At 40.0% G+C, this 576716-nt stretch overlaps 2 protein-coding genes and 1 non-coding gene across 7 annotated transcripts; 1 reads left to right on the forward strand and 2 right to left on the reverse strand.

Annotated features, from left to right (window-relative positions):
• The first annotated feature begins 101176 nt into the window (after positions 1-101176).
• CDYL (chromodomain Y like) lies at positions 101177-350058 on the forward strand. 2 transcript variants are annotated; one of them, XM_049874512.1, is made up of 7 exons: positions 101177-101651; positions 233893-234559; positions 330530-330720; positions 332105-332277; positions 338129-338339; positions 347147-347290; positions 348400-350058. In XM_049874512.1, exons 1-7 carry the CDS (start codon positions 101628-101630, stop codon positions 348556-348558), a joined length of 1569 nt encoding a protein of 522 aa, XP_049730469.1. In that variant the 5' UTR covers positions 101177-101627; the 3' UTR covers positions 348559-350058. The 2 variants fall into 2 exon arrangements, with proteins under 2 accessions (XP_049730469.1, XP_049730380.1); XM_049874423.1 differs by having other exon boundaries at positions 101178-101651; positions 330464-330720.
• On the reverse strand, positions 178037-178143 carry TRNAL-CAA (transfer RNA leucine (anticodon CAA)). The gene is made up of 2 exons: positions 178106-178143; positions 178037-178082 (listed from the first exon to the last, which is right to left on the reverse strand). It is a non-coding gene; the product is annotated as a tRNA-Leu (tRNA).
• Positions 350059-450667: 100609 nt separating the features above from the next.
• On the reverse strand, positions 450668-478633 carry RPP40 (ribonuclease P/MRP subunit p40). 4 transcript variants are annotated; one of them, XM_049882583.1, is made up of 10 exons: positions 478441-478526; positions 476769-476956; positions 476263-476407; positions 456886-456954; positions 456255-456350; positions 455366-455491; positions 453713-453796; positions 452914-453112; positions 452655-452789; positions 450668-450901 (listed from the first exon to the last, which is right to left on the reverse strand). In XM_049882583.1, exons 2-10 carry the CDS (start codon positions 476781-476783, stop codon positions 450703-450705), a joined length of 1068 nt encoding a protein of 355 aa, XP_049738540.1. In that variant the 5' UTR covers positions 476784-476956; positions 478441-478526; the 3' UTR covers positions 450668-450702. The 4 variants fall into 4 exon arrangements, with proteins under 4 accessions (XP_049738540.1, XP_049738551.1, XP_049738520.1 ...); XM_049882594.1 differs by having other exon boundaries at positions 450670-450901; positions 476663-476956; XM_049882563.1 differs by lacking the exon at positions 476769-476956 and having other exon boundaries at positions 450672-450901; positions 478441-478633.
• Between the last annotated feature and the right edge of the window lie 98083 nt (positions 478634-576716).

The following is a 576716-nucleotide window of genomic DNA, read 5'->3' on the forward strand; positions in this document are numbered from 1 at the left end:
AAAAAAATAAAGCAAACTCTAAAATTAAAAACAAACTAAAATAAATAAAACTAGCTGTATTGCAAACAGCCACACAAATCACATCAAGGGACTTCAGAACTCAGGATTTTAGCTATATATACTTATATAGAGATATATTAAACTTTATTTAGCAATTCTATTACTAGTAGAAATATTGTTGGGTTATTTTAAAACTATTTTATGTGTATTTTATGATAAAACAAGTAATTAATTAGGTAGATAGCTGCCATTGACTCAACTCTGATTCATGATGATCTTATGTACAACAGAACAAAACAACAGAACTTGGGACATTCTTAAGAGAAGTGGCCCAATGACTCCAATGAGCCATACACTAGGAGAAAAAGGAGAGATTGTTCTAGGAAAAGAAGGATATTCTTGATTGGATTTTATTTTTAACAAACCAGATATAGAAGACTTTTGGGGGACAGTTGAGGAAATTTTAAAATGGACTGGGAATTATCATTAGTTTAGTTAGATGTGATATTGGTATTGCAGTCATGTAGCAGAATGTCATTTCTGAAGACATATACCAAAATATTTAGGGGTGAAAATTTAGGAAAAAAATATAATTCATGTGTGTGTGTATTAAATACATACAAAGCAAATGTAATGAAATGTTAACAATTGTTAAATCCAGGTATTGATTATATGTGTTCTCATTGTATTCTTTCTACTTTTCTGTATTATTTGACATTTTTCATAATAAAAAGACAAAATATAAGATAAACGATGATAATGCAAAAAAGGGAATAAAAGTAAATAATACAGCGAACACCTCTATTCAACAAATATTTATCGACACATACATATACAAAACATTATCAAAGTGAAAACAGAACTTGTCTTAGAAGATTCTCAGCACAAAAGTGAAATGACAAAAGTACAAGGTTATTTATTGCAGCATTATTTGAAATAACAAAAGATTGGAAAAAACACCAATATCCATAAGTTGAGAACAATGGGACATCCAGCATAACAAATTAGAATGCAGAATCCTAATGAATAAGATTCTTTGCTAAGTAAAGAAAACAAGAAAAAAGACCAAATCATCAAGAGTTAGAAAATGACATTGACTCTAAACAGACCTATTTTCAAATTCCTATCACAGAAATATCTCACTTAGAGTCCATTGTTTCAAGCCTCCCTAAGTTGTTTGGCGCAACCAATTAGATTCAGGGCTTCCTGCAAACCCTCCTTCTATTGCCAGCAAGCATAAGTTAAAAGTGGTACTTTGAAGATTCCCATTACAGTGAAAAAAATAAATTAGCATAGCAAGTTTATGAAAATACCTCGCGGAGAGGGGGACCATGCTTGGCAAACAAACACAGAAGGCACTGTTACTTAAAAACACCGTAAAAGGTTCAGAAGTAAATTCCTGACAGGAATTTAGCAATGAAGAGTCCTGAAACTCAGCTACATGCAAGACTTTGAAACCTTGAAGAATCTCTTCTACGAGGCAAATTTTTTCCAAAAAAAGTAGGCTGGGGGAAAAGAAAAAAAAAAAGAAGAACTTCACCCATAAGAATCAGCATTTCTGGGTTAATCAATCTTTGGTAGATAATTGGAGTCCTTTAAAAATAATATTTCGTTAATTAAAAAAAAAAAAAGTAAGAATGTGGACAGGAAGCTTCTCAGGTCAAAATTATTCCTGTAGAGTTCCTGGAGGCAAAAGAAGACCTCTCATTTCCCAGTCATTTCTCCAGTCCATGAAAACCAGTTCTCCACTGTTCTCAGCACACAGACCCCCATGAAAATTACATATAATCCTGAATTCCAAAATCACTGGCCTCTTCTGGCTCCCTCTCCCCCTCAGTGACTCTGAAGTTAGTAACATCAGCACGGCTGGCCACTCTCCCCTCCTTCCTGCAGCGCTTTCCTCCTCGGGCAGTGCAGCCTCACTTGAGCTGCTTCTGCTACCTTCTGGCCACGCCTTTTGTCTTTGGTCTCCTTTACTCGCTTTGCTCCATCCTCTGTAGGCTAACTGTAGGCATTTCACAAGACTTTCTCTCCTCTCCTCTTTAAAATATACATCCCTTTTACAGTTTCAACCATCTCCTCTTTACAGATGACTGTCACACTTCTATCTCTCTAAAAAAAATCTCTCTAACCCTACCTTTATTTTAAGTCCTGGACCCAAGTTTCCAACTACCTGCTAGAAATCTGCACCTAGTTTACTCACAGGTGTTTTCAACTCCATCTGCTCAAAATTGAAAGATGATCCTCTGCAAACCTCCTTCTTTCTCTTCTGTACTTCCAACTCTTCCATTCCTTCATATCAGAAGATATATTGTAATAACAATGTTCTTTCAGCTTGAGAAACGCCGAGCGTGTTATTCCCTTTTGGTTTTCCATCTCCAGCTCTTTGCACATATCATTATAATACTTTACTTTGTCTTCTCGAGAGGCCCTTTGAAATCTTCTGTTCAGTTCTTTTACTTCATCGATTCTTCCTTTTGCTTTAGCTGCTCGACGCTCAACAGCAAGTTTCAGAGTCTCCTCTGACATCCACCTTGGTCTTTTCTTTCTTTCCTGTCTTTTCAGTGACCTCTTGCTTTCTTCATGGATGATGTCCTTGATGTCATTCCACAACTCGTCTGGTCTTCGGTCACTAGTGTTTAATATGTCAAATCTATTCTTGAGAGGGTCTCTACATTCAGGTGGGATATACTCAAGGCCATATTTTGGCTCTCATGGACTTGCTCTGATTTTCTTCAGTTTCAGCTTGGACTTGCATATGAGCAATTGATAATCTGTTCCACAGTTGACCCCTGGCCTTGTTCTGACTGATGATATTGAGCTTTTCCATCATCTCTTTCCACAGATGTAGTCAGTTTGATTTCTGTGTGTTCCATCTGGCGAGGTCCATGTGTATAGTCGCCGTTTATGTTGGTGAAAGAAGGTATTTGCAATGAAGAAGTTGTTGGTCTTGTAAAATTCTATCATTGGATCTCTAGCATTGTTTCTGTCACCAAGGCCATATTTTCCAACTACTGATCCTTCTTCTTTGTTTCCAACTTTTGCATTCCAATTGCCAGTAATTATCAATGCACCTTGATTGCATGTTCGATCAATTTCAGACTGCAGCAGCTGATAAAAATCTTCTATTTCTTCATCTTTGGCCCCAGTGGTTGATGCATAAATTTGAATAATAGTCGTATTAACTGGTCTTCCTTGTAGGCGTATGGATATTATCCTATCACTGACAGTGTTGTACTTCAGGATAGATCTTGAAATGTTCTTTTTGACGATGAATGCAACACCATTCCTCTTCAAGTTGTCATTCCCAGCACAGTAGACTATATGATTGTCCGATTCAAAATGGCCAATACCAGTCCATTTCAGCTAGCTAATGCCTAGGATATCGATGTTTATGTGTTCCATTTCATTTTTGATGATTTCCAATTTTCCTAGATTCATTCTTTGTACATTTCAGGTTCCGATTATTAATGGATGTTTGCAGCTGTTTCTTCTCATTTTGAGTCGTGCCACATCAGCAAATGAAGGTCCCGAAAGCTTTACTCCATCCACTTCGTTAAGGTCGGCTCTACTTTGAGGAGGCAGCTCTTCCCCTCGAGTTGCAATAGTGAAGGATTCCATGGAGAAAATATTAAACAACGCAGGGAGCATCAAAAGAAGATGGAAGGAATATATTATACCAAAAAGAATTAGTGGATATTCAACCATTTCAAGAGGTGGCATATGATCAGGAACCGATGGTACTGAAGGAAGAAGTCCAAGCTGCTCTGAAGGCATTGGCGAAAAACAAGGCTCCAGAAATTGATGGAATATCAATTGAGATGTTTCAACAAACAGATGCAGCGCTGGAGGTGCTCGCTCATCTATGCCAAGAAATATGAAAGACAGCTTCCTGGCCAACTGACTGGAAGAGATCCATATTTATGCCTATTCCCAAGAAAGGTGATCCAACTGAATGTGGAAATTATAGAACAATATAATTAATATCACACGCAAGCAAAATTTTGCTAAAGATCATTCAAAAATGGCTGCAGCAATATATGGACAGGGAACTGCCAGAAATTCAGGCCAGTTTCAGAAGAGGACATGGAACCAGGGATATCATTGCTGATGTCAGATGGATCCTGGCTGAAAGCAGAGAAAACCAGAAGGATGTTTACCTGTGTTTTATTGACTATGCAAAGGCATTCGACTGTGTGGATCATAACAAACTAGGGATAACACTGCGAAGAATGGGAATTCCAGAACACTTCATTGTGCTCATGAGGAACCTTTACATAGATCAAGAGGCAGTTGTTTGGACAGAACAAGGGGATACTGATTGGTTTAAAGTCAGGAAAGGTATGCGTCAGGGTTGTATTCTTTCATCATACCTGTTTAATCTGTATGCTGAACAAATAATACAAGAAGCTGGACCATATGAAGAACAACAGGGCATCAGGATTGGAGGAAGACTCATTAACAACCTGTGTTATGCAGATGACACAACCTTGCTTGCTGAAAGTGAAGAGGAGTCGAAGCACTTACTAATGAAGATCAAAGACCACAGCCTTCAGTATGGATTACATCTCAACATGAAGAAAACAAAAATCCTCGCAACTGGACCAATGAGCAACATCATGATAAACAGAGAAAAGACTGAAGTTGTCAAGGATTTCATTTTACTTGGATCCACAATCAACAGCCATGGAAGCAGCAGTCAAGAAATCAACCAATGTATTGCATTGGGCAAATCTGCTGCAAAGGACCTCTTCAAAGTGTTGAAGAGCAAAGATGTCACCCTGAAGACTAAGGTGCACCTGACCCAAGCCATGGTATTTCCAATCACATCATATGCATGTGAAAGCTGGACAATGAATAAGGAAGAACGAAGAAGAGTTGATGCCTTTAAATTGTGGTGTTGGCGAAGAATATTGAATATACCATGGACTGCCAAAAGAACGAACAAATCTGTCTTGGAAGAAGTGTGGCCAGAATGCTCCTTAGAGGCAAGGATGGCGAGACTGCGTCTTACACACTTTGGACATGTTGTCAGAAGGCATCAGTCCCCGGAGAAGGACATCATGCTTGGTGGAGTACAGGGTCAGCGGAAAAGAGGAAGACCCTCAACGAGGTGGATTGACACAGTGGCTGCAACAATGAGCTCAAGCATAACAATGATTTTAAAGATGGTGCAGGGCAGGGCAGTGTTTCGTTCTGTTGTGCATAGGGTCGCTACGAGTTAGAACCGACTCGGCACCTAACAACAATAAATTACAATGATCACAAATAAAACACAATCCTATTATTATTATCACTAATATGATTATCACCATCCTCCCAGCACCCCTCTGGGTGCTTCATTCTATGTAATTGTTTGCAGTGCTAAGTCTACTGTCTCTGAACTCCAAATCGGGGTAGCTATTTTTAAAAATCACCACTGTCTGTCAGTTCGCAGCACTGTGGAGACTTGCTTGTGGGTATGTACTGGAAGCTATGCCACCGGTATTTCAAACACCAGCAGGGTCACCCATGGTGGACAGGTTTCAGTAGAGTTTCCAGATAAAGAAAAACTAGGAAGGAAGACCTGGAGATCTACTTCCAAAAATTAGCTGATGAGAACTCTGTGGATCATGAGAGAACATTGTCCAATATAGTGCTGGAAGATGAGACTCTCTGGTTGGAAGACACTCAAAATAACAAGTGGCTACAACAGTGGACATGAACATGTGGACGATAGTGAAGATGGCGCAGGACCAGGCAACATTTCATTCTGTTGTACTATGAGTCATAGACAACTTGAAGGTAACTAACAACAACAACGATTTATAAACACAAGTTCCAGGGCCTCATCACATGGAGATTATTTAGCAGATGAGGGATGGGACCTAGCAATAAATTTAAAAGTTCTCTAGATGTTTCTGAGGACTGGCCAGGTTTAGAAACCACTGATCTGGAAATAGCATCTTCTAGATCAAGCCAGACCAAGGGAGTGTTCTGTAATTGTACCACATTGGACGGTCCCCTGTAAAACTGCCTCTTCTGGGTTACTATTTGATATTATGCCTTTGGCTTCTTCAAGGATGTTACAAGATGATGTACAATTAAAGCTGCTGTTGTACTGGTTATGGAGGTGTGGCTGAAGATATCAGTATTACATCACAGAGGGGGCCTTTTATGAGGCAGAGCCCCTGCCCGATGAGGAACCAACCAGATGAGAGGCACAGTGGAGGAAACATAAGCTGAGCTTAGTGACCCACTCATTCTTTGAGGAGAATACCTATTCCTAACCAAGGGCATTCCTGGAAGGTGATGAACTTCAAACTACATTCTGAAGAGCCCCAACTCAGGGAACAAAGCAGGTGGGAATGAGAAGGGGGTAATGGGAACAGGGGGTTCCATCTGTGACCCGCATCCTTGCTTCAACCAAAAGCTCCCCTTTTACATGCTTTATTCATGGAACTGCCAGGTTTTTTAACCAAAGATGTCATTTCAACAAAGGGTTTCATAACTTTAAAAGAGCTTTAAAACTACTATGATAGGGGAGCAAAAAATGGAAAAAGTAGATTGAGGACAGACTGTGGAAGACCTTTAATTTTAAACCAAGATGTTCAGATTTTCACTTCAGGCCAATGAGGAAATCACTGAAAAGTTTTATGAAATAATAGAATGGCAACAGCAATGCTTAGGAAAAGCAATGGTAACTTGGTTACAGTGCTCAGGATGGAGGTTAGTGTTGGGAGATAAAATTTAAGCACAAATTGCTGATCATTTCACATAATAAGGGCCTGAAGTGGAATGAAAGAAAAGAAAAAGTGTAATGAAAAGGAAGGGGAAAACGCAAGAGACGTTTCAGAAGAAGAAAAATCTGGACTTTATGACTAATTAGATTTGGGGATAGAAGAAAGGTAGAAGCCCAAGATTATGACCAGATTTTAGATAGAATGATGCCATTAATAGATACAGGCAAAATAAAGATGTGTGGAGAAAAGATGAGCTCCATTTTATGCCTTTGGAGCTGAATGAACAGCAGGACACAATGGTCACCACCTGTAGGCAGATGGTGACCCACCAATTATATGGCCTACTCCTGATCTCTCTTCCGAACATCAGATTCATATATCCAATGGTATCGCCAGTAAGATGACTCACACACCTCAGACTTCAGATGTCCAAAATTGATCTCATCATTTCTTTGCAGGGTGGGTCCTCTGTCAATTATCCCTGTTACAGTACATGGTGCCCCATTCATTATTAACCTTAAGAAGGTCCACTGATTACACCATCAATTCTAGTTCATTACCAATTATTATAAAGTCTGCTTCCTAAATCTCTCTGCATTTGGTTCATATCTTTCTATCGCTAGTACATAATGTAGACCAAGCCACCATCATCTCTCACCTGAACTACTCCTAAAAGTACTCTAACCCTCCTCTCGTCTTGTCTTTATAGAGCAGCCACAAGATCTTTTCAAAATGAAAATCCGATAGTGTTATCTCCTCACTTTAAAAACCTTTCAACAACATCCCACTGATCTTAGGATAAAGATGAAGTTAAACTTGCTACAAGACCTTACATGGTCTTTTCCTTACCTATCTCTCCAACAGTATCTTGTATAATGGTGTTTGTTGTGAGTTGTTCCATGCTCTGGTTTTTGTTCCTTCTGCCTACAATGCTCTCCATCGCCCTGCTGTCTGCAACCTCTGTCCTTGCCACCCTTTCCCTAGTTAGCTTCCTCTCTTCCTCCCAATCTGACATCAGTCATCTCTGATCTCCTTGCCTGGTTTGAGCCCCATCACCTTCTTAGGATCTTGTATCTAATCTAAAGTGAAAGAAAAACAGGACATGGCAAACCTACCTACTCTTACTACAAGAACACAAAGACTGTTAGGATTGAGAAAAAAAACAAGATGTTAAAACCCCATACTTGCCTGCCAGCTAGGGATATTTTGTTTTGTCTTTCACGGTCTGACAACAGGCATCCTCCTGCCATAGTATGATATGTAGCCAGCATAAGTCCTTTGAGGTACCACATGTTTGTCCCAAGAAGCCAGAGTATCAGAGGAAGATGAGCAAGAACTCTGCAAGGCCCCTTCCGGCAGCCATTATTATAGCTAGTTGAATGATTTCATGGTTCCATATTCCTTCCTACTCTGCCCAGCTATTCCCAGTGTTACAAATGGAAAGAATTAAAGCCTGAATCTAAAGATTTGTGTTAAGACTGAGATCTAAACCAGGGAGTGATTATGGGTTCCAGGCTGCAGGGTCCAAAAAGAAAGATGAAAACCAATCAACTATCCACCACCCACCACCCAATTGTTGTGTAGAATTTTATGTTAGAAAATTAATAGAGAGATATTCAGGTTTGTCATGCATAAACTCATTTAGTTTATTGCAAGGTGATCGTGGTGAAGCACACAAGTAAGACCTAATTACATTCATTTAGAACCAGAGAATCAGAACTAACCATTACAATGTTAGTTCAATGGTTAGTGTCTTAGTTATCTACTGCTGCTGTAACAGAAATACCACAAGAGGATGGCTTCAACAAAGATAAGTTTATTCTTTCACAGTCTAGTAGGCTAGAAGTCCAAATTCAGGGAGTCAGCTCCAGGGGAAGGCTTTCTCCCTGTTGGCTCTGGAGGAAGGTCCTTGTCATCAATCTTCCCTTGGTCTAGGGATTCTCTGCACAGGAACCCAAGGTCCAAAGAACACGCTTTACTCCCAGTGCTACTTTCTTGGTGGTATGAGGTCCCCATGTCTCTGTGCTCACGTCTCTCTTTTATATCTCAAAAGAGATTGGCTTAAGACACAGTCTAATCTTGTAGATTAAGTCCTGCCTCATTAACATAACAGCCACTAATCCCATCTCATTAACATCATAGAGGTAGGATGTACAATACATAGGGAAATCAAATGAGATGACAAAATGATGGACAATCACACAACACTGGGAATCATGGCCTAGCCAAATTGATACACATATTTTGGGGGAACACAATTCAATCCATGACAGAGTTCAAATCTTTAGACTTCAGGCTTTTACCTTTAAAAAGAGGTCTCAGAAGGAAGGCTTAACTCACCAGAGATCCCTCGTAGATATCGTCTAAAGTTGGTAGCAGCAGATGGAATCTCAGTTCCATCTCTGCCTTCTCTCAGTGAGTGAGCAGAAATTTAGGGTTTATATGTGAATTTGTCATCTTGTTTCCATAGGACAAGGGCCAGTGTGACGTCATAGATTAGTATGCTGTGTGTTTTCTGCAGAATTATAGAGTAGCTGAATGACACACCTTTTGTTCAAGGTTAGATTGGGGAGATTGTTTAGATTTATATTATGTTTTCTTGTGTCACAGCATGCCGGGTCAAAGTGAACTTTAAGGTTGTTTATGTTTTTTTACATACTTCCCATGCTTCTATGTTTCTATGTCTAAGTTTATAATTTTCTAAATAACTTTCTTATGACTTAATCATTTTCTAATGGCTTAAATAGTTAATGTTAGAGAGCCTCACAAAGGTAGACATACTTCTATTTATGAGTTCATATGATGAGTGATTATTCATACACATTTTGAAAGCATAATAATGACTTACAGGATTTGAGACATTATAGAAACATGCAGAACATCAGCAGAATACCTGGAGCCAAGAACTCAGTACTCCATTGTTAACCTGGACACCCAAAATCTTTCCCAGCTGCTGCTACCAGCACCATTACTCAGTGAGACAGAAGACAAGGAGGAGAGAGTCCACAGAAAGCCTTCCAACTGTCATTCCATATTTATCCCTGTCTTAAATTATAGGGCTTGCTCCAAGAAGGAGCTGAATCAATGTTTGCTTATTGATGAATAAAAGAATATGGACTGAAACCTAACTCATCCCTGTCCCTCCGAGTCAGATTCTCCACCCGCTCTCCAGCCTCCACCATTTTCTCATTCACCCAGGCTTCAGGTTTATGTACGCCACTGCAGGCTCACAATCCTAGTGTACAGCTCTAACTATGCCATTTCTCTGCTCAAAGGACTGCCATAGCTCCCACTGCCTACGCCAATGCTCCACAACCTTAGCTGTACATCAGAACTACTGGGGAAGGGGGATCTTTTGACAAGTGAAGAGACAATGGACTCGTCCCTAAAGGTTCTCATGAATGCATGGGAAGGAACTAGTACCTCTGACACATCTATTATGGGCCAAGTATTTTGTTTACACAACTTGATCCTTTCAACATTCCCTTGAGGGTGTATTTCCATCACCACTGATGATGAGGAAGTGAAGCTCTGAGACTGGAGTAAAGGGACTGCAATTCAAGTCTGTTGACTCTTTTCATTACATCACATGACCTCTGGCCAACCAATTCTTTACCTGGGCATTCAATACCTTCCAAAATCTGACTTGTAAAATGAGTGAATTTTGTGGTACATAATTAATACCTCAATAAAAAAATTTACCGTGGAAAGAAATCGGACTTCAACGCATCTTTCAAGCCTTATCCAACAGTAATCTACTGTCCCCATCAAGCCTTTCGTACACCACATCACATGCTTCCTGACAATCAGGCTGCTCATCACCACGCACTGACTCTTTCATCGCATACTGCTGTGTCCACACATTTCCCTACACTGTGGCTCTCGTTTGAGAGCCCCATCCCTGCCTGCTGCAAACCTGACAGGCTTCACGTTGCTGCTAAATGGTACCTCTGGGGGGCCTCCTTTCATTCTCTCCACAATAGGAGACCTCCACCTCTCTATTCTGTGTACCTCTATCCCTTTAAAGAAATTCCCTTTAAGCCAACTTCCATGATCTGGCGTATTTATTTTCTTTGTCATTTACTAGAATATAATCTCTTCCAAGGCAAGACTAGAGCCTTTTCATCTTTGAATTTCCCACAGCATCTGATTCTGTGTGAGGGATATTGTAAGTGTTCGACAAATATTTTTAAAGAAGTGAATAAATTCTCTAACCTCCTATATTTTGTTAGTCAAAGTAGCTGTCATTTCTTCCTTTAAAATATCTCCTTCGACAGAAAGGGCCACATAAACCAGAGACTCCATCAGCCTGAGACCGGAAGAATTAGATGGTACCCACTTACCACCAATGACTGCCTTGACAGGGAACACAACACAGAATCCCTGATGGAGCAGGAGAAAAGTGGGATGCAGAATGCAAATTCTAGTAAAAAGACCAGACTTAATGGTCAGGCTGAGACTGGAAGGACCCCAGAGGTCATGGCCCCTGGACTCTCTGTTAGCCCAAAACTAAAATCATTCCCGAAGCCAACTCTTCAGACAGAGATTAGACTGACTATAAGACATAAAATGATACTGGTGAGGACTGTGCTTCTTAGCTCAAGTAGACACATGAGACTATGTGGGCAGCTCCTGTCTGGAGGGGAGATGAGAAGGCAGAGGGGGACAGGAGCTGGTTGAATGGACAAGGGAAATATAGGCTGGAGAGAAGGATTGTGCTGCCACATTGTACAGAGAGCAACTAGGGTCACATAACAATGTGTGTATAAGTTTTCGTATGAGAAATTGACTTGAATTGTAAACTTTCACTTAAAGCACAATTATTTTTATAAAAAAGTCTCTATATTAATTTCTTCTGCATTTTGATGGCTACTATTTTATTTTGAGTCTTTACCACCTCACACCCAAATAGCTGCAGAAAAAAAGAAAGACGGAGTGATGAAGAAAGGAAGGGGAAGGAAGGGAAGAAAAAGGGAAGGGATGATGTTCAGACCCCTCCCCAGACCAATTAAATCAGAATTTCTGGGCAAGGGGCTTAAGTACTTGTAATTTTTCAATGTGCCACCAGGGTTGAGAACCACTGCCTATCTGGTCCCCCTTAATTTGATCTACCTCTAAAGCTTAACACCATAAAGAAATTAATCTTTTTAAAACACTACTTTCAATCCATGCTTTACTCTTAAACGTTCTCAGCCATAGACTCTAGGTGATGTACATAATACTCAGAACCTGAAGAACAGAGGGAGGGAGAGAAGGGTCTGTCCCCTGACTTTCAAGGCCCTCATGATGTGGCCCATCAGATATATGCAGCCCTACCTCTCCCAACAGGAACCTTCACTTCACTTGGCAGGTCTCCTCCGGGCTCCACATCCGCGTTGGGTTCCATGCTGTCTTTATTCTTGGTCCCTCTCACCTGGAAGTTTTCTTTCTCCACCGCACCCACCCACATTCTAACCATCCTTTAAGTCCATTCTTTTGTTTACCTCCTCCACAAAACTCTCCAGATCTCTGCTACCCCTGCTCTCTCTCCTTTCTGAATTTTGTGCTTGAAATAATCACTGCAATCTAGCACAAAATCCTACACGATGGACTTATCATCAGTTGTCATTCATGTACTTGTCTCCTTGACAAGATTATAATTTTTTTTAGTTTTATCTTTTAATTTTTTATTGTGCTTTAGGTGAAACTTTACAGCTTAAGTTAATTTCTCATTCAGAAAGTTATACACATACTGTTTTGTGATGTTGGTTGCAATCCCAACAATGTGACAGCATGCTCTCTCTTTCCACTTCAGGTTCCCTTTGTCCATTCAACCCATTCCTGTCCATTGCTGCCTTCCCATCCTGCTTTTGGACAGGAGCTGCCCATTTGGTCTCATGTATCTGATTGAACTAAGAAGCAAGTTCCTCAGCGTGTATTATTTTTTGTTTTATATTCCATCTACACTTTATCTGAAGAGTAGGCTTCAGGAATGCCTTCAGTTCTGGGTTAACAGAGTGTCCGGGGTCCATAGCTTCAGGGGTTTCTCCGGGCACTGTCAGACTATTAAGTCAGGTCTTTTTAGGTAAGTTTGAATTCTGTTCTACATTTTTCTCCCGCTCTGTCCGAGTCTCTCTGTTGCGTTCCCTGTCAGGGTGGTCATTGGTGATAGCCAGGCACTTGTCTAGTTCTTCTAGTTTCAGGTTGGTGGAGTCTCCGGTTCATTTGGTACTTTAGTCTTTTGGGCAAATATTTCCCTTGTTTCTTTGGTTTCCTTCATTCTCCTTTGCTCCAAGTGGGATGGGACCAGTAGAAGTATCTTAGATGGTCACTTGCAAGCTTTTTAAGACCACAGATGGTACTCACCAAAGTGGGATGTAGAACATTCTCTTTATAAACTATGTTATGCCAATTGACCTAGATGTACCCCAAAACTATGGTCCCCAAGTCCCAGCCCCAGCTACTCTGTCCCTCAAAGTGTTTGGATGTGTCTAGGAAACTTCTTTGCTTTTGCTTTGGTCCAGTCATGCTGACTTCCCCTGTATTGTGTGTTGTCCTTCCCTACACCAAAGTTGACACTTGTCTGCTATCTAGTTACTGATTTCTCCTTTCCCTCCCTCCCCACCCTCATAACCATCAAAGAATGCTTTCTTCTGTGTTTAAACCTTTTCTTGAGTTCTTATACTAGTGGTCACTTACAATATTTATCCTTTTGTGACTGACATTTCACTCAGCATAATGCCCTCCAGATTCATCCATGTTGTGAGATGTTTTGAGCAACCATCATTGTTTTTTACCGTTGCATAGTATACTCCATTGTGTGTATGTACCATAATCTGTTTATCCATTCATCTATTGATAGGCATTTAGGTTGTTTCCATCTTTTTGCTATTACGAATGATGCTGCAACGGACATGGGTGTGCATATGTCTATTCATGTGATGGCTCTCATTTCTCTCGGGTATGTTCCTAGGAGTGGGATGGCTGGATCGTATGGTATGTCTATTTCTAGCTTTTTAAGGAGGCATCATATCATTTTCCAAAGTGGTTGTACTATTTTACATTCCCACCAGCAGTGCATAAGAGTTCCTATCTCCCCACAGCTTCTCCAACATTTGTTATTTTGTGTTTTTAGATTAGTGCCAGCCTAGTTGGGGCAAGACTCGTGTCCGTTAATCACCTGAACGTCTTCTTTCGTGAAGTGTCTGTTCATATCCTTTGCCCATTTTTTAATTGGGTTATTTGTCTTTTTGTCATTGAGGTGTTGCTGCATCTTATAGGTTTTAGGGTCTAGACCCTTATCAGATATGTTGTAGCCAAAAATTTTTTTCTGAGTCTGTAGGTTCCCTTTTTACTCTTTTGGAGAAATCTTTTGATGAGCGTGTTTGATTATTAGGAGCTCCCAGTTATCTAGTTTCTGTTCTGGTGTTTGTTCAATGTTAGTTATGGTTCATATACTATTTGTGCCATGTATTAGGGCCCCTAGCGTTGTCCCTATTTTTTCTCCCATAACATTTATCATTTTAGATTTTATACTTAGGTCTTTGATCCATTTTAGGTTAGTGCATGGTGTGAACTATGGATCCTATTTCATTTTTTTGCAGATGGATATTCAGTTATGCCAGCACCATTTGTTAAAGAGATTGTGTTTTTGCCATTTAACAGACTTTGGGCGTTTGTCAGATACCAGCTGCTCATAGGTGGATGGAGTTCCATCTGGGTTCTCAATTGTGTTCCATTGGCCTATGCATCTGTTCTTGTACCAGTACCAGGCTGTTTTGACTGCCGTGGTGGTGTAACAGGTTCTAAAGTCAGGTAGTGTGAGGCCTCGCACTTTTTTCTTCTTCGGTAATGCTTTACTAATTCAGGGCCTCTTTCCTCAGAATCGACTCGACAGAAGAGGGTTTTTTTTTTTTCCTTTTCATATAAAATTGATGAGTTATTTCTCCATCTCGTTAAAGAATGTCCTTGGAATTTGGATTAGGATTACATTGTATCTGCAGATCACTTTGGGTAGAATTGACATCTTCACAATGTTCAGTCTTCCTATCCATGAACATGGTATGTCTTTCCACTTACATAGGTCTCTTTCGGTTTCTTGCAGTACTGTTTTTTAGTTTTCTTTGTACAGGTCTTTTAAGTCTCTGGTTAGATTTATTCCTAAGTACTTTATCTTCTTGGGGGCTATTATAAATGGTATTGATTTTGCAATTTCCTCTTTGAATTGCTTTTTGTTGGTGTAGAGGGATCCAACTGATTTTTGTATGTTTGTTGTATATCCTGATACTCTGCTAAAATGGTCTATTAGTTCGAGTAGTTTTCTTGTGGATTCTTCAGGGTTTTCTGTATATAAGATCATATCATCTGTGAAAAGGGATACTTTTACTTCTTCCTTACCAGTTTGTATGCCCTTTAGTTCTTTTCCTTACCTATTGCTCTGGCTAGGGCCTCCAGCACAATGTTGATAAAAGTGGTGATAAAGGGCAGCCTTGTATGCTTCCCATTCTCAAGGGGAATGTTTTCAGTCTCTGTTTAGAATGATGCTGGCTGTTGGGTTTGCATAAATACCCTTTATTATGTTGAGGAATTTCCCATCTATTCCTATTTTGCTGAGAGTTTTTATCAGGAATAGGTGTTGGACTTTGTCAAATGCCTTTTCTACATCAATTGATAGGATCGTGTGGTTCTTTTATTTTATTTATATGATGGATTACATTGATTGATTTTTTAGTGCCGAGCCATCCCCGCATACCTGGTGCGCTGTTGAATTCTGTTGGCTAGAACTTAGTTGAAAATTTTTGTGTCTATGTTCATCAGGTATATTGGTCTGTAATTTTCTTTTTTTGTGGTGTTTTTGCCTGGCTTTGGTATCAGGGTTATACTGGCTTCATAGAATGAGTTTGAGAGTATTCTTTCCTTTTCTATGCTCTGAAATACCTTGAGTAGTACTGGAGTTAACTCTTCTCTGAAAGTTTGGTAGAACTTTGGTAGAACTCCAGGGAAGCCATCCAGTCCAAGGCTCTTTTCATGACTGGGAGTTTTTTTTATTACCTCTTCAATCTCTTCTTTTGTTATGGGTGTATTTAGTTTTTCTACCTTGGTTTGTGTTAGTTTAGGTAGATAGTGTGTTTCTAGAAATTTGTCCATTTCCTCTAGGTTCTCAAATTTGTTGAAGTACTTCATAGTATTCTGTTATGATCCTTTTTACTCCAGTTGGGTCTTTTGTAATAGCACCCACCTCATTTCTTACTTGGGTTATTTGCTTCCTCTCCTTTTTTTCTTTTGTCAGTTTGGCCAGTCAAATTTGTCAATATTGTTGATCTTTCCAAGAACCAACTTTTGGCCTTTTTGACTCAATTGTTTTTCTATTCTCTATTTCACTTATTTCTGCCCTAATCTTTATTATTTTCTTTCTTCTGGTGACTGAGGGCCACTTTCACTGCTCTCTTTCTATTTGTTCAAGTTGTAGGATTAATGTTTTGATTTTGGCCCTTTCTTCTTTTTGGATATATGCATTTACTGATATAAATTTACCTCTAACACTGTTTTTGCTGTGCCCCAGAGGTTTAGGTGAGATGTGTTTTCATTCTCATTTGATTCTATGAATTTCTTTATTCCATTCTTGATTTCTTCTATAACACATAGTTTTTAAGCAAGGTGTTGTTCAGTTTCCATGTATTTGATTTTCTTTTTTCCTTGCTGTTTGTGTTATTGATTTCTACTTTTATGGCATTATGATCAGAAAAGATGCTATGTATTATTTCAGTGTTTTGGATTCTATTAAGGCTTACTTTGTGGCTTAAAATGTGGCCTGTTCTGGAGAAAGTTCCATGTGTGTTGGAAAAGAATGTGTACTTTGCTGTTGCTGGGTAGAGTGTTTTGTATATGTCTATGAGGTCAAGTTGATTGATTGTGCCATTGGGAACTTCCGTATCTTTACTGAGTTTCTTTCCAGATGTTCTGTCCTTCACCGAAAGTGATGTGTTGAAGTCTCCTACTATTACTGTGGAGCTCTCTATCTCTCTTTTCAATGCTGTTAAAGTTTTTGTGTTTTGGAGCCCTGTCATTGGGTACATATATATTTATTATGGTTATATCCTTCTGGCGTAGTGGCCCTTTAATCACTATACAGTGTCCTTCCTTATCCTTTGTGGTGGATTTTGCTTTAAAATCTATTTTGTCGAAGATTAATATTGCCGTTTCTGCTGTTTTCTGGTTGTTGTTTGCTTGATATATATTTTTTTCTATCCTTTGAGTTTTAGTTTTTTTATGCCTTTGTGTCTAAGGTGTGTCTCTTGTAGATAGCATATAGATGGATCCTTTTTTTTTTTTTTTAAATCCATTCTGCCACTCTCTGTCTCTTTGTTGGTGCATTTAGGCCATTTACATTCAGTGTAATTATTGATAAGTATGAGTTTACTGCTGTCATTTTGATGTATTTTGTGTGTGTGGTGTTGAAAGTTTCTTTGTTCCACTCTATTTTCTGTGTTGAGTTCTTTTTCTTTATGTATTTTCTTTCATCTTTTTCATTATTGTTGACTTTGTGTTTGCTGAGTCTTTCTGTTTTTCTTCTCTTTTATTTTGATGGGTAGGTTTGTTAGATTGCTTTGTGGTTACCTTGAAATTTACCTTTATTTTTCCAAGTTTAAACCAATTTTTTTTTCTTGATACCACCTTAACTTCCTCCCCATATGGAAGCTGTATGACTACAGTGTTTATTCCCTCCTTTTTGTTTTGACATTTTCATTGTTTGCATATTGGCATCTCTGGTTCCCTATTCTGAGTCTTTTAGCTTTGAATTGTTTTTGTGAATTCCCTATCTGGGTTGATAACCAGTTGATCTAACCTGTGTCCCAGGCTGATATTGTTGGTTCTCTAACCAGAGGAATCCCTTTAATATTTCTTGTAATTTTGGTTAGGTTTTTATAAATTCCCTTAACTGGAAATGACCTAATACCGCCATCATATTTGAGAGACAGTTTTGCTGGATATTTAAGTCTTGGCTGGCAATTTTTTTCTTCAAGCCTTTATATATGTCATCCCATTGCATTCTTGCTGTCATGGTTTCTGCTGAGAAGTCAGAACTTAGTCTTACTGGTTTTCCTTTGTAGGTGACTTTTTGTTTATCCTTAGCTGCTCTAATGATTCTATCTTTGTCTTTTGTTCTTGCAAGTTTGATTATGATATATCTTGATGACTCCCTTTTGTCTTCTACCCTGTATAGGGTTCATTGAGTTTCTTGAATAGATATTTTCTCATCTTTCATGATATCAGGGAAGTTTTCTGCTGACAAATCTTCAACAATTCTCTCTGTGTTTTCTGTGATTCGCTATCCCCCCACATTCTTGTACTCCAGTCACTCATAGGTTTTTCCTGTTGATAGTGTCCATCATAATTCTTACACTTTCTTCATTTTTTTAAATTCTTTTTCTGATTTTTCCTCATATAAATTGGTGTCAAGGGATTTATCTTCAATCTCACTAATGCTGAGTTCCATTGTCTCAGTTCTGCTCCTATGACCTTCTACTGAGCTAATTCTGAAATTTTACTGTTAATCTTTTAGATTTCTAGTTGTTGTCTTCGTATGGTTTCTAGCAGTCTATTAATGTTGTCATTTTGTTTTTGTATTGCTTTCCTGAATTCCTTTATTCCTCTGTCTGTGTGTTCCTTGGCTTGGTCTGAGTTTTGCCTGATCTCCTTCCTGATCTCTTGGAGTGCTCTGTATATTAATACTTTGAATTCTTTCTCAGGTAGTTATATTGCCTTACCTTTCTCTAGAAGGTTTCCTGGTACCTTATTTTGTTTGCTTGCTGGAGCTGTCTTGACCTGCTTCTTTATGTGATTTGATATTGACTGGAGCCCTGATGGCTTAGTGTGTGAGTGCTCAGCTGCTAACTGAAAGGTTAGCAATTCAAACCCACCAGCCACTCCACAGTAGAAAGATATGGCAGGCTACTTCTGTAAAGATTACAGCCTTGGAAACCCTATGGGTCAGTTCTACTCTGTCCTATAGGGTCATTATGAGTTGGAATCTACTCGAAGACAACAGGTTTGGTTTTGGTTTTGTTGTCTCTGAGGCATCAATAAGTTATTTTATTTATTTATTTATGGTATGTTTGTTTACTGTGTCCTGATTTTTGCTTTGTTTTGTTTTGATATGCCCAAGTAGGCTGGTTGTATGAGCTACTTTGGTTGATGGCATCTTTGAATGTTCTGTCTCTCACATACTGTCTCCAGGTGGTCAGAGCAACTACTAGGTGTGTGAGCCCAGGAGTCTGTTCACTTTTCTTGTGAGGGTGCAGCACAGGTGTCCAGGTGGTCAGTCACCAAGCATGTGGTGCAGACTCTCACCTATGGTCCTAGGTGAGCAGGGCTGCATAGGGATGTTCAGAGCAGGCACAGGTATCTGCCTGTAGTGGGGGGCTATGTGTGGAGCAAAACAGGAGGCTGATGCTGCCCCTGGGTGCCTGGGTGGAAGGTGTGTCCCTGTCCCCAGAGGGCATAGTTGGGGGGGTAATGTAGCTGGTCCTTGGGCACCCAGTGCTGTTGGCTGGAGGGACTGGGAGGCACCACTAATTCTCAGACCCCTGTTGTGGGTGGCTAGATGGAGTGGGTGGTACCACCAAACTTCAGGCCCCTGGTATGAGTGGGTGAGCCCCCTCTTAGGGAGCAGGGTGGTGTCATATATCAGAAATCTGTAGCTCCCCCCTTGGCTGTTGCAATTGAACATGGGCTTCAGGTGTATGCCCTACTGTTTTATGCTAATGAGGGTGTGCGGTGTTTAATCGGCCTATATAGGCCTGAGCAAGAGTGAAGGGCACGGCAACTCCTTGGGCCCTCTATACCAGTGGCTGGGTGAAGGTGCAGGGCCTCCTGTCCAGCCCTGAGTTCCCAGCTTGGGGGACATGACATCTTATAATACTGCAGGACTGGTGTCGGAGCAGAGCAGGGTAGGGGGTGGGTGAGGGAAAGAAAGGGCTTCTCCGCTGTGAAACTTTGGGAGGAGGAGGGGTTATTTTGCCCCTGTGGAGTGGGTTAGAAGCTTGTACTTAACATTTGCAGGTGAGGTGTCGCTCCTAATTGGCTCTGGAGGTGAGTGCAGATTCGCTGCTGCTTGGCTATACCCAATGTGTTGAGGATCATCTTTGAATGATGCTGCTTGCCTCAGCCCATGTGCTCTGTGAAGACTCAGCTAGCAGGGCATTGGTGATCTCATGACCTGCACTTCTCCACTGCTTTTGAACTGTCCTCTCCATCCACCTGTTGCTCAGTCCAATTCTTCAGCTTTGCCTTTAATGATTGGGGCTCCTAGATTGTCATATATAATCAATCCACTTTTCCTTTTGGGTCTTTGTTGAAAGAGAGACAACAGGAAGTGTCTGACTATTCCGTCATCTTGACCCCGCCTCCTCAGGATCATAAATTCCTTAATGGCAGGGACCATGGCTTAAGATTCTACACCATGCTTCTCCCATCCCTGACACCTAGTTCAGCTGGAGAAGAGAGAATGTGCTAATTGAATACCATCTCTAGAGGAGGCTATCTAACCTAAGCTCTACCTTACAGACGAAGAATGATGAAACAGGAAGATTAAGTGACTTGCTGGAGGCCCCACATCTAGTAACTGGCAGAGCTAAGACAAATAGTTCAAAATACTGACCCCCACAGTTCCTGTTGTCTAGTTGCTTAACCACAGCTATCTGTTTCCCTTATTCTCTCTCAGATTCTTCTCCAAGGGAGCAGAAGGCCCTCGTCTCCCACCTGTCTGACTGCCATAATGAGCTGTCTTTCTCTGTGATACATCACTTGTCTGGTATATTTGCTGACAGAGACAAGAGAACAGGTTGATTTGGCCATTGGGTCTTGACTGCTATAACAAAATTCCACAAACTGGGTGGCTTTAAAGAACTAAAATTTATTCTCTCACAGTTCTGGAGGTTGGAAGTCTAAATGAGGGTATCAGTTGTATTGATTCCTTCTGAGGGCTCTGAGAGAGAAACTGTTGCATACTTCTCTCCTAGTTCCTGGTGGCTCCCGGTAATCCTTGATGTTCCTTGGCTTGTAGACGCATCTTCACATGGCATCTTCCCCCTGTAGTCACATGGTCATCCTTCTTCTTTTAGAAGACAATGCTCAGATGGGATTAGGACCCACAGTGCTCTAGTATGACCTCATGTTAGCCAACTTGTAGCATCTCAAAGACCTTATTTCCAAACAAGGTCATGTTCACAGGTACCAGGGATTAGGGCTTCAACACATCTTTTGGGGGGAACACAATCATTTTCTGAGATTTTTTCTGTTTCTCCATGTGTATTATATTTAACATTTCTGGATTTGTCACCCTAGATAAACACAAAAGATTGGCCCCAGCTCTGGATTTGACTGAGGAACTACTGATCCAAATTGGCCATTGAGAGTCTGACTAACCATAACTCTAACTCTATGGCAACTGAGGTTGCTGGGAGTGCAGGCCACCAGTGGAGTATAAAAGAAAATGATAACAGTTAAACAGAAATAGATACTGCTGCCACCAATCCTGGGGGAAAGCAAGCTCTGTCAACCAGTCTGAAACCAGAAGGCCTAGCTCCTAGATAGATAGTGAGAAGCTCCTATGTAGAGTTGTTAAACCTATTCCCCTTGCTGGACCAACTCCAGAGAACAGCAGCCTGGGGAGTTCAGCCTGGGAGTATGTGGCAGCAGGAGAATTAGAATTCTGCACCCTAGCAATGATGACTCTGTTTTTCCAAGCCATTGGCAAACGTTAAAATGATTTCCATTCCTGTGAGAGATGCCAGAAACCCCCTGAATTTTTTCCTGGGCAAGGCTGGGGACAGGGTATCAAGTGAAGGTGGAAATGGCGACAGCGGTGAGGGAAGCAAAGGAGACAGGAAACTTTGGGCCCACACAGATGGCTGCTGTTCACATGCTTAGCGGTTGGCAGCACTGATAAGATGCCCAAGGCAGCCGTGGGCAGGCAGGGCCTTCTCCCAGGCACAGCTGAAGGGCACTGCATTCCTTGGTCCCACAAGCACTTGTGACCAGGACAGCTGCCGGCTGTGACTCCCTCACCCCTGTATCCTGCCACCATGGGATCCTTCATGCCAGGGCAAAAAGGGGCTTTACCCCCTTTCATTTATATACTCACACCTGGAACAGTTTTGCTGGTCCTGGAGAGTGAGAAGAGGTTGAGCATAAGTGCCAGAAAATTTTCAAGCCAAAAATGGTTCCCATTTAGAAGAAATTAGGTGAAAGAGCAAAGGAAAATATTTATAACTCATCCACTACAGATATCCAAGCTATGAGAATTAGAGGCGAGAAATCGGAGTCCTTTCTAGTCTCAGCTCTGTCACGTACCGTGTGACCTTGTACAAGTCTCTGAACTTCTCTGGTTCATCATTCCCAGACCTATGAAATGAGAGAGTGGAGTGTAATGGCCCCTGGAAATGGCCCTGTCGATTATCTAGTTTCAAAGCTCATTTTACAATTGAGGGAAGTGAGGGCCAAGGTTGCACAGAGGCAGGATCAGAACCTGACTCCCCTGTCTGAGGCTTCTTGCCCCACCAGGAGGCCTCCATTACATGCATTTACAATTCCCAGCCACCCTTTTAACAGAAGCAGTTGAGGAGAGTCTTTATGCTCTAAGGCTAGAGGAAAGGTTCCCCCAGGATGGTGGCCTGCACAGCATAACTTCAGATGCCAGGAAATGAGCTCCCTCCTCTCACGAGGCTCCCCCATGGAACTGACTGTCAATTCCATGTTGTGAGTGATTAAGGGCAACCCGACTTTGTCTGCACTATTTGAACTTCTTGCAACTGAGCGTGGAATCAAGTATTACTTGAGTAATTAAAAAGTAATTGAGTATAGATTCTTTAAAATTCTATCATTAGATTCTTTTGGTTTAAACAATATTTGACCGGTAAAATACAAATATCCTGGTGTTGGAGAATTTACATATAAGGCCTTGTGGATAATAACAGCTACCATTTTTTTTTCACCATTTATTGAGCATACACCACGTGCCAGGCTTTTGGTATATATGTAATTTCATGTTAAGGGCAACTCATGAAGTATGTGTTGCTGTTATCACCATTTTACAGATGAGGAAACTGAAGGGTAGAGAGTGAGGTCACTTGTCTAGTCATACAGGAGAGGGATGGAACCAGTACTCAAGCCCATATCTGATTGACAGCATGGTCCATGTCCCTAACCACTACACATACTGCCGCTCCATGTGTATTCATACTTGGAATAAACATGTTATGCCTTTTCTGAAATCAGGTTTTGACAGGGGGTAAAAGAGTAAGAACATCGGAGTGCTGGGTTCAAGTCTTAGGTCCCATACTTACTGCGTTCCACTGGGAAAGTGACTTAACTACTTATCTGTTAAAATGGGAATTATTATAGAATCTTGTTCCCAGGGCTGTTGGGAAGATTAAGAATGCACATACAATGCTTAGCTCAATGCCTGTCATGTAGTAAGCCTTCAATAAACATAAGAAAGGTGCCATTATTGCTCAGGAAGCCAAGGACCAATCTGGCCCAGTCTCAGCATGCTCTGGTTGGCCATGGCACAAGGGGTTTTACTCCCACAACCTCCAGCTTCTTCCTTTTTCAGCTGCCCTGAACATTCCCTGTTTCAACCAGAAAGGCAGCATCCAAGAAGAGTGCATTCAATCCCAAATTAAAGTATGAAGCAGAAGGCCAGCTGCCATTCCTACATAACCCAGTTAGGGCACACAGACGAATTGCTGGATGATAGCAGCTGTTAGAACCACATCCCACGTTCCTGGACAAATCTTAGCACCAGTAGGGAGTAATTGGCCAGTACTGCCGTTACAAAACCCCATGGGCATTCAAACTGGTTTATACAGCGATGCCACAGTGACTCCAGTTGCCTGCGGTGACAACAGTGAAAGACATCAGGATTTGATGTACCATCTGAGCTAAGGTCCTGCTCAGCCATCTGTGCCGCGAGTTGACTTAGCCTTAAATTAAGTGACATTTGCGATTTCTTGTCTTCACAGTCGAGGAAAATGACCTCGGTTTTTTTGTTTGTTTGTTTGTTTTGTTTATGCAAAAATGAATTCTACAAGGTATGGAGTTCGCAGCTCCATTTCCGACTACATGTTTCTGTGAACCCTGTGCTCCAGGCGTGCCAAACCCCTCCCTGCTCTGAAAACACATCATACTGCTTCACGCTTCTCTGCCTTTGTTCCGCAAGCCCAGCTTCAGGATTGCTCACTTCATTGGTGGTTCAGGGGTAGAATTCTTGCTTTTCCTGCAGGAGATCCACTTCGGCTCCCAGCCAATGCACCACATGTGCGGCCACCATCCATCTGTCAGTAGAGCCTTGCAAGTTGCTAGGATGCTGAACAAGTTTCAGAGGAGCCTCCAAACTAAGACTGACTAGGAAGAAGGACCTGACAAACTACTTCCCCCTAAATCAGCCAGTGAAAACCTTATGGATCACAAAAAGTCTGATCCACAATCAATTGTGGGCACAGCACAGGACCAGGCAGCTTTTCATTCCTTTGTGTATGGGACCCCCGTGAGTCAAGGCTGACTCCATGGTAACTAACAACAACAGTCTCCTTTTGGATACCTCGTTGCTTGTTCTTCATTTCCAGACCTTTTATATAAGGTGCTGATTATGTGTTTCTCTTTCTCTCAGATGTAGAGCGCTTGAGGGTAAGAACTGTCTCTGTCATTCTCAGGCTACTAGGCTTTTCCCAGTCTATGTAAGCCTCTACAGCAGAGCACATACAAAGAACAAAAGAGAAAGTAAAGACAGGAACTGAGGTGGCTATTAGGTGTGATGCAGACACTTTACATGATCACAAATTGTAGCCTCCCAACCCCCTTGATACATATCAGGCCACTGGGTTTATTTACTCTTTAACGTATTGTAATACTTGTTATAAACTGCAGGAAACCAAGATATTGACATACTGAAGAAGAACAAGTTTGACATCTTTAAAAATTGTTTTTTATTCTTTATCATTGTAAATGCATTGCTACTTGTGACACAGGGCTTAACACTATTTATTGCTTCCTCTGCACAAGCACAAAATTCTGGCTCATTCTCAAATTCAATATGGACCTTAAGAAAGTAGTTAAACGCTGTGAGCCTTTGTTTTTCCATTTACTTTAGTAAATTCCTCTTGTCGGGGTTATAATTGCAGGTGGTAATCAGAGAACACAGAGTCCCCAGAAGCATTTTATGGCATTCCAGGTGGGACACAGGCCAGCCTGGGGAAAAAGCAATACGGGGAGTACTACCCGGAAGTTATTTCTGAAGAGCAACAATGGTAAGACTTTCCAGCAACAGACCTGGTTCCGATACAGTAAGGCAAAATTCTTTTTTTTTTTTAATTTTTATTGTGCTTTAAGTGAAAGTTTACTAAACAAGGCAAAATTCTTAGAATTCCTTCATTTAAAAATAATGATTGTACTCCTGTGTATTAAGAAATTGTTCGTCACAAGCATTCTAGTATTCCTCAGTCATAATACCACGTGTTCTGACAACGCCTTCTCTCTTAAAAGTAAGCTCTTTTCTCCCACTCTCTTTAAATTTTCTCCCATCTGCCTTCTCTAAATTAATTTTTTTGTAGCCAGAGCTTCCGTTTCATTGCAGTGTTTAGTTTCATGTCTCATTGCTTTCTTTAATAACTTTTAATGACCTAAGAAATAGTTGGCTGGGTTCCATTTTCCACTTCCTCCCAGTCAAAAGACAGCACATCCTACACCCCATGTTTACAAAGATCAGGGAAGGCAGCACTAATTCTTCCTGCCTTATCTTCACTGAGGGATGGCTGGATTTTGACAGGGCACTGTAGCATGTGAAAGTGGTTTTCTACACTGCTAAGAAATAACAAGCAAGTCCAAATGGTATGAAAAATAACAACCTGAAGCCTTCATTTGTTCATTCTTTAATTCATCCCCTTGCCATATTTTTTTTGATGCATCCCATGAGAAAGGCACAAAGCTAGTACTCCAGGATGGATAGCAATGAGTCAAAGATACTGCCTCAAGGAGCTGTCATTCTACAGAGGGAACAGACAGGTGTACAAGTCAATATGATACAGAGGGGGTAAGACAGGCACCCTAAAAAAGGAACACAAAGCTACAGAAGATAAAATAAAGGAGGGACCACATCCCATTGGGAGTGACTTGGTGGAGGTCCAAGTCAGTTTTGGGAATAATAATGAGTCTAAAAAGTCAGTGGAGTGTTCAAGGGCAAGTGTGAGGAAGCAGTGGAGATGTGGAAGGGAGTCAGGAAGAGAGGAAAGTGTGAAGATAAGTCTTGTCACCACAACCCATCCATCAGTATGTCAGATTGTGGAGGCTTACATGTTGCTGTGTTGCTGAAAGCTATGCCACCAGTGTTTTGAATACCAGCAGGGTCACCCATAATGCACAGGTTTCAGCAGAGCTTCCAGATAAAGGCAGATAAGGAAGAAAGTACTGGCAATCTACTTTCTAAAATCGGGTAATGAAAACTTTGTAAATTATAACTGAACATTATTCAATACAGTGCTAAAAGATGAGCTCCCGAGGTTAGAAGGCACTCAAAATATGCAGTAGCCACAACAATGGAACCTAGCATACCAAGATGGCACAGGAGCAGGCAAGATTTTGTTTTGTTGTACATGGGCTTGCCATGAGTCAGAGCTAACTCAAAGGTAGCTAACAATAACAGCAGAGACTGTCGAAGACATGTAGAGTCTAAAATCACATTTGAAAGAGTTCGTCCTCCATTCTCTGACTTTTCCTCTTTGGACTGGAATTCTCTCGCTCCTTCCTCTTCCAGAGCCCTTGGTTATCTAGTGCTGCTATAACAGAAATGCCACAAGTGGATGGCTTTAACAAAAGAGTTTATTTTCTTACAGTATAGTAGGCTAAAAGTCCAAATTCAGGGTGTCAGCTCCAGGGGAAGGCCTTCTCTCTCTGTCAGCCGTCTCATCAATCTTCCCCCGGACTAGGAGCTTCTTTGCGCAGGGATCCTGGGTTCAAAGGACACACTCTGTCCCTGGCACTGCTTTCTTGGTGGTATGAGGTCCCCACTCTCTGCTAGCTTCCCTTTCCTTTATCTTTTGAGAGTTGAAAGGTGGAGCAGGCCACACCCCAAGGAAACTCCCTTTACCTTGGATCAGGGATGTGACCTGCCAAGGGTGTTACCATCTTACAGTAATCCTCTTTAACATAAAATTACAATCACAAAATGGAGGACAACCACAGAATACTGGAAATTATTGCCTAACCAAGCTGATACACACATTTCGGGGGACATAATTCAGTCCATGACACCAAATATAGCTAGAACTTTCAATTTCCCAGCCACAGACTTCTGCTGCATCTGAAGCATCCAGGATCTATGATCAAGCATACCTGCCTAGGAAAGCTATTTCAGTTATTTCAGTTTTTTAAACAAAAGGGTTTGTTTGGTTACTTTTCTTTTCTTTCTGACTTTTAGGATAAGACCTGTACATAGTGAAAGAAAATCTTAAAAGTATAAAAAAATTTAAAGTCATCTATATTCCAACTATGAGGAGATAATAGTTAATGTTACCATGCTTTTCTATGCGTAAGTCCATATTAATTTTATTTTCTATTTGAATGTTTTGAAAAAACAAAAATCGGTCAATGTTACACAGAATTTTTGGTATTATTTTCTCTTTCAGTAAATATCATGAGTTTTGAAGTATTCATCTACGTCATCATTCTGGATGGCTTTTATCAATAGATACTCAGATTATTTCTACTTTTATACTATTTTTAGGTAATATTGTGATAAACATTTTTGTATATACACCCTTTTGCACATAACTGGGTGTTTTTACTTAATATAAATTTGTAGGAGCACAATTACTGTGTCAAAAGATGTATTAATTTTAACTGTATTAATGCATATTGTCCTTAGGCAAAATTTAGCATCAAGTGGCTTAAACTTTGATCTCCTTTTATTTCCCTCTAAATACTTCTCACCCATCACCTGTACTGCCTCTCCATCCACACATCTATCTTGACCTTCATTTCTGTAAGGCCTGAGCTGAGCCTGGCTAATCACTTTAATCAATATGATACGTACTTTAAAAGGCTTTTAGAATAATAAGTCATTCTCATGAAGAGTAAAACAATTTCAAGGGCCAAAGGAATGAAGGAAACAAAAGCAAGAGAACTATTATGGGGTGGGGTGGTCCCTGCCCATACACCTCAAAGTAGACCATTGTTTCCAAGGATGAGGAAGTGTGATTTAGTATCAGATCTTGTTTCTATCTACAATGGAAGATCTTCTTGATCTTCTTTAAGAGCCCAACCTCTTCATTGAAATAGTCACCAGAATTTTCATTTCAAAGGTCTCTCATCACTTTCCACATATACCTTCTATTGCCATGACAAAGAAAAAGATTGCCTTTAACCACCAAACAAAACCTAGATATGGATCAAATCCTCCTCATGTTGTTGAACAAAAGTCACAGGTCTTTTGGCCTCTGTATACCTTTTCCAAGTCCAGTCCAATGGTCACAGTGACTCAGGTTATGACCTGATAATGACTGAGCCCATTAAACTTAAGCTTTGCTGCATTTTCAACTATAGACATCAAAAACTAAACTTAAAAAGTACCTGGGCAGACGGACTGACCTCGGGAGATGTGGCTGTGGAGCTCTTGGATCTTATTTCATCTTTATCTTATTTCACATTTCCCTGAAGAAAAGAATATTTGTAACTTATAAATGCTGAATCAAATTCTTGCAAGTATCACAAGGTTACAAACCAAAAGGGGAATTCAGTCTTGAAAATAACTGTATGTAGTGCATGTAATGTAAATTTTTTTTAAACCCCACTAAAATGAATGGCTTCTGATTTTTTCAAAAACCATGACGCTTGAATTAGCACCTTCCCATTGTGAAACTTGATTTTCCATTGTCCTTGTATGTATAGTAGGCATTCAATTAATGCTTGCTAAAATGAGCTAAAGCTAATAGCTTTAAGCATCTTTCATACATTCTTTATATATTTTATAGGTGGAAAATAGTATTAACAATAGCCATTTTAGTAAATAACATTTTATTTCTCTGCGAAGAAAATAAATTTTATTTGTTTGATAGCTAACTAAAATTTACATATTCTAAAAAAAAAAAAATTTTTTTTTATTTATTTGATAGCTTCCAAAGGGAGTTATTCTGAGTTACCTGAGGTAAATTATTAAAATGTAACTCAGCTACTACCACCAATTTGTTTCAGACAACTTGTCCAACTCTTAGAAGGCAACAATAATTTGGAGAAGCAGAGGGAGATCAAGAGAAATTGATACTCAGTGACAGAGGTGAAGGCACACACCTTGAAATGCTGCTTCTCTGGAGTGAATAGTCAAAAGCACTCCAGTTGGAAAATAGTATCTTGAATCGAAAAGCATTCCACTTATGGTAGATTTCTAATGCAATTAAATTTCCCCTTCCCAGGTAGCCTATTACTAAAGCAGTGATAGCTGGTAATACTGTCATTTCATGGACATATTTTAATGGAAAAAAAAAATAATCAAAGTACATTCCAACTACCAAACCAAGGTAAACGAAGATTTCTTCTCAAAATGTCAGCTTTGTTTGAGATTGCTGTTTTTCCTTTTCAAGTGACCAGTTAGGAATTGAAAGATACCAGTAAAAATGGAATTAGTGGAGGCAGAACCAAGATGGTGGAATAGACAGATGCCTCCGGTGAGCCCTCTTAACAACAGAGACCAAAAAAACAAGTGAAATTACTTATGACAAGCTAGGAGCCCGGAGGATCAAAGGCAAGCTTAGAAAACAAACAGGGGTGGGGGTGGGGGTGGGGGTGAGGGGAAGAGACGGTTCAGAAGCAGAGAGGAGTTACCGGACCTGAATTGCCAGGAGCCCTCAGGCACCATTCCCTGAACAGCGCCGGCAGGCTGGTACTAGCGTTCAGCCGCAGTTTCTTCAGGGGGAAGCAGCCAGCCACACAGCCTACTCACACCTCTGGAACCAGAGAAGAACGGCGCTTTTGGCAAAAGCTAAGTACTTGCATATATTTTACCACACCTCCCCACCCCCTAGCCGGCTTCAGGGGCTGAATACCCTGAGCCTGAGATAGACACTATTGAGCACCTAGAGCCATCCTCCTGGCCTTGGAGAAGGAAAAAATTTGCAATTGGGGGAAAAGATAATTTGCCAGCTCCACTAACCAGGGGAGCTCAGGACTGAAGTGGCTCCTGTCCAGACATAAGCAGTCCGTGGGCTTTGAGCACCTTTCCCCTCTGCATGGACCTGTGTGGGCCTATTTCAGGAGAATAGGCCCTTGTTGGCAGACTCCAACCCTATCAGCTGTGTGGTGGAGAGGTGGGTGTTTGATGTTTGACATTGCTTTGCCTATTAAACAAGGTCCTCACCTACCCACATCAGGGACCTAAGGACTGGTAGCTCCACTCAGGTCACCCAGCCACCCACGACAGGGGTCCAAGAATAACTGATGCCTCCCAGTCCTTACAACCAAAAACATTGGGTGCCCATGGTCCGTTTGCAGAACCCACCCACCTATACAATCTAGGGAACAGGGATGTGCCTTCTTCAGAGACGCTCGGGGGTCAGTTCTCAACTCCCTGCCTTGTTCAGAGCATGACTCCCTGCTGCAATCAGATACCGGTACCTGCACCAATCACCCCTGTACCTCAAAGACTGTAGGACAGAGCCTGTACCACAAACTTGATGATCAGCTACCTGGACACCTGAACTGAATTCATACAAGAAAACTGAATGGACTGCTAGACTGATACACCAGATAACAGCTCTAGCCATCTGGGGACAGGATGTCAGAGCTCCAAAGGCAAAAATAATCAAGCTAGCTCATTCAAGCAACCCATTTGGGCATATCTAAACAAAACAAAGCAAGAAGCTACGACACAGTAAGCAAGCATAAACTAATACGATAACTAATAGATGGCTCAGAGACAACAGTCAATATCAAGTCACATAAAGAAACAGACCATGATCACCTCAACAAGCTCTCAAAACAAAGAATCCAGGGATCTTCTAGACGAAAGTGCATTCCTGGAATTTCCAGAGGCAGAATACAAAAGATTAATGTACAGAACCCTTCAAGACATCAGGAAGGAAATGAGGCAATACAAAGAACAAGCCAAGGAACACACAGATAAAGCAATTGAAGAAGCTAGAAAGATTATTTGGGAACATAATGAAAAATTTAATAAGCTGGAAAAATCCATCGATGGACAGCAATCAGAAATTCAGGAGATTAACAATAAAATTACAGAAGTAGACAACTCAAGGGAAAGTCAGAGGAACAGAACTGAGCAAGTAGAAGCCAGAATTTCTGAGCTCGAAGATAAATCACTTGGCACTAATATATATGAAGAAAAATCAGATAAAAGAATTAAAAAAGAAGGAAGAAACCTTAAGAATCATGTGGGACTCTATCAAGAGAAATAACTTCGAGTGATTGTAGTACCAGAAAAGGGAGGTAAAACAGAAAATACAGAGAGAATTGTTGAAGATTTGTTGGCAGAAAACTTCCCTGATACCGTGAAAGATAAGAAGATATCTATCCAAGATGTTCATCGAACTCCACATAAGGTAGATCTCAAAAGAAAGCCATCAAGACATATTATAATTAAACTTGCCAAAACCAAAGATAAAGAAGGAATTTTAAGAGCACCTAGGGATAAACAAAAAGTCACCTACAACAGACAGCCAGTAAGAATAAGCTCAGACCATTCAGCAGAAACCACGCTGGCAAGAAGGCAATGTGATGACTTATTTAAAAATTTGAAGGAAAAAAATTGCCAGCCAAGAACCATATATTAAATATGAGGGTGAAATTAGGACATTTCCAGATAAACAGAAGTTTTGGGAATTGGTAAAAACCAAACCACAACTATAAGAAATACTAAAGGGAGCTCTTTGGTTAGAAAATCAATATCAGGTATCAACCCAAGACTAGAACACTGGGTAGAGCAATCAGAAGTCAACCCGGACAGGGAAATCAAAAAAACAAAACAAGATGAAAAAAAGAAAAAGCTCAAAACGGGGTAACAGCAATGTTATTGTATGAAAGAAGACAACATTAAAACAATAAAGAGGGCCTAAGAAGTGTAATCATAGATCTTCCATATGGAGAGGAAGATACAGCTATACAAAGAACTAAAAGTTAGGTTTAAATTTAGAAAAATAGGAGAAAATAATTAGGTAACCAAAAAGTAGACAAACGATCCTACTCATCAAAATAAAACACAAGAGCTGAGTGAAATTAGTCAGATGCAAAAGGACAAATATTGTATGAGACCACTATTATAAGATCTTGAGAAATAGTATAAACTGAGAAGAACACATTCTTTTGTGGTTACAAGAGGGGGGAGGGAGGGAGGGTGGGAGAGGGTTATTTACTGATTAGTTAGTAGATAAGAACTACATTAGGTGAAGGGAAGGACAACACTCAATACAGGGAAGGTCAGCTCAACTGGACTGGACCAAAAGCAAAGAAGTTTCCGGGATAAACTGAATGCTTCGAAGGTCTGCGGAGCAAGGGCAGGGGCTTGGGGACTATGGCTTAAGGGGACTTCTAAGTCAAATGGCAAAATAAATTCTATTATGAAAACATTCTGCATCCCACTTTGAAGTGTGGCGTCTGGGGTCTTAAATGCTAACAAGCAGCCATCTAAGATGCATCAATTGGTCTCAACCCACCTGGATCAAAGGAGAATGAAGAACACCAAGGTCACACGACAGCTATGAGCCCAAGACACAGAAAGGGCCACATGAACTAGAGACTTACATCATCCTGAGACCAGAAGAACTAGATGGGGCCCAGCCACAACTGATGACTGCCCTGACAGGGAGCACAGAACACTCCACCCAACAGGAACCAACTATACTTTCTTTTCTAGTCCACATGGAACATACTCTAGAATAGACCACATATCAGGGCATAAAGCAAGCCTTAGCAGAAGCCAAAACACTGAAATATTACAAAGCATCTTCTCTGACCATAAGGCCATAAAAGTGGAAATCAATAACAGAAAAAGCAGGGAAAAGAAATCAAACACTTGGAAACTGAACAATACCCTGCTCAAAAAAAGACTGAATTATGAAAGACATTAACGATGGAATAAAGAAATTCATAGATTCCAATGAGAATGAAAACACTTCCTATCAGAACTTTTGGGACACAGCAAAAGCAGTGCTCAGAGGTCCATTTATATCAATAAATGCACACATAAAAAAGAAGAAAGGGCCAAAATCAAAGAATTATCCCTACAACTTGAACAAATAGAGAGCAACAAAAGAAACCCACAGGCACCAGAAAAAAACAAATAATAAAAATTAGAGCTGAACTAAATGAAATAGAAAACAGAAAAACAACTGAAAGAATTAACAAGACCAAAACCTGGTTCTTTGAAAAATGCAACAAAATTGACAAACCACTGGCCAAACCGACGAAAGAAAAACAGGAGAGGAAGCAAATAACCCAAGTAAGAAATGAGATGGGTGATATTACAACAGACCCAACTGAAATTAAAAGAGTCATATCAGATTACTATGAAAAATTCTACTCTAACAAATTTGAAAACCTAGAAGAAATGGACGAATTCCTAGAAACACACTACCTACTAAACGAACACAAACAGAGGTAGAACAACTAAATAGACCCATAACAAAAGAAGAGATTGAAAAGGTAATAAAAAAAACTCCCAACAAAAAAAAGCCCTGATCCGGACAGCTTCACTGCAGAGTTCTACCAAACGTTCAGAGAAGAGTTAACACCACTACTACTAAAGGTATTTCAGAGCATAGAAAAGGACAGAATACTACCAAAGTCATTCTATGAAGCCACCATAGCCCTGATACCAAAACCAGGCAAAGACACCACAGAAAAAGAAAATTACAGACTTATATCCCTCATGAACTTAGATGCAAAGATCCTCAACAAAATTCTAGCCAATAGAAATCAACAACATATCAAAAAAATAATTCACCATGGCCAAGTGGAATTCTTACCAGGTATGCAGAGATGATTCAACATTAGAAAAACAATTAGTGCAATCCATCACATAAATAAAACAAAAGACAAGAATCACATGATTTTATCAATTGATGCAGAAAAGGCATTTGACAAAGCTCAACACCCATTCATGATAAAAACTCTCAGCAAAATAGGAATAGAAGGAAAATTCAACATAATACAGGGCATTTATACAAAGCCAACAGCAAACATCATCCTAAATGGAGAGAGCCTGAAAGCATTTCCTTGAGATCAGGAACCAGCCCTTTAACACCGCTCTCATTTAACATTGTGCTGGAGGTCCTAGCCAGAGCAATTAGGCTAGATAAAGAAATAAAGGTCATACAGATTGGCAAGGAAGAAGTAAAATTATCTCTATTTGCAGATGGCATGGTCTTATACACAGAAAGCCCTAAGGAATCCTCAAGAAAACTACTGAAACTAATAGAAGAGTTCAGCAGAGTATCAAGATACAAGATAAACATACAAAAATCAGCCGGATTCCTCCACACCAACAAAAAGAACATCGAAGAGGAAATCACCAAATCAATACCATTTACAGTAGCCCCCAAGAAGATGAAATACTTAGGAATAAATCTTACCAAAGATGTAAAAGACTTATACAAAGAAGACTACAATACACTTCTGCAAGAAACCAAAAGAGACCTACATAAGTGGAAAAACATACCTTGCTCACAGATAGGAAGACTTAACATTGTAAAAATGTCTATTCTGCCAAAAGCAATCTATACATTTAATGCAATTCCGATCCAAATTCCAACGATATTCTTCAATGAGATGGAGAAACAAATCACCAACTTCATATGGAAGGGAAAGAAGCCCCGGATAAGTAAAGTATTACTGAAAAAGAAGAACAAAATGGGAGGCCTTACTCTACCTGATTTTAGAACCTATTATACTGCCACAGTAGTCAAAACAGCCTGGTACTGGTACAATAACATATACATAGGCCAATGGAACAGAGTTGAGAATCCAGACATAAATCCATCCACTTATGAGCAATTGATATTTAAAAAAGGCCCCAAAACAGTTAAATGCGGGAAAAGACAGTCTTTTTAACAAATGGTGCTGGCATGACTGGATATCCATCTGCAAAAAAATGAAACAAGACCCATACCTCACTCCATGCACAAAAACGAGCTCAAAATGGATCAAAGACCTAAATATAAAATCTAAAACAATAAAGATCATGGAAGAAAAAATAGGGACAACATTAGGAGTTCTAATACATGGCATAAACAGTACACAAAACATTACTTATGGTGCAGAAGAAAAACTAGATAAATGGGAGCTCCTAAAAATCAGACACCTATGCTCATCTAAAGACTTCATCAAAAGAGTAAAAAGATTACCTACAGACTGGGAAAAAGTTTTTAGTTATGACATTTCCGATCAGCACCTGATCTCTAAAATCTACATGATACTACAAAAAGTCAACTACAAAAAGACAAATAACCCAATTAAAATATGGGCAAAAGGTTAGAACAGACACCTCCCTAAAGAAGATATTCAGGTAGCTAACAGATATATGAGGAAATGCTCACGATCATTAGCCATTAGAGAAAGGCAGATCAAAACTACAATGAGAGTCCATCTCACTCCAACAAGGCTGGCATTAATCCGAAAAACACAAAACAATATATGTTGGAGAGGCTGTGGAGAGATTGGAACACTTCTACACTGCTGGTGGGAATGTCAAATGGTACAACCACTTTGGGAATCAATTTGGTGCTTCCTTAAAGAGCTAGAAATAGAACTACCATACGATCCAGCAATCCCACTCCTTGGAATATATCCTAGAGAATAAGAGCCTTTACACGAACAGATATATGCACACCCATGTTCACTGCAGCACTGTTTACAATAGCAAAAAGACGAAATCAACCCAGGTGCCCATCAATGGATGAATAGATAAATAAATTATGGTATATTCACACAATGGAATACTACGCATCTATAAAGAACCGTGAAGAATCTGTGAAGCACTTCATAACATGGAGGAATCTGGAAGGCATTATGCTGAGTGAAATTAGTCAGTTGCAAAAGGACAAATATTGTATAAGACCACTGTTATACAAACTCAAGAAATAGTTTAAACAGAGAAGAAAATATTCTTTGATGGTTACGAGAGCAGTGAGTGGGGAGGGTGGGAGAGGGGTATTCACTAATTAGATAGTAGATAAGAACTACGTTAGGTGACGGAAAAGATAACACACAATACAGGTGTGGTCAGCATAACTGGACTAAACCAAAAGCAAAGAAGTTTTCAGAATAAACTGAATGCTTCGAAGGCCTGCATAGCAGGGAACCATGGTTTCAGGGGACATCTAAGTCAATTGGCATAATAAAGTCTATTAAGAAAACATTCTGCATCCCATCTTGGAAAGAGGCATCTGGGGTCTTAAACACTAGCAAGCGGCCATCTAAGATGCATCAACTGGTCTCAATCCACCTGGATCAAAGGAGAATGGAGAACAGCAAGGACACAAGGTAATTACGAGCCCAAGAGACAGAAGGGGCCACATAAACCAGATACTACATTAGTCTGAAACCAGAAGAGCTAGATAGTACCCGGCTACAACCAATGACTGCCCTAAGATGGAACACAACAGAGAACCCCTGAGGGAGCAGGAGAGCAGTGGGATGCAGACCCCAAATTCTCATAAAAAGGCCACACTTAATGGTCTGACTTAGGCTAAAAGGACCCCAGAGGTCATGGCCACCAGACCTTCTGTTGGGCCAGGACAGAAACCATTCCAAAAGCCCACTCTTCAGACAGGGATTGGACTGGACAATGGGATGGAGAGGGATCCTGGTGAGGAGTGAGCTTCTTGGATCAGGTGGACGCTTGAGACTATGTTGGCATCTCCTCCCTGGAAGGGAGATGAGAGGGTAGAGGGGGTTAGAAGCTGGCAAAATGGACACAAAAAGAGAGAGTGGAGGGAGGGAGCAGGCTGTCTCAGTGGGGGAGAGCAGTTGGAAGTATGTAGCAGGGTGTATGTTAAGTTTTTGAGTGAGAGACTGACTTGATTTGTAAACTTTCACTCGAAGCACAATAAAAATTAAAAAAAAAAAAAAAAGAATTAGTAACATGAAGCCCTAAAAGGTGTTCTTTGTAATATGTAAATATCTTCTTATGCACTCAGGATATCAGCACACAGGAAGGACAGAGAAACAGGAAACTATCATTTAAAATGCCTAAAAGTGTTTTTAAAATGAGGAGCAATATTCAAATAGGCCCACTTTTCACAGGGATGCACTTTGCCACTCTATTGGTACAAAACTTCCTAAGAAACATGTGTACTTCCCTCCTCGCTGTGTTACTCGCTTCTGGGGTGACTGTCCCTGGAGAGTGGACAGGATTCAGCAGATCCAACAACACATGCTCTGCTCACTTTACAACGTTTACAACCTCCAGAAAAAAGTTTCAGACAGATTTTATCGTGTTGCATTGTTGTTAGGTGCCGTTGAGTCAGTTTTGACTCACAGCAACCCTACGTACACCAGAACAAAACGCTGCCGGGTCCTGCACCATCCTCACAATCCTTGTTATGCTTGAGCCCATTGTTACAGCCACTGTGTCAATCCATCTTGTTGAGGGTCTTCCTCTTTTTCTTTGACTCTCTACTCTACCAAACATGATATCCTTCTCCAGGGACTGATCGCTCCTGATAATATGTCCAAAACATGTGAGACGTAGTCTCTCCATCTTTGCTTCTAAGGAGGTTTCTGACGGTACTTCTTCCAAGACAGATTTTTTTGTTCCTTTGGCAGTCCATGGTATATTCAACATTCTTCGTTAGCAGCACAATTCAAAGGTGTCAATTCTTTTTCTGTCTTCCTTATTCCTCATCCACCTTTCGTATGCATATGAGGCGATTGAAAACACCATGGCTCGGGTCAGGCACACCTTAGTCTTCAAGGTGGCATCTTTGTTTTTCAACACTTTAAAGGGGTCTTCTGCAGCAGATTTGCCCAATGCAATGCGTCTTTTGATGTCTTGACTGCTGCTTCTATGGGTGCTGACTGTGGATCCAAGTAAAATGAAATCCTTGACAACTTCAACCTTTTCTCCAATTGTCATGATGTTGCTTATTGGTCCAGTTGTGAGGATTTTTGTTTTCTTTACGTTGAGGTGTAATCCATACTGAAGGCTGTGGTCTTTGATCTTCATCAGTAAGTGCTTCAAGTCCTCTTCACATTCAGCAAGCAAGGTTGTGTCATTTGCATAACAAAGGTTGTTAATGAGTCTTCTTCCAATCCTGATGCCATGTTCTTCATATAATCCAGCTTCTTGCATTATATGCTCAGCAGACAGATTGAGTAACCCAAAAAATCAAACCTGTTGCTGTAGAGTGGATTCCAACTCATAGCATTCCTATAGAGCAGAGTAGAACTGCCCCATGGGGTTTCCAAGGAGCACCTGGCTGATTTGAACTGCTGACCTTTGGGTTAGCAGTCATAACTCTTAACCACTATGCCACCAGGGTTTCCACAGATTGAATAGGTACAGTGAAAAGCTACGACCCTGACATACACATTTCCTGACTTTAAAACATGCAGTATCCCCTTGTTCTGTTCAAATAACTGTCTCTTGATCTATATACAGGTTCCTCATGAGCACAATTAAGTGTTCTGGAATTCCCATTGTTCACAATGTTGTTCATAATTTACTATGATCCACACAGTCAAATGCCTTTGCATAGTCAATGAAACAGAGGTAAACATCTTCCTCGTATTCTCTGCTTTCAGCAAGGATCCATCTGACATCAGCAACGATATCCCTGGTTCCAAGTCCTCTTCTGAATCTGGCTTGAATCTCTGGCAGTTCCCTGTCTATATACTGCTGCAGATGCTTTTGAATGATTTTCAGCAAAATTTTACTTGTGTGTGATATTAATGATATTGTTTGATAATTTCCACGTTTGGTGGGATCACCTTTCTTGAGAATAGGCATAAATATGCATCTCTTCCAGTTGGTTGGCTGGGTAACTGTCTTCCAAATTTCTTGACATAGATGAGTGAGCACTTCCAGTGCTGCATCTGTTTGTTGAAACCTCTCATTTGGTATTTCGTCAATTCCCAGTGCCTTGTTTTTCGCCAATGCGTTCAGTACAGCTTGGACCTCTTCCTTCAGTACCATCAGTTCCTGATCGTATGCTACCTCCTGAAATGGTTGAACGTAGTCTATTTCTTTTTGGTATAATGACTCTGTGTATCCTCCCATCTTCTTTTGATGCTTCCTGCATCATTTAAGATTTTCCCCATGGAATCCTTCACTATTGCAACTTGAGGCTTGAATTTTTTCTTCAGCTCTTTCAGCTTGAGAAGTGTCGAGCTCATTCTTCCCTTTTAGTTTTCTATCACCAGGTCTTTGCACATGTCATTATACTATTTTACTTTGTCTTCCTGAGCCGCCCTCTGAAATCTTCTGTTCAGCTCTTTTACTTCGTCATTTCTTCCTTTTGCTTTAGCTACTCAACATTCAAGAGTCTCTTCTGAGATCCGTTTTGGTCTTTTCTTTCTTTCCTGTCTTTTTAATGACTTCTAGCTTCCTTCATGTGTGATGTCCTTGATGTCATTCCACAACTCGTCTGGTCTTCAGTCATTAGTGTTCAATGGGTCAAATCTATTTTTGAGATGTTCTCTAAACTCAGGTAGGATATACTCAAGGTCGCACTTTGTCTCATGGATTTTTTCTAATTTTCTTCAGTTTCAACTTGAACTTGCGTATGAGCAATTGATGGTCTGTTTCACAGTTGGCCCCTGGCCTTATTCTGACTGATAATATTGAGCTTTTCCATGGTGTCTCTCCACAGACGTAGTCAATTTGATTCCTGTGTATTCCATCTGGTGAGGTCCATGTGTATAGTCGCCATTTATGTTACTGAAAAAAGGTATTTGCACTGAAGGAGTCTTTGGTCTTGCAAAATTCTATCATGCGATCTCCAGTATCATTTCTATCTCCAAGGACATATTTTCCAACTACCTATCCTTCTTCTTGTTTCCAACTTTGGCAGTCCAATCGCCTGTAATTATCAATGCATCCTGACTGCATGTTTGATCAATTTCAGAGTGCAGAAGTTGGTAAAAATCTTCAATTTCTTCATCTTTGGCCTTAGTGGTTGGTGTGTAAATTTGAACAATAGTTATATTAACTGATCTTCTTTGTAGGCGTATGGCTATTATCCTATTACTGACAGTGTTATACTTTAGGATAGATCTCGAAATGTTCTTTATGACAACAAATGCAACGCCACCCCTCTTCAAGTTGTCATTCCCAGCATAGACCATATGGTTGTCCAATTCAAAATGGCCAATACTAGTCCATTTCAGGTCACTAACGCATAGGATATTGATGTTTATGTGTTCTGTTTCATTGTTGACGATTTCTAATTTTCCTAGATTTATACTTCATACATTCCATGTTCCCATTATTAATGGATCTTTGAAGCTGCTTGTTCTCATTTTGAGTTGTGCCACATCACCGAATGAAGGTCCCAAAAGCTTGACTCTATCCACATCATTAATGTCAACTCTACTTTGAGGAGGTAGCTCTTCCCCAGTTGCCTTTTGAGTGCCTTCCCTGAGTGGCTCATCTTCTGGCACTATATCAGACAACGTTCCACTGTTATTCATAAGACTTTCACTGGCTAATTCTCTTCAGAAGTAGGCTACTGGGTCCTTCTTCCTAGTCTGTTTTAGTCTGGAAGCTCAGCTGAAACCTGTCCACCATGGGTGACCCTGCTGGTGTTTGAATACCAGTGACATATCTTCCAGCGTCACAGCACCACACAAGCCCCCACAGTATGACAAACTGACAGATGCAATACCCTAGCATATATACATTTATATAAATCTTTTCAGTAACTATGTCTAGTAACTTTCTCCCAGTGTCCCTGCTCATCTCCACTTCCAGGACACACTCACCATAATTAAATACATTGGATAAAGTGAGACAAGTACGGCATTCTATGGACCAGAGGGCTTCCAGAGAATCCTGAGTTTTCTTAGTTCCACCCATTGGATATAATCCAAATCAATAGGTAGTAAAGTTTACCCAAGTAACATGCATTCAGATGACAGAGAAAGGTAGGACTCTGATATATTTATGGAGAGGATGCTTAAGGGTTCCTCTCAGACTCAAGAGAAGGAACCTTCTTGCCCAAATGTGGAGTTGATTTGTAACACACAAATTCTCGTATAGTCTCAAGTCAACCTGTTGTAAAGAGTAAGATTTCGTACAGAAAAATGAAAAAAAAAAGAAAAAAACATCTTTCCATTATTCGAACCAAGTATTGTCTGCATTTTCAAAGTGCAGTGTTTCTTTGTTCTTTCCCTCCCCACTCCACCCTCATGCCCTCACCTCTTTCCCTCCCCACTCCACCCTCATGTCCTCACCTCCTTCCCTCTTCCTTTTCCACCCCACCCTCATGCCTTTCCTCCTTCCCTCCCCAATCCACCTTCATGCCCTCACCTCCTTCCCTCTTCCTTTTCCACTCCACTCTCATGCCCTTGCCTCCTTCCTTCCCCACTTCACCCTCATGCCCTCACCTCCTTCCCTCCTCACTCCGCCCTCATGCCCTCACCTACTTTCCTCTTCCTTCTCCACTCCACCCTCATGGCCTCACCTCCTTCCCTCTTCCTTCTGCACTCCACCGTCATGCCCCTACCAAAATAAACTAAGTTTTCCAAGTACCTCCATTTGATACTGTGTTTCACATAAGCCCTGAGCAGACACCTATGTTCTTTTTTGAATTTTTGCTGACAAACTGCTTCCAGTTGCCCTCTAGGGTGGGACACTACTGCAATAAAATATAGTGTTTGCTGAGGATTTCAGCTGCCACCTGAGGCTGGTACTCAATGAATCCTATTTAGCAAGTTTAGTGGTGAAATAGTGACAAATGGCATGTTGACTTTTTTCTGGTGTTTGCGGTCTAAGATGAGTTGGTTTCAGTCTTGCTGGTTCTTTCTTCTGTGTTACCAACCTTTTCCACGTTTAAAGACGGTTACTGCCTCTCCCCTAAGGTTATGGCAACAAGCTTTGTACTGTCAACAGAAGCCATTTGTTGGCTAGATGCTTAAAATTTAAACTACTTGCAAGTACTGACTGTATAGTTAGTCTTTGCTTCAGAATTTATGTCTGTTTTTAAAAAATTCTTTCTTTGGCTAGCTAAACAAGTTTTCATTTTAAGGTGTTATCACTCCGCTCACATGAAATGACCTGGACAGTTACTTCTTTTATCTCTGATCACACTCATTAAAATTAGGCTTGTTTGCTTATGATAGCCATAGACTTGACACATTAGAGCCACATTTGATCTTCAAACACCCCCGCTGGCTTGATTGGTTAGCTGGGCTTTGCCTCAGGCTGTCCCTGGGCAGCTAACATGTCTCCTTGGCCAACATGCAGCCCCCTCCTTGGACTTGACCACTGGACTCAGAGCCTCTTTTTTGCTTATGCTCTCAGCCATGGCTTCCTCCTGTTCACATCCCTCTCCTCTCACAGCCTTCTTTTTCCAGTCCCCATAATTCTAGAAGATTTTCAGTTAGTTCCACTTCATGATCCTGAGCTGACTATTGACATGGTTTTGGCTAAACTGAACATATTGAAAAGCAAGGACCGGGCACTGAGAGACAAATTCTACTGTTAAATGTCCTGAGAAAGGATAGCCTCCACTGCACTGCTCTTAATTAGAGGAAGAGAAAGCAAATTCCACCAAGGATTTGTCAAGGATCCCAGGAAGTCTGTAGACAGAAGGCTTCAGCTACTGGGGTAGCTTTCTGCTTCTGGTTGTCAAGAGATCTGAGAGCGTTTCTTCATCGAAGAGCTTTCAAGGGCTCAGGCCCCTTTCCCCGCACTTCTCCATATCTTGCCCACCCCAGTACTACACGGTCAGGCAAGCATTTAAAGTGGAAAAACTAATTTTATACATTCAAAGCAAACCTGGGGTACAATCTATAAAAAAACATTAAAAGCAAACTTGGGGTTCAATCTATGGCAACTTAAATCAGTTGCTCAGTTTCATGCTATTCATTTTAATTTAGTACAAATTACGGTGCCCCAAGGCTTTTGTGTCTGTTTATCTCCCAACCCCAGTCCCTGTGGAGTTCCTTGCCATAGCTCTTCTTTCTTCCCAATCTCCCCACCAGTATCGAGTCAATTCAAATTAAACTTTATTTGGTGTCTTCTTTGTGCCTAATCAGCCCAGGATGGTAGTCAGGCCTGATGGGTGGGATAAAATTCCCTCTTCTCTGAACACACAAACCCTACCTCAGTAGCTTCCATTGTTTCTGCTTATGGAATTTCCCCAACTAGACTCTGCCTTGTGCTGGCACACAGCCTAGACAAGGAGGCCCCTCTGCTCTTACTCAGTCCTCCTTCAAGCTGGGTGTACCAGTCTCCTAAGGCTGCTGGACCAGAGGACCACACACTGGGTGGCTCATTAACACAGGAGTATATTGTCTCACACTTCTGGAGGCCAGAAGTCTGAAATTAGGGATCAGCCATGCTGATTCCTTTTGCAGGCTCTGAGGGAGAATCTGTTCCACGCCCCTCTCCCAGCTTCTTGTGATGGCCAGCTACCATTTCAATCTCTGTCTTCACATGGCTATCTTTTCTCTGTCTCTGTGTCTTTTGTTCTCTTGTATAAGGACACCACCCAGATTGGATTAGGACCCACCCTACTCCAGAATGACCTCATGTTAACTGATAACATCTTCAAAGACCTTATTTCAAATAAGATCACATTCACAGTTACTGGGGATCAGAACTTCAACATCTCTTTCTGGGGAAAACAGTTATCCCAGGAGATAGACTGGGGTTACTCCCAGGTTGTTTCATGTTTTTACACACACCACACCCATTGCCATCAAGTTAATTCCAACTCATAAAGACCTTAAGGGACAGAGTAGAACCGCCCCATAGGATTTCCAAGGAACGGCTGGTGGATTCAAACTGCCAGCCTTTTGGTTACCAGCCAAACTCTTAACCACTGTGCCACCAGGGCTCCATTTCATGGTTTTAGAGGAGGCAATACTTTTCACACCTACGTGAAACTGACAAATCCTCTCACAAGTCTACCTGCAAGTGGCCTGTCCTTTAAGAAACCCATTACCTAAATAATTGAGTGACTCAATCATCTTTTGACTATCAGGATTAAAGGATGGGAACTGTAGTGCAGGTAACCTGAAGCATACAAACATCCAAAAGTTTTTCTATCCTGAAACCATCAGATGGCTTTTTTCCCAGCAAATACATTTTTTTCTGATTATGCTTTGATTGAGGTATGATTAGAACAAGTGTCTGTAACAACTGGTAGTCTGGAACGTGATAAAGATGAGTGTTGGTTTGCTCAGGGAAGCCAGACTGAGATTAAAAGTATCTGTCAAAGGTAAACTACAGACTTGATCATCAAGACGTGATCATGTTTGTTTTTGAGCCTCCATAACCAGATGATGCTCTCAAGTGAGGGAAGGAAATTCTTTGGGGGACAGAGATTAAATGGCTTCAATTTGGCACCACATGCCATCTTGTTCAGCAAGTCAGTATTTCAAAATCTTGTTTATGAGCTAAACTGGATTTGCTAAAGCACCAAAATGTGGAGAGTCAATGACATGTAGAGCTGATACGGTTCCTGTAGGCACAATCCTATAGTTGGGAGTCAACTCAGTCAGCGTTTATTCACAGAATGTCTGTTCCCTGATGGAGATGAGGGGTTGAAATACAGACACAGGGTCCCTGACCTCATAGAGTTTAAACTTCAGGCAGAACTGTAAATCTAATGGCCTTTATCCAAGACAGAACCAGAACAGAGCCCTCAAGGAAGCCAGAAGAATCTGTAATAGAAGGCCACACATTGTCAGTAGCACTGGAATTCCATGTTGGAAAATGAAAATACTATTTCAACAGAGAAAGGATGCAGGAAAAGCTTGTCTGGTCCCAGAGAAGCTGTGCGGAGCAGAAGATGCGGACTGCATTGGTGGCTAGGCCACGTGAGTGATGACCTGACACTGGACGGAGGTTTCAAATGCCATGCTACAAAGTCTGGTCTTTATCCTGGAGACAGTGAAGCCACTGCCTGTTCTTCAGGAGGACAACATGATCCAGTGTGTGCTTTGGGAGAAAATCAGTTGACATAGCATGGAAGGATTGGAATGGAGGAAAGCTCAAAGTTGAGATGACCGGATAGAAAACTGCCCTAGGTAGAATCACCAAATGAACTTAAGACCCCACCCCCAGCATCCTCTGTGAAGACCTGTGCCCCTCTGTGGTTCTAATATTATTCTCTGAAAAGACACAGAATAATTGGACTCCCCCCTCACCTGACAGCCCTTCACACAGGTGAAGTTAACTCTGATGCCCCACCCCACCTGGTTGCCTTCCTCTGTGTCCACTCTATGTTGCTGTCCCTCTTAACTTTTTAGCTCCTTTTTGAGAGGTATACCAGAAGGATATTTCAAAGAAGCATGTTAGGTAGGGTTATTTAGAATGATAAGATGACAGGTGACATTGTTATTTCCTTCTTCATTATGCATTTTCATTTCAGACATTGAACAGGTATCGGTTTGGTTATTTTGTTGTGGTATGTGATTGATTATGCTCTCCTGCCTGTAGTGTGATGGCAGAGATGCTGATATTTCCTGTGTTGGAGCTTTACACTTCTAATAACACATTCTATGATCACGTTTGCAGCTGTTTCTTCTCATTTTGAGTCATGCCACATCAGCAAATGAAGGTCCCGAAAGCTTTACTCCATCCATGTCATAAAGGTCGACTCTACTTTGAGGAGGCAGCTCTTCCCCAGTCATCTTTTGAGTGCCTTCCAACCCGGTGGGCTCATCTTCCAGCACTATATCACACAATGTTTCGCTGCTATTCATAAGGTTTTCACTGGCTAATGCTTTTCAGAAGTAGACTGCCGGGTCCTTCTTCCTAGTCTGTCTTAGTCTGGAAGCTCAGCTGAAACCTGTCCTCCATGGGTGACCCTGCTGGTATCTGAATATCGGTGGCATAGCTTCCAGTATCACAGTATCACACAAGCCCCCACAGTATGACAAACTGACAGACACAACTCAAAATGAGAAGAAGCAGCTGCAAACATCCTTTAATAATCCAAATCTGGAATATATGAAGTATGATTCTGGGAAAATTGGAAATCGTCAAAAATGAAATGGAATGCATAACATCGATATCCTAGGCATTAGTGAGCTGAAATGGACTGGTATTGGCCATTTTGAATTGGACGATCATATAGTCTACTATGCTGGGAATGACAACTCAAAGAGGAATGGTGTTGCATTCGTTGTCAAAAAGAACGTTTCAAGATCTATCCTGAAGTACAACACTGTCAGTGATAGGATAATATCCATATGCCTACAAGGAAGACCAGTTAATACGACTATTATTCAAATTTACGCACCAACCACTAGAGCCAAAGATGAAGAAATAGAAGATTTTTATCAGCTGCTGCAGTCTGAAATTGATCGAACATGCAATCAAGGTGCATTGATAATTACTGGCAATTGGAATGCAAAAGTTGGAAACAAAGAAGAAGGATCACTAGTTGGAAAATATGGCCTTGGTGATAAAAACGATGCCAGAGATCCAATGATAGAATTTTGCAAGACCAACGACTTCTCCATCGCAAATAACCTTCTTTCACCAACATAAACAGCGACGATACACATGGACCTCACCAGATGGAAACACAGAAATCAAATTGACTACATCTGTGGAAAGAGACGATGGAAAAGCTCAATATCATCAGTCAGAACAAGGCCAGGGGCCGACTGTGGAACGGACCATCAACTGCTCATATGCAAGTTCAACCTGAAACTGAAGAAAATCAGAGCAAGTCCATGAGAGCCAAAATATGGCCTTGAGTATATCCCACCTGAATTTAGAGACCATCTCAAGAATAGATTTGACGTATTGAACACTAGTGACTGAAGACCAGACGAGTTGTGGAATGACATCAAGGACATCATCCATGAAGAAAGCAAGAGGTCACTGAAAAGACAGGAAAGAAAGAAAAGACCAAGATGGATGTCAGAGGAGACTCTGAAACTTGCCCTCGAACGTCGAGCAGCTAAAGCAAAAGGGAGAACTGATGAAGTAAAAGAACTGAACAGAAGATATCAAAGGGCCTCTCGAGAAGACAAAGTAAAGTATTATAATGATATGTGCAAAGAGCTGGAGATGGAAAACCAAAAGGGAATAACACGCTCGGCGTTTCTCAAGCGGAAAGAACTGACAAAAAAATTCAAGCCTCGAGTTGCAATAGTGAAGGATTCCATGGGGAAAACATTAAACGATGCAGGAAGCATCAAAAGAAGATGGAAGGAATATATTATACCAAAAAGAATTAGTGGATATTCAACCATTTCAAGAGGTGGCATATGATCAGGAACCGATGGTACTGAAGGAAGAAGTCCAAGCTGCTTTGAAGGCATTGGCGAAAAACAAGGTTCCAGGAATTGATGGAATATCAATTGAGATGTTTCAACAAACAGATGCAGCGCTGGAGGTGCTCGCTCATCTATGCCAAGAAATATGAAAGACAGCTTCCTGGCCAACTGACTGGAAGAGATCCATATTTATGCCTATTCCCAAGAAAGGTGATCCAACTGAATGTGGAAATTATAGAACAATATCATTAATATCACACGCAAGCAAAATTTTGCTAAAGATCATTCAAAAATGGCTGCAGCAATATATGGACAGGGAACTGCCAGAAATTCAGGCCAGTTTCAGAAGAGGACATGGAACCAGGGATATCATTGCTGATGTCAGATGGATCCTGGCTGAAAGCAGAGAATACCAGAAGGATGTTTACCTGTGTTTTATTGACTATGCAAAGGCATTCGACTGTGTGGATCATAACAAACTAGGGATAACATTGGGAAGAATGGGAATTCCAGAACACTTCATTGTGCTCATGAGGAACCTTTACATAGATCAAGAGGCAGTTGTTTGGACAGAACAAGGGGATACTGATTGGTTTAAAGTCAGGAAAGGTATGCGTCAGGGTTGTATTCTTTCATCATACCTGTTTAATCTGTATGCTGAACAAATAATACAAGAAGCTGGACCATATGAAGAACAACAGGGCATCAGGATTGGAGGAAGACTCATTAACAACCTGTGTTATGCAGATGACACAACCTTGCTTGCTGAAAGTGAAGAGGAGTCGAAGCACTTACTAATGAAGATCAAAGACCACAGCCTTCAGTATGGATTACATCTCAACATGAAGAAAACAAAAATCCTCGCAACTGGACCAATGAGCAACATCATGATAAACAGAGAAAAGACTGAAGTTGTCAAGGATTTCATTTTACTTGGATCCACAATCAACAGCCATGGAAGCAGCAGTCAAGAAATCAACCAATGTATTGCATTGGGCAAATCTGCTGCAAAGGACCTCTTCAAAGTGTTGAAGAGCAAAGTTGTCGCCCTGAAGACTAAGGTGCACCTGACCCAAGCCATGGTATTTTCAATCACATCATATGCATGTGAAAGCTGGACAATGAATAAGGAAGACCGAAGAAGAGTTGACGCCTTTGAATTGTGGTGTTGGTGAAGAATATTGAATATACCATGGACTGCCAAAAGAACGAACAAATCTGTCTTGGAAGAAGTGTGGCCAGAATGCTCCTTAGAGGCAAGGATGATATGACTGCGTCTTACATACTTTGGACATGTTGTCAGAAGGGATCAGTCCCTGGAGAAGGACATCATGCTTGGCAGAGTACAGGGTCAGCGGAAAAGAGGAAGACCCTCAACGAGGTGGATTGTCACAGTGGCTGCAACAATGAGCTCAAGCATAACAACGATTGTAAGGATGGCACAGGACCGGGCAGTGTTTCGTTCTGTTGTGCATAGGGTCGCTATGAGTCGGAACCGACTCAACAGCACCTAACAACAACAACAACAACGATCACGTTGTTCTTTTTCAAAGCCCCCTCACACATTGGGCTTACATAAAGCTTATAGTTAATTATAGCCAGGTCTTTTTCACATGAAACATTCATAAATCATGGATCTCCTGTACTATTTTCAACTTTATCAGTAGTTCTTAAGGTACAAATCCTTTCTACAGTATTAAAGGCTGCTCATTATTAACCAAAGGTCCTTGGATGGTACAAATGGTTTGCACTCGGCTATAGGGTCACTATTAGTCGGAATCGACTCGATGGCACTGGGTTTGGTTTGGGTTTTTCATGCCAACCAAAAGGTCGGTGGTTCAAACCCACTTGGTGGCACCAGAAAAGAAAGTTCTGGCAATCATCTTCCATAAAGATTACAACCAAGAAGCCTTGTGGAGTACAGTTCCACTCTGTAGCGCATGGGCCCACCATGAGTTGAAATTGACTTGACAGCAATGGGTTCTTTTTTTTTTTAATGTATTAACTGGAGTCCCCAAATGACACAAACAGCTCAGCATTCAACTCTTTACTACCTGGGGGGGTACCTTAGAAGAAATCCCTGGAAATGTACTTCTGAAAGGTCACAGTTGTTGAAAACCCTATGGAGCGCTGTTCTACTCTGACGCACACGGAGTCCCCTTGAGTCCACATTGATTCAACAACTGGTTTTTTTTTTTTTTTAATGTATTAACCAGTTGCCATCCAGTCAACTCGGTTCATGTCAACCCCATGTGTGTCAGAGTAGAACTGTGCTAGACAGGGTTTCAATGGCTGATTTTTTGGAAGTAGATCACCAGGTCTTTCTTCCCAGGTGCCTGTGGGTGGACTTGAACCTCCAACCTTTTGGTTAGCAGCCAAGTGTGTTAACCATTTGTGCCACTCAGGGACTCTGCTAATGTATTAAGCCCAGCATACATATTACAAAGGGCCTTCATGATTTTATTCAAAGGGTGAGAATTTCAGGAACTAGATCAGGTCTCAGTCTAAGGCCTATACATACTCTGTGAGCACTAGAGACCTTTTACCTTGCCTCCCTCGAGCTCCCATTCTTCCATCATGGATCCACAAAATAATTCTTGGAATATTAGCTCCTGAAAAGATTAATACGTGGGAAAATTCAAGGAAGTGGTTACCTGTGGAGAGGAGGAAGAGAGATGAAAAGTTCTACTTCTTTTGAGTGTTGAATACAAGGTAGACTTTTTTCTTATATTATTTTGTATGTATGAAATACTACACAGTAAGAAATAAAAATATAGAATAATTTAAAAATCATTATGTAGGGATGGTTTAAGGTGAGAAGAAAAGTCTCAATATCCTTTGAATTTTGAATAATAAAAAGAAAAGATAATAGAAGAAAAATGAGAGAGAAGACAGTTAAATAAGAAAAAATATATAAAATAGAGACAAAAAGGGAAGGAATAATGAAAAAAGATAGAGGTCTGAAAGACAGGCCGTGGGCTGCAGAAGAGGCATCAGCGAGGGAACCTCAACGCCCTGGTGCACTGGGAGAGGCAAGGTAGCAATGGACAGCGGCATCAGATCCTCCAAGAGTGGCAACACAGTCATTTCACACCTGCTCATCTGCTCCCTCCCCAAGGGATTCAGTCCCCCACTGTTGTCTAGGCATCCTGATCCAAAGCCAGCGACGCAAACACTTCCCACTAAGGTGTCCATCCTGCCCTTGCAGACACATGCCAGGTGCACCCAGAGCGCTCAGAGTCTGTCTCTCCTTCTTTCCTCAGGGCCTGAGCATTAGTCTGGCTAACTATGACCAGGAAGAGCCCCACCAATGTCAGGAGGAAGGTCAAGTTCTTTCAAAAGAACCCTGCCAGGTAGGTCTGCAGTGACAATTCAGAGCACACTTGGTCACATCGGGGATCATGATTTCAGGGTAAAAATACTCTCACCCCATTCCCCTCAGCCAGTACAACAAAATAAATTCCAGCCGGATTAAAGCGTTAGATGTTTAAAACAATGAAACTCTAAAAATATATGTGGCTAATATAAGTAAAGTGAAAAAAGTGAGTTGTGCAAACAGATGGACAATGCAGAGAACCAGTACAGTGAAGAGACTGTGCCCCGCAGCGCGCAAACATGAAATGGCTTCACTTCTTACTCTCGGCCTTCCAGTCTCCCTTTCCTGTGCCTTCTTGACTCCTAGTGCAGAACACACAGCTCTTCAGTCACTCCATTTTAACAATAGCCTCATTCTGGTCATTAAGATTCCATCTCAGGTATTGTCTTAGTCATCTAATGCTGCTATTACAGAAAGTATAGATGGCTTTAACAAACAGATTTATTCTCTCAGAGTCTAGGAGGCTAGAAGCCTGAATTCAGGGCTCCAGCTCCAGGGGGAGGCTTTCTTTCTCTGTCGGCTCTGGAGAAGTTCCTTGTCATCAATCTTCCCTTGATCTAGAAGCTTCGCAGCTCAGGGACCCTGGATCCAAAGGACACACTCCCCTCCTGTTTCTTCATTTTTGGCAGTGGGGGTTTCCCCTGTCTCTCTGCTCGCTTCTCTCTTTTATATATCAAAAGAGATTGACTCAAGATACAACCTAATCTTGTAGATTGAGTTCTGATTCATTAACATAACTGCCTCTAATCCTGCCTAATTAACATCATAGAGGCATGATTTACAACACATAGAAAAATCACATCAGATGACTAAACGGTGGACAATCACACAATACTGGGAATCATGGCCTAGCCAAATTGATATACATCTTGTGGGGACAAAATTCAATCCATAACAGGTATCAAGGAGTCTGGCCAGGTAAAACCAAGCCTTCGTTTCCTTTCCACTCAGGGGTTTTCCCTCCTCCATCTCAGGCCCACAGGCTGTTTGGGAGGAGTGCTGTCTCACTTCTTTCCCACTTTACCCCTCTTCTCCTCACTGCCTGTGGCTTCAGATCCCCTGGGGCTGTGGGGAGGGGGTAAAAGGAATAGGGCAGAAGAATTTTTTATGTAAGTCATTCACCTGCCACCTCTGTGGGTTCTTCAAGAGACATAGAGGTGTCTCACCTTTGCACTATTGCCATATACAGGATATGCACTCTAGGTAATCTGTTCACAGACCTCACCCACAGGCTCCCACCCAGGAGGACAACCACACAACACTGGGAATCACGACCTAGACAAGCTGGCACACATTTTGGGGGGACACAATTCAATCCATAAGAGGGAGAATGGGAGGCTTCTCTGCCTGCTTTCTCTTCACCGTGCCTCAGTAGGCTGCTCCAGAAAGACTTTTGCATTCCGCATTCTCTAGAAGAAAAGCAGAGACTTTCTATGTTCATCCAGGCCCCCAAGCTCCTGGAGGGCATAGTCAGCCCCTCTCAGTGTTCTGTGCCAGGAGCAGCACCAAGGTGGGCCTGCAGGCATCCATATCTTCGCAAGTCCCCACAAGGAGCAGGTCAGCACTCTCCCCACTTACACACAAGGCTCAGTTTCTATTAGTGGCAAGTTTGTTGTTGTTGTTGTTATTGTTGTTGTGTGCCATTGAGTTGACTCCAACTCACAGCGACCCTATAAGACAGAGTAGAACTGCTCCGTAGTGTAAATCTTTACAGAAGCGGGCTACCACGTCTTTCTCCCTCAGAGTGGCTGGTGGGTTCAAACCACTGATCTTTTGGTTAGCAGCTAAGCACTTTAACCACTGCCACTGTACCACCAGGGCTCCTTCAGTGGCAAGTGTAGAACCCCCTTATTTGGCTGTGAGAGCCAGCAGGGGAAGCACCTCAAACCATACACTCTCCCTCTCAGCCAGGATTCCTGGCCCTTCTTGTGAATGGATCACTTTGGCAGTCTGGGGAAGCTTATAGACCCCTTCTCAGATTACTGTTCCTAAATTTGCAAAATAAAATATACAGGATTACAATGGAAATCAATTACATCGAAATGCAATTATCAAAATCATTTTAAAATTTGTGCTGTAGTAATACGTACACTGCTTTCATAACACATTATACAACAAGCTCCAGCAGTAATTTCTAGGTAGTGATGGGTATAGATATTTTAAGACATCAGCAACAACTGTATGAAATATGAAAATATTTGTGATTCCTGTTGGTGTCAAATTCATAACAGAAGGCAATAGTAAACTTCAGTTAGAGGGGAGTGAAAACAAGGATTAAATTTTTTCTCTGCCACATTCAGGCACCCCTGAATTGTATCCACAAACCCCTGATGACTCCCAATTAAGAGCCTTTGCCCTATATAGGCATATTTATTTATCAATTATAAGAATTCCTAGTAACAACTTGTACCTGAGAGTTTCTGACTTAGATAACAGCTCCTTTTCCCATACATTTTGTAAATCTTTTCTCAAGTTGAAAGAGAATTTGAGCTGATGCTTCTCATAAGGGGAGCTCCAAGGATTTCATAATGTTGACCAATTCCTGGCCCAGAGTCCAGCAATGAAGCGGGGCGGGGGGGACTGAGCAGAACAAGTGAGGTCAGTTGAGAGTTGGGGAGGAGGCCATGGAGGAAATGACAAGAAAGGCGGTTGGAGCCCCCCGGCCTAGAATCTGACTACAAACTGCTGAATTACGAGAGACAAAGAGAGAGGTGCACGTTGAAATCAAAGAGGAGTTCAGAGTCATTCTGAGGTGCTGATTATTACAATAACCAACATTTTTTGACGTGTGTGTCAGGCAATGTTCCAAGTTCTTTATAAGTGAGCTTCAAAAACGCTTCAAGGTAGGCACTGTTATGACAACCATTTTACAGATAAGAATACTGAGGCTTAAAGAATTTAATTAACTTATCCTAGGTCATAGCAAATAGATGAACCAAGATTTGAAGTCAGGTCTGTCAGAGATCAAAGCTAATATCTTCATCACTAAGGCAGGTTATTCACAATGGTAGGTTTTGGGTTTTCTTTTTTCCTCAAAGGAGTGGCTCTTAGCCATGGGAATTATTCAGCACTAGACAATCATCACCACCATGACCCATGTAATCAGCATGATTGCATGACAGAAGTTGCCTCAAACATATAGTTCTAATTGGTATTTTTAGCATTTAGTAAAAAGGCCAGGTATGCTTTGAAGACCTTTCATCAGCCTCTCAGGAAACTCTCTTTTTTACCTCTCTCCTTCCTTCTTTCAGTAAATACTTACTTGGTGTCTACTGTGAGCCAGGAACTGCACTTCTGACTGGAAATATCTCAGTCAAAGCCCCGTCCTTGCACACATGCCACAGGGTGTTCAGTGCTGATAGGGGTAAGCTCCATGCTGTGTGGGCACATAACAGGCATGGCTCACCAGTCTAGTGCGGGAGGGAGTAGGAAAGGCTTCCTTTAGGAGATGATGCCCAAGTAAGACCTAGAAGAATAAATACAAGTTAGCCAAGGTAGGCAGGCAGGAAGGCAATCCCAACAGAAAAGACAATGTGCAAAAACCCAGAAGCTAGAGGAAGCAGCTGTTCAAGGACCTGTTAAGTTTCATTAGTTTTGGGTGATGTGTGGAATGTGGCAAGAGTCAGCCTGAAGGCTGGGTTCAAATCATGAACATCCTTGTATGCCACACTAACTAGTCTAGACTTTCTTCTGAGGACAGTGGAATGTTAAACCCAATGGGGACAGATCAGATTTGTGCTCCAGAAAGTTCCAGCTTCAGGGTAGAGAATGGTTTGAAAGAAGACTTTAAGTGGGGAAACCAGCTAGTAGTCAACAAAGGTGCTTCAGTCTTGAGATGATGGCCAGAGCTAAGGTGCGGTAATGAAAAAAACCAAAGCTCACTGCTGTCGACTCCATTCCGACTCATAGTGACCCTATAGTGACCCACGGGGTTTCCAAGCCGTAATCTTTACGGAAGCTGATTGCCACATCTTTCTCCCACAGAGTGGCTAGTGACTTTGAACCACTGACCTTTTGGTTAGCAGCCAAGTACTTTAACCACTGTGCCACTAGGATTCCTAAAGTACAATTATAGGAAAAGACAAAAATGGACAGATTGAAATGCTACTGAGGAGGTGGAGGCAAAATGGCTTGGTGTATGCTTAAGCATAGTGAAGGCAAGAGGAGTCAAGCTTAGAAAATCAGGTGGGACCAGGAACTGGGAGGAGAGTAGCAGCAGTGGGGACAACCCAGTAACCCAGTGCAGTCAAGTTGATATCAAATAAAGGTGTGACTTGATGCCATCTGAGGATGACTCTTCTATCATAAAAGTCTAGAGATTGCTCTATCTCAGAACTATCTGGTCAGGAGAAGGTGGCGTACAGAATAATTGGAGCCCGGGAAAAGATAAGCTGATCCAGAAAGAATCAGGCTTACCTCCTTCACTACAGAGATATTCCAAGCCTTTCTCACCCTTGTGCTGCACTCAGACTGGCCAGGATCTTCCCACAGTGGTAGCTCCCCCACCCAAACCACCGTTTGAGGTCTGGCTTCATGCTTAGGATACTTGCCCTGAACCCTATCCAAAATTAGTGGATAAGTCCTTTGCATTCCTTTCTCCCAGGGCCTCTCTCCTAGCTCCTCTGACAAATTATTTAATGCTTAAAAATTAATAGGCATTGATGGACTATTACCCAAAACATAATTGAATTTTAAGTGCAGAGAATCAACAGGATTTAAATTCATAGAAATCTCAGGCAAGGTTGTTTTGTTTGTTTTTTGAATAGCTGTTTATTAAGGTGAATTTCCCTGAAGTCCCACCTCTGCCACTGTAACTCCCATTTTCTCAACTGTGTACGTATTTTCCAAGAATTGAGCAATTGTTTGTCTGCACTGAGAGCATTGGTATAAACTCCCTCTCAAAATTCCTGATTTTTTTACGTCTTAGAAAACTTGTATATGCATTCAGAGCACTTATCTTCAGTAATGAACAAATTAGACTGTGACTAACTTAGTGCCTGCCATAAACAAGACAGAATTGCAACATGGTGTCTAGTTCCCACCCATGCAAGGCCTTTACATTAGGGACACCTGGCAGTGGGTGGCAAAGAAGAAACAACCATGTTTTGGAAGTCAAATGCCAATACCCTAGGGAAGCTTTTCCACAGGAGTCATTAAGGGCTCCTTCATGGTGTTTCTAAGCAGTGTGGTGTTTGCATTATAATCTTTTTGTTTAAAAGTCTCTATTTTATATTGTAAGTATAAAGAAGAGAAATCCCATATCTTATCCATCTTTATACTCACCTGTCCCTGTGACTCCACAATGCCACATATAGCAGGTATTTAATGGGTATCTCTTGAACAAATGAATAAATGATATATGCCAGAGATACATGCTATTCACAGAACATGCCAGGCAACTCTCTGATACTCCAAGTCTCATAGGTTTTCTAGGAGACAAGAAGACACTACTGCTGCATCTTCCACCTAGAATAAAGCATCAAGAAGATTTATTAATAACATAGGTCTGTGGCCACTGTCTAACTGGCTTCTAGTGAAGTGTGAGAAAGAGAGAATTTGAGGGAACAAACATGGAAAATGACAGCAAGAACTGGGATGGGCGGAAGCTGAGGTCCATGTCACTGGGAGATACTCAGGGAAGCTGGGAGAGCCGAAAGATGAATGGACACTTGAGTGGGAGCAAGAAAAGCAAGAAGCATGTGATTGGAGGAGAGACTAAAAAGAAAGACGTGAAAACAAAGTTAATGAAAGAATAAGGGAGGCGAGAAAGGAAAATTTGCAAAGAGACAAGAAGTCTCTTGGCTTATAACTGCCCATCGCTAAAGCCCTCAACAATCCTATTCCCTCTGCTGTTTAAAGCTTCTTAGAAGTCTTCAACAGAAGGGGAGGAAATATTCAACTCCTACAGCGGGTTTTTAAAGCAGGAAGGAATCTTAGGGATCGTTGAGCTCCTTCACCACTTTACAGTTGAAAAGACTGATGCCAAGAGAGTGGAAGTAACTTATCTGTCACACAGGTAATTTTGGATCCAGAACCAAAATCATAGTCATTCCCAGAGTATTTCCAGATCGGTGCTCATTCCAACAGATACTCATTTCTTGCCCCCTTTTCTCCAAATAGATGACCGGCTCTGAAGCTGGAAATATTTTTTTTAGTGTGTCAGTAAACATCTCTATGTGAAGGAAAGGAGCCCTGATGGCACAGTGGTTAAGCACTACCAGCTGTTCCACAGGCGAAAGATGTGGCAGGCTGCTTCATAAACATTACAGCCTTGGAAACCCAATGGGGCAGTTCTCGTCTGCCTTACACGGTCGCTATGAGTCAGATTTGATGGTAATGGGCTTTTTATGTGAAGGAATAAGCAAGAAGCCTAGGAAGCAGGAGCTATGCTTTGATTGCTGTAGTATTTTCAGGGCCTAGCCCTGGGCCTGGCACAGAGTGGTTTTCAACAAAGTGAATGGGTAGATGGATAGATGAATGGACAGACAGATGGATGGATGAGTGCCCTATCAGGACTACCAGGCGTTTATTGAATAGACCTTGTAATGTTTTCTGACTTTAAGAGGTATTTGAATCCAACTTGCATTTATATATGGACAATGAACCCAGGCTGTTTTAAAGATCTTCAGAGAAAAGCCTGATAATCTACTTCTGAAAAATCAGCCATTGAAAATTCTATTCAATCCTACCCAAAGTGATCTATAGATTGAAGGCAATCTGGATCAAAATTCCAACAGCCTTCTTTACAGAAATGAAAAAAACTAATCCTTATATGGAATAGCAAAAGGCCCCAAATACCTATAGGAATGTTAAAAGAGAAGAACAAAAGAGGAGGACTCCTGTTTCCTGATTTTAAAAAGTATTATACAGCTACAGTAATCAAAACATTCTGGTATTGGAGTAACAGTAGACACACAGACAAATGGGATAGAATTGAAAGTTCAGAAATAAACCCATACATCCATGGTCAGCTGATTTTTGACAAGGGTGCTGATTTTTTGATGGATAAAGAAGAGTCTCTTCAGTAAGTGGTGTTGGAAAAATTGGATTTCCACATGCAAAAAAATGAAATAGGATCCATGCCTCACACCTACATAGAAACAAATTAAAAATAGATTAAAGACCTAAATGTGAAAACTAAAACCATAAAATTCTTAGAAGAAAATGCAGGGCAACATTGTTGAGCCTAGATTTTAATAATGGATTGCCTAATATAATAACAAAAGCATAAACAGGAAAAAACAAAATAAATAGACGACTTCATTAAAACTTTTGTTCATCAAAAGACTTTACCGTGAAGTCACTCCTGAGCTTCACCCTTCAGCCAAAGATTAGGCTCAATGGGTAAAAGCTTGGCTGTTCACCAAAAAGGTCGGCAGTTCAGATCTACCAGCCACTCCTTGGAAACTCTATGGAGCAATTCTACTGTGTCCTATAGGGTCACTATGAGTCAGAATGGACTTGACAGCAACGGGTAATAGGGCCAACAATAACACACACGAGGAGCATACTTGTAGTTCAATTCAAGTATAGGAGACAATGGGCACACTAGGCCAAAAGCAAAGACAAGAAGGCAGGAAGGGACAGGAAAACTGGATGAATGGAAACAGGGAATCTGGGGTGGAGAAAGGGAGAGTGTTGACACATTGTGGAATTGGCGACCAATGTCACAAAACAGTTTGGTTTATTAACTGTTCAATGAGAAAAATTTGCTGTGTAAACTTTCACCTAAAAAAAAGCACAGTTAAAAAAAAAAAAGATTTTACCAAAAAAGGGAAAAGACAAGCTACAGACTGGAAGAGTATCTTCAGAAACCATATATCCAATAAGTATCTAATAATCAAAACATAAATAAAACTTTGACAACTTAACACAAAAAGACATATAACCCAGTCATAAAACGGGCAAAGGACTTGAATAGACATTTCACTGAAGAGGACATTCAAATGGCCACGAAACACATGAAAAAATGCTCAATGTCATTAGCCATCAGAGAGATGCAAATCAAAATCGCAACGAGATAACCATTTCACTCCCACTAGATGGCTAAGAAATAAATAAATAAAGTAAACTTAGGGGGCAGTGATTTTATGTTAATAGGGAAGAACAACTCAGAAGAGGAGAGCGAGGATGGTTGCACAACTCAAAGAACATAATCTATGTCACCGAATTGTTCGCGTAGAAATTGTTGAACTGATGTTCTGCTGCATATATTGTCAACAACAACAAAAGTAAAATAAATTATAAAAAATTAAAAAAAGAAAACCCTATGGAGCACAGTTATACTCTGACACACATGGGATAGCCATGAGTCAGAGTTGACTTGACAGCAACTGGTATGGCTTTAAAATCTATGCAATAAATATTGGTCTAATGAATGAGTGAGATTATTGCTGCTCTCAAATAAGATATAATCTCATTGGGAACCTAAGATACAGACACAAGTAGCCACACAGGACAGTAATAAATGCCAAGTGACTGTGTGTGCAATATGGGCTATAAGTGGGGTAGTTCTATTTTCCAAACAAGGACACCGTTGAGAATAAAACAGGACCCTATTAATAAATACACCAAGACAAAAGGAATAAATTGGTACTATCCAGGAAAAACTGGGACATAGGATCAAGGTATTAAGGAGTTCATATGAGAGAGCAAATATTCCACGTGGTGGGGGAAGCCTCTCGGCATTTGCATATGCTGTTCCTTCTAATTGAAACAAGTGTCTTTCATTCTTAATTGGTAAATGTTACTTACTCATCTTCCAATTACTCAGTATTCATGCTTACTGTGAAAATTGGTATGAAAAGTGTATGTAAATGAAAAAGGATGGAGAAAGAATTACAAGATTCTGAACATGCTATAATTTGTAGATATGAATTTGTCATCTCACCAAAAAGTTAGACATGTCTTCCTGTGGAACTTAACTTCAGATGTCTGGTTTGGAACAAAATGTCATTTTTAATGGTCTTATGAGAGCAGCCCAAAATTTAAAAAAAAAAAAAAACCAGAAATGTTACTAATAAAGGCTGATATACTCTTGCTATGCAACATCAGCACTGCCTGGAAATCTTTAGAAATGCAGAGTCTCAGGCTTCACCCTCACCTATGGAATTGGAATCTGCCCTTTTAACAAGGTCACCAGATAATCTGTAGGTACAGGAAATTTTGAGAACCCCTGATCTATACCACATTAATTCTTCCAAGAGAGTAACATTTATTTACCAATTTATATATACTTGTTCTACTTTGTTCCTGCTCTACTTCATAAAGTGTATTCAAAGCGTTCTTCCTTTAGCTTTTGCACCATTTAAGTATCTAGAACTTTAATGATGATAATGAGGAGGACTGTCGTTTACAGAGAATAGTAAAAATGGGGATGAAACATTCCATATTCCCATAAAGTATAGAATGTTTCATCCCTGTTTTTACTGTGGGGTGGGGATGGAAAGCAAACTCCAGTTTACAAGATAAGAGCCTTCATTCTGGTATAGACCAGCTTTTAACTTTATCCAACCAACCTTGGTTTTAAAGCTTCTTCCAGTGAGAGGAAAAAAAAAAAAAAATCATAGAAGAGCTATACTTGGAAACGCAAACTGTTCCAGGAAATCTTCCCTTCCATTCATTGAAAATACTTAACAGAAGGTTTTATCTTTCACAAGTTGAGGAAATATTAACATGCTAGGGGGTGCCTTGCTCGTCTTTCCTGGATGGTTCAGCTCGCTCCAGGCCGGGCCTGAATTTGGTAATAGCAGGCAAGGCCACAGCTGTGAGCCAGCCTGCATTGCCTCTCTCTTTCACAGCCATTAAATAGCTTCTCCAGTCTCCAGCATGCACTGTTGCACATGTGGTCCTACGAATCTCTGTCCAATAAAGACACAATAATGACTGTGGGGCAATTACCATGGGGACCTGGGGCCTTCCCAGCAGTTTTCACCCCTTTAATATTCACAGCATATCCTGGGCGTGGTGCTCCTGAGAATTCCTCTAATCCCTTACCATCTGAGGCTGGAACCGGGAGGACAGGGCTCAGTTGCAGCTTCTGAGCAGCCGTTTCCTTCCTTCCTAAAACGAATGTTTTGAAGGACAAAGATGAGGTTGAGTGCCTCGAAATAAAGGCTCTTTATGGCGATTTAAAGCCATAAGTCATTCAGTCACAGTCTCTTTTGCCTGCTGACATTTCTGAACTTGTAGTTTAACAGACTTTCATCGGAACTTTGGGGAAGAAGGATTAGAGTGGAGAGGATGTAAGTGTACAGTTTGGGCCAAAATCAGTATAATAATGACTAAGCACCCTCATGGGGCTCTGCTAACATAAACTATTCCCTTGCCTTCAAAGACTTTATATTACAAAAAGAGAGAGGTGAACTTGCACCAGGAGCCTGTAGAGAAGCAAGGCCCTCTCGTCTGTCTGCCCGCCCACTCCAGGAGCCCACGGACCCGTGGCACCCACTCTTAAGCCCAGCCACCCAAGCCAGGGCCTCCAGACCGGTGGTGTCTGCTTCTCCACCTGGCTGCTGGTGCTGGAACCCTGGGGACTTGTGGCACCCCCTTTTCTGACCAAGGACCAGAGGCACACAATCTTATGCCCAGCTGCCCACACCAAGAGCCCAGGGACCAGCATCACCCACTCCTCCACCCAGCCACTGGCACCAGGAGCCTGCGAAATGGAGGGACCCACTCCTACACCTAGCCACCCACATCGGGAGCCTGCAGACCAGTAGTGCCTCTTACTCCCTCCAGCCACCTGCACCAGGGGCCTGAGGATCAGTGGCACACCCTCCACTGCATTGTTCTCTAGTGGAAAGGGGCGTGCCCTCCTAGTGGGCATGCACGGACTGGCAGCATCTCCCCTACCTCAGTCCCCCAGATGGCCCCTCCTGAAACCAGATTCTTGTGCCTACTCTGACCACACCCATGCAGCCATGCCCACCTGGGACTGTTAGTGAGAGTTTCACCATTGGTGAGAGTTGGTGACCGATGACCTGGGCACCCTCACCCTGACCGTCCAGCAACCAACAGTACGCACACACAACACCCAACCCAGAAACCAGTGAGAATGCTCTCTGTACCCATGCCCAGGTGACTGGACAGACAAACACATCACCTCACCAGCAACGTCAGCTGTATCCTCAGCAACCCCCAAGACAGTGAACAAAGATGTGGATGCTCACACATCCAGCTGCTGCCACAGAGAGGGGTGGTGACAGTTCCATTAAGGCCAGAGTAGCACTTATGCCCCACCTACTTAGATATACCAAAACAAAACAAAAAAACTAGGATGCAGCAAACAAACACACAATAAACATAGTAACATCTTAATGCCCCAGAGACAACAAAAACCAAAAAACCAAATCTAATGACGTTGAGTTGATTCCGACCCATAGTGACCCTAAAAGACAGAGTAGGGTCTCCAAGGAGCAGCTAGTGGGTTTGAACTGCTGACCTTTTGGTTAGCATCTGAACACTTAATCAGTGTGCCACCAGGACTCCTCAGAGACAACAAACAATATCAAATTACAAAAAGAAGCAGGACAAGATGGCTTCAGCAAGCCGATGAAAACAAAGAACCAGAAAACCTTCCAGAATAAGAAATGGTAATGGAACTACCTGATAAGGAATTCAAGACTAATATATAGGGTTCTCCAAGAGATCAAGAAAGAAATTTGGAAAACACAGACAAAATCAAGGAAAACACAGACAAAGAAATAGAATAAAGCAGGAAAACAATAAAAGAACAAAATAAATAGACAATGAGAAACCATACATGAACAGGAACTAGAAATCCAAAAGATTGACAATAAAATTTCAGAAATAGACAATAAAAGGATATAGGAGCAGAATTGAAGAAATGGAAGACAGAATCAGCCAAATAGAGGACAGATCCCTTGACACGAATTTGAGAAAAAATCAGAAAAAAAAGAATGATGAAAGCCTAAAAATTATGTGTGACACTATCAAGAGGAAAGTTTTATATGTGATTGGAATTTCAGGACAGGAAGAGGCAAAAAAAAAAAAAAGAAAAGAAAATTGTCAAAGATTTGCTGGCAGAAAACTTTCATAATATCATAAAAGATGAGAAGATATCCATACAAGAAGTTCAATAAGCCCCAAATAGGATAGACCCCAAAAGAAAGTCACCAAGGCATCATAATCAGATTTGCCAAAACCAAAGACAAAGAAATCCTGAGAGCAGCTCAGTAAAAACAAAAAGTCAATTACAAAAGGGAACCAAAAAAGACTAAGCTTTGATTACTTGGCAGAAACCATACAGGCAAGAAGGCAATGGAATGACATATGTAAAACCTTGAAAGAAAAAAGTTGCCAACCAAGAATTATATATCCAACAAAATCGTCTCTCAAATATTATGGCAACATTAGGACATTTCAAAATAAAGAGATTAAGGGAACCAACCTTACAAGAAATATTAAAGGGAGTCCTTCTGGCATAGAACCAACAACATCAGACAACAACCTGAGATTAAGACAAAGGAGAGTGTCAGCCAGATACCAACCCAGAAAAAGAATCCTCAAAAATAAAACCAAGCTAAAAGACTGAAAACAGGGAACCAGAGATGTCAATCTGTAAATGATGATAATGTCAAAACAAAAAGGGGAACAAATGGTGTAGTTACAGAACTTTCATACAGAGAGTAAGTAAAGGCCTATTAAGAAATAAAATACTGCTTTAAACATAGAAAGATAAAAGTAAATTTAAAAGTAAACAAAAGGTAACAAACCTACTCATCAAAATTTAAAAAAGGAGAAAAACGAAGGCTAGGTTAAAAAAATCAACAACAAAAGAAATGAAAAGAAAATCCACAAACAAAAAGAACTCAGCACAGTAAATTAAGTAGAACAGAGAAACCATCAACAGCACAAAAAAAAAAAAAAAATGACAACAGTAAATTCATACCAATTGATAATCACAATGAATGTAAATGGCTTAAATGTACCAGTAAAGAGACAGAGAGTGGCAGAATGGATTAAAATAAACACAACCTATCAATATGCTGTCTACTAGAGACACACCTCAGACACAGACATAAGCTAAAGCTCAAAGAATGGGAAAAAAATATATCAAGCAAATAATAACCAAAAAAAGAGCAGATGTGACAATATTAATCTCTGATAAAATAGACTTCAAGGAAAAAGCCATCATATAAGAAAGGATATTATATAATGATTAAAGGGTCAATCCACCAAGAGGACATAACCATAATAAATATATATGCATCCAATGACAGGGCTCCAAAATACATAAAACAAAGTGAAAAAACATTGAAAAGAAACATAGACAATTCCACAAAAATAGTAGGAGACTTCAACACATCACTCTCAGTAAAAGACAGAACAACTAGAAAAAAACTCGATAATATCTAAATGCCACTATCAACCAACTGAACCTCATAGACATATAGAGAACATTCCACCCAACAGCAGCGAAGTATGCATTCTTTTCCAATGCACATGGATCATTCTCCAGGATAGGCCACATATTAGGCCGCAAAGCAAGCCTCAATAAAATCCAAAACATCGAAATAATATAAAGCATTTTCTCTGATCACGACTCTGTAGAAGTAGAGATTAATACCAAAAAGAGCAATGAAAAAAAATCAAATACATGGAAATTGAATAACACTTTGCTTTAAACCCCTGAGTAATAGAAAAAAATCAAAGACGAAATAAAAAAATTCCTAGAATCAAACAATAATGAAAACGCAACATATCAAAACCTTTGGGACACAGCAAAAGCAATGCTCAGAGGTCAATTTACAGCAACAAATGTACGCACCGAAAAAGAAGAAAAGCTCAAAATCAAAACATTAACCCTACAATTCAAACAAATAGAGAGTAGCAAAAGTAGCCCACAGTCACCAAAAGAAAGGAAATAATAAAGATTAGACCAGAAATAGGTGAAAGAGAGTAGAAAAACAATAGAAAGAATCAAGAAGACCAGAAGTTAGTTCTTTGAAAAGATCAATAACATTGACAAACCACTAGCCAAATCGACAAAAGAAAAGCATGAGAAGCAAATAATCCAAATAAGAACTGAGATGGATGACATTACAACAGAACCAACTGAGATGAAAACGATCATAACAGAATACCGTGAGAAACTGTACTCCAACAAATTTAAAAACCTAGAGGAAAAGGAGAAATTTTGAGAAACACACCACCTACCTAAATTAACACAAGCTGAAGTAGAAAAACAGAACAGACCCATAACAAAAGAATAAAGAGATAATTACCAAAAAAAAGAAAGAAAACTCCTAACAAAAAGAAAGCCCTGGTCCAGCGGCTTAACTGGAAAATTCTACCTAACAATCAGAGAAGAGCTCACACCAATACTACTCAAACTACATGAGAGCATAGAAAAGGAAGGAATACTCCAGAATTCATTCTCTGAAGCCGGCATAACCCTAATACCAAAGTCAAGAGAAGACACCACATAAAAAAAGAAAGAAAGAAAATTGCAGACCAATATCCCTCATGAATATAGGTGCAAAAATTCTTGACAGAATTTTAGCCAATTGAATTCAACAGTATATCAAAAATATAATACATCATGACCAAATGGGATTCATACCAGGTATGCAAGGAAGGTTCAACATTAGAAAATCAATGAACATAATCCACCACATAAATAAACCAAAAGAAATGAATCAAATGATCATCTCAATCCAAGCAGAAAAGACATTTGATAAGGTCCAACACATATTTATAATGAAACTTCTCAGCAACATAGGAAGAATAAAGGAAAATTCCTTAACATAATAAAGGGCATTTACACAAAACCAACAGCTAAATCATTCTCAATGGAGAGAGACTGAAAGCATTTCTCCTGAAAACAGGCACAAGACAAAGATGCCCTTCATCAACACTCTTATTTAACATTGTGCTGGAAGTCCTAGCTAGAGCAATAAGTCAAGAAAAAGAATAAAAGGCATCCAAAATGGAAAGAAAGAAGTAAAACTATCCCTATTCACAGATGATATGATTCTATACATAGAAAATCCCAAAGACCCCACAAGACAGCTACTGGAACTAGTAGAAGGATTCAGCAAAGTAGCAGGATACAAGATCAACATAAAAAATCGTTTGACTTCTTCTACACCAACAAAGAGAACTTTGAAAAGGAAATCAGGAAAACACTACCATTTACAGTAGCCCCCCAAAAGATAAAATACTTAGGAATAGATCTAACCAGGAACATAAAAGACCTATACAAAGAAAACTACAAAACACCACTGCAATAAACCAAAACAGACTACATAAGCAGAAAAACATACCGTGCTTATGGATAGGAAGACTTAACATTATGAAAATGCCAATACTACCCAAAGCAATCTATAGATATAATGCAATCTTGATCCAAATTCTTTAACAAGACGGAAAAATTAATCAACTTTATATGGAAAGTAAAGCATTACTGAAGAAGAATAACAAAGTAGGAAGCCTCACACTACCTGATCTCAGAACCTCTAAAACAGCCTGGTATTGGTACAGTGACAGACACAAAGACCAGTGGAATAGAATTGAGAACCCAGATGTAAATTATTCTACCTGTGGACAGCTGATCTTTGACAAAGGGCTAAAAAGTTAATTAAATGGGAAAGAGACAGTCTCTTTAACAAATGGTACTGACAAAATTAGATGTCTATCTGTTGAAAAATGAAACAGGACCCACAACTCACACCATACACAAAAATTAACTCAAAAGGGATCAAAGACCTAAATATGAAACATAAAACTATAAAGATCACAGAAAAAAAAATAGGGGCAAACCTAGGGGCCCTCATTTATGGCATAAATAGATTACGAATATAAGTAAAAATGCACAAACAACAGAAGATAAACTAGATGACTGCGACCTCCTAAAAATTAAACACTTATGTACATCAGAAGTGTATAAGAGAACCTACAGACTGGGAAAAAAAAATTTTGACAACATCGTATCTGACAAGGGACTAATCTCTAAAATTTATAGAAAACTTCAACACCTCGAAAACAAAAAGACAATCCAATTAGAAAGTGGGCAAAAGATATGAACAGACACTTCACAAAGAAGACATTCAGGCAGCTTACAGACACATGAGGAAATGCTCACAATCATTAGCCATTAGAGAAATACAAATCAAAAGTATGATGAGATACCATCTCACCCTGACATTACTAGCACTAATCACAAAAACAGAAGATAACAAATGTTGGCAAGGTTGTGGGGAGATTGGAACAATGCTTATACACTGCTGGTGGAAATGAAAAATGGTACAACCATTATGGACAATGTTATGCTGCTTCCTTAAAAAGCTAGAAATATGATCCAGCAATCTCACTCTTAGGTAAATACCTTAAAGAAATGAGCCATGATATGAATAGACATATACACACCTACATTCATTGCAGCATTATTCACAATAGTAAAAACAGAAACAACCTAAGTGCCCATCAGCCGATGAATGGATAAACAAAATGGTACATACACACAGTGGAATACTATGCAAAGATAAAGAATAACGATGATATCATGAAACATCTCACAACATGGATGAATTTAGAGGACATTCTGCTCAGTGAAATAAATTAATCACAGAAGGACAGCTATTGTATAAGACCACTGTTATAAAGAAAATAAGAAAAGATTTACACACAGAAAAAAAAAAATTTTATGATTACCAGCAATGGGAGGGGGAGAGAGCTAAAATTTACTAACTAGAAAGAAGACACATGTGAATATTGATGAAGGGAAAGGCAATACTCAGTATGGGGGGAGTTAGCATAACATGACCAAGGCAAAGGAAGACACTAAGAGGAATGCAAGAATAAAGTGCAACCATGGTAATTACTATAACACAGACAATCCTGCAACAATAATATTGACAAACAATGATTTACAAATGAATTAATAGGTAGGTATGCTGAAGAGTTGTGCGAGTGTGTAAGGGAGCACATGCACCTGCAGATATAGGTTCGGTTGTGGATATTTCTACATACATAGTTGTAGGTGCTGCATGTTTATTAATATAGACAATAGAGCACACAAGGGACACAGTCATGGAAACTTTTTAGACATAACCAAACACCTCGTGGAACGAATTTCCTAGGCTCAACGGCAAAGGACCATAGGCTTGGGGGACATCTACATCAATTGGCACAACACAGCTCATAAAGACAATGTTCTGTGCCCTACTTTGTTGAGTAGGTTCTGGGCAGCCATCTAAAATACAACTTTTGGTCTCTTCCTGTCCAGAGCAAAGGAGAGTGTGATCATTCAGGTTGTATGTCAGCTTGGCTGGGCCATGATTCTCAGTAGTTTGGCAATTATGATGTAGTTTGTCAATCGTATAATGATGTAATCACTTCCATGATGAGACCTGATATAATGTGATCACCTCTATGATGGGATCTGCTGTGAGTAGCCAATCAGTTGAAAGGGATTTTCCCTGGGAGTGTGGTCTGCATCCAATATGGGTGGACTTTCTGGCAAGGGTCATTGGTTTTACTCGCTCTGGTCCCTTCAGCTGGCTCCTGTTCATCTAGAACAGGTCATTTTCCTAAGAGAAGCTTATCTTTCCACTTGGACTGTCAGTAGTCAAGGCACATAGCCCTGCCCTCAATAACAAACCCAGAATACCTGCATCCAGGTTCTCACTAGAGAACGCAAAATTGAACTTCCTGCTGTCCCACCCTTCCCCAAATACTGCTTCTTGAGGAATCGCTTTTGTGGAGAATTGCCTGAAGGGTATGCAAATTATCCATTCTGCTGAATGTCCTAAAATTTACCTTTGGATCAAACTTGACCACCAGAGACCTGTGTCTAAACCACAGGAGTTGCCTCCTTACAGAACCGGCTTTGACTGCATAGTGCTTTTATGAAGAGGTGCTATCAGACACCTTGTTATATTTAATACTTTGGTTTAATTGATAGCCCTATCTGCTAAATCACCAAATTCCTCTTCATGAGGACCCACGGGAGAAAGTTCCCTGAGGTTGCAGCTTCAGGAGAACATTGGCTTCTACTAAACAACTTTTTCTCTTATGTACAACAGCGTTAATCTTATACTTGGGAGTGCGTCCTCTTTGCTCTGGCCATTAGGAAACTTAGAGCCAAATGAATTGTTAGCAAGTGAAGTACTTTGCTGTGTGATAATCTTATCCTTGGCTTCAATTTTCTTAACTTTTTTTCCTTTTGAGGAGCCTTTGACATTTTTTTTTTCTTTTTGTGTTTTTTCTTTTATATTATGTGAGAAGGTGCAGTGGTGGTACTGCTGTAGAATTCTCACCTTCCACATGGAAAGCTGGATTTGATTTGTGGCCAGTGCACCTCATGTGCAGCCGCCACCCATCTGTCAGTAAGGCTTGCATACTGCTATGACACTAAACAGATTTCAGCAGAGCCTCCAGACTAAGATAGATTAGGAAGAAAGGCTTGGCAGTCTACTTCCAAAATTCAGCCAATGACACTACTATGGGTCACAACAGTCTGACCCAAAACCGATCATAGGGATGGTACAGGACTTGGCAACACTTCGTTCCATTGTGCATGGGGTCACCATCAGTTGGGGGCAGCTAACAACAAAAATATTTTGTGAACTCACTCATTTTAAAAAATCAGTTGTAGTAACTTCATAAATTTTACTTGAATTGAATCAAGTCCTTGACACCATTTGCCAGCGAAGCCTTGACTTCATCATCTTTCAGTCAAGTACTTAGAGCAGCTGGGTCTTGGAGCTGATACTCAGCTATGATTTACCAGAGGCATACGTAAGCCATTAATATAAACCAATCAATTTGCAAGTCCATAAAGTTGACAGAAGATGTATTTAGCTCCATAAGATTTCTTAAACTTATAGCCAGATATCAAAGGGTAGATAAGGTACTTGATCTTTGACATTTACTTCTTGTACTCAACAACAAGCACAACAGTAAAGTCTCAGATATTGAACTGTATCATTCAGATCTGTAACGATCTGGACAAAGAGTGGCTAAAGTTTACTCTGCTCTTTGGATATATTAAACAAATGAAGAATATACGTTGTGAGATGGAATATTTGAATATTAAAAAGCTTTTTCCCAACCATTTTATTCTTATTTGCATATTAAAATGCCATTAGATTATCTTCATAATTCAGCACTGCTTTGGCTGGTACTTTGATAAATTAAAAGCTGTTCCTATGCGTTTGTGAAATTAATATTTGATTACTCTGATTTCCAAGAATATTATTATTGAGGATAATAAATATACATCCCCAAAAAATATCCTGTAAGTTAAATCATCTGCTAATGCATGATTTTGAAAATCATTCTAAATTCTTAAAATTGTTCTAAAATTTAAGTAACACATGACACATGCCTTTTCTGCAACATTTGGAAATGTTCTGTACTACATCTTTCTTGAAATCACCCTGCTCTTGAATTCTATAATATTGCATTCTTTTTCTTATCTGACTTGTTGCTGTTGTTAGTTGCTCTTGAGTCGGCTCCAACTCATGCCAAACTTGTGTATAACAAAACACAATGTTGCTTAGTCCTGCACCATCTTCATGATCATTGCTATGTTTAAGTCCATTCTTGCGGCTATTGTTTCCCTCTTTTCTGCTGACCCTCTACTTTACCAAAAATGATGTACTTTTCTAAAGACTGGTCTTTCCTGATGATGTGTCCAAAGTAAGTAAGCCAAAGCCTCGCCATCCTCACTTCTAAGGAGCATTCTGATTGTATTTCTTCTAAGACAGATTTGCCTATTCTCTTGGCAGTCTATGGTATATTCAATATTCTTTGCCAACACCAAGATTTGAATGCATCAATTCTTCTTCTGTTTTTCTTTTTCATTGTACAGCTTTCACATACATACGAGGCAATGGAAAAGACCATAGTGTGGGTCAGGCACATCCTATTCATCAAAATGATGTCTATGCGTTTTAAAACTTTAGAGGGCGGGGCCAAGATGGCGGAAGAGACAGATGCTTCTGTCGGGCCCTCCTTACAACAAAGACCTGAAAAAACAAGTGAAACAAGCTGGGAGCCCTGAGCATCAAAGGCAAGCTTAGACAATGAACTGAGGGGCAGTGGGAGGAAGAGACCGTTCAGAAGCGGAGACGAGTTACCAGACCTGAATAGCGGGGAGCCCTCAGGCACCATTCCCAGAGCAGCGGTGGCGGCAGCAGTGGGCTGCTACTAGCGTCTGGCCACAGTTTCCTCAGGGAGAAGCAGCCAGCCACACAGCCCACTCACACCTCCGGAAACTGAGGAGAACAGTGTGCGTTTGGCAAAAGCTAAGTACTTGCATATATTTTACTGCGCCCCCCCCACCCGCAAGCCGGCTTCAGCGGCTGAATCCCTGGGCCTGAGATAGACCCTGATGAGCACCTAGAGCCATTCTCCCTGCCTTGGGGAAGGAAAAAATTTGCAACTGAGGGGAAAAGATAATTTGTTAGCTCCATTAACTGAGGGAGCTCAGGACAGAAGAGGCTCCTGTCCAGGCATAAACTGTCTGTGGAACTTAAGCACCTTTCCCTTCTGCATGGACCTGTGTGGACCTATTTCAGGAGAATAGGCCCTTGTTGGCAAACTCCAACCATTTCAGCTGTGCCGTGGAGGGGTGGGTGTTTGATGTTTGACATTGCTTCGCTTATTAAACAAGGTCCTCACCTACACACAACAGGGACCTAAGGACTGGTAGCTCCACTCAAGTCACCCAGCCACCCGCAACAGGGGTCCAAAGATAACTGGTACCCCCCAGTCCTTACAACAAAAACTTTGGGTGCCCATGGTCCCTCTGCAGAACCCACCCATCAGCATGCTCTAGGGAACAGAGACGTGTTTTCCTCAGAGACACTTGGGGGTCTGTTCTCAGCCCCCTGCCTTGTACAGAGTGTGACCCCCTGCTTCAATCAGATACTGGTATATACGCCAATCACCCCTGCCCCTCTAAGACTGTAGGACAGAGCCTGTACGACACACTTGATATCAGCTACCTGGAAACCTGAGCTGAGTTCATACAAGAAAACTGAATGGACTTCTAGACTGATGTACCTGAAAACAGCTCTAACCAGCTGGGAACAGGACACCAGAGCTCCAAAGGTAAAAATAGTCAAGCTAGCTCACTCAAGCAACCCATAGGGGTATACCAAAACAAAGCAAAGCAAGCAGCTATGACACAGTAAGCAAGCATAAACTAATACAATAACTTTTAGATGGCTCAGAGACAACAGTCAATATCAAGTCACGTAAAGAAACAGACCACGATCACCTCAACAGACTCTCAAAACAATGAATCCAGGGATCTTTCAGATGAAAGTACATTCCTGGAATTACCAGATGCAGAATACAAAAGTTTAATACACAGAACCCTTCAAGACATCAGGAAGGAAATGAGGCAATACGCAGAACAAGCCAAGGAATACACAGATAAAGGAACTGAAGAAATTAGAAAGATTATTCAGGAACGTAATGAAAAGTTTAATAAGCTGGAAAAATCCATAGACAGGCAGCAATCAAATTCAGAAGATTAATAATAAAATTTCAGAATTAGATAACTGAGTAGAAAGTCACAGGAGCAGAATTGAGCAAGTAGAAGCTAGAATTTCTGAACTCGAAGATAAATCACTTGGCACTAATATATTTGAAGAGAAATCAGATAAAAGAATTTTAAAAAATGAAGAAACCTTAAGAATCATGTGGGACTCTATCAAGAGAAATAACCTACGAGTGATTGGAGTACCAGAACAGGGAGGGATAACAGAAAATACAGAGAAAATCGTTGAGGATTTGTTGGCAGAAAACGTCCCTGATATTGTGAAAGATGAGAAGATATCTAGCCAAGACGCTCATCAAACTCCACATAAGGTAGATCTTAAAAGAAAGTCACCAAGATATATTATAATCAAGCTTGCCAAAACCAAAGAAAAAGAGACAATTATAAGAGCAGCGAGGGATAAAAGAAAAGTCACCTACAAAGGAGAGCCAATAAGAATAAGCTCCGACTACTCGGCAGAAACCATGCATGCAAGAAGGCAGTGGGATGACATATTTAAAAAATTGAAGGAAAAAAATTGCCTGCCAAGAATCATATATCCATCAAAACTGTCTCTTAAATATGAAGGTGAAATTAAGACATTTCCAGATAAACACAAGTTGAGGGAATTCGTAAAAACCAAACCAAAACTACAAGAAATATTCAAGGCAGTTCTTTGGTTAGAAAATCAATACTATCAGGTATCGACCCAAGACTAGAACACTGGGCAGAGCAACCAGAAGTCAACCCAGACAGGGAAATCCAAAAAAAAAACAAAGCGAGATTAAAGAAAAAAAAAAAAGCCCAACACAGGGTAATGCTGATGTTATTATATAAAAGAAGACAACATTAAAATAATAAAGAGGGACTAAACTAAAAAAAAAAAAAAAGTTTTTTGTTTAGTGTAAGAAATGTAATCATGCACCTTCCATGTGGAGAGGAAGATACGGCGATACAGAGAAATAAAAGCTACTTTTAAATTTAGAAAAATAGGGGTAAATAACAAGGTAACCACAAAGGAGTCAAACTATCCTACTCATCAAAATAAAATACAAGGGAAAAATACAGACTCAGCAGAAACAAAATCAACAACAACAAATATGAGAAAAAGACAATATATAAAGAAAATATACCCAGCACATAAAATCAAGTGGGAAAAAGAAACTGTCAACAACACACAAAAAAGGATATCAAAATGATAGCACTAAATTCATACTTATCCATAATTACCCTGAATGTAAATGGACTAAATGCACCAATAAAGAGGCAGAGAGTGGCAGAATGGATTAAAAAACAAGATCCATCTACATGCTGCCTACAAGAGACACACCTTAGAGACACAAACAAACTAAAACTCAAAGGATGGAAAAAAATAACATCAAGCAAACAACAATCAAAAAAGAGCAGGAGTGGCAATATTAATTTCTGACAAAATAGACTTTAAAGTTAAATCCATCAGAAAGGATAAGGAAGGTCACTATATAATGATTAAAGGGACAATACACCAAGAAGATATAACCACATTAAATACTTATGCACCTAATGACAGGAATGCAAAATACATAAAACAAACTCTATCAGCATTGAAAAGTGAGACAGACAGCTCCACAATAACAGTAGGAGACTTCAACACACCACTTTCAGTGAAGGACAGGACATCCAGGAAGAAGTTCAATAAAGACACGGAAGATCTAAATGCCGCAATCAACCAACTTGACCTCGTAGTCATATACAGAACACTCCACCCAACAGCAACCAACTATACTTTCTTTTCTAGTGCACATGGAACATTCTCTAGAATAGACCACATATTGGATCATAAAACAAGCCTTAGCAGAATCCAAAACACTGAAATATTACAAAACATCTTCTCTGACCATAAGGCCATGAAAGTGGAAATCAATAACAGGAAAAGCAGGGAAAAGAAATCAAACTTGGAAATTAAACAATACCCTGCTCATAATAGACTGGATTATAGAAGTCATTAAGGATGGAATAAAGAAGTTCGTAGAATCCAATGAGAACAAAAACACTTCCTATCAGAACATTTGGGACACAGCAAAAGTGGTGCTCAGAAGCCAATTTATATCAATAAATGCACACATCCAAAAAGAAGAAAGGGCCAAAATCAAAGAATTATCCCTACAACTTGAACAAATAGAGAGCAACAAAAGAAACCCACAGGCACCAGAAAAAAACAAATAATAAAAATTAGAGCTGAACTAAATGAAATAGAAAACAGAAAAACAATTGAAAGAATTAACAAGACCAAAACCTGGTTCTTTGAAAAATGCAACAAAATTGATAAACCACTGGCCAAACCGACGAAAGAAAAACAGGAGAGAAAGCAAATAACCCGAATAAGAACTGAGATGGGCGGTATTACAACAGACCCAACTGAAATTAAAAAGAATCATATCAGATTACTATGAAAAACTATACTCAAATAAATTTGAAAACCTAGAAGAAATGGATGAATTCCAAGAAACACACTACCTACCTAAACTAACAAAAACAGAGGTAGAACAACTAAATAGACCCATAACGACAGAAGAGGTTGAAAAAGTAATCAAAAAACTCCCAACAAAAAAAAGCCCTGGTCCAGATGGCTTCACTGCAGAGTTTCACCAAACTTTCAGAGAAGAGTTAACACCACTACTACTAAAGGTATTTCAGAGCATAGAATAGGATGGAATACTACCAAAGTCATTCTATGAAGCCACCATATCCCTCCCTGATACCAAAACCAGGTAAAGACACCACAAGAAAAGAAAATTATAGACCTATATCTCTCATGAATGTAGATGCAAAAATCCTCTACAAAATTCTAGCCAATAGAATTCAACAACATATCAAAAAAGTAATTCACCATGACCAAGTGGGATTCATACAGGTATGCAGGGATGGTTCAACATTAGAAAAACAATTAATGTAATCCATCACATAGACAAAACAAAAGACAAGAATCACATGATTTTAGCAATTGATGCAGAAAAGGCATTTGACAAAGCTCAACACTCATTCATGATAAAAACTCTCAGCAAAATAGGAACATGAGGAAAATTTCTCAACATAATAAAGGGCATTTATACAAAGCCAACAGCCAACATCACCCTAAATGGAGAGAGCCTGAAAACACTCCCACTGAGATCAGAAACCAGACAAGGATGCCCTTTATCACCACTCTTATTCAACATTGTGCTGGAAGTCCTAGCCAGAGCAATCAGGCTAGATAAAGAAATAAAGGGCATCCAGATTGGCAAGGAAGAAGTCAAAGTATCTCTATTTGCAGATGACATGATCTTATACACAGAAAACCCTAAGGGATCCTCCAGAAAACTACTGAAACTAATAGAAGAGTTCAGCAGAGTATCAGGATACAAGATAAAAAAAAAAAAGTACAAGATAAAAAAATCAGTTGGATTCCTCTACACCAACAAAAAAAACATTGAAGAGGAAATCACCAAATCAATGCCATTTACAGTAACCCCCAAGAAGATGAAATACTTAGGAATAAATCTTAACAGAGATGTAAAAGTCTTATACAAAAAAAACTACAGTACACTTCTGCAAGAAACCAAGAGAGACTTACGTTAAGTGGAAGAACATACCTTGCTCGTGAATAGGAAGACCTAACATTATAAAAACGTCTATTCTACCAAAAGCGATCTATACATTTAATGCAATTCCGATCCAAATCCCAAGGACATTCTTTAATGAGATGAATAAACAAATCACCAATTTCATATGGAAGGGAAAGAGGCCCCAGATAAGTAAAGCATTACTGAAAAAGAAGAACAAAGTGGGAGGCCTTACTTTACCTGATTTTAGAAACTATTATACTGCCATGGTAGTCGAAACAGCCTGGTACTGGTACAACAACAGATACATGGATCAATGGAACAGAATTGAGAAGCCAGACATAAATCCATCCACATATGAGCAGTTGATATTTGACAAAGGCCCCAAAACAGTTAAATGGGGAATAGACAGTCTTTTTAACAAATGGTGCTGGCATGACTGGATATCCATCTGCAAAAAATGAAACAAGACCCATACCTCACTCCATGCGCAAAAACTAACTCGAAATGGATCAAAGGCCTAAATATAAAATCTAAAACGATGAAGATCATGGAAGAAAAAATAGGGACAATGTTAGGAGCCCTAATACATGGCATAAACAGTATACAAAACATTATAAACAATGTAGAAGAAAAACTAGATAACTGGGAGCTCCTAAAAATCAAACACCTATGCTCATCCAAAGAGTAAAAAGGCTGCCTACAGACTGGGGAAAAGTTTTTAGCTATGACTTTTCTGATCAGCACCTGATCTCTAAAATCTACATGATACTGCAAAAAGACAAATAACCCAATTAAAAAATAGGCAAAACATATGAATAGCCACTTCAATAAAGAAGACATTCAGGTAGCTAACACATATATGAGGAAATGTTCACGATCATTAGCCATTAGAGAAATGCAGATCAAAACTACAATGAGATTTCATCTCACTCCAACAAGGCTGGCATTAATCCAAAAAACACAAAATAATAAATGTTGGAGAGGCTGTGGAGAGATTGGAACACTTCTACACTGCTGGTGGGAATGTCAAATGGTACAACCACTTTGGAAATCAATTTGGCGCTTCCTTAAAAAGGTACAAATAGAACTACCATACGATCCAGCACACTCCTTGGAATATATCCTAGACAAATAAGAGCCTTTACATGAACAGATATATGCACACCCATGTTTATTGCAGCACTGTTTACAATTTCAAAAACATGAAAGAAACCAGGGTGCCTAACAACAGATGAATGGATAAATAAATTATGGTATATTCACACAATGGAATACTACGCATCAATAAAGAACAGTGAGGAATCTGTGAAACATTTCATAACGTGGAGGAACCTGAAAGGCATTATGCTGAGTGAAATTAGTCATTGCAAAAGGACAAAAAATTGTACAAGACCACTATTTATAAGAACTTGAGAAATAGTTTAAACTGAGAAGAAAACATTCTTTTGTGGTTACGAGAGGGGGGAGGGAGGGGGAGTGGGAGAGGAGTATTCACTAATGAGATAGTAGATAAGAACTACTTTAGGTGAAGGGAAAGACAGCACACAATACAGGGGAGGTCAGCACAATTGGACTAAACCAAAAGCAGTTTCCTGAATAAACTGAATGCTTCGAAGGCCAGCGTAGCAGGGGCAGGGGTCTGGGGACCATGGTTTCAGGGGACATCTATATTGGCATAATCTGTTAACAAAACATTCCGCATCCCACTTTGAAGAGTGGCATCTGGGGTCTTAAATGCTAGCAAGCAGCCATCTAAGATGCATCAATTGGTCTCAACCCACCTGGATCAAAGGACAATGAAGAACACCAAGGACACAAGGTGATTATGAGCCCAAGAGACAGAAAGGGCCACATGAACCAGAGACTACATCATCCTGAGACCAGAAGAACCAGATGGTGCCCTGCTACAACCAATGACTGCCCTGACAGGGAACACAACAGAGAACCAGTGAGGGAGTAGGAGAGCAATGGGATGCAGACCCCGAATTCTCATAAGACCAGACTTAATGGTCTGACCGAGACTAGAAGGACCCCAGTGGACATGGGCCGCAGACCTTCTGTTGGCCCAGGACAGGAACCAATCCCAAAGCCAACTCTTCAGACATGGATTAGACTGGACAATGGGTTGGAGAGGGATGCTGGAGAGGGATGCTGGTGAGGAGTGAGCTTCTAGGATCAGGTGGACACTTGAGACTATGTTGGCATCTCCTGCCTGGAGGCGCGATGAGAGGGTGGAGAAAGGGACATGAGAAGAGAGCTGGCGAAAGGGACATGAGAAGAGAGAGTGGAGGGAGAGAGCGGGCTGTCTCACTAGGGGAAGAGTAATTGGGAGTGCGTAGCACGGTGTATATGGGTTTTTGTGTGAGAGACTGACTTGATTTGTAAACTTTCACTTAAAGCACAATAAAAATTATTAAAAAACAAAACAAAACTTTAGAGAGGTCTTTTGCATGAGATTTGCCCGGTGTAAATCATCTCCTTCTCTCCCTCCTCTTCACGTCCCCTGACAGCATTTTCCAAGCAGGGCACTCAGCCCGACCACTTCACCCTCCCTGCTTGTTAGCATAAGTAATCCTTCTTAAAGCATCAACTTTCACTCTTAACAGAGGGTTCTCCAGTCCAGAACTTGAGTTCAAACCTCCTATCTCAGGTGATCTGCTGGGTACTTCTACTGGCACCTCAAATACACTGTGTCAGGTATTAATAACTGCTGTCATATATCATAACTCAGTGGTGGTTCAAGGGTAGAATTCTCACCTTCCATCCGTGCTATTCCTGGATAATGCACCTCATGTGCAGCCATCTCTCCTCTATTAGAGGAGGCTTGTATATTATATGATGCTGAACAGGCCTCGGTTGTACTTCCAGACTAAGACAGACTAGGAAAAAATGCCTAGGGATCTACTTCTGGGAATCAGCCAGTGAAAACCCTTTGGATCACAATGGGGTTGCCATGAGTCAGAGTTGATTGACAGTAGCTAACAACAACAACAATCATAATATTTAACGAGTACAAAAAGTATCTTCCTTTACTGATAGTATACTATGTGCTCTGTCAGGTACTTTAAAAACAAATCTCATTACTCCCCTGAATCATGCTATATATGGGTTGTACCACCTTCACTTTACATATTAGGAAACTGGGAATAAGAAAAGTAGACAGTGAGTAGATTGCTAAATTAACATTTGAACTCTGTCATGTGAAGCTACCTCCTGAAACATATCTAAAATTAAATTATTTTTTCTTTTCTCCAAAGCCAACTCTTTGTTCTAGTGTCCCTACCTCTCTTTATGGTACCATAATTCTCCTAAATATGCAACCTTGAAACTTCAGCTATTTCTTTGGTTCTCCCTCTTATCCACGTATCACACCCATCACTAAGTCCTGTAATACTTCTTCCTAACTTTCATTTCTTCCTGCCCTTGCCCCACTCTAATTCACACCCTTACTCATTAATGTCTTCAATAAACTGCTGTCCTCTCTACCTGTAGCTCCTGTGTACACCCTGCTTCCCTGAATCTGCTATCGATGAACCTTCTATAGGGCGGCATGTGCCTTGTCCTTCAGCTGATCAGAAGCCTTCAGCTGTCTAAACTTCCTTAGCCTGACAGTCAAGGCTTTCCACAACTTGACCCCAATATACTTTTCCAATTTTATCAGCCACTCAGCCCAGATGTGTATTTCACTTCAATCTTCTATTTTCGCTATCCCTAATAGGTACATTTTATTTTCTGTCTTCTAAACTTTTGCTCACAATCTTTCTACTCTTGAAATAAATTTCCTTCCACCTTTCCCTTAAAATGCCTAACCCAAGTCCCTGAGGTGGTTCTGTGATTTTTACCTTTTTCTGAAGTTCACTTTCTATATCTATTGTTTGCACTGTTCATTCAACAGAATTATGTGCTGCCTTGTGCTATAACTAAAATTCTTACATGAGTGCACACACCCATGTATGTGTGTGTGCGTGTGTGTGTGTATATCCTGCCTCCTTGGTGAGATTTTAAATTCCTGGAGAGCAAGGATGTGTTTCAAATATCTTTTATGTCCCTCAGATGTTTGAATGAATTATCATGTAAATCAATCTATAAACTGTAATATTTGAAGAAACTGAATTACTTTGATCAAGGCAACAGGGTGTAATGAAAAGAACATGGGTTTTGGAATTAGGAATACTTGAAGTCCACTCCAATCAGCTGTGTGAATTCAATCACTTTCTTCTTTTATAATGTGGGTTATTTTTGTCTACCTCATAGTTTATTTTAATGTTCAATGAGATATAGAGCATGTATCCCAGTAACTGGCACCCACATGTATGCCCAAATGAAAACTACTATGATTATTTCATTACTAAAGAAATTCACTATCTTTTTAGGCTCCATGTGAACAGAAATAATGATTGATTTGGATCATCATTGTATCCACAAGAATAAATGTTTGCTGAATGGCACAAAGAACTGTGTAGAATATAAGTTTAGACTATTTAAAATGAGTTTGTTATATATTTCCATATTTAGATTCAGTCAATTATAGAGTTGAAAGGGCTTTTATCTAATGATTTCCAAATAGAAGTCAGCAGGAAAATGAGAAAAACACAATTATAATCACTTTTTTGTAAAACTAAATAATACATTTTAAAGAATAGCCTTTTTTTTTTTTTTTTTTTTTAAGATTATGGCTCTTCTACTTCTTTGTGTGTTAAAATTCCTTTCTTTTATGGAATAACGGTGTTGATATGTGGTAAAAGGTTGTGGTTGTGGGTTTTTTTTTTTTTTTTAATGACTTTCCTTAACAAAAGAGAAATTGGCAAACTGATGTTGATTTCCAAAATATTTTTGAAAATGTTGCAGATCCATGTTACCCAAAATGCTGGGAAATTCTAATCTTGTCCAAGCTCTGTTTCATAGTTGAGAATTATTTGACTTAAAAGAAGTTAATTTGCCCAGGGTCATGTAACTACAGCAGATTCAGTGTGAGAATTCTGCTCTCTTAACTCTCAGTGCAGAATATGCCTTTTTTTTTAGGGGATGGTGGTGTTATTTTAAGGAGCTTTGGTGGCACAGTGGTTAAAGTGCTCAGCTGCTAACCCAAAGGTCACCAGTTTGAACCTACCATGCACTCTGCAGAAGAAAGATGTGGCAGTCTGTTCCGTAAGGATTTATACTCTTGGAAACCCGAGGGGCAGTTCTACTCTGGCCTTACAGGGTCACTATGAGTCAGAATTAACTCTATAGCAAATGGGTTTTATTTTTGGGTTTTGTTGTTATTTTATTTTCTTTCTTGCTGTTATTGTTGTTGAGAATATACACAGCAGAGCACACACCAATCCAACAATCTCTACATATACAATTCTGTGACTTTGGCTGCCTTCTTCAAGTTGTGCATTCTCATTCTCCTTTTCTAAATGGTTCCTCCCGCCTTAACCTAAACTCACTGCTCCCTAAGTTTTCTACTTTTTCAAGTTTATGTCTCATTCTTTAAGTGAAAAATAATCTTTTCTGCATATTATCCATATGGCTTTCAAAGAAAAGGCATTGTATAAATTTTATTCATTAATAATAACCTCACTAAAATCCTCCCAAAGAATGACTTTATTACTAAATGGAAGAAACTTGATTATAAACTGGAAACCTTTAAAGGTTTTTTTTTTTTTAATAGCCTTTCTACATTTTTTTGAATTAGATTTTTTCTTTTATTTTTAATTAGGCCTTATTTTCATTAAAAATGCCTGTTTACAGTAAAAATTTTTGAAAATACAAAAATATAGAAAAAAGGAGTAAAAAAAAATCATAATTCCAAAGATAATCACTGTTGATATTTTAATGTAATTCCTATTTTAAAAAATTTTCTATGTATGTTTTTTGCATATCGAAATTATACTTTTATATTATCTGGTTTTTCGTTTTATTTATTTTAATTTTTTTTATTAATGCATTCACTTCATTCAAAACTCAAAAAGTACAAATGCGTATAGAGTGAAGAGTCTCCTTATGCACTCTGTCTTTCAGTCATCCACTTCTCCCCAAAGAAAATTAATACTGCCAGTTTTTAAAAGTTTTGGTATGTGTACCCTTCCAGAGATTTTATGCATTGTGTTTAGGTTCTTTCACTTAAGATTAAAACACATGCATTTCCTCACCTTATTTAAATGTCTTACAAACATAATTTTTAAGGGAAACATAATATTTTACTACATAGATTCATAATACTTTATTTAGTCATGCTTATACATTAGATGGAGCTCTGGTGGCACAATGGTTAAGGGTTCGGTTGCTAAGCTGCTCTTTGGAAATACTGTGGGGCAGTTCTACTCTATCCTATAAGGCCGCTATGAGTCAGAATGGACTAGAAGGCAACGAGTTTGGCTTTTATATATATATTAGACATTAAAGTTGTTTCCCATTTTTTTACTTTTAGTAATGTTACAGATTCTAGAGTGTAAACTAAAAGAGTACATTGATCTTTTTATTTTAGAAATTTTAAGATTTTCATGATAACTTTCTTTGAAGAGATTAGTTTCATTTTATCCTTACTCCCAGAAGTAAGTTTATTGTTTCTTCTGCTGAAGTTAGTCAGTTAAACTGGGATTAAAACAATCTTTCGTCCACAGAAGTTGGCCTCACCTGAATATAGTCATATCCCTTCTTACTCTCTAGAAGGAATATGGCTCTGCACAGTGCTCCATAAACATTTACTGTAAGGGTGCACCAGGACAGAGTTGATGGCATTTGAACATCACCGCCATCTTTGAGTCCTAATTACCGGGAGCTCTGGGTTCAAAGTGTTGTTGGCTGAGGTTCATTTTGGAGCATGTTCTCTAAAGCAGAGAGTGGAGATGCACTCAAGCATACGCAGGGCAAAGGCAGAAAATAGCACAGCAACAGAAAAAAAAAAAAAAAAAAGGTGATGATCCAAGTAGAAAGCATCCAAGAATAATGTTTGTGCTGCTTTTAGAGGACTGTGCAGAGTTGATGGGCTTAGTGCTAAATGTTAAGGGCATTGGTTCCTTATGGATTGGTCAGAAAAAAATTTGCCTTACTTAGAGAAATATTCATGGAGTTGGCAACAAATAGAGAAAGCAGAGGAAAACCTCAGCAAAGCAGCAGGGGAGGCTGCCTATTTGTGGCTCACAAGAAGGTATATGTGAAACTGAGCTATTCAGAGTGAGAAACCTGGACCTAAGTTACGAGAAAATTAACATAGAGGGACCAAGAAGCATGGCAGGAAAGTAAAGCATTTGGTTGAAAGAGTTGTAGTAAAGAGGGAGAAACATGAGCTTAATGTAGAAGGAGCCGTCAAAGATAAATACTTAACTTTCAGAAAAACATAAGTCAGTGAGACTTCACTTCATGCTTTTTCAGTCATTCTCTCCCAACCAACCCAACTCTCAGTCCCAGCTCATCCTCAATAAATAAAATCCATTGGCCTTGCCTCATTCGTTGATAAGTGTCATGGATTTAATTATGTTCCCCCGAAAAAGTGTGTATCAGCTTGGTTAGGCCATGATTCCCAGTATTCTGTGGTGGTCCTCCATTTTGTGATTGTAGTTTTATGTTAAAGAGTATTAGGGTGGGATTGTAACACCACCCTTACTCAGGTCAACTCCCTGATCCAATGTGGAGGAAGTTTCCCTGGGGTGTGGCCTGTACCACCTTTCATCTCTCAAGAGATAAGAGGAAAGGGAAGCGAGTAGAGAATTGGGGCCCTCATACCACCAAAAAAGCAGTGCCAGGAGCAGAGCGCATCCTTTGGGCCTGGGGTTCCTGCTCAGAGAAGCTCCTAGTCTGGGGGAAAATTGATGAGAAGGCCCAAAGAGAGAGAAAGTCTTCCTCTGGAGCTGACACCCTGAATTTGGACTTTTAGCTTACTGTACTGTGAAGAAATAGGCTTCTCTTTGTTAAAGCCATCCACTTGTGGTATTTCTATTATAGCAGCACTAGATAACTAAGACAATATGGAAAATTAAAATTTTCTCAACTCTATGTAAAATGTTATGCAATTGCAGCATCTTCTTACTATTCCAACTATATGTTATAATATCAAGCTAAGACCCTTCTTTTATAGAAACATTTGAGGTGACTATGGCTTCTCATTATAGTATGGGAGTCCTAAATTATTCCTGTTTCCAACCATTTTATACACTCTATAAAAACCGTTTCCGCAACCTGAGAGCTAATTTGAAACAAGCTCGTAGGAGCAGATGAGCACTCTTTGGTTTTATTTGAGTTAAATAGATCCTTTCAAAGTTGTATCTCAAGGAATAATTTAATGCAGGAATATAAGATGCCAAGGAAGAGTCACTTGCAGAAATATTTTTGGTGTAAGTGCACTTCCCTCATGATTGTTAAAGATGACTGCTTCTGCGGCTGGATTTGAGTGCCAGGAGGCTACCTATTCTAACTAGCAGAATAAGCAGTATTTGTTGCATTGGTTCTTCCATTCAGTAACTCTATTACCTTGGGCCCATTCCTCAGTCATTCTCAACTTCAGTTTTCTCTCTGAAAAATGAAATAATAATACCTATTTCATGGTATTGTCATAAGGAAATGGCAAACTAAGTAAGTCAGACTAATCTTCCTTCTGAAGTGTGCTAGAAAGTGTGGGAAAAAATGTTTTTAAGAATCTTGTTCAAGGACACCAAAAGAGCTAACAAGATAGTGAAAAATACCAAGCTATGATGGGGGAACTTGGAGGCCCATGGAAGTGAGCCTGGAGTTTGAGATGTTTTTTACCCTGAGAGCAAGGCAAAAGGCTGAGAGGCCAAGAGGCTGAGTTGCAGTTTTGAAAGCTTTCAAGGACTACTGTGACAGGAATCTGTGTCCAGGACCCATCGAGGGATGGGAATCCTGGTGAACTCCCTGCACACTGGATTGAGACTCTGAAGGACCTTAGGAAAAAGGGCAACCTGAAGTAATCTTTTCTAGGCACTGAAGCTCACCTTTGAGCTATCTCGATCCATGAAGTTGGTCTTAAGTGACATTTAGTGTTAGAGCATCTAGGTAACTAACTGGCAGAAACAAACATATCTCCACCTTGGAGAAACAACTTCATCTTGGACCTCAAATATTTCTATGATTTTGCAAATACAATGCCTGGTACATAATAAGGGAGCCCTGGTGGTGCAGTAGTTAAGCACTTGGACACTAACTGAAAAGTCGGAGGTTCAAACCAACAGCAGCTCCAAGCGAGAAAGATGTGACAGTCTACTTCCCTGAAGATTACAACCTTGCAAACCCTATGGAGCAGTTCTACTCTGTTCTACAGGGTTGCTATAAGTTGGAATTGGCTCAATGGTAGTGGGTTTTTGGCACACGATAAAAGATAATCAAACACACAGGAGTAAAACAACATGAACTAAAACCAACAGAAACAAACCCACAGAATCTACAGATACTGGAGTTTGAAACACCAAATTCAAAATAACTATATTATTACATTCATGGAATTAAAAAAAAAAAAAAGACTGAGAATTTCAACCAAAAACAACAACAACAAAAACTAATGAACAATCAAATGGATATTCTGAAAGAATACAACACAACACAACACAACTTGGTTTGTGCTCTTAAAAAAAATTTTCAGAATAGATTAGATACAGCTAAAGAGAGAATTAATGATAACCTAAAATATGAAAGATAAAAAAAAACAAAACCCATTGCCATGGAGTCGATTCCAACTCATAGCAACCTTATAGGGCAGAGTAGAACTGCCCCATAGAGTTTCCAAAGAGAGTCTGGTAGATTTGAACTGCTGACCTTTTGGTTAGCAGCCATAACACTTAACCACTACGCCACCAGGGTTTCCGATATGAAAGAGGTCCGGGGAAAAAAAAAAGCCACCCAGAATGAAGCACGAAAAAACAAAAGAATAGAAAAATCAGAAAATTGAGCGAGACACAGACGACTATAGTGAAAAGCTCTAATAAATGTTCGTTGGACTTCCAGAAGGGAATAAGAGTCTGGGGTAACAGTAAAACTAAGAGATGATGGCCGAGAAAATTTACCAAACTGATGGAAGACATTAATTCACAGATCCAAGGTTGTTGTTGGTGGTGGTGCTATTGAGTCAGCTCCAACTCATAGTTACCCTATGTACAACAGAATGAAACATTTCCCGAATGTGCACCATCCTCACAATCGTTGCTATGTTTGAGCCCATTGTTGCAGCCACTGTGTCAATCTATCCGTTGAAGGTCTTCTTTTTCGCTGACCCTCTACCTTACTAAGCATGATGTCCTTCTCCAGGGACTGGTCCCCTCTGATAACATGTCTAAAGTCCGTGAGATGAAGTCTTGCCACCCTTGCTTCTAAGAAACATTCTGGCTGTACTTCTTCCAAGATAGATTTGTTTATTCTTCTGGTAGTCCATGGTATATGCAACATTCTTTACCAACACCATAATTCAAAGGCATCAATTCTTCTTCACTGTTCTTTATTCATTGTCCAGCTTTCAAAAGCATATAAGGCAATTGAAAATATCATGGCTTGAGTCAGGCTCACCATAGTCCTCCAAGCGACATCTTTGCTTTTTAACACTTTAAAGAGAAGCCTTTTATAGCAGATTTGCCCAATGCAATACGTCATTTGACTCGGTAAGTTCTATGATCTCTAAGCAAGATAAACAAACGAACAGACACATCATAGTAAGACTGCTGAAAACCAAAGACAAAATCTTAAAAGTAGCAAGAAAGAAAGATTATCTTCAAAGGAGCAAAAATATATCAGATTTCTCAAAGGAAACCATGGAAACGAGAAGATAAAGTACTGAAATAAGAAAATCACCAACTTGAAACTCTAAACAAAGTCATATAGACTTTCATAAAAAGGTACAATCAAGACATATTCAGGTAAACAAAAACGAGAAAATTCATGATCAGCAGCCTGTTCTAAAAGAAATATTAGCTGTTTTCCAAACAGAAGAAAAATGATTCCAGATGGAAGGTTGAAGATATAGTAAAAAGTGAAGAGCAGTAAAAAGGGTTAAATATGTGGATAAATCTAAATATATATTGACTGTACAAAACAAAACAAAAATTATAATGACTTTTGGTGTTTAAAATAGAGAATTAGAATACAAAGCAGCAATAAGAATTAAATCACTAGTACACAAAATACAGAATAGGTGGTGTGTCTTAGTTATCTAGGGCTGTTACAACATAAATACCACAAGCCAGTGGTTTTAAGAAACAGAAATTTATTTTCCTGTACGTAGGAGGCTGGTAGTTCAAATTCAGGGTGCTAGCTCTAGGGGAAGGCTTTCTCTCTCTGTCGACTCTGGAGGAAGGTCTTCATCTTTTCTGAGCTTCCACTTATGGGTGATCTTCATGTGTCTTGGAATCTCTCTTCTCACATCTCAGCTTGCTGGCTTGTTTAATCTCTTTTATATCTCAAAAGAGATTGATTTAAGACACACCCTACACTAATACTGTCTCATTAACATAACAAAGAAAACTCATTCCCAAATGGGATTACAACCACAGGTATAGGGGTTAGGATTTACAACACATATTTTTGGAGGAGGACACAATTCAGTGCATAACACGGTGTTAATGTGTTCTAAGTTTCTTGTGTTGTCCAGGAAATATTATTGTTATATTTAGTTAAGAGAAAGATGCATGTTATAACTTTAGGATTACTGCTATATAAATTGTAAAAGAACATATGACTTCCAAGACAATAAGGAGAAAAAAACAGATTTTTTTCCTAAGTTCTCAATTAAAAAAAAGTTTGAAACAAATCAATGAGGGAGAAAAAAAGAAACATAGAAGAGCGAAGTAAAAAGAAAGTACTGAGTAATATTGTGGAATCAAAGCTGTACGTATCAATAATTACCTTAAGCGTGAATGAAATAAATGCTTCTATTAAAAGACAATAACTGTCAGACTAGATTAAAAAACAAAATTGCTGTTTATAAGAGACGTATCTGAAACAAGGATCCAAAAATTTTCAAAAAAATCAAACCTATTGCCATCAAGTACATTCCAACTCATAGCACAGTAGGACTGCCTGATAGGGTTTCCAAGGCTGTAAATCTTTACCGAAGCAGATTGCTACATCTTCTTCGCTCTTCTCCCACAGAGCAGCTGGTGAGTTCAAATTACCGACCTTATGGTTGGCAGCTGAGTGCTTAATCACTGGGCCACCAGGTTTCCTTCCAAAAAGGTTAAAGATACAAAAATGAAAAAGGATCTATTATACAAATATGAACCAAAAGAAAGTTGGTTAGACAAAGTGGACAAAGTCAAAAGCACTATTAGAGTCTTTGTAACGACAAAATACTTCTTTTACCAGGTAGACATAACAGTTTAACCTAGCATGTAGCTGATAACATAACCAAAAAACCAAACCTATCACCATCAAGTTGATTCCAACTCGTAGTGATCCTATAACATAGCTTCAAAATATATAAAGCAAAAGCTAACTAAACTGAAAAGACAAATTCACAATCACATTGACTGATTTTAACACACCTGTCCCAGTAACTGATAGATTTGAATGACAAAAATAGTTGACTGAATTGATATCTATCATCCATCCATCCATCCATCCATCCATCCATCCATCCATCCATCCATCCATCCATCCATCCATCCATCATCTATCCACCCACCCACCCACCCATCCATCCATCCATCCATCCATCCATCCATCCATCCATCCATCCATCCATCCATCCATCCATCCATCCATCCATCCATCCATCCATCCATCCATCCATCCATCCATCCATCTTCTACCTATCATCTATCATCTGTCTTTCTACATGTAGTTGATCCTCATTGGTGAATTCCACATCGGTGAACTTACCTATTCACTAAAGTTTATCTGTAACCTCAACACCAATGTTTGCTGTGTTTTCATGATCTTCATAGATATGTGCAGAGTGGCAAAAAATTTGAGTCATCCGATGCACAGGTCCCCAGTTGAGGTGATATCTACCTTCTTGTTTCAGCTCTCACACTATAAACATGTATTTTTTTTGTGGTCTGTTTAGTGCCACATTTTTCAGATTTTTTGTGCTTTTCGTTTGTGATTTTGCTGTTCAAAATGGCCCCCAAGCATAGTGCTGAAGTGCTGCCTAGTGTTCCAAAGCACAAGAAGGCTGTGATGTGTCTTAGGAATAAAATGTTTGTTAGATAAGTTTCATTCAAGCATGAGTTATAGTGCCTTTGGCCATAAGTTCAATGTTAATGAATCAACAATATGGAACATCCAGAAAAAGAAAGAGGAAACACACCAATCTGTAAGACTGCTATGGAAAATGCTAAAGAAACATCCAAGTATGTGACAGAGATACAGAAAAGATGGAAAAGTAGGATAATGTGATAATGATTAATTTTTTTCTTTTAAAGCATAGTAAACAGCATTGTTGTGGGGCTGAAAGCCAAAGAAATTTACAGTCACGTTACATAGGTTAAAGAAAATGTTAAACCGTCCTTGGTTGGTGTTTTATTATAAAGAAATAGTTCATATAACTAATTATATATAAGAAATACATATTGAACAAGATATCTTAAACAGAAACATAAAACAAGGTTATATATAGATTGGATGATGAATATTGTAAAACTATAGGCTCACAGGAACCTAGCTTCTAAGAGCAATGCTTCAGTATTTGCAAATTCAGTGTTCATGACAACTTGATAGAATACACCAAAAAAAAACAAAAAAACCCAAACCCATTGCCACTGAGTCCATTCCAACTCATAGCGACCCTATAGGACAGAGTAGAGCTGCCCTACGCAGTTTCACCCGTCTATGCCAAGAAATATGGAAGACAGCTTCCTGGCCAACTGACTGGAACAGATCCATATTTGTGCCTATTCCCAAGAAAGGTGATCTAACCGGATGTGGAAATTATAGAACAATATCATTAATATCACACGCAAGCAAAATTTTGCTAAAGATCATTCAAAAACGGCTGCAGCAGTATATCGACGGGGAACTGCCAGGAATTCAGGCCAGTTTCAGAACAGGATGTGGAACCAGGGATATCATTGCTGATGTCAGATGGATCCTGGCTGAAAGCAGAGAATATCAGAAGGATGTTTAACTGTGTTTTATTGACTATGCAAAGGCATTCAACTGTGTGGATCATAACAAATTATGGATAACATTGCAAAGAATGGGAATTCCAGAACACTTCATTGTGCTCATGAGGAACCTTTACATAGATCAAGAGGCAGTTGTTCAGACAGAACAAGGGGATACTGATTGGTTTAAAGTCAGGAAAGGTGTGCGTCAGGGTTGTATTCTTTCACCATACCTATTTAATCTGTATTCTGAGCAAATAATACGAGAAGCGGGAGTATATGAAGAAGAACGGGGCATCAGGATTGGAGGAAGACTCATTAACAACCTGCGTTATGCAGATGACACAACCTTGCTTGCTCAAAGTGAAGAGGACCTGAAGCACTTACTAATGAAGATCAAAGACCACAGCCTTCAGTATGGATTGCACCTCAACATAAAGAAAACAAAAATCCTCACAACTGGACCAATGAGCAACATCATGATAAATGGAGAAAAGACTGAAGTTGTCAACGATTTCATTTTACTTGGATCTACAATCAACAGCCATGGAAGCAGCAGTCAAGAAATCAAAAGATGCATTGCATTGGGTAAATCTGCTGCAAAGGACCTCTTTAAAGTGTTGAAAGCAAAGATGTTACCTTGAAGTCTAAGGTGTGCCTGACCCAAGCCATAGTGTTTTCAATCACCTCATATACATGTGAAAGCTGGACAATGAATAAGGAAGACCAAAGAAGAATTGACACCTTTGAATTGTGGTGTTGGCAAAGAATATTGAATATACCATGGACTGCCAAAAGAACGAACAAATCTGTCTTGAAAGATTACAACAAGAATGCTCCTTAGAAGCAAGGATGGCGCGACTGCGTCTTACATACTTTGGACATGTTGTCAGGATGGATCAGTCCCTGGAGAAGGACATCATGCTTGGTAGAGTACAGGGTCAGAGGAAAAGAGGAAGACCCTCAACGAGGTGGATTGACACAGTGGCAGTAACAGTGAGCTCAAGCGTAACAACAATTGTAAGGATGGCGCAGGACCAGGCAGTGTTTTGTTCTGTTGTGCACAGGGTCGCTATGAGTTGGAACTGACTCTACAGCACCTAACAACAACAACAATGGGGTTTCCAAGGAGGAGGTGATGGATTCGAACTGCTGACCTTTTGGTTAGCCGTTGAACGCTTAACCACTGTGCCACTGGGCTCCAAAATAAAGACTGCAAGCAATGAGAATCAACTGTGGATAGATAAATGATAGCTACAGATAGAGAGCGAGAGAGAGGGAGAGGGAGACATAGGAATAGAGAGAGATAGATAGAGCTCTATCTAAAAAGAGAGAGAGAGAGCTATATCTATCTAGCTCGCTAGGTAGCTATCCTTGAGTTAGCCAAACTGCAAAGTTTGAGGGCAAAGTCCCCTCACTTCTAACACTGACTGCAAGTTCAGAGGGTTCCCCAAATCACCCTCAGGTTAAATAATTTACTAGAAGGACTCACAGAACTCATTTAAAACTATTATACTCACTGTTGGTGTTGTTTTTGTTAGGTGCTGTCGAGTCGATTCCGACTCATAGCGACCCTATGCACAACAGAACAAAACACTGCCCGGTCCTGTGCCATCCTTACAATCATTGCCATGCTTGAGCCCATTGTTGCAGCCACTGAGTCAATCCACCTCATTGAGGGTCTTCCTCTATTGCACTGACCCTGTACTTTGCCAAGCACGATGTCCTTCTCCAGGGACTGATCCCTCCTGACAACATGTCCAAAGTATGTAAGATACTGTCTTGCCATCCTTGCTTCTAAGGAGCATTCTGGTTGTACTTCTAAGGAGCATTCTGGTTGTACTTCTAAGACAAATTTGATCACATTCTTTTGGCAGTCCATGCTATATTCAACATTCTTCACCAACACCACAATTCAAAGGTGTCAGTTCTTCTTCGGTCTTCCTTATTCCTTGTCCAGCTTTCACATGTATGTGAGGTGATTGAAAACACTATGGCTTGGGTCAGGCACACCTTAGTCTTCAAGGTAACATCTTTGCTTTCAACACTTTAAAGAGGTCCTTTGCAACAGATTTGCCCAATGTGGTGTGTTTTTTGATTTCTTGACTGCTGTTTCCATGGGTGTTGATTGTGAATCCAAGTAAAATGAAATCCTTGACGACTTCAATGTTTTCTCTGTTTATCTGGATGTTGCTTATCGGTCCAGTTGTGAGGATTTTTGAATAACTTATGCCAAATAGGGAGAGTACACCATACTCTGCTCAGAATTTAGGGCTTTCTTCAGTTATTTTTTTTATAAAATATTTTTTGAAGTTTTAGATTTATAGAAAAATTGCCAAGGTAGTACAGAGTTTCTATATACTCTGCACACAGTTTCCCCTATTATTAACATCTTATATCAGAAATCCTGGTGCCATAGTGGTTAAGTGCTATGGCTACTAATCAAAAGGTAGGCAGTTCAAATCCACCAGGTTCTCCTTGGAAATTCTATGGGGCAGTTCTAATCTGTCCTATAGGATCTCTGTGAGTCGGAATCAACACTTATGTTGAGGTGTAATCCATACTGAAGGCACGTCTTTCAAAGTACCACATGAAATATTTTTAAAAATTGAGCATATTTTGTGTCATAAAATAAGCCTCAACAGATGTCAGAGAATTGACATTTTATAGATTATATTCTTTTGACCACAACACTATTAAGCTAAAAATTAAATAACAAAAGGATAATTAGAAAATCTGTATAGTTTGAAATTAAGAAATATATTTTAATAACTCATGGGTCAAAGAAGAAACTAAAATTGAAATTATGATATAATTTGAATTAAATGATACTGAAAATGAAAAATATGAAGATTCAACTAACCATGCATAGAGAGGAATTTATGGGTTTGAATGCATATATTTGAAAAGAAGAAAGACTGTACGTCAATGCACAAAGTTATCTTAACAAATTAGAAAAATAACAATGAATAAAACCCAAAGAAAAAACCGGATAATAATGATAGGACCATAAATTAATGAAATAGAATAGACAATTACAATACAGAGTATCAATAAGTCCAAAGTTGGTATTTTTAAAAGACTAATAACACATCTCTGGCAAGGCTTATAAAGAAAAAAGGTGAGAATTCACACATAATTTCAAGAATGAGACATTACTACAGATCCTACAGATATGACAACATTCTGCCCATACATTAGAAAATTTAGATGAAATGGACAAATCGACACCAGAAGAAATAGAAAATCTGAATATTCCTTTATTAAAGAAATTGAATCTATAGTTTAAAAACTTTCAACAATAATCCTCCAGGACTAGGTGGCTTTACTAGAAAATGCATCCAATATTTAAGAAAGAAAGAAATAATTCCATTCTTAAACTAAAAATTGAGAAAAGAGGAAAAACACATCAACTCCTTTTATGAGACTAGCATAACCTTGATATCAAAACCTGACAAGGACATAAGAAAAGAAAATTTCAGGCCATGCTTCCTCATGAACACAGATGCAAAAACCCTAAACATATTATTATCATAACAAATCCAGTAATTTATAAAAAGGATAGGACATCAAAACCAAATTTGGCTTATTCCAGAAAAACAAAATTGGTTTATGGTTTAAAATAATTAACATAAGTCAACACATTAAAAAAAAGAAGGAATAAAATAATATGATTAATTGACAACAATATTTGACAAAATTCAATGTCTGTTTATGATTTTAAACAAACTCTTAGAAGACTGGCATTAGAAGGGAACTCCATTAATCTGATTAATGAGGTATACAAAATTCCTTCAAACATCATACCTAATGGTGAAAGCTTTCCATTTGTAATAAAAAAAACAAGACAAGATGTTCACTATTGCTACATCTATTCACTGTTGTATTGGAGATCCTGCAATGGTGTCCATCACTTCACGGGCACTCTGAACATGTATTGGCATTAGCAAAGCAGGGTCTGCCAAGTGTTGATCTGACTATGGAAATATTACACTCTTAATCTAGGGAGTAAGTCCACAGGTCTTTGTTGTACTATTCTTCATATCTTTTTGAATGTCTAATATTTCATTTTTTTTAAATGCTAGCCCGTAAAATAATTGCACATAAGTCAAAATGTTGATTTCTACCATGATGAGTATTTTGATGCTTTTAAAAAATATATCAAATTATTTCAAAATAAATTTTCAATGACCCTGCATTGCTGGTGCTCAGGCTCATGTCCAGTGTACCCATGGACGATGCACACCGTCCTTGGGGAGCAGCAAACCAGACTCGTCTCCAGATCATATGTGCTCACAGCTTCCTGCAATTTTCCTTGGCTTGTAATGTCATTTTTCCCCCTGAAAATTTGATGTCTATCTCTCCCAGTAAGTTGTTAGCTGCCTGAGAATGGTGATGATTGTGCATACGTTGATTAGTATGGAGCCTGGCACAAAACAGTTAAGAATACTTATTGAATGAATGAATGACTGTAACTAAAAGTTTGAAAGCTCAGGCCCTGGAGTAACCTGGACCAGAATGTGAATTTTAGTTTCCTCACAACAGTGCCTATTCAAACAGACACTTTGTGGATGAAAATGCTTGCTCAAAGCTCTTTAAGTGTTAGCTATAATTTTTCTAGGTGCTTGATGAATTGCATAGGTTAATATTTGTAAAATGCTTAAAACAGTGGCTGGCATAGGGTAAGCACTACTTGTTGTGTTTATTTATTTATTTTAAATGTTGCTGTTGACCAAATTAAATTTTACTCACTTTGTTTTGTCTGTTAGGGATAAAAAAATAGTCCCTGGAAATTCTTCTAAACTCTTTGGAAAGAAAAGACCCAAAATATATACTATAACACCTCATCAGTTCAAAATATATTACTGTAGAATATGCAGTAATTCAGAAAGAGACCTGGTCTGAACAGCTTTGTAGTATTTACTCAGAAATAATTTGTATTACAAAAAAGGATCATTAAACCATTCAAGAAAACGGTTTTAGAGCACTTCAGAAATACCATTCAAATATGATTAACAATACAACTTTGCAGGGCTAAACATTTGTAGGGCTAAAGATCAGCTTTTAAAATTTTTTACCTCTACCAAAATATAAGGAATACCTTTTGTCTTATGACCTAATACACAATAACATATGTGTATGCATATATGAGTATTCATATATCTACATGTATAAACATGAGTGTATATATGGAACCAAAATTTTACTTTATAATATTTACTTAGTAGAGTAATACGCCCAGACTTTTTCCCAAGCCCATTCCATTCTGTCTTATTTAAAAAATGCTAGTCAAGATCTACTACAATGATCTAACAATCCTCTAACGGTCGTTTGATAAAAACAATAACAAAAACAGTGCTTTTCAACTGTTGGCATAACTCAGAATCACTAAAAGGATTTGTTAAGCAGCTTGGTGGACTCCAGTAGGGAGGTAGGTAGGTAGGTGGGGGGGCCAGGGGGATGAGAAGATAGAGAATTTGCACTTCAAACAAGTTCAAAGGTGATGCTGTTGATAATGGTCTGAGAACAAAACTATGAGAACCTCTACACTAGACAATAATAGTGATTGAAAAAATCAAGCCCCACTAGATGTATCCATATGCTTGTCTAGGGCCAGCTTTACTTTGAAACTCATTTACTCTTTGCTTTAGATTTAATCCCCACCTCCTCTGGTCCTAGGCTAACTCTAGGACCCATTGCTTTTGGTAGGCATGGTATTCCTATTGTTCCTGTTGTTAGTTGCTGTCGAGTCAGCTCTGACTCGTGGTGACCCTACGAATAATAGAACAAAATGTTGCCTTGTCCTGCGCACTCTTCATGATCACTGGTATATTTGAGACCCTTGCTGTGGCCATTTTATCAGTGCATGTCATTGACTATTTTCCTCCCCTTCAATGGCCCTTCAGTTTATCAACCACGATGATCTTCTCCAGTGATTGGTCCCTTCCGATGATACCTTCGAAGTTAGGGAGTCAAAGTCTCACACAATATTCTGTGATTCACAGGGTGTTCATTGGCTAATTTTTGGAAGTAAATTGTCTGGTCTTTCTTCCTAGTCTGTCTTAGAGTCTAGAAGGTCCATTGAAACCTGTCCACCGTGGGTGACCCTGATGGTATTTGAAATACTGGTGGTACACAGAGGCATAACTAAGGTATGGCAGGTAGGGTACACGCCCTGGGCACCGTTTGAGGAAGGATACTAATGAGCAGTTTCTATTGGCCATTGGTGCCCTTGGTGGTATAGCTTCCAACATTACAGCAACACACAAGCCACCACAGCTGGGTGGTGCCTATTTTCCTCACCAGCCAGTATGTCCATACCTATCCTCTGCCTAGTTGATCTCTCTGTAGAAACGGTCAGAAGGTAAAGATGTTACTGTGATGGTCTCACTTGGGAGACAAGCATAATTATTCAAGGTACAGTTACACTTGCTGTTTTTTCAGGGATGTCAGATAAGTTAGTTAGTGACTACCCTGGTATAAAGTTAACCAAAATGTCTTGGTGGTACCTGGCAACCATTTACTCTTTATAACCTGGTTCTTCTCTCTTTCTGGAAGGTGGTGTAATGTATAAAGTTATAAACGAAAACCTTCCCACTCCTGAACAATTAAAAAAAACAAAAAACAAACCCGGTGCCGTCGAGTCGATTCCGACTCATAGTGACCCTACAGGACAGAGTAGAACTGCCCCATAGAGTTTCCAAGGGGTGCTTGTCGGATTCAAACTGCTGACCCTTTGGTTCGCAGCTATAGCACTTAACCACTACGCCACCAAGGTTTCCCTTAAACAATTACTTCAACCAAAAACAGATGCAACAAATACATATTACAAGCACCGCTTTGGTAGAAACACCAACAGCTAAACAGAAAAACGAACTGGAGTTAAACACTAAATCTAGCTGAGAAAGAAAATGATCCCTAACCGCAAACTGAGCTTTGGGCAGTGGTGGTACGTCAGTCTAAAAGGAAATTGGTGAAACCAAATGTTAAAAAGCCTCAGAATTGACATCATTAGGGCAAAGTGATGAAATAAATGGCACTTGGCCAGGGAGCAGCAGTGCTGCAGCTGGAGTAGAGGTTAGTTTCCATGGATGGGAAAGGGAAGTGATACCTGGGACCAAGATGGATGCCGTCAGGGAGAGGCTGCAAGATGAAATGGGGAAATTGCCTATTTGGCCAGGGAAGGAAGCCTCAGCTGAAACAGGAATGAGACATCATTGGTGGCAAGAAAAGAAAAGGGCATTGGTTTCCCATTTCAACTTTTAGGGAATGAACTCATGGCTTTGATTTAAGAGAATGGCCCTAGGAAACAGCATCAAGATTCAGTTTATGACTGGTTCTGTTTGTGTTTCTTTTTTTCTTCCCAGGCTTGAAATTTTCTTACTTAGCTATGAGTAGGTGATTGAAATGGGAATACCACCAAGTTTTATGGCATGGGTACTCTATGAATGACATTTAATATCTCTGCAGCCACAGTGTGCTTAAACAAACATAGATGTCACCTTTTCATGAATAAAACACAGCTAAATTTGGGTTTTGGAGGAGGTAGCCATGTCTCTAAGGAGCCCTGGTGGCCCAATGGTTAAGTGCTTGGCTGCTAACCAAAAGTTAGGTGATTGGAACCCACCAGTGCTCTTTGGGAGAAAAGACCTAGTGATCTGCTCCCATAAAGATTATAGCCTAGGAAACCCCACACAGCAGTTCTACTTTCTTACATTGGGTTGCTATGAGTTGGAACAGACTCCAAGGCACACAACAATAAGCCAGATCCCTGTGTGGTGTGAATGGTTAAATGCTTGATTACTAGCCAAGAAGTTTGAGTTTCGAACCTACCCAGAGGCACCTTGGAAGACAGGCCTAGCTATCTTATGAAAGGACACAGCCTTGGAAACTCTATGGAGCAGTTCTACTCTATACACATGAGGTTGCCTTGAGTGGAATCAACTCGATGGCAAATAACAAAGCCAAAATTATGCTTTAGGGAATGCAAACAAGAATGCAGAATTGATGAAGGTAATCTTTACTGGTTGCTTTTCACAGCCACTCAACCTAAAAACTCAGCTCAGGGTCCAGCGGCCCAGATTTCAGATTCTTTTGTCTTTCTAGTCCCACCTCCCAGCTCCTGTTGGTAGCCTTGAGATTCAAATGTAGATGAAATGCAGATTCCTGGGAGAATGGAAGAAATGACTAGTTTGCCTAGTAAATGGAAAAGGGGAGGATTTCTAATTCAACAGTTTAGTCACTCTTCTCCTGAGGCTGCGATGGTTCTGATTCCTAATGCTAAAACTTTTATCTTGGGTAGTACCATCGGCTAGGCTATCAACTGTTTGGATCTTTTGGAGGAGTAGTAAACTGGATTGTTCCCACCACTTGGTCTGGTCAGGTAAGGGATGAAGTTTATTACTGGTTGATGTATATTTTAATCACTTGTGTATGCCATCTCTCCTGTTAACAACTTCTATAATCTAAGATTTATGTATTTTATTAGTACATACTCTCGTGCGGCATGTATTTTTGGTACAATGAAAACATCTTCCTGATGTGTTTAGGAGATGCGATTTCTTTCATTTTCATTCTCAATTCACTGAAAGGACATTCACATCGCCCACACACGTGGTCATGGTAACTACAGCAAGAACATCACTATTTCATAAAAGGTGATATAAAAAAGCTATTAAATAGCATTGGGCATACTTACTTTTGTTATGAGCACTATAAAATGTTTGTATAAAAAAGTAGGGAGAAAACAGAATTTGCTTAAAAGTAAGACAAATTGAAGTAATGAGATAAAATCTATACATAAACAAAATAGTATTCAATACACCCAGATGTACTCTGGGTGTTTAGGAGGAAGGTAGAAAGGAGGGCAGATTAGAGCGGAAAAGAGGACAATTGAAGACTTGCTGAACTTCTCAGTCTCGCTAGTTGGGTACCTCTGTACTGGTCTCAGCCTGTGTTAGTAAGATGGAAACCATCTAAATGTTGCAAGAGATGGGTAGCTGGAGTTGAGTTTAGGAGAGTGGCTTACTCCTGCTTTGTAATGGAGGCGACCTCTGCAGAGTAGCTACTCTTTTAATGTTGACTACTATAGCAATAAAAATCATCCAATTCATCAGGATTAAAGGTCTGTGTAAATAAGTTTTTTTGAGTTACCTTTTTTAGGTTGTACTTCTCTTTCTCACATGGGGAGAGTTGCCTTATTCTGAGTATGTATTAGCTCAATGTCTGAATAGAGTTGTGCATGCCTTTCTATCCTTTCGCCCCTCACACCCCTCACACTTTGATTAACAGCGGTAGGACGGGAGATTCTTTAGTTAAATGTATTTAACACTATGGTATCATCAAGCGCGCGGTAGAGTAACTTGTGAATGAACAACAAACTGTTTGCTGGTGGCCATAATTAGGATGATGGTGGTGGGACAATAAATGCTTGTATTTATATTGGTCAATCATTGTATATATGTTTACATGTGAACTATAGTTTTATATTAAAGACCCCTTTTTTCTTATTTGTATTTTGTTATGCTTGTGATTTTTTTTTAAAACTATCACCTGCAAGTATTTGAGTACTTGTGAGAGTGTGCACTAACTGGTTTGAGATTTCTAAAATGTATAAAGTCCTCCTAGTCCTTGCCTTCAAGGAGCTTTCAATTTACGTTGATAAGCTTGTGTGCCTGGAAAGACTATAATAAACCGTAACAAGTAATGGAAGTGCAGACAGGAAAGAGGCGCTGTTATTGGCGGAGAGAGAGAATTGGCTCAAGTCAGGGAAAAAGGCAGAGAGAGCAGCACCTTGAAAAATGACAGGTAGAAGAGGTGGAAATTTTAATTTGTGATTTTTGTCCTCAAAGTATTTCATAATGGGATTTGAATGGGTGGGTGTTGGGCTTCTTTGTTGACACTGGAATTCCAATTCATTCAATAAAAACGTATTTACTTTATAGAGAATGGTGCTGGGGCTGGAGAGACAAATTTGAAGATATTTGGAAGAGAGTCATGGTCTAGCCGTTGTGGGGTGGGGGTGGGCAAACACTTAAAATACACTGAGATAAAGGCTGCAATGGAGCAAGCCTGAAGTGCTTGGGGGAGCATCTGGTGTTTGGGAAGCACGTGGAAAGGGAGTACCTGGTTTTGCCCTGGAAACCAGGAAGGCTATGCCTTTGAGGTGACGTTAGAGCTGGAGTTTAAGGCAGAAAAAGGGAACCCCAGACAGAGGGAACAGCAGGTACAGAGGCACCCGCGTGAAGAGAATAGTAATTCGATTTGCAGCGACTTACAGGGCTAGCTTTGTGATGGTTCCTGGGCGCGAAGAGGGCGGAGAACTCAACTGGGTCTGTGAAAAACCTTGTGATTGCAAAAATGCAGATTCGGGGCACAATGGCTTAGGTTTTAGGAAGAAAAATGGGGGGAAGAGCCTGACGGCAGGGAGGTCGGCTAGAAACCCGAGCTGCCTAGAGTACCAGGAATGGGGTGGAAGGAGAGGACAGATCGGGAGAAATGTATTTGGTGATGGTTTCCAGATGCAGAAGCTGAGGGAGGATCTGAAAATGTCTCTTAAGTGCTCGGTAGAGAAGTACGCTGCACTTGGCAGGAAGGTTTGGAGCTGCTCCCCGTTTGGGGGACCTAGCCGATAGGGCCCTTCCCCATTGTGCCCAGAGGTCTTCAGGGGGATGGGAAACGCTGGGTTCCCGGCGGGTCTGCCCTGGAAGCGCGCCACGCCGGCTGTCCCCACGGCCCATCTCCCCTGCGATCTGGAGAAAGAACCAGCCCACGCAGTTCCGACCCAGAGGGCATTCCCCCAAGAGAACCACCACTGACAGCTTCATTCCATTCGAACTCAAGAGTCCTGTCAAGTCCAAGTTCCGGCCGCTGCCTTCCCAGCTCCCCGAAGGAGGTGGGCGCTCGAGGAGGAAGCCCGGAGGCCTGGCGCGGGGCGGGCGAGGTGCTCTGCCCACAGGCGCGGGGCAGCCCCTGCGCTCGGCTTCAGGGGCTCGGCGGGGCACCCCCGGCTCGGGCGAGGCCGACGTGGCCGCGCGGGAGAAGCGACGGACCCGGGCTCTCCGGGAGGGAGGCCGTCCGCGGTGCTCCAGCCCAAGGGAGCTTGGCCGTCGGGCCGGAAAGTGCCGCCGGCCCCGGGGTTTCCAGGCGCGCGGGGCCAGGCGTGCCCCCTCGCGGCACCAGCCTCGCGCCCCAAGGGTCCTCGGCTCAACCCGCGAGCATCAGGGGTCCCGCAGCAAGCTGGCCCGTCGAGGCGGTCGGACGCGACCCGGGCGAGCGGGACTTACGCGAAGTCGGGAGGGTAGCGCGACTCAGCCCCTCCCCCGCCGCAGCCCCTCCCCCGCCGCAGCCCCTCCCCGCGCGGCCCCTCCCCTTCCTGCCGCCACTCCCGCCCGCCGGCCCGGAGCAGACCCACCGCTCCCTCGGCCTCCCCCGCCGGGAGCCCGCCCGCCCCGCCCGCGCGGCCGGCCCGAAAACCCGGAGAGCCGGAGCGCGCCCGGCGGCCCGGCGGCCGCACTGGGCATGCTCAGTAGCCGGGGCAGGTTTTTCGGTCGCAAGTAGGAAGCTTTTTGCACTACGCCGGAGAGGGGAGCCGCCGCGCCGCCGCCGCCGCCGCCTTCGCCGCCGCGCCTCAGCCCGGCCCGGCCCGCAGGAGCGATGCGCCCGAGCCCGCGCCGGCCCGCCGGGGAGTGAGCGCGGCCAGGGGGCGCGTTGCGCAGCTGCTCTTGCGCACGAGCCCGGCCGCGCCGCCGCGCCAGCCCGCACTGGCCTCGGAGTGCGAGAGCTCGTCCGTGCAGCGCGCCGGGCGCGGAGCGAGGGGGAGCAGGAAGCGCAGGCCACGCCGAGCCCAACTGAAACAAAGTGTCGGCTGCCCGGCGGGGCCGCCCCTCGCCGGCCCCGGACCCCCGTCCTCCTGTCCGCTTCGCCCGGGGCCACCCGCCAGCCGGCCGCCCGCCCACCATGGCTTCCGAGGAGCTGTACGAGGTACATCCCCCTCCCCCTCCGCGGACCCCCGCACGTCGCGCAGCTCCTCCCCGCCCGCGGGCACGGTCTCCAGCCCGACGGCCCGGCGCGCCGCCGCCGCCCCTCCCCCCGCGGCCGCAGTTTGCTAGACGGAAATGTGTGCGCGGAGACGCGGGAGGAGCGCGGGGCTGGCCTGAGCCACGCGCCCCGGGGAGCCGGCGGGCGCGCTGGGTGCGGTGGGGGCGCGGGCGTGGAGCTCCGCGGAGTTGTGGGACTCGGGTGGGGGGGCCCCTCCGCCTGTGGGGAAGTAGCGCTGACATAGTGACTTGCTTCGACTGTGTCCAGACTGCTCTTGGTTTGGGTCGTGGGGGTGAGGCCTCTGGGGGGCCTGGCGGGTCTGTGGGCGGTGCGGAGGGTGTTTTCCTGTGTATTTAATGAAGTATTTTGTAGAGGGTTTTGCCTCTGATGGGGGTGGGGGACGCGAGGACGAGTACAACTGTCTCTTGACTCTGCTGCTAGCCAAAGTGATGCAAAATATCGCACCGAAAACGCTAAACGTTGACCACACACTTTAATTAGGTTAGCATTGTGGGCAGAGCCAGGAAATTTAAATTTAACGCTGATACACCGTCATTTATTAGCGCCGCAGCGTTGCAAGTAAGGGCACTATCAGAGCTGTTTTAAGTTGTGGCGATGGGTTTGCCTGCTTCAGCTTCAGGTTTTGGGGTGGTTAATTTGGATCTTTAGTCATGTTTTTATGCCTCGATGAAACTTCTTGACAGATTTCAAAGTGGACTTTCTGGGAACGCAACGCAAGCTTCGTAGGCTATCTTTCTGTCCTTTTGGTAAATGGTTCTTGTGTATCACGTATGTTTAAAAAAATACATTTTCAGAAGAGACTTAAAACTTCTGGATACACTCTAGACTTACCTTTGTGAGGTATATAGGGACCTCGTGTTTAGGGACCTAAGTAAGCGTCTGTAACGTGTAACCTTGGCCCTTGTGAACTTTGTTATTAAGTACCAGGTGATGCTTGTGAGTTGTTTTCTCCTGGGTGTATTTTGGTGTACAGTGGAGCTCCCTTGCCAACAATTACAGTCTTCTAGCAACTTTTTGTTCCTTTTTGAAAGCGAGTGTTTCCCAGTTCTCAGGAAGATGCTGCCTTCTGTAGAATTAATGGTAAGTTGTTGCCTCCCCTTACGTTGTATGTGGTCAGTGTCCTTTAGCTGGCACGGAAAACGTTCTATTCTGCTCAACTATTTTACGTATTAGCTGTGTCCTACTGTATTTGGTGCAGTGGTTAAGAACTAGGCTGCTAAGCAGAAGATTGGCAGTTCGAATCCACCAGCCGCTTCTTGGAAAGCCTATGGGGCAGTTCTTCTCTGTCCTGTAGGGTTGCTGTGAGTCAGAATCGACTCCATGGCAATGAGTTACTGTATTTAAGATACTGTATTAGGTCATCTGGGATGGAAAGGCGGGGGGAAACTCCCTGTTTTCAGGGAGCTTCTCTTGTAGAAAGGAAAATCATGTGTGGGGAAAGCCCAGAGGTAGAGACCAAGATGCATAAAGTCTTCCAGGCAAAGACATAGTTGGGAAAAAACAAAGCATGAGTGTATGAGGGAATTTAGTTTCTACGTTAGATTAGTTTCTGGTAGTTTAATCTTTTGAATATTAGCTCTCGTGTTTGCTTCTGTGATTATAAGTACATAATCGGTTAACAAAAAAAAAACCAAACCCAGTGCTGTCGAGTCGATTCTGACTGATAGTGACCCTATAGGACAGAGTAGAACTGCCCTATAGAGTTTCCAAGGAGCGCCTGGTGGATTCGAACTGCTGACCCTTTGGTTAGCAGCTGTAGCACTTAATCACTACGCCACTTATTTGTGTTTGGACGAGAGTAGCACCTTATACATAAGTTGTATCCTACATGTGTAAAAATAATTCTGAGGACAACTACTTATCACCAGTACATTATGAATTAAATTTAGGCAACTTCGTTATTTATTCTAGATCTTCAGGTTTTCTATTCATTTTTTTCCTGGCAGAGTTTATTTACAAGTAACATTTTGTACCGAGTTTGTGTTCCTTCAGCATGTTTATTGAATGCCTACCATACAGAGGTTCCATAGGGAGATAGGAGGTATGGGAATGGTTCATGTCTTCAAGAAGTGTCTAAACTCAAAAATCCTGCTGTTGTTGAGTCCATTCTGACTTGTAGTGACCTTATAGGACAGAATAGAATTGCCCCATAGGGTTTCCAAGGAGCAGCTGGTGGATTTGAACTACTGACCTTTTGGCTAGCAGCCGTAGCTCTTAACCACTGCCCCACCAGGGCTCCTGTCTTCTGGAGAAGAGAGAAGTACATTGCAAAGAAAAAAGTATATCTGCACCATTGAACTTTTGATTCTGGGTTTTGTTTTAGTTCTCAAAAAGTGTTCTGAAAGTATAGTTGAGGTGAAGGTAAATAACATAGTTGTCATTACTTTTTAGCGTAAGTTGTCTAATTTCTCTTTTCTTGTATGCAACACTGTGACTATTATGATTAAAAGTTGGTATTTGAAAGTTTTGCATAGTGGTTGAGAGCCTGGATTTGGAGTAGGACAACCTGGTTTTTGAATTCCAACTCTCTAACCTTGGGCAAATTACCTTGAAAGCTCAGTTCTCCCATCTGTAAAACTGGTTAATTGCTTACCTCATAGAGCTATGAAGTTTAAATGAGAAAATATGTGAAGGATACAGTTCCCATAGCAAGCGCTCAGTTAATGATAGTTATTGTATTTTAAGTGCTCTAAAATGTTTTCCTGAGGCCTGGTTTTGTTTCTAAAGATACAGAATTGCTTTGTTTTAATCAAAACAGTATTATTTGCAAGGCAGAAATGATGTGCTATTGTATTGTAAATGAACATTACAGTGTGAAACAGCTGTTTGCCAAGGCTCGAAAGAACATTAAGGTACTTTGGCTTAGTGGCATCAGGGGACATTAGTTGCCTTGTTTTGTCCAGTTCTGTCTAAATCAAGATAGAAGTTTCATCACGTTCAACCTCAAGCTCCGCAATTCTACGGGGATAGTTTGACAACAGAGGAGGTGCAGTCTTACTGTTTAGAAGTAACATGGTATGGATCTGCATTAGCTAAGTGAAAAATTGGACAAGTTGCCTAGCTGCTAAGGCTTTGTTTTCTCACCTAAAGAGAAATGAGATTACCAGTACTTAACATGGGCTTGGTGTATGGTAAGAAGCGCTTAGTGAATGTTTACATGGGTGTTAGAACTATGCTTTGTGAATTAAACAAGAAAAAAAAAAAAAAAGGAAATAAAGCCTGGAGAAGATGGGTGGAGCATCTTCCTTCCAAAATTGAGAGAGCTGCAGCAGCTAACAACTTTTATGTGAAGGATAGGTTTACTCACTGCAGCTCCAGCACCTAGGAATAGGAGAGGACAGATTTTGACGCAGTATAGGGTGAGAACCTCGTCGCTTTCACAAAAAGACAAGCATCCTTTAGATTAGGGGTCGACCAACTTTTTGTGAAGGGCCAGACAGTAAGTATTGTAGCTCTGCGGGCCACATAGTCTGTTGAAACTGCTCGTCTGTACTGTTGTAGCGCAGAAGCTGCCATAGACACTATGTACCCACATTAGTGTGCCTGTGTTCCCGTAAAACTGTTTACCGACAGTAAAAGTAGAATTTTCCTATTTTTATGTGCCGTGAAATACTTTTTTTCTTCAGTCATTTAAAAACGTAAAAACCATTCTTAGCTCCCATGTTCTATAAAAACAGGCAGTGGGCTGGATTTGGCCTACAGACCAAAGTTCGCTAACCCCTGCCTTAGATGATCAACTATTATAGTCTGTTCCGGAACTGAGGTTTGCACTGGGAAGGGGAGTGTGTGCAGAGTGTGAAGTAAGGAAGGGCATTCTAACTACAGTCGAAGTTCTGAGTTCCACGCTTTCCTTCCACTTAATAGCTGTGTACCTTATTAAGTCGCTATCTCTCATCAGTAAAATGAGTTTAATGATAACTACTTTAAAGAATTGAAAGGTTAAATGACATTTGTTTGTAGAAGCAATCTAGTTGCTAAAGTGCTATATGTAAGTCTTAAGGAATTATTACATTATTAAATAGTCATATTTGATTTATATCAAAAAGCGAAACACTGAATTGTCAAATCTTGGAACGAAACTTGTTTGCCTTCTTTGAAATTAGGAATTTCAGAATATGAGGTAAATTTATTGCCATGTCACCAAAGAAGACTGAGATTAAGAGGGCTTTAATTTAGCTAGTGGTCAAGTAACCACCTTAAGGCTTAGTTCCCATGGGACCAAAGCAGGAATGTATACTGTAATAAAATGTAAGAACCATTCTCCTTATTTGCGTATCTTAACAATACCTTTTTTCCTCAGTGGATGTGGAGTCTTCCTCTGACAGTTACTGTAATAGCTCATTTAAATTTCAGTAAAAGCTCAGTGATCTCGTCTTGACCCTTTGAGAAGATATTCATCCAACGTATGCTTGTTTTAGTCAATCAAAAAAGGAAATAAGCTTTTAGGAATGAAATTGTACCTGGCTTATTAAAAATAAGTCTTAAAGTTATGCAGTTTGGAAGAATAGTCAGGATTTTTGGGAAAAAGTACTGTAGGTCTTTTGAAGCGTCCTCTTTATTTTGGGATAAGATTGCTCCTTTCTCCCATACACCAGAAGAATTTTACATTTATAAAATGTTACAGTTACAAAAAGTCTGAATATGCAGTTCAGACGGAAGTCACAAAGATCAGGAGACTTTCCGTGGATATTGGTCAAGCTAAGCCAGCATCTGTTGTGTGTGGTATAACTGACTCTTAAAAGATTGATATATCACCAACACAGGGAAAGAAAAAGTGAATTATTTGGCTTCTGGAATTGATTGTGGGGCAGTGAAATCAAATTTATGTGTGTTTTGAAAATTAATAGGCTATCTTAAATGCTCTTTACCTCATGAATTGCCGAGAATATTACTCATTCACCTAAACAACAGCGTGAAGACATCTTATGTTTTACCTTTCAATTCCCGTGTATAAGAAGTCCTTTTCTGTTCTTGCTGTGATCTAAGAATCATTGAATTTCTTGTCCTTGTGTTCTGTAATGATTGTAATCATTGAGCAGAGCTTCACGGTATATAGGAAGCACTTTTATTTTCAGTATTCTGGTTCACAGTTTTGAATATCTGTGATGCACAAAACCAGCTCCAGTATGAGTTAAAATTTGAGAGGAGGTATAGCTTTTATATTGTGTATGCTCCTAAGTCATAAACTTGACTGTGCAACAGCATCATCTGGATTTGTTTTAAAATAGACATTCTTGTGCCCAAACTACCAGGTTATAATTTTCAGTGTTTGGATGGAGAACAGGAATCTGTGTTTCAAAAAGCTTCTTTCTGGAATGCAGGTAGATTTAGGAACCTCTGGGTTGCACTATTTGTTGTTTAAGACACTTAATTTACAAGTTGACGTTGGCGAGGCGGACCGGCCTTTGCAGAAGAGGACCTCTAGGTGGACCAGAGACTTTTTTTGGCGGGCTCTTTTACCGTTACTGGTATACAACTGAGACATTCCAGGTGGGAAGTATTAAAACCACTAAGAAGTTGTCCAGGGGTGGTGTTATTTCTATTTTCTTGTACAGCATATTTGTCCAATAGATTGTAAATGCTTTACAGCTAGGGCTTACTTTCTGGTTATATATTTACCTGTGTTTTACGAACTATACAAAGGCATCTGCCTGTGTGGATCATAACAGATTATGAATAACATAAAGAATGGGGATTCCAGGACATTTAGTTGTGCTCATGTAGAACCTCTGCATGCATCAAGAGGTAGTTGTTCCAGCAGAACAAGAGGATACTGAATGGCTTAAAATTGGAAGATGTGTGGCAGGATTATATCCTTTCACCTTATTTATTTAGCCTGTATGCCGAACAAATAATCTGAGAAACTGGACTGTATGAAGAATAATGCAGCATCAGGATTGGAGGAAGACTCATTAACAGCCTGCGATATGCAGATGACACAACTTTGCTTGTTGAAAATGAAGACAACTTGAAGAACTTACCATGAAAGTCAAAGACTACAACCTTCAGTATACATTACAACTGAACGTGAAGAAAATAAAAATCCTCACAACTGGGCCCATAAACAACAACATGATAAATGGAGAAGAAATGGGAGTTGTCAGAGATTCCATTCTACTTGGATCAACAGTGTCTGTTGAAGCAGCAGTCAGGAAATCAAACAACTTATTGCATTGGCAGATCTACTGTAGAAGACTTTTGAAGTTTTCTAAAGCAAAGATGTCAGTTTGATGACTAAGGTGTACCTGCACCAAGCCATGGTCTTTTCAGTCACCTCATATGCATATGAAAGCCTGACAGTGAAAATGGAAGACGGAAGAAGAACTGATGGATTTGATTGTGCTCTTAGTGAAGAATATTGAATATGCTGTAGACTGCCAGAAAAAGAAACAAATTAGTCTTAGAAGGAATAAAACCGGAATGTTCCTTAGAAGTGAGGATGCCGAGACTTCAGCTCACTTACTTTGGACATATCATCAGGAAAGACCAGTTGCTAGAAAAGGACATTATGCTTGGTAGAGGGCCAAGGAAAATGAGGAAAATCCTTAACGAGATGGATTGATACAATAACTACAATCATGGACTCAAACATAGCAATGACCATGAAGATGGTACAGGACCAGTTAATGTTTTGCTCTAGTATTTATACAGTCACCATGAGTTGGAGCTGATTTGGCTACAACTAACAACAACAATTTTCCATAGTTCAAAATACTATAATAGTTGCGTAATTGTTGAGTTACATCTTAATTAAAGAGCGAGATTATAGGAATAACTTTCCATTCCTGACCTCTTAACTCTAGGTTCTCCTTCCCCCAAACATGCCTTGTGCCATTTATACTTAATTCCTGATTTGCTTACATGGGTCAACACGAGGATGGTGGAAACTTTACTTTTACTCACACAGAACTTAATTCTTTTCATTTTTTGAAGCTGGTTAAAGCCTTGTGATTTTATGTTCTCCAGGGGGTCTGGGAAGGGTCTATTGCATTTATATGAAATTTTTTACAAGTACATTGTGAGCATTTTTCTGGGGGAAGAGGATCAACAGCTTTTATCTGATTCCCAAGGTATTTAAACTGTTCTAGGGATCTTTGAACTAAGACTTGACTTTAACTGCCATTCATTGATTACGTTGACATTATTTTTGCCAAACTTAGCTTTGCTCCAGCCACCATACAGTAAAGCATATTAAAATCTTACTGCTTCAGTTTGGAAACTGCTATTTCCAGTCTATAAGTGGCTATTTCCAGTCTGTAAGTGGCTACTTTTGAAATATCATATGTACTTAAAGTCTAAAGTTAACAAAGAAAAAATTTTTTTATTGTGCTTTAAGTGAAAGTTTACAAGTCAAGTCAGTCTCTCATATAAAAATTTATGTACACCTTGCTATATACTCCTAGTTGCTCTCTCCCTAATGAGACAGCACACTCCTTCCCTCCACTCTCTGTTTTCGTGTCCATTTGGCCAGCTTCTGACCTCCTCTGCCCTCTCATCTCCTCTCCAGGCAGAAGTTGCCCACGTGGTCTCATGTGTTTACTTGATCTAAGAAGCTCACTCTTCACCAGTATCATTTTCTATCCCATAGTCCATTCCAATCCCTGTCTGAAGAGTTGGCTTTGGGAATGGTTCCGGTCTTGGGCTAACAGAAGGACTGGGGACCATGACCTTGGGGTCCTTCTAGTCTCAGTCAGACCGTTAAGTCTGGTCTTTTTACGAGAATTTGAGGTCTGTATCCTGTTGCTCTCCTGCTCCCTCAGGGGTTCTCTGTTGTGTTCCCTGTCAGGGCAGTCATCTGTTGTAGCTGGGTACCATCTAGTTCTTTGGTCTCAGATGACATAGTCTCTGGTTTATGTGGCCCTTTGTTAACCGAAATTTTAACCGCTCTTCTTACAAGACCTTTAACTCTAACCTTCCCAACTTATATACTATTATTTTTCAGTATTACTGACGTTGGAAGAAATCTGACAAAATAGAATGTTATTTCATACAACATTTGTTTAGATAAACCTATATCTTTACTGGTGTTTTTTGATCATTAGTCTTATATATCAGAGCTGCTTTTTGAGATAATTTTTTTTCCTTCCTGAAGTATATCCTTTAGAGACAGACTGTTGGTGGGAAAGCCTCTAGGTTTTGTTTTGTTTTTTTTTTTGGATGATCCTGAAATGTTTTTTTGCCCTCATTTTTAAAAGATAGGATTTATTTCAAATAAAATCAGTTAATTTGTTATTTTCTCTTAGCATTTTAAAGATATAGTTCTGTTGTCTTCTGACTTACCCATTATTGTTCTCAAGGAGGTTATCGTTAGTCTACATGTAATTACTCTATAGGAGATCCGTCTTCTATATCTGTTTGATATTTAGATCATCTATTTGACTTTGGTGTTCTCTAGTTTTAAAACAGTGTGACTTTTTTTTTTTTTTTTTTTTTTTACCAAGCTTGGTGTATGTGTGCTTCCTTCATGGACTTGTGCCTCATCAGCTCTAAAAATTTTTTTTGCCATTTTATCTTCAGATTTTTTTCCTCTATCTTTTCTTCTGAAATTCCAAGTAGACGTGTATTAAATCTTCTCATTATCTCCCCTGTATCTTTTACCCTTTCATTTTCCATCTACTTGATTTTGTTTTGTTTTCTTTTTGTATGCTGTATTCTGATTCTGTATTTACTTGAATCTAACTTTAAGTTAGAATATTGTCTGCTGTAGTGCTGGAGGAAACCCTGGTGGCGTAGTGGTTAAGTGGTACGGCTGCTAACCAAAAGGTCGGCAGTTTGAACCTGCCAGGTGCTCCTTGGAAACTCTATGGGCAGTTCTGCTCTGTCCTGTAGGGCCGCTGTGAGTCGGAATCGACTTGACGGCAGTGGGTTTTTATAGTGCTGGAACGTGAGCTCTCTAGGTTGGAAAAAAAAAGGCACTCAAAATACAGTGGTCTCAACAATGGTTTTGAGCATACCTATGATCATGAAGATGGTGCATGATTGGGCAATGTTTTGTTCCATTGTACGTGGGTTACCATGAGTCAGAGGTGACTCAGCACTTCAAGTTTAACTCCTATTTTGAGTTTTTAATTTCAACAATTATTTTTTTATATATATATTTTCCAAATCTGCAGCTTACTTTTTTAGTCTTTGGTGCTTGTCCACTTTCATGATTTATTTTTTCATTGTTATTTTAATTTCTATATCTGGTAGTTGCAATGTCTGTGAGTACCTTGGGAGAGGTTGAGTTCTTTTGGTTCCTTTTGAGGCTCAATTGTGATGGCTTGTTTCCTTATGTTGTTTGTGGTCCTTGATTGTGAGGTCATATTTGCTGTGATCTTAATCTGTGGGAATTTTTGAAACCTGTACAGAGTGCTTTCCTTCAGGATGATTTGTGATTGATTGTGCCCTGTGGTTTCAGGAGAAGGCACCTAAGTCACCTTTCCAGGGCCCCTGGCTTAAGTTTCAGCTCCCCTTTCTTATTGTTTGCAGAAGGCTTAGCTTGTTCAATGCTTTCACCTTATTATAGTACACAACAGTGCTGTCCAATATAATGCAAATCACATAAATAACTTAAATTTTTCTGTGAGGCACATTAAAAAGAAATAAGTAAAATTAATTTTATTAATATATTTAGCTCTATGTTGCAAAGATATTTCAACATATAAAATGTTAGTGAGTTATTTTATATATTTTTATCATACCAAGTCTTAAAAATCCAGTGTGTATTTTATACTTCAGCACATCCCAGTTCAGACCAATCACGTTTCTAGTGCTCACTAGCACAATGTTGGTTTTGACTATCATATTGGACAAAACAGGTACAGAGAGTGCTATTCATTATTGTTGGGTTGGGGGGAGGGCAGGGAGACAGAGGTTTTCCTTGCCTCCCGCAACCTCAATAAAGTATTAAAAAAAGGAATTTTATTAAAGGTCTTTTTTTTTGCAGTGGGACAGCCCTTTGGAACTTCGTTTGATTTATTTCCAGAATCTGAAGAAAGCGTATTGAATTGGAATTCATGGTATCATGAACAAGGACTGAGGGCTTGAGTCACTTCTTGATATTTACCAAATGATACTGAAAATGCACATAAAGCATAAACTAGGTTTCAAAGGGATTGTTTATCTTTGCGAATAACCTTGTTTATAGTATATACTGAAAGTGTACGTAGTAGTTGCAAGATAGCTCTATCTTAAGCAAAATTTCCAGCACCTTTGCTCTGCTTGTCTTGACGTATAAGAATATCTTCTGTAACTTTTCCTTCCTGAGGATGGCCTGATCATTTGGTCAGAGCCAGTGAAGCCTGTAGGGTCGCTTTGAGTTGAAATCGGCTGGGGAAGGTAGTGGGTTTGGTTTGGTTTGGTTTAGTGAATCCATCCCTCTTGGTTTACCTTGTCTATGCCTACACAGTTCATCCCTTTCCTGTCCCTTTGCATTGCTGTCTCTTTGCAAGTTGGTGGATACCTGCTTACTACCCTCATCAGTGTCCAAGTTCATTAAGAATCTCATGAGAGTTCTTTATCAGCAGGAATCCTCTCTTTCAGATTTTGTGTGACTAAGTTACTTTTTGCTTTGCACCATAATGAAGTATTAATTTGCACTTACATATAATTTTGTCTAAATAATTTTCTTCTGGAAGGATTGGCTGCATGTCTTTTTTTTTTTTTTGGTGTATCTGCAGTGCCTAGTCGGAGGACACGAACATGGTGGTCAGTAATTGCTGACTTTCACCTAAAACCCAAACAAAAATTATTATAGTCACTGGAGTTACATTGTTTGAAATTGTACTATGTAAAAAGTGTTCATTTTAATATCTTGTTTAAAAAAAAAACATGGTATTTTGGAGGAAAATTGTTTCTAAACATGACGCAGATAATTTGGGGGAAAATTGTGTTCCTAGAAAGAGTATTTGAAGACTTAGCCATAGTATTTGTTTAGCTTATTGGTGAAAAATTGGGGGGAATCTGTAACAGTAGTGTTCTCTGGCTGGGAAAATTGACCTCACTATATTTAGGAAATGTCTTTACTTTTTGTCTTATTTGTGATTGGCTCTGCTGTGTGATAATTTTTAGAGGTTGGTAATTTCCTAGCTTTTGTTGATAAAGTTGAACAAGTTTGATTGCATATCATGAATGTCTTTGTGTGCTGTCAGGGTTCTCTCTAATGAATCCTGCTCACAGTGCCAATTGTATCAAACCAGCCCAGAGAGGCTGAGGTCATCCAACTGTAATGTCATATGTGTGCTAGATAATAAATCCCACTCCACACACCAGCTGCAACCTGTAGAAATCCCAGCTTTACTTCCCTGGTCAGTCCAGACCCTAGCTGCCCCATGCAGCCCTTCTCTTTCTTATCTCCATTCACTTGTGGCTGCATCAGTGGGTACCAGCCTATCACTCTCTCATCCCATTCACTCGGGGATAGGTGAGTGGGTACCAGTCCTTTTCTCTCTCTCATCCCCATTCACTCGGGTCTAGGTCAGTGGGTACTGGCCCCATCTCTGTTTCTTAGGTCCAGTAATTCCTTGGAATGACTCAGCCAATTAAAGAAAGGGCTATCTTTAATCTAGCAGAAAAAGAGATATGAACACATAGGGCCAAGGTCTTGGCAGGGAGACTCAAAGGAGAGCTTCCATGTCCCAGGCACGTGCCTATCCTCCTAAAAGCAGATGTTAGCTTTTACCATCTAGGAAGCTTTACTGAGCCTCTGTCTTCCAAGGCCATTATTGCCCCTGCCACATGACCGTGATAGATTACTTCCTGCCTTCTGAGGCTTAGTCAGCATTGGTCCCCCAGGTGATCCATTTTGGTCTGGTCAGCCCTTACTCATTGGCCTCAGGTGTGGTCTGGCTCTTAGAGGCTGAGACCAAAGTTCCACACCTTCACTTTGGTTAAAATGCACCAAGTTTTCACCATAGTTTACTGTTTAGGATTTCAGGGCATCACAAGAGTTGAGTACAGAAGACTTATTTTAACATGTAACTAATATGGAAATCTCAGCTATTTAGAATATATGAGAATTAAGACTGAAAAAATGTCTTCTGATCTTTTAAGAGGTGTCATGCCCCATACATGTTGAATAGCTGTGGGTCTCTTTTGGAGACTAACCCTTATTTTAGGCATGATGCTCTTGAATCTAGCTGGTTTTCTTAGTGTGTTAGAAACAGTAATTTGGTAATGGAAAGGGATCTGTCAAAGGCAGATGTGTAGACAATAATAAGATATTTGATAAAATTAACCTAAGAGGGTAGCTAGTGATGGAGCCTCTGGGTCATGGAGTAATAAAGACTTGTGCAATAGAGGCAAATAGAGTATTGTGAAGAACATGTTTAAGGAAAGAAAAAGCACGTGTTGAAAACCAAACCAAAAGCCCACTGTTGTTGAGTCGATTCTGACTCATAATGACTCTATAGGACAGAGTAGAACTGCCCCTTAGGTTTCTGAGGTGGTAAATCTTTTTTAATTTTTACTGTGCTTTAAGTGAAAGTTCACAAATCAAGTCAGTCTCTTACACAAAAACTTATATACACCTTGCTACATACTCCCAGTTGCTCTCCCCCCAGTGAGACAGCCCACTCTCTCCCTCCACTCTCTCTTTTTGTGTCCATTTCCCTAGCTTCTAACCCCCTCTAACCTCTCATCTCCCCTCCAGGCAGGAGATGCCAACATAGTCTCAAGTGTCCACCTGATCCAAGAAGCTCACTCCTCACCAGCATCCCTCTCCAGCCCATTGTCCAGTCCAATCCATGTCTGAAGAGTTGGCTTCAGGAATGGTTCCTGTCCCGGGCCAACAGAAGGTCTGCGGGCCATGTCCACTGGGGTCCCTTTACTCTCAGTCAGACCATTAAGTCTGGTCTTTTTAGGAGAATTTGGGGTCTTCATCCCACTGCTCTCTTGCTCCCTCAGGGGTGCTCTGTTGTGTTCCCTGTCAGGGCAGTCATTGGTTGTAGCCGGGCACCATCTAGCTCTTCTGGTCTCAGGCTGATGTAGTTTCTGGTTTATGTGGCCCTTTCTGTCTCTTGGCCTCGTAATTACCATGTGTCCTTGGTGTTCTTCATTGTCCTTTGATCCAGGTGGGTTGAGACCAATTGATGCATCTTAGATGGCTGCTTGCTAGCGTTTAAGACCCCAGATGTGAGGCTGTAAATCTTTGTGGAAGCAGACTGCCACATCTTTTCTCCCATGGAGCGGCTGGTGGGTTCAAACTGCCCACGTTTCGATTAGCAGCTGAGCGCTTTAACCACTGCAGTACCAGGGCAGCTATAAAAATGGTTGTTAAAAAGTTTTGGCACATAAGTGACAAAATTAAGTTTACTTTGATGGTAGTGTTTTTCAAAATTTCCACCAAAGTACTAGCAGCAGGGAAAAGGGAGCAAGTGTTCTCCCAAGGAGATGGAGGTGGGAGTTGGGTATGGAATGAATGGCCCACTGCACACCTGACATTTTTTTGAACTCATATCCTGAAACTGTTGTGACTTTAACAGTGTATGCTATAGAATTTTTTTGGTTTGCTGTTAAATGTTTTACAATTACTCAATAGTCAACTCTTCATAAATCTTCGAGTTGGGTTGGTATCTCAGGAGGATGAGCCATGAGTTAAGTGGCTTCATGTAACTGTTGATCTTTTGCTGTATAACCCTTGATCTCCAGAGCATGTGTAACCCAGTTTAACAGTGTCATCTTCCATAATGATGCCAGATAAAGGAAGTATTTACTGACTTGTAAGTAAGACTGTTTGAATTGAGTAATACAAAAGAAGTTAAGAATAATCTTGGTCTCAGTAATTGCTTTTTTTTTTTACCAATGAAGTTTAAAGTCATTTTATTACTGGGTGTTCAAGAGAAGGTACTAGATGTTTTTCATCTGAAGTCGATCTGCTGATTCTTTGTACTATTTAAAAGCATGATTGTGTGCTGTGTCATTTAGAATCAGCTAGAGGAACATTTGTAAGGCCCCTGTTGGAGTAGGGGCCAGTCTGTTTAATAACTCCTGCCCAAATATGGGCTACACCAAAGCCCCGATAGAACCTCTGTCTCTCAGGGAGTCTTCAGCCTTCATCTCCTCTGTGTCCTTGAATTTATTTGCCCCCAGGTCCAGCTCTGATTCTTCTAACTTGATTTTCATTGCTCTCCTCTGTCCCCTTTGAGTAGAGTTTCATTCATCCTGTTTTGAATTAACCCTCCTTTTGTGCTTTTTTCTTGCCTTGGTCAAAGCTCTGCCTGGCCTAGGAAGTGGGAGGCCGACTGCCCATTGTGCAATCCAGAGAGAAATTCTCTACCTGTCTTATGCTTCAAGCACCTGAGGTGCAATTCATCCAGCTCTGGGCTAGCAAGTACAACAGGTTGAAAAGGGGTGTGTGTGTGTATTTGGGAGGGGTGCTAACTAGAATACGATTTGTACTGCTCTTCATCCAGAGAATACATATGGGTAAAATCTTCTCCAGAGTTATAAATGAGCTTTTTGAGAATGTCTCGATTAAATTGTTACATACATAACTAAAAGTGAATCCCTCGGGGAAACAAACCTTTCTTAAAAATGATGAGGTTGCTATGATCAAGTACATGGAGTACATAGAATAAGTTTAAGAGATGACAAAAATGAGATTTTGTCAAAGTGTATGTGTACACCTTGGCAGGAGGAATTCGAGTGTTAAGACCAGACATATTTACCTTGCCCAGGAACCAGATCAAAATCAACAAGAAAAATTGGTCATGAGCTGGACAGCTTTACAGCAGTGTCCCACCCTTACCTCTGTCAAAAAAGATGGCCTAAGAGATAAAAAGACCAAAATCCTTGACATGGAAGGTAGAGATGACAGAAGGATTGTTTCAAAATTCTAGTCTTTTATAGTCATTACCCTGCAGGAAAGCTAAAACCTCACAGGGTTGCCTCTTGGAATTCCAGGTTCCAGTAGAGCCACGTTTGCAGTAGAGGGACAAGCGCTGTAGCGTGTTGAATTAATTAAAAGCTTTTTCAATAGTAGGGCAGATTCCCTCTTGAAGAATAGTGTTCTTAGAATTTTGAAAAGGAAAAATTGGAGCAAGTAAGGACATTAATGTGACCCAGGCCATGAAGGTGGGTCAGAGAATGCATGTTTCTGCCAGGAGTATAGCATCTGTTCCCTTCTGAGCCAGTAGGCAACGTACTGTAATGCCCCGATGTGTTCCTGAGCCCCCCACTCTCATGGGTGACTACAGTGGGAACCTGACTTAGATCTGAAAATGAGGTGGAAATTCCCCATCGTTTTTATGCTTCACTCCCACCATTCAGCACCATCAAAAGTAGTGAATTAATATTTAAATGTAATCCACGTTTCGCTGGAATTTTTTTAAAAATAATTTTTATTGCGCTTTAAATGAAAGTTTACAAATCAAGTCAGTCTCTCACACAAAAATCCATATACACCTTGCTATACATTCCCAATTACTCTCCCCCTAATGAGACAGCCCGCTCTCTCCCTCCACTCTCTCTTTTCGTGTCCTTTTCGCCAGCTTCTAACCCCCTCCACCCTCTCATCTCCCCTCCAGGCAGGAGATACCAACATAGTCTCAAGTGTCCACCTGATCCAAGAAGCTCACTCCTCACCAGCATCCCTCTCCAGCCCATTGTCCAGTCCAATCCATGTCTGAAGAGTTGGCTTCAGGAATGGTTCCTGTCCCGGGCCAACAGAAGGTCTGCGGGCCATGTCCACCCGGGTCCTTCTAGTCTCAGTCAGACCATTAAGTCTGGTCTTATGAGAATTTGGGGTCTTCATCCCACTGCTCTCTTGCTCCCTCAGGGGTTCTCTGTTGTGTTCCTTGTCAGGGCAGTCATCCGTTGTTGCCGGGCACCATCTGGTTCTTCTGGTCTCAGGATGATGTAGTTGCTGGTTCATGTGGCCCTTTCTGTCTCTTGGGCTCATAATCACCTTGTGTCCTTGGTGTTCTTCATTGTCCTTTGATCCAGGTGGGTTGAGACCAATTGATGCATCTTAGATGGCTGCTTGCTAGCGTTTAAGACCCCAGATGCCACTCTTCAAAGTGGGATGCAGAATGTGTTTAAATAGATTTTATTATGCCAATTGATTTAGATGTCCCCTGAAACCATGGTCCCAGACCCCTGCCCTTGCTACGCTGGCCTTCGGAGCATTCAGTTTATTCAGGAAACGTCTTTGCTTTTGGCTTAGTCCAGTTATGCAGACCTCCGCTGTATTGTGTGCTGTCTTTCCCTTCACCTAAAGCAGTTCTTATCTACTACCTAATTAGTGAATACCCCTCTCCCACCCTCCTTGCCTCCCCCCTCTCATAACCACAAAGGAATGTTTTCTCCTCAGTTTAAACTATTTCTCAAGTTCTTACAATAGTGGTCTTATACAATATTTGTCCTTTGCAGCTGACTAATTTCACTCAGCATAATGCCTTCCAGGTTCCTCCATGTTATGAAATGTTTCACAGATTCTTCACGGTTCTTTATAGATGCGTAGTATTGCAATGTGTGAATATACCATAATTTATCCATTCATCCGTTGATGGGCACCTTGGTTGCTTCCATGTTTTTGCTATTGTAAACAGTGCTGCAGTAAACATGGGTGTGCATATATCTGTTCGTGTAAAGGCTCTTATTTCTCTAGGATATATTCCAAGGAGTGGGATTGCTGGATCGTATGGTAGTTCTATTTCTAGCTTTTTAAGGAAGCGCCAAATCGATTTCCAAAGTGGTTGTACCATATGACATTCCCACCAGCAGTGTAGAAGTGTTCCAGTCTCTCCACAGCCTCTCCAACATTTATTATGGATTTATTTTTGGATTAATGCCAGCCTTGTTGGAGTGAGATGAAGTCTGATTGTAGTTTTGATCTGCATTTCTCTAATGGCTAATGATCGGGAACATTTCCTCATATATGTGTTAGCTACCTGAATGTCTTCTTTATTGAAGTGTCTATTCATATCTTTTGCCCATTTTTAATTGGGTTGTCTTTTTGTAGTTGAGTTTTTGCAGTATTATGTAGATTTTAGAAATCAGGCACTGATCAGAAATGTCGTAGCTAAAAACTTTTCCCCAGTGTGTAGGTAGTTTTTTTACTCTTTTGGTCACGTCTTTGGATGAGCATAAGTGTTTGATTTTTAGGAGCTCCCAGTTATCTAGTTTTTCTTCTATATTCTTTATCATTTTTGTATACTGTTCTTGCTGTGTATTAGGGCTCCTAACGTTGTCTCTATTTTTTCTTGCATGATCTTTGTTGTTCTGTATTTTATATTTAGGCCTTTGATCCATTTTGAGTTAGTTTTTGTGCATGGAGTGAGGTATGGGTCTTGTTTCATTTTTTTGCAGATGGATATCCAGTTATACCAGCACCGTTTGTTAAAAAGACTGTCTTTTACCCATTTAACTGTTTTGGGGCGTTTGTGAAATATCAGCTACTCATATGTGATGGATTTATATCTGGCTTCTCAATTCTGTTCCATTGATCCATGTATCTGTTGTACCAGTACCAGGCTGTTTTGACTACTGTGGGAGTATAATAGGTTCTAATATCAGGTAAAGTAAGGCCTGCTACTTTGTTCTTCTTTTTCAGTAATGCCTTATTTCCCCGGGGCCTCTTTCCCTTCCATATGAAATTGGTGATTTGTTTCTCCATCTCATTGAAGAATGTCTTTGGGATTTGAGTCGGAATTGCGTTAAATGTATAGATCCCTTTTGGTGGAATAGATATTTTTATAATGTTAGGTCTTCCTATCCACGAGCAAGGTATGTTCTTCCACTTACGTAAGTCTCTTTTGGTTTCTTGCAGAAGTGTACTGTAGTTTTCTTTGTATAAGACTTTTACATCTCTGGTAAGATTTATTCCTAAGTATTTCATCTTCTTGGGGGCTACTGTAAATGGCATTGATTTGGTGATTTCCTCTTCGATGTTTTTTTTGTTGGTGTGGAGGAATCCAACTGCTATTTGTATGCTTATCTTGTATCCCGATACTCTGCTGAACTCTTCTTTTAGTTTCAGTAGTTTTCTGGAGGATCCCTTAGGGTTTTCTGTGTATAAGATCATGTCATCTGCACATGGAGATACTTTGACTTCTTCCTTGCCAATCTGGATGCCCTTTATTCCTTTATCTAGACTGATTGCTCTGGCTAGCACTTCCAGCACAATGTTGAATAAGAGTGGTGATCAAGGGCATCCTTGTCTGGTTCCCGATCTCAGTGGGAGTGTTTTCAGGCTCTCTCCATTTAGGGTGATGTTGGCTGTTGGCTTTGTATAAATGCCCTTTATTATGTTGAGAAATTTTCCTCCTGTTCCTATCTTGCTGAGAGTTTTTATCATGAATGAGTGTTGAGCTTTGTCAAATGCCTTTTCTGCATCAATTGATAAAATCATGTGATTCTTGTCTTTTTTTAATTTATATGATGGATTACATTAATTGTTTTTCTAATGTTGAACCATCCCTGCCTACCTGGTATGGTTGCCACTTGGTCATGGTGAATTATTTTTTTGATATGTTGTTGAATTCTATTGGTGAGAATTTTGTTGAGCATTTTTGCATCTACATTCATGAGAGATATAGGTTTATAATTTTCTTGTGGTGTCTTTACCTGGTTTTGGTATTAGGGATATGGTGGCTATATAGAATGAATTGGTAGTATTCCATCCTATTCTATGCTCTGAAATACCTTTAGTAGTAGTGGTGTTAACTCTTCTGTGAAAGTTTGGTGTAGAACTCTGCAGTGAAGCCGTGTGGACCAGAGCTTTTTTTTTGTTGGGAGTTTTTTGATTACCTTTTCAATCTCTTCTGTCGTTATGGGTCTATTTAGTTCTTCTACCTCTGTTTGTTTTAGTTTAGGTAGGTAGTGTGTTTCTAGGAATTCATCCATTTCTTCTAGGTTTTCAAATTTGTTTGCGTATAGTTTTTCACAGTAATCTGATACGATTCTTTTAATGTCAGTTGGGTCTGTTGTAATATCGCCCTTCTCATTTCTTATTCGGGTTATTTGCTTCCTCTCCTGTTTTTCTTTTGTCAGTTTGGCCAATAGTTTATCAATTTTGTTGATTTTTTTCAAAAAACCAGCTTTTGGTCTTGTTAATTGTTTCAGTTGTTTTTCTGTTTTCTATTTCATTTAGTTCAGCTCTAATTTTTATTATTTGTTTTCTTCTGGTGCCTGTGGGTTTCTTTCGTTGCTCTCTTTCTCTTTGTTCAAGTTGTAGGGATAGTTCTTTGATTTTGGTCCTTTCTTCTTTTTAGATGTGTGCATTTATTGATATAAATTGACCTCTGAGCACCACTTTTGCTGTGTCCCAAAGGTTCTGATAGGAATTGGTTTGTTCTCATTGGATCCTGTGAATTTCTTTATTCCATCCTTAATGTCTTCTATAATCCAGTCTTTTTTGAGCAGGGTATTGTTCAGTTTCCAAGTGTTTCATTTCTTTTCCCTGCTTTTCCGGTTACTGATTTCTGCTTTTTTGGCCTTATGGTCAGAGAAGATGCTTTGTAATATTTCAGTGTGTTGGATTCTGCTAAGGCTTGCTTTATGACCCAATATGTGGTCTATTCTAGAGAATGTTCCATGTGCACTAGAAAAGAAAGTATAGTTGGTTGCTGTTGGGTGGAGTGTTCTGTATATGTCTACGAGGTCAGGTTGATTGATTGTGGCATTTAGATCTTCTGTGTCTTCATTGAATTTCTTCCTGGATGTCCTGTTGTTCACCGAAAGTGGTGTGTTGAAGTCTCCTCCTGTTACTGTGGAGCTGTCTATCTCACTTTTCAATGCTGATAGAGTTTGTTTTATGTGTCTTGCAGCCCTGTCATTGGGTGCATAAATAATATGGTTATATCTTCTTGGTGTATTGTCCATTTAATCATTATATAGTGTCCTTCCTTATCCTTTCTGATGGATTTAACTTTAAAGTCTATTTTGTCAGAAATTAATATTGCCACTCCTGCTCTTTTTTGATTGTTGTTTGCTTGATATATTTTTTTCCATCCTTTGAGTTTTAATTTGTTTTTGTCTCTGAGTCTAAGGTGTGTCTCTTGTAGGCAGCATATAGATGGATCTTGTTTTTTAATCCATTCTGCCACTCTGTCTCTTCACTGGTGTATTTAGTCCATTTACATTCAGGGTAATTATGGATAGGTATGAATTTAGTGCTATGATTTTGATGTCTTTTTTTGTGTGTTGACAGCTTCTTTTTCCCACTAGATTTTATGTGCTGAGTAGATGTTCTTTATATATTGTCCTTTCCTCATATTTGTTGTCGTTGATTTTGTTTCTGCTGAGTCTGTATTTTTCCCTTGTATTTTATTTTGATGAGTAGAATAGTTTTTCTCCTTTGTGGTTACCTTATTATTTACCCTTATTTTTCTAAATTTATAACTAATTTTTATTTTTTTGTATCGCTTTATCATCTTCTCCGTATGGAAGGTGTATGATTACATTTCTTAGTCCCTCTTTATTAATGTTGTCTTCTTTTATGTAATAACATTGCCATTAGCCTGTATTGGGCTTTTTTTTTTTTTAAATCCCGGTTTTTTTTTTTTTTTTTGATTTCCGTGTCTGGGTTGACTTCTGGTTGCTCTGCCCCAGTGTTCTAGTCTTGGGTCGATACCTGATATTATTGATTTTCTAACCAAAGAGCTCCCTTGAATATTTCTTGTAGTTTTGGTTTGTTTTTTACGAATTCCCTCAACTTGTGTTTATCTGGAAATGTCTTAATTTCACCTTCATATTTAAGAGACAGTTTTGATGGATATATGATTCTTGGCAGGCAATTTTTTTCCTTCGATTTTTTAAATATGTCATCCCACTGCCTTCTTGCGTGCATGGTTTCTACTGAATAGTCGGAGCTTATTCTTATTGGCTCTCCTTTGTAGGTGACTTTTCTTTTATCCCTCGCTGCTCTTATAATTGTCTCTTTTTCTTTGGTTTTGGCAAGCTTGATTATGTCTTGGTGACTTTCTTTTAAGATCTACCTTATGTGGAGTTCGATGAGCGTCTTGGCTAGATATCTTCTCATCTTTCACAATATCAGGGACGTTTTCTGCCAACAAATCCTCAACGATTTTCTCTGTATTTTCTGTTATCCCTCCCTGTTCTGGTACTCCAGTCACTTGTAGGTTATTTCTCTTGATAGAGTCCCACATGATTCTTAAGGTTTCTTCATTTTTTAAAATTCTTTTATCTGATTTCTCTTCAAATATATTAGTGCCAAGTGATTTATCTTCGAGTTCAGAAATTCTAGCTTCTACTTGCTCAATTCTGCTCCTGTGACTTTCTACTCAGTTATCTAATTCTGAAATTTTATTGTTAATCTTCTGAATTTGATTGCTGCCTGTCTATGGATTTTTCCAGCTTATTAAACTTTTCATTACGTTCCTGAATAATCTTTCTGATTTCTTCAGTTCCTTTATCTGTGTTTTCCTTGGCTTGTTCTGCGTATTGCCTCATTTCCTTCCTGATGTCTTGAAGGGTTCTGTGTATTAAACTTTTGTATTCTGCATCTGGTAATTCCAGGAATGTACTTTCATCTGAAAGATCCCTGGATTCATTGTTTTGAGAGTCTGTTGAGGTGATCGTGGTCTGTTTCTTTATGTGACTTGATATTGACTGTTGTTTCTGAGCCATCTATAAGTTATTATATTAGTTTATGCTTGCTTACTGTGTTGTAGCTGCCGCTTTATTTTGTTTTGGTATACCCCTGTGGGTTGTTTGAGTGAGCTAGCTTGATTATTTTCACCTTTGGAGCTCTGGTGTCCTGTCCCCAGCTGGTTAGAGCTGTTATCAGGTCTATCAGTCTAGGAGTCCATTCAGTTTTCTTGTATGAATTCAGCTCAGTTTTTCAGGTAGCTGATAGGAAGTGTGTGGTGCAGGCTCTGTCCTACAGTCTTAGAGGGGCAGGGGTGATTGGCGTATATACTAGTATTTGATAGCAGCAGGGGGTCACGCTCTGAACAAGGCAGGTGGCTGAGAACCGACCCCCAAGTATCTGTGAGGAAAACACATTTCTGTTCCCTAGAGCATGCTGGTGGGTGGGCTCTGCAGAGGGACCATGGGCACCCAAAGATTTTGTTGTAAGGACTGGGAGGTACCAGTTATCCCGGGGCCCCTGTCACCGGGGGCTGGGCGACCCGAGTGGAGCCACCCATCGTTGGGTCCCTGATGTGGGTAGGTGAGGACCTTGTTTAGTAGGCAAAGCAATGTCAAACATCAAACACCCACCTCTCCACCGCATTGCTGAAACGGTTGGAGTTTGCCAACAAGGGCCTGTTCTCCACAAAAAGGCCCACAGAGTTCCATGCAGAAGGGAAAGGTACTCAAGGTCCACAGAGGGTTTATGCCTGGACAGGAGCTGCTTCTGTCCTGAGCGCCCCCAGTTAATGGAGCTAGCAAATTATCTTTTCCCCCCAGTTGGAAATATTTTCTTTTCCCAAGGCCAGGAGGATGGCTCCAGGTGCTCACCAGCTTCTATCTCAGGCCCAGGGATTCAGCCGCTGAAGCTGGGTTGGGGTGGGGGGGTGTGGTAAAATATATGGAAGTACTTAGCTTTCGCTGAGAGCGCCCTTCTCCTCAGGTTCCAGAGGTGTGAGTGGGCCGTGCGGCTGGTACTTCTCCCTGAGGAAACTGCGGCCAAACGCTAGCACCAGCCAGCTGCAGCGGTGGCCGCTGCCCTCAGAATGGTGCCTGAAGGCGCCCCGTGATTCAGGTCCGGCAACTCCTTTCCGCTTCTGAAGGGTCTCTTTCTTCCCCTGCCTCTCAGTTCATTGTCGAAGCTTGCCTTTGGTGCTCAGGGCTCCCAGCTTTTCACAAATATACTTGTTTCAGTTGTTTTTTCGGGTCTTTGTTGTAAAGAGCGCTCAACGGAAGCGTCTGTCTATTCCGCAATCTTGGCTCTGCCTTCCTTTCTCTGGAATTTGACTACCTTACCAGCAGTCAGCTCCTTTCCACTCTGTTGGTAGTATCACATCTGACTTGTCATTCTCCCGTGTTCTCCTGGGAGAAGGGATATTACCACTTCCTTCACTATATGGTAGAGCTACCTCCTGCAGACACCATCCCTCAAGGTGAGGTGAAGATCAGCTAGAGCTTATAGGCCCAGGGTGCCCTGGAGCCCTCCCTGCTCTGTAACCTCCATGGGGTGCCAAGGGTTCTTCCTGCTTTACACCTTGTCACAGGGATAGTAAAGCAGTGTTGCTTTATCCAGAAGCTCTTTTGGTTTAATTGTAGTTCTCTTCCTGGTAGCAGGCCCAGGTAAGGCGAAAACTCCAGGGGTCAGACACAGGCTGTCCTCAGAATTGTCTTTCCCTGCCATAATCTTATTCCTGGGCCAATTCCCATTTCTGGTTCCCCAGTCCTGGAAAACCTACCCTCTCCAGGAATCTCTCTCAATCCCAGTGGACCTGAACCCTAGCGATTCAAAAAAGCACCTACTACTTAAGGATAGGAAGCCCTGTTGGCGTACTGGTTAACAGCTACAGCTGCTAACCAAAAGGTTGGCAGTTCGAATCCACCAGGCACTCCTTGGAAGCTCTATGGGATGGTTGTACTCTGACCTGTTGGGTCCTATGAGTTGGAATCTACCCTATGGCAATGGGTGCCTAAGGATAAATAGTAACTCGAGAGCTAGGTGGAGTGGTTTATCGGATTTTGAGGGTAGTTGTTTCCAAAAGTTCCTGTCACTTAAAATTGTAGAATTAATTTTTGAACTAAGATTTGTTCCCTAATTATTGGATTTCTTGTGGTTTCTCTAACTTTCTTGCATTCTTGTCGTTTTCTAACTCTGGGTCAAGATAAATTAGATTGAGTGTTGCTGTCTTTTCCATCTGTGTCCCTGTTCTTGTTTGCACCCCCACCTGCCCTGGTGGTGCAGTGGTTAAAGCTCTGAGCTGCTAACTGAAGTTCAGTGGTTTGAACCCACCAGTCGCTCCATGGGAGAAAGATGTGGCAACGTGTTCCCCTTGGAAACCTATGGGGTGGTTCTACTCTGGTCTGTAGGGTCACTATGAGTAGGAATTGTCTCGATGGCAATGAGTTTTGGTTTTACCTGCATTTAGGCTCCCTGCCCTTCATCCTATAATAGGGAGTTGAACCATTCAGAGTTTAGTTTCCTGTTCTTAATAGAAAAAAAAGGCATATGACCAATGGAATCTGCCTTTCTAAAACAAGTCAACTTTTTTTTTTTATTGTGTTTTAAGTGAAAGTTTACAGTTCAAGTTAGTTTTTCATGCTAGATTTATACACACATTGTTATGTGACCCTAGTTGCTCTCCCTATGATGTGACAGCACACTCCTGCTTTCCACTCTGCATTTCCCGTGTCCATTCAACCAGCTTCTATCCCTTTCTGCCTTCGCATCTCGCGTGCGGATGAGAGCTGCCCATTTAGTCTCATGTATATACTTTTTTTTTTTTTTTTTAAATATTAGCTCAGAAGCCTGTTCCTCATGAGTGTCATCTTATGTCTTATAGCCTAGTCTGATCTTTGTCTGAAGAGTAGCTTAAGGAATGGTTTTAGTTTTGGGCTAACAGAGTCTAGGGGCCATGTCTTCCTCCAGTCTCAGTCAGACCATTAAGTCTGGTCTGTATACTAGAATTTGAGTTCTGCACCCCACTTTCTTCTGCTCTATCAGGGACTCTTTGTTGTGTTCCATGTCAGGGTAGTCATTGGTGGTAACTGGGCACCATCTAGTTCTTCTGGTCTCAGGGTGATAGAGCCTCTGGTTTATGTGGCCCTTTTTGTCTCCTGGGCTCATATTTTACTTGTGTCTTTAGTGTTGTTTTCTCTTTTGCTCCTGGTGGGTTGGGACCAATTGATGCATCTTAGATGGCCGCTTGCTACCTTTTAAGACCTCAGACACAACTCATCAAAGTGGGATGTAGAATGTTTTCTTAATACATATTGTTGTGCTAATCAACCTAGATGTCCCCTGAAACCATGGTCCCCAGACCTCTGCCCCTGCTACCCTGTCCTTTGAAGTGTTTGGTTGTGTTCAGGAAACTTCTTAGCTTTTGGTTTAGTCCAGTTGTGCTGACTTCTCCTGTATTGTGTGTTGTCTTTCCCTTCACCTAAGATAATTCTTGTCTACCATCTAGTTAGTGAATACCCCTCTCCCTCCTTTCCCACCCTTGTAACCATCAAAAAATGTTTTCTTCTGTATTGAAACTCTTTCTTGAATTCTTATGATAGTGGTCTCATATAATATTTGTCCTTTTGCTACTGACTAATTTCATTCAGCATGATGCCTTCCAGAGTCCTACATGTTATGAGATGTTTAACAAATTCATCCTTGTTCTTTATTGTTGCATAGTATTCCATTGTGTGAATATACAATAATTTGTTTATTCATTTATCCATTGATGGGCACCTACGTTGTTTCTTTTTGTTATTGTGAACAGTGGTGCAGTGAACATGGATGTGCATATATCTATTCATGTGAGGGCTCTTATTTCTCTAGGATATATTCCAAGAAGTGGGATTGCTGGATCATATGGTACTTCTAGTTTTTAAGGAAGTGCCAAATGGATTTCCAGAGTGTTTGTACCATTTTACATTCCCACCAGCAGTATATGAGTGTTCCGGTCTCTCCAACATTTATTATTTTGTGTTGTTTGGTTTAATGCTAGCCTCATTGGGGTGAGATGGTATCTCATTGTAGTTTTGATTTGCGTTTCTCTAATGGCTAATGATCATGAGCGTTTCCTCATGTATCTGTTAGCACCTAAATATCTTCTTTGGTGAAGTGCCTGTTCATATCCTTTGCCCATTTTTAAAATTGGGTTATTTGTCTTTTTGTTGTTGAGATTTTGTAGTATCTTGTAGATCTTAGAGCTTAGACCCTTATTGGATTTGTCGTAGCCAAAAATTTTTTTCCCAGTCTGTAAAAAAAAAAAGTCTGTAGGTTATCCTTTTACTCTTTGGTGAAATCTTTCGATGAGCACAGTGATTTTCAGGACCTCCCAGTTAACCTAGTTTCTCTTCTGGTGTTTGTGTATTGTTAGTTTTTGTATTCTGTTTATGCCATGTATTAGGGTTCTTAATGTCCCTCGTTTTTCTTCCATGATCTTTTATCGTTTTAGGTTTTATATTTAGGTCTTTGATCCATTTTGAGTTTGCTTTTACGCATGATGTGAGGTATAGGCCTTCTTTCATTTTTTTGCAGATGGATATTCAGTTATGCTAGCACTGTTTGTTAAGAGAGACCATGTTTTCCCCATTTAACAGACTTTGGGCCTTCGTCAAATATCCTCTGCTCATAGGTAGATGAATTTATGTCTGGATTCTCAATTCTGTTCCATTGGTCTATGTATATGTTGTTGTACCAGTATCAGGCTGTTTTGACTACCATGGCAGTATAATAGGTTCTAAAATCAGTGTGAAGCCTCCCACTTTGTTGTTCTTCAGTAATACTTATCCAGGGCCTCTTCGCTTTCCCTAAGAAGTTGGTGATTTGTTTCTCCATCTCATTAAAAAATTGCTGTTGGAATTTAGATCCTGGGCTTTTCTTTGTTGAGAGTTTTTAAATTATGTTTTCAATTTCTTCTTTTGTTATAAGTTTATTGTTGTTCTACCTCTGTTTATGTTAGTTTAGGTAGGTAGTATGTTTCTTGTATCCTGATTGCGTTGTATCTGTAGATTGCTTTGAGTAGAATTGACATTTCCACAATGTTGAATGTTCCTATCCATGAGCAAGGTATGTTTTCCCACGTAATGTCCCTCTTGGTTTCTTGCAGTAGTGTCTTGTAGTTTTCGTTGTGTAGGTCTTTTATGCCTCTGGTTAGATTTATTCCTAGATATGTTATCTTCTTGTAGGCTATCATAAATGGTATTGATTTGGCGATTTCCTCTTCGAAGTTGTTTTTGTTGGTGTAGAGGAATACAACTGATTTTTGTATGTTTATCTAGTATCCTGCAACTTTGCTGAAATCTTTGTTAGTTTCAGTAGTTTTGTTATGGATTCTTTAGGGTTTTCTGTGTATAAGATCATATCATCTGCAAGTAGAGATACTTTTAGTTTTTCCTTAGCAATGTGAATGCCCTTTATTTCTTTTTCTAGCCTAATTGGTCTGGTTGGGACCTGGAGCAGAATGTTGAGTTAAGAGTGGTGATAAAGGCATCCTTGTCTGGTTCCTTTTCTCAGGGGGAGTGCTGGTTGTTGGCTTTGTATAAATGCCTTTGGTTATGTTGAGGAATTTCCGTTCTATTCCTGTCATAAATGGGTGTTGAACTTTGTCAATGCCTTTTCTGCATCAATTGATAAGATTATCTGGTTCTTATCTTTTGTTTTATTTATGTGATAGATGGATTGTTTTTCTAATGTGATAGATTAAATTGATTGTTTTTCTAATGTTGAACCATCCCTGCATACCTGGTATGAATCCCACTTGGGATTGGTGTTTTTTTTTTTTTTTGATGTATTGTTGAATTTTATTGGCTAGAATTTTGTTGAGGATTTTTGCGTCTGTGTTCATGAGGGATTTTGGCCTGTAAATTTCTTTTTTGTGTGTGGCATCTTTACCTGGTTTTGGTGTCAGGGTTATGCTGGCTTCATAGAATTTTGAGTTTGGGAGTATTCCGTCCTTTCCTATGCTCTGAAATACCTTTAGTAGTAGTGGCGTTAACCCTTCTCTGAAAGTTTGGTAGAATTCTCCAGTGAAACCATTTAGGGCTAGGGCTTTTTTTTGTTGTTGGGAGTTTTAAAATTACCTTTTCAATTTCTTTTGTTACAGGTTTACTTAGTTGTTCTACCTGTGTCTGTGTTAGTTTAGGTATGTAGTGTGTTTCTAGAAATTTGTCCATTTTCTTAAGTCTTCAAGTTGGTTAGAGTACAATTTTTCATAGTATTCTGTTACGACTCTTTTAAATTCAGTTGGGTCTGTTGTGATATCACCCATCTCATTTCTTATTTGGATTATTTGTTTCCGCTCTTGTTTTTCTTTTGTCAGTTTGGCCAGTGGTTTATCCATTTTGTTGATCTTTTTGGAGGACCAGCATTTGGTCTTGTTAACTCTTTCAATTGTTTTTCTGTTCTCTATAATTCTGCTCTAATTTTTATTATTTGCTTTCTTCTGGTGCCTGAGGGCTTCTTTTGAGGCCCTCTTTCCATGTGTTCAAGTTGTAGGGCTGATGTTTTGATTTTGGCCCTTTCTTCTTTTTGGATGTGTGCATCTGTTGCTATAAATTGACCTCTGAGCACTACTTTTGCTGTGTCCCAAAGGTTCTTGTAGGATGTGTTTTCATTCTCATTCTATTCTGTGAATTTCTTTATTCTATCCTTAAATTCTTCTATAACCCAAATAGTTTTTGAACAAGCGGTTGTTCAGTTTCCATGGGTTTGATTTTTTTTCTTTGCATTTTCTGTTACTGATTACTACTGTTATGGCTTTATGGCCAGAACAATGCTTTGTAATATTTCAATGCTTTGGATTCTGTTAGGCTTGCTTTATGGTCTAATGTTTGGTCTATTCTGGAGAATGTTCCATGTGCATTGGAAAAGAAAGTATACTTGACTGCTGTTGAGTGGAGTGTTTTGCGTATGAGGTCAAGTTTGTTGATTATGGCATTTAGATCATCCATGTTTTTATTGAGCTTCTTTCTGGATGTTCTGTCCTTCACCAAAAGGTATGTCAGAGTTCCCTCCTATTATTGTGAAGCCGTCTATTCCTCTTTTCAATGCTGTTAGAGTTTGTTTTATGTATTTTGGAGCCCTGTCGTTGGCTGCGTAAATGTTTATTATGGTTATGTCCTCCTGGTGTATTGACCTCTTAATCATTATATAGTATTCTTCCTTGTCCCTTGTGGTGCATTTTACTTTAAAGTCTGTTTTGTCAGAGATTAATATTGCCACTCCTGGTTCTTTTTGATTATTGTTTGCTTGATACATTTTTTTCTATCCTTTGAATTTTATTCTGTGTCTTTAAGTCTAAGGTGTGTGTCTTGTAGGCAGCATATCGATGGATCATGCCTTTTTAATCCATTCTGCCACTCTGTCTCTTTATTAGTGTAGTCTGTTTACCTTCAGTGTAATTATTGATAGGTTTGAGTTTAGTGCTGTCATTTTGATGTCTTTTTTTGTGTGTGTTGTTGAGAGTTTCTTTTCCCACTTAATTTTCTGTGCAGAATGTTTTTTCTGTATTTTGTTTCATTGTTGATTTTGTATATGCTGAGTCTTTGTTTTTCGTGTTTTTTATTTTGATAGGTAGGATTGTTGATTTCCTTTGTGGTTACCTTAATATTTACCTGTATATTTCTAAGTTTAAACCAATCTTTTGTATCTTTATAGCGCCTTCATTTCTTCCCAGTGTGAAAGATCTGTGACTACATATTTTAGTCCTTCTCTTTTATTTTAATGTTGTCATCTTTTACATATTGATGTCCATTTTCCTGTTTTCAGTGTTTTAGCTTTGATTTGTTTTTGTGACTGCCCTATCTGGGTTGATATGTGATTGCTTTGACTTGTGTTCTAGTCTTAGGTTGTTATCTGATGTCACTGATTTTGTAACTGGAGAATTCCCTTGTGTATCTCTTGTAATTTTGGTTTGGTTTTTACAAATTCTGTCAACTTCTGTTTATCTTAAAATGTCCTAAAATTTGCCGTCATATTTGAGACACGGTTTTTCTGGATATGTAATTCTTGACTGGCAATTTTTTTCCTTCAAGGCTCTATATATGTCATCTCATTGCCTTCTTACCTGCATGGTTTCTCCTGTGTAGTCTGAGCTTAGTCTTATTGATTGTCGTTTGTAAGTGACTTTTCCTTTATCCCTGGCTGCTCTTAAAATCCTGTTTTTGGTTTTGGCAAGTTTGATAATAACATGTATTGGTGATGTTCTTTTGGGGTCTGCCTTGTTTGGGGTTCAGTGAGCATCTTGGATAGATACCTTCTCATCTTTCATGATGTTAGGGAAGTTTTCTGCTAACAAATCTTCAACAATTCTTTCTGTATTTTCTGTTATCCTCCTCTGTTCTGGTACTCGAATCGCTCATAGGTTATTCCTCTTGATATAGTTACACATGATTATTGGGGTTTTTCATTTTTTTTAAATCTTTTATTGATTTTTCCTCAAATAAGTTGGTGTCAAGTGATTTATTTTTTATGTCACTAATTCTGGCTTTCATTGCCTTAATTCTGCTCTTATGATTTTCTATTCAGTTGTCTTAATTCTGAAATCTTACTGTTATTCTTCTGGTTTTCTGTTTACTGTCTCTCTATGGATTCTTACAGTCTGTTAAATGTGTCATTGTGTTCTTCCTTAATCTTCTTAAATTCCTCTTTTGCTTTTTCTGTGTGTCTCTTGCCTTGTTCTGCATTTTGCCTGATCTCCTGAAGAGTTCTGTGTATTAGTCTTTTGTATTCTACCTCTGGTAATTCCAAGAAATCTTCTTCCTTCGGAAGATTTCTTGAGTCTTTGTTTTGGGAGCTTGCTGAAGCCATTATGGTCTGCCTCTTTATGTGATTTGATATTGGCTGTTGTCTCCAAGCTGTCAATGTTACTAATTTATTTTATGTTTGCTTACTGTGTCCAAATTTCTTGTTTCGTTTGTTTTAATATGCCCAGATAGGCTGCTTGTGTGAACAAGTTGGATTATTGGCGCCTTTGAAGCTCTCACGTCCTGTAACCAGGTAGTTACATTTGTTACTAGGTATATGAGCCCAGGAGTCCATTTACTTTTTTTGTATGGATTCAGCTCAGGTGTCCAGGTCACCAAGCATGTGGTGCGAGCTCTTACCTACAGTCTTCAGCAAGAAGGGGTGATTGGAGTAGGCACAGGTATCTGGTTGTAGTAGGGGGTCAAGCACTGAGTAAAGCAGGAGCCTGCTGCTGGGTGCTGGTTCTCACTGGATCAGGTCTGGCAACTCCTTGCTGCTTCTGAACCCTGTGTCCCTCCCTCTGCTGCTCAGTTCGATATCTAAACTTTGCCTTTGGTGTTCGGGTCTTCTAGACAGTCGTACATAATCGATTCACTTGTTTTTTCTAGGTCTTTGTTGTAAGAGGAAACCCTGGTGGTGTAGTGTTTAAGAACAATGGCTGCTAACCAAAAGGTCGGCAGTTCGAATCCATCAGGTGCTCCTTGGAAACCCTACAAGGCAGTTCTACTCTGTCCTATTGGGTTGCTATGAGTTGGAATCGACTGGACAGCAGCAGGTTTTTTTGGTTGTCGTGAGAGGGACCACAGGAAACATCTGACTACTCCGCTATCTTGGCCTGCCCTAGAAGTTATTTTTAAAAATAATTTATTTTTATTATGTTAAAAATACACACAACAGGACATATACCAATCAACAGTTTCTACACGGACAATTTAGTGACATTGATTACATTCTATCAAGTTGTACAGCCATTTTCACCCTTATTTTCCTGAGTTGTTCCTCCCCCAGTAACATAAAATCACTTTCCTCTGAGTTTCTTATCTAATCTTGTGAATTGCTGTTGTCAGTTTGATCCCATATAGATAGAGCATAGTGCTCAAGGCAGACATTTTTTACTAGTTAAGCTGAACTGATTGTTTTTTGTTTTATTAACTTTTATTGAGCTTCAAGTGAACGTTTACAAATCAAGTCAAACTGTCACAAAAAAGTTTGTATACACCTTACTCCGTACTCCCACTTGCTCTCCCCCTAATGAGTCAGCCCTTCCAGTCTCTCGTGACAATTTTGCCAGCTTCCTACTCTCTGTATCCTCCCATCCCCGCTCCAGACAGGAGATGCCAACACAGTCTGAAGTGTCCACCTGATACAAATAGCTCACTCTTCATCAGCATCACTCTCCTACCCACTGTCCAGTCCCTTTCATGTCTGATGAGTTGTCTTCGGGAATGGTTCCTGTCCTGGGCCAACAGAAGGTTTGGGGACCATGACCACCGGGATTCCTCTAGTCTCAGTCAGACCATTAAGTATGGTCTTTTTGTGAGAATTTGGGGTCTGCATCCCACTGATCTCCTGCTCCCTCAGGGGTTCTCTGTTGTGCTCCCTGTCAGGGCAGTCATCGGTTGTGGCCGGGAACCAACTAGTTCTTCTGGTCTCAGGATGATGTAGGTCTCTGGTTCATGTGGCCCTTTCTGTCTCTTGAGCTCATAGTTATCGTGTGACCTTGGTGTTCTTCATTCTCCTTTGCTCCAGGTGGGTTGAGACCAGTTGATACATCTTAGATGGCCGCTTGTTAGCATTTAAGACCCCAGACGCCACATTTCAAAGTGGGATGCAGAATGTTTTCATAATAGAATTATTTTGCCAATTGACTTAGAAGTCCCCTAAAACCATGGTCCCCAAACCCCCGCCCTTGCTCCACTGACCTTTGAAGCATTCCGTTTATCCCGGAAACTTCTTTGCTTTTGGTCCAGTCCCGTTGAGCTGACCTTCCATGTATTGAGTATTGTCCTTCCCTTCACCTAAAGCAGTTCTTATCTACTAACTAATCAGGAAAAAACCCTCTCCCACCCTACCTCCCTCCTCACGCTTGTAACCACAAAAGTATGTGTTCTTCTCAGTTTATACTATTTCTCAAGATCTTATAACAGTGGTCTTATAGAGTACTTGTCCTTTTGCCTCTGACTGATTTCGCTCAGCATAATGCCTTCCAGGTTCCTCTATGTTATGAAATGTTTCACAGATTCGTCACTGTTCTTTATCGATGCGTAGTATTCCATTGTGTGAATATACCACAAGTTATTTAACCTATTCATCGTTGATGGACACCTTGGTTGCTTCCAGCTTTTTGCTATTGTAAACAGAGCTGCAGTAAACATGGGTGTGCATATATCTGTTTGTGTGAAGGCTCTTATTTCTCTAGGGTATATTCCGAGGAGTGGGATTTCTGGGTTGTATGGTAGTTCTATTTCCAACTGTTTAAGATAACACCAGATAGATTTCCAAAGTGGTTGTACCATTTTACATTCCCACCAGCAGTGTATAAGAGTTCCAATCTCTCCGCAGCCTCTCCAACATTTATTATTTTGTGTTTTTTGGATTAATGCCAACCTTGTTGGAGTGAGATGGAATCTCATCGTAGTTTTAATTTGCATTTCTCTAAGGGCTAATGATTGAGAGGATTTTCTCATGTAACTGTTAGCTGCCTGAATATCTTCTTTAGTGAAGTGTGTGTTCATACCCTTTGCCCACTTCTTGATTGGGTTGTTTGTCTTTTTGTGGTTGAGTTTTGACAGACTCATAGCTGAAAATTCTTTCCCAGTCTGTAGGTAGTCTTTTTACTCTTTTGGTGAAGTCTTTAGATGAGCATAGGTGTTTGATTTTTAGGAGCTCCCAGTTATCTGGTTTCTCTTTGTCATTTTTGGTAATGTTTTGTATTCTGTTTATGCCTTGTATTAGGGCTCCTAACATTGTCCCTATTTTTTCTTCCATGATCTTTATCGTTTTAGTCTTTATGTTTAGGTCTTTGATCCACTTGGAGTTAGTTTTTGTGCATGGTGTGAGGTATGGGTCCTGTTTCATTTTTTTGCAAATGGATATCCAGTTATGCCAGCACCATTTGTTAAAAAGACTATCTTTTCCCCAATTAAGTGACAGTGGGCCTTTGTCAAATAGCAGCTGCTCATATGTGGATGGATTTATATCTGGGTTCTCAATTCTGTTCCACTGGTCTATGTGTCTGTTGTTGTACCAGTACCAGGCTGTTTTGACTACTGTAGCTGTATAATAGGTTCTGAAATCAGGTAGAGTGAGGCCTCCCACTTTCTTCTTCTTTTTCAGTAATGCTTTGCTTATCCGAGGCTTCTCTCCCTTCCATATGAAGTTGGTGATTTGTTTCTCCATCACTTTAAAAAATGACATTGGAATTTGGATTGGAAGTGCATTGTATGTATAGATGGCTTTTGGTAGAGTAGACATTTTTACTATGTTAAGTCTTCCTATCCATGAGCAACGTGTGTTTTTCCACTTATGTAGGTCCTTTTTAGTTTCTTGCACTAGTACTTTGTAGTTTTCTTTGTATAGGTCTTTTACATCTTTGGTAAGATTTATTCCTAAGTATTTTATCTTCTTGGGGGCTACTGTGAATGGTATTGATTTGGTGATTTCCTCTTCTATGTTCTTTTTGTTGATGTAGAGGAATCCAAGTGATTTTTGTATGTTTGTCTTATAACCTGAGACTCTGCCAAACTCTTCTATTAGTTTCAGTAGTTTTCTGGAGGATTCCTCAGGGTTTTCTGTGTATAAGATCATGTCATCTGCAAATAGAGGTAATTTTACTTCCTCCTTGCCAATCCGGATGCCCTTTATTTCTTTGTCTAGCCTAATTGCTCTGGCTAGGACCTGTAGCAGAATGTTGAATAAGAGCGGTGATAAAGGGCATCCTTGTCTGGATCCTGTTCTCAAGGGAAATGCTTTCAGGCTCTCTCCATTTAGGGTGATGTTGGCTGTTGGCTTTGTATAAAAATGCCCTTTATTATGTTGAGGAATTTTCCTTCAATTCCTATTTTGGTGAGAGTTTTTATCATGAATGGGTGTTGGACTTTGTCAAATGCCTTTTCTGCATCAATTGATAAGATCATGTGGTTTTTGTCTTTCGTTTTATTTATATGGTAGATTACATTAATGGTTTTTCTAATATTTAACCAGCCTTGCATACCTGGAATAAATCCCACTTGGTCGTGGTGGATTATTTTTTTGATATGTTGTTGAATTCTATTGGGTAGAATTTTGTTGAGGATTTTTGCATCTATGTTCATGAGGGATATAGGTGTGTAGTTTTCTTTTTTTTTTGTGGTGTCTTTACCTGCTTTGGAATACATTTAGTAGTAGTGGTGTTAACTCTTCTGTGAAAGTTTGGTAGAACTCTGCAGTGAAGCCGTCTGGGCCAGTCCAGCTTTTTAAGGAAGCGCTAAATCAATTTCCAAAGAGGTTGTACCATTTTACATTCCCACCAGCAGCATATAAGTGTTCCAGCCTCTCCATAACCTCTCCAGCATTTATTATTATGTGTTTTTTGGATTAATGCCAGCCTTTTTTGTTGTTGTTGTTGTTGGGGTGAGATGGAGTCTCATTGTAGTTTTGATTTGCATTTCTCTAATGGCTAATGATCTTGAGCATTTCCTCATGTATCTGTTAGCTGCCTGAATGTCATCTTTGGTGAAGTGCCTGTTCATATCCTTTGTCCATTTTTTAATTGGGTTGTCTTTTGGAAACCCTGGTGGTGTAGTGGTTAAGTGCTACGGCTGCTAACCAAGAGGTCGGCAGTTCGAATCCACCAGGCGCTCCTTGGAAACTCTTATCAGGCAGTTCTACTCTGTAATATAGGGCCACTATGAGTTGGAATCGACTCGACAGCAGTGGGTTTGGTTTTTTTTTTTTTTTTTTGGCGTTATTTGTCTTCTTGTTGAGTTTTTGCAGTATCTTGTAGGTTTTAGAGATCAGATGCTGACTGGATTTGTTGTTGCCAAAAACTTTTTCCCAATGTGCTGGTAATCTTTTTACTCTTTCGGTGAAGTCTTTGAATGAGCATAAGTGTTTGATTTTTAGGAGCTCCCAGTTATCTAGTTTCTCTGTTATTTGTGCATTGTTAGTAAAGTTTTGTATACTGTTTATGCCATGTATTAGGGCTCCTAACATCGTCCCTATTTTTTCTTCATGGAGAGTAAATTTTGACTGTTAGAGAGATTTCAAGTTAAACGGGTGTCTATAATGAAGCACAAAACTTTGATGAAGCAAAGATCAGAGATTGAATTTGTTCAGATAGGTTAACCAAGAATTTTGGTCAGAAAATAAGTAAGTGCTCATTTTGGAAGACAATTTAAAAGTTTCTGCAAAGATGATGAATATGAACAGTGATGATTTGACATTTATTATTAACTTTTTTCAAGAAGTAAGCAAAATATCATGTTTGGATAAGACATTAGGGGAGGAGGCATGCCCATACAGACACTGAAAGATTCATGTTCAAGCATTAATGTTCTTAAGAATCAAGAAACCACCAATGACATATTAGCACGTGATTTGTCAACAGTGGCATTGTTCACTGTATTACTGATTCCATAGGGTCAAATAGATTTAGTATGGGGAAGTTGAGGAAGTTTTTAGATTCAGTGAGATGCAGAGGGAACAAACTTGGGTCCTCTTTGATGGATTTATCAGGACAACGCTTCATTTTGTGTGTGAGAAACCACTTTTGAATTACGTTTACCAACACTCTAACTTCTTAGACTTACAGCCCTGAATAACTTCAGTAGTTCTTCCCAAAATCTGTTTCTTCTTTAGGGAGTGAAGATTTGCACCATGGAGGAAATTCTAAAGAGTATGTTTGAGGGCGACTGTAAAAGAGGAGAAAGTTCTGAGAATGTTTTGTGTTATCAAAATCATCTTTCTAGTAAGAGGTTGTTGGCCTTCTAAAGTCACTATTTGAATTATCTGACATTAACTTGGCAGGTCCTTTGAATGTTTAGAATTTACAGTCTCATCACATTAGTCATAGCTTCTGTATAAAAGCCTTATGAGTGTTTATTGAAAAAAGAAGCTGGAAGTCACAGTAGGAAAACAAAAAATGTCCCATGCCCTACCACCCTGGAATTAACTGCATGAACCATAGAAGATGTCTTTATGCAAAAATGCAGGTAGAAGAATGGATGTATACAGATAACAGTTACTTCATAAAAGTGTAGTCATACCCATGCTACTTAATAGAAGACAGATGAAAGCTAATGTAAAAGAATTGTGGAATGTTGTATGAAATCTTTTCATATCATTAATATCATTAGCCTGTTTTTCTTTTCCCCTTTTCTTACTGATTTGTCAGAGTTCTTTATATATAATAGATGCTAGTTTTTGTTACATATGTTGCACATGTCTTCTGGTCTACAGTCTTCATTACTTTTTTTTAAAAAAGTAATATAGTTACATGTTTCAACCTCTAAATTTAATGAAGGTTTACATTTTAATGAAATGAAATTTATCTCCTGCATTTTCTTTTTTCTCTAAGAAATCTTTTCCAACTCCAAGATCATCGTTGTCTTTATTTTCATCTAAAAGTTTTGCTTTTTCCACTGTGAACTTTACGTACGTTTATTTTTGTGTATGGGGTAAGGTTGGGATCAAATTTCTTGTTTTAATGTGTTGTCACTATTTATTAGGTAGTCCATCTCCCCCCCCCCCAAAAAAAATTTGCCAGAACTTTTTTTTTTTTTTTTTGTCATATATACGTTTTTTATTTATGTGCGGGTCAGTTTCTTCTGTTTCCTTGGTATTTGTCTTTTCCTCATTATACCATACTGCCTTAATTAATATGGCTTTATAATAAGGAGCCTTGGTGGAGCAGTGGTTAAAGGCTTTCTTGCTAATCGAAAGGTTGGAGGTTCGAACCCACCAGCTGCTCCGCAGGAGAAAAACATGGCAGTTAGCTTGCCCCGTAAAGATTAAACAAAACAAAAACATTGCTGTCGCGTCGATTCCAACTCGTAGCGACCCTATAGGATGGAGTAGAACTGCACCATAGGGTTTCTAAGGAGTGGCTGGTGAATTTGAACTGCCCATGTTTTGGTTAGCAGCCATGCTGTTAACCACTGCACCACCTGGGCCCTCTTGGAAACCCTGGGGCAGTTCTGCTGTGTACTGCCAGGGGTGTTATGAGTTGAAATCAACTCGACAGCATCGGGTTTACAGGTTTTTTGTAATAAGTCTTGGAAACTTCCTCTATCAGATACCGCCTTTTTTTTTTTTTTTTTTTTAAACAAAGGTTCCTAGCTCTTTTTGATGGTATGCTCTTCCATCTGTCTACACACTGGAATCCTGTTCTTGAATTGTAAAAGAAAACACATTGGGACTGTGATCTCAGTAGAAATATACCAGTGACATAACAAGTTAAGTCCTTGTCCTCAGCCCAAGCCCATTGCCGTTGAGTCGATAGCGACTCATAGCAAGGCTATAGGACAGAGTAGAACAGTCCCATAGGGTTTCCAAGGAGCAGCTGGTGGATTCAAACTGCTGACCTTTTGGTTAGTAGCCAAGCTCTTAACCACTGTGCCACCAGGGCTATATTCTAGTGGGCGCAGCTGCCTAATTAGGATGAGGGATACTAGTGGCCTTGGTGGAGGATGTTAATTTTGTGGAAGATGATCAGGGAAAACCTCACTGATAACAGGAACATTTGAGAGCTGAAAGCAGAGGAGTCTCCTGAATTTGGACTGTTCTTGTAGTTTGAGCAGTGTATCTAGAGAGTGAAGACTAAGGTGCGCCTGACTCAAGCCATGGTATTTTCAGTCGCATCATATGCATGTGAAAGCTGGACAATCAATAAGGAAGACCGAAGACGAATTGACACCTTAGAATTGTGGTGTTGGCGAAGAATATTGAATATACCATGGACTGCCAAAAGAATGAGCAAATCTGTCTTAGAAGAAGTACAGCCAGAATGCTTCTTAGAGGCAAGGATGGTGAAACTGCGTCTTACATACTTTGGACATGTTGTCTGGAGGGATCAGTCCCTGGAGAAGGCCATCATGCTTGGCAGAGTACAGGGTCAGAGGAAAAGAGGAAGACCCTCAACAAGGTGGATTGACACAGTGGCTTTAACAGTGAGGTCAAGCGTAACAACGATTGTAAGGATGGCTCAGGACTGGGCAGTGTTTTGTTCTGTTGTGCATAGGATCCCTATGAGTCAGAACCAACTCGACGGCACCTAACAACAACAATATCTAGAGAGTGAAGGGAGGGAGAGAGTAATAGGAGATGCAGTTAGGATGGTAGTGGGGTCCAGGTAGGACCTTTGTTAGATTTGGTAAATATGTTGGATTTAATTTTAGTTAGATGGGAAGCCACTGGAACAATAACATGATCAAATTAAATTCTTTAAAAGACTATGCTTTCTGTTATATGGGAAATAGACTGTAGGGGGACCAGGATGGAAGCAGGGAGCCTGATTAGGAGGCTAGGCAGGATAATCCAGGCAAAAGGTGATGGTGGTTTGTACCAGGGTGGTAGTTTGATGGAAGCAGTGAAAAGTGACTGTAACTTGGGTGTATTTTGCAAGTAGAGCTGAGCAGGAATTTACTCATGGGTTGAATGTTGAATGTGATGGAATGAGAAGAAGTGGAAAGACTGCAGAATTTTTAGTACTGAGTAACTAGAAGAGTGGAGTTGTCATTTATTGAGATGAGAGAGTGCTGAAGGACCAGGTTTGGTTTTATCTGGGGGGAGGGCTGGTGTGGGTATATGTTAGGAGTTGGATTTTGGACATATTAATTTGAGGACACACTCAGCATTTCTCAAGCTGAAAGAGCTGAAGAAAAATTTCAAGCCTTGAGTTGCAATATTGAAGGATTCTATGGGGAAAATATTGAATGACGCAGGAAACGTCAAAAGAGGATGGAAGAAATACACAGAGTTACTGTACCAGAAAGAATTGGTTGACGTTCAACCATTTCACATAACCGTGTGACTAAGAACCGATGGTACTGAAGGAAGAAGTCCAAGCTTCATTGAAGGGAATGGCGGGGAAAAAAGGGCTCCAGGAATTGACAGACTACCGATTGAGATGTTTCAACAAACGGACGTAGTGCTGGAGGTGCTCACTCGTCTATATATGTCAAGCAGTTTGGAGGTAGCTACCTGGAAGAGATCCACGTTTGTGCCTATTCCAAAGAAAGGTTATCCAGCAGAATGGGGAAATTATTGAACAATATCATTAATATCACATAAAAGTAAAATTTTACTGAAGAACATTCAAAAGCAGTTGCAGCAGTACATGGACAGGGAACTGCCAGAAATTCAAGCTGGATTCAGAAGAGGATGTGGAACAAGAGATGTCATTGCTGATGTCAGATGGATCTTGGCTGGAAGCAGAGATTACCAGGAAGATGTTTATCTGTGTTTATTGACTATACAAAAGCATTCACCTGTGTGGATTACCACAAACTATGGATGACGTTGTGAAGAATGGGAGATCCTGGACACTTAATAGTACCCATGAGGAACCTGTACATAGACCAAGAGGCAGTCTTTTGAACAGAACAAGGGGATACTGCGTGGCTAAAAGCCAGGAAGGGTGTCCTTTCACCATACTTATTCAATCTGTATGCTGAGCATATAATCTGAGAAGCTGGACTGTATGGAGAACGAGGTATCAGGATTGGAGGAAGACTCATTAACAACCTTTGATATGCAGATGACACAGTCGTGCTTGCTGGAAGTGAAGAGGACTTAAAACACTTACCGATGAAGATCAAAGACTACAGCCTTCAGTATGGATTGAGCCTCAACGTGAAAACATAAATCCTCACAACTGGACCAACAAGCAGCATCATGATAAATGGAGAAAATATTGAAGCTGTCAAGGATTGCTTTTTACTTGGATCCACAATCAGTGGCCATGGAAACAGCAGTCAAGAAATCAACCAATGTATTGCATTGGGCAAATGTTCAAAAGGCCTCTTTAAAGTGTTAAAAAGAAAAGATGTCACTTTGAGGGGGCTGAGGTGCTCCTTACCGAAGACGTGGTATTCTCAATTGCCTCATGTGCATATTGATGCCTTTGAATTATGGTGTTGGTGAAGAATATTGAATATACTGTGGGCTGTCAGAACAACGAACAAATCTACAGCCGGAATGCTCCTTAGAAGCAAGGATGGTGAGACTTTGTCTCACGTACTTAGGACATGTTATCAGGAGGGACCAGTCCCTGCAGAAGAACATCATGGTTGGTAAAAAGTAGAGAGAGGGCCAACAAAAAGAGGAGGACCCTTAACAAGACGGATTGACACAGTGGCTGCAACAATGAGCTCAAACATAGAATGATTGTGAGGGTGGTGCATGATCCAGCAGTGTTTGGTTCTGTTGTACATAGGGCCACTATGACTTGAAAGTGACTCAGTGGCACCTAACAAGAACAAATTTGAGATGCCTTTTTAGACATCCAGGAGTCCCTGGGTGGCGCAGTTAAGCACTTGGCTACTTACTGAAAGATTGGAGGTTCAAATCCACCCAGAAACACCTTGGAAGAAAGGCCTGGGTGTCTACTTTCAAAAGATCACAGCCGTTGAATACCCTATGGAGGACACAGTTGTACTCTGAGACACGGGGAGTTGCAGTGAGTCAGAATCGACTCGACTGCAACTGGTTTGATATTTTTTTGTTGTTGTTGTTTCAGACATTTAGGTGGAAGTGTTGAGTAGCAATAGGCTCCACAAGCTTAAGAGTGTAGGGCGTATGTTTAAGCTGCAGATAATTTTGGGAGTTACCAATGTACGTAATTTTTAAAGCTCCAAGAGAATGGAATCATATAGAAAGTGTAGGTGTAGAGAGATGTGAATATTGACTCTTGGGACACTCTTGCATTCTTATCATATAGAGCTTGGGGAAGGTAAACAGTAAAGGAGACTGGGATGAGATGTGGCCAGGCAAGTAGCAAAACTAAGAGAGTGACATCCTGGAAGACAGGTGAAGAAAATTTCAAGGAGGGAATGATCTGTTGTGCTAAGTGGTCCTGTTGAGGAATGAGAATTGATTTATTAGATTTGGCAGCATGGAAGTCATGTGGCAGGAGCTATTTTGGTGGAATAATGAGGACTAGGGAGTCCCTGGGTGATAGAAATGGGTAACGCACTTGGCTCCTAGGTTATAGGTTTGAGTCTACCTAGAGGAGCATTTAAAGAAAGGTCTGGCAGTCTACTTCTGAAAAAGCAGCTATTGATAACCTATGGATCACAGTTCTACTCTGACATACATGGAGTCACCATGAGTGGAGTCGACTCGACAGCAACTAGCTAATGGGAGCTATGGCCTGGCTCAAGTTCATGAGAGAATGGGGAAAGAGAAATTGGTGATAGTGATTATAGACAGCTTTTACAGTGAGGTTTGTTAAAATGAGGACGAGTTGCGCTCCAGAGTTTGTTGAAGATAGAAGTAACTGTTGTGTGATGAAGGGAAAGAGCTAATAAAAAAGAGGGAATTAATGATTCAGAAGAGAGGGAGGAGACAATTGCTGGAATGATTTCCTTGAGTAGGCAAGGAGGGGGGATGACACGCCAAAGCATGGTACGTGTGTTCCCCTAATAGATTTTTTTTTTTTTGTCCTTAAGTAATGTTTTGTCATTAACTTTTTGAAAGTTTTACACAGCTTTTCTTAAATTTTCTAGATTTGTTCTTAGAAACTTAGTTCTTTGTTGCTCTTGTGAACGAACTCTCTTTGAAATTAAATTTTTTGATTGGTTAATACTGGTACATAGAAAGTCTACTTATTTTTATCTGGTCTTTATATCCAGTGGAAACCCTGGTGGCATAGTGGTTAAGTGCTACGGCTGCTAACCAAAAGGTTGGCAGTTTGAATCCGCCAGGCGCTCCTTGGAAACTCTGTGGGGCAGTGGGCAGTTCTACTCTTTCCTATAGGGTCGCTGTGAGTCGGAATCGACTCGACGGCAGTGGGATTGGTTTTGGTTAGGTTATATCCAGCAACCTTTTTGAAGTATCTTGTTATATGAAAGTTTGTGGATTCTTTTAGATTACATGTAGACTGTCATGTCTTTTGCAAATAGATTTATCTATTTTTATTTTTTTCTAAACCCGTATCTGTTACTTTTTTTAAAAAATTGCATTGGCTAGGACCATCCAGTACAATATAAGTTACAGCTGAAAACTTTCTTGTCCTGTTCCTAGTTCTAAAGGGAATGGTTCTATAAAATTTTACTATTAAGTAAAAGTAGTAGATAAAACCAAAGGAAAAAAAAAAAAAAAAACCAAACCCAGTGCCGTCAAGTCGATTCTGACCCATAGCAACTTTAGAGGACAGGGTAGAACTGCCCCATGGAGTTTCCAAGGAGCGCCTGGCAGATTCGAACTGCTGACCCTTTGGTGAGCAGCGGTAGCACTTAACCACTACGTCACCAGGGTTTCCATAAAAGTGGTAGATATTTGCTAGATATTCTTTATTTGGCTGAAGTTCTCATCTAGCTTGCAAGGAGTTTTAAATCATAATTGAGTATTGATTATTATTGAATGTGTTTACTGCACTTATTGGAAGTAAACATTTTATCCCTTCTTTTAGTTTATAAAGCAGTATAAATATATTTTCTGACGTTGAGCCATTCTTATATTTCTGGGGTAAAGTCTACTTAGACATGGTGTATTATTTTATATGTTGTTGTGTGCGGTCAAGTTGATGCTGCCTCATAGCGACCCTTTAAGGACAGAGTAGAACTGCCTCCTAGGGTTTCTTGGCTGTAATCTTTTTTTTTTAATTGTACTTCAGATGTTTACAGAGCAAATTTGTTTCTCATTTAACAATATACTTATTGTTTTGTGACATTGGTTGCCAACCCCACGACATGTCAACACTCCACTTCTCAAACTTGGGTTCCCAGTTACTAGCTTTCTGTCCCGTCCCACCCCCCCCCCCACCCCCCGCCCTGTGCCTTCTTGTCCTTGCCTCTGAGCTGGTGTGCCCATTTAGTCTTGTTCTGTTTTATGGATCTGCCTAATCTTTGGCTGAAGGGTGAACCTCAGAAGTGACTTCAGTACTGAGTTAAAAGGGTGTCTGAGGGCTATACTCTGAGAGTTTCTCTAGTCTCTGTCAGACCAGTAAGTCTCGTCTTTATTTTGTGAGTTAGAATTTTTCTTCAGCTCTGTTCAAGACCTTCTATTGTGATCCCTGTCATAGCAGTTAGTGGTGGTAGCCGGGCACCGTCTATCTGTGCTGGACTCAGTCTGGTGGAGGCAGTAGTAGTTTTGTGGTCCATTAGTCCCTTGGACTAATCTTTCACTTTGTCTTTGGTTTTCTTCATTTTCCCTTCTGGACTATAATCTCTGTGGGAGCAGGTAACTGAGTCTTTTCTCTCTATGGGAGCAGATAACTGAGTCTTTTCTCTCGTTGAGCCACTGGTGGGTTTAAACTGCCAACCTTTTGTTCAGCAGTCCAGTGCTTTAACCATCGTGCATCCAAGACTCATTAATTTATATACTTTGCTAAATTCAGTGGTGTATTATTTTAGCTTGGGCTTTTCTCTGTGTTCATAAGTAAGATTCATGTGTAATTTTTGCATACTGTCCTTGTCTCTTTTCATTATCAATGTTATAACAGCACAGCTAACCCAACATTTTTTTCTCATTTCTCAGTCTCTAGAAACTTTGGCTTCTCTGTTTTTTTTTTTTTGAAGAGTTGATCTTGCTTATAAAATCATCTGGATCTCCGTTGCCTTTTGAGATGGGAGGGGAGCTCTTAGATTACCCATTAAATAATGTGGTCTTACTGGTCTATTGACATTTTCTATTTAAGTCACTTTTGGTCTAAAGTTTTAAAATATTAGAATAGTCTTAGGATATTTAGAACTCTTTTCTGGATCTATAATTAAAAATCCTTAGATGCCCTTTACGGCATTTTATACCTTTTTTAGAGTTTTTTTTTTAACTTGATATTTTTTAAAGAACTAGTAGTTTTGTTGATTCTATTGTATCTTTTTTTCTTGCTTCATTATTTCTTTCTCTCTTTTTTTTCTTTCCCCAACTTGTTGAATTGAACACTTAACTCAGCCTTTGCTGCATCCTTTAAGTTTGGTTTCATTTTTGAGTTCTAAATGGTTTTATGTTTTTTTCTTTAAAAATAAGTGACGGTTTTTATTAGAGTATATATTTATATGTTTTAAAAGCCAAGCAATGTAAAAAGATTTACAGCCAAAAGATGTCAGTTTTTAGTACATTTAAATTTCTAAGGTTGAATTTTTTTTTTTAATTAAATTCCATTGTGGTTAGAATGACCGTCGTGGTCTTTGAAATTCATGGAGATTTCCTTTTGTGATTTTTGTAAAAGGTTTTATGTTGCGATTAGAGTTCAGTATTTGTTGGATTCAAGGTTTAATTTATATACATGCATATCAAACTTTTGTACTCTTTATCAGATATTGACAATACTTTTAATAGTTTTTTCCTTCATCTTTTAATTAGCTGATACAGGTGATTGAAGATTATGGATTTTTTTTGTCTGTCAATAATATTTTGTATATTTTGAGCCTAACCCAACCCAGTGCTGTTGAGCCTAGTGTTTAGATATATACAAATTCATCATTGTTCTTTTATTATAATTTATCTCTATTATTGTATTTTTTTCCTGTTAAGTTTGTTTTCATAAGTTGCTATAGTTACTTCTTTTGAGTAGTATTTGCTAGTCTTTTACCTTATAATTTTAAAAAGTCTGTGGTTTTGTTTAGAAGTATGTCTTATAAAAGTGACATATACCTGGGTTAAAAAATTCAATTCAGTATCTTTTATGAGTTTAATATGTTTGTACTTATTTTGATTACGGAAATATTTGGGCTATTTACTGTTTATCTTCTTGTTTGCTTATTTTCTTCTTTTTGTATTGACTTGACAGATTTCTTCTATGTGGATTTGTTATTCATTCCTTTGGTTTAGAAAATATAGATTCTATTTCTGAATTTGCGACTACCATTAATTTTTTTTAAATCCTGCTTACCTGTTCTGAATAATCAAATTATTCAGTAATTTGATGTTGAGATTTTTTACCTTTTGAATACATCCATCTTGTGCTTGTCCAGAATTTTTTTATTCTTTTCAGTTACCAAAAATGAATATTTATATGAGTTATATTTATCTTTCTGATGACAAAGCAGGGAAATTAGCTCTCACTTCTAACATTTCATTGAATATCTAAGCCCACTGTCACTAGATTGACTATTGTCTTCTTTATTTTGTCCTTAAAAAGTACACCAATAATTTTTTAAAAACCACAAAGTTATTTAAATTTTCCAACATGGGCTGACTCCCCCCTCCCCCAAATTACATCTCTTTTTCCTTTTTTTATTGAGATAAAATTCACATACCATAAAATTCCCCCCTTTAAAGTGTATGATTTAGTACTATCTGTACGAAGTTGTGCACCTGTCCCCACTAGGTAATTCCAGATTGTTTTTATCACCTTAAAAAGAAACCCTGTACCCATTAGCAGTCACTCCCTATTTTCCCCTCTCCCCATCCCCGGCAACCACTAATCTACTTTTTGTTTCTTTGGGTTTGCCTATTTTAGCCTGGTGGTACGGTGGTGAAGTACTTGGCTACTAACTAAAAGATCAGCAGTTCAAACCCACTAGCTGCTCTGCAGGAGAAAGATGTGACAGTCTGTTTCCTAAAGATTATAGCCTTGGAAACCCTGTGAGACAGTTTTACTCTGTTCTGTAGGGTTGTTACGAGTCAGAATCAACTTGATGGCAACAGGTACAGTACAGGTGTGGTACAGGTACGGACACATCATCTAAATGGAATCATACAATCGGTGGCATAATATGACTGGCTTCTTTGACTTAGCATAATGTTTTCAAAGTTTATCCATGTTTCATAGTATGTATCAGTACTTCATTCCCTTTTATGGCTGAATAATATTCCATTGTATGGATAGAACACATTTTGTTTATCAATTAATGAACATTTGTTTTTTTTCTACTTTTCTGACTATTAAGAATAATGCTACTATGAACATTCATGTTTATTTTTGTGTGGACATATGTTTTTATTTCTGTTGGGTAGGAGTGGACTGGATTACATCTTCTAATACTTTTTTGAGTAGGTACGGACTGAGTTAGATTGCTTGGTGATTATTTTAGTGTGGGCTTGGGGAGAGAAACTCTTGGCCTTTATGTGCCTAAAAATCTAACTATTGTTGTCAGTCTTAATGACTTTTTAGCTTGGTATAAATTTATTAGTTGACATTTAACTTTTTATCCGCCTTTGATGATGTTACTATTTCATTTTGAAAAATCTTTGTTGACTGTCTGAGTTTCTGGTCTTTTAATTTTCTTATCTTTTGATAGTTATGCAGTTTTATTACAGTGGGTCTGAATGGACTCAGTAAATTTTTAATCTGAATGTAAATAATGTTAAGATGTTTCATCATCTTTTAATATATGTTAATACTTTGAGAAATTGTCATGTCTGTGTTCATAAGGGATGTAGGTCTGTAATTTTCTCTGTTTTGTGTCAGTTATGCTGGCCTCATAAGAGGAATTAGGAAGCATGTCCTCCTATTTCCTGAAAGTAGTGTGTTAGTTTGGTTTTAAATTCTTAGGTGAATGTTTACTGGAATTTACTAGTGAAACCACCTGGGCCTGAAAATTTTCTTTCTGGTAAGCTTTATATTATTAATTTTCAACCTTAATAGATACAAGGCTCTGTATATTTCTTAAGTCAGTTTTGATGTAGGTTGATTTCTACTCTGTTGACCTTTTTATTTTTTTAATTAATAGACTTTTATTTTTTTAAACAGTTTCAGGTTTATAGAAGAATTGAGCAGAAAGTACAGTTTCCAAATGCTTCCCCTCCTCCTGCTCACAGCTTCCCCTGTTGTTATTGGGTTTCATTGGTATGGTTGTTTTTGTTGTTAGGTGCTGTAGAGTCAGTGCAGACTCAGTAGTGATCCTGTGTACAGTAGAATGAAACACTGCCCAGTGCTGCTCAATCCTCACAATTGTTGCTATGTTTGAGCCTATTGCAGCAGTGACTGTGTCAGTTCATCTCATTGAGGGTCTTCCTCTTTTTCTGGCACTCTGCTTTACCAAGCATGTGATGTCTTTCTGCAGGGACTGGTCCCTCCTGATAAAATGTCCAAAGTACGTGAGATCAAGTCTTGCTGTCCTTGCTCCTAAGGGCGTTCTGGCTGTACTTCTTTCAGGACAGATTTCTTCATTCTTCTGGCAGTTCATGGTATATTCAGTATTCTTTGTCAACACCGTAATTCAAAGGCATCAATTCTCCTTTAGTCTTTTGTATTCATCGTACAGCTTTCACTTGCATATGAGGTGATTGAAAATATCATAGCTTGGGTCAGGGACACCTTAGTCCTCAAAGCGACGTCCTTGCTTTTTAACACTTTTTAAAAGAGGTTTTGTGTTGCAGATTTGCCCAGTGCATTATTTCATTTAATTTTTTGACTGCTGCTTCCATGGGTGTTGATTGTTGATTCAAGTAGAATGAAATCCTTGACAGCTTCAGTTTCTTCGTCATTTATTGTGATGTTGTTTATCATGATAAACATGCAGGTTTTTATGTGGACATATACTTTCATTTGGGTAAATACATAGGAGCATGGTTACTGGACCCAAGGGTAATCCTATGATAGCTTTGTAAGGAACTACCAGACTGTCTTCCGAAGTGATTGTACCATTTTTTATTTCCACCAGCAATGAATAAGTGTTCCCCTTGCTCCACATCCTTGCCAGCATTTGGTGGTGTCCGTGTTTTTTAAATCATTCTACTAGGTATGTAGCGGTATCTTACAGTTTTGACTTACTGTTCCGTAATGACTTGATGCTGAGCATTTTTTATGCTTATTTGCCATCTGTATATCTTCTCTGGTAAGGTGTTGTGGTGCGGTTACATTTGTGTGTGGCCTTTGTAGCCTTGGTCCTGTCACTCCCACCCAGGTGATTGTGCGATAGGGTAATTGTGGCCTACCAAGAGTATTGGTCAGTTTTACCTTAGAAGAGAGCCAATTCCAGAGCAGAGAGGAGGAGCCCACCACCACCAAGGAAGGAGAGCCCAGCAGGAGAGAACCAGCAGCAGGAGGTGGTGCGGTGGGCTTCCTGGCTCACAGAGAGCAAAAGCTGAGTGCTTTTGGATAGAGACTGAGCGGCAGGGAGAGGTGTGCTTGCGAGCACAGCTGGGGAGAGGCTGTCTTGATGAAAGAACTGTATCCTGAGTGTTCCTGAGCCTGAATTGTAACTGTTACTTACAATAAACCCCATAATCTTGAGTATGGTCTTTGAGTTCTGTGCCTATTGCAGTGAGTTATGGAACCCAGCAGAGAAGTAGAGAGTGCTGTGTGAGGGACAGTAGGTGTCAGAAATAGTAAAGATCACAGAGAGAGGAGGAGGCTTGTCTGGCCTCTGCCTCATGGGAGTCAGCCTTGTTGATCTTGCTTCTCCTTCCAGCTTGTGGGGTTGGAGGTGGTCAGATATCACCCCCACGCTGTTTTTACAGGTATCTGTTTAGATATTTTGCTCATTGTGTAATTGGATTATTTTTTCATTGTTGAGTTTTAAGAGTTCTTTTTATATTCATGGTGTAAGTCCTTTATTAGATATGTGCTTTGGAAATATTTTTTACCATTCTGTGTCTTGTCTCTTTTCCCTTACCAGTAGCTTTCATAGAGCAGAAGTTGTTAATTTTAGTAAGTCCAACTTAATTTTTTTCTTTTAAGGATCATGCTTTTGGTGTTTTATCTAAAAAGCCATTGCCAAACTCAAGTTCACCTAGATTTTCTCCTGTTATCTTTCTGAAGTTTTGCGTTTTACTGTGATCCATTTTGAGCTAATTGCTATGGAAGGTATAAGGTCTGTGTCTAGATTCACATTTTTATATGTGGATGTTCAGTTGCTCCAGTACCATTTGTTGAAAAGACTATCCTTTACCTATTGAATTGCTTTTACTCTTTTGTTAAAGATCAGTTGACTGTATTTGTGTGGGTCCATTTCTGAATTCTTTTCTGTTCCATTGATAGATTTCTCTGTTCTTTTGGCAATACCACAGTGTCTTGATCACTGTAGCTTCATAATAAGGCTTGAAGGCAGGTAATGTCATTCTACCAGTTTTGTAGTTCTTCAGTATTGTGTTGCCTCTTTCAGGTTTTTTGCCTTTCCATATGGACTTTAGAATCAATTAGAATCAATTCATAGATACTCACAAAGTAACTTGCTGAGATTTCCAATGAGGTTGTGTTGAATCTATAGATGAAGTTGGGAAGGACTGACGTGTTAATAATATTGAGTCCTCTTATCTATGGACATGGAGTATCTTCATCTATTAGCTCATCTTTGATTTCTTTCATCAGAATTTTGTAGTTTTCTTCATATAAATCTTTTGCTGAATTTATACTTGTTTCATTTTTGTTTTTGTGTGCTAGTATAAATGGCATCTTGTTAACTTCAAATTCTGATTGTTCATTGCTGGTATATAGGAAAACAGTTGACATTGGTTTATTAACCTTGGATTCAACAACCTTGTTACGGTGACTTAATAGTTCCAGAAGGTTTTTGTTGATTTTTTTTTTTTTAACTTTTGGTGAAAATACACACACAGCACAAAGTGACGGTTGTAACGTCTCCACTTGTATTTCTTATTTTGGTTATTTGCATTTTCATTATTTTCCTTTGTCAGTCTAGCTAGAGGTTTGTCAATTTGATTGATTTTATTCAAAGCATTAACTTTTGATTTTGTTGATTCTATTCTATTTCATGTATTTCTGCTATGATTTTTATTATTTCATCTCTTCCGGTAGCTCAGGGCTTAGTTTGCTCTTCTTTTTCTAGTTGTAGGGTTAGACTCTTGATTTGAGATCTTCCTTTTTTTAAAATTTTTGCTGTGCTTTAAGTGAAAGTTTACAAATCAGGTCAGTCTCTCATATGAAAATTTTACATACACCTTGCCACACACTCCTAATTGGTCTTCCCTCTGCTCTCTCTCCTCCTGTCCATTGGGGTAGCTTCTGGCCCCCTCTGCCCTCTCAGTCCACCCTCCAGAGAGGAGATGTCAACATAATCTCACGTGTCCACTTGATCCAGGAAGCTCGTTCTTTACCAGTATCATTTTCCATCCCCTATTACAGTCCAACCCCTGTCTGAAGAGTCGGCTTTGGGAATGGTTCATGTCCTGGGCTAACAGAAGGTCTGGGGACCGTGGCCTCTGGGGTCCCTCCAGTTCCAGTCTGACCATTAAGTCTGGTCTTATGAGAATTTGGGGTCTGCATCCCACTGTTCTCCTGCTTCCTCAGGGTTTCTCTGTTGAGTTCCCTGTCAGGGGAGTCATTGGTTGTGGCCGGGCACCATCTAGTTCTTCTGGTCTCAGGCTGATGTAGTCTCTGGTTTATGTGGTCCTGTCTCTTAGGCTCATAATTACCTTGTGTCTTTGGTGTTCTTCATTCTTCCTTGCTCCAGGTGGGTTGAGACCAATTGATGCATCTTAGATGGACACTTGCTAGTGTTTAAGACCCCAGATGCCACTTTCCAAAGTGGGATGCAGAATGTTTCCTGAATAGATTTTATTATTCCAATTGACTTAGATGTCCCCTGAAGCCATGGTCCTCAAACCTCTGCCCCTGCTACGCTGGCCTTGGAAGCATTCAGTTTATTCAGGAAACGTCTTTGCTTTTGGTTTAGTCCAATTGTGTTGACCTCTCCTGTATTGTGTGTCGTCTTTCCTTTCACCTAAAGTAGTTCTTATCAACTATTTAATTAGTAAATGCCCCTCTCCCACTCCCCCTCCCTCCCCCCCTCGTAACCATCAAAGATCATTTTTTTTCTGTTTAAACTGTTTCTCCAGTGCTTATAATAGTGGTCTTGTTCAACATTTGTCCTTTTGCAATTGACTACTTGCACTCAGCATAACGTCTTCCAGAGTTCTCCATATTATGAAATGTTTCATGGATTCATCATTGTTCTTTATTGATGCATAGTATTCCATTGTGTAAATATACCATAGTTTGTTTATCCATTCATCCATTGATGGGCACCTTGATTGCTTCCAACAATAGTAAACAGTGTTGCAGTGAGCATGGTGTGCATATATCTGTTCGTGTAAAGGCTCTTATTTCTCTAGGATATATTCCAAGGAGTGGATTGTATGGTAGTTCTATTTCTAGTTTTTTAAGGAAGTGCCAAATCAATTTCCAGAGTGGTTGTACCATTTTACGTTCCCACCAGCCATATATAAGTGTTCCAATCTCTCCATAACTTCTCCAGCGTTTATTATTATGTGTTTTTTGGATTAATGCCAGACTTGTTGGAGATGGAATCTCATTGTAGTTTTGATTTGCATTTCTCTAACGGGTAATGAGATCCTCTTTTCTGGATGTAGGTGTTTATTGCAGTACATTTCCCTCTCATGATTGCCTTCACTGCATCCCACAGGTTTTGACATGCTGTGTTTTCATTTTTGTATGACTTCAAGTTATTTCACTCTTGATTTCTTCCTTGACCCATTGGTTGTTTAATAGTTTGTTGTTTAGTTTCTACATGTTTGCATTTTTTATTATTTCTACTTTTATTTCATTATGATAAGAGAAGATACTTTGCATCATTTCAATCTTTTTAAACTTATTGAGGCTTGTTTTGTGACCTAGCTAGCATCTGGTCTGTTCTGGAGAGTGTCCCATATGCAGCCGAGAAGAATGTGTGTTGTTCTAACGTTGAGTGGAAAGTTCTATATGTGTCTGTTATATCAGCGGTTTTATGGTGTTGTTCAAGCCCTCTCTTTTCTTACTGATTTTCTTTCTGGAAGTTCTGTGCAGTATTGACGATGGCTTGTTGAAGTCTTGAGCTATTATTGTAGGGTTATCTATTGCTCCTTTTAGGGCTGTCAGTATTTGGTTTACATATATGGGTTCTTTGATGTTGGGTGCATATGTATTTGTTATATTTTCTTGATGAATTGTCCCTTTTTTAATGTATAATATTCTTCATCATTTATAATAGATTTTGACTTGAAACCTATTTTGTCTGATACCAGTATGGCCACCCCCACTCTCTTTTGGCTACTATTTGCGAGGAATATTCTTTTTCATCCTTTCACTTTCAGTCTGTCTGTGTCTTTGGGCCTAAAATGTGCCTCTTGTAGACGGCATATGAATGGGTCCTGTCTTCTTATCCATTCTGCCTCCTGTATGGAGCATTAAATCTATTATGTTCATATTAATTACTATTAAAAAGAGGATTTACTTCTATTTTATTATATGCTGTTTTGTGCGGTTTCTTTGTTCCTCTTTTCCTCCAGCACTGAATTCTTTTATCTGTAGATACCTCTCTTTTGTTTCTTCTTCTCCTTTTTTTTTTTGGTCATGAGCTATTTTGTTTCCCTTTTTTATCTTGGCGTATAGTTTTTAAAAAAAATTTTATTTTCTTGTTGAGAATACACACAGCAAAATGCACCAATCCGAAAGATTCTACATGTACAGTTCAGTGGCATTGATTACATTCTTCAAATTAGGCAACCGTTCTCATCCTCCTTTTCCGAGTTGTCCCTCCCCTCTTAACTTAAACTCACTGTCCCCCTAAGGTTCCTGTCAAAGCTTTTAAATTATTGTTGTCAATTTGATCCCATATAAACCCATTGCTCGATTCCGACTCATAGCGACCCTATAGGACAGAGTAGAACTGCCTCATAGAGTTTCCAAGGAGCGCCTGGTGGATTCGAACTGCCGACCCTTTGGTTAGCAGCTGTAGCACTTAACCACTACGCCACCAGGGTTTCCCGTTTTTTTTTTTTTTTTAAACCCATTGCTGTTGAGTCAATTCCTACTCATAGCAACCTTATAGGACAAAGTAGAACTGACCCGTAGAGCTTCCGAGGAGTGCCTGGTGGATTTGAACTGCCGACCTTTTGGTTAGCAGCCAAACTCTTAATGACTATGCCACCAGGATTTCCTGATCCCATATAGTAGATCTTGAAAAAGCATAATGCTCAAGGCAGACGTTCTTTACTAGATAAGCTAAACTATTGTTTAACTTGTTTGGGAATATTTTTGGTTTAAGGTTTAATGGTTATGTCAAGGCAGGAGTTTCAGGGATTCATCCAGTCTCCATGGCTCCAGAAAGTCTGGATTCATGAGAATTTGAAACTCTGTCCTGCATTTTCCCCATTTTGTGCAAGATTCTTTTATGGAACCTTTGATCAAAATGTTCAGTAGTGGTAGCCAGGCACCATCTAGTTTTTCTGGTCTTACAGCAAAGGACGCAGTTGTTCATGGCGGTAATTAAGCACGAATTCCATATCTTCCTCCTATACCTGACCCTTCTTCTTCCTCGGTTTTTCCTGTGAATAGATACTATTTGTTGTGCTTGGATGGTTGTTTGCAAGCGTTTAAGACCCTGGCCACTAGGCAATGAACTAGAAAGTAGAACAAAAGCACTAAACACATTAGACCAATTAACTGGGATGTCCCATGAAATCATGACCGGAAACCTCCAAACCAAGGAAGCAAATCCCAAAACCAAATGAGGTTTTTGGTTGTACTTAAGCAGCCTCAGCAGCTACACTTTTTTTTTGGTCATAACTTTTGCCAGTTCAGTTTTTTTTAATGGGTGTACAACTTATTGTCAGCAATTGCATAATCAGTGTTATTTTTCCATCACCATAAACTGAAACTCAGTAGTCCAAAAGCAATAACTCCTTTCCTTCTTGCTCTGATCTTTATACTGTCAGTGCATCCCTCTTAATGGAATTCTTCCTCTCTCCCTGCCGCCTGCTGGTGTTAGTTTTCTTTTTGGAGGTCAACCTTTAATATTTCTTGTAGGGCTTGTCTGGTGGTAACAAATTCTCTTAATTTTTGTTTACCTGGGAATGCTCTAATTTCATCCTTGTTTTTAAATGACTGCCTTGCTGGGTATATTATTTTTGGTTGACAGTTCTTTTCTTTCAGCACTTTAATGTGTCTTCCCATTGCCATCTCGCCTGCATGGTTTCTGAGGCGAAATCAGCAGTTAATGTTTTTGAGGACGCTTCGTATGTGATACTTCGCTTTTCTCGTGCCAAACTCAAAATTTTCTGTCTTTGGTTCTTGAGAGTTTGATTATGATAAGCATTGGGTTTTTTTTTGTGGTTTTTTTTGTTAGTATTTATCTCATATGGACTTTGTGGAGCTTCTTGGATGTAAAAGTTCTCATCTTTTGGATATTTGAGACATTTTCTGCCATTCCTTCAAAAATCTTTTGGGACTTTTTTTTCTGTTCTCCCTCTGTAATTCCCATGTTGCGTATATTTGGTGTACCAAATATCGCTTAGGGTTTGTTCATTTTTCTTCGTTCTTTTTTCTTTCTGCTGCTCAGACTGAGCAATCTCAAAGGCCCTGTATTTTGTTTTGCAGATCCTTCTGTGATTTTGATTCTACTTCTACGTCCTTCCGTAGAGCTGTTCATTTCTGTTACTTCCTTAAGCTGCAGAATTTCTACTTTTTTAAAAATCCCTATTTGTTGAAGTTCTTGTTTTGTTTTTGTGTTGTTTTTCTGATTTCCTTTCAGGTCTTTTCCCATTTTCTTTTATCTCTTTGAGCATACTTAATACAAATGTTTTAAAGTCTTTGTCAAGTAATTCCATTATCTGTTCTTAGAATTTCTGTCCCTTTATTTTGGTCATTTGCTTGAGTCACCCTTTTGTGTGTCTTTGTGCTTTCTAATTGTTGCATCTGGAACATGAAGTTGTTTTCTTTCCTTTGGTTTTTATACATAGGAAAACGTTTCCAATTCAACAACTTCTACATGTACAATTCAGTGACATTGGTTACAATCTTCATGTTATGTCATTGTTTTTGCTATCTTTTTCCAAATTTTTTCCTCCCCGTTAACTTAGATTCACTGCCACCTAAACTTTTCTATGTGTTATAGTTATTTTTGTCATTTTGATAATGTTTATAGAGATAATATTTGAAAAATGCACAATGATCATGGTAAATATTTTTTGCTGATTGAGCTGGATTACTTGGTTTAAAGATGACTTCAGGGGATACTTTTCATTTAAGGTTTAAAGATTATCTCAGGGCAATAGATTTGGGGGTTCCTCCAGTCTCAATGTGTCCAGTAAGTCTGGATTCCATAGGAATTTGGAATTCTGGTCCACATTTTCCTGTTTTGATCAGTATTCATTTATTGGGTCCTTCATACGAGTGTTCAATAATGGTAGCCAGGCACCATCCACTTCAGATCTCATGGCAAAGTAGGCAGTAGTTCATGGAGGCAAGTAGATGTGCAGTCCATTTCCTTCTTTGATTCCTAGGTCTCCTTCATCTTCTGCTGCTCCAGGCAAGCAGAAAACCAACCATTGTGTCTTGGATGGTTACTCGCAAGCTTGTAAGACCTAGGCACTATCATCAAATGAGATAAGAATAGGAATTCTAAAAACATTATTAGGCCAGTTGACTGAATTGTCCCATAACACCATGACCCTAAGCCATCAAACCAAGAAAACCAATCCCATGAGGTATTTGATTGTATTAAGTAGTATCAACAGCTGCATGCCCCCTTTTTGTTTTATTGTTGTTGTAAAATTAATAACAAGTATTATGTTAATAGTAATAACTGGAACCCTTATTCTTTGCTGGTGAGAATGCAAAATGGAACAGTTGTGGAAGACAGTGTGGTGATTTCTCAAGAAACTAAAAGTAGAACCGCCACATGACCTGGCACTTCCACTCCTAGTAATGTACCCGAAAGACTTGAAAGCAGTGACATGAACAGACTTTGTTCATTGCATCATTATTCACAATAGCCAAAAGGTGGAAATAACCTTATTGCCCATCAACAGGTTAATGGATAAGCAAAATGTGGTGCATAAATGTGGTAGAATACTAAACCTGTTGCCATCGAGTCAACTCCAATTCATAGCGACTCTATAGGACAGAGTAGAACTTCCCCATAGGGTTTCCAAGGGGTGGGTGGTGAACTTGAACTGCCAACCTTTTGGTTAGCAGCCATAGCTCTTAACCACAGCGCTACCAGGGCTTCAGTAGACTACTGCTCAGCCATAAAAAGAAATGAAGTCCCAATACATGTTATGATGAGGCTGGAGCTTGAAGACATTATGCTAAGTGAAATAATTCAATCACAAAAGGGCAAATATTGCATGACCTCACTTATATAAAGAGACAAAAACAGGACAATGTATAGGGCGATGGGTTTGGTTTTTTTATAGAGACCAAAGTTTCTTAGTGGTTTCTAGGGACAGATGGGAGGGGGAAATGAGAGTTTATTGCTGATGGAGTACAGGTAGTTACCAATTTAAGTGATGGGGCTCTGTTCCAATGACAGTGTCGTAAATCGGTTCTGACGTAAGTCAAATATCTTTTTTTTTTCATTATTAATGCCTTTTATCATCAGTATCTTTATAAATCTGATCTTTGTGGGTTGGAAACATTACATAGAAGCTTACAGATGTATTTTAATACATACATATGTAAAAATACGCAAATCATAAAAATTTGGTGATGGAAGAGTTGGACGATGTTGGCATTTTGTCAGTTGCAGTAATAACTCCACTTGTGGAAGGTTTTGGAATCATCTGGATTATCCCTGGAAATGTGCATGGCATTTCTAGTCAGAAAATCAGTGAGAGTCGTCTGTATGGTTCTTTTCTTCATATATTTTGCAGTAACATCTTGCTGCTTCTCAAATCTGCCTCTTGACTTTAGCAAAGCGATCAGCATTTGGGTCCATGTTTTCAAGCAATTGAAGCTTCTGATTTAGGGTAGAAAACTAAATCTATACGGCCACGTTTTGAACAGTAAATCATAAAATTGAATATCTACCTGTGGGCATCTGAGAACGGTAACATCAGCAAATTACATGCTGTAACATTGTATATAGTACATATTACTAATGATAAGATGGAAAAAAATGGACAGTTGTAAGTGTGGTTTGTCATAACTCGAATACATCATAAGTTGGGGACTACCAGTATTGAGTTCTGGTTTATGGTGATGGCAAACACACATTGATTAAGGGTCAGGTTACACAGCTGATTAATGTCAGTAAGTTGTACACCTGTAAAAAGTTGAATCGACAATGTGTGTTATATATATTTTCGGTTTTATTTTTGCTGGTAAATTATAACAAAATAATTGTTAAGCGTATGTTGTGTTAATTATGTATATATGTACAGGTATATATGCATGTATATGTATATATGGTGTGTATTATATATTATGTTACTTATAACCACATTATATATAATACCATATTCTCTGTGTCTGCCTGTCTTTCAGGTATTGGGAAAGCAGCTTGCCCCGTGACCTCAGTTCTGTGATGGATCTAATACTTGTTGATTTTCAGTGTTCAGCTTTTTGTTGTTGTGAGAGTAGGAGTGGCATCTTTCAAACTGTATATTTTGGAAAGACCTTAGACAGAAATTCCCTCTGTTGACATTTTAATCATCGTGAATGTCTCTTTTTGTCTATAGTGATACATCTTTTCTTGAAGTCTCTTTTGCTGTGTATTAACATGCTTTTTGCAACCTCTTTATGCTTGGAGTTTGTGTGGTATACCACTCTGCAGTCTTTTAGTTTGTGTCCTTATTTTAAAGTGCTTCTTTTGCAACCAGAATATAGCTGGTTCTTCCTTTTTTTTTTTATTTGCAGTCCAATTTGATAATATCTGCCTTTTGATCAGAAAATGTGTTATATTATTTTTAAAGTGATGATATGACTGTATTTAGCTCTTTTTGTATTTTTTAGATGTTGTGTGCTGTTGAATCAATTCTGACTCATAGTGACCCTATAGTACAGAGTAGAACCGCCCCATAGAGTTCCCTGGGCTGTGATTTTTACAGGAGCAGATAGCCAGGCCTTTTCTCTGTGGAGCCACTGGTGGGTTCAAACTGCTGACCTTTCAGTTAGCAGCTGAGAACTTAAACATTGTGCCACCAGAGCCCCTTTTTAGAGGGAAGGTCTTGTTTTTGTTCTCCTGTTGTTTTTGTGTTAATCAGTTCTTATTATTCTAAATCTTCTGTTGATTTCCTAGCTCTCTCTCTTTTCATTATGTTTTTCTTTAGTGGGCTCCTGTTGTAGGTAGTTGCCATTGAGCTAGTTCTGACTCATTGTGATCCCCATGTATACGGAGTAGAACTCCATAGAGTTTTCAGAGCTGTGACCTTTTGGAAGCAGGTCACCAGGTCTGTCTCCAGAGGTGCATCTGGGTGTGGTTTGAACTGCTAACGTTTTAGGTAATAGCCAAGCACTTAACCTTTTGTTGTACCACCAAGGGACTCCAGTGGTTGCTCTAGGTATTATAATGTAGATTTTTAATCTTATTCCAACCTAAAGCATTAATACTGATTCACTTCAGATTAAAAAAAAAAAATTAATAGTTTATTTCCATTTCCTTCCCTGTTATCCTTAGTATTACTGTTACATATGTTAAATCTGTATACTTTGTAAATTCATCAACAGTGTTATATTTTCTGCTTTGTCATCTTTGAAAGAACTTATGATAATTATATATTGTATTTACCCAATAACTACCATTTCTGGCTATCTTAATTTCTTCCTGTACATTCAAGTTGCCATCTGTTGTAATTTTCATTCAGACTAAAAACCTAACGTTTTTGTGGTATAGTTCTGTTGGTGACAGATTTTTTGTTTATCTTAAAATGTTATTTCTCCATTTTTGAAGGATAGGTTTGGTGAATACTAAAATGTTTTGGAATTCTTGGTTGACACGTTTGTGCCCCCCGCACCGCCGCAATTTGAATATGTGGTTCCAGTGTCTTCCATAATTTTTGATGAGAAGTAAGACAGTCTTTTCATTATTACCATATTTTTCCCTGTTTAAAACGTCATTTTTCTCTTAATAGCTTTCAAGATTTTCTTCATCTTTGTCTTTCATCAATTTGGTTAAGATGTGTCTAGGGATTGTTTTCTTTGCTTGGGGTTTATTGAGCTTTTTGGATCTGTAAAGTATGTTTATCTCTCAGATTTGGGGCTTTTTGGCCATTTTGTCTTCAAATATTTCTTTTTCTCTCCTATTGCTCCTATTGGTATTAATTGGATTGCTTTCTGTTTCCACGCATGTCTTTGACATTCTATTTATTTTTGTTTTATCTCTTTTTTGTTTTTTTCTTCAGATGGTATAATTATCATTCCTTATTGAAGTTCACTACAGATGGTGGGAGAAAGGATCACTGTTTTGTTTACCCAGTCTAGAATTTTCTGTTTTTCTGATTTGTTTCTTTGTTGAGATTGCCGTTCATTCATTAATTCTGTATATTCCCTCAATCCCTTGAATGTTGATTTTTAAATTGTTTGGAATATTTATGGTATCTGCTTTGAACTCTTTTTTAAACCCAACACCTGGGCCCACTTGAAGTTAGCTTCTATTTACTGCCTTTTTACCTGCATATGAGTCACACTTACTTTTTTGCTTATCTAGTTGAAAACTGGACATTGTAGGTAATATGTCATTGTGAATGATTTCTTTTGTGTTCTTATACAGAATATTGTTTTTTTGTTGTAGTAGACAGTCACATTGCTTGGAGTGAAAGTGTGAACTCCATTGTCCTTGTGATATACAGCTTTTTATATGTCTGTTCCAATGTCTTTCTACTGATGCTTTTTCACTCTGGCACCCTGTGGGTCTCCCCTGTGCCTCTGGATTTGGAAATTGAGAATCTGGGCAGGAATGGGACTAACCTCCTCTCTGGTTTCTTTGCGTCTGAGGATATTTCCCTTGTTTCTAGTCACTTTGTCAGCTTTGGGCTCTGTACTCTGACAGGTTTGTACCAACCCAGCTGAGCAGTGGGCAGGAAAAAGCATCACATTCACAGATTTGGCTCCATGTCAGTCTTTCAAAAGAAGTTTTCCTTCTGATCCCTGACTACTTTTTACCATGCCACTTTTGTTTTCCTCCACGTACGTGTAGTTTAGTTATCAAACAGGATATTTGGACATATTATGCTTTGAATGTCACTCCTTCTGCAGTTCCTGTCCCGTCACCATTTCCCTTCTAAACTCTCAGCTGTGTTTCCAAGTCTGGACTCTATTATCTGGCACCCCTCACTTGTAAGGCTGTGGTTTTCCCTACCACCAGTTTTGCAGTCATAGCTGTGGGAATTGAGCAGTCCCCTGAGACAAGAAACCACAAATTCACAATTACTTACTCCTGTGGATTGTAGTTTAGAGATTTAACTCTTTTCTGTGCATTACACTGTCTTTTAATAGGGTTTTTTTTTCCCCCTTAAGTTCAGTTTTTATCATTGTTATTTGTGTTTGTGTGACCTCTTCACTGCTGTCGTTACAGAAAGTTGTATAAGCTTAGTTTGAAATATTAGGGTACAGTTTATCTCATGCGCATGTATTTCTGGTGTACTTTCATGCCTATAGGGTCATTATTCTGTTCATTATTCTCTTTTCCTTGTGATAAACTTGTCTGAGGTTCACCTGCCATCTTTTCTCTGTTTGGTTTTATTTGAAGAAATTTTGTTTTTCTGCACTTTAGGAAGAGGGATGGGTTGAAAAGCTTCTCTCATATCATGGCTCCAGAGCTCCCACTTACCTCGTTTTCATTAAATATTTCAAAATATGGCCTGTTAACTTTCTGGGTTCTTCTGGCTTTGCTCTCCCATCTCTACCCTTCCCCTTTTATTTGGACCTTCCCTTTCCATTGCGCCTACTGTCCATATCCTACTCAGTTTTTATTCCATTCCTAGTGGTTTTTCCTTGGTAGGAGGGTGGCTTGGTTGGTTGGTTTCTGAGCTGCTAAGGTCTAGACCTTTCATTCCTTATGACTTGATTGCATATATCTTGTACTCGTCCATGACTTGGAGTCATAGGCAAGTGCAAGTGATCTGCTGCTGTTTGCCTGCTGTTCTCACATTTGATCACTGTGTTTTCTTTCCAGTGAGTGGTGTTGAAATGTTGGCATTCTGTCCACCACATGTCCCATTGCTTCCCTTTCCTTCCCCCTGCACAGATCCTGGTACCATCTGGGTCTTTGAGCTACTATTTGTTCCTACTCGATAGTGTTTTATGGTTTGTGGAGTACTTCATTTTCTTTTGGCTATCTGAAGTTTTTTGTTCTTTTTTTTTTTTAAAGGAGAAATCAGTGAGATTAGAAAATCTCTCCTGCTGACCCCATTCTCCTGAAGGTCCTCTTGTTTTGAGGTAAATCACAGCTGCCGTCCCTTGAAAACTGGGATGTGAGTGAGAATTCTCTGGCAAGTCTCTCACCATTTTCTCCTAGAACTAAGCTTGATGAAAATTGGCAAGTTTCCTTACTGTTTTCTCTTCTTCACCAGGTGGTATATAACCTGGGACCTTGCCTTATATGTGGGTCTCTGATCTGACTTCCCTGCTCACATAGGCCTGTGGCTTTGTCTCTGGACCTAGATTACCAGGTACTAATAGGGTCGCTATGAGTTGGAGTGGAAACCCTGGCGGCATAGTGGTTAAGTGCTATGACTGCTAACCAAGAGGTCTGCAGTTCGAATCTGCCAGGAACTCTTTGGAAACTCTATGGGGCAGTTCTTCCTTGTCCTATAGGGTCACTATGAGTTGGAATTGACTCGATGGCAGTGGATTTATGAGTCGGAGTCTACTCGATGGCAATGGGTTATGGTGTCCTGGGTGTTACCTGACTACCAAGTTTGTTTACCTTTCTTGATTTTTGAATTTTCATCTTTATAATCCTAAAGATTTCCCTTCTTGTCAGCTCAGTCACGCATTTTTAAATATATTTAAAAGCTCTTTCACTCAGCTTTGTGTTTGTGGTTTTGTAGTACTAGGAGGATTTTTTAGGGTATGTCATCCACCATATTGCTGGAAATGAAAATATTCTTTTTCTTGAAACTTTTTTTTTATGACATCTGTGTCTCGTATCCCTTAGTCTATTTTCTTTGCGCTTTAAACCTTTCTGATTTTTGAAATATCTGTGCATGTTCTTGGAGTTTGTTATCTTCTCATTAACAATGCAATGCAAGGTCCATGATTTTTGTAAAACATGGATTTTCAGTTACTTTTAAATGTACCTAACCAGTGTGAAAGCGGGAGAAAAAGTGTAGCATTCATATTATTAGACCTAGGAAGACACAAGTTACTCCTCACCTTTCATGGAATCACAGATCGTTATGGTGGGAAAGGTCCTTGGCAATAATCTTGTCTAGTCAGTCTCCCTCCAGTTTTACATGTGAGGAAACTGGGACTGAGACTAAGAGAAGCTAATTATTGAATTATGAAATGCAAGGGACTGTCTGAGAACTTGTGTTCCTCACATCACTGCAGGGCAGGTATTAAACATCCCTTGTAAATGCTGAAGATGAGTCTCAAGTGAAGTGTTGAAATTGAATTACAGCTCATATCTCATAGCAAAGACCTCCATCTCCTCCGCCGGTCCCCGCCCCCCCCCCCCCCCCCCCCAAATCACTGCTCTTTCAGGTCAGCAGTCTGAGAAGCCAGCTCTCTGAGTCCCTGGTGCCCTGCCCTTCCTCTAGCGTTGTGAGATGATGGGTCGATGGTTTTTGTTTTCTCAGATTTTAGTGAAATTAAATGTATTCTGCCATGTTCAACCTTAGATAACACTACCCATCACTGTCTCTCCACCCCGTAAATAACAAAAACAAGCCTCTCTCTGATGCCTCTGAATTATAGCACTTTTTTTCAGTGTTTTGGGAAAAATACTCTTGTGCTTCACTATAGATAACGTTCTCCATCCAGTGGCCACTTCTAGATATCCACTCTTTTGAGTAAGTGTCTTTCAGTAGCAAATTAACCCTGGAGAAGAGTAGTCTTGATTTAATAACTGGACTTCTAAAAAATCACCACTGAAGGGTATACAGGAGTGCTGTGCCATTTGTGTAACTTTTCTGTAAGTTGCGAAATTGAAAAAATCTGTAGTACTGTTGACTGATTTATTGTATATATCTGTTCCATTTCTTTACCTTTATCCATATGTTCCAGGTTACCCTTCATACTCTCACTCTTTTTACTTTTTTTCCTGCTTGGGTTCTCTTAGAAAGACAATACAGAGATTCTTCTTGACTCTTATTTTGGAATTAGTTTTTGTACATGTGTCATTGTGTTACCCACTACATTTAGTTATATTTGTTTTGAATGTGATGAAGGTAAGAGGGAAAAATTGTAGTTAACAATGGTTTTAGCTAGAATAAAGGTTTGAGTAAAAATTTCAACTTAGAAAAAAAGATAAAACCAGACTAGAAGCACCTTTTCAACGGGAATAAAAAATGTCTGTTTCAAGACACCAAAAACTGCTTCAGGCTAGTCCGTGAGTGAATTAGTTTTTTTGAGTAAATTTTACTTTACTTTTAGAACTTTAAAAATCAAATGTGATAACTCATGTCAGTCTAAATATCTTAGCAGTGAAGACGTATGTTCCGCTCCCATGGGGGAAAAAAAACGCTGGTCAGAGGAGAAAGGAACGTAATTAGTGTAAACAGGAAGGTGATGCTAGGACATGTGATTTGAATGAGGGAAATTTAATACAAAGAATTACTGTCTAGTAGAAGGTGGCTGACTACAAAAAGGAGGTAAAAGCAGACTAATGCATACAGGAGTGGAACTGCGGGAAGTAGCTACCACCTCTAGGCTAGAAAAAGAGAGAAGAGGAAGAGGGGCATCCAGCCCAGGGCTGAGATCCAGACTTCTGATGAGTGGATATGTTTGCCATACAACCTGCAGAGGCCAACAAAGCTGCCCAGGGGATGCCGAGGGTCAATGATCAGGAGCCCTGCGTGGGGAACAGCACACCAGAAGAAGCAAGAACTTTCTTCCTCCTTGCAGTGTCCCTCCTGCGCCCTCTACTGGCAGAGCCCATCACCAAGCCCCTGGCAAAGGAGACTGCAGTGTCCAGCTCCAGTGTCCACAGTGGGGACTGTGCGAGAGATGCCTTGTCCGTGTCGCTTTCAGAATGGGGTTTCTAACACTTACACTTGATTCTGGCATTCCCATGCTAAACTCTCTTAATGGCTGTCTTAGAATTTTTTTAAGACTAGTTTTAACTTTGGAATAATTTTAGGCTCCAGAAAATTTACAAAAATGACACAGCCTTCTAATATACCCTTCACCCACCTTAAACCAGGGAATTAATGTCTGAACAGAACCAGAGACTTTCTTCACATTTCACCAGCTCACTCACTAGTGTCCTTTTTCTGTCACAGGATCCAATCCCAGACCCTGCCTTGAATTCACTTGTCATGTCTCCTTGGTCTGTTCCAATCTGAGACAGTTCTTCAGTCTTTCCTTCTCTTTTATGACCTCGGAAATTTTGAGAGCACTATTCTGTTGATTTTGTCAAATGCCCTTCAGTTTGGGTTTGCCTCAGTGTTTTTTTGTGATTAAATTCAGGCTAGTATGTTTTGGGGCAAGAATTCCATAGAAGTGATGTGCCTTTCTCAGTGCACCCTGTTGGGAGGAGGGTCGTATGATGTTGTAACTGCTGACACTGATCCTGATCACTTGCTTAAGGTGCGGTGTCTGCCAGGTTTCTCTACTGTAAAAGGGCTGCCTTCTGCTTTGTAATTAATACATATTCAGAGAGAAGTAAGCTTGAGACTATTCTTTTCTCTCTCTTTAGAATATATATATACATATGTACATATATATACATACATACATATATATGCTGTCAAGTTGATACCCGCCTCATGGCAGCGCATGCACAACGGAACGTAACGCCACCTGTTTCTGTGCCATCGCCGTGATTGGACCATTGTGATCCGTAGGCTTTTCACTGGCAAGTTTTTGGAAGTAGATGTCCAAGGTTTTTTTCCCTAGTTCATCTTAGTCTGGAAGTTCCATCGAAACCTACTCACCATAGCAACATGCAAGCCTCCTCTGACAGACAGGTGGCAGTAACACAGGAGGTGCATTGTCTGGGAGTGGAACCCAGGTCTTCCACATGGAAGGTGAGACTTCTTCCAGTGAACCACCGCTGTGCAGGCACGCGCGCACACACGTATACTCCATGTATATGTGTATCTGTGTACTAGCTTTTTTTTTTTTTTGGTATTCACTAGTTCACTTGCTTAGTTACTTATATTTTTACTGACTTATTTTCTTTTTAATTCTGGGGTACTGCTGTTTTCTTGCTCAGATTGTTCTAACTTTGGACACTGCAAGTGCCTTCACATTGGTTCCTCTGTCCTTGCCATGCACCCCGCCCCCCCCCAACACTTCCTTATTTTTAGGCACCACAACATGCCATAGGCTCATTTTATATTTTCCTCACCCCAACCCTGGAACCAGTCACTTCTCCAAGGAGCCCTGCTTATTTTTATTGGAGGGTGCCATTTAGAAACACCGATCTGGGTGCTGGATGTGTTTTTGATGCTGGGGTGTCCTTGCTTCTAGGCCCTCCCAGTGGATAGAGCTGTGGGAATATATATGTGTGTACTAATCCACATAAACATACATCTTTATTTGTATCTCTGTATACACTTACTCCTCACTTATTGACCATTTCGTTATCTGACGTTTTGCGTTTACAGTAGTAAAAAAACTATGACTAATTTGCACATTAATGACGTGTGTGTGACAGTAAGAAACACTGAGGTGTGAGGCGAGAGTAATGCTGGCTGACAGTTAAGGTTGTGTCAGCTTGGCTGGGTCATGATTCTTAGTGGTTTGGCAGTTGTGTATGTTGTAATTTGGTAGTTAAATAATTATATAGTCACCCATTTTTGTTGTCTGATGTGATCATCCTCCGTTTTCACGTAATGCTGATTTTCGCACAATGACCTCGTCTTTAGAACCTTACCATGTTGATAAGTGAAGAGCGGGTGTATTTTAAAAACAAGAGTTCATACTGATACTTCCATTTCCAATCCAAAACTATAAGATTTGTTCTCACTTTGCACCTTTAAGCAAAAGTGTAACTTCTTTGTCTAACAGTGAGAAATCTGGTTGTCATTATTTGTAACACATTTATTTATTTAACCCTAGAATGCATATAGTTTCAGAACTGATAACCTATATGAGAAACAACGTTATTAACTAGAGCAGGAGTCAGGTCAAATCCAGCTTACCTCCTGTTTTATAAATAAAGTTTTATCGGAACACAGACATGCCCAGCCGTATTGTCCGTGGTGCTATGGTTGCTTCCTCGCTACAATGACAGAATTGAGTAGCTGTGACAGACTATGACAGACCTTACGACCTGCAGAACTGAAAATATTTATTGTTATAGGAGCAGTCTGCCGTCTGACTCTTCATAGGTAAAGGCTCTTTACAGGAAAATTTGCCACCTTGTGAATAACAGTACTGATTTTGTGTAGTTTCTTTTGTCCTTAGCCTTATAGTACCCTAGTCAAAATGCTGTGTTCAAAAGTCACTTTTTCTTTCCATTTCCTTCAGCTTGGTTATTTTATTTATTTGTAATACAGTTTGGCTTATTTGTTAGTTTGTGTTCCATATTTGATCCCCCCCACATCCTGGTTGGTAGTTTATTTTTTGGATATGTTAACCATTACTGTGGTTCTCAGAGAGCTGTATAAAAAAGGATACACTGATATGTCACTCCCTCCTCATCCCCATATCACCTTTCTTTCTACTCCTTTATCACCCACCCTATGTAAGCAACCACTCCTGAGTTTCTGGCTTGTCCTTCCTGTTTGTATTTTGCACAAATCAGATACGTGTATATTTTCTTATATCCTTTCTTTTTCATAAGAAAAGTAGCATGTTTTAGATACTGTTTTGCACTTTGCTGTTTTTTTTTTTTTTTTTACTTAACAGTACATCCTGGAAATCATTCTAAATAGTTAATGGGAGATAGTCCTCATTATTTTACACAGCTGCCTAAGACTATGGATGTAGCATAGTTTATTCAACCACTCTCCTGTATGTGGCCATTTAGGAGGTTTCCAGTATTTTGAAGTTGTAAACCATGCTGCAATGTGTAACCTTATGCACGTGTATTTTTGTATTGTTGGAGGGCCCTATCTTCAGGATAGCTTCCTAGGATTGGGATAGATGGGTCAACAGGTAAGTGCACATGTAATTTTGTTAGGTAATTTGTTAGACGAATTCTCAAAAAGGGTTGTCCCCATTTCTATCCCTGTCATTGTGTGAGAGTTTCTGTTTCCCCACAGCCTCCTCAATGGAATATATTGTCACATTTTCCCAGTTTTGCTCATTCGATAGGTGACAAATGTTGCCTCAGTGATTTTGACTTGAATTTCATATTTTTTCATGTTTGATCTCTCTTGTGATGTTTTTGACATTGATTTTTGATGTTTTTAACGTCTTGTGTGTGTGTGAAGTCTGTTCGTGTACTTTATTCATTTTCTGTCAGATTTCGCTCTTACAGCCTTCCATTTTTAACAGTTCTTTATATGGATTCCTGGTGGTGCAGTGTTTAAGTGCTAGGTCTGCTAACTAAAAGGTCTGCAGTTTGAATCCACCAGCTGCCCCTTGGAAGCCCTGCAGGGCAGTTCTTTTCTGTCCTATAGCATTGCTTTGAGTTGGAATCGACTCAACGATAACGAGTTTTTTTTTTTTTTTTAATATGGCAGGGATATTAGCTCTTTGTGGTATTTGTTGCAAATATTTTCTCCTAGCTTGTCATGTCTTTTCACTCTGCTTATGGTGTTTTTTTTTTTTTCCCCCTCAATGGCAACCCCTTGCCTCCAGGCTAGTGCCCTAACGCACATCTCTCTTAATGCAGGCTGGCTTACACTGTGCACCGCCCAGCTTCCACTTAGCAAGACTCAACTCAGGTGTCAGCACCAAGATGATTTCCCAACTAGAATGACTTAGTATAAAGAAAAGAAAAAACTCTGCCTTTTTCAGAGGGTGCTGCTTTTAAAAAAGTTGTTTGATCCTCACAGCACCCTTTAGTGACACCCTGTAATTATGTGACTAGTACTGGTTAGGTCAGAGTTTCTTTCACGTTTCATCAGTTGCTGTGTCTGTGTGGAGTCATTCACCATTGGTCTGGAGAACTAATAAAATCGCAGGTCACAGTGTTAACTTGAGTGGGCACTTAGTGCTGGTCAGTGCCCATCATGCCAGGTAAGATCAGCTACCGGGCAGCCAAGTGCCTGCAGTCAGTGAAGCTTAGGTGTCAGGGCGGCACCTCACTTCAAGGGCTAGCCCTGGCGACTTCTTTTTTACTTTTTATTGTGCTTTAAGTGAAAGTTTACAAGTCAAGCCAGTCTCTCACAATAAAACTTACATACATCTTGCTACATACTCCCAGTTGTTCTCCCCGTAATGATTCAGCCGGCTCCCCTCCACTCTCTCTTTTCGTGTCTGTTTCACCAGCTTCTAAACCCCTCTACCCTCTCATCTCCCCTCCAGGCAGGAGATGCCAACCTAGTCTCAAGTGCCCACCTGGTCCAACAAGCTCACTCCTCACCAGCATTTCTCTGCATCCCATTGTCCAGTCCAGTCTCTGTCTGAAGAGTTAGCTTTGGGAATGGTTCCTGTCCTGGGCCAACAGAAGGTCTGGGGGCCATGTCCACCGGGGTCCTTCTAGTCTCAGTCAGACCATTAAGCTGGTCTTTTTACAAGAATTTGAGGTTTGCATCCCACTGCTCTCCTGCTTCCTCAGGGGTTCTCTGTTGTGTTCCCTGTCAGAGCAGTCATCCGTTGTAGCTGGGCACCATCTAGTTCTTCTGGTCTCAGGCTTCTGGTTTACGTGGCCCTTTATGTCTTTTGGGCTCATAATTACTTTGTGTGCTTGGTGTTCTTCATTCTCCTTTGGTCCAGGTGGGTTGAGACCATTTGATGCATCTTAGATGGCTGCTTGCTAGCGTTTAAGACCCCAGACGCCACTCTTCAAAGTGGGATGCAGAATGTGTTCTTAATAGATTTTATTATGCCAGTTGACTTAGATGTCCTCCGAAACCATGGTACCCGAACCCCTGCCCCTGCTACACTGGCCTTTGAAGCATTCAGTTTATTCAGGAAACTTCTTTGCTTTTGGTTTAGTCTGGTTATGCTGACCTCCCCTGTATTGTGTGTTGTCTTTCCCATCACCTAAAGTAGTTCTTATCCACTGTCTAATTAGTGAATACCCCTCTCCCACCCCCCCTCCCTTCCCCCTCTCATAACCATCAAAGAATACTTTCTTCTCTGTTTAAACTATTTCTTGAGTTCTTGTAATAGTGGTCTTATACAATATTTGTCCTTTTGCAAGTGACTAATTTCACTCAGCATAATGCCTTCCAGTTCCTCCATGTTATGAAATGTTTCACGGGTTAATCGCTGTTCTTTATTGATGCGTAGTAGTTCATTGTGTGAATATACCATAATTTATTTATCCATTCATCTGTTGGTGGGCACCTTGGTTGCTTCGATGTTTTTGCTATTGTAAACAGTGCTGCAGTGAACATGGTGTGCATATATCTGTTCGTGTAAAAGCTCTTATTTCTCTAGGATATATTCCAAGGAGTGGGATTGTAGGATAGTATGGTAGTTCTATTTCTAGCTTTTTAAGGAAGCGCCAAATCAATTTCCAAAGTGGTTGTAGTGTTTTACATTCCCACCAGCAGTGTATAAGTGTTCCAATCTCTGTACAATCTCTCTAACATTATTTTGTGTTTTTTGGATTAATGCCAGCCTTGTTGGAGTGAGATGGAATCTCATTGTAGTTTTGATTTGCATTTCTCTAATGACTTGACGGCACTGGGTTTTTTTTTTAATGGCTAATGATTGTGAGCATTTCCTCCTGTATCTGTTAGCTACATGAATGTCTTCTTTAGTGAAGTGTCTGTTCATATCTTTTGCCCATTTTTTAATAGGGTTGTTTGTCTTTTTGTAGTTGAGTATTTGGAGTATCATGTAGATTTTAGAGATCAGACGCTGATCGCAAATGTCATAGTTAAAAACTTTTTCCGAGTGTGTAGGTAATCTTTTTACTCTTTTGGTGAAGTCTTTGAATAAGCATAGGTGTTTGATTTTTAGGAGCTCACAGTTATCTAGCTTTTCTTCTGTATTGTTAGTAATGTTTTGTATACTGTTTATGCCATGTGTTAGGGCTCCTAACATTGTCCTTATTTTTTCTTCCATGATTTTATCGTTTTAGATTTTATATTTAGGTCTTTGATCCACTGTGAGCTTGTTTTTGTGGCCTGGCAACTTCTTAATAGTCGGCTTATATAGAAGGGACATTTGTGGATGCTTATTAATTCATCAGTAGGTAAGGAGGATTTCTTCTGGATTAATTAGTAAGAAAATGAGTTGTAGATAAAGCATAGTAGCCATGTAAAAGACTCCTAATTTATACTGCATGGATATTCATATAGAAATGTCAGTTGTTTATTTTTAATTAACTAGACTTAAAACATTTAAATAAAAATAGAATACTCAATTTAAAATAGTGTTTTAAGAAGCACCTCTGCTTTAGTAATGGACTGTTGCCACCAGCTTCTCAGTTAACTTCCTCAGCTCCTGTTCTCCTCAGGCCAGTTACTGGTTATTGTTTGAGAGGCAGAGCTGGCCAACCTTAATTGAACCTCTTGGTGTACTTGCCACTACGAGATTCCCAGAATTTAGTAACTGTATACTCACAAGTGATCTATATGGAAAAGTACTCAAATACAGTATTCTTGTAAAAGAAATTAAAATGTTATAAAAAAGGCTGATGCCTCTTTGACTTCTCTTCATGATCTCACACGTCTGTTGTCTTCCGTCCTGTTTTCCACTCCATTGACCACTGGTGTGGTCTAGTCTGGAGCCTTCCAGATCATCTTCTGTGCTCTTGCTCTTCAGTGTGGCTCCTGGACTACCAGCGTCTGCATCTTAAGGGAGCTCGTTAGAAAAACAACCTCAGGCAACACCCCAAACCTGTTGAATCTTAATCTGCATTGTAACAAGATCAAGTGGTGATTTGTACATGCATGATTTTTGTATACATGCATTCATTAACCTAGAAAATGCTTCCATTGTGTGTTTGAAATTTATACAAAAGGTATATTCCTATAAGTTTTTCTGATCAACGAGATGCCTTAGAAGACTTCTAAAGGTCTCTTCGTGTTGGCGTACATGGACTTGTCTTATTCATTTCTTAGCTGCCTCCTGGCCTGTCTTCTTGTGGTGTGAATATACTAGTCCCCACTGAAGGACATGGAAACCCTGGTGGCATAGTGGTTAAGAGCTACAGCTGTTAACCAAAAGTTTGGCACTTCAGATCTACCAGGTGCTCCTTGGAAACCCTATGGGGCAGTTCTACTCTGTCCTTTAAAGTTGCTATGAATCGGGATTGACTCAAAGGCAAATGGGTTTGGTTTGGTTTTTTATTGAAGAACATTAAGGTGGTTGCAGTTTGGCGAGGTATTTTTTTGTTTTTTTTTTTTTTTTTGGAGAATTAAGATGCTGCAGTGGACTGTCCAGGGTGTATCTTGTACACAGGTACAAGTGAAATTGTCAGATGGAAGGGGTGGACATTTTTAATTTAACCAAAACCAAACCAAATCTGTTGCCATTGAGTTGCTCCATAGAGTTTCCAAGGAGTGCCTGGTGGATTTGAGCTGCCAGCCTTTTGGTTAGCAGCTCTTAACTGCTATGCCACCAGGGTTTAAGATCCTGCTAAATGGCCTACAAAGTGGACTGTATCCGTTTGTACTCCCAGCTATTAGACATTAGTACAGTTGTCTACTGTGTTCATTAGTACAGTTGTCTGCTCTGACACTTTAAAGTAAATAGTATTTAACATTTAAAACTCTTTGTGCATCTAACGGGGAAAAAGATGTTGTTTTAATTTAAATTTCCCCAGTTAACCATTGAAATTGAGCACCTTTTGGTAATCTTGTTAACCATTTGTGTTTATTTTTTTGAATTGTTATACATTTTGCTCACTTTTCTATTGAGTATTTGACTTGCAGAAGTTTGGATACTAATCACTGAACTTATGTCATATAAATATTTCTCTTTTTCCCCATTTTCTTTGGTTTGTTTTTTCCCTGTATTTTCTTGTAACGCAGCTGCAGTTTTGTTTAGTATGTTTAGGTCTTTAATTTGGAATTGTTTTTGTAAGGAGTGCAAGGTTGGGGGTCTAACTTAATTTTCCCCAGAAGAATTCCCAGTTACCACAGTAACATTTATTTCATCTCCCTGTTGATTTTTAAATGTTTCCTGTCATATGTGAATTAATAAATGATACAAGTGTATGTGAATGTTTGTATGTTGTGTGTGTGTGTGTTTTCTTGGACTCTTTTTTCCTCTCCTCATGATGAGTTTATATATTTCTTATTCCTTTTTTTATTTTATTTTTTGTGAAAATATAGACAGCAAAATCTGCTCCCGTTCCACAGTTTCTAGATATATAATGTCCATTGACATTGGCTACATTCTTCACATTGTGTGACCGTTCACCTTATTTTTGTTGTAGTTGTTTCACTTCTACTTACTTAATCTTCCTGCCACCCAACCTTCTCATCTATGCTTTAAAATAGCTGTTGACTCTTTGGTCTTATATACCCACATACACCCAGTGCCGTTGAGTCGATTCTGACTCACAGCAACACTATAGGACAGAGTAGAACTGCCCCATAGAGTTTCCAAGGAGTGCCTGGTCTTATATAGTTTTTTGTTTAAACACAATACTTTTGGGGCTAAACTGTTAAAGGTGACTTCAGGAGATGGTTTCAATTCAGGGTTTGAAGAGCAACTCAGGGCCATAGTCTGGGGTACTCTTCCAGCTTCATTAGGTCCAGTAAGTCTGTATTCTTTAAGAATTTAAAGTTCTTTTCCACATTTTTCTCCCTTTTTATCAGAATTCATCTGCTGTGTTCCTGATCAGAACATTCATTTGTGGTAGCTGGGCACCGTCTAGTTCTTCTGGTCTCAGAGTGGTGGAGGCAGTGGTTCATGGAGATGGTTAGTCTTATAGTCCAGTTCCTTTTCTGATTCTTGAGTTACCTTCTTTCTCTTTTGTTCCAGATGAGTAGAGATCAATAGTTGTATCATGCGTGGCCACTTGTAAGCTTTTAAGATTGCACACATTACTTACCATACTGGGAGGTAGGATATAAACTTCAAGAACTATATTCTGCCAATTGACTGGATTGTCCCAAGAGACCACACCCCTAAGCCCCCAAACCAAGAGAACTAACGCCTTGACTTGATTGGCTATGTCTAATTAGTATTTGTAGCCACTTCTCCCCCTGCCCCCTTTTTTGTTTTGGTTGTTATTGCTGCAAAACCATACACAACCTAGCATTTACCCATTCATTCCTTTTCCCTATGTACAGCGTATTGACATCAATTACATCAGTCATGTTGTGTAAACTTCACCCATATTTGGTTCTGCCTTTCTCATCTCTATAAACAAAAAGTGATTACTACCTAGGGAGTACTTTTCCCTCCCCGCTTCACCTCCTCCACCTCTGGTAACTGCTAATGAGCATTAGTTTCTGTCATTTTGTAAAAGTGGGAACATACGATATTTTTTTGTAATTGACTTGTTTTGCTCAACATAATGTCCAGGTTCATCCATGTTGTAAAATGTTTCCAGAACTCATTTTCTTTATCAGTGAGTAGTATTCCATTGTACGTATGTGCCACATTTTACTTGTCCATTCAACCACTGATGGACACTTGGTTGTTTCCATCTTTTTTTTTTTTTTTTTACTGGGAATAGTACTGCAGTGAACATAGGTTGGCATATGTCTGTCACTTCTGTTAGATCCGTAGGTAGGGTATATACCTAGCAGTGGGATTGCGGGGTTATACGGCAGCTTTACCTCTAGTTTTGAGGAACTACAAAACTTTTCTACAATGGCTGTACCATTTTGCATTCCCACCACATCCTCTTATTTCTAATTTCTCCACATCCTCTCCAGTACTTGTTAGTTTTATTTTTTTCCCTTAGACATCCTAATGGGTGTGAAATGGTATTTCATTGTGGTTTTGATTTGCATTCACCTGGTGGCTGATGGCATTGAGCATCTTTTCATGTGTCTGCTCGTCATTTGAATATCCATTTTGGGGAAGTGTCTCTTGATGTTTTGCCTAGTTTTGATTGGGTTATTTGTCTTTTTATTGTTAAATGGTAGAAGTTTTATATGTATTTTAGATATTAGACCCTTATTGGTTATATCATTTCCAAAGAGTTTTTCCCAGTGTATAGATAAAGTCTTTTGATGAGTATAAGTTTTTAACTTTTATGAGGTCCCGGTTATCTGTTTTGTTTTCTGTTGCTCATGAATTTGTTGTCGTGTGATTATTTGTCACTGAAAAAAATTAGGTTCCAAAACTTTGCTCCTATATTTTCTTTAAAGAATTTTATGGTTTTAGATTTAACATGTAGATCCTTGATCCATTTTGAATTAGTTTTTGTGTATGATGTGTGAGATGGATCTTGTTTGATTTTTCTGCACATGGAAATCCAGTTTTGCCAGCACCATTTATTGACGAGACTGTCCTTCTCCATTGAATGGATTTGGCTCCCTTGCCGAAAATCAACTGACGAGAGATGGTTGGGTATTTCTGGGTTTTCAATTCTATTCCATTGGTCTATGTGTCTATCATTAAACCAGTACCAGGCTGTTTTGATGACTGTAGCTGTGTAATATGTTTTGAAGTCAGGAAGTGTGAGGTCTCCTACTTTGTTCCTCAGAATTGCTTTGGCTATTTGGGTCTCATGTATTTCCATATAAAATACAGGATTAGTTTTTCAGTTTTGGTAAAGAATGCTGCTGGAATTTTGATCAGGATTTTGTTGTGTCTGTAGATTGCTTCGGGTAGTATTGACATCTTGACTATATTAAGTCTTCCAACCCATGAGCATGAAACCTTTTTCTTTCTATTTAGGTCTTCTTTAGTCTCTTTCAGCAGTTATAATTCTCATAGTATAAATTTTTCATATCCCTGGGTAAATTTATTACTGTTTTATTCTCTTAAATGCTGTTTTAGTTATCTAGTGCTGCTATAAAAGAAATACCATAAATGGGTGGATATAACAAACAAATTTATTTTCTCATAGTTTTGGAGGCTAGAAGTCTGAATTCAGAGCACCAGTTCTAGGGAAAGGCTTTCTTTCTCTGTCAGCTCTGAAGGAAGGTTCTTGTCTCTTCTGAGCTTCCCCTCCTGGGCAATCTTCCTGTGGCTTGGTATCTCTTTTCCCCATCTCTGCTTGCTAGCTTGCCTTTACTCTCTTTAATATCTCAAAAGTTTGACTCAAGATAACCTTACACTCATCCTGTCTCATTAACAGCCCATTCCCAAATGGGATTATAACCACAGGCATAGAGGTTTGGAATCACAGTACGTATTTTTGGGTGACACAATTCAATCCATAACAGATGCTATTGCAAATGGAGTTGTTTTCTTCAGTTTCCTTTTCAGATTTTTCCTTGCTGGCATACAGAAACCCAGCTGATTTTTGTGTGTTGACCTTGCGTAGTACAACTTTGCTAAGTTCCTCTATTAGTTCTAGTAGCTTTTTAGTAGATTCTTTGGAATTTTCCATATGTAGGATCATGTCATCTGCAAATACAGTTTTACCTCTCCCTTTCTGGTTTCCTTTTATTTCTTTTTATCGCCTTATTGCTCTGACTAGGCTTTTAGGTACAATATTAAATAGAAGTGGTGAGAGTGGATGTTCTTGTCTTGTCCCTGTTTTCAAGGGGAACGTTCTCAGTATTTGCTTTTTAGTAAATTTCACATTTATTTGATAGGAAATTTAAAATCAGCTTGTCAATTCCTGTGGAAAAAATTTTTTGAGGTTTTCTTAGGGGGTGGAGATTATATTGAATTTTTAGATTAATTGAGGACAATAGATATGTTTAACTGTTGAACCTTCTGATATTTATGAATATGGTGTTTCTGTAAGACCTTCAGTAGAGTTTTATAGTCAGTTGTGGATGTATATAACTCGTTGCCACTGAGTCAGTTCTGACTCATAGCAACCCTATAGGACAGAGTAGAACTGCCCCATAGTTCCTAAGGTTCCTGGTGGATTTGAACTGCCACTATGCCACCAGGGTTTCCCCAAAACTAGTGTGTCAGAAGTGGGATTCGAACCCACACCTCCATTCGGAGACCAGAATCCTTGATGTAGAGGAAGCCAAGCTTGAGTCTGGAGCCTTAGACCACTCGGCCATCCTTACACCCATGTACATATATATGTATTTGTATAAATATACGTGTGTCACATACTATAGTTTAGTCTGTTTTTTGTTAGGTTTATTGTCAGGTAGCTATTACGATTGCCGACATACAGGAAAACTATTAGATTTTTTTGATACGTTAATCTTATACCTGTTTCCTTTGTTGAACAATAATTAGTTTTAATTATCAGTTAGATCTCTTGGACTTTTTGAGTAGACAGTCATACAACTTGTCATTCATTATGGTTTTACACTTATTTCAAATAGTACTTATACATGGATTTTAGTTTCTTGCCTGATGTACACTAGAAATTTCCAGGGCAATGTTGGATAGTAGCATGCTAGACAACATCTGTGTTGTCTTCCTCACCTAACATTTCACCATTAAAGTGTGGTAATTTCTTGTAGTAGATATTTTTCTATCTAGTGTTGCTAGCTAAGAGGTCTTTATTTTTAAAATCATAAATGAATTTTAATTTTATGGTATACTTTTTCAGCATGCATTAGTGTTAAGTTTTCTCCTCCATCTGGTAATACAGTGATAGATTTTCTAATACTGAATTATTCTGGTATTCCTGGGACAAATCCTACTTGGTCTCTGTTTATTCTTTTGCCACTAGTGGGTTTCCTAAATTTTATATGATAAGCTATTCTGGTTTGGTTTTGGTATTAGAATGCAACTATTTGTTTCTTGAATTTTTGCTTCTACCGATACCTCCCATTGTCGTCAAGTTGATTCTGACTCTTAGTGACAGAGTAGAACTGCCCCATAGGGCTTCCAGGGAGCGCCTGGAGATTTCAAACTGCTGACCTTTTCATTAGCAGCCGTAGCTCTTAACCACTATACCACCAGGGTTTCCTTTTGGCTTCTAGATATATACAAAAACCAAAACCCAAAGCTGTTGCTGTAGAGTTAATTCTGACTCATAGCAACCCTAGAGGGCAGAGTAGAACTTCCCCATAGAGTTTCCAAGGAGCTGATGGTGGATTCAAACTGCCAACCTTCTGTTTAGCAGCTGAGCTCTTAACTACTGCATCACCAGGGCTCCCAAGACCTCTAACTAGACTTAATAACCAGCAGGCCCCAAAGATGAAGTACGGAGTGTGACCTAGGAGGAGGAATGCTGCACTCCAAAAGAACTGTTTGACTTTTCTAATATGTACAAGCAGAAAACTGGGGAATATGTGTGGGAATGGCTATTAAGGGTGTGGGAAAATGGTGCAAGGAACATGAAGTGGGATCAGTCAAAGTTTATCGATATGGGACCACTAAGCACAGAGTCTTCATTCAGTGTTTCAGATTAAGAGGTTAGGAATGGATCTGATAGTTTATTTGGTTGAATTGCTGAAGCATGCACTATGTGGTGGCATATGATAAATCAAGCTGAAGTACCAAACCTGCCTTGGTGGACTGTAGGAAAAGGTGTCTAAAGGCTTAGGGAAATTAGGTTAATACATTGGACCTCCTCTGTCATGAAAAGGACAATGTTTTGTTTTTACTGGAATAGACACTACTCTGGACATGGATTTGCCTTCACTGCAAGCAATGCTTCTGCCAAAACTACCGTCCATGGATGTATAGAATGCCTTATCCACTGCCATGGTATTCCACACAGCATCACCTTGGACTCACTTCATAGCAAATGAAGTGCAGCAGTGGGCCCATCCATACTCATGGAATTCACTGGTATTACCATATTCCCCTAAACTACTGTCCAGTATATGATGATGTTTCTCCCGTAGCCAGGACTCATGGGTCTCGGAATCAAGGGGTGAAAATGGAGTGGCACCACTCAGTATTACCCCTAGTGACCCACTTGCAAAATTTTTGCTTCCTATCTCCGTGTCCCTGTGCTTTGCATGTCTAGAGGTCTTAGTTCCAAAGGAAGAAATGCTCCAACGCATTACTGATTCCATTGAACTGGAAGTTAAGAATGCCACCTGGCCACGTTGAGCTCTTTAGGCCTCTGGATCAACAGGCAGAGAAAGGAGTTACCATATTGTCTGGTGTGATTGATCCTGATCACCAAGAGGAAATTCGGTTGATATTACATAATGGAGGTAAAGAAGAGCGTGTCTGGAATGCAGGAGATCCATTAGGATGTTTCTTAGTACTACCATGCCCTGGGATTGAAGTCAGTGGAAAACTACAGCAGCCCAATTCTGGCATGACTACTTATGGCCCAGACTCTTCAGGAATGAATGTTTGGGTCACCCCACCAGGCAAAGAACCACGACCAGCTGAGGTGCTTGCCGAGGGTAAAGGGAATATGGAATAGGTGGTGGAAGAAGGTGGTTCTGAATACCAGCTATGACCTTGTGACCAGTTGCTGAAAGGAGGACTGTTGTTCTGACAAGTATTTCTTCCTTGTATGTGTATGTGAAATATTTTTTGTTTTCCTCACTTATAAAATATAAACAGGGCTAGTGTGTTTTCGGTTGTACACATTAGTCATATCATGTTAGGATCAAGTATGACTTTGTAATTATTATTTAGAGATTTTGTATGGTTTAAGAGATACGTACAGGTGCCAGGTTGTCAAGGGGTGGACTGATGGTTAAGGTTGTGTCAACTTGCATGGGCCATGAACCTCCTTGGTTTGGTAGTTGTGATGTAGCTTGTCAGTTACCTCCGTTACAAGATCTGATATAATGTAATCTCTTCCATGATGTGATCTGCTGTGAGCAGCCAGTCAGTTTAAAGGGAATTGCCTTTGAGGTATGGCCTGCATCCAGTATATATGGACGTTCTGGCAAAGCTCGCTGGCTTTTGCTCAGTTCTGGATCCTGCATTCAGCTCGTCATCATCTGAACTCTGGCTTTTGGGCCTTGAGCCAGCTTCCTGCCATTATACCTGAGGATCTTGGATTTGTCATCCACTGTAGCTACGTGAGTGAGAAGCCTCCAGCTTGATGCCTAACTCATGGACTTCAGACTTTCCACTCTCTACAATTGTGTGAACCGTTTCCTTGATATAAATATCTCCCTCTTCCCCCTCTATGTGTATATATATATACACTTCACTGGTTTTGCTTCTCAAGAAAACCCAGCCTAAGACAGCGTATGTATATTTATGTAAGTGTGTGTATATGTGATAGATAGGGTATTTAAAATATTCATTAGAAGTTCACATATAGCTATGTGGTTTTTTCTTTTAGAATTTAGTGGGATTTTGCATATTTCATTACATCGTCTATTAATACATATCAGTCTATCCTGTTATTACTAGTGTGAATATAGTGTGATTTATTTTGCTGTTTATCTTTTGACATTTAGATCATTTAAATTTTTCAAAGTAGATTTATTGCATCAAAAGTGTACACATTTAAACATTCTTGATGTCAGCTTCCAATCTTTATTTGTTCATACTAACAGATTGTCTGTTTTCCTGAATTCATATCAACAGTGGTCATTATCAGCTTTTAAGTTTTGATGATCTAACGGACAAAAATTGGTATATGATTGTCTTAAGAGTGAGACTTAACTTCTTTTTTGGTTATTTTAGTTTTTTTTTTTTTTTTTGATAGTTTTCCTAATGTTAATATTCTTTTTTCTTATTAGTCCGTAGATGCTCTTCATGTTATAAGTAGTAACTATTTGTTGTATATGTTGACAGTGTTCTCTCCTAACTTTAAAAAATACAACTTTTGCTGTATTTTTAATATCAGCTTTTTGTTCATGGCTTTTGGCTTTTGTGTCTTTGTTACGAAGTCCTTTCCTATTTTAACACTATCAACATCCTGTATTTTCTTCAAGTATTTTTATAGTTTTGATTTTTTTTAGTTAGCTTTTTCTATTAGAGAATATTGTTTACAGTTTTGGGGCCTATGGATTGAGCTTTAAATATTTTTCCTTATGAACTAGCCAGTTGTCCCAACTGACCTTATAGAATGTTCCATGCTTTCCCCTGTTTGAAAACTGTACCAATTTGCACAGAATAAATTTCTGTATATGTCTGGAGTTTCTCTTCCATTCAATTGAACAGTTGATCTTTTCTGTCACAGAGTTTTAATTACTGTAGCTTTAGAGTGTGTTTTGATAATGTCGTATGCAAGTCCCCTCACTCTCACCCCTTCTTGTTCTTTTTTGTCAGATTTTTCTTGGCAATTTTTTGTGTATGAAGAATTTTATTTTGGATTTTGATATGAAAATATGAATGTCTCTGTGAAATTAATACTTACCAAAGACTGTTTTCCACATGTTAGATATTATTTTAAGTGCTTTGCAAATATTGCTGTGAGAAGCGATTACGCCTTCATTTCTCAGTGAGCAAAAGGTTGTGTTGTTGCTAGGAGCCATTGAGTCAGTTCTGACTTAAAGCCACCCTATGTACAACAAAACAAAACACTGCTCTGTCTTGTGCCATGCTCAGAATTGTTGTTATACTTGAGCCCATTGTTGCAACCACTGTATCAATTCATCTTATTGAGGATCTTCCTCTTTTTCACTGAACCTCAACTTTCCAAGCATGATGCCCTTCTCCAGGGACTGGTCCCTCCTGTTAACATGTTCAAAGTATATGAGACGAAGTCCTGTCATCCTTGCTTCTAATGAGCATTCTGGCTGTACTTTTTCCAAGACAGATTTGTTTGTTTTTCTGGCAGTCCATGGTATATTCAGTGCTCTTCGCCAGCACCCTAATTCGAAGGTGTCAGTTCTTCTTCAGTCTTCCTTATTCATTGTCCAAATTTCACATGCATATGAGGCAGTTGAAAACAGCATGGCTTGGTCAGCACACCTTAGTCCTTAAAACGACATCTTTGCTTTTTAACAGTTAAAAGAGGCCTTTTGCAGCAGATTCGCCGAGTGCAATCTGTTGCTTGATCTCTGGACTGCTTCTTCCATGGGCATAGATTGTGGATCCAGGTAAAATGAAATTCTTGACAACTTCAATTTTTTTTCCATTTATCATGGTCTTGCTTTTTGGTCCAGTTCTGAGGATTTTTGTTTTCTTTATGTTGAGGTGTAATCCATACTGAAGGGTGTAGTCTTTGAGCAAAAGGTTATCTTTATCAAGTGACCTTATGGTGAAATAATAACAAGCCAAAACTATATATTTTAGTAGAGACAGTAAAAAAAAAAAAAAAAAAAAATTTTTTTTTCTTTTTCTTTTTTTTTTTTTTACAGACTGTATTTATATAGTGTAGGTGGAGAAAGAGCAGGGTTCAGGTCTCATCCCCTCCAGGTATGCACCCGTTCTGCTACACCCACATTTAACTTGGTTGATATTATATGTTTTTGGTCTGCTTTTTACAAATCATGAGTATTCCCCATATCATTAAAATAGCTTTATAAATATAAATAATAAATGTTTAATATACCACTTGTCCTAGTGTTTCAAAATCTCCTTACCTCTGTGTGATGATAGCTTCATGGATAAGAATCAGCAAAAACTGATTCCTAGAAGGCGGAGATCAGTCATATCCCTGTTTTTGCACTTCTCTATCATCTGTAACATCAGCTGCCCACACAGCTTGCTTGTGCATGAGCACACTTTCTCTCTGTTTCTAGCCATCCAGGGCTAGGTAAGACCTTATTAGTTAAGAGGACACTGTCCTTGGGTTTCTTAATTTGCTGGAATGACTCACAGAACTCACAGAAGATATTATTAGGACTAGGGGTTGTAGTATAGTGAGGATATAAAGAAGGATCATCGTAAGGAAGAGATGCACAAGCAAGGTCTGAGAGCGTTCCCAGCATGAAGCTGCCGTGTCTCAGAGAGGGCACATCATCCTTCTCCACCAGCCAGGAAGTCTCTGAGCCTTTGTGTTCCACGCTTTTATTGGCCAGTCCTGCATGACAGGCTGAACCATGCGTTCTTTGGTTAGTTGACATTGGCGTCCCAGGTGGGTCTTTTCTGGTCTACCTAGCCCCAGTTCATCTACACAAATCTCAGGTGTGCCCCGAAGCCCCAGACCAAGGCGCTCCAGTTACTCCAAGGATTATTTCTCAGAACCGAGAAAAAAGGCCATTTGAATTTAAGGTAAAGTAAGGTCCTTTACTCCCCACCTCATAGGCATTTTATTTTTTAAATTACGGTTTTCTTTTGTAACTGTGATACATGCAAAAGAATATGTCACAAGAGAGTCACAGAGCATAACAATGAGAACAGCACATGGAAACCAACCCAAGTCAAGTGGATACTCATGCATCAATCTGTGTGCTTTCTCTATAGGTATTTAATTGCAGTTGCACAGTTATAAGTAATACCGTAACCTATCTGCTTCCCTCCCCTTTTTAATATATATATATATTTTAAATACTCGGTTTTGGGTTTTATTTTTAAATACAGTGACATTAGTGGATCAGAAACCATGGACATTCTAAGCTTTTGTTGGCCAACTCCCACCAGCAATATCTGAGGGACCATTCTAGCATTCCCTCACCAGCATTGAGTATTATACTACAAAGCAAAATTAAAAACTTAGTAGCTCATTTGATAGAAAAAAATTACTTTTTAATTTGTGTTTCTTACATCACTAGAGGCTAAGTGGTTTTAAAATTTTTGTTAGCCCTTTTGTAGTTAGATTAAAAATTTTTGTATAACTCAGGATATTCAGGATATTTACCTTTTGGGACAAATATTTTCTCAATTTGTTATTTTCTTTATATTTCTGTGCTTTTCATTTATCTGCATTTTGCTTTTTAAAATGTAGGCAGGTCCATTGGCCTTTCTCTTTATTACTTGAACTTAGTTTGTTCCCAGGTGTAAGGTTAGTATTTTTAGCATTTTGAACTTTCATGTTACTTTACCTATCTGGAATTTATTTTGGTCTGTGTTGTGTCTTGAGCATCTAAGTCTCATGCTCAGCTAATATTTCCGTTGTCATTTGTGATTCATCGTGTCTGCTTATCACAAGTTTAAACTTCTGTGTATGCTGGGATCTGTTTTGGACTGGATTATAAATCAGACCTAGATGAATTTTTCCATGGAGTCCCATTTCTTGGGATAAAAAATTACTCCAAAGAAACTATGAAACTATCTTTTTGATATTGAAAACATTTAAGTATTGGTAATTCTTATTTTTCTGAGAAAAATTACATTTTCTCAGGCTTTATATTCTTGAGCAAACTAGTAGCTAAGCATCAGAATTTAAAATAGAAAACACAGAAGAAAGGGACTGGATGGTGTAAAGGATACTGGTAGACCTGCTAAGAAGGGTCATTTGTTCCTAGGAGAGGCAAAGATTTTTGGATCCCTTTTAAGGAATGTTTGATACTGTCTTCCTGGGATATGTTATGTTTGTATTTCTTGGTGTATAGCTGAATTAGGCTGCAGCCTTTTGCTCTTGATTGTGTGGGCAGTGGGGACGTTATAATTTTGGGTGGGTAGTAAAGTTGGAGATGTATGTTCACTAGTAATAAGATTTTGGAAACTGAGCTGTAATGTATTTGCCTTCCATGAGCAAGCAGGCTTTTCTTTTATTGGTGCCCTGTTTTTTCTACTTAAGTTCTGCTCATGCTACTTTATCCAGGGGCTTTTATCACTAGAATATTGTTCCTTCTTCAGGAGGGAAGCACAGTTGTATTCCTTAGTCAAAATGCTAGCTTGGGAAGGTTTAGAAGCCAACTGTTAACACAGGCATTTAGCATTAAAATTGGGGACTTAAAAATCATGTTAACCCAAGTATTATTATTTTACTCGGTGACTGGGCATAGGCTTGTGGACTCCTTTTTTTTTTTTTTTCGTTTTCCCTTTTTTGTCAAGGACTGACCCTTCTCCCCCTTTAAGTCCTCATGTCTGTTTTGAACGTTAAGGTGAGTACTATATAACTTACCATGTTTGCTGTGTAAGCTTCTGTAAGTTGGGAATTCTTCTAGTGTTGGGAATTTGCATATTTTCCATTAATGTAAATCTACATATACCTTGGTAATAAAAGCATCACCTGGATTTTTCTTTTTTTTAAAAGACCTTCTGTTTTTTGTGTAGCTCCTCAGAACATTTTCTGAATAGGAGTGTTACTCATATATGTTGATTTGGTAATGTTTTGTTAATAATCGATTAATAAAAGCACAGAATTACACTTGCTAATCTGTGGGTCTAGAACTTCCTTCATTAAGATTTTCCCCGGCTTAGGTGTTCAGGCTGGAAGATGACATGATCTTTTCATAGTCCAACACTGGACTGGTGGAAGAAGGTGAGGCCAGAGGATTTGCCTGGAGTCACACATCTGTTTGTTCACTGGTCAGGTTGAGACCCCAAACCAAAAAAACCCAAACCCATTGCTGTTGAGTCGATTCCAACTCATAATGACCCTACAGGACAGAGTAGAACTGCCCCATAGGGCTTCCAAGGTTATATATCTTTACAGAAGCAGACTGCCACGTCTTTCTCTGCAGAGTGGCTGGTAGATTCGAACCGCTGACCTTTCGGTTAGCTGAGTGCTTAACCATTGTGCCACTGGTTGAGGCCAAGCCTAGCTATTCCAACTTTCACTTAATGACTTGTCTACCAGACAGTGGTGGCTTCTGCCTTTTATTTCTGGGTTAGTAACCACCGCCACGCTTGGGAATTTGCTCTACATTAGCCACAGCCCATCATGACCACACCATGAGGTTGAGGTGTCTGTAGCTTATAGATATGAACTTAAGATCACAGAGGTTACACATGGTGCATTTCTTCCTTGATCTCTGCCTCTTCTCTCATCTCTTGCCTCATAACCTGGTGGAGCAGTTTGCCCACCAGGGGACATGTGGCAATATCTGGAGACATCTTTGGTTATCATGACTGTGAGGAGTGGATCTGGCATCTAATGGGTAGAGGCCTGGGATGTTGCTATCCACAGAAAAGCCCCAAAACAGAGAAGTATCCGGCTGAAAGTGTTAGTAGTGCTGAGGCCGAGAAGCCCTGATTTATGAGAATGTCCTTGGAAGCAAGGATGACTAGACTTCATGTCATGTACTTTGGACATGTTATTAGGAGGGACCAGTCCTTGGAGAAGGACATCATGCTTGGTAAAGTAGAGGGTCAGCAATAAAGAGGAAGACCCTCAATGAGATGAATTGACACAGTGGCTGCAACAGTGGGCTCGAGCATAACAATAATTGTGAGAGTAGTGCAGGACTGGGCAGTATTTGATTCTGTTGTACATAGGGTCACTATGAGTCAGAACCAACTCGACAGCAGGTAACAACAACAACAGTGGTGACGGTAAGGTGAATACACAAAAGCTCTTAGCACTACAATACAGGTAGTCTCCACTTATGATGGTACAACCATCTTTTTTTTTTTTTTAAATCTTATCTATACTGGAAACCCTGGTGGTGTAGTGGTTAAGTGCTATGGCTGCTAACCAAAAGGTTGACAGTTTGAATCCACCAGGCGCTCCTTGGAAACTCTATGGGGCAGTTCTACTCTGTCCTCTAGGGTTGCTATGAGTTGGAATCGACTTGATGGCAACAGGCTTGGCTTGGCTATTGATAGCAATATGTACTACGTACAGTATTGCAGCATGTAATTTGCTGATGATAATCATTCTCAGATGTACACTTACAGATGTTCCAAGATCAGATTTATAAAGATATTGGTAATAAGAGGCAATGATAATGACATTTTTTTTATTAACTTTTATTGAGCTTCAAGTGAATGTTTACAAATCAAGTCAGACTGTCACATATAAGTTTATATACACCTTACTCCGTACTCCCAGTTGCTCTCCCCCTAATGAGTCAGCCCTTCCAGTCTCTCCTTTCGTGACAATTTTGCCAGCTTCCAACTCTCTCTATCCTCCCATCCCCCCTCCAGGCAGGAGATGCCAACACAGTCTCAGGTGTCCACCTGATACAATTACCTCACTCTTCATCATCTCTCTCCTTCCCACTGTCCAGTCCTGATAATGACATTTTAAAAAAGGAGTATTCGACTTACATCAGAACCAATTTACAGTGAAGTCGTTGGAACAAAACCTGGTCGAGGACTACCTGTTAACCACAGAGAGGCCTAGATTTTTCCTAAGAAAGATGCATAAGCACCTCCCAAGGGCTAAAGAGAAAGAGTATTGCAAGTTGTTACATTTCTGCTGTTGCTTCAGGGCCTTGAACACTTTAAGTGATTTCTAAAAATACCCAATTTATTCTTCATAGGGTCAGACATAGGTTGTTAAAGAGAGTCAGTCTTCCTACAAAGGTTGATAACTGATGCCAGACTTTTTTTTTTTTAAATACAACATATCAGTATGACCCAGCATTTAGTTAGCATTTCAACATCCTGCACCCTGTCTGTACTATGGGAGTTAAAGATCAGTGCTCCTGGTGCTCTTAGTCTGCTATTTTCTTCTCTCTTGCATGCAGCATCAAGCTTCTCAGGGTCCCGATTTGAGTCCACAGAGAGTGGGGTGAGGTAATTTGGAATTCATTGCGGTCCTGTCTTGAAGGGTGTGCGCTCTTCGCCCTCATTAGATTGTGTTTAACAAGACCCTATTATTTTCTGCTTTGATTTTTTTTTTTTTTGGATACCATGTGTTTTTGTTAATGGAAGCATGCCAAGTCATGGAGTGTGTTTAAATTTTTGATTGGTAGTATGGATTTTGAGAAATACTGTGTAGAAATACGTGTTACTCCCAAACTAGGGGGTTTCTCAGGTGCCATGATTGGTGGGCGCTCACCTGTCTCACTGGACCTGGGTAGCAGGGTACATATGTAGGGCACCTTCTATTGGGGTACATTGGCACCTCTGGTTTTACAAATACGACACAAAAAAATCAAAACCAAACCCACCAGGACTCCATAACTATCACTCGGGAAGCCACAAATACACTTACAAGCTTGGCTTACCTAGCTGTACAAAAGCCAAAAGAGGCAAAATTTTTACCCAGTCACACTTCCTGGATGCACACTACCTTGCATTCAAGCCTGATAACTCAGCAATTCTGCTTTAATGAACATTTCTTTAGTCTTCCACTGTTATACAGGTTCCCACTGGAGGGCAGCAAATACTTTTAGTGGGAAAAGTAGGGTCCTAAGAGACTTGGAAGCCAAAAACTTGTTGCCATTGAGTTAATCCTGACTCATAGTGACCCTATAGGACAGAGTAGAACATGCTCCTTAGGGTGTCCACTGAGCAGCTGGTGGATTTGAACTGCTGACATTTTGGTTAGCAGCCGAGCTCTTAGCTACTGCACCACCAGGGCTTCCAAGAGACCTGAGGGGAGGAAAAAGTAGGTGGGCAAGTCTCTCTCTCATATATCCTGAAAGGGTAGAAAGGAGGCTATGTAGGCAGGCAAGTTTCCAGAAGGTGTATGAAAGAAAACAAGATCAAATTAAATCACCAGTTCCCCTGGTGAGTGCATGGGCCAGTGATTGGAAAAGATGCACACAGGATGGCTTAGATCTCTTAACTGAGTGGATGAAAACAGTCCTCCAAGACGCTTGTGAAAATAAGAGTATGGTCGAGAGTAAGACAGAGATGCAGACTTAGAATATGCTGAAAGACTGGAATCGTGAAACATTGTGGCAGCTGTAAAAAAAAATTCCAGAAGGCTTTGCCTTACATTCAGAATGTGCAGCCTAAAGTCAGATGGTTTTACCTTTTACTCAGCTCCTGGCACAGAATAGGTATTCAGTATTATAACGCTGGAAGGAGTTTGTGTTTTAAAAATATCTGAACTTGCTTTTTATTACATTAATTTTACTGGTGACAAAACGTAGACTCTTATTTTGCATCATCCTTCTTCATCTCGTTTTAGTTCTGGTGCCTAAGTGAATGTGCAGATACACAAAATGTAAATCATAGTGGAGGTGACGATCACTGTCATGTGGGAGTTCTTTATATATAAGGGCCCCTGGGTTTCTGTGTGTTCTTAAAATTTGTGGTTTATAAAACCTAATAAAGCATGCTACTTTGGGATTATATAGATTAATATATTCACCTACATTGTCTATTAGATAATCATAGCCATATTATAATTTCCCAAACTTGTTTTTTTATAGTAATTATCATCCATATTGTTAATTTTTTAACATCAGCTAGCTTTTTATTTAAAAGTAAACTTTATCACTGTTATAAATGGAAGTATTTTAATGGAGTACTTATCTTAAATGGAGTACAAAAACCAAAAGCAAGGCGACAGTGTTAATTTGATAGGGAAAAAAAACACAGTAACATAGCAGATTGATTTACAAAATTTTATGCCTGACAGTGTTTGTAATTAATTGGGAGTAGAGTTTATAATCAGTCAATAATAAAGGAATGAGAAAGCTTGATGCCACGTAGTGGAGGCAAGAATGAGGTTCTGTGTTAACAATACTGTTGATTGATAGTTTTAGGTTAACCAGAAAGGGTGAAGGAAATGGTGGTTCAGTGGTAGAATTCTTACCTTCCATGCTGGACACCGAAATTCAATTCTGCCTTCCATGGAAAGACCTGGGTTTGCGTCCTGGCCAGTGCGCCTCATGTTCATCCACCACACATCTGTCAGCGGAGGCTTGCCCGTTGCTGTGATGCTGAACAGGTTTTAGTGGAGCTGCCGGACAAAGGTGGACTAGGAAGAAAGGTCTGGTGATCTGCTTCCCAAAGTCCACCAGTGAAAATCCTATGGATCACAACAGTCCGGTCCCATTTGCAGCTGATGGTGGCAATGGTGCAGAGCCGGGAAGCGTTCGTTCCATTGTGTTTGAAGTCGCCATGGCTCAGGAGACCAGCTCAACAGCAGCTGACAACAGCAACAACAGTGTGTTAACCAGACTGAGAGTCAGTTCACATGTACACAGTAGAAAGGGGCAAACTATACTTAAGCATTGTTTTTTGATATGAATGGATACCAAGGATTTTTAATATAGGCAATGAAAGTGACTTTCAGTAGTTGTTTCAGGGAGCCATCATCTTCCAGAACCTATTCTGACTTTGTTAAGTGTTTTGAGTAGAATTCAGAAAGTGGAAAAGGAGGTCTCTTAGCCACTCATTGCTGCTATTCAGTTTGAAAAATGAAACCTTATTGTGTGTCTTTCAGGTTCTCTTATTAATGTGCAAAGCATTTTCAGTGATCCCCCACCGTGAATTCGTGCCTAGGTGATGCAGATAGCAAAAGTAACTCAATTCTGGTTATCAAGGTATCTTAGGCTGGGTTCTCCAGAGAAGCAAAACAGTAAAGCATATAAATGTACATAGACAGAGATTTATGTCCAAGGAAATGGCTTGCACGTTTGGAGAGGCTGAAAAGTCCCAAGTCTGTGGATTAGTCTGGAGGTTTCTCCTGACTCATGTAGCTGCAGGGGCTGGTAAACCCAAGATCGGCAGGTCAGACGGCAGCCCTCTGGCTCACAAGCTGAGGAGACAGATAAATCCCAAGATCAGCAGGCAAGATAGCAGGTAAGTTGCTAGCTCAAGTCCCAAGAACTGGAGGTCAGATGAACAGGAGTCAGTTGCAGGATCCAGAGCGTCCACCTATATTGGCTGCAGACCACACCCCCAAGGAAACTCCTTTTTAACTGATTGGCTACTCACAGCAGATCCCATCATGGCAGTGATCACATTATATCAGCTCATCGTGGGGGTGATTACATCATTATACCACTGTCAAACTACATCATAGCTGCCAGAGCACTTGAGAATCATGGCCCTGCCAAGTTGACATACAACCTTAACGATCATAGAAGGTATAGTCCATAGCCACAGCTCATGCTCACAGGAGCTCATTTTGTCTTAAATGTGGAATACTACCTGATAACCAGATAGCTCAATGAGGAAATATCTTTGCAGGATATGCTGACTTGTGAATCTGTGTCCAGTTGTGCCTCACCCTGAGAAGGACTGTTCTGTCCTGGTTGCACGAAGCTTGTCCTTCAGTCTGAGTACGCTAGTGTAGACTTTCAAAGCTTTGGAGGTTCAGGACTGAATGCAGTTGGAGCCACTGCCCATATCTTTAAAGAGGAAAAAAAAGGTGGTGAATTCAGCAGCCTTCTTAACACATTTTAACATGTTGAGGTTGGTTCTCTGTACAGCAGAGAGTAATTCTGTGAGTTCCCAGTAGTAGTAGTATTTCCAGGGTGATCTTTACCTTTAATACTCTTCAGTCATGTCATCAGTCTTATCCATGATGGGTTCAACAGAAAAAAACTGATGTTCAGAGAGCAGTCCCAATTCCATTTTGCAATTATGTATACTTGTGTGTAGTTCATATACTGGAATATTTCACTGTATTGCTGATGAGAATGTATGTGTACTTAAGCATTGAGGAGTCTTGATTGGCCTTCAGGCTTGCTATGTGTAGTTACAAATGGTTGTGGAGGAAGGTTACTGAAGTTTTCAAATGTTCAAGACTTGCCTGAGCACTGTGCATATAATTCAAGGGGTCTGCATAAGAGGATAGCCCCCTTAGACTTGGGTGAAATGATTGATGCTAACTATGGTTTTTCTTCTATGAATTAAAATAGATATATTCTTAATAAATTTAAATGTTCATGCTTCTGCTTCCTGAAAATCATCTTGTGTGCCCCCAGTGGGGCATATAACATGTTTGGGTAAATTCTTGACAATTTTCCTTCACCAACCTCTGCTACACCAGACTGCCTCGTTATATAAACTGTAACAGCTGCATAGGCTTTCAGGCACTCCACAGCTGGGGGCTGGGGGTGAAGAGTGGGCACTGGTACTTCAGTGGTAGAATCCTCACCTTCCATGCAGAAGACTGGCCAGAATTCAATTCCTGGCCAGTGCACCACATGCACAGCCACCACCCATCTGTCAGTGAATGCCTGGGTGTTGCTGAACAAGTGTCAGAGGAACTTCCAGACTAAGAGATTAAGAAGAAAGGCCTGGAGATCTACCTTAGAAAATCAGCCAATGAAAACCTTATGGTCTGATCTGCAACTGACATTGGAGGTGGTGTAGGACCGGGCAGTGTTTCCTTTTGTTGTGCATGGCGTTCCCATGAATTGGGGGCCGACTCTGTGACACGTAACAACTCCCCCACTCAACTCATAAATGGTTTGTTTTGTGAGACTTTTGAAAATTTTTGGTTAATTGGTGCTTTTTGATCTGTACACTTTTAAATCTGTATTATTCATAGGCTTAGGTTTCCAGGTTATCTACAAAATCTGCCCATAGCTACTTAAAGTAGAAAAGAGTTCTGCAGAACCCAAAGTTGAGTTTTTTGTTTTTGTTTTCAGTGATACATGTACTTTCAGAGTTGTAACCCCATAGAGGGGTTGGAATTTCAATCAATGTGATAAATTATCAGTTTGGCTTAGGTCTTTTTTTTTTTTTAAATCCCTCAGAGGCCCTAGGCATTGGGCCTTCCACCTCCACTTTCCAGTGAGGTCGCCTGTGGTTGTGGCCCGCTCTGGAGCAGGGCTCTCTGCCTTTCCTGCTGTCCTCTTTGCACAGCATGCTCTTTGTCCTGTCCAAGTCTTCTAAAGGACTTAAAAAAGTGACTAGTAAGGGGGGAAAATGAGGATTTAAAAGCTTTCTTCTGTGCATATCCCTATGCAGCATGGAAAAGTAGAGGGTCATTCTGAAGACCACCATCCCCCCGCATGCTTTTATTTCCAAAATTCTCATAAAATTGCCCATAAACTTTTTTAAAGTTGCATTTTTAGTTAATGAGTTTTTGATTTATTATTATTATTTATTCTTCTCTGTAAGCCATAATAATTTTTAATTGAAAAAAACTCTTTTAAGTGTTAAGGTATCTAGTAAGTTCAGAAGAACTTATGAGGAAGGGAAAATATTTTGAGTTTTATTTTTTTAATTGAAATGTGAAATATTTCAACTCATATTTTCACAAGAACTGTTTTTTTTTTTTTTGCCTCCATTTTAGAGTATCTTTCTTCAAGTATTTTTACAAGACAAAAACTCATCAAATAAGTTGCTTCTTGATTTTGTTTGAATGTTTTGCCAAATTTAGGTGCTGTAAAATCTGAAGTCATTGAATTTCATTCCTTTCTGGTGTAGAGTTTGAATTTATCCAGTTAAACATAGGAGTTCTATCAGAAGATTCTTCCCATAAGTTATATTCTAAAGTGTGCTTGCTGAATTTAAAAATTATTATTATACAGTTTTTTGAACTCTAGATATTTAATATTTTTAGTTCTTCCCCTGCTTTTCTGGGGACTAATTTTACTGCAGGCTTTGAGTTCAATAATCACAGTTTGTGAAATGCTTCAAAGCTGGCTTTTTAAAATATTCTATTTGTTGAAAGTTCTGATCAAAGATTTCCAACTGGCTTTGAAGAAAATTCAACCAAAATCATTGTGTGTATTTCAGGCTTTGTGGGCTACATATGGTTGCTGTCGCAACTCCACAGCTTTGCTGTTATAACATGAAAGCAGCCATAGACCATGAGTACACACATAGGCACAACTGTGTCCCGATAAAACTTTATGGACACAGAAATTGGAATTTCTTAAAATTTTCACCTGTCACAAAATATTATTCCTCTTTTGGTTTTTTCCAACAATTTAAAAAGTTAATCTTAGCTTTCAGAATGTGTGAAACAGGTGGCAGACCAGATTTGGCCCACAGGTCATAGTTTACAGACCCTTGTTATATTATTGGAATTGATCGGTTTTACATTTGAAAACTGACGCTATCTAACTGCTTGCTGCGTCCTTCCACAGCTACGGGAGCCAGTATTTAATAGTACCGCAGTGCCGCAATGGTTAAAGTGCTCGGCTGCCAACCAAAGGGTCAGCAATTAAAACGCACTGGCGGCTCCATGGGAAAAAGATGTGGCAGTCTGCTTCACACCTTTTCAAGATTTACAGCCTTGGAAACCCTATAGGGCAGTTCTACTCTGAGTCAACTTGATGGCAATGGGTTTGGTTTTTTGTTTGTTTTTGAGACCTTTTACATGTGCAGGAGAAAATTTAGAGAAAAAATGAGCACGGTTAATTAGAATAGCCATTTGATTTAAATGAAAAGTCATGCTGCACAAAGAAATAGAAATACTGTGTGTAAATGTAAATCCTATAACTACATATGATAATTAGTTCTCTTTGGGCACAGTTGTTTTTAAAAAAAAGTCTTTTAAAGTAGATGGCAATGTTTGTTCAGCAGATGTCTTCTGATTTTCATGGGTCCACTGATGAGACGGTGGCCCCCATACATGGTAAATGTGGGCAAAGTGCAAATTATATGTTCATCATGAATTCTCTTGAGGAGTGGAAATTCAGTACTTTTTCAATAAAGATGCATATTTACTTCTTTTTTTTTTTTTTAGTTCATTGCTACAAAAATAGTTTATTGTGAAATTAAGGTAACCAAAGTAATGATATAAAATAGTTGTGGATTTATACCATTCAGGAAGTGACAGAATCAGTGTAGTAAGAGTTGTCAGGCTACTCTGTACAGGTGACTCCCCCACATCTTCCCTACACCAGAGTCAGTGGAGACTCGCACACTTGGTTTCATCAGTGAGTATCCTGCACGCGTGAAGGGAGGCGTTTGTTACCTTGGGTGTGGAAAGGCTCTGGGAGAGAGGCAGTTGATTGCTGACTGACTTATCAGAGTTAGCCACGTGGTAAAGTGAGAACTTTGTTCACTGCACGGGTGTCTTGCACATTCCTGTTCGAGATAGAGGCAGAAGCGAGATACACAGAGTCTGTTAAACCTGTATTGGCTCATTTTAATGCAGTGATGAGTCATAATATTGGTTAAAAATGGAACAAATTAAGGCCAAATGGAAAACCGGAACTTTGAGACAGCAGGTATAAGCCAGGACATATGGTTATCCTATTTATAGAGTTCCATTCAATTAAGCTTTCTTATAATGTGGACGGAAACCTGGTGGCGTAGTGGTTAAGTGCTACGGCTGCTAACCAAAGGGTCGGCAGTTGGAATCCGCCAGGCGCTCCTTGGAAACTCTGTGGGGCAGTTCTACTCCATCCTATAGGGTCACTATGAGTTGGAATCGACTCGACAGCACTGGGTTTTTTTTTTTGGGTCCTTGGGTTATAATGTGGGCAGTTCTTCCCTTCCCTTTCCCCAATTTGGTCAGCAGCGGTAGTCCTCTAATAGTGTTCTGCAAGTCTCACATCCACTTACTCTCCCCGACATTATTTTCACACAACGCTGTTGAGTGAGCTAAAACCTAAATGTGATGGCGTCTATCCCATTGAGGCCTCATGGTGCAGTGATTAAAGCTCCGAGGGAGAGAAGACCTGATGTAAAGAGTCACGGCCTTGGAAACCTTATGAGGCAGTTCTCCTCTGTCCTGTAGGGTCACTAGGAATTGGCATCAACTCAACAGCGCATGTCTTGGAAAAACGCCGGCCCGAGGGACATTAAACCCTGGCCTGTGTGCTTGCTTCGTTATCTGCCACTTCCCTCCTGTTTCAGTCTGACACCACACATCTATCTGCCTTAGTCCCTAGCATCCTGCTTAATTAACCTGTCTTTTTTCCACATTTTTCTATCAGCTAAGAGGACTGTTATTGTCATCCACCTTTCTGTTCCAATTATATTTGTTTGTTTTTTCTCCCCCATTTCTCTCTAGACTGAATATCTTGTGATAACAGGTTTAGGTCTCAGATCAGTCCTGTATCATAACCTCCCACCTGAAACGCAAGAGACTGTTAGTGATGATTACAAGTATGAAGTTCAAGGGAACTATGTTTTCATTGTCCCTCTTGTCAAGAACCAAAAATTAAGAGGGAATTAAAGTAGGATTTGTGTAGTTACTTTGTTAATTTATTTTACATATCAGGCTCTGGAATCAATCAGTGTGGTGCTGTTAATTTTCAGGCTGAAAATTGTGCATTAGAACAGAAGAAAAATGCCCCCTAAACATTAGTAACTGCTCCTAGTCCAATAGCAACTGTATCTTTCTCCAGCCAGAAGAGGGCTCAACAGAGACGAAGGCTGGAAGATACCAGAAGCTTCCTTTGTGGGAATAGAGAAGGAGTTCTCTAGTTGATTTCTATATGTCAGGATTGGTACAAGGCTGGTTAGAAGAAAAGTGCTTTCTAGGGATTTGTACCAGTGGGACACGTCCCACACTTTGAATTAGGATCTTGTAGACGTCCACAGGGTTTTTTTTGGTTTTTGTTTTAGACATGTACTTAAGGACCAGAGTTGAAACTGGAAAATTCTGTTACTTCTTTATGCTTTTGCTTGTAAATACTGAAGTTTAATAAAATGTAACCCTAATTACTTACTTTTTGAAATTTGGTAGGGTTTTGTTGTTGTTTTTCAGAAACAGTAAACTCTATAAGGCAAGGATCTCCCCCCGCCCCCCCCCATCTATTTTATTATATCCCAAGTTCTAGAACAGTGCCTGACACATAGTGGACACTCAATACATATTGTCGAATGAATGAACTTATGGTGAAGCTCAGCTGTAGCAAAGTGATCCTTTTGTGCTTTAAATCTTTTCCTATGATAAATTTTTAAGGAAATTGAGATTTTTGTGAAGACATTGTTAAATGAGCCAAAATTACCAATGATATTTTCTCCCAATCAATCACGGTCCACTGCCATCTCCTTGAGCCAGCTCTTACACCTCATGTTACAATTTTGAAAATGTTCTCTTTTCAGACACGTAAATGAGCAACTGCATAAGAACAGTGTGCAGCTTAGTGTTTAAAATGACAGCAGTGGAGGTCGTTCAGACAGGAAGGCATCCACATTGTGAGTGGCTGACCCAAAGTGCAGGCCAATGAAAAGGCAGATATTTTCATCAGGAGAGGAATTCCTCATGGGAAATTTCAGGATCATTTCAGTTGTATGGTTATTTATAGCTACCAGATTGTGCTTTAGCCCTTATTTAGTTTTGATGTTGAGTCCTTGGGTGTGTAAATACTTAATGTGCTTGGCTGCTAACTGAAAGATTACAAGTTCGAATCTACCTAAAAGCACCTCAGAAGAAAGGACTGACTGATGATCAACTTCCAAAAAAATCCGTTATTGAAAACCCTGTTGGAGCACAGATACACTGACCCGCGTGGGGCCGCCATGAGTCTGAGTTGACTCCATAGCATCTGGTTAACTGGTTCTTTGTTGGATGTGTTAATTCTCAGCTGCACAGATGACAGAGTTGGTTACCTTTCGAACAACTGGTGATGCAGTTTGGCCTGTTGTTTTGCAAAGGCAATAGAGGCAAGGGGTAGGTCATTGTGTGTGTGTGTGGGTGTGTGTGTGTGTATATATATATATTATGTATATATATATATATTATGTATATATATGTGGCCATTTTGGAGCATGTTGTTTACTTTGTTAATAATACTTGACTTATTTTTTAAAGCTTACTCCTTTGTGTGGCAGAAAAGATAACAAAGATAATATGTTAATGTATTATGCTCCAGTTGTCATTGACCTGTCATGTAGGGTGGATACCTTTTTGTTGCCTGCATTTTAGTTTAAATCATATTTAGCTTAGTAGAGTGCTGTTGTTTAAAAGTTGAGTATTGATTATTATGGGACATCTAGGTGAAAGTTCTTTTCTCTTGGCCTGTGTATTTTTGTTGTTAGCTGCTGTTAAGTCGGCTCCCAACTCATGACAACCCTGTGCACAACAGAACAAAACTCTGTCCAGTCCGTGCATCCCTGCTTTTAATACATTTTAATTCCCAAAGGCAGATATTGTTCTGTAAAATTCACAAGTGTGCAAAGCGCAGTTTTTTTGCAGGGAAGGAAGCAAGTATGGCTTTGTAATGGTATTCAAACCTGTTAAAAATGTGGAGTGATATCCCACTTAGCGAAAACTCACTGCAGCACAGTGAGTCTTTATGGAAGGATTCGTCAGTGCCTGCCAAGCACAAGTACCTTGTGAGGTTAACAGCATTATGAACAGAAAGCTACGGGTGACTTATTTGATGACTCTTGGTTTCAGTGGACTAGCATTATCTTTACGTAGTATGTTCTTGTTAAAGATTCATAATGATCTTAATTCTGTATGGTATGTCACTAATTTATTTTGGGAGGTCGTTTGAATAGGTATTCATATTTTCTCATTTCAGTGCTTTTGAAAGTAAACTTCACTGTTTAAAGAGCATTACACTAATTTAATTTCTACTTTTTAATATAAAAATTTCTCCCAAATTGTAAAATTGGTCATACCAGAAATATTTGTGTGCTCCCTCCCCCCAACTTAAAGTATGTTAAGTGATTCTTATTTATTTTGTACCTGCCGTGTGCCAGACACATAAAGGTTCACAGAATATTGCGAGAAACAAAGCAGATGAAATCCCTGCCCTGGTGAAGCTCTCCCATTAGTAGGTAAAGCAGACCGTGCACACAGGGTGAGATGGTGAGATGGAGTCCGGTGCTTAGGAAAAAGCATCAAGGACGGAAAAGGGGGTTTGGGACGGGAAGGGGTAGCAGGGGGCAAAAGAGGCAAGTCCCAGTGACAGGACTGACAATGCGGCTGTGCATGTATACAGGCTTTCTCTGCCCTGTTTCAGTAGAAGCATGTGGTGGTCATGCTTCATATTTAAACACAAAAAATTAAAGATCAAATTTGGGGAATGATCTAGAATGAGGGCAGAGGGTGCTGAACCTACCAGCAATGGAAAGGTGGTTAGAAATAAACAGCTGGAGGATAGCAACATTAATGGAACACAGTGTTGCATTTTATTATACCCTTTTCTAGAACACAGCCCTGATGGTGCAGTGGTTAAGAGCTCAGCTGCTAACCAGAGTCAGCAGTTCGCATCCACCAACCACTCCTTGGAAGTTCTACGGGGCAGTTCTACTCTGTTCTATAGGGTCACTATGAGTTGGAATCAACATCATGGCAATGGGTTTGGTTGGTTTTTGGTTTCTAGAGCAGTCCTCGTACTTTTTTTTTTGACATGAATGTTTTGAAGTCACCAGGCCTGTTTCTTGTTGACTGTCTCATGCTCTGGATTTATTTGATTGTTTCCTGATCGTATCACTTATTTCTCCATCCTTCATATTGTTCGTATATTGGAAGTTTGGATTTAAGGCTCAGTTAGGTTCAGGTCAGGCTTTGGACATGAGTACTCAGAGGGGATGCTGTCTACCAGCTTGCGTCCCATCCCCGGGCCCACAGGCCATGTGGGGCCACACAGTAACGTGACCTCTTCATTTGAAGGGATGCTTTTCCCTCTGCCCTTTGCCTGTAGTCAGCTGGGGTGGTACTCTGGCACCATGCCCAAACCCCACTCCACATGAACGTTGCAGAGTGTGGATCTAACACCCACTGATGGTCCTGGCTCTATCTGCAGTGGTGTTGCAAGATGCTGGTTTTGTGATTGTCATTCCTTTCACGTTTAGCAGGTAGAACTCTTTTCTAAAGAGAAGCTTTCTCTCATCAATTTCGGTGAGCCACAGTTTCTGCCTTTCCTAGAAAGGCAAGGAAATGGCTTAATTCTTTTACCAGTTTTCAAAGTTTAGAGTTGGTGCATAGTCACCTTCAGTGATAAGTGAGGGTTTTAACTTCTCCTTTTTGTGTATTATTATGGGCTTGTGATTCAGATATATTCATTCTTTTTGTGCAGGTTGCCCAATTTGTAGCCACTGGGGCCTCTTTCTTGAGTTTCTGTCTCTTTTTGACACCAACCTCCTCTTCCCCCCATTAGTATTAGTCTGTGAGTGCTTCCTTGCTCTTTGGCTCAGATGGCACAGGCTCACCGTGTACCCCCATGTAACTAATGACAACGATAGCTACAGGTAACCATGGCTGAGCACTTACTGCATGTCAGGATGGCTTGGCACCTTAAAAGCACTACCACATTCAACTCCGTAACAACCTTGGGGGTGGGTACTTTATTTTCCTCATTTGTAACTTCTGTAAAATGACGACTTAAAGCTCAGAGAGGTTAAAAACGGGTAACATAACTTCTCCAAGGCTACCTGGCTCCCAAGTAGCAGAGCCTGCATCTGAATTCCCCCTTCCCACCCCAGAGCCTGTTAATAATCACAGTCAGTTCATGTAAGTCGTGACAGTGTCTTGTGCTTTGGTGGACAGGCTTTCCCCCCTCTCTGATGCATGAGCCGCAAATGTAAGGAGAGCTGTCCCCGGAGCTGTAGGGCTCCCTTCCCGGTGGACCCTCCGCAGCTGTGAGTGTGGAGGAGGCTGGGGGCTCTCCCAAGCCCTGCACTTTGTGAGCACCAAGGATAGCTCTTAAAGTATCTCTTGAATGTGCCTCTTCTCAGCTTCTTTGCCTTCTTGCTCAGGTGCTGGTTCTACCTGTAGATCTCTTTGGGTCTCTGCTTCGGTCTCCTTTCCCCTTCCAATATCCATATTCCTACCAGAGGCATCCTTCTTTTTTTGAAGGCAGATGTGATTACTTTCATGTGCAGGATAAAATCCACACTCTTCTGCATGGGCAGCTGGTTTTCGGTTTGTCTCCTGAGCCAGTCCCATGCTGCTTTTCCCACTGTGGTCTGCTCGCGCTGAACAGAACAGCCTCCACCAGTTCTCAGAACCCCTGTTTGATGCTTGCTTCTCTCCTCTGGAATTTTCCTCTTCCCGCTTTCTGAAAACCCAGCCCAGACGGGCTCTCCTGAGAAATGGTTTGGTTGTCCATGCCTCCAGGTTGTCTTCCCTGAGTGTGTATACTTCTGTATGCTTGTCCTCTCTGGGACCCTCCATCCTGTACACCAGCAGCACTTGAGGACAGGGACAACTATGCCTTACCCATCTTTGCAGCCCAACTCTTACCACGTAACAAGGAATTTATTCTTAACTCTCAGCACCTGTGCTTAGCCCACAGGCTCCTCAGTACACATCTGAGCAGATTAATTTCTGGTTCTCCTCATTGGAGTTGTCATTTGGATGCTTATTTAATCTAAGTAATAGCCATCTGCAGGGCATAACTCAGGGCTCATCTTCAAGATATTTTTTCTTACTCTGGCAATTTTCCTAAATACTCAGCAGCATCTCCAGTTCACATCATTCCGTTGTGTTTTTATATAATTTGATTCTTAGGTACAAATTAGCTCCACCAGATCACAAGTTTTAACTTGCAGATTCTTCCTAGTACGCAGAACTCTGCCGAGCTCCTCTGGGCCCTCAGTGAACAATTCCAGTTGACTAAGTGACTTGGGCTCCTTGTTACCTGAGGGCTCCATGTATGCGCTCTCATTTTACTGATGTGGTAAGTGGTGAAATGTTAGGCCACCTGGGGTAAAATACAGAGAAATGTCATGACCCTGTGTGAGTTAAAAAGTGGTTCCAAGGTTGGCAGGTGAACACATGTGCCATTTACAGAATACACACTGAAAGGGTAGGTTTGACTTCCCGGTGACAACACAGGATGGTCTTGGTCCTGGTAGGCTACTACCTCCGGGGTGCCACAGAAACAAAACCTGTACACGCCTCAGGTGTAGGAGGGAGGTGTGCTCAAAGTATCCTTATGGTGATTGATGTTTGGTCCATGTTCTTGGTCACTGTGCCTTAAAAGTTTAAAGAGTTTGATAAAGTTAAAGGAAGGACAACATTGACAGTCACTGGCTAAGACTCAGGTAAGGAGAGTCAGGGCTAAGATTTGGATTTCATCAAATGTGGTTGAAATCATAAAGTGTATGGGTAGAGTAAGAATGGGCTTATTTATCCAGTGTGGAATTCTAGACTTAGTTTGTGTCTAGACAAGGTTGCTTTAGGATAAAATGGAAGAAAATTGTTACATTTTATGGATTATAAATTTAAGTGACTATTTTGATACATTGGAGGATGGTTTCTGTAAATAAATTTATAATAGAGTCTCAAGTGGTAGAAAACCCCAAGGAAAGCCTAACATCTTAATTTTGAAGCAAAGTGAAAGGGAATTGACTCTTTTCTCCATTCTTTTGTCAGAAGTCTTTAACCTATTAAAACTATGTTTCCCTTCTGGAATCTGCTAAAAAGCCAGGGACCCTCAACCTAGAAAATTGGTCATGTATACCCCAACATTTTTCATATAGTTTTTTTTCCTTGGGGAGGGCCAGTGAAGTCACAGACCCTCCAGAAACTTATTCATGGACCTAGTTTCTAAGAAAAATGTTTTTGACCACCACCCACATAATTTCATGTTTGCTGCTGCTCTTTCAACGATTTCTGAAGAATCAAATCAGCTTTTGTTTATACTTATTCCTCATGATGCCTGTTAAGAGGAAAGACCAACCTCTTTGCTGATTTAAAGACGTGGATTTGCCACGTCCGATTGTATCCATTCACGCTAAAGGTTTCTCCTCTACGTGAACCGGCTCATCCCATTTACTTATGTGTCGCGCTAGCTCAAAGCTTCTGCTTCTTTCACTTATTTTCCTTGCCCTTCTCAATTGTGCTTATTCTGAATTCCAGAATTTCAACCAAGAGCCAAGTTCATTCACTTTCTTTCCTGACTCCTATTACCTAAAAATAAACTTCTTGTCCAAAGTGAAGTTTTATTCCTTCCTACATCAAATAAAAATAGTTTTTTTAACCAATAAAAGTAAGTTAAATTAAGGATGGGGAAAACTCTAAAATCTAAGAGTCAGAACTAAACCACTGTTCATTTTATTAATCATTTTTCTGGAGTATCCCATTTATATGTAATAATGGCTTATATAAATTCGGTAGATAATAGGAGCCGAAATGTTTTACGCCCACACGCCTCATCTTAAGAGAAAGGCACCTTTGCTCTTCTGAGGTTAGGTGCATAGACTCAGGTGAGGAAACGAGTTATGGAGCCAAAGTAACGTGGCCAAGGTCATGCTGCCAGAGAGTGGAGCATGCGAACTCCAGAGATGGTCCTCTGAAACACCTGTCCGTATGTAACTCTCTCCACCCTGCCCTCTTTTTGGTTATACATTTCATACATACTTTTCTGTGACCTGCCTTTTTTTTTTTTTATTCAAGAATATGTTGGAAATATTTCAGTGTCTATATATAGGCATGCAAATGAAGGCAGTCAGCATAAAGATGGATGGAGAGTGTAGATACTGGGTTTGAATCCTGGGTCTTCCACTTACTGACACCTAGACAAAGCTACTTAACCTCTCTGTGTCTCGGTTCCCCATATGTAAAATGGGAATGACAGAAAATTCGAGAAATACAAAGTAATTGGCATGGACGCGCTCTGATCCCAGTGCTGCTGTCTTGGTGGTGTGAGGTCCAGAACTCCCTGCTTGTTTCCCTTTCCTTTTTATGTCTTGAGAGATAAGAGGTGGTGCAGATCACACCCCAGGGAAACTCCCTTTATATTGTATCAGGAATGTGACCTGGATAAGGATGTTACAATCCCACCCTAATCCTCTTTAACATAAAATTATAATCACAAAATGGAGGACAACCACACAGTTATTTTTTCTGTAAATTATGTGTGTTGGTTTCCATCAAATGCTGCACATGTTTTATTGATTTGTTGTTTCTTTAAGCATTGTTGGTAAGGTTTATTTGTTTTGCTTTGTTCGGTGGACTTGTAGTTGTTATTAAGCTTTTCGTAATGGTTTCTGTTTTGTCATATTTTAAATGAGTCACACAATAGAAAGGTGCATTCTGTGGAGCAAACCTATTCTAAGATAGAGAGCCACAAACAGGGAAATTTTATTTCAAATGTGTGCTCAATTATGTGAGCAGTGTGCTTCTACTTGCAGTCTTTTATCCGATAACAGGCACCATGGGTTACTTGTCTGTTGTGTATTACAGGTCTGCCATACTCTGGGGCATTACTCCGTGTGTGATGCTTCATTTCACCTCTGCAGCCCTTGTTTTACAGATGAGAACTGTTGGGGTGATGTAACTTATCACATCCCAGGGCAGATCTGGACTCGATCTCCTGAGGCTTTTTTCTTGCACTGTTACCATACTATGTACTTGCTGTAAAGAAAGCTTTATTTAATGGTGACTACCTATATGCTGAGCAAATAATCCGAGGAGCTGGACTATATGAACAAGAACGAGGCATCGGGATTGGAGGAAGACTCATTAACAACCTGCTTTGTGTTTGTGTAGATGACACAGCCTTGCTTGCCGAAAGTAAAGAGGACTTGAAGCACTTAATAATAAAGTTAAGAGACCACAGCCTTCGGTATGGATTGCACCTTAACATAAAACAAATCCTCACAACCAGACCAATAAGCAACATCATGATAAATGGAGAAAAGATTGAACTTGTCAAGGATTTCATTTTATTTGGATCCACAATCAACACCCACGGAAGAAGCAGTGAAGAAATCAAACAACGCATTGCACTGGGTAAATCTGCTGCAAAGGACCTCTTGAAAGTGTTGAAACCAAAGATGTCACCTTTAAGACCAAGGTGTGCCTGACCCAAGCCATGGTATTTTCAATCGCATCATAAGCTGTGAAAACTGGACAGTGAATAAGGAAGATCAAAGAAGAATTGATGCCTTTGAACTGTGGTGTTGGCAAAGATTATTGAATATACCATAGACTGCCAAAAGAACGAACAAATCTGTCTTGGAAGAAGTGCAACCAGAAGGCTTCTTAAAAGTAAGGATGGCGAGACTGCATCTTACGTACTTTGGACATGTTATCAGGAGGGATGAGTCCCTGGAGAAGGACATCATGCTTGGCAAAGTACAGGGTTAGCAGAAAAGAGGAAGACCCTCAACGAGGTGGATTGACACAGTGGTTGCAACAGTGAGCTCAAGCATAACAGTGATTGTAAGGATGGCTCAGGACCGGGCAGTGTTTTGTTCTGTTGTACATCGGGTAGCTCTGACTCGGAACCGACTTGATGGCACCTAACAACAACACCTGTTAATGTCATTCTGGCCTCTGTTATTTCTGATGACGTCAGCCGTTTATTGTTATTTCTTTGTACACATGGTTAATCTTTTTTTTTTTTTTCTTTACTGGTTTCAAGACTTTCTCTTTGTATTAACTTCCAACAGTTTGACTATTACATTACTAACAGGATTTCTTTGTACTTATACTGTTGGAGCTTTGTTGAGTTTCTTGTAAATAATTGTTTTCATCATATTTCTCCACCACCCGTTTGTCAGTTTGTTGTACCATTGTGGCTTGCATGTTGCTGTGATACTGGAAGCTTTGACATCAGTGTTTCACATACTAGCAGGGTCAACTTTGGTGGACAGGTTTCAGCAGTTTTTCCAGACTAAGACAGACTAGGAAGAAGGACCTTGCAGCCTAGTTCTGAAAAGAACTAACCAGTGAAAACCTTATGAATAGCAGCAGAACATTGTCTGATATAGTGCCAGAAGATGACCCCCTCAAGTTGGAAGTCACTCAAAATAACCACTGGGGAAGAGCTGCCTCCTCAAAGTTGAGTTGATATTAATTACGTGGATGGAGTCAAGCTTTCAGGACCTATACCTGCAGATGTGACGTGACTCAGAATGAGAAGAAACAGCTACAAACATCCATTAATAATTGGAATGTGGACTGTATAAAGTATGAATTTAGGAAAATTGGATATCATCAAAAATGAGATGGAGCAGATAAACATTGATATTCTAGACATTAGTGAGCTGAAATGGACTGATATTGACCATTTTAAATCAGATAAGTATATGGTCTGCTATGCCAGGAATGACAAAATTGAAGAGGAATGGCGTCGCATTCATCGTAAAAAAGAACACTCCAAGATCTGTCCCAAAGTATGACCCTGTCAGTGATTGGATAATATCCACATGCCGTCAAGGAAGATTGACTAATATGACTGTCATTCAAATTTATGCACCAACCACTGAGGCCAAAGATGAATAAATTAAAGATATTTTCCAACTTTTGCAGCCTGAAATTGGTCAAACGCAGTCAAGATGCATTGGTAATTACTGGCAATTGGAATGTGAAAGTTGGAAAAAAAGAAGGATCGGTAGTTGGAAAATAAGGCCTTGGTGATAGAAACAACACTGCAGATCTCATGATAGAATTTTGCAAGGCCAACGACTTCTTCATTGCAAATACCTTTTTTTGCCAACATAAATGGCAATGCTACACGTGGACCTTGCCAGATGGAATACACAGGAATCAAATCTACATCTGTGGAAAGAGATAATGGAGAAGCTTTGTATCAGTCAGAACAAGGCCAGTGGCCGACTGTAGAACAGATCATCAGTTACTCATATGCAAGTTGAAGTTGAAGAAAATTAGAACAAATCCGCAAGAGTCAAAGTGACTGTTGAGTATATCTTACCTGAATATAGAGACCATCTCGAGAATGGATTTTCATGAATTGAAAACTAATGACTGAAGACAAATTGTGGAATGACATCAAGGACATTATACATGAAGAAAGCAAAAGGTCATTAAAAAGACAGGAAAGAAAGAAAGACCAAAGTAGATGTCAGAAGAGACTCTGAAAGTTGTTCTTGAACATAGGGTAGCTATAAAGTGAAAGGAAGAAATGAACTAAAAGAGCTGAACAGAAGATTTCAAAGGAAGGCTTGAGAAGACAAAGTATTATAATGAAATGTGCAGAGACCTGGAGATAGAAAACCAAAAGGGAAGAACACACTTGGCATTTCTCAAGCTGAAAAAACTGAAGAAAAAATTTAAGCCTTGAGTTACAATATTGAAGGATTTTATGGGGAAAATATTAAAGGACGCAGAAAGCATCAAAAGAAGATGGGGGGAATACACAGAGTCACTGTACCAAAAATAAATGGTTGACATTCAGCCATTTCAGGAGATGTAGCGTATGATCAAGAACCAGTGGTACTAAAGGAAGAAGTCCAAGCTGCACTGAAGGCATTGGTGAAAAACAAGGCTCCAGGAATTGGCGGAACACCAGTTGAGATGTTTCAACAAACAGATGCAGCGCTGGAAGCACTCACTCATCTATGCCAGGAGATGTGGAAGACAGCTACCTGGCCAACTGACTGGAAGATAGTATCCATTCCAAAGAAAGGTGATCCAACAGAATGCAGAAATTATGGAACAGTATCACTGGTTGGTTCTTTTCAGAACTAGGCTGCAAGGTCCTTCTTCCTAGTCTGTCTTAGTCTGGAAAAACTGCTGAAACCTGTCCACCAAAGTTGACCCTGCTAGTATGTGAAACACTGATGTCAAAGCTTCCAGTATCACAGCAACATGCAAGCCACAATGGTACAACAAACTGACAAAACAGGTGGTGGAGAAATATGATGAAAACAATTATTTACAAGAAACTCAACAAAGCTCCAATAGTATAAGTACATACTTTGGACATGTTGTCAGGAGGGATCAGTCCCTGGAGAAGGACATCATGCTTGGCAAAGTACAGGGTTAGCAGAAAAGAGGAAGACCCTCAAGGAGAGGGATTGACACAGTGGCTGCAACAATGGGCTGAAACAGCAATGATTGTGAGGACCACGCAGAACTGGGAAGTGGTGTTTCATTCTGTTGTATCATAGGGTCTCTATGAGTTGGAACCAATTCGAAGGCACCTAGCAACAACATAACCGGTTTTGTGACTATGACATAGAAGAGTTATTATTTTTTACTGCAGCTTTTGTGAACAGGTAATTTGATTATTTTGCTTAGCATTAGTTCTGCAAACTCGCATTTTAGGGACTTTGGCTTATTTAGAAGATTGTTTTGTCTTTGAAATCACCCTATTTACATAGATACTACTAACCAAAAGGTTGGAAGTTGAGGTCGACTCAGAGTCTCTTGGGAAGAAAAGCCTGGCTTTGTGCTTCCTAAAAATCAGTCATTGAAACCATGGGGTTGCCATGAGTTGGAATTGACTCAACCACAGCTGGTTTTTTAATTTTATTTTATGTTTAGATTGGGTGTTTGCTGAATTAAAGGGTGTCCGTTTGCATGTGCCACCTTTTCTCAGCCATTTTCCTCTCAACACCTTACAGTCTGACTGCAAGTAGAAGCCAAGTTCTGTATGGCTGTTACGTAGCTAGCCTGGTTACCATGACTGCGTAGACAAAAGTGTGTTTTATGAGAATCTTAATTTGTAATCATCTCTGTCATATGAGAGATTTCTGCTTCTTGTTTTTTCTTGTGAACTATGACTTCAGTGTCTTATTACACACGTGGATCATAACAAATTGTGGATAAGATTGTGAAGAATGGGAATTCCAGAGCACTTAATTGTGCTCATGCAGAACCTGTACATAGACCAAGAGGCAGCTGTTTGAACAGAACAAGGGGATACTGCGTGGTTTAAAGTCAGGAAGGGTGTGCATCAGGGTTGTATGCTTTCATCATGCTTAACTCAATCTGTATATTGAGCAGACAATCTGAGAAACTGGACTATATGGAGAAGAAAGAGGCATCAGGATTGGAAGAAGACTCATTAAGAACCCGCGATATGCAGATGACACAACATTGCGAGCACTTGAAGCACCAACGGATGAAGATCAAAGACCACAGCCTTCAGTATAGATTACACCTCAACATAAAAAAAACAAAAATCCTCACAACTGGACCAATAAGCACCATCATGAGAAACAGATTTCATTTTACTTGGATCCACAGTCAATGCCTATGGAAGCAGCAGCCAAGAAATCAAATGATGTATTGCATTGGGTGAATCTACTGCAAAAGACCTCTTTAAAGTGTTAAAAAGCAAAGATTTCACTTTGAGGACTAAGGTGCACCTGATGCAAGCCATGTTGTAGCCAGTGTATAGTTGCTTTTTAATCTCGTCTGACAATCTCTGCCTTTTGATGAATTTAGTGCTTTCATACTTAAAGTAAAATTTTTCTTAATGATTGCTCTAGGGAGGATAAAATACATTTTAATTTATCATGTTCTGCATCAGTTTCATGCTACGTTAATTCCAGTCAATACTTAAGTGTTATCTATTTTCTTCCATCTTTTGTGCTATTGTAGTGATATGGGATATATCTAGTATGTTAGATTTGTATACAAGTCTGTATTGATTGCTTTTTACAATCTTGTGTCATTTAAAGGAATTAAGAGCAGAAAAAAGACTATTCAAAACAATCTTTTGTACTTACATATTTACTATTTTCAGCGCTCCTCCTTTTTTCTTGTGAATTTGCATTACTCTCTAGAGCCTTTCAGCCTGAAGGATATCCTTTAGTATTTTTTGTTATGTTAACAATGGATATTCTCAGCATTGTTTATTCTGGAGTGTCTTTATTCTGCCTTAGTGTTTGAAGGATCATTGTCCTGGATATAGAATTCTTTGTTGACATTTGCTCCTTTTGATGCTTTGAATATGTCATACTGGCCTCTGTTATTTCTGATGACAAGTCATACATTTATTGTATTGTTATTTCTTTGTACACATGATTAATCTTTTTTTTTTTTTTTTTGCCTGTTTCAAGGTTTTCTATTTGTATTTAGCTTCCAACAGTTTGACTATTATATATGACTGAGGATTTCTTTGTATTTATATTATTGGAGCTTTGTTTTGTTGAGTTTCTTGTAAATAACTTTTTCATCATATTTGGAATGTTTTGAACCATTATTTCTTGATATATTTTCTGGTCCTCTTCCCCCTCCCCCTTTCATCCTTCTAATATTCTTATTACATGTATGTTTGTACTTTTGATGTTCTCCTGAAGTTCTCTGAGGCTTTGTTTTTCTTTACCGTAATTCTGTTTTGTAGCTTGGATAAATTCTCTTGATCCCTCTACAAATTCACTATTTCTTATGTCATTTTAAGTTTACTATTGAATCCATGTAGTGAATTTTTCAGCCCATGTAGTGTATTTTCAACTCTAAAATTTTTATTTTGATAGGATGTTTCTTTATTGACGTTTCCTATTTGAGTCATTATTATGTTTTCCTTTAGTTCTTTAGATTTTTTTTTTTCAATTTTTTGAATGTATTTGTAATAGTAGACTTGAATTTTTTTACTCTTAAATCCAACATTGGGACAAACTCAGAGACAGTTTTCTTTGACAGTTTTTATTCCGAAGTATGGCTCATACTTTCCTGTCTGGATTTTAATTTTTTTTGTTGAGGATTTTTTTGGGGGGTGTGTGTGTGCGTGTGTTTTTAAGTCATTTGCCTGGACATAATCTGAAGACTATTGTCATCCTTGTATTGTGTGGGCCAGATTTTTCTCCTCAGCATCCCTTCCCCTCTCCCATCCCATGGGTTTTATTTTGATTTCCTAGTCTGCCTTTCTAGGCTTGATTCCTTTGAACAGTTTATTTGTGAGCCAAGTTTTGGTCAGAGCTTGTGGTCAAACACCTCAAGTCCATGAGACTTCCAGTCTCTTCCCTGGGATTTGTGTTTGGGTTGGGAGTGCACTCAAAGTTCAGACAGCTTTCGAGTTTGCCCCTATGTGTACATGGGCTCCCAGACAGCCAAGAGTGTGTGAAATACTTATCAGACCCTTCAATGGCTATCTCCTCTCCTGGATCTCCCTTTAATTTTCTGCTTATCTTTTCAGATTGTTGCTTGCTATAACCAGGACTTTAGCCACTGAGTAGGAGAGCCACTGGACATAAGTTTTTTGTTTCAGGGCAATCTGCTTTGGGAGCTAAGCTGCTGGTGTTTAAGGCCACTCCCACCTGGAAGAACTACCATGCTGACCCCTGTGGTGGCGAGCAACCCCAGACAGTAAAGCCAGGCCACTGGCTCCCACTGTTTTACCCAAAGTTCAGCAGTTTTTTAAGAATATATGCTTCTTAATTTGTAATTTGCTTTTTTCAATTTCCAGAGCCCTGAAGAGATTGTTTTTGACAATTTTGTCAAATTTTATAGCGGCTTTTCTGGTGGAAGAGATTTGTCAGCCTCTTCACTCCTCCATGCTGTAAGTCCTGCCCTTCCAGGTCTAAATTGATCTGTTAAGATCATTTGACATGAGCAATCATTCGCTCCTTAAAGCACTTGGCTTCAGGGACACTACTTTCTTGGTTCCCTACAACATCCCTATTCCTTCTCTGTCATCTTTGCTGGATTTTCCTAATTTTTCTATCCTCTAAATATTTGAATGTCTTAGGCTATTTTCTCTTCTCTGTCTGAATGTTCTTTCTTTGTGTGTCCACGTAGCTCAGTTCCTCCTGAGCAGCTTCTCTCCCATTACCCTGCCCTCTGATTACATTGGTGTTTTTCTTCCTAACAGTCATATGCGCTCAGTGTACTATACATTTATTTATTTTGTCTCTTTTCTCTCACTTGAATGTAACTCCCAGTAAAAGAGAGGAATGTTGTTTTTGTTTCCCCCCGTGCCCTCAACAAAAACACGCCTACTATGTGGTAGGGGCTCAGTAAATATTGATTGAATGAATGAACGACTATAGTTAGAAAAACTGGACTTGTGAATCCATTTGGTGCCGGAGCCTCCAGCCAGACTGCCAGGGTCGAAAGGCCAGCGCATCTTACTTGGTGGATCTCAAAGCTAGTTTGTCAGACTTTCATTCCGCATATGTGGACTACCACTGTAAAAATGGTGTGGGGGTGGCATCTGACCTCCTCTAGCTGTTATCGGAATAAGGTTCTTGCCTCTCACTGGTCAAGAATGAGCAGGTAAGGCATGTAGTTTTCCACAGGAGCAAAGCTTAATTGAAGAGGCTTGCAAGCGGAGAGGAGGAGGGCCTAGAGCAACACTTACCCTCATCTCACAGAACAAAAGACAGGCCCGAGTCTTTAAAAGTTCTTGGGCAGGAAAAGATTCATGTTTATTCATAGGCACAGGCAGGGATATGTTAACTAAGGTGCCTGTGCAGCAGCTTTCCAAGATGGCTCCTGTCCTGGAGGCCTCTGGGATTCGTAGCAGGACTTATTTTGGGGTGTCACACCTGCTCAGTCCCCCATTCTCTGGGTTTGATTCCACAGCTGGGGCTGTAGCCCCTCACTGCCTCTAGTGGTGGAAGGTCACACAGCGGTCACAGGTGGATGTTCTGCGCATGTCCCTGGGCCTGGTTTTCTCTAGCTGCTTCTGTAAGGCAACTCTAAAGAAGTTTGCAGGCTATTTTTAGATACCCTGCCCCATTGTTCTGGGGAATGGCTTTGTTCCTGCACTGTGGCCTATTTCTGGTTAGTTTGTTTGCAGATTTGGGGGGCCCCTCTGTTCTTTGTCTTAATAAGTCCCTAGGTTCCACACCCAACCCCCTATTACCTCCCTGGTAGTTTAGCCTATTTCTCTTGTACTTGCTTTTCTTCTAACCACACTGGTCTCTTTGCTATTTTCAAACAGGCATCCTCTGATCTCAGGGCCTTTGCTTCCACAAAGGGGAAGGAGAATCAAGATCAACAGCCCAAGGCTGATTCCTATGAGACGGAGGTCAGGCATGTCTCCTCTCTACGCCATCTTAACCGATTCTGACAGTAGCCCTCCCCTCCCACAGCACTCTCTACTTCTCTGCTGGATTTGATAATTCATTGAAATGGCCACACAAAACTCATAGACAGTACTCACAATTATGGGGTTTATCAGGGAAGTAACAGGTTACGGTTCACACTCAGGAACACTCAAGATACAGTTCCTCCAACAGGACTGCCTCTTTTCAGCTGTGCTTTCTGGTCTTAGACCTTTGCCCTGCTCAGGCAAGTGTTACAAAGCTCTTTTAGCCCCTGCCAATATGTCCCTCAAGGCACCCCAGGCACTCAGTTTGCTTGCTCGGTGGGTCAGGAAGTCTACCACACGGTCTCTTGCCGACCTCTTCTGCTACTACTCCTCACCATTTTCAGGGTTATAGCTCTCTGTCTGTCTCCTGGTTCTAGGAGCTCCTCAGGGCAGGGATCCCGGGTCCAAAGGATATGCTCTCTGTTCCTGGCTGTTCTTCCTTGGTGGTGGTGGGATCCTCTCTTCCTGCCTCTGGGGTGGCTCATTTCAAGCCCAGCAGGATGGCAAAGCCACTTGGGTGAAAGTTACAAGACCATGGCTAGAAAGTCCACACAAAAGCAATCCATCACGCCGCAACCACTTCCTTGGTTTGATTTAACTCGTTGGCATTTCATGTAAAAATTGTAGTCATCGGTGTCGCCTCCACCCTAAACAGTTCTCCACTAGATGGGCTTTGGGGTAAATATTTAATGGTGCTTTCTCACAAGAACTACTGGACACTCCTGGCCTAGCTCACACCTTGTCTCTAATATTCACCTTAGGGCTAAAGAAATCACCGTTCCCAGTATTGATCTGCTTTGAACTCTGGTATTCCTCATTGACATCATGCATGACAGATGCTGTGAGGAGTATGCATAGTAGTATTGGAAGATACTGTGACTCCCATAAAATCATCACACATCTCTGTGTAGGAGTTAAGATTTTGGTTTCTGGCCAAAGCAATTATATTCTAGTTCCTAAATGCTTTATTTGTTTGTCATTGGTATAAGTATGTGTATTTGTGTGTAGTTGAATGGTCTTTTGTGGGCTATAGACCAGCTTGCTGCATTTCACCCCTGAGTACATTTTACTCCTTTTATGAATATACTCATTTCTGTTTATAGAGGGCTTAGGCATTTTTCAGAACAACCATATACCTTCTCTATGAGTCAACTTAAAATTTATGGAAAAGATTTTCATCAAACTGCAGTAAAAGCCACAAATGTTAACATTTATTGAGTGCCTACTATGTGCCTGGTATATTCTATACTTATTTAGTTTAATTTTGGCTTGTCATGGTGTTTTAGTTTGGCTTTTTGTGTGAAATATTTTGGCTTAAAAGTGAATACTTTAGGAAGGGTTTTTATGATTTAAAAATATGTAGAGACTTGCCTATAGCACTGTAATTTCTAATTTTGCTGTTTTGTTATGAAAAGAGAACTAAATAGAAAAATCCCGTTCTTGGGACTCCTCGTTTGTGTATTCTTAGGTCCTGAACAGTTTCATCTTTGGCTCTGTCCATTTAATAAATCGAGACAGTAAGGCGTAGTGCAAGCATTCTGATTCAGAACAGGAATTTCTTTATGATTTCTTCAAGCTTTCTATTTCGCATTTTTGGTTTATGTTGTCAGTGAAAAAATAACATGATTTATTCTATTTTGAGATACATGAAGAATAATACAAGTATTATGAAATATGTGTTTAGTTTTTTCTTTTTCGGCTGTAACAGCTGTGTGGACAAAGTTATCTGATTTACCCTTGTTTATACATACACATACAGAGATTTGATTCAGTCTGTGACTTGTTTGTCAAGTATATGAGAAGCAAATAGTTTTAATTGTACCATACACCAGACTACTCTTCAGCATGAACAAAACACCAAGAATTTGGCTTGATCTTTATTTGTGTAAGCCATGTAAGAAACATGGGCAGATAAGACAGTGAGTATTATAACATTTAGAAAAAGGATGCATTCACTCTTTAGGCATATGGAATTCTCAGCCATACTGGGGAGGGAGAGGGTTAACACTATATACCTTCTTTCATTGATTATTTATTGTCCTTATGGAAGGGAAAAATGGGCACGACGATGTTGCTGTTCCGTGCATTTTTAGTAGAGTGGGTGGAAATCCACATTTATTGATAATTTAAGTCATAGTATTTCTTCTTGGTTTTGGATAGAAAGTTTATCTGAGCATTTAACATTTTGGAAAACATGAATATCGATAATTCTGATACATTAATTCTATCACTATTAGGAATTCAAAAATGAAGTTTATTGCTTATACTTAGTGTTTTACATGAACCTGGCTCTGTGAGCCAGATTTGAAACAGTTGAGTAAGTACTTCTACAAGGGATACATTCATGTGCACTACAGCTTCTAGAAAGGAGCTCTGGTAGTTGGTGCAGTGGTTAAGTGCTGACCAGCCACACCTTCACTGGAGAAAAGACCTGAGTGAGGATCTGCTTCTGTAAAGATACAGCCTAGAAAACCCTGTGGGCAGTTCTCCTCTGTCATATAGGGTCTCTATGAGTTGCATTTGACTCAGTAGCACACAACAGCAACAGTCTTAGAAGTTAACAGTCTTAGATTTTACCTCATCTCACCTGTTTGCTGGTTCTCCTACCTGTGCAGGCGTGTGTGTTTGAGCGCTTGTTAATTATTTCTGTGGTTTATTCCTTACCTAAATTCCAAATGTAGTAAGATTGTTAAAACCTTTTGGTATTCATTGTTAGTTGCCCTTCGTACAATTCTACAACTCACACACCCTCAGTTAAAAAAGTAACACCTTCATGAACCTCGTAGACAGAAAATGGTATCTCACTTTGATGAGGTTATATATTGTTTATATGCTTATTGGTGGTTTGCATTTTGTTTTATCAATTGCTTGTCCATGATTCTTTACCTACTCCACTGTTGTAGTGTTAACATTACTGACCTGAATGATTCTTTACCTACTCCACTGTTGTAGTGTTAACATTACTGACCTGAAAGAGCTTCTTATGCAATAAGATTAATAGCCTCTTTTTCCATGTTATATGTCGTACATACTTTTCACATTTATTCGGTTTTCTTTTACTTTATTATTATTTTTTAATATTCACATGTTTTAACTGTTTCTGTGCAAACCTATTGCTCTCTCACCTTTGGCATTATGATGGAAAGCTTTCCCTGCAGCCTCTGCAGGAGAAACTGTGCTGTTCTGTGCAGGAAGCACTGTTCATGATGAGGCCACGACGGTTCTCTGAAGCCCACAAGGACCTTGTGGAGCCCAGGATCCCTTGGGGATGTTATCTGCCAGAAGCATCCCTGCACTACCTGATTCTTTCCAGACTAAGAGCTGCATAGGTTTTTTTTTTTGGATAAGTTTGTTAAGTGAGGTATAATTTACGCACGAAAGTGCACAAATCTTAATGTACAGTTATATGAGTCTTGCCCAGTGTACCATCTTAATAGCGATATAGAACCTTTTCATCACCCCAATTGCCTTGATCCCCACCCAGTCACCCTTTTCCTCTTCTGTCTCTCCCAAGCCACGGACAATCACTGTTATGATTTCTCTCTCCATTATGCATGTATATAGAATATATCTCAATTTGTCCACTCTCCTGTTGATGGATAGTTGGGCTTGTTGAATTTCTGACAATTATAAATAAAGCTGATAGGAACATTCTTGAATAGGTGTTTTGGGGAGACATCTGTTCTAATTTATCTTGGGTAAAATACCTAAGACTAGAATTGCTTGATCGTAGGGTTAGGTATATGTTTAATTTTAAGAAACTGCCAAGCAGTTTTCCAGAGTGGTTGTGCAATTTTTACTCTTACCAGTGATGTATGAGCATTTCAGTTGCTCTACATCCTCAGCAACATTTGCTGCCATCTTTTTAACTTTAGCCATTATAGTAGATCTTTATCGCAGGTACTGTGAGACCTCCAACTTTGGTTTTTGGGTGTTCCCCCACACCCACCCCACCAAAAAAAAAAGTTTTTTGGTAGCAAAGGTATCATGGATTGAGTTGTGTCGCCCCCAAATACCTGTCAACTTGCCTAGGTCATGATTCCCAGTATTGTATGACAGTCTACCATTTTGTCATCTGATGTGATTTCCCTGTGTGTTCTAATCCTGTCACTATGATGTTAATGAGATGGATTCGCAGCAGTTATATTGATGAAGTCTACAAGTTAGTGTCTTAAGACAGTCTTTTTTGAGATACAAAAGAGAGAAGTGAGCAGAGAGACATGGGGACCTCATACTACCGAAAAAGCAATGCCAGGAGCAGAACACATCCTTTGGACTTGAGGTTCCTACGCAGAGAAGCTCTGAGAGTAAGGGAAGATTGATGACAAGGACCTCCTCCAGAGCCCACAGAGAGAAGGCTTTCCCCTGGAACTGATGCCCTGAATTTGGACTTGTAGCCTATTAGACTGTGAGAGAATAAATTTCTCTTTGTTAAAGCTATCCACTTGTGATATTTCTGTTATAGTAGCACTAGATAACTAAGACAATAGGTTCTTTGTTTTTCTACATCAATTTGAGATGATTTGTCTTTTTTTTTTTTTTTTAAGCCTCCTGGGATTTTTGATTGGGATTCTGTGCATTTGTATATCAATTTAGGAAAAACTGACAACTCAATATTTTTTTTTATTGAGTCTTCCAATTTGTAAACATTGTACATCTCTCAGTTTATAGGTATTCGTTAATTTCTCTCAAGCATGTTTTACCATTTTTCCTTGTGGAAGTCTTAGACTTTTAAAATTAAATTTCATCCTAATATTACCTTCCTAATATTTCGATTATATAAGTGGAAATTAATGTTTTTCCAGTTGTTTACTATTGTTGCATAAAAAATGACCTGATTTTTTTTTTTTTTAATTTTGACCTTGTATCTTGTGCCCATACTAAATTCATTTATTGTTTCTATTAGTTATTTGTAGATTCCTCTGGATTTTCTGAGTTTTAATTTTTAGTCAATAAATATTGACTAAAAATATTTTTCCTATTTTTTAATTATGAAAATTTTAAAATATGCAGTTGAAAAGATTTGACAGTGAACATTCATATACACAAGATAATGGATTTTTCCATGAACATTTTACTGCACTTGTTTTTGGCACGGTGGTTAAAGCAATCGACTGCTTAGAAAAGGGCTGCAGTTCGAAACCACCAGTGACTCTGCAGGAGAAAGACATGGCAGTCTGCATCTGTAGATATTTACAGCCTTGGAAACCTGATGTGGTTGCTATGAGTCGGAATTGACTTGATGGCAGTGGGTTTTGGTTTTTATCCCTCCATCTATCCATTAATTCATCTTACTTGTTGACACATTTTAAATAGCAGATCTCGGTACACCTACCCCTAAATACTTTATTCCACATGCATTTCATTAAACTACATTGTCACATTTATTTATAGCTTTTTTCTTTTGATGTAAAAGTTTCACACAATGCAATGCACAAATCTTTAGTACTGTATACATTTGTTGAGTTTAACAAATGCACATACCTGTGTAACTTAAAAATCTATCAAGCTAGAGAGCCATTACCCCCTTCCCAGTCAGTTCCCTACCCATCTTTTTTTGTTGTACAATAGATTGCTGTTTCCAACCGGAGGATTTTTATGTAAATGGTATCATACAATATGTACTCTTGAGTACTTTTTCTTTCATTCAGCCTGTTTTTAAAACTAACCCATGCTCTTGGTGTATGTCTGGTTATTTTTTTCCCCCTTAATAGTATTATATTGTATGAACATACCACACTTTATCCAATCACCTGTTGTTGGAAACTTCGGCTGGTTCTAGTTTGGGGCTGTGATGAACAGAGCTGCTATCAGTAGTCTTATACAAGTCTTTGTAGACATATCTTTTCATTTCTTTTGGTTAAATAACTGGGATTGGAATTCCTGGGTTTTAGGGTAGGTATTTAGTTTTGTAAAATGCCGTCAGACCTTTTGCAAAAGTGGCTGCACCATTTTATCCTCCTACAAAAATGGTATTAATGTTTCAGTTGTTCCACATTAGTCTTTTTTAAATTTTTTTTTTAATTACTGTACTTGAGATGAAGGTTTACATAACAAACTAGCTTGTCATTAACAGTATACATGTTGTTTTATGACATTGGTTAACCCCACGACATGTCAACACTCTCCTTTCTCCACCATTGGCTCCCTGTTACCAGCTTTCCTTTCCTCCCCTGCCTTCCAGTCCTTTCCCCTGGGCTGGTGTGCCCCTTTAGTCTCTTTTTGTTTTAAGGGTCTGTCTAATCTTTGGCTGAAGGGTGGACCTCAGAAGTGACCTGGAGGGGCCATACTCTCAGAGTTTCTCCAGTCTCTGTCAGACCAGTAAATCTGGTCTTTTTTTGTGATTAGTATTTTCCACGTTTTTCTCCAGCTCTGTCCAGGACCCTCTATTGTGATCCCTGCAGAGCCGTCAGTGGTGGTAGCAGGGCACCATCTAGTTGTGCTGGACTCGGTCTGGTGGAGGCTGTGGTAGTTGTGGTCCGTTAGTCTTTTGGACTAATCTTTCCCTTGTGTCTTCATTCTCCCCTGCTCCTGAAGGGATGAGACTAGTGGAGTATCTTAGATGGCCGCTCACAGGCTTTTAAGACCCCAGATGCTACTCACCAAAGTAGGATGTAGAACATTTTCTTTAGAAACTGTGTTACGCCAGTTGAGCTAGATGTTCCCTGAGACCATGGTCTCCATAGCCCTTAGACCAGCAGTTTGGCCCCTCAGGGAGTTTGAATGTATCTATGGAGCTTCCATGACCTTGCCTTGTACGAGTTGTGCTGGCTTCCCCAGTATTGTGTACTGTCTTACTCTTCACCAGAGTTACCACTTACCTATTGTCTATTTAGTGTTTTTTCCATCCTCACCTCTCCCCTCTCTCATAACCATCAAAGATTCTTTTTGTGTGTAAGCCTTCTCATGAGTTTTTATTTATAGTGGTCTCATACAGTATTTGTCCTTTTGTAATTAACTTTTTCACTCAGCATAATGTCCTCCAGATGGATCCATGTTGTGAGGCGCTTTGCAGATTCACCTTTGTTCTTTATCATTGCGTAGTACTCCATTGTGTGTAAGTTCCATAGTTTATCTGTTCATCTGTTGATGAGCATCTAGGTTGTTTCTACCTTTTTGCTATTGTGAACAGTGCTACAGTGAACATGGGTGTACATATGTCTATTTGTGTGATGGCTCTTACTTGACTAGGATATATTTCTAGGAGTGGGATTGCTGGATCATATGGTATTTCTATTTCTAGCTTTCTAAGGAAGCACCATATCATTTTCCAAAATAGTTGTATCATTTTGCATTCCCACCAGCAGGGCATAAGAGTTCCAGTTTCACCGAAGCCTCTCCAACATTTGTTCTTTTCTTTTTTTTTTTTTATTTCATGCTAGTAATGCCAGGGCAAGGTAGTATCTCGTGGTTTTGATTTGCATTTCCCTAAAGGCCTAGTGATGATGAGCATTTCCTCGTGTGTCTGTTAGTCTCTTATATGTCCTCTTGGTGAAATGCCTATTCATTTCCTTTGCCCATTTTTAAATTGGTTTATTTGTTTTTTTGTTGTCAAGGCGTTGGATTTTCTTGTAGATTATAGAGATTAGACCTTTGTCGTAACCCCAAATTTTTTCCCAGTCTGTAGGTTCTCTTTTTTTTACTCTTTCTGTGACGTCTTTTGATGAGTGTAAGTGTTTTTAATTTTTAGAAGATTCCAATTATCTAGCTTATCTTCTGGAGTTCGTATGTTGTTAGTTACAGTTTAACCCAGAACCCAGTGCCGTCAAGTTGATTCCGACTCTATAGGACAGAGTAGAACTGCCCCATAGAGTTTCCAAGGAGCGCCTGGCGGATTCGAACTGCAGTTTATATCCTGTTAATGCCGTGTATTAGGGCCTCTAGCGTTAATCCTATTTTTTCTTCTATGGTTTTTATAGTTTTTGGTTTTATATTTAGGTCTTTGATCCATTTTGAATTAGTTTTTGTGTATGGTATGAGGTATGGGTTCTGTTTCCTTTTTTTGCAGGCGTTTTTTTGTTTTAATTTTAGCCCTTGAGTGTGTAGTAATATCTTACTGTGCTTTCAATTTGCATTACCCTCACGTACAGTGATAAACACTTAATGTGCTTACAAGCTGTTTGTATATTCTTTTTTTATGAAGTGTTCATATCTTCTTCCATTTTTTATTGGAGTTTGGTCTTTTCACTATAGAGTTGTAGGAATTCTTTTTATGTCTCGGGTACCAGTCCTTTGACATGCTTGTTTTATGTATATTATGTCCAAGTAGGCGGCTTGCTTACACATTTTCTTAACATTGTCTTTTGGTGAAAAATGTTTTTGTTTTGTTTAATTTTGATAAAATCTAGTTTACCAATTTGGTGTTTTTTGTTTTGTTTTTATAATGGCTGTTGCTTTTTGTGACCTAAGAAACTTTTGCCGAATCCCAAGGTTTTAACCTTTATATTCAGTGTTACGACACATCTTGAATTAATTTCTGTGTGTGGTGTGAGATAGGGGTTGTAGTTTGATTTGGTTTGTTTGTTTTCCATGTGGATATCCACTATTGCAGCACCATTTGTTGAAAAGCCTCACCCAAATGGACTGCTTTGGAACCTTTGTCACAAAAAAAGAAATGTGATATAAATGGGAGTCTACTTCTGACTTTCTCTTCTGTTACACTGATCTGTATTTTTAGATCTTTATGCAGCTGCTACACTGCCTTGAAATCTCTTGCTTTATAATAAGTCTTTAAGTAAGGGTGTGTGAGTCCTCCAGTTAGTTCTTATTTTTCAAGATTGCTTTGGATCCAAGACTGCTTTTTCAGATTCATTGCCTTTCCATATAAATGTTAAACATCATCCTGTCAATTTCTACATAAAAGACTGCTGGAATTATGAGTGGGGTTTTGTTGCACCTGTAGATTGTTTGGAAAATTTATAACTCAACAATGTTTTTATCTCTTTCTGGAGATATTCCACATTCACAGTAATTCATGAATGTGAAATATCTCTACATTCACTTAGGTCTTTAATTTCAGCAGTGTTTTATTGCATCTACTGAAATATATGGCTTTCTTTTTTTGCTTAGAATAGTGGATTAATTGATTTTCTAATGTTAAATTAACCTTGTGTGTCTGGGATAAACCACATTTGATCATAATATATTATCCTTTTTATATGTCTTTAGATTGAATTTGCTGGTAGTTTAATATGGATTTTTACATTTATATTCATGAGGGTATTGATCCATAATTTAATGTTTTGCCCATTCCTTTTTCCCACTCCCCCATCCCCAGGATTTTGCTGAAATCAGAAAATAATTATCTTCTGAAAAAGTTTGTATAGCATTGGTATTATCTTTTTCCTTAAATCCTTGATAGAATTTACTGATTAAGCCATCTGGGTCTTGGAATCGTGTGTATGTAGTTTCTGAGAAATTCATTTTTTAAATAAATATATAGCTATTCATATTTTTATTTCATTTTGTGTCAGTTTTGGTAAGTTGTGTTTTTTTTAAGGGATATGTCCATTTCATTTAAGTTGATTAATTCATTGGCATAATATTGTTCATAATATTTCCTATTTTGATGTCTATAGGATCTGTAGCCTTATCCCCCTTTCACTTCTTATATTGGTAGTATGTTTTCTCCATTTCATGATTATTGTAGCTAGAAGTTTATCAATTTTTATAATACTTTCAAAGAAACATTTTTTACTTTTTTCCTATTGTTTGTTTTCTAATAACAGTACTGTTCCGTGTTATTTCCTTCCTTCTACTTTTGGTTAATGTTCCCCCCCCCGCCAGCTTTTTTTTTTTATTATACCGATAAACAAAATAAAACATACATTTCATTAGTTTCTACATGTACACTTCAGTGACATTGATTATATTCTTCAAGTTGTGCAACCATTCTAGCTCTCTTTTTCCAAATTACTTTAGCTATAAAAGTGAAAATTCAGATAATTGTTTTGCTTTTTTCTAATGTAAACATTTTTCTTTGAACAGTTTTAGCTGAATCCCACAGATACTTGGTAATTTCTGTTGTGATATCTTATTTTGACCCATGGTTTGCATAGAATAAGGAGCCCTAGTTTTTAGTGGCTCAGTGGTTAAGCGCTCGGCTGCTAATTGAAAGGTTAGTGGTTCAAACCCACCAGCCACTCCGAGGGAGAAAGATGTGGCAGTCTGCTTTGGTAAAGATTTATTTACAGTCTTGGAAACCCTATGGGGCAGTTCTGCTCTGTCCTACAGGGTTGCTTGAGCTGGAATCAACTCGAGAACAGTGGGTTTGATTTTTGATTTGTTCAGAATAATTTCCAGATGTCTGCGGAATTTCTAGATACGTTACTGGTTTTGGTTTCTACTTTGATTTTCTTAAAGTCAGTGAGCATAATCTATAAGGTATTTCATCTTTTAAAAAACTTGAGATTTATTTATTTTATGCCTTAATCAAATACTCTTTTGTGGTGAATTTTCCAAATGCATTTAAAGAATGTGTGTTTTATAGTTGTTGGGTATAACGTTTGCAAATATCAATTATATTAAGGTGGTTTAGATTTTTTTTTAATGTTAATGAACTAAGAGTGTTCTATCAGTAACTGAAAGAGGTATGTTAAAATTCCCAGCTCAGGTTGTGGATTACTCCCTTTCTCCCATTAGTGTTATCAGTTTTTCTTCATGTATTTTGAAGCCCTTTTATTAGGTGGAACACATTTAGGATTCTTACAGCCTATTGATGAATTGACCCTGTTATCAAAAGAAATGTCCCTCTTTATGTCTAGTAATGCTCCTTTTCTTGTTTACTTTGATAAATAGACCCACACCAGCTATGTAATTATTCGTTGTTGTTTTTAGTTGCCATCAAGTTAAACCTGACTCGTGGTGACCCTATATGTTACATAGTATATATTTTCTCATTGTTTTACTTTTGACCTATTTGTGCCTTTATTTTTAAATTTTATTACTTGCAGATAGCATATACTTGGGATTTTTTTTTTTAGTTCTGTTTTACAATTTCTGCCTTTAAATGCAATATTTAGTCCATTTACATTTAATGTAATTGTTAAAGGGTTTGGTTAAGTCTAGTATTTCATTATTTCCTAGTGGTCCTTTCTGATTATTGTTTCTGTCTTCCTACTTTCCTGCTTTTTTTTAATTAATAGCTTTTTTAAATTTGATATTCCATTTTAGTTTCCTAATGGTATATATAGTATGTTTGTGTTTGTGTGTGTGTTTGATTTTTAGTAATTGGTTTAGGACAGTGGTTCTCACAGTGTAGTCAGTCCCCAGGCCAGCAACCTCAGCATCAAACGGAACTTGCTAGAAATGCAAATTAGGCTCCATTCCAGAACTCAGAAATTCTGAGGATGACACCCAGTATTACATGGCTTAACAAACTCATCAGATGGTTCTGATGCACGATAAAATCTCATGTACCCACTTCACGTAAAACACGAAAACCCTGTAACAGTGTAATTCAATTGACCTTTTTTCTTTGTGTTATTATTGTATATTTACATCTACATATGATAAACCTCACAATACTATGTTAAAATTTTGTACTAAAGATTATACTGTCTTTTATACTGTTGTTTCTGGTTTCTTCCTATAGACCTTAGGTTCCACCTAGAATCATTTTACTTCAACCAAAATAATTTCCTTTGTCATTTCTTTTAGACAGTCTTTCATAGATGTCTTGCATTTCCACACATTTTGCAAGTGGAGGCACTGCCTGCCTTTGTCTGGGACTATCTTTTCAAAGATGTTTGTATAGAAGATGCAGTTTCCATCACCAGAGCATAGGGCAGGCATGCTCACTGCCCATTATAAAAGATTTGGGTCGCTAAGCTCAGGATTCCTCTCGTATAATATAACCCCCTGCATGTGCAGATGCCATCTGGCCCTCTTTGTGTTATCCTGTGGGGACTGGGGCTCAGAGGAAGTAAGAAAATACTGGTACTCAGGCTATTGCTGTAAGAAAGTCCTATTATCTGTGACTCAGGAATCTCTTGTTTTCTGTCAGCATCTGTGAGACTGTGACAGGCTAACTTGTTAGCTTGCAAGTAGGGTAAAATCTCAGACTCAGCACGCTTCGGGACAGTTTTGGCAATGAGGATTGGATGTTAACAAGTAAATGGTTTTCTCAAAAAGGAAGAATGGGGGTCTCACAGGTTGATCGATAAGATTTTAGGAAAATTCATGGGAATCGGTAGCTGACACGTTGACCAACATGTCAGCTTGTTCATAAATGGTCCTCCAGTGTTTTGCCAGCTAATTAGGAGAAACTGGGGCAATGATTGCAGACTGACTATCAAGAAGTAGGTTTTTAAATACAGCTGCCCAAACAATGTCCTGTTTATTGCTAAGTCTTCTCTGGGCAGGAGGACATCCTCACCAGGCTGGTGGGCAAATTCTCCCAATCCTTTTCAAATGGTTATAAAGAGATGCACACCTGTGCTAAACATAAATGGAAGGAAAGTCACAACCACTTTGGGCAGAAGTGGACAGATTGTTAGAACTTTGACCGATTCACTTGGGAGATGAGGGAGTGACTTGGTAACAGCTAGGCTTGCCTGATGGCACATATTGTGCAGCCATTTATCATGCCAACCTCAGGACCATTGGAAGTGACAAAAAGTCTCAACGTTTTTTTGCAGTGAGTTTTGATTGCTCTAATGGAGGTTTGGCTCTCTCGGGGAGATCTCCCTGAGTGTGGGAAAACATTGATGAGACATTGACAGGTATTTAGAATCTTAACTGCCCCAGATTAAGTTTCCAATACTGATGGATGTGACCCACGGGAGAATGAGAAACCAACCCAGAGAAATTTAGGTGAATTCCTGCAGTCATTCTCATTACCCTGGAAAATTCTTCCCTGGCCCTTATGTAAAACTGAGCAAAAACTTAAGAGATGTTAAATGACCATGGGGCAGCAAATTTCCACAATTAAAGTGTAGTCCACAAGAAAAGTTGCTGCCCAGCAAGTCAACCAGACGTGCGAGTTTGTGGCCCCAGCTAGAAAACGATGGCTGTGGCTGTTAAGTCATAGAGTCCCCAAAGTTGAGATAGATGGTGTCAGTAATGATCCTTCCATGTGATACAAGGCTTCAGATGAAGCTGAAACATTGGAAGTTGGGTGAGCCTTGAGCAGCCACTGTCCCTCAAAACTGAAAAGCATCTTGTTTATTGGTGTGTCACCCATCTCTTTCTCTCTACTTCAACCCCAGGTGTTCTGTGGAAAAATAGGGGTTGGGTCGAGGTCTCCCAGTCCCCCAAAAGGGTACATACACACCCATTCAGGTATGCTAGGGAATTTTGGAGAGGGGAGGAACGCAAACATTTTTGGCTCTGTTGAATACAGCCACCCAAGTCATCATCCTTCCCAGCTGTGTGGGAGTAGGTGATATCTGGATTCAGCGGACAGGGTTTGGCCAAGCTTTGTAAAATGGAGGAAGGAAGTTAATATGACCTTGGGGATAGGGTGTTTTTGGTCAGTACTGTTACTGTTGCTTCTACATCTGAATATATAATAGGAATTGATGTGTTATATACTTGGACTGCCCTATCCCATAAATTTGGGAAGAGCTAAATGTAGATTATAGTACTTCCTTGGGGGTGCATAAACTCCCCTGCCATGTTGCCAATAGTGGATGGTTAGGATTTAGAGTGAGTAAATCTACCCTTTTTGATAGGTAGTTTTGGGGGCTCCCCTTCTGTGGAGCTCCCCTATCGGGGATTTCCTCCCTAAATTTCCAGCAAATCTGTCAAGTCCAAATGTCTTCTGTTATTTTAAGCCTGTAAGACTGTAGCTTCCTATCTGGGGCATGCTCTCAGCAGGAGCCCTTGTGGATTCACTTGTTTCAAGAGATTCCTCTGGTTTCTGTCTGCTTTTGGTTTCTTTTCAGTGTCTTCAAATGGTGTTTTTATGTTGTTCTTCATTCCTGGCACTGAAAATGTCTGCCTGTTCTTTCCTTTTTTAAATTTATTTTTGTTGCTGTTGAGAGTATACACAGAACATACACCAGTGCAACAATTTCTGCCTGTACAATTTAGTGACATTGATCCCATTCTTCAAATGGTACATCCATTCTCACCCTCCTTTTCTGAGTTGTTCCTCCCTATTAACATAAACTGACTGCTCCTAAGGCGCCTGTCTAATCTTTTGAGTTGCTGTTGTCAATTTGATCCCATATAGATAGTTTTTAAAAGCGCATAATGTTTACTGGTTAAGCTAAACTATTGTTTGGTTTTAAGAAGACTTCAGGGGATATTTTTGGTTCAAGGTTTAAAGATTATCTCAGGGTAATTAGTTTCAGGGGTTCATCCAGCCTCCATGGCTCAAGAAAGTCTGGATTCCGTGAGACTTTGAAATTTTGTTCTGTATTTTCTCCCCCGCCTATGCTTTTAGTAGTTAAAAAATGCTAATAGTGAAGACAACTTTCCAAGTGGCAGACGAAAAACATATCTTCCTCCTCCAAAGATCTGTTGATCTGTTGCTTTTCAAAGGTCCACCAGAATTCTTGTTTATAAGCAGCTTTTTTGGTAGTCTGATATCCAGCAATTGATAAGAGACCCAAACCTGAGAGAAGTTTCAGCATTGCTTGTGGCTTCCAAGTTTTCCTGGAAGCTTGCCGACATTGTGCTTGCTGGGAGGAACAGAGCGGGTGGTAGCAGCACTGCTGCTAACTGGGTTATTGACAGTGATGCAATGTGTCATACTTTCCCTTTGTTGATTATTTTGCAACACTGTTTTATTTTGGTCCTTCCCTTGTAAACCAGTGTATTTGCATGCCTTGCCCTGTTTTTATTTCTCAGGCTGTTTTGTATTTTGACTGCAGCAATGGCAGAGTTACTCCTAACTTCCTTCTCATGCTGAGCTCGTTAATAAACAGTTTGGGTTTCTCCATGGATTTTTGTTCATAGGTTTGTGAATTCTTTGTTCATCTTCCCTTTCTGTCTTCTCCAACCCTGTAGCACATTTCAACATATGCCTGGGCCTAGGGATATCTTTGTGCTCCCAGGTAGGTGAAGTAAGCAGGTGTATTAGGTCTTTGGGATGATGTTCTTGAATTAATTTCTTTACTCTGCCGACCATCAGAGGACTTTGTAATGTTAAGGGGGGAAAAATGAGTTTTATTTGTTTTACATATTGGTGTTTTAGAAATCCCAATAAAAAGGGTTTCGGCCAGTTACCATGTCATTGGTAGACAAAGAAGGCTTTTATTTTTCAGATTTGCCACTTAAAATTTTACTCTAGGTGTGATTGTGGGTAAAATTACTGCAGAGTATCTTGGTAATTTTGATGAGGTTTCATGACTTTATTTTGACTTAGTGTTTAATAATTATAATAAAACTTGTCTGCAGTTCTTTACTTTTCATGTTACTTTACAGTCCTTTTTTTTTTTTTTGAAGTTTATCTCCTGGTCTTTATTCTTACAGTCCTGTCATATTTCCTATTTCCCCCTTTGGTTAATTGATTATGTATAGACATATAGGAATACTGTAACAGGAACTAGTCCAACCTGCAGGTAAAGCAAATCCATTAGTTGGACAGGTTAGGAGAAAGGAGACAAGGGTTTCTTATATCCAGAAAATAGAACATCAAAACGTCAGCAGTATTTCCCACGTAAAACCCATACTCTCTTAGTACTCTCAGTCCTGGGTAATCAGTTGCTGTTCCACTCGATTCTGTATCAGCAGTGTCAGAAAACCTGTCAGCTTCTTCACAAGAGATCTGGGAGTCTTGGTTCCGTTCATTGGTATTCATGTTAAAATATCTATCATAGTCCTTTGCATAAGTTCCTGAACTTTGCTGTCCTTTCACAGAGAGTTTACATTGTATAGTTGCATAACTTGAAAGATATCTGCATTTGTTTTTGGAGGGACAGTTCATTGATAGTAGCTTTATAAACAGCCATGTTGGGGGTGGTAGAGAACTCAAGGGAAAGAAACTAAAAACCTGAAGAAAGTTTCATGTATTGGTTCGTGTTATGAAGGGTTTTTGTTTTTCACCCCTATAAAAGTGCTGTGGAAATAGCATTAGGTTTCATATTCCAATAATATTAAACCATTTGTAGAATCTAGATGATGCCTTTTTATGAGAGATTCATTTACTTTAGCCACTCAGACTACAGGAATCAACAGAACTTTAATTTTTGAACTTTAAAAAGGGGAAGAGCATTCTTTTCCTTCAGTCGAGGGGGGTTGGAATCTAATGTACCCCATGTAGTCTGAAGTTGGTATTAAAAAATTTTGTGATGTTTACTAGAATAAACATCCCTGTCCTCTCTCTAGTGCTTGGTGTGACTCTCCTGTCACTTCAGTCAAGTTTATTGTCTCCTTGTCAGGCATGTATGTTTTAAATGTCTTAACGTCCCCTCATAGTCTAGTGCTGGGGTAGCAAGCTGTGGCCTGTGGGCCAACTCTAAGAATGGTTTTTACGTTTTTAATAGTTTAAAAAAAATCAAAAGAAAACCAATATTTTGGGACACATGAAAATTACATGAAATCTAAGTTTCAGTATCCATAAACAAAGTGCAATTTGTTTTGTTTTTGGTTTTTAATGTCACTTCATTCATTTACATATTGTCTATGGCTATTTTTGTGCTACAGTAGCCTAGTTGAGTGGTTGAAAGACTGTATAAGCCCATAAGCCTATGATATTTACGGCCTATTAGGTAAAAGGTTTGCCCACCACTAATTAAAAAAAAAAAAAAAAGTTGGAGAAGTTGTGAGGAGATTGGAACTCGTATACACTGCTGGTGGGAGTGTGAAATGGTACAACCACTATGGAAAACAATATGGCACCTCCTTAAAAAGCTAAAGATGGAAACACCATATGATCCAGCAATCCCACCTCTAGGAATATATCCTAGAGAAATAAAAACCACTACATGAATAGACATATGCATACTCATGTTCATTGCAGCATTATTCACTATAGCAAAAAATGGAAACAACCTAAGTGCCCATCAGCAGATGAATGGATAAAGAAATTATGGGACATACACACAATGGAATACTATGCAACGATAGAGAACAATGATGAATCTGGAGGGGATTATGCTGCATGAAGTAAGTCAATCACAAAAGGACAAACATTGTATGAGACAACTGTTATAAAAACCCAAGAAAAGATCTACACACAGAAAAAAACAATCTTAGATGGTTATGAGGGAGGGGAGAGGTGGGAAGGGGAAATCACTAACTAGGTAGTAGACAAGTGTTAACTTTGGTGGAAGGAAAAACAACACAGTATTAGGGAATTCAGCACAACCTGACCAAGGCAAAGTCATAGAAGCTTCCTAAACACATCCAAACACCTTAGGGATCATGTTACTGGGGCTGAGGGCCAGGGATCATGGTCTTGGGGGACATCTAGGTCAATTGGCATAACATAGTTCATAAAGAAAATGTTCTACATTCTACTTTGGTGAGTAGCATCTGGGGTCTTAAAAGCTTGCAGATGGCCATTAAGATACACTTCTTGGTCCCATACTGGAGCAAGGGAGAATGAAGAAAACCAAAGACACAAGGAAGCAAATAGTCTGGAGGACTAATGGACCAGATTAGCCACAGCCTCCACCAGCCTAAGCCCAGAAGAACTAGATGGTGCCCGGCTACCACCACTGACTGCTCTGACAGGGAACGCAGTAGAGGGCTGTGGACAGAGTGGGAAAAAAATGTAGAACAAAATTCAAATTCACAAAAACAGACCAGGCTTACTAGTCTGGCAGAGACCGGAGGAACGCCAGAGACTATGGCCCTCAGACACCGTGCTAACTTAGAACTGAAGCCACTCTTGAAGTCTGCCTTTCAGCCAGAGAATAGACAGGCCTATAAAACAAATAATAACACACACAAGAAGTGTGCTTCTTAGTTCAGTCAAGTATAAGATACCTAATGCGCAACATCTGCTCAAAAGCAAAGGCGGAAGGGTCAGGAGAACTTGCCTAATGGACATGGAAAACCCAGGGCGGAAAGAGAGAGAGTGCTGACACAACGCGGGGATTGCAACCAATGTCACAGAACAACTTGTGAATGAATTTTTGAATGAGAAACAAATTCGCACTGTAAACCTTCACCTAAACTACAATTAAAAAAAAAAAAATTGCGCACTGCTGGTCTAAGGTACCTTTTATTCCTACCTTTCAGTGCGTGCACAGAGCCTGTCTGTGGGGTGTACCTACAACAGAAGCACGCGTACTCTGTGGCTGCTGAGGCTCATCCTGCTGTGCCTTACCTGTCAGCTTGCTGAGAGAGAGCTAGGGCCTGCTGGGGTACCGGCACCTGAATGTTCAAGTGCGAGCATTATCGGCCCTGGCGGGGGGGGGGAGGTGGTGTGGAAATCAATGATACAAGGTCAGGATGGAGGAAGAAACTCCTTTAGCGGTTAATCCACGTGACCTGCTTCAGCTTTAAGGAAATGGAGGGAAAGAAATAGGGGTACTCTGGTTAAGTATACTTCATGCTTCTGGAATGGAAATTGATTTAGAAAGCATATGAAGCATAGTTTTCCCTGAAGACTAATCCCTTTACCCCTTGCATTTAAAACTTTTAAACTATTCCTACCGTGAAATTGATTAAGATGGAATTTTCCAGAAATAGCATCTTTTACTTAAATGGCAATACTTATACCCTTACGTGTAACGATTCTCAAGCGAAGGAGCAAGGAAAAAAAACACTTTAAAAGCTTTCCTTGCTGTATTAGGGACTGTGTGGACTCATATATGCAGATCTGACATTAATTATTGAGTCTAGAGGTTTGCTAGGCATAAAATCTGCCTTCTGGTGGAACAAGGTCTTTCTTTACCCTCTTAATCCGTTCTGTGTGGAAGCAGTAACGTGTATTTCATTCTGGGCTTTAATTCTCTATATTGTATCCCAAGTGGATATATGGGAGTTTTGTTTTTGTTCTTTTGTAAGTGAGAGAGAGAGTAGGGGAAGTGATGAGGGTGGGATATTCTCCAAGATTGTCTGTAACTAGTTGCTTGTTGAGTCAACTCTGACTCATGATGACCCCACGCGTGATCAGAGTAGAACTGTGCTCCATAGGGTTTCAGTGGCTGATTTTTTGGAAGCAGATCACCAGGCCTTTCTTCTGAGGCATTTCTGGCTGGACTTGAACCACCAGCCTTTCTGTTAGTAGCTGTGTGGATTGTTTGTACCACCCAGGGGCTCCAAAATTGTTAAAAATGGCAACAACAAAAACTTTAATAAACCAATTGATGTTGAGCTGATGATCCTAACTCATGGCAACCCCATGTGTGTAAAAGTAGAACTGTCGTAGGGTTTTCATTGCTGTGACCTTTTGGAAGCAGACTGTCAGGCCTTTCTTTTGAGATGCTACTGGGTAAATTCCAGCCTCTGCTACCTTTCAGTTAGTAACTTAGCACTTAACTGTATGCATCACCCAGGGGCTCCTAAATTGTCTATAGTTGTACTCAAATAGCCTGTTATTTTGGTATATTAGAGAGCTGTCTGTCATCTGACAGACCGTAACTGCCAGAAATTTACTGATGTACTTGGTGGTTGATGGGCACGGACTATTGGTTCCTTAGAAAGCTGCTCTGTTGCTGCAGGCCTCCGCCTAAAAAGTGCAGCATTGCCTACTGCCACCGGGGAAGTGGACTTGGGGAGGGGTTGTATTAGCTGGAGGTGTAACAACAGAAGGTTCTAGATAGGATTTCTCCAATAGCATATGGTGACATTTGTCACATGATTTCTGTTCATGTGAGCCATAGAGATACTCTCTTCCTTCCATGCTTAGGAAGTTAAGGCAGTAGAATTCGTCACAATAATAGTAATGTGCTTACATGGCAGTGCCGGCTGGATTTATAAACTTGATGTAGGACATATCATATTCAAAAATTAACAGCGTCTTCTTTCAAAGATGTTAGAGTAAAACTGATTTAAACGAAGATTTGGAGGTAAATAACCTAGAGGTATTCTAGACCATTTTGTTAGAATGAAGTGTTCTGCACTCTGTTACCCTTTGTGGTTTAACTGAGAGCCGCAGAGGGGCACTGGTAAGACGTCATCATGTGTTTCCTGAACAAGCCAGCTCCACAGAACAGAAGACTCCTAGCCCCTGGCAGCTTGTTGCCTTCATTGCCTTCACTTCACCATAGCCAAGCTCTTGTTGGTAACCTGAATATGACCTGGCAGAAGGCTCTAGATGACTAGTACTGACGCAGCTGTGACTTGGAACCAGTTCAGGTGGTCAGGGTTTAATGTAGATACAAAAAATAAAAACCAGTTGCCGTTGAGTCAGCTTCGACTCATGGCGCCCCCTTGTGTGTCAGAATGGAGCCATGCTCCATACGGTTTTCCACGGCCAGTTTTCAGAAGTAGATCACCAGGACTTTTTTCCGGGCACCTCTGGGTGGACTGAAACCTCCAACCTTTCTGTTAGCAGCCGAACACATTAACCCTTTATGCCACCCAGGGACTCCAGACTCTTTATGAGGCCCATTTTGAATGACACAATATGAGAAAATTTCAGCATTTTGTTTGTCTTAATTTTAAGGAAATTGCTAGACTCCCAGGTAATCTATTACCATTTTATTTCCAGGTGACTGGGGGAGGGAGGAGAAGAACATTTTGATTGGCTATCATAGTTTTTATTATTTTTCATGCTTCATCATGGAACTAGTATTTTTGCAAATAATGTGATTTAAACATTTCTTTCTTTTTTTCTTATATAAACAGGTTGAAAGAATTGTTGATAAAAGGAAAAACAAGAAGGGGAAGACCGAGTACCTGGTGCGGTGGAAAGGCTATGACAGTGAGGACGACACATGGGAACCAGAGCAGCATCTTGTGAACTGCGAGGAATACATCCACGACTTCAACAGACGCCACACGGAGAAGCAGAAAGAAAGCATATTAACCAGGACAAACAGGACCTCTCCAAACAATGCCAGGAAGCAGATTTCCAGGTCCACCAACAGCAGCTTTTCTAAGACCTCTCCTAAATCACTCGTGATTGGCAAAGACCACGAGTCAAAAAACAGCCAGTTATTTGCTGCCAGCCAGAAGTTCAGGAAAAACCCGGCCCCATCTCTCTCTAACCGGAAGAACATGGACCTAGCAAAATCAGGGATAAAGATACTTGTGCCTAAGAGCCCCATTAAGAGCAGGACAGCAGTGGATGGCTTTCAGAATGAGAGCCCTGAGAAACTGGATCCCATAGAGCAGGGTCAGGAGGACACGGTGACCCCGGAAGTGGCTGCGGAGAAGCCGGTCGGAGCTCTGTTGGGCCCTGGTGCAGAGAGAGCTAGAATGGGGAGCCGGCCTCGGATACACCCACTAGTGCCTCAGCCTTCTGGCCCCGTGACAGCTGCTATGGCCACGGGACTCGCCGTTAACGGGAAAGGTGAGTGTTGTGAGCCGCTTAGCAGCAGCACTTGTAACTGTTGGGTGTCCTCCAGCTCGCACGGCTGTAATCTCACAGGTTTGCAGGTGTATAGCCCCTACGTCCTGGTCCTGCAGTGGCTCCTTTTGGTAAAAATGTGGGGATTCTGTCCATTCTGTTTCTAGGAGGTGTCTGTGGGGGCTTTTGGGAGATTTTGTTGCTAGTGTCTTTCTTCTTTACCCAAAGACATTGGCATTTATCTCTTCAGTCAGCATTAGCCTTCTCTTTTTAACTTGCCATCCTCAGACTGTGCCACCATGTTGTCGTGCTTTAAACAGCGTCTCCCTCTGGATAGGTAGGTTACTGTTCGTGTTTTCTTACAGCACATTTGCTTCTGAAACCATCCACCTTTATCCAAAGTCTCTTAGACACGAACCTTTTGTTCATCCGAGTTTTCCAGGTGTGACCAGTATTGGATTAGAGGTCACACTCCTGATTCTGTTCACCGATTGTATAACCAGAAATGCCTCTCCATGAGGGGATTGTACCAAATGGAGCCATCAGAGCCTTCGGGGTCTGCTTTTCAGATCCCATGGTTCCTTTCTTCAGGCTAGGGCTCTGTTGAACAATGGTGCTGTTTCCTGTTTTGCTTGCACACTTGTCCCTCCTCCTGGATTCTGCATCTTGGTTGGTTGTACTATCACCAGGTGTACCACAGTGTCAGCATTGGCTGCTTCCTTCCCTCCCTCTCTCATGCTTAGCTAGCTGTCAGTGTTACAGAATTCTATTACCTAACCGATGTCACTGAACAATTTGTGTACAAATTGTTGAATGGGAACCTAAACTGTGCAAACCTTTATTGAAACCACAATAAAATATTTTTTAAGATTTCTGTTAACTGTTTTTCTAACCCAAACCCACTGCCCCTACCACAGTTCAAGCCCTGGTAATTTCCTACCTGTCATGGCTTTCTAATTAGCCTCCTGTCTTTTGACCACGCTTATCCATTTTTTCTAATTCTTGGTGGAGTCGTGGGGATGTGCAGGGTTTGCCCAGTTGTCAGTCTGTCTCTCTACTACTTCCTTAGTTAGCGGGTGCGCTCCTGGGTCTTCATGATCCCCCTTGCCCACTTGTTCAGCTCCACCCATGCACGTCAGCACACCCACCGTCTGCTCTGTCAGGAGCACATTCTCTCTTCCTGACTGATTGCTCCTCCTGGTCCAGGGACTCTTCCGCCCATGTCTCTTGCTCTGCTCCCCTTGCCCTCGGCGATGCGGTATCGTAATTGCCTTTTTACCTGTGTGTCACCCTCAACCCAGGAGTAGAATAATATAAAACAAAATAAAATCGTTTTGATTTGTTTGAGGAAATCTTTTGCTCTAAGGCGGATTGTTCATTTGAGAGACTGCTTTAACCATCTTGCTGTGGTACATTCAACAAGTATTAAATTGGCTTAAGCTCTAGCGCTGCAAGGAAGAAGGATATGAATAAAATCTGGGCAGTAAGTGACCGTCTTTACCTTTCAGATATGTGCTTTCCCAAATGCTGCTTCTCTTCGCTAGTCTAAGAGTTTTGCCTTCGCCTGGGCGTGTGAACTCATTTACAGATCTGACTTCCACTATTATCGACCCTTTCTCTTCTCATGTATAGTTTTTTTCTTAGCTAGTTGTAGATGAAGGATCTTGGAAGTCCAGATGGAAGGGACTTTGTAAGTCATCTGATAGCACTCTTTACCTTGCAGACAAGGGAACTCAGGTCCAGATTGTAATGTTCCTAGAGAGGACCAGAGGCAGAGAGGGAAAACATGTTCCCCATCAGTACTCTTTCCATCATTGCTTGCTGCCTCCAAAGACTAATAAACGCCTAATCTTTATTGATTACTTAGGACCAGTTGCAGTGCCGGGCCCTGGTGCTGCAAACGTAGACTCAGCCAAGTCTTGACCCTCTGGGACAGGTGTTGGCAAACTGCTGCCTGTGGGCCAGACCCAGCACACCACCCGTTTTTGTATGAACTGCACACTAACAGTGGTTTCTACATTTTTTTTAATGTTTGGAAAAGAATCAAGAAGAATCTTATTTCATGACACACGAAAAAATAAGAAATTCTAATTTCAGCATTCATAAATAAAGTTATAAAGGAACACAGCCACTCTCATTCATGCACTTACGGTCTGTGGCTGCTTTCCTGCTTCAAGGGCAGAGTTGACCATGTAGTCTGCAAAACCTGAAATAACTACTGTCTGGCTCTTCACAGAAAAAGCTTCCCCACCCCTTGCTCTAGGAACTCAGTCCTGGGGCAGTGTTTTTTTTTCCCCATAACGTGGGGAACATGGAAGCCTTCAGGAGATACATAGTCTGCCCTCATTGTCCACAGAAGTTGTGTGCACATATATTTTTATGAGGGGAAAACTCAAAATTTGATTTTCAAAACTTCCCTGACCAGCAAAGTCCACATTTTGAAACACACTTTCCACAAAGGCCTTCACTGCTTTATATTTTATATATAACGAGGGCAATGGCTTCTATTTAGAGAGTTGGTGACTTCCTTTTTTTTATTACTCTTCCTATAGCCGTACTTGGAAACCCCCTGGGTATTCTGTCCTACAGGGTCACTATGAGTTTTTTTCCGATATCAAAAATATTTAAATGTATGTCAGGGGGCTTTGATGAGAGCCAGCAGGACACTTAAGCATAGAACCTGAAATGGTTGTCCCCTGCTGTGTGGAATAATTATGCAGATGGGGTGGGGTATGCTGTGCTTCCAAGGCCCTCGTGAAGTCTTCTCTCCAGAAGACCCATGGTCTCGCACCCTTTGTGCTTGTCTCTGGCCCAGTGGTTGGTCATATCCAGCCATGAAGCATACATACTTTCTACTTAGATGGGAGGAAACATAGAAGCCACTCAGGAGTGGTTTTTAGGACAGTGGTGAGTACCATCCCCTGTGGCCATGATCTAAATCAGGCTTGCAAATTAACAAGGAAGAGAACAGTACTTCCTCCCCCTGGAGCCTCCCCATCTGAGTGTCCTTGAAAGAAACACGTGGCAAAAGCAAGTGGTACCTTAGAAAACTTCCTGTCCTTCCGTATCTCAGGTGAATTTGACACTTCTGTTTGTTCCTTCCACTAGAATGGGAGCTCCAAGAAGGGAGTTTGCTTTGCCAGGCTCAATCTCCTGTGTGCAGAGCAGTGCCTACCACACAGGAGGTGCCTGGAGACGTTTGTGGGTGCAGTGACTGTCCCCACTGAAGACAGGGCTGCAGGCTTACACTAGACTGGAGGGAGGGAAGACCAGCTGAGGAGATGGCAGAGAATGGGGACCAGAAACACAAGCATTCCAGAAAAACCACTTACCTACCCTCGGGTGTATCTTTCCTGAATGAAGAGGTGAAGTACTGAAGGTCTGTTAGATTGTTGGCTCACATTTATAAATTTTAAAGCCGTTGTTTGTTTTTATTTTCCAGATTAATTTTAGAGCTGCATAAGAAAACTCATTTGTTTTTCTGAAACTAATTGAATCAGATACTTGTGGAGTCACCAGGAAGTGAACCATCTCCTGTTCAGGACATTAATCATGTGTGGATGATGAATAGTTTTGCCATCAGAAACAGCAGATATTTGAGTATCTGTTAACGGAAAGAGTGAATGTTTCTGGAGCATTCTAACACACATAGGATTACTTTTACAGAATAACCATATGTGTGTTTAAAGTTTAAGTATTTTAAGTATGAAACAAATGGCTTAGAGGGTGAATCTATTGCTTTAGTCAGAATGTGAGAAACATAAATTGGGTAGTGCAGCTTACCTTCTTTACACTGCCCTTTTTCAATACGTTGATGATGTTTTCTTGTTCGTTTAGTTGCCCAATGACTTTTCCTACAAAAGAAGCAACTACCTTAAAAAACTGGATTATCATTATTTTGTTTTTTTAATGAATTCAGCTGTATAATGAATCAGCGTTCCACAAATATGACCTTATCAGCGCTGTCATGTAGGCATGGCTGCTGGGTGTTGAAGGAAAAGCCACACAGGCAGTCCTCAATTGCAGTCTGTCACTAATGAGGAGGTTTGTGAGGAAAATGACTGAGGAATTACCACGACACACCACTACCTGCCTTCTTCCAGTAGCCATTACTCTCAGAGGAAGCTCCTGGGAGAAATGGCTCAGGAAAACAGGGCCTCTGAGGAACTGCAGTGCAATTTCCTCTTGACAGTAAGGATGTGAAACAGATGATGTATCTCCTTTCTCTGTGTGATTACCAGGGAAGCTTAAATGCCAGATCTACAAGTCTCTTCTAGAAACAGGCTCCTAGGGCCATTTATTAAATGGTGCTAAAATTAAAAACTAACCCCAGAAAGGTTAAGAAGTCATGAGACCATTGGCCAAACGCTGTTAAGGCCAAAAATCCAAAAACCAAACTCAAACTGATTACGACTGAGTTCATTCCAACTCATAGCGACCCTATAGGACAGAGTAGAACTACCTCATAGGGTTTCCAAGACTGTAGTATTTATGGAAGCAGGCTGCCACGCCTTTCTCCCACGGAGCGGCTAGTGGTTCAAACTGCCAACCTTTGTGTTAGCAGCTGAGCGCTTAACTGCTGTGCCACCAGGGCCCCTCTTTTAAGGCCACAGCGGAAAAATGTTAACCTGAATAAAGGAACTTTGAAGCCAAGTTATAGCTGTCAATTAAAAGTATGTATGAGGGTTTGATCCAAGAAATAGATTCACAACCAGCAGACATTTATTTAGCATCTCCTGTGTAATAGGCCCTGGGCTAGATGCTTTCACATATGTTATCTTCCTTATTAGTCCAAGGAACAAATCTGTTTACACATATAAGACTACCAGTTGCTGTCAAGTCAGCTCCAACGCGTGGTGACCTTAGTGTGTCAGAGTAGAACGATGCTCCGTGGGGTTTTTGATAGCTGAGTTTCTGGAAATAGATTGCCAAGCCTTTCTTCTGAAGAGCCTCTGTGTGGACTCAAACCTCCAACCCTTCAGTTAGCAGCCAAGCTACCGTTTGTACCACCCAAATTCCATCTAAAGATTACAGAGGCTAAAATTGAACCAGAGTGGAAATAAGCCTTTGAGGCAGAAGTGTACTGCCTCCACCCATCAGTTTCTGAGACTTCAGTAGGTGTCCTTGAGACAGAATAACGTGATGGCCCAGAAGTCTGCAGGTGCTTTCCTTTCCTCCCTCCTTGCAGTGAGATGGATGGTTCTCAGGCCCTGGTGCACCAGAGAATTTGAGTATAGAGTTCTAGGCACGTAGTCATGGAAAGAAGATCTCTTGCCCAGCAGGGGTAGGTCTGTTCATCTGAAGAGTTGGTTTTACACCAGGGAATCATTAAAGACATACACATCATGAACATTTTATCTTAAAACTTCTGCATGTACAGTTACTTGCCAGTTATTGATGTAGAGCCAAGGCCCTTTAAGAAGGGGTACTTTGATTTGCTCCTTATTTAAAGATCTAAGCTTGATGCCTTCCTTGAGGTCCATTGACCGGAGTTCTGTTCTATACAAAGCACACCCTAAGGCATCCTACACTATTTCCAATTTGGATTTCTTTAAAGTGGAGCAAGAACTTCCATAGCTGTTTGCATATAGTCCTAGATTTTTTCATTTATCCCATTTTCTCACTTACACCTGGTTTGACAGTTACTTTCAACTTTAGAGCCGTTTTCCAGAGCATTCGAGTGAGTTTTCATTGAAGCGTCAGCTCTCCGTTTGAAACCGTATTTCATACTTTCTGTGAAAGTGAATTAAGTATGATAATAAATTCAGTTGGCCTAAGACTTTTAGGGAGTGGAGCCTGGCCAGCTGCTGACAAGCATACATCTCAGCGTGAGGAGTCAGAGTGGGTGGGCTCTGTACAGGGCTCCGGGGCTTCTCCAGGAGAACTTCCACTGGGGACCCCACCTCCAGTGTTTTGTGATATCTTCAAGGAAGATTAGGGCTCTGAGCAGTATTTACCCAGTGAGCCATCTTCAGAGCCAGGCTTCCAGCCTAAAGGCTGGCTCAGGATGTGAGGCAACTGGTTAATTTTCTGTTTTCATTTCAACTTTCTCCTGTATTTTTTCCTGTACCAGTGATTCTCAAAGTGTGGTGTCCAGGCCAGCAGCATCAGGGAACCTGTCAGAAGTGCAAATTCTCAGACCCCACCCCAGGCCTAGTGAATTAGAGTTGGGTTCAGTTCCAACAGTCTGTTTAACAAGCCCTGCAGGTGGTTCTGCCGTGCACACCAATGCAAAGGACTGCTCTCCTCCAGCGGCTGGGTTTTCTTCCTAATGTGTGGATTTGTGTTCGTATATATCCAGATAGCTCTACTTCATTCTTCTAAAAACTTTTATGATTATTTGTCGTATTCGACTCGAGGGCACTGGGTGGGTATATCACATAAACATGATAGTCAGTATTCTGAACATCTGGGGCTGGCCACGTCCCGAGTAGCATCCTTGGCTCTGCCCACATTGCTGCTGTTAGTTGCCATCAAGTGGCTCTGACTCGTGGTGGGTAACCTTACGTAATATTGGAATGAAATGTTCCTTAACCTGATATGTTTGAGCCCGTTGTAGTGGCTATTGTGTCAGTCCAGCTCATTGAGGGTTTCCCTCGTTTGTGCGAGTTCTCAACATTATCAAACGTGATGTACTTTTCTAAGGATGGTTCTTTCCTGACGACATGTCCAAAGTAAGCAAGATAAAATTTCCCCATCTTCGCTTTTAAGAAATATTCCAGTTTTATTTCTTCTAAGCCTGATTTGTTCATTCTTCTCACAGTCCCTGATAGATTGGATACTCATCACCAGTACCACAATTCAAATCCACTGATTCTTCTGTTTATAAGATAGTGTTACAGCTGGAAAAACGTTAATACACTTTCTTTTGTAAACACATGTAACACATAAATACTTAGAATTTTTACACAGTTAATTTAGAAATGTTATAAGTTGCCATTGTGTCAGTTCCATCACATGGTGACCCTATGTGTGCAGAGGAGAACTGCTCCATTGGCTTTTTAAGTCTGTGACCTTTCAGGAGCACACAGCCAGGCCTGTCTTCCAAGGCACCTCTGGGTAAATTGGAACCACCAACCTTCAGCTAGTACTTGAGAGTGCTTAAATTGTTTGTGCCACCCACAAAGTAAGAATGTTCACCTTTATCTCCACTCCTTTGAACACCATTTCCTTCCCCAGAGGGAGCATCAGTAGTTTGATGTGTGTGACTTCAGATCTTTTTTTCACTCTTTGCATTCTTTAATATGGAATCATACTCCACAAGTTGTTCTGACATTTGGTTTCCAAGTAACATCATGTCTTGGAGAACTTTCTATTTTAAGATTTATAAATCTCGACCCTGTTTATTTTCAAGTTTTAAACTTGATTTTTACTTAGTTTTCTTTTGATACAATTTCAAGCTTACAGAAAAGTTACAAGGCTAGTACAAGTGACACCTGTATACTTGTTATCCAGATTTAACAGTTGTTTATGTTTGCCTCTTCCACCATTCATGTTGTGTATGCATTTACACACACACTTATGTATGCTTGTACGTTTCTTTTTACAGAGCCTTTTGAAAGTTAGTTGGAGACCTTTTGTATTGTAAAGAATAGTGAAGTGCAGTGGCTTTAATTGATTGAAGATTTTGATTTATAAAAAGCCATTTGCCGTCAAGTTGATTCCAACTCATGGTGACCCCATGTGTCTCAGAGTAGAACTGCACTCCTTAGAGTTTTCAGTGGCTGATGTTTTGGCAGTAGATTGCCAAGCCTTTCCTCCTAAATGTCTCTGGATGGGTTTGAACCTCCAACATACCTGTTGACAACAAAGCATGCTAAGACCTTGCTAAATTGTATTCTGAAAAATCCAGGACCTGATATTGCTTATTTACCTTTGCTTAACCAATATTTTAATCAACTCTGAAATATCTGCCAGATGGGAAGGTTAAACCTGGTATCTCAGGGTTTTTTTTGTTTGTTTTTGTTTTGGCTTTAACAGAGAGACATTTGTTTTCTCACAGCTTAGGAGGCCAGAAGACCAAATTCAGGGCACCTCAAGGGGAAACCTCTCTGTATATACTCTGGGGAAAATTTTTTTTTTTTTTATACTTTAAGTGAAAGTTTACAAATCAAGTCAGTCTCCCCTACAAAACCTCGTATACACCTTGCTATATACTACTCGTTGCTCTCCCCCAATGAGATAGCACATTCCTTCTCTCCACGCTATATATCCATGTCCATTCAGCCAGCTTCTGTCTCCCTCTGCCTTCTCTCATCTCCCCACCAGACAGAAGCTGCCCAGATAGTCTCATGTGTTTACTTGATCCAAGAAGCTCACTCCTCACCACTATCATTTTCTATCTTATACTCCAGTCCAATCCCTGTCTGAAGAGTTGGCTTTGGGAATGGTTCCTGTCTTGGGCTAACAGAAGGTCTGGGGACCATGATCTCCAGGGTCCTTCTAGACTCAGTCACTCCATTAAGTCTGGTCTTTATGAGAATTTGAGGTCTGCATCCCACTGCTCTCCTGCTCCCTCAGGGGTTCTCTGTGGTGTTCCCTGTCAGGGCAGTCATCAGTTATAGCCAGGCACCATCTAGTTCTTCTGGTCTTAGGCTGATGTAATCTCTGATTTATGTGGCCCTTTCTACCTCTTGGGCTCATAATTACCTTGTATCTTTGGTGTTCTTCATTGTCCTTTGATTGAGGTGGGTTGAGACCAATCGATGCATCTTAGATGGCCGCTTGCTAGCATTTAAGATCCCAGACGCCACTCTCCAAAGTGGGATGCAAGAATGTTTTCTAATAGATTTTATTATGCCACTTAACCTAGATGTCCCCTGAAACCATGGCCCCCAAACCCCTGTCCCTGCTACGCTGGCCTTCGAAGTGTTAGGTTTTATTCAGGACACTTAATTGCTTCTGGATTAGTCCAGTGTGCTGGCCTCTCTTGTATTGTGTGTTATCTTTCCCTTCACCTGAAATAGTTCTTGTCTACTATCTAATGGGCGAATACCCCTCTACTTCCCCTCCCCCTCATAACCATCAAAGAATATTTTCATCTCTGTTTAAACTGTTTCTTGATTTCTTATAATAGTGGTCTCATACAATATTTGTCCTTTTGCAATTGACTAATTCCACTCAGCATAATGCCTTCCAGATTCCTCCATGTTATGAAATGTTTCACGGATTCATCATTGTTGTTTATCGATGCGTGGTATTCCATTGTGTGAATATACCATAATTTATTTATCCATTCATCTGTTGATGGACACCTTGGTTGCTTCCAACTTTTTGCTATTGTAAACAGTGCTGCAATGAACATGGATGTGCGTATATCTGTTCATGTAAAGGCTCTTATTTCTCTAGGATATATTCTGAGAAGTGGGATTGTTTCATCGTATGGTAGTTCTATTTCTAGCTTTTTAAGGAAGTGCCAAATCAGTTTCCAAACTGGTTGTACCACTTTACATCCCTACCAGCAGTATAAGTGTTCCGGTCTCTCCGCAGCCTCTCTAACATTTATTATTTTGTGTTTTTTGGATTAGTGCCAGCTTTTTTGGAGTGAGATGGAATCTTATTGTAGTTTTGCTTTGCATTTCTCTAATGGCTAATGATCCTGAGCATTTCTTCATGTATCTCTTAGCTACTTGAATGTCTTCTTTAGTGAAGTGTCTATTCATATCTTTTGCCCATTTTTAAATTGGGCTATTTGTCTTTTTGCAGTTGAGTTTTTGCAGTATCGTGTAGATTTTAGAGATCAGATGCTGATCGAAAATGTCACAGCTGAAAACTTTTTCCCAGTCTGTAGGTAATGTTTTTACTCTTTCGGTGAAGTCTTTGGATGAGCATAGGTGTTTGATTTTTAGGAGCTCTCAGTTATCTAGTTTCTCTTGTGTTTATGCCATGTATTAGGGCTCCAAACGTTGTCCCTGTTTTTTCTTCCATAATCTTTATCGATTTAGATTTTATATTTAGGTCTTTGATCCATTTTGAGTTAGTTCGTGCATGGTGTGAGGTATGGGTCTTGTTTTGTATTGCATTTTATCTATAGATTGCTTTTGGTAAAATAGACATTTTTGAATGTTGAGTCTTCCATGAGCAAGGTATGCTTTTCCACTTATGTAGGTCTCTTTTGGTTTCTTGCAGTAGTGTCTCATAGTTTTCTTTGTATAAGTCTTTTATGTTTCTGGTAAGATTTATTCCTAAATATTTTATCTTCTTGAGGGCTATTGTGAATGGTATTGATTTGGTGATTTCCTCTTCGATGCTGTTTTTGTTGGTGTAGAGGAATCCAACTGATTTTTGTATGTTTATCTTCTATCCTGATGCTCTGCTGAACTCTTCTATTAGTTTCAGTAGTTTTCTTGAGGATTCTTTAGGGTTTTCTGTGTATAAGATCATGTCATCTGCAAACAGAGATACTTTTACTTCTTCCTCACCAGTCTGGATGCCCTTTATTTCTTTATCTAGCCTAAGTGCTCTGGCTAGGACCTCCAGCACAATGTTGAATAAGAGCGGTGATAAAGGGCATCCTTGTCTGGTTCCTGATCTCAAGGGGAAAGCTTTCAGACTCTCTCCATTTAGGATGATGTTAGCTCTTGGGTTTCTATAAATGCCCTTTATTATGTTGAGGAATTTTCCATCTTTTCCTATTTTGTTGAGAGTTTTTATCCTGAATGGGTGTTGGACTTTATCAAATGCCTTTTTTGCATCAGTTGATAAGATCATGTGGTTCTTGTCTTTTATTTTATTTATATGGTGGGTTACATTGATTGTTTGTCTAATGTTGAACCATTCCTGCATACCTGGCATGAGTCCCACTTGGTCATGGTGAATTATTTTTTTGATATGTTGTTGAATTCTATTTGCTTGAATTTTGTCGAGGATTTTTTCATCTAAGTTGATGAGGGATATAGGTCTTTAATTTTCCTTTTTTTGTGGTGTCTTTACCTGGTTTTGGTATCAGGGATATGGTGGCTTCATAGAATGAGTTTGGGAGTATTCTGTCCTTTTCTATGCTCTGAAATACCTTTAGTAGTAGTGGTGTTAACTCTTCTCTCAAAGTTTGGTAGAACTCTACAGCGAAGCCATCTGGGCCAGGACTTTTTTTTGTTGGGAGGTTTTTAATTACCTTTTCAGTCTCTACTATTGTTATGGGTTTATTTAGTTCTACCTCTGTTTGTGTCAGTTTAGGTAGGTAGTGTGTTTCTAGGAATTAATCCATTTCTTCTAGCTTTTCAAATTCATTAAAGAATACAATTCTTCGTAGTAATCTGTTACGATTCTTTTAATTTTATTTGGGTCTGTTGTGATATCGTCCATCTCATTTCTTATTCAGGTTATTTACATCCTGTGCTGTTTTCTTCTGTCAGTGTGGCCATTGGTTTATCAGTTTTGTTAATTTTTTCAAAGAACCAGCTTTTTGTCTTGTTAACTTGTTCAGTTTTTTCTCTGTTCTCTATTTAATTCTGCTTTAACTTTAATTGTTTTCTTCTAGCACTTGAAGGTTTCTTTTGTTGATCTCTATTTGCTCAAGTTCTAGGAATAATTCTTTGATTTTGGCCCTTCTTTTTGGATGTGTCCATTTATTGATATAAATTGACCTCTGAGCACTGCTTTAACTATATCTCAGTGGTACTGATAGAAGTGTTTTCATTCTCATTGGATTCTATGAATTTCTTTATTCCATCGTTAATGTCTTCTATAATCCAGTTTTTTTTGATCAGGGTATTGTTCAGTTTCCAAGTTTTTGATTTATTTTCCCTGCTATTTCTGTTTATTGATTTCTACTTTTATGGCCTTATGGTCAGAGAAGATGCTTTGTAATATTTCAGTGTTTTGGATTCTGTTAAGGCTTGCTTTATGACCTAGTATGTGCCCTGTTCTAGAGAATGTTCCATGTGCACTAGAAAAGAAAGTATACTTGGCTGCTGTTGGGTGGATCGTTCTGTATATGTCTATGAGGTCAAGTTGGTTGATTGTGGCATTTAGATCTTCCGTGTCTTTATTGAATTTCTTTCTGGATGGTCTGTCGTTCTCCGAAAGTGGCGTGTTGAAATCTGCTACTGTTATTGTGGAACTGTCTATCTCACTTTTCAGTGCTGATAGAGTTTGTTTTATGTATCTTGCAGCCCTGTCATTGGGCGCATAAATATTTAATATGGTTATATCCTCCTTATTGCCCCTTTAATCATTATATAGTGTCTTTCCTTATACTTTGTGGTGGATTTAACTTTAAAGTCTAATTTGTCCAAAATTAATATTGCCACTCCTGCTCTTTTTTGATTGTTGTTTGCTTGATATATTTTTTTTTCCCATTCTTTGAGTTTTAGTTTGTGTCTCTAAGTCTAAGGTGTGTCTCTTGTAGGCAGCATAGAGGTGGATCATGTTTTTTAACCCATTCTGCCACTCTCTGTCTCTTTATTGGTACATTTTGTCTGTTTACATTCAACATGATTATGGATAGGTATGTGTTTAGTGCTGTGATTTTGATGTGTTTTTTTGTGTGTGTTCTTAACAGGTTTCTTTTTCCCACTTAATTTTTTGTGCTGAGTAGTTTATGTATTGTGTTTTCCTCTTATTCGTTATTTTTGATTTTGTTTCTGCTGAGTCTTTATTTTTTTCTTGTCTTTTATTTTGATAAGTAGGATTGTTGTCTCCTTTGTGGTTACCTTAATATTTCCCCCTATTTTCCTCAATTTAAACCTAACTTTTATTCCTTTGTATCACCTTGACTTCTCCGTGTGGAAGATCTGACTACATTTCTTAGTCCCTCTTTATTATTTTAATGTTGTCACTTTTACATAATGACATCGCTGTTTCTGTTTTAAGCCTTTTTTTAACCTTGATTTATTGTTGTGATTTCCCTATCTGTTTTGACATCTGATTGCTCTGTCCAGTGTTCTAGTTTTGGGTTGGTATCTGATAATACTGCCTTTCTAACTGGATAACTCCCTTTAGTGTGTCTTGTAGTTTTGGTTTGGTTTTTACGAATTCCCTAAACTTTTGTTTATCTGGAAGTGTCCTAATTTCACCTTCATATTTGAGAGACAGTTGTGCTGGATATATAATTCTTGGCTGGGAATCTCTTTCTTTCAATACTTTATATATGTCACCCCATTGCCTTGTTGCCTGCATGGTTTCTGCCGAGTAGTCTGAGCTTATTCTTACTGAATCTCCCTTGTAGGTGACTTTTCGTTTATCCCTAGCTGGTCTTAAAATTCTGTCTTTATCTTTGGCGAGTTTGATTATAATACGTCTTGGTAACTTTCTTTTGAGATATACCTTATGTGGAGTTCAATGGGCATCTTGGATAGATATCTTCTTATCTTTCACAGTATCAGGGGAGTTTTCTGCCCATAAATCTTCAACAATCCTCTCTGTATTTTCTTTTATCCCTCCCTGTTCTTTTACTTCAGTCACTCGTAGATTGTTTCTCTTGATAAAGTCCCACATGATTCTTAGGGTTTTTTTTTTTTTTTTAATTCTATTATCTGCTTTTTCTTTGAATATGTTGGTGCCAAGTGTTTTATCTTCAGTCTCAGTCATTCTGCCTTCCACTTCCCCAGCTCTCCTCTTCTGACTTTATTGAGTTGTCTAATTCTGTAATTTTATTGTTAATCTTCTGAATTTCTGGTTGCTGTCTTTCTGTGGATTCTTGCAGCCTATTAAAATTTTCATTATGTTTTTGAATAACCTTTTTAATTTCTTCGTCTGCTTTATCTGTGTGTTGCTGGGCTTGTTCTGTGTTTTGCCTGATCTCATTCCTGATGTCTTGAACAGTTCTGTACTTTAATCTGTTGTATTCTGCATCTGGTAATTTCAGGAATACATTTTCATCCAGAGGATTCCTTGAGTCTTTGTTCATAGAGCTTGTTGAAGTGATCATGGCCTGCTTTTTTTGTGATTTGATATTGAATGTTTTCTCCGAGCCATCTGTAAGTTATTGTACCTAGTTCATTTTATGTTTGCTTCTGCATCCTAGCTTTTTGATTTGTTTTGTTTGCATATGTCCAAATAGGCTTCTTGAGTGAGCTAGCTTGATTATTTTTGTTTTTGAAGCTCTAACATCCTGTCACCGATGGCTAGATCTGTTACCAGGTACATGAGCCTGGGAGTCCATTCACTTTTCTTATATGGATTCAGTTCAGGTGTCCAGGTAGTTGATCATCAAGTGTCTGGTATAGGCTCTGTCCTACAGTCTTAGCAGGGCAAGGGTGATTGTTTAGGTTCAGGTATCTGGTTGCAGCAGGGGGGTTGCGCTGTAAAGAAGACGGGGCTGACAAACGTCCTCTGAGTGTCTGTGAGGAAGGTGCATCTCTGTTCCTGAGAATGCACGGGTGGGTTCTTTTGCCGGACCAAGGGCACCCAGTGCTTTTGGATGTAAGGACTGGGAGGTACCACTTACCCTTGGAGCCCTGTCTCAGGTGGCTAGGTGACATGGGTGGAGCCACCAGTCTTCAGGCCCCTGATGTGGGTAGGTGAGGACTCTGTTTAATAGGCAAAGCAGTGTCAAACATCGCACACCCACTTCACCACCACACATCTGAAGAAGTTGTAGTCTGCCAGCAAGGGCCTGTTCTCCTGAAATGGGTCCACACAGGTCAACGCAGGGGTGAGAGGTATTCAAAGTCCACGGATGGTTCCTGCCTGGACAGGAGCTGTTTCTGTCCTGAGCACCGCAGCTTAGTGGAGCTGGCAGATTATGTTTTCCCCTAATTGTTAATTTATTCCTTCTCCAAGGCCGGGAGAATGGCTCAGGGCTGCAGCAGGACCTGTCTCAGGCCCAGGGAAGTCGACAGGCACTGAAACTGGCTTGGAGGCTGGGGGCGTGGTAAAATTAACGCAAGCACTTAGCTTTTACTGAGAGCGCCATTCTTTTCTGGCTCTGGAGGTGTGAGTAGGCTGTGCAGCTTGTCTCTCCCTGAGGTAACCCCGTCCGAAACACTACCGCCAGCCACACCACAGTTCACTCCAGGGAATGGTACCTGGGGGTTCCTGGCAATTCAGGTCCGGCAACTCCTCACTGCTTCTGAACCCTCTCTCCCTCCCCCGGCCACTCAGTCTGTTTTCTAAATTTGCATTTGGTATTCAGGGCTCCTGGCTTGTCGTATATATGTAATCGTTTCACATGTTTTTTTGGGTCTTTGTTGTAAGAGAGATCACCGGAAGCATCTGACTACTACGCCATCTTGACTCACTCCCCCCCCCAGAAAATCTCAGTGTTTTAATTTTAATGGACTCCTTTTTTGTTGTTGTTATTAAGTTCCTTGCCTTTTTTGTTTGTTTTGGAGAATATACACAGCAAAACATGCAACAATTCAGTGGTTTCTTCATGTATAATTCAGTGACGTTAATTACGTTCTTTGAATTGTGCATCCATTCTCATCCTCCTTTTCTGAGTTGCTTCTTCCCCATTCACGTAAACTCACTGCCCCCTAAGGCTCCTATCTAATCTTTCAAGTACTGCTGTGGATTTTATCACATATAGATAGATCTTAAAAGAGCATAATGGTCAAGACAGATATTTTTTAATAGTTAAGCTAGACTGTTATTTTGGTTTTAAGACTTCGGTGGATATTTTTGGTTTAAGCTTTAAAGATTGTCTCAGGGTCGTCGTTTCAGGGATTCATCCAGTTTCCGGGAAGTCTAGATACCATGAGACTTTGAAGTTCTACCCTGCATTTTCCCTGTTTATCAGGGTTCTTCTATAGAATCTTTGGATCAAAATGTTCAGTGATAGTAGACAGGCACCATTCAGTTCTTCTGGTCTCATGGCGAAAGAGGCAGTTGTTAATGAAGGCAATTAGCCACACACTCCACGTCCTCCTCCTATTCCTGACTCTCCTTCCTCTGTTGCTCCAGGCGAACAGAGACCAGTTTTAGTACCTTGGATGACCACTTGCGAGCTTTTAAGATCCCAGGCACTACCTGACACGCTAAACACATTATTAGGCCAATTAACTGGAATGTCCCATGAGGTTTTGGGTTGTACATAAGCAGCCTCAGCTTTTTTTTTTTTGTCGTTGTTGTAAATATACTTATCACACTATTGCCATTCAAGACCATTTCTCCTACTGGCTGAGTAGTATTCTACTGTAGGTATCTACCAGGTTTTGTTTATCCATCCATCTGTTGGTGAGCGTTTAGGTTGTTTCCATCTTTAGCTTTTGTGAATAGCGCTGCAGTAAACACTGTTGTACAAGTCTCTGCATCTCTGCTTTCAAGTCTTTTGGGTATATACCTAGGAGTGGAATTGCTGAGTCACATGGTAGTTCTATTTTTAGTTTTTTTGAGGATATACCGCACTGTTTTCCACGAGAGCTGTACCATTTTGCATTTCCACCTGTGGTGGTTAAGGGCTCCAGTTTCCCCACGTCCTAGCCAACATTTGTTATTTTCTGTTGTTTTTATCTTAGCCATCCTAGTGGGAGTGAAATGGTATCTGATTGTGGTTTTGATTTGCATCTCTCTGATGGCTAATGTGTTTGGTAGCCATTTAAATGTCCTCTTCAGTGAATTGTCTATTGAAGTCCTTTGCCCATTTATGATTGAGTTGTCTTTTTGTTTTTAGATTGTTGAAGTTTTCTGTATATCTTGGCTATTAGACTCTTACTGGATACGTGGTTTCTGAAGATATTCTTCAAGTTGGTAGCTTGTGTTTTCACTTTTTTGGTAAAGTCTGTTAGTGAACAAGAGTTTTTAATTTTTATGAGGTCCCATTTATCCTGTTTTTTGCTGTTTATGCTTTTATTATTATATTAGATAATCCATTGTTAAAAGCTAGACCCAACAGCATTGCGTTTGCATTTTCTTCTAGGAATTTTATGGTTTTAGTTTGCACATTTCGGTCCTTAATCCATTTGAATTTGTTTTTTTGTATGGTGTGAGGCATGGATCCTATTTTATTTTTCTACATGTAGAAATCTAGTTTTCCGAGTATAATTTATCAAAGAAACTTTTCTTTTCTCATCACATGGACTTAGCACCCTTGTCAAAAATCAGTTGACCATAAATGTGTGGGTTTATTTCAGGACTCTTCAATTCTATTCCATTGGTCTGTATGTCTGTTGTTACATCAGTACCAGGCTGTTTTGATTACTGTAGCTGTATGGTATGTTTTAAAACCAAGAAGTGTGAATCCTCCTACTTTGTCCTCTTTGAATCTTCCTTTGGCTATTGGGGGCCACTCCATTCCAGATAAAGTCGAGGATTAGTTTTTCTATTTCTGTAAAGAAGGCTCTTGAAATTTTTCTCAGAATTGTGTTGACTCTTTAGATCACATCAGGTACTGTTGACATCTTAACAGTGCTAAGTCTTCCAGTCCATGAACATGGAACATCTTTCCATTTATTTAAGTCTTCTTTAATCTCTTTCAGAAGCATTTTATAATTTTGATTATTATTTTTTGTCCCTGGTTAGATTTATTCCTGGTTATTTTGTTCTTTTAAATGATATTGTAAATGGAATTATGTCTTTAATTTTCCTTTCAATTTCACATTGCTGGTGTATAGAAACCAACTAATTTTTGTTTGTTTACCTTTTTTTTACCTTGCAGCTTTGCTAAATTTCTCTGTTAGCTCTAGAAGTTTTCTTGTAGATCTTTGGAATTTTCTATATGTGGGATCATGTCCATGAATAGAGATAATTTTACTCCTTCTTTTCCAATCTGAATACCTTTTATTTCTTTTTCTTGTCTTTCTCCCCCCTGGTTAGGACTTCTAAAATGTATTGAATAGACGTGATGAGAGTGGGCACCCTTGTCTTATATCCGATTTCAGGGGGAACAAGTCTTTCTCCATTAAGTATTATGATGGCTATTGGCTTTTCATATATGCCTTGAATCATATTGAGCAATTTATTTCCCTTCTGTTCCAATCTTCTTTAGGGTTTTTCATCAGGAAAGGGTGGTAGATTTTATCAGATACCTTTTCTGCATCCATAGAGACGGTCATGTGGTTCTTTTCTTTTGTTCTGTTGATGTGGTGTATTATGTTGATTGATTTTCAAATGTTGAACCATCCCTGCATTCCTGGAATAAATCCCACTTGGTCACAGTGTGTACTTGTTGTCGGGTGCTGTCGAGTTGGTTGCAGTTCGTAGCAACCCCAAGTACAAAAGAACGAAACGCTCCATGGTCCTGTGTCATGTGCACAATCATTGATGTATTTAAGCTCATGTTGCAGCCACTGTGTCAATCCATCTCTTCAAGGGTCTTCCTCTTTTTCAGCGACCCTCTACCTTACCAAGCATGATGTCCTTCACCAGGGAGTGATCCCTCTTGTTAACATGTCCACAGTACGTGAGACCAAGTCCCACCATCCTCGCTTCCAAGGAGCACTCTGGCTGTACTTCCTCCAAGACAGGCTTGTTCGTTCTTCTGGCAGTCTATGGAATGTTCAATATTTTTTGCCAACACTATAATTCAGAGCCATCGGTTCTTCTTCAGTCTTCCTTATTCATTGCCCAGGTTTCACATGCATATGAAACAATTGAAAATATCATGAATTGGGTCAGGTGCACCTTAGTCCTCAAAGTGACATCTTTGCTTTTGAACACTTGAAAGAGGTTTCTTGCAACAGATTTACCTGATGTAATATGTCATTTGATTTCTTGACTGCTGCATTGACTGTGGATCCAAGTAAAACGAAATCCTTGACAACCTCAGTCTTTTCTCCATTTATCATGATGTTGCTCATTGGTCCATTTGTGAGAATTTTTGTTTTATGTTGAGGTGTAATCCATACTGAAGGCTGTAGTCTCTGATCTTCATCATTAAGTGCTTCAAGTCCTCTCGACTTTCAGCAAGCAAGGTTGTATCATCTGCATATTGCAGGTTGCTAATGAGTCTTCCTCCAATCTCGATGCCATGTTCTTCTTCATATAGTCCAGCCTCTCAGATTATTTGCTCAGCGTACGATTGAATAAGTATGGTGAAATGATACAACCCTGATGCACACCTTTCCTGATTTTAAACCACGCAGTATTCCCATATTCTCTTTGAACAACTGCCTCTTGGTCTGTATACAGGTTCCACGTGAGCACAGTGAAGTGTTCTCGTATATGACAGTTAAGTCATGGGGTATGACTCTTGATATGCTTTTGGATTCTGTTCACTAGTATTTTGTTAGGATTTTTGCATCTGTATTCATAAGAGATATTGGCTTGTAGTTTTCTTGTGGTTTTTTTGTCTGGTTTCTATATCAGGATCACGTCTGCCTTGCCTTTTTTTTCTTTCAGGCTGTTCACCTTTTTCAAAATGCGAGAGACTTGACGAATGTGCATGCCATCCTTGCCCAAGGACCATACTCATCTTCTGTATATTGACTTCACTATGTGCACTTCTAAAGGGGGCACTCACTCTTACTTTTCAAAGAGGAAAATTGACTTATTCCTCCTGGCACCCAACCAGTAGATCGATACTTCCGTGGCGGGGTTAAAATGAATAGGGCAGCCTAGCTTCTGCCTTAAGAGATTTACAGCAGTTTAATGTGAAAACCTCAAATTAATTTGCAATAATTTTATGGTTCCTGCAGAGTTTTGGATATACCAAAGTGTATTTCATTAATTCAAAGTTTTATTATGTACAGTTTAAAAGGAAGTTGATTCCTTGGGTCCAATGTCAAAAAGAATATTTCTGATTCCTGTTCCTCTTGAACTTTATAACTTAGTGGTTCCAGGGCAGGGGGCAACATCACATTTTCATGTCAAATTCCTTTTTTCTCTTCTGTGTTTAATCTTGGTGCTGCCAACTAGCGAGAGCTGAACACGTGTTACAAATACATACAGCTTGTGTTCTGTGTCCCCATTTGTATTGCTGTCTGCTGCAGCAGAGTACTTGCTCTGTTCCTCCAATGACATCTTGTGTCTTAAGGATGAAAGCAACTATGTGTGTGCAATCCAGTATCTAGGTGTGCTGTCCTGTTGTCTTTGGTCTGCCCTAAAGTCCTATAACACTCTCTTCATCCTTGTTTTGTCAACGTGGAGACTGGTCCTAAAAGACAAACTGATTTGGTAAAAGTCACTCAGCAGAGTTGGTAGGACAGGGTAGACATAGAACGTATTGCGGACTTTCTACCACATCACTCGAGTGACAAGTGACTTTTCATAAACATAATTGACAATATTGATAGGAACTATGTCAAAGGAGTTCCTGGGTGGCACAGACAGTTTAGTGCTTGACTACTAGCCAAAAGGTTGGTGGTTTGAACCCTTGCAGAGGTGGCTCATAAGACAGGTCTGGTAATCTACTTCCAAAAGGTCACAGCCCTGAAAATCCAATGGAGCGGTTCTACTCTGTACACATGGGTCCCCATGAGTCGGAATCGACTTGACAGCAACTAACAACAGGTATTAGTGAGGACCTTTATTCTGTCTCAGGTGAATGAAACTGAACCCCATTTGACAAACAAAAAAATAGCACACATTGTAACCAAGAACAGCTAGATCCATAGCTTGAAAAGTTAGCAAGCCTCATCCCCTCACCCCCACCTCTCTGCTGTTTCATTCATTCCGGCAAACCCTTCCGATATGGAAGCAAGGTACCATCAGCAACTCTGGGCACGCATACCAATCTGAGCAAACCAGACAGAAAATAGTGTTCTCTTTCCTGAAAGTTACAAGGGGTGAGATAAACTTCATCTTACTTCTCTTAGCCCAGAAGAGGGGGTGACATGGTCCTCCCAGGGAAATCCAGGGCTATTAACAATAGAAATGGAAATCAGTTTTGGGCAGGCCTGAACAATAGATGGTAATGGTCTTGACACAGTTAAAATTAGAGTATATTTAAAATACACTGCTACTTTCCTAAATTAACAGTATAATAGTTAAATATTAATAATCTGAAAAATAAGAATTTCAGTTAATATATTTCAACTTTTGGGCCGTTCACTCCTATTGTACGTAATCATCGTCTTCCCATATAGCTGTGACCTGCTTACCATGAGATTTGAATTCCTTATTCAACTATTCACTTTCTATTTTTGAATCTAAGGTGGGTGCTCTTCTTTTTGTATCTCCTGAGGCTAGGCACTGCATTTGTCCTCTCCTAATTTGATGTGTCACCTTTTACAAGTCATTCACAATTACAGATGAAGAAAAGGCTCTTTAAACAAGACAGTTTATTAGGAGCCTCTGAAGTAAGGTATGAAGGGATCAAATTCTACAATATTGTTGCTTTAGGAGGAGAAATCTTACCTAAAGTGGATTGGGCACCTGGATTGGATGATGAGAGCAAATTCCTCAGAGGAATTTCTGAACAAATAAAATCTGTTGGAGAAGATCGAGAATTGATGGACGAGCTTGATAAAGAAAACTTTAGATGGTAGAGGGAAAAGCACAGTGGCAAACATTTTAATCATCTCCACTAGACTCTTCTACATTGTCTGCTCCAGTTGTTTACACATAAAAAAAAATGCTTGATGAACATTTGTGTGTGGATGAATGACTTGTTGGAGGAATTTTTATCACTTCTATTTCTGTCATCCCCTGTAGCTTTATAGTGTGTTTTCAGATTGGAAAGTGTGAGTCCTCCTACTTTGTTCTTTTCCAAGATTTCTTTGGCTATTCGAGGCCTGTTGTAGTTCCATATAAATTTGAAGATTGGCTTTTCCATTTCTGCAAAGAAGGCTGTTGGAATTTTGATGGGGATTGCATTGAATCTATAAATTGCTTTTGGTAACAGTGACATCTTAATACTGTCTTCCAGTCCATGAACACGGAATGTCCTTTAATTTATTTCAATAATGATTGAAGTTTTCAGCATGCATGTCTTTTGCTTCCTTGGTTAAATTTATTCTTTGAGATGCTATTGTAAGTGCAATTGTTTCATTAATTTCCTTTTCCGCTTGCTCGTTGCTGGTGTGTAGAAACCCAACTGATTTTTATTTGTTAGCCTTGTATCCTGCCACTTTGCTAAATTTATTTCTTAGCTCCAGTAGCTTTCTTGTGCATACAAGATCTTATCTGCGAAAAAGTATAGCTTTACTTCTTCTTTCCTGATTTGCATACATTTTATTTCTTTTTCTTGCCTAATTGCTCTGGCTAGTACTTCCAGTACAATGTTGAGTAGCAGTGCTGAGAATAGGCATCCTTGTCTTGTTCCTGATCTGCAGGGGAAAGCTCTTTCTCCATTGATTGTGATGTTATGTGTGGGTTTTTCATAAATGCCCTTCATCAGAATGAGAAATTTCACTTCTATTCCTAACTTAGTGAGTGGTTTTATCCTGAAAGAGTGTTGGGTTTTATTAATCATGGGGCTGTTCTCCTTCATTTTATTTGTTTGGTTTATAACATTGGTTTTCTGATGTTATACCACCCTTGCCTTCCTGGGATAAATCCCACTTGATCATGATGTGTAATCCTTTTGTTATGCTTTTGGATTCAGTGTGCTAGTATTTTGTTGAGGATTTTTGCCTCTCCATTCATAAGTGAAGGAACCCTGGTGGCGCAGTGGTTAAAGCACTTGGCTGCCAACTGAAAAGTCAGTTAGAACCCACCAGCCGCTCTGTGGAGAAAGATGTGGCGATCTAGTTCCATAAAGTTTTACAGCCTTGGAAACCCTATGAGGCAGTTCCACTCTACCCTATAGGGTCTCTGAATTGAAATGAACTTGACAGCAATGGATTTTGGCGGTTTATTCATAAGTGACATTGGTTTTCTTGTGGTGTCTTTGTCTAGCTTTGCTATCATAGTAATACTGGCCTCATAAAATGAGTTAGGAAGTGTTCCCCCCTCTTCTGTTTTTTGGGAAAGTTTAAGAATGATTGGAATCACTTCTATAAATGTTTGGTAGAATTCCCCAGTGAAGCTGTGTGGTTCAGGAATTTTCTTTGTTGGGAGGTTTTTGATTATTCAGTCCCTTGATTTGTGGGTTTGTTGAGATCTTCTGTTTCTTGAATCAGTGTAGGAAGTTTTTGTGTTTAGTAATTTGTCCATTTCATCTAGGTTATCTGATTTGTTGTCATACAGTTGTTCATGGTAGTCTCTCATGATCCTTTTTATTTCTGTAGGGACAGTTGTAATGTTCCCCTGTTCATTTCTGCTTTTACATATGTGCATCTTCTTTCTGTTTCTCTTTTTCAGCCTTGCTAGAGGTATGTCAGTTTTATTGATCTTTTCAAAAAACCAAGCCTCTGGTTTCACTGGTTCTCTCTGTTGTTTCTCCATATTTTATTTATCGTTTTCTTTGTTATTTCTTCCTCTTTGGTAGCTTTGGACTTGCCTTAAGCTCTTCTTTTTCTAGTTCCTCAAATTGTAATGTTAAATTATTGATTTTAACTTTTTTGGCTTTTTTAATATAAGCATTTACTGCTATAAATTTCCCCCGTAAACACTGCCTTCAGTGTGTCCCATAAGGTTTGGTATTTTCTTTTTCGTTCACCTCTAAGTATTTTCTGATTTCCTTCTTTGACTCAGTAGTTTAATAATGTTTGTTTAATTTCCACACATTTCTGGTTTTTTTTTTTAGTTTTTCTTCTGTCACTAATTTCTAATTTTACTCCATTGTAGTAGAAGATTATACTTTGTATGATTTCAGTCTTTTTAAATTTATTGAGACTTGCTTTGTGATCTAACACATAGTCTATCCTAGAGGATGTTCTATGTGAACTGAAAAAGAATGTATATCATGCAGTTGGTGGGTGGAGTGTTCTGTATTTGTCTGTTATTATGTCATTCAGATCCTCTGTTGCTTTATTGATCTTCTTTCTAGATGATCTGTCCATTACCGAAAGTGCTGTATTAAAGCCACCAACTGTTACTGTAGAGTTGTCTTTTTCCTCCTCAGTTTTGTCAGTGGTTGCTTTATGTATTTTGGTACTCCGATGTTTGGTGATGTTAAGTACATATATATTTATAATTGTTATTGTCTTGATGAATTGGTCCTTTTATCATTATATAATATGCTTATTTCTTGTAATAGGTTTTGACTTAGTCTATTTTATCCAGGATTAAAATTGCCACCCCTGCTCTTTTTTTGTTACTGTTTACATGGAATTTTTTTTTCATCCTTTCAGTTTGAACCTATTTGTGTCCTTGGGCCTAAGATGTGTTTCTGGTAGACAGCATATAGTTGGGTCTTATTTCATTTTTAATCCATCGTGCCACTCTGCCTTTTGACTGGCATATTTGGTGCATTTACATTCACAGTGATTACCAATAAGGAAGGAATTCTGCCATTTTGTTTTTTATGTATCATATACCTTCTTTGTCCCTCATTTCCAATACTGCCAACTTTTGTGTTTTCTTGATTTTTTGTAATGAACCATTTTGATTCTTTTCCTCTTTCCCTTTGTGTGTACTATTTAGGTATTTTCTTTGTTGTTACCATGAGGATTACATTTACAACAATGTGGTTTAAATTGATCTACCAGTTTAATTTTAGTACCATACAGAAACTCTATACCTATCTGTTCTTCTTCCTTCCCATATTATGTTCTTTGTACATGCTGCCTTTAATATAAATTTATACTTGTTATGCATTTGTCATTATAAAGCATGAAAGACATAACAGCTAGGATTACCAACCAAAACTACCTTAAGGCTTGCCCTTGTACTTGCCCATGCATCCACCTCAAATGGATCTCTTTTTTTCTATGTAGAACTTCAAGTTGCTGTCTAGTGTCGTTTCTTTCCCACCTGAAGGACTCATTTTAGCATTCCTTGTAGTGTAGTCCTAGTGGTTATGAACTCTCAGCTTTTGTTTATCTGGGAATGTCTTAATTTTGCCCTCAATCTTGAAGGATAGGTTTGCTAGATGTAGTATTCTTATCACCATTTTTCTAGTCAGCAGTTTAGATATTCCATTGCCTTTTGTCCCCACGATTTCTGAGGTGAAATATGTATTTAAACTTATTGGGAATGCTTCGTATGTAACTACTTGCTTCTGTCTTGTTGCTTTCAGGATTCTCTCTTTATCTTTAGGTTTTGAGAGTTTGATTATAATAAAGTGCCACAATATGGATTTCTTTGAGTATATCCTACTTGGAATTTCCTGGATTTTCATATCCTCACATTACATTTGGAAAGTGTTCTATTGTTATTTCTTCAAATATTTTTTCTGTCCCTTTCTCTCTTCTCCTGGCATTCCCATGATGCATATATTAATTCACTTGAGGTGTCCCAAGTTCCCATTAGGCTGTGTTCAGCAGTCCTGAGCCATCTCTCTTATTGCTCCTCTGCTGCCATGATTTCAGTTACCTAATCCTCTGGTTCACTGATTCTTTCTTCTGCCAGCTCAAATGTTTTGTTAAATCCTTCCAATGAGGTGTTTTTGTTTTTTGTTTTTCTTTTCCCAATTGAGTCTTTCAGTGCCAGTGTTTTCTGTTTGTAGTGTCTATCTCTTTATAACCTCGTTTTGTTAATGTGTCATTTTTCTGCTTTCCTGTAGTTCTTTGAGCTTGTTTACTGCCATTGTATTATATTCAACCTGTTAATTTTTCAGGCTTCATAAATATAATTTCTCTCTCTGTGTCATTTTCACTTGAATGGGCCATCATTCCAGTTTCTATGTATGAATTGTGTTTTTTTGTTGAGTCTGGGACATTAAAGTTTTACAAGGTGTCACCTTTCTCAATTTCTCCCAAATATACAGTGCTTTGAGCAGTGCTGATTTCCGAAAGAAACTGTTAGACCTTCAGACTTTGCTTGCCATTCGCGCTCCTCCCTATGACATCTCTGCTTTAGGCCACACCCAGGTTTCAGTTTTTCAGTGGTTTCTCCACAGAGCAGAAAACACACACTAACCAATCTGCCCTCAGGGAGGCGCAGCCTTTAGTCTTTGTTTAAACACACCCACCCCACTCTACCCTCAGTCTTTGAGGACTCCACTTTCTGACGGACCACTATTCCAGTCCTTCAGTGGCTCCCAAACTGATCAGAAAGCACACACTGATTAAACCTTCCTCAGGCAGGTATAGTCCTCAGTCCTTGGTTGCTGTCCCTCACCCATTCTATGAGGGCACCAGTTCTGGCTGGATGAAAGTTTCAGTCTTTCAGGCCACCTCTAGACTGGTCAGAGTATACACCCTGAACAATCTGTTAGCAAAATATGTCCTATTTATTTTGGAGCCGGAGACCAGGGTTTTTTCCAGTGTGCAGGAGAGCCATGCATTGGCAGAGGATGTGGTTGCAGCTGTGGCCAGGAGGTAGAGGGGCAAGGACAGTGCAAGAAGCACTTTTCCTGCCATGTGAGGTTGTCCTCATTTTGAATCACTTTGTGGCTCATTGTTGCAGTCCTTTGTTAATCATTTCACAGTTCTCACAGGGCTGGCTACAGAGGTCTGGTTGCTTTCTTTGGTCTTTGTGTGGGGAGTGGAGGGAATTTAGACTTGCTCACACCACCATCTTCCCAGGATTCCAGAACATCTTTTGAAGTATGAGTGAATGATGTTGATTTGTATGATAACATCCATGAAACAGCTTTATAGGTAATAACTAGGACCCCTCACCCAGATATTCACCCCGAGATCACACAGTGTCACCACAGTAAGCACAGACCCATGGAACCTTCCCAGTGCTTTGGTGCTTTGGCCTCTTGGTTCTGAGAATGGAAATAGCTTTGGTGTACCATTTTCTTCAGTCTCTAGATTCTGAGCAGTTCCTCATTGTCATTCCGAGCTACAGCCTCTAATGAAGGCTTTGAGCCCTTTAAGTTCTTTTTAGGTGCACTGGCTTCCTCTCACTTATAATCTGCCTCCTGACTTTACTGTCATAGCTGCTATATTCATAGTTGTGTCCTCATCAAATTCCAGTGTATCCTCAGTCTTCCCTAACCTACTTCTTTTTATTTCATTTTGGTAAAATATATATATAACAAAATATTTGTCATTTTAGCCATTTTTAAGTATATAATTCAGTAATACGAATTGTATTCACTGTGTTTGCAAACATAACCACTGACTACTTTGAAAAGTTTTCCAGTACCCCTTAAGCAATAAATCCCCACACTCCTTTTCCCCAGCTCCTAATAACCAGTAATAACCTTTGACCCTACGCATTTGACTATTCTAGATACGTAAGCGGGATTCCTTTACCTTCTTATCTATACTGGATCTGAGGCCTCTTGATTTCCACATAGCCCTCTGAAGCGGAGAGTGCCAGGGACCTGGGAGGTCTGAAAGGGAGTCTTGTCCTCTTTCAGTTGCTCCTCCAGATTCATGAACACGCATCTGTTTAGGGACCTCTTTTCTTCTGACTCCCACCTCTTTCCTTGTTATTACTCAGTTGATCCACTTCTTGTACATCTGTTGTCATTCCTCAAAGACTTGGGCCTTGAGGTCACCATAACCTCCACGTAGAAACCGTGACAGTCATCTCTAATCCTAATAATGATGCTGTTGTTAGCTGCTGTCGAGTCAGTCCCCAGCACATGGCAACTCCATACACTATGGAATGAAATGCTGTCCAGTCTTAGACACCATCTTCATAGTTGATTGCAGACTGGACAGTTGTGATCCATACAGTTTTCATTGACTGCTTTCTGGAAGTAGGTTGCCCAGCCTTTTTTCCAGTCATCTTAGCCTGGAAGTACCACTGAAACCTATTCAGCATCATAACAACATGCAAGCCTCCTCTGACAGGTGCATGGTAGCTGCACATGAGACACATTGGCCAAGAATTGAACCCGGGTCTCCTGCATGGTAGGCGAGAACTCTCCCACTGAACCACCCAGTGCCCTCACAGTCCTAACAATAGCTGCTATTTATTGAGTACCTGCTATGTGCTGGGTGCATTGCACCTGTCTCCTGCTAGTCATCACAGCCAGTACTGTTACGTAATGCCCATTTTACTGATGCAGAAACCTAGGTGGAAAGATGTTAAGTAGCTTGTCCCAAGATCACACACCCTAGTCTGAACCAGCATTCAGACCCAGTTCTTTCCAAAGTCCAATTCATGGCTCTGTCCTCTTCTCCAAAAGCGATTCATTTTGTATTTTACAGAACATGTGCACACACAAAAAGAAAACCAATTTTAGAGTCAAAAACCTTCCACTTGCTTTTCCTGCATCCATTCCCTACCCTGCTTCCTACCAAGGACCCATGTGCTGTGGTATGAACCCCTGCTACCTCATGGTTAGCCAGCCTGTCTTAGTTATCTACTGCTGCTATAACAGAAATACCACAAATGGATGGCTTTAACAAGCAGAAATTTATTTTCTCACAGTTTAGGAGGCTAGAAGTCCAAGATCAGGACGCTGGCCCCAGGGGAAGGCCTTCCTTTCTCTGAGGGCTCTGGTGGAAGATCCTTACCTCTTCAGCTTCTATCCCTTGGCTCCTGGGTGATCTTCATGTGACATGCCACCTCTCTTCCCTGTCTCACTTGCTTGTTTAATCTCCTTTATATCTCGAAAGAGATTCATTTGACACACCCTACACTAGCACTGTCTCATTACCATAATAAAGAAAATCCATTCCCAAATGGGATTGCAGCCACTACAGGGGTTAAGATTTACAACCCATATTTTGGGGGGACACAGTCCTTAACGTGGCCCTCCTGTTTCTCAGCTTCTCCTATAGTTCCCTTTAGCTCCTTTTTCTCAGGTTTCTCGTTTTTAAAAAAATATTGTTTCCACCTGATTCTCAACTTTCCCTTTTGGCCACACTTCTAGAGAGCTTAGTCCACAGTAGCCAGATCTTTTCTGTTTCCCAGCCCCCTGAGTCAGGTCCTGCATCTGTCACTCTGTATATACTCAGTGCTTGGACCACTGATCTCTTCCCAGTTTTTGAATCTTGTAACAGACGTTTCTGTTTTCGTCACAACAGGTCACTCTTAGCCACAGTTAATATGGTTTACCAATTCGTCATTTTTTAAAAAAAATACTTAGTTTCTAAAGCACTAATCTCTCCTTTTTCACCTTTTACCTCAGGTGCTTTCTCCTCAGCTGCCTTTGTGAGCTGTTCTTTTGCCCATTGTTAAATGCCCTTGTCCCTAGGACGCTGTGTGCATGGGGGCCCTGTGATGGGGCCATTGAGGGGGAGCTAAACAGAGACATTTGCTGGGGCCAGGGGCCATCCACTTGGGGTTCTGGCTGCTCTGGGGCTACCCCACCCTGTTGCCTTGAGCACTTGGGGGCCTCTTTCCTCTCAGACGTATACCTCGCTCGTTCCCGTGAGCAGACCTGCGCACCACTCCTGTGTCCGTCCTGCTGTGCTGGCACATGGCCTCTCCTGCAGTTGGTGCCTTTCTCTCTGCAGCAGTGTCCCTGGTGTGTGAACCAAGGCTTCCATCCCAGCTTTTCCAGTACCCCCTGCACAGGGCACAGGGTTCTACATAGCAGGTGGCCACTGAGTGTGTGGGATGGAGGAGCACACTCTCTTCATTCATTGTCCGTATTAGTCTAAGTTTTTTCTCAGTTATCATTTTATAGAAAATTAAAACTATGTTCTCTTTTATCTGGAGAAAATTTAGCTGAAGAATTCAGTGAACTTCAAATTATACAGAGAACCCTCCCATCTGGCTGTAAAGGTATGCACCTGGGTGCTGCACAGACTTGGCAGCCCTGGTTCCGTGGGACCACGACTCACCTCATCTCTCCCAGTTTTCATAGCCTTGGTCCCTACAACTGGAATCTGCTGTATTTTCATTCTAAACTTTTACTTGGCTTCAAGCACGGTTGTTGACTCCTGGTCATCTTCCGTGGCTTTAGTGTCCCTCTGGTTTTAAGGCGCTTTTAAACCTAGCTTGTGGTTTCTGATTGAATGTGTTCCATGCTATTCACTGATAGTGCGAACCCCTCTGCAGGAGCATCCGGAAGCTCTGCACCTCTTGTACATTTGTCAAATTTTTACTGTGTGCCAGACTCTGTGCTGCCCACTGGGAGTACAGAATTCAGTAGACGTGGCCTGGCTGAGGCTCGTGGCTTGCTAGGAGAGTGGATAGGGTGGGTGTTCAAGAGAGAGCCCTTGTTACTGATTGTAGAGGTTTGCTTGAATGGTATAGTATCTGACAGAGAGGAAGCAGTTATAGTTAATGAAATGGCCTCCAGACAAGAGTCAAGGGAGGGAGTGGTCCAGAGGGTGCAGGGCTCAAAAGTTTTAAGAATTCAGCCCTGAGGGTATAGGCAGCATTCCTATTGATACCCATTGTAGTTGTTGATTCAGATTCATAGCAACCCCATAAGGTTTCCAAGGCTGTACATCTCTAAGGAAGCAGACTGCCACATCTTTCTCTCATAGAGCCACTGGTGGGTTTGAACCTTTTGGTTAGCAGTCGATGGCTTTGACCACTAAGTGGAGAGTATAATAAATGAACTTCTACAAAACTACTCTTGCAGGAGTGAGACACCCAGTGAGATGAAATATCTCTGTAAAAAAAAAAAAAACCATCCTAATATAGTAAATGCCCATCTGTCCTAGTGATAAGAATTTAATGTAGCCACCTTTCACTCTGGGGCCATAAATAGAATCAAAATATAAACTATCAGGAAAACATTTTAAATCTTACCTCCAAAGTATTTTGCCTGTAAACCAGTTGCCTTGGAGGCAACTCTGATTGATGGCAGCCCCAAGTGTCACAGTAGAATTGTGGCATGTGGGGTTTTCAATGGCTGATGAAGAAAACATTTAAAATCTTCCCACCAAAGTGGTTTTGACTCTTATTTTCTGAATTGTGTGTTTGCTGTTCAAGACAGGTGGGTTTTGCTATCATTTTTCCATTCAGGATGTTATCCCTCCCCCGACTTTTAGGAAAGATGACACTTTATAATCATGTTTATTTGGATAACATCTGGTCTGCCCTCCCCGCTTCACTATTTGAGAGTTGTTTATGCTTAAAACAATAATACTAGACTCTCAAATAGACCTTAAAATAAGCCACTTTTACCCAGTTAAATCAATCATAGTCATCTCTAGTTTCTCTGTGTAGCTTAGGTTCTTATTTTTTGTGTGTGGCAAGGGGAAGGTGTATGTTGCCAGGAGAGATCATGTAAATTACCTTGTGTCTCCTCATAGGGCTCTGAGTTGTACTTAATGACCGTAGTAGCCACTTGGAATGCAGCTTGTTTGTCCCCACCCCAGCCTGTGTCAGAAAGGCCACATTGCACTGGAGACATTTCAGTCATTAGCACATCTCCTCTGACCCATGTCATCAGCTAAGTTGACCACTGCCCCGGATGGTCCAAGGTATAGCATGGTCTGTATTTCAGCAGTGGAAGTTATAGACGCAGACAAGTTGGACAGCCGAGAGTAAAACCATGAGTCTGTCTTTAGAAATGATTTGTCACCCTAGCGCTACTCAGACTGAGTTTAAGTGACTAAGGATACTAACTGAAAGGAGCATGTGTTGGTTTGCTGCCTTTTTCAACTCCCTCAAAATGTGATTAAAAATACCAGGCCCACTAAGAAGGCCTTGTTGATCTAAAGGCCTGTCTTAATTGGTTCCTGACAGCATAGCAGTTCCACACATCAGGTCACAGATTTGAGTTCCAAAGGAATGCTGTGAATGTGGGTACTGGCTTTTCTTGTAGGTGACACACCTAAATTGGCACCTAAACTGCTTGGCCAGTTTAAAATATGCCTTCTGTCACCAAGGAGGGCAACGTTTCTGTATCTTTTCTGACACAGGGTGTTTGATACTGAGTTTGTGGGCGGGTGTGGAAGGGGATGGGAAAGGGTGAACTGAATGATTTGGAGGAAGCAATAAAATTTTGTTTTTGAGAATTGAACCAGCAAAACAATTGACTACATCTGGTTTAGAGTTGAAGAACATGGTGACCCAAATTGTGTTTCATGTCTTCAGAAGCATTTGGCTTCTAAATTATTGTACACCTTGTGATTAAGGTCGTTTGTCTTTATTTTCACAGGGAAACGACTGGTTTCAACTGTAATTATTGTGGGGCTTCTGTGTGTCTCTACAGTTGTTTGAGCCTTAAAAATAACTTTGTCCTAGTACCATCTTAGAATCAAATAGTAAATGACATGAGGGGAGTGTTTGCCATTTTAATTGTTATATTGGTAATGGCGGGAGCATTTTGTATTTTATTGGGTAGGTGATGCTTTGCCTGTCACATGAATGTGTAATGTGACTTTTTAATTTAATGTTACACACATTATCACTTGAAGCACAAACTGATTGGAAATGAGTTTTCATCCTGCTAATAGAGTTTTAAATTATTTCACGTATGTGTGTTAGTGTTATAATTGTAGCATTTTCTTCTTTGGGTGACACTTTCAGCAAAGTCTGGTAACTATTTCCTGTACTTGGCATTACCTAAAGGTGAAAGAACATGTTGGCATTGTAGGAATACGTAAGATGAAGACATAATGTGAATATTCTCACATAGTTACCATGCTGTTGAATTAGTGTGTTGTAGGAGTTCTGATTGTAGTCTGCTAGCATTTCCTCCTCTTTGAGTCTTCATTTGCAGCAGTACACATGACTTCTTGTACAGCGTGTAACATTGCGTACAGTATTTCTGATTCCTGTGATTTTAAACCGGTATTTTATGGGGAAGTGGAAAACAGATTGACCCTTTTCTATCGTAAGTTTGACTTTTATGCGTCACTTTTTTTTTTTTTTTCAGATGAAACTTGCTTGATGGGACAAAAATTTTAAAATAGAATGAACTCTTTATTAAAAGTATCAATATTGCTACAGCTTTATAACAGCAAAGAAGAGGAGCAGTGAAATAATAATCTCAAACTGGTTTTGGTTTCCTTCTTGGTGGGGTGGATATTTGCCCCAGTAAATTTTCCAGTTTTAAAGTAATGCACATACCATTTTCTGGTGATGTGTTCCAATAAGTCATCTTAAACCAATTTTTTCTTAACTGGAGGAATTTACCAGTTAGAAGGACCACATGGCATACAATCTAATTTGTACATTTTCCAGTTTTCACAAGGGGTTTTCTAATATGCATTTAGTAAGTAGTTACACACCAGGTTTTCTTGATTTTCGTCTACGTTATGCTTTGTAAACCACCGAGTTTATGGTGGCACCTTATCACAATTTTCAGACTGCTATTTTGCACATGTTATTTTAAAAGTCCAAATAGAAACTGGAGCTACTCTGGCCCCAAGTCAGGCAGACAGTATGCCCTCAGCGCTGGGTTATGGCAGGGTCTCCACTGCAGAATGCAGAGAATGGTCACAAACTCACAAAGGTCAGTGCCTTTTTGGTGTGCATTTCTTTGATGTGTGGACGAATTGGAAGAAAGACTGATGGAATTTGACTCTGGTACAGCTTTTAAGTAGTCTTAGATGCTCAAAGTTGATCTCCAACTCTTTTTTTAATTGTTGTGTAACGTGTATCATATTTATGTAACTTCTCAACTTGTGGCTTTTAGGTTTTTGCTTTATATTTTGAGTCTTGCTCTGAGGTCAGTTTTCTATCTTGATCTCTGTGGCTTTTGTCCTCATCTCCAGTGGTATTGTTAGATAAACTGTCCTTTTTCATCACTTTTTTCTCGACATGTAATTCTGATTTTAAACCAAAAGGACTTGTTAAAGTGAACAGTCAAGTCACTTAGGAGGTTTGGCTCTCTTGAGCTCTGGGTCCCCTGCCTTGGGCTCCCTTGTGACAAGGAATGTGACCTCCTGTGGTTAGGAGCTCACAGAGCATCACTGTTAAATATGCATGGTGAGTCGGCCACTTTTAAAGGCCAAGTACTAGGAGCACCCTTGAGAAAATACTTGAACTTAGTTGGAGAAACATGGTATTACAAGTCCCTGGCTGCACATGACGAATACCTGGGAAGCACTTTAAAAGGATCAAGGCTTGGGCCTATTCCAGATATTGGTGTAATCTGCCCTAGGTGATTGCACCTGAGGCCAGGGTTCAGCTTCGCAGCTGGTGGTGATCTGAGACAACAGCTCGATGCACACCCTATGGGAAGGGGCTTGAAGCCTTGCAGCACTGCTCAGCTAAAAGGCTGTCTTGGCTACCTAGTGCTGCTGTAAGAAAAATACCAGAAGTGGGTGGCTGTAAAGAACAGAAATTTATTTTCTCACAGTTTTGGAGACGAGAAGTCCAAATCAGGGTCTCAACCATGTCACTTCCCTCTGTGAGCCACTCCTAGTTTCTGGTGTCTGCTGGCAACCCTTGATGACCCTTTTCTTGTAGATGACCCTCACAGGTCTTCAGTCTTCCCTTCTGTGTGTGTCTCTCTGTCTATTGTGCTCTTTTATGAGAAACCTCTTAGAAATGATGGTGTTTATTGCCCACCCTACTCTGTTATGGCCTCATTAATGTGACAAAAGAAACCTTTTGTTTCCAAACAGTCACATATACAGGTTACCAGGCATTAGGGCTCAACGCATATTTTGGGGGGACACAACAAAGGCCAACATCCAGTCCTTTTTAGAGGACCATTAGAGTAGAAGCATAGAATTTGAAATTTTTGTTAGACTCCTAGACCTGGTAGTATGTCCTTGGACTCTAAGTTTGAGGAACACAGATCTAAACTGAAGTTGGATGTTTGCTTTAGAGAGTTGCTTCAGAGATTTGCTTCAGGAAGTATTTGATCTTATTCTAGTTTAGCCTTTTCACTTTGCAGATTGAGCTAGGTAGTGAAAACAGAGTGAGAATCCCCTGGAGTATCTGAGTGACTGCTCTGTGTGACAGTGTAGCATCGCACACCTCTAGGAGGCTCCTTCTGTTTGTTTCTTGTGAGTAGCGTGACTGGGGTTGGGTATCAGTTGTCCTGCACCCTCTGGGCTCTAAGGTTCCAGGATCTGTTTTGTTAAGCATAAAACCTTCTACTGCTTTAAAGACAGTGGCCTGCCTGTGAACATATTCCTCTCTTTCCTCATTGACTTCTTTCCATCCATAAGAAATGAAACTTTCATTCTCATGAAGGTTACCTGTAGCCCACATGTAGCCCTTTTACATTTTGACCTACTATAAATCCTCCAATTAGCAGCTTTTTAAGTTCACGTGTAGATATGCTCTGCATCTTTAATACCGTGACACTAACTGGAGGTCCCATCACATTACATTCCATGTCTTGGCTGCATCCTGGTCACATGATTAACCCACAAAGGCTTCCATGCTGAGACTGGACACAGGTTTTAAAATTTCCATGCCTGGGTATAGAAGTAGAGAGTTAAAGCGTGTGCGAGCAAGTACAGTCCCACCACGCATACCATTCCTCAGGGCCCGGGTCATGAGTCAGTGCCTTTGGTATTTCATCTGAAAGCATTTGTTTTGTTGGCCCATGAGAATGGGGGCAATCGTTTAAACATGATACCCAATCATAAAGGAAGGAGAAGCAGATGTATTAGAGAGGGGATATATTTATCTTGTCATTACTTATGCCCCTGTATTATACTTTTTAAAGCAATAAATTTTATCATGAAAAATAGAAGAATTCAAAATAAGCATTGTAAACACCAAGTTAAATATTGATCCTTCCATCCTGGATTCGAGTGGGAGTTCCTCCAGAATTTCCCACCTCAGTAAGTGGTACCAATACCCTCAGGGCTACCCCTACTTACGGCAACCCTATGTGTGTCAGAGTAGAATGGTGCTCCGTAGAGTTTTCAATGGCTGATTTTTCAGAAGTACGGCGCCAGGCCTTTCTTCTGAAGCATTTCTGATTAGGAGCCGAGCATGTTAACCATTTACACCACCCGGGGCTTCCCAGTAAGTGGTACCTCCTTCTGTTTAGTAGCACCTCCATCTGTTCAGTAGCTCAAGCCAAAACAGTGGGTTGTCCTTGACACCTCCCCCGAGTCCAATCTATGCCCATGTCCACGTCCTTCCACCTCTGAGTGTACTTTTTTTCTAGCTGTTCCCCCAGCCTCTCTGCATGACACCACCCTAGTCTAAGCAACCTTCATCTTTTTTGCCTTTTTTCAAGCCACTTTTCATTTAGCCACCAGAAGCTTCTTTTTTTAAAAAAATTGTACTTTAGATGGTTTACAGAGCAAATTAGTTTCTCATTGAACAGTTAATATACATATTGTTTTGTGACATTGGTTGCCATGTGTGTTGGAAAATGATGTGTACTTTGTTGCTGTTGGGTGTGGTGTTCCATCTGTCTGTGAGGTCATGTTGGTTGATGATGGCCTTTAGATATTCCGTATCTTTTTTGAGTTTCTAGATGTTCTGTCCTTTACCAAGAGTGGTGTATTAAAGTCTTCTGTTATTGTGGAACTGTCAGTTTCTCTTTGCAGTGCTAATAGACTTTGTTTTATGTATTTTGGAGCCCTGTCATTGGGCGCATAGATATTTATTATAGTCATGTCATCATTGTGGATTGTGCCTTTAATCATTATATAATGTCCTTCCTTGTCTTTTATGGTGGATATTCTTTTAAGGCTATTTTATGGGAAATTAGTATTGCTACTCCTGCTCTTTTTTGGTCACTGCTTACTTGATATACTTTTTTTTCCATCCTTAGATTTTTAATATATTTGTGTCTTTGTGCTAAGGTGTGTATCTTATAGACAGCATATTGATGGATCCTGTTTTTTCAATCCATTCTGTCACTCTCTGTCTCTTTATGGGTACATTTAAGCCATCCGTTCAGTGTGATTATTGATTAAAAAAAAAATTACTGATAGGTGTGCATTTACTGATGTCATTTTGTAGTGCTTTTTTTTTGTGTGTGTGTGGTGTGGGTGTTCTTCGTTCCTCTTACTCTTCTGTGCTGAATTCCTTTTGTGTGTGTGTTTTGTTTTGATAGGTTTTGTGTTTACAGAGACTTTATGGTTTTCTTCTTTATTTTGATGAGTAGGTTTGTTAACTTTCTTTGTGGTTACCTTGAAATTTAACCCTGCCTTTCTAAGTTTAAGCCAGTCTTTTATTACTTGATAATGTCTTACTTCCTCTCCATTTGAAAGTTCTGTACCTACACCATTTATTCTCTCTTTTATTGTTCTGATGTTGTTGTCATTTACAGATTGACCTCTCTGGTTCCGTGTTGTAAATTTTTTAGTTTTCTTTTATCCTTGAGAGTTTGTTATTTAGGTTGGTATCTGGCTGATGCTGTCTTATGTGCTGGATGCACATTGTTGTCTGATATTGTTGGTACTCTAACTGAAAAACTTCCTTTAATAACTCTTCTAAGTTCCTCCAGAATTTCCCACCTCAGTAAGTGGTACCAATACCCTCAGGGCTACCCCTACTTACGGCAACCCCATGTGTGTCAGAGTAGAATGGTGCATATTACAGTCATGTCATCATTATGGATTGTGCCTTTAATCATTATATAATGTCCTTCCTTGTCTTTTATGGTGGATATTGTTTTAAGGCTATTTTATGTGAAATTAGTATTGCTACTTCCCAATTTCTGTTTACTTAGAAATGTTGTAATTTTGTCATCATATTTGATTAAGTTTTGCAGGATGTATTATCCTTGCTTAGCAGTTTTTTTCTTTGAAGATTTTATATATGTCATCCTGTTGCCTTCTTCCCTGCATGGCTTCTTCCGAGTCTTATTGTTTCCCTTTTTTATGTGACTTTTCATTTTTCTTGAGCTGCTCTCAGGACTCTCTCTGTCTTTGGTTTTAGCGAGTGTGATTATGATATGCCTTGGTGTTTTTCTTTTGGGGTCTCTACTATATGGGGTTTGTTGAGCTTCTTAGGTGATTAGTTTTTCATCTTTTATAATATCAGGGAAGTTTTCTTTCAGCAAATCTTCAAATGATACTTTCTGTGTTTTCCATTTTGTCTCCCTGTTCTGGAACTCAGATCGCAAGCAGATTTTTATTTCTGATTGTATCCCACATCATTCTCATGGTTTCTTCATTTTTCTTTGTTGTTTTCCCTGATTTTTCCTCAAAGTGTTATCTAAGGATTTGTCTTCAGTTTCACTGCTCCTGACTTCCATTGTTTCAAATTTGCTCATACCCTTCTGTTGCACTGTCCATATCTGAAATCTTATTTATCTTTTGGATTCCTAATTGCTGTTTTTATATAATTTCTAGTCGTTTATTTATTTTGACATTTTGTTCCTGTATTATTTTCCTGAATTTTCTGTTGTTTTGTCTGTATTTTCCATGGTTCTTCTGTGTTTCCCCTAACTTTGCTTATTTTTTTCTTATTTTTACCTACATTTTCCTTCATCTGTTGGAGAACCCTGAATATTAGAGTTTTGAATTCCCTATCATGTAGTTCCTATGCCTGTTCTTCTAGCAAAAGGTCATTCGGTGTTTTATTTTGGTTGCTTTCTAGAGCCATCCTCTCCTGTTTTTTTAATATGTTTTGATATTTTCTGCTGTCTCTGGGGCATTCAGGAATTCTTTTCTTTTTTTGATTGTAGATTTGTTTGTTTCGTCCTGCTTTTTTTGTTTTATTTGATTATGTCTGGGCAGATGAGCTGGGTGTGTTTTGTTGCTTGCTTGCATGTGGTCACAATACTTCTCACCACCTTGTCCAGGTGGGCAGGGCCAGTCACTCAGCTATGGTGCAGCAGGGTGGGTCCCACAGACATGCAGGGGTGAGGATGAATAGTTTGTGGCACAAACTGGGGGCGATGGGGTGGGGGTGCAGGGCAGGGTCTGGGGGCCTGTGTCAATACCGCTCAGGGGTGTGGCACTTGGCACACAGTGCAGATAGGCAGGAGGGAAAGGATAGGATATGATGTGCACAGCTAAGTGGGTGGGTGAAAGAAGAGAGAGAAAAGCAAAAAAAAAAAAAAAAAAAATGCAAAAGATGAGGTAAAAAAATTTAAAAAAGGAAATAAAATGGCAGTGTGGTAGGATTCAGTGGGTGGGGGTGCAGCAGACCCAGCGAGGCAGCATGGCTCGGCCTATCAAGAACAGGCATCAGTGGGGCACAGGTCTAGGTGGACAAGAGAAAGGAAAGTAGAGGGGAAAAGAGAGAGAAGAAACCAGCAATCAAACAAATAATAATAAAGACAACAACATAAATGTGGGGGAGTCTTCTGTTGGGGAAGAGCAGAATTAGGGTGGCAGCAAGCTGATGTCTCCCTCCTCGGTTGGCACAGCATGGCCCGTCAGGAAGGGGCAGAGGCAGTGCAGCAGCTAGGTGGGAGGGAGAAAAGAAAGAAAAAAAAAATGGTGCTGAGGGAGCCTGCTTGTGGCTGTGTCACAACCTGAGGAGGCCATGTGCCAGATCTCTCCAGCTGAGTGGTACATGCACAGCCCACCAAGGTGAAGAGGGAGCAGCACATGGGACTGGGTGGAAGGGAGAAAGGAAAGGAAGGAAGGGAGGGAGAGAAGAAACAAACAAACAATAGGTAGATAAATAAAATGACGCTTAAGGAGCCGGTTAGTGATGGCGGTACAGACCCAGGGAGACTGTGCACAGTGACTTCCAACCAAGCTGTGCATCACGGCCCCTCCAGAAGGGGCAGGGGTGGTGCACAGGGTTGGGTAGGTGGGAGGAAGGAAAGGGAGAGTGAGAAGAAACAAAAAAAAAGAACAAAGCAAACAAACAAAAAAACAGATCACAGCCTGTCAAGAAGGGGAGGGAACAGAGGGCTAGCTACATGGGAAAAAGGAAAGAAGAGAGAGAAAGAAGTAACAAGAAAAGCTTTAAAAAAAAAAAAAAAAAGTATCAAAAAATCACAGCTCATCAAGAAGGGGAAGAGATGGCACAAGGGGTTAGCTGGGCAGGAAAAAGGAAAGGGAAGAAGGAAGCAAGAGAGAAGCAAAAAAACCCAAAGTATATATATCAAAAAGCAAACAATAAAAATCTCAAAAACAAAAAATGGCACTGAAGGGATCGGCTGGTGGGGATGGGGTGGACCCTGGCAACAGTGGGCTGTTGTCTCTCTGGCCAAGCATCTGTGGCCCATTAAGTGGCAGAGGCCATGTGGAGGAAAGAGGGGTCAGGAGTGGGAAAGGGTATATCCCCGGTTACCGGGTACTTTGTCTCCTGCTGGGAGCTCTGTGGAGTTGCCTTCCCATACACCCTGTCCACAGTCCTTTGTTGGCTGAGGTCCAAGATGGTGATTCCAGGTGGCAGTGAACTGGTATCTCTCTGGCCAAGTAACCATGGCCCATTGAAAAGCGATGGAGCCTCATATGAGGAAGGAAGTGTAAGAGGTGGGAAAAGCTGTATCCCTGGTTTATTGGGTGCTCTGTTTTACTTTGTTTTTCAGGTCTTTGTTGCTTCTATCTATAGTGCCATGTTGGCTCTACCTCCTAGAAGTTTCTTTTATAGACGTGTATTTTGTCATATTACCATCCTCCTGAAGTCTGTTTCTTGACTTTCTGATGCACTTGAAATAAAATTCAAACTTCTTGCTGTGGTCTACAGAACTTTTCCTTACTTTCTCTGCTTCAAACACACTAGATTTCCTCCTTTTTCTAGAATTTGCCAAGCTCTGTGCTTGCTCAGGGTTTTGCACACCTACTGCCTGTGTTTTTTGTTTTTTTATTGTGCTTTAGGTAAAAGTTTATAGCTCAAGTTAGTTTCTTATGCAAAAATTAATACACACAGTGTTATGTGAACCCTGGTTGCTATCCCTATACTGTAATATGACAGCACACTCCCAATTTCCACCCCAAATTTCCCGTGTACATTCAATCAGCTCCTAACCTTTTCTGCCTTCTCACCTTGCCTCTGGACAGGAGCTGCCCATTTAGTCTGGTGATTCTCCTGGCCTCAGCCCAGATAGCTCTTCCTGGGAGAAGCCTTCTCTGATCCTTCTCCCCACACCTTTCCCTCCATCATCTAAAGCAGACCATCTCATCCACAGTTTTAACTACATGCTTAGTGTGTGTGTTTGTTAATATATGCTTCATGAGGTCAGGCAGCACATGTATTTATTTATTCTGTATCTGTGGTGCCTGAAACAGTACTAAGCATATGATTACATGCTCAAGTTTGTTATATGGTGGTTTTGGTTTTCTTATCTTTCTCTTCTTGCCAGATTAAGTTCTTGAGGGCACACTGCATGGCTTTATATCTGTTTATATCTGTTCCTGCCCAAAGAACATGTCCCTTAATGAGTAAATGAATGACAGATCTGTATTTAATGACCCTTGATAGTCTGACTTTCTTTCTTCAGCCCCATTATTGAGTACACTGCATACTATATGCCAACTAGTATGAGGTCCAAGCAATGACACATATTAAGTATGTGACTAGTCTGTGTCCTCAAAGAGCTGGTGGAGAGAGGGGGAGTCCTCTGAGCAACTTGAGAGACAGTATTCCAAAGGTTCTGAGGAGAGAGTGTGTTTGGCTGAGAGGGACAAAAACCGTCTGAGGTGGAAAGAGATGTCTCCATGGCCTGGAAGGATTAGTAGAGCTTTGTTAAGCAGTGGTGTTGGGAGAGATAGTCTAGGTAGAAAGGCCTGAGCAAAGGTCCAACGGGGGGATAATGAAGCATTTCCGATGATTCATAAACCTACGAGACTTTCCTTGAAGAAGGACTTATAGGACTTCTTTTCCTCCCAAATAAAGACATCAAAGCAAAAGGCAAAAGACACATGCCATGAGATTGAAAATGGCAGGCGGGCCATCCATTGGCTTCAGGCTGCCTAGTAGCAAATCATAAGAGACAAGGTTCATAGTAGTCACGTGTATGTGCACGCTCACACCCTGACACCATATGTATGCCATACACGCTCACAGTAGCACTCAGGAAAAGTACAACTGTGCTCAGATCTGAAAGGTTTTCCCCTAGATCCTCTTCAAGAAAGTTTTGCCTGGCCTAGTGAACAATATGTATCCTTAACACCTCTTTTCACAATAAATATGAGGGTCGTGGTGCTGTTTCTTAAAAGTGGTCCTTTGTTTCGCAGCTCTTGGCATAGAGCCAAGCAACTTGGATTTCTATTTTAGGGACAAATCATAGCTCGAGGCCTCAGAGTCCCATGTCATAGAGCATGGTGTTTCTAATAACCCACGTTAGCCATAACTAAAACTTCAGGAAAGAATCAGCAACTTTTTTAATCCAATTAACTTCCCAGTTGAGTTGTCTTGCTGGATAGGGTTGTTAGTCATAAACCTGTAGGTGTTACGAGACATCTAGCTTCAAGTTTGTAATTTTCAAAAAGTAAAAGTATGACTCAAATACATGTCAGAGGTTTGTTTAACTCAGTAAAGGAATCACAAGGATGGTATAGTTGGCTCAAAGAAAATTCAAGAGACTGAGTATAAGCACTGACAGAAATCTGGAATAATTGCAAGGTTAGATATGGGTTAAAACTGGTTAATGTCCTACGGGGTAATAAAACTAGCCTTTGGTGTTGTCCTTTCTCCTGAACAGACATCATTTCTATCTCTAAATGACATATTACTGTCAGTTTTTTTTTTTTTTAATTAACATCTACCGTTACAGAGTTATAAAATAGCCTACGTAATAAATCAAAGAGGGGAAGGTACATGGCTATAGGTGCACAGTTACAGCACGATGTTTTAAATGTTACTTGGTTATCCTCTAACCTGTTTCCAAGTTAGAGATTTTATTTAAATGGCGACTTTGGTTTTGGTGGATCTGATTTGACCTTTCTTTCTGGCAGTTGGTTGGACAACAAGGCCAGCTCTTAGTTATGTGGACCACCCCAGGTCATCATCATTATACACATAGTTGAGAGGGTCGTCTGTCTTTAGCTGTGGCCACTTGTGAGAGGATGAATGTCCTCTCATCAAAGAAAGGGACCTTGAAAATGCTGATGGACAGGGGCTGATCATATAGAGCCTTGTTAGCTAGGTAAAGAGGTTAGATTTTTTTAAGCATGGTGAAGGAGCTAACATGGAAAGGTGACATGAATAGATTGACCTTTTTTTGTTTTTCTTTTTTTTTGTGGTAAATATATGTTTAACAAAACATTTTTCATTTTCAATATTTTTAATTATACAATTCAGTAACATAAATCACATTCACCATGTTGTGCAACCATGACCACTATCTCTAAAAGTTTTTTTTTTGAATCGCCCCAAAGAGAAACTCAGTACCCCTTACGCAGTAACTTGCCATTGTCTCCTCCCCCCCACCCCCGCCCCCGTCCCTGATAGCCTCTAATTTACTTTCTGTCTCTATGGATTTGTCTATTCTAGATAATTCATGTACGTGGGGCCACATAATATTTATCCTTTTGTATCTGACTTTATTTCACCATGATGTTTTCAAGGTTCATCTATGTGGTAGCATATATCAGAACTTCATTTGTCTTTATGGCTGAGTAATATCGCATTATATGTATGTACCAAGTTTTATTAGTTCATCTGGTTTTTTTTTTTTTTCTTAATTTTTATGGTACTTTAAGTGAAAGTTTACAAATCAAGTCAGTCTCTCTCACAAAAAGTTATATACACCTTGCTACGTACTCCCAATTGCTCTCCCCCTAATGAGACAACCCACGCCCTCCCTCCACTCTGTCTTTTCGTGTCCATTTCGCCAGCTTCTAAACCCCTCTACCCTTTCGTCTCCCCTCCAGGCAGGAGATGCCAACATAGTCTCAAGTGTCCACCTGATCCAAGAGGCTCACTCCTCACCAGCATCCCTCTCCAACCCATTGTCCAGTCCAATCCCTGTCTGAACAGTTGGCTTTGGGAATGGTTCCTGTCCTGAGCCAACAGAAGCTCTGGGGGCCATGACCACCGGGGTCTTTCCAGTCTCTTGTCAGACCATTAAACCTGGTCTTTTTACAAGAATTTGGGGTCTGCATCCCACTGCTCTCCTGCTCCCTCAGGGGTTCTCCGTTGTGTTCCCTGTCAGGGGAGTTATCAGTTGTAGCCGGGCACCATCTAGTTCTTTTGGTCTCGGGATGATGTAGTCTCTGGTTCATGTGGCCCTTTCTGTCTCTTGGGCTTGTAATTGCTTTGTGTCCTTGGTGTTCTTCATTGTCCTTTGATCCAGGTGGGTTGAGACCAATTGATGCATCTTAGATGGCTGCTTGCTAGCGTTTAAGACCCCAGATGCCACTCTTCAAAGTGGGATGCAGAATGTGTTTAAATAGATTTTATTATGCCAATTGACTTAGATGTCCCCTGAAACCGTAGTCCCCAAACCCCTGCCCCTGCCACGCTGGCCTTGGAAGCATTCGGTTTATTTAGGAAACGTCTTTGCTTTCGGTTTAGTTCAGTTATGCTGACCTCACCTGTATTGTGTGTTGCCTTTCCCATCACCTAAAGTAGTTCTTACCTACTATCTAATTAGTGAATACTCCTCTCCCACCCTCCCTCCCTCCCCCCCTTTCAAAACCATCAAAGAATACTTTCTTCTCTGTTTAAACTGTTTCTTGAGTTCTTATAATAGTGGTCTTATACAATATTTGTCCTTTTGCAACTAATTTCACTCAGCATGATACCTTCCAGATTCCTCCATGTTATGAAATGTTTCACAGATTCATTGCTTTTCTTTATTGATGTGTAGTATTCCATTGTGTGAATATACCATAATTTATTTATCCATTCATCCGTTGATGGGCACCTTCGTTGCCTCCATGTTTTTGCTATTGTAAATGGTGCTGCCGTAAACATGGGTGTGTATGTATCTGTTCGTGTAAAGGCTCTTATTTCTCTAGGATATATTCCAAGGAGTGGGATTGCTGGATCGTATGGTAGTTCTACTTCTAGCTTTTTAAGGAAGAGCGAAATCAATTTCCAGAATGGTTGTGCCATTTTACATTCCACCAGCAGTGTATAAGTGTTCTAATCTCTCCACAGCCTCCCCAAGATTTATTATTTTGTATTTTTTAGATTAATGCCAGCCTTATTGGAGTGAAATGATATCTCATTGTAGTTTCGATTTGCATTTCTGTAATGGCTAATGATTATGAGCATTTTCTCATGTATCTGTTAGCTATCTGAATGTCTTCTTTAGTGAAGTGTCCATTCATATCTTTTCCCCATTTTTTAATTGGGTTGTCTTTTTGTGGTTAGGTTTTTGCAGTATCGTGTAGATTTTAGAGATCAGGTGCTGATTGGAAATGTCATAGCTAAGAATTTTTTCCCAGTCTGTAGGTAATCTTTTTACTCTTTTGGTGAAGTCTTTGGATAAGCATAGGTGTTTGATTTTTAGGAGCTCCCAGTTATCTAGTTTTTCTTCTGCATTGCTAGTAATGTTTTGTATACTATTTATGCCATGTGTTAGGGCCCCTAACGTTGTCCCTATTTTTTCTTCCATGATCTTTATTGTTTTAGCTTTTATATTTAGGTCTTTGATCCATTTTGAGTTAGTTTTTGTGCATGGAGTGAGGTATGGGTCTTGTTTCATTTTTTTGCATATGGATATCCAGTTATCCCACCACTGTTTGTTAAAAAGACTGTCTTTTCCCCATTTAACTGTTTTGAGGCCTTCATCAAGTATCAACTGTTCGTATGTGGATGGATTTATGTCTGGATTCTCAGTTCTATTCCATTGTTCTCTGAATCTGTTGTTGTACCAGTACCAGGCTGTTTTTACTACTGTCACGGTATAATATGTTCTGAACTCAGGTCGAGTAAGGCCTCCCACTTTGTTCTTCTTTTTTGGTACGGCCTTACTTATCTGGCCCTCTTTGCCTTCCATATGAAGCTTGTGATGTGCTTCTCCATCTCATTAAAAAATGCCGTTGGTATTTGGATTAGAATTCCATTAAACCTATAGATGGCTTTTGGTAGAATTGACATTTTTATAATGTTAAGTCTTCCTATCCATGAGCAGGGAATGTTTTTCCACTTATGTAGGTCTCTTTAAGTTTCATGCAGGAGTGTTTTGTAGTTTTCTTTGTATAAGTCTTTTATATCTCTGGTAAGATTTATTTCTAAGTATTTTATCTTCTTTGGGGCTACTGTAAATGGTATTGATTTGGTGATTTCCTATTCAGTGTTCTTTTTGTTGGTGTAGAGGAATCCAACTCATTTTTGTATGTTTATCTTGTATCTTGATAAACTCTTCTACTAGTTTCAGTAGTTTTCTGGAGGATTCCTTAGGGTTTTCTGTGTATAAGATCATGTCATCTGCAAATAGAGATACTTTTACTTCTTCATTACCAGTCTGGATGCCCTTTATTTCTTTATCTAGCCTAATTGCTCTGGCTAGGACCTCCAGCACAATGTTAAATGAGAGTGGTGATAAAGGGCATCCATGTCTGGTTCCTGATCTCAAGGGAAATGCTTTCAGACTCTCTCCATTTAGGATGATGTTGGCTATTGGATTTGTATAAATGCCCTTTATTGTGTTGAGGACTTTTCCTTCTATTCCTATTTTGCTGAGAGTTTTTATCATGAATGGGTGTCAAACTTTGTCAAATGCCTTTTCTGCATCAGTTGATAAAATCATGTGATTCTTGTCTTTTTTTTTTTTTGTCTATGTGATGGATTACATTAATTGTTTTTCTAATGTTGAACCATCCCTGCATACCTGGCATGAATCCCACTTGGTCATGGTGAATTATTTTTTTGATATGTTGTTGAATTCTATTGGCTAGAATTTTGTTGAAGATTTTTGCATCTGTGTTCATAAGTGACATAGGTCTGTAATTTTCTTTTTTTGTGGTATCTTTACCTGGTTTTGGCATCAGGGATATGCTGGCTTCATAGAATGAGTTTGGGAGTATTCCATTCTTTTCTATGCCCTGAAATACCTTTAGTAGTAGTGGTGTTAACTCTTCTCTGAAAGTTTGGTAGAACTCTGCAGGGAAGCCCTCTGGGCCAGAGCATTTTTTTGCTGGGGGGTTTTTGATTACCTTTTCAATCTCTTCTTTTGTTATGGGTCTATTTAGTTGTTCTACCTCTGTTTGTGTTAGTTTAGGTAGGTAGTGTGTTTCTAGGAATTAATCCATTTCTTCCAGGTTTTCAAATTTGTTAGAGTCAATTTTTCATAGTAATCTGATACGACTTTTTAATTTCATTTGGGTCTGTTGTAATATCGCCCATCTCATTTCTTATTCGGGTTATGTGCTTCCTCTCCTGTTTTTCTTTTCTCACTTTTGCCAATGGTTTATCAGTTTTGTTGATTTTTTTCTAAGAACCAGCTTTTGGTTTTATTAATTCTTTCAATTGTTTTTCTGTTTTCTGTTTCATTTAGTCCTGCTCTAATTTTTATTATTGGTTTTCTTCTGGTGCCTGAGGGTTTCTTTTGTTGTTCTATTTGTTCAAGTTGTAGGGATAATTCTTTGATTTTGGCCCTTTCTTCTTCTTTTTGTATGTGTACGTTTATTGATATAAATTGATCTCTGAGCACTGCTTTCACTGTGTCCTAAAGGTTCTGGTAGGAAGTGTTTTCAATTCTCACTGGATTCTATGAATTTCTTTATTCCATCCTTAATGTCTTTTATAATCCAGTCTTTTTTGAGCAGGGTATCGTTCAGTTTCCAAGTGTTTGATTTCTTTTCCCTGCTTTTCCTGTTATTGATTTCCACTTTTATGGCCTTACGGTCAGAGAAGATGCTTTGTAGTATTTCAGTGTTTTGAAATCTGCTAAGGCTTGCTTTATGACCTAATATGTGGTCTGCCCTAGAGAGTGTTTCATGTGCATTAGAAAGTATACTTGCCTGCTGTTGGGTGGAGTGTTCTGTGTATGTGATTCCAAGTTGGTTGATTCTGACATTTTGATCTTCCATATCTTTATTGAACTTCTTTCTGGGTGTCCTGTCCTTCACTGAAAGTGGTGTGTTGAAGTCTCCTACTATTATTGTGGAGCTGTCTGTCTCACTCTTCAATGCTGATAGAGCTTGTTTTATGTATCTTGCAGCCCTGTCATTGGGTGCATAAATATTTAATATGGTTGTATCTTCTTGGTATATTGTCCGTTTAATCATTATATAGTGTCCTTCCTTATCCTTTATGATGGATTTAACTTTAAAGTATTTTGTCAGAAATTAATATTGCCACTCCTGCTCTTTTTTGATTGTCGTTTGCTTGATATATTTTTTTCCATCCTTTGAGTTTTAGTTTGTTTGTGTCTCTAATCTAAGGTGTGTCTCTTGTAGGCAGCATAGAGACGGATCGTGCTTTTTTAATCCATCCTGCCACTCTGTCTCTTTGTTGGTGCATTTAGTCCATTTACATATTCAGCGTAATTATGGATAGGTATGAATTTAGTGCTGTCATTTTGATGTCTTTTTTTGTGTGTTGTTGACAGTTACTTTTTCCCACTTAATTTTATGTGCTAAGTAGATTTTTTTATATATTGTCCTTTCCTTATTTTCGTTGTTGTTGATTTTGTTTCTGCTGAGTCCCATTTTTTTTTTTCTTGTATTTCATTTTGATATGTAGAATAATTTTTCTCCTTTGTGGTTACCTTATTATTTACCCCTATTTTTCTAAATTTAAACCTAACTTATATTTCTTTGTATTGCCATATCTTCCTCTCCATATGGAAGATCTGTGACTACATTTCTTAGTCCTTCTTTATTGTTTTAACATTGCCGTCTTCTACATAATAATATCGCTGTTACCCTGTTTTGAGCTTTTTTTTTTTTTTTTAAATCTTTTTTTTTTCCCTGTGTCTGGGTTGACTTCTGATTGCTGTGCTTAGTGTTCTAGTCTTGGGTTGATAACTGATATTATTGATTTTCTAGCCAAAGAACTCCCTTTAGTATTTCTTGTAGTTTTGCTTTGGTTTTTACGAAATGCCTAAACTTCTGTTTATCTGGAAATGTCCTAATTTCACCTTCATATTTGAGACGCAGTTTTGCTCGATATATGATTCTTGGCTGGCAATTTTTTTCCTTCAGTTTTTTATATAAATCATCCCATTGCCTTCTTGCCTGCATGGTTTCTCTGGAGTAGTCCTAGCTTATTCTTACTCGTTCTCCATTGTAAGTGACTTTTTGTTTATCCCTAGTTGCCGTTAAAATTCTCTATCTTTGATTTCGGCAAGTTCAATCATAATACGTCTTCGTGACTTTCTTTTTACATCTACCTTATGTGGAGTTCGATGATCATCTTGGATAGATATCGTCTCATCTTTCACAATATCAGGAAAGTTTTCTGCCAACAAATCTCCAACAATTCTGTCTGTATTTTCTGTTATCCCTCCCTGTTCTGGTACTCCCATCACTCGTAAGTTATTTCTCTTGATAGAGTCCCAAATGATTCTTAAGATTTCTTTTTTTTTTTTCCTTCTTTTATCTCATTTTTCTTCAAATATATTAGTGCCATGTGCTTTAAGTTCAGAAATTCTGCCTTCCACTTGCTCAAATCTGCTTCTCTGACTTTCTATTGAGTTGTCTACTTCTGTAATTTTATTTTTAATATTCTGAATTTCTGATTGCCTTGTTTCTGTGGATTTTTCCAGGTTATTAAATTTTTTGTTATGTTCCTGAATAATCTTTTTAATTTCTTCAGTTGCTTTATCTGTGTGTTCCTTGGCTTGTTCTGCGTATTGCCTGATTTCCTTCCTGATGTCTTGAAGAGTTCTGTATGTTAATCTTTTGTAATCTGCCTCTGGTAATTCCAGGAATGCACTTTCGTCTAGAAGATCCCTGGATTCTTTGTTTTGAGAGTTTGTTGAGGCCATCATGGTCTGTTCCTTTATGCGACTTGATATTGACTGTTGTCTCTGAGCCATCTATAATTTATTGTATTAGTTTATTTTATGTTTGCTTACTGTGTTGTAGTTTCTTGCTTTGTTTTGTTTTGATATGCCCAGGTGCGTTGCCTGAATGAGCTAGCTTGTTGATTTTTGCCTTTAGAGCTCTGACATCCTGTCCCCAGAGGGCTAGACCTGTTATCAGGTATGTCATCCTAGGAGTCCATTCACTTTCCATGTATAAATTCAGCTCAGGTCCCCAGGTAGCTGATCATCAAGTGTGTGGTACAGGCTCTGTCCTACAGTCTTAGAGGGGCAGGGGTGATTGGTGTAGGTACCGGTATCTGGTTGCAACAGGGGGTCACACTCTTAACAAGGCAGGGGACTGAAAATCACCCCCCACGTGTCTCTGAGGAAAGCGTGCCACTGTTCCCTAGAGCGTGCAGGTGGGTAGGTTCTGCATACAGACCATGGGCACCCAGTGTTTTTGGTTGTAAGGACTGCGAGGTACCAGTTATCCTTGAACTCCTGTCGTGGGTGGCTGGGTGACCTGATTGGAGCTACCAGTCCTTAGGCCCCTGATGTGGGTAGGTGACCTTGTTTAATAGGCTAAGCAATGTCAAACATCAAACAGCCACCTCTCCACTGCACAGCTGAAAGGGTTGGCGTCTGCCAACAAGGGCCTAGTCTCCTGAAATAGGCCCACACAAGTCCATGCAGAGGGGAAGGGTACTCAAAGTCCATGTACCGCTTATGCCGGGACCGGAGCCACTTTTGTCCTGAGTTCCTCCAGTTAGTAGAGCTGGCAAATTATCTGTTCCCCCAGTTGCAAATTTATTCCTTCTCCAAGGCCAGAAGGATGGCTCTAGGTGCCCAACAGGGCATATATCAGGCCCAGGGAAGTCAGCCGCTGATGCTGCCTTGGGAGCAGGGGGTAAAATAAACACAAGTACTTAACTTTTGCTGAGAGCGCTGTTCTTCACTAGTTCTGGAGGTGTGAGTAGGCTGTGTGCCTGGCTGCTTCTCCCTGAGGAATCTGGGGCCAGCCCACCGCCTCCGCTCCTGGGAATGGTGCCTGAGGGCTCCCCGCGATTCAGGTCCAGTAACTCCACTCAGCTTCTGAACTGTCTCTTACTTCCCCTGCCTCTCAGTTCATTTTCTAAGCTTGCCTTCAATGTTCAGGGCTCTTAGCCTATGATAAATATACTTGTTTCACTTGTTTTTCGAGTCTTCATTGTAAAGAGGGCTCACTGAAAGCGTCTGTCTATTTCACCATCTTGGCTCCACCTCTGAGTTCATCTGTTGATAGACATTGGGTGATTTCCACTTTGGGCCATTGTGAATAATGCTACAGTGAATGCTGACATACAGGTATCCGTTTGAGTCCGTGTTTCAAGTCTTGGGGATGTATACATGGAATGAAATGGCTGGGTCATATAGTAATTCTCTGTTTAAGTTCTTGAGGAACCTGGATTGACTTTTTGACGTTTGATCATCAGTCACTTTGAAGAGAGTGATTGCTAGGTAAGCATGCGAGCAGAGATCACTCAGAGGCCTAGGCCATTGACAATGGTGGTTGGAGACAGAAACAAGCGTCACTAAGCCATCTTAAAAGAAAAATACGTTTTCCTGCCATCAAAACTCACTTGACAGAGACCTTATGTCTTCCAAGGTCTATTCCTGGTGCTCAAAATGTCTTTGAGTAAATGAAACAAGATTTTTTGAATGTGGTCAATTTCATCGACATTCTTATCATTTCATTAAGAATTTTTATTTTCAATGCGTGTTGAGTACCATCTTCTGAAGCTTTCTGTTTAGCAAAGTGCCAGACCCTAAAGGGCCAGTTATGGTGTTGACTGAAGGTACGGTAGGGGAATAGCAGGAGAGTGAGTCCTGGTGACAACAGCACTCACATTATAAGGCAACACCCATTTACCTGTTGGAGTTCATCAGGGTGGACCCCTGGGGGCTTTCTTTACTTAAGTCCTTGTATACCTTAATTAAAGGACACATGGGCTCCCCCAGTTTCTTAACCTCTGAGGAGCTCATGACAACATGGAAAGGCCAGCACAATGTAAACAGCACTGACTCCAGAGAAAGCACAGTAAGTGCATGACAGGCATCATGGCCATGGGAGTTCTGTGCATATGGACAGAGTGGACTAACGCTGGAGGGGGCTGCCAGTGGAGAGGCCACATCCAGCCTGCCCTTTTTGTGATTGTTGTTCTTGTTGGGTGCTGTCGAGTCGATACCAACTCCTAGCAACCGTATGTACAACAGAACGAAAACAATGCTCAATCCTGTGCCATGCCCACAATCGTTTTTATGCTTGAGCCCATTGTTGAAGCCACTCTTTCAATCCATCTTGTTAAGGGTCTTCCCCTTTTTCGTTGACCCTGTACTTTACCAAACATGATGTCCATTTCCAGGGACTGATCTCTCCTGACAACATTTCTAGAGTATGTCAGATGTGTAGTCTTGCCATCCTTGCTTCTAAGGAGCATTCTGGTTGTACTTCTTCCAAGACAGATTTGTTCATTCTTTTGGCAGTCCATGGTATAGTCAGTATTCCTCGACAGCACCACAATTCAAAGGCATCAATTCCTCTTCTGTCTTCCATATTCATCGTCCAGCTTTCACATGCATATGATGCTATTGAAAATACCATAGCTTGGGCCAGACGCACCTTAGTCTTCAACATGACACCTTTGCTTTTCAACACTTCAAAGAGGTCTTTTGCAGCAGATTTGTCCGGTGCAATGTGTCTTTTGATTTCTTGACTGCTGTTTCCATGGGTGTTGATTGTGGATCTAAGTAAAATGAAATCCTTGACAACTTTAGTCTTTTTTCCATTTGTCATGATGTTGCTTATTGGTCCAGTTGTGAGGATTTTTGTTTTCTTTATGTTAAGGTGCATCCATACTGAAGGCTGTGGTCTTTGATCTTCATCAGTAAGTGCTTCACTTTCAGCAAGCAAGGCTATATCATCTGCATAATGCTCATTGTTAATAACTCTTCCACCAGTCCTGGTGCCCCATTCTTCATACAGTCCAGCTTCTTGGATTATTTGTTCAGCATACAGATTGAATAGGTATGGTGAAAGGACACAACCCTGATGCACACCTTCCTGACTTGAAACCACACAGTATCCCCTTGTTCTGTCTGAACAACTGCGTCTTGACCTATGTACAGGTTCCTCGTGAGCACAATTAAGTGTTCTGGAATTCTTTGCAGTCTTCAATCCGTAATTTGTTATGATCCACACAGTCAAATGCCTTTCTGGTATTCTTTGCATTTAGCCAGGATCCATCTGACATCAGCAATGATATCCCTGGTTCCACGTCCTGTTCTGAATCTGGCCTGAATTCTGGCAGTTCACTGTCAGTATACTCCTGCAGCCGCTTTTGGATGATCTTCAGCAAAATTGACTTGCATGTGATATTAATGATATTGCTTGATAATTTCCACATTCAGTGGGATCACCTTTCTTGGGAGTAGGCATAAATATAGATCTCTTCCTGTCAGTTGGCCAGGTAGCTGTCTTCCAAATTTCTTGTCATGGACAAGTGAACACTTTCAGCGCTACACCCGTTTGTTTGAAACATCTCAGTTGATATTCCATCAGTTCCTGGAACCTTGTTTTTTGCCAGTGCCATCATTGCAGCTTGGACTTCTCCCTTCAGTACCATTGGTTCCTGCTTATATGCTGCCTCATGAAATGGTTGAACATCGACCAATTCTTTTTGGTATAATAACTCTGTGTATTCCTTTCATCTTCTTTTGACACTTCCTGTGTCGTTTAATATTTTCCCCATAGAATCCTTCACTATTGCAACTCGAGACTAGAATTTTTTCTTCAGTTCTTTCAGCTCGAGAAATGCAGAATTTGTTCTTTCTTTCCTCTTGATTTTCTGTCTCTTGCTCTTTGCTCATGTCATTATAATACTTTGCCTTCTCAGGCCGCCTTTTTGAAATCTTCTGTTCACTTCTTTTACTTCATTGTTTCTTCCTTTTGCTTTAGCTACTCAACATTCAAGAGCAAGTTTCAGGGTCTCTTCTGACATCCGTTTTGGTCTTTTCCTTCTTTCCTGTCTTTTTAATGACCTCTATGTTTCTTCATGTATGATGTCCTCGATGTCATTCCACAACTCGCCTGGTCTTTGGTCATTAGTGCTCAACACTTCAAATCTATTCTTGGTACGGTTTCTAAATTCAGGTGGGATATATACTCAGGGTCGTACTTTCCCTTTCATGGATTTCTTCTAATTTTCTTCAGTTTCACCTTGAACTTGCATATGAGCAAGCAGTTGATGGTCTGTTCCACAGTTGGCCCCTGGCCTTGTTCTGACTGATGATATTGAGCTTTTCCATGGTCTCTTTCCAGCAGACATAGTCAGTTTGATTCCTGTGTATTCCTTCTGGCGAGGTCCACTTGTATAGTTGCCATTTATGTTGTTGAAGAAAGGTATTTACAGTAAAGAAGTCATTGGTCTTGTAAAATTCTATCGTGCACTCTCCAGCATCATTTTTGTCTCCAAGGCCATATTTACCAACTACCAATGTTTTTTTGTTTCCAACTTTACATTCCGATCACTAATAATTATCAATGCATCCTGATTGTATGTTCGATCAATTTCAGACTGCAGACGTTGGTAAAAATCTTCAGTTTCTTCATCTTTGGCCTTTAGTGGTTGATGTGTAAATCTGAATAACAATCGTATTAACTGGTCTTCCTTGTAGGCGTATGGATTTTATCGTGTCACTGACAGCATTATACTTCAGGATAGATCTTGAAATGTTCTTTTTGACAGTGAATGCAACACCATTCCTCTTAAGGTTGTCATTCCCAGCATAGTAGACCATATGATTGTCAGGTTCAAAATAGCCAATACCAGTCCATTTCAGCTCACTGATGCCTAGGATATCAGTGTTTACGGCTAATTCTTTTCAGAAGTAGAGTGTCAGGTCTTTCTTCCTAGTCTGTCTTAGTCTGGAGGCTCAGCTGCAGCCTGTCCACCATGGGTGACCCTGCTGGTACCTGAATACCGGTGGCATAACTTCCAGCATCACAGTAACACACAAGCCCCTACAGAATGACAAAGTGACAGATGCGTGGGGCTTTCTGTGATTACACATTTTAAAAAAACACATGACAACCACCTCAAACGCCTGCTCCGCTGATGTGCTAAAATCACTCAGTGATAGAAAGAACTAGATCCTGAGCCCCAACCAGAGCCATTTCCAAAGGTAGCAAAGAGAAATATAATTGAAATTGGCAAGATATAAGGTATCGTTTTATTTGTCGTTTGTGTGTCCTTTTTATGTGTCTTTCCGTTAATTATAATATTGGTAAGTACATGGTCTTAGGCATTCTTGTGAAGCTCTTTAGTTTCTGTGTATTGAACACAAAAAGAGATATGGACAAGAAATACCTGTGGGTCTCAAGTATAATTATGCACAGAGTGGTCTTGGGGCCCAGGTATACTGAAGTGTAGAGCAAACAGCCAGTCCCAGAGAGGTCTGTAGTGAAAGGCACCAACTCTCTCTCCTTTGCCTTCTTCTGTTGAGCATATTTATCCAGTATCTGGCATTTGTATGGTTTTCATCACTTTTGCATATTTTGTGGTTTAATTCTTATCTTTGAGGCAAATTGGTGTAAATATTGCCGTCCTTTATTCACATGTTAGGTACAACAAGTTGCCTTACAGAGCTAGTCAGTGACAGAACTAAGGCTGAAATTCAGGTTCTCTGAAACCAGGGCCAAAATGCCAGGATCCACAGAGATGAAAGATGAAATAACTAGAACCCCCCACCACATACACACACACACACACACACACACACACACACACACACACACAAGAAAACAAGAAGAATAAAATCAGCCCTGTGTTCCGTGCAGCCCCTCTTTCTAGGAGTAAAGAGGAAGGACTCCTGCCCTGACCTTTCAGGCCACCTCTGGTCATGCCCAGGAACCCAGAAGCAGGGCAGAGCTGATCTGTAGGGAAAGCCCATTTTTATCAGAAAGAGGGTCTGGGTAGCATTAAAAGCAAGACAGCATCCAAACTGGTTGCCTTAAATGCATTTTTTGGGTGGGGTGGGGGGACCCATGTGGAGACCTTTCTCAGATTATAAGGTTATTCTTAGCTGCACCAGAGAGACTACCTGCCTCTGAGTCCTCCAGTCAGGGTGGACATGGCCCAGCTCTGGCCTGCCCACTGTCCAGACAGGGAGGAAGAGTTTCCTGTAAGTTAACGAGAGGCCAAGTATTCCAATTCTGCACAAAGGCGGGAGGAGGGAGGGTGAGTGGTGGAGAGCTAAGACAGGTGAGCAGGAAATGTTCCCCCAGCCTTCACCTGCTGGCCCTGTCGAGTTTGTCACAGCCACATGAGGGGGAGGGGAGCTCAGATGAGCCATTTATCTCTGTGTAAGTGGCCAGGAACAGGAGCTCGAGGGCCACCCGGATGCACGAAGCCATAAAATGAATGAGAGAATATACAAAAAGGCTAAATAGAAACATCCAAATGATTTTTAAAAGTTGGTAGGTACCACAAGAGATGTAATATCTTAACACTGCCGGAATTCTTATTGTGTGAGCATTAATAAAACCAATGAATGAATGATGAGAAAGGAAATGAGGTGGGATCAAGGCTCATCCTTGTCCAAATTTCAGGCTCGTAAGCTTTATGCCTAAATCCTGTTACCACAGAGAGTTAAAGGTTAACCCAAAAAAAACCCCATTGCTGTCGAGTCAATTCCGACTTATAGCGGCCCTATGGGACAGAGTAGAACTGCCTGATAGAGTTTTCAAGGAACGCCTGGTGGATTCAAACTGCCGACCTTTTGGTTAGCAGCCATAGCACTTAACCACTATGTCACCAGGGTTTCCTAAAGGTTAATAGTACTGCTCAATTTCATGAATGAAAATTTGGTTTCTTTATAAGGGTTTTCTTTTAGTCCTGTACTGGTGGGATTTTCGAAACTATAAAATAGAAATGATACCATTATTTCCAAAAATTGGGAGTGGCTTAAAATTGAAGAACAAATAAGAGGGGAGGGGTGGGTAATGAGGACCAGGAGGGGGTTTTGAGATCCATGCAGCAAAGACCTGGGGGTTGCCCCGCTGCCTCTAGAGTTGTACTTTCTTCTAGGCTTACAGTTGGCAAGGCCTTAGAGAGTTGTTTAGAGTGTATGTTTTTAATATAAAAATATCTTACATAAAATTTTAAATCTTATATCAGCTTTTCAAATCTTTGATTGAATGACACAGATATGTGTCTCAAACTTGATTTTAGAACTTCATTATCAAAGTAGGCTTCAGAGTCATCTCAATGAATTAATTTTGATGTGTGCCAATTTTTTAAAATCTTCATTAAGAATCAGTTTCTAATCAGTGTGAGAGAGCTTCTTTTAAACATCAGACTCTTGTTTCAGTTTTCAGAAAATGGATTTGCATCTTCAAAGATACCATGTGTCTTAATATGAAGAAATAAGCAATTACTAATTTGATTTGTGTCCCCCAGCTGAATGTGGAAATTATCGAACAATATCATTAATATTACACGCAAGTAGAATTTTGCTGAAGATCATTCAAAAGCGGCTGCTGCAGTACATTGACAGGGAATTACCAGAAATTCAAGCCAGATTCAGAAGAGGATGTGGAACCAGGGATATCATTGCTGATGTCAGATGGATCCTAGCTGAAACCAGAGAATACCAGAAAGATGTTTACTTCTGTTTTATTGACTATGCAAATGCATTCGACTGCGTACCCATAACAAATTATGAATAACGTTGCGAAGAATGGGAATTTCAGAACACTTAATTGTACTTATGAGGAACCTGTGCATACATTTAGAGGTATTCATTCAAACAGAAAAAAGCTATATACTACATAGTTGAGGAAGGGTGTGCATCTAGGTTGTATCCTTTCATCGTATTTATTCAGTATGTATGCTGAGCAAGTATTCTGAGAAGCTAGGCTATATAAAGAAGAATGCATTATCAGGATTGGAGGAAGACTCATTAACAGTCTGCATTGTGCACATGACACAGCCTTGCTTGCTGAAAGTGAAGAGAGAGCTTGAAGCACTTACTGATGAAGATCAAAGACTACAGCCTTCATAATGGATTACACCTCAACATAAAGAAAACAAAAATCCTCACAACTGGACCAATAAGCAACATGATGATAAATGGAGAAAAGATTGAAGTTGTCAAGGATTTCATTTTACATGGATCCACAATCAACATCCATTTGAAGAAGCAGTCAAGAAATCAAAAGACACCCCAAGAATATGTTCCCTAGATACCCTTTTAACTCAGTAATGAAGTCACTCCTGAGGTTCACCGTTCATCTAAAATTATAGACAGGCCCATAAAACAAAATGAGACTAAAGGGGCACACCAGCCTAGGGGCAAGGACTTAGAAGAGAGGAGTGGACAGGAAACCCGGTAAAAGAGAATCCAAGGTCGAGAAGGGAGAACGTTGGTATGTCATGGGGTTGTTAACCAGTGTCATAAAACAATATGTGTATTAACTGTTTAACGAGAAACTAATTCTCTAAACCTTCATCTAAAGTACAATTAAAAAAAAAAATCAAAAGATGCATTTAATTGGGTAAATGTGCTGCAAAAGACCTCTTTAAAGTGTTTAAAAGCAAAGATGGCACCTTGAAGACTAAGGTGCTTCTGACCTAAGCCGTGGTGTTTTCAGTCACCTCACGTGCACGTCTTTGGAAGACCAAAGAAGAATTGATGCCTTTACATTGTGGTGTTGGTGAAGAATCTGTCTTGAAAGAAGTACAACCAGAATGCTCCTTAGAAGCAAGGATGGTGAGACTACATCTCACAGACTTGGACACGTTATCAGGATAGATCAGTCTCTGGAGAAGGACATCGTGCTTGGTAAAGTAGAGGGTCAGCAAAAAAGAGGAGGACCCTCAACAAGATGGATTGACACAGTAACTACAACAGTTGGCTCAAGCATAACAAGGATCGTGAGGATGGCACAGGACCGGGCAGTGTTTCGTTTTGTTATACATAAGGTCGCTATGAGTAGGAACCAACTCACTGGCACCTAACAACAACGATTTTGATTTGTCTTGTGTCTCCATGTATATACAAAGAAAGCCTTGCTGCTTTCATAATGTATGAAAAGGTTGTTGTTGGCCCTCCATTCTTGGTGACTCCATGCCCAACAGAACAAAACACTGCCCAGCCCTGTTCCATCCCCATCACCTGTTGTAGATCAGACCGTTGTAATTCATAGCATTTTCACTGGCCGATTTTCGATGTAGATGTCCAAGCCTTTCTTCCTAGTCTGTCTTATTCTGGAAACTCTGCTGAAACCTGTTCAGTATTACAGCAACAAGCAAGCCTCCGGTGACAGGTCTGCAGTGGCTGTGCACGAGGTACATTGACTGGGGATCTAACCGATGCTTCCCACATGGGAGGCGATAATTCTGCCGCTAAACTACCAATATCTTCACACAGAGAAAGGTGTACAGTGTATTAAAAGATTGTTGGAGGTGGACATCTATGTGGTGAGGACTCTGAAGGTAGATGTGCACTAAGCAAGGGACACAGTGAGCACATCCCACCTTCATTGCTAACTGCGTGGTAAGGATCAGCATGAATCCAATCCCAAGTGAAGTGGGTCCAGTCCTCACCTTCCCACTTCTCCATCCTCATCGGAAACCACTAATGCAGCACTCTCTTTCAGCCCCAGCCACCCAGAGCTAGGTCAGTTCACAAGTTATGTGGACACTGTCTCTCAGCCCCAGCCACCCGGAGCTGGGTCAGAGCTCATGCATTAGAAGGACACCTTGTCTCAGACTGCCAGACGGGCTCTTACTGCCCCAGTGGGTTCATTAATTTGCTGGAATGACTCACATACTCACACAGAGAGTATACCATGTTTATTGCAGATTATAACCAAAAAGGATACAAATGAAGAGATGCATAGGGTGAGGTCTGGGAGATTTCCCAGTACAGAGCTTCCATGTCCCAAGGAGGGGTGCATTACTCTCTCCCGTGCATGATCACCAAACGAGAAGCTCCATCTGAGCCCCAGGGTTCAGGGCTATGATAGATTACATCATGCCTCCTAAGGCTTAGTCAGCATCCAGCCTCCAGGTCAGGCCAGCCACCGTTCATTAACCTCAGGTATTGTAGGACACGAACCAAGAACAAGGGCCAAATTGCTTTTTGCAGAGTCATTCCACACCTTGCAAAATGTAACATGGGAAAAAACTTGAGATATAAGAGAAACCTTCTGAGAAGATTTATGGAAGTCTTGAAGAGTATGAGGTTTATATTCACTATTCTGAGAGCATAGAGGTATTCTGTTCCCCATAAACGTAAGAATCTTTTGGGGACAGGATGGGGAGAAATAGCCAAAAACACACTGATTTTGAAAATTAACTATATAATGCTGTCTTTTCTATGAGAGCCAGGTTTGTTTGTTTGTTTGTTTGTTTTTTTAAGCAAGCCTATTGTTTAAAACTATTGCTGTCAAGTCAATTCCAACTCATAGTGACCCTGTAGGACAGAGTAGATCTGCCCCATAGTGTTTCCAAGGAGCGCCTGGTGGATTTGAACTGCCTATCTTTTTGGCTACTAGCCACTCTTAACCACTGCGCCTCCAACTCATATATGATCAAAGTCAAAAGTATATGGTTTTCAAGATAAACTTTCTTTTAAAATTACCATTATTTTCCTTTGTTTTTAATCATGATATTAATTTTGAAATTTCAGATACAGTGAAGAAGGGTACGACTCAGAGGGGTGGTAGGGTTATTGGAAAAGGATGAGAAATAGTGTTGGAGTATGTGAGAAGGGAAAACCTTTTACTGCTCTGCAACTGTGTAGGAGACTAGGAGTACTTTTTAACAAAGACCTTATCCCTTCCCCTAAGAAACACGTGTGAGCAAAGCACGGACAGCATAAAGTCCAAATATATATTCCTGAATTCCCTGTAGAATTGGAGATGGTCCATCTCTCAGTAGTATCGGTAGTACCTGCTCTTCCTTATCTTAAGAAAAGAGATCGGGTGCAGACATCTGTTTTGGAGTGAGTGTAGCTTCCTTAAATATGGAGATATCTCATTGTCTGCTTGGAAGAAATAGCATTTTCCCCCAGTCCCATAATCAGTTTTTAAATGAGTTTTTTATTAGATTTGTTTTTTTAATTTTATTTATTTTTTTGTCGAGACTATTAAAAAAAAAAATAGCAAAAAACATTGTAAAACAAGCCATAATTCTTTGTCTACGTTGTTACTTTTGGTAAGTCTATTGCCGTTACCACACATTTTGCTTTTAACAGAGCATAGAAAGTCTGGTTGTAGAACTGGAAAGACTAATTTTAGAGTTTAAAAAATAATCCTTGATTTATAGATACTTCTAATATCTAAACAATTATCACCTCCCAGTCTTCTGGGGAATTTTCTGGCTCTCTCAAGTTCCTTAAAAGGGACATTTCACTGGATGAGGGTAGTCTTGCCTAGAGGTCGGTAAACCTTTTTCTGTAAAGAATCAGATAGTAAATATTTTAGGCTTTGCAGTCTCTGTTACAACTACGCAACTCTACCTTTGTAGTAGGAAATCTGCCACAGACATTATACAGACAATTGAGTGTGGTTGTATTCCAATCAAAAGTTACTTAAAAAACAGGAGGCAGCCCACATTTGGCCCATCAAGTCCTGGTATGCCAGCCTCTGGTCTAGCCTGTAGGTTAGCCACCCAAATTCTTTACTGTCGTCTCCCTTACCACTTCAGCTTTCATCTGTATGAACAGGATGTTAGATGGCTTAAATGTTTCATGATATTTAAAATAAAAAATGGCTCTATATACTTTTTTCTCCTTCCTTGTTTTTAAACTTAATGTATGACATACATTGTCTTAGTTATCTAGTTCTGCTATACCAGAAATACCAAAAGTGGATGGCTTTAACAAACAGAAATTTATTCTCTCACAGTTTAGGAGGCTAAAAGTCCGAATTCAGGGTGCCAGCACCAGGGGAAGGCTTTCTCTCTGTGTTGGCTTTGAGGGAAAGTCTTTGTCTCTTTTCAACGTTGTAGGCCTGGCATTCCTTGGAGATCTCCATGTGTCTTGGCATCAATCTTCTGGGCGTAGGAGGCTCTCAGCACAGGTACCCTGGGTCCAAAGAATGCGTTCTGCTCCTAGCTCTTCTTCCTTGGTGGTAGTAGGTTCCTCTCTGCTCACCTCTCTCTTCTTTTATGTCTTGTAAGATAAAAGGTAATGCATGCCACGCCCCAGGGAAACTCCCCTTACAAGGCTGTGACCTGAGTAAGGGTGTTATATCCCACCCTAATCCTCATTAATATGATCTAATCCTGTTGTTGTGGAGTCAATTCTGACTCATAGTGACCCTATGGGACAGAGTAGAACTGTCCCATAAGGTTCCCAAGAGTGGCTGGTAGATTTAAACTGCCAACCTTTTGGTTAGCAGCCGTAGCTCTTAACCAGTACACCACCAGAGCCTTGGAAACCCTATGGGGCAGTTCTACCCTGCCCTATAGGGTCGCTGTGAGTTGGAATGAAGTGGATGGCAGTGGGTTTGGTTTTGGGTTTTTAACCCTGCCTTAATTTTTTTTTTATTAACGTAACAGACAGTTCACTCCCAAATGGGACCATAACCACAAGCCTTGAGGGTAGGATTTACAACACATCACAAAATTGGGGATAATTAGGTCACAAAATGGAGGACAACCACAGTACTGGGAGTCATGGCCTTGCCAAGTTGACATATATTTTGGGGGGACACAGTTCAATCCATGACACACATAAATGAAAGCACATAAATCTAAAGTACAGGTAGTCCCCGAATTGCAACAGGCTTCCATTCCGACGATTACTCCATTATAAGTTGGTTCTGACATAAGTCAGATACTTTTTTTTTTTTTTTTTTTTAATGCTTTCATTATTATCATCTTTGTAGCTTTATAAATCTGATTTTTGTCTTTTGGGGTTGGAAACATGACATCTGAGAACAATGACACCAGCAGATTACACATTGCAATATTGTAGTACATACAAATCCCATTGCTGTTGAGTCAATTCAGACTCATAGCGACCCTATACATAGTACTACTGATAAAAAACAAAAAAAACAAACCCGTTGCCATCAAGTCGATTCCGACTCATAGCGACCCTGTAGGACAGGGTAGAATTGCCCCATGGAGTTTCCAAGGAGCACCTGGTAGATTCGAACTGCTGACCTTTTGGTTAGCAGCCGTAGTACTTAACCACTACGCCACCAAGGTTTCCAGTACTACTGATAAAAATAAATTATTTATTTATTTATTTATTTACTGGTAAGACGTACTAAAAAAAGGAAAAAAAGGACTGTCGTTAGTGCAGTTCCTCGTAAGTCAAACATGTCATAAGGCAAGGACTACCTGTATATAGCTTAACAGTTATCTTAAAAAAGTATGACCAACTTGGTCAAGCCTCCCCTTGCCTCCATCCTTCCGTAAAGGTATCCCATGTCCTGATTTCTAATACTGTGCATTTGTTTTGCCTGCTTTTGGATTTAACCTAAAAGAAATCATACAATAGTGTTCTTGCATGCTCAACTTCTTTTGTTCGACTTTATATTTGTGATAATCTATTTTGTTTCATATGCTGTGGTTCATTTGTTTTTATTGATTGTAAAGATGGCACAGGGGGCAGCGTCTGACCTCCTCTAACTTCACAATGGGGAAGGAGAATCAAGATCAACAGACTAAAGCTGATTCCTGAGGTAGAGATCAGACAAGCCTCCTCTCTCCACCATCTTTACCAATTCTGACAACCAACCGTCCTTCCCATAGCACTCTCTACATCTCTGCTGGGCTCGATAATTCATTGTAATGGCCACGTAGAACTAAAGACAATACTCACGATTATGGGGTTTTTATGGGAAGTTACAGGTTACAGTTTAGGTTCAGGAACTCTCAGGATACAGCTCTTCCATCAAGACATCTTCTTCCCAGCTGTGCCCACAGGCTTTTCTCTGGCCTCTCTGCCCTGCTTGGGCAAGTGTTAACAAAGCTCTTTTAGCTCTACTGATAAGTGCCCAGAGGCACCCCACTCCACTCAGCCCGGAGGCTCTGTGGGCCAGCAAACCTAGCTCCACCAAGTGCCTGTAGGTACCTCACTTTGTCAGTAAACCCGCTGCCCAAAGACACTCAGCTTTTTCACTCCCGTGGGCTGGGAAGCCCACTGTGCCATCTTCTGTTGTTCTCTCCTGTTGCCGTTGCTCTGTCACCGCTTCTTGCCATGTTCAATGTTGCAACTCTCTCCCTCTCTCCTGGTTCCAGGAGCTTCTCGGCACAGTGATCCCAGGTCCAAAAGATGTGCTCCACTCCTGGCTCTTCTTCTTTGGTGGTAGTGAAATCCTCCCCTTCCAGCTCTAGGATGGCTCATTTTAAGCCTAGCAGAATGGCAAAACTGACCATCCCTTCATTAGGTTTCCATTGACCTTATTTACATGGTTCCACCCCTACATGTACCATGAACTTAGTGTTATTAGCAAGCTTTCCAATCCATTTGTATAGTCCTACCCAGTCACTTGGGTGAGAGTTACAGGACCATGGCGAGAAAGGCCACATAAAAGTGACCCATCATACTGCGTTGATATATACCATTCCATTATATGACTACACCACAATTTATTTATCCTTTCTAATAGTGTTGGACTTAGAGTTGTTTCTAATATTAGAGTCAACTTATCAATTCCCGTTGCCCAGGGCAGAAACTCCTGGAATTTTTATTGGCATTACATTCAGTCTGATCATTTAGGGACAGTTAGCATGTATACAATTCATGAACATGTTTTATGGTTTTCTAGGTGGAGAACTTGAATGCCTTTAATTAAATTGAGTTTTTGGTATTTTCCATAGTATTTTGATGTTATAAATGGCATTATTAAAGTTTTCTGTTTTTGTTTTATTTTCTGTTCATTGCTCTTTGTCCTACTATCTAGGATAAGCTTTCAGCGTTTTCATCATTAAGAATAATATTTGCTGTAAGATTTTTAAATACTCTTTTAAAGGCATATCTGTTATCTGTTGCCATATTCATGCTGAGTAACAGTCAATCTCAAAAGTTCATTGGCATATAGCACTTACTGTTCACACATCTGGGGTGAGTAGATAAGCCCAGCTTCCATCTTGGTGGGCTTCCTCACAGGTCTGGGATTTCACTGACTCAGCTCTCTGTTCCACATGTCCTTACCTCTTCAGAAGGACAATCTGGTCATAGTCTTATTGCAGTAACAAAGATTTAAGAGCTGAATCTCCAATTCAAAGCCCATTTCAAGTCTCTGTACCCAGATTCAGGAACTGTGACAAGCCATCCAGTCCACAAAAAGAGGAAAATGCAGTTACATAGCAAAGGGTGTAGGTAGATACAAAGAAGAGTTAAGAAACAGGATTATAATTTGTTGAGGAAGTTCCATTCTAAGATTGTTAGAATCTTTTTATCATGAATGCTTTAGTCCATTAAACAGGTGAATTACATTGATTCCTCCCTCTGCCCCGCCCCCCCCATCAAGTCTACTTTGCATTCCTGGAAGAAAAGCAACTTGTTTGTCATGTACTACCATTTTTATATATAGTTAGATTTAGTTTACTCATAAGGAGCCTTGGTGGCACAATGGCTAAAGCACTCAGCTACTAACTGAAAGGTTGGCAGTTCAAACCCACCCAGTGGCTCTGCATTAGAAAGACCTGGCAATCTGTTTCCATAGAGATTACAGCCAAGAAACCCTTTGGGACAGTTCTGTTGTATGGGGTCACTGTGATTCAGAATTGACTTGATGACACCCAACAACAGCAACAACAATGGTTATTTTTATTCTTTGGAGAAATATCCGTTGAGATACTTTGCCCTTTTAAAAATAGTTATTTTTCTTTTTATTATTGAGTTGTAAGAGTCCTTTATGTACTCTAGATATTACACCCTTATGAGACATAATGGTTTGCAAATATATTTTTGCATTGTCCTTTGAAGCACAAGAGTTTTTAATTTTGATGATGCCCAGTTTTTTTGTTCATTCCCCCTTGGATTGCCTCCGCTTTTGGTGTCATAGCTTAGAAACCATTGCCTAAGACAAGTTCATGAAGATTTACATCTCTTCTAAGAGTTTTGTGGTTTTTTGCTCTTAAACTTATGTTGATCCATTTGGCTTAATTTTTACATATGTTGTGAGATAGGGGTCTCCCTTCATTCTTCTGCATGTGGATATCCAGTCTTCCCAGCACCGTTCATTTGAAAGACTACTCTTTTGACATTGCCTCGTCTTGACACCCTGATCAAAAAATCAGTTGACTATAAACATACAGGTTTCTTTCTGGACCATCAGTTTTATTCCATTGATCTATATGTCTGTCCCAGTCTCGATTACTATAGTTTTATAGTATGTTTTAAAAATCAGGAAATATGTCCTTTGGTTTTTTGTTTATTTTTTCAAGATTGTTTTTGGCTATTCTGTGTCCCTTGCAGTTCCATTTGAATTTTCAGATCAACTTGTCCATTTTTACAGTCAGCTGGGATTCTGATAGGAATCAAGTTGAATCTGGCAATCAGTTCAGGGAGTATTGCCACGTAAATTGTTGATTTCAAGTTAACTTTTTTTTTTTTTTTTTAATTTCTTCAGTGAGGTTTTGTAATTTTCAGTATGCAAGTCCTTCACTTCTTTTGTTAAATTTATCTCTATGTATTTTATTCTTTTTTACACTATTGTAAATAGTATTTTTTTCTTAATTATATTTTCTGCTCATTGCTACTACATTAGAAATACAACAGACTTCTGTATATTAATTTTGTTTCATGCAGCTGTATGGATTGCTTAGAATTTGCTACATGTGAGATTATGTTAGCAAATAGTTTACTTCTTCTTTCCAGTCTAGAAGCCTTTTATTTCATTTTCTTGCCTAATTGCCCTGGCTAGAACCTCTAGTACAATGTTAAATAGAAGTGGCAGGAGTGGACAGCCTTCTATTGTTCCTGAACTTAGGGGGAAAGTTTTTAGTCTTCACCATTAAGTATAATGTTAACTGTGAGTTTTTTATAGTTGGTCCTTTATCAGGTGGAGAAAATTTCCTTCTATTCCAAGTTTGCTGAGTTGAGTGCTTTTATCATGAAATGGTGTTGGATTTTCTCAATTTTTTTTTTTTCTTTAATAATATGATCGTATAGTCATTGTACTCTAGTACTGGGATTTAATACATTGATTTATTTTGTGTGTTGAACCAACCCTGCGTTCCTGAAATAAATTCCATTCTTTCGTGGTGTAAAATCCTTTTTATATGCTGCTGGAATCAGTTTGCTAGTATTCTTGAACACTTTTGTATCTATATTCATAAAGAATATTGTTCTGTAGTTTTCTTGCTTTATGATGCCTTTGTCTAGCATTGGTATCAGGGTAATACTGGCCTCAGAATGGATTGGTATGTTCCCCCTTCTTTTATTATTTGGAAGAGTTCATGAAGAATTGGTATTAACTATTTTTTAAACCTTGGTAGAATTCACTAATGAAGCCATCTGGTTGTAGACTTTGTGGGAAGTTTTTTGTTAATATTATTACTAATCAGTCTCTTCAGATTTTCTTTTTCTTCCTGTGTCAGTTTTGGTAGTATGTATGTCTTTCTAGGAATTTGTCCATTTCCTCTACGTTACCTAATTTATTGGCCTACAGTTATTCATAGTATTCTCTTATAATCCTTTCTGTTTCTGTGAGGCTGGTAGTCATATCTCTTCTTTAATTCCTGGTTTTATTAATTTGAGTCTCCTCGCTTTTTCTTGGTCAGTCTAGCTCTAAAAGTTTGTTAACTTTGTTGATCTTTAAAAGAAATAAATTTTTGGTTCTGCTAATTTTCACTTTTTCATTAATTTCTGTTCTCATTTTTATTTCCTTCTGCTTGGTGTTTTTTTTTTTTTTTTTTAGTTTATTGTGCTTTAGGTGAAAGTTTACAAATCTCTTAAGTCTCTCACACAAAAAGCCATACACACCCCATCAGGCACTCCCAGCTGCTCTCTCAATGAGACAGCACATTCCTCCCCTCTACCCTGTATCCCCTATGTCCATTCAGCCAGCTCCTGTCCTTGTCCTTACCTCGCCACCAGACAGGAGTCACCCGCATATACTGATGTGTCTACTGGAGCCACTAGTTTACCCCTCACCAGCATCATTGTCTGTCCTATAGTCCAGGCCAATCCCTGTCTGTAGAGTTGGTTTGGGGAACAGTTCCAGCTTTAGGCTATCAAAGGGTCTGGGGACCATGACCATCAGCGTCCCTCCAATCTCAGTCACACCATTGAGCCTGGTCTTTTTATGAGAATTTAAGATCTTATCCCACTATCCTCCTGCTCCATCACGGAATCTCTGTTGTGTTCTTTGTCAGGGCAGTCGTCAGTTGTGTAGCCGGGCACCATCTAGTTCTTCAGGTCTCAGGCTGATGGAGTCTCTGGTTTATATGGCCCTTTCTGTCTCTTGGGCTCATATTTACCTTGTGTCTTTGGTGTTCTTCATTCTGCTGTGCTCCAGGTGGGTTGAGACCAATTTATGCATCTTAAACGGCCCCTTGCTAGCATTTAAGACCATAGACACCTCTCGCCAAAGGGGAATGCAGACCGTTAATACATTTTGTTATGCCAATTGACCTAGCTATCCCCCAAAACCATGGTCCCCAAACGGCCATCCTTGCTACTCTGGCCTTTGAAGCTTTTGGTTGTATTGAGGAAATTGCTTTGCTTTTGGTTTAGTCCAGTTACTGACTATCCCTGTGTCATGCGTTGCCCTTCTCGTCACCTAAAAAAATTTTTGTCTACTATCTAGATAGTGAATATCCTTCTCCCTCCCTCCGCCCGCACCTTTATAACCATCAAAGAATATTTTCTTCTCTTTAAACTTTATCTGGAGTTCTTGCAATAGTGATCTTGTAGAATATTTGTCCTTTTGCAATTGACTAATTTCACTCAGCATAATGCCTTCCAGGTTCCTCCATGTTATAAAATTTTCACAGATTGATTGTTCTTAATCATTGTGTAGTATTCCATTGTGTGAATATACCATAATTTATCCATTTATCCGTTGATGGGCACCTTGGTTGCTTCCAGCTTTTTCCTATCATAAACAGTGCTGCAGTGAACGTGGGTGTGCATATGTCTGTTCGTGTGAAGGCTTTTATTTCTTCAGGGTATATTCCAAGGAGCAGAATTGCTGTGTCCTGTGGTAGTTCTATTTCTAGCTTTTTAAGGATTCCTTCTGCTTGCTTTGTGTTTAGATTGCTCTTCTATTTCTAGTTTTTTAAGGTGAAAGCTTAATTTAATTATTTGAAATCTTTTTTTTTTTTTTTTAATACAGGTGTTTATGGCTCTAAATTTCTAAGTACTGCTTTTCTTTTTTTTGGTTTTCATTTTTAGTCATCTCAGAGTGTCTTCTAATTTCTCTTTGTGGTTTCTTCTTTGACCCACTGCTAATTTAGGACATGTTTAATGTTCACATTTGTGACTTCTCTAGTTTTTCTTCTGTTATTTCTAATTTCATTCCATTGTGTTTGGAGAACATATTTTGTATGATTTTAATGCTTTGAAATTTATTGAGACTTGTTTTATGGTGTGCTTGAGAACAGTGTGTTTTGCTCTTGTTGGATGAAGTGATTTATAGATGCCTGTTAGGTCTGGTTGGTTTATAGTGCTGTTCAAGTCTTATGTTTGCTTGCTTATCTTTTGTCTAGTTCTTCCCATTATTGAAAATGAGGTATTGAAGTCTCTTAACTATTATTGTTGGATTGTCTATTTCTTTTTATTCCATCAGTTTTTGTTTCATGTGTTTTGGGGCTCTATTGTTAAGTGAGGAGCCCTGGTGGCACAGTGGTTAAAGAGCTCTGCTGCTAACCAATAGAGCAGTGGTTCAAAACCACCAGCGGCTTCACAGGAAGAATAATGTGACAGTCTGCTTCTGTAAAGATTTCCAGCCTTGGAAACCCTATGGGGCAGTTCTACCCTGTCCTACAGGATTGCTAGGAGTCAGAATCCACTCAACAGCAAAGGGTTGGGTTTTTCTTTCGGTTTGGTTGTTACCCACTCCCACTGCTGTTGAGTGGGTTCTGACTCATAGCGACCCCATAGGGTTTCCAAGGCTGTAAATCTTTATGGAAGCAGACTGCCACATCATCTCCTGCGGAGCCACTGGTGGTTTCAAACTGCTGACCTTATGTTAGCAGTGGAGCACTTTTAACCACTGTGCCACCAAGGCTCCTTGGTTTGATAGTTAAGTACATATGTGTGTGTGTGTGTGTGTGTGTGTATGTTATATCTTTTTGGTGAACTGCCTGTTCTATCATTGTAAAATTGTCCTTTTTCTGTAGTAACTATTTTTATCTTAAAGTGTATTTTTTCTGATATCGATATAGCCATTCCAGCTTTCTTTTTCTTACTGTTTGCATGGTATATCTTTTTCCATCCTTTTCACTTCTTTGTGTCTTTGCATCTGAAGTGTGTCTCTTGTATATAGCACAGAATTAGATTGTGGGCTTTTGGGGTTTTTGGTTTTTTTTTTAATCCCTTTTGCCAATCTCTTTCTTTTAATTGAAGTGTTTAATCCATTACATTTAAAGTAATCACTGATAACAGACCCCTTTGCCGTTGAGTTGATTTCAACTCATAGCAACCCTATAGGACTGAGTAGAACTGCGCCATAGGGTTTCCAAGGCTGTAATCTTTATGCAAGCAGACTGCCACATCTTTTTCTCACAGGCCAGCTGGTGCATTTGAACCACTGACCTTGCGCTTAGCAGCCAAGTGCTTAACCACTGCACCACTAAAAAAAAAAAAAAACTAGAGTGCCTTAAAAGTAGGATTTATGTCTGACCATTTTGGTTTTTGTTTTCTATATAAATTCAACGGTATACAGAAAATATTCTTTTACATAACTCCATTCCATTTCCCCTCCTTTGTGCTGTTAATTGCCATATAAATTTATCTTTGTACATTATATGCCCATCCACACAGATTTATCATTATTGCTTTAGACAGTTGTTGTTTAAATCAGGTAGGAGAAAAAAGTTACAAACCACATTTTACCTGTCTAATATTTATGTAGTTTACTGTTTTTTCACGTGGGTTTGAAATATTGTCTCGTGTCCTTTTGTGTCATCCTGAAGAATGCCCATTAGTGTTTTGGGTGGGGGGGGGGGTTGTTTGTTTTTTTGCAACAAATTCTCTGTTTTTGTTTACATGGGAGTGTATGAATTTCTCCTGTATTATTGAAGAATGGTTGTGCTGGATTTAGAATTCTTTATTAACTGTCTTTTTCTTCCAGCGCTTCTGAACAATGCCATCACTCCTTTCTGACGTCTGGTTTCTATTGAGAAATCAGCTGTTAATCATATTGAGGAGCTCTGGTGGCACTGAAGTTAAGCACTCAACTGCTAACCAAAAGATCAGTGGTTCAAAACTACCAGCCGCTCCACAGGAGTAAGATGTGGCAGTCTGCTTTCATAAGGATTACAGCCTTGGAAACTGTGGGGAAGCTCCACTCTGTCCTAAAGGGTCATTATGAGTCAGAATCGACTCAACGGCAATGAGTTTTAACCATATTGAGACTCCCTTGTATGGGATGAGTCTCTTCTCTTTTGCTTGTTTCAAGATTCTCTTTGTCTTTCAATAGTTGATTATAATGTCTCTCAGTGGAAATCTCTTATTTTGCTTGGAGTCCCATGGGGCTCTCGGATATGTAGAAGTTGTAGAAGTCATAGAAGTCTTTGGCTATTGTTTCTTAAAATATTGTTTGTGTCTCTTTTGCTTTCTCTCTTCCTTCTGGGACTCTTGTAGTGAGTACATAAGTTGATACGATGTTTGGTGATGTTCAGAGATCTCTAAGGGTCTCTTCATTTTTCTTTATTCTTTTTTTTTTTTCTCTGTTCCTCAGACTGGGTAATCTCAATTGACCTATTTTTCAGGTTCACTGATTTAGATCTGTTCTTGAGCCCCTCTAGTGAATTTTGTCAGTTACTTCAGTTATTATACTTTTCAACTTGAGAATGCCTGTTTTGTTTCTCAGTCAATAATTTTTCTTTATTGATACTCTGTTGTGGTAAGACATCATTCTCATACTCTTTAGTTCTTTAGATATGATTTCCTTTAGACCTTGAATGTATTTAATATAACTGATACAAAAACTTTTGTGTTGCAAGTCCAGCATCTGGGCTTCCTCAGCAACAGTTTCTGTTTACTGCCTTTTTTCCCCTGTGTATGGGCCTCAGTTTCTTTTTTCTTTCTTTCTTTTTGCTTATCTCCTTTATTTGCTGAAAATTACTTTAAATAATGTGACAATTTTAGAAATCAGATTCTCCCTCATCTGCAGTCTTTGTTGCTTTTGCTGTTTGTTTTTATTGTTTTGTTTGCTGACTTTTCGGAACTAATTCTGTTAAGTCTGTATTCTTTGTCACCTTAGCCACATAGAATGGTAGAATAAGAGAGACTGAGATAAATAAATTTACGCCTGGAAATGTGTACACCTCTTCTTAAGCAGTTAACATGGGGGATTGAGTCATTGTAGTCAGGAGTTGAGCTCTGGTTGCTCTGGTTACCTTCAGTATACCACAAGCTTCAAATTTCTGTTAAGATGCTTTTGTGCATAGGGTAGGTGCTAAGGCTGCCAAAAGTTTTTTCTTAATGTTTGGACTCCACCATCAGCTTTCAGCAGCCCCTGTGTACCTGAGTCATAGAGGACTTACCTCTCCATGCGCCTTCCCCTCCCCGAGGAGTAGACTGCTGTTGATTTTTATTCATTTCTTGCTAGGCTGGTGGCAAGGGCGAAGTTGGGGAGTGGAAGCAGGGCAGTTCTTTGTTGTTCTGGTCTAGTCTCAGTCCTTAGCCCTGTGTGCTTAGGCCTTGGAGGTGGGGCTTTCTCAGAATCCCTTCTCTCACCACTAATGGGTCAACAGGGTTTCCTGCCCTTCCCACAGAGGCCCTGAGCCAAGGGGGTGAGGCAAGAGGGTGGAGTCCCATGGGTTTCCCATGGGAGTGGCAGATCCCTTCTGTGCCCACATCACTGAGGAAGGTTCTGTCTGATCTCCTGCGCTGCCCCAGTCTTTCTCTTGAGTGAAGCCACACTCAGCTTTAGCTGTCCTTTGAAAATGTAGCTGGTTCCTTCTTCCTCATTTGTAGAAGCCCTATCTTCCATGCTCTGTCACAGATGAGATGGTTCACATGTGCCATTTTTCCTTGGGGGTCAGGCTACTTGGTTCCCTTGCAACCTCAACTCTGATGAGTTCAAGAAAAGTTGTGATTCTGTAGTTTTTCCAGCTTTATAGCTAACTTTGTAGCTGTGGACAGGTCTGTTCTTAATTCCGAGCTGTTGATTTTTTCATTCTGTTTGACTTTTATTTGTAATAGAATACAGGGTTTACAAAATTGGTTTGCCACTGGGGGGGATGTTCTGACAATGTTTCTTATCAGGGTCCAGAGATGACGTCATCCACACTGAGCGAGAACTGGATCCAGGGTGGCCTGTGCACCACCAGCCTTTTGGTCTCCAGAGCTCCTCTTTGATGGTTAGCTGAAACTCAAACATAGAGGTATTTTACTACAGCAATAAAAGCCTGGCAGTAGTTCCACAGCATCTGCAGTATCTGGGAAGTGGTGAGGAGTAGATTTACCTCCTAACTGGTAGACTAGAAAATGAATCAGTAGGTGATGGGAGGAGAGTAGGTGGCAGAGCCAGTTTTTGAACCCAGGCAGTCTAGCACCAAATCCTTGCTCTTAATCATTCTGCCATGCATATAATTTGTATGTGAGAATACACATCACACTGCTTTCTGTACCATATTAGAATGGTTCGCTTGATTACGTCAAACCTCCAAGATAATAATATTGTCATCTAATGTACTCTGTTGCTTGATTACCGAAGACATCAATGGTGGAAATGGTAGCCCTTGGAAAAGAGTAAAAGTCTAGGTGACAAATTTTCATTCTTAGCCCATTCCTGCTGACATCACAGATAAACCCAGTGCCATCGAGTCGATTCCTACTCATAGTGACATCACAGATATGTGTTCTTAATTAAACTTGACTGTGACTGTCAAGCAAACACCATGAACCTGCTCCTATTCAGATAATAATGTATTTTCAAAGGAAGTACATATCTTTGCACTTCGGGTTGAAAAAAATTACTACTTGGAACATTTTAGCCTAGAGTACAGTAGATATAATAAACATGGATTGTGAATTGATTTTATTTGGAGTAGAAATTTGGTATGTGTATCTAGCCAAGATAGTATCTTCCTTTAATATCTAGAATTTGAAATTAATGGCCATGCAATATTAATGAAATAGGAAATTAGATTGTAATTGGCTAAATAATTATCTAATTAGAGTAGTAGATGCAAAAGCTATTTGGTTCTAAACTTCAGGTGAAACATTATGAAGAAAAGCATTGAGAGAATTCAATCCTATGTCAGATAAGGTAGAGCCAGTTTTAAGGAAGTACCATGTTTGTAGGTGTGATCAATAATAATATCCTACTGCTAGACACCAACCTAAACCAAACCCATTGCTGTAGAGTCAGTTCTGCCTCATAGTGACCATATAGGACAGAGTAGAACTGCCCCATCAGGTTTGCACTTTAACCACTGTGCCACCAGGGCTCCTGACTGCTAGATGTATATGTGTGTACATATATAAACGGTATACATGCTATATACATATATACCAGTTGTTGTTATTATATTTTCATTTATCTTTGTTTTTCCTGTTAATTCTTTATTCTTAGCACTAAGCGAAAGGGGAAGTCTGGTTACTTTCTGTTCTAATCTTGATTCTTTAAGGTAACATTGTAGCATGTATTGCTGGTAAGTTAATTATTTTTTTCTCCAGTATTTGATTTACTATCAAAGATATAAATGAGGAAATAAAAACATTTAGTAAAATATACTAAATTTAAAGTATCACTTGTTTTGTTGAGTTTACCTAAGAAATTTATCCTGATATGCTTAGTTAGAATGATGAAATTTATACTACTAGTAATTTCCATTTTTGTTTTGGTTTGTCCTAAGCAAAACTAAACTTAATAGCTTGAATTTGTGTTTGTAATTAAAGATTGGTCGTGCTTGCATAAAGTTTTTTTTAACTTCTACAAATAATATAGTTCACTTTTATAGATTTCAGTTTCCTGTTTTCTTAACTTTGATTCTAAAATGTGGGTTGTTGCTGATAGCTTTGTAACTGCTTTATTGTAGTATGTATATATTTTGAAGAACTAAGTAAAAACAGACACTTAGATTTCCTTTCATCTACTGAAGACTTCATTGCTTGTCTAGATTTAGGATTCCAAATCCACTTAGGGATTAATGCTCTCAGAGGAGCTCAGCAGAACTCACAGTGAAGGTTAAAACTGACAGAGGGTTTGTCTATACATAATAATGTATAGAGTATTGACCTTTATACCAGGAAACCTTAAAACGTGGGCAAGGACATTTGATTGTCCCTGGTTGTACCCTTAACTGATTGTGAACTTTTGCGTAGTTTGTGGTAGAACTGCCCCATAGGTTTTCCAAGGAATGGCTGGTGAATTCAAATTGCCAACCTTTTGGTTGGCAGCTGAGCTCTTAACCACTGTGCCATCAGGGCTCCATAATTTATGGTAAGTACTGCCAGTGGTACTGCCAGCTGGAGCAGTTCTTTGCAAAATGTCATTCAGCAAATTCTCAATGTGTCTGGGCGGTGCTCAGCCTGGAGGTACAAGCTTTATGAGGCTTGGGACCCACCTGTGGAGGAATGTGCGCTCCATGTGTGTACTTTAGTGTGTGTGTGTGTAAATTAGTGTGTGTTAAAACTGTAACGCTGGCTAGGAGAAAGTGGTTCCTCACCATAAAAAGAAAAATAACATTTTAGGAAGATTTTGTCTCTGGACCCAAACCAACATTGGTTGTGATTTTTTGTCCAATTTCTCTCTGATTGTATTAACTCCTCTCCAACATTTAAAGAATTTTTCATCTTTGTATCTCTTAATCCCCCCTCCCAGAAAACCTAAGTGAAGAAATTTAGCAAGGAAATAGAAGTAATCACAGTCCATAATTTGAATCTTCTGCAAGAGTTGATTATAATTACTAATTAAATACCTTCTAGCTACTGTTTTGTTTTTTTTTTTTTACTGTAGGAGAATATTAAATATAACTTGGTTTACAAGGATCAGGCTGTTCCTGAGGTATTAGAGTGCTCCGCCCCTATACCTAGCATGGCATAGTAGGAGTTATGGGTGGTAACACTTAGTGCAGAGGTTTGTCATTAATGGGAGCTTTCTCTTCTTATGACAGGCAGATGGTGTTGGGGGGACAGATGAGTTGTATGATAGGGACTCAACACACAGGGCTCTTTCGCAACTCTCTGCTGTAGCCCCCAAAAGAAGTCAGTGTGGTTTGTAGAAAAAGCCCGTGTGCTTTGGGACGGGAGGACCCGATTCCACCAGCCTGTAATTATCTGAGGGACCAAGACACGGACTTCCTCAGCGACACAGGAGCTGCGTTCTGCCTCACAGGTGCGCGGAGAGCAGTTGGAGGTGCCATAGAAAAAGAGCCTTTCATGGCACTCCATAGCTCTGGGCAGTCGTAGTCCTAGGCGAAGTCCAGGAGTGGTATGTGCAGTGTCAGTGGCAGCTTATGCTTACTGATCAGGTTGCCAGATTTCAAATTGTGTTTTTTATGTAGCTTGTTGGGTTTTTTGGTTGGCTTTTTAATGACAGCGATAGTGGCAGTTACTCTGAAAAATGGTGGCCTTCAATATCATTTATAGACGAAGCTCGTAGTAGATAACACCAATTACAGCTTTAAGGTGGATAGATAGACTGTAGGACTTATAGGTGGGTGTGTTTTAAGTACTATGAGGAGCCATTTACATATATATATACCTGCTGCCTCAGAAAAGTCAGCCATTGAAAACCCTATGGAGCACAGTTCTACTCTGACACATGTGGAGTCACCATGAGTTGGAGTCTACTTGACGGCAGCTGGTGGTGGTGGCGGTATTTCTTCCTACACTTTCCCTCTGCAGGACTCAGAATACTAGATTGTGACTAAGTACAGTGAAACCTGTGAGAGCCGCAGTTCACCAGACTGCCTCGCTTTTCCGGCTCTCATGTTCTCCACCTTTGACAGGATGCAGCTTTACCGCTTTTCTGTCGCGCTCTTTTAAGAATCTTACCTTATAAACACCCAGAAAATATTTCTTTTTTATTTAATATGACTGGAAAATAAACTGAGTCATTTTTTTAGGATTTACATGTCTTTCAAATTATGTACAGATCTGTGCATGTACCATTCAAACAAAGACAGTGGTAAAACTCACTTTGATTTGTACTTCCTGGAACTATTGCCAGCTTTCGAAGCTGCACTTCCTCGTATTCGGTTGCACTTCCAGTGATTTTCTGATTCTGTCTGCATCCTGCAGGGTCTGGCTTTCAGAGACTGTTTATTAGTCTGAAGTAATCATTTTAGTGGAAAATATTTGAGTTTTCTTTCTCTGACAGGTTTCCGCCTTACACAGGTTCTGGCTTTTGTAGGTTTTACTGTATTAACTCCTCTCTCTGCCTTGGGTAACTACACTGGTAGCATGGCAACCCATCAGAGGTTTTCTCCCCATTTGTGAAAACCACGCTGCCCTTCCAACCAGGTTGATGTCAGAAGTAACATATAGGACTCCAGTTTGGAGCCCTTAAAATTAATAAGCTGCCAGGTATGTGGTGGGAGTTACAATAGCCCTTGATTTTTGTTTTGTTTTGTTTTGTTTTTATTTTTTATAACTGGCTCAGAACAAGTTTTTTGACCCCTGGAAGATTTTTCTCATTCCTGTCTTCCTAGGCAGGTAGGTGAGGTGTCAGTTTCCTCTAAGCCTTCTTTGCCTCCAGCATTGTCCATATTCTTTTTTTTATTGTGTTTTCGGTGATAGTTTACACAGGAAATTAGATTGTCTTTTAACAATTACTACATAATTTGTTCAGTGACATTGATTACAATTTTCACTGTGTCAACTTTCTCTATTTCTATTCTGGTTGTTCCATTTCCAGTAATCTAGTTTCCCTGCCCCCTTGCCTTGTCTTTACTTTCGAGTAAGTGTTGACCGTTTGGTCTCATATAGATGATTTTTTAAAGGAGCACAGTACTCGTGGATAATATTGTTTATTTTATAAGAAATCTATATTCTTTTTAACTTGATATTTAACCCTTAAAAAGGCTGGCTTCAGTTTTTTAATGGTAAACCTTTGTCATGGTCCCCTGAATAATGCTAGTGACCTGGTTCCCTAATGCACCACACTCTGTTTCTCACCAATTACCTTGGAAAAACATTTATTGAGTACCTCCTATATGATCCATGAAGTCTTAATCAGCATTACCTGGAAATGTTCTTAACCCGCTTGAAAACATTTCTTGTCATTAGTCACTCATTTCTCCCATCATATAGTTTTTGATATTTCTCTTTTTGTGTATGCACATCTTTACTTCCACAACTAACTTTCAGCCCCTCGGAGGCAGCTGAGTGTGGTGGAGAGCGGGTTCATGCCGCCTAGTGGACCTGCGTGGGACTGGAGGTGCTGCCTTCCCCAGGGGCAAGGACAAGGCTCTGCAATCTTGAGTTTTCATCTGTACACTGGGGGCTCAGAGTGGAACCTGGTCCCAAAGGCAGTGCGTGACAGGTCCTCGGAAACCTTGGCTTCCCTGCCCACCCTCTGGTTACCTTGCTTTGAGAATCCCAGTGTGACTGACCACTGGGACTCCCGCTGTTGTTTTCGATGAATAAGAAGTTGAGAAGATTTATCCATGAATGGGTAGTGAGTTCTGAGGGAAGATGATTAGTCAGAATGTGAAAATTTATTTTCCTGACTGTTACTGTGAAGGATTACAAATATGAGCAATACAGGAGCCAACTGTTAGATTCTTTCCCCACTGGCAGTATTTCACTGTGAAGTGGTGTTTCGAGTGCAGTCTTTAAAGAGGAAGGCGTATGATCTTGTTGCTGTCGACCAGGATTGAAAGCTCCCCGTGGATCTCCCAGATCCTGAGTGGTCTCACCTTCTGTTTTGTTCTGTGTTGTCTACTGGCTTCTTTGATTCACTCTCTTAGGTGTATGTTACTGGAGAAAACCAATTACGCTGAACATCTTTAAGTATTTCTAAGTTTCTGTACGCTCCTAACCCCTTTCTTTTTAGTTTTAGCATTTCTCTGTATTCTTTCCAATGTTCTCTACTTCTTGTACCTCATATGCTATTTTTCCTTCAGTTTGGACTTCAACAATCCTTCCTCTGATTTTGAGCAAATGTTACTGTGAATCTAAATCTCAGTCTTTTTGGTTACCTGAATATCCTGTTTCAGACCATAAGTATGCTACATGAGTGATAGACAGCAAACCTTTTTCCTCTAGAACATGGTTCTCAGTCCCTAGTATGCATCAGAACCACATGGGGAGCTTTGAAGTAAAGTGAGAGAGATGCCAGTGATACCCTCCCCACAAAACTGATTGAGGAGGCTGAGCATGTGGACCAAGGAGCATGGCTTAAGAAGCTCTCAGATGATTCCGTTGTAGTCAGGGCTGAGAACCACTGCTGTAGACAGCAACACATTGCATTTGACTTACCAAGTATGACATTATTGTCTTTGGGTTCACAATTTTTTTGTTTAAACTGATCTCATTTAGGTGCTAGGAAATCATAATTGTATAAAGATTACATTCCCTCATTAATTAGTACTTTTTGCCTTGAAATAATATTTTTCTTTTTAGGTTTCCTTTTTTTTTGTATACTTAATGTTTTTAGATTGGTGTTCTCTGAAAAACTAGATATTTAACAGAGTTATTTTAATTGAAATCACAGCTTAAGTTCTTTTTCTCTCTTGGTTTTCAAAATGTTTCCTAATCCTATGTGTGCTCGGGTTTTCCTTACACGGTTTTCCATTCATCTGCCTTCAGTGTGTTTCTATGCACAAATTTAAGTAATACTTAATTGTGTATTTTATGTATTGAAGTGGTTTTTATGTATTGAAGTGAGGCTTTTTCTTACTTTTTAAGGACCGAGTTGTTCCTGGGACGTTTTTCTGAGTGCTGACACTGTCCAGTAGGCTGGCGATACAGCCATAGCCTGGCCCCTCGCCCAGGCTCTGTGTGCAGATGGAGAGCCGGGATGCAACCAGCTTACCTGGACCTTGGGATAGATTGCTTGATTAATTATTAAGAGATGACTTCAGAGAACTGAATGAGACCCAAGTTGTGGGAAACCTTGGTTATTCACCTAATAAGTTTGTATTTAATAGTTTTTATGTTTTCATTCTTGTTTGGTAGGGAAACTGCACAAATGAGAGGTTTGAGGAAAACTGATTGGCTGTGGAGCTGCCTGATGACGGTGTGCCATGGCAAACTAGGAGGCACTGTAGCTGTCAGATGTTATGATGGTCAAGACATAGAAAAATATGGAAAATCAGGCAGATCAAGAGAGAAGTGCAAAGGCACGGTGAAGAAATGGGTGAGCCTATTGGATGGGTGTGAAGGACAGTGAACAATCAGAAACCCCAGAACACTGAGACTGACAGTTGCCAAGTGAGGCAAGAAGGCAAGGCTACTTGAGACTGTGATTCTCTGCAGAGCTGGTTGTTAGTGGGAGAATCGAGACAGTTGACCCAGTGTCCTGCTGTCCCCTCGTCTGCCTCCAAGGTAGAGTTGAGCCAGGGAGGTGACAAATTACTGAGCTGTTGACAGGAAGCAGGGAGCTGGGAAGGTATGTAGATGTGGTTGGCGAGGGCTTGAGTTTCAGGATATATTCATTTAGTAAATGTATCCTAGGTCTCAGGTGCCTTTCCCCTCAGGGGAGCCCTGAGTCAGATCTTTACAACCAACTGTGATAGGTACCCAGGGTTGGGGCTGTCCAGGAAGCATGACTTGAGCATTCTTGAGAGATCAGCCTGAGCACAGAGGTTCCGTGGTCCTGCAGACATCGAGGGGAAGGAGGTGTTGGAGCAGTGTTCTGAGTCCTCTTTAATGTGACAGACACTAAGAAGCACATGCTAACATTGCGTCCTGTCTACTGAACAAGTTACCCTAATTCTATGAGATGTCCGCTATTTTCTCCTAGTCTATTCTGTTTGAAATAAATACTGATTTGTTTCCACTAATTGACTTTGTATTCCACGGTTTGAAAGCACTCTTGGGCAGAGTACAGAAGACATCATCCATCCAGGGACAGAGAACACAGCGCCCGCCCACCCTTACACCCCCCTGAGTTTGAAGGAGAAAGAGAACCCAGAGTCAGTGGTCAGACTAAGCGTAGAGTAGCCACACTGAAATGCTTGAAGAAACCTGGAAAAAAAACCAAACCAGTTGCCGTCAAGTCACAACCCCATGAGTTACAGAGTAGAACTGCTGCATATGGTTTTCTTGGCTGTAGTCTTTACAGAAGCAGATCGCCAGGTCATTTTTCCAGAGCCTGAACCTCCAACCTTCAGGTTAGTAGCCAAGTGCAAACTGCTTCTACCATCCAGAGACCCACACCTAGAAGAAAAGGACCTTCTAATCTGAACTGGAAAACAATTGCTGTAGAAACTGAATAGAAATGGACTACTCAGCCATTTGTATCGTGAAATGACTGTGCCAGTTTTGCCTGGGCAAGTGACTGATCTGGGAGAGCACTGTTCTGACGTCTGGCAGGTTTATGGAACCACAGGATAGTCTGGCCGTCCCTCGCATTTACTGTGCTACTTCTTTTGTCTTTGGAGAAGGGCTCTTCTCTTTGGGGAAGGTTCAGAAGCAGCAGTGCCTGATGACTAGAACACATGGTTGAGGGTAGGGGGCTCATCCACACTTAGAGCCAGGCATGGGGAATGGACAGGACAGGGAAGAGGTGTTTGTGTAGCAGAAATGGGACAGGCTCCTTTTTAATAGTAAGATTGCTTACGTTTGTATGAAGAGGCTCAGTGTCTTAAGAGGCTGTTTTACAGGATTTTTTTTTTAAACAATGTAAACAATTAAAGTACCACCAAGCACAGTATTCAGGACCCTCAGTGGTGATGTAAAAATGGGCATGCCCTTGGTCTCAGAACCCGAAATGCACAGCTGCAGGTGGCCCTTGGGCACATGTGGTTAGATGAGTCAGCCTCTGACCCAGAAGTGGGGTAGCTGCCGTGTTGAGGGAACCCTGGGAGGCCTACCAGGGAGATGCTGAGTAGACCAGGAGTCACAGGGCAGCACCTCTTTGACAGGGTGGATGGGTAGGGAAAAAACATACCCCTGGTTGATGTTCAAGAAAGGTTTGTCTGTGACCAGTGACTTGACCCTGAAGGGTTAGAGTAGGAATTTCCTTACTACATTAGATTTGATGGACTTGAGTTTGAGGCACCGTTGTTATAAAATAAAATCTCCTACTATGAATTGTGGGGTAGATGTTGCTGTTTTAAACAGAGAAATGATTAAATTGAAAGTGAACCTGAAACTCGAAGACAAATCTGTGAGTCAAGATGAAGATTTGGGAGTGATCTGCTGTGTGTCGGTGGTAAGTGATAGCCTGATGAAGGTGGTAGCCTAGTTTACACATTAAATGGCTAAGGGAAATGTAATACTACATACAATACATATGGCACTTTACCTTGAAAAAGATCTGAAATTTGCTTGCAGGAGCTTCAGAAGGGTTGCAGCTTGTGGATTATTGTGAAGTGGTGGAGGGGGGATTATCTATATCACATGGAAAGTTGTAACACCAGATGTGGGTGGGTGTGGCGGTTTGAGGTGTGTGCATGCGTGTGTTTTGAGTATTCCTACGCAGCTAGGTTTACCTGGATTCGGTTGTGTGTGTACTGTTGCTCTAGGCAAATCACAAATAAGCAACGGAAGTTCACAATATGCTCAAATTGATTGAATATATCCTGGAAATCAGTGACTTCCTTGATGAAGAGGCTAAGAGCGAGCATAGATAGCCCTAAACTCAGAGATCATTGTGAGTAAGTGGAGGAATTGGAGCTTACTGCAAAGAGACTTTTATTATTATTTGTAAAAGAATCATTTAACACATTATGGAGGAACAGGGGTGTTAATGTGTAAAGCCTACTTTGCTTCTGTGTGTTCATTTGGGTATTAAATACCATATGTGAAAAGTTTTCCCTTAATAAATCTAATGATCGGATTATTATAATCTGAATAAAGTTGAATGATTTTGTATGTAATTAAAATAGAATTAGGCTCAATAGGTGTGAATAACAATTTTTTAAACTTTTCTTGTGATTGAGACCCATACTGCCTTGAGATATTATTAAATGTACTGACTTTTGAGTAAACAATCCTAAACTAAAATTCATTCAAAAATACCAATAAATCTTTACCTAATAATAATACCGCAGACCTCTTCATGGATTTTGGATGCTACATTAGTTTCCTAGGACTTCCATAACAATGTAGCACAAACTCAGTGACTTACAAGAACAGAATTTTATTGGCTCACAGTTCTGGAGGCTGGGAGTCGACTGTATTGATTCCTTCTGAGGACTCTTGAGGGAGAATCTGTCCATGCCCCTCTGTCCTAGCTTCTGGTGACGGTCTGTGATACACGCCCTTCCAAATCTGCCTCCATTGTCATGGCCATCTTCCCTCAGTGTGTCCATGTGTCTCTTTTGTAAGGACACCATTCATGGTGGACGAGGACTTACCTTACTCTGGTATAACCTCATGCAACTGGTAACATCTTCAAAGACCTTACTTCCAGTAAGGTCACGCCCAGGTACCAGGGATTAGAACTTCAATAAACCTTTTGGGGGGGGGGGGGGATAGGAGTGGGAGAGGGAGAGATAGTTATTTCAATCCATAACAAATGCTGTAGTCTATTTTTAACTGCTTTTTTCCCTGGATTATGTCAGTAATATACTATAGAAATTTACAAAATGCCAAGAAAATAAGAATTGTTCATATCTCTATAACCAAGAAAGAGGCACTATGAATATTTTTCTATACAGCCGTGGTGGCTCTGTGGTTAAAAGCTTGACTGCTAACCAAAAAGTCGGCAGCTGGAATCTACCAGCCTCTCCTTGGAAACCCTGTGGTGCAGTTCTGCTCTGTCCTATAGGGTTGCTATGAGTCGGAATCAGCAGCTGTGGGGTTTTGGTTTTAGATAGGCGTACCTCAGAGATATTGTGGGTTTGTTCCAGAACACCACAATAAAAATGAACATTGCAGTAAAACAAGTCACACAAATTTTTTGTTTGCCAGTGCATGTAAAAGTTACATTTACACTATACCATAGTCTATTAAGTATGCAGTGGCATTATGTCTAAAAAAAACAATGTATGTACCTTAATTAAAAACTGCTAATCATCATCTGAGTCTTTGGTGATTTGTAATCCTTTTGCCTGTGGAGGGTCTTGCCTCAGTGTTGATGGCTGCTGACTGATCAGGGTGGTGGTTCCTAAAGGTTGGAGTGGCTGTGGCAATTTCTTAAAATAAGACAGCAGTGAAGTTTGCCGCCATCAACTGACTCTTCCTTTCGCAAGAGATTTCTCTGTAGCATGTAATGCTGTTTGATAGTATTTTACCCACAGTAGAACTTCTTTCAAAATTAAGGTCAGACCTCTCAAATCCTGCTGCTGCTTTATCAACGAAGTTTATGTAATATTCTAAATCCTTTGCTGCTGTCATTTCAGCAGTGTTCAGAGCATTTTCACTAGGAGTAGATTGCATCTCAAGAAACAACAGCCCTTGCTTATCCATAAGAAGAAATTCCTCGTCCACTAAAGTTTTACCATGAGATTGCAACAATTCAGTCACATCTTCAGGCTCCACTTCTCATTCTAGTTCTCTTGCTGTTTCTACCACATTTGTAGTCACTTCCTGCACTGAAGTCTTGAACCCTCAAAGTCATCCATTAGGGTTGGAATCCGTTTCTTCCAAACTCCTGTTAATGTTGTTATTTTGACCTCCCGTGAATCACAGATATTTGTAATGGCATTGAGAGTTGTGAATCCTTTCCAGAAGGTTTTCAATTTACTTTGCCCAAATCCATCAGAGGAATCACTTATCTATGGCAGCTATAGCCTTACAAAATGTATTTGTTAAAAAATAAGACTTGAGATTACTCCTTGAACCATGGGCTGCAGAACTGATGTTGTGTTAGCAGGCATGAAAACAACATTAATCTCCTTATACAGCTCCATCAGGTCCATTGTCAGTGAGCAGTAATATTTTCAAAGAAATCTTTTTTTCTGAGCAGCAGGTCTCAACAATGGGCTTAAAATATTCAGTAAACCATGTTGTAAACAGATACACTGTCATCCAGGCTTTGTTGTTCCGTTTAGAGCACAGGCTGAGTAGATTCAGCGTAATTCTTAAGGGCCGTAGGATTTTTGGAATGGTAAGTGAGCATTGCCTTCAACTTAAAGTCACCGGGTGCATTACCCCTAATAAAAGAGCCAGCCTGTCCATTGAAGTTTTGAAGCCAGCCATTGATTTCTCCACTCTAACTGTGAAAGTCCACAGTAATACCTTCTTCCAAGGTAAGGCTGTCTCATCTTTGTTGAGAATCTGCTGCTTCGTGCGGCCACCTTTATCAGCTGTCTCAGCTGGATCTTCTGGGTAACCTGCTGCAGCTTCTACATCAGCACTTGCTGCTTCACCTCGCACTTCTGTGTCCTGGAGATGGCTTCTTTCCTCAAACCTCATGAACCAGTCTCAGCCAGCTTCAGACTTTCCTTCTGCAGCTTCCTCACCTCGCAGCCTTCACAGAATTGAACAGAGTTCGGGCCTTGCTCTGGATTAGGCTTTGACTTAAGAGAATGTCGTGGCGGGTTTGATCTTCTGTGCAGACCTCTAAAGCTTTCTCCGTATCAGCAATAAGGCTATTCCATTTTCTTATCACTCATGTGTTCACTGGAGTACCACTTTTAATTTCCTTCAAGAACTTTTCCTTTGCATTTACAACTTGGCTAACTGGCACAAGAGGCATAGCTTTCAGCCTGTTGCAGCTTTCGACATGCCTTCCTCATTAAGCGTAATCATTTCTAGCTTTTGATTTAAAGTGAGAGACATGTGACTCTTCCTTTCACCTGAACACTTACAGGCCATTGTATGGTTATTAGTTGGCGTAATTGCAATATTGTCATGTTTCAGGGAATAGGAAGGCCCAAGGATAGATGGGGGGAATGACTAGTGGATGGGGCAGTCAGAACATACACATTTATAGATTGTTTGCTGTCTTACATGGGTGTGGTTTGTGGTACCCCAAAACAATTATAGTAGTAACATCAAGGTTCACAGATCACCATAACAAATAAAATAATAATGAAAAAGTTTCAAATATTGTGAGAATTACCAAAATGTTATACAGAGACACTAGGTGAGCACATGCTGTTGGAAAAATGGCACCGATAGACTTGTTCGACAACAGGGTTGCTTTGATTTGTTAAAAAAAAAAAAACACATTATCTGCGAAGTGCAATGAAACGAGGTGTGCCTGTATCCTAACAAACTCTCACATATAAGCAAACACTGTATATACTGCTATCCTACACTTTGTTTTTCGTGTATAATTTTGGAGGCAACATAGTGAAAGAACATAAACTTGGGTGTCAGATCTGTAGAAACAACCCTTTCAGATGTGCCGTATGGATGTAAATTAGGGTATTTATGATAAGAGCTTGGCATATGTAGTGTATAGTGTAAATAGTAGCTGCTATTAGATACCTATGAGGTGTATTTTTTAAATATTCATAAACACCATAATAATGGCTGTATGATATTGTATCAGATGGATGTGCACCGTAAGTAGTTTAACCATTTCCATATTATTATATACTTCTAGGGTTCTTTACAATTTTCCATTTTAAAAGTGAAACTTTTTTAATATCTTGAATATAAAAACATACCCTTTTTTTTTTTTCTCCAAAAATAGAATTCTTAAAGTGGAATGTCAAGGTCAAGGGATTTATTGACATGTCTTACAAAATTGCGTTCTAGGAACGTACCAATTTGTGTTGTGCTGTTCACCAGCCTTGATTTGATTACTGTGTTTTAAAAGTCTTCCTGGTCCTCGTTTCATTGTTTGCTTGTTTAGATCAGTTTCTCGTGTTTTGGTGTTTTTACTTCATCCTATGAATTTCCGTGTACAGTATGTGTGTATGCGTGTTAGGTCTCTTATTTTTTGTGTTTAAATCAATTTATTTTAATGTTAAAGTATTAACCATTTATTATATCTGCTGAAGTTTTCAATTTTTATGTAGTTTAATTTTTCTTCTATCCTTTTTACATTTAAGATCTTCCTTATCTAAAAGCCAGATATATATTCTTCTGTATGGTTTTTTATGTTGTATTATGCATTTTATTAAACAGCATTTAATTATATATAAAATTTGTTTTGACATATGATATTGAGTGAAGATTTAAAGACTTTTTTTTTTTTTTAAAGAAAAAATAGTTACCATATTTTTATGCAAATAACATTATATGTGTGGGCATTTTGCAAGAATATGGTACCGAGTTTTTTCATCATTTATTGAATGGTCCATACCGGTTTGTATTGATTGATTACCGTATTTTTACACAAATAACACGTACCTTCTATGTTTGTTTTCCAGCCATGCCCTCCCCCTGTTAGGTATTTTTACAAACGTGGCTATGCTAATTTTTTTTTTTTTTAACAGCACCATGTTAAAAAAAATGGGCATAGTGGTGCTTATGAAAATAACTTGCAGTGGGAAGGGGGAGGATGTGGTTGGCAAACAAACAGGAGGCACATGTTATTTGAATAAAAATACGGTACTGCATATGTTGTTACCCTAGGATTTATTTCTAGGCTAATTCTGCTCAGTTTTTTGTTTCTATACTTTTAATGTAGCTTTATAATATGTAATTAACCCCCCCCCCAAAAAAAACCTGTTGCCGTCGATTCTGACTCATAGCAACCCCATAGAACAGAGTAGAACCGCCCCATAGAGTTTCCAAGGAGTGCCTGGAGGATTTGAACTGCCAGCCTTTTGGTTAGCAGCTGTAGCTCTTAACCACTATGCCACCAGGGTTTCCAATACGTGATTAGTAGGGTACGTTTCAACCACTGGAAACCCTGGTGGTATAGTGGTTATGAGCTACACATGGTAACCAAAAGGTCGGCAGTTCGAATCTACTAGGCACTCCTTAGAAACTCTTTGGGTCAGTTGTACTGTGTCCTGTAGGGTCGCTATGAGTCGGAATCGACTCCACGGCAGCAGGGTGTTTTTTTTTTAACCCATTATTATTTTCAAAAAATTTTTAGCTTGTCTTCCACCTAAATTATAGTCACTTTCTCAACAACAGTGCCACTGGGATTTGATTGAAACTGTGAGAGTTAAAACTGGGAAAGGCGGACATCTTTACAATATTTGGTTTTCTCTAGAATCATGGCACTTTCTTTCTTTTTCATGTTCCTTAGTAAAATTTGATGTTTCCTACTTATTTGTTCTGTATACTTCTTGAAAGTTAAATTTATTTCTAATTTTAGTTGCTATCGTAGATGAAATTTTTAAATATGTATTTTTTAAATAATTTCTAGAATATAGGAAAGCAGCTGTTCTTGTGATTCTTTCCTTTGAACCTTCATATTTTTCAGGGCTTTTAGTGCCTTTTAATTGACCATAGAGATAATTTTTCAGACTACACTTTGGCATTTAGCTTTTGTTGTTTGCTGCTGTGAAGCCTGGTCCCGACTTAACGGCAGCCCTATGTGTTAGAGTAGAACTGCTTCATAGGATTTCTTAGCTGTAATCTTCATGAAAGCAGATTCCCAGGCTTTTTTCTTCCAGGAAGCTGCTGGATTTGAACGACCCACCTTTCGGTCAGGAGCTAATCTCAAACCACTTCAGCCAGCTAGGCTCCTATTCAACTATTAGTATATTGTTAGTGTTTTAATAAGATTTTGATGCCACAAATTGGTAAAGTTGGTGTGTGGTTTAGTTTGTGTCACCTATGTCAAGTTCTGACATCAGTTAATTATCTTTCTAAAATAGGTACATTTCCTTTTCTCAGTGCTCTGAAACTACCATATTTTTATACAAATAACACACAACTTCTGCAGTTGTTTGCTGGATGAGGCACCCTCACAAGCACCACCATGCCAATCCTCTTCCACATGTTGCTGTTTAAAAAAAAAAAATTAGCACACTCATGAAAATACCTTGTGGGGAGGACATGGCCAGCAAACAAACACAGAAAGTGCTGGTTACTTGCATAAAAATGTGTTATTGGTTAGTCCTGTAGTCAGCTCTTCCTTAAACTGCCTAACCCCCTTTAAAGGTAATTTTTTAATAACCGTTATCTTTTCATGGTTACTTTTCTCTTCTTGTTTTTGCTGCTTTAGAAATCAGCCTTGAGGATTTATATTTTCTCAAAAAATAGTTTCTTAAAGATATTCTAATTTATTTACACAAAGTGGCTTAAAACCTTTATGTCTTCTCATTTGTGTATTCTCTTATTTTTTCTTTCTTAAATTTGTCACACTTTTTTCACTGGTTAGAAGTAGCTGTGATTTTCAAAGAACTGGATCCTATCAGTTTATATATAAAAATTCATGTATATGGATTTTTATCTTTATACCTTTTCTTTTTACTCTCCTTGGACTTTTTTGTGTTTTTTCTCCTGGCTCTACTTTCTTGAATAGTTTATTTTCATTAATACTTCATAAAGAAAGAAAGCATGTGTAGTAATGAATTCGACCATCAGGATAGCCTTTCGGTTGGATTAATTATGTCGTTGGATTTTTATCTTGTTAAAATTTTTTAATTAGCATATTTTTGTTGTAAACCTATCGGAATGAAATTATTTAGTTGAAGTTGTTTGGAGAAATATTTAAGGGGCCGTTTATTGTTAAATTGGTATGGAAATAGGGAGAGATTCTTTTTTTTACGATTTTGACAAGCAGCTTCTACTTTAAACTTTAAAAACAAACAAACCAAGCCATTGCCATCAAGTCGGTTCCAACTCATAGCAACCCTATAGGACAGAGTAGAGCTGCTCCATAGGGTTTCCAAGGAGTGACTGGTGGACTCGAACTGCCAACCTTTTGGTTAGCAGCTGAACTCTTAACCACTAGACCATCAGGGCTCCACTTTCTACTTCTAGTTAATTAAATTTATTATGCAATTTATGCAGGTTCATTCAACACCCATATATTTACTACTTCTGGTGTTCTTCATTCCGTTGTGTAGATCCAAGTTTCTATGCGATATTTTTATTCGGCCTGAGGAACATCCTTCTTGTAGTGCAGGTTTGCTGCAACAAATTCTTTCAGCTTTTATCTGGAAAAGTTCTTATTTCACCTGCATTTGAAGATATCTATGCTGTATGTATAGATTGACTTTTTTTTTCATGCCTATTATATAAGACGTCATTCCATTATCCGTGTTGCATAGTTTCTGAAGAGAAGTATGCAGTCATTCTTATTTTATCTGTAATGTTCTCTCTCTCTCCCTGTTTTGAAATTTTTCTATTTACCACTGGCTCTCAGCAGATTGATTATAACATGCCTTAGTCTAATTTTCTGCATATTTGTCCTGATTGGTATTACACTTTTTAGATCTGTGGTCTTATAGTTGTCATTGAATTTGGAAAACTTTGAGCCGTTATTTTTTGAAAATATTTTTTACACGTCACCCCACCAACACTGCCTTTCTGGGACTCAAATCCCATGCACCTAGACTACTTGATACTATCCCACAGTTCTTGGGTTCTTCTCTCCCCCCACCTTTCATCCCCCACCTCTTTTCCTGTTCCCTTTTCTCTCCGTGCTTCATTTTGGGTAATCGATTGCTGTCTTCAAGTTCTCTGACCTTTTATTCTGTAGTGTCAAATCTGTTAAACCTATTCAGTGACAAATTTTTTGTTTCTAATCTTTTATTCCCTCTTTATGTTCATGTTTTCCTTTAAATCCTTTGTCACATTGAGGTTATATAATACAGTTGTTGAAAATGTCCTTTTCTGCTAATTTCATCTTCTCTTGTTTCTAGGTCTCGTTATATTAACTGATTTTTTTTTTTTCCTTGAATCCTCTTTTCCTGCTTCTTTCCATATCTAGTAATTTTCTTATTGGTTGCTGCACATTGTGACTTTTACATTTTGGGGTGCTGGGTTTTACTGTATGCTTTTAAAGAGTTAGTTTTTGTTGTTTTTAAGCATTGTTAGTGAAATGCTAGAGTATCCTTTATTCTAGAGCTAGTTTAGTTCTGCCACTAATATGTGCCTGTTCTGGGGTCTGTGCTGAATGCCCTATGTATTCAGTGAAGTCTTTCCACTCTGGCCAGGATTCCTGGTGCTATACGAGCTCTAGAGATACTTTGATTTACAGCTCTTTGGTAATTTGTTTTGTGTGCTAAAGTTGTTCTTTGCCCAGCCTTGTGGAATTTCACCCTATGCACGCTCACATCGGTATCCAACAAAGTGTTTTGGAACTCTTTCCCTGTGTAGTTTCCTTCTTTTCTATGCATTGCCCCACAAATAATAGCTCCCTGGGCCTCCAGTCTGTGTTCCCAAGTCAGCAGCTTTGCCAAGCTGTATGTGGGTTTCCACTCCCTGCATTTGCAGTGTGGAAAATGCCTCCAGGCAAAAAGCCAGGTCGAGTATTAGGCTCCCCGTGTTTGTTTCCGTTCATTGGGAACGGTTCTGCACTGCCTCATATCCAGTGTCTGAAAACAGATGTTCCATGTATTTTGTTCAGTTTTCTACTTATCAGTGGCAGGTAAGCATATCCAGACTCTTACTCTCTTGTTGTTGAAAGTGGAAGTCACAGTTCATTTTTAGAAAGATTTGTATACTTTTTGGCTGATTTTTAACAGGTTAGTCATATACATATACTTTTTTGCTCTTGAATGTATTAAAAAGAAAAACAGTTATTAGGAGAGACACTAAAATGGGCTTTTGGTTTGCTTTTCGTCTAGCAGAATTTTATGCCAATAAATCCTGTCTCTAAATCTCTAAATCCATGTCACTGAGGAACTATGAGTTCATTCAGACAGCTTACACTCTTGCATTCTCATAAGGGCTGTTAGTTCATGAGTTACTCTAAATTCTGTAATGTGGAGAATATTTTTTCATAAACATCAGTAGCCATTTTTTTGTGTAGCAAAATGGTAGAGCTTATTGTCCCTGGATTGGCCTGAGGTAATTAGCTGTGTGACTTGGCAAGTCACTGCACTTCTACAAATTGAGGGAACTGGACAAAATGAACTTCAGAGTCCTTTCTATTTATGTATCCAATAAATATTTATTGAGTGTTCTAAGCTCTGGGAATACATTGGTGAGTGAGATAAACAAGGACTGCTTTCACTGAGCTTAGTGGTATAGATAGATAATATACATATTATAACTAAAAATGAAATGAGAAAAAATACAACTGTGGTGAGGACTGCTCTGAAGACAGAAACCTGGGTGATGTGATTAGGGGTTGGGGAGGGCTGGCATTAGATGGCTAGGTCGGAGAGGCTCGTTAGAGGAGGCAACACTTGAGCACGGTCCTGATGCGCATCAGACACTGGCATTTGAAGCTCTGGGGAAAGAGCATTCTAGGCAGAGGTACAAAGGCCCCAAGGTGGGCACAAACCTGGGGGTGGTAGGAGAACGCTGTAGCTAGATTGTAGGGAATGTGGGCAGAGGGGCATAAATGATGAGAGGGGAGAGTAGCGGGAGGCAGGACCTCACTCAATGCTGGTGGTCTGTGATCCCAAGACTACTCCACCCTATTTTCCTTGTTGGGAACACGTATCTAAATAGTGCACAATTGGATGTCAGATGCCCAGGTAGATGGCTAACAGAGTCCCAGGAATCATACTGGGATAGACATGGTAGTTGAGGTACCTGTGAGGTTGTAGGGTCTTAAATCAGCAGGGGTCTTAATGACACCAGGGAGCCCACACTGTTCTAACACAGGAGGCTGAAGGCCAAGTTAAGCAGTTTCGGTCAGCCTGAGCCAAAATGAATCCATTTCTAAATTTGCAGAACCACGGATAGCTCCACAGACACTTGTGCCTCAAATGAAGTGCTGTGCTTTTTCTGAAGCTCAGCTATAAAGGCTGTGTGGACCCCATAGCCCAGAAATCCTGCTTCCATGGAAGGGAGCTACCAGAAAAAATATTTGGAGAGTTTAAAGAATGCTAGCTTTTTAAATAGAGAAAAGCAAGAGCAGTTCAGGGTTAGGAGCTACTGATCCAGAACCTGGGGGCTTTGTCCTGGTAGAGGCAGCCCCCAGTGCTCTGCGTGTCTTCCCTGTGTGCCGGGACTGCTCTTTCTGTGCTTGATACAGCACCAATTGAAAGTTCAGTTCCTGCTACCAAAACCAAAAAGCCCATTGCTGTTGAGTCGATTCCGTTTCAGAGCAACCCTGTAGGACAGAGTAGAAATGTCCCATAGGGTTTCCAAGGTTGTAATCTTTACAGAAGCAGACCACCATTTCTCCCGTGGAATGGCTGGTGAGTTCAAACCACTGACCTTTCAGTTAGCAGTTGAGCACTTTGGCCACTGTGCTGCCAGGGCTCCTCTCAGTTCAGGGTAAGTACCCTTAAAGACACAAGTGTCCCTCGTGTGACAGTGTTGGTCACTGTGTATGTGCCCTGCAGAGACCTTTCCCCCAAGGATCTCTGCCTGCCCCAGTCTGTCTTCACTCCCCTAACCATGCCGCATGGCCTCCCTGCGTGCAACTGTATTTCCCTAGGGTCATTTAGCCCCAAAAGATTTCCCTGGATTTGGAACCAGAAGAGAGGACCTGGAATTACATTGCATTTATTCCTCAGACCCTAAGTTTGGTGGTTACAAAAGATATCTTTTTAATTTTAGTATGATACACATTAAGTTTTCAAATATTTTATGTTCCGTAACACAACATTTTAACAAACTCTTGATTTGAATATTTTTTTCTATTTAATGATTTTTGTCCATCTTTTGTTGTGTCTGTAGTCTGCCTCCTGCCCTTAGCATTCTAGTGAAATGACTTGCCCAGATTTACTAGTGGTCCTTAATCTCCCGTCCCATCACCTCTTTTCTGTTTACCACCTCTCTGCAGCTCCTGCTGCTATTGACACGTCCTTGTTGCCATGACAGTCTTCCCTTCCTGCTGCTCCTGGGCCCGTGGGGCTCTTTCCACACTCCACCAGCACTCACACAAGGCTCATTCACCCTGCTCATCCCTTCGGGGCTCCTGCCTGTCAATCTGGCCATCAGTTCTGGGCAACCAAGTACTAATCTCCACCCCCACCTCTGAGCTGCATAGCATCTCCACCTGATGAGCACCACGGATGGAACAAGAGTCTCTTCCTCTTCTCCCCCAGCCTCACCAAACCCATGGATGCCCTATATCTCCAGATCACCTAGGCTCAAAGGTTTAGAATAATCCGTGGTTCATTTTCCCGTACTCAAGGAGTTATCTGGTCATGTTGATTCTGGCTGACCAGATTGAAGAGGTTGGGGAGTGATAAACAGAGGGAAAAATAGAGATGGGAAAAATAGACCAGGTGAAGCTGAGATAGGGTAGAAGGAACAGCAGCTGAGGAGAACAGATTGGGGAGGGTTCTGACGGTAGAAGAGATGGGAGAATGTTGTTAAACACAGATATGGGGCAGGATCTGGTAGAGAAGGAGAGGTTGAAGGTTAAAAGAAAAAAAAAAAAGATCATCATTGCTGGGTTCTTCAGAAGGTGGGATTCAGCAATGCTGTATTATAGTGATAGTATTTTATCAGATGCTCTTTCAGTTAGAAATACTCCAGGATATAAATCCTTTAGAGGGCAGTTCGGTTTCATTCAAAAGGCGTATAGCCTTTGGCTGATTTGTAGAGATTTTAAAAAAAAAAAAAAAAAAAAATCCTATAGATTTGTCAGCAGTAGGATGGTATAGGTCAGTCAGGTCGTGCATGGCGGCGTTGTTTCTGACATCAGAAGGTCAGTGGTACTATTGTATATTCCAGTGTGGGTTGGTAAAATGATCTACAGTACACACAATGGACCGACTGCCTTGGGAAAGAAAAGGAAACAGTCCTGATAAAGATCTCCAAGATATTGTCAAATGCATTAAAAAAAACAAGATAGAACAAAACAATAGGGCTGGCATACTACCATTTGCTTGAAGAGGTTGGGGGGAGAAATATGTGTTCGCATTTCTTGTATATACATAAAGAAACTCTGGAAATATACACAAGAAACCAACCCCGTGGCTGACTGAAGGGTGGAGGGAGACCTTATACCATGTTTTTTAGATTCTTGAACTACATACATGTATTATAACCTATTAAAATGTTTCCAACAAATTTCTTATAAAAACTCCAAAGATTAAGATGACGCTTAGTATTATTTCTACCAACGAAATGAAAGTCAAGTTTATTTTGCCAAGGAGCTTATTTGGCTTTCCTAAAATTTCCATTCAGGAGTCTTTTCTAGTGGCTTTGGCTTATTTTCTTTCATTTGGAGGAAATATTTTTGATTCCTAAACTTCCAGTATTACTTAATTTTATTAGTAAAGCCTGATCCAGTATTTGTTACATTTCTCTCCTTTTTTCCCTAAGCACAGACTGCATTCGTTACCAGGTTAGATAATATTCAGTTCATATGCAGGGGGATGATAATTTGTCCATCTTGAATTCTTACCCTGTCATATCTACTATTGACTTTATTATAATAAATAAAGTTCAGGAGACCACATCTTAAGACTGATACTGAAGAACCATTTTGATGATAAGGAACATGAGGGGAAATTAGCAGAACATTCTGTGCTGTGGGAGAGAGGATAACTGTCTTCAGATATTTCAAGGGCTGTTGTAAAAAGCAGTAGAACTAAGACTACTGAATGGATCTTCTGAATAATCACATCCCAGAGCAGCATAAGAAAAAACTTAGAGGTTTTAGAATATCCCACAAGGTGGTGGTGGGTGAAAGTGGTTCCCCATCACCACTCTGTGTACCAGTAGAGATGAAGTGATTGTGTCAGGTGTGTTCATACACGTCTACCATGTCTTTGGAGTCCCTGGGTAGTCCAGACAGTTAACATGCTTGGCTGCTAACTGAAAGGTTGGGGGTTCAGATCCACCCAGGGGTGCCTTGGAAGAAAGGCCTAGCAATCTACTTCAAAATTCAGCCATTGTGAATCCTATGGAGCATAGTTCTACCCTGACACACATGGAGTTGCCATGTGTCAGAATCGATTCAGCAGCAACTGGTTTACCTTGTATTCAGAAAAATAGATTTTAACTAGGTGGCAAATGACTCAACTCTAATAATAAGATATTTTCTTCGGAAGTTTACTGTTCTCTTTCAACTACTCAAACCTGGAATAGACACTGTACATGAGGCCCGTTCTTTTTTTCAATTTCGTTCTCCAGAAGTCTCGACCTTTGTAGCTTTTTTGCAGTAAGTACCTGCCCATCTTGTTAGGCGAGATAAGTGGGTGCTTTCATTGTCAAGACTCTGAAGGAAAGCAAAAGCCTTTAAAAATAGGCTTTTTAAAGGTTCTAATTTTTAATGTTCTTGCATTACTGCATTAAGTCTTGGGTTTTTAATGGGCATTTTTACGTAATTCAGAGAAGACGCTGGGGAGTGGATTGGTGGTAGGACATCACAGACCACTGTGATTTCAAACTCTTGGCAGGTACCTCTCCATTTATGGATGCATTAACAGCCAATGGAACAACCAACATACAGACATCTGTTACAGGAGTGACAGCCGGGAAAAGGAAATTTATTGACGACAGAAGAGACCAGCCTTTTGACAAGCGGTTGCGTTTCAGTGTGAGGCAAACAGAAAGTGCCTACAGATACAGAGATATTGTCGTCAGGAAGCAGGATGGTTTCACCCACATCTTGTTGTCAACAAAATCATCAGAGAATAATTCACTAAATCCAGAGGTGAGATACCATTCCTTGGGGTGGGTTGTATTAATCTTTGTTCAGGCCCTGATTATCTGGGGTTAGCTTGTGTGCTCCTTGGCTGAGTTGGCACTCTTCCTTGTGCTCTTTCTAAATCTCCTTCTGAGCCAGTTCACCATGTTTGCCAGAAAGCAGGAAACAGCGGTGATGTTTGTCGGGTGCGTGACCACGGTGAGGTCGGGACGGTGTGCCATCTTCATCCTCACGGGTCAGCGTGGTCCCTGCTGCAGGCTGTGATGGGAAATGGTGGTGTGCCTTTATCTTCTTTCACCTCCCAAGCCAGACTCCCTCAGTCTGGAGGGCATGGGGGTGCCTCCCAGAATCACATAGAAAGCGTGGGCATGCATGTGCTTTTCTGTAGCTTCATCAGGTTCTCGATGGGTTCTTTGTTCAGACAGATGACAGTGCCCTGGGCCCTAGCCCCTTCAGCATACTTTCACATCAACATTAGTCTTCAGATGCTCTTCAGCATTGTAGCAGAGCAGAGCTGCAGCGACTTCACACCTGCACTGCTGGTCAGGCCTGTACAATAAGCTCCAGGGACCAGGAGTGGGTGGAAAGGTTTGAAAACTAATTCTGTGGAGTATCTACAATCTGGAATATTTGAACCTGCACTGAGCTATGCTTTACCAAAATATTAAGTTCTAGTAGTTGTTTATTTTCCACTTGTGAGCAGCTAGGTTCACATTTTTTCCAAACAAGAAAACCAAACTACAGAAAGTCTGAGTGTCTGGCCAGAGTCACCTAGCAGACAAGCTCAGGGCTGGTCCTCGGTACATTTTTGGACTGTACAGTCCCTTTGCCTCCCTGCTGGGTTGGTTATTTTTAAATGCTTCATAGAGATCATTTTAAAATGGTTCTGTGCCCTTCTAAAACTATCCCTCCACATTCATGTGCTTGGACTTAATGCACTTATGCACTAAACTATTTTGGTTTCTGCCCTAAGTGTGGTAGGCTAGTAAAAATAAAATTAGGAGCTGAACTAGTCTCTTTGAACTGGTTGAATGTGCCACCTGCTGTCCAAACTGTAGAAATGTCAAGTGACTACAACAAGTAACTGGCGTTATCGATTGAGAACCTCGAAGACTATTGAGTATTAAGGCAACTTAGACCCACATGGCTTTCTAATTAAACTCTACTTATAACGAGTTATGTGATTACACTTACGCTCTGCCTCTGGCATTCCCAATCTTTGGTTAGTGAAAATAAGAAATTTGCAAGTGATTTAAAGTCATGGTAGAGAGAGGGGACAATGTCACTCTATAAATGCGTTTTCCATGGATCTGGATTATCCAGTAATAAAATGCTCTTAGATTCTGTATCAGAACTGTTCTTTACCGCTTTGACTTCTGGTGGCTTTCAGGTGATGAAGGAGGTCCAGAGTGCGCTGAACACAGCTGCTGCTGATGACAGCAAACTGGTGCTGCTTAGCGCCGTGGGCAGCGTCTTCTGCTGCGGTCTCGACTTTATTTATTTTATACGGCGCTTAACAGACGACAGGAAAAGAGAAAGCACTAAGATGGCAGAAGCTATCAGGTATGTAAAAACGGCATTGATTTGGGGGTCTTGTTTTCATGTTCCCCGATAGAACAGGCCCAACAAGCCTTGTATGTGAAGTGTCCATCTTCCACTGAGAGGCCTAGTAGCAAGATTAATTAAATCACTTGTCTTTTCCATGGGCCTGGCATAAATTACTACTTGCCTGGAGCTAATAGCTGATTTCAAGGCTGGCTTAAACCCAGGGGGTGCTCAGTGAGTGTTCTAATGATTACAGTACACAGTAATGTATAGCCAGAGATTCCAGTATCTATGCTTTGTATTTATTCTCTCTTTAACCCTTAAAGATCTTTTTTTTCCTCCAAATAATAACTTAACATTTGCATGACTTAAATAGACTACTCTTTGTGGCAAGCTGGCTCCATGTTAACATCACATGAAAATATTTTTTTTTAATATAAGCAGTACACATACTTGTTCAAGTTCATCTTAAATTCCAACTACAAAGAAAGCTAGGTAATAAAGAATAGAAAGAAAAGGTTTCCCTTCTCTTACACCCCAACAAGTATCCACTACTAATGTGTATATCTTCCCCAGCCTTTTTCTAAACATTTTCAGGTATATATGTGTCTATACAAATATATTTATTTTTAGTTCTGTTAATAAATGCAGTTATATTGTATTAATTCAAAATTTGCTTTTGTCATTTAACAGTATGACTTTGAAACATTTTCCTTTTCTCTGTTGTCAGATTTACCACTGACCTATTATAACAGGCCAAAAAGCTTTCCGGAGAAGCACTTGACTCTGCTATAAGCATATCCAGATATATATTTAGTTTATATCCCTCATTTACCATGCAGATTACTATGTGTATAATTAAAAGTGTCTAATTTTTCAGAGACCGTTTCCTTTTCTCTACTCATCTCCCTAAAATGACATCTAGACCCCTAAGAATCCTTTGTGTTTGCTTTTGTAATTTGCAGAGATATAATTTAAGGAGATGCAGACTTGCAAAATAGCAATAAAATTGGTTGGATCTTCTCCAACACCTCCAGGTATTTGGAGAGTTGAACTTCTTTGGTAGTTATTGGGGTTTGACTGGCTGAGCCCCTAGGCATGACTGACATTGGGAGCTGGGCTTTCTGGTCGTCACCATTCCAGGGGTATATAGTAGGGTTGATGGGCATTCTTTTTTCTGTATTGGTGGGTCTGAGTGGGGAAATCACCTGTATTCTGACAGATCTCCCAAAATGGTTCTAACACCATTGCCCTCAACAGCCCATCAGAGGAGACTTGGGACTCCACACCTGGGGGTTATGTTCCTTTGGTGCCTTTAACGACATTTTCCGTTGTTTGTGAAATTATTGTTTTCTCATACTACGTCACATTCGCGTAGTAGGTTATCTGGGTTTTGGTCCCTTTGAACATCACCATGTTTTAGGCTATCATAGTTGTTTTTTTGGTTTTGGTTTTTTCAGAAATAGTTTGTAATTTTATACTCTAACTTTATTAAGTATTATTTCTAGTTTCCTACGTAATTTCAAATTTGTGGTAGACTCTAGATAGGACCATTTCATTATTTGAAACTAAATTACTTGATCACTGCATTAATCCCATGAAAGATTGGCTATACCTCTATGACAGCTTGTCAACATCCCTAGTTAACCCATCGCATCCTTTCAGAATGAATTACGTGAATTTAATTTTCATTTCTCAGACACAAACCATCTTAACAGTTATGCATCATGTGGTGACTTTGTATATTTTCTGTTGTATCTCACTGGATTTATACCTAAAGCTCTGTTTTTTGGTAACTTTGCTGAATAAGAAAATAGGATTTGTCAGCCACTGCCTTCTGTGTTCTGGCTCAGGGTTGACTTGCCCATGGCAGTGAATAAGCCTTTTTATGGTTGGGGTTAGAAAAAGCAGAGGAAAGAAAGACCAAGACAGATTTAAGTAGAGATCTCATTTGTTGAACTCTGAGGGAACTTTGAATGTTTATTTCACCAGCTCCCCATTCCTATCCCTCTCCCTTCGCCCCACCCCGAAATGCTGAATTGTAATTCTAGGAGAAAGCTAAGCCCTGCTTTAGGGAAAGCCAGTTGTTCCTTCTTTAAATGAGTAGGTATCTGTGTCAATTGTGGTTTTTTTTTTTTTTAATATACTCTGGCAGGATCAGAAAAACAATTAGTTACACTGGATTCACTTAACCTTTACTTAACACTCATTTGCATTTAAATTAATTTTTGCATGTATAAGATTGGCTTATATACACGAAACTCTGTGTGTGTGTGTGTCGAAGCCCTGGTGGTACAGTGGTTAAGAGCTTCACTACTAACTAAAAAGTCAGCAGTTAAGTCCATCAGTCACTCCCTTGAGAACCCTATGGGGCAGTTCTACTCTGTGAGTTGGAAACAACTCGAGGGCAACAGATTTTATGGGATATGTATATTGTTTCTGTGGTATCTTAACATATTCTAGTCTTGTTTCAAATTTCTTAAAACTTCGAGGCAGAGAACTTTAAGTTTCCACAAGAAAGCAGGAAGTACAAAGATTAGGTTAAACATTAGGTTGTCAGATAACTAGAGCAATTAATTGTTTTTGGAATTGGTGCAAACTGCAAAAATAACCAGTGTGCAAATTAATTATAATAAAAGATTCAGCACATTGGTGATTAAAAACAAAAGTATTGCAGATCCGTTCAAGGCATCATGCTTTTGATGTGTGTATGAGCCAAAGCTACTGCACTGTTGTCTGGAGAAGTGAGCCTCCTCCCCTGAAGTAAGGTGCCTTCTACCCTGGTGGAGTGAGACAAGGGGACCCCTGACTGAGCAGTTCCCTGAACTAGAGAATCTGGGGAGAGAACAGAGAGGGCAGAGAGTGCAGCTAGAACTTGACGTCTCTGCTCCCCTCGTCCTGTTCTGTACATTCCCCAGGAGGGGAAGCCCATCTGAGAAATGCCAGGGGACTGGCTCTTAGAACTTGGGTGCTTGCTACCTGGTTTCTCTCAAACAATTCTTAGACTTGCCCTCTTGCGATTGTCTAATGTTTTGGTGATGTCTGTGAATGAGCAAATGATCTTCAAAAGCTTGGATAGAATTTTTATTTTGCTTAATATTTTAAAATTCGTTTTAACTGAATTTGTGTCAAATGTAGTCCTTTTCCTTCTCTGCCATACTAAACAGCCTTTTATCGCGATACTCAAATGGTAATTCAAAGGCAACTGACATCTAAATTCAGTATGTTGCATTGTGCACGTTGGAACTTGTGGGCATTTTTATTGTAAGTTTTAAAATACGCTCAGTGTCCGAGCTGCGGACAGGCCCTCCTTGAGTGCCACGGCCCCTGAGAGCTCCGTTTCCACCTCCCCACCTAGTAGCAGGGTGGCTTTGACCAGTCCTTTGGGGCCTCAGGAAGTTTCGGCTAAACAGAAAAGCATTTCTATGAAGGTGTGTGGTTGGTTTTGTTTTTAAAACAAAGCGGATTTCTTTGGGGACCATGTTCATCAGTGGCCTCAGCTCACACATGAGAACGGCCAAGGCCGAGTCCTCCAAAAAGGGAAGATGGCTTCTCTCCAGTGGGTTTTGGTTAGCTCGCCCTTCTCAGCTGTAGCCCCTGGTTTTAGATGAAGTTTTTGTCGAAGTTAAATAGAAGTAGATACGCAGTCTGTCGTCATTCCAGCAAAAAATAAAATTAATTTTGGGGGAGGACAGTTTTTTAATTCCAAGAGATTTCTCCAGCCTCTCAAAATCCAAGTTCTGCTTTTGTAATACCTATTTTAAAAGCAGATTTTTTTTTTCTTTTATACAAAAATAACATTTCGGAGAGGGGATGCTGCTACATGAAGTATTTACTAATTTTTAATGTTTCTCTGTAGAAACATTTTATCAGTACACTGAGATTGATAATTTTATGTTAGCCTATCGCCCCATCAATGGTTTCCAGATGTTTCTAGTACTGGAACAGTTTATATTTTACACCCTGTTTCTATGAGACAGATTAAAGTGGAGCTGCTCTGGACCCCCAGGGGGGCATGACTGCAACACATCTGCTCTGTGTGGTGGAGATTTCAGCAGTCACCTTGTCATGAGTAGTGAATAACTGAAGACAGGAAATGTTTTCCATCATGTGTCATTGACCCAGAATCCTCAAAAGTGGCAGAACTGAAGTAGCTTAATGTAGGTTGTCTGCACTTATTTCAGGAGTCTGTTTAAAAAGGTTGCCTGGCTCTCTTTGTATCATGAAAACCCAGTGTGATCTTTCTAACAATACCTCAGGCACTCTCATTTAGAAAGTCTTAGTGCCACTCATTCATTTGAATGAGTTAATTCTCACTCAATGGAAAGATCCTGCAGACCTTAGGGGAGCAGAGCTAGGTCTGCCAGGGCCTACAAGGGAGCCTTTCAGAGAGTGGCTGGAGCTGAGTTTGCAGGCTGCTAAACTCCTCACCCATTCTCTCTGCTCTCCCCTCCCGGGTTTTCCACACACACACATACCTCCACGCTTCTAACCTGCCCCTCTTCAGAAAAAATAAGCGAAGGAAAAATACCACGCTGTCATTAAAGGGGGAGGGGGCTATGTAAGATGGCAAGTCATGGCTCTCAGAGAAGATCCAAGTAGGTTGTTCTGCTTTTAAACTGCAGAATTCAGAGCACATCTAGACAGTTATTTTCAGTGCTGAAGATGGGGGGTCAGGTTCAGAATCCCGTGTGTGAGAAGCTCTGTTTAGTCTGACTCTGAGCCAGAATTCAGATTGTATTTAGTTTGGTGTGTGTTCTTCCTCTTCTCCACCGTGTTAAAGCATAACAAGAAACAGCCTCTGAATGTAAAGTCGAGTTTTGGATCTGGGGAGAAGAGACACATCCATTCCCAATGTGGCATGGCACCAGCCTACCCAGAATTGAGAAGCAGCCTACTTTGCCAGTCTCATCCTAAAACACATCCAAAAATAGCATTGGCTCAGTTTGTAAATGTCCACATTCTCTCTGAAGGCTGCTCTCTCCTTGTTCCCTTTCCTTTGAGCTTCCTTTCATACCACCCAGAGGAGCAGGCCATAGTGTGCAGGCACACATCTGTGTTTGCCCATCTTGCATGTTGGTCTGGGGTTTTACACCAGCCTTGCGAGCCACTTGCCTCCACATCCCTTGTTTTACTAGCTATAGTTCTTGAGGAAGATCTGTGGTTGCAAAAATATCAGTGAGCTGTCCAGGATCACATACCAAGCCCAACCCCATGGTTTCTGACCTGTGGTCCGCTGTTCTTAGTATCCCCTCTTGCCACATTTTATCTGGGATAGCTTCTTCATTGGTCATACAAAAAACCAAACCAAGTGCCATTGAGTCGATTCCAACTCCTAGTGACCCTATAGGACAGAGTAGAACTGCCCCACAGAGTTTCCAAGGAGCACCTGGTGGATTTGAACTGCTAACCTTTTGGTTAGCAACCATATAGCGTTTAACCACTACACCACCAGAGTTTCCTGATTGGTCATCCAAAAACTAAAAATGTTTATTGGGCTCCTTGTATCTCAAAGGGAAGAAATACTAAGGAGCAAGGTGTATTGGTCTTAGAGCCCAAAAGCCAGCCTGCAAATATAAGAACAGCCTCTGGCTGATTTAACCACAGTGTTCACATTTCCCATAGGTAGGTAAGCCACAGTCAGTTCCTACATAGGGGGTGGTGTCAGGGTACTCTTTAAGCCTTTACAACATGTAGAAAATAAATCCATGGTCCACAGTTCTCAGGAAGAGGTCTTAAATGAACCTCAACTCTTAGTGATTGCCACAAAGTTTGTGTCTTAGTAAGTTGAATCATAAAATGGTAAACTTTTCTGCTGCTCAAGTATGCAGTGTTTTGAGTAATTCCTCATTTTTATGTTTCATTGTAGAAACTTTGTGAATACTTTTATACAGTTTAAGAAGCCTATTATTGTAGCAGTAAATGGCCCTGCCATTGGACTGGGAGCATCTATACTGCCTCTGTGTGATGTGGTCTGGGCGAACGAGAAAGCCTGGTTTCAGACACCCTACACCACCTTCGGACAGAGTCCAGATGGCTGTTCCACTGTTATGTTTCCCAAGATTATGGGAGGAGCGTCTGTGAGTACCTTTTCTAAAAAATCATTCTGGAAACTTTCCCAAAGAAATTTAATTTGGTTATTTTTCTAAATATATGTAAAGTGTCATTCTGTGAGAACTTTCCATCAAATGTACCTGTAATTCGTTTTCTTGTTCATTAACTCACCATTCTCTATTAAAGCATAGAAGCTGTTCATATTTTGGTTCATAGACTGTTTATCAACGCTGCTTTATGTCATATCCTAGAGAAGGACCTCATTCAGTGAGGAGCCTATATCTTTGTATAACTAATACTGATATTTGATATTATTAAATACCCAGCTTAAAACCAAAACAATACAGTTTGCAATTGAAAGGCTCTTTATCTGGTAACCTAAAAGCTGCACTTTTAAGAGAAAGGAATGAGGGAACAAAAGTAGCTGAAGAGGGATTTTTTTACATACTGTTGGTGTTTTATTTTTAACTCTTTATTCCATAGTTTATGTTTGTACTGTGGCTTGTGATTTGTCAAGCAGTTACACATATCTCATTCCTGGTTCCTTGAAATAGGTCAAGTGGTAGTGTCATGGTTTGGGTTCCCCAGAAGTGGACATTAAGTTTGGCATGTGGGAAAATCATTAGGTAATTGGCATCTGATGAAGGAAGGGAGAAGGACGTAGGACTGGACAGAGGGAGATGTGAAACTGTGACGTAGGCCCGACAGCTCCCAACGGGCCCATGAGGAGCTCTGGAGCGTAGCAGACAGCTACAGTTGTCCCTCAGGGGCTGAAACAGCTGGACCTTTATGTCTACCAGCGATTGGATGTGAGCAGCCCAGGGAGGGCGTGTGTCCTTGAACAAGGAGGTGCTCTGCAACTGAGGCGAACCATCAAGAGACTGGCAGTTGATGGCTATCTGACATACTCCCAGCAGCTGGGCAGCAAGCCCGCCTGGAAAGGGGTCTGGGCAGCATGTCTTTATGTCCACCACAGTCCACCCCTTGTACCATCAGATCCACCTCCTCACAGCTGTTTGGGGAGCATTTCTCCAGGGCCCCATGGGCTGGCCTCTCTTCCTTGGGGGAAACCTAGAGGGAGATTAGCCAGTAATTGTTGCAGGAAAGAACCATTGGTGAACACTAAATTGTAGGTGAAAGTATGATGAGAAGAGGAATGTTTTCATCCTCTCATTACTTACAAAGGGGAAACAGTAATGTCACAGTGGAGAACCTGGCAGACATCACCGTACTAAGTACTCAAAGTTAGCCAGAAGTAAGACTTACTGACCTCTGGTCTGCTTTGATGTGACGCACTGAGAAGGGCCTAGCATCACTCCTGTACTGTTCATGTCAAAAATGCATCTCCTTGGTCTAATCACGAGAAAACTCCAGGCAAAACCAAATGAGGAGCGTTCTACAAAGTAGCTGACCAGCCTTCTTCCAAAGTATCAAGGTCGTAAAAGACAAAAGGGAAGACTGAGGAACAGTCACAGATTAAAGGAGACTAAAGCGGCATGATAGCTGAATGCATTGTGGGGACCTGGACCAGAAAAAGCTGTAGAAGTTCGAGTAAGGCCTGTAGTTTAGTGTTATAATCATTGTTAATTTTCTGGTTTGGATTATTGTAAGATGTTAACATTAGGGAGAGCTGGTTGAAGGATATATGGGAACTCTGTGTACTGCTAGTGCAGTTTTTTTTTTTAAGTCTAAGCTTTGAAAACAAAAAGTTTACAATGTGAAAGAAGAAGAGGAAGAAGAAAGTCAACAGGACCAGCAACAGCCCCCATTGCCCACTGGTCTCAGGGCCCCATGGTACCTTCATCATCGTCCTTCACCAGCCTAGATTCTCCCCACCCCCCGCCGCCACACTCAAGCGCGTGCGCACACACACATATACAGAGCCACCACCTCTGCTGGCCTGATGGCGTGACCCTTATCCCTGAGGAGTCTCAGCCCCAATCACCATGCCTGTCTCCGGCCGGAGTTGCTTACACTTGGCCACTTAACAAGGGAGTACCACAGAGGCCCCACTCAGCTCCCTGCGTTCCTACCCTGCCCTAGTGGGTGACAGCGGCCCAGGCTCCTCCTGATTAGCGAGGTCAGATAACCCTATCTGGAGGGAATTCTTTGCCTGCCAGCCCCAGACACAGGGAACACAAGGAGTCCAGCCAGCGGCCATAGCTTTAAGTTCAGAGGGAGTCTTGCTGTGTCCGCTGGCAAACATGTGCCCCTGCTGGGGCCCGGCAGAGCCTAGAGATGACAGGAAACACAGGGTCCCTCGGCCCCTCAGTAGATCACCAAGAGCGATGGAAAATGGGACTGCATGCTTCCCTGTAGATCTACCACATGCCTTGTCCTCAGTCTTCTTGCCCTTCTCTTTCAGGTCCCTGACACCAGCCAGGCCATTCACTGTGGCCCATGGGTTAGTGTATATTCTCACCTTGATCTGCCTCATCCTACTCAAAGTGACCGACGTGGTGTGTCCTCAGTTTAGAGGGGCTTTCCCTAGTGCTGCTGAGCGAGACTTGGCAAAGTTGCCATCCCCGTTTTCTGTGCCAGCCTCAGTCATTGAAGTCCCCATGTGGCCAGAGGCGTGAGCCAAGGAAGGGGCACTGGTACAGTTGTGGTGGGTAACGTGGGGGTCTGGGCCACCTGCTGGTACAGCTGCAAGTCCTCGCCGCTGCTGGGCCTGATCCTAGACACAACACATGCTCCTCACAGTGGCCACTGCTGGGCCTGATCCCAGACACAGCACAGGCGCCTCATGGTGGCAGCTGCTGGGCCAGCAACTGGGGCCCAGTGGACATTACCTATATGCGGTCACCTGTGTTCTACATCAGACACTGTCTCTACCAGGCCTCAGTGAACACTCCAGGAGTCGTTAAAAGCGTGTGATTCCGAGTGGCCTGGCTTTGCTCCAGAACCACATGGCCAATACCATGATCCTCCCCTGGTGCTGGCCATCAGCTACGTGGGATGTCTTTGCCCACCCTCTCCACTGTCAGCCCCACCTTAGCACAGCCACCACTTTTCCATGCTTCTAGGAGCCCCCCTACTAGTGAGGTCACAGCTTCTCCTGGGGGACTTGCCAGAATGTTAAATCTTGTCTCTCGGAAAACCCCCAAGCCAGTGAACTCTTCTGTCCAGTTTTGTGGTCTGGCTTGTTGACCAAGCACCCTGAGAACCCCATCCCAGAGCATTCTCCCAGCTCCCACTAGAGTACTCTGGGCAGCACTTCTGTCTGCCACCAGCAAGGTCCATGTGGAACAGACAAAGAAGTAGGGGGCACCTGGCCATCTGTGTATCCCCCGTGCCACGCTGGCCCTGTGTGGAGCCCCACCAGGCACTGCCAAGGTCCGGTGGGAAAGAGCCCCTGTCCTCTGTACAGCTGGGTCGTGCTCATGGGGAGTTATTCCCACCAAAGAGATCGACATGGTGGGGATCCTGCCCTCTCACATCATGTGGTCTCAGGAGATGGACAGTGTCGATGCGGGTGTGGAGAAAAATGACAGACTTGACATCTAGACGTGTTGTGGACGAGGGCATTCAGAGTTGGCACCCTTAAGCCAAGCGCTGTCAGGAGTGGTGGTCCTAGAAGAGCTCATTCAGAGTCCCCCCCGGACACGTCCTAAAGTTACCGTTTCTGGTGTGCCCCTTGTGATCCACTGGTACCACTAGAGCCATGGTTCCCAACGGGTGATTTTGCTTGTCCGCCCAGGAGACACTTGGCAGAGTCTGAAGACTTTGGTTGTCACAGCTGAGCAGGTACTAGGGGGAAAGGCCTGGGATGCTGCTCCGCGTCCGACAGCGCACAGGACAGTCCCCAAAACAGAGTGACCTGGCCCAAGTGCCAGTGCCCTCCATGAGAGACTGCCTCGAGCTAAGCGCCAGGAGTTCACAGTGTAACTCTACTCTTTGAGCAGAGTATTTCTGTTTATGTATAGAAAGCAAATAAGTGTTGTTGAGGTGAGTTCTATTGTGACTATACTTGTTAAAGTGAGTGCCTGAGCGATGTAGCTTCTTCTGGGAGCTTTTAGTGGATTTGCACTTTCAGTAGCCTGAGCAAGATGGGGGCAACTTTGGTTTCCCCAGGTGACATGTGTTTAAGCTCTGCAAGGATGATATATTAAGCGACTCCTATTATCAGCCAGCCTGTTCAGAGCTCGGCTGCGAACCAGAAGTTAGGCAGTTTGAATCCACCAGCGTCTCCTTGGAAGCCTCATGGGGCAGTTCTACTCTGTCCTGTACAGTCACTGTGAGTTGGAATCGACTCAACAGCAACGGGTTTGGTGGGTTTTTGTTTGTTTGTTTGTTTGTTGTTTGTTTTTTGGTTTATCATCGGGCTGTAGTCCCTGGGTGGTACAAACAGTTAACATGCTCAGTTGTTAACCAAAAGGTTGAAAGTTCAAGTCTATCCAGTGGCACCTCAGAGGAAGGGCTTGGCAATTTACTTTAAAAAAAAATAGCCATTGAAAGCCCTGTGGATGGAGCACAGTTTTACTCTGACACGTGGAGTCACCATATGTTGGGGTCAACTTAATGGCAACAGGGTTTTGTTTTTATTAGGCTAAAAAGGCCATGCAGGTAAAACAAGCTGTTAGCTCTGTCTGTCTTGCAGTATCTGCTATAGCAGACAGTAGGGAGACAGCTCTGGAGTGCTGCTGTTCCCATAAGCTACACAAGTTCACTTAAAGTGTGTGCTCTTCTACAGGGTGGCCCTCCCTGGCCACTTACAGGTTTTCCAAAAAAATGCTCGTGGAGTGCCTGCTATGTACCAGACACTGCTGGGTCCTGGGTCAGGGCAGTCAGGAAGGTGATTAAGGTGCTGTGGTTGACACCTGAACAGCCAGGGAGGAGCACAAGATCACCCGGTATCACTGCACCAGCCCCAGAGCCCCCAGCGTCCTGCACGGACACGAGGCTGAAAGCCTCCTGTGACGGGCTGGTGCCCTTCTAGGGGGCTGAGGTGGCCGGTCAGAGGGCGTGAGTGGGAGACGCACCACGGCCACACACACTCCCACCCCCATGCCGCTCACTGGTGCTGGGGTGTCCTTACCACCTCTCTTCATGTCCTCTTTTTGGCTGGACAAAAAGAGGTCTCTGTTTCTCTTTGCTCCTCAGCGTTTCGCATTTATCTGGGTGTTAAATTTTTTAAATAATAGGGCAATTTAGACGAAATTAGGTATTTGATGACTGTAGTTTAAACCATCTCAGGTCCTGTGCTTAGATGAGAAGGTGTTAAAACCCTGGATTGGTCCCATCGTTTACACTGTTGGGTGGATTTGGAAATGCCCTTAATTGTCCTGTCCAGGCATCTGATGTAGGTGCCAAAGGTGGGGGAAGGAACCCAAAAGCCAGCAGGTGTTCAGTGTACCCACCTCTGAATGGGTGTGGGTGGGCCACAGAGATGTGACCAGAAGAAAGGACCATTTTGGTTGGCTGTGGCACAGTCAGCACCCAGCCTGTCTGGTACCAGGCCTGAGAAAAGCAAGAAAAGAGAATGAAGGAGACAAAGAGCAAACAGAACAATGGTAGAGAATTAAATTGCCCCCAAACCAAAACACCAAACCTCTTGCCTTCAAGTGGATTCTGACTCACGATGATGCCGTGTGCATAGAGTGGAACTGCTCTGCAGGATTTTCAAGGCTGTGATCTTTCAGAATTAGATCACCAGGGCTTTCTTCTGTGGTGCCGCTGGGTGGGTCGAACCGCCAGCCTTTATGTTAGTAGTTGAATGCAAACCGTCCCCCCGCCCCAGACCTAAACTGACCTCCAGATAACGAAAAATGACATTCTAAGACTAGAGAGAGCCAATAGGATGAGGTAGAAAAGAAACACCTAAGTGATGCCTTGGGGCAGGGAGAGTCCTTCGCATCCACTGTCTTTACAAAGGAGGGCAGTGATGATTCAGTGGTAGAACTCTCACCTTCCAAGCAGGAGACCCAGATTCCATTCTGGGCCAGTGCGCTTCATGCACAGCCACCACCTGTCTGTCAGTGGAGGCTTGTGTGTTGCTATAACGCAGAACAGGTTTCAGTGAAGCCTCTAGAAGAAGACAGGCTAGGAAGAAAGGCCATTGAAAAATCAGCCATTGGAAACCCTATGGATCACAGTGGTCCAGTCCCATTGTGCATGGGGTCTCTCCATGAGTCAGGGGCCAACTCGATGGCAACTCACAACAGCAACCATTGCAAAGACTGGTTCACATTGGGCTTTAAACATAATTTCATGCTTAAGTGATGTTGTCTTTATGTTGAGAGTGAAAGAAATACAAGCTAGGAAACAAAATTCTCTGTTAACCGTGGAACACGTACCACTAATCACTGTATCAGGAGCTCCCCTTTTGTCATCGTTTCTCATTGCATTTGAATCTGCCTTCAGAAGAGCTAGCTAGCCACTTATGATAACACGAAGTCAAATTTCTAAATCCACTGTTTACTTATAAAAAAAAATAGACCTCCTTTTTTCTGGGAAGAGGCTGTTCAGGGATTTTGCAGAACATCACCAGAGCCTTGAAACACTCGTGAAGTTACCCAAGACTTAGCTCAAGTAATAGGCTCTATCCACTCTTGGTGATAACTACCAACCTTACGAATCCTCAATAGGAGCCTGCTTCCCAGCCCTATTTTCCCATTTCTGCCCATGTTGGAAGGGTAGCACATCGTAGGCAGACGTGCTTTGCCAACTCCTGTGTGTGGCTTTCTGAGCTGTGTATTTCACATGCAGTGAACTGTCTTGGTGCATTTAAACAACGTGTACAAGGACTGTCAACTGAGAGATGTTACTTAATAACTTAAAACCTTTTCCTAATGATTTCATCTCTTTTGGAAAGGAAATTACCTACCAGGATGTATTTTATCTGAGCCCCAGAAGGTCGAGGCCAAGTTGTCTTTCTGACCATTGGTGTCTTCAGGAAGGCTAATCATGCAGGATGAACTATGGGCAGGAATGGTCGTGTCGGAATAGTGCCAGGTGTTTGTGTCAGATACGTATTCTCTCCTCATCTCAGCATCTGAGAGCTTATCGCTTGAATGACGTAAAAGCCATTCAGATCGTGCTGGGACATTAAAGGGATCTAGAATCCAGGACCAGATAGTGTATTTTTTTTCATTAAATATGTTTGCTTTCTCCATCAAGCCACGTGAAGTCGCTATAGTCAAACCTTCATGACTGGGGTGCAACAGCAGGTCCTGAAGAGTTTCGTATTTTAATATCCAAGTAATAAAATGTGGCCTCCAGGGTCTGCTTCCAGCAGAGACGTTTCACTGACATTGTCTCTGTATATTGAAAACAAGTCACCACTGGCCTCTCAGATAGCGAAAATATCGTGTAGTAGTTCTCTGCCTGGTTCATGTTCCTAAAATACAAATCACCTAGTCTTGGGTTTGTCTTGGCTCCCCAGGATTGTTTTATGTATTAAATGAGTTAATGCATGAGAAGAGTGCAGAGGAGAAGGACATGCCAATAACTTGTCAAATTAATGGCAAATAGACTTTTTATAGTTTAGATTTCTTGGTTAAGTCCTTGTGATTCTGTATTAGACAATACAGTTAACCTTTTACATTCTTCAGTAATCACAGCCCAGAATGTTACATTCCCACCGCCTAGGTGATGCCAACCTAAGGAGTGGCTCACTCTTGGTGGAAGGGCCTGGAGAGTGGCTCATAGACCAGACCCTGGAAATCGTGAAACAGAGGCCCAGCCAGGGCAGGCATCTTCACAAGTCGATCCTTGGGTTGGATATTCAGGGTGAATTTCCTGGGTTGGGTTTTCTTTGCTACCTCCCCATCACATCTTTTTTTGTTTTTAAATATTTTACTGTGTTTTCAGTGAAAATTTACACAGCAAATTAGGTTCCCATTTAACAATTTCTGTACATATCATTCAGTGACATTGGTTACATTTTCCACATTATGTCAGCATTCTCATTATTTCCATTATGGTTGTTCCATTTATGTTAATCTAGCTTTCCTGTTCTCCCCTTCCATTCCCCGCAACCGTCTCATCTTTGCTTTAGAGTAAATGTTGACTGTTTGGTCTCATATAGGTGGGTTTTTGGGTTTTGTTTTGTTTTTTAAGGAGCATAGTACTCACGGGTGATTATTTTATGAGTCAATCTGTTATTTAGCCGAAGGGTTACCTCTGGGTGTGATCTCTGTTCAAAGTTTAAAGAGTATCTCAGGGCAGTGGTCTCGAGGTTCCTGTAGTCTCTACCAGTCCAGTAAGTCTGGCCTTTTTTTAAGAATTTGAGTTCTACAATTTTCTCCCGTTCTGTCTAAGACTATTGTGTCCCTGGTCAGAATGGTCAGTAGTGGTAGCTGGGCACCACCTAGTCCTGGTCTCAGGATAGATGACACCAAGGTTTGTGTAGGCATTTATCCCTGTAGACTAGTTCTTCTTTGAATCTTTGGTTTCCTTCTTCTCTTTGGCTTCAGATGAGTAGAGAACAATAGTTCTATCTTAGATGGCCGCTTGCAAGCTTTTAAGACCCCAGACGATAGTTACCAAACTAGGATATAGAATGTAAACTTTATGGACTGTGTTGTGCCAGTTGACCTAGTTATCCCATGAGACTGTGGCTCTAAGCCTTCAAACACAGTAATCAATCCTGAGAGGTGTTTGTTTATGTCTGGGAAGTATCTGTGGCTGTGCCCCCTATGCGCTTTACTGTATATATGAATGTATCTCCTGTACTCCCAAACATGTATGTGCATATGCATACATTACCTACCTGTATAACCACTCTCGAAGTTTTTGGTTTGTTACTGCTGTTGTACTGAAATTATGTATGTTACAGCATTTACCAGTAACATCCATCACATTTCACATCAACATGAGTTCTCTCTTTCAGGCAAATGAAATGTTGCTCAGTGGACGGAAGCTGACCGCACAGGAGGCATGTGGCAAAGGACTGGTCTCCCAAGTGTTTTGGCCAGGGACGTTCACACAGGAAGTGATGGTTCGAATTAAGGAACTTGCCTCTTGTAATCCAGTTGTAAGTCTAACTTTTTCTTACATATATTACTTTTAAAAATATGGCCTTTTCCTCCAAAGAGCTCACGCAAATATGGTATCTCCTTAAATACCCCACTTTTGCTCTCCACAGAGTCACCTTTGTGTGAAATGCTGATCAAAGCTATAATCGATAACTGCAGCTGCAGGTCTCTCCCTTTGCAAATACTTAAGAATTAAAAGAATGACATTAATCTGGCATTGCTGTCTGAAATTCAGTAATTTAACATGTCCTATATTTTTTTTTTTATAAATGGGGCCTTGGTGACGTAGTGGTTAAGTGCTACGGCTGTTATATTTTTTTTTTTATAAATGGGGCCTTGGTGACGTAGTGGTTAAGTGCTACGGCTGCTAACCAAAAGGTTGGCAGTTCGAATCCACCAGACGCTCCTTGGAAACCCTATGGGGCAGTTCTGCTCTGCCCTATAGGGTCATTACGAGTCAGAATCGACTCAACAGCAGTGGGTTTGGTTTTTGGTTTGGGTTTACTGTTCTCAAAGCCCTTTCATAGAATCGTGTTTCATTCCCCCCTACCTTGCCCCCCTCCCAACACACACACATAGTGAACCCCTAAGTTTTTGTTAAATAAATGTGCTGGAAATATTTAGCCTTCTGCCTACAAAATTGCATTTAGCAAATGGCAGGATGAAATGCTTAATATTAACTGGCACAACTCCCATCAAAACTATGCCAGACATATCTGTGAACAGCCATCCTATTATTTAAATTAAATTTTGGTCTCTGAGCATAAGTTCTCACTTTTCATTGAGCATCAAAAGAATGGATGTCCGGTTTGGGGCCCTCGTGGGCTGGCAGCAGTCAGCAGTCGCACAGGGGTGAAGACTGGTTCACTGCAAGTGAGGGCTAGGGCTGCAGGTAGCTCCATGCTCAGTAGCTAAAAAGCCACACCAATATCTGGTGTGAAATACACTTTATTCAGGTATCAGTCCTGACATGTATTGTGGAAAGGGGGCAGCCTTTTTAACAGGTAATTGCTCAACTTGGAGGGTTGCCTCCCTAATCAGGGGAGCGTGGAGCCAGCGGGTGCACACATACCCTCCCCTCTGGCTCACTGCTTGTCATTTGGCCCAGGTGCTTGAGGAATCCAAAGCTCTCGTGCGCTGTAACATGAAGATGGAGCTAGAGCAGGCGAATGAGAGGGAGTGTGAAGTGCTGAAGAAAATCTGGGGCTCGGCCCAAGGGATGGACTCCATGTTGAAATACCTGCAGAGGAAGATCGATGAGTTCTGACTGTCAGAGTGCAACTGAACGACACTGGAACTGTTTGTTGTGAGACATCAGGGCTCCGTGTCGCCCTACTCCACCCTCACAGCCTGAAATAAGTTTACCCAGAACTCACGCTTGGAACCAGGACTAGAAACCTCCAAGCTATTTATTATCGAAGAGTTTTTAAGTACTGTAACTTTCCAATAAATAACTACGAAGTTCCTTTGTCAGACGTCATTGTTTTGTACTTCCTGTACACACAAGTATGAAAGTATAATGGTGAGCACTACACTGCTCTTCAAAGCTCTCGCTTCTGTTACCTTTGGCTAGTAATGTATAAAAAGGAAAAGCATTGTGTTTTGCTGTCTCTGGGTAGCAGGAAAATCTGGAATAATGTCATTTTCCTTGTTTTTTTTCCTTCTGGAGCAGAGAATCTGAAGGGTGTTAGCCAACCTCACCTTCCCTGTCCCAGATAGCGATACAGATTGATCTGAGACGTTGCCTTTGTCTCCAAGAAGGTACACATACCTCAGAGATGGAAAATTCTATATCAAAAGTAAGGCTTCTCTTGGGATGACTCTGATGAAAAGTCCCCAATGAGCATACCCAAACTAAATGTCCACTTAGGGTCTCTGCTGAGACATGAACTGGTCCCCTTCCTTTTTTACTCTATCAGTTCTTGCCCAGTTAACGTGAAGAAACCACTGTCTCTCTAGAAGAAAGCTTGTTTTGCAGTATTAGTGAATCACTGAATAGCTTAAGTATGAATATCTAAGTTATAAGTTAGTCTTAGTGGGTTTTAAGTAATTAGTTTTTGACCCTTTTGAAAAATAACTGCATAAGTGCTTCTTGTTGCTGGGTGAGAAATACTACTTTATATACAGTTTTGGTTTTCTATTTGCAGATATAATTGATGTATTACACCAAAAAGAAGTATTTTTATGTTTATAATGTATAATTTTTAGGTTCACTTAGAATATATTTTATTTAATAAGTTAAAATTCTTTGGCACACTATCAAATGCAAAAACTCTTTTCAAAAAAACTACCTTATATTAGACATTTAATGTTCTTTGTCTACGCTTTTCTGTCCACACAATGTACTGACTCCAGTATGGTGTCCAAGAGTGCCCTGTGTACATAAACATTTTGCCTTCCTTCTGGGAGGGTGCTGATTCCTGACTACAGATGCCTTTTATTAGTTAGGCTTCTGAGCTTGCAATCATATTGAATGTATGAAGAATGAAATAAAATCAGACCTTATTTTTGTACAGTTTTGGAGTTTATACTTAGAGCTGACCACCTCCCGACGGCGTGGAGAGCTGTACAGTGTAAATCTGCCTTTGCCTTGGGATCGATTGGTACAGTATTTTTGCATCTGTGGGACCTACTTTTTTGTTTAGTAGTTTGAACTATATATAAACTGTACAATCTGTAAAGTTTTTATAGAATAAATATGCAGCTGTGAAAACTGGTTAAATAAAACTAATATTTCTTAACACATTTCAGATGTTTCACTGGTAGTTCTTCACTTCTGCAGTCTCTCGGGGTGTTTTTCTTGTCCAATTTTTTTGTGAAGTACATGGATAAAACATTTGTACAGTTTCAAGACTAATGAAACAAACACCAGCTGGGAAGAAATAGATTATTACCAGTACCCTCCCGAGTCACCTCTACCTTGGTCCTCCACATCAGGTTACCATTTCCTGAATTTTGTCACCATGAGTCAGAACCAACTGAGTGTTTTGGTTTTTGTTGTTTTCCCCTAGTACTCTCCAGCTCTGCATTTTAAGTACTGCACAGCCCCTCAGAAGAACTTAACATTAAGCACTGGAGACTGGGCACTAATGCCCACTCAGGCCTCAGACCAGGGACATCACCCTCTTGGCCTTGGTTTCCTCAGCTGTGATGCTAATAGTGACAATAGTCAGCACTTACACTACAGTCCGTGCTAGGTACTGTTACAAGCACTTTACATGCATTGAATACTTATTTTACAGAGAATAATTTATTAATATATATTAATAATAAATTATAAAATGAGAACTTTCAAAAAAAATTTGATAGGCTGATAGTTTCTCATCCCTAGCAAGAAGACTAGTTAAGACTAACGAAATCAGAAGAACACAACAATTTAAAAGATTAAGGGAAATCTGTAACCATGATATAAACTGGGGAGAGAAGTGCATGAAGGGCACCTGGCCACTAATGCAGATGTGACTTGGCACCTGTCAGATGGTCAGAGAGTGAAAGGTGTGTCAGGTGTACTCACCTGGAGAGAGCTTGGACTGGTCCAGCTTCTACAGATGCAGAAATCATTTGTAGGCCATCAAAAATCTCAAGGAGGTCCAGCCTCCACTTGAAAATAGCCCTAGATCCCCAGCTACTGAGCAGCCTCAAACCACACAGAATCAGGCCCATGCTATGCCAGAGCTGGACTGGACTCTCCAGATGGCTGGTTCCCCCCTTCTACCCTTACCCGTTCCCAGGCACAGACAAGTCTCGTTAATTGCCCTGGGTCCAGTGCCCCAGGTGCCTAGTCTTACCCAGAGATTGTGATTTGGTTGGTTTGGTGCGCAGCCTGGGCAGGAAGAGTCTGTAAAGAAAGATCTCCAGGTGATTTCTAATCTGCAACCAGGTTAAGACAGTCACTTCTCTACCCCACTTTTAGCCAATCTTCATCTGATTCTAGCAAATAACTGTTGAGGAAGGCAGGCACACGAGCAGTAGGGGAAGGGCACTTCGAGGCAAGCCACCTGATCCCATGGGGCCTCAGTTTCCTCATGTATAAAATGAAACGGGTACATGTGATGTAGAGATGCCTTCCTATGCTGAAGTTCTGGGCTCTACTCCAGGGTCAAACATTGTCCAGGATAAATCTTTTCACTTCCCCCTATTCTTTCTCTGGAAGGTCAGGGCTACCTAGCATGTCGTGGAGGCTATTTGAAAAGCCTTAAAGGCCCCTGCTCAGAAATACCTTCCCACACACCTTTTCTAGGACAGAAGCCTGGGGTTAATATGTCAGAAGACTCTCAGAAGCCCAACTGCACCCTAGGATAAGGTCATGAGCTGGGAGAAGTTAGTTATAGGAGGATGGGTCAGTAACAGGCCAGCAGGTGGGCTAGAGGGTGTAAGATTTGGCAGAAGCAGATAGGACCTGGCTTCCTCAGGGCAGTGATGGACTAAGTCATTAATAGCTATATGTCCCCAAGCTGCATCTCTCTTACATGCATCTGTAGCCACTACTGCTCATAAAATACTTTGTTGCTAAACCTTGTCCCTTAACAAAACCAACAAATTTCTTAGCCAGATTCTTCAAATCTCCCCTGAAAACATTGGGTATAGATTTAAGATTATTTTTAATCTGCTAGTTTTACAACTTCCTGTCATGACGATCAGTTATTATCTTTGTAATTGCAAAGCAATCACAGGAAAAATTCAGCTTCTAGTAATTATGAAATGATCTGGGTAATTTGGACCTACCCTATCCCTTCCCCCTCCACTGAAGACAAAAACCTAGGATAAATGTTTAAAATTCTAGCCAAAAAAAAAGGCCAGACCCATGGAAGCAACCAAGGTGCCCATCAACAGATGAACGGATAAATTATGTATATTCACACAATGGAATACTATGCATCAGTAAAGAACGGTGAGGAATCTGTGAAACATTTCATAACATGGAGGAACTGGAAAGCATTATGCTGAGTGAAATTAGTTGCAAAAAGACAAATATTGTGTAAGACCGCTATTATAAAAATTATTATAAGAACTCAAGAAATAATTTAAACTGAGAAGAAAACATTCTTTTGTGGTTACGAGAGGGGGGAGGTGAGAGAGGGGTATTCACTAATTAGTAGATAAGAACTACTTTAGGTCAAGGGAAAGACAGCACACAATACAGGGGAGGTCAGCACAATTGGACTAAACCAAAAGCAAAGCAGTTTCCTGAATAAACAATGCTTTGAAGGCCAGCGTAGCAGGGGCAGGGGTCTGGGGACCATGGTTTCAGGGGACATCTAAGTCCATTGGCATAATAAAATCTATTAACAAAACATTCTACATTCCAGTTTGAAGAGTGGCGTCTGGGGTCTTAAGCGCTAGCAAGCAGCCATCTAAGATGTATCAATTGGTCTCAACCCACCTGGATCAAAGGAGAATGAAGAACACCAAGGACACAAGGCGATTACGAACGGAAGAGACAGAAAGGGCCACATGAACCAGCGACTACATAAGACCAGACTTAATGGTCTGACTGAGACTAGAAGGATCCCGGTGGACATGGCCCGCAGACCTTCTGTTGGCCCGGGACAGGAACCATTCCTGAAGCCAACTCTTCAGACATGGATTGAACTGGACAATGGGTTGGAGAGGGATGCTGGTGAGGAGTGAGCTTCTTGGATCAGGTGGACACTTGAGACTATGTTGGCATCTCCTGCCTGGAAGGGAGATGAGAGGGTGGAGGGGTTTAGAAGCTGGCGAAAAGGACATGAAAAGAGAGAGTGGAGGGAGAGAGAGGGCTGTCTCATTAGGGGGAGAGTAATTGGGAGTGTGTAGCAAGGTGTATATGGTTTTTGTGTGAGAGACTGACTTGATTTGTAAACTTTCACTTAAAAAAAAAAAAAGCACAATAAAAATTATATAAAAAAAAGGCCAGACCCACTGCCATCAAGTCTATTCCCACTCATAGCAACTTTATAGGATGGAATAGAACTGCCCCCCAAAGGGTTTCCGAAACTATAAATCTTTATGGAAGCAGGCTGCCACATCTTTCTCCTGTAGAATGGCTGGTAGGTTCAAACCCCTCACCTTTTGGTTCACAGCGGAGTGCTTAACCACTGTGCCACCAGGGAGCCCACTTGTATGTAATGTCTAGAATAAACAAATGCATAGAGACAAAAGTTTATTAGTGGTTACCCAGAGCTGGAGGAAGGAGGGAATGGGAAGTTTTTGCTTAAAAAGAAAAGAAGGGAAAAAAATACAACTGGGAGGAAAAAAAAAAAAGTTTTTCAAGGTAAGAGTAGGGCAAAGGGTATTTCCAGCAGAGGGAGCTTGTGGGCAAAGGGGTGGGGGAGGTAGTGTCAAGCTAACAAATATGTGAATACAATACGTAAACAAAAGAAACTCCTAGGCCACACCTTCAGACTTTCTGATTGTTTCAGGACTAAAATATAAACTAGACTTTTCAGGAGGCAAGGCTTGTTTCCTTCACTGATGAGGAAAAAAAAAGGAAATCCATAATGGGGATGAAAGGGACTATGGGAGAGACCCTCTAGCTTAGTAAAAGTACAAGAGCTTTACAGAAGAGGAAAGGGGGAAGAAGTAGTTCTTTCTTATCTCGTGTGTAGTGATTTACCAATTTGGTAAAAATAAAAGATATCTTGGTTACAGGAAAGAAAAACATAAAATTCACAACTACTTACCTGCCTGCTCCTCTACTGCCCATCTCCACCTCCCCCTCACCTATATCCCATGCTGCAGGGTAAAAAAAAAAATCAATTTCTTGTAAAACCTAACTCTTCTATCGAGAAAGTTCGGACAATTTTCACCCAAATTTAGTATAATGCAGTTAAATATGTAGTATGTGTAGAACAAAACAAAATAATGTATAGATACATGTTGTTTACCAAAAAAAAATCTGAAAAGTTTAAAGAGTAGAAAATATATATGTTGTACAAATACCAACAAAAACTGGTGTGACCATATTAATATCAAAAAGCATACTAGAGAAAAAGTTACTTTAAAATGGCAACATATTGAATTCTACAGAAAGATATAACAATGTCAACTTTGTGTGCACCAAATAACTTAGCCTCAAAATATATAAAGCAAAAATTAACATTTACTAGAGAAAATAGACAAGTACAAAAACATAAAGGGAGATTTTGACACAACTCAGTAATTGTTAGCATCTGTTTTATGCTTTCAATATGGCTGAGAGATTTAAAATTCCTGTAACTGGTTGAATTATTTTTTCAAGTCCCACCTGTGGTAGGCAGTTTCTAATGTGGCTCCTAATGAATACCTCCTGGTATCCAGGCTGTTATGTAATCCCCTCCTCTTTAGTGTGGGCTGGAACTACTTAGTGACTTGGCTTCTGACAAATAGAATACAACTGTCTTAATCATCTAGTGCTTCTGTAACAGAAATACCACAGGTGGATGGCATTAACAAAAAGAAGTTTATTTTCTCATAGTCCAGTAGGCTAGAAGTCGAATTCAGGGCGCCAGCTCCAAGGAAAGGCTTTCTCTCTGTCGGCTCTGGAGGAAGGTCCTTGTGATGCATGAGTCTTCCCTTGGTCTGAGAACATCTCGGTGCAGGAACCTCAGGTCCAAAGGACATGCCCTGCTCCCGGCACTACTTTCTTGGTGGTATGAGGTCTCCATGTCTCTCTTCTTGCTTCTGTCTTACATCTCAAAAGATTGGTTAAGACGCTACCTAATCCTGTAGACTTCACCAGTATAATTGCTGCTAATCGATCTTATTACATCATAGTGATAGGATTTACAACATACAGGGAAATCACATCAGAAGATAAAAAGGTAGTCATACAAGGGAATCATGACCTTCCCAAGTTGACAGATATTTGGGGGGAACACAATTCAATTCTTGACAAAAGCCAACAGAATGGGGTGTCACTTCTGAAATGAGGCTACAAAAGACTGAATTCAGTCTTGCATGTACGCACTTCTTCCCTTTCTGCCTCTTTTGCTTGCTCACTCTTAAAGAAGCCAGCTGTCATCTTGTGGGTTGCTCTAAGGAGAGGCCCATGTGCTGAGGAACTGAGGGCAACTCTCCACCAACAGCCAGTGAGCAACTCAGTCCTGCCAGTGACCACAGGCATGAGATTGGAAGAGAATCCTTTTCCAGGGGAACCTTGAGGTGGCCTCAGCACCTTAATTGCAGTCTGTGAGCAGCCCTAAACCAGAGGACCCAGCTAAACCTAGATTATTGTCCTAGAAACTGAGATAATAAATGCTGCCATTTTAAGCCACTATATTTGATAGTAATTTGGTATACACCAATAGATAACTAGTCAGAGCACTGGATGGTGAGTCTCACAGCTCACATTGGTATTTAATAGAGATTTAGAGATAGGTTCTCAGCCAAATTTTCATTTTAACATTACAAGTTGATAAAAATAGTTCATTCTCTTCATTTAAATAATCTGTCCCTTTATAGGGAATTGGAGTAATAAATGACTATGTTCATACAATGAAATTCTGTGAACCTCTTAAAAAGAATGTGATGATGATGATGAACATTTGTTACTTTATTAGATGAGAATTATCATCAGCTCCATTTTTCAGATGAGAAAAACGATGTAGAGAAAAATAACCCATTACCATCAAGTCTATTCCAACTCATAGCGACCCTATAGGGCAGAGTAGAACTGCCCCGTAGGGTTTCCAAGGAGTGCCTGGTGGATTCGAACTGCCGACCTTTTGGTTAGCAGCCACCAAGGCTCCATTTTCTCTAAAGGTGTGTGAAATTCAAGCCAGATTCAGAAAAGGATGTGGAATGAGGGATATCATTGCTGATATCAGACAGATCTTGGCTGAAAACAGAATACCAGAAAGATGTTTACTTGTGTTTTATTGACTATGCAAAGGCATTCAATTGTGTGGATCATAACAAATTACGTATAACGTTGCAAAGAATGTAAATTCCAGAACACTTAATTGTGTTCATGTGGGACTTGTACATAGACCAAGAGGCAGTCGCTCAAACAGAACAATGGGATATTGCATGGTTTAAAATCAGGAAAGACGTGTGTCTGGGTTGTATCCTTTCACCATACTTATTCAGTCTGTACGCTGAGCAAATAATCTGAGAAACTTGACTATATGAAGAAGAACGTGAGATTAGGATTGGAGGAAGACTCATTAACAACCTGCCATATGCAGATGACACAACCTTGCTTGCTGAAAGCAAAGAGGACTTGAAGTACTTACTGATGAAGATCAAAGATTACAACCTTCAGATAAGACAGTACGCAATACCAGGAAAGCCAGCACAACTTGACCAAGGGAATGTCATGGAAGGTCCATAGACACAGGCAAACTCCCTGAGGGACTGAATTGCTGGGCTGAGGACTGTGGGGACCATGGTCTCGGGGAACATCTAGCTCAACTGGCGTAACATAGTTTATAAAGCAAACATTCTGTATTCTACCTTGGTGAGTAGCGTCCGGGGTCTTAAAAGCCTGTGAGCAGACATCTAAGATACTCCACTGGTCTCACCCCTTCAGGAGCAAGGAAGAATGAAGAAAACCAAGCACACAAGGGAAAGATTAGTCCAAAAGCCTAACGGACCACATCTATCACAGCCTCCACCAGACTGAGTCCAATACAGCTAGATGGTGCCCAGCTACCACCACTGACTACTCTGACAGGGATCACAATAGAGGGTCCCAGACAGAGCTGGAGAAAAATGTAGAACAAAATTCTAACTCACAAAAAAAGACCAGACTTACTGGCCTGACAGAGACTGAAGAAACTCCGAGAGTATGGCCCCTGGACACCCTTTTAGCTCAGTGATGAGGTCACTTCTGAGGTTCACCCCTCAGCAAACAATTAAGCCCATAAAACAAAACAAGACTAAAGGGACACACCAGCCCAGGGACAAGGACTAGAAGGCAGGAAGGGACAGAATAAAGTACATTAAAAAAAAAAAGATTACAGCTTTCAGTATGGATTACACCTCAACATAAAGAAAACAAAAATCTTCACAACTGGACCGATAAGCACATCGTGATAAATGGAGAAAATATTGAAGTTGTCAAGGATTTCGTTTTACTTGGATCCACAGTCAACGCCCATGGAAGCAGCCGTCAAGAAAGCAAACAAAGTACTGCATTGGACAAATCTTCTGCAAAAGACCTCTTTAAAGTGTTCAAAAGCAAAGATGTCACTTTGAAAACTAAGATGCTTCTGACCCAAGCCATGGTATTTTCAATTGCCTCATATGCATGCAAAAGCTGAACAATGAATGAGGAAGACTGAAGGAGAATTGATGCTTTTGAATTATGGCATTGGCAAACAATGTTGAATATACCACGGATTGCCAGAAGAGCAAACAAATCTGTTTCAGAAGAAGTATAGCCAGAATGCTCCTTAGAACCGAGGATGGCAAGCCTTCATCTCATGTACTTTGGACATGTTATCAGGAGGGACCTGTCCCTGGAGAAGGACATCATGCTTGGTAAACTAGAGGGTCATCAAAAAAGAGAAATGTCTCAACGAGATGAATTGACACCGTGGCTGCAACAACGAGCTGGAATATAGCAATGATTGTGAGGATGGTGCAGGATTGGGCAGTGTTTCGTTATGTTGTACACAGGGTTGCTATGAGTTGGAACCAACTCTATGGCACCTAACAACAACAAAGGCATAACAACAGTACTCTCTGTTGTCGTGTGGACTCAGACATAGTTCTCTTCTTGTTTTAACATTCCTCCCATTTCTCAGTTTCTAATTTTCCTATGAAGGACAGGGAAAAGAATATCCCATTGCCTGTGAGGAGAAGGAAGGGCTCCTGTTGTGGGCCCTGCAGATTTTGAAGTTCAAGTCACAGCACCAGTGACCTCTGTGTATGTAATAATCCTGTGGACAATATACATGTGGGATGAAAAGTCTTTCCTACCCTGTGTATCTGCCAAGTTTTCTCTTCGGCTTGGGCCTATCACAGAACCCTGAAACATTGAATTTGAACTAATTTCAGCAGCCATGCAGAAGCTCTAGACCTAGGCCATCTGTGATGGTTAACTTTATGTCAATTTGGCTAGGCTATGGTTCCCAGTTGTTTGGTCAAACACTAGCCTAGATGCTGTCACAAAGTAGTTACATGTGGCTAAATCAGTGGACTTTAAGCAGATTGCCCTCCATAATGTAGGTGGGCCTCATCCAATCAGCTGAAGGCTGTAAGAGCAAAAAGTGAGGCTTTCTGAGGAAGAAGGATTCTGTTTCAAGACCATAAATAAACAAGACTGCCGGAATATCCAGCCTGTCACCTGACCTACAAATTTGGGACTTGCCAGCCTCTGCAATCACGTGAGCCAATTCCTGAAAATAAATCTCTCTGTATAAATATGTATCTTAGTGCTTCTCTAGAGAACCCTAAGACACCATCTGAATGTTGGTCTCTTTCTCTCATGAACAGGACACCTAGAAAAACCATGGCTTCTGCAAATGGGTAGCTTTGGAGAGAGATCTGTTTACCTGAGTATATGCATGTGTGTGAGTGTGTGCTGAGAGGGTTTTTTAAATAGCTTTGTTGAGGTGTAATTGACATTCAACAAACTGGACGTATTTAAAGTGTACAACTTAATAAGTTTTGACATGTATATACACCTGTGAAACCATCACCATAATCACAATGTGAACATATACATCACCCCTAAAAGTTTCCCCAGGCATCTTTTAATCCTGACTTTACCTCTCTCCCAAGCAACCACTGATCTGCTTTCCATCACAAAATAAGCAGATTTGCAAACTACTTGTAATACCCGTTCTGAGCCCAGCAGGCAAATATTTTATTTTTGTGGGTTGGACTTTTCATTGTCTGTTTAAAATTCTAAATTCCCAGAGAGACAGAGTCAGATGAAAGGCTGATATGGGACACCTCTGGAGAAGTTTTGCCCTCACCATAGCCTAGCATTGATCACTTGCCCAGCCCTGCCCAGAAACCAGCCCTGGCTACTCCTCACTAGCTTTGCAAGACAAAATCCACATAGTCTAAGCCTCCCAGCCAGCTCTGACACCAGAATAACAAATGCCAGAGCTAGGAGGCTGGAGGCCAATTGTCACAACCTTACCTCTCATCCCTATAAGACTGAGTAGTGAACAAACGGTACTTCCCTTCCCTCTCCTTCCTCGTAGTTTCACCCCTTACTGCTCTGCCCCTCTTCAGACTGGATCTTTCCTGTTTGCTGCTCCCTCAGCCCCACTGCAATCCCTGGAGCCTCATTTCAAAGTAAATCAACTCTTTGAAAATCTCAATCTTTTGGCAGAAGTCTGTCTCTGACCGGAGTCCTTTGGGGTGGTGAAAACGAGTTAACGTGCTTGGGGGATAACCAAAAGATTGGAGATTCAAGTCCACCTTGGGAGAAAGGCCTGGCAATCTACTTCCAAAAAGTCAGCCATTGAAAACCCTGTGGAGCAGTTCTACTTTGACACAAATGGGTGCACAGTGAGTCAGAATCAATTGGACAGCAACTGGTATATCTCTATCTCTGACTTTGCTGTGCTCAAGGGCCTCACACCTTCTCCCCTCTCCAAGCCCAACACACATGGAATGCAGGTGGGGCTGGAAGAGGCACAGCTTGGCTCCCCACTATGGCTTCAGGCCACTCCTCTTCCAATGCAGGAAGAGTGCTCAGATGTTGGTCACCATGATAATTGTCCTGCATACATGACGTGTTCAGGTTTGGGCAAATGATGGTGAAGACAGTGGTTTCCCACAAAATAGGAGATGGCATCTGCAAAAGTGCCTACTTCATTTTCCGGCACTAAATAGGAATCAGAACAGTAGGGCTTAGTGGGAAAGTAAAGATTTTAAAAGCTTCTTAGGAGGCAGGGCCAAGATGGCAGAGTAGTCAGACACTTCTGGTGATCCCTCCTACAACAATGACCTGAAAAAAAAGTGAAACAGCTTTATATATAACAAGCTAAGAGCCCTGAATATCAAAGGCAAATTTAGGAAATCAGATTGAGTGGCAGGTGGAAGGAGAGGATTCAGAAGCAGCGAGGAGTTGCCGGACCTGACTCAGAGGGAAACAGTGCCGCTCAGGCATGATCTGCAGAGCGACCACAGCAGGGCTGGTGGTAGCATTCTGGACACAGTTTCCTAAGGGAGAGATAGTGAGCCACACCGTCTACTCACACCTCCGAAACCAGAGAATAACAGCGCTCTCGGTAAAAGCTAAGTACTTGCATTTATTTTACCATGCCCCCAGCCCCCAAGCCAGCTTCAGTGGCTGTCAATTTCTCTGGGCCTGAGATAGGCCCTGCTGCATACACCAAGCCACTCTCCCAGCCTTGGAGAAGGCATAAATTAACAATTGGGGGAAAAGATAATCTGCTAGTTTCACTAAGTTGGGGTGCTCAAGACAGAAGCGCCTCCTGTCCAGGCACAAACAGTCCAAGGACTTTGAATACCTTCCACCCCTGCATGGACCGGTGTGGGGCCATTTCAGGAGATGAGGCCCTTGTTACTGCAGTGGTGTATGTCCTTAAGATCTGACTTCAACCCTTTCAGCGGTGTGGTGGAGAGGTGGGTTTTTGATGTATGAAACCGCACTGCCTATTAAACAGGGTGCTCACCTACCCACATCAGGGGCCTAAGGACTGGTGGGTCCACCCACATCACCTAGCCATCCACGACAGGGTTTCAAGGGTAAGTAGTGCCTCCCAGTCCTTACAACCAAAAGCACTGGGTGCCCATAGTCCAGCAACAGAACCCTACCCACATGTGCTCTAGGGAACAGGGATACGCTTTCCTCACAGACATTCAAGGGAATGTTGTCAGACCCCTGCCTCATTCAGAGTGTGACCACCTGCTGCAACCAGATACCTGTGCCTACACAAATCACCCCTGCCCCTCTAAGATTGTAATGCAGAGCCTGTACCACACACTTCATGGCCAACTACGTGGACACCTGAGCTGAATCTATACAAGAAAAGTGAATGGATTCCTAGGCCCATATACCTGGTAACAGCTCTACCCATCTGGTGACAGGACGTTACAGCTTCAAAGGCAAAAATGATCAAGCTAGCTTGCTCAAGCAGCCTATTTGGGCATTTAAAAATATTAAGTGTAATAAATTAATACAATAACTTATAGATGGCTTGGAGACAACAGTCAATATCAAATTGCATAAATAAGCATACTACGATTGCTTCAACAAGCTTATAAAGCAAAGAATCAAGGGATCTTCCAATGAAGGTGCCTTTCTGGAATTACCAGGTGTAGAATACAAAAGATTAATATACAGAATTCTCCAGGAGATCAGGCAAAACACAGAACAAGCCAAGGAATACACAGATAAAGCGGTTCAAGAAATTAAAAAGGTTATTCAAGAACATAATGAAAAACTTAATAGGCTGCAAGGTTCCATAGACAGACAGCAATCAGAAATTCAGAAGATTAACAATAAAATTACAGCATTAGACAACTTAAAGAAAGTCAGAGGAGCAGAATTGAGGAAATGGAAGGCAGAATTAGTGAGACTGAAGATAAAAGACTTGGCACCAATACGTTTGAAGGAAAATCAGATAAAAGAATTTTAAAAAGTAAAGAAACCTTACAAATCATGTGGGACTCTATCAAGAGAAATAGCCTATGAGTGATTGGAGTACAAGAACAGGAAGGGATAACAGAAAATACAGACAGAATTCTTGAAGATTTGTTGACAGAAAACTTCCTTGATATCATTAAAGATGAAATGATATCTATGCAAGATGCTATTCAAACACCACATAGGTAGATCTCAAAAGAAAGTCACCAAGACATATTATAATCAAGCTTGCCAAAACCAAAGATCAAGAGAGAATTTTAAGAGCTGCTTAGGGATAAACGAAAAGTCACCTACAAAAGGAGAGTCAAAAAGAATAAGCTTGGACTACTCGGCAGAAACCATGCAGGCAAGAAGGCAATGGGATGACTTATATAAAGTATTGAAGGAAAAAAATTGCCAGCCAAGAATCATATATCCAGCAAAACTCTCTCTCAAATATAAAGGCAAAATTAGGACATTTCCAGATAAACAGAAGTTCAGTGAATTTGTAAAAACCAAACCAAGACTACAAGATATACTAAAAGGCATTCTCTGGTTAGAAAATCAATAATATCAGTTATCAACCCAAGACTAGAACACAGGACAGAGTAACCAGATATCAACCCAGATAGGTAAATCACAAAAATAAATCAAGATTAAAAAAAAAAAAAACTCTAAAAACAAGGAAACAAGGATGTCATTATGTAAAAGATGACAACATTAAAACAATAAAGACAGACTAAAAAATGTAGTCATACATCTTTCATATGGAGAGGAAGTCAAGACAATATAAAGAAATAAAAGTTTGGTTTAAAATTAGAAAAATAGCGGTAAATATTAAGGTAACCACAAAGGAGACTAACAATCTTACACATCAAAATAAAATACAAGAAAACATGAAGACTCAGCAAAAACAAAATCAACAATGAATAAGAGGAAAAGACAATATATAAAGATAAGCTACTCAGCACAAAAAATTAAGTGGGAAAAAGAAACTGTCAACAACACACAAAAAAAGACATTAAAATGACAGCACGAAACTCATACCTATCCATAATTACGCTGAATGTAAACAGACTAAATGCACCAATAAAGAGACAGAGAGTGGCAGAATGGATTAAAAAACATGATCCATCTGTATGCTCCCTACAAAAGACACACCCTAGACTTAGAGACACAAACAAACTAAAACTCAAAGGATGGAAAAAAATATATCAAGCAAACAACAATCAAAAAAGAGCAGGAGTGGCAATATTAATTTCTGACAAAATAGACTTTAGAGTAAAGTTCACCACAAAGGATAAGGAAAAACACTATATAATAATTAAAGGGACAATACCCAGAAGGATATAACCATATTAAATATCTACACACCCAATGACAGGGCTTCAAGATACATAAAGCAAACTCTCAACAGCATTGTAAACATCTCAACAATAATAGTAGGAGACTTCAACACACCACTTTTGGTGAAGGACAGAACATCGAGAAAGAAGCTCAATAAAGACACGGAAGATTTAAATGCCACAATCAACCAACTTGACCTTGTAGGCATATACAGAACACTCCACCGAACAGCAGCCAAGCGTGCTTTTTTTTCCAACGCACATGGAACATTCTCTAGAATAGACCACATTAATATGGTCATAAAGGAAGCCTTAACAGAATTCAAAAACACTGAAATATTACAAAGCATCTTCTCTGACCATAAGGCCATAAAAGTAGAAATCAATAACAGAAAAAGCAATCAAGAAATCAAACACATGGAAACTGAGCAACACCCTGCTCAAAAATGACTGGGTTATGGAAGAAATTAAGAATGGAATAAGGAAATTCATAGAATCCAATGAGAATGAAAACACTTCCTATGAGAACCTTTGGGACACAGCGAAAGCAGTGCTCAGAGGTCAATTTGTAGCAATAAAGGCACACATCCAAAAAGAAGGCCAAAAGCAAAGAACTATCCCTACAACTTGAACAAATAGAAAGAGCGCAACAAAAGGAACCCTCAGGCACCAGAAGAAAGCAAATAATAAAAATTAGAGAAGAATTAAATAGAAAACAGAAAAACAATTGCGTTAACAAGACTAAAAGCTAGTTCTTTGAAAAAATTAACAAAATTGATGAACCATTGGCCATACTGACAAAAGAAAAACAGGAGAGGAAGCAAATAACCCAAATAAGAAATGCAATGGGTGGTATTACAACAGACCTAACTGAAATTAAAAGAATCATATCAGATTACTATGAAAAATTATACTCTAACAAATTTGAAGAAATGGATTAATTTCTAGAGAAACACTACCTACCTAAACTAACACAAACAGAGGTAGAACAACTAAATAAACCCATGACAAAAGAAGAGATTTAAAAGGCAATTAAAAACCTCCCAACAAAAAAAAAGCCCTGCCCTTGATGGCTTCACTGCAGAGTTCTACAAACTTTCAGAGAAGAATTAACACCACTACTACTAAAGGTATTTCCCAGTAAAGTAGGAATAGAAGGGAAATTCCTCAACATAATAAATGGCATTTATACAAAGCCAAAAGCCAACATCTTCCTAAATGGAGAGAGTCTGAAAGCATTCCCCTTGAGAACGGAAACCTGACAAGGATGCCCTTTATCACCATTCTTATTCAACATTGTGCTGGAGGTACTAGCCAGAGTGCTTAGGCTAGGTAAAGAAATAAAGGGCATCAGGATTGGTAAGGAAGAAGTAAAAGTATCACTATTTCCAGATGACATGATCTTATACACAGAAAACCCTAAAGAATCCTCAAGAAAACTACTGCAACTAATGTAAGAGTTAAGCAGAGTATCAGGATACAAGATCAACATACAAAAATCAGTTGGATTCCTCTACATCAACAAAGAGAACATCAAAGAGGAAATTACCAAATTATTACCATTTATAGTAGCCCCCAAGAAGATAAAATAAAAAATAAATCTAACCAGAGATGTAAAAGACCTATACAAAGCAAACTACAAGATATTACTGCAAGAAACCAAAAGAGACCTACGTAAATAGAAAAACACACCTTGCTCATAAATAGGAAGACTCAACATTATAAAAATGTCTATTCTACCCAAAGCCATCTATAGATACAATGCAATTCTGATCCAAATTCCAACAACATTTTTTAATGAGATGTAGAAGCAAATCACCATCTTCATATGGAAAAGAAAGAGGCCCCAGAGAAGTAAAGCATTACTGAAAAAGAAGAACAAAGTGGGAGGCCTCGCACTACCTGATTTTAGAACCAATTATACTGCCACAGTAGTTAGAACAGCCTGCTTACTGGTACAACAGATACATAGACCAATGGAACAGAATAGAGAATCCAGACATAAACCCATCCACATATGAACAGCTGATATTTGACAAAGGCCCAAAGTCAGTTAGATGGTGAAAAGACAGTCTCTTTAACAAATGGTGCTGGCATAACTGTATATCCACCTGCTAAAAAATGAAACAAGACCCATACCTCACACCATGCACAAAAACGAGCTCAAAATGGATCAAAGACCTAAAAATGAAATCTAAAACAATAAAGAAAAAATAGGGACAACACTAGGAGTCCTAATACATGGCATAAACAATATACAAAGAATTACTAACAATGCAGAAGAAAAACTAGATAACTGGGAGCTCCTAAAAATCAAACACATATGCTCATCCAAAGACTTCACCAAAACAGTAAAAAGATTATCTACAGACTGGGAAAAAGTTTTTAGCTATGACATTTCTGATCAGAATTTGATCTCTAAAATCTACAAGATACTGCAAAAACTCAACAACAAAAAGACAAGTAACCCAATTAAAAAATGGGCAAAGGATATGAACAGACACTTCACCAAAGAAGACACTCAGGCAGTTAACAGGTACATGAGGAAGTGCTCACAATCATTAGCCATTAGAAAAATGTAAATCAAAACTGCAATGACATACTATCTCACTCCAACAAGGCTGGTATTAATCCAAAAAACACATAACGGGAATGTAAAATGGTACAACCACTTTGGAAATCAATTTGGCACTTCCTTAAAAAAACTAGAAACAGAGCTACCATACGATCCAGCAATATATTCTAGAGAAATAAGAGCCTTACATGAACAGATATATGCACACCCATGTTCGCTGCAGCACTGCTCACAATAGCAAAAAGGTGGAAGCACTAAGGTGCCCATCAATGGATGAATGGATAAATTACAGTATATTCACACGGTGTAATACTACACATCAATAGAAAAGAATGATGAATCCATGAAACATTTCATAGCATGGAGGAATCTGGAAGGCATTATGCTGAGTGAAATTAGTCAGCTGCAGAAGGACAAATATTGTATGAGACTACTATTATAAGAACTCAAGAAATAGTTTAAACACAGAAGGAAATATTCTTTGATGGTTAAGAGGGTGGGGAGGGAGGGAGAGAGAAGGGTATTCACTAATCAGATAGGAGACAAGAACTCTTTAGGTAAAGGGAAAGACAGCACACATACAGGAGAGGTCAACACAACTAGACTAAACCAAAAGCAATGAAGTTTCCTGAATAAACCGAATGCTTCGAAGGCCAGAGTAGCAGGGTCGGGGGTCTGGGGACCATGGTTTCAATTGACCTAGATAGGTCAATTGGCATAATAAAGTCTTTTAAGAAAACATTCTGCGCCCCACTTTGGTGAGTTGCTTCTGGCGTCTTAAACACTAGCAAGTGGCCATCTAAGATGCATCAATTGGTCTCAAGCCATCTGGAGCAAAGGAGAATGAAGAACACCAAAGAAACAAGGTAATTATGAGCCCAAGAGGCAGAAAAAAAAAAAAAAAACCCAGTGCCCTTGAGTCGATACCAACTCATAGCAACCCTATAGGACAGAGTAGAACTGCCCCATAGAGTTTCCAAGGAGCGCCTGGTGGATTCGAACTGCTGACGCTTTGGTTAGCAGCTGTAGCGCTTAACCACTACACCACCAGGGTTTCCAAGAGGCAGAAAGAGCCACATAAATCAGAGACTACATCAGCCTGAGACCAGAAGAACTAGATGGTGCCTGGCTACAACTGATGACTGCCCTGACAGGGAACAAAACAGAGACTGCCGGAAGGAGCAGGAGAGCAGTGGGATGCAGACCTCAAATTCTTGTAAAAAGACCAGACTTAATGGTCTGACTGAGACTAGAAGGACCCTGGAGGCCATGGTTCCCAGACCTTCTGTTAGCCCAAGACAGGAACTGTTCCCAAAGCCAACTCTTCAGACAGGGATTGGACTGGAGTATAAGATAGAAAATGATACTGGTTAGGATTGAGCTTATTGGCTCAAGTAGACAACTGGTGAGGATTGAGCTTATTGGCTCAAGGAGCTGCCCACATAGTCTCATTATTGAGACTATGTGGGCAGCTCCTGTCTGAACAGGAGATGAGAGGGCAGAGGGGGACAGAAGCTGGCTGAATGGACACGGGGAATACAGGGTGGAGAGGGGGACTGTGCTGTCTCATTGCAGGGAGAGCAACTAAGAGTATGTTGTTTTGTATGAGAGACTGACTTGATTCATAAACTTTCGCTTTAAGCACAATTTAAAAAAAAAAAAAAAAGCTCCTTAGAAGGCAGGTGAAGATTTCCTAAAGAGGACACAAAAAACACTAACACAAAAGGCAAAGATCAATACACTGAGCAAAAGTAATCTTAAGAATTCTTTACGTGAATAAGACAGTGAAACGTGAGCCACAGACTGGGCAAATGTATTTGCAATACATTTAATGAGCTAAGGACTAATGTCTAGAATAGGTAAATAATTCCTAAATACTAATAAGAAAAACACTGATAGCCCAATAGAAAAGTGGGCAAAATAAATGAATAGGTACATATATATATATATATATATATATATATATATATATATATATATATATATATATATATATATATATATATATATATATATATCCAACCGGCCAAAAATCTTCTAATATTGCTCAATATTTAAAGTCATCAGTTAAATTTAAACTACAATGAAAACCGAATACATACCTACCAAAATGGTTAAAATTAAAGACAGCTAATACGAAGTATTATAATACCAAGTATGTCCTATAGTGTCGCTATGAGTCGGAATCGACTCGACAGCACTGGGTATTTTTTTGTTTAATACCAAGTACTGGGGAGAATGTAGAGTAACTAAAACTCTCATACACTGCTGGTGACAATGTAAAATAGTACAACCACTTTGGAAAACTCTTGGGCAGTGTCTACTGACTTGGAACATGCATATACTCTATGATCCAGGAATTCCACTCCTAGGCATAGATAACAGAAATACATACATATTTTCACCAATCAGTGAGTACTAAAATGCTTACAGCAGCACTGTTGATAATAGCCCCAAATGCCATCAACAGGACAGATACATTGTAGTGGAATTCTTTCAGCAATGACAATGGATTAACAACTGCTATGCACAGTTGATAATCTCAGCAACATGATGTTGAGCAAAAAAACCACGTACAAAAGAAAGCGTGCTGTATGATTCCATTTATATGAAGTTCAGAAACAGGAAAAACTCACCAATGGTGTTAAAAATGAGGATAACAATTATCTGAGTCTTGGGAGTGCAGGTGCTAGGGGGAGGGCAGCTCTGGGGCTCTGGTAATATTCTAGATCTTCATCTGGGAGCTGATGTCCCAAATGAGTTCACTTTGTAGTAGTACATCAAGCTGTACTCTTGGGATTGGTTGCTTTTCTGTATGTATATTTGCCTTGGTTATCTAGCACTGCTGTAACACCACAACAAAGAGAAGTTTATGTTCCCACAGTAAAGTAGGCTAAAGTCCAAATTCAGGGTGTCAGCTCCAGGAGGCGGCTTTCTCTCTCTGTTGGCCTTCTCATCAACCTTTCCCTGGGCTAGGAGCTTCTTTGTGCAGGAACCCAGGTCCAAAGGACACGCTCTGCTCCTAGCAGTGCTTTCTTGGTGGTATGAGGTCCCCCACTTTCTGCTTGATTCCCTTTCATCTCTTGAGACAAAAGGTGGTGCAGGCCACACCCCAGGGAAACTCCCTTCACATTGCTTAGGGAGGTGATCTGAGTAAGGGTTACAATCCCACCCTAATCTTCTTAACATAAAATTACAATCACAAAATGGAGGACAAACACACAATACAGGGAATCATGGCCTAAACAAGTTGATACACACATTTTTGGGGGACATAATTCAATCCATGACAATATTGTACATACATACAGGCTGCAGGGTCCTGGAGGGAGCGAGAGGAGGAGATGGGGCAGCTGGGGCCACGCTGAGCAGGAGTGGGAGGGAGAGTCCACTTCAAGGTCTGGTTGTTTTAGAGCAGAAGAGGTCTGAGCATGTTTAAACTGGACGGGCACATTGCACCGAGGGAGGGGAGGGGACCACAGGTCAGGACCACAGAAGTCAACTTGCCTAGACCATTGCCTCAGGGTCAGGTGGCCCGGAGAGCACGCCGAGTCCAGGGTATAAGGCTCAACTCCAGGCTCTGTCCCTGATTCACCACTGTTCCTGCCAGCCTCAGGCTTGGCGACTTGCCCCAGGTGACAAGAAGAAAGGTGGCCATCTTTGGGGGAGCAGCAGGAGGTTTTGTTACTATGGCTTAAAACCAAAAAACAGTGTGTGGGTTTTTGTGTGGGAGACTGACTTGATTTGTAAACTTTCACTTAAAGCACAATAAAAATTATTAAAAAAAAAAAAAAAAAGCCAAACCCATTGCCGTCGAGTCAATTCCAACTCATCGTGACCCTATAGGGCAGAGTAGAACAGCCCCATAGAGTTTCCAAGGAGCACCTGGTGGATTCAAACTGCCAACGTTTTGGTTAGCAGCTGTAGCTCTTAACCACTATACCACCAGGGTTTCCTACTATGGCTTAATGGAATAGAAATTTCAATTTTGCGGATTCAAAATATTATTCTCCCCTTAGCCTCAAGATATTTCCTGAGTTAAAACAAAACTTTTCTATAGAGTTTGTGTTTTCTCCTTGATGTGCATATTTGGATGTTGAAAACAAAATATCTCTAATGTTCTTGATGAGCTAAAAGTTGCTCTTTAAAAAAGTGTCAGGCAAGAGACTTGTTTGGGGCCAAGTCTATGAGGTACAAGTAACCTGACTTTTCCAAAGCATGAGAAGAGAGTTAAGATGTTTGTACGAGAGGAAGGTGCTCTTTTCAACAAACAATTCAATTCAACCGACATTTATTGGGTACCTATTTTTTTTATTATGTGCCAGGCTGGAAGGAGGGAGGAGGTTTGTTTGTACTATTACTTCGCCCTTTGATCAACAGTGCTTTGCTTTTTCACAAATGGTATCTCACGAGGGAGGCAGATAGCTCAGTGCTGGGGGTGCTATAACCTGGTTGCTCCCTGCTCTCTGATACACAGTCAGGCGCTGCCCCAGAAGAAGCTGGGTGGCTGTGCCCCATCCTGCTTCCCATTTGTGTCTTGTGACTCATTCCAATCCAAGGAAGCAGACCTGAGTCACCCTCATGTCCTTGTCTCAGAGTGCCAAGTGCCTTTTGAGTCAGAAGACTTAGAAAAACAAACCATTGTTGTTGGCAGGCCGCTTTGGATTCCAGAAAATTCTGAATGAAAACCACAGTTGCAAACTGGAATGGCTTTGCAAACTGCAGCTGATTATTCTAGGATAACGCCTTGAAATACCCTCAAAAATCAGCAGCTCAAGGATCCAAAAGGAGCAGTAGAAACCATAGTACAGGGTTGGGCCAGTGGCTACACCACCACCCTCCTCAAGCCAGCTTCCAGCCCACCACCTCCTCACCTCACAACCTCGGGCCTCCTTGGCATGTCTGAGGAAACTCAGCCCCCACATTGCCTAAAGCAGCATTTGGGGAGCTCTGGTTTCAGTTTAATAGTGTGTTACCAGGGCCAGGAATCTGAAGCCCAGGGCTTTGAGCCAGTGACAGCTTTTGGCTGCAGTGGCTGGGGAGCTGAGGCTACTTTTCAGGCACACAAGAAATGTCTGCATTATTTCTCAAATGGGTCAGCTGACTGCTATGGAGGCCAGGCCTTTGACTGAATGGGCTTTGGATATAAATCAAATATTTAAATTGATATTTTTCCTGTTTGGTAGGACCATTCTAGCTGGTCCTGTCGACTTGTTTTTATACAAGATTTGGGCTCATGAAATATGTATTTTTCTTCTTGAGTCTGTCTGGGACAGATGTGGCTACATACCTTGAGGGGACTGGTGCGAGCAGCCAGTCACTCCAGCTGACCCCCCTTGGCTGACTGTGCACTTGTTGCAGGACCAGTTTGTTTGCTGCTGGCCCATGTGGCTATATTTTTTAATCATGCAGGTCTTGGGTTTGTGCCAAGCAGCAAGTTGCTGTCTGCATCTTTTAGGAAAGAAGGAGAAAAGCACATTCCCTCAGCCATCTTCTGTCTTCAGTGTCCTGGGATCCATGAAACCAGAAAGGTGTTTGTGAACATCCCCCAATGCTGCAAAATAACTATGTGGGGAAAATAGACATTCAGTTCCTTTTGAAAAGCAGCATTTTGTTAAAAGGAATTTTCACCCATACATTTACCACAGACTATTTTATTCTAGATATTTCAAATGGTTTCCCTTCCAAGCTTGTTCTGGGATCTGGGCCTGAAGCAGCATGAGCCTCCTTGTCAAAGGGTAAAAACGCATACTCTGTTACGATAAAAAGATTTATTGGAGGCTCAAGACAGTTTGAACCAGGGAAACACGAGCTCACAAAAAGTGAAACCAAACACTCTGAGGAACTGAAAGTGAGTACCATTACCCATTGCCGTAGAGTCTATTTCAACTCATAGCAACCCTATAGGACAAGTAGAGCTGCCCCATAGGGTTTCCAAGGAGTGGCTCATGGATTCAAACTGCCAGCCTTTTGGTTAGCAGCTAAACACTTAACCACTATGCCACCAGGGCTCCTGAAAGTGAATAGGCATATTTATATAATGGAATCAGGGACTTATGGTACAATTTTTCTGATTGGTTTTCAAGCATTTAGGGAAGCGAGAGGCAGGATAACTCAAAGTGGGGATCTTAAGGTGATTGGCTTAAGAGACATATGTGGGCTTCTTAGTTTGGTTATTATTTGAAAATTGCATGGGTAAGTAACTATAGGGGTTTTACAGGGTGCTCATAAGACAACCACAGGACAGTCTTTCTGAAGACATTCTATTAAAATGGCTTTCTCAAGCAAACCATTTCCTGAGGGTAGCTTGCACAGGCAATTTCTGATAAGCCATTTGCTTCAAGACCCTCTGGAAAAGTTTTTAGCTCAATCACAGAGAAAAATAGTTCCTTAGCTTCATGATTAAGTCTCTTCAAAGGTTAATGGTTGCTAGGGTGTAAGCAAAAGTAAAAGAAGTTATAGCATGGTGAAGTTGGGACTCAGACCTAGGTCCGCCATTCTTGTGATGCCAAGTGCCTCAGTTTTGGGGCTCCCACACGTTCTCTCCTTTTGATCAAGAATGTCCATAGAAATTCTTTGATCACTCTTAAAAGAATGCTTTCTTCTGCATGGACTTATGATGACACACTCTTCTTTTGGATGGCTACTTACTTGGGTAAAGTTTTAAGACCTTGGTCACTACTAAGAGGGTAACCAGGTACCGTCCAACCTCTTTGCCATGCTATTGCTTAGTATTCTGCCTCCGTGATCTTATGTTGGGGTTAGGGTGGAGCAAGGTCATATTAGAGGAACAACTTGACAACTAAAAGAGCGGTCAGGGTGTGAGTTTGAGTTCATCAGAGAAATGAGATTTATCTATATACATAATTCTTCTCATAGGCATCAGGTTGGTTCTTTGAGTCAAAACACTGGATGTACCTTTCAGACATTTGATTGTTCCAATAATAATTACAACAGTAATAAGTATCATTAACCTACTTGGCAATATGACCTAATCCATGATCCTATTCTGGAAGGCAGCCAACAACAACAACAAAAAATAATAAAGAAAAGGGAAGCTTGACATAGGGGGTAGTTGAAGCCATGCAGCCTTTTGGTGTACTTGCTTGAGGTCTTGCTCTACTTCTCCAGAAGTATTCACTTAGGTACAACAAGAAGTATTAGCAATCACGCAAACTCTTCCTTGCTAGGCTAGAATAAAATCAAGAGTAATTTTATTGTCTAATGTAACTTTAACAAGAGAGTTTAAGAATTTCTGTTGGGATTCTGTGCTACCAACTAGTTCATTAGTTATTTGTAGCATACCACTAAACAACAACAACAACAAAAAAAAACCCCACTGTTTGTAGCATAGTAGCAGATAAATTGTGAATGGATTTCTCAAGCTCAGGGATACCTACAGTGGTAGGAGGCCTCAGAGGAACACCCACCCATCTCTGGGTATTTCATTATAGGGTGCTTATAATTTCTTTTGTATCAGGAAAAGAGTTTCAGATTACTAGTCTAGTGTACACTTTCATCATAGGAATGAATATTTAAAGAAACTGCTAGAAGGCCTAAAGTACATTGGCCCATCATGTTCCATCCATCTAGGCAGGGTAATGCCTAAGTGTAGGGTTCATTACTTGGGTCTGGTCTTTTTTAAGTGGGATTCTTTGATCCTCCACATAAATATATGTATCCAAAACCCAACCAAATCCACTGCCATCAAGTCAATTCTGACTCATAGTGACCCTGACTCATAGTAGAACTCCCCCATAGGGTTTCCAAAGCTGTAAATCTTTATGGAAGCAGACTGCCACATCTCTCTCCCATGGAGCTTCTGGTGGGTTTGAGCCTCTAACCTTTCAATTAGCAGTTGAGTGCTTAACCACTGGACCACCAGGGCTCCTCATTAGGAGCACAGACCATGCTATTTCCAGTGTGACTGTGTGGGAAGGAAGTGTTTTGATTAACTTACTCAAGCCAATGTCCTATTAAAGAATTGTTGCAAATAGATAACCATCCCTTTTTTAGAAGGTCCCAGAGTCTAGTACAAAGGAGGGATGAGTCATTCTTTATGCAGTCAGGCAATTCCTTTCCCTTGATAAAATCCCAAAGTATCTAGGGAATTCTCTGTGTTGGAGCGGATGGCTAATTTGGCAAACATGAACACCTCTGCATTTTGCAAAGCAAGCTCTCGAGCATTCCATGGCCTGGTCAAGTGTTATGGGTTGGGTTAAATTAAAGCATGATACCTGAGATTAGGCTAATAATCCAGGAGGATGCGATAGTCTAACACATAAGGCTCGCTTAAAGGTTATGTTGAGGTTAACAGTAGCATTGGGTATAAAACTATAGTTCAATATAGGGGACACTAATGGATCTGAGTTTTCATGTCCAGATTTTGGAATCTGATGGCTAATCTAGCAGTCATTCAAATTAATAACACTAGCTACTCCTTGGGATAATTCGACAAAGGCATTTTCATGCCATGCACTAGTGAGAGTCACAATATACAATAGGAGAATATCTGAGATAGGCTTCATAATGGAAATAGACAAACCAAAAATAGTATAATAAGGCAAATGTCATAAAAATAATGGCTATAATAAAACAAGGTCCTCCTTCAGTTATTTGCATGGAACAAAGAGGATATTAAAAGGGGATAATGCCAACAAAATGCAGTACTGCAATCAACAACATAATAGCTATGAGTATGAAGCAAAGCACAAAGATGTTGCTAGCCTGCATGAAAAAGTCTTATCAATAAACACAAGTTTGTAAAATAAGGCAACCTCAACAGCAGTAAGTATTAAATAAAGTCCAACAATTGAATGAAGTCTTGTTCCATGATCTCAGAGGAGCTGTCTGCACCTACTTCTGGCCACAACGGTGTTTGAACTTCAACTTTAGTCCCTCTGTGGGTTGAACAGTCCAGGTAGGAGCTGTGGCCTTCTTCAATTGGGACAAGTGAATCCAAGTCTTAACCCCTGTGATTTAGTAGCACAAGGCTTAGTGAGAAGGACCAGGTATGGTCCTTTCCAGTGAGGCTCTAGATAGTCTTTAATTGATGTCTTTTCCAATAAATATAATCTCTAGGTTTAACTGTTATTTGTGAAGCATACTCCTTAGTATACTGGGTTAAGAACAGACAATATTTCATCAGGCTGGTTTGAATTAGAGTCAGTATAGGCTGATCAGTAAAGGAGGGAAGTAGGATGTCAAGCAATAATTTCATATGGAGTCAATCTGTGAACCCCAAATGGAGTAGGTCTTAAATTTCAAAAGGATGAGAGGGAGTACTTGAACCCAGGGCAAGTGTAAAGATGTGGAAAATTTGACTAACTGAATTTATGATTCCACTGCTCCTTTCCACAAGACTTGACAATTGAGGATGTTAAGAACATGGAGTCTTTGACAAGTAGGGAAAATTTTACATATTTTCTTGATTACTGCTGTTACAGATTGAATTGTGCCCCCCAAAAATGTGTATCAACTTGGCTAGGCCATGATTCCCAGTATTGTGTGATTGTCCACCATTTTGTCATCTGATGAGATTTTCCTGTGTGTTTTAAATCCTACCTCTATGACGCTAATGAGGCAAGATTAGAGACAGTTATGTTAATGAGTCAATCTCTTTTGAGATATAAGAGAGAGAAGTGAGCAGATAGACACAGGGACTTCATACCACCAAGAAGTAGTGCCATGAGCAGGGCATGTCCTTTGGACCCAGGGTCCCTGTGCTTAGAAGCTCCTAGACCTGGGGAAGATCACTAACAAGGACCTTCCTCCAGAACAAACAGAGAGAAAGCCTCACTCTGGAGCTGGTGCCCTGAATTCAGACTTCTAGCCTCCTACACCGTGAGAGAATAAAATTCTGTTTGTTAAAGCCATCCACTTGTCGTATTTCTGTTATAGCAACAATAGGTAACTAAGACACTTGCCCAGTAAAATGGGTTCCTTGGTCACTGCAAAGGGTTTTAGGAGCTTCTCAAGTGGGGATAATATTTTCCAAAAGTTTCTTTGTTACAAAAGTTGCAGTGGCCCAATGACTGGAAAAGGCTTCCACTCAATGGGAAAATCTATAAATCATTACTAATACAAATTTATAACCATTGGAAGGTAGAAGTTGAATAAAATCAATTTGCCATTCAAGCATAGGCCCTGAAGGTAAAGGATATCTTCCAAGTGGGGTTTTATGAGACTTGCTTGAGTTAAATTGAGAACAAATGGAACAATTCGAAATGACATAGCTGCTTCAATGAAGTGCCCCCGCCAGTATTTTTTTTATGTTTCCATCTCTTTATCCCTCCAAAATGGAAGTTCATGTGTAATGACTTCACTATGGGGATATGGAGAGATTGGGGAAGGACAAGCAGGTGATTAGGTCCCATTCACATCCCTGAAGTAGATCCCTGGGAGCAATCATGTTTCTTCCACATATCAATTTCAACTTTTGAAGCTAGCCTCTGATTTACAAAAAAGGTGTTCAAAAGAAATTCTGCCTGGAGTACAGTCATCTTCCATGAGTAATTCAGAAGAATAATAAGAAAGACACTGTTTTTCATGATCTTGAGATAAAATGCCTCAGATTACAGGGGTTAAAACATTATGTTGAGAACAGGTAGGACAATGTGAAACGACATGTTCTGTAGCACCAGCAAAAAAATCTCACCAATACTTTTGTAATAGAATAATCATCCCATCTTGTCTTAAATATGTGTGTTCATGTAAGTTTCGAATCATGCGAACATACAAAAATTTTGGTAGGATAATAGTATTATCATGCCCTACCTGTAACTTTGTTACTGGGTTTTGGTAAAGCAGCCAACTTTTTCCCTAGCCTCAGTTTCATCCTTTGGAGCTATTTGCTGGTGCCTGAAAAGCTGCATCAATGTCATGATTGTATTCAGTGGTTTATGGTAAATTATATCCTCCCTTTTCATCATAACTGAGATTAGAACCATCACAAGCATGGATGAAGATATTATGTGGTACCTTTAAAGAAAGAATCCATTGAGAAATAGCTTGTTTTGCTGTGCCATCAGCTAAGTGGTTTCGCTTAATTTTCTGTGTTTGGGGTATTCCTTTAGATTGATGGTCTTGTATTTTAATCATGGCAATTTCAGAGGGAAGCAAAAGGGCTTCTAAGAGATCTGCCACTAAGGAGCCATTTTTAATTTGGGTCCCTGAAGGTGAAGAACCCCCTCTGTTTCTATAACATGCCAAAATCATGGGTAACATCAAATTCATACCTGCAATCTGTGTAAATAATTACTGACCATCCAGAAGACAATTTGTTAGTTCTCGTGAGCATGATCAATTCAGTTTGCTGAGCCGACATAACTTCAGGGACTTCGACATAACTTTCAAGAACTTCGGTGGAAGTGGTGACAGTGTATAGTCCATGGCAATTAGAACCTGTGGGGTGAGGTCTCAAATAACACTCATCTACAAATAGAACTAGATCTGGGCTAACAAGAGAAGTCTCCTATAAATTTCTCCTGGAGGAAATCCTGGTGGTGTAGAGGTTAAGAGCTATGGCTGCTACCCAAAAGGTCAGCAGTTCAAATTCACCAGGAACTCCTCAGAAACCCTATGGGGCAGTTACACTCTGTCCTATAGGTCAGTATGAGTTGGAATTGACTCGATGGCGACAGGCTTGATTTTTGGTTTGGGGGACAAAAGTTACTCTGTTAAATCTAAACAGTCATGAGAGGGATGGTTATTATCATTAGGGAGGGATAAAAGAGTAACAGGATTTAAACAGTCTACAGTATGTAATCAAATGTTAGAAGCAGACAGGAGGAGTCCCAGTAGCACATAAGAAATCAGCATGCTAGCTGACAGAAGCTGTGTTAAAGTGAAGTTTAAAATAGCAGATACTGCATAAGGAACATAAATATCCATGAAATTTCCTAAAACTGTATTTCCTGTTGTTTCCACTAGTTGGGCAGTGGCAGTGTCTTAGTTATCTAGTGCTGCTATAACAGAAATACCACAAGAGGATGACTTTAACAAACAGAAGTTTATTCTCTCACAGTCTGGTATGCTAAAAGTCCAAATTCAGGGCATCAGCTCCTGGGGGAGACATTTTCTCTCTGTCAGCTCTGGAGGAAGGTCCTTGTCATCAGTCTTCCCCTGGATTAGGAGCTTCACAGTTCAGGGACCAAGGGTCCAAAGACATGCTTCACTCCTGGGACTACTTTCTTGGTGGTATGTGGCCCTCTTGTCTCTCTGCTTGCTTCTCTCTTTTACACCTCAAAAGAGATTGATTTAAGACAAAACCTAATCTTGTAGATTGAGTCCTGCTTCATTAACAAAACTTCCTCTAATCCTCCCTCATTAACATTATAGAGGTAGAATTTACAACACATAGAAAAATCACATCAGGTGACAAAATAGTGGACAATCACACAATACTGGGAATCATGGTCTAGCCAGTTTGACACATATTTGGGGGGACACAATTCAATCCATGACAGGAAGGAACTTCTCTAAGGCAAGGAGGATAACCCCTGGCAACTGAATCTAGTTGGAGGCTATTGTAGCCAACTAGTCTCTGTTGTGCTCTGTGTTTCTGAGTAAGGACTCCCAAGGCATTCCCAGATAACTCATGAACAAAAAGTGAAAACTCCAAATTATAATTAAGCAATCCTAGGGCTGGTGTGTTCATTAGTGCTTCTTTTAGTTTTAATATGGCCTGTTTGCTACTCTCTGAAAGTTGAAAAGAATCAGGCTCTGAAGCCTTTAGGTATTCATATAATGGTTGTGCCAGCAGAGAAAAATTGTTATCCAAGTTTGGCAATATCCACAAAGTCCCCAAAATCTGCTCACGTGTTTGTGGTTGGGACAGGAAAGGCTAAGGTGATTACCTTTCTTCTGGGATTAATAGTGGTCCCCTTTGCTGAGATTATATATTATAAATGCCTGTCAGTTGGGCCATTTGCAATTTCCTTTTAGAGGCTTTGTGTCCACCATTGGCCAACTGTTTAAATAAGAAAATGCTGTCTTCTAGACACGCTTGCTGAGCATTACAGCAGATGAGCAAGTAATCTACATATTCTAATAGGGTAGATCTAGGGGCAAATTGCAAAGGCTACAAGTCTGCATGTAAAATCTGGAAAAAGTAAGTGAAAGTCTTAGTGAAGCCTTGAGGCATCAGAGTCCAGGTATGATGTTGGTCTCCCCAAGTAAAGGCAAATTAATACTGGGTGTCAAGATATAAAGAGATACTAAAAAAATACTGCACATATCAACAACTGTAAAATAAGTAGCTTCAGAGGGGACATTAAAAAGGAGCAAATGAGGATTGGGGACTACAGGGAATCTAGGGATGACAATGCAGTTAATGGCACACAAGTCTTTCACAAATCTTCATCCCTGGTCGATGGGCCTTTTTACTGGGAAAACAGGGGTACTGCAAGGACTAGTGCAAGGAATAATTAAACCCTTAACAAGGAAATATTGGATGAGAGGAGCAAGCCCTTCGTTTGCTTCCTTTTTTAAGGGGTACTCAGAAATTTTAGGCAAAGATTTGGAGGTATCAATTTGAATATTAATTGGATCTGCAGACAGTACCCAACCAATATGTGAAGAAGTGGAGGGCTAGAGAGTTTCTGGCACTGAGGAAAGACAACCTAAAGAGTGGGAGGGACAGTAGAATTGCATTTCTTCAGGGGTATAGTAAAACAAAACAAAAACAAACCCATTGCCATTGAGTCAATTCCAACTCATAGTGACCTTACAGGACAAAAGTAGAACTGCCGCATAAGGTTTCTGAGGAGCAGCTGGTGGGTTCGAACTGCCACCCTTTTGTTAGCAGCATGAAGCTTTAACCACTGGCGCCAGCAGGGCTCCAGGGGGTGTAGTAAGTGCTGGTAAATAGCAAAAGGATTCTTCCTTTAAGATCTCCTCAAAGAAACTTCGTGATGGTTGCTAGTGAGTTCTAATAACATCTCCCCTTTTCATTAAATTGTATGTGACAACTCCATTTAGATAAAAAACTTCTTCTTATTAAATATACCAAATAAAAAGGGATGTAAATATTCTGTAGAACCAAGGGATATGGGGACAGGTTTAGAGTGGATTAAAGTCTGTTCTTTATTAGTAACGCCTACAACATTGGACGTTTTGGTACTCTGGGGCAGAAACTTCTGTAGACATGAGAGGTTTATTGCTGACAGGGTGACACCTGTATCAATTAAAATTTGCAAGATTCTCTATTAACTTGAATAATCATTTCTCCTTGAGAATTTAAAGTTACCATTGGAAAAACCCTTGTATTGTCCCCCTTCATTTCAGTTTAGGTTGGGCTTTGGGGCAAAATGTTCAATTTCATTTTTAATTTTATACACTCTTTCTTAAAATGTCCAGGTTTCTTACAATAGTAGCAGGCAATAGTCTCTGACTCGTTATTTCTTGGGATTTTCTTTTGGCCTGGGGTTTGTAATTGCTGCAACTTCAGCATCATTAATTTGTTTTGTTTACCTCGTGTCTTTTGTTCTAAAGCCTGTTTCTTTTGTTCTAATATTTGGGCTAACTTGTAAGTCAGGTGAGTTAATTCTGAGGTGGGAGCAGCCTCCCAATCTATAGTGTTTGATCAGTAAGACAACTCTGGGAGTAATTCACTTATAAACATGGAGTTAAAAGCTATTTTGGCTCTTTCTTTCTCCCTGAATAACCCAGTATATTCAGCAAAAATTTTAGTGAGGTAATCTTGGTAATTGTAAACACTTCCGTCTTTTACTTGTTGCAACTTTGAACCTTTTTCCGAACTATTTTCTTAGGAAACACTTTGGATATTGCATCTAAAATGTCTTTAGATACAGCCTTTGCCTGATTCGGCTTCAGAAATATTTGTTTGCATAACTAAAAGGCCTTCAGAATTTTTCCATTAGGGTTCTTCTGTACATAATTAAACTCCCCCAAGTCCTACTAACATATTTACTAAATGTTATAAATCTGACAACCCAGATGTCTTGGTTGGCTAGTGCTGCTGTAACAGAAATACCACAAGTGGATGGTTTTAAGAAAGAGAAATTTAGTCTCTCACAGTCTAGAAGCCCAAATTTGGGGTGCCCACTCCAGGGAATGGCTTTCTCTCTGTGACAGCTATAGGGGAAGGTCCTTGTCATCAATCTTCCCCTAGTCTTAGAGCTTCTCAGCACAAGAGGCCTGGGTCCAAAGGACACGCTCTGCTTCTAACATTGCTTTCTTGGTGGTATGAGGTCACCATGTCTCTCTGCTTGCTTCTCTCTTTTTATATCTCAAAAGAGATTAACATAAGACACAACTTAATCTTATAGATTGATTCTTGCCTTATTAACATAACTGTCACTAATCCCACCTCATTAACATCATAGAGTTAGGATTTACAACACACAGGAAAAACACATCAGATGCCAAATGGTGGATGATCACAGAATACTGGGAATCACGGACTAGCCAAGTTGACACACATTTTTTGAGGGACACAATTCAATCCATAACACCAGGATCATAGGTTTCTGTCATAATCCTAAATGCATTCCTAAATTTTTGAGGTTCTTCACATGTCTGACCACCACCTCATAGGAATCAGCCTTGGGCTCCTGAACTTGAGTCTCTTTACCCCTTTTGAAGTTAGAGGAGGTAAAACACTGCCCTAAGCCATTTTTACAACTGTGGAATTATTTTATATAGTGTAACGTTTGGCTTTAGACCAAGGGGAAAAGGTAATATATGGAGGTTTCTTTGGCTCCTCTGGGTATTTTATTTTAAAGAACATCTCAGAAAGAGCTGCAGTGGCTGGTTTTTCTAGTCGTTCTGTAGTAGCCTCTTCAGATAAAAGGCAAGTTCAGAGAGGATGTTAGTGGAGGAATAAGAAGGCAGGAATGGAGATAAAGAAGAGCCAGCTAGTGGAAGAGAAGAAGGAATGGAAGTAGGTGCCTGGCATTGTGTTTCCTTTTGTTGTTTAGTCAATTTAGAAATGCTTTCTTGCATAGAAGCCATTTTACTAACTAGTTTATCTTTCTGATGCCTTTTAGAGGCTTTTAGATGTCAATCAAAATAGGCATCCCATTGCAGTTTACGAATTAGGGAGCCTTCCTTTTCTAATTTGCTGTGCATAAAAACTAGTTTGTCCAGCTCAAAAGAGCCTCCTAGTGGCTATTGATTTTCTAGACTGCCTTTAGTGAAGTCATGCCAGTGATCCAAAAGCAAGCAAGTACAAAGGCAAAGTTTTTATTGATATAAGCAGCCAGGGTGCCTGAAAATGGCCTTTCATAGTCTTTGGAACTGGCACTCCCCATTTTACCAAAAACAGTGAATCGCAGGTCCTACTTAAAACTTGGATGTGCACTGAAAACCTGAATGTGTACCAAAGCTTAAAAGCATGTTGAAACCTGAATGTCCACTGAAGAAAAGATGAGCTGAAACCTCTGGCTTTCTCGATATTAGACCAGAGTCTTATCGTGGATTTGTTGTTAGATGTCAAACTCTCCAAACCTAATATGGCAACTAACTCATCAAAATATTTAGAGCATAAACTGAAAATGAAAGTACAAAAAAAGAAAGCCAACAATAAATCACCAAAAGCATCATGCAAGGAAGCAGAGCTTGATTAGAGAGGCTTTTTACCTGGGACGAATCCTGGGAATCCATGGAGACAGAAGGGGTCAAGGGGCCCATGCTGGTACTGAAGCTTCTGAGTCCTCAATGTCCCAGAGGCTGCCAAAGATAATGCACATTCGAGTTCCAAGTATGTGACACCAGAAATGTCAAAAAGTGCATACTCCATTAAAATAAAAATAGATTTATTGAAGCTCAAGACAGATCAAACTGGGGAGACTCTAGCTCACAAAAAGTAAAACCAAATGCTTGGAGGAACTGAGGGTGAAAATACATACCCATTGATGTCGAGCTGATTCCAACTTATAGCAATCCGATAGGACAGAGTAGAATGACGCTGTAGGGTTTCCAAGAAGTGGCTGGTGGATTTGAACTGCTGGGCTTTTGATTAACAGCCGAATGCTTAACTACTGCACCACAAGGGCTCCATGAAAGTGAATAGGCAAATTTATATAATGGAATCAGGGACTTACAATACAATTTTTTCTGACTGGTTTTCAAGCATTTAAGAAAGTGGGAGACAGGATAATTCAAAGTGGAGATCTTAAGGTGACTGGCTTAAGGGACATATATGGGCTTCTTAGATCGGTTATTATCGAAAACTGCAGAGGTAGGTGACTATGGGGGGTTTACAGGGTGGTCACAGGACAGAATTCCCAAAGACATTCTGTTAAAATACCTTTCTCAAGCAGGCCATTTCCTGGGAATAGCTTGTGCAGGTGATTTTTGATAAGCCATTTGCATCAAAACCCTCTGGGAAAGTTCCACCGACATTTCTTCTTAGCTCAATCACAGAGAAAAGCATTTCCTTAGCTGCATGATCAAGTCTGTTCAAAGGTTAAGATTGCTAGAGTGTAAGCAGAAGTAAAAAGAATTATAACAAGATGATGTCAGGACTCAGACCTCGGTCAACCATTCTAGTGATGTCAAGTGCCTCAATTCTGGGGCTCCCACACATCCTTCACTGGCTAATTCTTGCTGACACTGTGAACACAGTGGCAGTTGAAGGTACTTTCCGAGAAGGTGTAGGGATGTAGGAACTCTGCTCACACAAAAATCAAAGGAGCTCTATGCCAAAGCCCACCACCCCACTTTGGAAGAGCAGGTGGTATGTTCCTTCCAGCGTGGGATCCAGAAACGGGGACCCCTCCCTCTTTCCACTTACGAAGCCATGCTTTCCATTTCTGGTGGCTGCAAGCCCCTGCTGACCCATCAACCCAGCCACCTCCCTCTCAGCACACTTGTTGGTCCTCTGTCTTTCCATCCATTGCTCACTTCAGCTGGAGTCATGCTTTCTTTCAGCCACTCATTCTCTGCTTCATGTCTTGCCAGGAATACACAAGTAAGTGTTCCTTTATTTATGTTCTCCACTTTGGACTAAGCTGCATGGCGTACAGAAAGGCTTACTGGATGGCTCTTACTTATCCAGCTAAGCATTAACCCCTGCTCTGTCCACAGAAAATGTTCCTAACTTGGTGCAACTCAAGCATGCGTAAGACCCCAAGTGCAATGCTTCAGAGCTAGAGACAGAAGATGGACTTAGACACTCACCCTGGGAATTGAAAACTAAACAGAATCTCAGTGTATAGATGTGCTGAGAAGGGAGAAAGATGATGGGTGCCCTAACTTCTTGGGGTCCTTGTGAGAATCACATGAGGGTGTATACAGAGGTGGTTAGCACTGCCGGGGACACAGTCCACTGTTGTTATCTTATCCTCCCTCACCTGTGGACATCTTCAGAATTTAATCCATAAGTATCATATGTGGATCTGCACAGACAGAAGAAACATCAAAAAGACATGCGACGTCCAGAGGCTGAGCCCCTCCTGGCGTGGAGTAGTTCTGGGGTCCTCAGGCTCTTCCCATAGCCTTGCCACTGCCCCCTTTAAAACCTGAGGGGCTGTTCTTCAGCACCTTGGCCATGCTCTGTCTTTCTCTCTGGGGTCCAGCAGACAAGAGTTCCCAGAGTCCATAGCATTCCAGGTGTGAGTCAGGTTTTGAAATCATATCCAATCATTTTGTTTGTTTTCATTTTATTGTGGTAAAAGGTATATAACAAAAAAGTTTGCCATTCCAACCATTTTTAAGTGTACAGTTCAGTGACATTAATCACATTCAGCATGTTGTTCTACCGTCACCACATCCGGGCATTTTGACTGACTGCAGATGTGGCAGAAACATTTAGAAAACAGCCTGTACCTCTTTCCCCCTGAAACTACCATTTACCAGGTGATCCCAGGGGAGCCTTACCTACAGACCTGTTTTAGGACTGAGGTCCTACAACCTCCCCAGCCCCAGGCCTCGGGGCCTTTCGCTTCCTCCCCCATGACCTCCTGAGACCTTGACATTGTCTTCCTTCTCAAGGAGGCACCACTGAAATTTAGGGTCCCAGAGAAAACATAGGAAAACTCTGGAACACCAACAAGTGGGAGTTTGAGAGACTCAGTCCTGAATGGCCCAGAGGCCAGATGAAGACACTTCCCAGAACCTTCTTTCCAAGTAAGGTTTCAAAAGTCACCAATAACTCTTTTGTTCAAAAGTGGTAGAGCTGAAGAAAGGTTAACACAGGCCTACTAGTTTAACATATCAGTATGGCATAAAGGCTACAGACTTTCTCTGTGGTGAGCTCCCTTTTCTACTCGATTGCAATTTGCTTTTTAAAAAACTTTAGTCTTCTTTCAAAATCCTTATGCATTCTGTGTTGTTTACTCATTAAAAAAACCAAAACCAGTTGCTGTCGAGTCAACTCCAACTCATGGCGACCTCCTGTGTATAAAAGTAGAACCACCCCATAGGTTTTCAATAGCTGATTTTTTGGAAGTGGATCACTAGGCCTTTCTTTTAAGGTGCCTCCAGGTGGACTCGAACTTCTAACTTTTCTGTTAGCAGCCAAGCTCTTTAACTGTTTGCACCATCCAGGGACACTGTTTGCTCCTTAAACCAAAAAAACCCATTGCTGTCGTGTTGATTTCAACTCATAGTGATGCTACAGGACAGAGTAGATCTGCCTCATAGGGTTTCCAAGGCTGTAATCTTGTGTGTGTGTGTGTGTGTGTGTGTGTGTGTGTGTGTGTGTGTGTGCTTTAAGTAAAAGTTTACAAATCAAGTCAGTCTCTCATATAAAAATTTATATGCACCTTGCTATATACTCCTAGTTGCTCTCCCCCAATGTGACAACACACTCCTTCTCTCCACCCTGTATTCCCCCTGTCCAATCAGCCAGCTTCTGTCCCCCTCGACCTTTTCATTTCCCCTCTGGATAGGAGCTGCCCACATAGTCTCATGTGTCTACTTGATCCAAGAAGCTCAATCCTCACCAGTATCATTCTCTATCCCATAGTCCAGTCCAATCCGTTTGAAGAGTTGGCTTTGGGAATGGTTCCTGTCTTGGGCTAACAGAAGGTCTGGGGACCATGACCTCCGGGGTCCTTCTAGTCTCCGTCAGACCATTAAGTCTGGTCTTTTTACAAGAATTTGAGGTCTGCACCCCACTGCTCTCCTGCTCCTTCAGAGATTGTTTTATTCCCTGGCAGGGCAGTCATCAGTTGTAGCCAGGCACCATCTAGTTCTTCTGGTCTCAGGCTGATGTAGTCTCTGATTTATGTGGCCCTTTCTATCTATCGGGCTGATAATTACCTTGTATCTTTGGTATTCTTCATTCTCCTTTGAGACCAGTTGATGCATTTTAGATTGCCACTTGCTAGTGTTTAAGACTCCAGATGCAACTCACCAAAGTGGGATGCAGAATGTTTTCTTAATAGATTTTATTATGCCACTTAACCTAGATGTCCCCTGAAACCATGGGTCCCAAACCTCCATCCCTGCTACACTGGCCTTCGAAGCATTCAGTTTATTCAGGAAACTTCTTTGCCTTTGGTGTAGTCCAGTTGTGCTGACCTCTCCTGTATTGTGTGTTGTCTTTCCGTTCACCTAAAATAGTTCTTGTCTACTATCTTATTAGTGAACACCCCTCTCCCTTCCTCCCTCCCTCCCCACTCTTGCAACCATGAAAGAATACTTTCTTCTCTGTTTAAACTATTTCTTGAGTTCTTATAGTAGTGGTCTTTTGCAACTACTTTCACTCAGCATAATGCCTTCCAGATTCCTCCATGTTTTGTAATGTTTCACAGATTCATCACTGTTCTCCATTGATGCGTAGTATTCCATTGTGTGAATATACCATAATTAATTTATCTATTCATCCATTGTTGGGCACCTTGGTGGCTTCCATGTTTTTGCTATTGTAAAAAGTGCTGCCATGAACATGGGTGTGCATATATCTGTTCATGTAAAGGCTCTTTTTTCTCTAGGATATATTCTAAGAAGTGGGATCGCTGGATCATATGGTAGTTCTATTTCTAACTTTTTAAGGAAGTGCCAAATCGATTTCCAAAGTGGTTGTACCATTTTACATTCCCTTTAACAGTGTTCAAGAGTTCCAGTCTCTCCACAACCTCTCCAATATTTATTATTCTGTGTTTATTAGATTAATCCCAGCCTTGTTGCAGTGAGATGATATCTCATTGTAGTTTTGATTTGCGTTTCTCTAATGGCTAGTGATCACGACCATTTCCTCATGTAACTGTTAGCTACCTGAATGTCATCTTCAGTGAAGTGCATGTTCATATCCTTTGCCCATTTTTAAATTGGGTTATTTGTCTTTTTGTTGTTGAGTTTTTGCAGTAACATGTAGATTTTAGAGATCAGACACTGATCAGAAATGTCGTAACTAAAAACTTTTTCCAAGTCTGTAGGTGATCTTTTCATTCTTTTGGTGAAGTCTTTGGATGAGCATAGGTGTTTGATTTTTAGGAGCTCCCAGTTATCTAGTTTCTCTTCTGGTGTTTGTGAATTGTTAGTAATGTTTTGTATATTGTTTATGCCATGTATTAGGGCTCCTAGCATTGTCCCTATTTTTTCTTCCATGATCTCTACCATTTTAGATTCTATATTTAGGTCTTTGATCCATTTTGAGTCAGTTTTTGTGCATGGTGTGAGGTATGAGTCTTGTTTCATTTTTTTGCAAATGGGTATCCAGTTATGCCAGCACCATTTGTTAGACTGTCTTTTCACCATCTACCTGACTTTGGGCCTTTGTCAAATATCAGCTGCTTATATGTGGATGGGTTTATGTCTGGATTCTCAACTGTGTTCCACTAGTCTATGTATCTGTTGTTGTACCAGTAGCAGGCTCTTTTGACTACTGTGACAGTAGAATAGGTTCTAAAATCAGGTAGTGTGAGGCCTCCCACTTTGTTCTTCTTTTTCAGTAATGCTTTACTTATCCGGGGCCTCCTACCCTTCCATATGAAGTTGGTGATTCGTTTCTAAGGCTGTAATCTTTTTTTCTTTTAATTTTTATTGTGCTTTAAGTGAAAGTTTACAAATCAAGTCAGCCTCTCATACAAAAACTTATATACACCTTGCTACATATTCCCAATTGCTCTCCCCCAATGAGACAGCCCCCTCCCTCCCTCCACTCTCTGTTTTTGTGTGCATTCTGCCAGCTTCTAAACCCCTCAACCCTCTCATCTCCCCTCCAGACAGGTGATGCCAACATAGTCTCAAGTGTCCACCTGATCCAAGAAGCTCACTCCTCACCAGCATCCTTCTCCATCGCATTGTCCAGTCCAATCTCTGTCTAAAGAGTTGGCTTTGGGAATGATTCCTTTCCTGGGCCAACAGACGGCCTGGGAGCCATGACCACTGGGGTCCTTCTAGTCTCAGTCAGATCATTAAGTCTGGTCTTTTCGTGAGAATTTGGGTTCTGCATCCCACTGCTCTCCTGCTCCCTCAGGGGTTCTCTGTTCTGTTCCCTGTCAGGGCAGTCATCAGTTGTAGCTGGGCACCATCTAGTTCCTCTGGTCTCAGGATGATGTAGTCTCTGGTTTATGTGGCCCTTTCTGTTTCTTGGGTTCATAATTACCTCTAAGGAGCAGCTGGTGGGTTCAAACTGCTTACCTTTTGGTTAGCAGCTGAATGCTTAGCCACCTCACCACCAGTTCTCCTTGTTTAATTAATTCCCTAAATTTGCATTTAGCACCAGAGGGAAGGAGGAAGGAACAGACCTGGGAGTCAGGCAGTGGCTCAAATCCAGACTAACTGAAAATCAGCTTTGTGACCTTGGCCAAGTTTCCTCATCTTCTTGTCTGTAAAATAGAGATAATAATGCTGATCTCTGGAGTTTTGTGAATATTAAACAAGAAAACAAGTGCGATTATGAGTTTCATTGCCCTCATGCATATCCCCATTGCTTCTTGTACATTTAGGAGCAGACTCACAGCTCGAACCAGAAAGTAAATGCATTTTTATCATACCTGTTAGTCCATGCTACTCTCCACCATTAAACCCTGCATCAGGGATCCTCATGCCATTCCCACCTATCCCCCCCCCACCAGGTTATGTTTTACTATCTCTGTTTTAAAAATTGACAGTACTAAGGTTCCAAAAATTTAAATTATTCGTCCAAAGATGCACACTAAATAAATGGCCGGGCCAGGATTTAGAATAGGATCTAACTCAAAAGACCACCACCTGTCTGTTTGTGGTACTGTGGTGGCTTGCATGTTGCTATGATACTGGAAGCTATGTCACTAGCATTTCATATACCAGCAGCATCACCCATAGTGGACAGGTTTCAGCAGATCTTCCAGACTAAGACAGACTAAGAAGAAAGGCCTGGTGATCTACTCCCAAAAATCAGCCAATGAAAACCCTATGGATCACAACAGAATAGTGTATGGTACAGTGCTGGAAGATGAGCCTACTATGTTGGACCCACCATGTTGGAAGGCACTCAAAATTCATGATAACCACAACAATGGACCTCAAGCACAGCAATAACCGTAAAGATATCACAGGACTGGACAACATTACATGGGGTCACCATGAGTCATAGCTGACTCCATAGCAACTAACAACAACTTAAAAGACAGTGTTCTTCACATTATTATTTTTAAATCCATGTTTAATCATACCTTTTGACCACGATGAGGTGACTTTTCAGTTGAGGCTGTGGCAACATTGTGTGGAGACTGGATCCCACCAGTTGCTGGGAAGAGGGTTCCTTGCCACTGATTGGGGGTGCACTGCTGAGCCAGCATCACCATCTGAAGAGCTGAGCCCATCAGGTACATGACAGGGCTGGGAGTTATATGAGGCTGAAGTTCCAGGAAGGCAGTGGGCTAGTGGCAAGTAGGCAGAGTTGCAGGACCAAGTAAGCCTGGATCAGCATTCTTCCTCATCCAGAACTGAAGAAGGGCATTTGGACAGAAGGGCCCAGACACTGGCAATGAACTGGGCCCAGGTATGTGACATGACCAGCAAAATCCTTGGGATTGAGAAAATTCCTTCTATTAGTCCAAGAGTTTTCATATGATTCCTGTCAATCTCAACTGTAATGTTATGGATTGAATTGTATCCCCCAAAAGCATATGTTGAAATCCTAACCCTTGTACCTTGAACATGACCTTATTTGGGAAAATAGAATTTTCCTTTGCAAATGTTATCAGTTTAAGTCACATTGGAGTAGGGTGGATCCTAAACCTAATTCCTTCTGAGCAGCATTTTCTAAAGACAAGGACACACAGGGGAGGGAGGCAGTATATGAGGATCCATCTACCAACTAAGCAACATCAAGAAATGCCCAGGGATACCAGAAGCTGATAGAGACAAGAAAGGATCTTCCTCAAGAGCCAATAGAGAGATCACAGCCCTAGTGACATACTGAATTCAGATTTCTGGACTCCAGAAACATGAGTGAATAAATTTTTGTTGTTTTCAACCACCCAGTTTGTGGTACAGATTGTTCACAACTACAATGAACCACACTTATAAAAAAAAATGATCATCCCTTTTTGTTTTTATCTTATTGTTAGTAATATGTGCTACATAACATGTTGCAGCATGTAATTTGCTGATGTTACCATTCTCATGCCAACCCCCAAAGGCAAATAAAGATTAGATTTATAAAGATACTGATAATAAAAGACAATAACAATGAAGACCAAAAAAAAAAAAAAGTATTCAACTTACATCAGAACCAACTTACATCAGAGTCTTCGGAACAGAACCCTGCCATAAGTTGGAGAATACCTGCACTTTCCACCATGCATCTGTCAGTTTGTTGTACTGTGGGGGCTTGCATGTTGCTGTGACGCTGGAAGAAAAAACTCAAGCCTTGGGTTGCAGTACTGAAGGATTCTACGGGGAAAATATTAAACGATGCAGCAAGCATCAAAAGAAGATGAAAGGAATACACAGAGCCACTACACCAAAAAGAATTAGTCGACGTTCATCCATTTCAGGAGGCAGCATATGATCAGGAATTGATGGTACTGAAGGAAGAGGTCCAAGCTGCACTGAACGCACTGGCAAAAAACAAGGCTCCAGGAATTCACAGAATAGCAACTGAGATGTTTCAACAAACAGATGCAGCACTGGAAGTGCTCACTTGTTTATCCCAAGAAATTTAGAAAAAAGTCACCTGGCCAACCGGCTGGAAGAGATCTATATTTATGCCTGTTCCAAAGAAAGGTGATCCAACCGAATGTGAAAATTATTGAACAATATCATTAATATCACATGAAAGTAAGATTTTGCTGAAGATTTTTCAAAAGTAGCTGCAGCAGTACATCAACAGGGAACTGCCAGAGATTCAAGCCAGGTTCAGAAGAGGACGTGGAGCCAGGGATATCATTGCTGATGTCAGATGGATCCTGGCTGAAAGCAGAGAATACCAGAAAGATGTTTACCTGTGCTTTATTGACTATCCAAAGACATTTGACTGTGTGGATCATAACAAATATTGGATTATATTGTAAAGAATGGGAATTCCAGAACACTTAATTGTGCTCATGAGGAACCTGTACACAGACCAAGAGACACTCATTTGAACAGAACAAGCGTGGCTTAAAGTCAGGAAAGGTATGTGTCAGAGTTGTATCCTTTCGCCATATTTATTCAAACTGTATGCTGAGCAAATAATCCAAGAAGGTGGACTATATGAAGAAGAATGGTGCATCAGAATTGGAGGAAGACTCATTAACAATCTGTGTTATGCAGATGACATGAACTTGCTTACTGAAAGTGAACAGGATTTGAAGCACTTACTGATGAAGATCAAAGACCACAGCCTTCAGTATGGATTACACTTCAACATACATAAAGAAAACAAAAATCCTCACAACTGGACCAATAAGCAACATCATGATAAATGGAGAAAAGATTGAAGTTGTCAAAGAATTCATTTTATTTGGATCCACAAACGACATCCATGGAAGCAGCAGTCAAGAAATCAAAAGACGCATTGCATTGGGCAAATCTGCTTCAAAAAACCTTTAAAGCAAGGATGTCACCTTGAAGACTAAGGTGTGCCTGACTGAAGCCATGGTGTTTTCAATTGCCTCATATGCATGTGAATGCTGAATGATGAATAAGGAAGACAGTAAGAAGAATTGACGCCTTCGAATTGTGGTGGTGTTGGTGAAGAGTATTGAATATACCACAGACTGCCAAAAGAATGAACAAATCTGTCTTGGAAGAAGTACAACCAGACTGCTCCTTAGAAGCAAGGATGGTGAAAGTACATCTCACATACTTTGGACATGTTATCAGAAGGGATCAGTCTCTGGAAAAGGACATCATGCTTGGTAAAGTAGAGAGTCAGCAAAAAAGAGAAAGACCTTCAAGGAGTTGAATTGGCACAGTGCCTGCAACAATGGGCTGAAACATAACAATTGTGAGAATGGCACAGGACTAGGCAGTGTTTTGTTCTGTTGCACACAGGGTTGCTATGAGTCAGAACCAACTGAATGGCACCGAATAACAGCAACAACAATACAACTTCAACAATCCAGGAGGATGCTATAGTCTAACACTTATGGCACGCTTAAAGGTGGTGGTGAAGTTAACAGTAGCACTGGGTATAAGCGTATAATTCAATTTAGGGGATTTTAATGGATCTGACATAAAGAAAATAAAAATTCTCACAATTGGACCAATAAGCAACATCATGATAAACAAAGAAATATTGAAGTTGTCAAGGATTTCATTTTACTTGGATCCACAATCAATGCAAATGGAAGCAGCAGTCAAGAAATCAAATGACATAATGTGTCAGGCAAATCTGCTGCAAAAGGACTAAGGTGCACCTGACGCAAGCCATGGTATTTTCAATCTCCTCATATGAATATGAAAGAGGGACAAAGAATAAGGAAGACCAAAGAAGAATTGATGCCTTTGAATTATGGTGTTGGCAAAGAATATTGAATATGCAATAAATTGCCAGAAGAATGAATAAATCCGTTGTGTTAGTTATCTAGTGCTGCTATAACAGAAATACCACAAGTGGATGGCTTTAACAAAGAGAAGTTTATTCTCTCACAGTCCAGTAGGCTGGAAGTCCAAATTCAGGGGAGGGCTTTCTCTTTCTGTCGGCCCTGGAGGAAGATCCTTGTCATCAGTCTTCCCTTGGTCTGGGAGCATCTCAGCACAGGAACCTCAGGTCCAAAGGATGCACTGTGCTCCCAGCACTGCTTTCTTGGTGGTATGAGGTCCACACATCTCTCTGCTCACTTGTCTCCTTTTATATCTCAAAAGAGATTGGCTTAAGACACCAGCCAATCTTGTAGATCTCATCAATATAACTGCCACTAATCCACCTCAAAACAAAAAAAAAATTTTTTATTTTTTTAATCCACCTCCTTATCATAGTGATAGGATTTACAACACACAGGGAAATCACATCAGATGATAAAATGGTAGACAATCATACAAGGGAATCATGACCTAAGCAAGTTGACAGATATTTTTGGGAGACACAATTCAATCCATAACAACTGTCTTGGAAGAAGTACAGCCAGAATGTTCCTTGGAAGTGAGAATGGCAAAACTTTATCTCATATACTTTGGATATGTTATCAGGAGGGACCAGTCCCTGGGGAAGAACATTATGCTTAGTAAGTAGAGGGTCAGCAAAAAAGAGGAACGCCTTCAATAAGACAGATTGACACAGTGGCTGCAACAATGGTCTCAAACATAGCAATGATTGTGATGACGGCATAAGACGGGGCACTATTTCATTCTGCTGTACATAGAGTCCCTATAAGTTGGAATTGATCCAACAGCACCTAACAAGAACAATCACAATGGATCTGAATTTTGATCTCTAGACTTAAGCATCTAATGGAAAATCTAGCAAATTATTGACATCAGCTATTCTTGGGATAACCTGACAAAGGAATTTTCATGCCATGCACTAGCAAGAGTCATGATACACAATAAAAACATACTTAACGTAAGCTTCATAATGCAAAAATACTAGCCAAAAATAGTACAATAAGGCAAATATCATAAAGATACAATGGCAATGAAAAAGCAAGTTTTTGCTCCAGTTATTTATGTGGGAAAAACAAAATGTTGCAATGGGATAATACCATAATAATGCAATACAGCAATTGACAAAATAATGGAAAATACTATAAAGTCCAAAACTTCAGCGGTCTGCATATGGTGATTCTTAAGTAAAATAATATAATATGGCTATTAAAAAATATAACAGTGATAAGGATGAGTAATATCAGAATAAGACTCATCAATACAGGATATAGTCTTGAATTTACCTTGCCATTCAGTGAAGCCGAGTTGATAAAACAAAGCTATTTCAAAAGCAATAAATATCAAGCAAAGTCAGGATAAATATCAACAAGTTCAAGAGCTTGCATGGGATTTTGTTTTGTGATCTTGGGAGAAGGTTTTTACTTCAGTTGTTGTCTGCTTCTCACTATTAGGGTGTTTAAAAATGTTTCCTTGTTTTTGCTGTCTGACCAAGAAGCCAAGGTGTAGAAATTTATATGAGAGGCAGGTAACAAAATAATTTGGCACCAAGTGTTGCAACGTATGAGTACATCCTTCTAAAGGTGTGCAAGTATCAACAAGAAAGCTCAAAATATGTCTATATATTTTGCCATAACAGAATGAGACAATGCATTAAAAATATTTTAAATATATTATCTCTAATTCTATGACTGTTGATTTGTCTCTAGTAATCACATCCATCACTCATGATCATTTTGAGTTTAATATGATAAACAATCTAAAGATGTAGCAAAGTTAACTTTGTTAGCTGTTAACTTCTTATCTTAGATATTCCTATTGTTTTCTGAGACAGAATCTGAGTCCTGATTTTTATATATTGTTAAATCTTTTAATTTTAAATTATCCTTAGATTTGTAGTCTGCTTTCCTGTTTTCAATGATCCCACTGCTTTCAGGGCACTTTTCTTAATTCTTTACTTTAACTTTTTCCTTTAACTCTTATTTTAGCTATATTTTATCTTTCCTCCATTGATATAGATTTTTTCTTCATTTATGTAGACTTTCAGCTACTTGCATAGTTCTTTCTTTTAAGTTCATTTTCTTCCCCTTGTCCTCTGTATCATTTTTTTTCACTTAATCTTTCTGTTTCTCTCTAAGTCTTTCTCAAGGAGTTTCCCTCCCTTAGTCTCTCTTCCTTAAGCCTCTCTCTCTCTCTCACTAAAGTTCAAGCCTTCTACAACGTACTATATACCTTTAAATTTGGTTTTTATTACCTTTCATATTCATAACCAGATGTGCTATTTTAAGACAAAACTACTTTCTTTTTCCATCTTAAAAAAAAACTTATTACTGGTCATTTTTCCTTCTCTCTTGCTTTTCAGGACATGCTAAAACTTTCAGTTTATTTCTTTAAAACTTCTCTGCAGATTACAACTTAAAAATGTCTATGGTTAAACTATAACAATAATTTTTAAAAGTAAAGGACTCGATGGGAAATAACTACAAAAGTAATGCAAAGCCAAATAAAGTCAATTAAAAAGAAACTAGGCAAAATTATCTCTAAACATAATGATTAAATTTATTCTCAATGAACTGTATATATAATACATAACAATCTTTTTTATTGTGCTTTAAGTGAAGGTTTACAGAGCAAATTAGTTTCTCACTAAACAATTAATACACATTGTTTTGTGACATTGGTTGCCAACCCCATGACATTTCAACACTCTGCCCTTCTCAAACTTGGGTTCCCCATTTCCATTCATCCAGCTTTCCTATCTCCTCCTGCCTTCTCCTCCTTGCCCCTGGGTTGGTGTGCCCATTTAGTCTCATATACATGGTTGAGCTATATGTATTAATGCTTGTTTTATGGGCCTGTCTAATCTTTGGCTGAAGAGTGAACCTCAGAAGTGTCTTCAGTATTGAGTTAAAAGGGTGTCCAGGGGCCAGGCTCTCAAGGGTTCTCTAGTCTCCAGCAGACCAGTAAGTCTGGTCTTTTTTTGTGAGTTTAAATTTTGTTATACATTTTTCTGTAGCTCTGTCTGCAACCCTCTATTGTGATCCTTGTCAGAGCAGTCAGTGGTGGTAGCTGGGCACCATCTAGTTGTGCTGGACTCAGTCTGGTGGAGGCTGTGATAGTTGTATTCCATTAGTCCTTTGGACCAATCTTTCCCTTGTGTCTTTGGTTTTCTTCATTCTCCCTTGCTCTAGGTGGGGTAAGACCAGTTGACGTATCTTAGATGGCCACTCATAAGCTTTTAAGACCACAGATGCTACTCATGAAAGTAGGATGTAGAACACTTTCCTTATAAACTATGTTATGCCATATGAGCTAGATGTCTCCTGAGACCACGGTCCCCACAGCCCTCAGCCCAGTAACTTGATTCCTATGGGAGTTTGAATGTGTCTATGAAGCTTCTATGACTTTGTCTTGGTCAAGTCTTGCTGGCTTTCCTTATAATGTGTACTGTCTTACCCTTTGCCAAAATTACCACTTATCTATTGTCTATTTAGTGTTTTTCCCTCCCCATCCCTCCCCTGCCCATAACTATCAAATATTGTTTCTTTCTGAGTGTAAGCCTTTTCATGAATTTTTATAACAATGGTCTCATACAGTATTTGTCCTTTTGTGATTGACTTATTTCACTCAGCATAATGCCGTCCAGATTCATCCATGTTGTGAGATGCTTAGCACATTTATCATTGTTATTTACCATTGCATAGTATTCCGTTGTGTGTATGTACCATCGTTTGTTTGGATATAATACATAACAACCATGAAAATAATATTAAATAGCCAGGATGTAGTAAAAATTATTCCAACATTACCAAGTCTTTAAACATCTGAAGAGTAATAAAAACCTCCATGAGTAAACAATGTGAATTCCTCAGTGAAAACCAATGGTTTTGATACTAGATTCAAATGAAACAATGCTGCAATTAAGTTAGCAATTGAAATAATAAAACTATGACATAATATCGTGTGCTTGTTATTTAGTGTCAGGATAACATTATTGACATATAAAAATTAATTCAAAGAAAATTTGGTATTTCTCCTTATTTGACAACTTGTTTTAAATTATTCATAGCATATTAAATAAAATCTTTTAACATTTTTTCTTTATAAGAAAGAACCAAAGATCTTAAAAGCAAAATTTTTTATCTTTTCTAAAGGCAAGAGGTTTGGTTTCTTAGTCAAGAGCATAAAAGCTTAAAAATTAAACTCAGGGACGCAGAACTTTTGCCTTCTAGGCAGATTACACAGAATAAACAGCAAATTAAGGGGAAAAAACTATGAAGATTGAGACAATTTTGTTAGGATTTTAACATATTTCATAGGTTTTTGGATTCAAAAATTTATTTCATTGAATTCTTGCTTTCAAAGTAGATTGCACAAAGAATTAAATTAATTATTCAAATCAGTAATTAAAGAAAATTTTATTATCTTAATGGTGAGAAATTCAATTCTTTGCTATTTGACATTAAAGCTTTTAAATTTTTTATAAATTAACCTATTAAACTTTTAGTTGCAGCAAATAAGACCTTTGATTATAACAAATAAATTCCCTTTTAATAAACCTTTCAAATTTCTTGCCTGTTACATATTTTTTATAATGCAGTCTTTCAAGTGGGAAAAATTAACATATTTATTATTAAACGTAAATATTAGGATATGTTTTCTCTGTGTCATACAAAACAAGAGCTTATAAACTTAAATTATAATGAATATTAATTCAATTTGATATTAGTAAGTTACTTGGAAATATTTTGTCTTTATGATTTTGCTTTCAAGGTTGACATAAACATAAAAACCTTTGTCAGAATTAATTCATTTTCATTAATTCCTGGGAATATTAAGACTATTCAATTTGTGTAAGCACTTATTTATCACTAAACCAATCAGAATAAGTTCTTTGAATAAATATTGTAATCTAATTTAATAATATCCTGAGGTAGAAAATTATATTTTCATAACTATCTTTTGTGTGCTTTATAAGATCCTTTAGAGAAACAATTTAGAATAATTTGTCCCTTTTTTAAGGCTTTGTTATACCAACTAAAATAGACAGTTTATCTCTTTTCAGTGCACTTTTAAAATAGACTAATTTACATCAAAGTTTCTCAAAATAGTTATTAGAAGCCCAGGCACAAGAAGCAGTTTTTCTTGGAAGAGAAAAAAACTAAAGATTCTACACAGCTCTTTGAAGAACAACAGCCATGGCCTTCAACTTGATATAAGATAAAAACCTAGACACAAATGTTCTAGACCAAAAGCAAGCTTCTTGGGATAAAATGAAACAGAAAAGCCACGTAAACTCATCTGTCTTTGAGGACAGCTGAAAAAACAGGTTTATACAATACCACATAATACGAACAATCCAGTTTCTTAAAAATGTATACAGCAACTCTTGGATGCAATCCATTCAGAAAAACAGGTCCTGGATAAACTCATTAGTTTTCTATTATCTCAGATGGAGGGATTTTATCCAGACCCTCCAAACCTGAACACCAAAAAAAAAAAAAAAAAAAAAAATTTCCCCAGAGGAAAGAAAAGACAATGGAAATGGAAATTCATTTCTCTAAAATGGAAGAAAAAGAGAAGATGGAAATTCATTTTTCCTAACATGTTCACTGAAATTCTAAATTACTGTAAATATATGCAACATGCAACTTATAGTGTTTCTGAATATGAACCTGAAATCAGCATCCTTGTAGAGAGGGGAATCCAGGCTTGCTTATTAAAGATGTTAAGAATTAGGTTGAAACTTTGGTTTCACTCTTTTTTAACTTAATTCATTCTGCCAGATACAGACATTGTTTCTTATTTTATACTTTAAATATATTGGTCTCTCTGATTTGAAAGTACTATAAAGTGGCCACTGATTAATAAACTTTTGTTAGGGAGCTCAAACAAAAATTCAAATACAGAGAATTTAAATAGGCATCTTATTGAGGTTGTTTAATTCAGAGGCCTTTAGTTTCTAATTTGCTATGCAGAAAAAGTAACTTACTGAAACCAAATGAGCCCCATAATAGCTATCGATCTGCTAGATTTCACTGGATAAATTCATGCTAATGATTGAGATACAAAACTAAACCAGAGCCATAACGCTTGGTCGTGTAAGAAGCAGGAACCCCTGAAGGGGGTCCTGCATTAGTTTTGGACGTAGCATTCCCCATCTTACTAAGAAACATCCAAGTATTAATCCCTGCATGTGTGTAAACCTTAAGGTGCACCAAAGAGAGGCTGGCTACTAAATATCAGCTTCACCAAACTTAATTTGGTAATGAACTCATCATTACACTTGAGAAGTAAGCAGAACATGAAACCAAAGTGAAAGGACAGGCAATAAATCTCTCAAAAAGCCATCTTTGCAATAAGCCGGGGCTTCATTTGAGATGGCTTACCTTAGGCAATTCCTGAGAGTCATAGGAAACAGCTGAGTTCAAGGCGCTCATGCTTGGTACCAGTAGTGTTGAGTCCGTGGCTTCTTGGAAACACAGAAAGTAAGGCACCTTCGAATCCTGCTGAATATGCAAAGAAACATCACAGAGTAACAATATGCACTGTTAAAAATAAACGTAAGAGACATTTATTTAAAAACAGCTCAGGCCAGAGACATGTTCAATCTCACAAAATGAAATCCAGCACTCAAAGAAGTGAAGCTACAGAAACATATTTATAGGGTGAAAACAAACCACTTAATGCACACTATTCTGATTGGCAATTACAAACTTAGATCAGTGTAAGGTGGGATTACTCAAAGCAGGGCTGAAAGGGATTGGTTTAAAGTACATATGTGTCTTAAATTGGTTACAACATGATAATTGCAAGAGTACATAACAAAAGGAGGGGGGGTTCCTAGGTAGTTACAAGATATTTGCAGGTCATTTTTTGGTTAGAACAGCTCGCTTAAGCAAAACCTTTTTTGTAAGTATTTACATAGGAAATTTGGTTAAGAGTCGGTTCCAAGGCCTTTTCTCAGAGACATTTTTTTCTACATCTTTAGCTTAGAAAAACATTTCCACAGCTGCTTGATTAAGTCTGTACAAGTGTTAACTGTTGCTAGGGGAAAAGCAAAAATAAAATGTAGTGGGGCCCAAGCTTGAACCAACCTTTTCAGATACATGATGTACCTCCATTAAAAATTTTTTTTTTACACAGGGTTTAGGCCGTGCAAACAAATCCCTGGAGCAGAATGGCATTCTGGGTAACCTCTTTCTTCCCCTGGCCTACTTCAGTTTATGGCCATTAAAAATAATAAAAACCCAGGAGGACAGATTCAAGATGGTGGACTAGTCAGATGCACTAAGCCATCCCATTGCAATGAAGGCCTGAAAAACCAAATAAAACAGATGCAGATATCAACTTTGGAAACTTGAACCTTAAATGAAGGAATAAACTATTAGATCAGAAGCCACTGAGAAGAAGGAACTGATCGAAAATGTGAAGTAGAAATATGTAGTGGAGATGCCTGGACAAATGGAATGACTCAACATGGCCATCTTGGAATAAAGCCAACAACCTTGCACTCAGAAAGGCACCTCCATGGAATTCACAGTAGGAGATAGAGGCATGGCATGGATACATCCAGGGCTAAGTAAGACCATGTTTGCTGGCTGCAGCTCAAGGAGGAGCCCAGACACTCTCACCTGGTAACTACAGGAGCAAGCTCCTACAACTCCTACCCCTCTGGTGAACAGCAGCAAAAATCACCCGATGCCTGCAGCCCCAATTGCCGGGAACCACAGTACTAACCCACCCTATTACCCTCCATCATCTAGCCCCCTCTGCCCTGCCTTCACCTTCCCTCCTGCCTCTCTCCTCAGCCCTACCAGCTGGAAACCCAGACACCTCCTCACCAGCTTTGTCCCCACTTCGCTGCGCTCTGCAGCCCTGAGGGGAAGAGGCCTGGACCCCAGACCCCTCCCTGCTGTCTCAGCCCCCCTGTCGCCAGAGCCCTTGGCCCTAAGGGGAACCAGCCCAAATCCCCAGACACATCCCTGCCAGCTCGGCCCTGCTTTGCTGCACCCCGCAGGCCCAAGGGAAACCAGCCCAGATCCCAGTTACTCCTCCCCACTGGCTTCGGCCCACCTCACCCTGCCCCTGAGTGGAACTGGCCGGAACCCCCAGGTCCTTCCCAGAACTGACCCAACCCATTGCAGGCCCCACTCCAGCCCTTGTCCCAGGCCAGTTAAGGCCACAGACAATCGACCCGTCTCTACCCCTTCTTCCACTAGCCGGACCTGCCCTGCTGCACCATAACTGAGTGATTGGCCCTACACACCTGGACAAGGTGGTGAGAACTACTGTTCCCACAGATGAGCAAGCAACAAAGCACACCCAGCCCACCCACCCAGACATAACCAAACATAAGAACAGGAAAAAAAAAAAAAAAAAAACTACAAGCAATAAATAAAGAAAATAATACCTGAATGTATCAGTGACAGCAGACAATATCAAAATATAAAAAAAAAAAAAAAAAAAAACAGGACGAGGTGGATCCAGTAAGTGACTGTCATGGGTTGAATTATGTTCCCCCAAAATTGTGTGTATCAACTTGGTTAGCCCAAGATTTTCAGTATTGTGTGGTTGTCCTCCATTTTGTGATTGTAACTTTATATTAAAGAGGATTAGGGTGGGATTGTAACAGCCTTACCCAGGTCGCATACCTGATCCAATGTAAAGGAAGTTTCTCTGGGGTGTGGCCTGCACCACCTTTTATCTCCCAAGAGATAAATAGGAAAGAGAAGCAAGCAGAGAGGAGGGACCAAATACCACCAAGAAAGCAGTGCTGGGGGCAAAATGCATCCTTTGGACTTGGGATCCCTGCATGGAGAACCTCCTAGTCTGGGGGAAGATTGATGAGAAGGCCAACAGAGAGAGAAAGCCTTTCCTTGGAACTGATGCCCTGAATTTGGACTTTCAGCCTACTTTACTGTTAGGAAATGAACTTCTCTTTGTTAAAGCCATTCACTTGTGGTATTTCTGTTACAGCAGCACTAGATGACTAAAACAGTGACCAAAATAAAACACCAGATGAACTTCTGCAGAAGAACAGGCAATGGAACTAGGGAATTCAAAAGTCTAATATTTAAGGCTCCCCAGGAGATTAGGAAAGATATCAAGGAAAAGACAGGCAAAAATCATGGAAAACACAGACAAAACCAACAAAAACATAACCCAAATCAAAGAAAACACAGACAAAGCAATAGAAAAATTCAGGAAAATAAAACAAGGACAAAGTGTCAAAATAAATAATTAGAAATCATGCAAAAACAGCAATTAGAAATCCAAAAGATAACAAAATTTCAGAAATTGACAAAACAACAGGAGGTTTTAGGAGTAATCTGAAACAATGGACAGAATCTGTGAAATTGAAGACAAATCCGTTGATGCCACTTTGAGTAAAAATCAGAGAAAAGAATGAAGAAAAATTAAGAAAACCTAAGAGTGATATGGAATACAATCCCCAGAGTGGGGGAGAAAAATGGAAAACAAGGAGAAGATTGTTGAAGATTGGCTGGCAGAAAACTTCCCTACTATCATGAAAGACAAAAAGCTGACCATCCAAGAAGCTAAACGAACCTCATATAGGATAGACCCAAAAGAAAATCACTAAGACATATCATAATCACACTTGCCAAAACAAAAGACAAAGAAAGAATCCTGAGAGCATCTGGAGAAAAATGAAAAAGCACATACAAAGAAGAAACAATAAGACCAAGCTCTGATTACTCGACAAAAAATCATGAAGGGAGGAAGGCAACGGAATGACACATGTAAAATCTTGAAAGAAAAAAAAATGCAGGTCAAGAACAATATATTCTGCAAAACTCTCGCTCAAATATGATGATGAAATTAGGACATTTCCAGATAAACAGAAATGAAGAGAATTTGTAAAAACCAAACCAAACTAGCAAGAGTTACTAAAGTGAGTCCTTTGGTTAGAGGACCAACATCAGACAACAACCTGAATCTAGGACACCAGTCAGTATCAGCCAGATACTGACCTAGGTAATGAACTCTCAAAGATAAAACAAAACTAAAAAACTTAAAACAGGAAACTAGAGACGTCAATCTGGAAACGATGACAATGTCAGAACAATAAAAAGGGGAATACATGGTGTAGGTATAGAACTTTCAAATGGAGAGGACGTCAAGATGATATCAAGTAATAAAAGCCTGGTTTGAACTCAGGAAGAGAAGGGAAGAATTTCAAGGTAACTACAAAAAAAGTTAACAAACGTACTCATCAAAATAAATCAGAAAAACATAAAGTCTCAGTAAAAACAAAATCTACAATAACAAAAGAAATTCTACAAACAAAAGGAACTCAGCACAGGAGAGTAAGAGGAACATACTAAACGTCAACAGCACAAAAAAAGCTCACTACAAAATGACAGCAATAAACTCACACCTATCAATAATCACACTGAATGCAAATGGTTTAAATGCACCCTTAAAGAGACGGAGTGACAGAATGGATTAAAAAAAAGAACCATCAATATGCTGTATACAAGAGACACACCTTAGACCAAAGACATAAATATATTAAAAATCAAAGGATGAAAAAAATATATATCAAGCAAACAGCAACCAAAAAAAGAGCAAAAGTGGCAATACTAGTCTTAGATAATAGACTTTATGGCAAAATTCACCACAGAAGACAAGGAAGGACATTATATAATGATTAAAGGGACAATCCACAAATAATGACATGACTATAATAAATATCTATGCACCCAATGACATGGCTCCAAAATAGGAAAAAAAGGTCTAACAGCACTGAAAAGAGAAATTGACAGCTCCACAACAATAGGAGAATTCAACACACCACTGTCAGTAAAGGACAGAACGTCTAGAAAGAAACAGACGATCTTAAGGCCAAAATCAACCCTCTTGACCTCACAGACATATATTGAACACTCTGCCCAACAGCAGCAAAGTATACATTTGTTTCCAGTGCACATGGAACATTCTCCAGAATAGACCATACCTTAGGTCACAAAGCAACCTTCAAAAAAATGCAAAACATTGAGATAATTCAAAGTATATTCTCTGATCACAATGCCATAAAAATAGAAATTAATAACAGAAAGAGCAAGGGAAAACGAGCAAAAACATAGAAACTGAATGTCATGGATTGAATTGTGTCCCCCCAAAATCTGTCAACTTGACTAGGTCATGATTCCCAGTATTTTATGATTGTCTACTATTTTGTCACCTGATGTGATTTCCCTATGTGTTGTAAATCCCATCACTATGATGTAATGAGATGGATTAGCAGCAGTTATACTGATGAGCTCTATAAGATTAGATTCGCCTTAAGTCAATCTCTTTTGAGATATAAAAGAGAAATGCACAGAGAAATGGGGGCTTCATACCACCAAGAAAGCAGCACTGGGAGCAGAGTGTGTCCTTTGGACCTGAGTTTCCTGTGCTGAGACACTCCTAGACCAAGAAAAAAATTGATGACAATGACCTTCCCCTGGAGCCGATAGAGACAGAAAGCCTTCCACTGGAGCTGACACCCTGAGTTTGGACTTCTAGCCTATCAGAGTGTGAAAAAATAAATTTTTCTTTGTTGAAGCCACTCACTTGTGGTATTTCTGTTATAGCAGAACTAGATGATCAGGACACTAAATAACCACTTAGAAGCTTAAAAACCACTGGGTAATAGAAGAAATCAAAGATGGAATCAAAATATTTCTAGAATCAAATGAGAATGAAAACACATCATACCAAGACTTTAGGGACACAGCAAAAGCAGTGCTCAGATGTCAACTTATAGCAACAGATGTACACATAAAAAAAAGAAGGGACAAAATCAAAACGTAAACCCTACAACTTGAACAAATAGCAGCACAAATAGAAGAACAGCAAAAGAAGCCCACAGCCACCAGAAGAATGGAAATAATAAAGATCAGAGAAGAATTAAATGAAATAGAGAATAGAAAAATGATAGAATCAACAAAACCAAAAGTTGGTTCTTTGAAGGGATTAACAAAATCGACAAACCACTGGCCAAATTGACAAAAGAAAAGCAGAAGAGGAAGCAAATAACCAAATAAGAAATGAAATGGAGGACATTACAAAAGACCCAACTGAAATAAACAGGATCATAACAGAGCACTATGAAAAACTGTACTCCAACAAGTTTGAAAACCTAGAGGAAATGGACAAATTTCTAAAAACACACTATCTACCGTAAACTAAAACCAACTGAAGTTGAAAATCTGAACAGACTCTTAACAAGAGTAGGGAATGAAAAGGTAATTAAAAAAAAAAAACAAAACTCCCAACAAAAAATCTGGGTCCAGAAGACGTCACTGGAGAATTCTACCAAACATTGACAGAAGAGATCACACCAGTACTACTAAAACTATTTCAGAACATAGAAAAGGAAGGAATACTTCTAAATTCATTCTGTGAAGCCAACATAACCCCGACACCAAAACCAGGCAAAGACACCACACACACAAAAAGATAATTATATACCAATATTTTTCATGAATATAGACACAAAAATTCTCAACAAAGTTCTAGCCAATAGAATTCTGCACCATATTAAAAAAAAAAAAATGACCAAGTGGGATTCATACCAGGTATGCGAGGATGGTTCAACACTAGAAAATCAGTGTAATCCACCACATAAATAAAAGAATCACATAATAAATGGCATCTTTACAAAGCCAACAACCAACATCATTCTCAACGGAGAGAGACTGAAAACATTCTCCTTAAGAACAGGAACAAGACAAGAATGCCCTTTATCACCACTCCTATTTAACATTTTGCTGGAAGTCCTAGCTAGAGCAATTTGGCAAGAAAAATAAATAAAGGGAATCCAAACTGGTAAGGAAGGAGTAAAACTATCCCTATTCATGGATGATATAATACTATACATACAGAACCCTAAAGACTCCACAAGAAAACTACTGAAACTAATAGAAATATTCAGCAGAATAGCAGGATACAAGATAAACATACAAAAATCAGTTGGATTCCTACACGCCAATAAAGAAATCTATGAAAAGGAAGTCAGAACCCCTAAAAAAAAATAAAATACTTAGGAATAAATCTAACAAGGGATGAAAAAGATCAATACAAAGAAAACTACGAAACACTACTGCAAGGAAACAAAAGAGACCTACGTAAATGGAAAAACATACCATGCTCATGGATAGGTAGACTAAACATTGCGAAAACGTCAATTCTACTCAAAAGTAATCTACAAATACAATGCAATCCTGATCGAAATACTAACTGCATTCTTTAATGAGATGAAAAAACTAATTCTTAACATTATAAGAAAAAGAAAGAGGCCCCGGTTAAGTAAAGCATTATTGCAGAAGAAGAACAAAGTAGGAGGCCCCCACTACCTGACCTCAGAACCTCCTATACAGCTATGGTAGTCAAAACAGCCTGGTACTGGTACAATGACAGACACATTGACCAATAGAACACAACCAAGAACCTGGGTGTAAATCCATCTACCTAGGGCCACCTGATCTTTGACAAAGGCCCAAAGTCTGTTAAGTGGGGAAAAGACAGTCTTCTTAACAAATCGTGCTGCCAAAACTGGCTGTCCATCTGTAAAAAAATGAAACAGGACCCATACCTCACACCATACACAAAAACTAATTAAAAATGGATCAAAAACCTACATATAAAACCCAAAACTATAAATATCATAGAGAAAAATAGGGTCAATACTAGTATCTTAGTCATCTAGTTCTGCTATAACAGAAATGCCACAAGTGGATGCCTTTAACAAAGAGAAATTTATTCTCTCACAGTCTAGCAAGTTACCAGTCCAAATTGAGGGTGTCATCTCCAGGGGAAGCCTTTCTGTCTTTGTTGTCTCTGGAGGAAGGTCCTTGTCCTCAGTCTTCCCCTGCTCAAGAAGCTTCTCAGGCACAGGGACCCCTGGTTCAAAGGATACACTCTGCTCTCTGTGCTGCTTTCCTGGTAGTATGAGGTCCACAACTCTCTGCTTGCTTCCCTTTCCTTTTATCTCTTGAGAGATAAAAGGTGGTACAGGCCACACCCCCAGGGAAAATCCCTACACATTGGATCAGGGATGTGGCCACCCTAATCCCCTTTAACCACAAGCAGAGATTATGATTTATAACACATAGGAAAATCACAAAATGGAGGACAACCACACATGGCCTAACCAAGTTGACACATATTCTGTGGGGACAAAATTCAATCCATTACATCTAGGGACCCTAATATATGGCATAAATAAGATACGAACCGTAACTAACAATACACAAACACTGGAAGATAAGCTAGACACTTATGCACATCAAAAGTCTTCACCAAAAGAAAAACAGAGAACCTACAGGCTGGGAAAAAAATTTTGGCTATGACATAGCCAACAAAGATCTAATCTCTGAAATCTATAGGAAAATTTAACAACTCTACAAGAAGACAAATAATCCAATTAAAAATAGGCAAAGAAAATGAACAGACACTTCACCAAAGAAGACATTCAGGCAGCTAACAGATGCATAAGGAAATGCTATTGATCACTAGCCTTTAGAGAAATGCAAATCAAAACTACAATGAGATACCATCTCACTCGGACATTACTGGCATGATTCAAAAAAAACAGAAAATAACAAATGTTGGACAGATTGTGGGGGAGTTGGACTCTTATGCACTGCTGGTGGGAATGCAAAATGGTACAAGCATCTTGGAAAACAATATGTCACTTCCTTAAAAAGCAAGAAGGAGAAATGCAATATAATCCATCAATTTCACTCCTAGGAATATATCCTAGAGAAATAAGAGCCATCAAAAGAATATGCACACTCATGTTGCAACATTATTCACAATAGCAAAAGATGGAAACATCCTAAGTGCCCATTGACAGATGAATGGATAAACAAACTATGGTACACACACACAATGGAATGCTATGCAATGATAAAGAACAATGATGAATCTGTGAAACATCTCACAACATGGATGAATCTGGAGGCCATTATGCTGAGTGCAATAAGTCAATCACGAAAAGACAGATACTGTATGAAACTATGATTATAAAAACTCATGGAAAGGCTTAGACACAGAAAAAAACAATCTTTGATGGTTACTAGGGAGGGGAGGGAAAAACCAAGTAGATAGTAGATAACAGCCACTTCGTGGAAACCATATGAGCAGTGCTACTGTGTCCTATAGGGTTGCTATGAGTCAGAATCGACTCAACAGCAATGGGTTTGTTTCTTTGTTTTTGGTAGCTAGTAGTTAAGTGGTACTTTGGTGAATGGTAAGGCTGTACCCAATACTGGAGATGTCAGCACAGCTTGACCAAGACAAAATCACAGAAGCTTCACAGCCACATTCAAACTCCCTGAGGGACAGAGTTACTGGGCTGAGGGCTGGGGACCATGGTCTCAGAGGACATCTAACTCAACTGGCGTGACATAGTTTATAAAGAAAACGTTCTACATCTGACTGTGGTGAGTAGTGTCTGGGATCTTAAAAGCTTGCAAGCAGCCATCTAAGATACATCTACTTGTCCCATCCCAGCTGGAGCAAAGGAGAATGAAGAAAACCAGAGACACAGAGAAAAGATTTGTCCAAAGGACTAATGGGCCACAACTACCACAACCTTCACCAAACTAAGCCCAGAAGAACTAGATGGTGCCTGGCTACCACCACTGATTGCTCTGATAGAGATCACAATAGAGGGTCCCGCACAGAGTGGGAGAAAAACGTAGACAAGATTTGAATTCACAAAAAAAGACCAGTCCTTGCTGGTCTGACAGAGACTGGAGAAACCCCAAGAGTATGGCCCCCGGATACCCTTTTAACTTAGTACTGAAGTCCCCCCCACCGAGGTTCACCCTCCAGCCAAAGCTTAGACAGGTCTATGGGGCAAACAATAACACAAATGAGGAACATGCTTTAGAGTTCAATCATATATATGAGACTCAATAGGCACCAGCCCAAAAGCAATGACGAGAGTACAGGAAGGGACAGGAAAACTGGATGAATGGTGGAGAAGGGGAGTGTTGACACATCCAGGGGTTGGCAGCCAATGTCACAAAATAATTTGTGTATTAATTGCTTGATAAGAAACTAATTCACTGTGTAAACTTTCACCTAAAGAACAACAACAAAAATAATCGAAACTCAGAGAAATTAAAATATAAGCTTTATTGAGGAGTTATTCTACATACATATAGGGAGACCATTCTGGTTCCAAAAAAACACAAATGACACAAAGTAGGCTGGTTACAATAAGACTTGTAAAGAGTGGAAGAGGGAGAATAGAAGATTAAACACTGGCTAATATTTAATATTAACTTGGAGCCCTGCTGGCACAGTGGATAAGCATTCATTTGCTAACCAAAAGGTTGGCAGTTCAAATCCACCAACTGCTTCTTGGGAACGCTATGCGGCAGTTCTACTCTGTCCTATAGGGTCACTATGAGTTGGAACTGACTCAATGACAGCAGGTTTTACTTTTTGTTTTGTTTTTTTAATCTTAATATGATTAATTGAACCCTGCCATCCCCCTTTTACTGAGATCAACTGATATCCAGTCACAAGATGGTCTCTGGCTGTCCACCCACCTGAATCCATGAAATCATTTTGAAATTTAAGTTTCCAGCTTCGAACAGGAAAGAGAAGACTAGCAACTTTGGGTGAAAAAAAAGCTGTTGGCAGGATTCAGTCAGGAATTTTTATGGTTAATATTTGGTTTTATGGTAAAAACTCTAAAATCAAAGTAAGATTTCTGTTATTATTTTTTCTCTTTGACGTGGCAAACATCTACTTACCTATCTCTCTCACTAGTCCTTGAAAGCAGGAAATGTTACATTAACAAATGAATTTGCCAATTATTAAGCAGCCTGGACATCACCAATAGAACTTTCATGTATGAATTTATTATATTCAAAGTGTCATAAGTGCAATTTGCCATATTGATTGGTTAGCCTGAGAGGAAAAGAAATCTGCTTCTCAGCCAAACAAAATATTACAGCAGAATCCTTGTGGTAGTCTGTTACTTGGGTGGCCCCCAATGGACCACACATCTCAAAATTCACACCCTTGTGTAGTCTCCCACATTGACTCAGGGCTTGGCCATGAGACTAATTTAGGACAATTGGCCATTAGCAGGTATATACAAGTAGAGAATTGATAAGCACTTTCACAATGCGGTTTATCTTCTTGGAATGTTCCTTATTAGAACTTAGCCACTATGCTGTGAGGAAGCCCAAGCAGCCACATGGAAAGGCCCACATAACCCTAGTTGATAGTAATCAGCTATCAGTAACCAAGCACCAACTACCAGCCTGAGGAGTGAGGCTATTTTAGATCTTCCAGCATTGACCTTAATGCTGTAGATGGAGTAAAGCTTTCAAGACCTTCATTTGCTGATGTGGCGTGGTACAAAATGAGAAGAAACAATGGCAAACACATTCATTAATAATCAGAACTTGTATGAGTCTAGTAAATTGAAAGTCATCAAAAATGAAATAAAATGCAAAAAAATCTATATCTTAGGCATTAGTGAGCTGAAATGAACTGGCATTGGCCATTTTGAATCAGGCAATCATATGGTCTACTATGCTGGGAAAGACAAATTGAAGAGAAATGACATTGCATTCATTATCAAAAAGAGCATTTCAAGATCTACCCTGTAGTACAACACTGGCAGTGATAGGATAATATCTATACGCCTACAAGGAAGACCAGTTAATATAACTATTATTCAAATTTACTCACCAACCACTAATGCTAAAGATGAAGAAATTGAAGGTTTTTACCAACTTCTGTAGTCTGAAAATGATTAAGCATGCAAATCAAAATGCATTGATAATTACTGGTGATTGGAATGTGAATGTTGGGAACAAAGAAGGATCTGTAGTTGGAAAATATGGCCTTGGTGATAGAAATGATGCCAGATATCACAGAATTTTGCAAGACCAACGACTTATTCACTGGAAATACATTTTTTCAACAACATAATTGGCAACTATACACATGGACCTTGCAGAATGGAATACACAGGAATCAAACTGACTACATAAAAAAAAAAAAAAGTTTTTTTTTTTTTTTTATGGAAAGAGATGATGGAGACTCTCAATATCATCAGTCAGAACAAGGCCAGGGGCTGACTGTGGAACAATCAATTGGTCATATGAGAGTGTAAGTTGAAGCTGAAGAAAATTAAAACAAGTCCATGAGAGCCAAAGTACAACCTTGAGTATATCCCACCTGAATTTAGAGACTATCTTTTTTAAAAATAGACTTTACACATAGAACACTAATGACCAAAGATCAGACGAGTTGTGGGATGACATCATACATGAAAGCAAAAGGTCATTTAAAACAAAGACCAAAATGGATGTCAGAAGAGACTCTGAAACTCACTCTTGAACTTAGAGTAGCTAAAGCAAATGGAAGAAATGATGAAGTAGAAGAGCTGAACAGAAGATTTCAAAGGGCAGCTCAAGGAGACAAAAAAAAAAAACCAAACCTGTTGCCCTGGAGTCGATTCTGACTCATAGCGATCCTATGGGAGTAGAACTGCCCTTTAGGGTTTCCAAGGAACTCCTGGTGGGTTCCAACTGCCGACCGTTTGGTTAGCAGCCATAGCTGTTAACTACCATGCCACCAGGGTTTCCCAAGAAGACAAAGTTAAGTATTAAAATGAAATGTGCAAAGACCTGGAGTTAGAAAACTAAAAGGGAAGAACATGCTCTGCATTTCTCAAGCTGAAAGAACTGAAGAAAAAATTCAAGTCTTGTGTTGCAATATTAAAGGATTCTACGGGCAAAATATTGAATGATGCAGGAAGCCTCAAAAGAAGACAGAAGGAATACATAGGGCCATTGTACCAAAAAGAAGTGTTCAGTGTTCAATGTTCAACCATTTCAGGAGGTAGTGTATGATCAAGAACCAATGGTATTGAAGGAAGAAGTCCAAGCTGCACTGAAGACTTTGGCGAAAAACAAGGCTCCAGGAACTGATGCAATACTAATTGATATGTTTCAACAAATGAAGGCAACACTGGAAGTGCTCACTCGTCTATGCCAGGAAATTTGGAAGATAGCTACCTGGCCAACTGATTGGAAGAGATCAATATCTGTGCCCATTCCAAAGAAAGGTGACCCAACAGAATGTATAAATTATTGAACAATATCATTAATATCAAACACAAGTAAAATTTTGCTGAAGATGATTCAAAAATGTTTGCAGCAGTACAAACACAAGGATCTGCCAGAAATTCAAGCCAGTTTCAGAAGAGGATATGGAATGAGGGATATCATTGCTGATATAAGATGGATTTGGCTGAAAGCACAGAATACCAAAAAGATGTTTACCTGTATTTTATTGACTATGCAAAGACATTCAACTGTATAGATCATAGCAAATTTGGATAACATTGTGAAAAATGGGGATTCCAGAACACTTAGTTGTTCTCATGAGGAACCTGTACACAGACCAAGAGGCAGTTGTTTGAACAGAACAAGGGGGTACTGTGTGGTTTGAAGTCATGAAAGGTGTGTGTCAGGGTCCTATTATTTTGCCATATTTATTCAATCTGTACTCAGGGTAAATAATCTGAGAAGTTGGACTATACGAACAAACAAGAACACCTCATTAGGGTTGGAGGAATACTCATGAACAACCTGCCATTTGCCAATGACACAACCTTGCTTGCTGAAAGTGAAGAAGACTTGAAGCACTTATTGATGAAGATCAAAGACTGCAGCCTTCAGTATGGATCACACCTCAACATAAAGAAAACAAAAATCCTCTCAGTTGGACCAATAAGCAACATCATGATAAATGGAGAAGATATCGAAGTTCTCAAGGATTTCATTTTACTTGGATCAACAATCAACACCCATGGAAGCAGCAGTCAAGAAATCAAAAGACACATTGCATTGGGCAAGTGTCGAAAAGTAAAGATGTCACTTTGAGGACTAAGGTGCTCCTGACCCAAGCCGTGGTATTTTCAATCACCTTATATGCATCAGAAATCTGGACAATGAATAAGGAAGACCGAAGAAGAATCCATGCCTTTGAATTATGGTGTTGGTGAAGAATATTGAATATACCAGGGACTGCCAGAAGAATTAACAAATCTGTTTTGGGAGATGTACTGCCAGAATGCTCCTTAGGATCGAGGATGGTGAGACTTCATGTCATGTACTTAGAACATGTAAGGAGTGTTATCTGGAGGGACCTATCCCTGGAGAAGGAGATCATGCTTGATAAAGTAGAGGGTCAGTGAAAAAGAGGAACGCTCTCAAAGAGATGGACTGACACAGTGGCTGCAACAATGGGCTCAAACGTAGCAACAACTGTGAGGATGGTGCAGTGTTTCGTTGTGTTGTATGTAGGGTCACTATGAGTTGAAGCAAACTTAATGGCACCTAACAACAATAAAGCCACCCCAGCAGCACAGATGAAATCATGTGAAACAGAAGAACCACCTGGTCAACCAAGAGTATCATGAAAAATTGTTTTAGGTCACTAAATTTTGGGGTGGTTTTCTATGCAACAGTGAATAGTTAAAATAATTCCTTCTCATCTTCCCAATCTCATTTTGGTGATAAAATATGAATAATTGGAACCCTCATCAATTGCTGGTACGAAAGTAAAATGGTGCAGCTACTGTGGAAACAGTTTGTCAGTTCCTCAAAAAATTAAACATAGAGTTACTATATGACCCAGCAATTCCACTATTAGGCATATATCTGAAAAACTTGAAAGAGGGGACTTAAACAGATACTTGTACACCAATATTCATAGCAGAGTTTCATAGTAGTCAAAAAGTGCAAACAACCCAAATGTCTATCAACTGATGACATGGTACATACACACAATAGAATATTATTTGGTCATAAAAAGCAATGAAGTACTGATGCATGCTATGACATGGATGAACCTTGAAAATGTATGCTAAGTGAAAGAAACTAGATGCAAAAGACCACAGATTGTATGATTCCATTTATATGAACTGTCCGGGACATGCAAATCTACAGAGATGGAAAGCAGATTAGTGGTTGCCAGGGGCTGGGGGAAGGGAGGAATGGTGACTAGCTGTTTAATGGGCATGGGGTTCCTTTTTGGGGTGATGAAAATGTTCTGGAATTAGAGGTGATGCTTGCACAACATTCTGATTATATAAAAATACCACTAAATTATATACTACAAAATGGATAAAATGATGAATTTTTTGTTATATGACTTTCATCTCAATTAAAAAAAGCATGAATGAGAGAATTTATGAGAGAGTATACCTTGATATTTAAAATGGAACCAAACTTGATTACTAATTCCGGTTTTATTGCTAACTTAGCTGTGTAGCCTTGGGAAGATTGCTTAATTTCTCTAACCTTATCTGCAAAGTGTGAGTAACACTAGCTTCAAGGGATCTTATTCGGGTGCAGATTATTTAATAAGCAAGGCAAGCATGGTGCGTACCTTGCTTACCAGATCATCTATAGTTAACAATTTTACACGGGTATGAATATGATATGAACTTCACATCCTCTTTGATGTGGTGGAGCCCCTGGTGGCACAGCAGTTGGAAATTCGAATCCATCAGCCGCTCCTTGGAAACCCTATGGGGCAGTTCTACTCTGTCCTCAGAGTCACCATGAGTCAGAATTGACTCGATGGCAATGGGTTTCATTTTGGTTTTGATATGGTGAAACCCATGTGGAATTGTTCACTTCAGATTAGTAAGTAAGCCTATACTTACCTTGCTTACTGGGTCATCCACCCCTGTCAAAGATTGTAAGTTTGAAAGAGGCTTTGATTCTGAAGGAAGGTGCTGTGGGTTTGAGAAAGTGACAGATGCCAGCCATACCTAGAAGCAGAGTCTTTGATGTGGTGAAAAATGTGAAATTTTTCACTACAGATGATCTGGTAAGCAAGTGCCATGCTTACCTTGCTATTGAATAATCTGCCACTGGGTTTTAATCAGCATTAACTGATAGAATGTGTATAAAATTTTTAGCCCAGTGCATGAACCCTGCGGAATATGATCAGTAAGTGTTAGATACTGTTATGAAATCAGGCACACTGACTGGTCCTTTCTTCTGAGAACTTGAGAATGGATTCAAACAAAACAGGGAGCAAAAATCACTAGTTGAGGAAATGAGATTGGAACTTTCCTCAGGATCTAAGAGGTTGAGGTCTGTTCGAGAGCCTAGCCCATGAGACATGCGATAAATTCTCACTGTTTATAGATCCAAGCCCCACAAATCTTATCTGGGTCTCTCACCCAGAGGTCTGTATCAGGCAGTGAGGCCTGCGAGCCAAGAGAGTCACAAAGATTTACAGACCTTGTTGCCTTAAGGCTGCCAATTGTTATCTGAAATGAGAGAGAGATGTGAGGTCTTTGTAAAAAAAAAAAAAAAAGAGTTCCAACTTTTCTCAGTAGTGGAGGAAAATAAAGTCTGCAGGAATATACTTTTTTTTCTGTGTCTGTTTTCTCTTCAGAAAGAGCTCACAGATTCTAACAGAGTGATAATCCAGATTTCCTGTCCCTGAACTTGATTACATTTCCACCTTTCACACTAAGACTTTCCACACTAATAGAGTTAAAGTGATTGCAGTGGATTTCAACTGCTACCCTCTATTTCAAACTCTTTAATTTGGGTATTAAAAGAGAAAGAAAAAATTCAGTCCAACCACTTTTCTCATGAGTCCCCTTTCCTAAAATAAGGAAAATCACTCTATAGAGACAATGTATTAAGTACCTTTCCACAAAAGAGGCACAGGGTTATGTTTAAGAAAAATACTTGTTTCTATAAATTAGCACACTCTCCTGAAAAAAGTTTTCCAATCATCATTAAAGGAAAATGTTTCATATTAACCTCTAGCCAAAGAGAGTTGATGTCCTATTGAGCAATGCCTCCCAAACTGATATATTGGGGTCCAAGGGTGAGAGATGGGGGTGAGGGAGAATATCTTCAAGACCAGGAAGTTCCCAATTGACCCAGATTCCATTTTTCCATCATGTTCTCCCAGCTCCTTTGACTATGCAGGTTGTTGTTGTTTTTGTTAGGTGCCATCAAGTCAGATCCGACTCATAGAGACCCTGTGTACAACAGAATGAAACACTGCTGGTCCTGTGCCATTCTCACAATTGTTGATTTGTTTGAGCCTGTTGTTGCAGCCACTGTGTCAATCCAACTCCTTGAGGGTCTTCCTCTTTTTCTCTGACCCTCAACTTTACCAAGCATGATGTCCTTCACCAGGGACTGGTTCCTCCTGATAATGTGTCCAAAGTATGTGAGACAAGTCTCGTCATCCTTGCTGTCTTAGGCTGGGTTCTCTAGAGAAGTAAAACCAGTAAAGTGTATAGATACATATAAAAAGAGAGAGATTTGTATCAAGGAAACTGTTCATGCAATTATAGAGGTTGGAACATCCCAAGTCTATGGATCAGAATACAGCTTCTCCTAATTCACGTAGATGCAGGGGCTGGTGAACCCAGGGTCAGAAGGTAAGCTGCTAGCTCAATTACCAAGAACTGGAGATCAGACAAACGACAGGCAGCTGCAGGATTCAGAACAAGCCAAAAACCTTGGTAAGGCCAGCAGGAAGGAAGTAGACAGGTGGAGGGCCAAAAAGATGAAGGCTGAGGGGGCGGTGAGCCACCACAGGCTCTGCCCTCTTTGGTACCACTCACCAGATTCCATCATGGGGGTGATCACATATCAAATTTCAACAGGAAAGTGATCACAACATTATACAACTGCCAAAACACTGAGAATCATGACCCAGCCAAGTTGACACACAATCTTAATCACCACACTCACTTCTAAGGAGCATTCTGGCTGGGCTTCTTCCAAGACAGATTTGTTCATTCTTTTGGCAGTCCATGGTATATTCAATATTCTTCACCAACACCACAACTCAAAGGCATCAATTCTTAATCAGTCTTGCTTATTCATTGTCCAGCTTTCACATGCATATGAGGCAATTGAAAACACTGTGGTTTGGATCAGATGCACCTCAGTCCTCAAACTGACATCTTTGCTTTTAAATGTTTTAAGGAGGTGTTTTGCAGTAGATTTGCCCAGTGCAATACATTGGTTGATTTCTTGACTGCAGCTTCCATGGGTGTGGATTGTGCATCCAAGTAAGTGGTAGTCCCAGGCTTATGACATATTCGAGTTATGATGAACTGCCCTTACGACCATTAGTGTATCTGGAACATTGCATCTTCCTGGGAAGAAGTTACAGGAGCCTGCACCACACACGTGGTGACTGACTACCTGGACACCTGAGCTGAAACTGTACAAGAAAAATGAATGGACTCCTGGGCTCATATGCCTGGTTACAGCTGTAGCCATCTGGTGACAGGACATCAGAGCTTTAAAGGAGCCAATAATCAAACAGCTTACTCAAGCAGCCTATTTGGGCATATCAAAACAAAACAAAGCAAGACACTAGGACACAGTAAGCAAATATAAAATAAATTAATACAATAACTCATAGATGGCTCAGAGACAACAGTCAATATTAAATCACATAAAGAAGCAGAGGACGATCACTTCAACAAGCTCCAAAAACAAAGAATCAAGGAATTTCCAGATGAAGATATTTTCCTGGAATGACCAGAGGTAGAATACAAAAGATTGATATACAGAACTCTTCAAAAGATCAGGAAGGAGATCAGACAAAACACAGAACAAGCCAAGGAACACACAGCTAAAGCAGTGGAGGAAATTAAGAAGGTTATTCAAGAGCATAATGACAAATTTAATAGGCTGCAAGAATCCACAGACAGCAAACAGAAATTCAGAAGATTAACAACAAAATTCCAGAATTAGACAACTCAATAGAAAGTCAGAGGAGCAGAATTGAGGATATGGAAGTTGGAATTAGTGAGGCTGAAGATAAAACATTTGGCACCAGTATATTCAAAGAAAAATCAGATAAAAGAGTTTAAAAAACATGAAGCGACCCTAAGAATCATGTGGGACTCTACCAAGACAAATAACCTACGAGTGATTGGAATACCAGAACAGGGAGGGAGAACAGAAAATACAGAGAAAATTGCTGAAGATGTGGCAAAAAGCTTCCCTGGTATCGTGAAAGACAGGGAGATATCTATCCAAAATGCTCATTGAACTCTACACAAGGTAGATTACAAAAGAAAGTCTAAGACTAAGGATAAGTGAAAAGTCTTCCACAAAGGAGAGTCAATAAGAACAAACTCAGACTATTCAGCAGAAACCATACAGGCAAGAAGGCAATGGGATGACTTATATAAAGCCTTGAAGGAAAAAAAAATTGCCAGCCAAGAATCATATATCCAGCAAAACTGTCTCTCAAATATGAAGGCAAAATTAGGATATTTCCAGATAAACAGAAGTTTAGGGAATTTGCAAAACCCAAACCAAAACTACAAAAAAATACTAAAGGGAGTCCTCTGGTTACAAAAACAATAACACCAGATATCAATCCATGACTAGAACACAGGACAGAGCAACCAGATATCAACCCAGATATGGAAATCATAAAAATAAATCAAGATTAAAAAACACTCAAAACAAGGAAACAGAGATGTCATTATGTAAAAGACGACAACATTAAAACAATAAAGAGGGACTAAAAAATGTAGTCATAGATCTTCCATATGGGGGAAATCAAGGTGATATAAAGAGAAAAAAGCAAGGTTCAAACTTGGAAAATAGGGGTAAATATTAAGGGAACCACAAAGAAAACTGGCAGTCCTACACATCAAAACAAAATGCAAGAAAAAAATAAAGACTCAGCAAAAACAAAATCAACAACAACGAAAAACAGGAAAAGACAATATATAAAGAAAAACTACTCAGCACAAAAAATTAAGTGGAAAAAAGAAACCGTCAACAACACACAAAAAAAGACATCAAAATGACAACACTAAACTCATAAAAAAAAAAATACCTATCAATAATTACACTGAATGTAAATGGACTAAATGCACCAATAAAGAGACAGAGTGGCAGAATGCATTAAAAAACACAATCTGTCTATGTCCTGCCTACAAGAGACACACCTAAGACTTAAAGACACAAACAAAATAAAATTCAAAGCGTGGTAAAAAATACATCAAGCAAATGACAATCAAAAAAGAGCAGGAGTGGCAATATTATTTTCTGACAAAATAGACTTTAAAGTTAAATCCACCACAAAGGATAAAGAAGGACAGTATATAATGATTAAATGGTCAATATGCCAGGAGGATAAAACCGTAGTAAATATTTACGCACCCAACGATAGGGCTTCCAGATACATAAAAAAAAACTCTAACAGCATTGAAAAGCGAGATAGAAAGCTCCACAAGAGTAGTAGGAGACTTCAACACAATAGTTTTGGTGAAGGATAGAACATCCAGAAAGAAGCTCAATAAAGATATGGAAGATCTAAACCAACTTGACCTCATAGGTATATACAGGACACTCCACCCAACAGCAGCCAAGTATACTTTCTTTTCCAACACACATGGAACATTCTCCAGAACAGACCACATATTAAGTCACAAGCAAGCCTTAACAGAATCCAAAACATTGAAATATTACAAAGCATCTTCTCTGACCATAAGGCTGTAAAAGTAGGAATCAATAACAGAAAAAGCAGGAAAAGAAATCAAACACATGGAAACTGAACAATACCTTACTCAAAAACTACTGAGTTACAGAAGAAATTAAAGATGGAATAAAGAAATTCATAGAATCCAAAGAGAATGAAAACACTTCCTACCAGAACTTTCAGAACACAGCTAAAGACGTGCCCAGAGGTCAATTTATAGCAATAAAGGCACACATCCAAAAAGAAGAAAGGGCCAAAATCAAAGAATTATGTCTACAACTTGAACAAATAGAAAGAGAGCAACAAAAGGAATCCTCAGGCACCAGAAGAAAGCAAATAATAAAAATTAGAGAAGAATTAAATTAAATAGAAAACAGAAAAACAATTGAAAGTGTTAACAAGACTAAAAGCTAGTTCTTTGAAAAAGTTAGCAAAATCGATAAACCGTTGGCATACTGACAAAAGAAAAACAGGAGAGGAAGCAAATAACCCACATAAGAAATGAGATGGGCAATGTCATAACAGACCCAACTGAAATTAAAAGAATCATATCAGATTACTATGAAAAACTATACTCTAACAAATTTGAAAACCTAGAAGAAATGGATGAATTTCTAGAAACACACTACCTACCTAAACTAACACAAACAGAGGTAGAACAACTAAATAGACCCATGACAAAAGAAGAGATTGAAAAGGTAATTAAAAAACTCCCAACAAAAAAAAAGCCCTGGCCCTGATGGCTTCACTGGAGAATTCTATCAAACTTTCAGAGAAGAATTAACACCACTACTTCTAAAGGTATTGCAGAGCGTAGAAAAAGATGAAATGCTTTCCAATTCATTCTATGAAGCCAGCATATTCCTGATACCAAAACCAGGTAAAGATACCACAAAAAAAAAAAAAGAAGGAAAGGAAATTACAGACCTATATTACACATGAATTCAGATGCAAAAATCCTCAACAAAATTCTAGCCAATAGAATTCAACAACACATCAAAAAAATAATTCACCATGACAGAGTGGGATTCATATCAGGTATGCAGGGGTGGTTTAACATTAGAAAAACAATCGATATAATCCATCACATAAATAAAACAAAAGATAAGAACCACATGATCTTGTCAACTGATGCAAAAAAGGCATTTGACAAAGTCCAACACCCATTCTTGATAAAAACTCTCAGCAAAATAGGAATAGGAGGGAAGTTCCTCAACATAATAAAGGGCATTTATACAAAGCCAACAGCCAACATTATCCTAAATGGAGAGTCCGAAAGCATTTCCCTTGAGAACAGGAACCAGACAAGTATGCCGTTTATCACCACTCTTATTCAACATTGTTCTGGAGGTCCTAGCCAGAGTAATTAAGCTAGATGAGGAATAAAGCATATCTAAATTGTTAAGGAAGAAGTAAAAGTATCTCTACTTGCAAATGACATGATCTTACACACAGAAAACCCTAACGAATCCACAAGAAAACTACTGAAACTAATAGAAGAGTTGAGCAGAGGATCTGGATATAAGATAAACATACAAAAATAAGTTGGATTACTCTACACAAACAAAGAGAATGTCGAAGAGGAAATCACCAAACCAATGCCATTTACAATAGCCTGCAAGAAAATAAAATACTTAGGAATGAATCTAACCAGAGACATAAAAAACCTATACAAACAAAACTACAAGACATTACTGCAAGAAACCAAAAGAGACCTATATAAGTGAAAAAACATACCTTTCTCAGGGAGAAGGAGACTCAACATTGCTAAAATGTCTATTCTACCCAAAGTGATCTATACATACAATGCAATCCCAATCCAAATACCAGTGACATTTTTTAATCAGATGGAGAAACACATCACCAACTTCATATGGAAGGGAAAGAGGCCTCCAATAAAAAGAAGAACAAAGTGGGAAGCCTAACACTACCTGATTTTAGAACCTATTATACCGCCACAGTAGTCAAAACACCTCCAACTGGTACAACAACAGATACATAGACCAATGGAACAGAATTGAGAATCTAGGCATAAATCCATCCACATACGAGCAGCTGACATTTGACAAAGGCTCAAAGTCAGTTAAATGGGGCAAAGACAGTCTCTTTAACAAATGGTGCTGGCATAACTGGATATCCATCTGCAAAAAAATGAAACAAGACCCATACGTCACACCATGCACAAAAACTAACTCAAAATGAATCAAAGACGTATATATAAAATCTAAAATGATAAATATCATGGAAGAAAAAATAGGGACAACTCTAGAAGCCCTAATACATGGCATAAACAGAATACAAAACATTACTAACAATGCACAAACACCAGAAGAGAAACTAGATAACTGGGAACTCCTAAAAATCAAATACTATGTTCATCCAAAGATTTCAACAAAAGAGTAAAAAAGACTACCTACAGACTGGGAAATAGTGTTTGGCTATGATAAATTTGATCAGAATCTTATCTCTAAAATCTACAAGATACTGCAAAACCTCAACAACAAAAAGACAACCCAATTAAAAAATGGGGAAAGGATACGAACAGGCACTACACCAAAGAAGACATTCAGGAAGCTAACAGATACATGAGGAAATGCTCACAATCATTAGTCATTAGAGAAATGCAAATCAAAACTACAATGAAACACGATCTCACCCCAACCAAGCTGACATTAATCCAAAAAACACAAAATAATAAATGTTGGAGAGGTTGTGGAGAGACTGGAACACTTATACACTGCTGGTGGGAATGTAAAATGGTACAACCACTTTGGAAATCAATTTGGCACGTCCTTAAAAAGCTAGAAATAGAATACGGCACAATCTAGCAATCCCACTCCTTGGAATATATCCTAGAGAAATAAGAGCCTTTACGTGAATGGATATATGCACACCCATGTTCACTGCAGCAGTGTTTACAATAGCAAAAAGATGGAAGCCACCAAGGTGCCCATCAATGGATGAATGGATAAATAAATTATGGTGTATTCACATGATGGAATAGCATGCAAGAATTTAGAACAGTGATGAATCTGTGAAACATTTCATAACGTGAAGGAATCTGGAAGGCATTATGTATGCTGAGCGAAATTAATCAATTGCAAAAGGACAAATATTGTATGAGACCACTATTATAAGAACTCAAGAAAAAGTTTGAACACAGAAGAAAATAACCTTTCATGGTTACGAGGGTGGGAAGGGAAGGAGAGGGGTATTCATTAATGGTAGACAAGAACTATTTTAGGTGAAGGGAAAGACAACACACAATACAGGAAAGGTCAGCACAACAGGACTAAACCAAAAGCAAAGAGTTTCTTGAATACAACCAAATACTTCGAACGCCAGAGTAACAGGGATGGGGACGTGGTGACCATGGTTTCAGGGGACATCTAGGTAAACGGGCATAACAAAATGTATTAAGAAAATGTTCTGTGTTCCACTTTAGTGAGTGACATCTGGGGTCTTAAATGCTAGCAAGCGGCCATGCATCAATTGTCTCAACCGACCTGGAGCGAAGGAGAATGAAGAACACCAAAGGCACAAGGAAAATATGAGCCCGAGACAAAAACGGCCACATAAGCCAGAAACTCCATCAGCCTGAAACCATCTATGGTGCCTGGCTACCACCGATGTCTACCCTTACAGGGAACACAACAGAGAATCCCTGATGGAGCAGGAGAACTGTGGGATGCAGACCTCAAATGCTAGTAAAAAGACCAGATTTAATGGTCTGGCTGAGACTGAAGGGACCCCAGATGTCATGGCCACCGGACCCTCTGTGTGCCCAAGACTGGAACCATTCCTGCAGCCAACTCTTCAGGCAGGGATTAGACTGGACTATAAGACAGAAAATGATGCTGGTGAGGAGTGAGCTTCTTGGCTCAAGTAGACACATGAGACTATGCAGGCAGCTCCTGCCTGGAGGCGAGATGAGAAGGCAGAGAGGGACAGGAGCTGGTTGGATGGACACAGAGAATACAGCGTGGAGATGAGGAGTGTGCTGTCACATTAGGGGAAGAGCAGCTAGGGTTACATAGCAAGGTGTGTATAAGTTTTTGTATGACAGATTGACTTGAACGGTAAACTTTCACTTAAAACACAATAAATAAAAAAAAATTACAGTGAAAGGATTAGCTGGAGTTTTTAAAAAATTAAATCACCGGCATAGCTGCTTGAAAACATGGACCTAAATCTTGATCATTTTGCTAAAGTTAATAGGCAAGTTCAGGAAGTTGTGAGATGTTACTGAAAAATGTATGAAGGAGGCAGGATGAGAAGGCAGGAAGGGACAGAAGCTGGTTGGATGGACATGGGAAACCAGGGGTGGAAAGGAGAGTGTGCTGTCACATTATACAGATTGCAATTACTGTCATGTAACAATATGTGTATGAATTTTTGTATGAGAAATTAATTTGAACTGCAAACTTTCACCTAAAGCACAAAAAAAAATTTTTTTTAAACCCTAAAAAATAGTACTAAAAAAAAAAAAAGGACCATACAGATAGCTGTCACTGATTTTCTGACTAGAAATGACATCCCCATTCCCGGGGATAATCCAGATGATCCAGAACCTTTCACAAGCGGAGTTATTACCGAAACTGACAAAATGCCACCATCATCCAACTCTTCTTCATCATCAGAGTAAATTTGTATGATGTATTTTTTATGTACATATTAAAATATATCTGTAAATTTATATGTAATGTATCCAACACTCAAAGACAAATAGAGATTGGATCTATAAAGATACTGATAATAAAAGACAATAATAATGGAAACTAAAAAAAAAAAAGATTTATTCAACTTACGTCAGAATTGACTTAGAACAGAGTTGTCGGAACAGAACCCCATCGTATGTGAGACTAACTGTAATGTTCTACCGTGTCAGCTGGAGCTAAGAACCAGTGATGTCAAGGTAGGGACACAGTTCCGTTAAACGTATTTTCCTTAAAAGGCAAAATTGTGTCATTTATTTACCTTGTCCTCACAGTCCCCACAGTAACTGTACTGGGTGTGAACTAAATGCTCATGAACAAGAAAACAAGAGAATAAAGTAACTCATGAGGGAGTTTTGTGGTGAAAACGGCACTTGAATTTAGAAGCAATGCATCAGGAAGAAGGAAACCCCAGCACTGTGCAGTGACAAAACAAGGCAAATATTTCTCCAATTATAAGCGATGTAAATAATCATCTTTGGCTTCTGGTCATTTCCTCAGAAATGCGTGGGTTGCACCAGGCTCCCTGCTAATATTTTAATTTGATCCACTCACTGAGATGAATACTGTAGTAATTTTGCACCCGAGAGAAAAACTTTTCCCCTAATCTAGATTTTTAAAGAATACACTTATAGTCGTCCCTCTAGTCCCCAAGTTCCAGAAAGTTACAACTGAAAGGATTTGAGCACGATCTTAACTCCTTAAAAGGGAAGCTTTTGCTGGCATAGCTCTTTGGAACTGGTGGCTGTGTTACTGTTTCCCCCAATCCAAACTTAAGAGAAATTTCCTAGTAACTTGTAGAGTTTTTGTTTTTGTTTTTCCCTGAAACTTCTTCACACTTGTTCTTTGCAAATCTACAAGTCTATTTTCCTATTCATGTAAATTACTCAACTCAGCCTTTAAAAATCCCTCTTTTATATCAGATTTTTATTTTAATTTGAAATGGAAAATAGTTTAACATGATTTGAACCGGCAAATACAGACAGTTTGAAAAAAATCTGTCACCTCTGGATTATTCAAGAGACTTAACAGAATAAATCTTATTTTCAACTTCAATGAACACCTCCTTAAATCCCTTACTTATAGCACTTCCTCTCAGTCTGCAAGCCTGCATAAAAAAAATACAGCTTATTAAAGAAACATAGAAACAAAAGCACCTCATGACTTCCTGCGTGGGCTGGTGGTTTACAACAGAAGGAGGGATAAAGAATGAAACCCTGGGCCAGCTGTTTCAATTCTTCTATAATAGGTCTCCCCTTGGTGGTGGCATATTGTCAAGTTTCAAAACAACCTTGGATGAGGGAATGCATAGTCACCAATCCAACAGAGTCAGGAGAATGGGCAATTAGAGACACTAACCACACCCATAAAACTTAGCACCGAGGTGAAGAATGAAGACACTGACCAAGATCCTCTAAGCCAGAGCTGTGGAATGTGCCAAAAGAGTGCCAGGTGCTCTGGGAGGTCAGAGACTAGAGGGGCACTTTCGATCATGCAGGGAATGACACCATTCAGGATTTGACAGATGGGGAGGGAATGATGGGCTGGGTTTGGAGATGAGGGAGACATAGCTGGGAAATTCAGGTTGACTCAGGAAACACAAGGAGAACAGTTTGCTTGGAGTAGAGATTTTATGTTGGAGGATACTGTGGCATGGTGTGTTAAAAATATTTGACAGACCACCATAACAAGAAGCACACCCAGCACCTAAATCTTGGTTTCTAATGCCAGTCTCCAATAAAAAGAACCAGGGGTCTGTCTTAGTTATCTAGTGCTACTATAACAGAAATACCACAAGTGGATGTGTTTAACAAAAAGAAATTTATACTCTCACAGTTTAGGAGGCTAGAAGTCCAAATTCAGGGCACCAGCTCCAGGGGAAACCTTTCTTTCTCTGTCACCTCTGGGGAAATGTCCTTGTCATTAATTTTCCCCTGGTCTATGTGCTTCTTAGTGCAGAGACCCAGGGTCCAAAGGGTGTGCTCTGCTCCTGGCTCTTCTTGCTTGGTGATAATGAGGTCCCTTTCCTCTCTGCTCATTTTTCTCTTTTAAATCTCAAAAGAGATTGACTCAAAATACAACCTAATCCTGTAGAGTGTGTCCTCCTCATTAACATAACTGCCTCTAATCCTGCCTCATTATCATAGAGGTTAGGAGTTGTAATACATAGGATAATTGTATCACATCACACAAAAAAGGACCACCACACAATCCTGGGAATCATGGCCTAGATAAGTTGACAAACATTTTGGGGGGACATAATTCAATCCACAACAAGTTCTGTGATGGTTAAGGTTGTGTGCCAACTTGGCCTGGCCGTGACTCTCAGTGGTTTGGCAGTTATGATGCAGTTTGTCAGCTATGTAATGATGTAATCCCCTCTGTAATGAGATCTGATATAATCTCCATGAGGAGATCTGTTATAAGTGGCCAATCAGCTGAAAGGGAGCTTCGGTGGGGGGGTGTGCCTTGCATCCAATATAGGTGGACTTTCTGGCAAAGCTTAAAGGCTTTTGCTTGCTCTGGATCCTGCAGCTGGCTCCTGTTCATCTGACCTCTGGTTCTTGTGACATGAGCTAGAAGTTTACCTACTGTCTTATCTGCCTATCTTGGGATTTGTCAGCCTATTCAACCTGTGAGCCAGGGGCCTGTTGTATGACCTGCCAGCCCATGTAGCTACATAAGTCAGGAGGAGCCTTCAGCCTGACCCATGAACTTGGTACTTTCCAGCCTATATGACTGCACGAACCATTTACTTGATATAAATCTCTTTCCATATATTTATATGTTTTACTGGTTTTGCTTCTCTAGAGAATCCAGCCTAAGACAGGCTCCTGGGAAAAATGCCTGTTCTGTGATGGGGGAAGAAATACACAAAATGAGCTTGTAGCATCTTATAGTACTAGAAAGTAAGGAAGTGCTCAACACACACACACACACACACACACAGACACTAATGCAGTCTATTAAGAGGTACAGGAATCAACTGAAAGAGCTCCTAATGACTACAAAGCTGAAAAAATGTATTTGAGCAACAAAAAAATTAAGTAGTATTGGGTTATAACCCAAAGTATAAAATAAATATCCATAAGTCCATGCTGAAATAAATGATTAAATAAATGAGGAAGAAGAGACAAATATTCTTGAAGAATTCCAAATAATTTATGTAGATACTGATCCCTCAAGGAGGGAGAGCATACGAAGCTAGAAATGAATAATAGAAAAAAAAAAAAAAAACCTGGAAAATACACAAATATCTGGAAATTAAACAACATACTATTAAACTACAAATGGGTCAAGGAAGAAACCAAAAGAGAAATCATAAATTTCTTAAAGTCAAATATAAATAAAAGCATGACATACCAAAACTTATGGGATGCAGTGAAGGCAGTACTCAGAAGGAAGCATAGCAATAAATGCCTACATAAAAAAAAGAAGCAAGATTTCAAATTAACAGCCTCACTAAGCAACCCTACGAATTAGAAAGAGAAGGAAAAACTAAGCCTAACCCAACCAAAATAGAAATAACAAAAATCAGAACATAAATAAATCAAATCAAAAACAGAAAAGTAGAATCAATAAAACCAGAAGTTGCTTCTTTGAAAAGATCGATAAAATTGGCAAACCTTTAGCTAAACTAAGAAAAGAAGAGAAAAGATGCAAATAACCAAAATAAAAAATGAAAGAGGGGACATTACAACTGACCAGATAGAAATAAAAAGAATTATGACAGAATATTATGAACAACTTCATGGCAACAAACTGGATAACCTAGATGACAAATGGGCAAATTCATAGAAGCACACAACCTACCCAGACTGACTCAAGGGAAAACAGAAAGTCACAACAGACCCATAACAAGTGAAGAAATTGAATCAGTGATCAAAAACCTCCCAAAACCAACAACAACAAAAAGTCCTGGACCAAATGGTTTCACTGGGGAATTCTTCCAAACATTTAGAGAAGAATTGACACCAATACTGTTTAAACTCTTCCCAAAGATAGAGAAGGAAGGAATACTCCCTAATTGATTCTATGAGGCAAACATAATCCTTATACCCAAACCAGACAAAAACACAACAAGAAAAGAAAACTACAGGCCTCTATCTCTTATGAATATGGATGCAAATATTCCCAACAAAATACTGGTGAACAGAATCCAACAGTATATTAAAACAGTCATACACCATGACCAAGTGGGATTCATTCTGGGAATGCAAGGATGGTTCAACATTAGAAAATCAACCAACGTAATACACCAAATCAATAAACAAAAGAACCACACGGTCATCTCTATGGATGCAAAAAAGCATTTGATGAAATCCAACACCGTTTCTTGATGAAAACCCTAAAGAAGATGGGAATAGAAGGGAAATTCCTCAATATGATTCAGGGCATATATGAAAGCCAACAGCCAACATTATTCTTAATGGAGAAACACTGAGAACTTTCCCTTGAAATAGGGAACAAAACAAGGGTGTCTGCTCTCACCACTTCTATTCAATATTTTCTTAGAAGTCCTAGCCAGAGCAATAAGACAACAGAAAGAAATAAAAGGTATCCAGATTGGAAAAGAAGTAAAATTATCTCTATCCACAGATGATATGATCCTATATATAGAAAATCCCAAACAGTTCACAGCTAATAGAGGAATTTAGCAAAGTTTGAGGATACAAGGTCAACAAAAAAAATCAGTTGGATTTCTATACGCCAGCAACGAGAAACCTGAAAGGTAAATTAGGGAAACAATTCCATTTACAATAGTATCTAAAAGAGTAAAATATCTAGGAATAAATCTAACCAGGGATGTGAAGGACTTATATGATGAAAACTATAAAACACTACTGAAAGAGCTTAAAGAAGACTTATATAAATTGAAAGATGTTCCATGTTCATGGATTAGAAGACTTAATATTAAGATGTCAATACCATCCAGAGCCATCTATAGATTCAATACAATCCTCATCAAAATTTCAACAGTCTTCCTTACAGAAATAGAAAAAACAATCCTTAACTTTATATGGAAGGACAAGAGACCCTGAATAGCTAAAACAATGTTGAAAGAGAAGAACAAAGTAGCAGGACTCACACTTCCTGTTTTTAAAACATACTGTACAGCTATAGTAATTGAAACAGCCTGGTGTTTGTATAACAGTAGACACATAGACCAATGGAATAGAACTGCGAATCCAGAAATATACCCACACTGTCTATGGTCAACTGATTTTTGACAAGGATGCTAAGTCCATTGATGGGAATAGAAGCGTCCTTAATAATGGTGCTGGGAAAATTGGGTTCCCACATGCAGGAAAATGAAATAGCATCCATGCCTCACACCTTACACAAAACAAATTCAAAATGGATTAAGGACATAAATGTGCAAACTAAAACCATAAAATTCTTAGAAGAACAAGCAGAGGCAACACTGTCATACTTAGCTTTCAACAACGAATTATAGAACATAATAACAAAAACACAAACAGCAAAAGACAAAATAAATGGAACCTCATAAAAATTAAAAAATGTATTCATCTAAAGACTTTACCAAAAAAGTGAAAAGACAAGCTATCGATTGGGAGAATATCTTCAGAAACCTTATATCCAAAAAGAACCTAATAACCAAAATACATATAAAACTTTGACAACTTAACAACAAAAAGAAAAATAATCCAATCATAAATGGACAAAGGACTGGAATAGACATTTCACCAAAGAGGACATTTAAATGGCCATTAAACAGATGAAAAGATGCTCAATGTCATTAGCCATCAAAGAGATGCAAATCAAAACCACAATCAGATACCATTTCACTCCCACCCACTAGGATGGCTAAGATTAAAAAAACTAAAAACAACAAATGTTGGCAAGGATGTGGGGAAATTGGAACCCTTATCTGTTTCTGGTAAATGCAAAGTGGTACAGCTGTTGTGGAAAACAGTGTGGCAGTTCCTCAGAAAACTAAAAATAGGACTACCATATGATCCAGCAATCACACTCCTAGGTATACATCCAAAAGACTTGAATGTAGAGACCCAAAAAGAGATTTGTACACCAATGTTTATTGCACTACTAGTCACAATAGCCAAAAGGTGGAAGCAACCTCTATGCCCATCAGCAGAAGAATGGATAAATAAAATGTGGTACAAATGTATAACGGAATACTACTCAGCCAGTAGGAGAAATGAAGTCTTAATACATGCTATGGTATTGATGGATCTTGAAGACATTATGTTGAGTGAAATAAGCCAACCACAAAAGGACAATATTGTATAAGCGCACTTATATAAAAAGACAAGAAAAGGCAAATGTATAGAGACCAAAGTTTATTAGTAGTTACCAGAGACAAGATGGAGGGGAAGAATGGGGGTTAAAAGTGATGGAAAAATCACATTGATAAAGGATATGGTTGCACAGAGGCGGGACCAAGAAGGCAGAGTAGTCGGACACTTCCTGTGGTCCCTCTTACAGCAAAGACCTGAAAAAACAAGTGAGTCGATTATATATGACCAGCTAGGAGCCCTGAACATCAAAGGCAAAGTTGAGGAATCGGACTGAGAAGCAAGGGGAGCGAGAAATGATTCAGAAACAGCAAGGAGTTGCCAGACCTGACCCAGCAGAAACTGGAACCCCCTGCAGGCCAATTCTGCCACTGATGCAAGCATAGTGAGGCAAGCAGAGGTGTTTGGGATGTGTTTTTCACATCAGGAGAGACCAAACATAGGATCGTCTGCTCAACCCTCCAGAACGAGTGAGAAGTGGCCCACAATCACCAAACGATAAGTACCTGCATCTAACCTACCACGATCCAAAAATACTCCTTCAGGAAAAACCTCTCACCCACTTACCTGCTCCCTTCACGCTCTGCACTGGGTCCCAGCCGGCTGCATCCCCTAGGCCAGTAGAAGGACACTGCACTAGCACCGAGCCATTCTCTCAGCCTTGGAGAGGGAACAAATTAACAAACAGGAAAAAATGATCTGTTGGCTCCCCTGAGCTGGGAATTCAGGACAGAAACAGTGCCTTGGCCTACACACAGGTGTAATGGATCTACAGACTTTGAATGCCTTTCACCTCTGCATAGAACCATGTGGGCCCATTTCAACAGTGTAGGCCCTCATTAGCACAGTACAACAGGGTATATACCTGAGGTCTAACTTCAAGTATTTCAGCTACATGATGGAGAGGCAAGATTGTGCCATTTGACATCACTCTGCCTATTAAGCAGGGGTCCTTACCTACCCATATCAGGGGTCTGAGGATTAGTGGCTACATCCATGACACCTAGGCACCCATGACAGGGATCTAAGAATAAGTGGTGCCTCCCAGTCCTTACAACCAACAGCATTGGGTGCCCAGCTGCAAAACCCACCCACATACATGCTCTAGGGAACAGAGATATGCTTCCCTCACAGACACTCAGGGGCAGTTGTCAGCCCCTACCTTGCTCAGCACATGACCCCCTACTGCACCCAGATGCCTGTGCCTACAACAATCACCCCTGCTTGCCTAGGACTGCAGGTGAGAGCCTGCACCACACAATTGGTGACTGACTCTCTGGACACCTGAGCCGAATCCATACAAAAAAAGTGAATGGACTCCTGGGCTCACACTCCTAGCAACAGCTCTAACCACCTGGTGACAGGATGTTACAGCTTCAAAGGCACCAATAACCAAACTTGCTCATTACAGCAGCCTATTTGGGCATATCAAAACAAAACAAAACAAGAAGCTAGGACACAGTAAGCAAACATAAAATAAATAAATACAATAACTTATTGATGGCTCAGAGACAAGAGTCAATATCAAATCACATAAAGAGGTAGACCATGACGGCTTTAGCAAGCTCTCAAAACAAAGAATGAAAAAAATCTTCTGGATGAAGAGAATTTCCTGGAATTACTAGAGGTAGAATATGAAAAATTAATATACAGAACTCTTCAAGAGATCAGGAAGGATATCAGGCAAAACACAGAACAAGCCAAGGAAGGCACAGGGAAAGCATTAGAGGAACTTAAGAAGATTAGACAAGAGCATAATGACAAATTTAATAAGCTGCAAGAATCCATAAAGAGACAGCAAACAGAAATTCATAAGATTAACATTAAAATTTCAGAATTAGACAATTCAACAGAAAGTCATAAGAGCAGAATTGACGGAATGGAAATCAGAATTAGTGAGATTGAAGATAAAGCACTTGGCACCAATTATTTCAGGAAAAATCAGATAAAAGAATTAAAAAAAATGAGGAAACCCTAGGAATTATGTGGGACTCTATCAAAAGGAGTAACCTATGAGTGATTGGAGTGCCAGCACGGGGAGGATAACAGAAAATACAGAGAGAATTGTTGAAGATTTGTTGACAGAAAAATTTCCTGATATTTTGAAAGATGAGAAGATATCTATCCAACATGCTCATTGAACAAGGTAGATCTCAAAAGAAAGTCACCAAAACATATTATTATCAAACTTGCCAAAACCAAACATAAAGAGAGAATTTTAAGAGTGGCTAGGGATAAATGAAAAGTCACCTACAATGGAGAGTCAATAAGACTAAGCTTGGACTACTCAGCAGAAACCACACAGGCAAGAGGGCAATGAAATGACATATATAAAGCCTTGAAGGAAAAAAATTGCCAGCCAAGAATTATATATGCAGCAAAACTGTCCCTCAAATATGATGGTGAAATTAGGACATCTCCAGACAAACAGAAGTTCAGGGAATTTGCAAAAACCAAACCAAAATTACAAGAAATACTAAAGGGAGTCCTTCAGTTAGAAAGTCAACAACATCAGATAATAGCCCAAAACTAGAACACAGGACAGAGCAACCAGATATCAACAGAGATATGGAAGTCACAAAAATAAATTAAAGCTAAAACACTCAAAATAGAGACACAGAGATGTCATTATGTAAAAGATGACAACATTAAAACAATAAAGACAGACTAAAAAATGTAGTCATAGATCTTTCATATGAAGAGGACGTCAAGAATATATAGAGAAATAAAAGATTGGTCTAAATTTAGAAAAATAGGGGTAAATATTAAAGTAACCACAAAGGAAACTAACAATCCTACACATCAAAATAAAACAAACAAGAAAAACATAAAGACTTAGCAAATACAAAATCAACAATAATGAAAAAGAGGAAAAAAAATATATAAAGAAAAGTGACTCAGCACAGAAAATTAAGATGAAGAAACTGTCAACAACACACACACACACAAAAGACATTAAAATGACAGCACTAAACTCATACCTATCAATAATTATGCTGAAAGTAAAAGGACTTAATGAACAAATAGACAGCAATTGGCAAAATGCATTAAAAAACTCGATCTATCTGTATGCTGCCTACAAGAGACACACCTTAGACTTTAAGACACAAACTAAAACTCAAAGGATGCAAAAAATATATCAAGCAAACAACAATCAAAAAAGAGCTGGAGTGGCAATATTAATTTCTGACAAAATAGTCTTTAAAGTAAAATCCACCACAAAGGATAAGGAAGGGCACTATCTAATGATTAAAGGGTCAATACGCCAGGAGGATAAAACCATAATAAATATTTACTGATCTGACAGGGCTCCAAAATACATAAAACAAACTCTAACAGCATTGAAAAGAGAGATAGAGAGCTCCACAGTAATAGTAGGAGGCTTCAACACACCATTTTTGATGAAGGACAGAACATCTGAAAGAAGCTCAATAAAGGTACCAAAAACCAAACTCAGTGCCGTTGAGTCAATTCTGACTCATAGCGGCCCTATAGGACAGAGTAGAATTGCCCCATAGAGTTTCCAAGGAGAGCAGGGAAGATTCAAACTGCGGACCCTTTGCTTAGCAGCTGTAGCACTTAGCCACTACGCCACCAGGGTTTCTTCAAAAAAGGCACAGGAGATCTAAATGCCACAATCAACAAATTTGACCTCATAGACATATACAGAACACTCCACCCAACGGCAACCAAGTATATTTTCTTTTCCAATGCACATGGATCACAGACCACATATTAGGCCATAAAGCAAGCCTTAATAGAATCCAAAGCATGGAAATGTTACAAAGCATTTTTTCTGACTATAGAGCCATAAAAGCAGAAATCAATAACAGAAAAAAACAAGGAAAAAAAATCAAACACATGGAAACTGAGCAATACTTTGCTCAAAAACTACTGGGTTATAGAAGAAATTAAGGACAGAATAAAGAAATTCATAGAATCCAATGAGAATGAAAAGACATCCTACCAGAACATTTGGGACACGGCAAAAGCAGTGCTCAGAGGTCAATTTATAGCAATAAATGCACACATCCAAAAAGAAGAAAGGGCCAAAATCAAAGAACTATCCCTACAACTTGAACAAATAGAAAGAAAGCAACAAAAGAAACTGTCGGGCACCAGAAAAAAGCAAATAATAAAAACTAGAGCAAAATTAAATGAAATAGAGAACAGAAAAACAATCAAAAGACTTAACAAGACCAAAAGCTGGTTCTTTGAAAAGATCAATAAAATCAGTAAACCATCAGCCAAACTGACAAAAGAAAAACAGGAGAGGGAGCAAATAACCTGAATAAGAAATAAGAAGGGTGATATCAAAACAGACCCAACTGAAATTAAAAAGAATCGTGACTGAATACTATGAAAAACTGTACTCTAACAAATTTGAAAACCTAGAGGATATGGACAAATTTCTGGAAATATACTACCTAAACTAACACAAATGGAGGCAAAACAACTAAATAAACCTATAACAAAAGAAGAGACTGAAAAGGTAATTCAAAAACTCCCAACAAAAAAAAAGTCCCGGTCCTGACAGAGAATTCTACCAAGCTTTGAGAGAAGAGTTAACACCACTACTACTAAAAGTATTTCAGAGGATAGAATGCTCCCAAACTCATTCTATGAAGCCAGCATATCCCTGATACCAAAACCAGGTAAAGACACCACACAAAAAAGAAAATTATAGACTAATATCCCTCATCAACTTAGATACAAAAATCCTCGACAAAATTTTAGCTGACAGAATTCAACAACATATCAAAAAAATAATTCATCATGACCAAGTGGGACTCATACCAGGTATGCAGGGATGTTTCAACATTAGAAAACAAATCAATGTAATCAACCACATAAATGAAACAAAAGACATGATCCTATCAACTGAGCCAGAAAAGGCAAAGTCCAACACCCAGCCATGATGGAAACTCTCAGCAAAGTAGGAATAGAAGGGAAATTCCTCAACAAAATAAAGGGCATTTATACAAAGCCAACAGCCAACATCATCCTAAATGGAGAGAGTCTGAAAATATTCCCCTTGAGAATGGAAACCAGACAAGGATGCCTTTTATCACCACTCTTCTTCAACATTGTGTTGGAGGTCCTAGTCAGAGAAATTAGGCTAGAAAAAGAAATAAAGGGCATCCAAATTAGTAAGGAAGAAGTAAAAGTATCCCTATTTCCATGATATTATCTTATACACCAACGGCACTGGCTTTTGGGACCTTATACACAGAAAACCCTAAAGAATCCACAAAAATACTACTGAAACTAATAGGAGGTTTCTGCAAAGCATCAGAGTACAAGATAAACATGCAAAAATCAGTTGTATTCCTCTACACCAATAAAGAGAACATCGAAGAAGAAATCACCACATCAATACCATTTACAATAGCCCCAAGGAAGATAAAATAAATCTAACCAGAGACATAAAAGACCTATACAAAGAAAACTACAAGACACTACTGCAAGAAACAAAAAAAGACTTACATAAGAGGAAAAACATACCTTGCTTATGGACAGGAAGACTCAACACTTTGAAAATGTCTATTCTACCCAAAGCAATCTACAGATACAATGCAATCCTGATCCAAATTCCAATGGTGTTTTTTAATGAGATGGAGAAACAAATCACCAACTTCATATGAAAAGGGAAGAGGCCCCGGATAAGTAAAGCATTACTGAAAATGAAGAACAAAGTGGGAGGCCTCCTACTATCTGATCTGATCTTAGAACCTATTATATCACCACAGTAGTCAAAACAGCCTGGTAACAACAGATACATAGACCAAGGGAACAGAATTGAGAATCTAGACATAAATTCATCCTCCTATGAGCAGCCGATATTTGACAAAGGCCCAAAGTCTATTAAATGGGGGAAAAGACAGTCTCTCTAACAAATGGTGTTGGCATAACTGTATATCCATCTGTAAAAAAATGAAACAGGACCTGTACCTCACACCATGCACAAAAACTAACTCAAAATGGATCAAAGACCTAAATATAAAATCTAAAATGATAAAGATCATGGAAGAAATAATAGGGACAATGCTAGGATCTTTAATACATGGCATAAACAGTATACAAAACATTACTAACAATACACAAACACCAGAAGAGAAACTAGATAACTGAGAACTCCTAAAAATCAAACACTTATGCTAATCCAAAGACTTCACCAAAAGAGTAAAAAGACATCCTACACTGGGAAAAAATTGGGGGCTATGCAAATCCATTCAACATCTGATCTCTAGTGCTCAGAGGTCAATTTATAGCAATAAATGCACACAACCAAAAAGAAGGAAGGGCCAAAATAAAAACATTAACACTACAATTCAAACAAGTAGAAAGAGAGCAGCAAAAGAAGCCCTCACACACAAGAAGAAAGCTAATAATAAAAATTAGAGCAGAATTAAAGGAAATAGAGAATGGAAAAAAATTGAAAGAGTTAACAGACCAAAATCTGGTTCTTCAAAAAGATCAAAAAAATCAATAAACCACTGGCCAAGCTGACAAAAGAAAAAATGAGAGGAAGCAAATAACCTGAAAAAGACATGAGATGGTTGATATTGCAACAGATCCAACTGAAATTAACAGAATCATGACGGAATACTATGAAAAATTGTACTCTAATGAATACGAAAACCTAGAGGAAATGGACAAATTTCTAGAAATACACTACCTACCTAAACTAACACAAACAGAGGTAGGACAACTAAATAAACCTATAACAAAAGAAGAGATTGAAAAGGTAATTCAAAAACTCCCAACAAAAAAAGCCCTGGCCCTGAAGGTTTCATTGGGGAATTCTATGAAACTTTCAGAGAAGAGATAACACGACTACTACTAAAGGTATTTCAGAGCACAGAAAAGGATGGAATACTCCCAAACTCATTCTATGAACGCAGCATAACCCTGATACTAAAACGGGGTAAAGACACCACAAAAAAAGAAAATTATACACCAATATCCCTCTGAACATAAATGCAAAAATCCTCAACAAAATTCTAGCAAATAGAATTCAACAACATATCAAAAAAATAATTCACCATGACCAAGTGGGATTCATACCAGGTACACAGGGATTTTTTTTTTTTTTTAACACAGGGATGGTTCAACATTAGAAAAACAATCAGTGTAATCCATCACATAAATAAAACAAAAGACAAGAATTACATGATCTTATCAATTGATGCAGAAAAGGCATTTGACGAGACCTAACATCCATTAAGGATAAAAACTCTCAGCAAAATAGGAATAGAAGGAAAATTCCTGAACACAATAAAGGGCATTTATACAAAGCCAACGGCCAACATCATCCTAAATGGAGAGAATCTGAAAGCATTCCCCTTAAGAACGGGAACCAGACAAGAATGCTCTTTATCACCACTCCTTTCAACATTGTGCTGGAGGTCCTAGCTAGAGCAATTAGGCTAGACAAAGAAATAAAGGACATCCGAATTGGTAAGGAAGAAGTGAAAGTATCCCTATTTGCACATGATATATCTTATATACAGAAAATCCCAAAGAATCCTCAAGAAAACTACTGGAACTAATAGAAGATTTCAGTAAAGTATCAAGGTACAAGATAAACTTACAAAAATCAGTTGAATGCCTCTACACCAACAAAGAGAACATCAAAGAGGAAATCACAAAATCAACACCATTTACAATAGCCCTCAAGAAGATAAAATGCTTAGTTATAAATCTAACCAGAGATGTAAAAGACCTATACAACGAAAACTGCAAGACACTAATGCAAGAAACCAAAATGACCTACATAAGTGGAAAAACATACCTTGCTCATAGATAGGAAGACTCAACATTGTAAAAATACCATTTCTACCCAAAGCAATCTACATATACAATGCAATCCCCATCCAAATTCCAATGACATTTTTTAATGAGTGCAGAAACAAATCACCAACTTCATATGGAAAGGAAGTAGGCCCTGGATAAGTAATGCATTACTGAAGAAGAACGAAATGGGAGGCCTCACACTACCTGTCTTTTGAAACTATTATACCACCACGGTAGTCAGAACAGCCTGGTACTGGTACAACAACAGACATACAGACCAATGGAACAGAATTGAAAATCCATTCATAAATCCATCCACCTCTGAGTAGCTGATATTTGACAAAGGCCCAAATTCTGTTAAATGAGGAAAAGGCAGTCTCTTTTACAAATGGTGCTGGCATAACTGGATATCCACTTGCAAAAAAATGAAACATGACCCAACCTCACACCACTCACAAAAACTAACTCAAATGGATCAAAGACCTAAATATAAAATCTAAAACGATAAAGATCATGGAAGAAAAAAACAGGGACAATGCTAGGAGCCCTAATACATGGCATAAACAGAATACAAAACATAACTAACGATGCACAAACACCAGAGAAACTAGATAACTGGGAGCTCCTAAAAATCAACCACTTATGCTCACCAAAAGACTTCACCAAAGGAGTAAAAAGACAACCTACAGATGGGGAAAAAATTTTTGGCTACGACATATCCCGTCAGGGTCTAATCTCTAAAATCTACAACAAACTGCAAAACTTCAACCACAAAAAGACAAATAACTCAATTTAAAAAATGGGCAAAGGATATGAACAGATACTTCACCAAAGACGACCTTCTGGCAGCTAACAGATCCATGAGGAAATGCTCACGACCATTAGCCATTACAGAAGTGCAAATCAAAACTACAGTGAGACACCGTCTCACGCCAACGAGGCTAGCACTAATCCAAAAAACACAAAATAAAATAAATGTTGGAGAGGTTATGGAGAGGCTGGAACACTATACACTGCTGGTGGGAATGTAAAATGGTACAATTACTTTGGAAATCGAATTGGCACTTCCTTAAAAAGCTTGAAATAGAAGTACCATACAATTCAGCAATTCCACTCCTTGGACTACATCCTAGAGAAATAAGAGCCCTCACACAAATAGATATATGTACACCTATGTTCATTGCAGCACTGTATACAATAGCAAAAAGATGGAAACAACCTAGGTGCCCATCAACAGATAAATGGATAAACAAATTATGGTATATTCACACAATGGAATACTATGCAATGATAAAGAAAAACAAGGAATCTGAGAAACATCTCATAACATGGATGAATCTGAAAGGCATCCTCCTGTATGAAATTAGTCAGTTGCAAAATGACAAATATTGTATGAGACCACTATTATAAGAACTCAAGAAAAGGTTTAAACACAGAAGAAAACATTCTTTGATGGTTACGAGGGTAGTGCGGGAGGGAGAAAGAAATTCACTAACTAGATAGTAGACGTTATCTTAGGTGAAGGGAAGGACAACACACAATACAGGGTAAGTCAGCGCCACTAGACTAAACCAAAAGCTAAGAAGTTTAGTGAATACAACCAAACACTTCGAGGGACAGAGTAGCACAGCCGGGGTCTGGGGACTGTGGTTTTAGGGAACATCTAGCTCAACTGGCATAACAAAGTTTATTAAGAAAATGCTCTGCTTCCCACTTTGGTGACTGGCATCCAGAGTTTTAAAAGCTAGTGAGTGGCCATCTAAGATGCATCAATTAGTCCCAAGCCATCTGGAGCAAAGAAGGAAGAACACCAAAGACATAAGGAAAATATGAGCCCAAGAGACAGACAGTCCACATAAACTCCAGCAGTCTGAGACTGGAAGAACTAGATGGTGCCCGGCTACCACCAATGACCCTGACAGGGAACACAACAGAGAATCCCTGACGGAGCAGGAGAAAAGTAGGGCGCAGAACTCAAATTCTAGTAAAAAGACCAGACTTAATGTTCTGACTGAGACTGGAGGAACCCCAGAAGACATGGCCCCCCTGGACTCTCTGCTAACCCAGAACCAAAACCTTTCCTGAAGCCTACTCTTCAAAGAATAGACTGTACTGTAAGACATAAAATGATAATCATGAAGAGTGTGCTTCTTAGCTCAAGTAGATACATGAGATTAAACATGCAGCTCCTGTCTGGAGCCAAGATGAGAAGGCAGAAAGGGATAGAAGCTGGCTGTATGGACACGGGAAATTCAGGGTGAAAAGGGAAAGTATGTGGTCAATTATAAGGATAGCAACTAGGGTTGCATAACAATGTGTGTATAAATTTTTGTATGAGAAACTAACTTGACCTATAAACTTTTACCCATAAGCACAATAAAAAAAAAAAGCTCAGATCTGTCGTGCAACAAACTCATTTAGTTTATTTGCAAGACACACAAAACTTCAAGACATTCATTTAGAACTGGAGAATCAGAATCACCAGTTACAATTACAATGTTAGTTCAATGGTTAGAGTACAAATCTTCAGACTTCAACAGACCTTTAAGGAGTGGTCTCAGGAAAGATGGTTTGGCCATGGCTAGAACTTGGCAGAGATTCCTCATTGTTAGGGCCCAAGTTCGGTGGTGGTGGGCAGAGTCTCAAAAGGCTCTCAGTCTTTAGAGAGAGTGAGATGAGAGCGAGATCCTTTTGCCTCTGCCTTTCTCACAATGAACCAAAGTTTTTGGGTTTACATATTATTTTCCCACCTTGGTATCGCACAATAAGGGCCAGTTTGACATCAAAAACTAATATGTTACATCTTCTCTCCAAGGTTAGAGATTAGCAAAATATTGCATCCTTTCCTCAAATTAGAGATTAGTGAGGTTGTTTACAATTTACTTACGTCTCAAGGCTGGTTTACAAAGATGTTATATTTACTTTTATCACAACATCTAAAGGCAAAGTCAATTACAGGTTGTTCACCATTCTTCACATGCTTCTATTTTTCTGTTTTTAAGTTCAGAAATTTTATACTTTAAGTCACTTTATAAGTGACTTGTGCATCTGTGGCTTAAGAGCATATATGGAACATAACAATGCCTTATACATATTACAGAAACATACACTAACACTGCCTTGTACATATGTGGTTTGAGAGTATTACAAAAAATGCATAATATACATACAGGATTATATGGCAATTTAATATTAGTTTCATTAAAAACTGCCAAACTATATGCCACAATGGCTGTGACATTTTACATTCCCACAAGCAATGTAATAGAGTTCCAGCTTCTCCACATCCTTGGCAGAATTTGATACTATCAATTTTTTTTATTTATAAAATGTTACATAAATTTCTTTATAACTATTCTAATAGGAGTGTAATGATATCTCATTGTGGTTTTAATTTGCACTTTTCTAATGGCTAATGATGAGTATTTTTTCATTAGCTTATTTGCCATCTTTATATCTTCTTTGGTGAAATATTTGTTCATGTTCTAACTGGATTGTTTTTCTTACTGATGAGTTTTGAGAGTTCTTTATATATTTTGGACACAAGCCCTTTACCACTGATCTATTGATTCTTCTTAATTGGTTCTGTCTCAATTGCTGTAGTTTTAGAATAATTCTTGAAATCAGGTAATGTTAGTCCTCCAAATTTGTTCTTCATTTTCAGAGTTGTTTTGGCTATCTTAGGTCCTTTGCAATTCTACATAAATTGTAAAATAAGCTTTTCAATTTCTACACACATACACACACACACAAAAGCCTGCTGGGATTTTGATTGGGATTGCATTGGATCTACAGGTCAGTTTTCGGGGAATTGACATCTTAACAATATGGAATCTTCTGACTCATAAACAAGGTATATCTCTCCATTTATTTAGGTCTTCTTTAATTATCATAGGAATATTTTGTAGTGTACAGGTCTTTCACATTTTTTGCCAGACTCATTACTGGTTCATATGTTTCATCCTATGGTAAATGTTGGATTTTTACTTCAATTGTTTATTGCTAGTATATCAAAGTAGAATTGACTTTTGTACATTGATCTTGTATCTTGTAATCTTGATGTTGTTGTTGTTAGCTACAGTCGAGTCAGGCCCCGACATACGGCAAACCCATACACAATGGAACAAAATGCTGCCTTATCCTATGCCATCTTCATGGTCAGTTGCAGACTGGACTGTTGTGATCCATAGGGCTTTCACTGGCTGATTTTCAGAAGTGGCTCACCAGACCATACTTTCTAGTCCATCTTAGTCTGCAAGCTCCGCTGGAAACTGCTCAGCATCATGGCAACACGTAAAGCCTCCACTGACAGATAGGTGGTGGCTGTGTCTTAGGCTGAGTTCTCTAGAGAAGCAAAACCAGTGAAATGTATATATAAATATATAGAGAGAGATTTATTTCAAGGAAATAGTTCACACAGCTGTGGAGGCTGGCAAGTTCTAAATCTGCGGGTCAGGCATCAGGCTGGAGTCTTCTCCTGATTCATGTGGTTGCAGGAGCTGATGAACTAAGTCAGATAACAGGTTGTTGAACCCTGGGGCTGTGGAAGCTGACGAATCCCAGAATTGGCAGGTCAGATGGCAGGCCGTTGGCTCAAGTCCCAAGAACCAAAGGTCGGTTGATGACAAGCCGGATGCAGAATCCGGAACGAGTGAATGAGATTTGACAGAATGATGATATATATTGGATGCAGGCCATACTCCCAAGGAAACTCCCCTACAACTGACTGGTTGATCACATCAGATCATATCATGGAGGATGATTACATCATGTTACAAAAGAGGATAGTTCATTACCTAACTGCCAAACCATTGAGACTCACGGCTCAGCCAAGTTCACACACAGCCTTAACCATCACACTGAGCATGAGGTGCACTTGCTGGGAATCAAACCCTGGTCTCCCCTTGAAACTCAAAATTTCCCTTTAACCTTGATAAACTCACTTATTAGTTCTAATAGCTTCTTTGTACTACTTCGTACATTGTACTTCTTTGTACTTTGCACTTCTTTGTACATGGTAGAGATTCCATCAGATTGTCCACATAGACAATCACGCATCTGTGAATAAAGTGTTTTATTTCTTTTTTTCCCAACCTGGATTCCTTTTATTCCTGCTTCTTACCTGATTGTACTGTCTAGAATTTCCAGGAAAATGGTGAATAGAGGTGGTGAGAGCAGACAGCCCTGATTTGTTCCTGATCTTAGGGGGAAGCTTTTCAGTCTTTCATGGTTAAGTATGTTAGCCGTAGCGTTTTCATAAATGTCCTTTATCACACTGAGGAAGTTCTCTGCTATTTTTAGTTTGCTTGACAGTTTCTTTTTTTTAATTTATCTAATCAGAAATGGATGTTAGATTTTTGCCAAATACTTTTTCTGTATTGATTGAAACGATCATTTGATTTAATTTTTTAGTTTATTTGTATGGTGAATTGCATTGATATTTGAATGTTAAATCAACACAGAATTCCTGGGTTAAACCTCACTTGTTCATGATTTATTACTTTTATTACATTGTAGAATTCTATTTGCTAAAATTTTGTTTAGAATTTTTGCATGTATGTTCAGGAGGAATACTGGCCTGTAACTTTATTTTCTTATGTTTGTCTGAGGTAACACTGGCCGTACAGAATGAGCTGAGAAGTATTCCCTTCTCTTTGATTTTTGGGAAGAGTTTGTGTAGAATTTGTATTCTCTCTTCCACTGAAGGCATCTGGGCCTGGATTTTCTTTCTGGGAAGGATTTTAACTACAATTTCAATTAATAGATACAGGCCTATTCAGGCTATTTCTTCCTGAGTGAACTTTGATAATTTGTGTCTTTCAAGGAGTTTGTGGGGTTCATATACACTGTTGAATGTGAACACATGGAGTTGTCATGAGTTAGAATCAACTCAAGGGCAACTTTTTTTTTTTTTTCCTAATATTCTTTTACCTTTTAACATCTGTAAGACTTGTAGTGACGTTGCCTCTCTCATTGGTAATTTGTGTCTTTTCTCTTTCCCGATCAACCTGGTTGGACATTTATTAATTTTATTGATCTTTCCAAAGAACAAGCTTTTGGATTCATTGATTTTTCTCTACTGTTTTCCTTTATTTCATTGATTTCCACTTTGATCTTTATTATTCCTTTTCTTTGCTTACTTTGGATTTAATTTGCTCTTGTTTTTCTAGTTTCTTAAGATGGAGACTGAGGTCACTAATTTAGGACCTTTCTTTGTTTCTAACATAGGTATTTAATGATATAAATTTCTCTCTAAGTACTGCTTTAGCGGCAACTCACAAATGCTGACACGCTGATTTTATTTTCATTTGTTTCAAATTACTAATTTCCCTCCAGATTTCTTCTTTGACCCACAGATTATTTATTTAGAAGATTACTTAGAACATAGTTCCCAAATGTTTGAGGATTTTCAACAATCTGTTATTGATGTTTAATTCCATTGTAATCAGAGACTATACTTTGTATAATGAGTATTTTTTAATTTATTGACTTTTTTATGGGCCATAATGTGGTCTTTCTTCATGTATGTTCTGTGTGCACTGGAGCAACATTTGTATTCTTTTTTTCTTGGTCATAGTATCCTTTTAAAAAATGTTTTATTGTACGTTAGTTGAAGGTTTACGGAACAAACTAGCTTCCCATTAAAAAGTTAGTACACATCGTTTTAAGGCATTGGTTAACAATCCCATGACAGGTCAACACTCTCCCTTCTCAAACTTGGGTTTCTTATTACCAGCTTTCCTGTCCTCTCCTGCCTTCTAGTCCTTGCCCCTGGGCTGGTGTTCCCCTTTAGTCTTGTTTTGTTTTATGGGCCTGTCTGATCTTCGGCTGAAGGGTGAACCTCAGGAGTGACTTCATTACTGAGCTAAAAGGGTGTCCAGGGGCCATGCTCTCAGGGTTTCTCCAGTCTCTGTCAGGCCAGTAAGTCTGTTTTTTTGGGTTTTTGGGTTTTTTTGGGGGGGGTGTGTGTGAGTTACAGTTTTGTTCTACATTTTTCTCCCGCTCTTTCCGGGGCCCTCTATTGTGATGCCTGTCAGAGCAGTCAGTGGTCGTAGCTGGGCACATCTAGTTGTACTGGACTCAGTCTGGTAGAAGCTGTGGTAGTTGTGGTCCATTAGTCCTTTGGACTAATCTTTCCCTTGTATCTTTAGTTTTCTTCATTCTCCCTTGCTTCTGAAGGAGTGAGACCAGTGGAGTATCCTAGATGGCCACTCACAGACTGTTAAGACCACAGACGCTACAGACAAAAGTAGAATGTAGAACATTTTCTTTATAAACTATGTTACACCAGTAGAGCTAAATGTTCTCCAAGACCATGGTCCCCACAGTCCTCAGCCCAGCAGTTTGGCCCCTCAGAGAGTTTGGATGTATCTATGGAGCTTCCATGACCTTGCCTTGTACAAGTTGTGCTGGCTTCCCCAGTATTGTGTACTGTCTTACTCTTCACCAAAGTTACCACTTATCTTATTTAGTGTTTTCAAATCCTTACTCCTCCCCCGCTCATAACCATCAAAGATTGTTTCTTTTTGTGTGTAAATCTTTTCATGAGTTTTTACAATAATGGTCTCATACAATAAAAAACTTGCATTCTGATGTTGTAGGGTGGATATATATTGACCATACCAAGTTGGTTGGTGTTTTTCAAGTTTTACTATGTTTTTGATGATTTTCTGTCTACTTGTTCTGTCGATTATTAACCAAAAACCAAACCCACTGCGGTCAAGTCGATTCCGGCTCATAGCGACCCTATAGGACAGAGTAGAACTGCCCCATAGAGTTTCCAAGGAGCACCTGGCGGATTCAAACTGCTGACCTCTTCATTAGCAGCCATAGCACCGGACCACTATGCCACCAGGGTTTCCACTGATTATTGAGAGAGCAGTATTAAAACCTCTGACTATTTCTCCTTGAAGCTCTATTAGCTTTTGCCTCACATATTTTGGGGAACTCCGCTTTAGGTAAAAATTATTTAGACTTGTTATGTCCTCTTTATTATCATTATGAAATTACCTTCTTTAATCCTTGGTAATATATATATTTTGCTCTGAAATGTAATTTGATATTAACATAGCCACCACAGCTTTCTTTTGACTAGCATTGTATCTTTTTCCATTGTTTGGCTCTTATTTGTATTTTTATATTTCAAGTATCTTTCTTTTTTAATATATAATTTATTTTTTGTTGTTTTGAGAATATACACATCAGAAGATACACCAATTCAACAATTTCTACATGTACCATTCAGTGACACTGACTACATTCCTGTGCAACCGTTCTCACCCTTTTTTTCTGAATTGTCCTCCTCCATTAACATAAACTCACTGCCCCTTAGATTTCGTATCTAATCTTTTTAGTTGTTTTCAATTTGATGCCACATAGATAGTTCTTAAAAGAGCACAATGCTCAAGGTAGACATTCACTACTAGTTAAGCTAAAATATTGTTTGGTTTTAAGAAAACTTCAGGGGGTGTCTTCTGTTTAAGGTTTAAAGATTATTTCGGGATAATAGTTTTGGGGGTTCATCCAGTAAAGTATCTTTCCTGTAGGCAGAATATAGTTCAGTCTTTTTTAAATCTGATCTCTGCCTCTTACTTGGGGTATTTTGAGGATTTATAGTTAACATAGTTATTATATGGTTAGGTTTGAGTCTATCATTTTGTTGTTTTGTATTTATCTCCTGTTCTTCGTTCTCTTTTACTTTTTTCTGCCTTCTTTTGGATTAACCAAGTATTATTTTTAAATTTTATTGTGGTAAATGATATATGACAAAAAATTGCAATTTTGACCATTTTTAAGTGTATAATTCAGTGACATTACATTCACCATGTTGGGTAATCATCTCCACTATTTTCAAAAATTTTATATCACCCCAAACAGAAACTCAGTATCCCTTAAGCAGTAACTCATCACTCCCCTTACTCCCAGCTCCTGGTAACCACTAATAAACTTTTGTCTCTTATGCATTTGCCTATTCTAGATAGTTCATGTAAGTGGGATCATACAATATTTGCCCTTTTGTGTCTGACTTATTTCATTTAGCATATTTTCAGGATTCATCCATGTTGAAACATGTCAGAACTTCATTTCTCTTTATGGCTGAATAATATTCTATTATCTATTTCTATAGCTGGATATCCTGGTGGTGCAGTGGTTAAGTGCTACGGCTGCTAACCTAAAGGATGGCAGTTCAAATCCGCCAGGCGCTCCTTGGAAACTCTACGGGGCAGTTCTACCCTGTCCTATAGGGTTGCTATGAGTCGGAATCAACTCAACGGCAATGGTTTTTTTTTTTTTTTTGGTTTTATTTCTATAGCTGTATCTATCACATTTTGATTTTCCATTCATCTGTTGATGGATACTTGAGTTGTTTACACTTTTGGCTACTGTGACGAATGCTGCAATGAACACTAGTGTACTGCGTTCAATATTTTTGGGTATATAGCCAGGAGTGGAATTGCTGGGTCATATTTTTTTTATGTGGGATGGTGAGTCTATGTTTAAATTTTTGAGGAACCACCAAGCCGTTTTCCACAGTGGCTGCATTTTACATACCCACTAGCAGTGCAGAAGGGTTCAAATTTCTCTGTGTCCTCACTAAAACTGCTTTTCTGTTTTTCGGATAGTAACCATCCTAGTGGGTTTGAAGTGGTATCTCATTGTGGTTTTGCCTCAGCTTTATTATGGACATACCATCAGGAAATATCAACCGCTAGAAAAGGACAGTCATGATTGGAAAGTAGGGGGTCAGTGAAAACAAGGAAAACTCTCAATTAGATAGACTGACACAATAATCAAAGCAATGGACTCAAACATACAACAATCATGAGGATGACACAGGGCTGGGCAACATTTTATTGTTATATATAAAGTCACTACGAGTCAGAGCCAACATGGTGACACCTAACAACAATGACTGATGACACCAAGCATCCTTTTATGTGCCTATTGACCATTTGAATACTTCTTTGGAGAAATGCCCATTACTTATTTGGGATGCTAGTCTTTTTTGTTGAGTTGTAGTTCTATATATATTTATTTAATTTTTTTAGACACATATTTTCTCCCATTTTTAGGCTGTCTCTTCATTTTGTTGATAAAGTCCTTTGATGCACAAAAATTTTTAATTTTAATGAAGTCCAATTTATTTTTTCTTTTGTTGCCTATGCTTTTGGTATATCTAAGAATTCATTGTCAAAAACAAAGTCAAGAAGCTTTACCTCTATATTTTTCTTCCAGAAGTTTTATGGTTTTAGTTCTTATATTTAGTTCATTGATCCATTTTGAGTTAATTTTTGTGCATGGTGCGAGGTATTGTTTCAAGGTCATTCTTTTGCATGTGGAGATCTAGTTATTCCAGCACTACTTGTTGAAGACTATTGCTTGCCCATTGAATAGACATGGGATTCTTGCAGAAAAATCAGTTGAACATAGATGTATGGCTTTATTTCTGGACTCAATTCTATTCCAGCAGTCAATGTCTATCATTATACAAGTACCACACTTTCTAGTAAGCTTTGAAATCAGGAAGTGTGTCTTCCTACTTGTTCTTTTTCAAGATTGTGTTGGCTCCTCTGGGCCCAATGAAGTATTTTTTTATGATTCTATGTCCTCTGTTGGTTTATTAGCTACAACTTTGTGTTTTGTTAATGGTTGCTTAAGGGTTGATAGTATCCATTTTTTACTTATCATAGTCTACCTTCAAGTGATATCACTTCACATATAGTTTAATAACCTTACTTACAATAGCATACTTATTTCTTCAATCTGGTCTTTATGCCATCACTGTCATCCATTTTGCTTTTACATGTGTTATAAATCCCACACTCCTTTATTATTGTTTAAGCAATTATCTTTTTAAAGAGGCTTAATACTTCTTATATACTTATCCATGTTGTTACCATTTCCATTGTTCTTCATTCCTTTGTGCAAATCCAGATTTCCATTTGCTATCAATTTCCTCCTACCTGAAGGACGTCCTTTAACTTTTCTTGTAGTGTGGGTCTGCTGGTGATAAAGTCTCAGATTTTATGTTTGAAAATGTCTTTATTATGAATTATCTTTTCAGTGCTGTCTAATCTGCTGTTAAACCAATCCATTGCACTTTTAATTTCAATTCCAATATTTTTCATTTGGTACTTTCATTTTCATTTGGTAAGTTTCCCAACCTGCTTGATCATTTTTATATTCATGTTCTACAATTCCTGTTCTTTAGGCATAAAAATATATTGTGTTTGGTAATTCTAATATCTTAAGTCTTTGTAGGTCTGTTTCTTCGGCCTTGTTTTTGCTGGCTCTTGCTCATGATGCCTATTTTGTTTGTGATTTGTGACTGTGAACTCATACTCCTTGAAACTATCTCTGAGTTCCTCCAAAAAGAATCTATTTTGCTTTTGCCAGTCACCTGGAAGGCACTAAAAACCTGGTATCACTTTAAATTTTAAGCGGACACTTATTAAGACTACCCAGCTTATGGGCTGCCCTTGGGACAATCTTTCTTGTTGTTCCTGGGGAGGAAGGTAGAATGGAACAGATTTATTCATAGTTCATTTTTACGCTAAACCTCTCTCTTTTGGGGGCGGGGGTAGGTCTCAACTTTATGAGGTCTCCTATAGTCTTCCTACTTTGGGCAGGCCCTAGGCTTTTCTCTGCTGTTTATCGTCCCTTCCCCATCCCAGGCTTTTTTGAAAAGCCAAGTTCAATTTGACATTTGGCTGGCAAATGTCCTAAGAGTAAAAAGTGGCATCAGTGCCCTAAATACTCCTCTGGGCTTCTACTTCCATATTTTTTATTTTTTTGAGGATTCTTATTTTGTACCACTTTTCAAAATTTTTTTTTGCCTTTGAGAAATATTTTGCAGCTCATTGATACATTTTTTAAAATCGTTCTTGATATATACTCCAGATTTTAGTTGTTTTCAGCAGGTCCTTATATCTAATCAGACATACTGCTGGAAATAAAATTCTTTCAACTTGCTCTTTAACAATTTACAGTACTGACATACCCCTCTCTGATCCAGAATTGCTGTTGTGCTGTTAAGTGCCGTTGAGTCAATTCTAACTCATAGGACCCTGCAGGACAGAGCAGAACTGCCCCACAGGGTTTCTAAGGAGCGGCTGGTGGATTCAAACTGGCGCCCTTTTTCGGTTAGCAGCCATAGCTTGCTGTAGCTCTTAACCATTGCACCACCAGGGCTCTGATCCAGGGGTAGTAGAGTAAAAACACACTCAGGAACTAGTCTGCACTGAGGTCAAGTCTCAGATCCACTAGCAGTCTGACACTGGGTAGCTTGTTTCCATGTTGTGCCACAGAAATAAATGAGTTAATATATGAACACAACTTAAAACAGGGCCTCGCTTGGGTAAGTATAAGGATTTATTACTTGAAAACATTGAAACATTTTCATCCTGTGTAACACCAGCCACCTTACCCAATGGTCCAATGACACCTGGTCCTCTGGCCATCCAGCCCCTCCCCCCAATCATGTGGTAAACCACTCTCTGGGCTCATGCTGAGAGGCAGAAACCAACTATGAGCTTTTCACTGGAGGACAGGCCCTATGTCCAGGGCAGAATGGTAGCTGATGCTGATATAAGAGATTGTATCAGAAATGATCATCATCCTATAAGCCTGAATAATCTAAAGAATCTAAAAAACAATCATTTAAAAAACATCATTTTAAATTTATTTATTTATTGTTTTTATGGTGGACAGTCATCATTTGCCCCAACAGCCATCTGAAGCCAATAGTCCTGGTTATTAAAAATCACAAAGTTGTACAAATGTTCTCCTCCTTTTCGAAAGCCATGTTCATTTTCTCTCCAAGAAACTGGGCTGTCTGCAAAGCCTTGAACAGACAAGGAAACCCAAGGAGCTAACTTTGGTTCGTCAAAGTAGTGACTGAAAAAGAAGATAATTTTTAATAAACGGAGAATAGAAATGTTCACATTTATTTTTTTTATTTATCCAGGATAAGTGGTATTTCTGAGGGTCTAAAGAAGCTTAAGCCTAAACTTTAAATTCCTGATGTCGTATTTTAAATTTAATAAAGGTCATCAAATTAGCCCCCCAAACAATGAACTTAAGCTGTTCCTACCTTTATTCTGAAAGAGTATTAAAAATAACAACAAAAACCCACAAAGTAGACAAGAATAGTTTCATTCCTTTAAATAGTGATGCTTTCAGAGTCTCTGTTAACTGAAACATTACAGAATAATTTATTGTCTCTTAAGAAACTGACTTTCCTATTGAAGAAAATCAAAGAGGTAGTAAAATGTAAAAAGGGATGTTGGCTTTAAAAAACGGAAGCCTTTTGTTCAAACAAAAATTTGTATATGAATATTCACGCCAGCACTATTCATAACAGTCAATAGGTGGAAAAAACCCAAATGTTCATCAATGGATGAACGGATAAACAAAATGTGATATATTCATACAATGGGATATTATTTGGCCATAAAAAAGAATGAAGTACTGATATATGCTGCTACATGGATGAACCTCGAAAGCATTATGACAAGTGAAAGAAGCCAGACACAAAAGGCCACATACCGGACGATTCTATTTACACGAAATGTCCAGAATAACCACTCCAAAGACGGAAAGCAGGTCAGTGGTTGCCAGGGGGTAGAAGGAGGAAGTAAGGAGAGTGACTGCTTAATGGGCACGGGGTTTCCCTTTGGAGTGATGGAAAAGTTCTGGAACTAGACAGTTCCAGATTACAGTTGTACAATGCTGTGAATGTACTAAATGCCACTGTACACTTTAAAATGGTAAGCTTTATTTTATATGAATGTTTCCATAATTAAAAAAAAAAAAAGGAAAACCCTCCAACCTTAAATCTCAGACATAGCTAATAAATGTGAAAAAGGATGTTGTTGGGTTTAAAGAGGAAACTCCTCTAAAATTTAAATCTTAGATGTTTTAAAAATAAAGATTGAGAGGTATGCTTGCTATATAATTATGCTCAATTTACAGTCTTTTCAAAAACGGATTTAAGTTTCCTAACTTTAGACACAAATGTACATATTTATATAGTACCTCCCAAAAAGAAAAGGCAAATACTACTTCATACAGTACTTGGTATATTACTAATGCCCACTAATCCGTAGACTGGTAGGGTTAGAACGTGTCTGAGACATGAATTGGATTCAGAGGTGTTGAGACTCTTTCTCACCACTTCTTATAATCCGTAGAATGTTAAGACTAGAACACATCTGAGATGATTCGGATTCAGAGGTGCTGAAACCCTTTTTTTCACTACTACTTTTTGAAGTGAAATATCTTGCAGAACTCCCATACTTAAAGCATCATTCGTCCACAGGGTACTGCTGTTTTCTTAGGTGCTATTAGAACTTCTATTGCCCCAAAATGGATGGAAAGCAGAATAAGAAAAATGAGCAGTTCGTTTTTAAGAAGAATATTTTAAGTGCTGCTGTTTTTCTTTTCATAAGGACGAGGACTTGGCAATAGAATTTTTCTATCAGCAAGGGTAATCATGCTGCTTAAGATGGTAATGCTATTACACTTTGAACCCAAGCAGAAAAACAGGAAAATGTTTGTGAGGGGACTCTGCAATCCAGAGCACTAGCATTGTCACTAAAATGTCACGTTGGCACAGACGAGCAAGAGAGAAAAGGCAAAAGAGTCTCACCACAGTTGTTCCAGTAAGAGATTGATCTTCTCTGGAAGTAGGAAACCAGTGATTGTACATAAATAAGCTTTTGTCACCACTGTGCTTGGCTGAGGACAGTAATAGGTTGATAAGAAATTATTAGGCTCATTGTTTCTGTCACAAAAAAAAGAGAAAGAAGACACATTTGTATCTACCACATAATCATGTTCAACCCAAAGCTAAGAAAAGAAGATGAAAGCCAGGCCCAAAGAAGGTCCTGGCGAGATCAGATACGTACAGGTTGACGTGACTGAAGACAGCTCCCAGCCAGTCCCAGAGCTCCTGGGCGCTGCAGGCTGCCTCAGCTGCCCCCCGGAGTGCATGGCTCTGCAGCACTGGGCACTGCAGGTCCGTCAGTGTGCTCAGGGCTATTTCTGGCTGCTGCTCCTGAATTTGGTAACTGGAAAAGTATGACATCATCGTTGATTCTTCTGCACCTTAAAACATACCATTTATGGTCATTTAAATATTTTAAATAAGTTCAGTAAATCCTTGAAACTACAGTACTCCCATCTGAGATTTATGGGAAGCAGGCAGGATTGAGTAAGATGGAAGGAAGTTGTGCAAAGTTGTATTTGAATTAAAATCATTAAAATTGCTTTTAGCGACTTGTGCCAAAGTTCCGCAAACATTCATCTTCTTTCAGAATTTTCCTGGAAAAGCAAAACACTTTCAGCTCCAACCCATACTAGTTCCACAATTTGCTCTAGTAAAAAAAGATTCAACTTAATAAATAAAACCAAAACCATTCCTTTTATATAAGTAAAATTGCTGACCTCTACAGAGGAAGTCTATTTGCATAATCTCTATTAAGGCAAGGGAAGAGGAACTGAATGATGATATAATCTCATTCAAGATTGTCTTTTAAAATCCAGTAAAGTGCAAGTGTTTTTCTTTTAAAGGATGTCTCCGTAACCTACAGCCTTGGAAAATAAAAATAGTGGCTCCCTCCAGGGCAAACAGCAGGATTATTTACTGGCCAGTGTAATAAAATGATGTCTCTCCCTCTCTCTGGCACAAAGGTCAGGCGGGCTTACTGCTCATTCTGAAAGCTCCAGGTTCCTCTACCATAACGCACCCCACTGCACGAGCAGTTGTCATCTGGCCCTCTTCATATCGCCCTGTGGGAAATGGGGCTCAGGTAAATGACGCTGGGACTCAGCTCCTGCTACTGCTGTGAGTCGTAAGGTACTTTTTCTCTGATAAGGAGCTTCCTGTCTTCTGCCAGCATCCATAAAACTGTGGCAGGCTAACTTTTAGACGGCAAATATGGTAAAATCTCAGACCTCACACAGTCCTTGACAAACCCTTAAAATAATCAGGTGTTTGAGGAGCAAAAAGCTATCCAGAATCCTGCACATGGATGGTCCTCACAGAAGGCTCCATGAGATGCTAGTCCTTAGTCAATACATAGAGATGAGACACTACGCTCACTATTAGCTCCACCAGATATAGGGAGAGCCTGGTGTTACAGATGTAGGACTTATGGAAGCAGCTGGAGCACCAGTGACCAGAAACTTCCCATGAGGGGCACACAGATGAGCATATTTCCAAAAAGGACCTATGTGCTTACCCACTGTCTAAGAGAGTACTATGTTGTCATAATTCTTAATGATTGGATTCATCATAATCTGGTGGCACAGTGGTTAAGAACTATAACTGCTAACTAAAAGTCAGTTCAAATGCACCAGCTACTCCTTGGAAACCCTATGGGGCAGTTCTACTCATACAGGGTCACTATGAGTCAGAATTGACTGACAGCAACAGGTTTGTTTGGAAACACTGGTGGCGTAGAGGTTAAGAGTTACGACTGCTAACCAAAAGGTCAGCAGTTCGAATCTACCAGGAGCTCCTTGGAAACTCTACGGGGCAGTTCTACTCTGTAGTATAGGGTCGCTATGAGTCGGAATCGACTCAATGGCAAACAAGCCAAAGATCCACTTCTAAAAAGGGCAAGGTGCAGGGCAGTTAGTTGTCAGCAGATTAACTTGTTTGGTGAATATAAAATTTTGAACAAAATTTAGTGTTCTACTTAATCAAAAGTTACAACAAATCTAATTTGACATTTAACGGTACACCTGAGTTATAACCCTGCATAATGAATAAAAAGTTTGTATAAATAACTATTAATTGGTGTTATTTTAAAATATTATAGCCAAGGCTGTCTGAGGTAAGCTGTAAGAAGAAAGGGGAGAAAGAGAAAAGTCAGCTGCTCTGGGGCCACTCAAACGATACCTGGGTCTACATATAACCCAAGAAGACTCAGGCAGCTGGCTTGCATGTCTAGATTAACCTGAACTATGCCTCTTAGGATGTCAGAGGAGGCCAAAGCCACTTCCTTAATAATGTTTATATATATACAAATACAGTATCCCTTAACTATCGGGATGAATCACCACTCCATCTTCCATTAACAGTTGTTGTGGAGCCAATTCCAACTCATGGCGACCCCCCATATGTCAAAGTAGAATTGTGCCCAATAGGGTTTTCAGTGGTAGATGTTTTGGCAGTAGACTGCCAGGCTTTTCTTCTGAGGTGCCTCTGGGTGGACTCAAACCATTAACTTTTGAGTTAACAGCCCAATGTTTAACCATTTGCACCACCCAGACACACCGATCCTCCATTACTCTCCCTTAATTAATAATCAGATTTCAAAATCATTTTATCATTATATTGTTTATTTTTCATACCTGTAGGATGCCAAGCCAAAAGAAAATCAAATTTTAATGGCTTCTTTTCTTTGAAGGACCAAGATGTTCTTTTATAGTTCTTGGAATCCGGGTTAAAGGAAAAATCCATCAAATCAATGGAAACAACTTAAAAAACAAAGAACAACTATTTCATTCATATATACAGCTTCCACTCTGAAAAAAGTATATTAAAAAATCCATATTAAAAAAAATCTTATGGATAGTAACAATTATTTTGTTCCTCTTGCACTCCCTTTGGTTTACCAAATCAAACTCTCGCTTCTATGGGCATTTTTAACATTGAGAGCTAACGACAACAGATGTTTTTAGTGCTTATTTTTCTAAGGTCAAAGACTAAGAGCAGAGATCCTCAGGGGCCAACTCAAACTTACCTATGGATGTGGTAGCCTTAATTACTGGTGTTTAAGCCTGACATTTTAAGCAGAATCAAATCTCTTCACTTATAGAAATTTTTCAGGGAGAAAATATATCACCCACCCATCCAATTTTTACTTATAACCATAAAGAGTTGAGGAAATTAAAAAAAAAAAAAATCTGTATTAAGAACAAGCTGTAGACTCCTATCTTGGGTTTATTACTCCAAATTTTTGACCTGAAACATATATATGAAGTGGACTGTGCCCAATCCTCTCAACTTATAAGATGCAGCCTACAGCTGAAGAAAAATAAATACAACAGCAGGATCTTATCTTCTCTGAAGCCCCTTGGTCATATAATAGCTCCTACAGTCAGAAGTTTTAGAGACAAGAAAAAGCCAAATGTTTTCTGAACAAAGAGAGTACAGGTAATTCATCAAACGTTTAAATTTAAATTGCTACAGGGAGATAACTGACTTGTTAGAATATGCAAGAGTGAGCCTAATACTTACTAAATTTCATGATTTTTCTGCCAGAATACTGAGACGGATGACCTTGAAGTCCAGTTTCTTCATAAGTGTCTTTATCCAGTGATAAAATTAATTTCCCTATGAATCAAATAATTTCCATAAAAGAGATGTTAAAAATATAAAATATCCTCTAAGCAAGAAAGCAAGGCAAACTGAACAATTAGATATTAGTGTAATAAATTACGTACAAGTATTTTATTGTGTTATTCATAAGACTGAAATTAGAAAGAAGGAATAGTTAAATTATGGTATACCCATTCTTTGGAGTGCCTTCAAGCCATTAAAATTAGTAAGTAAGAACTGATATAGAAAGATGTCTATGATATATAGCTTGGAAAAAAGGCAAACTGAAAACAATGTAATGACATATAATGTTAAAAAAAAACAAAAACCAAGACAACCCTTTGTGTGTATTTATAAACAAATAAAAAAATGTCTAGAAGAACAAACACCAATTTGTTAACAATAGCTGCTTCTAAAAAGGGGAGTGGGTTTAGAGGAAAGGAGATGAAGGGGGAGACTTTCACTTTATATATATTTGAATTATTAGGTTTTTTTTTTACAATATATATTTCTTTTACAATTAGAAAAACAAAAAAGTGAGTGTTCTTACCATTTGGTAGTAGGGCAACAGTATTATCTTCATCAATATTTGTATTGTATGTTAGTGCATAGCATGCACCTGTAAGAGAAAATCCAGAGGAGAAATTACAACCTGCAACTGTAACAAAGAATAAATCACACCTATAAAAAGCTTGTGGCTTATTTTCACATGGATATAAGTCTCCCAGGTGAGTAGTGGTCACTATCTATCACTGCTCCAGCTCATTCATTAAACCTAAAACAAGCCACGGGTAAGCCAGAGAACAAGAAAGGCCAAGTGCCAGCTCATTCACCTCCTACCATGTGCCTACTTGTGCAAGTTTCCTATCATCAAGTAGAAAATGCACTCAGAATGGAACATGTGCATTTGGGGATGCTGGCAGAGAGGCACAAAGCAGAACACTAGGGAAGTGTACACACCTTACAGGCAGAGTTCTAGGTTAATATTTGAAATTCACCAGAACTTGCGTGAAGTTACAAAAGCTACTTCAGAGCCAATTCTGGGGAGACAGTGGCATAAACAGATCACCGTTCTGACCCTTGTCCACAAATACAACAAGGAAACTGCACTCGGTCTTGAAGGACTCTGAATTGGGGAGCCAAGGATGGCAGTGGGAAACCTCAGACAGGCAAGGATCAACGAGTCATATACGGTAGGAAAATTGCTTTTCCCACCATCTTTGCCCCTCCTCCAAGCCTTGCAGCTGCTGGCTACTGTGAACTGGGATAACAACCCCAGCAAAACAGCCTGTTTCCCTAACCACCACACCCCGTCTGTGCAAAGAAGCAGGACCCCAACCTTCTGCTCTAAAATCAACAACGCAGACCTCCTGGGGCGGGGGGGGGGGGGTCCATTTGGCATGGGCCAGCACCTCCCCCACCTGGTAGGTGTTAGCTGCGAGGCTGCTAAAATTGCTACAGAAGGTCCTCCGCAGTGGTGTCTGCTCCCATAGCCAACACTCTGCCAGCCCGCATACTCCATGGCTCAGGCCTCTGAAATCAACAGGACAAATCTCCCTGGTGGCCAGTTTGGGTCTGTCTGGCCACCCCCTCCAGTCAATGTTAAGGACTGCTGAATGAGGCTGCTGTATATTAGGAAGAACATGTCTTGGGTGGAACCTACACCCACACCCAACATACCATTGGTGGTTTTAACAAGGCAGACATTCCTGGGGTCCATTCACAGAGTGTCAGTTCTTTCCCTCCTGGTAACTGTCAATTACTAGACTGATATGAACTCCTATAAATGATCCTCTGCTGTAGGGCCAGGAGGCAGGTCACCTAATTGGAGACTTCCTCCTCACAAACCACAGGGCTGCTAGGCTCTGAAATCAATGAGACAGATTCCTTGGAGGTCATTCTGGGGAATGCCAGCCCCTCCTCCTCCGATAAGGAGGAAATTCTGCCTGTGGTTCCCCTGAATGCCCGCTTAGATATAAATGGCCACCACTGGCAGGGAAGGAAGCTCCAGGCAAAATCGGAGGGCAACAGTGAGCCCTTCGGCGGGCTCACTAGGTGTGAGCTTTCTAAATGGAAATGTGGTTGCAGTAACAGAGCAGAGAGTAATAAGACAGAGAAGACTGTACACCCTGGTGGACAGATTGATTAGTGTGTGATTTCTTGCCCGAGTGGCTGCACTCTTTGGTGGACAGCTTGATCACAGCATGTTCTCTGGGGTATTTAGAAGACACTGAAAGTTGAAAACTGAGGTTTGGAACTTCTGAATCTTAATTGCATCAGGGAGGGAGAAGGAGCTATCACAAAGAGGGAGAGGACACCGTGAGCAAAGGCCAAAGGCTCTGTCTGTCTAAAATTTGTTTGCAGAAGTAGTGTTGGCAAAAACAACAAATACTGGGGAGCTCTGAGAAAGCTGACACCCTGAAAAATTTTAATCCTCCAATAAGAAAAAAAAATCACAAAATGCACAAACATAAAAGAAACAATGGCCTATCAAAATTACCACGACAAAGGGAATGAAATCACATCTATGGAAGCCTGAATAATGACAAGAATGAAAGAATATACTAAAACAATGTTAAACATAATCAAAGAACTAAGGGAAAACACAAAGGTCTAAAAAAATAAGGAAGACAATGCATGAACAAAATGAGAACTTAAAAAAAAAGATAAAAGAAACCAAACACAAATACTACAACTAAAAGAGACAATAACTGATACGAGAAACACAATGGAAATAGAAGTATTTAACAAAAGATTTTCTCCGCCTGCAGAAGAATCAACAAATTAGAGAATAAGACAGTGGAAATTACAAAGGCTTAAGAGCAACAAAAACAGAGGGTCAAGACTGCTGAGCACAACTGGACAGAATTATGGGACATCAACAGACCCAATATACATATCATGGGAATTCCAGAAGGATACGAGGCAGAGCGAAAGAGACAGCGCTATTTGAAAAAATGACAGAAATTCTCCCAAATCTGATGACAGTATCAATCTACAAATCCAAGAAGCTCAAAGAATTCCAAGCAGAATAAATCCAAACACATCATAATCAGGCTCTCAAAAAGTAAAAAAAAGAGAGAGTCCTGAAAGCACCAAGATAGAACCAAACAGTCACATTTATCATAAAGAATCACCCAAAAGATCAAATGCCAATTTCTCCTTAGAAACACTGGAGGTCAGAAGGCAATTGAACGCTACATTTAAAGGCTGGGGGGAAAAAAAAAACTGGCAACCAAGAATACTATACCTAACAAAGCTGTCCTTTGAGAAACCCAGAACCCAGTGCCGTCGAGTCGATTCCGACTCATAGCGACCCTAAAGAGGGTGAAATTAAAACATCCCCAGACAAACAGAAACTGAGAGAGTTCATATCCACCAGACCAACCCTACCAAAAATACTAATGGGAGTCCTGCAGATGGTAGAGAAAAGACAGTAGAAAGTAATTCAAAGCCATGCATAAAAAGTAAGATCTCTAGTGAAGGTAACTGCATGAATAAGTATAAGGACTAGTAGTAAGGTATTCACACTTGATAATTCTAGTTCTTTTGTCCCTCATCCTTTTTAATGGCAAATGTATAAAAGCAAGGGTAAAATTATGTTACAGAGTACATGAAATATAAAGATACAATTAGTGGTAACAACAACAAAAAGGGGGTGTATAGGTACAGAATTTCTCATAGGTTACTGAAGTTAGGCTGTCATCACCTTAACCTAGAATGTTATAACTGCAATATGTGAAATGTAACATTCATGATAACCACTAAGAAATTACCTTAAAAACATACACAAAAAGAAAAAAGAGAACCAAAATACCTCACTACAATAAGCCAACCAAACATAAAAGCAGACAGTACTAAAGGAATAAGACAAAGAAAGTGTAAGACATACAAAAAAACAAATACCAAAATGGCAGAAGTAAATAATTTCTCATTGGTAATTACCCAACCCAGACCCAGTGCTGTCAAGTCGATTCCGACTCATAGCGACACCACCACCAGGGTTTCCATTGGTAATTACAGTGAACGCAAATGAACTAAATGCTCCAGTCGAAAGGCAAAGAGTGGCAGAATGGATTAAAAAAACATGATCCAACTACATTTTTTTTTACAAGAGACACACCTCAGACCCAAGGACATAAATAGGTTGAAGGTGAAAGGATGGAAAAAAAAGTCTATGCAAGTAATAACCAAAGGAGAGCTGGGGTGGCAACCTTAATATCATACAAAGTAGACTTTGAGACAAAATCTGTTAGAAGATTTTAAAGATTAGAAAAGACATTATATAGTAATTAAAAAAAAACCCCAAAACGAAACCCAGTGCCGTAGAGTCGATTCCGACTCATACCAACCCTATAGGACAGGGTAGAACTGCCCCACAGAGTTTCCAAGGAGCGCCTAGTGGATTCAAACTGCCAACCCTTTGGTTAGCAGCCATAGCACTTAACCACTACGCCACCAGGGTTTCCATAGTGACAAAAGGGTCAATTAATCAAGAAGTTTTAACAATTAAGTATATACAAGTATGTATATACTTAATTGTTAAAACTTTTTGTTAATCTAACTTAGTTATCTAGTGCTGCTATAACAGAAATAACACAAGTGGGTAGCTTTAACGAATTTATTTTCTCACAGTTTAGGAGGTTTGCTGTTGTAGTTTGGTGCCGTCAAGTCAGTTCTGACTCATAGTGACCCTATATCCAACAGAACGGAACACTGCCCGGTCCTTCCAACCTAAGCGGGTCATCTTCCAGCACCATGCCAGACAATGTTCTGCTGCTATTCATAAGTTTTCCACTGGCTAATTCTTTTCAGAAGTAGACCACCAGGTCCTTCCTAGTCTGTCTTAGTCTGCAATCTCAGCTGAAACCTGTCCACCATGGGTGACCCTGCTGGTATTTGAATACTGGTGGCACAGCTTCCAGCATCACAGCAACACACAAGCCCCTCCAGTACAACAAACTGACAGACACATGGGGGTTTAAAAGGCTAGAAGTCCAAATTCAGGGCACCAAATCTAGGGGAAGGCATTCTCTCTCTATTGGCCCTGGGGGAAGGTCCTTGTCTTCTAAGCTTCTGCTTCTGGATAATCTTCATGTGGCTTGCCACCCCCTTTCACCATCTCTGCACTGCTCACTTGTTTGATCTCTTTTATACCTCAAAAGGCATTGACTCAATATATACTCTTTGCTAATCCTGCCTCATTAACATAACACAGAAAACACATTCCCGAATGGAATTATAACCACAGGCATAGAGGTTAGGATTTAAAACACGTATTTTTGGGGACACAATCCAACCTATAACAGTAGCCAACATTGGAGCACCTAAATACATAAAGGAAACACTGAAAGAATTAAAGGGGGGAAATCAATAGCAGTACAATGACAGTTGGAGACTTCAACACATCACTTTCTGTATTGGAGAGAACATCTAGAGAGAAAATCAACAAGGAAACAGAGTACCTGAATGATACTACAAATAAACTGGACTTACCAGACATATACAGGACACTTCACCCAACAATAACATAATATACATCCTACTCCAGTACACATGGCTCATTATCCAAGAGAGGTCAAATGTTAGGTCATAAAGCAAGTCTCGATGAGAAAAGACTGAAACCATAGAAAGTATTTTCTCTGACCACAATGAAGTGAAACTAGAAATCAATAATAGAAAAAAAAAAAACCTGGAAGATACCTGAAACACATGGAAATCAAACACACTATTAAATACCTTGGAAACCCTATGAGGCAGTTCTACTCCGTCCTATAGGGTCGCTATGAGTCGGAATCGACTCATCAGCCAAGAGTTTGGTTTTCTGGGGTATCAAACTACCAATGAGTCAAGAAAGAAATCATAAATTTCTTAGAGTCAAATGAAAATAAAAGTAAAACATACCACAACTTGTGGGATGCAGTGAAGGCAATACTCAGAAGGAAGCTTATAAAAATAATTGCTCCTTGGAAACTCTATGGGGCAGTTCTACTCTGTCCTATAGGGTCGCTATGAGTCGGAATCGACCCGACGGCACTGGGTTTATATGTAAAAAGGACAAAAGAACCTAACTCTACAGCTTGAGGAGGAACTAAAAAGAGAAGGGCAAACTAAGCCTAAACCTGCCAGAAGAAAGGAAATAACAAAAGTCAAAGCAAAAATAAAGAAATTGAAAACAGAAAAACAAAAGAGAATCACCCAAATCTTTGGTTCTTTGAAAAGACCAATAAAATTGACACACCTTTAGCCAGACTGGCAAAGAAAGGAAAAGATGCAAACAAGTAAGAAATGAAACAGGAGACACTACAACCGATCAGACAGAAATAAAAATTATGACACAAATTATGAACGACTGTATGGAAACAAACTGGATAACCTAGATGAAATTGACAAATTCTTAGAAGCACACAATCTACCCAAACTGACTCAAGAGGAAATAGAAAATCTCAGCAGGGCCATAGCAAGAGAAGATATTGAATCAGTATTCAGAAACCTCCCAACAAAAACATGTACTTGACCAGACAGCATCACTGGGGAATTCTACCAAACGTTCAGAGAAGAATTGATACCCCAATCCTGTTTAAGATCCCTCGGCTTTGGAGAAGGAACAAATTAACAAACAGGAAAAAATAATCTGCCACCTCCCCTAAGACGTGAACTTAGGGCAGGCACAGCTCCTTTGCCTAAGCATAGTCATAAGGGGTCTACGGAATTTGAATGCCTTTCACCCCTGCCTAGACCTGTGTAGGCCTATTTCATCAGCGTAGGCCCACTTTAGCACAGTACAACAGAGTATATGCCTGAAGCCTAACTTCAATTGTATCCCCTATATGGTGGAGTGGCAGGTTTGTGACATCTGATACCACCCTGCTCAATAAGCAGTGTCCTCACCTACACACATCAGGGGCCAGGGGACTGGTGGCTCCAGCCACTCCACCTAGCCACCCACGAGAGGTCCAAGAACAAGTGGTGCCTCCCAGTCCTTACAGCCAACAGCACTGGGTGCCCAAAGTTTGGCTGCAAAACCCATCCACCTACGCGATCCAGGGACATGCCTTCCAACCGGGCACTCAGGGGCAGCTGTCAGCCCTCTGCCTTGCTCAGCACATGACCCGCTACTACAGCCAGATACCTGTGCCTACTCGATCACCCCTGCCCACCTAGGACTGTAGGTGAGAGCCTACACCACACACTCAGTGACCAATGACCTGGACACCTGAGTTGAATCCACACAAGAAAAGTAAACAGATTCCTGGGCTCACGTATCTAGTAACAGCTTTAACCACCTGGTGACAGGACATGAGAGCTTCAAACATGCCAACAATCAAAGTAGTTCACGTGACCAACCTATTTGGGCATATCAAAACAAAACAAGAAACTAAGACAGAGTAAGCAAACATACAATACATAAATATGATAACTTATTCATGGCTGGGAGACAACAGTCAATACTGAATCACATAAAAAGGCAGACTGTAATGGCTTCAGCAAGTAACCAAAACAGAGAACCAAAAAACCTCCTAGAGGAAGAGAACTTCTTGGAATTACGGAGGGTAGGACTCAAAAGATTGATATACAGAGCTCTTCAAGAGATCAGGAAGGAGACCAGGAAAAATGCAGAACAAGCCAAGGAACATACAAAGAAATAGAGGAACTCAAGGAGATTATAGAAGAGCACAATGATAAATTTAACAGGTTTCAAGAATCCACAGAGAGACAGCAAACAGAAATCCAGAAGATTAACAATAAAATTTCAGAATTACACAACTCAATAGAAAGTCACAGGAGCAGAATTGAGGCAGTGAAAGTCAAAATTAATGGGACTGAAAAAAAAGCACTTGACACCAACTTATTTGAGGAAAAATCAGATAAAAGAATTTAAAAAAAAAATGAAGAAGCCCTAAGAATTATATCCAACTCTATCAAGAGGAATAACCTACAAGGGCTTGGAGTACCAGAATGGGGTGGGTAGGGGGATAAGAGAAAATACAGAGAGAACTGCTGAAGATTTGTTGGCAGAAAAAATCCCCGACTGAACCCAACACAGGGTAGATCCCAAAATAAAATAACCAAAACATACTACAATCAAACTTGCCAAAACCAAAGATAAACAGAGAATTTTAAGAGTGGCTAGGGATAAATGAAAAGTCACCTACAAAGGAGAGTCAATAAGACTAAACTCTGACTACTCCACAGAAACCATACAAGCAAGGCAATGGGATGACACTGAAGGAAAAAAATGGCCAGCCAAAAATTATGTATCCAGCAAAACTGTCTCTCAAATATGATGGCAAAATTAGGGCATTTCCAGATAAACAGAAGTTTAGGGAATTTGTAAAAACCAAACCAAAATCTAAAGAAATACTAAAGGCAGTCATCCAGTCAGAAAATCAATAACATCAGATAATAATCCAAGACTAGAACACAGGACAGAGCAACCAGATATCAAGCCAGATAGGGAAGTCACAAAAATAAATCAAAGCTAAAACACTGAAAATAGGCAAACAGAGATATCGAAATGTAACAGACAACATTAAAACAAAAAAGAGGGACTAAATAATACAGTCATAGAACTTTCATACGGAGAGCAAGGCAAGGCGATATCAAGAAATAAAAAATTGGTTTAAACTTAGAAAAACAGAAGTAAATATTCAGGAAACTAACAATCCTGTACATCAAAATAAAAAAACAAGAAAAACATAAAAAACCCAGCAAATACAAATCAACAACAATGAAAAAGAAGAAAAGACAATAAAGAAAAACGACTCAGCACATAAAATTAAGTGGAACAAAGAAACTGTCAACGACACACACACAAAAAAATCAAAGTGAAAGCACTAAACGCATACCTATCAATAACTACGCTGAATTTAAGTGGACTAAATGCACTAATAAAGAGACGGAGAGTGGCCGAATGGATTTAAAAAAACGTGATCAAGCAAACAACAATCAAAAAGAGCAGGAGTGGCAATATTAATTTCTGACAAAACAGGCTTTAAAGTAAAATCCACCGCAAAGGATACGATGTTAACGATTAAAAGGTCAATATACCAGGAAGACATAACCATCACAAATACATACGCATCCAACCACAGGGCTCCAAAATACATAAAAGAAACTCTAACAACATTGAAAAGAGGGACAGACAGCTCCACAATAATAGTAGGAGACTTCAACACACCACTTTTGGGGAAGGACAGAACATCTAGAAAGAAGATCAATAAAGACACCCACCCAAAACCAAACCCACTGTCGTCGAGTCGATTCTGACTCATAGTGACCCTATAGGACAGAATAGAACTGCCCCACAGAGTTTCCAAGGAGCACCTGGAGGATTCGAACTGCCAACCTCTTCGTTAGCAGCCGTAGCACTTAACCACTACATCACCAGGGTTTCCAATAAAGACACAGCAGATCTAAATGACACAATCGATCAATTGATCTCATAAACATACATAGAACACTCCACCCAACAGCAGCCAAATATACTTTCTTTTCCAACACACATGGGACATTCTCCGGAATAGACCATGTATTAGGCCACAAAGCAAGCTTTAACAGAATCCAAAACATCAAAATATTACAAAGCATCTTTTCCGACCATAAAGGCATAAAAGTAGAAATTAATAACAGAAAAAGCAAGGGAAAAAAAAATCAAACACATGGAAATAGAACAACACCTTGCTCAAAAACTACTATAGAAGAAATTAGAGATAGAATAAAGAAATTCACAGAATCAAATGAGAATAAAAACATATCCTACCAGAATCTCTGGGACACAGCAAAAGCAGTCCTTAGAGGTCAATTTACAGCAATAAGTGAACATATCCAAAAAGAAGGAAGGGCCCAAATCAAAACACTAACCTTACACTTCAAGTAAGTAGAAAGAGGGCAGCAAAAAGAAACCCATGGGCACCAGAAGAAAGTAAATAATAAAAATTAAAGCAGAAATAAATGAAATAGAGAATAGAAAAACAATTGCAAGAGTTAACAAGACCAAGAGCTGGTTCTTTGAAAAGTTCTACAAAATTGATAAACCACTAGCCAAACTGACAAAAGAAAAACCTGACAGGAAGCAAATAAAATGAATAAGAAATGAGTTGGGTGATATCACAACAGACCCAACTGAAATTAAAAAAATCATAACAAAATACTATGAAAAACTGTACTCCAACAAATTTGAAAACCTAGAGTAAACGGACAATTTCTAGAAACACTACCTACCTAAACTAACAGCAACAGAGATAGAACAACTAAAAAGACCTGTAACAAAAGAAGAGATTGAAGAGGTAATTAAAAAACTCCCAACAAATAAAAGCCCTGGCCCTGATGGCTTCGCTGGAGAATTCTACCAAACTTTTAGAGAACAGTTAATGCCAGTACTACTAAAGGTATTTCAGAGCACAGAAAAGGATGGAATACTCCCAAACTCATTCTATGAAGTCAGCATAACACTGATACCAAAACCAGGTAAAGACACCACAAAAAAAGGAAATTACAGACCAACAGCCCTCATGAACACAGATGCAAAAATCCTCAACAAAATTCTAGCCAACAGAATTCAAGAACATATCAAAAAAATAATCCACCATGACCAAGTGGGATTCATACCAGTTATGCAGGGATGGTTCAATATTAGAAAAACAATCAATGTAACCCATCACATACATAAAACAAAAGAACCACATAATCTTATCAACTGATGCAGAGAAGGCATTTGACAAAGTTCAACACTCATTTATGATAAAAACTCTCAGCAAAATAGGAATAGAAGGGAAGTTCCTCAACATAATAAAGGGCATTTGTAGAAAGCCAACAGCTAACAGCATCCTAAATGGAGAATCTGAAAGCATTTCCCTTGGGAACCGGAATCAGGCAAGGATATCCTTTTATCACCGCTCTTATTCAACGTATGTGCTGCAAGTCCTAGTTAGACCAATAAGGCAGGAAAAAGAAATAAATGGCATCCAAATCAGTAACAAAGAAGTAAAAGTGTCCCTATTGGCGGATGATATGACACTATATGTAGAAAACGCAAAAGACTTCAGAAGAAAACTACTGGAAATAATAGAAAAATTCAGCAGAGTAGCAGGATCCAAGATAAACATAGAAAAATCAATTGGATTCTTCTACAACAACAAATAGAACTCCGAAGAGGAAATCACCAAACCAATACCATTTATAATAGCCCCCAAGAAAACAAAATACTTAGGAATAAATCTAACCAGAGATGTAAAACAGCTATACAAAGGAAACCACAAGACACTACTGCCAGAAAGCAAGAGACGTACGTAAGTGCAAGAGCATACCTTGCTCGTGGATAGAAAGACTCAACCTTGTGAAAATGTCAGTTTTACCCAAAGCTATCTACAGGTACAATGCAATCTCGATCCAAATCCCAGCAACATTTTTTAATGAGATGGAGAAACAAATCACCAACTTCATTCGGAAAGGGAAGAGGCCCTGGGTAAGTAAAGCATTACTGAAGAAGAAGAACAAAGTGAGAGGCCTCGCATTACCTGATTTTAGAACCTATTATACCCCGACAGTAGTCAAAACAGTCTTGTACTGATACAACAACAGATACATAGACCAATGGAACACAGTTGAGAATCCAGACATAAATTCATCCACCTATGAGCAGCTGATATTTGACAAAGGCCCCAAGTCCATTAAACGGGGAAAAGACAGTCTCTTTAACAAATGGTGCTGGCAAAACTGGATCTCCGTCTGCAAAAAAAAAAAATGAAACAAGACGCATACCTCACACCATGCACAAAAACTAACTCATACTGGATCAAAGACCTAAATATAAAATCTAAAACGATAAAGATCATGGAAGAAAAAACAGGGACAACACTAGGAGACCTAATACATGGCATAAACAGAATACAAAACATAACTAACAAAGCACAAACACTAGAAGACAAACTAGACAACTGGGAGCTCCTAAAAACCAAACACTTAAGCTCATCAAAAGACTAAAAAGACAACCTACAGACTGGGAAAGAACTTTTGGCTATGACAAATCCGATCAGTGTCTAATCTCTAAAATCCACAAGATATGGCAAAACCTCAACAACAAAAAGACAAATAACCCAATTGAAAAATGGCCAAAGGATATGAACAGATACTTCACCAAAGAAGACATTCAGGTGGCTAACAGATACATGAGGAAATGCTCACCATCATTAGCCATTAGAGAAATGCAAATCAAAACTACTATACAAAGGATATCACCTCACGCCAACAAGGCTAAAAAAGCTAGCAATAATCCAAAAAACAAAATAATAAATGTTGGAGAGGTTGTGGAGAGACTGGAACACTTATACACTGCTGGTGGGAACAAAAAATGGTACAACCATTTTGGAAATCAATTTGGCACTTCCTTAAAAAGCTAGAAATAGAACTACCATACGATTCAGTAATTCCACTCCTTGAAATACATCCTAGAGAAATAAGAGCCCTCATATGAATAGATATATGCACACCCATGTTCACTGCAGCACTGTTTACAACAGTAAAAAGATGGAATCAACCTAGGTGCCCATCAACAGATGAATGGATAAACAAATTATGGTATATTCACACAACGGAATACTATACAATGATAAATAAAGAACAATGAGGAATCTGAGAAATGTCTCATAACATGGATGAATCTGGACGGCATCATGCTCAGTGAAATCGGTCAGTTACAAAACAAATATTGTATGAGACCACTATTATAAGAACTCAAGAAAGGTTTAAACACAGAAGAAAATATTCTTTCATGATGGGGAGGGAGGGAGAAGGGAATTCACTAACTAGATAGTAGATAAGAACTATCTTAGGTGAAGAGAAGGACAACACACAATACAAGCTAAGTCAGCACAACTGGACTAAACCAAAAGCTAAGAAGTTTCCTGAATGCAACCAAACACCTCAAGGGACAGAGTAGCAGGGGCAGGGGCCTGGGGACCATGGTTTCAGGGGCCTTCTAGGTCAATGGTATAACAACGTTTATCAAGAAGATGTTCTGCATCCGACTTTGGAGAGTGGTGTCTCGGATATTAAAAGGTAGACAGCAGCTATCTACGATGCATCAATTGGTCCCAACCCACCTGGAGCAAAGGAGGATGAAGAACACCAAAGACCCAAGGAAAATATTAGCCTGAGACAGAAAGGGCCACATAAACCAGAGACCCCACCAGTCTGAGACCAGAAGAACTAGATGGTGCCCGGCTACCACCAATGACTGCCCTGACAGGGAACACAACAGAGAGTCCCTGACAGAGTAAAGAAAAGCGGGATGCAGAGCTCAAATTCTAGTAAAAAGACCAGACTTAATGGTCTGAGACTGAAGGGGCCCCAGAAGACATAGCCCTGGACTCTGTTAGCTCAGAACTGAAACCATTCCTGAAGCCATCTATTCAGACAAAGATTAGACTGGTCTATAAGACATAAAATGATACTTGTGAAGACAGTGCTTAAATGGGCAGCTCCTGTCCTCTGGTGAGATGAGAAAGCAAAAAGGGACAGAAGCTGGTTGAACGGACATGTGAAATATGGGGTGGAAAGGGGGAGTATGCTGTCGCATTATAGGGACAGCAACTAGAGTCATGTAACAGTGTGTATATAAATTTTTGTATGAGAAATTAACTTGTAAACCTTTACTTAAAGCACAAAAAAGATTACACAAAAACTACTGGAGAGATTAATAAAAGGCCAGTTATAATGATTTTTAAACAGTAACAACAACAAAAAAAGAAGAAAATGTTCTGCATCCCACTTTGGTAAGTGGCATCTGGGGTCTTAAAAGCTAGTGATCAGCCACCTAAGATGCAGTAATTGGTCCCAACCCACCTGGAGCAAAGGAGAATGAAGAACACCAGAGACACAAGGAAAATATTAGGCCAAGAGACAAAAACGGCCACATAAAGCAGAGACTCCATCCGCCTGAGACCAGAAGAACTAAATGGTACCTGGCTACCACCTATGACTGCCCTGACAGGGAACACAACAGAGAGTCCTTGAAGGAGCAGGAGAAACGTGGGATGCAGAACTCAAATTCTAGTAAAAAGACCAGACTTAATGGTCAGACTGAGACTACAGGAACCTCAGAGAACACGGCTCCCAGACTCTATGTTAACCCAAAACTAAAACAATTCTTGAAGCCAATTCTTCAGACAAAAGATTAGGCTGGACTATAAAACACAAAATAATACTCGTGAAGAGAGTGCTTCTTAATTCAAGTAGATACATGAGAATGAATGGGCAGCTCCTGTCTGGAGGCAGGATGAGAAGGCAGAAAGGGACAGGAGCTGGTTGAATGGACACGGGAAATCAGGGGTGGAAAGGGGGAGTGTGCTGTCACATTATAGGGATAGCAACTAGGGTCACATAACAATATGTGTATAAATTTTTATATGAGAAACTAACATGAGCTGTAAACTTTCACTTAAAGCACAAGAAATTAAAAAACTAAAAACACTACTCTGAGATACTATTTTACCCCCCAACCAACCAACCCATTGCCATCGAGTAGATTCCAACTCATAGTGACCCTATAGGGCACAGCAGGCTTGCTCCATAGGGTTTCCAAGGAGCAGCTGGTAGATTCAAAATGCCAGTCTTTTGGTTAGCAGCCGTGGCTCTTAACCATTATGCCACCAGCTAGATGGCTAAAATTAACAAACAAAAAAACAATGGAAAATAACAAATGTTGGCGAGAATGTGGGGAAATTAGAACCTTTATCCACTGCTTGTGGAAATGCAGAATGATACAGCAGTTGTGGAATACAGTGTGGTGGTTCCTCAAAAAACTAAAAATAGAACTAATGTATGACCCTGCAATCCCCCTGCTAGAAATATACTCAAAGAACTTGAAAGCAGCCACACAAACATGTACACCAATGTTCACTGCAGCACTATTCACAAAAGCCAAAAGGTGGAAATAACTAATGAATGAATAAACGAAATATGGTTCATACATGCAATGAATACTACTTAGCCAGAAAAAGAAATGAAGTCGTGATCCATGCTACAACATAGATGGAGCTTGAAGACATTACGCTGAGCGAAACGTCAATCACAAAACATCAAATATTGCATGATTTCCCTCATATTAAAAGACTAAAGAGGAGAAATGTATAGAAACCAAAGTTTCTTAGTGGTTACCAGGAGTAGGAGGGAAAGGGAAAGGAGGGATTATCACTTATGGAATACTGAGTTTTGGTTTTTGGTGGTGGAAAAATTACATCAGTTAAGGGTAAGGGTTGCACCACTGATTAATGTAACTCATGTCAACAGTTGTACATGTCTTTGTCTGGAAGCTCCGCTGAAACCTGTCCACCAGGGGTGACCCTGCTGGTATTTTAAATAGCAGTGGTATAGCTCCCAGCATCACAGCAACACACAAGCAACCACAGTACAACGAAGTGACAAATGTGTGGTGGAACCTGTGCATAGAATAAGAGGCATCTGTTCGAACAGATTACAAGGGAATACTGCATGGTCTAAAGTTTAAAAAAAAGTGTGCATCAGCGTTGTATCCTTTCGCCATATTTATTCGATCTGTATGCTAAGCAAATAATCTGAGAAGCTGGATTATATGAAGAACACGGCATCAGGATTGGTGGAAGACTCACTAACAATGTGTGAAATACAGATGACCAGCCTTGTTTGCTGAAAGTGAAGATGACCTGAAGCATTTATTGAAGAAGATCAAAGACTACAGCCTGGATTACACTTCAATATAAAGAAAACAAAATCTTCACAACTGGACCAATAAGCAACATCATCATAAATGGAGAAAATACTGAGGTTATCAAGGATCTCATTTTACTTGGATCCATAATCCACACCCACGGAAGCAGTAGTCAAGAAATTAAATGATGTACCACACTGGGCAAATCTGCTGCTGAAGACCTCTTTTAACTGTTGAAAAGCAAAGATGTCACTTTGAGGACAAAGGTGCACCTGACCCAAGCTATGGTATTTTCAATTGCCTCATATGCATGTGAAAGCCGGACAATGAATAAGGAAGACCGAAGAATTGCTGCCTTTGAATTATGGTGTTGGTGAAGAATATTGAGTGTATCATGGACTGCTGGAAGAATGAACAAGTCTGTCTTGGAAGTACAGCCAGAGCGCTCCTTAGAAGAAAGGATGGCGAGACTACATCTCATATACTTTGGACATGTTATAACGAGTGACCAGTCCCTGGAGAAGGACATCATGTTTGGTAAACTAGGGGGTCAGTGAAAAAGAGGAAGACTCTTGACAAGATGGACTGATACAGTGGCTGCAATAAGGGGCTCAAACAATTATGAGGATGGCACAAGACTCGTCAGTGTTTCATTCTGCTATACAAAAGGTCACTATGAGTTTGAATCGACTTGACGGCATCGAACAAAAACAAGTTGTACATATATAAAAGTTGAATTGGCAAATGTTGTGTGATAGATATATTGACAACAACCAAACGTACAGCTGCTGAGGCTGCTAATGCATAGCTCAACATCTTGTGGGATCTGGTTCCTTGGTTTGGAGGTTTAAGGTCATGGCTTCACGAGCCAACCCAGTTAAATGGCCTAATATAGTGTTTAGTGTTTCTGTTCTACTTCCTAATTTGTTGCGTGGGGCCTGAGGTTTTAAAAGCTTGCAAGCAGCCATCAAGGTACAATTGGTCTCTACTTGCCTGGAGTAACAGAGGAAGAAGGAGAGTCAGGAATAGGAGGAAGAAATGGAATGTGTGGCTTATTGCCTCCGTGAACAACTGCCTCATTTGCCATGCGACCAGAACTGCTACCATTACTGAACATTTTGATCAAAGATTCTATAGAAGAATTCCGATCAAAAGGGAAAAATGCAGAAGAGTATTCCAACATGGAGTCTAGATTTTTCTGAAGCCATGGAGGCTGGATGAACCCCTGACACTAATGCTCTGAGATGATCTTCATGCCTTAAATCAAAAACATACCCTGGACATGAGAAAATGCTCTCGATCATTAGCCATTAGAGAAATGCAAATTAAAACTACGATGAGATTCCACCTCACTCCAACAAGGCTGGCATTAATCCAAAAAACACAAAATAATAAATGTTGGAGAGGCTGCGGAGAGATTGGAACTCTTATACACTGCTGGTGGGAATGGAAAATGGTACAACCACTTTGGAAATCTATCTGGCGTTATCTTAAACAGTTAGAAATAGAACTACCATACAGCCCAGAAATCCCACTCCTCAGAATATACCCTAGAGAAACAACAGCCTTCGCACAAACAGATATATGCACACCCATGTTTACTGCAGCTCTGTTTACAATAGCAAAAAGCTGGAAGCAACCAAGGTGTCCATCAACGGATGAATGGGTAAATAAATTGTGGTATATTCACACAATGGAATACTATGCATCGATAAAGAACAGAGACGAATCTGTGAAACATTTCATAACATGGAGGAACCTGGAAGGCATTATGCTGAGCGAAATTAGTCAGAAGCAAAAGGACAAATATTGTATAAGACCACTATTATAAGATCTTGAGAAATAGTATAAACTGAGAAGAACACATACTTTTCTGGTTACGAGGGGGGAAGGGAGGGAGGGAGGGAGAGGGTTTTTTACTGATTAATTAGTAGATAAGAACTGCTTTAGGTGAAGGGAAGGACAACACTCAATACATGGAAGGTCAGCTCAATTGGACTGGACCAAAAGCAAAGAAGTTTCCGGGATAAAATGAATGCTTCAAAGGTCAGCGGAGCAAGGGCGGGGGTTTGGGGACCATGGTTTAAGGGGACTTCTAAGTCAACTGGCAAAATAATTCTATTATGAAAACATTCTGCATCCCACTTTGAAATGTGGCATCTGGGGTCTTAAATGCTAACAAGCGGCCATCTAAGATGCATCAATTGGTCTCAACCCACCTGGAGCAAAGGAGAATGAAGAACACCAAGGTCACACGACAACTAAGAGCCCAAGAGACAAAAAGGGCCACATGAACCAGAGACCTACATCATCCTGAGACCAGAAGAACTACATGGTGCCTGGCCACAATCGATGACTGCCCTGACAGGGAGCACAACAGAGAACCCCTGAGGGAGCAGGAGATCGGTGGGATGCAGACCCCAAATTCTCATAGAAAGACCATACTTAATGGTCTGACTGAGACTGGAGGAATCCCGGCGGTCATGGTCCCCAAACCTTCTGTTGGCACAGGACAGGACCATCCCCGAAGACAACTCATCAGACATGAAAGGGACTGGACAGTAGGTAGGAGAGAGATGTTGATGAAGAGTGAGCTAATTATATCAGGTGGACACTTGAGACTGTGTTGGCATCTCCTGTCTGGAGGGGGGATGGGAGGATAGAGAGAGTTGGAAGCTGGCAAAATTGTCACGAAAGGAGAGACTGGAAGGGCTGACTCACTAGGGGGAAAGCAAGTGGGAGTACGGAGTAAGGTGTATATAAACTTATATGTGACAGTCTGACTTATTTGTAAACGTTCACTTGAAGCTCAATAAAAGTTAATTAAAAAAAAAAAACTATGGAGACTGTAAAAAAAAAAAAAAAACATACCCTGAAGTCTTCTTTAAACCTAACCAATAGTTTAACTTAATTAGTAAAGATCTACCTTGAGCACCATGCCCTTTTAAGAACTATCTGTATGGGATCAAACTGACAACAGGAACTCAAAGGATTAGATGAGAAACTTAGGGGACAGTGAGTTTATATTAAATGGCGGAAGAACAACTCAGAAAAAGAGGGTGAGAATGGTTCCATAACTTGAATGTAATCAATGTCACAGAATTGCACATGTGGAAATTGCTGAATTGGTGTATGTTCTGCTGTGTATACTCTCAATGATAACCACCAAATAAAATAAAATAAAATATTTAAAAAGACTTAAAAAAATTTCTGAGCCTCAGTTTCCTCACCTGTAAAATGGAGACCATAATGCCTACTTCATGAGGACTAAATTCAACAAGATATGTGAAAGTGCCTGATACGTAGCAAGTATCAAGGTCATTAACAAAGGCATAACAAAGTTTAGTAGAGATGAAAGAATGTCTAGATGCCCTGCTTCTTAGGCAGTCCCAGCAGCATAAGAATGGAAGCAGCTACCAGACATACAAGACTTGTTCACAGCTCCACTAGAGTGGACACCCACAGAGGCTGACAACACAGAAGTAAGGGCTACTAAACAGGGAGCTCAACTGGGGTGACTTATGTAATAAGGGCAGACCCCCTTAAAATGAGTGTCGTCGATCCCTACTCCTGGTGACCCCATGGGTGTCAGACTAGAACTGCGCTCCACAGGGTGTCCAATGGCTGATTTTTCAGAAGCGGATTGCCAGGCCTTTCTTTCGAGGCACACCTGGGTGGAGTCAAACCTCCAACCTTTAGGTTAGCAGCTGTTTGTACCACCCAGGGATTCCCTAGAGACACTGTGAAATAGTTTCAAACAAATGGCAGTCGAGGTTTCTAGGAAAAGACTAGAACAAACCAATCAATCCAGCAGACACAACTGGGAATGGGGTGAGAAGAGGAGGGCTAGAGCCACAAAATCTAAGCAACTGAGTCACAATGAACACTTGGCTCTGTGAACAGCAGCTGTGGTGACCAGAGGAGAGGACCCTTTGAGATAGCTCAAGACATAGTGGTCCCTGTAGCCACATACCCAACAGCAGTGATATGAACACACAGGCTGCCAGACTTTCCTCTCCATTAATCCTTCCTCCGTACAACACCCTCATTCAACACTGTGGACAAGTGTAATCACGAACCAGCATCTAAAGGAAAGCTGGGGTTGGGGAGAGTGTTTCGTACACTTGGTCACACTATCACCACAGGTTTTAATTAAAACAAGAGAAGAATCCTAGTACTATGTGGTCTACCTATAGATCCCCAACTTCCCAGATTCACAGACATCACAGTTTTCGATACCTTTCTTTACAAACGTGTTGATGAATTCATGTGAAATTAATTCATGAAGAGGCAAATTCTTCACAAAGTAATAGGGTCCAGTTTCCATGACCAGGCTTTTCAGCTCCTTTGATAGTATCCCACATTCAGGAATCAGAAATGAAACCTATTGGAATGTGTAATATAAACAAGGTCTTATTTTCATGTAGATTAACATCCAGGTTCTCAAACACAAAAAAGATCGTGAAAGCTGCTGACTATTGCTCCATAGGTTTTCCTGGGACATAAATATGGTCAAAAAAAAGCGTCGAAGTTAACTTATCAACCTTAGGCAAAGACAAATGCGACAATTAAATTCATTTTTGCATTCAAACACACAGTACAGGAAAGAGAGCAGAGAAGTTTTAATCAAAGGGCTCACTTTTTATCTTTTGCAAATGAGCAATATATTTTATTTCCTGTTCCTTTTACTACTTTAATTCATTTTCAAGGACATATAATCCATAACCTATAAAGTCAATTCTCACTAATGGCGGTCCCATGTGTTACAGAGTAGAACTCCGTAAAACTGCCATAGAGTTTCCTCGGCTGTAATCTTTATGGAAGCAGATGGCCAGGCATTTCTTCTGCAGCATCACTGAGTGGATCTGAACTTCCATTCCTAGGTTAGTAGTCCACTCCAAATCGTTTGCACCACCCAGGGCCATCCAAGGACCTGTAATACAAGTGAGTATCCCTGATTTGTTTACGCCAGTAATACCCTAGATCAAAAGAACTGTCCCTTAAGATACAGAGAACTTATTGTTATGTGCCATCGAGTGATTCCAGCTCATAACGACCCTATATAGGACAGAGTAGAACTGCCCCATAAGGTTTCCAAGGACCAGCTGGTGGATTCGAACTGCTGACCTTTTAGTTAGCAGCCTGAGCTCTTAACCACTTGGCCACAGAGAATTTAGGAACATCCAGTTATTAAAAGGGTACATGGAAGCAGAAGTGCCCCTGGATGTTTCCATTTTCTAAACTGAAACAGACCCTGCTACTCTTGATGAGCTTTCCGCCCAAAGCAGAGATGCTAAAACCCTACAGGTTTCAAATGTCGCCAAGTTTAAAGCGCTCCACAACTTGAACACGTCTCTCCCAAAGCTGTAACGCCAGTCTGTTCCAGAAGGACCGGGGTCAACACCAATGCCTCTGAGAAACTGGCCAGACAGGCCTAAATTGTGATTAGGTTGATTAAAGAACAAAATGCTTAAACACTATGACCCTAAGGTTGACTTTTTGGAGGCCTCGCCACTTAACTAGGTTGGTGAAAAGGGCCCATTAGGCACTGCCTGGGAATTTCGGTTTTTCTCCTCTACTCTGGGCAGGTGGCAGGTCCTCGGTAAGCCAACAGTTAACCTCACCGACGCCTCAGCCGCCGCTTCTGTGGAAATGGCGCCCAAGGAGGATAACATTTTCGCCAAGCAACAATGTAACCACCCATAAGAAGCTCTTAAATTGCGTTTGCGAGGCCACACCGCAATTTCTACCAAGAGCTGCCGGAAATGGTGCACCATAGCCGGAGAAACCCGAGCGCAGCAGGCAGAATTCAAAGTTTCTCAGACATTATCAACCCGGTTCCCACAGGCAGTTTATAAAAGCAAGTCGCTTCCTGGGCCTGGACAGGAACGATGCTCTAGAATGATTCACAGACACGCTGGAGGGAGAAAGAAACAAGCTAAACAGAGGCGGTGGCGGGGAGGGGGAACCGCCTCCCTAATGCTGGGTAAAAGAGCAGCACGTGGCCGGCGCGCGGCTGCACAGCGCAGACGCCACACCCTCGAACTCCCTACTGCCCGGGCCTCTCACAACTCTCCCGGAGCCTCGACTCCACTTGGGGAAGGGTAGGAGACACAGAGCAGTACACCGCAGCGACCACCCTGTCCCTCCTCCCCAGGTCGGGCTCCGCCCCGCGCCCGGTGCACCCTAGGGGTTGTAGTCCTCCCAGGCCTGCAACGCGCCCGCCTGAGAGCGGTTGAGACTACAATTCCCAGAATGCCCTGCGAGGAACGCCCCACCGCCTACCCCGTCCCTGTGCTCATCGCGGGCGGTCTGGCCTTGCCAAACCCGGCTGGGCGCTCCCCTAGCTTTCTTGTCTGCGGTCTGCGGTCTGCGGACGGAGAGGGGCCCCGCTGGCTCGGGGGCGTCCCGACTTACCCGGTAATTGTGATAGTGCGTCTCCACGAGGTGCCGGTGGCGGGACTTGCCGTGACCAAAGTTGGATTTCTCGCAGACCAGCAAGTGCCGCGGCACCTCCCGCAGCCTTCGCAAGGTGGCCATGCTCTACCCGATTCTGAGTATGAGGCCGTCCAGGAACTCCGCTCGCCCCGCCCCCTCTCTTCTACCACTCCTCCGTGGCTCCTCCGCTTCTCGCCCAGCCCTCCCCTTCGCTCGCCCCGCCCCCTCCTACGGCTCGGCCCGGCTCATCGCCCCTCCCCCTCGCCTCTACCATTTCTCTCCGCCCATCTCACCCTGCTCCCTCGCCTGCCTGTACCACGCCTCTCTTCGCAGCTCGTCGGCCCGGATTCCCGCCCAGCCCTTCCGCCCCTCCCCATCACTAGCTCCGCTCCTCCCATTCGCTCGCTCCGCCCCGTCGTACAGCCTCTCGGCCCGGCTTATCGCCCCGCCCCTCCTCTCGCCCCACCCTCTCGCCCTGCCTTTCCTCGCCGCAGCTCGTCGGCCCCGCCTCTCGCCCCTCCAGTTTGCTGCTCTTCTTTGCGCTCCACTCCTCCTCCGAGCCGGGACCCGCGGAAGAGCGCCGTGTGACCAGACAAAGCACGTGGTGGTTGTGGCCTGCAGTTGGGGGCGGGGTGAGGGCGAGCAGCCGCAGCAGGCCTTTTGAGCATTCGTGGACTTTTTTGGAACCCATGCAGAATCTCCCTGATGGGTTTCTGAAACCATAAATTCACTGCCTTAAATGGAAATACCCGGTGCTTGGGAGCCTGCAACTTGACAGTTAAAAGCCACCTTTTTCTCCGACTCAACTCCATCCTTCTGGGCAGCGACCACCTGCCCCAGTCCTCCCTTTTTGTCCCGGGAAGTCCAGCTCGTTGCGGAGCACCCACCTCGTCCAACCTTGGGCCTACTTAGCATGACTGCTCCATGCCAGTGTTAGAAAAAGGAAAGAAAATCAAAGGGGATAGGCCCACGTCCTGCAGGGGTGCCGTGGCACTCATCAAAAGGTCGGTGGTTCAAACCACCCAGTGGTGCTGCAGAAGAAAGACCTGGCAATCTGCTGCCATAAAAATTACAGCCAAGAAAACCCTATGAAACAGTTCTAGTTTGTAACACATGGGGTTGCCATGAGTGGGTTTTTTTGTTTTGTTTTAGTGGCAATAGTTTTTTTGTTTGGTATATACTGATAACCCCCAGGTTGCTAGGTCCTCTCCCCTGAGGGAAGTATCCTCTCACTTCAAATGCAATTCCACAGCAAGTCTTGCTGGCTCTACCTGCAAAATGCATCTGACTGTAACCTTGTTTTGGATTGAATTGTATCCCTGAAAAATATGTATTGTAAATCTTAACCCCTATGCATGTGGCTATAATCCCATTTGGGAATGGGTTATGAGACAGCATTAGTGTGTCTTGAGTAAATTTCTGGTTTTTTTTTTTTTTTTGAGCTATGATTTTTATATCTTTAATGAAATATGATTCACATACCATATATTTCACCCTTTTAAAGTGTACAGTATCTTTTTAGTATATTTGCAGAGTAGGGCAACCATCACCACAATCTAATATGAGAACATTTTCATCACCCCCAAAAGAAACCCCTACCCATTAGCAGTTACTCCCTGTCTGTTTCCTAGGGCTGCAGAAATAAAACATCATAAAGTTGGTGGCTTTAAGAAATGGAAATATATTGTTTCACAGTTCTGAAGACCACAAATCCAAATCACAGTATCAGCCATGTCGACTTCTCCTGTGAGGCTTGAAGAAGGAACTGTTCCATGCCTCTCTCCTAGCTTCTGGTTTCTTGACATTCTTTTGCTGCTTGTAGATGTATCTTCACATGATTTCTTCTGCCTGTATTGCTCTGTCTCTGTGTCTGCTCTTCTCTTTTATAAGGCACCAGTCGTGTGGGATTAGGACAGACCCTACTCCAACATGACCTACTTAACTGATAATGCCTTCAAAGAAATACCTCATTTTCCTAAACAAGGTCAGATTCATAGGTGCAGGAGTTAAGACTTCAACATGTATTTTTTGGAGATACAATCCATTACACTCCCAAACTCACCCAACCTCTCACTGTCACCCCCTGCAGCCCCAGGCAACCACTAATCGACTTTCTATCTCTGTAGATAGCTCTCTTCTAAACATTTCATACAAATGGAACCATAAAATATGTGTTATTTTACGACTGCGTTCTTTCATATAATGTCGTAGCGTGAATCAGTACATCATTTAGGTTGTTTCCACTTTGTGGCTATTATCGATAACGTTGTCATTAACATTTGTGTACAAGTTTTTGCGTGAAAGGGTGAAGTCAATCTCTTTTGAGATACAAAAGAGGTTAAACAAGCAAGCAAGTGAGCAGAGACGGGGGAAGAGAAATACCAAGCCACATGAAGATCACCCAGGAGCAGAAGCTCAGAGACAAGGACCTTCCTCCAGAGCTGACAGAGAAAGAAAGCCATCCCCTAGAGCTGGCACCCGGTGTTCAGACTTCTAGCTTCCTGAACTGTGAGAAAATAAATTTCTGTTTGTTAAACCCACCCACCTGTGGTATTTCTGCTCTAGCAGCACTAGATAACTAAGGCCAGTGGCATCGCTAGGGTTGGGTCACCCTCCTCCATGGACCTCCTCCCATACCAGAACATACAGAATCCTTAGTAATGTCTTTTGTACTAATGTTATTTGTACGTTGTGATTCCCATATACCACTCCTTCTTTTCCTTTAGTTACTACTTCATTCTCAAAAAATTATTCATATAAGTTCACAAATACTAATTACAATATTGTAGCTAAAACATCAGAAAATGTGGCAAAACCAGCAACTATAGAAACACCGGCAGCAACAAAAACCACAGTGTGTGTCTGTAGTGAGTTCAGATGAAACCATGTGATTTGAACTGTCGTTGTAATTGAATAATAATGACAGCTCTGACCAGACTGCATTAGAAGGTTCAAAAAGTAAATTAGCATAGGGTTTTAGCCTTGTAGATGTATTGACAACGTGTAAACTGGGCTTACGAAGATGTTTTTGTTGTTACAACTAACTACAGAGATATTTTTATAAAAAATAATAAATTTCTGCTGAAACACTGTACAAAAATTTTGTTGTCACCCACTCTGACAGTGTCACCCAGTGTGGTCTGCTCGCCCTGCACTCCCCTAGCGACGCCACTAAGACAAACTTCCATTTCTACAACTAGTTTCAGCCACTACCATCTTACTGCCAAAGACAGCTTCTTAATCTGTCTCCCTCCTTCCTCTCTTGCCCTTGCCATGTTCTTTCTCCATTCAGCATCCAGAGTACATCCAGAGTGATCTTTTGAAAATGTGCTTTTGAGAACTGTTTGAACTCTGCCACTGGTTTCTCATTGCGTTAGATTTACAGCTTAGGTAACGTGGCCTCTGCCTACCTCTGGGCCTCCTCTCCTACACCCTACCCTCCCTCTCCAGTGCTCCAGGTTTATGGACCTTCTTTCTGTCCCTCAAGCCACAAGTTTATTCTTATCTCGGGGTCTTTGCCCTCGTTCTTCCCGGGTCTTAGCTCAGTGTCACCTCCTTTTAAAACCCTCCCTCACCACTTCAGTCACGTAGCCCTGCCAACCTCTTTAGACATTCTCTCCTTTATGGCACTTACCACTATTTGAAATTGCCCTACTTACTTAATTATGCATTCACTGTTCTCCACACCTGCCCTGTTAGAATGTAAGTTCATGAGGGATCCAGTACAAAAAAAAAAACAAAAACCTGTTGCCATTGACTTGATTCCACTTATAATGTCCCTGTAGAGCAGAACTGCCCCATCGGGTTTCCAAGGCTGTAAATCTTTATGGGAGCAGACTGCCACTTCTTTCTCCCACAGAGTGACTGGTGGGCTTAAACTGTTGACCTTTCTGTTACCAGCTGAGTGCTTTTACCACTGTGCCACCGGGGCTTACTGAGGGACCCAGAAGGGAGGAAGAAATGAATGATATACTGGGAGGGGATCCTTATTTATAGACACAGAATTCCGGAATTCTGGGAAGTAACCTGAAAGGACTCCTCAGCCCAACATTTATTTGAAGTGTGCAGCTTTAACCTTTAGATCGAGTGGGATTTTCCCTTCTATTTCATAGCACAGCCATACACCTCAATTAATTCCTCCCTGGAAGAATGCCTTTTAGTTTTTAATACCCAAACTTTTCTTTGTTACTCATTGTGTCTCCAGCACCTCAAGTAGTGTCTGGTATATATAAAGCGCTAGATGAAGACTTGTCCAGTGAATTGAATGAATGAATGAAGATAGGACTCAGTAAAAAGTTCCTCTGTTAGGTTCCAAAGTCTTTCCTCATGAATATACTCCTAAACTTATAGCTGGTGATATTCCAAATATTCGTTTTTAAGTTATTTAAAAAACAGACGTCATTTTTCCATAGGCTCAATAATAGAAGTGGTACAATAAAAGCTGATTTATCTGAACTTTGGCTAAGCTACTCATCCAGAAAACTGCCCAGCAAAAAATGCCCCCAAAACAAAATAAGTCTCTCACAGTCTGTGCCTGTGGCAGGTTGCTTTATGCAAAGATAGTGGCAACGGTATCTCCTAACTCACATACTCTGTTTATACTTCTGCTGAGTGGGAACATCTCTATTCCCTCCACTTGAAATTGGGCAGATCTATGTGACTGTCATGACAAATAGAATATAATGCAGGTGGCACTGTGTGACTTCTGAGCTAGCTCATATAAATGTCATGCACTTTCTCCTTGCTGCTATCTTACAGCATACTCAAAAGAGGAAAATGAGTTAATAATGTAACACAGAAATTATGAACAAATTAAAAAATAATGGAAAAAAATATCTTAAGGTCAATGACACAAATGTGCTAATTATAACATGGAATTTGAATGAGCAAAGCTCGCACGCTCTTTTATTTTTGAAAAACAATGACCATGAACTAGTTTAAAAAAGAAAACTCAACAACTTCTTATCTATAATAAATATACTTAAAACCAAGACACCAGAGACCCTAAGAGCTGGTCTAAGTTAATAATGTGTGAAAATCATTGTGAAACACATACTACAAACTGACACATTAAACACACACACACCCCAAGCCCTTTGTCTGCCTCTACTGTTGAGGCTAGGGAGCCCTGGTGGTGCAATGGTTAAGCACTCAGCTGCTAACCAAACGGTTGGCAGTTTAAGCCCACCCAGCGGCTCTACGGGAGAGAGACCTGGTAGTCTGTTCCCTGAAAGATTACAGCCTAGAAAACCCTTTGGGGAAGTTCTACTCTGTCACGTGGGGTTGCTATGAGTCAAAAATCGACTCAATGGCACCTGACAACAACAGCAACACTGTTGAGGCTAAAAAACAAAAGTACTCAATTTCTCAGCCTCCCCGGCAGCTAGGGGTAGCCATGTGCCTCAGTTCTGGCCAATGAGATGAAAGCAGAAGCCTGCTTAGGCTGCTTCTTCCACTCCACCTTTCTTCCTTGATGGAATGGTTGCATCAGCAAGTGTGCACCTTTGATACAGATGGTGGACCAGGCAGATGGAAGGTGCTGGGCTTCTCCATGGCAATATTGAGCCACACACCAGCCCAGGAATGTTTACCCTCAGACACTTTTTACTGTGTCAAACTAAAGCAAAATCTTGCTTGTTCACACTACTGTCAGTTGTTCTAGTATTTAGAGCCAAATGCCATCTTATTGACGAACAGATATTGGATCATAAAATCTAGAGCGTAGAACGTAGAAGGAAAAGTCTACAAGAGAATGGAAGGTGAGAGACGGCTAGAAAAAAGCACATGGAACAGTGAAAAGGTAACATCTGTGTGTATAGACCTAAAACTATGTAGTAATAAAATAAAATTTTTGAGAAACCAAGTCAACAGAATTGCAAAGAAACAGCAATACTGTTGATAATATTCTGATAACTCAAAAGTATACTTAGTCAATACAAAATGACAAAAATTTTACAGATCACATTTTTTGGACCACAAAGCAATAAAAATTAGAAATAACAGAAGCAGAGGATTTAAAGATCACTCAACTCCTTGAAAAGGTTATTCTTTTAAAGAAGAATAGAGTATCCTTTTAAATAAGGTAATGCTTGGGTCAGTAGAAGTGCTTATAGATATATATGCGTGCAAATATATATATATTATGCAATATTGGTGAAAGGAAAGAGCTCCCTAACTCAGAAGCCCTGTGAGTGACCCAGTTATGTTCATGTAAACGGCAGCACTCACCCTGAAGTCATTTAACATCATCTCACAATTAGGAGCAGCAGTTAAGTTAGGGCAGTGCCGTGAAATGCGAGTCACATTATCATCTCCCAAGTTCACGCCATTTCAACCACCAGTCAATCAGGACTCTCTCGTGCTTAGCCTGAACTTCACCTCTCAGTTCTCTTCAACCACAGGTTCCAGGCAGCCATCACACACAAATTGATGGGTGTTGGCAAACAAGAGCAAGACTGCCCTCAGATGGCGGAGTGGAAACTGCAGCTGCTGTGGAAAAGAGCCTCCAAAATATATGATCCACACATGCCCTGCCTACGATCAGGAGGGACTCAAGGTCTGTCTTAGGCTGGGTTCTCTAGAGAAGCAAAACCAGTGAAGCATATATGCATGCATACACACACACACACACACACACACACACATATATGAAAGAGAGAGAGAGAGATTTATCTCAAAGAAATGGCTCACATGCTTGTAGAGGCTGACTCACGTAGCTTCAGGGGCTGACGAACCCAAGATGGGCAGGCAAAATGGCAGGCCACTGGCTCAAGACCTAAGAACTGGAGGTCAGATGACAAAAAAGAGCCAGATGCAGGATCCAGAACAAACAAAAGCCAGCAAGCTTTGCCAGAATGTCCTTATATATTGAATGCAGGCTACACCCCCAAGGAAACTCCCCTTACAACTGATTGGCTGATCACATCAGATCACATCATGGAAGTGATTACATCATATCATAAAAGGAAGGATAACTACATCATCACATAACTGCTAAACCACTGAGACTCATGGCCCTTGCAAGTTGACACACACCTTAACCATCATGGGGTTCCAAACAGTAAACTGGTGGGGGCCCAGAGCCAAAGACTGCCTCATTTCCTCTCTCCTCAACAGTTCTCCCTCAGTCCAGTATGGAAGTTGGTAATTAAACAACTATAAGGACTGTGTCAGTATGTGGAAGTGTTCAAATAAAGCTATATTTAAAAATGGGACACAACAGTTCGCACAGTCTAGTTAAAGCTCTGTCACACGTAACTCTAAATAGGTTTAGAAGAGAACCTGGAAATGGTTGACATTTTTATAAAGCTTATTCTTATAGTTTGTTTAAATTTAAAAACATAAGTTTAGAAATACATTGATACATATAAAAATTAAATTTTAGCTGTCCGGAAACTTCCAATATCTAGAATGAGGCATTTCCTAAAGGTTCTGGGTAACTCAGATTTTACTATAGTTTTAAAACTGTTAATCCATAATGTAGCTGTTGAAATACTATACATAGAGAAAGGAACAACAGCTATAATATTGTATATGTTGTTTCTGTTAGTTGCCATAGAGTTGATTCTGACTCATGGAGAACCCGTGTGTGCAGAGTAGAGCTGTGCTCCATAGGGTTTTCAAGGTTATGACCATTTGGAAGCAGATCTCCAGGACTGTTTTCTGAGGCACTTCTAGGTGGGTTCAAACTGTCAACCTTTCAGCTAGTAGCTAACTGCTTGTTTGTGGCACCCAAGGATTCCCAAAATTATATATGAGTATTAATAATTGGGGCCCTGATGACACAGTGGTTCAGAGCTTGGCTGCTAACCAAAATAAGGTCAGCAGTTTGAATCCACCAGTTGCTCCGTGGAAACCCTATGGGACAGTTCTACTCTGACCTATGGGGTCGTTATGAGTTGGAATGAACTCATTAAAAAAAAAAAAAAAAGCAATTTTAGAAAAAATTATTAATTGTTAGGTGCAATGGTTAAGCTCTCGGCTGCTAACTGAAAGGCTGGAGGTTTAAACCCACAGCAGCTCCTTGGAAGAAAGACCTGGCCATTTGCTTCCACAAAGATTACAGCCAAGAACAATTTATATATAAATTATTGATTGGGAAACTAATTTGCTCTGTAAACCTTTGCCTAAAGCACAATATATATATATTTTTTTTTTAAGAGAGATTACAGCCAAGAAAACCCTATAGAGATTTCTACTCTGTCACATGTGGTTTGTGGTTGCTGTGAGTCAGAATCAACTCAATGGCAAACAACAGTAAAAACAATAATGTATAATATTTTATATATGTATATAGAGCACCTACCATGAGTCATATAAGTCAGAATCGACTTGATGGCAATGGGTTTGGTTTGGTTTTGGGTTTATCATGAGTCAGGCACTGCTATAAGCTCTTTATGTATATTTTCTCACAAGAATAATCTCTGAAGTAAGTTTTAGTATTTTCAGTTTAGAGGCTAATTAGTAAACAATAAAAAAAAAAACAATACATAGGATTAAATAAGAAACTACTTAAAACATGGAAGGCTCTCAAAAAATACATGTTGAATGAAAAATGCAAGTTACAGAAATACATATAACAATGCATTTACAGGAAGTTTAAAAACTTACAAAATTAAACAATATATTGTTTAGTGAGACATACACCTGTACTGGAATATGAGGAAATGGCCAGAAGTCAAAGATGATTATTGTCATCTCTTTTAATTGGAGCCCTGGTGGTGCAAATGGTTAAGTGCTCAACTGCTAACTGAAAAGTTGGAGGTTCGAACCCACCCATTGGCTCCATGGAAGAAAGACCTGGTAATCTGCTCCTGTAAAGTTCACAGCTAAAAAAATCCTGCTCTGTCGCATTCCCATGGGGTCACCACAAGTCAAAGTCAACTCAACAACACCTAACAAAAACAACAACAGTGAGCAATGAAAGGCAATATAAAAGGGGGAAGCTCGGCATGAGTATAGACTCAGGGGAAGAAAGAAGGTGATGAGGAGAAAACATTGGGTCACATAAATACCAGACCTCTCCAACAGCTGGAGTCCTTGGCCCTGGGGGCATGGGTATTATCATGGCAGGTTGGAGCAGCAACTGGGAGTGGGACGAAAGAACTCCTGTGAAGAGGGAGGTGAGTGTACGGACAGCATCTGAGTGAAGGAAGAAACTTGTAAGCATTCATTCAATCCATGACCTCTTTATTAAACATCTACTGTGTGCCAAACTAATCTACTTCCGAAAATTAGCCAGTGAAAACATTATGGATCACAACAGAACATTGTCCAGCTCGTTTTGTATAAACATTGTCCGACTTGCTTTGTACGAATCATAAGAAGGGATCAATCACTGGAGAAGGACATCATGTTTAGTAAGTAGAGGGCCAGCAAGGGCAAGGGGGACCCTAAGTGAGATGGATTGGCACAATAGCTGCAATGATGGACTCGAACATCCTGGCCATTATGAGGATGATGCGGGACAGGGCAACCTTCTTTTGTTGTACATGGGGTCGCCAGGAGTCAGATTTGACTAGATGGCAGATGTCTATCTGCCTCTCTATGCACCAGACACTGCTGAGTGCCAGAGATACAAATATCACCTTGTCCCTGCCTTCAAGAGACTCACCCTCCCCAAGGAATGAGATTTCTCCTTTCATTTCCATCTCCCCACACACAGTTCATGGAAACGAACTCTGCGTAGACCAGGCAAATTGCAATTATTGTTGATTAATAATTAAAGAAATGAAGCATTTTATGTTCACATTTTTTATAGAACTGGTATATCTAAGATGTGGAGTAGGAACTTTATTAAAGTTAAAAATACAGACAAAACAGAAAAAGAAAAAGCTCTCATTTTCCAATATTAAATATTTACATATTTACATTGACATCAACAGGTGGATTTTTTTGTTTTCTTTTAGTACCCATAATGTGTAGCTACATATTTAGGAACTATAGCTATTTAAAAAAAAGGAGGAATGGTGAAAAAGTTTTGGAAGTATATACTGGTGATAGTTGTGAATGTAATTCACACCACTGAAGTATACACTTAAAAATGATAAAAATCACACATTGTATGTTATATGTATGTTACTACAATAAAAAATTTAAGGAGGTGGAGCCAAGATGGCAGAATAGATGCTTCTGGAGAGCCTTCTTTACAACAAAGACCCAAAAAAACAAGTGAAACGAGTGTATTTGTGACAAGCTGGGAGCCCTGAGCATCAAAGGCAAGCTTAGACAACAAACTGAGGGGCAGGGGGAGGAAGAGACCATTCAGAAGTGGAGAGGAGTTACCGGACCAGAATCGTGGGGAGCCCCCAGGCACCATTCCCTGAGTGGCGACGGTGACAGCGGTGGTGGCAGTCTGTTACTAGCGTTTGGCCGTAGTTTCCTCAGGGAGAAGCAGCCAGCCACACAGCCTACTCACACCTCTGGAATCTGAGGAGAATGGCGCTCTCGGCAAAAGCTAAGTACTTGTGGATATTTTACCTCACACTCCTCCAAGCCGGCTTCATTGGCTGAATCCCTGGGCCTGAGATAGACCCTGGTGAGCACCTAGAGCCATCCTCCCGGCCTTGGGGGAGGAAAAAATTTGCAAATGGGGGGAAAAGATAATTTACTAGCTCCATTAGCTGGGGGAGCTTAGGACAGAAGCAGCTCCTGTCCAGGCAAAAACCATCCGTGGACCTCGAGCACCTTTCCCTTCTGCATGGGCCTGTGTGGGCCTATTTCAGGAGAATAGGCCCTTGTTGGCAAACTCCAACCATTTCAGCTGTGTGGTGGAGAGGTGGGTGTTTGACGTTTGACATTGCCTTGCCTATTGAACAAGGTCATCGCCTAACCACATCAGGGACCTAAAGACTGGTAGCTCCACTCAGGTCACCCAGCCACCTGCCACAGGGGTCCAAAGATAACTGGTACCTCCCAGTCCTTACAACCAAAAACTTCAGGTGCCCGTGGTCCCTCTGCAGAACCCACCTACCAGCACGTTCTAGGGAACAGAGATGCGTTTTCCTCAGAGACACTTGGGGGTCGGTTCTCAGCCTCCTGCCCTGTTCGGAGAGTGACCCCCTGCTTCAATCAGATACCAGTATATACGCCAATCATCCCTGCCCCTCTAAGACCGTAGGACAGAGCCTGTACCACACATTTGATGATCAGCTACCTGGAAACCTAAGCTGAATTCATACAAGAAAACTGAATGGACTCCTAGACTGATAGACCTGATAACAGCTCTAGCCAGCTGGGGACAGGACACCAGAGCTCCAAAGGTGAAAATAATCAAACTAGCTCACTCAAGCAACCCATAGGGGTATAACAAAACAAAGCAAGCAGCTATGACACAGTAAGCAAGCATAAACTAATACAATAACTTATAGATGGCTCAGAGACAACAGTCAATATCAAGTCACATAAAGAAACAGGCCATGATCACCTCAACAGGCTCTCAAAACAAACAATCCAGGGAGCTTCTAGATGAAAGTGCATTCCTGGAATTACCAGATGCAGAATACAAAAGTTTAATATACAGAACCCTTCAAGACATCAGGAAGGAAATGAGGCAATACGCAGAACAAGCTGAGAAACACGCAGATAAAGTAACTGAAGAAATTAGAAAGATTATTCAGGAACATAATGAAAAGTTTAATAAGCTGGAAAAATCCATAGACAGACAGCAATCAGAAATTCAGAAGATTAACAACAAAATTACAGAATTAGACAACTCAGTAGAAAGTCAGAGGAGCAGAATTGAGCAAGTAGAAGCTAGAATTTCTGAATTCAAAGATAAATCACTCGGCACTAATATATTTGAAGAAAAATCAGATAAAAGAATTTTAAAAAATGAAGAAACCTTAAGAATCATGTGGGACTCTATCGAGAGAAATAACCTACCAGTGATTGAAGTACCAGAACAGGGAGGGATAACAGAAAATACAGAGAGAATCATTGAAGATTTGTTGGCAGAAAACTTCCCTGATACTGTGAAAGATGAGAGGTATCTATCCAAGGTGCTTATCAAACTCCACATAGATCTGAAAAGAAAGTCACCAAGACAAATTATAATCAAACTTGCCAAAACCAAAGATAAAGAGACAATTACAAGAGCAGCGAGGGATAAACAAAAAGTCACCTAAAAAGGAGAGTCAATAAGAATAAACTCAGACTACTTGGGAGAAACCATGCAGGCAAGAAGGCAATGGGATGACATATTTAAAAAATTGAAGGAAAAAAATTGCCAGCCAAGAATCATATATACAGCAAAACTGTCTCTCAAATATGAAGGTGAAATTAAGACATTTCCAGATAAACAAAGTTTAGGGAATTCATAAAAACCAAAGCAAAACTACAAGAAATACTAAAGGGAGTTCTTTGGTTAGAAAATCAGTAATATCAGGTATCAACCCAAGACTAGTACACTGGGCAGAGCAACCAGAAGTCAACCCAGACAGTGAAATCCAAAAAAAAAAAAGCAAGATTATTAAAAAAAAAAGCCCAAAACAGGGTAACAGCGATGGTATTATATAAAAGAAGACAACATTAAAATAATAAAGAGGGACTAAGAAATGTAATCATACACCTTCCATATGGAGAGGAAGATACGGCGATACAAAGAAATAAAAGATAATAAAAATTATAAAAAAAAAAAGGAAAGGGAAGCAAGCAGAGAGTTGGGGAACTCACACCACCAAGAAAGCAGTGCTAGGAGCAGAGCGCATCCTCTGGACCCACGGTTCCTGTGCGGAGAAGCTCCTAGTCTAGGGGAAGATTGATGACAAGGACCTTCCTCCAGAACCGACAGACAGAAAAAGCCTTCACCTGGAGCTGGTGCCCTGTATTTGGACTTCTAGCCTACTAGACTGTGAGAAAATAAATTTCTCTTTGTTAAAGCCCCCCCCAAAATTTTTTTTAATATTTTAAAAGGGGCAGGGGAAGGGGAGAAAAAGAAATACATAGTAAGCGACACCTGCTTTATACTTCCCTGGCATTTCAAATTCATGTGATGATTAACACATACATGGGTTTATGGATCTGAACACTTCTCAAAGACCCATTTGTTCGCAATTAAGATTTGGATTTCATCTTCTTTATTCCTCTTGAATTGGGTCATAGTCCTGTGCTTCCATCAAAACATTCTTACGTCAAGACTGGGCTTCTGTCCCTGAGAACATTGTTTATTGGAAAAGAAAAGGAAGGAAGTTGCCTTGAGTCAGCTAACCTTGGCCATCATGCTTGTTTTCACTGCAGAGGGTGTCATTCACCATCTCTGAAGTTTTGGCCACTGTGTGTGCTGAATTCAGCGCAACAGACCCATCCCAACACCAGTGGCAAAGCTCAGTGGCAGCTGTCACAGCCTAACACCGGGCGTGGAATACATCTGGGGAACTCGCTGAAGTTGTTGGAAGTTATGGCCCTTTTTAGTAAAGCAAATGCCTGTGAAAATTAGGTGTGATGTGACTCTAGACTCAATTTAGCCTCTTCTTTTTCCCAGTTGTGGCCTACTAAAGACATTTCTGATTTAGAAAGTGAAAGTCCTGGTCAGCCACAGTAAGAAAAATCCTGTGGTTTCTGAGGACTTCACACTTAACTTTGGCCTTGTTTCTTAAGCACATTAGAGGAAGAGAATCTATGAAAAAATGGAAGTGCAGGGACTTGCAATCAGTCCTTGATTAGCTCACAAAACTGTCAACCTCTTGATGAAGACAGTATCTTCCCATTCGTTTTGCAACCCAGTGCACAATGATGCTGAATCCCAGCATGATGGTGAAATGCATGCATTTTATTTTAATATTAAACCCTAAATGTTATATTGGAATGAAAACCAAACCAAATCAAACCGATTGCCATCGAGTTGATTCCGACATTCCGACTCACAGTGACCCTATAAGGCAGAGTAGAACTGCCCCATAGGGTTTCCAAGGCTGTAACCCTTTACGGAAGCAGACTGCCATATCTTTTTCCATGGAGCACTGGTGGGTTAAAACTCGCTACCTTTCAGTTAGCAGCTGAATGCTTAACCACTGTGCCACCAGGGCCTCTTATTGGGATGAAAAGCTTTATTAAATCCCTTACTTACAAGTGGAAACAATAAGGTGACAAATTAATTATTCTAAAATCCAGATTTCATAACCTTTCTGACGTTTGGTCTTTTGAAGAGGCAGTCTGAGCTTTGAAAATGGAGGCAATCCCCCAAGGCTGAAATGCCCGGTAGAAATAGAATGCAAACCACCAAGAGGTCCATCAGCAGATGAATGGATAAACAAAATGTGGTACATACATACAATGAAATATTGTCCAGCCATAAAGAGAAACGAAGTCCTCATGCATGCCACAACACAGAAGAGCCTTGAAAACATTATGCTGAGTGAAATAAGTCAGACACAAAAGCAAAAATATTGTATGATCCCACTTATAGGAAAGATCTAAAATAGGCAAATACATAGAGACCAAAGTTTCTTAGTGGTTAGCAGGAGTCAGAGAGAGTCATTGTTTGGGAAGCACTGAGTTTCTGTGTATGGTGATGGGCAATTTGGGGACAATTGTTAGTGATGGTCGCACAACATGACTAATGTAATTGATGTCACTAAATTATACGTATGAAAGACATTGAATGGGCAAATGTTATGCATGTGTATGTATATATATGCAACAATAAAAAAGAAAGAGAACGTAAACCATGTGTGTAATCTTAAATTTTCTAGGAGCATCATTAAAGAAAATAAAAAAGACAGGTGAAATTGATTGTAATAATATAATTTATTTAACCCAGTGTATCCAAAATATTATCATTTCAGTGTGTAATCAATATAAAAATTATTAATGACATATTTTACATTCTTTTTCAGGCAGTACTGACACAACAACCTTGCTTGCTGAAAGCAAACAGGATTTGAAGCACTTATTGATGAAGAACAAAGACTATAGTCTTCAGTACAGATTACACCTCAACACAAAGAAAACAAATATCCTCACAAATGGACCGATAAGCAACATCATGATAAATGGAGAAAAGACTGAAATTGTCAGGGATTTCATTTTACTTGGACCCACAATCAATGCCCATGGAAGTGGCAGGCAAGAAATCTAACGATGTATTGCACTGGGCAAATCGGCTGCAAAAGACCCCTTTAAAGTGTTGAAAAGCAAAGATATCATTTTAAGGACTAAGGTGTGTCTGACCTAAGCCGTGGTATTTTCAATCACCTCAAATGCATGCAAAAGCTGGACAATGAATAAGGAAGACTGAAGAAGAATTGATACCTTTGAATTATGGTGTTGGTGAAGGATACTGAATATACCATGAACTGCCAGAAAAACAAGTCTGTCATGGAAGAAGTATAGCCAGGATGCTCCTTAGAAGCAAGGATCGTGAGACTTCATCTCACGTACTTTGGACACGTTACTAGGAGGGACAGTTCCTGGAGAAAGACGTCATACCTTTGAGAATTCATCTCACGTACTTTGGACATGTTACTAGGAGGGACAGTTCCTGGAGAAAGACATCATACCTGATAAAGTAGATAAAAAAAGATAGATGGTCAGGGAAAAAGAGAAAGACCCTCAGTGAGATAGACTGACACAGTGGCTTCAACAAGGAGCTCAAGCATAGCAACAATTATGAGGATGGTGCAGGACTGGGCAGTATTTCATTCTGTCATACATAGGGTCACTGAAAGTCAGAACAGATTTTACGGAGCCTAACAACAACAATAACCAAACTTTCTAAACTTACTGTGTATTTTCCATTTCCAGCACATCTCAGACTGGCCACATTTCAAATAGTAGCCACTTTTTTTTTTTATGGTTAGCACCTACCACATTAGAAGTGCAACTCTAAGCTTTTCTGGCTATCCCTAACCTCAGGGAAATGGGGCGCCTGAACCTTGCCTCTTCTTTGCCAGAGGTGAGGAAACACCACCCTCCCTGCCAACATCTCTACTCAGGCCCAAGGGTGGAGCACCAAGAGGAACAGAAGGTTGCAAGTAGGAAGTTTCCTAAGGTAGACACAACTGCTTCTTGGGGTGGGTCCATTTCCTCTTCCCAGAGAGTGGATAGCAAGGAAAGGAAGATGGGACCCTAGGTGTCGGGAACTCTGTGTCTTCAGATGGTCCACAGCCTTGACTTCCATCGTTTAGATTTGGAGGGAGTAAATTAAAGGCAAACTTCTTATACGGTTTTGCCTTGGGCCTTACTGGTCAGGCTGTGGTTATTATCTGTTTCCCCCTGTGGTGTGAGATGCTGTATAAGTTACATACCCATAAAAACCAAAACGAACCCATTGCCATCGAGTTGATTCCGACTCATAGTGACCCTATAGAGCAGAGCAGAACTGCCCCATAGGGTTTCCAAGGAGTGCCTGGTAGATTCGAACTGCCGACCTTTCAGTTAGCAGCCTGAGCTCTTAACCACTGTGCCACCAGGGCTCCAATGTTGCATACATTTGACACATATTTCTGCATGTAACACAGCACCATCTAATGAGATTTAAGTTGAAATAAGGGGGAAAAAAATCCATTTCCTATAGCCCCACAGCTACTAAGTGACTGAGCTAGCACTCAATACCAGGTATGCCTGATTCCAAAGCCTTTACACTTTCCACTAGACCACCAAGTTCATAAAGCTTTCCTCCTCATTTGAGTTTCTAGAGAGTGACATTTCTGCAATAGAAAAGTATTCCTTTGAGATTCACTTCCACTTAGTACTGGTCATTGAAATAATCCCCTCAAGGGTGTGCCAAAGCATCTTGAAAGGACTTGGAATAATTTAGGAAAATGGCTCAGGGCTAAGTTTAGAAAACCAAGGGTCCTGGTAATATATTTTTCATTTCTAATCATAGGCACAATTTGAAAACACATACAATGCACTTCACATGTTTGCAAATTCTTTCCACCCCCTTTTGGTATTTATAAGCTATTTATGATTTTCAATGCATGAATCAAGCTACTGTGTCTGAAACAACCTATTCCAAAAGCAAATGACATAAAGATAGATCTGCTGAGAAGACATTTCCTTCTGCTGCAATTTAGCCAAATGGCTGAAGTCTTGAAGTGGTTTTTCTAGGACAAAGCTGTTTGCTACAACACCAACTGAGGAACTGCAATTTCTATACATGAAAATTCCTTACAGCAAATACATTCCTAACCCTATCATCAAGAGGCTTTTAAGATTCCCAAAACCAGATCTAGTTGCACCACACCCTCACCAGCACTCAATATTTTCAATTTTTATTTTAGCCATTCTAATAGGTGTATTTGATTGTGATTTCTGCTTCATTTATGAAGGAGAGTTTTGCTGAGTATAGAATTCTGGCTTGATATTTGTTTTTTCTTTCTGCAGTTTAAAGGTGTCATTCCATTGTCAACTTTCCTCTATTGTATTTGATGGTATGTCAGCCATCATTCGTATTGTTTACCTTTGTATATAATGTGTTGTTTTTCCCTGACTGCTTTCCAGATTTTCTCTTTTTATTACTGAATTGTAACAGTTTGACTATGGAGTTCATTGAGCTTCTTGAATCTAAGTGTAGATTTTTTTTTCACCAAATTTTGGGCATTTTCAACTTAGTTATTTGTTGAACTTTCTACCCTATTACCTTGCCTTCTGGGACTTAATCATTATACAAGTCTCTAAGGCACAATTCAGTTTTCTTCCAGCTTTTTTTTTTCACTCTTTTCCTCAGATTAGATAATTTCTATTGCTCTACCTTTTATTTTCTTTTTCTCTTTCTTGCTGTTAAGGTCAAAGAGTAAAAAAAAAAATTTTTTTTTTTTTTTTAATTTCAGATATTGAATCTTTGTATTTGGTTCTTTTTTATAATTTCCATTTCTCTGCTGCGTGTCCATATCTGTTCATTCATTGTAAGTGTATTTTCTTTTGCTCCTGTAAACATATTTATAAAAGTTACTTTCACATTTATGTCTGATCATTGCAACATTTTGGAATCCTGGGGTTAGTTTCTACAGTCTCCTTTTTGAATCAGTCATATGGTCTACTATGCTGGGAATGATGACTTGAGAGGAATGGCATTGTATTCTTCATCAAAAAGAACATTTCAAGATCTATCCTGAAGTACAACTCTGTCATTGATAGGATAATATCCATATGCCTACAAGGCAGACCAGTTAATATGACTATTATTCAAATTAATGCACAAACCACTAAGGTCAAAGATAAGAAATTGAACATTTTTACCAACTTTTTTGGTCTGAAATTGATTGAACATGCAATCAGGATGCATTAATAATTACTGGTGATTGGAATGCGAAGTTGGAAATGAAGAAGGATCAGTAGTTGGAAAACATGGCCTTGGCGATACAAATGATATCAGAGAATGCATGATAGAATTTTGCAGGACCAACAACTTCTTCATTGCAAATACCTTTTTTCAACAACATGAATGGTGACTATACATATGGACCTTGCCAGATGGAATGCACAGAAATCAAATTAACTGCATCTGTGGAAAGGGACGATAGAAAAGCTCAATATCATCAGTCAGAACAAGGCCAGGGACTGAATGTGGAGTAGACCATCAATTGCTCACAAGCAAGCTCAAGTTGAAGCTGAAGAAAATTAGAACAAGTCCACAAGAGCCAAAGTACTACCTTTAGGATAAGCCACCTGAATTTAGAGACCATCTCAAGAATATATTTGACACACTGAACACTAATGACCAAAGACCAGATGAATTGTGGAACAACATCAAGGGTATCATACATGAAGAAAGCAAGAGGTCACTAAAAAGACAGGAAAGAAAGAAAAGGCCAAGATGGATGTCAGAGGAGACTGTGAAACTTGCTCTCGAACATTGAGCAGCTAAAGCAAAAGGAAGAAATGATGAAGTAAAAGAGCTGAATAGAAGATCCCAAAGGGAGGGTTGAGAAGACAAAGTAAAGCATTATAATGACACGTGCAAGGACCTGGAATTAGAACACCAAAAGGAAAGAACATGCTCAGCATTCCTCAAGCTGAAAGAACTGAAGAAAAAATTCAAGCCTTAAGTTGCAATACTGAAGGATTCTATGGGGAAAATATTAAGACAGGAAGCATCAAAAAAAGATGGAAGGAGTACACAGAGTCGCTATATAAAAAAAAATTGGTTAACAGTCAACCATTTCAGAAGGTAACATAGAATAAGGAACCAGTAGTACTGAAGGAAGAAGTCCAAGCTGAACTAAAGATGTTGGCAAAAAACAAGGCTCCGGGAATTGACGGAATAACAACTGAGATGTTTCAACAAAAAGGTGCAGCACTGGAAGGGCTCACTTGTCTATGTGAAGAAATTTGGAAGAGAGCTACCTGGCCAACCAACTGGAAGAGATCCATATTTATGCCTATTCCTAAGAAAGGTGATCCAACCGAATGAGGAAATTATAGAATAATATCATTAATATCACATGCAAGCAAAATTTTCCTGAAGATTGTTCAAAAGCAGCTGCCACAGTATAATGACAGGGAGCTTCCAGAAATTCAAGCCGGATTTATAAGAGGACATGGAGCCAGGGATATCATTACTGATGTCAGATGGAACCTGTCTGAAAGCAGCGAATACCAGAAAGATGTTTACCTGTGTTTTATTGGCTATGCTAAAGCTTTCAACTGCGTAGATCATAACAAATTATAGATAACATTGTGGAGAATGGGAATTCTGCAACATTTAATTGTGCTCATGAAGAACCTGTACATGCATCAAGAAGCAGTTGTTTGAACAGAACAAGAGGATACTGCATGGTTTAAAGTCAGGAAGGGTGTATGTCAGGGTTATATTCTTTCACCATACCTATTCAATCTGTATGCTGAGCAAATAACCTGAGAAGCTGGATTATATGAAGAAGAATGGGGCATCAGTTCTGGAGCAAGACTCATTAACAACCTGGTTTATGCAGAAGACACAACCTTGCTTGCTGAAAGTGAAGAAGACTTGAGGCACTTACTGGTGAAGATCAAAGACCACAGCCTTCAGTATGGATTACACCTCAACATAAAGAAAACAAAAATCCTCACAACTGGACCAATAAGCAACATCATGATAAATGGAGAGAAGGTTGAGGTTGTCAAGGATTTCATTTTACCTGGATCCATAATCAACACCTACAGAAGCAGCAGTCAAGAAATCAAAGCATTGCATTGGGCAAATCTGCTGCAAAAGACCTTTTTAAAGTGTTAAAAACCAAAGATGCCATCTTGAAGACTAAGTTGCACCTGACCCAAACCATGGTGTTTTCAACCACCTCATACGCATGTGAAAGTTGGATGATGAATAACGAAGACTGAAGAAGAACTGATGACTCTGAATTACGGTGTTGGTGAAGAATACTGAATGTACCATGGCCTGCCAAGAGCGCGAACAAATCTGTCTTGGAAGAAATACAACCAGAATGACTCTTAGAAGCAAGGGTGGCAAGACTAGGTCTCACACACGTCGGACATGTTGTCAGGAGGGATTGTCCCTGGAGAAGGACATCATGTTTGGTAAAGTAGAGAGTCAGTGAAAAAGAGGAAGACCCTCAACAAGATGGATTGACACAATGGCTGCAACGATGGCCTCAAGCATAACAGTGATTGTGAGGATGGTGCAGGACTAGGCAGTGTTTCCGCCTTTGTACATTGGGGTCATTTTAAGTGGGAAAAGACTCGAAGGTACCTAACAAAAACGTTAAATCTCCTCCCTTTTGTTATCTATTTAAGGAATTTTTTCTTTCCTCAAGGTCATAAAAATATATTATCTTACAAAAGCTTTATTTAATTTTTTTCCTTTTTTATTGTTGCTGAAAACAAAAGCTTTATTTCAAAAAAATTTATATTTCAAGCTACATTCTTTATGGAATTGATTTTTGTGAATCGATTTTTGCGTATGATACAAGATAGGTTTCAAGATTTGCCTTTTTACTTATGGCTGTCCAGTTGTCCTAGCACCATTAATTTTTTTTTTTCCACAAAATGTGTTTTTATCACTAATCTGCACTACTTCCTCTGTCATGGATCATGTGTCCACATATGTGTGGGTTGTTTCTAGCCTCTGATCTTTCCATTGGTCTATTTTTTTTTTCTTGTTTCAATATTACCACCTTAATTCCTTTAGCTTTATATTAAGTTTTTGTGTTCATAATTTCTGTTATTTTGCTCTTCTTTAAGAGTGTCTTGGTTTTTCTTGGACTTTTGCATCTCATAAATTTTAGAATCAAATTATCGATTTCCATTAAAAAAAAAAAACCTGCTGGGATTTTGATTTATCTAGTGTTAATTTTTAATTGGATTTTATTTCTTTTCTGAATTGTCCTTTTATCTATTTATCATTTTTATTATTATACTCAGGATGTTTCATAGATAATGATAGTAGGATTGTTAACTATCAGAAAGCAGGAACAGTATTTTATATATCTTTTAAATATTAAGCTTACCCTGAAGAAAGATAACTCTTTCAGTTAAAGTTTGTAACTGGTAGTTACAATAAATTTGTTAGCATATTGGTGGGTCAATTGGATGTATTGTGGGAGTCTTCAAATCCTGGGAGGGAGAGATGGAGTCCTTGATTGTTTCTGCAGAATTGAACTACAGCAAAGTCTTCAAAATTCCCAGGGAAAATTCTCAAAGAGTCCAGATTTCTCAAAAATACTTTTAAAAGTTTTATTTTAGATGATATGTATTTTTTAAAGAGATAACCATATTCTGGACCATCTAGATGACCTTTTCTGCAACCGAGTCATGCAATTTCTATGCCCAGAATTACAATGAGGAAAGCCAAAAAAGCAATGTGTAAATTTCTTGAGGTATCCAGATCAAGAGATCACCAGAAACATGTAAGCCTCACTTCACCTAAGTGACTTAAGATAAATAAGTTGCCCAATGTTTTACTTCTATGTATTGGTAAAGCTGTAGAATCGCTTACTGACTTGAATAATAATTCACCATTATTATTATTGTTACTACTTTTTAAAATATGAGGATGATTGCCACCAAAAAAGTGAATATGCATTTAGGAAAGTCTATTCCAATCTTACAAATTTACTAGTATGACAAATATTTTAATTTCGTTTCATAACAAATGTATTATCCTTAGACTGCACCCAGCAACCATTCTACCAAAGCAGGTATGCAGCTGCCTGGACACTTCACTATCCCTGAGAGTAAATTAATGGTCAAGGTTGAGTGATCCATCAGGCAGTTGAACATACACGTGGCCTCTGGGCTAATCTGACCGTTGGTTAGTTTTCCAGGGGAGCAGGGATCAGAGGCGTTTTTATCCCAGTGAAACTGCCTTGTGACCCAATATTCACTGTTTGGGGTTATGGCACCTTCTTAAAGTGGGATTAGTAAGGGTAGGAGTGTGGGGATATGAACCTCCTAATGACATACAGAAACAGTTGGGGGCCAAGGGTGGAGAATGACTTTAGTTGGGGAAGGTGGAGTGTGCAAACTGTGGCAGAATACAGATGCAGGGCTGAGTGATAGCTCAAGGTAGAAATCATGCCCCATTTTAAATAAACCCCCCCTAAAAAACATTGCCGTTGGGTCAATTCTGACTCATAGCAACCCTATAGGACAGAGTAGAACTGTCCCATAGGATTTCCAAGGAGTGGTGGCTGGATTCAAACTGCTGACTTTTGGTTAGCAGCGAAGTTAACCAGGGCTCCATTTTAAGATTTTATTTTAAATAAAATTACATTAAATATGACTGGTAATTTTTCAGGCTTGACTTTTGGGCTTAGCATCCTTTTGGTTTGGGGAGTGATGTGGAGTTTATCTGTTGCCCTGATGCAAGGTTTTATGTTCTGGGTAATGTGGCCTTCCCCAAGGAGTCTAGGCCATTGCCAGTCCTAGAGGATGAGTGGAGATGTCCAGTTATATTTTACATGCTTTCCAGAAATCTCTGCTGAAACTCCTTTGCCAGCAGCATGCCCTCCCTGGTGCTGAGAGTAGCAACAGGAAGGAATGCAATTCTTGGACCGTAACTTTGGGGTTTTAATTTTTTTTTTTTTTTTAACTTTGGGGTTTTTTAAAGGGTTGCAGGGAACTGCTTTATGAGCAGTGATAAATCTGCTGCAGAAAAAGCAAATCAGAGCTGGCAGTAGAGCAGATTCCTTCATGCTGTCTGACACACTAGCTGAGGCAAGAATGAGTCTTTTGTGTTGGAGACCAGTAACTGCTCAGGGTCACTGGTGCCTCAGGCTCCATCGTATACCACAGGGTTTATGAAGGCATAAAACCAATCAAAGAATTAAGAGTGAGTGCTAGTTATTTGTTGAAACGTTTCGTGGTGGTTGTTTTCTTTTCAGTCAGGGGAAATGAGAATAGGCAATAAGCCCATTAATTATTAAAAATACAATTATTCTGACTCACACCTTGCTTAAAGTTGTAGTTAAATTGTCAATGTTCAAATTGCTAATTTAGTTGCTTAAGGCCTTTCATCTGTATTTTAATTAAAAACATTGATGCAGGACTCTGGGAATTAATTATTTTTCAAAAAAAATGGAAATGCTGATTGATTATATTATACAGGCATATTTCAGAGACATTGCAGGTTCGGGTCTGTTGTTGTTGTAGGGTGCCGTCAAGTTAGTTCCAACTCATAGCGACCCTATGTACCACAGAACGAAACACTGCCCGGTCCTGTGCCATCCTTATAATCATTGTCATGCTTGAGCCCGCTGTTGCAGCCACTGTGTCAATCTATCTCGTTGAGGGTCTTCCTCTCTTCCACTGACTGTGTACTTTACCAAGCATGATGTCCTTCTCCAGGGACTGATCACTCCTGACAACATGTCCAAAGTATGTAAGACACAATCTCATAATCCTTGCTTCTAAGGAATACTCTGGTTGTACTTCTTCCAAGACAGATTCGTTTGTTTTTCTGGCAATCCACGGTATATTCAATATTCTTCGCCAACACCACAATTCAAAGGCATCAGTTCTTCTTTTGTCTTACTCATTGTCCAGCTTTCACATGCATATGATGTGATTGAAAACACCATGACTTGGGTCAGGTGCACCTTATTCTTCAAGGTGACATCTTTGCTTTTCAACACTTTGAAGAGGTTCTTTGCAGCAGAGTTGCCCAATGCAATGCATCTTTTGATGTCTTGACTGCTGCTTCCCTGGGTGTTGATTGTGGATCCAAGTAAAATGAAATCCTTGACAACTTCTATCTTTTCTCGATTCATCATGATGTGGCTTATTGGTCCAGTTGTAAGGATTTTTGTTTTCTTTATGTTGAGGTGTAATCCATACTGAAGGCTGTGGTCTTTGATCTTCATCAGTAAGTGCCTCAAGTCCTCTTCACTTTCAGCAAGCAAGGTTGTGTCATCTGCATAAAGCAGGTTGTTAATGAGTCTTCCTCCAATCCTGATGCCCCATTCTTCTTTAAATCCAGCTTCTCAGATTATTTGCTTAGCATACAGATTGAATAGGTATGATGAAAAGATACAACCCTGACGCACACCTTTCCTGACTTTAAACCAATGAGTATCACCTTGTTCTGTCCCAACAACTCTCTTGATCTATGTACAGGTTCCTCATGAGCACAATTAAGTGTTCTGGAATTCCCACTTTTTGCAATGTTATCCATAATTTGTTATGATCCGCACAGTCAAATGCCTTGGATAGTCAATAAAACGTTAAGTAGACATCCTTCTGGTATTCTCTGCTTTCAGCCAGGATCCATCTGACATCAGCAATGATATCCCTGGTTTCTGAATTCAGCCTGAATTTCTGGCAGTTCCCTGTTGATATACTGATGCAGCCACTTTTGAATGATCTTCAGCAAAACTTTGCTTGCATGTAATATTAATGATATTGTTCTATTAATTTCCGCATTTGGTTGGATCACCTTTCTTGGGAATAAGCATAAATATGGCTCTCTTCCATGTGGTTGGCCAGGTAGCTGTCTTCCAAATTTCTTGGCATAGACGAGAGAGCACTTCCAGCGCTGCATCTGTTTGTTGAAACATCTCAATCAATATTCTGTCAACTCCTGAAGCCTTGTTTTTCACCAGTGCCTTCAGTGCAGCTTAGACTTCTCCCTTCAGTACCATTGGTTCCTGATCATATGCTACCTCTTGAAATAGTTGAACGTCAACTAATTATTTTTGGTATAATGACACTTTATATTCCTTCCATCTTCTTCTGATGCTTCCTGCGTTGTTTAATATTTTCCCCACAGGATCCTTCAGTATTGCAACTCGAGGCTTGAATTTTTTCTTCAGTTCCTTCTGCTTGAGAACCTCCAAGTGTGTTTTTCCCTTTTGGTTTTCTAGCTCTTTGCACATGTCATTATAATCCTTTACTTTGTCTTCTCAGGCTGCTCTTTGAAATCTTCTGTTCAGTTCTTTTTATTTCATCATTTCCTTTTGCTTTAGCTGCGCGATGTTTGAGAGCAAGTTTCACAGTCCCCTCTGACATCCATCTTGGTCTTTTTTTCTTTCCTGTCTTTCCAATGACCTCTTGCTTTCATCATGGATGATGTCCTTCATGTCATTTCACAATTTGTCTGGTCTTTGGTCATTAGTGTTCAACAGGTCAGATCTATTTTTGAGATGGTCTCTAAATTCCGGTGGGATATCCTAAAGATCGTGTTTTGGCTCTCATGGACTTGCTCTGATTTTCTTCAGTTTCAACTTGAACTTGCATATGAGCAATTGATTGCCTGTTCCACAGTCGGCCCCTGGCCTTGTTCTGACTGATGATATTGACCTTTTGCATTGTCTGTTTCCACAGATGTAGTTGATTTGATTCCTGAGTACTCCATCTGGCAAGGTCCATGTGTATAGTTGCAGTTTATGTTGGTGAAAAAAGGTATTTACAATGAAGATGTTGTCAGTCTGGCAAAATTCTATCTTTCGATCTTTGGCACTGCTTCTGTCACCAAGGCCATATCTTCCAACTACCGATCCTTCTGCTTTGTTTCCAACTTTCGCATTCCAATCACCAGTAATTATCAATACATCCTAATTGCATGTTCAATCAATTTCAGGCTGCAGAAGCTGATAAAAGTCTTCAATTTCTTCATCTTTGGCCTTAGTAGTTGGTGCATAAATTTGAATAATAGTCATATTCACTAGTCTTCCTTTAAAAAAAAATTTTTTTTTTTTTTTTTTTTTTTAGGCGTATGGATATTATCCTATCACTGACAGCATTGTACTTCAGGATAGATCTTAAAATGTTCTTTTCGACGATGAAGGCAACACCATTCCTCTTCAAGTTCTCATTCCAGGCATAGTAGACTATATGACTGTCAAATTCAAAATGGCCAATACCAGTCCATTTCAGCTCACTAGTGCCTAGGAGATCGATGGTTATGTGTTCCATTTCATTTTTGACGATTTCCAATTTTCCTAGATTCATACTTCGTACATTTCAGGCTCTGATTATTAATGGATGTTTGCAGCTGTTTCTTCTTATTTTGAGTTGTGCCACATCAGCAAATGAAGGTCTCAAAAGCTTTACTCCATCCAAGTCATTAAGGCCGACTCTACTTTGAGGAGGCAGCTCTTCCCAGTCATATTTTGAGTGACTTCCAACCTGGGGTGCTCATCTTCCTATATCAGACAATGTTCTACTGCTATTCATAAGGTTTTCACTGGCTAATTCTTTTCAGATGTAGACTGCTAGTTCCTTCTTCCTAGTTTGTCTTAGTTTGGAAGTTCAGCTGAAACCTGTCCTCCATGGGTGACCCTGCTGGTATCTGAATACTGGTGGCATAGCTTCCAGCATCACAGAACATGTTTACACTATAATGTAGTCTATTAAGTGTGCAATAGCATTATGTATAAAAAATCAATGTACATACCTTAATTAAAAAATACTTGCTGAGGCGGAGCCAAGATGGCGGACTAGGCAGACGCTACCTCGGATCCCTCTTACAACAAAGACATGGAAAAACAAGTGAATCGATCACATACATAACAATCTACGAACCCTGAACAACAAACACAGATTTAGAGACGGAGAACGAACTAATACGGGGAAGCAGCGATTGTTTCCAGAGCCTGGAGCCAGCATACCAGTCAGGTACGGCACAAGCACAGAGACCTGCTCCACCCCCCTGAACTAACCCCGGGAGGGGGACTAGCCGGTTCCACGGGCGGCGTGGGACGCAGCCGTTAGGAGAAGTCCCCGGGAGGCAGTGACTGATCTTGGAGCAGAAAGAGCAGCACCCGAGCCGGGGAACCGTCCCACAGGGATTTGGACTGCACGCAGGTACGCCATAAACACGGAGAGTTGCTCCACCCCCTGAACTAACCCCGGGAAGGTGACCATCCAGGTCGCGCGGGCGGCGTGGGACGCAGCCGGTAGGAGAAGTCCCCGGGAGGCAGCGACTGGTATTGGAGCGGGGAGAACAGCGTTCCAGCCGGGACACTCGGTCGCGGCACAAGCACGGGGAGCTACTCCACCCATCTGAACTAACCCCGGGAGGGGGCCCACCTGGTTCACGGGGGCGGCACGGCCACGCGGCTGGAGGGACGAGAAGTCCCCGGGAGGCAGCGACTGATTTTGGAGTCGAGAGTGCACCGTCCCAGTAGGGGAGCCTTGACGCTGGGCGTGGGGCTGGAAGCGGAGGATCTGACCGTGACTCCAGCGGGCCAGACCCCCCGGGGGCAATCTCCACACAGACAGCACACATAGGCGACGCGCCCGCGGGAATCTCAGATATAATAGTCTTTCCAAGCAAGACAAGCAACTCTGGCTATATTCTGAGGTGCTACTCTCCTATCTCTCTGTTCCCTCCCCCACCCTCCCCAGGCGGCTTCATTAACATCTGAATAGCCTGAGCCAGAGGGAGAACTCTGATAGGGATCTGACTGCAGTTTTTTTTTTAGCGGATTTTCTGGAAAAACTAGTTTCCCAGTGATGGCTCGGAGACAACAATCCATATCAAACCACTTAAAGAAGCAGACCGTGACAGCTTCTCCAACTCCCCAAACAAAAGAATCAAAATCTTTCCCAAATGAAGATACAATTTTGGAATTATCAGATACAGAATATAAAAAACTAATTTACAGAATGCTTAATGATATCACAAATGAAATTAGGATATCTGCAGAAAAAGCCAAGGAACACACTGATAAAACTGTTGAAGAACTCAAAAAGATTATTCAAGAACATACTGGAAAAATTAATAAGTTGCAAGAATCCATAGAGAGACAACATGTAGAAATCCAAAAGATTAACAATAAAATAACAGAATTAGACAACACACTAGGAAGTCAGAGGAGCAGACTCGAGCAATTAGAATGCAGACTGGGACATCTGGAGGACCAGGGAATCAACACCAACATAGCTGAAAAAAAATCAGATAAAAGAATTAAAAAAAATGAAGAAATCCTAAGAATTATGTGGGACTCTATCAAGAAGGATAACCTGCGGGTGATTGGAGTCCCAGAACAGGGAGGGGGGACAGAAAACACAGAGAAAATAGTTGAAGAACTTCTGACAGAAAACTTCCCTGACATCATGAAAAACGAAAGGATATCTATCCAAGATGCTCATCGAACCCCATTTAAGATTGATCCAAAAAGAAAAACACCAAGACATATTATCATCAAACTCACCAAAACCAAAGATAAACAGAAAATTTTAAAAGCAGCCAGGGAGAAAAGAAAGGTTTCCTTCAAGGGAGAATCAATAAGAATATGTTCTGACTACTCAGCAGAAACCATGCAGGCAAGAAGGGAATGGGACGACATATACAGAACACTGAAGGAGAAGAACTGCCAACCAAGGATCATATATCCAGCAAAACTCTCTCTGAAATATGAAGGCGAAATTAAGATATTTACAGACAAACACAAGTTTAGAGAATTTGCAAAAACCAAACCAAAGCTACAAGAAATACTAAAGGATATTGTTTGGTCAGAGAACCAATAATATCAGATATCAGCACAACACAAGGTCACAAAACAGAACGTCCTGATATCAACTCAAATAGGGAAATCACAAAAACAAACAAATTAAGATTAATTAAAAAAAAATACACATAACAGGGAATCATGGAAGTCAATAGGTAAAAGATCACAATAATCAAAAAGAGGGACTAAATACAGGAGGCACTGAACTGCCATATGGAGAGTGATACAAGGCGATATAGAACAATACAAGTTAGGTTTTTACTTAGAAAAATAGGGGTATATAATGAGGTAACCACAAAAAGGTATAACAACTCTATAACTCAAGACAAAAACCAAGAAAAACGTAACGACTCAACTAACATAAAGTCAAACACTATGAAAGTGAGGATCTCACAATTTACTAAGAAAAACGCCTCAGCACAAAAAAGTATGTGGAAAAATGAAATTGTCAACAACACACATAAAAAGGCATCAAAATGACAGCACTAAAAACTTATTTATCTATAATTACCCTGAATGTAAATGGACTAAATGCACCAATAAAGAGACAGAGAGTCACAGACTGGATAAAGAAACATGATCCATCTATATGCTGCCTACAAGAGACACACCTTAGACTTAGAGACACAAACAAACTAAAACTCAAAGGATGGAAAAAAGTATATCAAGCAAACAATAAGCAAAAAAGAAGAGGAGTAGCAATATTAATTTCTGACAAAATAGACTTTAGACTTAAATCCACCACAAAGGATAAAGAAGGACACTATATAATGATAAAAGGGACAATTGATCAGGAAGACATAACCATATTAAATATTTACGCACCCAATGACAGGGCTGCAAGATATATAAATCAAATTTTAACAGAACTGAAAAGCGAGATAGATACCTCCACAATTATAGTAGGAGACTTCAACACACCCCTTTCGGAGAAGGACAGGACATCCAGTAAGAAGCTCAACAGAGACACGGAAGATCTAATTACAACAATCAACCAACTTGACCTCATTGACTTATACAGAACTCTCCACCCAACTGCTGCAAAATATACTTTTTTTTCTAGCGCACATGGAACATTCTCTAGAATAGACCACATATTAGGTCATAAAACAAACCTTTGCAGAGTCCAAAACATCGAAATATTACAAAGCATCTTCTCAGACCACAAGGCAATAAAACTAGAGATCAATAACAGAAGAACGAGGGAAAAGAAATCAAATACTTGGAAAATGAACAATACCCTCCTGAAAAAAGACTGGGTTATAGAAGACATCAAGGAGGGAATAAGGAAATTCATAGACAGCAACGAGAATGAAAATACTTCCTATCAAAACCTCTGGGACACAGCAAAAGCAGTGCTCAGAGGTCAATTTATATCAATAAATGCACACATACAAAAAGAAGAAAGAGCCAAAATCAGAGAACTGTCCCTACAACTTGAACAAATAGAAAGTGAGCAACAAAAGAATCCATCAGGCACCAGAAGAAAACAAATAATAAAAATTAGAGCTGAACTAAATGAATTAGAGAACAGAAAAACAATTGAAAGAATTAACAAAGCCAAAAGCTGGTTCTTTGAAAAAATTAACAAAATTGATAAACCATTGGCTAGACTGACTAAAGAAATACAGGAAAGGAAACAAATAACCCGAATAAGAAATGAGAAGGACCACATCACAACAGAACCAAATGAAATTAAAAGAATCATTTCAGATTATTATGAAAAATTGTACTCTAACAAATTTGAAAACCTAGAAGAAATGGATGAATTCCTTGAAAAACACTACCTACCTAAACTAACACATTCAGAAGCAGAACAACTAAATAGACCCATAACAAAAAAAGAGATTGAAACGGTAATCAAAAAACTCCCAACAAAAAAAAGTCCTGGCCCGGACGGCTTCACTGCAGAGTTCTACCAAATTTTCAGAGAAGAGTTAACACCACTACTACTAAAGGTATTCCAAAGCATAGAAAATGACGGAATACTACCCAACTCATTCTATGAAGCCACCATCTCCCTGATACCAAAACCAGGTAAAGACATTACAAAAAAAGAAAATTATAGACCTATATCCCTCATGAACATTGATGCAAAAATCCTCAACAAAATTCTAGCCAATAGAATCCAACAACACATCAAAAAAATAATTCACCCTGATCAAGTGGGATTTATACCAGGTATGCAAGGCTGGTTTAATATCAGAAAAACCATTAATGTAATCCATCACATAAATAAAACAAAAGACAAAAACCACATGATCTTATCAATTGATGCAGAAAAGGCATTTGACAAAGTCCAACACCCATTTATGATAAAAACTCTTACCAAAATAGGAATTGAAGGAAAATTCCTCAACATAATAAAGGGCATCTATGCAAAGCCAACAGCCAATATCACTCTAAATGGAGAGAACCTGAAAGCATTTCCCTTGAGAACGGGAACCAGACAAGGATGCCCTTTATCACCGCTCTTATTCAACATCGTGTTGGAAGTCTTAGCCAGGGCAATCAGGCTAGACAAAGAAATAAAAGGTATCCGGATTGGCAAGGAAGAAGTAAAGTTATCACTATTTGCAGATGACATGATTATATACACAGAAAACCCTAAGGAATCCTCCAGAAAACTACTGAAACTAATAGAAGAGTTTGGCAGAGTCTCAGGTTATAAAATAAACATACAAAAATCACTTGGATTCCTCTACATCAACAAAAAGAACACCGAAGAGGAAATAACCAAATCAATACCATTCACGGTAGCCCCCAAGAAGATGAGATACTTAGGAATAAATCTTACCAAGGATGTAAAAGACCTATACAAAGAAAACTACAAAGCTCTACTACAAGAAATTCAAAAGGACATACTTAAGTGGAAAAACATACCTTGCTCATGGATAGGAAGACTTAACATAGTAAAAATGTCTATTCTACCAAAAGCCATCTATACATTTAACGCACTTCCGATCCAAATTCCAATGTCATATTTTAAGGGGATAGAGAAACAAATCACCAATTTCATATGGAAGGGAAAAAAGCCCCGGATAAGCAAAGCACTACTGAAAAAGAAGAAGAAAGTGGGAGGCCTCACCTTACCTGACTTCAGAACCTATTATACAGCCACAGTAGTCAAAACAGCCTGGTATTGGTACAACAACAGACACATAGACCAATGGAACAGAATTGAGAACCCAGACATAGATCCATCCACGTATGAGCAGCTGATATTTGACAAAGGACCAGTGTCAATTAACTGGGGAAAAGACAGCCTTTTTAACAAATGGTGCTGGCATAACTGGATATCCATTTGCAAAAAAATGAAACAGGACCCATACCTCACACCATGCACAAAAACTAACTCCAAGTGGATCAAAGACCTAAACATAAAGACTAAAACGATAAAGATCATGGAAGAAAAAATTGGGACAACCCTAGGAGCCCTAATACAAGGTATAAACAGAATACAAAACATTACCAAAAATGATGAAGAGAAACCCGATAATTGGGAGCTCCTAAAAATCAAACACCTATGCTCATCTAAAGACTTCACCAAAAGAGTAAAAAGACCACCTACAGATTGGGAAAGAATTTTCAGCTATGACATCTCCGACCAGCGCCTGATCTCTAAAATCTACATGATTCTGTCAAAACTCAACCACAAAAAGACAAACAACCCAATCAAGAAGTGGGCAAAGGATATGAACACACATTTCTCTAAAGAAGATATTCAGGCAGCCAACAGATACATGAGAAAATGCTCTCGATCATTAGCCATTAGAGAAATGCAAATTAAAACTACGATGAGATTCCATCTCACACCAGCAAGGCTGGCATTAATCCAAAAAACACAAAATAATAAATGTTGGAGAGGCTGCGGAGAGATTGGAACTCTCATACACTGCTGGTGGGAATGTAAAATGGTACAACCACTTTGGAAATCTATCTGGCGTTATCTTAAACAGTTAGAAATAGAACTACCATACAACCCAGAAATCCCACTCCTCGGAATATACCCTAGAGATACAAGAGCCTTCATACAAACAGATATATGCACACCCATGTTTATTGCAGCTCTGTTTACAATAGCAAAAAGTTGGAAGCAACCAAGGTGTCCATCAACGGATGAATGGGTAAATAAATTGTGGTATATTCACACAATGGAATACTACGCATCGATAAAGAACAGTGACGAATCTCTGAAACATTTCATAACATGGAGGAACCTGGAAGGCATTATGCTGAGCGAAATGAGTCAGAGGCAAAAGGACAAATACTGTATAAGACCACTATTATAAGATCTTGAGAAATAGTAAACCTGAGAAGAACACATACTTTTGTGGTTACGAGGGGGGGAGGGAGGGAGGGTGGGAGAGGGTTTTTTTATTGATTAATCAGTAGATAAGAACTGCTTTAGGTGAAGGGAAAGACAACACTCAATACATGGAAGGTCAGCTCAATTGGACTGGACCAAAAGCAAAGAAGTTTCCGGGATAAAATGAATGCTTCAAAGCTCAGCGGAGCAAGCGCGGGGGTCTGGGGAACATGGTTTGCGGGGACTTCTAAGTCAATTGGCAAAATAATTCTATTATGAAATCATTCTGCATCCCACTTTGAAATGTGGCGTCTGGGGTCTTAAATGCTAACAAGCAGCCATCTAAGATGCAGCAATTGGTCTCAACCCACCTGGAGCAAAGGAAAATGAAGAACACCAAGCCCACATGACAACTAAGAGCCCAAGAGACAGAAAGGGCCACATGAACCAGAGACCTACATCATCCTGAGACCAGAAGAACTAGTTGGTGCCCGGCCACAATCGATGACTGCCCTGACAGGGAGCTCAGCAGAGGACCCCTGAGGGAGCAGGAGAGCAGTGGGATGCAGACCCCAAATTCTCATAAGAAGACCAAACTTAATGGTCTGACTGAGACTGGAGGAATCCCGGCGGTCATGCTCTCCAGACCTTCTGTTGACACAGGACAGGAACCATCCCTGAAGACAACTCATCAGACATGAAAGGGACTGGTCAGCGGGTGGGAGAGAGACGCTGATGAAGAGTGAGCTAATTATATCAGGTGTACACTTGAGATTGTGTTGGCAACTCTTGTCTGGAGGGGGGATGGGAGGATAGAGAGAGAGGGAAGCCGGCAAAATTGTCAAGAAAGGAGAGACTGAAAGGGCTGACTCAAGACGGGGAGAGTAAGTGGGAGTAGGGAGTGAGATGTATGTAAACTTATATGTGACAGACTGATTGGATTTGTAAACGTTCACTTGAAGCTTAATAAAAGTTATTATAAAAAAAAAAAAAAAAAAAAGAGAAATAGAAAGGAGAAGGCACCCAACTGGTTTTTAATTCCCTCAAACTTTTTCTCAGCCTGGATGCTTCTTCTGTGATCAGGAGATGAATATTTAGAATATCAGGACTTTTTTTTTTTTTAACCTTTTTGCAGAGGACTCAGTGTTAACTTAGGAGTAAGACAGTAAGTTAAACAGCCTCCTAAAAAAAAAAAAAAAAAGCCCATTGCCATCAAGTTGATTCCAACTCACAGTGACCCTACAGGACAGAGTAGAACTGCCCCATGGGGTTTCCAAGTAGCGTCTGGTGACTTCAAACTGCCAACCTCTTGGTTAGCAGCCTTAGCTCTTAACCGCTGCACCACCAGGTCTCCAAACAGCCTCTAGTGGGAGGAAAAGCAAGTTGATTTAAACCACAGAGGATTTAGGAAATCAGAGTGGGATGCTAAACCTCGTGTGTGGAAGTTTGATGAAGAGCAGTTGTTTACAGTCTCAAGGTATTGCCCCAAATCCGTTGCCATCAAGTCGATTCCAGCACATCACAAGTTAATTGGAAAGAGGAGGATAGTAACGTGACAGCACCAAGATCTGGAAGACACCAACTTTATTAATTAATCAAAGTTGGCATCACCAACATCAGGACACGCGGCATCAGGAAAATCAACATCATGCACTGTCATGGATTGGATCGTGTCCCAAAAATATCTGTCAGCTTGGCTAGGTCATGATTCCCAGTATTGTATAATTGTCTACCATTTTGTCATCTGATGTGATTTCCCTGTGAGTTGTAAATCCTATCACTATGATGTAATGAGGTGGATTAGCAGCGGTTATATTGATGAGATCTACAAGATGAGATAGTGTCTTAAGCCAATCTCTCTTGAGATATAAAAGAGAGAAGCGAGCAGAGAGACATGGGGACCTCATGGCACCAAGAAATCAGCACCAGAAGCAGAGCTCGTCCTTTGGGCCTGAGGTTCTTGTGCTGAGATGCTCCTAGACCAAGGGAAGATTGATGAAAAAGATCTTCCTCTAGAGCCAACAGAGAGAAAAAGCCTTCCTCTGGAGCTGGCACCCTGAATTCGGACTTCTAGCCTACTGGACTGTGAGAGAATAAACTTGTCTTTGTTAAAGCCATCTTCTTGTGGTATTTCTGTTACAGCAGCACTAGATGACTAAGACATGCACCCCCTCTAACAGTGCACTTGGAGAGACATACCATCATGTCTGCCGAAAATGCACGTCTTGCATCTAATCATGAAGAAAGACACTTCAGATAAACTCAAATTGAGGGACAGTCTGCAAAGTAACTGGCTGGTATTTTTCAAAACTACCACCTGTCTGCCAATTTGTCATACCGTGGTAGCTTACATGTTGCTCTGATGCTGGTGGCATTTCAAATAACAGCAGGGCCACTTCCGAAAATTAGCCAAGGAAAGCTTTATGGACCACAACGGAATATTATCCAATACAGTGCTGGAAGATGAGCCTCCTGGGTTGGAAGGACCATGAAGATGGCTCAAGACTGGGCAACTTTTCATTCTGTTATATGTAGGGTCGCTATGAGTCAGAACAAACTCAATGGCAGCTAATAACAACAATGTTCTTCCAAAGTGTCAATGTCATGAAAGGTAAAGAAAGACTGCAGAAACTTTCACTTAAAGCACAATAAAAATTATTTAAAAAAAAAAAAAAAAATACTTGCTAAAAAATGCTAACCATCATCTAAGCTTTCAGCGAGTCGTAACCTTTGTGCTAGTGAAGGGTCTTGCCTCGATGTTGATGGGTGCTGACTGATTTGGGTGGTGGTTGCTGAAGGTTGCTGAAGAAATTGCTCTGGCAATTTCTTCAAATAAGATAACAATGACGTTTACTACATCTATTCACTCTTCCTTTCACAAAACATTTCTCTGTAGCATGCAATGCTATTTGACAGCATTTTACTCACAGTAGAACTTCTTCCAAAATTGGAGTCGATCCTCTCAAACCTTGCCGATGCTTTATTGGCTAAGTTTATATAATATTCTAAACACTTTGTTGTCGTTTCAACAGTGTTCACAGCATCTACACCAGGAGTAGATTCCATTTTAAGAAATCACTTTTTTTGCTCATCCATAAGCAACTCCTCATCTGTTAAAGTTTTATCATGAGATTGCAGAAATGTAGCCACATCTTCATGCTCCACTTCTAATTCTAGTTCTCTTCCTATTTCCACCTCATCTGCCATTACTTCCTGCACTGAAGTCTTGGACCCCTCAAAGTCATCCATGAGGGTTGGAATCAACTTCTTCCAAAGTCCTGTTAATGTTTATATTTTGACCTCCTCCCATGAATCGCAAATGTTTTTGATGGCATCTAGAATGACAACTCCTTTCCAGAAGATTTTCAATTTACTTTGCCCAGATCCATCAGAGAAATCACTATCTATGGCAGCTACAGCCTTACAAAATGTATTTCTTAAATAATAAGACTTGGAAGTCTTAATTACTCTTTGATCAATGTGCTACAAAATGAATATTGTGTTAGTAGATATGAAAACAATATTAATCTCCTCATACATCTCCATCAGAGCTCTTGGATGACCAGGTCCATTGTCAATGAGCAGTAATGTTTCAAAAGGAAACTTCTTCTCTGAGCAGTAGGTCTCAGTAGTGGACTTAAAATATCCAGAAAACCATGTCGTAAAGAGATGTGCTGTCATCCGGCCTTTGTTGTTCCACTTATAGAGCACAGGCAGAGTAGTTGTTGTTAGGTCTGTCGAGTTGGTTCCAACTCACAGCGACCCTATGTACAACAGAAACGAAACACAGCTTGAGCTCATCGTTGTTATGCTTGGGCCCATTGTTGCAACCACTGTGTCAGTCCATCTCAGTAAGGGTCTTTCTCTTTTTTTGATGACCCTCTACTTTACCATAGAGTTTCCAAGGCACGGGGAGGGGGAGGTTCTCTACTTTACCAAGCATGATGTTCTTCTCAAGGGGTTGATCCCTCCTGAAAACATGTCCAAATTATGTGAGACAAAGTCTCACCATTTTTGCTTCTAAGGAGCATTCCAGCTGTACTTCTTCCAAGGCAGATTTATTCATTCATTACCAGCTCTCACATGCATGTGAGGCAATTGAAAACACCATGGCTTGGGTTAGGTTTACCTTAGTCCTTAAAGTGACATTTTTGCTTTTTAACTCTTAAAAGATGTCCTTTGCAGCAGATTTACCCAACACAATGCGTCTTTTGATTTCTTGACAGCTGCTTCCATGGCTGTTGATTGTGGATCTGAGTAAAATGAAATCCTTGAAAACTTGAATCTTTTCTCCATTTATCATGATGTTGCTTATTGGTTCAGTTGTGAGGGTTTTTGTTTTATGTTGAGGTGTAATCCATGCTGAAGGCTGTGGTCTTTGATCTTCATCAGTAAGTGCTTCAAGTCCTCTTCACTTTCAGCAAGCAAGGTTGTGTCATCTGCATAATGCAGGTTGTTAATGAGTCTTCCTCCAATCCTGATGCCCCGTTCTTCATCATATATAGTCCAGCTTCTCAGAATATTTGCTCAGCATACAGATTGAATAAGTATGACAAAAGGATAAAACACTGACACATGCCTTTCTTGGCTTTAAACGATGCTTTATCCCCTTGTGTCTGAAAAACTGCCTCTTGATCTAAGTACAGGTTTCTCATGAACACAACTATGTGTTCTGGAGTTCCCATTCTTCAAAATGTTATCCATAATTTTTTATGGTCCACACAGTCAAATGTCTTTGCATAGTCAATAAATTGCAGGTAAACATCTTTCTGGTATTCTCTGCTTTCATTCAGAATCCACCTGACATCAGCAATGATATCCCTCATCCTTTTCTGAATCTGGCTTGAATTTCTGGTGGTGCCCTGTCGATGTACTGTTGTAGCCACTTTTAGCAAAATTTTACTCGTGTGTGATATTAATGATATTGTTCAATAATTTCTGCTTTCTATTGGATCATCTTTCTTTGAAATGGGTACAAATATGGATCTCTTCCAGTTGGTTAGCCAGGTAGCTGTCTTCCAAATTTCTTGGCACAGACAATTGAGCACTTTCAGCACTGCATCTGCTTGTTGAAACATCTCAGTTGGTATTCCATGAATTCCTGGAGTCTTGTTTTTTGTCAGTGTCTTCAGTGCAGCTTGGACCTCTTCCTTCAGTACCATCATATGCTTGATTATATGCTACTATCTGAAACGATTGAACTTTGACCAATTCTTTTTGGTACAGTGACTGTGTATTCCTTCCACCTTGTTTTGAATATTGTGTCATTCAGGATTTTGCCCACAGAATCCTTCACTATTGCAACTCGAGGCTTGAATTTTTTCTTCAGTTCTTTCACCTTGAGGAATGCTGAGTGTGGTCTTCCCTCTGGTTTTCTATCCCGAGCTCTTTGCACATGTAATTATAATTCTTTACTTTGTCTTCTCGAGCTGCCCTTTGAAATCTTCATCTCTTTTACTTCATCATTTCTTACTTTGCTTTAGCTACTCAAAGTTCAAGGGCAACTTTCAGAGTCTCTTCTGACATCCGTTTTGGTCTTTCTTTCCTGTCTTTAATGACCTCTTGCTTTCTTCATGTATGATGTCCTCGATGTCATTCCACAACTTGTCTGGTCTTCAATCATTAGTGTTTAAAGCTTCAAATCTATTCTTGATGTGGTCTCTAAATTCAGATGATATACTCAAAGTCGTGTTTTGGCTCTCGTGGACTTTTTTCTAATTTTCTGTAGTTTCAGCTTGAACTTGCATATGAACAGTTGACACCCTGTCCACAGTCAGCCCCTGGCCTTGTTCTGACTATGATGTTGAGCTTTTCCATTGTCTTTTTCCACAGATGTAGTCAATTTTATTCCTGTGTGTTCCATCTGGTGAGGTCCACATGTACAGTCACTGTTTATGTTGTTGAAAAAGGTGTTTACAATGAAGAAGTCATTGGTCTTGCAAAATTCTATCATATGAAATCTCTGACATCGTTTCTATCACCAAAGCCATATTTTCCAACTAGAGGTCCTTCTTTGTTTCCAACTTTCACATTCCAATCACTAGTAATTATCAATGCATCTTGGTTGCAAGTTTGATCAATTTCAGACTGCAGAAGTTGGTAAAAATCTTCAATTTCTTCACCTTTGGCTTTAGTGGTTACTGCACAAATCTGAATAATAATTATATTAAGTGGTCTTCCTTGTAGACATATGGATATTATCCTATCACTGACAGAGTTGTACTTCAGGATAGATCTTGAAATATTCTTTTTGATGATGAATGCGACGCCATTCCTCAATTTGTCATTCCCAGCATAGTACACCATATGACTGGCTAAGTAGGCAGAGTAGATGTAGCATAATTCTTAAGAGCAGTTAGGATATTCAGAATGCTAAATGAGCATTGGCTTCAACTTACACTCACCAGCTGCATTAGTCCCTAACACGATAGCCTGTCCTTTGAAGCTTTGAAGCCAGGCATTGACTTCTCTAGCTATGAAAATTCTAGATGGCATCTCCTTCCAATATAAGGCTGTTGCATGTACATTCAAAATTTGATGCTTCATGTAGCCACCTTCATCAACTGTCTTAGCTGGATCTTCTGGTTAGCTTGCTGCAGCTTCTACATCAGCACTTGCTGCTTCACCTTGCACTTTTATGTTATGGAGACAGCTTCTTTCCTTAAAGCCAATGAACCAACCTCTGCTAGCTTCAGACTTTCCTTCTGCAGCTTCCTCACCTCTCAGCCTTCATAGAATTGAAAAGAGTTAGTGCTTTGCTCTGGATTAGGCTTTGGCTTTAAGGGAATACTGTGGCTGGTCTGATCTTCTATTCACAGCACTAAAACTTTCTCCATATCAGCAATAAGGCTGTTTAGCTTTCTTATCATTCAAGTGTTCACCGGAGTAACACTTTTAATTTCCTTCAAGAGCTTTTCCTTTGCAGTCACAACTTAGCTACTGGTTTGGCGCAAGAGGCCTAGCTTTTGGCCTGTCTTGGTTTTCGACATGTCTTCCTCACTAAGCTTAATTATTTCTAGCTTTTGATTTAAAGTGAGAGATGTGAGGTTCTTTCTTTCACTCGAACACTTAGTGGCCATTGTAGGGCTATTAATTGGCCTAATTTTAATATTGTTGTGTCTCAGGCAACAGGGAGGCCCAAGGAGAGCCAAAGAGATGGGGAACAGCCAGTCGGTTGAGCAGTCAGAACACACACAAAATTTATTGGTTTTGTTTGCCATCTTATATGGGAGTGGTTCATGGTGCCCCAGAACAATTACAACAGGAACATCAAAGATCACTGATCACAGATCACCATCACAGATATAATAATAACGAAAAAGTTTGAAATATTGTGAGAATTACCAAAATGTAATACAGAGACATGAAATGAGCCTATGCTGTTAGAAAAATGGAGCCGATAAACTTGCTAGATGCACGGTTGCCATAAACCTTCAATTCATAAAAAACGCAATATGTACAAAGTACAATAAAATGAGATTTGCCTGCATATTAATTAAATTTCATGACAGCAGGAACTGTATCTGTTGGCTGCTGTATTCCCATGGCTTAGAAGAGTGCCTGGCACATAGTTGACTCTCAATAAATTTGGAGAAGGTCAGAAGAAACAAGTGAAAGAGACCAGTTATCCCAGTATTAGGAGATGATGGGCTTCGGAGACTGGATCGCAGCAGGCTTTGAAAGGAATCCTCCTTGGGATAAGCTGCAGCCTCTTGACTTTTCAGGTGTAGCTTCCACCTCTATTGAACCACAGAGGAGCTCCCAGAACACTCCATGCCCACAGGCCCTTCTAGGAAAACTGCCTGGGTATCCTGGCCATCATTTTAGTAGGTGGACTGGTGCCAGGTCTTGGCCCAGCAGGAGGGAGAGTAACTACGTGAAGCAATCAGATTCTTTCTTTGAGGGTTTAAAATTTTTTTTCATTTGTTTTTTATTGTTGTTCTTGTTAAGAAAATACACAGCAAAATATACACCAATTCAACAGTTTCAAGACCTGAAGCGTCCATCAGAAGTCACTACTCTAGGTGAAAGTGAAAGGCAGACTAAGAGAGTAGTGGTGGAATAATTGGAATTTTATTTATTTTGCTGTCGACAATGTATACAGCAAAACATACTCTATAAACATAGTGGTAGAATAATGAAGTAGCCAGGTCTTCATAGTGGCAGCTGGAGAGAGACAGTAAGTGTAGAATCAGAACTGTCCACCCAGAGCTGTTCACAAAAGATGTTCAGGCCCCACATGGCCTGGTGAGGTTGTTTTCATTCTTTCCCTTCCTACCTCCTTAGCTCGAGGTACTTAAATGCAGTGAATGTCTGCTTAAATTAGCTGATGCTGCAAATCCACACAGTGTGTAAAATGTTATAAAACTAAAAATCGGCTTTTGCAAATCTTTATTTCTTTTATAAAACAGTAGATAACTTTTCCTAAGTTTCACTCTTTTTAGTGTAATAGATTTATAAATTTAGTGAAATACCCTGCTTTGTATTTCTGTTACCTAAATGTCGGTCCTGCCCAGTGCAGTTTTGAACCAATGAAAGCACATTGAGGTGAGGAAATAGAACGGTGTTTATTGCAAGCACTCAGGCAAGGAGCAAGGAGGTGTATACCTTAATCAAGCTCCCCGAACAAAGGGAGGCAGATAAGCTCGCCTGGGGCAGGGATCTTAATATTCAGTTAGGTCTTAATGAGGCTTACCTTACTTTAGAACACTTTTGAGGCTAGTAAACTGCTTTTGACTGCTTTAAGGCAGAAACTGAGCTACAGGCAGTGCTCAGGGTCTTGAGGACAATGGACAGGAGGAGCATGTCTTGCTTGATAGTGGCGGAGAAGCTGCTGGCTGCACTCGCTATCAGTCCTTCCTTCTATTTGGGTATATGGCTTCTATGGATATACGGTTGTGAAGAGCACCTTCTAAATTGGGGAATGGCTTCTCAATGTAGAGGATTGTATTGAATATAAGCTTTAACCTCAGGTTTGAGGGACCAACAGCAAGATAGGCAAAAGGGTAGGCACTGAAAACAAAAACATACCGTCAGCCCTGCTGCAAAAAAAAAAAAAAAAAAAAGACTGAAAATGTTTTAGAACCCTCCAAAGTTAGGAAGCCATGATGTTAGCCTATCAAATAGTCCTTTGGAGTCATCTGTAGCAATGTATAGTCAGGTTGCCTTTTGTTGTAGCTCCTGCAGATTTAGTTGTACCTCACAGGAGATGTTTATTCAAACACAGCACAAGGTGTTAATAATTTTACAGACTTCGCCTTGTTGAGCTAAAGTAAAATCAAGATGTATGCAGTCATCTAGGACTATTTTAACCAGGGAGTTAGGGGACATTTGTTGAGCCTGAAAAGTCATAACCATATCTTGGATGATTCCTTGCACGTTTACTGACATATTTCTGACTGAGTTCTCAAGTTGTGCAATTTCCATTGGTTAAATGAGCGATCTGAGGAAACAGTAACCATCTCCTGAGTACTCACTGTTTTGGTGCATTGGCCAGACTCCCCACAGGCTGAGGCCTCTTTCCTTTTTGGTGGTAGCTGGTCAGGTTCAAACTAGCTGTCCAGAGTATGCTCTCATTGTATTACTAGATACCAAAAGGTATGCCAAGATGCCCCAGTGTACATTGTCCAGTAATTTTCCAGCCATCTAAACACTGAACTGCCCAAGCATAGGGTTTGCAAGTTGGGTTTTGGGTTAGAAATTCTGGATTCCTTGTACCCCTACACAGAAGTACATAGCCTGAAGGGGCACAAAGTGCACCTGCTCCTGTGTCATTGTTTGGAAAGGGAATGGCCTGGTTCATTTGACTAAGCCAAGGCTCACTTACTGAGTTGTTACACACAGATAACAACCCCCAGCTAGTGGGAGCATATAACTTCCTGCACATAGGTGAACTGGGCTTGGAATTTGTCTTATATTCTGTTTTTCAGGGCCCATTTACAAGCTATTGGATAAAGTGGGAATTATGTGAGGGTTCAGTCATCCAATCAGTACAGTTGCCAAATTTCCATTCTCCATTCTCATAGTGGGAGCGATTTCTTTTTGCCATTTTTGTGTCATTTACTCAGGAGTGTTGGGTTAGGTTGAAATAAAGTGCCTGGGGTCCAGGGTGCCACACCCTGATGCATATAGCTTGCTTGAATGTTGCCGTAGAGTTGACATCGGCATTAGGAACTAGGCTATAGTTGTACACTGGAACTGCGAGTGGGTCAGAATTTTCATGGGTTGTTGTTGGTATTGGGTGACAAATTTTGTCATGTTGGTTGCACTTGCTGCTGATGGGGCTAATTTGACAAAAGTATTTCTCTGCCAAGACCATGTGAGGGACGGAGGTAGGAGAAGAATGAAAGTGAGGTACCACAGCTTTATATTTGCATGAAACAGGGTCTAGCTTAAGAGACCTACTATCTTAAACAGGTGAAATATGAACAGGAAGGGAAAAAAAAAAACACAGTTAACAGAATACAACATTGAAAATTAAACTCATACTCTATGGATTAAAAACTCAGTTTCTTAAACGGATACTTCAGATCTTGTAATGGCTCACAGTTCCAGTTGTCCTGAAGAGTTTTTGTTGCAGGGTCAGGGTCTGGGGCGGGTGCTGCTTTCAGCTGGGTGTGGTGAATCCAAGGTTTGATGCCTTTCAGCTTAACAGCTGTATGGGTGATGGATATCACTTCAAAGGGTCCCTTCTTCTTGGGCTTGTCTTTCCAGGCGTGCAGCAAGACCCAATCTCTAGGTTGAAATGGATGGGTCATCACTTCAGGAGAATGACCTTTTCTGGTTAGAGCATTCCTGTGATGAGAATAAAGGACAGCAGACAAAGAACGCAAATAATCTTGAACACTGTCTTCACCTACTACAATTAAATGACCACCATTCATCAGCCCATGATTTTTCAGGAGGGGCTTCCTGTAGACTAGTTCAAAAGGGCTCAATATGAGAGTGCTTCTGGGAGTTGCCCTGACTCTGAGCAGGGCTATAGGGAGGGCTTGAATCCAAGTAAGTCTGGCTTCTCGGGACACTTTAGCTATATGTTTCTTAAGAGCTTGGTTCATTCTTTCCACCTTTCTACTGGATTGTGGTCTCTAGGCTGCACGTAGTCACCATTTGATGTCCAGGAAACATGCAACCACTGAGTTACCTTGGCCACAAAGTGAGGTCCATTACCACTGCCTACAGGCAGTACAAACCTTGGAATGATGTCATGTATGAGGTGTTTGGCCATTTTTTTGGCTTTTTCACTTCCGCATGGGAAATCTCAACCCAATTAGAGAAAGTATCGATGAAGAGCAGCAGATACTTGTAATTGCTGATGGTGTAGGGCATTTTGGTAAAATCTACTTGCCAGTCCTCTCTTGGGGCTAGGCCTTGGTATTGTACCCCTGGGAATGGCAAGGAACAACAAGTCTTTGAGTTGTTTTTCACACAGATGGCATATCTCTTGATGATTCTAGTAATTGTAGAATGGACTTTAGTGCTCAAAATATCTCATTTTACCCCACTCGTACAGTGCTTCCTGTCCATAATGGAAGGGATCATGGGCTTTTCTCAGTACGGGGTACAGCATCTGTTCGGGAACCAGAGCTTTTCCTTGCAGAGTACATTTCCAGTTTTCTACGTCTTGAGTGGCTCCCCACTCTTCAGCCCATTTGAGGTCCTCATATGAATAACCTGTGGTGTGTTCTTTTGGGATTCCCATCTCGGGTACCAAGGGGACAAAAGTGGCAGATTGTGATTGTGTTTTGGCCACTGCTTTTGCAGCTTCATCAGTTCTGGTTTCCTTTAATAACGTGTATCTCCTTTCTGGTGTCCTCGACAACAGATGATTGCTACTTTTCTTGGTAACCACACACCTTCTAGTACCTGGAAGATTTCTGTTGCATATTTAGTCTCCTGTCCTGCAGTAATGAGGAGGCCCCTTTCTTTCCGAAGGGCTCCATGAACATGCAAAATTCCCAAAACATACTTTCAGTCCGTGTGAATGTTCACCATTTTACCTTTTGATAGTTGGAGAGCTCTTACTGTGGTGATGAACTCAACCTCTTGGACTGAAGTTCCTGGTGGAATTGGTTTGGCTTCAAGGGTTTCCTGGAGTGTCACTGTAGCATATCCAGCATATCTTATTCCATTTTCCATGAAGTTATTTCCGTCTATAAAGATCTCAAGGTCCATGTTTTGGTGATGCTCATCACACAAATCAGGTCTGCTGGAATAAACTTCATTTACTGTTTGTATGAACACCCAGGAGGCATAGTTGTTAAGCACTACAGCTGCTAACCAAAAGGTTGGCAGTTTGAATCCACCAGGCACTCCTTGGAAGCTCTACGGGGCAGTTCTACTCTGTCCTTTAGGGTCGCTATGAGTCGGAATAGACTCGATGGCTAAGGGGTTGGTTTTTTGTTTTTTGTTTGTATACAATCATGTCCCAGGAGTGGCTTGAGAAAGCAACAACGTAGCTGGGCTTAAGGTGGTTGTTTCTTTTAAAGCTGGGTTGTCTAATAAGGCAGCTTGGTACTGGGCCATCTGCCCTGCTGTCATCCTGCCTTTTTGTTCTAGTAGCATCAAGACTGAACGAGGAACAGGCACTGTGGTTGGCTGCCCCAAACTTAGCTTTTCTGCCTTTTTAAAAATTAACACCTTGGCTGACACAGCTCATAAACAGGTAGGTCACCCTATAGTGGTCATGTCTAGAACCTCGGAAAAATAAGCAATAAATTGTTGCTGATCCCCCAATTTTTGGGTCAGGATACCTGTGACTATTCCTTGACTCTCATAAATGAACAGCTCCAGGGGTTTTTGCTTGATTACGGGGCTCCAGAACTGGGGCTGATATGAGTTTTTCTTTAATTGTCTGGAAGGCTTGTTGTTGTTCAACAGTCCAAATAAAAGGATCTGAATTTTTTTCTTTAGTTGCTTTATATAAAGGTTTGGTTATTAGTCAAAAGTTGGGAATTCAACTTTTGCAAAAACTTGCCATTCCTAGGAATCCTTGGAGTTGCCTCCAGGACCAGGGATGTGAAATTACACAAATAGTTTCTTTTCTCTCTGGGAGAAGTTCTCTTTTTCCCTGAGAGAGCTGGAAACCCAGGAGGGTAACTTTGGCTTGGGAAATCTGGGCCTTAGGTCTGGATACATTGTACCCAGCTTGGCCCAGAAAGCTAAGAGTGTTGATAGTGTTTAAATCTGATTTTTCCTTAGTCTTGCTTGCTCTAAGCAAGTCATCCACATAGTGAAGCAGAACTCTGTTTTGGAGGGTTAACTGTCTTAAGTCTTCCACCAGAGTGGTACCAACCAATGTGGGGCTATTTTTGAACCCCTGTGGGAGTACAGTCCAGGAGAACTGCTGTTTATCACCCCTTTTGGGATCCTCTCACTCAAAGGCAAACAGTTCTTGGCTTTCAGGCTCTAACAGTATATAAAAGACAGCATCTTTCATGTCCAGAACAGTGAACCAGCAAAATCTCCCAGAAGAGTGGCTAGCAAAGTACATGGGTTTGGCACTACAGGATGGACTGTAGCTACTATTTGGTTAATTGCTCTGAGGTCTTGAACAAACATATATTCGTCGGAATGAAGTTTCTTTACAGGCAAAATTGGTGTATTATAAGCAGATTGGCACAGTTTCATGAGTCCAGATTTTAAATATTGCTGGATAAGTGGGCAGAGGCCTAGCTTTACCTCTAGCCTTAGAGGGTATTGTTTCACCCATGGGTCAATTCCTGGTAACACTTCAACCTTGACTGGAACATTTTTAGCTCACCCTGGTTGCCCTTGCACCCATACCCAAGGGACAACTGCATCCTCTCTCTGTTTAAGCACAGTCTTATGGGGGCTGCAATGGATGTCATGAGGATCAATGGATGATGGGTCTGCATTCTCCATCCTTGCTCTTTTGTGACTGCTAAATTTAGTTTACCATCTTGGAAAAGAATTTGAGCTTGTAATTTATAAAGCACGTCTCGTCCTAGTAAAGGATCCAGGCACTCTGGCATGTAGAGAAAAGAGTGAGTCAAAGCAGAATCACCAATCAAACACTCCATGGGTTGAATAAAATTTCTAATAACGTTTCTTCCTGTAACTCCCACTACTGGTATTGATTTATTTGATAAGGGTCCCTTCAGATTTTAATAACAAATGAGTGGGTCTTGTGTCAATAAAAAGCCAATCATTTCTCCCCTTGATCTTTATTTTAACCAGGGTTTGTCCAGGAAACTGGAATAAAATTGGTCCCCGGCCTCCTTCAGTCTGACTCTTCCCCTTGTTATATCATAACCTTTTCAGATTCCTTCGGGGCCCTCTGTCTCTTAGGGCATTCTCTTCCAGTGTCCTTCCACACGCATTGATTTTTCCTTAGCTTAGGCTGGGTGCCATATCCTGGGGAAAACTTCCCTGGTGTCTGGGGATGGAAGCCTCCTGTTGGCTGGAACACTGCTGAAAGCATAGCTACTTGCTACTTGATGTGCTGGTTTTCCTTTCTCTCCTGCACTTGTTCTTGGTTAGAATAGACCTTGAAGGCTATTTCTACCAACTGAAATTCCCATTCCCACGCTGCCTTCTACTTTCTGTAACTTCTTTCTTATGTAAGGAGCACTTTGTCCTATGAATATCATATTCACCATATGAGCATTTTCAGGGACCTCCGGATATATATTATAGGCCAGTAAATTGTCTGAAAACCATAAAATTTCATTCAAGGAAGGCAGAAGTGTCTTCCTCTGGTTTCTGTCTGACTTGATACACTTTGTTTAAATTCTTTTGTTTGGGTCTCCCATTTTTGAGCCCAGTGAGCAAGCAGTCATGACACTGACTTAATCTGACTTGGCCAGCCTGGGTGTTTAGGTCCCAACCTGATTCAGTGGCCAGGATAGCCAAATCTACATGGGGGTGGTCATCAACATTTTGCTGATGGAGGCTGTATGCTTCTTCTCTGGCCTTTTCAAAAACTATTTTCTTCTCTTCTGGAATGAGTAAAATGTCACATAAGGCTTTACAGTCTGCCCAATTTGGGTTGTGGGTTTTAAAAATAGAGGCAAAGAGATCATGCATTAGCTTAGGATCCTCTTGGTATGCTGGTAGATTGTTTTTCCAATTGACCAAGTCCTGTTGCCCTGTCCACATCTCCACCTGGTGCAGAGAGTTACCTCAATGGGTATAGCCCTGTTGAGGATTCTGGGGCCCCTAGACCAAGTTGGGTGCCACTGTGAGTGTGTGCCAGGGAAAGCATTTCAGCACCAGAGGCCTCAAGGGCTGACAGAGGGTTTATATGATAAGGGAGAGGTCTATGACCTCTGTTTAAAACTGAGCCATCTTCTGGAGGAGTAGATAAAACAGGGGCTTTAACCTCAGTTTGAACCAGCATTTTACATTGTTTCTGTGAACTCTTATTTTGCCACAACGACATAAAAACTTCAACATACATTTTCTCATCCCACTTTCCTTCTCTAGTACAGGACAAATCTAACTGCAGTATGGTGTTAGAATTTAAGGATCCATTCTCAAGCCAGTGTTCGGTGTCCTTGAGCTTGTATTGGGGCCTGGTGGTGTTACAAAAAATTTTTTCATTTTAGGTTTTTTCATTGGCTCATAACCCTAATAAGACCAATTGTTTAGAATACACCCTAGAGGACTACATTCTGGAATGCTCGAATTATTTCCCATGGTACCAAAACCTGAAACTACAGACGCCTATTTAAAATGAAAATATTTCACTGGGTAAGCATTTCCAGAATCTACATTCTGTCCGCTTTCTACAAATAGGACTTATTTCTGTACTTACCAAGGGAGTCTTCTCCCTCTTCCACGGTACCGGGCATGGCTCCATTTTCCTCATTTGATCTGTCATGTAGGGTCTGAGACCAGCTCCAACCTCAAGGACCAAAATGAATCGCTCCCAGAGGAAATTCACTAGTGCATACTGAGAGAAGTGGTCAGTTTCCATCAGCTGGAGGTGGTCTCTGGAGCCAGGTGTTAGCAATGGGGTCCCAACTAGAGTCATCAGAAATACCTAAATGTAGGTTCCCCCACTGCAGCTTTGAATCAATGAAAGTACATCAAGGTAAGGAAATTGAAGGGCGTTGTCTTAGGCTGGGTCTTTTAGAGAAGAAAAGCCTGTAAAATGTATAAATATGTATACATATATATACATACATGTATACATATATATATAGAGAGAGAGAGATTGATATCAAGGAAATGGCTCACACGATTGTAGAGGCAGGAACATCCCAAGTCAGGACAGAGGCTTCTCCTGATTTGCATAGCCACAGGAGCTGATAAACCCAATCGGGAGGCAACATGGCAGGTAAGCTGCTAGCTCAATTCCCAAGAACTGGACATCAGACAAACAGGAGCCAGATGCAGGACCCAGAGTGAGCAAAAGCCCACAAGTCTTGCCAGAAAGTCCACTTAGACATTCAATACAGGCCACATGCCCAAGGAAACTCACTTTCAACTGATTGGTTACTCACAGCAGAATCCATCATGGAGGTGATCACATTATATCACATTTCATCATGGAAGTGATCACATCTACACAGGACTGCCAAACTACATCATAACTGCCAAGCCACTGAGAATCATGGCCTAGCCAAGTTGACACATAATCTTAATGATCACAGGCATTCATTACAAGCATGCAGGAAGGGAGCAAGGAGGTGTATACCTCAAATCAAGCTCCCTGAACAAAGGGAGGCAGAATCTTTTATACTGTCCCTCATAAGGAAGTACATATAAACATCATGGACTACATAGGTTATCATGGTACATAGGTACAGTAAGACAAAATTTTTTTTTTTTTAACTTTAGTATGTATAGAAAATGGCTGCTAGCTACACTCGCTGTCATTTCTTTGACTTAACATTGGTTTCAGAAAGAATCTTTGCTACCTAGAATCTATAGTCTGTATTTCATAGCAACACTGGATAAGGGCTATGTGAAACTGAAAAAATTTTGGAGCAACTATAAGTAGTAATGTAAAATTATTGATTAGTTATTGTTGTTGCTTCAAATAAGTATAAAATTAATGTGTAAGGAAGCCTATCATTTCACATTAAATACTTGAGGGGAGGGGAGAAGGGAAAACTTTTCTTTTTTCTTTTTATTGTGTTTTAGGTGAAAATTCACAGCCCAAGTTAGCTTCTCATTCAAAAATTTATATTCAAATTGTTTTGTGACTTTGCTTGCAATCCCCACAATGTGTCAGCACTCTCCCCCTTTCCCTTTATACTCCAGGTTCCCCATGTCCGTTTGTCCGGGTTTCCTACCCCTTCCTGCCTTCTCGTCTTTGTTTTTGGGCAGGTGGTGCCCATTTGGTCTTGTGTACTTGACGGAATTCAGGAGCATGTTCCTCGTGTTATTATTGTTTGTTTTATGGACCTGTCTAATCTCTGGCTGAAAGTTGGACTTCAGGAGGGGCTTCAGTTCTGAGTTAGTAGGGTGTCTGGGGGACATAGTCTCAGGGGTTTTTCCAGTCTTTGTCAGACCATTAAGTCTGGTCTTTACTTGTGCGTTTAAATTTTGTTCTACATTTTCCTCCTGCTCTGTCCGGAACCCTCTACTGTGATACCTGCCAGAGCTGTCGGTGGGTGGTAGCTAGGCACCATCTAGTTCTTCTGGGCTCAGGCTGGTGGCAACTGTGGTTTACGTGATCCATTAGTCCATTGGACTGATATTTTCCTTGTGTCTTTGGTTTTATTCATTCTCCTTTGCTCCAAATGTGATGGGACCAATAGATGTATTTCTCACAAGCTTTTAAGACCCCAGATGCTTCCTTATAGAATATATTATGGAAATTGAGCTAGATGACCCCTGAAACCATGGTCCCCAGCTCTCAGCCCCGATAACTTAATTCCTCAATGTGTTTGGATGTGTCTAGGAAGCTTCTATGACTTTGCCTTGGTCATGTTGTGCTGACTTCCCCTACGTTGTGTTTCCTTTCCTTTCACCAAAGTTAGCACTTGTCTATCTCATTAGTGATTTCCCTCCTTACCTCTCCTATCTCTCATAACCATCAAATGTTGTTTTTTCCTGTGTGTAAACTTTTTATTGAGTTTTATAATAGTGGTCTCATACAACATTTGCCCTTTTGTGATTGACTTATTTCACTCAGCACAATGCCCTACAGATTCATGCATGTTGTGAGATTTTTCAAGGATTCATCATTGTTCTTTATCGTTGTGTAGTATCCCATTGTGCATATGTACCACTGTTTGTTTGTCCATTCATTTATTGATGGACGCTTAGGTTGTTTCCATCTTTTTGCTATTGTGAAAAATTCTGCAATGAACATGGGTGTGCATATGTCTATTCATGTGATGGCTCTTAGTTCTCTAGGATATATTACTAGGAGTGGAACTGCTGGATCATATGGTATTTCTATTTCTAGCCTTTTAAGGAGGCACTATATCATTTTTCATAGTGGTTGTTACATTTTACATTCTCACTGGCAGTGAATAAAGAGTTCCAATCTCCCCACAACCTCTCTAACTTTTGTTATTTTCTGTTTTATTTTTTTAAATTAGTGACAGTAATGTCAGTGTGAGATGGTATCTCACTGTAGTTTTGATTTGCATTTCTCTAATGGCTAATGAGGAAACCCTGGTGGCATAATGGTTAAGTGCTATGGCTGCTAACCAAAAGGTTGGCAGTTCAAATCCACCAGGCACGCTCCTTAGAAACTTTATGGGGCGGTTCTATTCGGTCATATAGAGTAGCTATGAGTTGGAATCGACTCTACGGCAGTGAGTTTTAATGGCTAATGATCACGAGCATTTCCTCATGTGTCTGTTAGCTGCTTGAATGTCTTCTTTCATCAAGTATCTGTTTATATCCTTTGCTCATTTTTTAATAGGATTATTTGTCTGTTATTGAAGTGTTGAAGTATTCTATAGATCTTAGAGATTAGACCCTTGTCAAATATGAGGTAGCCAAAGATTTTTTCCCAGTCTGTATATTCTCTTTTTACTCTTTTGATGAATTCTTTTGAGGAGCATAAGTGTTTAATTTTTAGGAGCTCCCAGTTATCTAGTTTCTCTTCTGGTGTTTGTGCATTGTTAGCTATGGCTCTTACCGAATTTATGCTGTGTATTGGGGCCTTTAGAATTGTCCCTATTTTTCTTCCATGATCTTTATCATTTTAGATTTGATATTTAGGTCTTTGATCCATTTTGAATTAGTTTTCATGTATCATATAAGGTCCCGTTTCATTTTTTACAGATGGACGTCCAATTTTGCCACACCATTTATTAAAAAGACTGTCTTTTCCCATTTAATGGACTTTGGTCCTTTGTCAAAGATCAGCTGACCTTTGGCAAATGGATTTATGTCTGGGTTCTCAGTTCTGTTCCATAGGTCTGTGCGTCTGTCGTTGTACCAGTACCAGGCTGTTTAGACTACTGTGGCTGTATAGTAGTTTCTGAGATCATGCAGTGGGAGACCTACTACTTTGTTCTTTTTCTTCAATAATGCATTGCTTAACTGGGGCATCTTCCATTTCCATGTAACGTTGGTGATTAGTTTTTCCATCTTGTTAAAGAATGGTGTTGGTACTTGGATCAGGATTGTATTATATCTATAGATCGCTCTAGGTAGGATTGACATTTTCACAATGTTGAGTCATCCTATCCATGAGCATAGTATGTTTTTTCATTTATGTGGGCCTCTTTTGGTTTCTTGTAATAGTGTTTTGTAGTTTTCTTTATATAGGTCTATTATGTCCCTGGTTAGATTTATTCCTAAGTATTTAAGCATCCTTTGGGGCTATTATAAATGGTATTGTTTTCCTGATTTCCTTTTCAAAGTTCTCTTTGTTGGAGTATAGGAACCCAACCGATTTTTGTATGTTGATATTATGTCTTCCTACTCTGCTGAATCTTTCTATTAGTTCTAGTAGTTTTCTTGGGAATCTTGGTGGTTCTCTATGTATAGGATCATATCACCTGCCTATAGGGATAGTTTTACTTGTTCCTTTTCAATTTGCATGCCCTTTATTTCTTTTTCTTGCCAAATTGCTTTAGCTAGCACTTCCAGAACAATGTTAAATAGGAGTGGTGATAAAGGGCATCCTTGTCTTATGCCCCGTCTCAGGGGGAATGCTTTCAGTATCTCTCCACTGAGAATGATGATAGCTGTTTGTTTTGTACAGATGTCCCTTATTATGTTGAGGAATTTCTCTTCTACCCCTATTTTATTGAGAGTTTTATCAGGAATGGGTGTTGGACTTTATCAAATCCCTTTTCTGCGTCAATTGAGATGATCATGTGATTTCATTCTATTTCTTTTGTTCTATTTATGTGGGTGGATTGTGTTGATTGATATTCTAATGTTGAACCATCTTTACATACCTGGTATGAATCCCACTTGGTCATTGTCTTAGGCTGGGTTCTCTAGAGAAGCAAAACCAGTAAAGCATATAAATATGTATATATATAGAGAGAGGCTCATGTGATTGTAGAGGCTGTAAGGTCCCAAGACCATGGATCAGAATAGAGGCTTCTCCTGATTCACATAGCCTCAGGGGCTGGCAAACCTAAGATCGCCAGGTCAACAATCAGGGCTCTTGCTCACAGGCTGTGAAGATTGACCAATCCCAAGACTGGCAGGCAAGCTGAGAGTTCAAGTCCCAAGAACTGAAGGTCAGACAAACAGTAGGTGGCTGCAGGATTCAGAGAGAGGAAAAAGCCAGAACGTCTGCTTATATTCAGATTCAGGCCACATCCCCAAGGAAATTCCCTTCCAACGTATTGGCTACTCACAGCAGATCCCATTGTGGTAGTGATCACATACAAACACTGAGAATCATGGCCCTGCCAAGTTGACACACAATCTTAACCATCACACTTGTGATGTATTATTTTTTGATATGTTGCTGAATTCTATTGGCTAGAATTTTGTCAGAAACTTTTTTTAAAAATTTGTTTATTGTGCTTTAGGTAAAAATTTGCAAAACAAGTCAGTCTCTCATACAAAAAGTTATACATATTTTGCTGTGTAGTCCTAGCTGCTCTCCTTTTAATGAGAAAACACATTCCTACTCTCCACCATGTATTCCCCATGTCCATTCAACCAGCTCCTGTCCCTCTCTTCCTTCTCATCTTGCCACCAGACAGGAGTTGCCCACATATTCTCAAGTGTCCACTCCTCACCAGCGTCATTGTCATCTTATACTCCAGGCCAATTCCTGTCTGTAGAGTTAGCTTTGGGAATGGTTCCAGTCTTGGGCCATCAAAGGGTCCAGGGACCATGACCATCAGGGTCCCTCCAGTCTCAATCAGACCATTAAGCCTGGTCTTTTTACGAGAATTTGAGATCTGCATCCACTGTTCTGCTTCATCAGGGATTCTCTGTTTTGTTCCCTGTCAGGGCAGTGATCGGTGGTAGCTGGGCACCAACTAGTTCCTTCTGTCTCAAGCTGTTGGAATCTCTGGTTTATATGGCCTTTTCTGTCTCTTGGGCTCATCTTTACCATTTGTCTTTGGTGTTCTTCATTTTCTTTTGCTCCAGGTGGGTTGAGACCAACTTATGCATCTTAGATGGCTGCTTGCTAGAGTTTAAGACTCCAGATGCTTCTCACCAAAGTGGAATGCAGAACGTTTTCTTAATACATCTTGTTATGCCAGTTGACCTAGATGTCCCCTGAAACCGTGGTCCCCAGATGCCCATCCCTGCTACTCTGGACTTTGAAGCATTTGGATGTATTCAGGAAACTTATTTGCCTTTGGTTTAGTCCAGTTGTACTGACAATCCCTGTATTGCGTGTTGCAAAGGGGAAAGCCCTTTGCCTAAAAAAATTTATGTCTACTATCTAGTTACTGAATATCCCTCTCCCTCCCTCCCACCCTTCTAACCATCAAAAGAATATTTTCTTCTATATTTAAACTTTAGAGTTCTTATAATAGTGGCCTTATACAATATTTGTCCTTTTGCAATTGACTAATTCCACTCAGCATAATGCCTTCAGTATTCTTCCATGTTATGAAATGTTTCACAGATTCATCGTTGTTCTTAATCATTGCATAGTATTCCTTTGTGTGACTATATCATAATTTATTTATCTATTCATCCATTTATGGGCACCTTGGTTGCTTCCATTTTTTGCTATAGTAAATAGCACTGCAATGAACATGGGTGTGCATATATCTGTTTGTGTGAAGGCTCTTATTTCTTTAGGGTATATTCCAAGGAGTGGAATTGCTGGGTCATGTAGTAGTTCTATTTCTAGCTTTTTAAGGAAGTACCAAACTGATTTCCAAAGTGGTTATACCATTTTACATCCCCACCAGCGGTGTATAAGTGTTCCAGTCTCTCCACAACCTCTCCAACATTTGTTATTTTGTGTTTTTTGGATTAATGCCAGCCTTGTTAGGGTGAGATAGAATCTCAGTGTAGTTTTGATTTGCAGCCTGAATGTCTTCTTTGGTAAAGTGCCTCTTCATATCCTTTGCTCATTTTTAATTGGGTTATTTGTCTTTTTGTTGTTGAGTTTTTGCAGAATCATGCAGATTTTAGAGCTCAGAAGCCAATCGTAAATGTCATAGCTAAAAACCTTTTCCCAGCCTGTAGGTAATCTTTTTATTCTTTAGGTGAAGTCTTTGGATGACCACAGGTGTTTGACTTTTAGGAGCTCCCAGTTATCTAATTTCTGTTCTGGTGTTTGTGCATTGTTAGTAATGTTTTGTATACTGTTTATGCCATGTATTAGGGTTCCTGGCACTGTCCCTACTTTTTCTTCTATGATCTTCATCACTTTAGATTCTATATTTAGGTCATCGATTCATTTTGAGTTGTTTTTTGTGCATGGTGTGAGGTATGGGTCTTGTTTTATTTTTTTGCAGATGGATATCCAGTTATGCCAGCACCATTTGTTACAGTGTCTTTCCCCATTTAACAGACTTTGGGCCTTTGTCAAATATCAGCTGCTCATATGTGGATGGATTTATGTCTGGGTTCTCAATTCTGTTCCATTGGTCTAAGTATCTGTTGTTGTACCTGTACCAGGCTGTTTTGACTATTGTGGTGATGCAATATGTTCTAAAATCAGGTAGTGTGAGGCCTCCTACTTCGTTCTTCTTTTTCAGTAATGCTTTACCTCTCCGGGGCCTCTTTCCCTTCCATATGAAGTTGGTGATTTGTTTCTCCAACTCATTAAAATATGTCACTGGTATTTGGATCAGGGCTGCATTGTATCTATAGATGGCTTTGGGTAGAATAGATGTTTTTACAATGTTGAGTCTTCCTATCCATGAGCAAGGTATGTTTTTCCACTTACGTGGGTCTCTTTTGGTTTCTTGCAGTAGTGTCTTACAGTTTATTTGTATAGGTCTTTTACGTCTCTGGTTAGATTTATTACTAAGTATTTTGTCTTTTTAGGGGCTATTGTAAATGGTATTGATTGGGCGATTTCCTCTTCCACGTTCTTTTTGTTAGTGTAGAGGAATCCAACTAATTTATGTATGTTTATCTTGTATCCTCATACTCTGCTAAACTCTTCTATTAGTTTCAGTAGTTTTCTTGAGGATTCTTAGGTTTTTCTGTATATAAGATCATATCATCTGCAAACAGAGATACCTTTACAACTTCTTTGACAGTTTGGATGCCCTTTATTTCTTTATCTAGCCTGCTAGCTCTGGCTAGGACTTCCAGCACAATGTTGAATAAGAGTGGTGATAAAGGACATCCTTGTCTGGTTCCCATTCTCAAGGGGAATGCTTTCAGTCTCTCTGATGATGTTGGCTGTTGGCTTTGTATAAATGCCCTTTATAATGTTGAGGAATTTTCATTCTATCCCTATTTTACTGAGGTTTTATCATGAATGGGTATTGAACTTTGTCAAATGCCTTTTCTGCATCAATTGATAAGATCATGTGGTTCTTGTCTTTTGTTTTATTTACATGATGGATTCCATTGACTCTTTTTCTAATGTTGAATCATCCCTGCACACCTGGTATGAATCCCACTTGGTCATGGTGAATTTTTTTTGTTGTTGTTTTAATGTTGCTGAGTTGTATTGGCTAGAGTTTTGTTGAGGATTTTTGCGTCTAAGTTCATGAGAGATTTTGGTCTGTAATTTTCTTTTTTGTGGTGTCTTTACCTGGTTTTGGCATCAGGGATATGCTGGCTTCATAGAATGAGTTTGGGAGTATTCCATCCTTTTCTGTGCTCTGAAATCCCTTTTGTAGTAGTGGTGTTAACTCTTCTCTGAAAGTTTGATGGAATTCTCCGGTGAAGCCGTGAGCGCCAGGGCTTTTATTTGTTGGGAGTTTTTGAATTTCTTTTTCAATCTCTTCTTTTGTTATGGGTTTATTTAGTTGTTCTACCCCTGTTTGTGTTAGTTTAGGTAGGTAGTGTGTTTCTAGGAATTTGTCCATTTCCTCTAGGCTTTCAAATTTGTTAGAGTACAATTTTTCTTAGTATTCTGTTATTATTTTAATTTCATTGGGTCTGTTGTGATATTGTCCATCTTATTTCTTATTTGGGTTATTTGCTTCATCTTCTGTTTTTCTTTTGTCAGTCTGGCCAGTGGTTTACAGATTTTGTTAATCTTTTCAAACAAACAGCTTTTGGTCTTGTTAACTCTTTCAATTATTTTTCTGTTTTCTTTTTCATTTAATTCTGCTCTAATTTTTATTGTTTGCTTTTCTGGTGCCTGAGGGTTTCTTTTGTTGCTCTCTTTCTATTTGCTCAAGATGTAGGGATAATTCCTTGATTTTGGCCCTTTCTTCTTTTTGTATGTGTGCATTTATTGATATAAATTGACCTCTGAGCACTGCTTTAGCTGTGTTCCAATGGTTCTGATAGGAAGTGTTCTCATTCAGTATTGGATTCTATGAATTTCTTTATTCCATCCTTAATTTCTTCTATAATCCAGTCATTTTGAGCAAAGTGTTGTTCAGTTTCCATGTGTTTGATTTCTCTTCCTTGATTTTTCTGTAATTGACTTCTAGTTTTATGGCATTATGGTCTGAGAAGATGCTTTGTAGTATTTTGATGTTTTGGATTCTGTTAAGGCTTGTTTTATGGCCTAATATGTGATCTATTCTAGAGAATGTTCCATGTGTGTTGGAAAAGAAAGTATACTTGGGTGCTTTTGGGTGGAGTGTTCTGTATATATCTATGAGGTCAAGGTGGTTGATTGTGGCATTTAGCTCTTCTGTGTCTTTATTGAGCTTCTTTCTGGATATTCTATCCTTCACTGAAAGTGGTGTGTTGAAGTGTCCTACTATTATTGTGGAGCTGTCTATCTCTCTTTTCAATGTTGCTAGAGTTTTTTTTTATGTATCTTGAAGCCCTGTTGTTAGGCGCATAAATATTTAATATGGTAATATCATCCTGGTATATTGTTCCTTTAATCATTATATAGTGTTCTTCCTTATCCTTTGTGGTAGATTTAACTTTGAAGTCTGCTTTGTCAGAAATTAGTATAGCCACTCCAGCTTTTGTGATTGTTGTTTGTTGATTTTTTTTTCCATCTTTTGAGTTTGAGTTTGTTTGTGTCTTTAAGTCTAAGGCGTGTCTTTTGTAGGCAGCATACAGACGGATCTTTTTTTATCCATTCTGCCACTCTCTTTCTCTTTATTGGTGCATTTACATTTAAGGTGATTATAGATATGAGTTTAGTGCTGTCACTTTGATGTCTTTTTTTGTGTGTTGTTGACAGTTTCCTTTTCCACTTAATTTTTTCTGCTGAGTAGTTTTTCTTTGTAAATTATATGTTCCTCTTTCTCATTGTGGTTGATTTTGTTTTTGCTGAGTCTTTATATTTTTCTTGTATTTTATTTTGATGTGTAGGATTGTTAGCTTCCTTTGTTGTTACCTTAATAGTTACCCTTATTTTTCTAAGTTTAAACCTAATTTTTGTCTCCCTATATCGCCTTTATTTTCTCTCCATATGAAAGATCTATAACTACTTTACTTAAAAAAAAACTTAGTCCCTCTTTATTTATTTAATGTTGTCATCTTTTACATAATGACATCACTGGTTCCGTTTTGAACTTTTTTTAATCTTGATTTTTTTTGTGTGATTTCCCTATCTGGGTTCATATCTGGTTGCTCTGTCCTGAGTTGTAGTGTTGGGTTGATATCTGATATTATTGATTTTCTAACCAGAGAATTCCCTTTAGTATTTCTTGTAGTTTTGGTTTGGTTTTTGCAAATTCCCTAAACTTCTGTTTATCTCAAAATGTCCTAATTTCGCCTTCACATTTGAGAGACAGTTTTGTGGGATATATGATTCTTGGCTGGCAATTTTTCTCCTTCAATGCTTTATATACATCATCCCTTTGCCTTCTTGTATGCATGGTTTCTGCCAAATAATCTGAGCTTATTCTTATTGACTCCCCTTTGTAGGTGACTTTTCTTTTATCCCTAGCTGCTCTTCAAATTTTATCTTTGGTTTTGGCACATTTGATTATGATATGTCTTGGTGACTTTCTTTTGGGATCTACCTTGTATGGGGTTCACTGAGCATCTTGGGTAGATATCCTTTCATCTTTTGTGACGCCAGGGAAGTTTTCTGCTAACAAATCATCAACAATTCTCTCTGTATTTTCTGTTATCCCTTCCTGTTCTGGTATTCCAATCACTCACATGTTATTTCTCTTGATAGAGCCCCACATGATTCTTAGGGTTTCTTCATTTTTTAAATATTCTTTTATTTAATTTTTCTTCAGATATATTGTTACCAATTGTTTTATCTTCAGCCTCGCTAATTCTCGCTTCCATTTCCTCAGTTCTGCTCTTCTGACTTTCTACTGAGTTGTCTAATTCTGAGATTTTATTGTTAATCTGAATTTCTGATTGAAAAAAAAGTTTTTTTACTTTTATCTCTATATGCATTTTTGAAGCCTATTAAATTTTTCATTATGTTCTTAAAAAATCTTAATTTCCTCAACTGCTTTATCTGTATGCTCCTTGGCTTGTTCTGCCTTTTGTCTGGTCTCCTTCCTGATGTCTTGAAGAGTTCTGTATATTAATATTTTGTATTCTACTTCTGGTAATTCCAGGAATACATCTTCATCTGGAAGATTCCTTGATTCTTTGTTTTGGGATTTTGTTGAAGCAATCATGATCTGCTTCTTTATGTGATTTGATATCGACTGTTGTCTGTGATATAAGTTATTCTATTAATTTATTTTATGTTTGCTCACTATGTCCTAGTTTCTTGCTTTGTTTTGTTTTGATGTACCCAAATAGGCTACTAGAGTGAGCTAACTTGATTATTGGTGCCTTTGAAGCCCTAATGTCCTTTCACCAGATGGCTAGACCTGTTACCAAGTATATGAGCCTAGGAGTCCATTCTACATTCTTGTATAGGTTCAGCTCAGGTGTCCGAGTAGTCAGTCACCTAGTGTGTGGTGCAGGCTCTTACCTATGATCTTAAAGGAGCAGCTGTGATTGGTGTATGCACAGGTTTCTGATAGCACAGGGGATCACACTCTGAGGAAGGCAGGGGGCTGACAACCTTCCCCTGAGTGTCTGTATGGAAGGTGAGTCCCTGTTCTCTAGGGCACGCTGGTGGGTGGGCTCTGCATGTGTACCATAGCCACACAATGCTTTTAACTGTAAGGACTGGTAGGCTCCATTTACCCCTGCTGCAGGTAGCTATGTGGTGTGAGTGGAGCCACCAGTCCTCAGGCCCCTGCTGTGGGTAGGTGAGGGCCCTGTTTAATAGGCAAAGTGGTATCAGATGTCAAAAACCTGCCTGTCCACTGCACAGCTGAAACAGTTACAGTCAGACCTCAAACAGATTCACCCTTGCAATACAATAGCCAGATCCTATCACCTGTAATGGGGCCACCTGGGTCTATGCAGGGGTGAAAGACAAAGTCTGTGGACCACTTGTGCCTGGACTGGAGCCACTTCTGTACTGAGTTTCCACATTAAGAGAGTCGGCAGAGTATTTTTCCCTCATTTGTTAATTTGTTCCTTATCCAGGGCTTGGAGAATAGCTCAGGAAGTGCAGCAGAATGTATCTCAGGACCAGGGAAATCAACTGTCACTGAAGCCATCTGGGGCAGAGGGAGGAGGGATCAGATAGATGGGAGAGAGTTCTTTCAAAAGGAGGAGCTATTAGATCTGCTTGGTAAATTAGACAAAATCACTTATCTTGTGCCGAGGAGTGCTGTTTTATCTCAGATTCCAGAGGTTTGTGTAGATTGTGTATGCTGGCTCGGTCCCTGCCATGGTCGCTCCAGGGGTTCATGGCTGAGCCACTTCCCTTGCCTTCTTTTGCTGAAGCAGCCGCATTCTAAATGCCACCCCCAGCCACACCACAGCCGTGCGAGGGGATCAGGGTTATGCCACTTCACTTGCCTTCTTTCACTGAAGCAGCCACATCCCAAACACTACCACCAGCCCTGCCGCAGGGGAACAGGAGCTGAGGTGCTGCCACCGGCTCAGCATCCCCTCACTGCTTCTGCACTGTCTCTCCCTCCGTTGTCACTCAGTCTGATTTCTTAACTTTGCCTTTGATGCTCAGAATCCCTAGCTTGTCATATATATAATCAATTCACTTGTTTTTTCAGGTCTTTGTTGTAAGAGGGACCACCAGGAGCACCTGACTACCCTGCCATCTTGGCCCCTCCTCAGGACCTTTTCTTAAAATGGAAAAAATTACTGCTATTTTAAAACTTCTTGACCCTTCTAACATAATTTGAGAAGCTGTATGAGTACAGGCAGAGTTGTTTTCTGTTTACATTTTTTGTTTGGGGAAAAAATAGGTAGGTGTCTGATTACTGTTGCTTCATTGTTGTATTGCAGTAAAAGTTTTAAAATAACCATTGCATGTTTGCTTTTGATGTATCCCTTTGTGAAACACACTTTTGGGGCCAATGGAAAAATGAAGTGTTCACTTTCCCTCTCTTCCCCTTTTCCTCAGCAGAAATATGTTTATCAGCAAGCTGTGAGTTCAAACCAATGCCTTTTTTAAAATCCATAAAATGTTGATTCAGTAAAAAATTGATGTAAATGTTTCAAAACTAGGTTTCTGATATTTGTAAATGTTTTTCTGTATTAGATAAGAATGTATGGCCATTAACGTCATTAGTATCATATTGCTGTCAAAAAGAGAAGGTGGATGAAACTATATCAAGCACCTTTTATTGTGTTGGAAGGAAAGACTAGGGAAATCTTTTGGAAGGTTTAAAAGATGTAGCTGGAAAAGTACTTTGGAAAATATACAACCAAGATATCTCATGGCATATTAAAAGAAAAATTTGAATAGAAGTGTTGGGCTTTTTTTGGATTTTTTTTATTTTAGTTTTTTCCTTATGATTCTCCGTCAGTATTGTTATTTAATCATAAAGAGTGGGCTGTTGTCAACTCATTCAATTTTTTAAATCTGTTATGCCTGAATATAAACAAGAGTATGTAAATAAACAATTTTTTCCCTATGATCTGATACGGAAACCCTGGTGGTGTAGTGTTTAAGAGTTCTACTGCTACCCAAAAGGTTGACAGTTCGAATCCACCAGGTGCTCCTTGGAAACCCTATGGAGCCATTCTACTCTGTCTTATAGGGTCACTATGAGTCAGAATCAATTCAACAGCAAAGGGTTTGGGTTTTTTTGGGTACCATCTGATACTGAACAAAAAGATCAATTTTCACAGTGTTTTCCCTGCATAATGTTGTAATATTTTTTAGCACAGTTTGGTGATGGTTTTCCAACTTTTATGTCATGCGCTTGTAACCTGTCACTTATGAAAATAAATGCAACCATGATTTTTCCCCACCAAAAAACAAAACAAAAACAAAGCACAGTTGCAGCAGTATGTTGACAGAGAACTGCCAGAAACTCAAGCCCAATTCAGAAGAGGACATGGAATGGTGGATATTATTGCTGATGTCAGGTGGATCTTGGCTGAAAGCAGAGAATACTAGAAAGATGTTTACCTGTGTTTTATTGACTATGCAAAGGCATTCAACTATGTGGATCATAACAAATTGTGGATAACATTGAGAAGAATGGGACTTTCAGAACACTTAATTGTGCTTATGCGGAACCTGTACACAGACCAGAGGCAGCTGTTCCAACAAAGCAATGGATACTAAAAAAAAAAAAAAAAAAAAAAACTTTTGCCGTTGAGGCGATTCTGACTCATAGTGACCCTATAGGACAGAGTAGAACCGCTCTTTAGCGTTTTCAAGAAATGTCTGGTGGATTCAAACTGCTGAGCTTTTGGTTAGCAGCCTAGCACTTAACCACTACACCACCACAGTTTCTAAGGGGATACTGTGTGGTGTAAAATCAGGAAAGGTGTGCATCAGGGTTGTTTCCTGTCACCACACTTATTTAGCTTATAAACTGAGCAAATAATTTGAGAAGCTGGACTATATGAAGAAGAACGTGGCATCAGGACTGGAGGAAGACTCATTAACAACCTGCAATATGCAGATGACACAATCTTGCTTGCTGAAAGTGAAGAGGACTTGAAGCACTTACTGACGAAGATCAAAGTATAGGTTACTCCTCAACACAAAGAAAAGAAAAATCCTAACAACTGGGCCAGTAAGCAACATCATGATAAACAGAGAAAATATTGAAGTTGTCAAAGATTTCGTTTTACTTGGATTCACAACAATGTCCACAAAAGAAACAGTCAAGAAATCAAATGACATATTGCTTTGGGCAAATCTGCTGCAAAAGGCCTCTTTAACGTGTTCAAAAGTAAAGGCATCACTTTGAGAACTAAGGTGCACCTGACCCAAGCCATGAAATTTTTAATTGCCTCATATGCATGCATAAGCTGGACAATGAATAAGGAAGACTGAAGAAAGAATTGATGCTTTTGAATTATGGTGTTGGTGAAGAACGTCAAACATATTATGGACCGCCAAAAGAACAAAAAAATCTGTCTTGGAGGAAGTACAGCCAGAATGCTCTTTAGAGGCACGGATGGCAAGACTTGTCTCACATACTTTGGACAAGTTATTAGGAGGGACCAGTTCCTGGAGAAGGACATAATGCTTGGTAAATTAGAGGGTGAGTGAAAAAGAGGAAGACTCTCAGTGAGATGGATTGACACAGTGGCTGCAACAATGGGCTCAAACATGGCAATGATTGTAAGCATAGCGCAGGACCAGACAGTGTTTTGTTCTGTTGTACACAGGGTTGCTATGAGTAGAAACTAACTTTATGGCACCTAACAACACAACGACAACCTCCTTAGCTAACCTTGGAAGAGCTTAATTCACACACGTGCAAATTAAGGTCTCCTTTTTTTCCAATACTCTAGAACTATACGAAGCACTGTAAAAACTCATTAATTCACACTGTTTGTTCTAAATTTGTAACTATTCCATTTGGACTATTCTGAAGTTTATTTTTGCTTAGCAAAATTTTATTATAGATAGTTGAAATTAAAAACAGAGGGGGAAAGGGGTTGTTTAAAATATTTAGGGGCACAAACTGTTAATTTAATATGTTAATTTAAAACTATTCTTACTGATTTGCAAAAAATATATGGCCTAAGGAACAGAGATTAGGCAAAATGAATGAACATAGTTATCCTTTATTTTTTTGACAAACATTTACTGGTCATCTCTATGGACCAGGCGCTGTGCTCTAGTACTAGAACGTATCAAATATGGCATGATTCCATATCTTAATTTAAAAAATTAAATTAAATTAAAAGTGAAACATAAAGAATATCTTGGGGTGTTGGTTTTTGCCACCATCAAATAGATATAGGTAAAGGTATAATTATTAGGTACAGGTGTATATGTAGACATAGATATAGATTGATAATGGGCTCTGTCCTCAAGCAGCTTAGAGACTGTTGGGGAAGAGAGAGAAATAAGTCAGCAATTACATTAGTGTGATAAACGCTGAGGTAGGGATATATGCCCAGTGTGTCTTAACAAATGTCTTAGTTTCCTAGGGCTACCATATTAAAATAACAAAGCTGGTGGCTTTAAAGAACAGAAATGTATTATTGTTCTGGAGTTCTAGAGGCTAGAGGTCCAAAATTGGTGCATTGGCAGAGCCATGCTCTCTGTCTGTTGACTGCAGGGGAAGATGCCTCCTTATCTCTGTTGGTTCTGTAGCCCTGGGCTTTTCTTGGCATTTCTTGGCCTGTAGATGGATCCTTACATGCTGTCTTCTCCCTGTGTGTGACACTTTCTCCATGTCTGTTCTCCCCTTTCATAAAATACCACTAGAAAGGATAAGGACTAGGACCCACCCTAATCTTGAATGACTTCATTGACAATATCTTCAAAGAAAGACACCGTTTTCCCAAACAAGGTCACATTCATAGCTATAGGGGTTAGTATGTTAACATATCTCTTTGGCAGACACAATTCCATATATAACAACAAACATAGAAGAGGACCATCTAGTCGTCCTAAGGAGCTGACTTCCAGAGAACCTTCCTGGGGAATGGCTGGGGCTGAGGTCAGAAGGATGATGGGAGATGGCTGGGTGGAGAAAGGAGAGGGCAGTCCAGGAAAAGAGTTCGGTAGGACTGGTGTCCTCATGGCAGCAATTGGGGGACTTAATGCCAAAGCAGCAGAGAGAGGTCTGCTGCTGACTTGAAAAGCTTTTTCTTATATCCCAAAAGCTGTGGATTGCCACTGAAGTTGCGAGAAAGTAACACGATCTGTGTTGTAGAAAAAGCATGCTTTTTCTAAGCGTGAATTATGGCTTGAAGAGTGGGCAAGACTGGAGATTGGTTAGGAAAACTTTTTATACAGACGAGACATGAGGGGTGAGTGAACTACCTTGGGAGCTGGCACTTGAGAGGCAGCTGACCTCGGAGCCCTTCCTGTCCTCAGGTTCTGGAGTTGGGTTAGACAGGAGTAGTGAGAGGGAGGGATTAGGATAGCCCCCCAAAAGAGAACCAGCATTTGGTGTGAGAGGGAGAAGAGAAGGAGTCAAGTTTTGGACATGGTGAGTTAGATGTGCCTGTGGGACATCCAAGTATGAATGTCCAGCAGCCATTTGATATGTTCACCAGGAGATGGAAAGGAGAAGTCAGGCTAGAGACATGTTGACTTAAAAATTATTATCAAGCAGGTGGCTGCTACCACCGTGAAGAATGGACAATTCAAGGATCAGAGGGAAAAGGATCAATCCCAACATTTAAGAGGAGGCTGAGAAGAAGATCAAGGAAGAGAGCAGAAGTAGGAGAGAAACCAGGAGAGTGAGGGGCTAATGGAGGACAGAGAGAATTCCAGGAGGGAGTGGTCCAAGTTAGTGTACTGAAAGAATAAACTGATTATAGAGCTTAGAGCCAGAAGGAATCCAAGAGATCTTTGAACATGGCTCCCTTATCTACAGTGATGAAAAAAATAGAGGTTCAGAGAGGTGAAGTGAGTTGCTCGAGGTCACACTGTGATTTCATAACAAAATGCCCTGATTCCTAAAGAGTAATAGAACTACATTTCTTTAATAAAAAACCAGTTGTTCCTATTCAGTCACACTGAAATTTTGTCAATGTGACTAAATTAGTGGGATTTTATTACATACCTGAACAACTGATAACCTTTCCATGTACTAAGATTCTGTATAGTTAATCAAACCGGGCCTCTTAAGTCTATTTTATTATATATTTAACAAATTTTGCTATAAAAATAGGTTAAAAAAAAACAAAAACAAGAGTCGTAGCTCATCAGATTGTACATTTAAGATCTATAAACTATACCACAATAAGACTGAGCTTTAAAATGGGATACATGCCTCATACCATACACACACACAAAAAAATTCAAAATGGATTAAGGACCTAAATGTGAAAACTAAAACTAAAAATTCTTAGAAGAAAATGCAGGGGTAACACTGTCAGGCCTAGCTTATAACAATGGATTATCTAATTTAATAACAAAGGTACAAAGAGCAAAAGACAAAATAAATAAATGGGAACTCATAAAAATCAAAAATTTTGTTTATCAAAAGACTTTACCAGAGAGTACCTGTACACATAAATCTTCCATGTAAATCTTCTGCCCAAATAACCTTCATTTAATAGATTAAAAAAAAAAAAAAACACTTTACCAAAAAAGTGAAAAGACAAGCTACTGACTGGGTAAATGTCTTTGGAAACCATATATATGATAAGAATCTAATAACAAAAATATACATAAAACTTTGATAACTTAACAACAAAAAGACAAATAACCCAATCATAAATTGGGCAAAGTACTTGAATAAACATTTCACCAAAGAGGACATTTAAATGGCCACCAAATACATGAAAAGGTGCTCAATGTCATTAGCCATCAGAGAGGTGCAAATTAGAACTACTATCAGATGCCATTTCACTCTCACTAGGATGGCTAAAATAAAAATAACAGAAAATAACAAATGTTGGTGAGGATGTAGGGAAATTGGAACACTTATCCATTGCTGGTGGAAATGCAAAATGGTATAGCTGTTATGGAATACAGTGTGGAGGTTCCTCAAAAAACTAAAAATAGAACTACCCCATATGACCCAGCAATTCCACTAGTAGGTATACGCCCAAAAGACTTGAAAGCAGAGACTTGTTTACCAATGTTCATTGCAGCACTAGTCACGATAGCTAAAAGATGGAAACAACCAAAGGTCCATCAGCAGATGAATGGATAAACAAAATGTGGTACATACGTACAATGGAATATTACTCAGCCAGTAAGAGAAATTACGCCTTGATACATGCTACAATGTGGATGTAGTTTGAAAGACATTATGTGAGTGAAATAAGCCAATCACAAAAGGGCAAATATTGTATTACCTCACTTACTTAAAAAGACAAGAACAGGCCAATGTATAGAGGCCAAAGTTTATTAGTGGTTACCAGAGGTGGGAGGGAGGGGGAATGGGGGATTTACTACTTGTAGAGTATGGAGTTTCAGTTTATGGTAATGGAAAAATCACATTAATTAAGGTAGACTTAATTTTTTTACTTTTTTAATTGATGTCAATGAGTTGTACGCCTATAAAAAGTTGTTCAATACATTTATAAAAAATAAAAAGAGTAGCTGCTGAGGGTGCTTATGTACAACCAAACACCTCACAAGATTTGGTTCCTTGGCTTGGAGGTTTAGGGTCATGGTTTCATGGGACATCCCAGTAAATTGGCATAATAATGCGTCTAGTGCTTCTGTTCTACCTCCTGGTTCATTGTGTAGTGCCTGAGGTCTTAAAAGTTTGCAAGTGGCCATCCAAAATACAATTGGTCTCCACCTGCCTGGAGCAACAGAGCAAGAAGAAGAGTCAGGAATAGGAAGAGGAAATCGAATTTTGGCTAATCATGTCCATGAACAACTGCCTCCTTTGCCATGAGACCAGAACTGGATGGTGCCCAGCTACCATTATGGGACATTTTGATCAAAGATTCTATAGAAGAATCCTGATTAAAAGGTGGAAAATGCAGAACAGAATTTAAAATTCTCAAGGACTCTGGACTTTCTGGAGCCATGGAGGCTGGATAAACCCCTGAAACTATTGCCCTAAGATAGTCTTAAAACCTTAAATCAAAAATATCCTGAAGTCTTCTTAAAACCAAATAGCTTAGCTTAACTGGTAAAGAATGTCTGCCTTGAGCAGTGTGTTCTTTTAAGATCTATCTATATTCAATCATATTGACAAGAGCAACTCTAAAGATTACATAAGAAACTTAGGGGGGCAGGGAGTTTATGTTAATTGGGGAGGAACAAGAGAAAAGGAGAGTGAGGATGGTTGCACAATTCAAAGAATATAATCAAGGTCACTGAATTGTACACATAGAAATTGCTGAATTACTGTATGTTCTGTTGTGCATATTATCAACACCAACAACAAAAATGAAATAAATTATAAAAAAGAGCAAATAAAGTTAGCTACTTAAATTAAAAAGTAATTATTTGCTAAATTATTTTATATACCTGTACCCAAGAGAGAGGAATATTTCCATGTTTGAAACTTGATCCCTCTTATACCCTTAAGGAAATCACTTACTCCATCTTGGTTTCTTCCCCACGATAAACCCAGAATAGAATCATCTTGCAAGACTTCTTATAGTTAGTGAATACATGCTAAATTTTTTAAAAATATTTTATTTTGTTTTAGGTGAAAGTTTGCAGAGCAAATTAATTTCTCACTCAAAAATTCGTAAACAAATTGTTTTGTGACTTCGGTTGCAATGTGTCAGCACTCTCCCCCTTTCCCTTTACATCCCAAATTCTATCTGTGCAGGTTTCCTATCCCTTCCCGCCTTGTCATCTTGGCTTTGGGCAGGTGTTGCCCATTTTTTCTTGGATACTTGATTGAACTAAGAAGCACGTTTCCTGTGGGTGTTATCTTTTGTTTTATAAAAAAAAAAAAAAAAAAAATTTTTTTTTTTTAAATATTTGGCTGAAAGGTGAACTTGGGGAGTGGCTTCAGTTCTGAGTTAGAAGGGTGTCTGAGTTCCATAGTCTTGGGGTTCCTCCAGTCTGTCAGATCAGTAAGCCTGGTCTTTTTTGTGAAGTTGAATTTTATTCTACATTTTTCTCCCACTCTGTTCAGAGCCTTCTACTGTGATCCCTGTCACAGCTGTCTGTGGGGGTAGCCAGGTACCATCTACTTCTTCTGGGCTCAGGCTGGTGGAGGCTGTGGTTCATGTGATCTGTTAGTCCTGTGGATTGTTTCCTTGTGTCTTTGATTTTCTTCATTCTCCTTTGCTCCAGATGGGATGAGATCAATAGATGTATTTTATTTTATTTTTTAAATTTTTATTGTGCTTTAAGTGAAAGATTACAAATTAAGTCAGTGTCTCATATAAAAATTTGTATACACCTTGCTATATACTCCTAACTGCTCTCTCCCTAATGAGACAGCCTGTTCCTTCCCTCCACTCTCTCTTTTTGTGTCCATTCTGCCAGCTTCTAAGCCCTTCTGACCTATCATCTCCCCTCCACATAGGAGATGTCAACATAGTCTCAAGTGGCTACATGATCCAAGAAGGTCATTCTTCACCAATATCTTTTTCTATCCCATTTTCTAGTCCAATCCCTGTCTGAAGTGTTGGCTTTGGGAATGGTTCCTGTCCTGGGCTACAGAAGCTCTGGGGGCCATGACCACTGGGGTCCTCTAGTCTCCGTCAGACCATTAAGTCTGGTCTTTCTACAAGAATTTGGGGTCTGCATCCCGCTGCTCTCCTGCTCCCTCAGGGGTTCTATGTCATGTTCCCTATCAGGGCAGTCATCAGTTGTAGCCAGGCACCATCTAGTTCTTCTGGTCTCAGGATGATTAGTCTCTGGTTTATGTGGCCCTTTCTGTCTCTTGGGCTCGTAATTACCTTGTGTCCTTGGCGTTCTTCATTTTCCTTTGGTCCAGGTGGGTTGAGACCAATTGATGCATCTTAGATGGCCGCTTGCTAGCGTTTAAGATCCCAGACACCGCTCTCCAAAATGGGATGCAGAATGTGTTCTTAATAGATTTTATTATGCCAGTTGACTTAGATGTCCCCTGAAACCATGGTCTCCAAACCCCTGCCCCTGCTACGCTCACCTTCAAAGAATTCAGTTTATTCAGGAAACTTTTTGCTTCTGGTTTAGCCCAGTTGTCATCACTTAAAGTAGTTCTTATCTACTATCTATTTAATGAATACCCCTCTCCCTTCCCCCTCCCTCCCCCCTCTCATAACCATCAAAGAATATTTTCTTCTCTGTGTAAACTATTTCTCGAGTTCTTACAATATTTGTCCTTTTGCAACTGACTAATTTCACTCAGCATAATGCCTTCCAGATTCCTCCATGTTATGAAATGTTTCACAGATGCATCAGAGTTCTTTATCAATGCATAGTATTCCATTGTGTGAATATACCATGATTTATTTATTCATTCATCCTTTGATGGACACTTTGGTTGCTTCCATTTTTTGCTATTATAAACAGTGCTGCAATGAACATGGGTACACGTATCTCTGTTCGTGTAAAGGCTCTCACTTCTCCTAGATATATTCCAAGCACTGGGATTGCTGGATCATATGGTAGTTCTATTTCTAGCTTTTTAAGGGAGTGCCCAATCAATTTCCAAAGTCGTTGTACCATTTTACATTACCACCAGCAGTGTATAAGTGTTCCAGGATCTCCACAACCTCTCCAACATTTATTATTTTATGTTTTTTGGATTAATGCCAGCCTTGTTGGAGTGAGATGGAATCTCGTTGTAGTTTTGATTTCCACTTCTCTAATGGCTAATGATCATGAGCATATCCTCATGCATCTGTTAGCTACCTGGATGTCTTCTTTAGTGAAGTGTCTGTTCATATTTTTTGCCCATTTTTAAATTGGGTTATTTGTCTTTTTGTAGTTGAGTTTTTGCAGTATCATGTAGATTTTAGAGATCAGGTGCTAACCTGCAAGTCTGTAAGTAATCTTTTTACTCTTTTGGTGAAGTCTTTTGATGTGCATAGTTGTTTGATCTTTAGAAGCTCTCAGTTATCTAGTTTTTCTTCTGCGTTGTTACTAATGTTCTGTATACTGTTTATGCCATGTATTAGGGCTCCTAACGTTGTCCCTATTTTTCTTCCATGATCTTTATCATTTTAGATTTTATATTTAGGTTTTTCTTTGATCCATTTTCAGTTAGTTTTTCTGCATGGTGTGAGTTATGGATCTTGTTTCATTTTTTTGGAGAAGGATATCCACTTATGCCAGCACCATTTGTTAAAAAGACTGTCTTTTCCCCAATTAACTGACTTTGGGTCTTTGTCAAATATCAGCTGCTCACATGTGGATAGATTTGTGCCTGGATTCTCAATTCTGTTCCATTGGTCTATGTGTCTGTTGTTGTACCAATACCAGGCTGTTTTGACTACTGTGGCGGTATAACAGGTTCTAAAATCAGGCACAGTGAGGCCTCCCACTTTGTTCTTCCTTTTGGGTAATTCTTTACTTATCTGGGGCTTCTTTCCCTTCCATATGAAGTTGGTGATTTGTTTCTCCATCTCATTAAAAAATATCATTGGAATTTGGATCGGAATTGCATTAAATCTATAGGTCGCTTTTGGTAGAATAGACATTTTTACAGCGTTACATCTTCCTATCCATGAGCAAGGTATGTTTTTCCACTTATGTAGGTCTCTTGGTTTCTTGCAGAAGTGTTTTGTAGTTTTCTTTGTATAAGTCTTTTACATCTCTGTTAAGGTTTATTCCTAAGTATTTTATCTTCCTGGGGGCTACTGTGAATGATATTGATTTGGTCATTTCCTCTTCTATGTTCTTTTTGATGGTGTAGGGGAATCCAACTTATTTTTGCATGTTTGTCTTGTATCCTGACACTCTGCTGAACTCTTCTATTAGTTTCAGTAGTTTTCTTGTGGATTCCTTAGGGCTTTCTGAGTATAAGATCATGTCATCTGCAAATAGAAATATTTTTACTTCCTCCTTGCCAATCTGGATGCCCTTTATTTCTTTATCTAGTCTAATTGCTCTGGCTAGGACCTCCAGCACAATGTTGAATAAGAGTGGTGATAAAGGGCATCTTTGTCTGGTTCTCGATCTCAAGGGGAATGCTTTCAGGCTCTCTCCATTTAGGATGATGTTGGCTGTTGGCTTTGTATAAACGCCCTTTATTATGTTGAGGAATGTTCCTTCTATTCCTATTTTGCTGAGAGTTTTTTTTTTATCATGGATAGGTGTTGAACTTTGTCAAATGTCTTTTCTGCATCAGTTGATAAAATCATGTGATTCTTGTCTTTGATTTTATTTATGTGATGGATTACATTAATTGTTTTTCTAATGTTGAACCATCCCTGCATAGCTGGTAGGAATTATTGGTCATGGTGAATTATGTTTTTGAAATGCTGTTGAATTCTATTGCCTAGAATTTTGTTGAGGATTTTTACATATAAGTTCATGAGGGATCTAGGTCTGTAATTTTCTTTTTTCATGGTGTCTTTACCTGGTTTTGGTTTCAGGGATATGCCGGCTTCATAGAATGAGCTAGGAGTATTCAGTCCTTTTCTACTCTCTGAAATATCTTTAGTAATTGAGGTGCTAACTCTTTTCCGAGAACTCTGCAGTGAAGCCATCCAGGTCGGGGCTTTTTTCTGTTGGGCGTTTTTTAAATTAACTTTTCAATCTCTTCTTTTGTTAGGGCTCTATTTAGTTGTTCTACCTCTGTTTGTGTTAGTTTAGGTAGGTAGTGTGTTTCTAGGAATTCATCCATTTCTTCTAGGTTTTCAAATTTATTAGAGTACAATTTTTCGTAGTAATCTGATATGATTCTTTTAATTTCAGTTGGGTCTGTTGTAATATCCCCCATCTTATTTCTTATTTGGGTTATTTGCTTCCTCTCCTGTTTTTCTGTTCTCAGTTTAGCCAATGGTTTACCAATTTTGTTGATTTTTTCAAAGAACCAGCTTTTGGTCTTAATTCTTTCAATTGTTTTTCTGTTTTCTATTTCATTTAGTTCTGCTGTAATTTTTATTATTTGTTTTCCTTTGGTGCCTGACGGTTTCTTTTGTTGCTCTCTTTCATTTTTGTTCAAATTGTAGGGATTGTTCTTTGTTTTTTGCCCTTTCTTCTTTTTGGATGTGTGCATTTATTGATATAAATTGACCTCTGAGCACTGCCTTTGCTGTGTCCCAAAGGTTCTGATAGGAAGTATTTTCATTCTCATTGAATTCTATGAATTTCTTTATTCCATCCTTAATGTCTTCTATAACCCAGTCTTTTTTGAGCAGGGTATTGTTCAGTTTCCAAGTGTTTGATTTCTTTTCCCTGTTTTTTCTGTTATTGATTCCTACTTTTATGGCCTTATGGTCACAGAAGATGCTTTGCAATATTTTGATGTTTTGGATTCTGCTAAGGCTTGCTTTATGACCTCGTATGTGGTCTGTTCTAGAGAATGTTCCATGTGCATAAGAAAAGAAAGTATACTTGACTGCTGTTGGGTGGAGTGTTTTGTATATGAGGTCAGGTTGGTTGATTGTGGCATTTAGATCTTCTGTGTCTTTATCGAGCTTCTTTCTGGATGTCCTGTCCTTCACTGAAAATCGTGTGTTGACGTCTCCTGCTATTATTGTGGAGCTGTCTCATTTTTTAATGCTGATACAGTTTGTTTTTTGTATCTTGCAGCTCTGTCATTGGGTGCATAAATATTTAGTATGGTTATATTCTCCAGGTATATTGTCCCTTTAATCATTATATAGTGTCTTTCCTTATCCTTTATGATGGATTTAAATTTAAAGTCTATTTTGTCAGTAATTAATATTGACACTCCTGGTCTTTTTTGATTGTTGTTTGCTTGATATATTTTTTTCCTTCCTTGAGTTTTAGTTTGTTTGTGTCTCTGAGTCTAAGGTGTGTCTCTTGTAGGTAGCATATAGACAGACCTCGTTTTTTAATCCATTCTGCCACTCTCTGTCTCTTTATTGGTACATTTAGTCCATTTACTTTCAGCGTAATTATGGATAGGTGTGAATTTAGTGCTATCATTTTGAAGTCTTTTTTTGTGTGTTGTTGACAGTTTCTTTTTCCCACTTAATTTTATGTGCTGAGTAGATTATCTTTATATATTGTCTTTTCCTCGTATTTGTTGTTGTTGATTTTGTTTCTGCTGAGCCTCTATTTTTTTCTGGTCTTTTATTTTCATGTGTAGGTTAGTTTTTCTCCTTTGTGGTTACCTTATTATTTACCCCTATTTTTCTAAATTATAACCTAACTTTTATTTCTTTGTATCGTCTTTTCTTCCTCTCCATATGAAAGATCTATGACTACATTTCTTAGTCCCTCGTTATTGTTTTAATGTTGTCTTCTTTTACATAATAACATCACTGTTTTCCTGTTTTGAGTGTTTTTTTAATCTTGATTTATTTTTGTGATTTCCCTGTCTGGGTTCACATCTGATTGTTCTGCCCAGTGTTCTAGTCTTGGGTTGATACCTGATATTATTGATTTTCTAACCAAAGAACTCCCTTTAGTATTTCTTGTAGTTTTGGTTTCGTTTTGACAAATTCCCTAAACTTCTGTTTATCTGGAAATGTCCTAATTTCACCTTCATATTTGAGAGACAGTTTTGCTGGATATATGATTCTTGGCAGGCAATTTTTTTCCTTCAATTTTTTATATAAGTCATCCCATTGCCTTCTTGCCTGCATGGTTTCTCCCAAGTAGTCTGAGTTTATTCTTATTGACTCTCCTTTGTAAGTGACTTTACGTTTATCCCTAGCTGCTCTTAAAATTCTCTATCTTTGGTTTTGGCAAATTTGATTATAATATGTCTTGGTGACTTTCTTTTAAAATCTGCCTTATGTGGAATTCAATGAGCATCTTGGATAAATATCTTCTCATCTTTCACAGTATCAGGGAAGTTTTCTGCCAACAATTCTCTCTGTATTTTCTGTTATCCCTCCCTGTTCTGGTACTTCAATTACTCGTAGGTTATTTCTCTTGATAGAGTCCCACATGATTCTTAAGGTTTCTTCATTTTTTTTAATTCTTTTATTTAATTTTTCTTCAAATATATTGGTGCCAAGTGCTATATCTTCAAGTTCAGAAATTCTGCCTTCCTCTTGTTCAATTCTGCTGCTCTGACTTTCTATTGATTTGTGTAATTCTGTAATTTTATTGTTAATCTTCTGAATTTTTGATTGCTGTCTATGGATTTTTCCAGCTTATTAAATTTTTCATTATGTTCCTGAATAACATTTTCAATTTCTTCAACTGCTTTATCTTATGTTCCTTGGCGTTTTCTGCATATTGCCTGATTTCCTTCCTGATGTCTTAAAGGGTTCTGCATATTAATCTTTTGTATTCTGCCTCCGGTAATTCCAGGAACGCACTTTCATCTAGACGATCCCTTGAATCTTTGTTTTGAGAGCTTGTTCAGGCAATCATGGTCTGTTTCTTTACGTGACTTGATATTGACTGTTGTCTCCAAGCCATCTATAAGTTATTGCATTAGTTTACTTTATGTTTGCTTACTATATCGTAGCTTCTTGCTTTGTTTTGTTTTGATATACCGAAATGGGTTCCTTGAGTGAGCTAGTTTGATAATTTTCACCTTTAGAGTTCTGACGTCCTGTCACCAGATAGCTAGAGCTCTTATCAGGTATATCAGTCTAGGAATCCATTCACTTTCCTTGTCTGAATTCAGCTCAGGTGTCCAGGTAGCTGATCATCAAGTGTGTGTTACAGCTTCTGTCCTACAGTCTTAGAGGGGCAGGGGTGATTGGTGTAGGTACCGGTATCTGATTGCAGCAGGGGGTCACACTCTGAGCAATGCAGGGGGCTGAGTATCTTCCCCCAAGTGTCTCTGAGGAAAGTGTGTCCCTGTTCCCTAGAGCGTACAGGTGGGTAGGTTCTGCAGACAGACCATGGACACCCAATATTTTTGGTTGTGAGGACTGGGAGGTACCAGTTATCCTTGGACCCCGGTCACGGGTGTCTAGGTGACCTGAGTGGGTAGGTGAGGACCCTGTTTAATAGGCAAAGTGGTGTTAAACATCAAACACCCACCTCTCCACCACACAGCTGAAACAGTTGTAGTCTGCCAACAAGAGCCTATGCTCCTGAAATAGGCCCACACATGTCCATGCAGAGCGGAGAGTTACTCAAAGTCCAAGGATTTTGCCTTTTATGCCTGTACAGGAGCCACTTCTGTCCTGAGCTCCTCCGGTTATTGGAGCTGGCAAATTATCTTTTCCCCAATTGTGAATTTATTCCTTCTCTAGGGTCTGGAGGATGGCTCTAGGTGCTCAGTAGGGCCTATCTCAGGCCCAGGGAATTCAGCAGCCACTGAAGCCAGCTTGGGGGCAGGGGGTGCAGTAAAATATACATAAGTACTTAGCTTTTGCCGAGAATGCTGTTCTTTTCTGGTTCCGGAGGTGTGAGTAGGCTGTGTGGCTGGCTGCTTCTCCCTGAGGAAACTGTGGCCGAAAGCTAGTACCAGTCCACCACCGCTGCTCCTGGGAATGGTGTCTGAGGGCTCCCAGTGATACAGGTCTGGTAACTCCTCTCCGCTTCTGAGCTGTCTCTTCTTTCCCCTGCCACTCAGTTTGTTTTCTAACCTTGTCTTTGATGTTCAGGGCCTAGCTTGTCATAAATATACTTGCTTCACTTGTTTTTTCAGGTCTTTGTTGTAAGAGGGCTTGCCAGAAGCATCTTTCTGTTCTGCCATCTTGGCCCACCTCCAATGGATGTATTTTAGATGGCCGCTTGAAACCTATTAAAACCCCAGACAGTACTAACCAAAGTAGGATGTAGAACACTTTCTTTATGAATTACATTATATCAATTGACCTAGATGTCCCCTGAGACCATGGTGGCCAGCTCAGTAACTTGGTTCCTTGAGATGTTTGTTTGTGTCTACGCATCTTCTATGACTGTGTCCCCTTCCTGCTTTATTATATGTATGAATATACATGCTGCACGTACAGATTTGTATGTAAAAATATCCACAGCCAAACCTATACATGCACTTCGGTATACTCCTATATATACTCCTTGCCCTATTCAGCACACATATCTACCTGTGTGTCTGCTTGTAAATTATTGTTTATTTTTACTGTTGTTGTGGGGTTGTATATATTATTTGCTGTGGTCATCTTTTTTTTTCCTTGCGTTCTCCTTTGCCTTGGTCAAATTGTGCTGACTTCCCCTATATTGTGTATTGCTTTTCCCTTTACCAAATTAACACTTATCTCTTATCTAGTTAGTAATTTCTCCTCCCCATTCCCTTCCATCCCTCCCTTTCCCTAACCTGTTGCCATTTAGTCAATTCCAACTCATAGTGACCCTATAAGACAGAGAACTGCCTCATAGGGCTTCCAAGGAATGGCTGGTGGATTTGAACTGCTGACCTTTGGTTAGCAGTTGGGCTCTTAACCACTGCACCACCAAGCTCCTTCCCTGTTAACCATCAAAGATTTTTTTCTTTCTATGTGTAAACCTTTTCTTCAGATTTTATAGTAGTGGTTTTGTACGGTATTTGCCCTTTTGTGATTGACTTATTTCTCTCAGCATAATACCCTCTAGGTCCATCGATGTTGTGAGATTTTTCGTATATTCATCATTATTCCTTATCTTTGTGTAGTATTCCATTGAGTGTATATATCATAATTTGTTTATCCATTCATTCTTTGATGGGCACTTAGGTTGTTTCCATCTTTTTGCTATTGCGAATAATGTTACAGTGAACATGAGCGTGCATATGTCTATTTGTGCGATGGCTCTTATTTCTCTAGGATGTATTCCTAGGAGTAGGATTGCTGGATTATATGGTATTTCTACTTCTAGCTTTTTAAGGAAACACTGTCTTAATTATCTAGTGCTGCTGTAACAGAAATACACAAGTGGCTGGCTTTAACAAACAGAAATTTATTCTCTCACAATTTAGGAGGCTAAAAGTCCAAATTCAGGGCTCCAGCTTCAAAGGAAGCCTTTTTGTCTCTGTTGGCTCTAGGGAAAGGTCTTTGTCATCAATCTTCCCCTGGATCTAGGAGTTTCTCAGCACAGGGACCCCAGGTCGAAAGGATGTACTCTGCTCCCAGCTCTTCTTTCTTAACGATAGGAGGTCCTTCTCCTCCCTGCTCACTTCTCTCTATCTCAAGAGAGACTGACTCAAGGTACAACCTGATCCTATAGCTTGTGCCCTGCCTCGATAATATAACCACCTCTAATCTTGCCTCATAAACATCATAGAGGATTTACAATACATAGGATAAAAAAATCAGATCACAAAATGGGGACAATTACACAATACTGGGAATCCTGGCATAGCTAAGTTGACACACATTTTTGGGGGACACAGTTCAATCCATAACAAGCACCATATTGTCTTCCATAGTGGTTGTACCATTTTACATTCCCACCAGGAATGTATGAGAGTTTCAATCTCCCCACAACCTCGTCAGCACTTATTGTTTTCTGAATTTTTGATAAATGTCATACTTACAGTGGTGAAATAGTATCTCATGGTGGTTTTGATTTGCATCTCTGTCTTAATGCCTAATGATTGAGAGCATATTTTCATGTCGTTATTGGCTGTTCAAATGTCCTCTTTGGTGAAGTGTTTGTTCATGTTCTTTGCTCATTTTGTGATTGGGTTGCTTGTCTCTTTATTGTTGAGTTGTTGAAGTTTTCTATATATTTTAGAGATTAAACCATTATCAGATATTTTGTTGCCAAAGATTTTTCCCAGTCCGTAGGTTACATGCTAAATTGGTGAATAAAAATATTAAGTACTTTATAAACATTGCCTGGTAAGTTTATAAATATTAAGGAGCATTTTTACAGCCAAGATGAAATTACAAATTATAGACCATTTGAAAAAACATATACAAATATATGCTTTTATATATCTACCAACGGAAACCCTGGTGATTTAGTGGTTAAGTGCTACGGCTGCTAACCAAAAGGTCAGCAGTTTTGAATCCACCAGGTGCTCCTTGGAAACTCTATGAAGCAGTTCTAGTCTGTCCTATAGGGTCGCTATGAGTCAGAATTGACTCTACCACGACGATAGGAAAAGAAAGCCACAATTATGAAAGAACAGAGTGGGAAAAAATCTCTTTCATGTATGTATTTTGACTGAAAAATATAATTAAAAATTTGGGGGACTGATTCTTTTTTTCACTTAATGATTGCTTAATGACATTTGCTCTCTGCCTAACTCAGATAAAATTATATGTGATGTAAATAACAAGAAACTGTAACAGCTGCTAGCTTTTTCTAGTTAATAAAAAGAACCTGATGAAATTTTACTGAAGACAAGTCATTCAATTTTCTCAAAATTTGCTTCTGCTCCAGGGATCCAGGAGCATACAGTGATAGGGTTTTGCATTTCTAGAGAAAGCATTGCTATAAGTCAGGGTTTCTCAGCAGTGGCACTATTGACATTTGGGGCAGCTTCTTCGTTGTGGGGGTTGTCCAGTGCACTGTAAGATGTTTAGCAACAACCCTGGCCTCTACCCATTTGATGCCAGTTGCAAACCCCCTTCCCCCAGTTGTACCAACCAACAGTGTCTCCAGACATTGCCAAATGTCCCCTGGGCGACAAAACTGTGCCCTATTGAGAACGACTGCTATAAATAATGATTCCAGGTTGGAATGGACACAATTTTACATGTACTGAGGACACAGGCCCAAAGATTTGGCAGTAAGTCTTTATGTTCCAAATTGGTATTTGTTAGTAGTTGGGTAGATGCATCAGCTTCCAGATGCTTGGAGACTCCCCCACAGAAAGTAGAGGTGGCAGTAGGCACTGTTGGCACAGCACCCTGGAAGAATCATGCCTGCTTAAGGACACTGCCCAGGACCCCTGACTCTCTTCCCTATATCCTGCAGCTAGGAAGCCTGTTTTTCCTTCTCAGTTTTCCAGAATAACTAAGACGTTTTCTTGATCATTAATTATGTTATAAACATGATGACATTTTGCCAAACAAAAAAACCTGATGAAAGGCATTTTATCTTTGAATTTTCTATTTTATACGTAAAAACTTGAAATCAAGAGACTGGAGAAAATAATGTGTAAAGAAACATAAAGAAAGTGATATCATAAAACTGGAAAAGATCTTAGAGCTGCCCTGCCAATATATTTGCTTATTGTTTGCTTGATATATTTTTTTCCATCCTTTGAATTTTAGTTTGTTTGTGTCTCTAAGTCTAAGGTGTGTCTCTTGTAGGCAGCATATAGACGGATCGTGTTTCTTTATCCAGTCTGAGACTCTCTGTCTCTTTATTGGTGCATTTAGTCCATTTACATTCAGCGTAATTATAGATAAGTATGTGTTGTCATTTTCATGCCTTTATAAGTGTGTTGTTGACAATTTCATTTTTCCACTTATTTTTTTGTGCTGAGATGTTTTTCTTTATAAATTGTGTGTTCCTCATTTTCATCGTATTTGACTTTATGTTTGCCAAGTCGTTATGTTTTTCTTGGTTTTTATTTTCAGTTATGGAGTTGTTATACCTCTTTGTGGTTACCTTAATATTTACCCCTGCTTTTCTAAGTAAAAACTAACTTGTAATGTCCTATATCGCCTTGTATCTCTCTCCATATGGCAGTTCTATGCCATCCGTATTTAGTCCCTCTTTTTGATTATTGTGATCTTTTACATATTGACTTCAATGATTCTGTTTTGAGCGTTTTTTTTTTTTTTAATTAATCTTAATTTGTTTTTGTGATTTCCCTATTTGAGCTGATATCAGGATGCTCTGTTCTGTGACCTTGTGTTGTGCTGGTATCTGATATTATTGGTTTTCTGACCAATTTCCTTTAGTATTTCTTGTAGCTTTGGTTTGGTTTTTGCAAATTCTCTAAGCTTGTGTTTATCTGTAAATGTCTTAATTTCGCCTTCATATTTGAGAGAATGTTTTGCTGGATATATGATCCTTGGCTGGCAGTTTTTCTCCTTCAGCGCTCTATATATGTCATCCCATTGCCTTCTTGACGGCATGGTTTCTGCTGAGTAGTCTGAACTTATTCTTATTGATTCTCCTTTGTAGGAGACCTTTCTTTTCTCCCTGGCTGCTTTTAAAATTTTCTCTTTATCTTTGGTTTTGGCAAGTTTGATGATAATATGTCTTGTTGATTTTCTTTCTGGATCAATCTTATACGGGGTTCAATGAGCATCTTGGATAGATATCCTTTCGTCTTTCATGATGTCAGGGAAGTTTTCTGCCAACAGATCTTCAACTATTCTCTCTGTGTTTTCTGTTAACCCTCCCTATTCTGGGACTCCAATCACACGCAAGTTATTCTTCTTGATAGAGTCCCACATGATTCTCAGGGTTTCTTCATTTTTTTTAATTCTTTTATCTGATTTTTTTCCAGCTATATTGGCGTCAATTCCCTGGTCCTCCAGATCTCCCACTCTGCATTCTAATTGCTCGAGTCTGCTCCTCTGACTTGCTATTGCATTGTCTAATTCTGTAATTTTATTGTTAATCTTTTGGATTTCTGAATGCTGTCTCTCTATGGATTCTTGCAACTTATTAATTTTTCCACTATGTTCTTAAATAATCTTTTTGAGTTCTTCAACTGCTGTATCAGTGTGTTCCTTGGCTTTTTCTGTAGATTGCCTTATTTCATTTCTGAGGTCATTGTTGATGTCTTGAAGCATTCTGTAAATTAGTTTTTTATATTCTGTATCTAGCAATTCCAGGATTGTATCTTCATTTGGGAAAGATTTTGATTCTTTAGTTTGGGGAGTTGTAGAAGCAATCATGGTCTGCTTCTTTTTGTGGTTTGATATCGACTGCTGTCTCCAAGCCATCATTAAGATATTGTAGTGATTTATTCTATATTTGCTCACTGAGTCTTATCTTGTTTTGTTTTGTTTCAATATCCGTAGATGGGCTACTAGATTGCGCTGTCTTGATTGTTGTAGCCCTTGAATCACTTATGTCCTATTACCAGCTGGTTTGGGCTGTTACCAGATATATAAGCCTGAGTCCATTCACTATTCTTGAGTAGAATCTGATTTTGGGTCATTAAGTGTGTGGTGCAGACTGTCACCTAACCACCTAGAGAAGTAGTGGTGATAGTTGTGTGCACCAGATTCTAGTAGCAGCAGGGGTTCACACTCCGGGGGGACAGGATGCTGACAGGCTTCCCCCAAGTGTCAGTGAAGTAGGTGCGTCTCTATTCCTAAAGCACCTTGGTGGGTGGTCTCTGCAGCTGTACCTTAGGCACCCAATGCAAGTGCCTCTACAGATTGGTAGGTGTCACCTTCCTTTGAGACCTAAGGCAGGAGGCTAGGTGGTCTGGGGGGAGCTTCAGCCCTCAGTTCCCTGTCGTGAGTCAGTGAGGCCTCTGTTGAATATGCAGAGATATCAGACCTGGGAAACTTGTCTTTCCATTAATCTGCTAAAACAATTACAGTCAGATCCCTATCAGAAATGCCTTTGCATTATAATAGCCACCTTGTTCCCTGTAGGGATGAAAGCCAAAGACTGTGGATCACATATGCTTGGCTGGAGCTGATTCTGTGTTTTTAGTCCAATTAGGGAAGGATTTTTTGTCCCTGGGTGTTTTGTAGCTCCTGGCAATATATTTGCACTAGCCACATTTCAAGTGCTCACTCACAGCATGTGGTTAGTGGCTGCCATATTTGTCAACTCGGATCTAGACCATTTCCATCATCACAGAGAATTGTATCAATAGTGCTGTCTTAGAGAATACTTAGATCATAGGCTTTATTTTATGGAGAAGTAACTATGTTCTGGGGAATATATAAATTAATCTGCCTAAAGATAAACAAGCTAGCTCATGGCAGAACCAAGACTGGAAACCAGACCAGTTAAATTCCACTCCTGTGTTCTTCCTCCCATATAAACCTGCCTCAAGTAGGTCCAGACATGAAATGCCACATGGGGTTTTGGCCACTGTACCTTTTAAAATGGGGTATCTTTAAAAGCGAGGAAAAAAATTAAGAGAATGGACCAACTCTAGACACAATTTTTGTGCAGTTCAATAAATATATGTGGGTACCTGACAACTACCAGGGACCTGATTCTAGAAACAATGTTGAAAAACCAAACCAGACCAAAATAAATTAAAACAAAGACTCCCCCCCCACCCTTGTCCACGTGTGAGTTACAGACCAGAAAACAAACACTTCCAACACCATGCGGTTGCAGGAAAGCTAAAGATAAGTGCAGGGAGCTTGAGAACACAGAGCACAGTTTGGAGTGGGGATGGGATGGAGCAAGAGTGATTTAGGGCATGCTTGCCAGAGGAGGTAACATCTGAGTAAAGAACGTGGGAAAGGTACTCAGGATGGAGGGAAGGGCATTGCCCAAGACACAAAGGAGCAAAGCAGGAGGGTGGCCTGGGCAACTTCCTTGCCTCTTTGGCTTCAATGACTAATCTTTTGTTAGTAGCTCCCAAATTCCCAGGGCAGATTGCTGCCTGTGTTACTGGCCACCCCCAGGCACCATGTCCAATGGCCCTTATGTTCACATGTACACCCCGCATTCCATCTACATCTCCCACTCCATCTGCTTCTCATCCTCTACACCTGCCTTGCTTAAGGACACCACCAACCTAACCCTTCTGAGAAACAGCCTTGACTCTTCTTTCTCACTCTATATCCACCAGTCAACAAACTTTACTCCATTTCCTTAAAAGTTCTTGGACCAGCTCATCCCCAAACCACCTTTGTTCAGGCACCCGTAATTTCTGTCTCTCTTACATTTTTGAGACATAATTCATAAAACAACAACATAATATTTACCCATTCAAAGTGTACAACTGAGTGAATTTTTGTGTATTCACAAAATTGTATAACCATCACCACTATCCAATTCCAGAATATTTTCATCACTCCCCCCCCAAAAAACCCCTGTACTCATTAGCAGTACATTCTACCCCGCAACACCCAACCCCTGGTAACTACTAATCTATCTACCTTCTGTCTCTCTGACTTGTTATTCTGGACATTTCATGTAAGTGGAATTATACAATATGTGGCCTTTTGTGCGTGACTTCTTTCACTTAAGAATGTTTTCAAGGTTCATCTATGTTGTAGCATAGATCCGTAGTCACTGCTTTTTATGATCAAATAATATTCCGTTGTATGTAGGTACCACATTTTGTTTATCCATCCATCAGCTGATGAGCATTTGAGTTGTTTCCACTTTTCAGCTATTGTGAATAGTGCTGCTATGAACATTGCTGTACAGGTTTTTGGTGTGGACATAGTTTTCATTTCTCTTGGGAATCCTGTCATCTTTTGGTAAGACTGTGAATAGATTCAGTTTTCCCTACCTCCAGGCTTATCCTCCCAACCCATCCTCCGACCTAACAGCAGAGTCTTTTAAGCATGTAAATCTTATAAATGTGTCAATCAGACCATGCCGAAACTCTAATTAAAGTCTTAGGGCTTTTCATTGCTCTGAGAAAAAACCCAAAAGCCTTAAAGTGGACTTAGAGGGCCCTGCCACCACCCGTCTGTCAGTTTGTCATGCTGTGGTGGCTCACATGTTGCTGTGATGCTGGAAGCTATGCCACCAGTATTTCAAGTACTAGTAGGGTCATCTGTGGTGGACAGGTTTCAGCAGAGCTTCCAGACTAAGATGTCTTGGATTGAATTATGTCCCCCTGAAATGTGTGTATCAATTTGGCTGGGCCATGATTCCCAGCATTGTGTGGTTGTCCTCCATTTTGTGATTGTCATTTTATGTTAAAGAAGATTAGGGTGGAGTAGTAATGCCACGGACATAACAGGTCACATTCTTGATCAAATGTAAAGGGGGTTTCCCTGGGGTGTGGTCTGCACCACCTTTTATCTCTTAAGAGAGAAAAAGGAAAGGGAAGCAAGCAGAGATTTGAGGATGTCATACCACCAAGAAAGCAGTACTGGGAGCAGAGTGAGTCCTTTGGACCTGACCAGACCAAGGGAAGACTGATGACAATGATCTTCCTTCAGAGCCAGCAGAGAAAGCCTTCCCCTGGAGATGATGCCCTGAATTTGGACTTATAGCCTACTAGACAGTGAGAGAATAAATTTCTCTTTGTTAAAGCCATCCACTTGCAGTATTTCTGTTATAGCAGCACTAGATGACTAAGGCAACAGACTAGGGAGAAAGGCCTGGGACTTTACTTTCAAAAACTACCCGATGAAAACTCAGTGGATCACAAGAGAATATTGTCTGATATAGTGCTGGAAGATGAGCCCCCTAGATTGGAAGGCACTCAAAATACACAGTGGCTGCAAAAATAGACTTGAGCATACTGATGATCATGAAGATGGCACAGGGTCGGGGTAGCCTTGATAGGAGCTGACTTGATGGCATCCAACAACAGGGCCCTACCTACTTCTTCTGCCTCATCTCATACGGCTGGGCTGGGGAGATTGGAAACTTCAGATAAAAGGCTCAGCTGCCAGCCTTGGAAACCCTATGGGGCAGTTTTACTCCTATTGGGTCACTATGAGTTGAAATCGACTGGACGGCAGTGGGTTTTCATGGTGCTGCTGTAGCTCAAACACTGCTGCTATTGGCAACGGTAAAGTTTGTTTCTTTCCTGTCCCGCAGACCAAGCCCAGGACGCTTAAAAAAAAAAAAAAAAACTTACATAACCTGAAAAGACAAGATGGCCATACTGTAGGTTTTCTTTTCTCTCCTAGGACCCTTCCTAAAACTCCATATCACAAAATCACAGAATGTTAGAGCTTAAAGGAACCTCAGGGAGCATCTAGCCAGTGATTTTCCAGCTATGCTCTGTGGCATCACAGGGGCTGCTGGGAAATATGTCAGACCTGCGAATGGAAGGAATGAGGTCAGTAGGCAGCTCCCTACTGTGATGTGTTTCCAGGTAGTTTTCATTTGAATGGAGTCCCTGGGTGGTGCACACGGTTAACACGCTTAGTTGCTAACCAGAAAGGTTGGAGGTTCAAGTCCACTTACAGCTGCCTTGGAAGAAAGGCCTGATAATCTGCTTCTAAAAAATCAGTCACAGAAAATCCTACGGAGCACAGCTCTACTTTGACACACATGGGGTCACCATGAGTCAGGGTAGACTGGACGGCAACCGGTAATTAATAAAAATGTATTTGTTTAAAATTTTCCTCGGCTTGGAAAAAAAAAAAAGGTTTGAGAACACATTGATTTAATCAAACCTCCTGGTTTATAGATGAGAAAATAAGGCTGAAGCAGACACATCTCTTCTTAAGTCCACTGAAAGTGCACTGAAGTCCTCTGACCCTCCTGTGCATTCACCAGCACCCCCACCTCATCGGAGTGGCCCTGCTGGTCCCGAGATCCCTGGGATTCCTTAGGGAACTCTGAGGGGGCCAGAGCGAGGCAGGGGAGAGGCAGGCAAGTGAGAAGTTAAAAGACAGAAGGGTAAATGCTGCAGGGAAAACAGGAGATCAAGCTTTAAATCAAAGGTAAAAATAGAAGCAGCTGCCTGTTCAGGCTTGGGGTAGAGGTGCAAGGAAAGGAATCCATCACACTAATGACTTGTCAGCCCTTCAGGCCCAGGCAGGAACTGCTGCCTGCAGAAATGTCATCCCAGACGACAGGAAGAGCAGAAACATAAAAGAGGCACAAGCACGGCCCAGGCATTACAGAGAGCTTGGGGAGAGTCCAGAAACAAACTCAGAGAAGAAAGAAAAGAGAGGTGATGGCTGAGATCAATGGGAGGGCCCTGGCAGCACAAGGGGCTAAGCTATCCTTCTCGCCTGTCTCTCCCCCGCTTCTGCCCCAGCCAGGGAGCGGCAGATGTTTGGGATCAGTGCAATTTTTCAAACAAGAAGAAGTGTGGTGGGTCTCAGGAGAGATCTGCGCTGTCTGGTTCTCCAGAGTCAGCAGACACGATGGGGCTCTGTGGGCAGGAGCTGAAATAAAAAAAAGAAGGGCTCTCTAATTGATCCCCTCAGAGGGCAGAAAATAGCAAGCCGCTACTCCTCAGCTTAATGCTGCTTGAGGGGGCTGTCTGCTTTTCAACTGAGTTTCCATCAGGGGTGCCAGAGAGCGGCTTTCCTGCCAGCTGAACTCTCTGGCCCGCCCTGCAATTTCCTTTCATTTTTATTGTCTGCATAACTAGGCCTTCCATCTGAATTCGTCAATTAACCTTCCCACTCGCCAGAGTACAGTACATTTGGTATGATGGTATTGCTATTCAAAACAAAGAGGCCCCAGTTTCTCTAGCTGAGAAGAGTCACAAAGACTGCCCTCAGCCTTAAACCTGAAGCAGTCAGTCATTCAATGAAGACAACCCGGTAAAAATAAAAAAAAAAATAAAGCAATGAGAAAAAGCCAAGAAGTGAGCCAAACCCCTCCCTCTTTGCCATTATGCAGCCTGTAGCACAAATTGCTGGCTGGTTAGCTGAAATGTTTGCTTTTCCTCTCAGTCATTTGACATTATGAGATGTTTCCACAGAAAAAAAAAGGCTCAATTTACATTCAAGCTTTCGATCACAACTAGAAGGTCCAGGCTTTTAGCCACGCAGTTGGGAAGGGGAGAAATCAAAGCCTTTGTTGCCCTTCAGGAGTGACACATAGGCCTCCCTCTCCTTCAAAGTCACGAAAGCCAGTCATACTTTTTCTGCTTCTCTATAAAAATTGGACAGCAGCAACATCACAGACTATTGTTTATGAAAAATAGAAGCTCACAGAGATTTATTACTTAAGGGGTACTGTGTGTCCGTTGCTGTTTTTAGTCACTTTCAAGTCAGCACCGACTCTAGGAAACTTAAGTACAACAGAACTAAATGTTGCTGGGACCTGTTCCACCATCATGATCATTGGTGTGCTTGAGTCCATTGTTGTGGCTATCATGACAATCCATCTCATTGAGGCTTTTCCTCATTTTCGCTAACCCTCAGTTTTACCAACCCTCATGGTGTTTTCTAGCAATTGGTCGTTTCTGATGATGTGTTCAAACTAAGTGAGCCAAAGTCTCACCACCTTTACTTCTAAGGAGCATTCTGGTTATATTTCTTCCAAGACTGATTTGTTCTGTAAAGGGTGATGAAAAAAGAATTGGAAGTGGATAGTAGTGATGGTTGCACCACCTGATGAATGTAATTAATATCACTGCATTGTGCACATAAAAATGGCAAACACTCAAATATATATATATACCATAATAAGTTAAAAAAAATAAAAGTGGTGCACATGGCACAATATCATGTAGTCTGTGTAAATATGGGACCTCAGGATGGCTTAGTTTTGCAAGGTGTTGCATTCCAAGAGATAATTGCTTGACATAAAAATATGATTGGAAGCAGTCCAAACCTTTATTTAGTTAGTCTCTTGAGGAAATGCTAAACAGGGAACGTTTTGTACTTTTAAGACACAGCAAAACTCTATTCTACTTCCTAATTCATTGCTTAGTGCCTGGGGTCTTAAGAGCTTGCAAGTGGCCATCCAAGGCATGACAATTGGTCTCTATTCACCTGGAGCAGCACAGAAAGGAGAGTCAGGAGTAGGAGGAGAAAATGGATGTGTGGCTAATTGCCTCCATTAACAACTGCCTCCTTCGTCATGAGACCAGAAGAACTGGACAGTGCCTGGCTACCATTACTGAACATTTTGATCAAAGATTCTATAGAAGAATCCTGATCAAAAGGGGAAAAATCCAGAATAGAATTTAAAACTCTCATGGAATCCCAGATTTTTTGGAGCCATGGAGGCTGGATGAACCCCTGAAGCTTTTGCCCTGAAATAATCTTTAACCTTAAATTAAAAATATCCTGTGAAGTCTTCTTAAAACCAAACAATAATTTAGCTTAATGAGCAAAGAACATCTGCCTTGAGCATCATGCTCTTTTGAGATCTATCTATAGGGATCAAACTGACAATTAGAAAGATTAGATAGGAACCTTAGGGGGCAATGAGTTGTGTTAATGCAGGAGAAACAACTCAGAAAATGAGAGTGAGAAAGGTTGCACAACTTGAAGAATGTAATCAATGTCACTGAATTGTACATGCATAAGCTATTGAATTGGTGCCTGTCCTGCTGCATATATTCTCAACAACAACAATAAAAAGACCCATGCTGCCACCAAAGCAAACATGAGGACAGCTCCAACTCCTGAAAGTCTGAGAAAACTGAAAGTGTCAGTAAATTGATGCTCCCTCCTCCCGCATGTGGGGTCTGTGTTAAATGAAGGAAAATAAGTGGCTAAATGACCAAAACAATCCCATTTGTCACCCACCTAACCATACTGGAACTGAATTAAGTTATGGAGCCTCCCATGTGCATCTTAGGCTGGTTCTGGGGACAGAGGGGCACCTACCAGGGCTGGGAACCCCCGTATATTCATTACCAGTTCTGGGGTCCAACTTTGGGATCACCACTGTGCACCTGACCTCTGCAAACTGTACTTATTCCAGGAGAATGGCCATGGTTTCTTCTTTTTTTTTCTCAGCCCTAATTAACTTCAACCAGAGTGAGAATTTAGCCTCTCTGGTTTTTTACAGGAGTCCCTGGGAGGCTCAAACAGTTGTGTACGGCTGCTAACTGAAAGGTTGCCGGTTCAAACCCACCCAGAGGTGCCTCAGAAAGAAACCCTGGTGCTGTGCTTCCGAAAGGTCACAGTCTTGAAAACCCTATGGAGCATAGTTCTACTGCGACACACATGGGGTCACCATGAGTCGGAATTGTCTTGACGGCAACTAGTTTGTTTTGTTTGTTTGTGATGAAATCCCAGATTGATTAGCCACGCTTGGTTCTAAACTTTCCAGCACCGATCCAATCCAGTCACTCTGATTTTCCAACTTTGGCTCTATTACCTTCCCGGTGGAGGAGACACTGTAGCTGTCTGTCCAGCCTGAATAAAACACGCAATATTCTTTTTTGTTGTTGACACACAGTTATGAATTCAATACATGAGTTGCCACTACTCTGCAGTCTGCTTTATACTCTCTCCTGGGCAGCGCATGGAAGTGAGAGATTCCACCTCCAAGCCAGAAGTCCTAGTATACCAAGTCAGCATAAAATCCCTAAGCCTTGGCTCCACACACTCTCACAGATACCACATTTCTCTCCTTCAGTGATCATTGTTCTTGCACTATTTCAGTGGCATGCTCTGATCATAACTCAACACCCTGGTTGTCTACTGCTATGTCACATACAACCTCAAAAGTTAGAGCCTAAAACTAACACATTATTATTATTTCTCATAGCTCTGTGGATTGACTGGGCTCAACTGGGTGGTTTGTGCTTGGAACCTCTCATGTGGTTAGTCAGAAAGCAGCTGGGGCTACCGTTATCTGAAGGTTGGACATCCAAGATGGCATCTGTTATGGATTGAATTGTGCCTCCCAAAAATAGGGTGTTGTAAATCCTAACCCCTATACATGTGGATGTAAACCCATCTGGGAATAGGGCGTTCTTTGTTATGTTAATGAGGCTATATCAGTGTAGAGAGTGTCTTAAGCCAATCACTTTTAAAATCTAAAAGGAGTATCTTAGGCCCAGGAGCAAGCAAGGACAAACTGGGGAAGATTAATGTCATGTGGAGATCACCAAGGAACTGAGGATCAGAAGCTGAAAAGAGACAAGGACCTTCCCCCAGAGCCAACAGAGAGCAAAAGCTTTCCTCTAGAGCCAGTGAGCTGAATTTGGACTTCTAGCCCCCTAACTGTGAGAAAATAAATTTTTGTTCCTTACAGCCACTAACTTGTGGTATTTCTGTTAGCAGCACTAGATAACTATGACAGCATTTATACTCATCTGTCTGGTGCCTCATCAAAATAGCTGGATCAGCTGGGATTGCTCAGGGATCTCTCTTTTTATGCAGCCTTTCCATGTGGTTAGTCTGGACTTCCTCACAGCATGGTGATTTCAAGTAGTTGGACTTCTTAAATGGCAGTTGGCTTCCCTCAGAGTAAATATTTCAAGACCCGGGTTGAAGCTACGAGGCTTGTAATGACCCAGCCTTGAAAGTCACACCAGCACGACTTCTACCATATTCTATTGTTCAAAGTAAGTCACAGATCAGCCCAGATTAAAGGTGAAGGAATTACACAAAGGCATAATTATAGCAAGGTGCAATTTATTGGGGAGCCATCTTTGAAGACTAGCTACCACAGTCCACCACATGGAATTCTCTAATTTCTTCAAACTGATAGCATGACTTCAAACCCTACTTGATTGTGAATTTCCTAATAACAGACAAGTTCCAGGAGAGCTTGCCTCAATTTATAACCACGGAAGCTAGTCTTGGCATATCTGATACTGTGATAGTTAAGGTTGTGTGTCAACTTGGGTGGGCCATGGTTCTCAGTGGTTTGGCATTTATATAATGATGTATTTTGGCAGCTATTTAATGATATAATTATCCTCCATTTTTGTGATATAATGTAATCACCTCCATGATGTGACCTGATGTGATTAGCCAATTAGTTGTTTCCTTGGGGGTGTGGCTTGCATTCAATGTATATGGATATGCTAGCAAAATTCACTGGCTTTTGCTCATTTTGAATCCTGCATCTGGCTTGTCATCAACTGGCTCATCATTATTTTTGGGATTTGAGACAGCAGCCTGCTACACTGCCTGCCAATATTGGAATTTGTTGGCCTCCACAGGCTATGAGCCAAGCAGTCTGTTGTCTGACCTCCTGATCTTGAGTTCATCAGGACTTGCAGCTACATAAGTCAGGAGAAGCCTCAAGCCTGATGCCTGACCCACAAACTTGGGGCTTGTCATCCTCTACAACCAAGTGAGCCATTTCCTAGAGATAAATCTCTCTCTCTCTCACACACTATATATATATATATATATATATATATATATATATATATATATATATATATATATATATACACACATATATACATATATATATATATATATACGTCCACACTTCACTGGTTTTACTTCTCTAGAGAACCCAGCCTAAGACATTTGGTACTGAGAGTGATTCTAGAAAAATAAAATTGTAAGAATGGGTTTTCTAAATTGATTCTCAAGTCTGATTAGTGTTAAAGATGTTGATGACTCTGCCTCCAGTTGTAAGGAGAGCACCTCTAATCCATGGCATGAGGTGGCAATAGAAATACACAAAATATCACCATCAATACATCAAGTATTGGTGAGAGGTGAGGCTCTGCATGATAGCATGTTTGATACCTCTCTACAATTTTTTCAGAATGAGAAGTGTAATGAAGCAGATTCATTGGTTCTATTTTAGCTAAACAAAATGGTAAAAGAAACAGATGAGCTCAGAGCTTCAGAGTCACAGCCCAAACATGGCATAAACGACCTCAAAGTTACCACTTGTGCCCTGAAAGAAAGCTTTATTTCTTGTAGTAACAGAGCTGTTATTGCCAAAAAACAAACCCAGAATCTTTTCATAAGAGTGGCTGAATTACAACACCAGTTGAATTCCCAACCTCAAATGGTATCTTCAGTTAAAGTCATGGCATTCACTGGGAAAAAATGGGGAAGGGGACATATGGGCAGACAATCAATAAGCTGGAGACACTGAGCCCCCAAATTCCATTGAATCACTCTTGCCAACAGAACCAGCCTTTTCACTCTCATCTGAAGAGGTTACTCCATCTTTTCTGCTAAGCCATCCTCCCCAGTAAAAGCATCAGCTCTTCCAACCCATCTGATAACATTAACCCAATTGCCTCTGAAGAGCCTTTCTCTGAGATATCACCTGGAGGACATCTGAATCATTGCCTGTGGCATTGCCTGAGGCAGGTACCTTACAAGACATTGCTGAATGTTCTCAGAACAAATCCCCACCACCCTTCTTAAATTTTTATTTTTTAATTGTGTTTTAGGTGAAAGTTTACAGCATAAATTTACACTCAAATTGTTTTGTGACATTGGTTACAATCCCTGCAATGTGTCAGCACTCTCCCCCTTTCCCTTTCCACCCCAGGTTCCCCATGTCCATTTGTCCAGGTTTCCTGTTCCTTCCTGCCTTCTCATCTTTGCTTTTGGGGAGGAGAGACCCATTTGGTCTTGTATACTTGATTGAACTAAGGAGTACATTCCTCATGTGTGTTGTCTGTTTTATAGACCTGTCTAATCTGACTGAAAGGTAGACTTTGGGAGTGGCTTCAGTTTTGAGTTAGAAGGGTGTCTGGGGGCCCTAGTCTCAGGGGTTCCTCCAGTCTCTGTCAGGCCAGTCAGTCTAGTCTTTTGAGGGGAATTTGAATTTGTTTCTACATTTTTCTCCTGCTCTGTCTGGGACCCTTTATTGTGATCACTGTTAGAGTGGTCGGTGGTGGTAGCCAGTCACAATCTAGTTGTTCCAGTCTTAGATTTATGGAAGCTGTAATTCATGTCATCCATTAGTCCCTTGGATTAATAATTTCTTTGTGTCTTTGGTTTTCTTCATTTTGTTTTGCCGCAAAAGTAATAGGACTAATAGGACTAATGTATCTTAGATGGCCACACACAGCTTTTTAAGACCCCAGATGCTCTTCACCAAAGTAGAATGTAGAACATTTTCTTTATAAACTATATTATGCCAATTGACCTAGATGTCCCCTGAAACCATGGTTCCCAGCCCTCAGTCCCAACAAGTCGGTCCCTCGAAGTGTTTGGATGTGTCTAGGAAGCTTCTATGGCTTTGCTTTGGTCAACTTGTGCTGACTTCCCTATATTGTGTGTTGTCTCTCCCTTTAACAAAGTTAGCACTTGTCTACTATCTAGTTAGTGGCCTCCCTCCCCAACCTCCCCCTTCCTCATAACATTAATGATTATTTTTTTCTGCATGCAAACTTTTTAGTGAGCTCTTATAATAGTGGTCTCATACAATATTTGTTCTTTTGTGATTGATTTATTTCACTCAGCATAATGTCCTCCAGATTCATCCATGTTGTGAGACGTTTCGTGGATTCATCATTGTTCTTTATTGTTGCATGATATTTCATTGCATTTATATACCATAATTTGTTTATCCATTCATTTGTTGATGGGCATTTGGGTTGTTCCCACCTTTTTGCTGTTGTGAATAATGCTGCTATGAACATGGGTGTGCATATGTCTATTAATGTGATGGCTCTTACCCTCTAGGATATATTCCTAGGAGTGGAATTGCTGGATCATATGGTATTTCTATTTCTAGCTTTCAAGGAGGCGCTGTATCATTTTCCATAGTGGCTGTACCATTTTACATTCCCACCAGCAGTGCCTAAATGGGTGCAATCTCCCCACAATCTCTCCAACATTTCTTATTTTCTGTTTTTTTTTTTTTTTTATTGGTGCCAGTAGTAACCGAGTGAGATGGTATCTTATTGTAGTTTTGATTTGCATTTCTCTAATGGCTAATGATGCCGAGCATTTCCTCACGTATCTGTTAGCCACCTGAATGTCTTGTTTGGTGGACTAGTCTTATCCTTTGCCCTTTTTTAAATTGGATTATTTGTCTTTTTGTTATTGAGGGGTTTAAGCATTCTATATATTTTAGGGAAACCCTGGTGGCATAGTGGTTAAGAGCTACGGCTGCTAATCAAAAGGTTGGCAGTTCGAATCCACCATAAAGGGCAGTTGGAATTGACTCGATGGCAATAGGTTTGGTTTTTATGTTTTAGAAATTAGACCCAAGTCAGATATTTCATAGCCAATTTTTTCCCCCAATCCATAGGTTTTCTTTTTACTCTTTTGGAGAAGTGTTTTGATGAGCATAAGTAACTGTTTAATTTTTAGAAGCTTCCAATTATCTAGTTTCATTTCTAGTGTTTGTGCATTGTTAATTGTGGCTCATATTGAATTTATGCCATGTTTTAGGACCCTTAGGTTTGTCCCTATTTTTTCTTCCATGATCTTTATCATTTTAAGTTTTATAATTAGGTTTTTCTTCCATTTTGAGTTAGTTTTTGCTCATGGTGTGAGGTATGGGTCCTGTTTTTTTTTTTTTTTTTTTGTCTTTTTTTACAGGTGGACATCCAGTTTTGCTGCACCATTTGTTAAAAAGACTCTTTGCCCATTTAATGGACTTTGGTCCTTTGTCAAAGATCAGCTGGCTGTTGGTGGATGGATTTACGTTTGGGTTCTCAATTCTGTTCCATTGGACTATGTGTCTGTCATTGTACAACTACCAGGCTGTTTCAACTATTGTTACTGTATATTAGGCTCTGAGATCAGGTAGTGTGAGGCCTCCTACTTTCTTCTTTTTCTTCAATAATGCTTTGCTTATCTGGGGCCTCTTTCCTTTCCATATAAAGTTGGTGTTCCGGTCACTTCTTTAAGCCACTGCTCATTTTGCTTCTAGACCTATAACTGTACTTAAGTCCCAGCAGGCCTCAAAAGGTAAAGTACCAAATGTGGCCCAGAAGGATGTACACTACACTTTAAAAGAACTGCTTGGCTGCTGTAATATATACAGACACAGATCTGGTGAATATATGTGGGATTGGATAGTAAGGGTGTGGGATAAGGGTGCAAGGAACATAAAGTTGGATCAGTCTGAATTTATTGATACAGGCCCACTAAACACAGATCCTTCATTGAGTGTTGCAGGTTGAGAGATTAGAAAAGAATCTAATAGTTTATTTGGTTGGTTCAGTGAAGCATGGATTACATGGTGGCCTAAACTAAATCAAATTGAAGTACCAGACCTACCTACATAAGCTGCACAAGTAAGTATCCAAAGGCTTAAGGAAATTGGTATGTTAGAGTGGATTTATCAGGTTAGACCCCCAGACCCACACATGAAGTGCCCAGAGGACACACCTTTGACAGTAAGCAAATTTGTGAAGGGAGCCCCAGCATCCTTAAAAACTGCTGTGATTGCTGTTTTATGTAAGTCAGATTTGACAGTGGGAACTGCCCTAACTGAATTAAGACATCTAACTACAAAGGGGCTGACTGGACCCTGTGCTGGTAGGGCCCAAGTGTCGGCACTCAATAGACAAAGACAAAGCGGGTATGGCTACCATAATGGACAATGAATTCAAAGCAGTAATCAGAATAGTCTGTCTTGTATGGACTATGGCATCGGCTACTTCGTCATGGTGTTCCTAGAAGTGAAATAGATGGGAAATCTACTAAATAGCTACTTGATCTGTACAAGCAAAACAATTCTAGGTCAAGTGAATGGCAGTGTAACTCAAATCACCAGAATAGAGTCATGGTACCCGTCATGGATTGAATTGTGTCCTCCAAAGTTGTCTGCCAACTTGGCTAGGTCATGATTCCCATTACTGTATGATTGTCTATCATTTTGTCATCTGATGTGATTCCCCTATGTGTTGTAAATCCTATCACCATGATGCAAGGAGATGGATTAGTGGCAGTTATATTGATGAGATCTACAATATTAAATAGTGTCTTAAGCCAATCTCTTTTGAGATATAATAGAGAGAAGTGAGCAGAGAGACATGGGGACCTCATACCACCAAGAAAGCAGTGTTAGGAGCAGAGTGCGTCCTTTGAACTTGAAGTTCCTGCTCAGAGAAGCTCCTTGACTAGGGGAAGATTTACGACAAGGACTTTCCTCCAGAGCCAACAGAGAGAGAAAGCCTTCCCCTGGAGCTGATGCCCTGAATTTGGACTTGTAGCCTACTAGACTGTGAAAGAATAAATTTCTCTTTGTTAAAGCCACCTATTTGTGGTACTTCCGTTATAGCAGCACCAGATGACTAAGACAGCCCCTGCATCCATTCTCAGACTTGAGCCAGTTAGAGGCCCACAACCCCTTGAATGGAGGGGAGCCTGGGTCTCCTGAGGAAGGCCCCCAACACACTGCCAAAATTTATGCTGTTAATCTTCCTCCCAGCCTTCCCCAAAGGGATTTATGGACTTTTACAAGAGTGACTGTTCACTGGGGAAAAGGAAATAATCAGACTTTTGGGGGATTACTAGACACTGGCTCTGAACTGACACCAATTCCAGGAGACCCAAAACATCACAGTGACCCCCTATTCAGAGTGGGGGCATATGGAGGTCAGGCTATTAATGCAGTCTTAGCTCAGTTTCATCTCCCAGTGGGTCCAGTGGGTCCAGTGGGTCCCCAAGCCCATGCTGTAGTGATTTCCCCAGTTTCAGAATACCTAATTGGAATACATATACTCAGCCATGGGAGAACCTCCACTGGACCTCTGAAAAGTGAAGTGAGGGCTAATATGGTAGGGAGAGTCAAGTGGAAGCCATTAGAATTGTCCCTACCTAGGAAAATACTAAACCAAAAGCAATACTGTATTCTTGGAGGTATTGCAGAGATTACTGCCACAATATCCAATTTCAATTCACCTATCTGGCCTGTGCAAAAAACATACGGGTCTTGGAGAATGATAGTGAATTACCATAAACTTAACCTGGTTGTGAATCCAATTGCAGCTGCTGTTCCACATGTGGTTTCATTGCTCCAACAAATTAATACATCTCCTGGTACCTGGTATGCAGTTATTTATCTGGCCAATGCCTTTGTCTGGCCAATGATTTTGGTTTTGAAGGAACACGAGAAGAGTTTGCCTTCAGCTGGCAAGGCCAGGAATACACCTTCACTGTCTTGCCTCAGTGGTATGTCAGTTCTTCAGTCCTATGTCATAATTTAGGTATGGTGAAAGGATACAACCCTGACACACACCTTTCCTGACTTTAAACCATGCAGTAACCCCTTGTTCTGTTGGAATGACTGCCTCTTGATCCGTAAGCAGATTTCTCACAAGCACAATTAACTGTTCTGGAATTCCCACTCTTTGCAATGTTATCCATAATTTGTTATGATTCACACAGTCAAATGCCTTAGCATAATCAATAAAACACAGGTAAACGTCTTTCTGGTATTCTCTGCTTTCAGCCAGGATCCA

Source organism: Elephas maximus, chromosome 1 (genome assembly GCF_024166365.1).
Source record: "Elephas maximus indicus isolate mEleMax1 chromosome 1, mEleMax1 primary haplotype, whole genome shotgun sequence".
Classification (NCBI taxonomy): Eukaryota; Metazoa; Chordata; class Mammalia; order Proboscidea; family Elephantidae; genus Elephas; species Elephas maximus.

What these genes read in the sequence shown, in the direction of transcription:
- CDYL (XM_049874423.1), top strand. Translation starts at nt 101,628, where the DNA reads ATGGCTTCCGAGGAGCTGTACGAG. An exon ending in ATAATTCACTAAATCCAGAG is followed by an intron (nt 330,721 to 332,104) that starts GTGAGATACCAT and finishes GGTGGCTTTCAG; the next exon opens with GTGATGAAGGAGGTCCAGAG. An exon ending in AAGATGGCAGAAGCTATCAG is followed by an intron (nt 332,278 to 338,128) that starts GTATGTAAAAAC and finishes GTTTCATTGTAG; the next exon opens with AAACTTTGTGAATACTTTTA.
- RPP40 (XM_049882563.1), bottom strand. Translation starts at nt 478,563, where the DNA reads ATGGCCACCTTGCGAAGGCTGCGGGAGGTGCCGCGGCACTTGCTGGTC. An exon ending in TTTGGCTTGGCATCCTACAG is followed by an intron (nt 453,797 to 455,365) that starts GTATGAAAAATA and finishes CATTTCCCACAG; the next exon opens with GGCGATATGAAGAGGGCCAG. An exon ending in GTCTTCAGTCACGTCAACCT is followed by an intron (nt 452,790 to 452,913) that starts GTACGTATCTGA and finishes TTTTTGTGACAG; the next exon opens with AAACAATGAGCCTAATAATT.